General features: G+C 35.9%; 2 protein-coding genes and 1 pseudogene across 12 annotated transcripts; all 3 read right to left on the reverse strand.

The window, feature by feature from the left end:
• Window positions 1-26,762: 26,762 nt before the first annotated feature.
• ZNHIT6 (zinc finger HIT-type containing 6) lies at window positions 26,763-86,862 on the reverse strand. Its single transcript, XM_074335080.2, has 10 exons — window positions 85,919-86,862; window positions 84,719-84,784; window positions 84,526-84,632; window positions 84,355-84,440; window positions 76,258-76,361; window positions 56,316-56,384; window positions 54,822-54,902; window positions 53,096-53,173; window positions 31,631-31,755; window positions 26,763-27,731 (listed from the first exon to the last, which is right to left on the reverse strand). The coding sequence occupies exons 1-10, from the start codon at window positions 86,767-86,769 to the stop codon at window positions 27,691-27,693; spliced, it is 1,608 nt and encodes a 535-aa protein (XP_074191181.2). The 5' UTR covers window positions 86,770-86,862; the 3' UTR covers window positions 26,763-27,690.
• A 4,588-nt stretch (window positions 86,863-91,450) lies between these two features.
• Window positions 91,451-401,826, reverse strand: COL24A1 (collagen type XXIV alpha 1 chain). Of its 11 annotated transcripts, XM_088791262.1 has the most exons (62): window positions 401,676-401,826; window positions 401,111-401,241; window positions 391,398-391,462; window positions 374,462-374,581; window positions 373,239-374,017; window positions 366,038-366,091; window positions 363,417-363,470; window positions 354,127-354,180; window positions 350,900-350,953; window positions 340,209-340,253; window positions 335,652-335,705; window positions 334,433-334,477; window positions 328,433-328,486; window positions 326,232-326,276; window positions 310,427-310,480; window positions 308,822-308,866; window positions 303,045-303,098; window positions 302,922-302,966; window positions 302,626-302,679; window positions 301,472-301,525; window positions 297,096-297,149; window positions 273,234-273,287; window positions 261,006-261,059; window positions 259,728-259,772; window positions 255,552-255,605; window positions 254,165-254,209; window positions 224,391-224,444; window positions 222,117-222,170; window positions 221,098-221,151; window positions 219,691-219,744; window positions 211,768-211,821; window positions 211,429-211,473; window positions 211,258-211,302; window positions 206,158-206,211; window positions 201,583-201,636; window positions 189,662-189,715; window positions 189,227-189,280; window positions 187,865-187,918; window positions 187,597-187,704; window positions 172,847-172,900; window positions 171,104-171,211; window positions 168,254-168,307; window positions 167,944-167,997; window positions 167,229-167,285; window positions 165,326-165,379; window positions 158,440-158,493; window positions 158,275-158,328; window positions 152,663-152,716; window positions 151,404-151,511; window positions 134,696-134,803; window positions 132,945-133,052; window positions 132,799-132,852; window positions 132,129-132,191; window positions 128,319-128,372; window positions 123,903-123,938; window positions 114,903-114,938; window positions 114,776-114,802; window positions 105,639-105,704; window positions 104,821-104,989; window positions 98,469-98,578; window positions 95,916-96,131; window positions 91,451-92,931 (listed from the first exon to the last, which is right to left on the reverse strand). In XM_088791262.1, the coding sequence occupies exons 2-62, from the start codon at window positions 401,164-401,166 to the stop codon at window positions 92,785-92,787; spliced, it is 4,674 nt and encodes a 1,557-aa protein (XP_088647388.1). In that variant the 5' UTR covers window positions 401,167-401,241; window positions 401,676-401,826; the 3' UTR covers window positions 91,451-92,784. The 11 variants fall into 11 exon arrangements, with proteins under 11 accessions (XP_088647388.1, XP_088647389.1, XP_019607338.3 ...); XM_088791263.1 differs by lacking the exon at window positions 374,462-374,581; XM_019751779.3 differs by having other exon boundaries at window positions 373,239-374,581.
• LOC141572485 (large ribosomal subunit protein eL29 pseudogene) lies at window positions 130,826-131,933 on the reverse strand (annotated as a pseudogene).
• Window positions 401,827-545,804: the final 143,978 nt, after the last annotated feature.

The raw sequence follows: 545,804 nt of genomic DNA on the forward strand, positions 1-545,804 counted from the left end.
TGGAGGCCCAGAAAGATCCAATAACTCGATTAAAGTTAGCACAAGCTCTCTGGGTGATTTGCCAACCTCTACTGTGTGTACCATGGAGGGGGGCTGAGAAGAGGGTGGGGCAGACGGCATTCCAACAGGTCTGTGACTCTTTCAAAGTGCAAGCCAGACAAAAAGTGTATGCAGAGTACTTCCCTGGCAAATTTCCGTCTATAGGAATTTACTTGAAGATTTAAAAAATGTTACCATTATAATAATTATCCAGCTCTCCAAAAGTGTTCATTCAGAGTGGGTAGCAGGTGTGAAGACGTTGAAGATGGGTCTTCTGTCCTCTCAGAGGTGCTAGAATCTGTGCACGGCTCGACCACTGCTGGCAACATGGGGTGGGGGGACCAGAGCCAGAGGCGGAGAGGCCACACTGCTCCACTTGGCAAGTGTCACCAACTTGTTGCAACTTGGCACATTCACTGTTTGCAGCGAATGGCCTTTCAATTCCCTTGACAGCTAAAGTCTGTGCTTTCCAGTGATCATCCGGTCTGATGACAGCCATCCACAAAACCAATCCTTGGCTTCCCCGAAGTGCTCAGGCATCAACGCCCAAAAGACAGTTTGATGAATGAGCCACACCTTTGGAGCGTAAGTGGGACTGCTGTCACCACTCCAAAATAATGGCTGCCATTTACTGAGCACTTTACTACAGGTGCTCAAGACCTGTTATCGTTTCCTCTCAACAACAGCCAGGCACGGTGGAGGTGATTGTGCCCTCTTTCAGAGGTAGGAAAGTGAAGGTCAGCCATGGCCCAGTAACTCACAAAGGTCACCTGGCTAGTAAGTGGCAGACTGCTTATACCCTTGATTCTTCGACTCCACTCTCCTGCCTCCTGGGGTAGGGCCCAGGCAGGTGGAGTAGTCACCCATGCACTCGTGTTCCTTTTTTTAAGTTACCGTTAAGAGCCTTCTTAATTCCAATATTTGTTTGAAGACCTGTTTTCTAAAACTTCATGTTTATTTGTCATGCGTACATATGACTTCCTTTGATTTCTCTGCAAATTTCCACCAAATAAAACCATATGCACTTCCATAGCAACATTGCAACACAAACATGGTGTAATCTTTGTCTATTGCAGTACACAGCTTGAAAGGTTTCTTTTTTTTTTTTTCAATTAAAACAACAACAACAAAACAAAACCCACTACATCTGTATACAGTTGAACCGAATCCCATGGCAACAAATACAAACATAAACTTGGGTTATTTTTTAAAATCTTTTCTTCTCTTTTCTTTGTAGGGTAATAATTTTAGAACAGAAACTGGGTTGCAACACTTGTGACCCTAATTCGGTGACCGATGAGCCGCCAGCCTGGCGCATGCCTTCTGCGGGACAATAGCCACTGCTGGACACACGCTGCCAGTCCCAACCCAGAAGCTCTTGCCCCTGGTGCTTGACGCACGCGGAGACCCCGGGGCCGTGGCCCCGGCCTGTGGCACCAAAGAGTCTCTAAGGCAAGGAAGTCGGTCAGGTCCCCGCGGGAGGCCAGGCGCGACCCAACCCACAGGCGGCGTGCGGCTGTGGGGGGAGGGTGGCGGCCGGCTCCTTCACAGGGAGGCTGCAGTGTTCCGTCCTGGCCATCACCGCTACGGCGTGCGTGCGGGGTGTGCTGCGTCTCATATTACCCTCCCCACGACCCTCCCAGGCTGTGTCGCTAACAGCCACATTTTACAAATTAAAACCTCCAGCCTCATGGAGGATAGCAACTTGCTCGAGTTGACAGGGCTGGGAAGGAAGAGAGAAGGGATTTGAATCCAGGACTTTTTTCTTTTGCTTTATCTCGCGGGGCTCCAGGCTCTTAGCGTGCTGGGAACCTATCTGTGCCCCTATGTTGTGACTCCCTCCCAGAGCAGCCCGGTAGGTGCCTCCAGGGTACCAGCTGTGCAGAGTGACACAGGTAAAAGGGGCTTTGTCTGCAGTTCCTGCTCCTCCCCTTCTTCTCCCCCCCCCCCCCACCGCGCAGTCCAGCTTTTTTAATGCTTTGTACATTCCACAAATGGAGACGCCTCCAAAATTAAGATGTCCTCAAGCAACTAGGCGATTTGGATTGTGCGGTGATTTGCTTCCACTCCGCTAGATGCAGGTCCAGCACTCACTAGCTGAAAGGGGGAGGTAAATGTTATTCTCCGTGTCTCATATTCATGACCCAGAGAAACTTGTTAGAACCAGGTGCTAGAACCGGCTGCTTGCTTCCTCACTGGATTTGTGCTGAAGTGGGGGGCAGGAGGTTGAGGGACAGCCAACTGGTGATAAGAAAACCTACCATTTCTGGAATACTAACTAGGTGCCAGGTGCTCTGAGGAGCTCTTTATAAGTCTATCCTCACAAACCCAAGAGGGAGACAATATATCTCGTTTAACGCCTGAGAGATCCAGCGCTTTAAGAGGTAGTTTGTCCTGTCCAAGATCCTGCAGTGGCAGAGCTGGGTTCCGCCCAGGGCTCCAGACTCTAGAGCCTGTCCAGGAGTGATTTCCCCGTAGAAGCAGGTGAGAGCTCCTCAAGGGAGGCACACAAATAAGATTGTGCCAGGAGGAAACACATTATTCGACAGACTTCCAGGCAAACTTGAACCAACTATAGGATGTGAAGGGGGAGGAGGGGAACACCCCACACTTCTTGTTCAAATTCAAAGAGGGGATCCAAGGTTCAGTCAGGAAGGCTCTTTTTTTAACCAATTGTTTTTTTTTATTTTCAGAACTAAAGTGGAAGCGACCCAGTGAGGAAGGAAAATGAGCAAGGCTTGTCCTGATCACACAATTAAAATACATACGGCGGCCAAAGGTACATCACTCCTCCCCACTCTCCCTTCAGAGAGAAGGGCCGTTTTCTGACCTGGAAGCCTATTAAAGCATTTCACTGGGGAATTCTCTGACCCTTTTGAAGGGACACTGTGAGAAACCTTAGAATGCAGCCACACAAAGGGTTTTGTGCAAATACTGAGCCATTATTCTATAAATGCAAAAAAGCGTTAGGGATGGTATGTGAACAAAAGCTGGACAGAGGATGCACGCCCAGATGCTGACTTGGCCAGGTTGCAATTTGAATGATCTAATGTTTTCTGGCTCCTTCTTGGTTTGCTTCTCCAATTTGGTTTGAATATTTGCATTGCTGTATTATTTTCCCTGTACAATTGCTGTTGTCTGTACACAATTAGATCATTTTCATAGTTGGGTGAGGAGATGCTTCAGACATGAGATGAGCTACAGGTGGTAGCCGGCTCCCCACTATGATGTGCACTTAGATCCCATCCTGTTGGTTCTAAAGACCCTACATACACCCAGGATCTGAAAGTTTCAATATAGGTCGTCCAACCAAGTGGAAAGAACCAGGACATCCCTTTGTAATGGTGGGTAAGCACATCTTGTTTTCATAAGTTTAAGGTTGATTTGCTGATCTAATCATACTGTTCCTTGGGCCAAATCTAACCCGGTATTGTTATGCTCCAGACAAAAGAACTATTTCCTGGCAGCCTGTGGCTTCTTGGTCTGTGGAAGTTCTGCTGGAATAGACCGTAGGCAAGGGAAAAGGAAAGGGAAGTAACAGGGTGAGAGGAAGGGCAAACTGCCTCCAGGGGTGAGTCCCAAAATGCATGTAGATGTTCAAGCCATTACCAAAGCTGGACGTTGACCTAGGACTTTGAAGAAAGAAAGGGGATCCCAAAGGAATGGAGGCTTATTTTGCATATGAAAGCTGATTAGGGCCATGTTCACAAAATGCTCTGCAATCCCTCACCTGTGTAAAAATCTCACTGATACACACCCTACTAATCCAGCTTTCTCAGCTATCTGGAATTCGTGGCCCCTTGGGCATCACCAGGGCTGAAGTTCATGTTTGTGATAAGGTTGGGTTAAACAAATGGAAAGGACAGGCTGTGATTAAAGTTCTTGGTGGAAGCCCTCTGACTCCAAAGGGTTTCCTAATCAGACGTGCCCATCCCCAGCTAATTGAACGCCCCATGATGGCATGCCCATCTCTGGCTCAACTTTCTCATGGTTTCCTGCATGCTTCCTCTCTCGGTCCCTTAGATCTGTATCTATGACATTGGCTTTGTTTTTTCTTTCTCCTTTCCTTTTTTTATCCAAATCATTAGATATTTGATCACTAGATATTTGATTATCTTCTATGTGTCAGACATGCACTCAATGGGGGAGTTACAGGTGAATAAGGAGTCTCTGCTCGCAGGGAGCTCAGAGTCTAACAAGGAGCACAGATGGGATTTCACTGAAGTGTGATAGATGTCATGGAAAAGGAAACCCATGTCCAAGCATTGAGCAATGGCTAGATGATGAGGCAGCTAAGATTCAGAGATGGAATACCTTATCCAAACTCTCACAGATGGCTGATGACAGAGTTGGAACTAAAGAGATCATTGAGGAATAAAAGCCTGGCTTCCTGCCACCACCTCCTTTCTGGGGTTGCCCAGAGCCCAATAGTCAGATGGAATATTCTCTGGTTCTTTCTCATCCAGTTGCACATAGTTCATACTCATCCTTCTTCCAAGAAAGAACTATTCCCACCTCAGTAACATTTATATTTATCACTAAAGCCAGATGTCTACTTTATCTCTAAGAATTGATGTGCTGATAAATTGAGCTGATAGAGGTAAGGTACTTTGAGAGATAAACTGCAATACCAACCTAAGTACTAAAGCTACTATGTAAGTGATATTCATTCAATCAATTAGTCAGTCAACTAATCAGTACTAGGTTCTGTAGGGGTGAGGCTGTCTTCATGTATAGTATGATCCCATCCCTAGAGGAATTGATGGACAAGTTGGTGGCACAAAATGAAAGAAGGAAGAAAGTAGGCATTTATGGAGTGCTTAGCACATGGTATGTGCTGTGGTATCTGCTGTTCCTGACATAGTAATCCTCACAATAGTCTAGGAGGTAGGCATTATTTTATTCAATGTTTGGATGAAATGTCCTCTCCCAATCCCTGTTTGGTCAAGCACAATATAGTATAATAGCTAACAGCTTCAGATCAGGACTCGAACTGCTTGAATTGAGAAAACCAAATACTAGTCTGTAAATTATATATAATATAACATATAACATATATTACATATAATTTCCAGAGTAGTATTTGGAATATACTACTACTAGTTATATATATGCAGTAATATTACTATAGTAATATAGTAATATAGTAATATATATATATATATATATATATATATATATATATATATATATACACACACACACATATATACATATATATATATAATTATTAAAATTAGAAACACAGTGAATGAGTAAAAGTAGAGTAGATACAGAAAGAGAGAGAATTTGGAAACTGGAAGGTGAATCTGAAGAAATTACTCAGGATACAGAAAAAAAGAGACAAAGAAATGGGGAACATGAGATGTTAAAGGGGTCAGGAAGAAACAGAATTGTAAAAAAGGCAATATTTAGAAAAAATGGTTAAAATGTTTTGAGAATTAAGGGCAAGAAGTAGGACTTGTTTAATCTTTGAATCTAAAGCACCTGGCAAGTGTCTTGTACATAATAAATGTACAATAAATATTTGTTGAGTTGAATTGACATATTTGCTTGTCCATTACTTCATACACCTATTTATTTAAAAAAAACATTCACCAGAGATACAGCTGCGAACAAAACAGACAAAATCCTTGTCTTCACTGAGCTGATGTTCTGGATGAAGAAGGCAAATAATAAACAAGAGAACAAATTAATGCTCAAGATACTTTTACAGTATAAGAAGTGTTATGTTACAGTATAAAAGGGTTATTTAATAGATGTATTGGAAATGGGATTTCACTGAAGAAGTGAGATTTCAGTGATAAGAAAAACTGTTGCATGAACACATTCCAAGCAAGTGTAAAGGCCACAAGTGAGAAATAACCTGGAATTTTTGAGGACGAGAAAGAGCCAGTGTGTCTGGAGCTCCGTGAGTGACATGAGAGTGGTATGAGATGTGATCTGAGAGGTAGGCAGGAGTAATGGGATTTTACTTTTTTTCTGAGAGCAGCAGGAAGTCATTGGAGGGTTTTAAGCATTGGAATAATGGAATAACGTGCTCTATCACCCTGGCTACTGTGTGGTAATGGATTGTAGTGGAGGCAAGACAGAAGCAGGGAACCCAGTCAGTGATATCAGTCATTCAGGCAAAAGATGGCAAGAACTTGGATTAGTATGATGGTCATGAGTATGGAAAAATGTGGATGGATTTAGGTATATTTTGGAAGAAGACACAGGGTATTTGAAATAGATGTGAAAGGTGAAGGAAAGGGAAGGAGGGATCGAACATGATTCCCAACATGATTCCTAGTTCCTAAATTTTTGGACAGAACAACTGGATGAATAGTGGTACCATTTTCCAAGGTGAGAAAGAGTAGAAGAGTAACACTTGGTTGGGGCTGGGTGGGAACATGAAGCAGGAGTTCTGTTTTGGGCATGTTAAGCTTGGAATGCCTATCAGACATCCAAGTAGACAGTTGTGTATAAGAATATGGAAGAGCTCAGGGAAATGTGCCCCAAGCCAAGGAACAGTCATATTCTGAGAGTTGTGTTGCCTTCAAGATCTTCCCATAATGTAGGCTTGGACAGGAATACACATAGGGGACTGACCACTTCCAGCTCCAGACTCTGTGGGAATAAAGTCACTGTTAATTTATTAAGTACATGAAAGTTACGGTGGCATGTACCTTGTGTTCTGCAGGTTTCAGAGCTACATTGCTCAATCCAGAAGTAGAGCCTGCAGTCTTCCAGGCCCATCTAAATCGGATGCTTTTTGTAACTGCTGTAGTTTTAAGCCAGTGTGCTTTCTGAGGGATGCCAAAAGACTGAATACAGAAATGATTCAGTGACAAACTCAGGAGGCCCTTGTGTAGGGAAGGGTGGAGAAGTCGTCATGTAATCTGGCTCCCACCCACTCCTGCCCACCAGTTCAGAGCATTGTATCCAAGCGATCCAAGGGAGTAGAGAGTCAAGAATATGACGCATCAGGACTTACAAAGAAAAAGGAGATCCCAGTGTGAGGTAATGACTGAAAAAATGCCAAAGCCCATTACATAAGCGAAAGTGAAACCTCTGAGGAACAAATAAACAAAGGGTATCATATTGATATAAAAATACAAGAAGCTCACTCTGTGGTTGCTGACATACATCATTGTGGAAACAAAATAATGTCCAAAGTGACTATGGTTAAACTTGGAACCACATGGCAAGAGCTTTAGGAAGTTTCAAAGTAAGAATAATTTGAACAAAGTAGCATTCTTCCCCAGGCTTATGGCTACGAGAGAAAGGGCAAACATCCCTCTGGAGAGGAGGGACAACAATTCAAGGGACCAAGTGACTAAAGGCAGTTCACATGAAAGAAGGAAGCTACTGCTGTCTTGGAAAAGGACCAGAAATTCACTGACATTAGTTAAGATTCAGCTCTCAAGTCCATGAGACATACCATGCTTCCCTGAAAATAAGACCTAACTGGAAAATAAGCCCTAGCATGATTTTTCAGGAGGACATCCCCTGAACATAAGCCCTGATGCATCTTTTGGAGCAAACCTTAATGTAAGACCCGGTCTTATTTTTGGGGAAACATGGTCATAGGATATTTTTCTTCTCAGATCTACACGCAAACATACACACACACACACACACACACACACACACACACGTTTGTATATGTATAAAATCATACTCACTGAGAAATTCTTTCGTTGCTCAGGAAAACCAGGTCTGTCACTTTGATCCTGTACCCGATCATGTCCACTTTGCATTGGCCACTAGGAAACTCAGAACCAAGTTTGCAGTCCACCCTTAACTTATTAAGTACATAAAACTTTAGTAGGATATAGCTTGTGTGACAACCTCATTGAGGCTTAATCTTTTTATACCTCTATTTTCCTTTTATCCGCTATTTTCTGATTTTTCTAAAATAGTGTATTTGATATACAATGTGTTTTGGAATGAAGTAGAATATAAATAACTAACTAAACTTTCTGCCCAAGCAAGGCAGCATGCAAAGCAGGTACCTGGGGGTGCTATGACATCTCAATGAACCTAAGAGGTTCTAATTACTGCCAGTTAGATACTCTTGTCAGAATCATTAAGTCCATTAGAAAGACAGGAATTTTGCTTTAGCCGTAACAGGATGGCAAATTCAAGGTTCGTGACAAACGGAGGAGGTATTCAAGGTAAGACGGGCAGAGCCAATCAAAACAATCACATGCAGAATTGCAAGTCCTGGAGGGGTTGATTTTTACCTGGCTAGGAGGAACTCTTCTGTCCTGCTTAGGTGGATCTCTTACAGCAACTTGGCTAAGTCCTGGGAAGGGCTGGTCCCTCAGCTGCCACCTACTGGGATTGACCAGACTCTTTTCCTGACAGATGGGACAAAACCTACCTGTGACCTCAGGAAAGGTTATTCTGCCCGCTTTCTGATTATTTATTTATATTGTAATAGTTTTTATTCCTTTTTTCTATTTTAATTACAAAATTCATTTTTTAATTACAAAAGTACAAAGACAATTAAAATTCAAATGATACCAAAGTATGTAAACTATAAAATCAAATTTTCATTTCTTTTCCACTCTTCTGCCATTCCCTTGTTCCTCTCCATTCATCAAGAGTAACTGCCAATAACTGCTCAGTATGAATACTTCTGGATTTTTTCTATGCACATTCAGACATTATTTACATATGTATGTATACGTGTGTGTATGTATACACACACACACATATCTATCTACACTTATAAAGTATGTCATTAGCTTTATTTTTTTAAAAGAGGAATTTTCTATTCAGTGTTCTGTAACTTGATTTTTTACACTCACTAAAATATTGTGGATTCTACATCTAGTATATACATATCAATTATATTTTTAATAATGGTTCCTGAGTGAATCATGAGCTCATATTTTGATATTATGGTAAAAATATACCATCATGTATTCAGCCTATTAAGGACGATTTAGGTTGTTTCTAATATTTTGATAGTGCAGATGAATGCTGCAATGAACATTCTTATACCTGTATCCTTTTTCTTTTATTTCTGAGAGTTGAACTGCTGGGTCAAATGGTATGCATGTGTTGAATTTGGGTAGGCACTGCCAAACGGCCTTCCAGAAAGAGTGACCAATTTAAGCTTCTATCAACAATGAAAGAGTGCTCTTTATTCACATGCTCATCAATGGATATGGCTAGTTTTTTAAATTTTGGCAGAACTGATCGGTAAGAGCATGATCCTTATTTTAATTTGTCTTTACCTGATCGGTGGTAAGACTGATCACCATTTTCAGTCTTGCCTTTTACTATGGCTACAAAGCTGAAGGTGCGGTTTTGGTTTATTACTTTTAGATACAGTTGATAAATCAAAACAGGGATATTTTGAGCTACTGATCCCTAAGAAGATCCACATTTGAATGTTACACACTTCCATGTGAGGAAAGTCAGTCGTTATTGAATTCCCAAGGTCAAATTGCACTTGATGTTTACTCTGGGAGTCATTTAATGTCTTTGGCTCAAAACATCAAGAGATATCAGCACTATACGTATTCTGATCATGTTCTCTTGTGCCAACATTCTCACGCTAACAGTAATGACTAACAGAAACAACTCTGACCAACTTACGGAAAAATAAATTTATTAAACAACTATTGGGAGCCCCCCATTGGGCTAATTAATGGATGACTGGGCCCCAGGAACCACCCTGGAGGTCTCATAGCAGGCATGGTATGGTGTTGAGGTGACCTCAACACAGAAAATGTTTTAAGTTTATCTCTGTGCTCAAGAGCCTAATTCTGGGAAGAAAGCATCTTCTTGGCTTAACTTGGGCCTTATGGGAAAGCAGGCTTTTAATTATAGTCCCAACAGGCTGCATCCAAGAGGAAAGAGATCCTTCTTCAAAAGGAATTTGGAGTATTGTTAGGAAGTGAAATGGATGTTAGTCAACCCAAAACAAAATAAAACAAATAAAAAAAAACTATCCCCTCCACTAAACTTTCCAATTACTATGTCTTCTCTTTACCTTGTAAACCTGTCCAGTTCCCATAGACACTAGACAACCTGACAGACAGCATGCTGCTCACATCCAGAATGGGAGCCCACGGAGCAGAAAAATGGAAACCATTCCATTCCTTGCATTTTGTGCAGTGCTTGTTCAAGTACTTTTCACTGTTCCAGCCCTGTGATCAAAATATCTAAGTCTTAGAAAAAGAACAGTTACCCTGAGGGCCGGCCCAGTGGCTCAGGTGGTTGGAGCTCTGGGCTCCTAACGCCGAAGGCTGCTGGTTCGATTCCCACATGGGCCAGTGGGCTCTCAACCACAAAGTTGCTGGTTCGACTCCTCGACTCCCACCACCTGCAACTAAGATTGAACACGGCACCTTGAGCTGAGCTGCCTCTGAGCTCCTGGATGACTCAGTTGGATGGAGCACGTCCTCTCAACTACAAGGTTGCCGGTTCAACTCCTACAAGGGATGTTGGGCTGCACCCCCTGCAACTAACAACAGCAACTGGACCTGGAGCTGAGCTGCGCCCTCCACAACTAAGACTGAAAGGACAACTTGACTTGGAAAAAGTCCTGGAAGTACACACTGTTCCCCAATAAAGTCCTGTTCCCCTTCCCCAATAAAATCTTAAAAAAAAAAAAGAAAAAAGAACAGTTACCCTGAGAGGCTTTAATATTGGCCTCCACTTAATTCTCCTTGACTATTCTCAAATGCATAGAAATTCTGTGTATTCATTTATTCATTCATTCAGTCAGTCATGCTACCACCGTTTATAGAGAGTGACCTTGTGGTAGACATTGTTCTAGGTGCTGAGGGAACAGCAGTGAAATGGAAACACAAGGTCTGTGTCCTAGTGACAGATGGGGCTAGAAGGAGTAGGCAAGGTTGAAATTGGGACTTTAGACTTTATCTAAAAAACAGTAGAAAGCTACTCAAAGGTTTTGGGCAGGCTAGAAACATGATCAGATTATATTTCGGACATATTATTCTAATTGGTAGGTAGACAATGGACTGCAAGGGGATAAGAATAGAAGCTAAGAGACCAGTCAGAGGACCAATGAAATAGCTAGATGAGAAAAGATGGTAACCTGGACAAGTTTGGCAGCTAAAGAAATAAAGAGATAAAGAGAGAAGAGCTATTTAGAAGCTATAATATACAGGATCCGGCGGTGGGAGTGTTACAGGAAAAGAAAAAAGCAGAGATAACTCTGATATATCTGGCACGAGCAACTGGGGGAATGGTTATGACAATGGGTAACTCAGGGGCAGGTGGAGAAAAGGAAGAATTAGCTGAGATCACACTGAGTAGATGTGTGATTCTCATGTCAAGTAAGCAGTTAGCTGTTGGGTCTGAGTTCAGGAGAGAGATTCAAAATATGGAGTCATCAGTGGTCACTACACCAAGGAGTTAGAAGACATTCCCCAAGGAGAGGGTATAGCTTGACCAGAGAGTCACCAACATTGAATTAACATTTTAAATGAAGAAACCCTGAAATGTTTTGCCTCAAGAACTGTAACTTCTGTATTCTGTGGCGCCCCACATGAATTCTCTGCTGTAGTTCCCTATAGCTTTCAACACTAGCTATCCCCTTTGCTTAAGGTTAATAACTTAGCCAACATTCCTGGTGGAGTTGCCATTTGGCCCAACTCAGAAAGATCCACAACTAATTTTGCTCAGGTCCATCTAGTTTGGAGGGAGAGGGGTTTCTCAGCACGCCCACATCCTCACTCAAATTATCCAGGTGCGTCCCCTACCTTTGGTTCAAGAGCATATAGGTTTCCAGGGCTATTGGACCCAGGGCTACACAGGCTATGGTTGTTGGACAGACTGTGTGTCTATCCTTGAGGATAGCCTGCCCCTGACTGAATCCCTTCTACTTTGTTCCTTGGTCCTCATGGAAAATTTGAGGATCCCATTCCCTCCACACTGTCTTCTCTGGTACCACTTGCCTGTCTCCTGTCTCCTTTCCTCACTTAAATGCTAGGCTATCCAGTCATTGGATATGGACAGATTGTACACTTAGTGGATCCTTTGGGTCTTTGTACCTGTTTCCATCTAAAGTACCAGGAAGAGAGAACAGAAAGGAAATACACAGGAAGCACATTAGTAGGCTGAGCCAGAACTCTGCCACACTTTCAGATGACAGGTCACCTATAGACAAATGATTTGGGGATCAACCAAGCCAGCTGGGAATATGAGCAGAGAGTTCAAACACCCAAGCTGTAGCAAACCACAGAGTTTTTTGGTAAATATATGCACAATTTAAAAAATGTATTTGCAAAAATCTAGGTGTCTGTCCTCCAGCCCTCCCTGTGAATCAAAGGAATTGCTTGAGTTTCGTGGCCCAGTCTGTGATCCTAACTTTGACCGCTGCTGCCCATGAAGGCCTCAGTGAATTCCTCGCGAAGCTTCCAGACTTCCTTGGCTGGAGACTTGTTCCTCTTGGGACAGCTTTCGCCTGAGCTGAGCAGCCTGGCCCCCAGCTGTGCCGGGCCCTCTCTCTGGTAAGAGGAACTGCTTTCAGCTTAGTCTATTAACACAAACATTCAAAAGCAAACATTCAAAAGCCACAGATCATGTTCGCATAAATAAAATAGGATTGAGAAAAGCTTCACCCCATGAAACCAAAGGGGTGTTTAAAAACTGCCCTTGCCTTCCAAGTCGGCAGGCAGCAAAGCCACAGCCATTCCAAAGGCTTGTGTGCTCCGTAGAGCTGGGTGGTTGTGGCCACAGGCCTTTGAAGAGGAAATGCCATCCCTGGGACAGGCAGGCAGCCAGCTCCTGAGTCCTGAAAGTACCGGAGAGAAGCAGAAAGCAGTGAAGGGGAAGAGGGAGCACAGTTTGGATGTGAAAAAGGGGTGGAAGGTGCAGGGCAAGTAGGTGGAGAGATTCGTCCTTCCCAAACAGGGTCGCCGCACCCAAACCAAAGAACCACTAGACAGAGCAATTCACTGTGCCCATGAGACGGAGCTGGGCATGGAGAGTCCTGGGCGGCGGGCACAGCCCAGAGTGACTAAGGCTTTGAGGAGGGGTGTGAGTCGTCGCTGAGGGGTGGAGAGGGGTGGTGGTGTCTGGGCTGACAGATGCCTTTGCTTTGAAAGCTTCGGAGGAAATTAACTTTACAAGGTGCCTCCCTGTCTCCCAGAGTTATTAAAAGAAAGGAGGGAGCGGAGAAGAAATGGAAAAATGGTAATACCTCAGGAAGGGCTGTGTGATCCCAACTGAAGGAAATGGGAGGCAGATTAAGTGACGAATGTGCAACCTCCCCTCAGGGAGGAAGAGCTCTGAATGTGACCTTGTCCGAATGGAAAGAAAAAAAATACAACATCCAATGTGGCTAACACACACACACACACACACCCTTTGAATATCTAGAGATGAACGACTAATTAAACACCCTGAAAACCTCCAAGTAATAAAAGTCTGTTAGCACCCGTCTTAATAAGGCAGCCTTAAATGCTAAAGGAATGGCCATGAGAGGGCGAGTTGATGTAAACCATGGAGTCACCAGAAAGTAAAAATCTAGCAGCCTTTGTGAGTCTTAACAGTAGGGCCCATACATGGATATCTAGGCATTGATTACTCTTTTGTTGATGAAAAAGAAAAAGCACTAGATCTAAAAATTCTTCAAAATAAGGGGAAGGCAAGTGCAGCCATCTATTTCACAGGGTGGGAAGCCAGGTGTTTTCCTGCATGTTAAAAAACTGGGATTTACCATTTTAAAACCTCCTGCCTGATAATAATCCTCAGATCAGATGGGGCCACCCTCGCCCAATTCTGGCAAGCCCAGTCAGTGTGTGAAAGCACAATCCTCAGAAGCTTGTGCCTGCCCAAACACATGCCTCCAGCCTCTTCTTTCCATTCAAAACTGTTCGGGTGGGATGGCAAATCGCAGGTTCAAAAAAAATACATTGGGAAAGAAATAACCCACCTATTGCTCCTTTTCTGTCTCTTCACTCCTAAGCCCTGGGGTCTCCTAAAACCCCTCCGGATGGAAGGACGTTGATGCTTCTGGAGGTGACACTCCGAGTGAGTGGCCTCCTGAGGGGCAGGACACCTCTGTGCCTGGCAGACCTTGCTGTTTAGCCCGCTGGTGAAGAAAACATCTGCAGCTGGTTTCTGCTAGCTCCTTCATCAAAGCTGCTCTCTGAAGCTCTCCTAGCTCTGTTCCTCCCAATATTCCTAGGAAGGTTAGGAATTTTCTTCACCAAATTAACGGAGTATCTGGATTGAAGTACTTCAGGACAGAAACTGACCAAAGTATCCAAGGTTACAGCTCCAGTCTTCATGGGCTGATTTTTATTTTCAACCTAGTTATTTTTTGTTTATCAATAGATTTAGGGACAATCATGGCCACGGTATATGGAGTGTTTCCCATGTCCCAGATGCTTTATATAGAAAGTCCTCACTGAATGTTGTTGACAGGCTCTACACCTTTAAGCAAAAAAACGTACAACAGAAGCAATTTTCCCACAGGCTAATTGATATGAACAAGAATGAAGTTCCTATCTCATCACATCAACATAATGAAGGGACATGGAGTGAAACAATGTTATTCATGTACCTGCTGTATGTAATTCTTATAAGCCTGAGACAGGGGCCATGTTGCTTCGTTGGTCGAGGCTCAGAGAGGTTGCAGAGCTTGTGAGAGGATATACAGCTAGTAAGTCAGAGTCAGGGTTTGAACTCAGTTCTATTTAACTCCCAAGCCAGTTCCTGCAATCAGTATACTGGAGGAGCTCCAGGGGCAGCAGGGGAATTGGTAAGGAATTTCATGCTGTTAGACCTGTGAGTCGTGTCTCTGATACTGACCAGCAGGGACACTAGACGGGCAAGGTTAGGACATTGTATGAAGACAGTTGAATGATCTCCTAAAATATCTCTCAATCTCTTATTGATCTATGTCAAGCCCAATTAATATTTTTAGTCTACATCAGTCTCTAGGCTACTTGGTTCCATAAGTTTATTTCCCTCATTTGCTACATTTTGATGTATCCTAAAATTACTTTTATTAAGTTTTGAGGGTAGCCCTCATGCTCTATTACTCCTGGATTTAATAAATTGGCTGATAGAATCAAGATCCAAAAAAAATCTCAACAGACTGAAATGATGGAATGAAAAGGAGTAAGAATAAGGTACAAGTTGTCTATTGAATGACAGTAAAATAAAAAAAAAGATGGATGCTGTCACTCAATGGTCAACCATGGGATGTGATCTCAGCCTTAATAGGAACATAAGGTCTAGGACAAAGGGTAGGATAGTTCTAGTATAGCCTACACTGTATCTCTCTCTGTATCTCTCTCTCTCTCTCTCTCCATATATATATATATAGATAGATAGATAGATAGATAGATAGATAGATAGATAGTGTTCTAGACCACAGCTTTACTAGCAACCAAGACATTTGAGCGTTAAATTTAGAAAAGCCAAAATGACGAGAAAATGCTGGAGTGACCCCGAATCACATTCCATGAAGAGACTTGATGTTTGTGTGTGTATGTTGAAGGAGAAGTGGAGGGGGGCAGAGTAATTGTCTTGAAACATGTGAAGGTGGGGAGTAGCTTCAGAAGGAAGAACTGGAACCAAATGTAAAGACATTTCAAGGGGCTGATTTTGGCTCAGTATAAGGGAGGATTTTCTAACTATCAGAACGCTAAAATGGAATGTGCTGCCTCAAATGGTGATAAGCTTCCCATCCTTGGAGGTATTCAAACAGGCTGGATGACCTTTTGTGAGAGATGCTTTGGAGGGAATTATGACATTGGAGGTGAGTGAGGGTGGGGAAGTGACTTCATAATCTCTAGGCTCCCTTCCAGTTATAAGATTCCACATTTAATATCTCTCAACCTTCATTCACCAACTGGGCAATCCCTTCAAAAGCCGTTAATCTCTCAAAGCTTCAATTTCCCCTTCAGTAAAAGCATTACATAAAACCTGTGAAATCACAAGTTGGATGTGAAAATGCTAGTTGTATTTTACTAGGATTCATTATAATAATAATATTTATCAGAATAAAAAATATTCATGAATCACCCAAAAATCATCTTGCTTACTCCGAGGCACCTTGGGAGGCCCCGGCCTAGTTGATCTCTACGATCCTTTGATTCAAAGATCCTAAGATTCTGTGGTTCTGCAGATTTTAATCATACAACTGGAGGTGATCACAGGGAAGAGCAGTTTGGAAAAGATGACACTGAAAGGAGGTGCCAATAAATTTCCTCCCATTCTCGCTATCACTTGGGCAACTTTGTTCTTGTTGTTGTTGCAAACGAGGGGGAAGCACTCCAGAATGACTGGAAAATGAAAAGCAAAATGTTGTTACTGGGATCCATGTCTCAGCTCTGCTTCTAGGGTGATTCTCAGGCTGGCTCCTCTTATGGCACCAAAAATGGTTACAGCACATGCCCACATGTTAGACCAATGAGGAAGAGAGACTGACTTTCAGCATTCCTAGTAAAAATCTGGAGGCTCACTCTGGTACGGATTCACATGCCCATTCCTGACCCAATTACTGAGTCTGGGAAGGTAGAGTGGGCAGGAGGGTATCCATCCCAACCACACACTTGCGAATGAGGGCGGGTGGCTCTCAAAGGAAATGTGGAGTCCAGAGAGAGGGACGAAGCAATGCCGGACAGTCCAGATTTTGGCTGCCTAACAGCAACCCACAGCTTCCACACACACAGGTTACATTCCCTCCCAAAGGGAGATAGTATGAAATCTCATCCAGTTACTAAAGCTAGATCCAAATCCAATATTTCATATCAATGTGCAAATCATGTCAAGTGACTCTTCATGGTTCAGTGATCTGTGGGTAAATAATACGTTTAACCACACCTTGTTATCTAATAGGAGAGAGAAAACAGAACAACAATAAAAATTCCAAACTGTGAGGGACAAAACATCCAGTGGCCAGCAGTCCTCTCACGTTACAATGTGTGGGAACAGAAACGGCAGACTCCCTATCTGGCAGCGGAGGTCTAGGGCTGCCTCAGCATCACTCTCCAAGAGGATCTCCCTCGCGCAGTATCTGGGAAAGCGCCTCTTCAGAGGATGAAGCAGCTTGAGCAGCCTCCGCTTGTTGGTGTACGTGGGAGTGCGTGTGGTGGTGGAAAGGACTCTGAGGTCTGACTTAGGGGCTGTGCACTCATTTTGTCAGAGTTGGAGGTTTCTCTGTGATATAAATCTCTCATGACTTTAGTTGGCTCCCATCTATACGTTTCTGGTTGTGATAGTTAATTTTATGTATCAACTTGACAAGGCAGGGGGAGCCCAGATATTTGGTCAAACATTAGTCTAGATGTTTTTGAAAGGGCGTTGTTTGGATGAGATTAACATTTAAATCAGAAGACTGAGTAAAGCAGATTGCCCTCCCTAACGTGGGAGGGAGGGTCTCAGATGAAGGCCCTGAATGGAACAAAAAGGCTGAGCTTCCCCCAAGTAAGAGAATTCCTCTTGCCTTTAACTGGGACAGTTCTTCAGACCTGAAAGGAAACATCAGCTCTCCTGCGTCTCTAGCCTGCCATCTCACCCCGCAGAGCTTGGAATTTGCCAGCCTCCATAATCACGTGAGCCAATTCCTATAATAAATCTGTCTCTCCACACACACACACACACACACACACACACACACGGCCAAAAAAATGTATGCACATTTTAAGAAAGGAAAAAACTGTATTAAAATTGTAATATATATTGACAATAAAAAGTGACACGTCATGTGTATACATTTTTTGGCACCCCCTACCCCCCAGTATATATGTATACACACACATCCTATTGGTTCTATTTCTTTGGAGAACCCTGATTAATACAATGGTCAATTCCATGGGTTAGTAAAAAGTACAGATCTAGGTGACTGATAGTTTTCATTTAGAATCCAGGTTTGGGATGGCTGTAAATTGATGGCTTCTGCTTCCATATTGGCCTCCGTGTGGGGCAATGCAAAACAATGATCTGGAGAGGGAGGAACAATTACTGTCCCTTTTGGAAGGCTGCACAGCAGCTGCATCTTTTCCAGGGACATGGATGTCCCTTTGGGCAGGTTGGAAGAGGATTTTGACAGGTTCACAAGAAGATTCTAGAATTGAGGCCCTGAAGATCACACTTATTCCAGGTCCTAATCTTTCTATACTGCATTTTTCCCTTCTTCCTTCTGTTGCTCACACTAACTTAACTTTAGGAAGGAATCTGCCTTTTCCATTCAGTTAAGGGCCGAGACTACTGTACTCAGTTAACTTAGATTGCAGGTCACACGCAGAAAGTGTCTCTTGTATTTCATTTCTTCTTGGTTTTTAGAAGCATTAGCTTCAAAGCAAATCTTTTTTCTAAGATTTACAAAGGCTCCAACCTATAACCAATACATTCTACAGCCTGAACTTTCTGTCCAAGTCCCTTAATGCTGCAGCCCAGGGAGACATATGGTCTGAAGGTGCCAATATACATTAGACAATGGAATAACCAGCTATTACAGCATCATAAAGCAAGAACGGCCAACGGCCAACTGTGGTAAAGACTGTTACTCGTCCCCCAATACCCATTTAATTCCCTTTCTTGGTAAAATCTACAACTTTTAGTTAGGGACACTGCCACCCAGCATAAAGAGTTTCTTCCATTTCGTTTCAAGTAGCTGTGGCCACGTTCCGCAAACAGCAGGTCAACAGAAGTGCTGTGTGCAACTTTCACAGAATGTCCTTAAGGGGACAGTTAAGATTGTTTTGACTTTTACAGATCAATGTAATCCTTACTAACTAACATTCTGGCCTAGGAGACAGATGTTCTCCTCACCATCTTGATTCAGCCAAATCCATAAATCAGGGCCTATAACTTGCTACACTTCATTTCCTGGTATCAAATTTTGACACAGTTGACAGAAAATTCAACTTACAGAAACTCGAATAAGGAAAAAAAAAAAAATAAAGAATGTCTTGGCTAATGCAAGTGAACATTCCACAGGGATAGATGGCTTGGCTTAATCTAGACCTAATCAGCTTCCTCTGAGTTGTCACCAGTCTCGGGCTGGCTCTCCTTATAGTAGCAAAACAGGCTGACCCGCTTTTAGGCTTGCCTCTTTATAGCAGGGGACACTCTGTGCCCTGTCTGTTCTTCGTTCCCTCAGAGTGCACCAGCTTAGGTCACTCGCACAGCTTGGACCAAGTGTGTGATTAGGAGTGGGTACTGATCTGTTTAAGTTGATGAAAACTCACTCCGGAGCTAGGGTTGGGCTTAATCTCATTCAAACCAGATGGCTAAGAACAGGGAGGAGCTGGTAGTTTCCCAAAGGGACGCAAGGTATGGTTACCAGAAACGAGGGTGCATGTTGGGTAGCAAACAACAGATTTTTACCATACCCTTTAATATAATTTATACTGGTACCATCACTTGGCCTAAGTTTTACAGATTCATTACTGCTCTTTAGAGAAATACTAAATAGGACTACAGGAGAATACAGAATATTATAAAGTACTTTTGGATGGATTAAGTTACAGAATTTCAAATAAAGTACTTTTGATGCGCTAAAGATGTAGAGAAATAACTTGCTTTGCCTCTCACGCCTAAGGGACACACAAGTCTGGTAGGGGGAAAAGAGAATGTGATTGTTCAGAAAGAAAATAAAACCAAACCTTAAAACTGCTCTCCTTGCCACTCAGGAAAGCGAGAAAAGAACGTCTGGATCATGCTCTCCCTTCGACTGTCCACATGTAGGTCAGCCACAAACAGTAGCTTCCTTCTTGCAAAATCCCATTAATTCTTTACCTGGAATTAGCTGCCCGCTCTCGCTTGGCTTTCCTCGCCACCTCCATTGCTAATGCTTAGAAGTTTTGTTTGTGAGGGTCCAAAGTGGCAGAAACCATTTACAGGCTTCTAAGATACTCGAGCTGGGGGATGTTGGCTGGACAACTGACCAACCCTTCCAGGGAGAGATCTGAAGCAGAGCATTTGAAAAAACACCTTCCAGTCTGTCAGGAACATGGAAAAAGTTGCTGTCTCTTCTGTGTTGGCAGGAGTCCCAAAGCACAGCGTCACTGCATCTGCTTAACCAACCACCGAAACTTCAAAACACACAGATCGGACTCTACTGTTTTTCTTTAGGAACACAGAGCATCAGTCAAGGGTAGGACCACAGGGCTCTAGGAAAAACAAGAAGTTATTGGGCTTCCGGGACTGTCTTTGTACCACAGATTCATACCATATGGACTTATACTAGAATCAACTGTTCCAGGAGCCAAAAGAAATTATGATACGAAGAGGTGGCGTGTGAGAATCTCTTCTCACAGTGAAAATAACTTTGAGTGCTTTGCAGGGAGAAGGGAAGTTTTCTGACATACAGAAATGAAACCACTCTTTGATAGTCCCTGCATTGCGTACCTGAGGGAGACAGGAAGTTTCCCTTTTCAAAAACGACGTGGTTTAGTTGACTTGTCCTTGGTTACATGGTTCAGAGCATGGACACTTGCTTTAGTTCCATGAAATTAAGAATGAAGACTCACATTCCACTGTTTACAAGGCCCTTCATTTGTCTGCTCTGGCTTTTTCATGGCTTTTCTCCAACCATCCCATTTCCACTTCTGAAACCACTCCCAAGATGTCCAATGGGTCCTGAAATTATGCTTCCTCTCGTTTGGTTGTCCTAACTCCCCCAGCCTGACCCCACGCCCCTGCTGACCAGAGGTACCGCCCGACGGCTCTCAGATGGAGTCACAAGCACCCCAAGCTCATGTTCCTCCTGCAGCTCAACAGCAAGTCAATGTGACAACCATTAACAACTGCCTTGGCGTCCTTATGTCCTTCCCACGTGGGCCCCTTCACCAGGTAGTCCTGGACAGCCACATCCCTGGGGGTCTGCTGCAATGCGCTCAGTTCAGTGGGGCATAATTTCATAACGGACACGGAAATAGGCTTGATACTAATATCCTGGAACGCACTGAAAGAAACTGTCATGGGCATTAAAAGCTGGTTTCAAACTAACTGAAGTTTTTATGCCCAAACCAGCAAAATATGTAACATGAATAAAAGATTCAAGACAGAAACTAAACATGCTAGGAGAAACACAGCCTGCTGTCCATCTTTGAAGAGAAAAGCATCCAAGAAAAGCAGTTTCACAAACTACAAAGAAACTGTCGTACTTTTACAAAAACATAGGTTGATAAAGTAGCCTATTCAAATAATTTCCATGTTTAAGTAGCAGTAAACGATAACATTCACTCCAGATCATCATGAAACAGTGATTTCAGGATGGCCCAGTGACTGCAGGAGGCCACGTGGCCTCATGGCTAAAAACGTTGACGGCTGAAGCACTTGCCTTGGTTTTGAATGCTGGCTCACCTGTTTACTTTCCAAGTGACCGATCTGTTTGGACCTCAGTTTCCTTGCCCGTATAAAATGGGGATGATGCTACTCTGCCTGATTGACTCTAGAGCCCTCATTTTAACATCTCTGAAGTCTTTAGTCTTAAAATAACTTTTGGCCCGGACACAGCCACGATGTAGTTGTCATTGCTTGTGCATGTGTGGCCTTGGGGGTTCTTTTTGAAGGCATGAATGGACAACAGAGACCCTTCAATATTTCGGTACACAAATTATTGTCCTGAGTGTCCTGACCCTTTTGTTAACACCTGATCAAGAAAACAGCAGCACCGGAACTCGCAGCACTTTGAGGAAAATTGCAGAAGTAGTGGAGAACTTCATTAAGAACCGCTGCTGCCCGAGGTCTGAGTCACGAGTGTTAGACTGAATATGAAGTTTGAGGAATGCCTTACTCAGTTAACTTCACGTATGTTTTTCTTTTTTATATAAGCACAGAACGATATAAAAATTTGTCTCATTATATTACATCAATTCTACACTTTTTTTTTCCACATTTTAATGTCTCAAGTCAGGGTGTGCCACACAATTAAGCCATGTTTTTTTAGTGGATTATAAAATGGTGTGTCTTACAACTGATGGAATCTTAGATTTGTGAAATAAAATGCCAGAAGAGCTCTTTACATACATGTAAACATTCTAAATTAAATTTTTAAAAAGCATTTTGTCATAATTTAATTGGTAGCATTTTTTTCTTAATGTTACATAAAATGGCACATTTTATAATTAATGCCATTTTAAAGTCAAGGAAATACAGCAGTGCCTACCTCACAGGATTGTGAGGATTCAATGACTGAAAGTTGTAATGTGCCTAGAATGGTTCCTAGCTTATGTTAAGCTTTTAGCTATTAATATTATCCTATCAGTCAGGGGCTTTGCTATAGATTGAGAGACAACAATCTAGAACAAAGCCTTATTTTTTTTTTGTTCCCAACTTAGAGAGCTTCCCTACTCCTCCCACCTTATCTCAATACCCAAACTTTATTGAGGGCTTACTTTATGCCAGAAACTGCTGGGTGCTGTGATGATACAGGTATCAACCAAAGATTTGGCTTTCAAGACCTGTTAAATACAGAGCAATTTTATCAATAATTATATTGACAGGAAGAAAGATACTGCCAGGTACAGAGAGGAGTTATAAGAAGGAAAATATCCAAGCTCCATTATTTATCATTTGTTTGACCTAAGAATAAGCTTTAACCACCTTTATATGCCTTGGTTTTCTCATCTGTAAAATGGATTCAGAGTAAGCACCATCAATAACGCTGCCGAGTTACACAAATCAGGTCCATTCTCCACTTAGCCCTCTCTGTTCACAAATGCATGTGCGCTCAGATTCTTAACTCTTGGTGAAGGAGAAGTATATGAAAGGGAAAGAGAAGCCAGGCGAGGAAATGGCAGGCTGTCTCAGGAAGTGGGGAGGCAGAGGGTGAATTACTCTTAGATAAGGTTGATGAAATGCGCATCAATTACCTGGGAGATTCCTGGACTCATTGTACAAGTCAGACAGAGGACTAACTTAGAATTGCCCCCTTTGACATTTTCACCTGAGTGGACATCAGCCACCATGTGGTGCCAAACTACAGGATAGATGTGGGACCTACAGTTAGACTAGGACCTCCCGGATAACTGGTTGTACAGGCTCACCCTGGCAACCCATCTCATGTTACTGAAGTGTTTGTACTTATTGCAGGACTTTTCTGTTGCATCTATTTCACTGGATTGTGGTGAGAAATCTGAAATGAGCTAATGTACTTAAAGTGCTCGGAAGAAATAGCGCTTGGTATTTAGAAAGCTATTAATACATGTTAGTTATTACTCTTATTATCACTGTGATATTAAACACACTTAACAACCAGAGTGGCATTAGCATCACCCAATCAGGGGACACATAAGACAGTATGACTTCTACATGGGAGGATCCCAGCAATTACTGCTCAAGCTGTCTCTCAAAGGATATGCTGGTGTGGAGATAATGAAAGAGGAGAAAGGCACCTCAGGGGGAAAAAGACTAATGCATATATGTTAACCTTTATGTTGTTTTGTGTCTGAAGCAGAGTGAAAATAAAAGAAAAAGAAATGGCTGTAAAATTAGGTTAGGGCCAAGTCATGGAGGGAAAGGGTTTTGTTACTATATTCAGCAAGAAAATAAAACTGGTAACAGCTGAGTTGTGTAGGAGCTCATCAAAGGCTAAAAGGATGCATCTGGCTGTGAAGTCCAACCTGAGTGCAGTCCACTAGACTCCAACAGAGCAACTTTACATGATAGTTCATTTTAAAGAACATAGGCATACATACAGAGGGTGCCAAAAAAATGTACATACATTTTAAGAAAGGAAAGAACTGTGTTAAAATTGTAATACTGTCGTGCGGGGAGGCCTGCAGGGTCTCTGGTCCCGCTCCCCACATAACGCAGGATATGGTGAGGCCAAAAAGGAACACCCACGGAGCCATAGGTAGGGGAGTCATACCACTACGGTCTCACTGGAGGCTGGGATCACTGGACGTGCGACCTGCTGTCCGTTTTGTCTGCAACCCACCGACGACTCTCTTTCACTCTCCTCCGTAGCCGCAGCAGTTATATTGGCGGCTAATTGGCTAACTGGCTACAGCTGACGGCCCATCAGCCACAGCTGACGGCCATCTACTACCCGAGCCAGCACCCCTCCACGTGAGGCCGAGAGCCTGTAAACTACTTTCTGGGGCTCTGTCCCCACAAATACTCAATATATACCGATTACAAAAGATGAATACAAGTCATGTGTATACATTTTTTTGGCACCCCCACTATTCTAGTTAGCTTCCATTGACCTAAATTGAAAGAAAATACTTTGTAATGACGTACAGATTCCCAAAGGTTTATTTAAGGGCCTATTTTTTACTTAGGCTGTCTTTATGTTTTGAAGCATTTTCCCCCACTATGATTTTAAATCACAAAATCAATATTTCTCTCATGTTGATGAAACTAGAAGTTTCCAAATCTGTGATGGAAATAGACTGGTGCCATGTGCCTCTGATCAAACCAGTAGCATCACAATTCAAACACAAATGGAAAGCAGTTTTTAAAAGCCTATAACGGCATCTCAAAGCAATAATAGCATCAAGAAGAAATTAGCCAATGAGGGTTTGCAGATTAATTTTAAATTTTACCCTTTATTTCAAATCAGAAAACTCCTGCTACTCAAAATTCGAATAGGGTGCAGTGGACATTTGTTTCTTTTGTGTTCTCAGTAACTACCTTTCCTCTTCTGCTTCCTACACCATTCCTTTTTCTGGTAATTTCCCTTTCCTTTGGAAGAATTCCTCTCCTGACCAGCTAGCTCAGGGATGGAATGTGATCAATTCTGGGCAAAATCAAAGTTCTTCCCCCAGATTTTACATAACTTGCTACCATGCTTTGGCTATGACGATATAAGCTGAAACTTACAGCGGTCATCTACCATCTTCATCTCACTGTCTCCCACCCCAAAGAGATCCCCCAAGAAAGAGTCTGCCTGGATGAGAAAATCAATCCAGGACAAAAAAAAATCGGATGCAAGTATGGGAGATGGAAAGATGGCTTCTTTGGGTGTTTGGACTCAGTCATGTGTGGATGTCCCTGTATACCAGCCAATAAATTGCCATTTGGGCCGAAACTAATTTGAATTGAGTTTTTGTCACTTGGAACTGAAGAACAATTGGTTAATAATCAAAAGTGCACAATACCTACCTGAAAATAAATTTAACACATTTTAATGAAGTATTGTATGAGTAAATAAAAGCAGACTAGGTATTTTTGCTTAAAATGTAACGAGTAATATGAAATCAGGTAGAACACACTGTATATGTTAACCAAATTAAACAAAATGTATAAAGGAAATTGTTGACATTATAGTTACGTGGTGAACTCAAGTTTTACTCTACATTGCGAACCTGAACCCCACCACTTGCTACAGAAAAACAAATTGGCTCAACTATACTTTGCAATCTTAAATATCTTTATATTTAAATTATATAGTTAAATTTAAATTATATTTAAGCTGTTTTGAAATTATAGTTAACTCTCTTTAATTTATATTTATAATATGAACAGGTGCAAGCTTTGTTTACTGTAATTTATACCTATTAATCCCATATGTAATAATTAGCAATTATGAAAGGCTTACCTTCTCTTTGAAATCATTGTTTAAAAAATAAAGAAGGCCAGGTGGAGCTTTTCTCCTTTTAAAATGTGAGTCATGAACAAAATGCAGGATGTTACACTTAACATGGGTCAAAGAATTTGCTTATTCATCAGAATTTGTCAAGAATCCAAAATGGAGAGGTTCTCTAAAAAAAGAAACTGGGTCTTAATACTACAAATGTCTAGGGCTCTCAGTGAATTATTCCAATTTCACCCCCCTCCAAACAATTGACATGGTTATTCACTAAAACACATGTTTATTGTAAATCTTGTGGGAATAAATGTGCATATTAATCAAATGAGCTGACAGTTACATGTAAGGGAACTTTGCTAGTGAAATTCTTTCCTAAGGAATAATCTACAATTGAAAAGTCTAACAGAATTCCAGACAACAGAGAGGGCAAAGATGCATTAGTTCATATGGATTTTTTTTTTTCCTTTCTTTCTTTTTCCTTTTGGGCAGATGACAAAACACAGGATAAATCCTTTGGTTTGTGTCCAGTTTTCTTTTTCTCTCCAAAGAGAGACGAACGAGACTATTGGTTTGTGTCCAGTTTTCAATTTAAGTTCTACAAGGGATGGAACTCAGCGCTTTTCTTGGAAATGAGACTACCTCATAACAGATTTCACTGTCAGGAAATTGCTCTCCACCCTGATATTCAGATCACATGTCTTTCTGTGTACTTTATCCCACTTTCCCACTAACAATTCTATTCAACTATTCACACTTTGATTCAATGCATCCTATTTCTTGTCTGTTTCAAGAAGACAGATTTCCCTTTCAGATTAAATATGAATTCCTTGAAATCCCATTTAGTTGTCTCCCCAGTAATATCGTGAAAAACATAATTCTACACATTTTACTGTACGAAGGAGATTCCTGAAGTTGCTTTAGGACATATTTGTATTTCTCACACCACAAGGCCTTACTTCCTGTAAATTCCATTCCCACTATTACTTTTATACCAAGGGTCTTTGTGGCATTTTTGTCTTTGGATTCTCTTCTCCAATTTCTACCCCAAGTTATACATACTTGTATTCTACAAGCTTCTCCTAGGCTCATCTTCTCATTATCTTTTCGTATTTCTAATCTTTCCAAGTCCCTTTAATTAATGCCTCTGGTTTCCTTTTGGTCTAAAATTTATTCCAGTTGTAAACTAAAAATGAATTTCACTAATATCCAAGTTTATCTTTGTTTTCTTAACCATTAAGTACACAGATGCAACCCAGATGTAATAATCTTTTACTCTTATAGTCATGCTGCAATTTCATAACTATAAATTCCAATAAAACTAGGAAAATTTAATTTTAATATGTGAGATCACCAAGTATCGAACTGCCATAAGGTATAAATTAGGCCAGGTATATACAGAAATACACATATACATTCCAATAACACTGAAGAGTTCCAAGTGTTTTTTCTTTAGTTATTGCTAGATGTTTCAAAACACAGCATAAAACTGGTCAACACAAGAGCCCTGTATGGCAGTGACAAGATGGAATGGAAGTGGGATGAAAGGCACAGAGCTCATAGTAAGACACAGCTCACCGTGGGAACAAGTACAGCCAAATTTAGGAGCACTGAGGGTTCAAACAACAATGTGGAGCCGCTGGTTTTCTGCACTGAATATAGAAATAGTAGTTAATAGCATATATTCAGCCTTTCCACAGGACATCGTACTGGTCCTACCCAAGTACAAAAGACCCATTCAGTCATCTCAAGAGAGTAAGTTATCCCAAGGCAAGAATGGGCAACTGATGGCTAGACGTGTCCATAGCCTTTCTGTTTAGTGAGGTTCCACTGAAGAGAATGACAACTTTGTGGCCGACACAGGACACAGGTGATGCTTAGGTTTGTCTTTCATCAAACTAAACAACAGAAAAATTTTCAGCCTACAGAACTCAGCAGGGCTGAATTAAATAACCACTATGTCAATTAGGTGCAAAAAAGGGGTTGCGAGTAGGATTAAGGGTCTTGTAACTCAATTCGAGAGGCTAGAAAACACATGTTTTTGGAAAAAAAATTAGATTGTTTAATTCCTTTTCAGAGAAACAAAAATTCCAACCACCCATTGACAATACCCCAATCATCCAACAGCTAGTCAATGCATAGTCCTCTGCAACTGGCTGGGAATTTTCTTCCTCCAGAAGTGCTCAATTTTCATTGCCAATGTTCTTGGTAGATTCACTTTTTACTGAAAAAATAAAAAAAAATAAGTAAACATACAGTCAAGTGTTTATACTGTTTCTGTTTAGCCTGCTCTGTTTTCCCCTCTTCTCTCCTCCCTTCTGATGCATACCAACAGCACTGCTCACAGGGACAGGCCAACCATGTCATGTCTCAGGCAGCCGGGATATACAATTCTGGCCACAATAAATAGAGAAATGATGTCTGAAAGTGGCAATTATATTTTGTGAGGTAACATCCTTCCTGATTGTGTGGAAGACTTGGGAATGGTCACTTCACAGTGTGGTTATGAGCCCATCCTTGCACCACTGAATAGATCACTATTATCAGATTGGCTAGCCAAGTGTGGTTGCAATACATTTTTCCATGATTTTTTTTAAACTTAAAATTGAGGGTCAGTATATGTTGAGTGAATGTGGGCTGACAGAAGACTAGCTAATCGCCATCTCCTTCCTCTCACCCGAAAGAAGACTCAGAGCAGAAATGGTGTTCCTGTAAAAGAACTGTCTTGACTAGAGCAAGCAAGTCTATGATTACTCACTAAACTGACAGTTCCTGAGGAAAGAGACTGGAACCTTTCCTCCCTGTATCTATCCCACCAGTACACCACGCTTGCTGAATCAATGTAAATGCAAGTCACTCCATCTTTTAAAAAGTTATCTTTTTAAATCTGCAAGATGAGAACCAGAGCGATTGCTGTTTATTTCATTGTACAGTGAAGCTAAAGGAAATAATATACAAAAACACTAAGAAAATTAAGGTTTAAATACAGATGATTTTGCTTGAGGCTTATAGCAATCTATCTCCATTGTGCAGACAAGAAAAATAAAGCTCAGAGAGGCACAGTAAATGCCAGAGAGCTGGTGCTAGAACCATAAACCTGGATCTTGCCTCATATTCCAATCGCCAAGTTCTTTAGGGTTTGCCGATGGCACCTAAATTTAAGATTGTACCAGCAATCAAACTGGTGTTTACTGAGTAAGGCCTTGAAATAGCTTCCATCCAAGATATGTCCCAATCCTCGTGGAATTTTATAAACCCTAGTAGAGTCCCGCAAGCGTCTCCATGATATTACAAGTTAGTTGTTTTCTCTTCTGGCTTTTTCTGCACTTTATGCAAACCCTACTATATAGTACCCTCTGCACCGTAACGTCTACATCTGTGTTCCTGTGCCTGAGATCCATCCCCATACCCCACCCCACTACCACACACACACACACACACACACACCCTGAAAGAGAAAGGAAGAAAAAGAGGGGTAAGGAGGAACGAGGGGAGGGGAGAGGGAGGGAGAATGGATGAAAAGATTCACTGGCCTAACAATAGACTGATGTATGCGTAGCTGCTATGCCAAGTGTTTTTACTAATTCAAGTAATCAATTTTGGGTTGGATTGCTTCTCAAAGGCAGAGACATTTTCTAATTTTGAGTTATCTTAGATTGACAGAGAAATATATTTTGCTGGTATTTTTAAATTAATGGGGCTTTGTACTATTTGGCATTGCAGTTTGGGGAAGACTTTCCTTTTCTTTGCTTACTGAAGTTGCCCCGTTTTCTTCTTTTAGTAGGGCTCCATTCTTTTTTTCCTTAGACTGAAAAGCAGCATGCTTTTATTGAGTCATTTAACTGACTAGTTAATTTTGGCAAATGAGCACCTGTGAAGCAAATAAGACCATTTTGAACGCTTCACACTGGATTGATACATGCAAAGACGGGGATCAACACTCTTCATCTCCAATCTAATGGGCCCCCTTAATTGTTCAACCTATTACAGTCAACCTTTGGCATTCCTCAAAAAGCAAACAAACAAACAAAACTTGCCTACTGCCCATCAATATAGGCAGACTTTTGAAAAAATAAATTATGGCAATCTACAATCACAGCAAACATTATAACAACCATCAACTGTGAAAACTATTGAATGCCAGCCCAGAAACACATTTCCCAAAACTAGAAGAGAGACACCTTGTGCTATGAACTCAAGATTAAAATCCAACTTTTTGGCTCCACAGAGAGAAAGAATTTCAAGGCTTTCCAAAGAAAATGCCCTGTTCTTATATAAGCCTCCTCCTGCATTAAGAGACCACCCTGCAGAATAGCCAATGCTGTGAGAAGGTACAAAAAAACAAACAAAACAAAACAACAACAACAACAAAAACCAGATACCTTGACGCGCTCACACAAAGAAATGCATGTATAGGAAGAACTGCCATTATTTTTAAGGTACGTGTATTTATGGTGTGACAACACTGGTATGGGCCTTAAAATCCTGCCAGATCCTCTTTGGTTCTTTGCTACAGCAGCTCTAAATGATCCTCCATGCTGAAAGCACAAGTCACTCGTGCTTCCTGTAAATACGCCCAACATCATATACCCAACTGAAAAATAGAAATTTTACTTAAGAAGTTTCCAAGTGCACTATAAAAGTAGCCCTTTCTTTTCGCTTCGTTACAGGAAGCCTTACTCCAATGTGCATTCCTAAACAAGGTGAAAGAGGAGCTGTGTGTGCCGTGTTTATTTACACAGACAATGTTTGCCCTGGCTAGTAATCCACATTACTAAACAACTTTCCCTGAAACCAACCTTTAGAGAGAGAGCTATGTGAATTATATTAAGGAAAAAGTCAGGTTTTACACAGCTTTAAAAAAAGTGGAACTGGTCGTTTAAAACTGAAATTTCTAATCTAATTTGAGAAAATAAAGTTGGATATTTTCTCAAATTGAGAAGACTATAAAGTCAAGAATTAACCTCAAGATTTAGAAACCTATAATTGATTATTAGAAACTTCATGTTTGTTAATTAACTATCTAGTTTCAAATTGTGGCGCTGATAAAATTTTGGCCACTTGGAAAAAAAACTTTTTATTATTGACTTTTGCCAAGAAAAAAAGATATTACATGTACATATAGAGAATATCTTACAACAAAGGTTACTGCCTGCTATAGTCTATAATGCTGGCATAACAATAAAACCTGAACCACATATTTCAAATATTTTCTTAAAAAACAGAGTTAAATCCAATCCAAAGATTTTTATGGTCCTCTGGAGTTTGTTACAATGAAACTTGGCCTGCACCTATAATTCTTAGCTGAAAGTGGTATCTAATGGTTTTGACTTAAGGTAAGTAACCTCTCTCCCTTTTTAAAAGTAATTTCTGGATTTCATTCAGCCTCTAGACTCTGCATTCAGAAACACAATTAGCTTACTTCAATCAGTAGTTGTAAATATGGATAAGTCATTTTATATACTAAACTTTCAGACACACCATTTCTGGTTTTAATACTTCTTCCCAACTCCACTACTCAACAAAGAGGGAAAACTATATATTTTTAAAGAATCACTAAAATGCGAAGGAAACAAAATCAAAGAAAATAAAAACAGTGGGTTTAAAAATAAAGGAGATAAAGGGTCAAGGCAATTATGCTTGAGCCTTATGGCACATTATTCTAAATGCAGTCCAAATTTTAAACATAATATCCGTTGCAGCATTTCCCTTTCTATAAGATACTAAAAACGTTTGCAATCCCTCAATTTAGGAATCTCTAAAGAAAGTTCTAACTAGGAAGTAAATTTATCTGATCAGGACAGACTGTTACTTAAAGACTATTGGCCTAAAAGAAGACAAAAACACACAGAACTCCAATAAGGCAGAGAATGTCCTTTCATAGCCAGACATTCAAACTGGTTCATTCATTTTAAATTGATAGTATAAGCTTACATGCTCTCAAACAGGACAGAGGTAGCAGCTCATTCATTTGGTTGTTTACAGTACTAACTATAGCTATACAGTAAATTCAGTTAAGAGTGTAAGTACAGTGGGAAAACACATACAGAAATCAAGACAGTCCTAATTGCTTCAGTTTCACTAGAGTAACTCTGAGCATTACAGGAACAAATTCACACTTACCTTGGTGAAGAACTTTTATGTCATTACTGGATTCTTTCAAAACCACATGTAACGTTGGGTACTCAATGATTACTTTGTTCCTCAAATTGTCAAGGAGGCTTTTGTGAGGATCCAGTTCATAATATCTTATAATAATAAAAAAACAAGCAAAAATCATTTATTAAAAATTACAAATATAACAAAGAGTCCCATACATTAACTTTTTTATAATTGTGATGCATTAATTCAGTAGTTATATCCTTATAATGTAGTAAGTTTAACACCTCTAAGAAAAAAACACAGGTTAAGAGCTATTATTATAGAGGCTCTAAGCTAAATCAAAAGTATGTAAAATAATTTGACATTAGGAAAGCTCTAGAATAAGTCATTCGTTTTCACATCAAGTAAGGAATAAAGGCTAACTTTTACATAATATCTATGTTTAATGTATCATAAAATTTTCTTGGATAAAACAATGACTACCTAAATTCAAATTCCTCAAATACACTTAGTTTGAGCCTTAAAAGAAAAACAAACACTATTTCATGATAAACAACTTCTAGTAAAGTATGGCAGTAAAATAACTGGCTACAAAATACTTCTATAAAAAGTTCATTCTAACCATAGTTTCCAGAAATTTACATTGACATCCAATTATGTTTGCTTTCCTCTATTTTGAAATTTAAAACAAAAACAGGTTTGGGTTTCTGAATGAGGCAAAAGCACAAATTTTAAGAAACACGGAGTTTACCGATAGCATGACATAGTTGTCACCACCAAGTAATTAGATGCTTATATTCTTTAAGGTATGAAATGCTCAAGTCATCACTTAAAAAAAAAAAAGAGTCGATTAAAGATGCATTCCCCTAACATTCTCCTTTGCCTGTTTTCTGAACTAGGAGAGAAAGGGGTGGAATTTCAGTTAGCTCACAAGGAGGTTATGGGACTGTGTTGGCAGGTGACTGTCACGTCATTTCAAAGAGGAAAAAGTAGAGGATGTGCCCACCGGTGCAGCACAACTTTTCTTCTCCATGTCCACCCGTGACAGATGACCGTCACAGGCACAACACGTGTCCCCAGGGGTACCCAGCCTGACAGCTGCAACTCCATCCTTCTCACTCCCGCTCAGAAAAGCACACTGGAATAAACGTGACCAAGAGCGAGGTGTTTGCTGGGGTAACGTCTGAATCTGCTGTAATTGTTTTAAGACCAAATCATTCACAAACTTTGGTGTCTCTTAATTAGTAACAAATTATTTGCTCCATAACTTGGAGCTGATGGAGACATGCCGCACACTTCCTAAGAACTCCTGACGCAGGGATTTGTGTCCTAAGTATTTCCCATGTGACAGTTGTAAAATAAGGGAAAACAGAAGTGCTTAACAAAACGCAAAGTCAAGCAAAATGCAAAGCCCACTGTAAGAACTGATGTCTTTTTAAGAAGTAGGTGACAAGTGAGAGAACAACTGTAAAACCAAGACTTTACTGATGATTGCCTGACCACAAACACCACCCCTGGAATTAAATTCTTCATTTTAGAATCACAGAATATTTTTTGTTGAAAAGAAGCTTGAAATGCCACATACTCAGTTTTCCTAAACCAGGAACCCAAGCGCGGATAGGCCACAGACGTATACATTCTTTCCCCCATGTAGTGTGTAACACAGATGTGCTTACAATCCTTTAAAAGTGGTTCCAGCATTCAAAGACTAAATGCTTCACATCTTTTAAACATCATTTCCCTTTGAAATAAGCAGTATTGTTTTTAAAGTTAGCAGTAATTACACAAAAGAGAAAAATGAGATTGAATTAGATATCAAAGTATAAGATTAACTTACCAAGTAAAATATAAAGGGGTATAACTAAGTTTTTCTTAGGAGAAAACAAGACTTGAATTCTCATACAGGAACTTTTCAAATGGTATACTACAAACACTTGCAGTAACTTAGCTTCTGTGCATTTAAACTGAATTATAAGGCTTCTAAGAGAAATTTGCCAAATAAGGGAATGTTTTCTACTTATTTCAGTTTTTGATAGTTTTCAGTGTATACTTAATGTTTTAGGTATTTTATTTCCTTTTATAATATTAAAATCTTCATTAGGTTTCTCTAGGTTTCCAAAGTAGGAGCAATTAAAAAAAAATTCTTCAAAAGCCACACAGTTACCAGTGCCTAATATTATTGCTGATACAGTATAAAATATGTTCTCAGCAGAGGAACATTTAGAGATACTTAAAAATAACTATGTAATAAGTTATATATTATTTCAATCTTAAGACTATAATGATTACACTCCCTAAATTAAAAAAAACCACATTTGGTCCCTATGTCATATGCCAAGCAGGCACTGTATAAAGCACTGAGGATGCAAATATTTATAAGAATTTATAATGAATTATTTTAAAAACATTTTGTCCAAATGCAATGAAAATCTGGTATGTTTTGTGGTTTGGTTAGAAGCAGTGAATTTTATTTAGTGTTTACCCTAAAATGTTGCAAACTTCTAATCAAGGCAATATTGCTTTATTGTCAGTAAGCTTCTAGGCCTCAGCTTTCTGTTAATTAAAGAAGCCAGACTTCACTTGGTAATCTTTTAGTTGAAATTCTGAGTTTCTTTGATTTTTCTACTACTAGTGGTTACTCTTTTTTTTTTTTCATTTATTTGTTTATTTATTTTTTTTAAGTCAAGTTGTTGTCCTTTCAATCTTAGTTGTGGAGGGTGCTGTTCAGCTTCAAGTTGTTGTCCTTTCAGTCTTAGTTGTGGAGGGTGCAGCTCAGCTCCAGGTCCAGTTGCCGTTGCTAGTTGCAGGGGCACAGCCCACCATCCCTTGCGGGAGTCGAACCGGCAACCTTGTGGTTCAGAGGACATGCTCCAACCAACTGAGCCATCCGGGAGCTCCGCGGTAGCTCAGTTCAAGGTGCCGTGTTCAATTTTAGTTGCAGGGGGCGCTGCCCACCATCCCTTGCGGGAGTCGAGGAATTGAACTGGCAACCTTGTGGTTGAGAGCCCACTGGCCCATGTGGGAATCGAACCGGCAGCCTTCGGAGTTAGGAGCATGGAGCTCTAACAGCCTGAGCCACCAGGCCGGCCCCACTAGTGGTTACTCTTAGTCGACTATTAAAATTGGCCAATGATTGAAAAGTAAACTATGTAAACTGTTTATAAAGGAAGGCTATCGAACACATATGGGAGTAACATTTTGTGGACTTGGAATTTAATTAAATGGAACAGTAACTTTTAGTGATTGCTTGGGTTTGGAGTCCAGCTCTTTGAGTTAAAGTCCTGGCTCCATCACTTACGGGTCTAGGATTCTGGACAAGCTACTTAACTTCTCTAACCCCTAGTTTCCATGCTTGAAAATGGAGATAATGACAGTTATCACTTTAAAGTTATTGTGAGGGCTAAATTATAAAACACAGAAACTATTCGCTCATTTACTTAAGCCATGAACACTGTTTTACATTTGTATTTACCTAAAGTAACAACACGTTCTTATAGAAACTTGAGCTCAGGACAAAGTCATTGAACTTCTAACAAAGAATGCCACTTATTGTGTGAGTACTGAAACACATATTTGCCTTTTTATGCATTTTGCATTTTAAATGTAGCCTTGCAACTTTCAGCACAAACTTTAAACCATTATTTGATATCACATTTACTTCCAAGAGGATAATAGTACTTCGAATGTTTCTGTTTCCATTATTTTGAGGCAAGTTGTACAGTCCAGCTTGGCACCGCCTAAAACATTTAGGCTTTAGCTCCTTTGCAAGCCATTAAGTCACTGAATCCTAAGAGACTGCTGTATCTTTTTGAAATTTTCACACACTCTGGTGTTTCCATTAGTAGAATGGCTCTGCTACCATAAGACAAACTACTTAGGTTGGGAAGAATTAAGACACCAACATTTGTCTCTCTCTTAGCCTTCGGGACCCTCTCAGACATTTCCTCTTGTTATTTCACTTGCTTACCCTCACAAGCTTGCTCGCTGACCCTGCTCCAGGCCGCTCACAGGGGCATGACAAGCGCAGCAAGGCTCAGCAGGCTAAACAGGTGTTACAGTGACTGACATATAAATAAAAGCTGTCTCCAACTCAAGGGTATGCTTTTAATCTTGGCTCTGTTACTAACTTTCAAAGAAACTGGCCACGTTCTTGAACTTCTTTCTCTGCACTTTATTAGCAATTTAGGATTTTTAAAAAAAATTTCTCATAACTCAAAAGAAGACAGAATTTTTTTAAAGTCACAAGCTACTTTATTTTCCATCTGATCACTGACACCTCTTAAAGATAATCTCCCCTTTCCATCCCCTAAAAAATATTGAAACCAAATTTGAATATTCTCCAAATTTAACAATACAAGTCCCTACGTTACAGAACTTTTCTACCATAAAATAAGGTCACTGGATGGGGTGACCACTAAGATCTCCCCAGCTCTAAAAGTCGCTAAGTTTTGATATTTATCTGCCAAAGGTAACACTTAACTACATTCTTAATAGTCATATTTATTTCTTAATCTAGGTTTCTGGGTTAAAAGTACAATTAACTGATTCCAAATGTACAAAGTTAAATCTATGGCTCTTTAAAAAAAAAAAAAATCAGTTTAATGTTATCTGATAGCTAAAGGTTTTTAAAGTATGGCTCATCGTGGCATAACTGAATTCAGTAAGGTTCCCAAATCAACTGTAAACTAAATGTTTTAGATTCACACATATAAAATTCCTTTAAAATTACACAATCTTAAAAGTACTAAACTCACTTTAAGAGTAGGAAGAGAATGGATTAAGTGACCAAATTAGCTTTCAAAATACAAATGAAATGGGAGAAAACAGATTGTTAATGAAGACCCAGAATAGGGAAAAAAAAGATACATAACTCAAACTAAAATATATAAAAACAAACTAAGCACAGGGGTCAGTTTTAAGTCTTCTGTTTAGAAGAAAGAGGTATTATTTAAAATTTCTTCAAATAACACTTGTGTTGACAATTTTTGCAACTCACACTGCCTGTCACATGAGAAACAGATCTTGTCCAAGTTAAATTTTTTCTTATCTAATCTTTTAGATTTCATATTTAAAAAATTACAGTAATTAAATTAGTGGTTTGCTGCACTTTGTTTTGGGGCTTTAATGCATCCACGTAGACAAGGAACACATGGGGCACCAGTCATGAGTTGGTGAGTGCAGACATACGCCTCCATTCAGAAAGCTCAGCAGTTCCGAACTGTACTGGTGAATGACCCTAGTCTATCCATGATATGAAAGCTTTGTGATGTGGTAAAATAAAGTGACCAATTATACATTTTAAAACATGCCTTAAAGAGGACCTTAGAAGGCTCTTATTTGTTCTAGATACCACTTGTTCTTTTCTTATCCTCACTGGTAAGCTACTTTTAAATCCAGAAGGCTTGGGTTCCAATCTCATCACTGGTCCTTACGAGCTGTGACTCCTCAACAGTACTCAGTTTTCCTCATAAGTACAACAATGGAGGAAAACTGGTGAAGATTAAATGTAATAGGTGAAAATGTTTCTAAAGTGTAACTTGCCAAACTAATATCAGGTAAGATTTTTACACTCCAAAGGTAATTTAGCACCTCTAGCAGGGAAACGACACATTTATCAGGAATTATGTTCATGATCTGTGACAAGACTAGTTAGCAGAAAAAGCATAAACTTTGTCGACAAACAGCACTGAGTACAAATCCTGGCTTGGTAGCTGTAACTTGGTTTCTTCGAGTAAGTCAATTTCTCAGCGCTAAAGATTCCTATCTTGTAATACATATATATATTATGCACTTCATTAGAACTAATGCATGTGAACATGTTATAAACCCAGTGCCTGGCATTCATTCATCAATTAATTCCTCAAATATTTATTTAGGGTCCACCACGTACAGGTAGTCTGCTAGGTAACGGAAGTTCATAGAAATAAATCTCACAGTTTAATGGGGGTGCCAGTCAAATAAACACGTACCACATTTTATTAGGATGAGTGTCACAATAGAAATCTAAAGTAGATACCCAGTAAACATTCTCTCTTGTGCCTTATCTACCTCCAATTGTTCTCTGAGGCTGCACAGTGCCTTCAATATACAGGCACTTTATTTGCTAAGCCTCGTTACCCCCTCAATTGGTTTTCTCCATGGATTTTCCCTTTTCCTCCATGGATTTTCTCCTAATTAACATAGGGAATTTTAATTAGCCTTACTCTTGTTAACAAATATATGTCTCCTCTGGTGCTAAACTGAATGCAAGAGTCTGATCAGTACAGATTTACACCTCAATCTTTATTGGGAAGTATTGCTTTGTAAAATATTAGGTTCATCAGAGAAACTTTTGCTTAAAGGTTAAATGAGTTAACTATATCACAGACTTATATTATTTTAGACCTAGCAAGAACTACTCTAGCCTTTTTTTTGTCTTTCAGGTGAGGGCACTGAAGCTCTGAGATGTATTTTACTCAGAGTCACTCGAGGAGATGAAGAGTTGGGACTATAAAGCAGATTTATTGAATTCCCTTACTCACCTGTGTGCTTGCTCACTTAGTCCTCACTGAACACATACTTACTGAGGCCTACCATGTACCAGACACCTGCTAAGCAGTGGGACTACAATGGTGGACTATTAGGTATTCACTAGAGGTGAAAAGACGAAGACTGTCTAGTTAGAAAGTATCCGTACAAGGTAGATAGTCAGAAATAAGCTAGGGGTCTACAGGACTGAGCAGAGAGTGGATATGGGAATACACATAGCATTCACAGTTTTGATACTTATGATAAATTATAGTGACAGGTCTGGTTGGAGAGGTTGAAGCTCTTTGGCTAAAATGAAATACCTGAATTCACCTAGAAATTTCAAGTAATCATATCATTATTCCATCTGAAGAGTATATATAGTTGGCTACAAACTGTTATGCAACATAACCAGAGTGGGAAATTTAGTAGATTAACTAAAGAATAGATCCAAAATGATGTGATGGTCAAATTCTTAGCAGATTATAAGCCTACAATTTCCACAGTGATGCTATCATTTCAAATAAATACTATTTTGGTTAAGGGAATTATGTGAAATATAAAATGACAGTTTTCTCTAAAAACTTGGGAAATATATTTGAACTCTCAACTTGATGTTACATTCAATTGCTTCAAGCAGAATGCCATACATGAAACCCATTCCATCACTGATGTGTCATCTTTGAGCTGATAAAAACATTTAACACCCCTCGCTACAGATATCCTTTGTATGTGAGGACACTCTGCAAGTTGATTCTAACATTTTCTAATCATCAAATGATCCCTTGCTTCCTTCATTCTAGAGTCTAGATCTAAAATGTGGACAAAGGTTAATACCATTTTGAGATGTACTCATCCTGATCATGACTCTAATATTGAAAAACAATCAACAATCCCAAAAATGCAAAACAAAGAACATGCATTATGGGCATTTACAGCCCTGAGGGGCAGGTTTTGTATTGCAAGGAACATACCAAGGGTCTGGAGGCAGGCAGGCCTAGCTTTGGATCTAGTTTCCACCAGTTAGCGGTTACAAAGATACAGGCAGGGCTCTCTATGCAATCATAACACACTTATAATGTATAATGTAACAACCATAATGTACATAAAATGCTTAACATGGTACCTAAAAAAACAGTAGAAGGCACTCAATAAGAGCTTGTCATTACTACCTATTATGCTTCATAAAGTCATCTATTAGTCGCTAGATTTAACCTTGATTTTAACTCAACCTTGCAACAAACATGTTTTGTGTGTGTTTGAGAAAACTTATTCAGGTCTTCATATTTTTTTGCATATATATAACCTGAAATAATTTTGAAAAACAATGATATTTTTGTACATTTTAAAATAGACATATATAATTTAACTTACAATCTTTACTCACAAGTTTAAACAGATGCAAAGAATATAATTTATGGTATAATGTAAATACTGATTATTTAAAATGAAACAGTTACAAGCTATATATGTGTATGTATATATAAGCTCTTCCTTAACATTTAGAGATCTAATAAGGTTTCCTTTTCTCCTTGAACTTGTATTTCTATTCCAATTCTCCACAGAATTTTATTCTAAATAATACATTTATGCTTGAAAATCTTTTACTGATTACCCAATCATATTTATCTGTAACAAATATGTATGTCAGCTAAAAACTTAATTTTTAACCTATGACTTTAAAGCTTTAAATGTTAAAATTTCTTCTGAATTGAATAATTTTAACTATTAGTATAAAATTGATCAAAACACACACATTACATTTAAAGTAAATTTTTAAATTAATTCTAAATTGTAGTTTACATAGAATATTAGTTTCAGAGGTACAACCTAGTGATTTGACATTTATATAACTTATGAAGTGATTACAACGATCAGTCTAATAACCGTATGTCACTGTACAGAGGTAGGATATTATTGACTACATTCCCCTATGCTGTATATCATATTCCTGTCACTTATTTTTTAACTGGAAGTTTGTGGGTCTTAATCCCCTTCACCGTTTTTGCCCATCCCCTCATCCCCCTCCCCTCTGGCAACCATCAGTTTGTTCTCTGTATCTATCAGTCTATTTCTGTTTTGTTTGATCATTTGTTTTGTTTTTCAGGTTCCACATATAAGTAAAATCATACAGCATTTATCTTTCTCTGTTCACTTTATTTCACTAACACCCTCTAGGTCCATCCATGTTGTCACAAATGGCAAAATTTCATTCTTTTTTATGGCTGAGTAATACTCCATTATACAGATACATATACACACATGTATCACCTCTTCTTTATCCACTCATCATCTATCGGTGGACACTTATGTTGCTTGCATATCTTGGCTATTGTAAATAATGCTGCAATGAACACAGGGGTGCTTATGTCTTTTTAAATTATTGTTTTTATTTTCTTCAGATAAATACCCAGAAATAGAATTGCTGGGTTTATAGTTTAATTTTTTGAGGAATCTCCATACTGTTTTCCTAAAATAAAATTTTATTGGAAATGCATCTCTTAATGTGATAGGTGAGCACTGATGATGGTATCTTTTACTACACGCAAGACTGTTTACTACTGATTCTTAGATTAAGTAATTTCTCCCCCTTTTTTTTCTGTAGTATTTATTAACAGAACCAAATTCCAAAAGGAAAACAAGAGGAAGCTTAAGTAATCCCATCTAGACAGCACAGTGTTTTTATTAACTAATCCTTCATTCTTCAGTTATTTTCAAGGGATCTAACTAAAAGGCAACAGTGATCTTTGGCTACTCACGTAAGACAAGGCATCTGAAAGTAGTTACTATCATTCTTAGGAATTCTGGAATTCCTTTAATGTTCTCTGATATATATTTAATTCTGTATCATTATTATAAAAATAATCTTAACTTCCAAGATATTGTTTTCTAATGGCAGGACATTTTTAAATAATCTTTTAAATATTTATTACATATACATTTCCTATTTAGAATAACCTCAAAGCATATTTTTCAATTATTCTCTATAAGTCTGAAACTATATCATTTAATGTTCCATTTCTAGTTCAATTAGGCCAAGGGTGCAGACTAATATCTTTCAGGATGTAAAAATCTGATTTAAAAAAAAATCTATCCTAATATCAAATGACATATTTCTTTATAAAACTTCAACAACTCAGCTGAATAAACATCCACCAAACACTTATTACATAGAACACATGTTAGAGACACTGTATGCAATCAATCCAAAAATGTCCTCAAGGTGTTTACCATCCTGGCCAGTGTTTCCCAAAGTGTGGTCCCAGGGATGCTTTTATCAGGGTCCCCTAGGAGGCAGAGAATGTGAAAAATGTAGTTTTCTAGGTCTTATGTAACAAATGACTAAACCAGAATCTCTGAGGGTGAGCTGGAAATCTACTAGGGGTATGGGCTAGGGGAAAAGCAAGGAGGGATTTGGCAGGACTATGAGGTACGGCCGGCAAGAGACCAGGCTCTTAGAATCGACTAGGGCTGAGAGGTGGCGTCTTGCAGGCAGTTGAGTCTAGAAGGTCAGAATCTGAGCGAGTAGCAGGAACTGGGAGGTCAGCTCTGCCTTAAGGTAGCAGAGGGTCTTAGCTTGCTGGTGGATCGGTTTAGTAAGAGCCAAAGAGAGGTCAGGTGGGTGTCACCTGAAGTCTTTACATCAGCAAAATTAATTTCTCTAAAAAGGCATGAGAGAAAGTATCTTAGCTCTTAACTTCACCGTAAATTATTTTTAAATACTTCATGTTACAGATCCAAAGAAAGTAAAGCAATCTTCGTGTAAAAAATAAAATCCTCTCAGCATGGAAATAAAATCATCCAAGAGAAATAGCTCATACTTTTGCTGATTGCTTTTCAAAAAAAAAGTGTTCCAAAATTATTAACTACATCTAGCACAGTAGTAAACAACTAACAGAATCTGTGCGCGTATAATAGGGTAGTACCCTCAGGAAGAGTTATAATCTTCTGTGATGTTTATGAAATCAAAGCCTAGGCAATACTTTAATTTGGCTTGGATTTAAAGTTTAAACTCTTGCCAATTTTTGGAAGTAAAGGCAATTGGTGTATGCTTCCGTCAAGAAATGACAAGTGGGAGGCTGGTTTGCTCAGTGGTTAGAGCGCAATGCTCTTAACACCAAGATTGCTGGTTCGATTCCCACATGGGCCAGTGAGAAACAACGACTTAGCCTGGAGCTGAGCTGTGCCCTCCACAACTAGACTGAAAACAAAAACAAAAACAACAAGTCTGGAGTGTCCATGCAAAGATGCTCATGCCTTCCGTTGGGTAACTATTATGCCTTATATATTAAATATATATCTATTGTAGCATGTATCACCTATCTCCCCTTCTAGACTCTCAGCTCATTAAGGGCTAGCCTTTTAGATGCTTATGTATCCCTAGGGCTTAGCACTGTAAAAATACAGACTTGATCAATTTTAACCCACTGACACTTTAGGCCAAATTCACATATCAAATAGCCTGTCCTCTGAGTACCTGCTACTTTTTCTGAAAGAAATTTAAAGTATCCTGCCCAGTAGTTATAATTTCAATTTCAATTGCTTTCTCTCCCCCCCTTCCTCCCTCCCTCTCTCTTTTACATATTGAGAATTGAAGCTCCCAACTAGTTAAATGATATAAAGTGACAAGTGATGAATAAAAAAAAATCCTTTAGAGCAGGGACTGGCAAACGATGGTCAGCAGGCCAAATCCAGCCTACTGACTGTTTTTGTAAATAAAGTCTTACTGGAACACAGTCATACCCTTTCATTTATGTATTGTCTATAGCTGCTTATGTGCTATAATGGCAGAGTTGACAACTGTGACCGCATGACCCACAAAGCCAAATATATTTACTTTGGCCATTTACAGAAAAAGTTGTCTAAGCCATGGTATCAACACCTAGCACACAGCAGGCACACAATATTTAAGCAAATCAGTACATTACTTACTAAAAAATTAAGACTGAATTCCTACTGTGGGAAAGTCGCTAATCAGCACTGCAGGAAATACAAAGATGAAGATGCCTAAGGCAGTCTTTATCATCATATGAGATACATTTTACTGGGAAAAATATAAGAGAGGATTGCAGTACGAAACATTTTTTGAGGCTCAAAGGATAAAAACTTTACATCCAGTTGCAGGGAAGAGGTAGGCTCCACTGTATACACTGATAAACAACAGTGTACTCAGGAGAATGGAGAGGAGAGAACATACAGAAAACTCATCATGGAGGCCAACCACATAAGACAAGGTGAAAAGTACAAAGTGCAAAATGGCTGCTCGAAGGTCTTACGCCTCTTTCTAGAAGAATGACAGCACCATAACAAGGAATGAGTATCAACATTTGTTGACAGGTTACTAGATGCTGGGGACACTGATCAGAGCTCATTTAATCCTCACTTGAAACAACACACACACACACACACACACACACACACACACACACACACACACACACAGTCAGGAAGAAATGGATGTGGGGTGATGAGACCTAGACATGATGAGCTTAAGATTTAATGAGATGTGTAAGTGAAGACAGCCTACAAACCAGGATCTGGAGGTAGGAAGAAAGGTTGAAAATATGTCTTGATTTAGGAGTCATTTGTACAGAAATAACAGTTGACAACATCGTAAATTAACAAGCTCCTGAAACTTCATTCTTCCAATATCCCCTTTATGTCAAGAAATGTAAACTAACATGACTGGGTATCTGCCTCCTTGTGGTGAGTGGTGAGTCAGTCACCTGATGGAAGGATAGCTAAAATTGAACTCAGAGTACTTCCCAGAAGTATAAGACATTTTTTGGCTGAAAGAAGCTGTCAGTTTTTAAAAAGTTAATGCATAATATAATCAACTATCAGTCATATAGGGAGCTTTTGTTTTAAACATATTTCCTCCTTTTGCTGGAGAAGTAATTTCTAAGATTAAAACAGTAACTCATATTCATTGAGGCAGTTCAGCAAGATGTTGACCAGAATGTTGCATGTCATAATACATGAATAATACATATTTACTGAGAATGATTTGCTATGTGCCAGGCACTGTGCTAAGTAGCTAATAGGCATTATCTCAAAGTAATCTTCATAACAATGCAATGTCCTTTCTGTCTTGATCCCCACTTTCAGATGGGAAAACAGAAACAGTAAGTTTTCAAGGTCTGTATCAAATTTATAACATTATTTTGATTTTATAGAAAATCTACTTTGACGTAGGTCTTTGAATAAAAGCAAAAGGTTATTTCGAATATCTCAATTTGGGTTAGATTTGAGAAGCAGTGATTTAATAAATTTAGTATTTGTAATGGTGAGACTTTTGGTCTACAAAGTCAGTCTGGAAACTTTTAAAATAAGGTATACTTCTCTACAGATTATGTATTCTGGAAAAACAATGCAACTATTTCTTACTGGAATATGATATAATTTCACTCTGAAGAGATCCGAATAATAAAGAATTAGTATGGAAAGGCCATTCTTTCTGAAAATAATGTTTCTGAAAATGATGCCACTTCTACATGAAACTCAACATGCCCTAAGCCTCTCTAGGACTTAGCTCAGTGTATCAGAAAAAAAGGTCCATGTCAGGAACCTCAGTCACCTTTGGTTCATGTCTCTTTTCCCCAATATAATAGAACTGTACCCTATTAATTCTTGTATAAACTCCAATTTTTATTTATATGTGGATTAAATGTGCTTAATTACTTCTGGGCTCTCTATTCTTTTCCATTGAGCTATGTGTCTGTTTTTATGCCCGTAACATACTGTTTTGATTACTGTAGACTTGTAGTATAGTTTGGTATCAGGTACCATACCTCGAATTTTGTTCTTTTTACTCAAGATTGCTGTGACTATTGGGGGTCTTTTATGGTTCCATATACATTTTAAGATTATTTGTTCTAGTTCTGTGAAAAATGCCACTGGTATTTTGATAGGGATTGCAGTGTATCTACGAATTGCTTTGGGTAGTGTGGACATTTCAATGATGTTAATTCTTCCTATCCATGACCACGGTACATGCTTCCATTTATTTGTATCTTCTTCAATTTCTTTCTTCAGTGTCTTATATGTTTCTGAGTACAGGTCTTTCACCTACTTGGTTATATTTATTTCCCAGGGTTTTTTTTTTTTTTTTGATGAAATTGTAAATGGGATTGTTTTCTTAATTTCTCTTTCTGATAGTTCATTATTGGTGTATAAAAATGCAACCAATTTCTGAATATTAATTTTGTATTGTGCCACTTTACTAAATTCATTTACCAATTCTAATAGATTTTTTTAGTGGAATCTTTGGGGTTTTATAGTGATATATGCTACCAGTCATCTGCAAACAATGACAGTTTTACTTCTTTCTTTCCAATTTGGATGACTTATATTTATTTTTCTTGTCTGACTGCTGTGGCTAGGACTTCCAATACTATGTTGAATAAAAATGGTGCAAGCGGGCATCCTTGTTTTATTCCTGATCTTAATGAGAATGCTTTTCCAATTGAGTATGTTAGCTGTAGGTTTGTCGTATATGGCCTTCATTATATTGAGGTATGTTCCCTCTATTCCCACCTTGCTGAGCATTTTTATCATCAATGCATACTGGGTTCTGTCAAATGCTTTTTCTTCCTCTATTGATATGATCACAGGATTTTTATCTTTCATTTTGTTTATGTGGTGTATCATGTTAATTGATTTGTGGACATTGAACCAAACTTCCATCCCAGGAATAAATCCCACTTGATCATGGAATATGATCTCTTTAATATATTGCTGACTTCGGTTTGCTAATGTTTTGTTGAGGATTTTTGCATCTATGGTCGTCATCTTTTTTTGGTAATGTCTTTGTTTGGTTTTGGAATCAGGGTACTGGTGGCCTTGTAGAATGAGCTTGAGAGCTTTCCTTCCTCTTGAATTTTCTAGAATAGTTTGAGAAGAATCAGTGTTGATTCTTTCAATGTTTGGTAAAATTCATCTGCAAAGCCATTGGATCCAGGACTTGTTTGTTGGAAACTTTTTGATTACTGATTCAATTTTGTTAGTGGCAATTGGTCAGTTCAAATTTTCTATTTCTTCTTGATTCAGTCTTTGAAGGTTGTATGTTTCTAGGACTTATCCATTTATTCCAGATTGTCCAATTTGTTGGCATATAACTGTTCATAATATTTTACATTTCTAGGGTGTCAATCGCCACTTCTCTTTCATTTCTGATTTTACTTATTTGGGTCCTCTCTCTTTTTTTCTTGATGAATCTGATAATAGGTTTACCATTTTGTTTATCTTTTCAAAGAGCCAGCTCTTGGTTTCATTGACCGTTTGTATTGTTTTTAAAGACTCTTTCATTTATTTCCTCTTTGATCTTTATTATTTCCTTCTTTCTACTCACTTTGGGCTTTGCTATTCTTTTTCTAGTTCCTTTAAGCATAACGTTAGATTATTTTATTTCATTTTTCTTGTTTCTTGAGGTAGGCCTGTATTGCTATGAATTGCCCTCTTAGGACTGTTTTCTCTGTCCCATAATTTTGGGTTGTTGTGTCTTCATTTTAATTTGTCTCAATATATCTTTTGATTTCTTCTTTGATCTTGTTGTTGACCCATTCATTATTTAGTAGCATATTTAGTCTCCATGTGTTTGTGTGTTTTTCAGTTTTCTTGTAATTGATTTCTAGTTTCATACGATTGTGGTCAGAGAAATTGCTTGATATTTCAATCTTCTCAAATTTATTGAGACTTGTTTTTTGGCCTCACATGTGGTCTATCTTGGAAAATGTTCCATATTCACTTGAAAAGAATGTACATTCTGCTTTGGGGTGAAATGTTTTGAAAATATCAACTAAATCCATCTGGTGTAGCGTGTTATTTAAAGTTGCTATTTTCTTGCTGGTTTTATATCTGGCAGATCTGTCCATTGGTCAATGGGGTGTTAAAGTCCCCTTTTGTATTACAGTTGATTTCTCCCTTTATGTTGGCCATGTTTGTTTTATATATTTAGGTGCTCCTATGCTGGGTGTATAAATATTTATAGGGGTTATATCCTCTTATTGGATTGATCCCTTTATCATTATGTAATGCCTCTCTTTGTCTCTTAATATAACCTTTGTTTTAAAGTCTATTTTGTCTGATATTAAGTATTGCTCCTCCAGGTTTTTTCTGTTTCCATTCACATGAAATATCTTTTTCAATCGCTTTACTTTCAGTCTCTGTGTGCATCTTTCCTACATCGTCATTTAATCTATGACAAAGAAGGCAAGAACATACAGTGGGGTAAAGACAGTTTAGTCAATAAATGGTGCTGGGAAAACTGGACAGATACATGCAAAAAACAGAAACTGGACCACCTTCTTATACTATATACAAGAATAAACTCAAATATATATTAAAGACTTACATATAAGACCCAAGCTATAAAACTCTTAGAAGAAAACATAAACAGTAAACTCTGACATTGCTCTTAGTGATATTTTTTCCTAATGTATCTCCATGGGCAAGGGAAACAAAAGAAAAAATAAACAAATGGTACTACATCTAGCTAACTTTTTTTTGTATAGCAAAGGAAATCATCAACAGAATGAAAAGCCAGCCTACTGAATGGGAGAAGATATTTGCCAATGATACATTTGATAAGGGGTTAATATCCAAAATTCATAAAGAACTCATACAACTCAACATCAAAAAACTCCCTAAACAATCCAATTAAAAAATTGGCAGACGACCTGAACAGATAATTCTCCAAAGAGGCATACAGATATGGAAAGATGTTCAACATCACTAATCATCAGAGAAATGCAAATTAAACCCATGAGATATCACCTCACACCTGTCAGGATGGCTATCACCAATAACTCAAAAAAACAAGTGTTGGAAAGAATGTGGAGAAAAGAGAACCCTCATACACTGTTGAGGATTGCAAATTGGTACAGTTACAATGGAAAATGGTTTGGAGGCTCCTCAAAAAAATTAAAATAGAACTACCTTATCACCTGGCAATTCCACTTCTGAGTATTTACTCAAAGAAATCCAAAACACTAATTCAAAAACATATATGCACCCCTATGTTCTTTGCAGCACTATTTACAATAGCCAAGATATGAAAGCAACCCAAGTGCCCATCAATAGATGATTAGATAAAGAACATGTGGTACATATATGCAGTGGACTAGGCCATAAAAAAGAATGAAATGTTACCATCTGCGACAACATGGCTGGGCCTACAGGGTATTATGCTAAGTGACATAAGTCAGACTGAGAAAGACAAATACCATATAATCTCACTTATATGTGGAATCTAAAGAATAAAGTAAACAAACAAACAAAACAAACAGACTTATAAATACAGAGAACAAATTGGTGGTTCCCAGAAGGGAGGGAGATGGGAGCTGGGTGGAAAAGGTGAAGGGATTAAGAAGTACAAATTAGTAGTTACAAAAGTCACGGGGATGTAAAGTACAGCATAGAGAATATAGTCAGTAATGTTGCAACAACTATGTATAATGCCAGGTGGGTACTGGACTAATTGAGGGAATCACTGCATAAATTATATAAATGTCTAACCACTATGCTGTACACCTGAAACTAATATTAAATAATATTGAATGCCAACTGTAATTGAGAAAAATAATTTTAAAAATAGATAAATGTGTTTAATTAATGGTTTCTGAGTGATTTTGGAAAGAATCAGCCCATAAAAGCTTAAACCACATCCTATCAAAACCAAGATCTTCTATAAAATCAAAGCAGCAAAGTAAACATGAAGAATAGAAAATGTATCTGTATTTCTTTATGAAAATAAATGATTCCATTAATAAATAAAAGTATAATAGAGACCTCAAATTTAATAGACTTGGGAATTACAATTGCGTGGACAGTATCAAAGCTGAGAGCATTTCAAATGCATCAGTCAATAATAACTTAAGTGAGCAGCAACACGATGGCTGCCTCCAATAGTGCTTGCGTCACCAATGTAGGCTTTTCTGCTTCAAAACCATTCATTTACTTTCTGAGAATAGAAAGCTGGTAAGAAATGATGTGGCAAGAGGGCAAGTGCGGCCTTGCGAACACAAGCACCTTATAAGACTTCTCCTCCACCCGGAATGTAAGCTCCACAGAGGCAGGAACGGTTTTCCTTCCTGATATCACCCCAATGTTTAGAACAGTACCTGGGCCATAGTGGGTACTCACCTAGGGTTTGGTGAATGACTACACAATTTCCCTTAAGAAGCCATATATTACCTTGTATAAGAAGACACAATTTCAAACCCTGTGTATTCTGGAAAGGAAACTCCCCAATTTTTTAAGGTTAGACATGTATTCATGACCACCTAAATCTAAAAATAAAAGTTGTATATGGCAAAGCTAAATCCTGGGAAACATTTAAGATTGCTCTAGCTGATTAAGTATATCATGAGATAGTTGTAAATAAACCCTCAAAGAATGGAAAACACAACCAGTGGAAATTGGCAACATCAAGTATTTGGTAAAGAAGAGACTTTACTCTGAAGTTACTGGAAAACTGTAAATCGTAGGATACATTTAAAATCAAATGTATCCTATAAGGAAACTACACGTTTCTGCCTTCAAAGCACTTTTCAGGAAATAATAAAACCCTCCTATTTAGCATGCTTATCTTAAATTAGAAACTTAACATTTTATAACCTATAATAATCTTACTTAGATGTTCTCTCAATGTACTTTCCTTTAACAGTACAACTGTAATTAAGTATACAATCAAATGTAAATGCTCATCCAAGCCTATCTATGAATGTGATATCTGGAGAACAGTGTGGTTTAAAAATATTTAATTAAAAAAAATCTATTTCTAAATGTACTCCCACAATATCTAATTTCATTATTAATGATAAGAAAATACTTGCATCACTGGCAAGTTTTGTAGAAATCAGGATAACTATATCTTGAGGGTAATTTAATCAGAAATGTAAGGGTGTACCTTACCCCAAGTTAGGTCCATCTTCAGGACCAAAAGGTACCTCAATTGGGGTTTCTGACATTATTGTCTTAAAGTGATGGCCATTGCTACTCAAAGTTAAATAGGGTGGCAATTTTTAAATCCCAAATTCCTGGACCTTCCGCTTCCTCTTTGGTGGTATTTTCATGTTACATTGAGTTCACGTAAACAACTCAAATGGGGAAATCTGAAGGCCAAGTTTTCTACATAGATAAGGTAAAGTCAAAGAACTTTTCACGTTACTTACTCTAGCTCAGGTTTAGTGTCACAACAACCAATTCTAGGTAGTCCTTAAAATTACCACCATTAATCTAGTATTCCCTCCCCTTTGGGGATAAAGAAGAGGCCCAACTTTGGTCCTCTTTGGTCCAAATTTGGGTTCCTCAAGAAGGAAGCTTATAAAATAAGAGAAAGTAAAGAACCTAAGGAAAATGAAGCACAGAGACGTGCCTAGAACTAGATCATCTGACCTTAATTTCAGAGCATTTCTCTGACCTTTTTTTGGTTCAGGTTTACCCTCTTTGGCTCTTTGTTAAAATAAAATATACCAATCTGATGGCTATCCTCCTGTGTTCTGGTCTTTATGGATCCTGACTTCTTACCATGCTACTGCATGCAATGGTATTCCCAACCACTCCCTCTGGGTCATGTCATGCGTTTCTGCCACACTCCTAAGAAAATCCTGGTCTGCTAGGACAAGTTGAGATCTCCATCCCCTTTGCCTCTTCATAAATTTATAGCACACATTTCCAAGTTACAATGAATGCTATCTGGGCCCAAGCAGTCTGTCCTATATTATAAACTTTAAAATACCCAGTATCTTGCATTTACCTTTTATCACATACAATTTTGGTTTCCTTGAATTTGGAAGACGAGGATATTTTGCCAAAGAGTCACATTTCTTCATTGGCCACAACCCAATTTGCCTTGACTTAAAATGGAAATGTAAAAAAATCTTCCCTTTCAGATAATGGGGGAAATAAAAATAGAAACAAAAAAGAAACAAAACAAACAAGAAAACTAACAAACCAAAAGCAAAACTTTTGCTTTTAGCAATTGTACCAAAATGATACAGGATGCTTTCCTTCACTTTTGTAAAGAAGTTTAATGATCTGGTTAGCAGATTAGGTAAATAAGGTGACCATAGTCAAGTCGATGCCCAACTCATCCAAATAAATATTTTTATTTAATCCTAGAAGAGCAATCTGGTATTTCAAATACATACTTATTAATTTAAAAAATAAAATAAATAATCCCATGCATGCAGCCATTAAAACAGTAGCCAGTGGCTACTATTTGTAATTATCCAAGGTCAGTTAAGCACATACAAAGGAAATGATGAGGCTATTAATTTTATTCTCCTACTGCATTTAAGAATAATAATTTCCTGAACCGAGATGTATCGTAGTTTTACTGTCTCCCTTCCAGTCCTTCCAGATCCATTTACATATTATCCCCACATCAGCAGCCTATGACAAGGAGTGGGCAAGTGCTCAGAATGGGGCTGAAGTGTTAGAATGGTTGGACATGTCAGAAGCCTGGGAGAGCACACGTTAGTTCCATGGCCTAGAGAAGTTGAAATGAGACAACTATCCAAAAAGCAATTTCACTTTTCATAAAAACCCAAATGACGTGTTCCCATAGCAGGCTTATGAGACTGAAGCCATAGTATACGCATCAAGTATGTACCACGGATATGACACATGAATAACATTTACAAAAACTAGACAAAATATGGTGCATGTTAAGAAAGGAACTAAATTTAGAAGAGGAAACAAAGAAAAAGAAGGAAGAATGAATTAATGATTGACCAGATATAAATTCCAAGGGAGCAATGTAAATTGTTTTGTTTGAACATCAATTATACAGAATTCACTTTAGGATGATTTTTGTTAAACAGAAAAAATACACTTTTTACATGAGTATTTCTCATTAGTTACATAAGTGATTACCAGTTTCAAAAATAACTGAATTTGGTTAATATACATGTTATAACTCTGGATAACTATCTTTGCAGAAACCACAGAATTTTCTATCCTTCTCTTATTTGGACCCCAAATCTTTTGGGGGAAGGAAGGGAGTTAAAGCATTAACTGTAAGTAAATATATTGAATTAATAGGTCTAGGGAAAGGACCATGTGATAGAAAATGTCAATTTTTCATCACTGAACCATGATCAATGACATAAAGCTGGGAATATCTGAGATATGTTGGTAAGAAAAGTGGTCAAGATTTGGTATTTAGATCCATTCTTAGCGATGAGACTTATGATCTTATGTATAGACCTTTTGTAAGAATCCATTTATCTGTAGTAGTAGCAGTAGTAACAATAATAGTAATAGTAGTAACAAAAGCATGCACTTACCATACACTAAATGAATCACTTTAATCTCTCATGATAATCTTATAACAAACTGGAACTGCCATACTAGGAAATTAAATTGCAGACAAGATCAACCAGATCTCGTCTAAATTGGGTCTAGTAGTTAAGTTAATTAAACAGTAGAAATGGGAAAAGCATTATAGGTCTTAAAAGATCAGTGTTTTGTAATTCTGAGTATGCTGCACATAACTGGCCCTTGAGCAGACTCCGCAGGGACTCTCAGAGATCATGTAGTGTAGAGTACTTCATCATTCCATTAATGAAGGAACAGAGCCCAGTGATGTTAAGAACTTTCTCAAATCACAGAGTTTGTTAGAACCTGCCTCCTTTTACATTTCTATGCAGTGTTTTTTCCACTGCAATATACGCAATGATCAGTTGGCCACATGAATTTCAGTTGTAGAGAGTATTTCTTGAAGTAAATTAAAATTCAACTTAGAAATCTTTTTAGTTGCACATGATGTTATTTAAAAATACTCTAACCAGGGCGGTTTTTCAACTGAATTTATCCTATAAGCATGATTATTTTAAAATTTTAATGTGAAAGTCATTTTTAAAAGCCTAGGCTTTGTTAATAGCCAGATAATTAGTATAATAACTAGTTACTTAAATTAATCAAGCTACTTAATTATATTGCAGAATTAAGAAATGGGAGGGAAGCAATTTTTACCTTACTAAATTTTGCTGCATGTGTTCAACCTTCATTAAAATTTGGACCCCGGTCTGAGAGCGAATGTAGGCTTTTAACCTGAAATAAAAATGTCACATTGAAGGAAGCAAAACTGATTTTTAATGTATGTCAAAATAGTTTCTATGGAAGACGAAGCATTTATGAGTAGCTAACAATACTTAAAATTCATCTACACAAGAATAGAAAAAGGGTTAAAGACATTTTCTCACCAACGATCTGAATTTTTAAAAATTACGTTTCTTATCTCTGTACAGCTAAATAAATGAAAAAAACACACACACTTATTTCAGTAAATTAGTCTTGTTATTTAATTTTATAATAAAATAAGACCAGGCCTTATGTTAATTTTTGTACCAAAAGACGCATTAGAGCTGATGGTCTTATTGTCGGGAAAACAGTAAACTGGATTATCAGTAATTAGAAAGAAACTCAGCTATTCCACCTGTTTGTGTGTGACATAGATATGATTCAGTCTGGGCACTACCTTTTATCAAAAGTAGATGATGATATTTACTAATAACTAGAATTGGATCAGACATTCTAGAATCCATTCAGTATAAATTTTAAACACCAGGTTATTCTGGAACCAAACCAAGCATTCATATCCCAAGCAGGTACCATCTGGTGAAAGAAAGTCAACTGGGTTCCCGCCCAGAAACACTAATAAATCATACTCTAATAAGTTTCCCTTTTTAAGCACTGCCTACTACATGGCTAGGCCCTGTACTAGGAACTTTATATGTGCTATTTTTTAAAGCTTCATAACAACCCTATCTAGTAGATATTATCAATCTCATTTTAATAATGGAAAAAAATTAAGGCCCAGAACTTAAGTAACTTGCTGTTGATCATATAGCTAATAAGGGACAGAGGTAGCCATTCTAACCTAGACATTCATTACTGACTCTTTCCACTATGCTATGTTAATCATTTTTGTCCATGCTGTATTTCTGGACAGGAGACAGAGTATATCTTACCCAGTTTTATGAACACTTGGCTGAAACAGGATTTCCTGTCATTCACAGTTATTTGGAAACTCCTAAGTTCCAGTTTTTCATTCAACTTAAAAGGCCTTTTTAGTTTAAGGGTTAAGAGTGCAGATTCTATTAAAAAAAATATATATGTAGTTACGAGATGTAAAGTATAGCATAGGAAATATAGTCAGTGATACTGTAATGGCCATGTACAGTGTCAGATGTACAGACTTGTTGGGTGTGTAATGTTGTAATGTCTAATCATTATGTTGTTTTGTACACCTGAAACTAAAAAAAAAAAAAAAAGAGTGCAGACTCTGACTCCAGACTGCCTGGGTTTGAATATCAGCTTCCCTGTTTATTAGCCATATGAAGTCACCTAACCACTTTAAGGCTCAGTTTTCCCTCCTGCAAAATGGATATAACAGCAGTAATCTACCTTAATGGGTTACTGTGAGGATTCAATGAATGAATACATTTATTATTATCTGCTTCAAAGAGTGTCTGGGACACAGTAAAGAGTAAGTATTAACTACTGTTATTACTATCCAAAAGCATAATCTCTCACTGACAAAGCCTTGAGTAAAAGCTAAGGAAACGGGACAGAAAGTAAATGGCACTGACACATCACATTCTAATAAAGTCATGACTTTACATAACAATTATGCACATAACAAATACCTCAAACTTTTTAAAAAATTTTAGAAAGTTACAAGATTTTAAGAACATACCTTTGACGAATTACAGGATCAGACTTTTCAGGATCAATGTAAGGTCTTAGGATTTCATTAATAGTTTTATCATCTGGTACTCTTCCCAACAAAAACAAAAACAAAACATATTATTATTATTTTCTACTAGAGGTGTTAATTTAGAATTCCTAAATCTTGTGGCTTGTTTAAATAACTGAACACAGACTGTCTTTTTATTTTATTTTTGGCAATATATACTGTCCTGTTAAGCAAAACTTATGCAGGAAAATAGCTAAAAAAGACTTCCTGGACACACTCAGCAAAGTCTTAAAAATCAATATTTTGAGAAGCTCCCTATAAATCAATTACAAAAACATGAAGCCTCTTTTAACACATACCTGTGCTCAAAGATGAAAAGAAAGAAGTCAGGAAGAAATATATTTGAAAGTTGCTGAAATAAAAAAATCTGAAAAAAGGTTTCAGATTATGCTAATTTCAGTGCATGTTCAAGTTTATTCATTCTAAATCATAAGACCAGGTTAAAAACTTGATACTACTTTCCCTGGAAACAATTTTATGTTTTTCCAACTTGCCTATATGTATGCACATAGTTTTAAACTATAAAGTTGTAAAAACAAAATTAAGACACTGCTTTGAACTAGTAACTTTCCTTAGTCATTTATTCATATTCATATATTGTGCTATATAGCCCTATCTGTAAAATGGAAGTCCTTTCGCTGTGTTTAGACTGGTTTGCACCTTCAAATAAAGTTTTTCATTAAAATCCATGTGACCATTTCAAAGAGAAGACATGTATACATAATGTAGATATGTGTTAAATATATTACTTAAAAAGCAACTTTAAAATTTTCCTAACTCAAGGAAGCAAATAGTACACAACTATCAAAAATTTTAAATGACACTTGAAAATGTTCATAATATGAAAACAGTAGGATAAAAGCTGTTTATGCAAATTAATTTCAACTATGAGTATACAATGTACATATCTGAAATAATATATTTTCTGAGGGACATGCTATGATGTTAATAGTAGTATACTCTGCAGCGTAGAATTTTGGGTGATTTTTCACTTCATATATAACCACCCTGCTTAAGAAATCAACAGTTTTCAGCCATTTTAATTCTCCTTGCATCTCTCCTTAATGGCTGCTCCCCCTGCTAAAGTAAACACCATCATGATTTCCCTTAGAGTTCTACCACCTCTGTAGGTATTCCTAAAAAGTATACTTTTTTTTCATATTTTCAAACAGAATCATACTCTATGTATTCTTCCTTAAGTTGCTTTTCTCACTCAACCTTGTTTCTAAGATTCACCCCTGTTGATGTGTGCAGCTGTATGTCATTCATTTTCAGTGGTGTTTAGTATTTCATTATAGCGACATAGCACAACTTAGTTATCCATGCTATTATTGACATACATTTACTGATATCACATTTAAGTTAACAATTTATTTTAAATACAGAGACATAATAAAAAAAAGTAAGTTCATAATAGACAGTGGTGATATGTACCTTTTTTCTATGTATACAGCTTGACTCTGAGGAAACTGGAGCTTTACATGCCAACAAAACTGTTGTTTTCTAAGAGAGAAAATAATCACATGAGGATCAAGGTAGAAATAAAGTTTGAACACAAATCAAACTTCCTAAATTTTGTTTTCAGATAATAATTCTAAAAGTACTCATAGATTTTAACGTACTTTTTCTACTAGGAGCTATTGCCTTTTCTAGGATTTTAGAGGGCATGTTTTTCAAACAACATACTTGCAAGAGATTTTAAAAACAAAAACAAATGTAAATGAAGCAGTTCTGAATTCCAAGGACTTGACATTCCGGTATTAGAAGGCAATTTCTTGTAGTTCAGGGGCTTTTGACATCAGTGTGCTGCTACTTGAAGTTTACAAATAAATTTCCTCATGACTAAAAACAATGAGCTGATGTCTATGCCTGACTAGTCTGGAAATGAGGTGAATGAAGTATTGTCCGGTCAAGACCAGCTGGCTGCAGATACACTTTTGAGCCATGAGTACGTGCATTCAGCAGCAAAACAGCAGACAACAAATTGGTTGCTAAGCAGAATGCATTCTAAGCTACAGTCCCTCTGCTTTCTGGTCTGAATTTTGGTTTGATACAGGATGGACAGTAGCAATTCACTAAAAGTCTGATTTTAGAAAAATGAGCATATGTTCTGTTTTATATATCTAAATTTGGTGACACTAGTTACCATTACTTTTTAAAAATGTTTAATGCTCAAATATTGAATACATTACAGAAATTTTATTGTCTTCACTAAATGATGGTTATTACGTATTTTTTCTTTACTTAGAAGAAATTTCTAACAACCCACTGGCAAGTTAATGGCCGGTAGCATGCCCATGCAATGGTCAGCATCTCCTACAAATCTATGCCTTAGCAACATATCTAAAATAATTTTCTTTTAATATAACCTAGCAGAGCATGTCCCCCAAACATTTATATGATTTAGTCAAATTTTTATCAGATGACAATGACCATGAAATCAACTAAAAGTTCTTTTATTAGGGTAAGTTACCACAGATCCGCTTATGGAAGTTTTCTTTAATAACAAGACAGTTTTTGGCCTTAGCTAGAGAAAAACATGCTTGATTATGTTTATGTTGATAGTGCTACTTATCGTACAAGAAACAATCATGCTAAGTGTAATATTTTTTTGATAGAACAAAGTTGTATAGCACCCTTTACTAATTTAAAGACCAGATGTCTAAAATCTCAGAGGAAAAACTTAAAAACATTTGAATGCAAATATAAGTTATTGGTTTTAAATAAATAATTCTTCTAAAAGAAATACCTTGCAGTATATTTGTTATCTGTGAAAGTCACAGAGAGCATAATATCACTATCAAGAAGCAGAGAGATACAGCATTTCTCTTAGTAAGAAATAAACTGATTTTTTTTACTCTTAATGAATAACACGGTTCCTTTCTAAATATATTTGTTTTTCCATGTTAAGTTACCTGGGGGAAAAAAAGATTGTGAACTTGTGATCTTATAGAATTGTAAATCATCCTCAATCACTCCAATCATTGCTTGAGTAATTTCAAGAACCACTCACCTTTCTTAACATTCAGTAGACCCTAAAGACCTTCAGAAAGTACTTAACATTCCAAAAACAAGAGAGAAAAGCCCTTGGAAATCATTTTATTTGCAGTAGTTAACTACCTGTAGTTATAAGGAAGTCATTCATTACTGTTTTATTATATACACATTGCTAAATTATGACTATTATAAAAATCTTTCTATATTTGGCCTCAGTTCATACATGAACAAATTTGAAAAATACATTTACTTTTAAAAAATGTGATCTTGCAATATTGCAAAAACAGAGAAAAAATAGAATATAAAGGCTACTAAATATACTCATACTCAGATTTAATCAACTTGTATACTACCATATTTGTTTGAGTTTTTTTTTTCCTTTTAAGAAATAAAAGGTTATTGATACGGGTGATCCTTTGTACTGTTTTTTGATCCAATTCCCTACCTGTCATCAGTGATAACTACTGTCTTGAGGTTGGGTGTGAATTCTTGCCATTCATGGTTTGATCTTTTACATTTTATACACATATCTATAAACAGTATAGTATTTGTGTGATATTAACATTTATTTCAGTGTTACCATACTCTAAATATCCTATGCCTTGTCTCTTTTCATTTAAGTTATGCTGTAGAGATTTATGATACATATAGATTAAGTGAATCGTTGCACGCTATTTCATTGGGTAAAGAATGCCAAATCTATTTACATATTCCCTACTGATAGACATTATGACTGCTTCCATCTTTTTACCATTTGTTCTTCCATATTAAATCACAGTAAAGAAAAAATAAAAGAATATCCCCAGGGATGAGACTATCATTTACCTCTACTTGTACACAGAACTAAAAGTTAACTTTATTGAGAAACTGTCTGTACTTTTTTAGTCTATGGTAGTATAAGAGGCATTTGAGAACAGTTACTCAGAGTAAAAGATTTAAATGAATGAGTGGACAAAAAGAAGTTGAAGGGTGTTGTATAAAGAATTCCTAAAATGGGCACATTAACAATCTCTAAAGTAGTTTCCAATTCTTTGGTGTTCCTGAAATTAAATGTAGCCCTGACATGGCCAATCAAATCTCTTCCTAAGTCCCAAAGAATTAAGTTTGTTTCCCATTTTTCATAATTATATACTATAGTGATACATGTCCCACTTAAAAAAATATGCATAACCCAAATCCCCGAAACATTACTTGTGAGAGGAACTGTAATTATATATGTATATATACATATATGTACATACATATGTATATATACACATACATATTTCACTTATATTTATGTTTTCTAAAAGAACATACTTTTGCAAAGGAAAAAATTAAGTTAATGGTTTTGTAAGTATTTTTATGTGTATCTATAATTGTTTCTGTATTTTTGATTACTTTCTAAAGATAGATTCCAAGGAGTAGAATCGTTAGGATAGAGCAGTGCTGCCATTTTGGACCAGATAATTCTTTACTATGGAGGTGTGCAGGGAGACACTACCCTGTGCATCGCAGGACGTTTAGCAGCATCCCAGGTTTCTACCCATGAGATGCCACTAGCAATACCCATTCTCCCGGTTGTGACAACTAAAGATGCTCCCAGATATTGCAAATGTCCTCTGGAAGGCAAAAGCACCACTTTTTGAGATCCACTATGACAGCAGTTTAAACATTTACTATTACTCCTAATGCATTAGGACTACTCTTGCTTAAATTCAGTAAAATGCCAGCTACTATAAGGTCATTGTGTCCTTGCTTCATTTATCAACATTTTCAAGAATGGAAATACTGTACCCAGAATATTCTAGGTAAATTAGACACCCCAAGGCACTATGTTTAGAGTTTGATAATAGACGGGTGAAGTAATGGTGGCAATTATGAAACTTAATGTTCCCTTCTGGACAACCTGACAAAAGTAACAGAAACACTGACCTCCTTCTCTGAGTCTTAGGAAACAGAAGTAACTATTCATGCATAGCAATACTTTTGTTCCTCCTCCCCAAATATCAACACACACACACACACACACACACACACACACACGCATTCTCAATGGGGCACCATCCCTCACTGGGGGTGAAAACCTGAAAACTGGATCTTGGGAGGGTAAAAATGATCTTAGCTCTTATAATGGTTAGGGTCACTGTACATAAACAGACATACAGTACATCTGTGGTTTCAAAATATCATGGGAGGGCAATCAGAAGGAAAATATCTTAAAAGCCCGCTTGGGAGGAGATAATGAGAAACACTTAGATGGTACATGTATTGAATGAGGAAAATAAGTATTATTTTATATAAACTTGGTTTTAGTCATTTAATATAGGGAACTTATTTAACAACTTTTCCTTACTGGAAACTGTTAAGGATCATTCACCAGTTTCAAGGAAGTGATATGTGAATGAAGACAAAATCTGGGGGGAGTTCTATACCCATATACTCAATTATTTTTCTGACATCATTACTTAAAATTGCAAATTTTCATCTTTGGAGAGCTACTATAATTCCAAGGAAGAAGATGCAAATCAAAAGTCATCAGATCCTTCAAAATGGCACTGTTCCCTTAATATGATCAGATGTTCCGGCTCATTTATAACCAAAGTAATGTAAATAGAAATGAAATATTTTCACCTACCAGACTTACAAAGATGTTGTTAAAATTAGAAATGCTAGGGAAACGTGATGAAATGAATATTCATCACTACTGGCAGGAGTATAAACTGGTGTGAATTTCTGGCAGTTCAATTTCATAAAAGTTACAAATAAAAATTCAGAATGCAAAAAGTGTATTTTTGCCTCAACAGTTTTATTCCCAGGAATGTATCCCAAGGAAACAAACGACATGTAATGACATACATACAAAATTTCCACTGTACCATTTCTTATAACAGAAAAACAATAGAAATAATCTACATGTGTATCATCAGAAAACTGATTAAATAAATCATCGTAGATCTACATAATGAATGAGAATATGAAACAGAACTATATGCACTAAGGTAGAATGATGTGTGTTAAAGGATGGCATTTCTATTTAAAAATACAGAGGGTGCCAAAAAAATGTATGCACATTTTAAGAAAGGAAACTGTATTAAAATTGTAATACTCAATATTAACCGATAACAAAAGATGAATGAGTACAAGTCACATTTGACTTCTGCAATTACAAGAGGTGCTCAAAGTGGTTACCGTCAGCGTCCAGACACTTCTGATTACGGCGAACTACTGCTTGAGCCACGTTGACCAAAGTGTCCACTTATATACATCTTTTTTGACATCCCTGGTGTATAATCATACATGTATCTACAAATATAAAGATATGTCCCAAACTTTTAGCTACGGTTATTTCTTGACATAATAAAAGGACTTAATTCTTACTTCATAAGTCTGTATTAAATAAGTCTTTGACATAACGATTTGCTATTTTTTACAGTCAGCTAAGTCAAAGATGTTTTCATGGGAAAGTGCTGAATAGTAGTCACAGAAAGGACAGGAATAATTTTAATATTCGTTTTAAACTTAAAAATATCTCATTATTCAAAGTTTTAAGATGTTTCCTTTTTATCTCAGAGATTATTACCCAACCAGAGCTGGGGTTACTTTTATCTAATTTAATTTTGACAGCTTCAAAGCCACCTTCCTTAAAAAAAAAAAAATGCTGCAACTAAGAGTTACATATGGAGGTTGAATTCTAAGTAGTAAGATTTCTAATACAAAGTTTAAATGAGTTTAAATACTTTCATTCTTAAAAAAAAAAAAAAAAGAAAACGAAAATTCCAAATTCTCATTCTGTTCCCTCACTGATTAACTAACATTTACCCAAAGAACACTTCTGAGGGCTCACGAGGCATTAGGGATGCAGAGAGACAGAGGGGTTTAGGCCAAGGCACCAACCGGGGCACTGCCTTTTTCCTTCCATGTCACTGTAGGAGGAGCACAGAGTTTTCACATGAAAGCTCACTGTTCTTTGTTGACACTGCCCACAGGAAGAAGACTCAAAATACTGTAATACTCAGAGGTAGGGCAGGGCAGAGGCTAAGTGGACTCTGTTTGGATTCTAATTTTCTTAACAATATATTATTTGATGTGATCTTGAGCGAGAGACACATCTCCTCTGCGCCTCAGGTTTCTCAGAGTAAAACAGGAAATGACGACAGTATTTATTATATCATAGGATTAAATGAGCAAATATATGTCAAGAGCTCGGAACACAGTAATCAAAAATGTTAGTTGCTGCTATTGTTTCCCTTGTTACTATTCAACATTCAATTCAATGTCCTGAGTTAATGCAGCTTAGAACAGGATACTGACAGGGCCTGTAACTGAGAATATTTCACCATGAGTTCATAACCAAACTCTTAAACTGAATTTAGTGTTAAGTGGCTAAAGATGACACTGGATACGTTGATTCATATCAGAATGTAAAGGGTCCTGAATATCTGCTCAACAGTACGGATTTTATTCTGTGGTTAATGCACCAACAACAAAGGTTTTGAAAGAAGAGTAAAATGAGGGCTTCGAGGGAGTTTCATCATCCTACTACTTAACTCTCCTAACAGGTGTTAACATATTCAGGACATTAACTTTTCAGCCCTTGTTTATAGTTATTAAGGGAAGTATTTCCCACTACTTTAGAGAAAGCACATTGACATATTATGTCAGTTCAAATATGCCTGAAGTTTTTACTCCTGATTTTTAAATACCGGTGACTCCATGAGGTAAATAAGCGAAAGCTATTAATTTCTTCTACATGTCTGATTTCCAGAATACTATACCACTAATTAAATTACAGGCTAGTTATACCACTTATACCACTAGTTAAATGTTTCTGTGTTGTTAAAAACTACCAGGAGATCCTTTCACAGTAGAGCACTAGTGAGCAGCAATTGTAGTAACAATAGTTTATTACGTGCTTTTATATGTCAGACATTGTTCTAAATACATATATTAATTCATTTAATTCTTGTAACTCAGTGAGACAAAATGCCATTATTTCATTTTACAGGTGAGAACACTAAGGTAGAGAAGAAAGTCACTTCTCCAAAGTCATTATTCAGCTGGAAAGTGGCAGAGCTGGGGTATGAACCCAGGTAGTACAGTAACTCCAGAGTCTGTGTTCTTATCTATACTACTATGAACTTTCCGGAATTGAAAATTCAATAACAAATCATGTATTTTTCTGTGTTGTTAATTCAAAAGTATCTCAATTATATTTTATTTCAAATATTTGCCTCCATATTTTCAAATTATTTTTAAAAGTTATCGTGGATATTTTGATGGTCTACTTGGCAATCCTGTACCACCATCCTCCTTCCTAATCTATCACCATACTTTGATAAATGGACCCCATCCCTATCTCCAGGCGTATGTATTTACTGGTTGGCTTAAGAAAATCATTATCTTATATTCTCCTGGCTCAGGATTGGGCAGATGGCCTGGGTGGTCCAATTACGGTGAATTTCAGGTTTCCTGTTCAGTAATGCTGGGAGAGAAGCGCTCCTGGATATTTACTATAACCCAAACTTTTACCACGAGCATTCTGTGACCATGAGGATCGAGCTGACACCATAGAGAATACAATGGAGAATGAATAATAAACTGGGTCCTTGATGATATAATTGCGTCACTGCATCTATTAAACCTAAAGTCCATCTTACTCTGGACAATCAATTATGACAGCCAATAATACACCCTTTTTATAGATCAAATCAGTTTGAATTACCCATTTTTTAAGTTTCATGCAACATTTAAAGCATCCTAACTAGTACAAGGGATTCAAGTTTTCTTCGTTCTAGGTTTCACCTTTCATTTCTAAACAATAGAAAAGGAAGATAGACTAATCTGTAAATTATTAACTGTTACGAAATTTAGAAGCAGCCAATATATCTGAAGGAATTTCAGGAAAAAAAGCTTTTTGTTCTATTGTCGGTTGTAAAATCTTATTTTAACTTAAAGCAGAAAGAAATATACCAAATTTTGAAACCCTTCAAGGGAAAAACAAATGTGCGAAATAATCTATATACTCCTTCACTCACAGGCATTTAATCTTTTAAAATATATTTCAAGGTCAAACTTGAAAGTCTCAAAAAGAAAAGAAACTATTCACAAAAATAATCCATCTATTTTATTAGGATTGGTACCCTAACAGTGTTTTTGAAGGAGTGAATACAAAGGATCTGTGCTGTTACTCAGCATGGATCAAAATTACTGGAATTGGGGAGAATGAAAACCAAAATTTTATGTCTCACACCATTATGAAAATACTCTGAAAAGTTCCAGTTAAATACTGTGTTCTACTCTTTTAAAAATCAGTTTCACCACAACATGATAATAATAGGAAATAGGTTAAGTATGTGGTATTGGCTGCAGTAGACAGCACATTAAGAAAATGGATGTAGTAGGGGAAGATCGAAATGAAAAAGTATATTTGCTTCAAATAATTTAGTAATACTTGAGGTTAATAAAGCAGTTCTCAACTGGGAATGGTACTAACCTGGGGGTAAGGAAGGGCATTTGGAAGTGGCTGGGCAGTTCTGATTGTTTCAAAACTGGGGAGCACTTTAGGTATTTGGTGGACAGGGGCCAGAAGTGCTAACCTTCCTCAACGTCTGGGAAAGTCCCACACAACAAAAAACTGTCCTGTTTAAAATGCCAGTAGAGCCCCTACTAAGAAACATTAGAGTGCAGAAAGGAGAGCAGATATGTGCATACCTAAAGCTGAATACCCGCGCTAAATACCGGCATCTGTTTCATATTAACTGTGGAGAAAATACGTACTGTAGGAACTCTGACAAAGAAGAAATAATGGGGAAGATGAGCTACCCTGTGCACTGTCACAGATGACGAGGAAACAGGGCAGGGAAGACCTCCTAGGATTAAGACTGGTGACCAGCTTGGGTACATTTAGTTGAGGACATGAGGAAATCAGGTGGGGACAAATTATGAAGATCCATCCATATTTAGTATGGATCCCTCATAGAAACAGGAAACTTTTCTGCTCAGAAGTGCCTCTACCTAAACTCCCTGGCATGGCATATGTGAGTAAGGTCCTGCAAGGCCCAGCCCCAGTGGGCTGTCTCCAGCCTCATCCCCTACCACTTAGCAACTCCCACCCTAGTTTCTAGACACATCAAACCAGTTATATTGTTGTAAATTTGCTCCTCTATCCTTTTGCATCTGGTATTCTCACCACAAACCATCCCTCCTTTCTGTCTGGATTAAAACCCAGACTTAAAAACTCCTTCTTGTCCTTCAAAAATCTGCTTGAATTCTGCCTTCTCTGGGAGGTCTCTCCAGTCCCCAGCTCTCAGTAGTAACACCCCAAGGCTGGGGCAGTGAGCCCTCCACTGTGCTCCCTCAGCGCTCCACCAACACACCACAAAGCACTGACTACACAGGTGTAAGATTACTGATTTGTCTTCAGTGGGAAGTGGCTGAACTACTTAAGAAAAGGGACAGTGACTTTCTGGCATATAGGTCAGTGGTTTCAAAGGTAGAAGTAAACAGAATCATCTCGTGCTGTTTTTTCTTTTTAATTAAAGACATTTTTGTTTTTGTTTTAGAGCACCGTTAGGTTCACAGCAAAATCAACAGGAAGGTACAGAGATTTCCCGTATACCTTTTTCTCCCACACATGCATAGCCTCGTCTAGTGCATTTTAAAAAGAAAGATGCCTAAACTCTCTCCACTCTAGGCTCAATGAACTAGCAATTCTGTTGGTGAGCCCAGGCCCCTGCGTTTTGAAATTGCTCCGGGTCGTTCTGCTGTGCACTCTAGACTGGAGTGAAAACCGCTTACTACACAGAACAGGCACTGTTACTGTCGTCACCCTACAAATAAGACAACGGGTACAGAGGGTTAAGTAACTGGCCAAGAAAACGCCCTTACACCTGAACGTTAAATTAAATTTTGTCATGTTTAACACAAAATAAACACTCAAGAATTATTAACTATATTATTATTCCTCTGTTAAAAAGCAAATGCACTAAGGAAGACTTATGTTATTTTGCTTAACGAGAAGTAGTAATTCCAAAAGGGGAAGAGGGATAAGAAAAGGGAATTAATTTCAGGTCATGGAATGGGACTCAACACTGGAGAGCTTCAGACAGTCCAAGGCCAGGAGATGAGGTGACACATTTCACCTACTGGCAATTCTGCCTATGGCCTGTGAAGGCACTTGTGCTAACAAGTCCAGAGGGCACAGAAGCATTAACAGAATACGAGCAGGTGACCATTGCCGTAATGACAGCTTTTAGAAGGCTGTGTCTGGCAGCAGTGTCTAAGAGGGACTGAGGTGAGGAGACACAGAAGTAGGAAGAGCATTCAGAAGGTCCCCAAGTGTCCAGGGTGAGACAAGATGGGCCTGCATGGGAGAACACAGCTGACAAATGCTGTCGTGAAGGAAATGGAAAGAGACACATTCCAGAGGAATATCATGAAGGAGCAGACGTGGAGGACTAGGGAAGGACTTCCCTAAGTGAACCAGTCTGAGAGTCTGGTTTTCCATTTTCATGGATGCTGGCGAACTGCTGCTGTGGAAAGGCACATGCTGTGGGAGCTGCAGCATGGGAACTGCCCTTCCTTACCACTGTACTTTGTCCCAGCAAGGAAAAGCCTGATTGGGGAACCATGAGGTTTCTATTCTTTCATACTGTTTTGCTAAGTCCCTGCTGTTGTTCTGAAATTATTCCGTCAAACTATATCAAAGCTGTTATGGCACAGAAACTGGAGAGCTAAACGTTTTTAATTAGTTAACAACTTTATACTGAGCTCCTATTATGTAATCCCTCAAAGATCACAGCAAAATCCACTTGTCCGCCCATGACCACAACCTCTAAACCCATCATTTCACTTTCTTTTGCTCTCTCTTCTAAAGTCAGTTTGCAGCAAAGCACAAACCTATATAACTTACCATGAAAAGAACAAAAACAAAACAAAAACAAAAACAGAAACCTGTGCTTTAAGAAGTGTATCACCACATAATTGTTTCAGGAAAAAAGTGCTACTGACATTAATGCAGAGGTGGATGAGGATATCACTGCAATATAATTAGAATGCTGTAATTTCATCCAAAGAACAAAATGTAATTTTTTGAATCTGGGTTATTTCTTTACAAGAGAGACATCTAGTGGCTAGCTTCTAAAACAGGACTGGAGCCCAACTATTAATTTACACTTTTGTTTAATAATGAGCACACTTCTACTACCTTAATATTGAAGTCCAACAGAGACCCATAGACAGAGAGCTAAAAACTCTGGGTCAAAAGGAAGTTTAAAACTTAGTTCTAAGCTGATAGCGGTAAAGGAATGGTAAGAAGGACTGAGTTGCTTAGAACTGAGGGTTGAGGGCAGGTGGAAAACAAAGTGGGGGGAGAATGTCAAAAGTTGGGTCCATTTCTGGGGAATGGGTGGTTAGCCCACACAGAAGAGTCCAGCCTGGAGTTAAGCTAAAGATCTTGTTGGGGAGGGATCTCAGTCCAAATCTTTTTTCCAATTGACAAGTCAAAGTGCATTCCCCACTTCACCGCTGAATCCTCAGACTCAAATAGGAAAATAAAATGAGACACTTAGGCATCCAAATGAGACATATTATCTAAGCATGACAATATAGTCTCCAGGTTTGATATCCATGGATTCCTATAGCAAAACACTAAAAGACAACTGAAAAAGCATGGCAGCCATGGACAAAAACATGGAATTTCATATGATAGCATCAGAATACTTGACAAAGATTATATTTACAACTCAAAATGTACAATGGTCTGCCCACATCTATCAATGTCTTTTTAAATCATTATTAAAAAGTTAATTTATTTATTCTTAAAATAAGCATTATATGAACCTGGTCTAAAATTCAGAAAGATACAAAAGGGTATATAATTCTCATCTCTGTCCCTCTCTAGCCAATTTCCCTCCCTTAAGATAACCACCGATACCAGTTTATAATAGAAGCATATATGTATAAAAACTTTACTTTTAGTACATTCAGAGCTATTTCATTTTTTCCATTGTAAAAGTATACCGTAATTTATTTAGGCAGGCCACTATCGATGAATATTTAGATTCATACTACTCTTACTGTTATAAACAATGTTGTACTGAATATCTCTGCACATCTTTCATTTTCCATATATATGGTTATATCTATCAAACACATTCCAGGGAGAATTGCAGGCTGAATAGTAATTATCACCCCTTCCTGATCCACTTCTTTCCTACTCATGACTGTACCTTTGTACTGGAGCCAGTGCTTATTTTAAACAATAAGGCAATATGGTAGAGAAGATAATCTGCAAAGCCTCCCAATGGCATGCAGCAGGAAATCCTGGAGAAATAGACAAACATACTGAAAACCACAGTGGAATGCTGAAGATACGCATGCTCTGGAGGCCTCTGCCAAACTTGATAACCAAGAGCTTTGTGTTTCAGCAGCTACTGGGTGACATGAGACAAGATCTTGGGCCCACATAAAGTAGGGACCTCAAACTGAGATCACTGCATAAAATCAGTGAAAGGGTGAACCAGAAAAATCCTGTCCACTAGCAAAGGGAGACAGTAAGGAAAGTTGTCAACCTCAGCAGGGGCTCTTGGGAGAGAAAGAGGCGGAGGGGTTAGGGGGAAAGGTTTCAACTGAGAATGCATAACTGCAGCTCCCTCAAATGGCTTTGGGGTTCAGATTATTACTACTAGTATAGTCTTCAGACTAAGAAATTTATAAAGAGTTCTGGATTGGTGCCACAGAGTATTTGGCATAAGCAAATGCGTACCACCTTCTACAGGAACTTGAGTTCACAATTACATTTTAGGAAAAAAACAAGGAAACAAGCTACCATAGTCAAGAGTCAACAGAAACAGCAGGCAGCAGTGAACAGACTTCCAAAAACCTCACATACTGTAATTACTTACACAGATAATATCCTACATTAGTTAACAAAAGGGAACTTAAAACATGAGAAAGGAATACAATTCTGTCTAAAAGACTACATAGATTTGGAAAAGAAACAGAACTTCTGGAAATAATAAACATAACTGAAACAAACAACAGAAAACACTCAGTGAATGGGCTAAAAATCGGAATAAGTAGACACAGCTGAGGAGAGAAAATAACTTGGGTGATATAACTGAGTAAATTACCTAGAAAGTAGCAAAGACAAGGAAATAAGAGATTAAGATAATGCATCAGAATTTTCCAGATCTGTCATATTCAGAAAGCACAATAAATCCCAAGGACAATAAATAAACAGAAATCACTTGAAGACACACATCACAGTGAAAATGCAGAACTCCAAAGACAAAATAAAGATCTTAAAAGCAATTTAAAGAGAGAGGGAAAAAGACTATATAAAACAGTGAGAAGACAGTGGAATAAACAAATGAAGGACTAAAATAAATGTCAACTTAAGATAGTTCATATTCGTCTCAACTATCATTCAAAAGTAAAGATAAGTTATATGATTCCACATATATGAATATTAAAACAGGCCACATCTTCAGGGGAACAAAATTAGAACTGTTGTCTTTGGGGAGGAGATGAGCTGATTAGGAAAAAGTTTTCTGGGGTGATGGTAATGTTGTATATACGGGGGTGCCAAAATATACACGCACGAGGACACTTTGGTCAACGTTGCTCAAGCAGTAGTTCGCCATAATCAGAAGTGTCTGGACGCTAAAAAATGGTAACCACTTTGAGTACCTCTTGTAATTGCAGAAGTCAAATGTGACTTGTATTCATCTTTTGTTATTAGTATATATTGAGTATTACAATTTTAATAGTTTTTTCCTTTCTTAAAATATGTATACATTTTATTTGGCACTCTCTGTATTAATAGGGACTGCGTTCTACAGGTATACACATTTGTCAAGACTCAACTAATGTACACTTACGATTTGTGCATTTCATTGCATGTAAATTTTATGTCAATAGAAAAAGTGAGCTTCATTTTAGACAACTGTTCAAACAACAGCATTTTTTTTTCCACTGAACATTATCATGATGTCATTCCATGACAGTACTTCTACATCTGATTCTGTTTTTATTTAATGGCTGCATAAAATTCTACTGCATGAAAGTACTATCATTAATTTAACTCAGACCCATACTGATGGATATTTGAGGTTTTTGACAGTTTCTACACTATTAAAAACAATGCTGTACCAGATATATGTGTATATCTGTGAAATGTCCTGATACACTTGTGGGCTAAATTCCTTGAGTAGGCATATATAAGATTTTGAGAAATACTACCAAGCCTCCTAAACATGACTACTAATTGATATTCTCAAGAACAGCAGAAGAGGAAAATGGCCTGGCTAACCGATACCTTCATTATATATTATTAATATATGCTTAACAGCCATATATTGAGTATGTATATATCTTTCCATGATACATTTACATATATATCTTTCTATTACCATCTAGTATTATCGTATTATCCTTTGCCTGTTTTTCTTATTAAGTTGCTAGTCTCTTTTCTTACTAATGCATAAGCATTCTTTGCCATATATGTTAAATATGTTTTTGTCCAATCTTTTGACGTCATTATCGTTTTTTATTGCCATAAAATATTTAAAATATGTAAATTATTTTTGTTTGTTTTACTTTATGGCTTTGGATGGGATGTTTCCTCCCTTCAAGGCTATAAAACCACTCCAGTATTTTTTTATTTCATTTTAAGTTTAAGATTGCGATATACCTGGAAATTCCAGTAAAAGATACAGCTTTTTCCCACCAAATGGCAAGCTGTCATAGCGCCACTTACAGAATAAGTAATTATTTTTATTAACTGGAAATGCTATCTTGATCATATAATAGAGGACCAAATATCCTTGTGTCTATTGTCTACAGTCTAAGGTAACCATATATTTCTATGTCAACACCATAAAATTTTATTAGAATTTCATAAATTCTAATGAGTTCAGCCTCATTACCAGTTTTCAGATTTTCCCCATATTTATGGTGCTTCTCCCATATTTATTCTTCAAAATGAACTTCAATCATTGTATCATAAAACCTTTCCTTCTCCTCAAAAACAAACATTACCAAATCAAAACAAACAACATCCCATTAGTATTTTGATTAGGATCACATCAGATTTAAAGATCATTCATTTAAGAAATAAATGTTATTTCCATTATACTGACTCTCCAAAAATAAGGTACTTTTTTTCCATTTGTTCCAATCTTTTAAGTCATTCAGTAGACTAAGTTTTCTTTATACAGGTCTTTCATATTTTTTTCAACAGGTTTTGATTAGCATTGGGTAAAAGTGAACATAGTTACATGCCCTACAAAGAGTTGAGGTAAAGCAGTTACCTCTGAAAGAGTCACTATTTTAACGTAGTTTGAGATCTGCTCCAAAATAAGTAGGGGAACCTCCTATAGGACACATTTCCTTGTCAAGCTCCTCTTAACAGAGAATGTCAGTCTTGCTTTGGCTCAACTTAGTCTTAATAAAAGCATCACTTAACTTTTCTTCGTTCATTAAAGCTATCCATTGTGATTTTCCTGCAAATTGACCTAAAATTCAATCGCTATTAAATACTACATTTTTGACCTCACAAACTGGTTAGTGTTACATCCCACTTTGACTATAAAATGAAAATTACAGTTCCTATTCTTAGAAAAATTCACACATCACATAATTTGTATACAATTTTAAGAGATTCAGAGCCATACTGGTCAACAATTCCTGCCATAAAGAATGCTAGAGTTAGAATAAACCTCTGCTTCTAAGGCACCTATTGTGTCTGCTTCTACTTTACCTGCTGAGTTCTACAGACGTAATTCAGGCACAATGACGCATTAGTCACATTTCATATGGGGGTATTTAAGTTTTTTAAAACCCTTTTTATTTTGAAATCATTTCAAACTTTATAGAAGTTACAAAACACCACAAAGAATAATTCACTCAGATTGTTCAAAACTTACCATTTGAACATTTAATTTTAAACGAGTTCATTAATTTTAGTACAGAACCAAAATCTCATATCAACAATCCCCAAATCCCAAAACCTCTGAAATTAAAAACTTTTAAATAATTATTTCTGCAGCAAAACCTTATTGAGCCAGTCATTCTTTACCCATTATAATGTGAACAATTGAAGGTTTCACTGTAGAAATAGTATTCTCTGACTATGCAATGCTGCTGCAGACCTACTAGGGGTGAATATAATATATAGTAAATGTACTATATCCCCAAGGATTTCAGATAAGAAAATGGAGACCTTTAATTGTCATGGTATATTATTTACTTTAGGTATTATTTCATTTAATCCTCTCAATATCCCAGTATGCTCGATCTTGCCCAAGTTTACCTAATGTGTACCAAGTGGCAGAGACAATATGCAAATTCAGGTTTATCTAGGTCAAAGCCTTAACCACTTCTTAAAGTTGAAAAAAGCATTGAAAACAAGTCTCTCAAAAACAGAAAAGAGAACAGTGGTGAAAATAATTCTTTGAAAAGATTTAGTCTTGACTTTTCCCCTCCTCCCAATAAATAACATCATCTAAAACCTTGATTATTTTCATATGAATATCTGAGAAAACACAGGTATCCCAACAAAGGTACTTCTGTGGGTCTTTTTTCATGTTCTTCCCCTAAAGACAGGACCTTATTTATTTATGTTGCTACTTATATACCACCATTTAGCAATGAAAATTTTCTGTAATCCTGATTCTGCCATGCATTAAGTTCAGTAAGTATGTCTTCGGTATATAATCTACATCAGTGGTTCTAAAATAAGGGTGATTTTGCCTCTCCCCACCTGCCTCCATGCCATGGACCATCTGGCAACAACTAGAGACATTTTTGTTTTGTCACAACAGAAGGTGTATGTGTGTGTGTGTGTTACTAACATCTAGTGGGTAGAGGCCAAGGACGCTGCTAAATACCCTAAAATGCACAAGACCACCTTCCACAACAAAGAATTTTCTGGTGCAAAATGTCAACAGTGCCAAGATAAAAAATCAAGACCTAAATCACTGATGAAAATGCTGAACAAGAATGAACAAAATACTGTCATTAACAAGATTTATTTCCAAGCTGACTAACCAGCAATATTCTTTAAGAATAGCTTTCAACTATCTGGGAACTCATGTTAATCCTTTATTATTCATCCAACATCTGAATACAGACATTAAATTCAGTTAGTAGCAAAATCATTTTTTATTTAAAAATATAATGGACCATGTAACAAGGAACAAATGGAAAAATTCAGTTACGTAGATTTATTTTATTCACTGCACTGACTCCCAGAATGGTTCTATGAATAACAGATCACCTTAACTTAGCAGATTGGATTAAAGTCAAAAGTTATACTTAAATTTTAAGTCATCACTCTGAAACATGTGGGCAAGTATTCCATATCTCAGTAGCAATTAAATAAAAGCAAATTAAAACAAAATATTATTTCAACATTTAAAATTACCATTTTTATTTTTAAAAAGAGACAACTCAGTGCTAGTGAGATGTTGAAAAAGGCATTCTCATATAGTACTACAAATGGAAATGAACATTGGTTTAACACTAACTTACTACTAGCCCTACTATACAGATGAGGAAACTGAGGCACAAAGTAGTCAGGTGGCTTAGCTTAAGATCACACACCTAGAAGAGGCTAATCAGAAATATTTGAAGCCAGGCAGCCCGGCTCCAGTTTGTGCTCTTAACCACTCCCTTTTTACTATCTCTATGTTATAGAGGTTGTTTTTACAACGATGTGAAATATATCACAAATGATTGGAAGACAAAATTAAAGGCTAGAGTTATGAAAATATTCAAATGTATATAACAGACCAAGATGAGATATAAACAGACACATTTAAAAGAAATAAAATTTAAGAGCTCAGCCTCTCTAATGATCAAATATCCAAAAAAGTTTAATAATATTCAATTAAAGTGCATGTACAACTAAAATACTCATACTTATTTTACTTTTTTTTTTTTTTTTTTAATTGGGGAAGGGGAAAAGGACTTTATTGGGGAGCAGTGTGCACTTCCAGGCCTCTTTTTTTTCAAGTCAAGTTGTTGTCCTCTCAGTCTTAGTTGTGGAGGGCACAGCTCAGCTCCAGGTCCAGTTGCTGTTGCTAGTTGCAGGGGGCACAGCCCACCATCCCTTGTGGGAGTGGAACCGGCAACCTTGTGGTTGAGAGGATGCGCTCCAACCAACTGAGCCATTCGGGAGCTCAGCGGCAGCTCAGCTCAAGGTGCCGTGTTCAATCTTAGTTGCAGGGGGCAGAGCCCACCATCCCTTGCGGGACTCGAGGAATTGAACCGTCAACCTTGTGGTTGAGAGCCCACTGGCCCATGTGGGAATCGAACTGGCAGCCTTCGGAGTTAGGAGCATGGAGCTCTAACCGCCTGAGCCACCCGGCCAGCCCCAATACTCATTTTGATGAAGGTATAAAGTGGTACTTTTTGGGGGAGGACAATTTGGATATTCTCTCAAAAGTTTAAATGCATGTAGTAGTCTCTGACCCAGTAATTCTGCTTTCTAGGAACTAATCCTACAGAAAAGGTCATAGAAGCACACAGAATAATTTGTTCAAGGATGCCTATTACAGCATTACATGTTAAGTCACAGTTGGAGTATACTACTTAAAAATAATGAGGCAGATTTGCATTAACAAGGAAAAAGGTCCATAATATATTGTTAAAGGGGAAAAAGTTAATAATGGCTAACTTGAGGAAAGTCAAGTAGCTTCTTATACTTCTAAATAAGTATTTACTATTATGTTTTACTTTATTAAGTGAATAAAGAAGAAACCATGACCAGAAGGAAACATGAAATGTTATCAGTGGTCATCTCTACATAGTGAAATTACAGGTGCTATTTTTCCTTTAAACTTTTTTTTTTATGATGAGGTGTATTATTTTTATAATTGCTACTATATACTGATTTCTTCCTACACTCCAGTTAGTGTGTAGGTGAATTAATACGCTAATAGTCACAACCATACATGGTAGCTGTCTTTATCAGCTCCAGTTTACAGATGTGAAAGAAGCTAAGAAAGTGACTCTAAAGCCTATTGTTTTATGTTGCTAATCTCTGCATGGCAAAATAGTAAAGATGTAAGAAAACCAACCCCAAATCATTGTAAGTTCATGAGCAAAAGGCATAACACAAGAAGACTATGATTTGCCCTTTCGGAGGTCTGAGATTTTTCCAAAATAACAGAGTATAAACTGGGTTGTATACCTACAAAATACACTAAATGTAATATTCCTGAAAAAAGAAAAAAAAAACTTCCTACATATATTCATGGATCTAGGAACTTAAATTTTTACATTTGAAGTTATATACCTTTTAGTACTAAGATCTGATGACAATCATTCTAAATGGTTTCCTTCATAAAACAGGAATACATTTTATATTTGAGAAGGCACAAACCAGTTACCTTAAATGTCAACAAATTATGTCAATTTCCAAATGTCAGTTTCAAAACGCACAAAGGAATCATGTGATATTTGATAAATGGAAGGCATTAGCTTACTTTTGGAAGCCAACCAGGAAAAAGGAAAAGCACCTTTACAAATATTTATATTCTTGAAACGTAAAAAAATGGATCATATCATCTAATAATATCACATCTTTTGAAAAGGTGCAAGGTTTATTAGAATAATGGTAATTCTGATGGTTCTGTCTTTTTAATTTACGGAGCAGTAAAATTGGAAGGGAACCTTAGAATCACCTAGTACAATCCCACGTCATACAGACGAGGCTCAGAGAAAGGAAGTGATTTTCATAAGGTCTCACACATACTAAGAGACTGCAGAGGAAGGGACTCATTTAGTTTACTTTGATCTAAATCCAGAATTTTGACTTTCGAAAGGTATGATCCAATAATTTAATGCGCTGCTTACAGTACTTTGGAATCCTGTTCCCCTCTACACTAATGGGGAATTTTTGACTCAACACTTTCAGAAAGCAGCAAACTAATCTCTATTATAGTATCACAGGTTCACTACAGAGTAAAAGTTTCCTAAGTCTCGTTATTCCTCATCACTGGCTTTCACATGTAATCTTATTTGGAACCCCAAATTAGAAAGGATTATAAAGAGCCAAGCCACTCCAGTGAAAACTGTGCAGGGGTCTGGCTTGGAATCATCACTTTGTCCCTGAAGCCTCTGAAATACTCCCATGGTATCTTACGTCTCAGAGACAGACACTTACACACATTGCAAGCCCAAATTTTTATTAGAATCACGTGACATAAACTTGGCTTAAGTTTCCAAATGCTTCTTTTCAATTTGTGTAGTTACTTGTCATAGACCAATAACAAACAGCTCACAGACCACACTTTGGGAAGCAATGCTCTATAGCAAACCAAACCTTAAAAAATGTTGCTGATCAAATCAGAACACCTGATATACTAAGGAAGAAGTTAGAAAAACTTACTTCTTATCGAAAAATGTTGAATTTTCTTTCCTCTTGGTGAATCCATTGGGTAGAAGTTTTAAGTTAATTCCTTGCTTTCGGGCACGATTTTTCATAAAGTACATCTAACGACCAAAAACAAATAGACAAATTAATTTTAAAATGCCTCAAATTTCTAAAGTGAATAAAATAAGGCTCAAAATATAATAAAGATTTATCTAGTACTTACTCGTATGTTTTAAAAACTGCTAAGCAGCAATGTCATTTACTCCTCACAACAGTATGTAACAGGTACTATTATTACTCTACTTTAGCAATGAGAATTAGTGAGATGCCAACATTATACAACTATTTCTGAGAGGCACAGCCTGGATTCAAACCCAGATCTGTGTAATTCCAGAGTCTATGCTTTTAACCATACATTCTATAAGCCAAAAGAAGGATTTCATGGGGATTTAAAAAAAATGCAGGTCATTTGGCAATCAAAAGGATTACCTATTCAGTTCCTTCTCTTTTACTGATGGTTTTATACCATAGCTACACACACATACACATACACACACACACACACACACACACACACACACACACACACTTTTATTACTAGACAGGTAGCTCACTTGGGAGGAATCATGGCACTGTCTAAGCACAAGGCCTAATTTAAAGTAGCTACTATTGCAGGCTGTACAAAATGGGATATGAGAACGTCTGGCTCTGAGCCCCTGGGTTACTCCACTGTCCACCTGGGTTAGTTGAGCTGAACTAGTCAACTCCAGGGAGTAGTCAATGAAGTAGTATCATCAAAGAAGAAGAAAGATGACTCAATTTTTGGTTAAGTGAATGGGGATCTAGAATTTGCAATGCAAAGAGTTGAGACAATCAAGTCATACGCCAAGAGAAAGAAAGGGCCAACTATCGCTGGCTAAGTGTAAAAATGATTTAAGAAATTACATGTAATTTTAAAACTTAAGGGACTTTAGTTTCAGTAATGGCAGTGATTGTAAGGACGAACCTTCCCAATGAAAACATCTAAGGATGCCAGATGATGGGGGAAATGCATATATGTAATAAAATATATTTTAAAATCACCATAAAAGCATTGAAGAACTGACAGAAACAGGAAAATACAGGTCAATATTTAATGAAAAGTGAAAAACTCAGAGGAAGGTAAGCAAAATAATGAAGCCACTTTTGCTCTTTCCGGCAAATACAGGCTTCCCCTTTCAATAGCCTCCACAGCAAGAGGGTCAGAGTCAAGATCCAGTAATCTTCTAGGAACCCCTCCTCAAATGATGCTGAGTCACAGAATAATACACCCTCAGCATAAAGGTAAACCAGAAATAAACTCTACCCCAAAGCATGCTAGGACATTTGTACTGGTCTAATGGGAACAGGAGGCAAAAAAAGAAGAAAAATCCATTAGAAGTTGTGGTCATGGGCCAGCCCTTGCTCAGACTTGAAATGATTTGCCTTGCTTGTGTAATCGAAGGAATCTTAAAACTTTCAAATTGGTTTCAGATAAGTCCAGATTTGTAATGTACCCAGGTACCTGGTAGAATAAAAGGACTGTTTGTCCTGTCTTCAAAAAATTGTCACAAATACATAATATTTTAAGAAGGAAAAAAAAAAAGCAGTACTCAATAAAAATAAACAAGGCTCAGTGAGCAGGAACCCAAAGAGACACACAGCAGTAGCTGAGAGTTCCCCATTATTCAAAAACTTAAAAGAATCATACACAGATTATAGAACAGCTCTGCAAAATTCAAATGAATAAAAAAAAGCTTGAAAATATCTGCAGTGAAAGAAACTATAAAAAGTAACTGCATATTTTTAAAAGAACTAAAAAAACAAAACTAGAAAATTTCTAGAATGCAATACAGAAATAAGAAAGATGAAAAAAAAAAATCAGAAGACATGTTAAAGGACAAGTAAGATGCAGGGAGAAGACCTAAGCTACATTTAATGGTAGTTTCTGAAGAGAGAAAGAATAAGGCAGAGGTAACATTTTAATAGAAAAGGGCCGATAATTTCCCAGAACTGATGAAAAATACTCCACAGTTTCAAGAAACCTAACAATTCTCAAGTAAAATAAATTTGCATTTTTACATTACAGTAAAAATGTAGCCTACCAAAGATAAAAGAATGTAGCCAGAGAAAACAGATTTTAAAAGAATTAAAAATGACAGATGACTTTACAGCAATAACAATGGAAGCCATAGACAATGGAAAAATAATTTTGAACTCAGAATTCTACAAAAAAAAAATCATTTAAGAGGGAAGATGAAATAAACACAAATTCAAACAAAAACCAATACAGTAATCTAAGAGTTGGCAACCAGCAAACCCTCTCTAACAGATATTCTAATGGATGTACTTGAGGCAGAAACTGATCTCTCAGATGGAAAGTCTAAGACAATGACTGAAGGAATAAAGGGCAACAAAAATGGGAAATGCGAAGATAAACCAAAATAAAGACTGATTGAATAAGACAGTAATTATTGTATGAAAATTTAAAAAAAAGACAATTTAAACACCTGAAAACAAAAGAAAAGTTAATAGAGGGTTAAATGGAATTTAAGTTCTAAAGTAACTGCTAGCAAATTAGGGCCAAACCCTACTTGTTGCTTATTTTTATAAAGTTTTTTCTTTTAAATACAGCCCCATCCGTTTGTTTATGAATTGTTTATAGCTGCTTTCCTGCTACAATGGCAGAGTTGAGTAGCTGTGACCGAGACCATACGGTTTGGAAAAAATATTTACTATCTGATCCTTTACAGAAAATGTTTGCCAACTCCTGTTCTAAGGTCCTGGCATTGTCTAGATACAGGGTTAAGTTACTGATTAACTTTAGGTACTGGTAAATTAAGTATGCATGCTGCAATGTCTTAACCAAGGAAAGGATAGAAAAAGGGTGTACACCTTCAAAACCAATAAAGAGTAAAATTCAAATAATTAAAAAAAAACCAAAAAACGTCCAAAGGAGAAGGAAAAAAAGAAAAAAAATAACAACCAAAACAAAGGGGAAAACTAGCACAAATAAAATGACACAATTAAAATCAAATATACAGGTAATTTTATCAAAATATAAATGTACTTATTGATTCAGTTAAATGTTATAGTTGGCAGACTTGAGACAAACTGGAACCCAATTACATTGTACTTAGAAAAGACATAACCAGAACATAAGGATACAGAAAGTCCTACAGTAAAAGTAAGGAAAAAAAAAATACAATATACAATACTAAGCAAAGGACTGATATAGTTTTATTAATATTAGACAAAGTACACAAAAAGGGTCAAAAAGGGTCACTTCATAAGGCCCCAAAGTTAAATACATCAGGAAGACATATTTCCTCATGTATGTATCTAATAATTTAGCCTTAGAATTACATAAAACAAAACTAACTGAACCCTAAGGGGAAACATACAAATCCTTTTGATTGTTATCTATTGGGAAATGTTAACCTGCTTTTCTCTGTAACTGCTTAAAATAAAATCAGTATCATTAAATAATTTGAACATAATTAATAAACCTGATCTAAAAGGAATACATAGACTACTATATTCAGCAACTGCAGAATGCTTTTTATTTTCCAGCAAACAGAACATTCAAAACATGACTATATGCTGAGCCATAAACACCAGTCTTAATGGATTTTAAAGGAATGAACTCAGAAAGAATATGTTCTCTGACTACAATGCAATTAGGCTAAAAATAAAAAAGGATGTAACAAAAGTCTAGAGGACATATTAACAAAATAGAAAAGAAATACATAATTAGCAACTGATCATGGGAAAAAGACAGAAATAACCAGTATCACAAATGAAATGACTACAACTCCTACAGACATGTAAAGGAAAATGTTTTGAAAAACTTTATGCCAATAAATTTGAAAGTTTAGATCAAATGGACAAATTCTTAGAAAATGTAATCTACTAACAATGACTCAAGACACAGAAAACCTGACCAGTCCCATAATGATAAAGAACATACCTCATTGGCTCAAACTATTAAGCCCATATTGGTTCATTAATACATTTTACTAAACTTTAAAGGAAGCAAGATCCCAATAATACATTTCAATAATTCAATGAACCCAAGAACAAAATGGAAACATTCCCAAATAATTTTGTGAAACTATAATTATATTGATACGGAAACCTCAGATACCAAAAAAAGGAAAATTAGAGGTCAATCTCACTCATGAACAAAAATACAAAATGATTGAATGGGTAATGAGTACACACACATATAAGACAACTGAATTCTTCAAAGTATAAAAAGCACACTTTGTTATGATAATACTACACCATGTAAGTTTAGTTTAAAATAGAAAATCAATTAAGATTATTCACATTATTATATTATAGATTGAAAAATGAAATAAATCAAATACAAAAAAAGCATTTTGATAAAATACAACCATTCATGATAAAAATCTGTTAGTAAAGTAGCAGAGAACTTTAATCTAGATAACAAATTATAGCCACAAAAAATTTAAGAGCAAACATCATGGTGAAATCTTTTCCCTCTATGATCAGGATTTACATAATAAAGATGTACAGAAGAGTTAACACAGCAGGCTAGAGGCTGTTATCCTTAGAAAATTCTGCTTACAGGGATGGCCCTTAACTGGTGTCTGGGAATTTGAATGACTGGTAAATGGTTCTCTACACTGACATAAAACTTTTCCTAAAATGATAAGAGTGGTTCACTGTGCCTAAATTGTTTGTATAAATAATGTGGTTTTACCTCATGTCCTTCTGGGAGTCTGGGATTTGGCACATGCTAGGCAGAGGGTGCTTCTGTGACCTTTCCCAGTAAAAACCTTGGGCAGCGCTGCTAATGGCCTTCCCTGGTAGACAGTACTTCACACGTGTTATCACAACTCATTGCCAGAGGAATTAACTGTGTACTGTGTGACTCCGACGGGAGAGGACTCTTGGAAGCCTTCAGCTGAATTCCTCCAGACTTTAACCTGTATGCTTTTTCCTTTTGCTAATTTTGCTCTGTACCCTTTCAAATAAATTATAGCCATGAGTAAAACTGTACGTTGAGTTCTGTGAATCCTTCTAGCAAAATCATCAAACCTAGGGGTGGACCTGGGACTTACAACTTAAATATCTACTATCATCACTAGTATTTGACATTGAATTGGAAGACCTAGCTATTCCAATAAGGCAGAGAGAGAGAGAGAGAGAGAGAGAAAGAACAAGGATAGAAACAAATTGTGAATAACCGCTTATAGAGAAAATCTAAAGAGTCTATGTAGATAAGGTACTGGGATAAATTTGAATATGGTTGCTCACTGTAAAATAAACAACAACAAAAATCTCATTCCTAAATACCAGCAAAGAGATAACAAAAAATCAAAAGAAACTGCTTTTAAAAATAGCATGAAAAAATAAAGTACCTAGGAATAAATCTAACAAAAAATGTGCAAGGCCTCACTGAGAAAATTATAGAGAGAGATTAAAGAAGACCCAAATAAATGCAGAGATACAACACAGCCAAGGGTTTAAAGATTCAATGCTATAAAGAAGTCCAATTACCCAAATTATTCTAAAAAACAATAAATGTAACCCCAATCAAAACTCCCAAGTGAGAAGAGGGGGACTGTAGAATCAACAGGCTGATTCTTCCTATTTGTATAGAATTACAAAGAGACGTACCCATACTCTTATCTAGGAAATAGAATATGACATACTCTAGAAAAGGAACAAAGTGGGAGGATTTACTCTATGATAGCAAGTTTTAGTTAAAAAAAAAAACAATAATTGAGAGTGCAGTATTGGTGTGGATACACAAGTAGGCCATCAGAATGAACACAGTCCAGAAACTGACCCAAGCACATATGGATGCTTCATATGTGACAAAGATCGCCCTGCAGAGCAATAGTGAAAGGATGAACTTTTCAGTAAATGGTGCCAGGAAAAGTGGATTATCCATATGGAAGATTGAATGGGCCCTCCACTTCACATGCTACACAAAAATCAATTCCAGGTAGTTTACAGACATAAATGTGAAGATGCAACACTAAAAACCTTTTAGAAAATAAGTATGGGAGAACAGCTTTATAATGTCAAGGTAGGGAAAATTTTCTTTATAAATACATAAAACTACTAACTATGTACAGGAAACAAATGATAAATTTGCCAACATTAAAATCAAGACCATCTGTTCACCAAAAGACACTACATAGAGTGAAAAAACAAGCCATGGAATGGGAGAAGGTATTTACAACACAAAGAAACTATTATTACAACTGGCATCCAAGAAACACAAAGAATTCCTACAAATCAGTAAGAAAAAAAAGTTGACCAATGAAAAGATGAGCAAAAGACGAACAGGCAATCCACAAAACTGAAAACTCAAATGGCCAGTAAAATATGTGAAAGGTGCTCAATCTCATTAGGAATCGGAGAACTACAAATTAAAAACCACAATAAAAATAGAGAGTCATCAAATTGACAAAAATTTTAAAACTCCGACCAAAAAAAATGTTGGACAGGATGTGACAATAGGTTCATTTATACACTAATGGGAGCTGGTATAACCACTTTGGAAAATATTTTGGTAATCTAGTTAAACTGAAGATACACACCCCCCACAATAAAGCAATTCCACCCCCAGGTATAAACCTTAGAAAAACGTGTGCACATGCAAACCACAATCCATAAAAAAATTGTTCATAGTAGAATTGTTTCTAAAGATTTTTGTTATTACAGAAAACCCAAAGTCCATGAAGGATAGAATGGATAAATTGTGGTATGGTCCTAAACTAGAAAGCTATTCAGAAATAAGAATGGATTAGGGAAGGGCCCAAAAGGGTTGTAGGCAACCTCTGACAAACTGGTAGATGATCTAATTTTTAGACTTGGGAGGCAGTTACATGGATGTTCACTTTATAAGTATTCATTAAACGGTGTATTTCTTTCATACTTTTTTAATGTGTATGCTATGCTTCACAAAAAGAACAAAATTAAAAAGTAACTTCTTTTAAGTAGAATTTTAATATGTCTAATTAAGCTTGAAGAAAAAAAGAGTTGATGCATGATAATCTTTCAAATATATGTAATGTCATGTCTGTCCCAGTAACTCCAAGAAAATGAGGTATTTAAAAGGTATTAAAATTCTGCAACTTCAATACTAAAATTGTATCTGAAAAATGAACATAACTCATGACATGATTTAATTACAATATTAAAGAATTTCTGGAACAATAGCAGTTGCAAAATATTTCAAATATATAAGCTTTAATGCTGAACTGCGCTCAATGAAAAAGGAATGAAAGAGTATGAAAATTAAATGTAGTGAAACACCAAGTCCTGTTGGCTCTTCCTTCAAAACCAGAATTGAATTTCTTTCCAATAATTCTAACAGCATCATCAAAGTGACCATCATCTCTCACCTAAACCACAGCAATAATGTTGTAACTGGTTTCCTCACGTTTCATCTTCCACTCTTGCCAGCTAAAGTCCATTTTCTACACAGCAGCAAGAGTGATCTTTCAAAAAGAAAACACTCTCAAAACCCTCCCATGGTTTCCATTTTCACTTAGATTAGAACCCTCACCAGTTTCTCTGAACTCATGTTCAACATTCTCCTCATTCAGCTATGCTTCAGTCACCTCACTCCTTCTTTAATTCCTTAAACACACCAACCTCATTCCTGACTCAGTCTTTATTTTTGCTTTTGTCTTTACCTGGTAAGTCTTCCACCAAAATGTTCACATGACTGCTTCTTTCTCATCATTCAGATAGCTGCTTAAATGTCATCTCTCAGAGGAACTTCTCCTGACCACTGCATCAACAATGGTACCCTCACAACTTCCACCCAACAAACACCATTCTCATTTTCTTTACCCTCCTGCGCTTTCTTTATTTTCCACATGCATTTAACTATATCTGAAATTATATTTGTTCTTCTACTTATCTCCTGTCTCTGCCCCTACAAGCTCCATGAGGGGAAGGACTTCGTTTTGGTCACTGCTGTATCCCTAGTAACTGGAATAGTCTGAGACCATGGTAGCCGCTCAATACATTTATTTGTTGAGTGAAAAAAATGAATCTAATCAGAAGGAATTCTAACAGGAAGGGATTAGAAGAAATACTTACATGTTTATTGCTTAATGGTCTTTTCAGTAAAGCATCTCTGGAAATATGGTCTGCTGTTCTTGCCACATCTTCCAGAAATCGATAATCTGAAAATTTCAAAATAGAAAAATAAACAAACGATATGTGTCAATTTCTAGAAAACATCAATCTGCTATGCATGCGATGGCTTACCACTTAAGAGATTCATTTCAGTAAACTGTTGTACTGATACATATGCAGTTTTATCTCGAACTCCATTACATGTCAGTTCTGCTTTGTGTTTCTTTACACAGGGCAAACTAAAGAGACAAAGAGGAAGTACTTTTACACTTTGAGGTAACAAAAGTACAACTAGAGGTAATAAGGTAGGAAATTACATATATACCTGCAAGAATATCGCATACAACGTGGACATCTGTATTTTGCTTCTTCTGTACCACAAGTTTCACACCTATAAAAGCCCACATGAAATTTAATTATCAAATATTAATTCTCGTTATTTGTTTATAAACTTAATCTGACTTAATTACTTATCACAATCAATTTACAGAGGTAGTCATAGTGAGTAAAGTATATGCATATAACTGATAAAATACTTAATAGCTGGAAACTGTCTCCAAATGACAATTACATTTATAATATTGTTAATGATACGTAATTTTAAAAAAATGTATTAAATTTTTAAAAAATCATCTCACCTTTGACTTCTTTTTCTACTATAATCAGAGAATGAGATTTTCAATGACATTTTAGTTTGTAATTCCCGGCAATCTGTTAAAGATTGTGTGAGTGTGTGCATATACCCAGAAGTCCAATCCATGAGCTAGCTGTCTTAAGCTATCTTAAAGGCACACACACCCGTAGAAGAATGTAAGACCCAATCAAATTTAGACAGTAGAAGTTGCATCTTTTTTCCTCAACCCCACCCCCAACCTAGAATGGGCATCAAAATAATCTTGAAATGCTATTACGCATCATCTGTCTTCAACTGCTCTTCTAGGATCTTGGGATACTGACAACAAAACTACAGCTACTTCTATTTCGCCTATTGTGTGCTAGATAGTAATAGTCCCAAGAATTTGACCACACTTTTATTTCCTATGCAGCCACATGATTACACACTATTTGGAAATTAAATCAAAAGTAGTAAATATTCCTAGTACCCATACAGAAACTAGACAATTGGGTGAGTTCAAGTGCATTTTGTCTAATTTTAACTCAATCCACTCTATCATTGTTGGTTTTATTAGATTTTTTTCTCATGTTTATCCTCTCTCAGATACTGAATCAAGAGCATAGTAGTTAGTCAAGCCAGAATCTGGTCCACACGTTTTCTGGTTCCCACAATTTTCACCTCCTAATTTGCTCACCGGACACTAGCAACCTTGTATTTTTACTGAATTTGTTGCCACCTGACAAAACCCTCCCTTCCCAATTCCCCACTTTCACCACTCAGGCTCTAGGAGCCCCAAATTTGTGCTTATTTTCCATTATTCCACACAGTGCTGGGAGTGTAGTTTCCTCCAATCTGGACATGAGGAAACTCCACAGCTTTATGCCTCCACTGGGTATCTCCCTGCCTTACCTTGACATGGCCAGTTTCCGCTTGGAGCCCACTGGGGAACTTATCTGAGGCTCTTCTTTCACCTTTGTATCATCCATCATTTCTTGCTTCGGGAAATACTTTTCTTCTTTTACACACACCTCATCCATCATTACCTCCTCTTTTATGTTCTGACCAACAAACGCCTCCTCCTGTTTTATCTCCAAGTTTTCTTTCTTCTCTTCCTTCACCTCTAGCCAGTCCAGCACCTCTTCCTTTACTTTCACTTTCTCTTCCTTCACCTCTGGCTCATTCATTTTCTCTTCTTTTACCACCAAACTACTACCCATCTCCTGCTTCACCTCCAATGTGTCCGGTTTCTCCTCCTTCACCTCCAATGTGTCCGGTTTCTCCTGCTTCACCTCCAATGTGTCCGGTTTCTCCTCCTTCACCTCTGGCCCATCCTCCACCTCCTGCTTTACCCACTGGCCGTCCAGCATACCTTCTTTCATTTCCGACCAGTCCATAACTTCTTGCTTCACAACCGTTAGATCCATTCGCATTTCCTCTGCCTTTTGTCCACTTCCTTCTTCTCTACTCCCTATCTTTCCCATTGCTGTCAGTCCATAACCCGCCTCTCCACCGCAGGCCTCCTCCGTTCCTGCTACGGACCTGACTCCCTCCCTACCGGACTGGAGACAGAGCCGCGCCCCTTCGGCTCCAATCTGCAGACCGCCTCCCGGCGTTTCTTCATTCTCGGCAGCAAAATCCATCAGCTCCCGACCCCTGGCATCCGCTGCCACTCGGTCCTCCAGTATGGCTGGTCCACGCCAACAGTATGAGCTACCGGCGGGATCACCGCCAGCGGCCCACGTGTGGGGCAGAGAAGTCATAAGCAGTGAGCGCCGGCCTGGCGTGTTCCTCCAAATCGTCGTAAAGCAACACTTCCGCGCTTCGCCACTTCACGACTCGTAGAGTTGTTTACGGCTCTGCAGCGGTCCGGCCCCGATACTCCAAATTGTCATGAGGCCACGCCCACCACGGTCCCGCCTTCGGGGCGGGGCTTCGCCAAATCCTTCCCCTGGGGAGGCCGCTTCCCGCCACACCTTCTGCGCGTGACTGCATTCCTCTCTGTGAAAACTGGAGGATCCGGGCGGAGAGAAGCTAAACCCATTATCTTGGAATGGAAAGATCCACCCTGATTTGTATTAAAGATTAGTCTTGTATGAAAATGGAAGAAATACCTTATGTTACACCTCTCCAATCTTCAGTTTCTTCACCTAGAAGCTAGAAACGACGGTATTGCAAATCTCTTAGTGTTATTGTAAAGATCAAATGGAATCCTGCGTGGAAATAAGCTAGCAGTGACTGAAACAAACTCAATATATGTGGCTATTATTACTGGGAATCCCTATAGGTTTCAGACAGGAAAGAAAGCATTAACTTTTGTTCTTTCAATTATTTGTCAGTAATAGCCCACGTCGACCCATGCCCCAGTCCCAGCATCCTACAGGACTCTATATATACTACTAACAAACATATACACATATATGTATATATGTAATCATAGAGGTATATATATATATATTTGGGCCCAGTTTTTAAATAGGGAGTGTATATATGTATATATATATATATATATATATACACTCCCTATTTAAAAACTGGGCCCAAAGTTCAATCCCCAGGACTAGAAGATCTAAAAAATACAAAAATACAAAGAATGTTTCAATTACTTTTTAAAATTATTATTACATTATAATAATAATGTAGGCAATTTCACTTGATCTTCACATCATGTCTGTGATATATTTTTCTCAAGGAGACGCCAAAGAAATGGCTTGTTTGCTGTGGGCTGCTTTGCACTCCCCCCTCAAATCCTGTTACAGTTTGGAGGGCATTTAGCTGTTATCATTCATTCACACATTGCTCAGGGAATGGGAATTTTGAATGGATGAGCAGAATGAAGGAGTCATTATAAAACCTTAGTTGGGACACGACCGATTAAACAGTGCTGGAAGGATGACTGAAGTAATTTGGGAGAGTTTAGTAACATCTTTGTATGGGTTGTGAGGAAGAAGCTTCTCGAGGAATCCTACAGTCTCTTTTGGAGATACTTAGAGGTGTCAGCTGTCTATGGAGTCAAACGGAGCCTGACTGGATTTTCAGGCTAGATGACATGTTTACACGTAGGAAAAGGGGCTAAGTGACAGAAAGAATCCTGGTGGCCTTGATAAAGACAAGGTTTGGGAGATGGGAGCAATGGGAGGGAGTGTTGATCCAGAATAAAACCATCTGGATTTCCAGAGAAACTTCTGGACCTACAGATCAGAAACATAAAGACTTTGTAAGATTTGGAACTTGTGTCATTTCCTTCATTTGTTCTTATAATCTCTATATATTTTTCACAGTCACTGGAAGGGAAATCGTTAAACCAGTGAGGATCCTTGGTATCCTCACAGCTAATCACCTAAGTTAAACGATCAACACTGTGGGACTATAGTTTTAATGGAGATAATGGAGGTTGTGGTGGTATCATTGCATGGCAGTTTTGAAGGAACAGTGAGGCTTGAGTAGCTCTGGAGGAGGGAATTTAGGGTTGTGGGAATATTGAGTATTGAGCCAGGGTATTGCCTGCAAGAACAGAGACAGGGCAGGGACAGAGAAAGGGTGGCAGAAGGTACGTGGGGCTGTCACTGAATTCCTATCCAATTCCTGAAATCCTTTTCCCTCCCTTTTCCACCTCAGTGGAGTAAAGCTCTGTATAAGCCTGGCTCCTTCAGTATAGGATTGAACCTTCTTGCTATAATACCCTAACATTAGTCTCAGGTCTCTGTACTGGGCATTCCAGATTAAAAATTATTTCTCGTTGTGTCTGTGAGGGTGTTTGTGGATGAGATTAGCATTTGAATCAGTGGACTCAGTAAATTGCCCTCCCCCTTGTGGGTGGGCACCATCCAATCCATTGAGAGCCTGAGTAGAACAAAAGGCAGAAAAAGGAGGAATGTGCTCCCTTTTGCTTTCTGTTTGCCTGCTTGAGTTGGGACATCTCATTTTCTCCAGCCTCTGGAATGGGTTTTAAACCACTGACTCTCCTGGTTCTCAGGCCTTTAGACCTAACTGAATTACACCATAGCTTTCCTGGGTCTCCGGCTTTCAGACAACAGATTGTGGGACTTCTCAGCTTCCATAATCATGTGAGTCAATTCGTCACAATAAATCTCCATATTATGTATATATATGTGTATATATATTATTATTATAATACATATACATTTAATATATAATGTATTATAACATAGTAATATACATATATATACATATATATATATAATTTATATCTCTATTTATATCTCTTTCCTACCAGTTCTGTTTCTCTGGAGAATCCTAACTAATACAGACTTTTACTTTTATTATCCCCATTTTACAGTGAAGAAACTGAGGCAATGATGAATACACTATATAATACACTCAATGATGTATATATGTCACACAGCTACTCCTCAGAGCACTCAGCTACTACCGTGTTTCCCTGAAAATAAGACCCAGCCAGGCAATCAGCTCTAATGTGTCTTTTGGAGCAAAAATTAATATAAGACCCGGTCTTATTTTACTATATTACTTACTTTACAATATAATACAATACCCGGTCTTATATTAATTTTTGCTCCAAAAGACGCATTAGAGCTGATTGTCTGGCTAGATCTTATATTCAGGGAAACGGGGTACTATACTGCCTATGATTAAGTTGATTAAAATTTGCTTTAAAATTAATATTTTAGAAACAAAGTATTTCTATTTTATATATATTTCTTAAATTACATCTAGGAAATCATTTAGGGCTCTAAAATAGGTCTCTTTTTTTTTGGAGGTAACAGAAGGTAATAGCACGTAGACTGAAACCAGAATTTAAAACTGTGGTTTCCTTCCTTTAAAATCAACCTTCGCTGTTTTAAAAACATTTCTATGGTCCTTAAGCAGGAAATCACATATCTTTGCCATAAATCCATTAGAAAAAACTACGGCAAAATATACTATATAAAATTGGTCATTTTAATCAATAAAGTCCACCATTCAGTTGCATTAAGTACATTCATATTGTTGTGCAAGCTTCATTACCATCTATCTCCAGAAATTTGTCATCATCCTAAACAGAAACTCTGTACTCATTTTAAAATAATTCCCCATTCCCACCTCACCCAGCATCTCTGGTAACCTCTATTGTATTTTCTGTCTATGAATTTGTTCTATTCATGTATTTTATATAGGTGGAATCATACAATATTTGTCCTTTTTTCCTTGTCTAGCTTATTTAACTTAGCATAATGTTTCTAAGGTACGTCAATGTTGTCTCATGTATTAGAATTTCATTTCTTTTTAAGGCTGAATAATATTCCATTGCATGTACAAACCACATTTTGTTTATGCACACTTGGGTTGTTTCCATCTTTTGGATATTCTGAATAATACCTCTATGAACACTGGTGACCAAATATCTGTTTGAGTCCCTTCTTTCAATTCTTTTGAGTATAATACATGAAGTAGAATTTTTGGATCATATGGTAATTCCATGTTTAACTTTTGAGGAACTGCCAAACTTTTTGCACAGTGGCTGCACCATTTTACAATCCCATCAGCAATGTACAGGTTACCAGTACATCCACAATCTCACCAACACTTGTTATTTTCTTTCTCTCTCTCTCTCTGGCTAATAGCCATCCTAATGAGTGTGAAGTGGTATCTAACTATGGTTTTGATTTGCATTTTCTTAATGATTAGTGAAGTTGAGTATCTTTTCATTTGTTGGCCATTTGTATACTATCTTCTTTGGAGAAGTTTCTATTAAGTCCTTTGCCCATTTTTCAATTGGGTTGCTTGGTTTTTCTTTTTGTTTGTTTGAGTTGTAGGAGTTCTTTATACATTATGGATAATAATCCCTTATCAGATACATGATTTGCAAATATTTTCTCCCATTCTGTGGGATAGCTTTCACTTTCTTGACAATGTCTTTTGATGCACAGTTTTAAATTTTGATGTAGTTCAATTTACTGTTTTCTTTTTTTGATTGTGCTTTCAGTGTCATCTCTAAGAAGTCCATGCCAAGTCCAATGTCATGAAACATTTCCCCCTATGTTTTCTCCTAAGTTTTATAGTTTTAGCTCTTACATTTAGGATTTTGATTCATTTTGAGTTAATTTTTGTATATGATGTAAGGTAAAGGTCCAACTTCATTCTTTTGCATGTGGATATACAGTTTTCCCAGCAGCATTTGTTGAAAAAATCTTTCCTTTTCCCATTGAATGGTCTTCCCACCCTTATTGAAAATCAACTGACCACATATGGAAGAGTTTATTTCTGTGTCATGACCTCATTTTGTGCAAATGGGAAATAGGCCATATAATCCTTTTACAGGTATGTAACAGATGCTTTGTAATAATGTATATATATATATATATACACACACACACACACATATATATATATAGATTTTTTAGAGAACGGCTGTACCAGAGGGGCTATCATACATAATAAAAGTATATGGCAACAAAAGAAGAAAAACAAATACCACCAAAACAAATTTAAAGCAAATTTTTATTATAGATAGGTAAGTGTGGTTTGCTGCAGCTAAAGGTATGTTTATAATGGATGTACAAGCTTTTCTAAATACCAAAGGTATAATATTTTTCTTTTACTAGTGAACTAATATTTCTCTGACAACAAGAAAAGTCTGAATTTGATGAGCCTATTTTAAATGGCAAAAGACTGTTTGTTTTTTTTCCTGGATGTTGCTTAAAAGATTGATAAATTGAACTCATTTAGGTCCCAACACATTAAATTTAAGAACAGTGAAAGAAAATCAATGAATACTATAAAAACATGTAATTTCTAAGAAGCACAAATATAAAGTTTTTATAATTTAAAACAGCAGCAATTTCAAAAGATTTGCTGAATCAAAACTTTACAAAATATATATACACAAAGTATCATTCCAGATGATCATGGATTTTAAAAAATAGTATATCACAATTCCCCAACTCTAACCCAAACCTACTACTGGATGTAGCTGGCCTATAACAATTTTTACAACAATTTAAAAAATAAAACAAAAACAAAAGAAACCTCCCAATTCTCCTGTGCATAAGCACAGGTCACAATGTACTGGCTTTGACTCCATATCCACGAAGAGAATTTTAAAATAGAACAAGGACTTCACATAAATAATGTTTTACTTGTTATTAAGTATGTGACCAAACAAATTAAAATAAGTACTAACAACCAAAACATATCTTGATGCAACCAGTACATACACTCTTAAAGAATGACAAAGACAAAAAAAGAAAATTGTCTACAAAAGCCACAAGCACCTTGTTTTAGAAAGAGCACCAAGCAACACAAAAGGCAACACGTAAGAGGTAGTGTACCACCAGCTAAGATGTACATGTCCATTGGGGACCTGAATACAGCTTAGTATTTGGAAAAATAAGACATATTAGACTGTGGCTTATAAGTTTTAGACAGAAGCATTGCACATTTGGGAGCATTAGCCAGTATTGCTCCGCAGTGCTCTGCGTCTCCAGCTGTCTAATGGGTACTTTGCTCTCAGACAGTCAAAAAATATAGCATACCCTGAAGAATTCCATGTTTATAAATTTTCAGTTCTAGGGAGTTCTCTAAGAAAACTCAGATCAATATAATTTTTAAAAGAATTAAATACTTTATCAATTATAGTCCTTTAAAGAATGCCTTTTCTCCTTCCTAGGAGGAAGTCTTTTCTTCCTGAGATTCTTTAAGATTTAGCCAATGCTTTATTCCATGCATTTCATAATAATAGTATCTTTCTGTCTATATTTTTCCCTCTGCAGCAATTACCTGACTAACAGCATGTATTTGGAACTAATTCAGAGACTTTAGAGAAAGCACACAGAACTGCTTTCAATGTAGTATTTTCGTTCAGTTTTGAGATGAGGAAGTTTTTGTACTTCAATTACTGGAAGGTGATTAGGGTCCTGGGTGTGAAAAAGGAATTTTGCCTTATGCCAGCTGCCATCTTGAATCTGTAAAATAAGAACAAAAGACTTTAATATGTAATTGTTTCATTAGCAGTCATTGTCAGCAGACAATGTTTTTCAGAGACAATGTAAACTTATTTTAAGGATTAGAGATAATGAGTAGAAAGTATGTGGGACAATGCCTGGCACAGAGTAAGTGCCCAATAACTGGTAATAATTACTAAGAATAATTGAAAACATAGGCTTATTCCTTTCTCTAAATGACACTGTGTGTTCTGATTTTTCAATTTCAGAGGCTAAGTCTAGCCTTTTGCTGCTGTTGTCTGGGAATCACTGGACCAGATATGAAATAAAAGGCTGCACTAGTCCAAATATGATTAATGCCCATCTGTTCTGTGTTCTTTTACTGGGGACTGATTCTTCAGGATGGGCATTTTTTTGGATGCAAGGGAATAAATTACTCAACCTCTCTGTACTTTAGGTAGAAAATAACCAGAATAATCTCTTTAGTCAGGAGTAAATTATAATTCTGTTAAATCATTGTTTAGGTTTCTTTCTTTTTTTTCCATTTTGTGGTTACCATTTATATAATTTCTTTCTTCCCTATCTTCCTTCTAAGGCTTTCTGTTTCTCTTATTACTGTATGCTCTTTTGTTTCTGATAAATTCTATTATGAAACAAAAACTATCATAAAATTTCATATGATTAAGATTCTATAAGACAAAATAGAGAAATACAAGTGACTAGTTTTGTGAAGCTTTTTATTCAGGAGTGTATTCACTTACTGATTCACAGGATTATCATGGCATAAATTTTAAAATTTGAAGGAACTTTAGATACTATTTAAGTTATAAATTCCATTTTAAGTTAAGGCAATAGAAGCTCACTGAAGATAAATTCCTGAAGTCATAAGCTTGGTGTGACAACTAGAATTAGAGTTCTCTGTGTAAGACCCTGTTAGATTTAACTCATTGAATCTTTCAAGAAATATTTATTGAACACTAAGTACATTTCGCACAGTTGAATACGATGTAATTCTCTATTTTCTTACAGTACTTGGGAAATATAAAGATAAACAAATTAGTTCTGGCTTCCGAATTCTATCTAGCAGTTTATAAATCTAGTTGGTGAAAGAATAAAACATAAACAAATAGCCATAATACGAGACCATATGTGGTAAGTACAGTAAAAATGATGTAGACAATGAGTGCTAAATTCCTCTTTTCCTACTGGAGTATTAGGGAAAGCTTTATGAATTCAGAATTCAGAATTTAAGATGGACCTTAAAGTATGCCTAAAATTTCCACTTGGTTAGAGAGGCAGAGAGGGCATTTTAGAGAAAGGGAATGACATGAGTAAAACAAAACAACAAATAGTTGAAAAAGTAGAAAGTGGTTGTGAAAATAAGCCTAACATGGGGTTTAAGCACACATATTTTGTCATGGAAGAGATCTTGATAGAGAATAAAGTACCGCCAGCCTTCTCACATATAAAATGGGAATAAAAACCTACCTCACAGTGCTGTGAGGATTAAATGAGATTTCAACTAAAAGTCCCTGGCAGTAGAGTGTGGCATAAGCTTTGAAGTTGTACATTATTAGCTGCATGACCTTGAGCAAGTTACTTAACATTTCTGTTCCTTCACTTTCTTACCTATAAAATGAGACTAATGATTTCTTCACACAGCTGTTACAACTAAATAAAATAATGTATGTAATACATGGTACCTGCCATATAACAAGCCCCCAATAACTACTAGTAGAAATTGTTGATATGGCGATGATGATGATGATGATGATGAAGTAGAAGAAGAAGAATAGATTAGGTTTTGCCACAGTTTAGGGCAGACAGCCAGTGAAAGCCCAAGCTAGAAGGGAAGGTTGGGGCTTGACTGTTGTAAGTGCTGAATAAAGAGCTAATAAGTATGGATTGTGTCTTAGAGATACTAGTAGTGAGTCAATGAGTTTCTGGATAAAGTTGTGAGAGTTGAATGGATTTGTTGGTTATATTGATCTCTTCACTTGTAAAGAAGGAGCCAGTACTTTTCTGACTGTTGCCTATGATTTTTTCAATATAAAGCACTATTTGTCTAGAAATGAAATGTTATGATAAAGTAGAGCTCCCTGAAAATGGTAACAGACATTAAATCATGGGCTTCATAGTACACAAGAATAGGAAACCAAGCCACGTAACGTTCTTAATAATATGTATGTAGGTGGACAACTCTATTCTCTATAATGGGTTGGAAAATGCTTCTATAAAGAGCTAGATAGGAAATGTAGGTTTTGTGGGGCATACAGTCTATTGCATTTATTCAACTCGGCCATTGTAGTGTGATAACAGCCATACACAGTAAATAAACAAATGAGTGTGGCTGTGTTCCAATAACATTTATTTACAAAAACGAGTGGTGGGCTGGATTCGGTCTGTGGACAGCAGTTTGTCAATAACACAACGTTTTAAAATTATAAAATTTTCCTAACATTTATAATTTATTTTAATAGAGAAGATGGGCTATGATTAAAATATTGATTGGTAGACCAGTTAATCTGCAATTATACCTATACTTGATATCAAGTATAGGGGCTAACAAAATGAAATAGAACTGACTTGCCTCTATAATCTGTCTTCCATTGAGGAATGAGATGTAGAATCACAGTGGTAAAAAATATATAAAAGAAATCTATTTATCTATGTGCCTTATCTATCTATTATTTATTTATCTATCTATCCAGATGTGATATAATTATTTCATACGGGGAACAAAAATTAAATTTATCTATTAACCCGTTTTGCATATAAAAACCCATGGATGACCAATGAGTGTGACAAATGTTGACAAGATATGATAAAAACAAATGATTGATTCTGAAAAATGTATGGTTATTACGAATCAGGCACATTAAAACTTACTGTCCTTCTGTATCTGCAGTTTCCAATTAAAGTCTTAGTCTTGTTATTTTAATTTTATAGTTTTATAAATATTAAGTAAGTTAAATTGAACAATTCTAAAACTGCCATTCCCTTACCTTGCAGTCATCTGAAAGCACTTTAGGTTCAAACGGAGTGTTTTCTTCAAAAATCTGGCCGGTCCATCCCTTGAAACCAATAGGCAATCCCGAGCCACTTGTCTGAGCACTTGTCCACACTGGAGTGTTCAGACAGTGAATGGTGATGATTTGGGTGGCTTCTGAGCTCAGTAAATGAAGGAAATTCATCTGGACTTTTCCAACTCCAAACTCCAACTAATGTCATGGAAACAATATGCAGGTTATAAGATGTGGCAATTATGAAATTTATAGTTTGGGGAAACCTGAGGAAAGTCCTTGAAAGGCAGCCTTGAGAAAGCTGCTTTTCTTGGCATTTAAGTGCCAGTCAGTGGTGTGCTGGTAAATGCTTTCACCACTGGCACTTGCAGAGGTGGCGGTGGGGGGAATCCCTGATTTACAGCGTTTTCAGATTTCCATGGTATTTTATACTCCCACCATGACTGATTTCAGGCTATCAAGGTGGTGTCATTGAACATGCAGTGGGGCCAGTCTGAGCTGGCTTCAGCATACCAGTAGGATACCAGATGAGACAAAAAAAAAAAAGAAGATAATTTTCATAATGTTATCTAAAATGCATTAGTAGTCTGTTGTCGATCAATGCTTTAATTTTTTTCATAAAAATCCGAAACTGTCTCTGTACTTCAATTTGAAATATTTTTGTTTGTTTGTTTCCAAAGATAAGTTATAAGTTGTAATAATAACTTCACTGAGTAACTTTAACTGTGAGAACCTTTAAAGACAAGGACAGATTCTTACTCTTGGTGTTGCCAGCTCTAATGCAATTCCAGTTATATAGTGAGTCATCAATAAATGTTTATTGAAGGAATGAATGCATGAACAATCATTAGCTAATACAATGAAAACTAAAAGGTAAAATTGGACCAAGAGGGTCTGATTATACATTTTATAGGCTTAGGCAAAGAAGTAGATTTTTCTATAGCTTTCAACATATTATTATTATTTTAGCAGTATTCACGCAGGGATAGGAACATAAGTGAATATAAATGGGTCCTCCTAAGGAATTTATATTAATTTCCCAACATAAACTTAGAAAAAATATCTGTTATGAGACAACAGAGAAGAAAATAAAATGACAACAACGTAAGTAAAACCCCAGGAAAAGAGAAGAAAGACAAAGGAAGGGCATACGGATGAAAACATGGAAGGGTCACCATAAGGAACATAAGAGTTTAGTAGTTTAACTGCCTTCGTTTAACAGACGAGGATCACAAACTTGAAAAATGTAACCTTTCTGAGCCTTGGTCTCTGTGTTGGTCAAGTTGGGTATAACACTGCCATGACAGGGTTGTTGTAAGGATCTGAGATGCCAAGTGTCATTTAACTTGCACAGTACCTGGTAGAGACCAGGCTCTCTGGTGGCTCACAGTATCATTTCCCAAGTTATGAGAGGAATAGGAATTAGAACCCAGGTCCCGATTCCACGTCTACTCTTCTTTCCACTATCTGCTCTGTCTTTCTCAGGTTGCGTTGATTGATAGGAGACAACTAATTCAGTCAAGGAAAGCATTAGAGTGCAGTTGCTTTCCTGATCCAGTCTCCTTTGCACAACGCCGCCCACCCCTTTCTTCTATGATAATCCAAGTAAAAATCCTGGGCCAAATCCAGGGGAGTGAGGATGAGCATGTGGATATTTGGGAAGCAGGACTATCACGCTGCTCTTCATTAGAGGTACACAGATTCCCTAAAAATGGAAGAATCCTTCCTTCCTCTGCTTTGGCGGCAGTAATGGTGAACGCCTATTGAGATGAACTGGGGAAGCACCCTGGTTCGTGAAGGGGGACATTTTAGGAGGAGAAAGCAGTCTAAGGACAAGCAGTTAGAGAGATTACACATTTTAGCTGCCTTTTATGATGGACAAAATACACAATAGGCATGTCTGTCAGTTCTTTGTCAATGAGAAGTAAATTCTTGGTAATACCAAGCTGGTTTAACCAGAAAAATGAAGAAATGCAGTTTTTATTTCTTCAACATATGTTATAGGTAGAACTAAGCTCTAGGTTTTATAAATGCTTGTTCTACTACCCAATGTTATACTTTCATTCATCTTAAACATTTGGTCTATAGAATTATACTTGAACGAAGTTTTAAATAATAGTCAGTGGATGTTTAAGGGAGGTGCTTTTTGATCAATCACCAAAAATGGCATGTTTTGTGGCAAAATTTCTCTTTTAAAGATGATACAATTTTCAGTAAAACTTTAGGTAACTGATTACTGATTACAAATCCTGCAGCTGTTTGGGATTTTCTAATGTATGTGCATGCATAAAAATATATGTTCCACATTTTAAAAAGACATTTAAAAAGCATAATCAGTACAGTAGGCTTAGATAAGCCAATCATAAAAATACACAATTAAAATGTGAAGATTTACTTGGATTATTTTTTAAAAACAAAAAATTTCTTTGTTACATAGGGTAGAGAATGATACCTTGCATAGGGTAGAGAATTTTAAAATCATTGTTCACGGATATTGGGCAAGTACTAACATACATTCTATAATTGAATACATACCTTTGTCACAGAAACAGGAGATAAGCATGTCTGACCACCAGCACTGAAATTGCAGAAAACCTCAATGGCATCTGAAGGACATCCGAGATTTGGATCAATCCAGTATTTTCCTATTAATTTATTGAAAACATTAAGATATTTAAATGCTATACTAAAATATATTTGAACAATTCTTACAAATTATCATATTTTAAAGAGACATTTTGTCTTACTTGTAGAAAAACTTAGAAGATTATAAAGATATTAAGATTTTGTGAATAAATGGAAGCTGCAAGGATTATATAAAATTAATATTGAAAATATTGCATTGTTCACATACCTATCAATTTAAGGGCATTTCATAATTTTAATAAAAAATAATGAAATGGCTGAATTTATTGCGTCATTCTATAGATAAGATGAGCTCAACAGCTGAAAGTAAATTGTCTAATCTTATACAGTTAATAGAAAAGTTGCACTTAATGTAGTATATGTGTATATTTCTGTTCTACATTTCTTAAAAAGTATATTTAAAAAAAAATAGAAACAATTTCTTCAATCTCCCTGAGTTAATATGTATCTTTATGATAATTAAAATAAAAATAATGCATTTTTTTTGTTTTCAGAAAGAAAAATATACAGTTAAATGGTTATCATTTTGGTGCTTTCTTCATCAGATTTCTAAGTGGGAAAAACTGAAGTCCCTACTGCCAGTGTAAGACTGCCAACCTTTGCCTCTACAGAGGGCCCAGAAGAATCAAATGGGGCCTAAAGTTAACCTACAGGAAATACTAAGGCTGAAAAAGTATTGAGCTAGCATCATAATTCTAGAATAACATGCTCAGAGTATTGAAATTGGACTTATTCCAAATGCAAGACAATCAAACCATATTGGTCAAAGATCATTTTCTACAATAGGTAGACATCCTTGTCTGTTCCACCCTTACCCGGTAGCAAAGATTCCTCTAGTTTATCCTGGGCTTCCTTTGGTCCATCATTTTAGACTTCAAAATTCTTCCCTCTACTATTCTGATAATCCTTCAAAATGAACACGTGCTGAATTCGTAGCGCCAAGAGTAGAGGTCTGTTCTCTATTGCAGTGGTTTTCAAACTTTAGTGGCATTAGAACCATCTGATAAAACACAGGTAGCTGGACCCCACCCCCAGAGTTGCTGATTCATTAAACCTGGGGTGGGGCTTGAGAATCTGCATTTCAACAAAATCTAATTCTGGTTGAGGGACCACATTTGGAGAACCACTGATTTATCGAAATATGAAAGAAAGGGATGAAAGCCACCCTACCTCCCAGTCCCTTTTTTATCCCATTTACTCAGAATTTTGAACACTTTATAAAGTGCAGAAATTAGACCTGGATTTTTCTTGAGGATTGATGTAGGCTTCTAGTTGTATCTGAGGGAGTAAACATATCTTTGTTCACAATCTTTTCTCTTCTAAGAAATAGTTTCATACTACTATGTGAGCCAGTAAATTCTTTATAAAAAGTTGTCCATCAAGCAAATTTTTGTTGTTATATGGGGTAGAATGCTTTGAATTCAGGCATTATGTTGTACAATGGTGAATGGGTAGGGCCCTTATAATTTTTTCAAGATATGCTGAGCTATAAGTAAAGCATGGTGGTTAATATTGTAATGTACCTTTTGTAGACTTAAATGTCCTAACTCAAAACTGGCTGTCACCTGAGGACATTGCTTCCCTTGCAGCCCTTTCAAGTTCTGCCACAGCCTGTATAGCATTGCGTCTGGAGCCAGGAAGGTGTCTTTCTTGCTCCTCTTTGCCACCTCCAGACCATTCTCCTGGCTTTTTCCCTAAAAATGCTCCATGGTAAAATTACTGTCATCACATTATATCATCTATTATGTTGCAATAGTTGACTTTCCTGTTGCAATAGTTGACTTTCTTTCTTTGGAAATTTTAGCTTTGGCTGTCTATCACTTTTAGGAAATCTATTTATGACCTAATTCTTGATTTTAAATCCACATGGATGATACTTCCAATACCCTGGCCTCCTAGTTACTTGAGCTTTTTTCTACCAATGTTCTTGAACCCTTCCCCTGATCCTCCCCTGTCCAATTTACTTTAATCATTAACTTCTAAGGCCACACCCTAACCTATGTTATTACCTAAAACTAGAATTTCTCTATAATTTCACCTCTCTTCTCTTTCTAGCTCATTCCCTTCCAATAACTCTTTGATTCCATCAGGACCTACTATTCATTGATACTACCACTTCTTGGGTAGTGTCTCATTGTCTCTCATAGTCATGTGTTCACTTCCCTTCTTACCCAGCTTAAAACCCACAGTCTTTTACTATAATAACTTCCTTAGAGACGTCCTTAACCTCCCTGCCCTGCCTCACTTCATTGTATTTGACTTATAAAACTCCAGCCTTACCTAAGTCCAGTTTTGTGCCTGTAAACGTGGGTAAATGTGGCTGTAGAGAAATACCTCTATAATGGCTGGTCTCACTTTAAATTCAAATGTTTGTAAGGCTGCGAGACAATAATACTGTGTTTTCCTAGTTCATCCCCTCAATCACTGTTCTAGTTAACAGTTTGAAACCTTTTTCTCTCCCCTTAAATTTATTATACCTATTCCTTTATTTTTAACTGGTAACCTTCAATTTCACTGAGACAATTGAAGCAATCTGAAGAAAACTTACATAGGCTCCTATGATTACAGCTACTTACTAATCTGTACTTGCACACGTATGTTCTGCTTTCCCTCTTATGAGTACGCTGTGTTATAGAAGGCTTTTCTTGTCTATTATACTTTCAGTTTCAAATTCTTCCTCTCATTTTTTTCTTTTGAGTCTGCTTCTGTTGTCTGCTGTTTCTGCCAGTCCTCATTCATGGTGATTTGTCCACTTGCATGACAGGTTATCATTGATTGTGGGCTAGGCCCTATATTTGAGAAATTATTTGAGTTCTAGGGTGATGTTATCTTTTACAGACGATAGTATGTAGGGGGTATGAACAGTCTGGAACCATCTTAGTACAAGTTCAAATTTTGAAATTTTCTGAGCTATCTCAATGATGCAAAGCTGGGCTATAATTTGTATGAATGTCTCTTTTCTTCCTAGAGAGGAGCCCTTTGAAAACTTAAGTTCTTTGGTGGGTCACAGATTCCCACTTTTGACCCCTAGCCTTTTGAAGTCCCCAAAGCACTACTCAGTTTCTGAACACACCCAGTGAAAGTGTTGTGCTCACCTCTCTGCCGTCTTCAAAATCTTGGCTTAAAAGCTCCTCACTACTTTGTTAGCTATTATATATAATGTTTTTGATTCAATTTTTTAAATTTAGCCAGGCAATTTGAATTTCCCGCTTTATTACTGTGAGTAGAATCTCTCTGGCTTCACCATTTTATCTTAAAATCTAAAAAGGTTTTAACCACTATCATTCCTCTAAACTGCTCTTGTGAAGGTCATCAAAGATCTTCACATTGTTAAATCCAGTGGCCTTTCTCAGTTTGCACCTTACTTGGCACTGACCCAATCCATCCCTTCCTGCTCAGGCAAACATTTTTGTCACTCCACATTCATCTAGTTTTCCTCCTATCTCAGGGATAGCTCCTTCTTAGTTTTATTTCTGTTCCCCATCATGTCCCCAATCTCTACACATTAGTGAGCCCTATGGCACAGTATTTAGATCTCTTCTCTTTCTTTACCTTCTTTTAAGGTAGTCTTAAGCAGTCTCAGGGTATTAGATACTATTTACATGCAAATTCATGACTTTTCACCTCTACCCTGGTAAAAGATTTTACCTCTAGCCATCTATCTTTCGACTTCTCTCCTTAATAGCCAACTCCCTACTGGACATTCTTACTCGAATGCCTAACAGACATCTCAAACGAAATCTGTCCAAAACTGAACTACTGATCTTTCTGCAAACTTGCTTCTCCATCTCTATTAACAGGAACCTACCCTTCTCGTCTCTTAGTCAAAAACCTCAGAGTCATCCTTTATCATTCTATTTCTCTCACAACCCTTTGAAAAATACTATAAATGGAGCCACTTCAAAATGGAGTTGGAGCTGCCATCCCAGAGGAATTAATTGCCTTGCATGTCTTACTCCTGAAACTTTTGGAATGTTTAAAATGGGCAAAATACCCTTTGGACTGGGCCAAACCAACATTATATTCCAAACAACTCTTTAAGAAGCTAACGGGAAAACAGACATTCCGACTACTGAACTGAAAATTAAAGACATTCATTAGAATCAGTACCACCATGTATACCTAAGAACAACATAGCTTATTTAAACCTCTAGAAACTACTTCCTTGACTTATTAACACAAATAGAAATTATTTCCTTCTATTCATGTAATCATTTCCCTTCCTTTTCTTAAAAAAAACAAACAACTCCTTGTCTTCTCCCCTTAATTGAAACACTATTTGGGTTTCAGCCTGAATCAGTGCTTTCTGAATAGCTGTTCTTTTGGATATCAAATAAATGCAAACTTTCTTTCATTTTGGCCTTTTATTATTAGGTTAACAATCCACATCCAAATTATCGACAATAACTGCTCGCTGTACCTTAAAGCACATCCAAAGACATGACTATATCTTATCACTTCCCCTACTAACAATTCTAGGCCAACCCATCATCATCTTTTACTTGGATTATTTCAACAGTGGCTTCTTCTGCCCTTGTCTTCCTTATATTTGCAACACATCAGCCAGAGTAATATTTTAAAAATCTAAGTCAAATCATGTCATTTCTTTGCTCAAAAACTTCCCATGGCATCTCATCTTATTCAGAGTAAAAGCTGAAGTCTTTTGAGTAGTCTGCAAAATCCTCTATAGTCAGGTTTCTTGTTATCTTTCTGACTTTATTTCCTGCCAGTATTCCCATTATGCACTCTCTTCCAGTCACACTGGCCTTTTTGCTAATCACAGTAACATGCTAAGTACATTTTCAGGCCCATGGGTTTTCTATTTGTTCTTTCTGCACAGAAAGCTCTCCCTAGATTTCTTGTAGCTTTTTCCCATAACGCCTCCTGATATCGCTCAAATGTCACTTTCTCAAAGATGCCTTATCTAACTCTATTTAAAATATCATCCCCACTCCACTTTCTATCACATTCCCCTTTTCCCTGCTCTTTTGTGTTTCTCTACAGCACTTAACCACCTCCTAGTGATTAAAGTATTTTTGGACATAAGACCTTTCTGATACCTTGCAATCCATACCACTTAGCTACTTCTCCTCCAACGAAGGCAGACCTTGAATCAGATTTCAATGAACCTGTATATCTTATAATGTGTTTGTTCCTTTCAATTTCATAGAATTGCATTTTTATGCCCTCAAATATAGAAAAGAATCAAGCTTAGAATTACTACAGGCAGCTATAACTGTAAATATTATTTTAGTTTTTATGTAATCTTGGCAAGATATATAGGTATATAAAAGTTAAGCATTTTATTAATATAAATAAAATCAATATTTCCATTGCACTTTTAGAATGGAAGCAGATGATTTTGGACAAGTGTGTGTGTGTGTGTGTGTGCATGTGTGTGTGTGGCATGTATGTATGTATAAATTAAAATAACATGTGGACTACTATTCACCCTGCAGAATGACATAACATAGTTGTTTTTTTCCCCCCAAAATTAGCTTATGTGTCATTGTGTTGGGACAAGAGTTTTTAGCTAAAAATGATAACTACTAATGTTGATTGTACAGCTGACCATAGACCCAATAGAAATTAAAATTAAATGACATATGGTAGCAGACAGGATTTCCCCTACTTATAATTAGATAATGATGACTATTCCACTCTCTTTATCTTTTCCTTGATGGTTCTACTCTAAATTCACATTTGCACCTCTGGTTAATGGATGTTGGGTACCAGTGTAGGCATGAGAAAATTCCAAGAATAACAAACCACTCCTTTCATTTGATTATGAGGCATTTAAATTCCATTTTAGGAGGTGTGATGGAGAGGGTTCTATGATCTCTTTCTTTATGTTGCCAACTTTGGTGGTCCTGACAAGTGCTCCAGTCTGTCAACACAAAGTTCCTCTCTTCTTATTTGAATTTTTGACATGAATGTGATACATTCCAACAACAAAGTGTATGCAAGTAATATAGCAATGGGTGGGGTGGGTAAAGTTAGGGAGCAATCAGGCTGGGTAGTAGAAGACCTTAGAAAGTAATGTAAGCCCTTAGAAAGGATACTCTGACATCAGAAACGTGTCTCCCTCTAAGAATATTTGGTTCGTGGTGACATTAAAATGCCTTCTACCAGGGTTTTACCAAAATAAATAATATTTGGAATGAATACACGGCAAATCTCAAACATACTGAAATGATGAAATGAAAACAGACATCAGAGTTTGAGGAAACCAAGAACTTACCATCTAATACTTTGTGTTCACAGTTAAGCAAATCTTTGCAGATTCGTGCTGGGTTATCTCTTGTACCAAGAGGATTCTTGATGCTGCGCAGTAGATTGCTAAGGTAGTTCAGGGTTTTGAATATCTCTGCACTGTAGTCAATTAAAGTTACTTCGGTATTCTGGTAGCTCTGCCAAGTCATCGTAGGAATCATATTAGTAAAAAAGCATAAAGTAGCTGTCACCAGTAGGTAACTTTAATGATCAACAGAGATCAAGGCAGAAGAAAAATGTATTCCTATGGTGTACAACGAATTGAGAGTAGGGTGTAAAAAACAGCGTATATTTAAATATAGGCATACGTGTATGTTTTATTGTTCTTGATCCTATAAGAGATTAAGTTCACACTCAAATGTCTAGTTTTCAAGCTGACATAAAACTTAATATAAAAAAACTTAACACTATGCCTACTGCATAATGTTTTTAAAAATTATACATTGCATAACTAGAGTTTAAATAAGAAAAATGAGTAGTGATGGAAGGTCCCATTTTAAGAAATGGCCAACTTCATTTAACTATTTTCTTCTAGAGTACTAAATTCCTTACTAAAAAAATACTTTAACAATATTACCTTATTGTTTTAAAATTTTCCTTAAAAAATTCTACATATATATTCCTGCTTATTAAAATGACTTACCTTGTCCTTAAAAAATGGTTTAATTATTTTCAATCTGTTTTAAATGTAATATTTGTGATAAAGCCACATTTTGGCACCTGAAAAAAATTTCTGTTTAATTTGTATATTGAGATTGCCAATGTAAATAAAGCCAGATATATTACCTCCATCTGTAGAGCAGTATGTGATTCAATCAACGCTTGAATAGCAGCATTGATATCCATTTGTTTCTGTGTAAAACAAAACCATTTGAGATCAGCAATAAGATCAACACTGAGTGCTCTAAAGTAAAGGCTATAAATTCTGAAAGCACTGCTGTTAAAGTATACTAGACTTATCTGAAAGGGATTTGCATCTCTTATGGTCAGACAGATCTTGCAAATATTGCCTGGCTATCTGAAAGGACAATATGCTGCCTTCATCCAAATCTCAAAAGTCTCCTAGTTAAAACAGGGCCAAAGTCTGGAGCCTCAAATGAAAAACTATTTGTCTCTACAGCATGAAAACACACACAGAAGTTACTCAAGTGGAAGAAGAAGGAAATATGACCTCCCAGTTAATAAATTGTAAAGTGAAAAATAAATAACTGTAGTAATTTTTAACAGTTACATTCTTGTGAGGAAAACAGAATAAAATACTACTGTCTTGAGGTAGTCACATTAGTTTAATCTGATACTTCTGTGGTCTTAAAAACAATTTCCGAAGTTGGAAAATGTACCATTAGTCCTAAAAGAAATAATATGGTATAAATCCAATCTCCTCCTGCATTTAATAAGAGGTATTTTCAGAGAAAGACTCAGCATAACCATTAGTAAGTCTTTTTGTATTTTAGTTTTTAAAAAGCTTGGAAACTAAGAAGCATGATTTGCAAGACAGTTCTGTGAAATGACATCTGTGTAAGCAAATCAAGCAATCTAATTTTTTTCAGAATGATTGTACTGCTAAGATATCTTTTTAGTTGGAGGTAGATACAATAAAAAATGTTTCCAACAGATCTCTCATAACTCATGGTAACTCATGGTTGGTAATGTGAAAAACATTTAAAAATGATGAGACAATCAATAAATGTAATCTTTCTTGCCTCAACACGTGGTTTTCATGTTGGAAAATAATTCACTCATTCTGCATATATGTATATATACACAATACACAATGTGTGTGTGTGTGTGTGTGTGTGTGTGTGTGTGTGTGTGTGTATTGCCAAACACTATGATACAAATTGAGGATAAAATGGTAAGCAAAAAAGAAACTTGCCCTTGTGGAGTTGAAGTTTAGAGGGGAAGAAAGGCATTAATCAAATCACCTCAAAAATACATAATTATAAATTGTGATATGTGCTCTGAAACAAAATGAAAAAAAAAAAAAAAGGCCTATGAGAGAAATTAGGGAATCTGAATCAATTCTGAAGGATGTAAGAGGTCTGGACGGGATAGATCAGGGAAGGCTTCCTGAGGTAGTAACGTCTGAGCTGAGATATAAAGAATAAATAAGAATTTTGAGTAGAAGGGGTAGGAGGGCTTTTCAGGCAGAGGTAACAACCTTGCACAAAGGCCATGAGATAGAGAAGCAGGGCCTGTTAAGGAAACAGAAAGGGGTAGCCTAAAAAGTTCTGTACAGATGAAATAATTCTGACCACCATGCCTATGTAAATGGATAGATTTTGGACGTGAGTCACCTAAAAATAATGGTACTAAACATGGGCAACTGAATTAAGTACTAAACAATAGCCACCTTCATATTTTCTAATTGGTTTGTGATTAGGGCTTTAATCTTATAAAACTTAGAATAGCAGTTCTCAGACTCTTCAGACTCAGGATCCTTTTACACGTATAAATATTATTAAGGGCTGTAAAGAACTTTTATTCATCTTAGTTATAACTTTTCATATTTATTACAGTAGAAATTAAAACATAAATCTTAAACAATTTTATTAGTTGCTTTAAAACAATTAGCTCATTATCTGTTAATATAAACTATTTTTTAATAAAAATAATTGTATTTTCCAAACAATCAGTGAGAAGGATGGCACTGTGTTATACTTTGTATATCTCTTTAATGTCTGGATTAGTAGAAGATAGCTAGATTTTTACATATGCTTCTGTATTCAATCTGGTACCTGTTGTTTTAGTCAAAATATATGAAGAAAATCTGGCCTTTTAGAGATATGCAGTTGAAAAAAATAGCCTTTTCAGATAATTATGGATATGCTTAGGTAGTAGTATACCAAAACTTGACAAATGGTGGTTACTTAAGGGTTAGTTGAAATGTGACATCAGAAACCATATCTGCAAACTTTTTTGTACTCATTTATATTAAAATCTATAGGTTTATCTTAAGCTTTGAAAGAATCTTTACCTATCACTTGGAAAATATTGGTTCTTACAATAATATAGATCTTCCAAATATTGACACATTTTATTATATAATATTAAAAAATTACATTTATTAACATCATCACAAATCTTAGAAAAACATAATACTGGGAAGCTGTCAAACTTATGGTAGTAGATACAAGTTTTTCCCAATTCTTAATTTTGCTTGAGAGTTTGAAATTTATTATTGGCATCAAATTCTGTCAGTTGTTTTTTTTGAAATGACAGGCTCACTTCATTCATTTTCAAAAAAAACATCTGCTGAATACTCATGTTTGAATATCATTGTTCGTCTGTCAAGTAAAAAATGGTATTCCATGTTCCAGGTAGTTCAATTTGCAACTCGAACAATTCCACAAGGGCTTTTATTTGAGGCAACCACTTTACTTCAGTATGCAGCAGAAATACTTTATTATGTTCTTTCATTTCATCACACAGAATATTAAAATGATGTGTGTTCAAGATTAGAAATTTAAAAAACAGCAAAAATGGTGAAGTAATGACCCTGATAATTCTCTCATCTATAAAAGCAATGAGAAAACTGGGGGGGGAAAAAGTCAGAACGACATTTTGTAGAATTACAGAAATTATCAAAATGTACCAACGTGGGAGCATTTATTTAAGAAAAATAGCTTGATTTCAGTAAGGATAGTGAACTTTTTGGAGCTTTAATTTGTCACCTGTCTAGTGGTTCCCTGGAAGACACCACTTGCAAAGCTGTTTTAGTTTTATCTGACTCAGAGCAAAAAGCCTTTTCCCCAGGAGAGCTTTTCAAAAACATTTAGAGAGAATTATTTAAGTTTGTGGCTGACTGGAGCAGTGGAAAACAGTTGGGCGAACAATAGGCTAACAAAATACAAGGAAAAGCTAGGGACTGAGATGTCCATAGAAACTCTGAAAAGTTCTGACATATTCCTGGGAATCTAGAAGTTCAAGTGCATGCAACAGGGCTATGCACATGCTCAGGAGAAACCTGGGATGGCCCTAAACTCCTTCCTCTGATTGATCTTCAGATTCTGTGAAAGAAGGAAGTTCGGGCTAAAATATAGTTGTCAATTGCCTAGCTGAGCATTGAAGGAGTGCTGTAACATGCAGACAGACATCCTTGGAAAAAATTGAGAGACTCACTGGTTCCGGCATTTAAGGAAACCTCTCTCTAATCATTAGCTGACCACTAAGCCAACTGAGTGGAGACTTTAGTGGTCACATATGTCAAAAAATAACAAACTTTATTAAATTCAGTAAAGTCACTAAATAAACAAAGAAACAGCAACAATAATGACAATAAACACTGGGGTGGGGGGAAGAATTTGATTTCCAGATGTGCCACATTATGTTACTTAAAATGTCCAGTATTTGACAAGAAAAATACAAGACATGCAAAGAAACAAAGTATGACCCATATACATGGGAAAAAAAGCAATCAATCAATAGAAACTGTCCCTGAGGAAGTCCAGATATTGGACTCAGTAGGAAAGACTTTAATTAGCTATTTTAGGTATGTTCGAAGACCTAAAGGAAGCCATGTCATTAGAACTAAAGGAAAGTATGAAAAATATGTCTTATCAATAAAGAGATAATGTATTGATAAAAAATATAGCCAAAACAATCTTGAAAAGAAGAACAAAGCTGTAGGTCTCATAGTTCAATTTCAAAATTTATTACAAAGCTACAGCAATCGAAGCAGCGGGATACGGGCATACAGACACATAGACCAATGGGATAGAGTCCAGAAATAAATCCTCACATATATGGTCAAATGATTTTTGACAAGGATGCTAAAACCATTAAATAGGGAGAGAATAGGCTTTTTAACAAATAGTGCTGAGAAAATTTGATATCCATATGCAAAAGAATGAAGTCAGATCCTTATCTTGTATCACATGCAAAAATTAACTTAAAATGGATCAAAAACTTAAATGTAATTGCTAAAACTATAAAACTCTTGGAATTAAACATAGGGGAAAAGCTTCATGACATTGGATTTGGCAGTGTTGTCCTGGATGAAAGGTAACAAACGAAAAGTAAGGCAACAAATGGAAAAACAGATAAATTGGACTACAAATTTAGACTTCTGTGCAAAGGACACTGTCAACAGAGTGAAATGTAGCCCAGGGAATGGGAGAAAAAATTGCAAATCATGTACCTGATAAGGGCTTAATATTCAGAATACATAAAAAACTCTTACAATTCAACAATAAAACAAAAGCACACCAGTTCAAAAATGGGCAAAGATATTTTTCTGCAGAAGATATTTCAATTGACATTTTCTCAAAGGAGATATATGTCAATAAGCACGTAAAAATATGATCAACACCACTAGTCATTAGAGAAACACAAATCAAAACGACTTAGTGGTATCTAAACGAAGTTAGATATCACTTCAAACCCATTAGGATAGATGTTATAAAAACCAAAAAACAATATAACAGGTGTTGGAGAGGATGTGGAGAAATTGGAACACTGTGCTCTGCTGGTGGGAAGGTGAAATGGTGCAGCTGCTATGGAAAACAGTATAGCAGTTTATCAAAAAGTTAAACATAGAATTACCATATGATCCAGCAATTCCAGCAATATTGAAATGAATTGAAAGCAGGAATTTAAATAGGTATTTGCACACCCATATTCGTAGCACATTATTCACAATAGCCAAAAGGTGAAAGCAACCCAAGTACCCATCTGGATAAACAAAATGTTGTATATACACAAAATGACATTATTCAGCCTTAGAAAGGAAAGTAATCCTGACCATGCTACAATGAGGATGAACTCTGAAGACATTATGCTAAGTGAAATAAGCTAGTCAGAAAAGGACAAATACTGTATGACTCTACTTATATGAGGTACCTACGGTACACAAGTTAATAAAGACAGAAAGTACAATGGTGGTTGCCACGGGCTGAGGAAAGGGAGGATTGGGAATTACTGTTTACCAGATACAGAGCTTCAGTTTTGGAAGATGAAAAAAGTTCTGGGAATGGGTGGTGGTGAAGATTGCACAACAGTGTGAATGTTCTTAATGCCACTGAACTGTACACTTAAAAATAATTAAAATGACAAATTTATGTTATGTTATTTTACCACAAGTAAAATAAGTAAATAAATATGTTCATATCCCTTAAACCTAACCATCCAACTTGTGGGAATTGGTCCTATAGATATTCTAGAAAATGATATTTATATGGACAGGGGCATTTGTACTATTTGTATCAGGAAAAGATTGGAAATGAACATCCATTAACAGAAGCCTGGGTGGATGAATACATTGCAGAATATTTTTAAGTGAAATCACCATGTTTTATTTTCTGAGCGTGTGTGGCAGTGAAAAATACAATGAGTTTTTGGCAGCTTACTAGTGTAGAGTTCAGTATTTGATTCATACTAAGGTATCTGAATTTTAACCACCATCAATACAAATGTCAACTAAATGAAAAAGGCAATTTTTTTCAACAGGCATTAGAAAGAAAAGAATGTCATAACACTTGGCCCTTCATGAATTTTCTTGGCAATAGCCATACTCCTATAATTTCCAATGTGTTCCTAAAGCCTAGCTCATGCCTGGCACATAGCAGGCATGCAACTTGTTGCATACATTAATTTTTCTCAAGGTTAGCCTTTAGGGAGGACAGGCCCAGAGAGACTGTACCGATGATTTGCCTTGGAAGTCATTCAACAACACTCAGTGCCCACATCTGAATGTAAACTCTCATGAGGCGCATTGAAGGAATCCAAAAGAAATAACTTTCTCTAGGTAATCTAGTTAGCGAGAATATATTCTTCCATGAAAATCACTTAAGGTTTATGAAAATATGACAGAATACAGAGAACAAGGAATTATCAGATTGGTGGGACTAATGAGGGAAATTATAATAGGAGGCTTCATTATACCTTGGGGGAATGTAATTGTCACAATTTTCTCCCATCTCATTTGAGTGAAATGTACATCTAGTCTGGGAACCCCAGTGTTTGGAGAAGTATTAATATTTTCCAGGCATCTCAAATCTTAAGATCACTGGATGGTGAAAACATTGACGGAATAGGAAATTAATTTCAGGTCCTGCCCTTCTCCATGGTGGAAGTAATTGCTTGTTCCAGGGAACCAGGACGATGCCTGGTTACAATTTTTCAATTCACCAATCAAGGACTCACAGTTGGCCCATTAATTGGAATAATTAAGTTGAAAATTCCTTATCCCATTTAATGATTTAAAATGATTATTGCTTCTACACCCCACACCACACATAGACACACATACCCATCCTGTTCTTCCCTTTAACTGATCAATCATTTTTGGTTAACTCTGACATCCTGTGGTAGATTTCTTTGTTAGTTTCTAAGTATCTTACCATATGCACTGAAGTCTGGTCATCACCCTGATAATATCCTTACATTCAAAAGCACATCCATACATATTTCTTTTCCTGAAACATTTCCACTTAGCTATTCTACTTTAGGAACTTGAGCAAGTTACTTTACTTTCATAGGTCTTAAAAAGAGCGGGATGGATTGGATTAGAGATTTAAAAACTTTTCTTGTCTTGATCCATGGTAAGAAATGCATTTTTAAACAATGACAAGATTCACACAAACAAACATATATTTAACTGAAAAGTTTTACAAAGCCATATTTGTCACCATTACTTATACTAACTTGTTTTTTTATTGAGGAAAAATCTACATACCATAAAATTCACCATTTTAGCCACTTTAAAGTATCCAATTCAGTTGCTTTTGGTAGATTCACTATGTTGTGCAAATATTTCCAATATTTAATTTTTTATCACCTCTAAAGGAAACTTTGTATCCATTTAAAACAGTAATTCCTCATATTTTTTTTCTATTTTATTTCATTTAATTTCATTTCAAAAGAATGCTGAATGAGACTCATTAAATTGGACTCATGATCCACTGACTAATGAGTCACACCTCACAGTTTGAAATAATTATTAAATACTTACTAAAAGTATGTCTATCTCTAATTCTATGATCCTATCCCATTTAGATATTGTTTCCCTCCAAGTGAAGTCTTCTAGTTTGGAGGATTCACACTGAAATTTCTTAAGAGATGCAACTTGCTTTTTTTTGCATTAATTAATTAATTAATTAATTAATTAATTCAATAGACAGTAAAGGCTTCAATGGAAAAGAAATGAAAAAAAATAGAATTCACAATCTAGTAGAGAGAGACTGGCATGAAACTAAATGAGTATGAATGAAGAAGTGGAAACGATCAGTTCTATCTTGCAGTGTGATAAGGGTCAAAATTATGAACAGTTGCACAGATGATCATACATTGAGTTTAGAAATATCATATAGGTATTTTCTCATTGTCATTAAACTTCTATCTAGAAGTCTTATTCTCAGGGCTACCCTGCCACTCTCCTGCAATGGACTCTGCAAGTCTCAAAAAGACAGTATAAGAAAACTGGGTTTCATATTGGCCAAGAAGAAAGAAGACAGAAAGGAGAGAAAGAGAAGAGGGAAACAAGGAAACTGTTAAATGAGCATCTATAATGTATCGAGCACATATATTTTCTCATTTAATCCTCTTAATAATTCTTCAAAGGTTATATTGTTATCCACATCGTGTTCACAGCAAAAACCTCTCATGTTCTTACTTCATTTGGGCTGTATATGAGCACATACAAACTTTTTCCAAGTGAGACAGGGATAGGTTTCCCGAAAGTTTGGCACTTCTACGTGAAAAAATTTCACTAAACACCTCTAATTTGCTAATGATGTATAATCTTTTAGAACTTGTTCTTTCTTAGAAAGGTAGCTATGGTATATCAAAGTAATTGCAAGGCGGAAAGGCAATGGATGAGGGTGTTTGTAACCCATGTTTTGTGGGGATCCATGGGGAAAGGAAAAATAGACAAGTCAAGAGTAATTTGAAAATTTAAATTAAGAAATTCCCATTGATGTTCATGTCAGGGAAGGTTTCAGTCCCTATCAGTCAGTCAGATGGCTAGAAAGGGGGCAATTTCTAAAAATTATAGAGAAATGGATCCCATATCCAAGGAAACAATCTTTCTTGTGGCACTTTTCTTGCCTTGATGAAAAGCTGAGAGGAATGAAGAGTTCCCAACCTGCTTAGAGTAGACCACTGTGATTCACCAACTAGAAATGTCAGATATCCAAATGATACCAGAGCAGCATTTGGAAATAAGCAAGGTTTGGGAGGCATATGACTGGCCATTATTTGGGACAGTGGAGCCAATAGTCAATCTCCTTTATGCAGGAAACCTAACGAAGGACCGTTGTATCTGACCAGGATGCTATAAGAATGGGGGGCATGGGTGAGGTTGGGAATGGCAGGACATCACTTGTAGAAAGCCGGAAGACTTTGAGTATGAGAGTGGATACAAAGTATAAGGGGAACCAAGCTTGGAACATCAGAGGCCAGGAGAAAATAGCTGATAAGGAGATAATAGCTGATAAGCACTGCATCAAAGATAAAGGCAGCAAGTTTTGGGTTGTAATAGATAACAAGCAGACACATAAGCAGTCTGAGAGCTTCTACAGCCATCAGCCACTGAGAAGGACTCATGTAAAGCCTGAGAAGTGGATAACTCTCATTGGCAAAAAAGAACATTTAAAAAAGGAGAGCGAGGGACCCAGAAGTAGGAAGAAATGGAGGGAGTTAGTATTTTTTTTTTTAACCATTTATTATGCCAGGCACTGTGCTAAATGCTTTACTTCTTATTTAAAACTCAAATCCACCCAAGAAAGTAAAAGATATGATCCCCATTTTATAGACAAGAAGTCTGGGGCTTTGACTTCAAGTTATTACAGTTGGGAATGTTCTATATTAGATTAGCAAAAAGAACAGCAGTAGGCAAGAGAGGCACCTTTTAACAGGGAGTTAATGGAAATTTTAAAAAAGGTTAATATGATACACTAAGATGAAATAAAACCAAGGAAACTTACTCTTGGGCCTGGTGCTCCAGGTGGACCCTATAACATAAATTTTAAAAAGTATTTATTTAGCAGGTATCTCACACCAGGCAAGCATATAGCATCAATGATAAATGGATATAAATATAAATAAACTCACTGGAGGCCCCGGTTGACCTCTTGGTCCTTGGGGACCCTAAAAGAAATGGAGACAAAGCACAATATGTATATATTATGCTTTTGGTTTGGTATAAACAAGACAAATAAGATTCAACCTCTATCATTGCCTTTTTGCGTGAGGCAAGTCTTAAGATACAAAGCTGTTTCAATACTTTGAAGTTACAAGCTCTTGCACTGAACTATAACTCACATTTATGAACAAGCTGGATATTTACCTTCATGTGTTACTAACATTATTATAAACTAAATTTCCTCACTTTAATAAACTATTACAAATGTAACATTCAAAAATGTTAACACTGTCTAGGTATGTTTTACCTGTTATTTCTACCTACCATCCCCTTAGTTGTCACAGATGGGAATTTCAGCGTTTTTAGATACCTGCTTTCCTTCCACATCCACCTATAATTCGGTTATCAACTACTGCTGATTTCCTCCAAATCTCTCCAAAATACGTACTACTTCCCTATCCTCACAACAGTCTTGGTTTAGTGCCAATCACATACTATGGACTGAATGTTTGTTTCCCCCCCAATTCATATATTGAGCCCTAATTTCCAATATGATGGTATTTGGAGGTGGGGCCTTTGCAAAGTAATTAGGTGACGTGGAGCCCTGCTGAATGGCAGTGGCCTTACAAGAAGAAACACGAGAGAGATGACCTCCTTCTCCACCATGTAAGGATATAGCAAAAAGGTGACTTTCTGCAAACCAGGAAAAGGACCCTCACCAGACCTTGAATCTGCTAGCACCTTGACTTTGGACTTCCCAGTCTCCAAAACTGTGAGGAATACATGTTTGTTGTCTAAGCCATATAGTTGATAGTGATTTGTTATAGCAGCCCTAGCTGACTAAGATGTCATGTTTTTCCTGCACTTGCAATCTAACGTCCTCATTTTATTCTCTTTACTATGTTAACTACCTCCTACTTACGAAATGGAAATCTAATCATGTCATTGTTTAGTTAAAATCATACAATAGCTCTTTATTGCTTAGAGGATAAAGTATGAACTTCTAACAACGATAGGTACCATTTATTGAGAACTCACTATATGTCACATTGTGTGTTCACTTATTGATAACTCACTGTATGCCAAGTTGTGTGTTATATTTCCAGTTTACAGTTATTCTTAACTGTAGACTAGAATGGTTAAGTAACCAGCAAATAAGGGCAACCAGGATTAAACTCCAACTCAGTTGGATACAAAAGTATCTTAGTCAAAGTACACCCCTGTGTCTCTTCAAGGTTTGGGTCTCACTTCCACTTACTCTCCTCAACACATCCCACATTCCATCTATAACAACTTCTTGTAGACCTCTGAATTTTCCAAGTTCTTTTACACATGGATTCTCTTGCATATGCTATTTCTTTCATCAGGAATGTGTCTCCTTGACTTTTCTGTTTGACTCCCACTCCTCTTCCAATACTTCTTTAAAACTCTATGCCCACCTTGCCTATCCCCCTTGCCACCTTCCTCCTGCTCAACTACTTTTTCTTTTGCATGCCATAGTACATAACACATTGGAAAGTTCATAGGGACCCTTAAAAGTTCCTTAGTCAGTTTTTCATTTTCTGGAACAAGAATAGTACCTAATACACAATAAGTGTTCAACAATTGTTACTGAATGAATATTAAAATTTGCTAGTATTAATTTGGAAATTAGAATAGTTAAAATATGTATTGTAAAACAAAAAACATTGCGCTGACATTTTCCAAAATAAAACCAGCAATCATTGTTAACGATGTCTGCTCACAACAGAAAGGTGGTTATCAGAGAGGAATGGGGGTGGGGGAGAGCGAAATGGGTAAAGGGGGTCAAATATATGGTAACGGATGGAAACTAGACTTCTGGTGGTAAGCACGCAATAGAGTATACAGATACTGAATGATAATGTTGTACATCTGAAATTTATATGATGTCATTAGCCAATGCTACTTCAATAAAATAAAAAAAGAATGTCCACTAAAAATTTGGTTTACTTCATGGTCAACTGAATGTTAAGACTACATTGGGTCAAATTCAGATTATGGTTAAAGATGGCAAAACAAAATTTATCTTCAGCTGTGTTTTGAATAATGTTGATGCTATGCTTGACTTGCATTAAGTATACTTTATTGCTAAAGCTGTTGATTCTAAATGTACTATGACAACTAGGACAAACAACACATAGTAACTTAAAAAGGGTACAGTATTCCAATACCATGCCTCCTGGACATTTCTTAGTTTGCATGATTTATGATTACAATTTAAAGCAGAGAGTGTATAAAACATGTACCTCAGAAGCTGCATGAAAATTACAGACATGTCATGTTGGAGATAGCCTTTTAAACAGATGGAGGCTCATAATGAATTTGGCTGTGTTTCTCCATTCTGGATCAACATGGTAAAAATTAACAGTTGATATTTCAATCCACTTAGCATAGTTTTGACATTTGCAAAATCTCACTGATAGTTCAATACAAAATATATATCTTCTCTTTGACTTTGAAAGAGATATTTATCAAAGAAAAATAAAACTATTTCTACTGCTGATTTTGAGTTTGTTTCAGCTTGTTTCCCAGAACAAGTCAGATCACCACAAATATGCTCAAACAAAATACTTCAAACCAAACAAGATAGGGCAGGACAACCCCAGTGAAACACTGCATAGAACAGGGCAATTAGTCAAGCAAAAAAAAAATATTATTCCAACAATATAACATTTATTAGCTCTTCTTTATTCCTCTAGCTAACACACCATTAAGAAAAAATCATTCACCCTCTCTAGATACTATATAGCAGTTTATAATAAAACTATGATCGTCTATGTTCATTTCCTAAATGGAACCAAATTAATGTGAATGGTTATGGTAGTTATTTGGCTGTAGTGGAAATGCTACCTTTGAAAACAGACTCTTCCAATTTAATTCTAGAATTTACATATGATCCTCCAAAAATAACGTATTTTATCATCAGACTTTGAAAATATTGATAAGTGCATGTATTTAGATTTTGGTCTTATGTAAATGCAACCCTGATTTAGTTTCATGGTCTTTTCTTAAAGCTGGCATAACTACAGAGAGCTTCCCTTCTCTCATTTATAAATCGTGAAGCTTGCATTATAGTATGTTTAGCAGCATCTCTGGTCTCTACCCACTAGATGCCACTAGAAACTCTCTCTTTTCCTCGGTTGTGACAACCGAATGTGTCTCCACACATTGCCAGTGTCTCCTGGGGGTTTGGAGGATTGGGCAAAAATGGCTTTTGGTTGAGAACCACCAGTTTAGAAGGTTCAACTGGGAGTTCAGTAATATTAAATAAGATTTATTAGATAATACTATAATTAGGACAGAATCAGTGAATTATAAGGAATAGGGGATAACTAGGAATCAGGAATTTACTTACGTGGAATCTGTCGTGTGCGTGGCTGGGCTAATCTTAATGTAGGTGAGGGGTATGTATACAGCATCTTCCTCACCCAAGTTGTGCCTAACTCTTATTTTCTGAGAGGTACTATGATTACTAGAAAAGCACAATGGCGTGGGAATTGGGAGACCTGGGCTCTGCTCTTGTCTCTGTACCTAATCGGCTGTGATGTCCTTGAGTGAGTTGCTGCACATTTGGGTCTCAGATATCTTGACTGTAACATAACAGGTTCAATGAAGATAATCTCCAAGGTTCACTTAAGAATTGTGATTTTTCAAGCCTTTTATCAATTTTCTTCCTCATGTTTTGATCTGGAGAAAGGAGGAATACAAGTTGGGAATTTCAAATTTGAAGTCTGTGTGAATGTAAGGGGAATGTGTAATTGAATGAAAAGAGTTTGCTAATTTTCATTTGAAAGAAATACACTAAGATTTTTAAAAAATTATAAACATAAACTTTAAATTCTTAATTTGTTAATATTTAGGATGTAATTTCTCATAACTTAGTTTTTCCTTATAATGTTTAAACCACCCTCTTCACTTTCAAACCAGAGGGAAATAAAATAATTCTGCTAATCAAGAATTGTGAAGACACATTAACTTAGAGATAATATTTGAGAAAATGTCAATGGGATTCTTCAATATTTTATTGGTTTTCATTAAATAATACGAGAATCTCAAAGTGCATGCTGGGATTATGTTCTGCATATTTTTTCCTACTTCTATGGCTTTAAGTTATAAGCCAAAAAACAAATGAAGCAGCTAATATAAAAATTCATACTGGAAGTTTTGCTCTGTTTCCCTACTTCTATGGCTTTAAATTATATATTCCAAGTTGTAATATTTTGTCAAAATCCTTTTCAGATGATTGACATTAGGATATTAGTCTTCTATGAGCTAAAAATTTTAATTTTTTATTAATTGTATCCCATTATTTCTGGCAATCTTCTTTGTATTATTTACTTCAAAAATTATGTTCTAAAAGCCTGAGGCCTTGGAAACCAGGAGATTTTTGTAACCTTTCATTAATGTGACAATTTTGGAGTTGGGGGAGGGTGGGGAATTCTACATGCTATATACTAGGAAGTTTTCTCAAAAGCTACAAAACTCTGGCTCAATTTATACATATACATATATGTATGTATATATGTAATTAGACAATTATATATATATATATACATACACACACACACATATATATTCAAGGACTTATTTTTAAAATAGCACATAGGCAGGCAGACACGAAACAGGTATGGAATAGAAAGGAAAGAAACTCTTCATATATGGCAATACAGAAACTGCTCTCTCTGTGGTGAAGATCTATTTGGGATCAATACTAGAGTTTATAATGTGAAATTATAGAAGATATGTACCTTCCTAACCAAGTAATCCAAACTTAGGCTAAAAGAGAGACTTTTCATATGTTGTATAATGAGCCGTAACCTTTTTCTTTCTTTTTTGAATCATGACTTTGGTATTGGTGTACAATTTGGTAAGAACAGCATAGCTTCAAAAATTCTTACACCAGTTTCATGGAAAATTTAAAAATAAGATTTATAAAGCCAGTGATTCTGATCTTTGTACAAAGAGTAAACTGTCTTATTTGTCTCAATACAATAAATCTTGGCTAATAAAATTCACTCCAAAAATGCCCCATGCACTGATATTATTTAAGACGAACCCCCTTGAAGATACTATATTCTGAAACATACAGTAATAGCTAATTAGGAGTCTTTAGATAGTTAATTATTTAAACCAGTCCCTTAAAGAAAACAAACTTGTAGAACATACTGAAAAAGTCCTAATGGGAATATAATAAATGTTAATATCCTTTTCCAGAGAATGAATGCAGAAAGGTTTAACTACACATTTTATGGATTAAGTTAATTGCAGACGATCTCTAGGAATTAAAAGATTACTTTTATAAAGTTCCTTATACTATAATGGAATCAAAGGAAAAGAGGGGATAGAAAGAGATTTAATACCAGTTATTCAACAGTAAAAACAGAATAAACTCATAATACTAATGTGCTAATTGATCCTTTTTTCAGCAGCTAATTTTATTGTCTACACTAATTGCCACTGCGGCCCTCCTCCTCGGGTACTGGAAGTTTGTACCTTAATTATGAAGAGAACTATGGAAACCCACAGAGCAAAAGACTAATAAGTATGTTAATTCAGAATATGCTACTTTGCCAGCTAGAATTAGAAACAGATGTTAACTTTTTAACTTTAGGGTATAGTATGCATTTAATTTTTGGGAATAGTAGGCAGTATTCTCAAATATTGCCTCCTACGAGGTAAGTTCTGTTCTGGACACTGATAACCACTATTTCAGACAAAGTTCCCTGCGCTCATTAAGTTTACTTTCTAGCAGAGAAGACAGAAAACAAACAATTTCAAGTAGTGCTAACCACTATAAAGAAAACAAAACAAGATTTTGTGAAAGAGAATGACCAGGAATAATAATACAGGGCGGTCATGGAAGGCTTCTCTAAGATGATATCTGAGCAGAAACCTGAATAATGAGATAAAAACCAGTCATTTGAAGAGCAGGTGGAAGAATTTTCTAGGTAAAAAGGAGGCATCTTCCAAAGAAGAGAGAATTTCATCATAGTTGGAAAGGGGAAAGTGGTACATCATGACACTGGAGAAGTAAACCACAGCTAGAGCATTGTAGACCAAAGCAAGGAATTTAGATTTTATTCTAAGTGCAGGAATGAGTCATAGGAGGTTTTAAAGAGGGGAGTAATGTAATCTGACTTATGTTTTAATAATATCGCCCTAGTGGCTACGGGAATGGACTACAGTGGGAAAAAGGGGAAGAAATGGAAAGAAGATGAGTCCAGGGGAGACGTCACTGCGAGCTGGACAAGGGCGTCAGTGACGAAGGATGAGGGAAGTGGACGGATTCTAGCAGTTATTGGAGCTGACGGCAATTAACCTCTATTTTAAAGAAGTCTTCTTTCTGTTCTATGACTTTGTTCATTCTTTTATAGGGGTCAATTTATTTTTCTTTTATGTAGAATCACACACTCTTAGAGCTGGAAGGGACTTTAAAGGTATATTCTAATTCCCTACTCAGTGCAGGAATACCGGACTAGTGGCTCAGAGAAATTGTCAGGAGGCTTTTAGTGACAGACATTCACTCTCTCACAAAACGATCTTGTTTTAAAGCGTTTCATTATTATATTAGATAGCTCATTATAATGTTGAAATCAGCCTCAGCATTTCATACATTTTGTCAATAAGTATCTATTTTGTGATAATTATGTGTCAGGTACTGTGATAGACTAGAATTAGGTGGTATCGAGAAGCTCACCATCTCTAAGTACAGAAACTGAAAATTCAATGCAATAAATAAATCATTTAAATTTTATTTTCTAGAGTTACATATATTCTCTCTTCCTAAGGCAACCTTTCAAATATTTGAAGTGAACTATCATGTCCTAACACCCCAAGCCTTCTCTAATTCATTTACTAATAATTTATGAAATATTTATTGAACACCCACGATAAGACAGGCACTTTCTTGGGTGTTGGGGGCACAGCATTAAAACAAATGACAGTGTCATGGAGCCTACATTCTAGTGAGGGGAGACATAATAAGCAGAAAACCAGATAAATATGTAACATGTCAGGTGATAAACAGGTGGGGGAAAAATAGGGACTCAGGCAGGACGGGGCATTGCTATTTGACATAGAGGAGTTGGGAAAAGTCTGATAAGATGACATTTAAGTGAAGAATGGAAGAATAGTTGCCAGGCATTGCTCTTGGTCCTGGGTACTAGGTATTATGCAGCAGCATGAGACTAAAACATCAGCAAGTCCACCGTGAGCAAATTGTCTTTAAATTGAAACCTCAAGATAAGTAGAAACTATAGGGATACATAGCACTGGTGAGAAAACATCAAGGGCTAAAGCCAGGAAGCGAAGAAAAAGCAGAGAGAACAAGGGGAGGGATGAAGTCTGGCAAAGGCTAAATATATCCCAGATATTTCCACTGGTTTTTCCAGGACATCACCAGTCTGAGAGGCTTCCTCTGAAGGTGCTTTAATTGTTCCCTTTTGGGGATGGCCTATCTGGTGCCAGGACCTGCTCTTTTCTGGATGTCATATTTCTATCAGTGCAACCTAAGATTGCAGGCATAATCCACTGAATTTGTAATCCATCAGAGTCCCTGAATTGCTTTTTTTTCTCCCACATGACATGCTTGTGACATTGTCATAGGTACTCAAGGTTTCCTAGTCCTGTTGGAAGCTTATGTTCCAGTCACAGTACTTGGAGAGGGTAAGTTAGGGAAGCAGCTGGAGACAGGTCTAGAAAATGGGCTAATTCCAAGCTTCCCTACTTTTCCTTCCCCTTTCCACTCGTGCTGGGGGATATGGTTGCATTGTGTGCATACATCCTTGCCTCCTGCTACAGTAAGTCTGATGAGAAAATGTGACGGTCACATTTCTGCAAAATAAATGCATCTTTTTTAATGCCTTTTGGGGATTCTTAGGCTATCTGAAATCACATAATTTCCATTCTTCCACTAATTAATATAACTGCCACTTACTTATTCTGAGCCCCAAGCATACCCATGGTGAATAGCAAAAATCTCAGTTGTCACTATGTAGTCTCATTACCTTTTAACCAAAACTTTATTGTTATCTTTAAGTTTATTCTCATGTGCCTTGTGTTCTTGATTTCTATCCCCGTCATTTCACTCTATGCCTGCCCTCTGTATATGGCTGCTGCTTTAGTAAGTTCAGCATGATCTCTGCTGGGAAAGTTGCCTCTTTATAAAAATATCCTCTTTAGGGGCGGACGGATGGCTCAGTTGGCTAGAGTGCGAGCTCTCAACAACAAGTCTGCTAGTTCAATTCCCACATGGGATAGTGGGCTGCGCCCCCTCCAACTAAGATTGAAAATGACTGGACTTGGAGCTGAGCTGCGCCCTCCACAACTAGATTGAAGGACAACGACTGGAGCTGATGGGCCCTGGAGAAACACACTGTTCCCCGATATTCCCCAATAAAATTTATAAAAATATAAAAATAAAATAAAATCCCCTTTAACTTGGAATAATTGACATCCTAGAGGAGTAGGAAATAGTGCCAGTATAAGTGCCAGTATAAGCCATTTAGGTCCCCAAAGTGCTATGTCCCCTTTGCCCATCCTTTCACCACTGTTTTCTATTGGCTGAAATATACAACTAATGATTTACTTCTGCTTTGCAGCCCTTTTAAGTGCTGACTGGATATAGTGAGTATCAACCTAAAGCGTCCTGGCAGTGCTCCTGTTCTGGTCCTGGTGAAGAACGCTCATACTTTCTCTGCTGCAAATATTCCATTTCACACAGGGATCTGGGAAATGTGTGACTGGCAGGCTCTCAAACCTGTTTAGGGTTTATCAGGTTTTTCTGCTTTATACCATGTGTTGGTTCCACTCCCTGAAAATTAAACTTTTATTTTTATTCCACAAGAATCAGAGACATAATAATGAACAAATCAAACAAGGTCCTTGCTTTCATGGAGCTTTGGCCTAGTGACAAGTGACACTATAACCACAATTTTAGGTAAACTTACAGTTTCACCTCTAAAGCCTTTTTCACCTCTGGGTCCCTAAAAAAACAAAAAAAGATGTTTAGTGTTATTGATATTTATCAAATGTAGTGGAGGTTGTATACAGAAACGTAATTGTTTTTCGTTTTTTCTATCTAGCAAGACTTGTTTAATAAACTTACATAAATTCTATTTTTCTTTTCCTAGGTAAGGCAAAGCAAAACAAATGAAAAACAACAACAACAATTTATTGATTCATCATGTTGCCTGTTTTGCTATCCTTAGCTCCACCTGAGAGTGAGGCAGGGCTAACAAGCTACTTATCATTCAATTAAGTCAAACACTGATTGACAATCCAACACAAAACAATTTAGAAAGGAAATTAACAGGTTAAATTCTTCTAATATTTGTTTCCCTCAGCCTTTGAAAACCTTGTTTCCAGGGTGCTTTTCTCTTTCTCCTTTATTGTCTCTTCCTATTCCCCCCTCTGAGGTATATCCCACAAATTTTGATACACTGGATACATTTCATTCAGTTCCAAATAGTTGATAAATTTTGAAACTTCCTCTTTTATCCATGGATTATTTAGAAGTGTGTAGTTTAATATTCAAGTGTTTGAAGATTTTACTGTTGTCTTTCTAGTTTATTGATTTTTTAGTTTAATTCCATTATGGCCAGAGGACACACCTTATAGAACTTTAGTTCCTTTAAGTTTAGTAAAATTAGTTTTATGACCCAAAATACTGTCTATTTTGATGACTATTCCATGTGTACTTGAAGAGAATGTGTAGCCTGCTGTTCTTGGGTGGACCTAATGCTTTTTAAACTCATGTTAATATTTTTGTGTTCATCTTTGTGGAAATTATATATGTATTGTTTGTCAGTGAAAAAATGAGATAATACGTTCATCTTTTCTGTAACCTGAATTTATACCTTCACAATATAATATGAATGTTTTTCCATATCAATCCACATTCTTCTAGATAATTATAATGCTTACCTAGTATTCAATAAACTATAATACTCTATTGAATATCCTATTAGATATTTTCTAATTTTTGTCCTGATAAAAAACCACTGTGATAGATGTCCTCGTGCTCTGTAGAATTGCTCTGAATGTTTGAAATTGTATGCACACTTGCAATATATGGGAGTGTATACTTCTTCTGATATGTGCCATATGCTATCATTCTTTTTTTACCTTGCAAGGTAAAAATACTAACTTATTTATTCACCATTTATATTACTTCTTTTGTTTCCTATCTTGTCCTTAATCCATTTTAAACTAGGATGTTAACTTTTGAAAACTGATTTTTAAGATATCTTTACAGAACTTTTTTTTATACCCTCCACCACCTCCAACCCAGTATTAACAACTTGGTGCATATCTTTTCCTACTTTTTTCTAATCAAATATTGACAGATATATTTACTTATATATGGGTGGTTGGTCATGTTTTTAATACTGATATCATATTATATTCTCTTTTATATATCAGACTTCTTATACTTAGCAATATACCATAAAACAATTGCAAGTCAGACAAACTAGATATAACTCATGCTTTTTAATAGTTGCACTATATTCCATGAAATAGACCACAAGTTACTCAACCATTCCTCTACATTTATGTGATACCAAGCTTTTTTGCCAATACAAGCAGTGTTGTGAAGAAATCTTTGTAAAATTTCCTCAGTGTTTTTAGTGCTTTTATGTCTATGGGACAAATTCCTCTAAGTGGAAGTGCTTGGTCAAAGGATATATGTAGGTATGTATGTTTTAACAGATGTCTTTCCATAAAGACTATAATTCACATTTCTACCAGTGATGAACAAGAGTACCATTCTCCCTATATCCCCTTCTGAGAGGTTAGATGTAATACCTCATTATTACTTTAGTTTGCATTTCTCTAAGTTAAGAGAGTGTCTTTTCAAATAAATATTGACGTTTTGAATTTGTTCTTCATTTTTCTATTGAGTTTTCATATTAATTTGTAAGCGCTCTCTATACATTAGCCCATTATGGTATATACCTTGCAATTACTTTTCCCCAACTTATATTAATTTTTGACTGTAATTATGGAATCTCTTTCATATGAAATTTAAAATTTTTCTAATATTCAAATGTATTTTCTGTTCTTTTATAGTTCAGAATTACTATCTTATATAAAAGGTCTCTCCAACCTGTAAGCTACACTTTAGTTTTCTAGTTAGTTTTCCTAAGACTTTAATTGTTTCACTTTTTTTTTCACATTAAAATCTTTAAAAGTTTATCTGGGAATTAAAAAAAAAAATTGGGTGAAATAGAGTTCTAGTTTCTTACACCAGTGGTGGGAATAAAAGTAAATCTATCTCCCTTCCCTGTCACTGGTGTAGGAGTGGGTATGTGGCTGAATCCCGGTCATTAGACACAAGAAAACTGCAATGGATGACTTCTGGAAAAAGTTTTATTTTTCCTAAAGTAGGGCTATAGATCATTGTTTACTTGGGATAATTATATTTAGATGTGACTTCTGAGAAATTGTAGCCATCTTGCTACAAACCTAATTATGAAGCCAATATTCAGGATGGCAGAGTAGAGATATGGAAAGAATCTGGTCTTGGATAACATGATTGAGTCACTAAATTAACAAAATCTTTAGTCCTTCCTCCTTCTGGGCTTCCCATAATGTGACATAATTTTTTTTTTACTGATAAAGCAGTTTGATTCAAGTTTCCTATTACTTGCAGACCAAATCATCCTAACTGATATACAAGTTTTGTTATAATTAAATTCCTGTATATTCTGAGATCTAATTCTGGGCCCTAGCCTATTGCATTGATCTAGTTATTTATTTCTTTGTGCTACCAAATAGTTTCACTTATAGTTACTTTGAAGTATTGTTTTCTTATTCAGAAAAGCAAGTCCCTCACCTCACCACCACTATTTTTTTTCCACAATATTTTCTCATTCTCAAATGCTTATTCTTTCATAATAAACTTTTCTTAGAAGTTTCTTCTTAGAACAGAAAAAATAGAATATGAAAAAAAAAATTTGATGTGTATGCTGATTAGTATAAGGCCCCTAAAGAACTATTTATAAACAAAACACAATAAGCTATTTTGAGCCATTTCTTTATCATATTTTCCTTGACCAATTAATATTTCACATTTTTGACAGAGGAGTACAATCATTCCGTAATCAGAATAGTATGTGTTCCTTAGTTTGCTGAAGAACCACCCACGGAAGTATGAGAATTCTCCCACTTACAATCTCCCACTTAGACTATATAGCTCTGAGTGGTAAATGCTGAAAGTCTAGAGAAATGTCGAGTCATACATTTGATTTTTTTAAAATTAAAAATCCAGTAACTTTGTTGGTGAATTCTTCTCTAAATTTACTGAAGAGAATAGTTATACTTAATACTATAAGTATAAAATGGAAGCATTCAATTTTGTGTTTTAAAACCTTGTGTCTCTCTATATAACACTTCCAAATGATTGAAAATATCAGTTCCCTGCAGGGAATGAATCTTTTCTCTCCAAGTCTCAATTTGCCTCTTTCTATTGTGCTCCTGTTCTTGTATGTTTACATTATTAGTAGTATTGTAAAACTCTCCATGACCACCTCCTTAACTATTGTCTCATTTCTGTCTTATTTCATAGCCAAATTTATTAAGGCACTGGCATATACTGTCACAGTTTCCTTTCCAGACATATCTTGAATGGGTGGAAAGAGCACTGGTCCTGAAATAAGAAACATCAGCTATGTAATGCATTTGCTGTTTCACCTTGAATAACTAGGTAACCTCTATCAACTTCAGCTGTTTCCTTACATCTTAAATGGACAAAATAACATCTACTCCAAAAGTTTGCTGTAAGAATTTGAGAGAAACTATTATGAAATATTTTCATCTACTTCCTTCCTCACTGTAATCTGTACTCTTTCTACTGCAACTTATTAAGGTCACTGTTAACTACTCCTTCCTTGAACTTCATCTATCTTAACCTTGTGCTTTTCTGGTTTTCCTATTCCCACCATCTATTTCTTTCCTTTATTGTGGGCACTTCCAAGAACTCAAATCTTAGCTGTCTGCACTTCTTTTGCTATGCTCTTCACTTCAGAAAACTGATTCTCTTTATTGCCTTTTTTTTTTTTTTTTTTTTATAGAAGTGATCACTTCTATGCTTATGATACTCAACCCTTTCTCCCCAACCCCAGTTCTATTTTCCTTTCTCCACTCCAGTTTTAATGTCTACCTCACTATATACACTTTCTTCACTACACACATGATTTCTAAGTTCTAAGGAATCACCTTCCAGATGAAGATGTACCTCTATTTTTGTCCTTTGCTTCTCAGATACCCAGGGTGATACTTTGTATATTACTCTAGAAATAAGATTAAAGAAAAAAAAAAGAATATAGGAAAAAAAAAAAAGACCTGTGTTGTGACAAACTTACAGTTCTACCTGTTGGGCCTGTTATACCTTCTCTGCCAAGAGGGCCAGTGTTTCCCTGTTGGAGTAAAAGGAAAGCAGTCAGTCTTACTGCCAGTATAATTCAGACAAAAATCTAGAAAATTTCTGTGCAATGGTAAAATAGTCCATGTCTGCATAATTTCAGTTTTTATTATACAATTTTATAGTATTAGCAGAAATCATAGTAATTTTGATTTATAGTGTGTGACACAATTCTGTATATTATTATATTTTCCTATCAGGAGAGTTACATCAATATAATTTCTAATAAACTGATAAATCAGCATTATAATTTTTATGTGTTGGTAACTTCAATGATACCATTTTATATGTGTGTCATTACATAAAAATGCAATTACTTTATATAAAAAGACTACATACAATGATAAACAAAATTTTGAATAAATATCTTTACAGATGTTGAAGGAACAGACGTTTGAGTGGCATGCAGTATGCAATTGAAAGAACGTATGAAAAAGAACCAGAGAGCATCATATATGACCAAATAAATTTCAGTTTCTTCATCTGTAAAATAAGAATGCCTACTTCATAGGGCTAGTGTGAGAATTAAATGTGACAAATGATTTGGAAACTGTAAGCTGTTAATTGATTATTAATATAACCTTGTATAAGCTAGATCTCTGGTCAACTCCTCCCAAACCAGGTATGGAACCTATCATTTCTTAATGAATACAAACTACTTGCTTTAGTTATTTCCATCAACCTCCACTCCCACTTCAATTGGCTATAAATTTCAGACTTCCTGGCTCACACCTAACCTGGAATATATAAATGTAGACACCTAACAGTCTATCTCTTTTTCTAATTTCTGCCAAGGTACAGAAAATACTATCAATTGAGGTAATTATAATGCCATGCAGTCCATCAATAGATAGCTTTAATATTAAGTTGGGTTGGAAGGAAAGAAATTACCTGTTACTTCAAAAGTAATTTAGTGGAATAATGTTTAAACACAAAGATTAACTTTTAAGTGAAAATTTGTAAATGTGGTACCCAAATCTCAAAGATCACAATAAAATGAAGAGACTTGATCTCTTAACCTAATCAAATGTATCCTCCAGACTGGCTTATCACTGAAAAAAAAGTCAAGAAAGCTTCAATCTAATAAATTTGACTGTGACCTGACTCTCTGAAATAATGGTTTGTTAAAAGAATGGAGAGGTATACATGGACTCCAGAAAAAATAGACCAAATAGCCAAAAATTGTTTATCTATATATGTCCAAAAGATGAGGCGCTATTGTTGGTACCAGTTAACTACATACATACATCTTTGAAATGGAGGACAGTTAATCCAGATTTCCTACGTCAACTAATTTAATTCAATCAATCATCAAATATTTATTAATTATTGAGCAAGAACTAGGCACTAAGTCACTTAATATCCATTCTATATCTTACTTATGCAATTAGCAAGCAACTTTCTAACATATTATTTGGTCAATCTGATGTGGATTCAAAGTCTGGCTCCTCTACATACTAGCCATATGTGGCCTTGAGCAAATTACCTTTCAGAGACTTAGTTTCCCCACCTGCAAAATGGGGATAATAGCATATCTCACAGGATTTTAATGAGGATTAAATGATATAAGAGACACAAACTGTATACCAGTACCTGGCACATAGTCTTCTGCTAAATATTAACCTATCAAGACTTTCACTTGTCTCTGTAATGACTTAACAAAGAAATATCTGTCCTTATAAATTAGTACTTGTGGTCTTATTACTAGAACGTCACTATGGTGAGCTGATAAAATTTCTGGAGCTGCAAAGCAATATAGGTTCAGACCCTATCCTACAGAGACTCAGCACTTGGTAAAGCTCTGCTGAGGACAGTTGCGAGGCAGGCAGCCAACTTCTCTTTGATAATACCAACAAAGGATTTAATTAATTGAGAACTTAATAAAATTAGAATGAGTGGACTTAATTAGTGGAGAACTTAATATATGTAAGAACTTAAAGCAATATTTACCATAGAGACGCCTATCCATATATAATCCACTTGTGGATAATCAAGAATTGGACTTCACATAAAAGCACGAACTTTCCATGGTTCTTCAGAAATTATAAAAATAACTAATAAATATGCATGCTGAAGAAATGTTGAGAAGGGTCTTTAAAATAAACACTTCCCATGACAACACTGTTCTTTGTGTTATTGGAAAGAATTTTGTAAGAGTTAGGGAAGGGGTACAGAATTGCAAAACTTTGAGTTTTCATTTAATGTCCTGCACAAGATAGTGGTTTTCAGTTGTAAAGTTCTTTTTTTAAATTTTTATTTATTTATTTATTTATTTATTTATTTATTTATTTATTTATTTTTACTTTTTCAACAGATCCACCTCAAGTTTATTTGTACAAATAGCACAGGAGGACACCAGCCCCATGCAGACAGCAGCCCAGGGGTCACACCAGTCCTTTGGTCCCCACATTGGCAGACAAGCCTCTACTCTGGAGCTTTTTTGGGGGCCTAGGCACCTTTGGGAGCCAGAGGCTGAGCAGGAGACAGAGCTGCAGCTGGAGACTCAGCTGTGCTGGGGCCTTGGTTTGAGCCTTGGCCTTGGACTTTGGCTGGCAGAGCCTGAGACCCATGGCGATGAGGGCTTGAGCACATTTCCCAAGCTTGGGGTGGGCAATGCAGGCAAGTGGACTGAGCTTGCGGCTGCTGCCCTTTGGGATCTTGGGCTTGACCTCCTTAGGCTTTCCAAGGGCCTTGATGGCCTCAACCCGTGTCCTCCCGGCCTTAGCATTGTTGGCTTGCATCTTCTTCAGGCCCTTCTTGTTTGCTTCTTGGCAAAGCGCACGTTTCCTCAGGCACTTGGGGTCTACCCTCTTAAGAGACTCCTATCTTTGTGATCAGGGTCTCTTGATGCCGTTTCTGTGTGATTTTCCAGACTGGTGGTGTGCGCTGTGGTTCTTAGACTTGGTCAGGTCTCCACTGAAGCCTGCAGCTCCCAAACTTAAAGTTCTTCAGGATTCCTTTCTCCTGCATCTGAACCACTTTCCTTCTTCCTCTGTCTGCTGACTGTCTCCTCCCCTGCCCTAGCAGCTGCTGTTGGTCAAAGAGGTGCTACTACCACAGTCTAACTATTGTTTGGCATTTTTCCCCCCAGTTTTATAGATTATCTTATTAATTAGGACACTGTGGTTAATAAAAACAAAAAAGCAAAAAAATAAAAACAATAACCAGTAGCTGCTGGTGGCTTATCTATCCTAATTACATTCACTATAGTTTGCAATTCCAGGCACTAAATAGCTAGTATCCAGGAGTTCTTCAGACCGGATCTTTGCAAGTCTTTAAGCAGTTCCTCATCATTCTCTGGGGACACCCACCCCTTAGCGGGGGAAACACAGCTATGGGGAAATATTTTTCAAAGTATGGTTTGAAGAGCTCTGCTCACAGGCAAGCCTCCTCCAGGTGGTGCGTGGGGGTGGTCTCTGGTTGTATAAATGCTTATAACCTGAAACTGCATTATGTTTTTGTTCCTAGTGTGAGTTAATAAATACATTATCCAGTATTCACATTCATTCTGATGACTGTTTTTTAAAGTAAGAATCGGGAAGTATGGGTGGTCCATGGGGTCTTTTGCTCAAATTAATACATGAGGTAAAAAGGCTAAGAACCTCTGCATGTGCTCTAGTGAGCCTCTTTCTTACAAGTCATTTTATTAAGTCATTAATTGGAGTATATTAATTTTAGAGTTCTTAACCTTAATTCATACAATGAAGAAAGAATCAGAGTTTCTGGGCAGGTAGAATGACTTGACACTTACTCTCTGTCCTATAGGACCTTTAGGACCTGTTATGCCAACAATGCCAGCATCGCCTTCGGGACCCTAGAAATACAATAAAAAATAACAAGTCAAAATCATTAGCTCTGTAGGAACACTTCACAAATGAAATAATCTTGTAGCAAAATACTAAGAATTGCCCTTTAAAAAATGGAATGTGATAGTTTATGATGTACACACTGGAGTATTTTGGAGGAATTATACTGAGGTCTTCAGCTTACTTTGAAATACACCAAAGATGGATTGAGAGAGGGAGAGAGGGATGGATAGATGGACAGGTACATGAGAAAGTAAGTCAAGTAAAATGTTTATGGCAGAATCTAGGTAATAGGTATATGGGTGTTCATTCACACTCTCAACTTTGTTGTATGTTTGAAAATGTTCATAATGAAATGTTTGGGAAGAGGAATGAGGGGACCAAAGCAAGTTATTCAAGAAAATTGCTAGGAAACTATACAGTTACATAAGTGTTATAATTAACATATTCAAAACTCAAATATATAACTGTATGAACTGAAAATTTGCAGATTAAAAAAAAGTGAAAACTCAAGTCAGAGACTTGAGTTAAATATTGTTAAATATTGAGTTAAATATTTCAACATCTTTTTTTTCTAGTTAACTTGAAGACTAGCAGAAAATTATGCAAACATACTTTGGGGCCTGGGAATCCTTGGAAACCTGTCAAGCCTTGAATACCATGTTCGCCCTGCAATGTGAAAAGGTACAATAATCATTATTGTGCAATGGTGGCCCAGTCTGTAGAATAAGTGCTTAGTGAACTGCTGAATTGGCACATACAGGCTGCCCTTTCAGACCAGGCTCTCCACACGGTCCTTGATCACCTTGTGCTCCTCGGTGACCTCTTTTACCTTGAATTCCAGGTTGACCAGGTAATCCCTGTTCACCCTACGGACAGAAAAAGAAAGGTAATCTTGACTTTAGAATCTATAAAAATATTGGCTTTTAAGTAAAGCCCAAATGCTGGCCCGTCCTTAGGCATAGTACAGGGCACTGGGGAAATCAAGTTCTGCATGATCATTCTCCCCACCAACATTTTCCACATAAATAATAGTTGATTGTAATAAACAAGAAGTGTAGCAGTGAGGAAAAATAATTCCAGAGACTGTGGTCATAAGTGTGGAAAGAAGAGGGAAGAGGGTACCTGTAACTCTAGAAGGAGGACAGAGGGGCTTCAGAGAGAATGGTGTGAGGGTGTGGTGTGTATGTGAGGAAACTTGCATTTTATTTGAATTGATATTCTTTTGCTGTGTTTTCTTTCACATACATAGATATCAGCTATCTGATACCAGAAACAGAGTGGAACCTCCTTACGTGTGAACCCTGGTTTCTGCCACAATTATCTTTTCAATTTTATCATTAAGAAATGTCCATTATCTGTTTCCCAAGGTTTCTCTGATATAAGCCCTCTTTACCACCTAAAAGTTCACTTTAAACATATATTTCATCACCATTATTTTATTTTTAAAAACCAATTCTTTTTACAATTTACTTTTATTTTGTTTTTAAAATGAGAGTTGCAGTATCTTTCACACCATTTCTAAAAATAAACTTAGGAATCAGGTGGAGTTTAGAGATAGGTTAATGAAGACACAATGCTTGGTAGACTTGGATTAAAGAGTCTTTAAGATTATCATCCACTGTCTTGAGACAAAGACACAGCTTTGGGACTTGACAAATATGAGTTCTTTTTATTGCAGATGCACACGTAAGAGGTAGGGATCTTTCTTATCCCCGCCCCACCCCTAGTTTTAGCATTTGCCCAGCTACCTTGAGTTTTAGTGGAAAGGGCTATTCATGGTGTGGACATTAACAGAGGCTCAAGTTGTAAACAGTAGGCAACTGGGTCATCATTTTCAGTTTACCTACATGGGTCAGAATATCTGAAAATTCTTTAGAAGTGGAACTGTGAAAATGAAGTTAAGAGGGAGTCAATGTCTTAATCTTAGGCATTTATGAAATAGGTTTAGACATTGGACTAATGTCTTAGTTGTCTGGATCAACCCCGTGTTGAAATATTTCTAAGAGAGGTTTGTTTGGAAAACCTACTGACATGTGACAGTACTCTACGCAATGAATGTTAAAGCACGACTTAGTGACTATGATTCTGACTCAAAGAAATAATCTATACTCATCAGATTTATTAATTGGTTGGTTACGTTCAGACTTAGAGGAACAGAAAGTATATCTGGGGAAAGTATGTCTCTGGAAATAAACAAGACTTCTCTGTTTTAGAGGAGAAGGTGGATGACAGAGAGGGAATCAAAAACAAAATGAGTCAAAGAGCATTTTTTAAAGCATCGCCAGTCCTGGGTGAATGAGTTGTTTTGGCAAATTACACGCACTGTAGCTATCATGGGACATGGATATGTCAAGCCCCACCCCCTTCACTTTCTTTCTAATGTGTTCTTATTATTAGCCAAATCCCATTAAAAACTATTAATCTTACCATCCTGTCATCTAGCCTATGAACTCAGCACCAGTAAGGATGGTCAATACCGCTCATGCATCAGAACAAAACATTCATGTACCTTTGGGCCTAGAACTCCTGGATTTCCTGGCAGGCCTGATGAACCCTTTGCTCCTCGAGGACCTGGAGACCCAGCCAGTCCTGTTCTTCCTGGGCTGCCTCTGATGCCCTAAATAAAATAGATAAAAGATGAAAACTGGGGCAGTGCCTAAAAGACCCATTCTGGGGGCTCAATAAATGTAGGAGGGGAAGGAGTTCAGAAAGGTTGCTGGTGACACACTGCCCATGTTTGGCAGTTATCCTGGGTTTCTTTCTCAAATTAAGTGAAATGTTTAAATAATGTTTTGGCTTACCTAATAATGCAATGGTCTTGGGTTTTTAAAACAAAAATACTGAGGCAGTACCAAGTGCACCAGTACTTTCTGACTTTGTGTGAAGTATGTTTGCTGTATTCTAACTTTTTGTATTTTGCTCTGGTGTACATGACAACTCTAATAACTGAGTAATGTCTCCTTAAGAAGAATATTCTGATGGATGTTAACTAGACTTATTGTAGTGACCATTTCTCAAAACATGCATATATTGAATCATTATATTGTACACCTGAAACTAATATAATGTTATATGTCAATTATGTCTCAATAAAAAAGGAGGAATATTCTATTTCTCAATCACACGATTCCAGAAAATTTACTACAAATAGTTTCATTGGGAATAAAGTTAAGTGAGCAAGCAATATTTCCTGAAAATCAAATCCTAAAATAAGGTTGGCAAACAGTGGTTTGCAAGGCAAAATCCAACCCATCACCTATTTTTTTGTAGAACCCATGAGTTAGAAATAGTTTTTACATTTTGAAAAAAAAAATAAAAAAAATAATATTTCAAGATGTGAAAATTACATGAAATTAGAATTTCAATTTTACTGCAACACAGCCATACTCATTCCTTTATATACTGGGTAATGGCCATTTTGTGCCATAAGGCACAGTTGAGCAGTTGTGGCCGACACTGTAGATGGCACGTACTGCTTCAAAGTGCTGCTTGTTGCACTGTAAACTGCAGTGATAAAGTTACAACTTGACAGTGTTTCATAGGTTGGAACATATGCTGAGTCACTGTGACCTTTTATTTGTTTTAGTACTAGTGCATATTGGTCATATCACAACAACAAAAGGGAAAAAAGTGAACTTTGAATGCTGTGCTTTTAAAGCACAGTGAAATGCAGATTATTTATCTGTTGTCAAATTAGATGTCAAAGCTTTGTGTTTATGACATAATGACATAACTGTGCTAAAAAATAAAATACAATATACATCTACATGATCCGACCAAGCATTTGATACAATAGCCCCACGCCATAGGAATGTGATAGAAAAATTAGGACATTTACAATGGAGTATTTTATCACAACAGAATTTCTCCATAAAAAAAATGAATATGAAGTAGCAACTAAAGTAAATTTCTTAGTGGTTCATTAGCCCTGCAAGGAAAGTCACTTATTGATTGTGACTTAAATTGTGTAGCAAAAATAAACTTGTTTAAGATTGTTAGCTTTTGGCAAGAACAGTTGCCTAAACTGTTGAGGACATTGGAGCTGCATTAATAGTCAATTAAAAATCACAGAAAATGCTTTTGAGTGGTTTTCCTTGTCTCTTGAAGAACTGATAGGTTTTAGTACAGAAGTCCCCTTTTATCCAAGGGGGATTTGTTCCAAAACACTGAGTGGATGCCTGAAACTGGGGATACTATTGGACCTATATATACTATGTCTTTTCCTATACTTACATATATACATACATATATATGAATGTACATACCTATGATAAAGTTTAATTTATAAAGTAGGTACAAAAAGAAATTTACAACAATAACTAAAAACAGAACAATTATACCAATATACTGTAATAAACGTTATGTGAATGTTGTCTCTGTCGCTCTCAAAATGTCTTAGTGTACTGTTCTCACCTTTTCACTTAACGGAAGCACTTTATGGCTTCTCTTTGTCATACCTGAATTGCTAGCACCACTATTCTTGTGCTCTGGAGCCATGGTTAAGTAAAACAAGGGTACCCTGAACACAAGCACTGCCTAAACAACAGTAGAGCTGATCCTTGAGATGGCGACTGGGTGACTGACGGGCAGGAGTTATACAATGCGGATGCAATAGACAAAGGGATGACTCATGTTTTGGGTGGGATGGAGGAGACAGTGTGAGATTTCACGACGATACTCAGACTGGCGTGCAATTTAATGCTTAAAATTGTTTATTTCTCAAATTTTCCATTGAATATTTTTGGACTCCAGTTGACTATATAACTGAAACCATAGAAAGTGAAACCATGGATAACGGGGGACGACTGTAATACTACTCAGTTGTTAATCTGAAGAGTCAGGGCTGAGTTTGAAGTGCCTAAAGAATTAACCTGTATGAATATTTTGTGGAGAATATAGGTTAGAATATTTTCAAAGAAGTTAAAAATACTAAATAGTACAACCTGAAGTGGAGTCTGCTAAGCTTTGATAAAATAGATAGCAATGAATCAGAAAAAGACTTATTGGATACATTTATAAAACTTGTGAAAATGTAAGGTGTTTAAAGATTGTGGATATTCAATGTATTATTCACCATCAGGTACTCTGAGGAAAATACTCGAATCTAGCATGTGTTATTGAACTTGTAGTGTCAACAGTAAACTCCATTGACTCCTGTATTTTTAATGTTCATTAGTTCTATGAAATTTTTTTTGTCAAAACAGAAGCTAAATATCCTGAGTTTTTCTAGCACACAGTAGTTTGATGGCTTAGCAGCGATAAAGTTTTACTGAGATTTTTTGAAGTGGAGATTGAAAGCTTTTTGAATGAGAAAAACTACCCCCGGCCTCTATTATTGAGTGATAAGTGGCTTTAGAAATTAGGTTTGGCTGCAGACTTTCTAATGTTTAGCAATAAATTCAATCTAAAATTACAAGGCAAAAAATGCTTACATGTGAAACATATATTGTAGTAGTTGTTTTGTGACAGCAAACATTTGAATCACAAGTAAGTTCAACCAACTTTATATATTTCCTGTCAAAAATTAAAACAATAAGTGAGATCTCCATGTCCACATAAATTTGCAGTGGGTAGATTTTCGGAGCTCAAGCAGTTTTAGCAGCACTTTTTAGACCTAGATGTAAGAAATTTCTATATTTCAAAATCCATTTAACTTTGCAATTGAGGAGTTTCCACCTAATCTTCAATTGGAAATAAATAATCTACAATGTAATGGTGTGCTAGAAGGCAAATATCAAGAGAAGAATCTAACAGAATTTTAGAAATTCCTTTCAAGAAAAAAATATTTTCAATTAAAATCATATGTTTATGAATTGCAATATTTGGAAGTATCTATCTGTGTAAAAAAATTTTTCCAAAGTAAATATGTAAAATATAAAAAAATCTCATTATATGTCAGCTTTAACACATGAAAAGAACATTTTGATGATAGGAAACTGTAATAAGCTAAATCTCATCCCTCTCCAAAAGAATTACACTTTTTTCTCATTAGTAGACTTGTATTACAAAATATTGTACTAAATTATTATATTTTGAATTTCAAAAAGAAAAATTCAGTGAGAATCTATTTTCTCTTTTGCTACATGAATTCTTAAGTAATATACCATTGATTTTGCCTTTTGCCCTGGAAAGACAAAAACAGTTACTAATATTTACTGAAAAATTTTGCTGACCCTTGTTCTAAGAGATGACTGCTTGTTTCTGACTTGATTCCTGGGATACTAACTTGGGTTGTGCAATAGCTCTTCTATACATTCAACAAACATTTGTTGAATATCATGTATGTGTACAGAAGATTCCATGGGAAGCCCTGTGAGTAATACACATAGAGTTTTTGTTTTCAAGAAGTTTAAAATTAAGTGAAAAAGATAAAATGTAATATATAAATAGTGATAATTAAGGCAGAAATGTTAGAAAAAAGTCATATGAGAAGAGAGCTATACTGTATACTAGAGAGATTCTGAATAGGGCAAGTTACCTTTGATGCTAATCAGAAATGGAAAATACTGAGAAGGTAGGATGGAACTGGATCACAAGATAAAGATATTGCCCTTAAAGTTATAAATGTGGTACGAGAAATGATGTGCTCAAGATAAGCTAGAATCACTTCTGTGAAAGGTCTGGTTGGAAAAATGGGATTTAAAAGGTAAAGCCAACTTTGAACTTAATACTAAAGTACTTTTCCCTCCCATCCCCCAAATGCTATTTCCTCTAGATGATATCATCACATATCTTTTTATTCTCTTATCATGGTAAAAAAAAATAATTCAATGTATTTTTAAAATTACCCTTTCTAAGTAGACTTTCTTTATAACCACAAAACTCACTAAAATAATGAATAAAAACATATTTTACATCACTAGGTGCCATGACTATACTGGGTACTTACAGGGAGACATCTATCACCTATAGGAGATAGGTTCACATTCCTTAGCTTGACTTTTAAATCTTTTTTTTTGTTGCAATATACATTGACTATTTTATCTCTTACCATTTCTCTGTATTAGTAGCTCTCAGTATTTGTAAGGAACCATTTTGAGGGCAAAATTCTTATAGAGGGAGAGAGGAAAGGAAGGGGAAAAAAACAGAGTAGGAGGGAGAGAGGAAAGGGGAGAGGGACAAGGAAGGGGGGTGAGGGGAGAGATAGGGGGAGGGAGGGAGGGAGGGAGGGAGGGAGGGAGAGAGAGAGAGAGAGACAGAGAGAGAGAGAGAATCTCCATATTGTGGACTTTGGATTCATTAGGGTGGTGTGGGTCTTCTATGTTGCTTGCACCTTATCCTAAGCGCATTAACCTACTCTATTTCTTTGCCTTGCTTCTTTGTATGTGTTTTACATTGATGTGATTTAATTTGGTCTGTGAGCTTTTTTGTTCATGTCTCAGGGATAGATTATCTGGTACTGTGCTTTCCACATGAATGATGAGAACCCTGGATTTCAAGAGATGAACTTTTGAGCCTATCAGTGCAAATAAATGCAAATCCAGTTACAGTCATCTGAGACTTTGGGATATCACATTTCAAAATGTTCAGAGGAGACATAGGAGTTATATTAATGGTCCAGTCTCTAAAAGGAATATGACTTTACAAGAAAAGCAAGTTTAAAAATCAAAATTGTGATAAATAGCACCCTCGACAATAAAACAAAAATAGGTGAAAGAATGAAAGAAACCAGTAGTCTGCAGAGAAAGCAAATTCTAAAAGATCATAAATAAGGAAGGGCGTGTAAGCAAGGAAAAAATCAGACTTAGACTATCAAAGCAGCTCCAGAATTAAACTAGGTGAAAAGTTACAGAATGTAGATCAGTGTAAGAATCTATATGTTATATAATACACACTATATACTATATACTGTATAAATATTGGGTTGTCTCTCAAGGGCATAAGTATCTTATCCCCAGATGTATTATGGACATAATCGATGCCATAGGGAGAGAACATACGTCACATGACAGATTATGCTAGATGATTTTAGGATACCTCAACATTCCAGAATTCTAAAACAGTACCACTTCACCTCATTTTATTTGTAATTTTAGGCAATTTTTGAGACCTTTATTCTCCAACAGAAAAAAAAAAATGTATCTTTTGGGTGATACATGGACAATAGACATTCAGATACTGTTGAAGTCCATAGGTGTTTTTAGCTGAGAATAGCAAGAAGCATAAGACTAGTCCCTAGGATCAACAGTGTACTAGAAACTTTATTTTACTTACAGTGCCATCAGACACTTAATACAGCACAATGACTATGCTCCAAGTCATTTATTGTTCATGTTGGTTTCTTAGAGAGAAATATGAGGACAGTAGCAGAGTGTTCTGTACAAAGTTCCAAACAATGTTTCATACAAGTAGAGAACAAACATTTTTTTATTATGAATACACAGATGGATGAGTAATTGCTTTCAAGAGAAACAGATGTTAATCCCTAGGCCTTTTTTTTTCACTATTTTAAAAATGATTTGACTAAAACCCATCAGCAAAGGGTAAGTCATTCTGAGCAAATTTTTAAAAATATAATAGCAATTATTATTAATTTTTTCAGAGATGCTGAAACCAATCAACAGTTTACCCAAGTCTTGAAAAAGTTAATAGAATGATAAGAGTATATGATGTCTCATGGCTAGAGATTTCCATTATCCCCAAATGGGAGCCAGACTGCCTGCTTACTTTTTTTTATTGAGATATAATTGACTTGTAATATTGTATAAGTTTATGTGTACAATGTTTTGGTTCGATACATTTATATATTGCTCTATGATTACTACAGTAATGCTAGCTAATAACTTTATCATGTTACATATTTATTATTTCTTTTTTGTGTTGAGAACAGTTCAGATTTAGTCTCTGAGCTTCTCTGAAGTTTATAATAGAGTACTGTTGACTATAATTACTATGTTGTGCATTAGAGCTCCAGAACTTCTTTACCTACTAGATGTAAATTGGTTTTGAACTCTGCAGGAAAGTGTCAGTGTTGACAAGATTGAAGCTGATGGCTGCTTAAGGCTGGATCAGTAATGAAAACAACAGCATCAACCACAACAAGAGTTACTTTTATTGAGTGTCTTCTGTGTATCAGAAACGGTAAAGGCAATGTGGTTGAACTGTTTTATTTAATCTGATGTCAGTTAAGGAAAGGGGATGGAGTTGCCTTTTACTTTGATTTCCCTGTGGGGAAAGAAAGGAATTCTTGAAGTATAAATCTGCCTTTATTTTGGAACTGAATGGAAAGAGCTGGGAAGGAAAATGGGGCTACGGGCACACATTTAGAGGACTGACACAGAGAAAGGTTTTGAAACAATGATGACTGATTTGTATGTAATAGTGAAACTTAGCAAAGAGAATGTCACTATGTTTGTTAGTCCCCAGGTCCCCTGGTTTAGCTTCCTTATTCTCATTAGGATTGAAACAAATATATTAAGAAATGAGTAAGAAAAAAATTGTTAAATTCACATTTTAAAGCGGATTAGCAAAGAAAAATTTATGTTGAGTGAAATGATAAATTTTTTTGAAACGATATTTTTGATGTTAATTTGCTTAATTTTTTTCAACAGTAGAATGATACATTTAAAATTACTTTGAACTTCAAATTAGCTGATGTTTTTTTTTAAAATACTACCCTTGAAAATTACTAGGAAAACAGTGTTTTCCTTTCCCTACTGCCAAGCACCCTCTGTGCTCATAGCCTCATGTTGGTATAGCTATTTACTGTGTGAAAATCTAGTATTTAAAATTAATTTACTTTCTATAGTACAAAAAAATAACTATGATGCCCTGAAGTTTTTTTTTTTTTTTTTTACATTACAACATGTATACTGTATTTTTAGTTAAGCCAGCAAACCAATGAGGTATAAAAGTAATACTTTGCTTCCTTTATTCCAAGCTACTAAAAACACTTCTGTTTAAGTAGGAATTTCTCATTTTATTTGGTTTACTAAATATATCCCTCCTAGGAAAGAACTGGCTATTTAAAAATATGTGGGATAGTAATTACTAGGTGATTATATGCAAGGCTACGTTATACATAAATAATGTAGCATTCATAAATTTTCCTACAGTGCCAATCATAAGTAGTATAGCCAAATGCTAGAAATATGATTTATGAATGACTTGTATACTAAAGTTAGGAGATAACTTCAGTTTTGAGTCTCTAAACATATTAAAGCTTATGGAACTCAGAGCAGGGTTGAGGCAAGTCTTAAGGTAGTGAAGACAGGTCTGCTTGACTGAGGTCTGTTCCTAAGAGTATACAGAATGAACTCTTGTTCACCCTTAACGAATACAAGCGTTTCAACATTGTATTACCTCACAGAAGTTATTTACACACTTCCATTAGAACGACTGGTAGTTTCTCAATCTTGCACTATGGACAGTGCAAATGCCACTCTAATATTGGACAACATTAGTGTATCATATGAAATGTCCTTTACCCAGGTCTCAACCCATAATCATAGGACTAACAGGGACTGAAGGAGGATATTTGATCTATACTTTGGCTCTTCGACATGTCTAAGCTCACACCACTATGAAAAACTAAATGTGCATTATTTTTTTCAGAAATAACACATCTATATCACACTATCTTATTTGATCCTCTGATAATCCTGTGACTATGCCAAACTTGTGCTGTTTTTTTCATTTTAGTTCCTTACAATGGCATGTTCTTCCCTCAATTCTCTACAGTCCTGGCCCAGTCTTACCTTTAGTCCTCAGCTGAAGCAGAACCTTCTCAGTGAGGCCTCCAAGGTCTACATCACCTATAATGTTTCCCATTATGCTCTATCTCAAAACTCGGTTGATTTCGTCCACAGAATTTACCGCAATTTGGAATTAACTGATTTGTTTATTTATAGACTACTACCCAATTATTTGGTTGATCCCTATTAAATTGTGATTTTTGGAGGGGGGGGTCAAGAATAGTCAAATGTCAGCAATTTCTTGCTGTTCCATATATGTTCCCTGAGGGCAGGTCTTTGCCTATCTTGTTCACTGTTATATTCCCTACATTCTGGCTCATATTTAGCACTAGGCAAATATCTGTTGAATGAATGAATGCTAACTTAACCATCAATATTTAATATTATTAAAAGATGATAACTCAGTGAGTTCATGTAGCGTACTTCACAATCAATAGCTCATTTGATTCTCACAAAAACCACATGAATTAGGTATTACTGTACTCATTTTATAGATGATGTTTGAGATGTTAAATAGCTAACATAGCGTAATTTTTCAGGTCCCCCAAAATCATAGTTATTAGGTAAAGAACATTCATTCCTTAAATATTTTTTAAGCTTGTTCTATGGGCCTGACATTGTGCCAGATGCTAGGGATACAAAGATGAATAAAACACAATCCCAATCCTATAGGAGTTTACAGTCTCTTGGGGGAGAAAGACATGAAGATAAATAATTAGCCACCAGGAGACCCATGCTCTGACGGAAGCAGTAGACATTAGTTCAGAGCTGGAGTGCTTAACTCTGACTGCAGAGTCCAAGGAAGAGCGCCTGAAAGGCTGGAACAGTCCAGTTTAGTCCTGAGAGATCAAAAAGTTGTTCATCCTAAAGGTAAAGATTGAAGAGTTTTCCAAGCAGAGGGAATAAATTGTATAAATAAAGACATGAAAGTGAAGGAAATACACAGAATTTGTGGGATGTCTAAGTAATTATGCTTACATACTGGAAGGAGTACAGTATAGTGGTTAAGAATACAGACTGAATCTAGATAGCTTGATTTTGAATTCTGGCTCTATTTATTTGTTGTCTGTATGACCTTGGGCACGTGACTCATCTCTCTGAGTCCCAGCTTTCCTTTCTGCAAACTGGAGATAATAGGTATACCTAATTCAGGGGTTTTTTTTTTTGTTTGTTTTGTTTTTGTGAGGATTAAATAACCTAGTACATATTGAGTATCTTGAATACTGCCTGACCCATAGTAAATGTTTACTAATTGTTACGTGTTATTATGACTGACATGCAGAGTGTGCGTGCGTGAGGAGAAGGGTATAAGACTGGATATGTAAACAGTGGCCAGATCATGAAGGAACAAACATTCCACAAAGAGTATGAACTTGATTGGATTGGGAATCATTGAAGATTCAATTAGGAAAGTTAATCCTGTTGCAAATCTTTCATTTTGTTGCTAATAAGCAGCCAAATAGACTGAATTTCATCTGAACTCTGGAAGAGTTCCTAATGAGCAGAAAATGGGCCAAACTAACCGCAGGAAGGGGAAGAGGGAGACAGTGGTGATCAGGATAAGCCATAACTGGATAATCAACCTCTTATTAATCAAGAGTTGACAGGATTTGCTGAATGTAGATCTGGCCAATGTAGACATGTTTCTTTCTTCCAAATATTGTGAAACAGAAGTTTCTGTAGTGTGACTAACTTGTAGACTAGAGAACCCACAGCCCAGACAGGTGGCAGGGCTGCTGGCATTTCTAATAGAAGCTTCCATGGTGGTCCTGCTACTCTATGCTTGGATTACGAGTGGGCTGATGAAGTGTATTTTTCCTTCTTATACTGGACACAATCCACAAGTGGAAAACTCAAAACTTTCAATGTTCTTTTATGACAAGCACCTCATTTTTGACAACATTTAAGCCTGTGTTCACCTGACAAACAGCAAAGCCAAAATAGAAAGGCCTTGATTTGTCCTAAATCAAGTTGTTAGTTTTGTTTCCGTTCTGCCTTCCCAATAACCAATTTTATTAGTTGCAGGAATTAACAAAAAAAAAAAAAAAAAAAAAAAAAAAGCTGGTAAGTCTTCATTCTGATGACAAATGGATTTATGATCTTTGCAGGGAAAAGTTGTTTTCCTTTTTCATAAATGATTGAGGCACTATGCTTGTACAGAAGTCCAACTCAGTGAAAACAGCATGTAGCTCACAACAGATGTACTAAGTTGACTAGTCTCAAAACACTCATTTGTGCAGAAGGAAATTCACACAGGCAATGGTGAGCTTCTCCAATAGTGTCCTTCAGTTATCGTCACCTTGGAGAAACATTGAAACTGCAGAATGAATATGCCAGGAATTCTTTAACTCCTTGGCCACATAAAAAATAAATAGATAAATAAATAAATAAATAACAAGTAAAAAATAAAACAAAGAACATTGTTTAGGAAAATCAGGCAGGCAATTGCATAATGCTAGAAATCCCAGAATAAATATTTTTCTCAGTGGAAAAATCCAGCAATCTTTAAACGTAAGCCAAAAACACCATGGTACCGTGATTTAAAAAAAAAAAGAAAAAAAAAAAAAAAAAAAGAAAAAGACCAAGGGAAAGATGTCCTTATCCTTTGCTGAAAATATTCCAGGGAATTTGCTAGTATGTAGAGACTGTATTACTTTCTCTTAAGTAGTTTTTCTAATTACATAGTAGGTTTTAGAAGCAAATAGCTTAGAATTCACTTTCCAATATAACCAGTTTAGCCATTGCTACGCAATTTCATTGAGTAGACTAGTTCCTTATAAAGCATTATCATTTTACGTTCACAGCAAGTATTGTCCAGGGAGCAGCAACATTTGTAGAGAATATTTCCATATTAATAAATGCCAATAATAGCATGTGTAAACCTTGAGGTTACAAAGGGAATTCCTCCAGTAAAAGTTATTTTGCTTTTATTTTGATAAATACAAAACACTTCAATACTTATGACATTCTGTTATTCTAAGTATGCATGTAAAATTTTTCTAAGTCATTTGTTCAAAAAGCTAAAAAGTGGGAGATGATGATTTATGATTTAATACCCAATTCTTACTAATGGCATTACCAGATACCATGCAACTTCATGGCCCTGAGAGATATTAGACATTATTCTAATTCATTTCAATTTCTTTCATCACAAAATTCAATGAGCTTTTTATATTAGCCATATGTAAAGGGACACATGACTCAGAATCTGTTTTTTTTTTCTTTTTTTTTTTTTTTTTTCAGTGATCCCAATTAGAACTAGAATAACTTAGGAAATGAAGCTAGAATCTCCAACGTCCCTGCTTCACCCCATTTGAAGGCCCAGGCGAATAAAACTGATGATTACGCTTAGGTCATGGGCCTACATCCTTGTTTTGAGGACGCTGTGGGAGATTAGAGTCTGGAATTTTTACTTCTGTAATAGAAGCTGGTTGTCCACCAAATTTCAAAAAAAGAGTTAAACAAAAATTTCTCAACATAAAAATTGGGTTAAGATGCTGAGTAGCCAAAATAGCAAAAGCAAAATTAATAAAACAAATGTCCAACACAATCTCTCAGAATTATTAGGTACAGTTGATGACTTTCTCCTCCATGAAATATTCTTTCTTATATATCTGTGACATTACTTTCTTTTTCTCCTATCATGATTACTCCATCTCAGTCTCCTTCACAGTCTCCTTTTCCCCCTTGACCTGATTTTTAAATGACAGAATTCCTCACAGCTTGATTATGGACCTTCTTTCTATTGTTTACCTGGTATTTGTGTTTTTTCTTCATTTGCTCCCCAAATCCGTTCACTGCCCCATTCTCTATCATGGTATTTGTTCTGGGAATCTGACCTTCATGGGCTGCTCACCCTGTTTCTCTTGTCTTCTGATCACTAGTTGGGGTTGGCCAATGGAATGTACCACTAGGATCCCAAAAGTTGGGAGGAGAGGGAGGTAATATATTTATTTCTCCCGGCTTTGGAATTCTGCCTGTGGCTGGGTTACTTTCATACTTTCAATTATAGTTCCTGTGAGGTGCCCCTTTTCCAACAAGTCCACCTCTCAACTTAACATTATTTCTTTCCTTTAACCTTTCAGGTCTAAGAGTGGTAACCATTTCCTACTGTTAATAGTCTCTAAGTTCCCCAACATCCTTTATTGGCTGCCTTTACCTTGTCTACATTTCTTTAAATAGTCTCTTCAAAATTCCAGTTGAGTATTCCATCTACTTCCTAAGAGGACTCTGATTAGTGCATTTTTATATGTTGATGATGCTCACATTTGTATTTGACTTCCTCTCTGAGCTCTAGTCTAGAATATCTAATTGTTCATTTAACATCTCCACTTGACTGTCATAATCTCGCCCATAAAATTTGGGTGTCTGCTTTTTTAATGAAGGGTACCACAGTGCACTGAGTTAGAAACTTGGATTAGTTATAAATTTGGAAGTTATCCTTGATCTTTCTTCTTCCCTTACCTCCCATAATCAAATACCAAGGCCTGTTAAAGCTACCTCTTAAATACCACCTAAATCCATCCACTTCTTTCCATTTCCAGTTCACTAGTCTAGTCTGAACCACGAACATATGTAGCCTGGAACACTGCAATATTAGTCTCCTGCATCCAAACTTTCCACCTTCCAATCTATTTTTCATATCGGAGCCAGAGGGAATCCTTTAAAAATGTGACATTGGATACTGTCCCTCCTAAGCTTAAACTTCAGTGGGTTCTTACTGTTTTTAGATAATGTGCAATATCCTTACTATGTCCTTCAGTATCCGTCATGATGTGGCCCATGTATGCCTCAAAAGCATCAAACTCCATCACTTCACACCTTGCTCACTGAACTTTAGCCCCAACTAGTCTCGTTCAGGTTCTTCAAATACACGATGCTCTTCCTAGCTTTGTCTATGCTGTGCCTCTGTCCACCACCATTATCATTCTTAATTTACTAACTTTTACTTATCACTCAGTATCATCTCTCTCCCTCCTTCCTCATATGAAACCACTTTACATAATTGTAAATTACGTAAAGTATAATTGACATAAAGTAAATTAGCATAAATAATGCACCTGTGAAATCATTATCACAATCACGATAACATATTCACCACCCCCAAAAGTGTTCCCCTGTCCCTTTGTAAGCCATCCTACCACACCTCCCCACTTCAACTCCCATCTCTAGGCAACCACTAATTTGCTTTCTGTCACTACAGATTAGTTTACAATTTCTAGAATTTTATATAAGTACAATCATACAGTATATGCCCATTTTTGTCTTTTTTTTTTAAACTCAGCATATCTATGTTGAGATTGATTCATGTGGTAGCATGTATCAGTAGCTCATTGTTTTTATTGCAAACTAGTATTTCATTGTATTCTCTTGTTTAGTCATTTATCTTTTGGTGGATTTGGGTTGCTTCCATTTTGAGGCTATTACAAAGAAAGCTGTTATGAATATTCATGTGCAAGTTTTTGTGTGGACATACGTTTTCATTTCTTTTGACTAGGAGTGGATTGGTTGAGTCATACGATAGTTATATATTTAATGTTTTAAGATAGTGTCAATGTATAGGACAATTGACATCTTCATAGTACTGAGTTTTCTGATCCATTAACATAGTATATACACCACTTATTTCGGTCTTCTTTAATTTCTGTCAGCAATGTTTTATAGTTTTCAGCATACAGGTTTGCACATTTTGGGGGTGGAAGGGAAGTCAGATTATCCCAATTTGACACTATCGTAAGTACTGCTTTTTAAATGAGAATTTCTGATTGTTCAATTGTTCATTGTTAGTATTTAGAAACACAATTTATTTTTTTATATTAGTCTTGCATACTGTAATGTTGCTAAATTTAATTAGGTTTTTTTTTTTTGTAGATTCTGAAGAATTTTCTACATAGATAATCATATTGTCTGTGAATAAAGACAGTTTTATTTCTTCCATGCCAATCTGGGTGGCTCTTATTTCTTTTTATTACACGAACTAGAACCTTACTACATTGACTAGAACTTCAAGTACAGTGCTGAATGTGTCTTGTAAATATGAGAGGGTAACAAATATATCTGTAGGCATATGAGTCCTCAGAAGGTTTGCCTCACAATACCTACACTGAAAATACTTTTTGGAGAGAGAACTCAAATAATAATAGAAACATAGGAGATCCTACAAGAGATACTGAAAGTAATAGTGAACAAATAGCTTAATTAAGTTTACTACTCTCTTAAAAATAAAAAGAGAAAGTGAATGCATAAAAACTAAGTCAAATCAAAACCACAATGAAATACCATCTCACACCTGTTAGAATGACTACTATTGAGACAGGTAATAGTAAGTGTTGGAGAGGTTGTGGAGACAAAGGAACCCTATATACTGCTGGTGGGAATGTACATTGGGACAGCCACTATGGAAAATCGTATGGAGGTTCCTCAAAATAATTGAGAATAGAATTACCATATGACCCAGCAATTCTTCTTCTGGGTGTCTACCTAAAAAATCGGAAAACATTTATCTGTAAAGATACATGTACCCCTATGTTCACTGCAGCATTATACACGGTGACCAAGACATGGAAACAACAAGTGTCCTTTGATAGATATTAGATAAAGAAGATGTGGCACATATATACAATGGAATTTTACTCAGCCATAAGAAAAGATGAAATACTGCCATTTGTGACAACGTGGATGGATCTTAAGATTATCATGCTAAGCGAAATGTCAGACAGAAAAAGTTGAGAACCATATGATTTCACTCATATGTGGGATATAAAACTGAAAGCAACAAATGAGCAAGACAAACAAACAAGCAAAAACTCATAGACGCAGACAAGTTTAGTGGTTACCAGAGGGTAAGCGGGGAGGGAGGGAGGGTAAAGAGAGTCAAATATATGTGATGGAAGGAAATTTGACTTTGGGTGGTGAAGACACTGTGCAATTCATAGAAGACGTATTATAGAATTATACGCTTGAAACCTATATAATTTTATTAACCAATTTCACCTCAGTAAATCTAATAATAAGAAAAGACTATAAAGGATTTCTGTACTTTTGCAAAAAAAGGGAAAAAAAATCAAGGCAATATCAAAAAATGATGAAGGTGAAGAGTAGTTTATAGAATCAAAAGGACATGAGATGGTATCTCACTGTGGTTTTTATTTTAATTTCTCTAATGATTAGTGAGGTTGAGCATTTTTTCATATGTCTGTTGGCCATCTGTATGTCCTCTTTAGAAAAATATCTCTTCATGTCCTCTGCCCATGGAGAGGGAGGTTATACCCCTCACTTTGTGAGGGGTATAAATGTCTAACTATTACACTGCTTTGTACACCTGAAACTGAAAAAAAAAAGACATGAGAGCACACATAAGTACTTGTTTCATTAGAGGAAAGATACTGATAGTGATATATTAAATAAATCAATAGAGTTACATACAGATAGCTTGCTGACACCTGGCATAGACCACTGTTCCAGACCATGTACATATGAGAACTTAAATGCAACTGGCTGGATGTCTTCTCTTTGCCTTTCTAGGTCTAATCTCTGCCCTCTTGATCCTGACCCAGCAGGTTCCTTTACCCTCTAGCTACTGGTCACTGACATACCAAGAGGAAGTGGATGGGAAGGAACCCAGTCTTGGTACAGGCTTTAAAGGAGTGCATTGGCAGGTAATATAATTTTAAAATAATAATACAATTTTTTTCCCATCATTATACACTGGTAATTCTCAACAATGTCAATGATAAAATAGTCCTCCCCATCAGGGCAGACTGGTCCTGTTATCACCCTTATTTGGTTGAGTTTGGCTAATGAGACATACTGGCAGGGGACTGGAAAACAGGAGAAAGACATTGGAATTTTTATTCTGCTGGCTCTCTATTTGCTGGGTTGCAGTGGATTGGCTGAATCCTTTTAATGAAAGTCTCAACTCCTACTAAATAACTCCCTCATATAGCAATAAGTACTTTCTCTGTAATTTGATAATTGTCCCTTTCCCTTTGCGTCTCAGGCCCAGGGCTTGTAATGTTTCCCCATTGTTGCAAGTCTTTGCATCTTTCAGCATCTCTTCTTGGTTTCTCTTAGCCTCGCACACATCTTTGTAAGGTTACTGAACCCTCCTCAATTGCCCCATTTGAGTGTGTCATTTATTTTTAGTTAGACTCTGATACAGTAACTAAATTACTGCCAAGACTTAAATGTTCCAAAGGTGGCTTAAGACATTTGATAAGCTCAAAACATAGCCAAGATGTGTAGCACCTAATATTTTGCTTCTTTATGATTCTTATTTATAAGCTCTTATATGTGTAAAAATTATTAAAAATATGGGTTATTAGATATAAAATAGCCAAGATAATATACTCATTGACACTTCCTAGAAATCATAAACACAATTCCAAAATAGCTATTAAAGGAATGATTGGCTTCATTTGAGCCAATGTAAAAGTTAAGAAAGATAGCCAAAATATCTATAGTCTAGCAAGGAGACACTTATGCATAAAGAATAAAAAGCAAGGAGATATTCAGTCTACTTACAGGAAGTCCCTGTTTTCCTGGTAGGCCACCTTTTCCAGGGTTTCCTGAAATGCCATCTGCTCCATTGTATCCTTGCATGCCTTTTGGCCCGGGTGGGCCTGGAGGTCCCTTGGTAATTAAAAATTACTTGGATTATAGAGAGCTGCTGTACCAGTTGATTAAATGACAAATACCTGTATATTTATGGGGAGGAATGTTTACATTTTTAATACTCGTCTGAGGATAAATTTTCCTGTTTCCTGGGTTCTTTAATGGTTTACTATTTGGATTCAACAGATCAGACAGGTGACTGTCTTAAAAGTTCCCTAAACAAAAATGTCAAGCTAATCAGCAATTTACTGTATGACCGTTTCAGCTTCAGTGTAATTCTCTGGTATTTCTCATTGTGCCCATTCTTTATCCAGCTGTAGAGAAAAGATCAGCTATGTGCACCTGCCAGCTTAGGATACAGGCTGTCATTCACCATTTACAAAACCTCATATCACATTATTTTTCCAAAGAAACAAAATCATGGCTCTTTTTGTTGCCACTTTGAATTAGATAATTACATGACTGAGTAAAGGTCTAAACATTTTGTTTCTATCTTGGGCAACTAGATTTTATCTGTAGGAATTTCATATGAATGTATTATAATTTATGTTCCTTTCCTGTACTTTCTGTGAACCAACACAGGCCTCCCAAAGCAGGCATCAGCCCTTGGCTAGTGGAGAGGAGCAGGAAGGTTTTGCTAATAAGCCAGTCGATACCTATTTGCCTGGCCAGAGGAGGAAACTGATGGCTAAGGTAAAATTATTTTTGTTCTATGATGAACAGGTTACAAAATTTTTTTGGTAAGACTTTCCATTCTATTTACCAGGAACATGAAACATTGAATCTTTCAATTAAAATCCAGCTCATGTTTTTTTATTCATGCCTGGAGATCTCTGACCTTTGTCACCAATCATTTAGTCATGATTCCAAGGTCCCTGTTTTTCAGTGGTTCACCCTCAGAGAGAGTAGCATGAGTCCTCAAACAGGGCTCCATGACACTGGAAAATATCATCCTTCAATTGCAGAGACTTACATTTAAATACTAAGCTTGGTTTTGAGCTAATGGTCATATTTTGTTCCCTCTGTGTTCCAGCATGGGCTTAAATTTTTTTTGAGGACAATCTGATTTATCCAACACTTGTCATAACTGGCCCCAATCTTTTCTGCTTGCTAAAAGTTGCCAATTGGATTAAGAAAAGCAAGAAAGATGAAAAGGACTTTTTACTTACAGGAATCCCAGGTTTCCCAGAAGGACCAGCAGCTCCGTTTTTCCCGTTAGGACCCTAAAAAGGTAAAGCAGAGTTGTCAATTGATTGTAATAAACTTAATTAAATTGAAGGCATAGAAAAGAACCCTGAGACCTGGATGCTACAGCAAGTACTCCTATTATGTGTAGCTCATTGAGATCGACATTTAACTTTCCTGAGAGTCATTTTCTTCAAATGAAACAGAGAGAATTTGATCAGATAATCTATGAATTTCCAGTGAGCTCCAAATTCTATTATTTAAGAATTTAAATCAGAGTTCTAAGAGGAAGCTGAATAGATTATTTATAATGTCCCCTCTTTCAGGCAGGACTGAAAATGGCTAAGTGCTTACTTAATTAATTCAGCACACATTTATTGAGTAGTATGTAGCAGGGAGTTTGTTATGTGCTGGGAATGCAAAGTCAAAGTTCTTGATCACGAGGCACTTACAGTGTAGTGACAGACATGACCCAACAAACTTAAAATGTGCTATCTGGATGCATAGAGAAGAACAGTTCCCAGGGAACTGTTTGTTTTTCCATGTGTGAGATGTTTTAAATCATAATTGATTCAGCAGTCACTGCTCTGCCAGGATAGTTAGGAACTTTACCCTTGCATATCATGCCATTATTCTGATGATATCCTAAAATTATTTTAAAAAGGAAAATGTGGAAAAAGGTAACCTAGTTAGGAAAAAAAAAAAAAAGAAGAAGAAGAAGAAGCATATTGTCATTACCAGACACATTTCTCAGAAGTCATCAAAAGTTCTCACAAACAGGATAAATTCCACCAAAATGGGATGCTAAGCTATTCAAATCTGAAGATAAATTCTGCCAAAGATTCAATTTGACAACAACAAAATAATTTCATAGGATATCACATCTTCTGAAAATAAGCTTAAACATTTTAAGAGGAAATAGTACATCTACTATAGTCACAGAGAAAAAGGGCTTTTTATATAAGAGGTAAAAATCCAACTTTGTTAGAATTTGATAATGGGGAGATATATGGGTCAAGGGTTCTATTTCCAACTTTGAAAACTATTTTACTTGTCTTAAAAAGTCGCTAATGTAGTCTTTCTAAAGGTAAAGAAACCAGATAATGGGATAGTGTAGTTACAATTAGTTTAATTGACGTATATAAAATTTCTGGAACATATGATCCCTATAATATTATATACCTTTCAAAAGAAGTAAAATAAGTAAAGACTTTTAAATATTGAAAAAAATTCTGATTTCAGGTATCTTAAATAGTACTAATTAAATTGTATATGAGTCATGATAATATTCAACTGTGCTAACAGTGTGGTCTTTTCTTCATAGTATTTTTTTAATGCAAAGTAGTAATATCTGTTCTAGATTCCTGATTTTCAAAATAGACTTTTCCTTAGCTTATGAATTTCAAAACAGTCCTCTGAAAATCATAGTGAGTAATAGTTTAAGAATATAATACTTTGAGAAGATTATATTTTTTAAATATAAAAGCTTTTAAATATTAAAAGTCTATCTTTGATTATCAAAATCCAAACTTATAAAGGATTCAATTCATTGAATCTATGCCATAAAGAACAGATTTAGAAGAATTATATTAATGTAAGAGAAAAATTGTCCTACCTAAGAGGCTATAAAGATCTTCAACTTGGAGAAAGGTAAGAAGAAAAGCAGTAGAGAAGCATGACTGTTTAATATTGCCAGGTTATCTTTGACAAGAACCCTTTACTCTACCCTGCCATCAAGACTTGGGGTGGGTAGAAACAATAATACTCTCAGACGAGCTTGGGGATTTGGGCACAGAGGTGACGGCTAGAGAGACTAATGTCCCTATTGAGAAGTACACATAAGCTGCACTGAATGTCAGCAACAGAGTAGAAATTTCTGTGTGAGAGGTCTAGGTCAATGAGCTTCAGAAAGTCTGAGTCCTGCAAGCACTCGGCGTGGTGTGGGGAGCAGCAGAATTATTTCCATGTGGCCAAGAACAGAAGCATATAGCCCTAAGAAGCCTAAGGAGACTTTATACCTGAGATGAGAAGGTAGCTGTACATGCCAATGTGGATCAAAGAACTTCTGTCAGGAGGGTCAAAGTAGATGCCAAGGTAAATGGGGGGGGGGGGGATGATGGCAACTGGGGGCCAAAAAGATGCTGTGAATTTCAGTGGATGCTAGTATGAATACATGATGACTGAAGACCAATCTCACTTCCCAATCCCCTTCCCTACCATTGCCACCCAGAATGTAACTGCAAACTTGACAAGAGAGGGAATGGGGAAAACTCTAAATCAAACACAAGATATTCGAGTGGATGGAGTCAAAGGCTCTTAACTGACAATTTCCACCAATTAGGTTTCTACCACCAGGGAGGATGGGCATTCAGGACAGATGTAGTGTTCCATTATAAAGAACATAAGCAAAGTTATACTTTGAGTATACCTAAATTTATGGTTTAAGGTTCAGATATGCTACATATGTATGTGAATGTTTTAATCCAAACATTCAAATAACAAAATAAAAATAGATTCATAAATCATCACAGTTAATTACATTTGTTGGGGATTATTTCAGAAAAGTTAAATATTGTGCACTAAAATCTACATTTATGGGTCTATCATCATGACAAGTGGAATGTTATTCAGACTTGAGTGGAAAACAGGAAGTGGCTCCCAATAGAATAAGACTAAAGGAAAAGTGTGACTATGACAATTATTTTTAAAGTGTATTTTGCTAGTTGTAGGAGAACAATTGTGACAAAAACTATCCGTTGAACACGCAAAGTGTTTAACAAATAACAAAACTATAGTCTCTGCTGTTTTTTATGTTCAATTCAGGAACAATTTTCTTATAATTATTGCCACCTTAACTAAAAGGAAGTAAGCCATCTAGAAAAAAACAGTCTTAAAATGGAGGATTTAAATACATAAAGATCAACAAAGTGTAGAACATTGGTACTTTTTTGAATTTGTGCATTTCAAAAAAGTTTCAATGTTATAACTAAATTAATAGCCAAACATTGCTAAACATTAATCCTACATAGAGGTGGTCTATTTAGTTAGAAATTACAGACTGGGCCAAAGACAAAGAAAATATGTTGTCATATAAGGTGTTAGCAGATGATTGAGTTGGTATCATAAAAAGGAAAAAAAAAGTCACTGCAACCAATCCCCAGAATTCAAATATAATAAAACTACAAGTATTCTACTTTCAAACTTAACTTACTCATATTATTTTATTTAAATATAAGTACCTCATAAATCAACAGACTTTTCTGTTCTTGTAATAGGAAAGGCAAATGAATTTTATATATAGTCTTCAGAGTGTATGAAAAATGGTGCTTTCTCTTTTTTTCTGGCTAGCTTTGGAAAAAAGAATGGTCCATTTGAAATCAGATCCATTTAAAACAGCTTTCTGTTCATTGGGATTGTACCAGCTCATAGACTACTGGAGAAGGTAGTCTGATTCTTTGGTTAATGAACATTTTTAAATTTGCCACTACAGTCCAAACCCTTGTTTTTTTTTATTTAAATGAAGCTGAAGGATGGTTATTTCAATATTTTACTAGTTCTAACTTCGTTAGAGAGGATAGCGTTAAAATGCAAACATAGATTTAGAGAGTTAGGCAGAATTATACCCGCTCTCTCTCTCTCTTTTTAAACCAAGAAATGTCAATTTCCTAAAATCTGGAATTTTGTTTTAGGAAGAAAATAAAATTTTGGCTTGAGTCTAAGTCTTTGAAAGCCATTATAAGACAGTTCACTACATCTATGTTACATAAGTTTAAAAAAATGTAGTGGTTCTGCATTTGGTTTTGACTTGCTCTAACTTTTTCTTTATAGTTGCCCACATTCTCACGTCTGAGGGCCCAATGGATGAATTAGTTGGTTAAGTAAAATTAATCAGGTTTCAAAGTAATAAGGCTTTTATATAATAATGAGAGTCAGGAAATTAAGTTTCTAGTGTTGGTTCTATTGCTAACTAGTTCTGTGATCTTAGGAAACTCATAATCTCTCTGGGCCTTAAATTTCTTCATCTGAAAAATGATCAGCTGTCCACATGATTTTAAAGGGCCATTTCCAAATCTAAAAAACATTTAAAGCTTTGCAAAAACAAGATGACAGCAATTGGACAGGATCCACCTGGCCAATGAAGGTGTCCCTAAGTGAGTCAATGATTATCCTTGTAGCAATTATTACTATTTTAAATTCTAAGAGGCTTTTTAACATAACCTTGGACAGTATACAAGCATTGCCTAAAGTAGGAAAAGAACTAGTCCCCCTGGATTAGACAGAGTTTAAACCATGGCTCCTCAGCACCTTTCACTTCTGAAAACCAGGAAAAACTGACAATGTAGGCTGGAGATTCAGTTGTCTAGTAAGAATATTTGATTTTCATTGACATAATTTTAACTAATAAACATCAAAACATTTCTTCTTCCTGAGGTATGTCAAAAAGGAAAGAGAAAACATTGAGAATATGAAAGTACTAATTGTAAAAGATTAGAAATTTTAGAGTCAAATGTTGGGAAAACATTTGCATCTTTGGGCACAAACTGCAAATATAAGTAACATACATGAAAGCAGTAGCAGTGTTGTAGGTTCATAGCTTTTTCCTCTACTTTTCTTAACATGGATATTTAAAATTCTAAAGTGAATGAGACAACTGCCTTTTTTCTCTGTATTTTTTTCTTATTAAGACTTGCATTCAATGGGATACTTTTATTTATTATTTTTAAGTTCTTATTTATTAAAGAACCTGACAGGGAGTTACTAGATAGATGCCAAGACTACTCATAATGGCTTCCAGGTGAGTTAACATCTACGTAATATCAGATTCAGCCCAATTTATTACCTATTCCCACAAATGGAAAACACAATTATGGGTGAAGAATGCTTAACAAATTAGGAGAAACATGGTCTCAAACTCATCACTTTTTATCTATTCTCACCTAATTTATTATTAAAATACAGTATATTTTCTTACAAATTTAAAATCAGGATGCCATGAAAAGCAGGGAAACAAGGAACTGATGGTACAAATTACAAAGCCAGTTGTTACATAAAGTTGAGACAACATCTATCAATATACAGGGAAAGAGATGATTAAATTCAATCAGCCAACAGATTTTTAGTTTGTTTCATAACAAATAATTGATTTCTTACGGAAAAAAAATATTTTAAACCAATCATGAGATTGTGTCACACAAGCTATTTCTGCCCATACCTTATTACAGCAACTAAATAAGTGTGATTGATGTGTTTTCACTCTTCAATGCTGATTCTAAGGCTTATTGGTATTTCTACTTGAAACCCCAAGGAGACAATTAGTTTGGGACTAGTCCCAATTAGTTTGGGACTAGTTAGGCAGTTTTCACAAAGTCAGAGTAGGCTGCGGGTAAAGGGGAATTTGGGTGGCAGTCAAATCACATAAAATAATCAATAATCATGTTTCAACACAATCACTGACAGATACCGTGTTTAGAAGCCTATGGTGATCCTTGCTCTGAAAGGATGAATGATCATTTAAATTGCAACGAAGAGCAACTCCTCGTGCCACTGCTTTCTCAAGACAATACATTTCAGATTGCCTTAAACTATTTCAACTTACTTCAGATCCTCTCTCTCCTTTTAGTCCTTGTTCGCCCTGGTCACCTGGCTCGCCCTATAGTGGGAACAAAAACAGAAATCACATATGAAGCAGAGACCAAATACAATATATTAATATTATTTTTTGAAAAATGCTAGAATTACAAAGAATGCTTTTAAAACATACTGGGGGCCCTTGTTGTCCACTGGCGCCTCTTGGCCCTGGTGTACCCACATGACCCTAGGAATAGAACAGATTATATTGTTAAAGTAATTAGAGACATCTGACTTAGAAAAGAGGGTAGTATCATTTAAAATGGTAGAAAAGTTGTTTTAAAATTCAATTTAAAAATGATAGAGATTATGACAATAATATAGAACATAATAGCCACTGGATATTATGGTGATTAAGAAAGAGTGCAGAGTTTTGTTTTGTTTTGTTTTTCCATGTAGATTTATGGAATGAATTGAACGGTGGCCTGCCAGAAGATATCTACTATTTTTCCCTGAAAATAAGACCTTGCCGGACAATCATCTCTAATGTGTCTTTTGGAGCAAGAACCCAGTCTTATATTAATTTTTGCTCCAAAGGATGCATTAGAGCTGATTGTCTGGCTAGGTCTTATTTTTGGGGAAACACGGTATGGCCTAATCCCCAGAATTTGTTAATGTGATCTTATTTCATAAAAGGGTCTTTGCAGATATCATTAAGGATCTTAAAAGGAGATTAACCTGGATTATCCATGTGGGCCTAAATCCACTGACAAGTCTTTATAAGAGACACAGAGACAGATAGGCACAAACAATGAAAGATAGGACCATGTGAAAACAGACAAAGAGACTGGAGTGATACAGCCACAGAAAACATTGTCAGCTACCAGAAACTGGGAAAAGTAAGGAAGGATTCTATTCTAGAGCCTAGGGAGGGAGCAGGGCCCTGCTGACATCTTGATTTCCGATTACTGGTCCCTAGAACTGTGAGAAAACAAATTTATGTTGTTTTAAGCCACTCAGTTTGTGGTAAGTTGTTATGGCAGGCTCAGGAAACCAATATAGTAAGTAACCAAAGTGTGGACAGAAAAGGGGCCACATGTTAAACCTGACAAGCTCAGGAGACTGAAAATAACCACATAGGATGACGTGAACATAAAAATTCCTAACTAAGGTGGGCCATGGCAGGAAGTCACATCTTTAGTCTGTAGCTTCCTGGACAAAAGTCAATCTTTACCCTAAGTGAGCCTGTCTACTTTCTTTTTGCACCTAGGTTAACATGGAATGTCAGTAATCCCCCCCATCCCCCACCAGAGCAGGAAACTACAGAATCCCTCATTATTATTCTTGTCCCGATTACCATCTCTATGTGCTATAAAAAGTGAACTGTTAACTATCCTGTACTCACCTATGTAAAAGGAGTATCTGTCTCTCCAATTTACTTTTATCCAATCCCAGAGATTTCCCCACTTTGATTTCTACCACCCCCTTAATCTTCCACCAATGAATTTCATGTAACCCTCCACCTTTGATTCTATGTATGAAATAAACTGCAAACCACCATTTTGTGGAGCATTTTCTCAATCCGTTGAGATTTTGCTTCCTGGCATTTGTTGTCAGTTTGGCTCAAATAAGCTCTTATAAGCTTTCTCCTAGGTTGGATGTTTTTTTGTCTACAAAAGGAATAAAGAGTTTGAGAACAAATTTCTTTTTTCAACCTATGGTCTCCATTTTTACAAACTAAGTTCATAGATGTTTGGATAGATTTACTGGGTGGAAGACTTGGAGTTGTTACTGTATATAATGCCAAGACATATCAAGTGACTCTAACATTCAGCAATCTGTCATCATCCTAGCTCTCCTAAGAAGGAATGCTGACCTACCACATTTCCCTTTTCAAGTGTGTAAACAGAAACTAACAACAACCCAGGGCCGTCTCAGGTGAGAGTTACGCATGAAGAATTCTGCATGTAACCTCTTTTATCCCCTTCCCTATTGTTCTCTTCACTTCAGATTCCTTTATTCATACTCTCTGTTTATTAGAGAAAGAATGTCATAGGGAAGACAGTTATCAGGACCATCTATGTTTCTGGGCTAGGGAAAAAGGGATTGCATACATAGACTAACAATATTTATTCTTACAGAAAGATCAAGTGAAGCCTTCTTGTTTGCATTCTGTGAGGCAAATGTTTATGGTTTTAAGACTCAACTTCCTGATAAAGGAAATGAATGCTGTTTAAGGGAGTAAACAGTGGCAAGAGAGAAAGTCTAGTTTGGAAAGCTTTCTATAGCACATGGCCATAATTAAAGAGAAAACCATAACCACACATGACCCTTACCAGCAAAACATGAGCAGAGTCAGCAAATAACAGAATCAAGTCAATCAAGAGGGAGCTTGGTATAAATAAATATGACTATTATAGGTCACTTATTAAACAGGACTCAGGACAGAAGTGATTGGTAAAAGCTGGAGTTACAAAGTGAAGTGAGAGTGAGCATATGAGCAAAGTACAAAACTCAAAACTAAGATGGCCAATTTATGGCTTTGCCACCACGCTTGTCTCTAGTTTTACAGAGACCTTTTTAGAATGATCATAGAATAGCCAACTGTGCTTTTGGATTTGTAAAATCTAGATACAAATCTCACTAAAAACAAACTTGCTTTCTAGGAGTTTCACTATAATTCTTCTGATCCTTTCGATTCCAATAAATACTGATAAAGACCATTTTTTTTTTCATCTGTAGTGCTAAAAATTAAATATGTTGTAGCAAATATTATAAAGTTATGCAGGCAAGGTTATGGAAAGTGATTCATTTTGCCTGATGATATCAGTGGTGGGATCAGTTGGACGGCTGAGGAGAGCTTGCACAGGACTTCATAAGGAAAGAGATAATAAGCTGAATCTTGAAGGATGAGTGTTCCAGGCAGTAAAGTGAAAGGCAGACATTCTGTCAGAGGGAATAGCATGGGGGAATAAATGGAAATTCATTTGACAGAACATGTTAAGTGGAGAATGGATTTAAGAGGGCTATGACTGTGGATAGGGAGTCTAGTTAGAAAACTATTAAAACAATTCACACAAAAATGATCAAAGCCTAACCTAAAGTATAGCTAAGTGGCTAGATTCCAGAGATATTTAAAAGATCAAAAGAAGTGGCCGATCGAATTTAAAAGATGATAAGATAGAGGAGAGAAAGAGAAAAGGGAGAGGAGAGAGAAGAGAAAGGAGAGAGGGAGAATTCGTTTACTTGTTTGGCTATTTTTTTTTTAGATTTTTATTGGGGGAGGGGAACAGGACTTTATTGGTGAACAGTGTGTACTTCCAGGACTTTTTTTCCAAGTCAAGTTGTTGTCCTTTCAATCTTAGTTGTGGAGGGTGCCATTCAGCTTCAAGTTGTTGTCCTTTCAGTCTTAGTTGTGGAGGGCGCAGCTCAGCTCCAGGTCCAGTTGCCATTGCTAGTTGCAGGGGGCACAGCCCACCATCCCTGGCAGGAGTTGAACCGGCAACCTTGTGGTTGAGAGGATGCGCTCCAACCAACTGAGCCATTCGGGAGCTCAGCGGCAGCTCAGCTCAAGGTGCCGTGTTCAATCTTAGTTGCAGGGGGCAGAGCCCACAATCCCTTGCAGGACTCGAGGAATCAATCTGGCAACCTTGTAGTCGAGAGCCCACTGGCCCATGGGGGAATCGAACCGGCAGCCTTCGGAGTTAGGAGCACAGAGCTCTAACCTCCTGAGCCACCAGGCCGGCCCCACGTTTGGCTATCTTGATGCCTGGTGGTATTCACTGTCTTGAGGACATTAAAAGAAGAGAATCAGATTTGGCGAGGATGATGATACTATGGTTTGGGGCATACCTGTGATGATGTCCAATAGCTATTTGGATGTATGTGTCTAATGCGAAGGAGTGAAGGCCAAGTGAAGATTTAGTTATAGTTATTTTATTGTCTGCAAAAAAATTCTATGGCCTTGCCCAAACCAAAGTGAAAAGGAGTTTGAGGGAGAATATAATTTATTCAACGTATTTCTAGGGCTTTGTCTCACACATGTTTAGCCTGACTTAATCTTGGGTGTCTGCGTGTTTCTGCTCATTCCTTTAAAAAGTAAATGTTGGCAGTATAATATGCTTATTCCCGCCATGTCCTCTGACTCTCTCAAGCCTCAAATGAATTTATCTTGACCTACATGATGCATAGTTTCCTGGATGACAGCTTTAATTTACTGTATTTGTTTATCTACTGATGAAATGTTCTTATTCTGTATGTCTTCAATATGTGACGTGTATGGAGGCACGGACTGTGTCTGGGGTATCCAGTGGCACCCAGCTTTATTCCTGGCCTGTGGCAGACACTCTTATATATGCTGAATGGCCAGAGATTTTATTATATGTAACACATAAAATGTACCACGTATAATGATGCTTAGTAAGTAATTATTGGAGATAATGAGTAAGACACTTGACTATGATAATTTTCAGTTTCTTCAAGAGGGAAAAAGAACAAGGAATGGTGAGAAGGATTAAAAAAAAAATTTCCAATTGTTCACAGACAAGTGGAAGCAAAATTTACAGTATCCACTCCATTTCTCCCCCCCAGCACGGTAATTATGAGTTCACCAGAATTTTAAGAATATATGTGAATGGAAAATTGCTTTTAAAAAGGTTGGCAATTACTCAGCTATAAAAAGGAATGAAGTACTGATACTTTCTACAACATGGATAAAATTTCAAAACGTTATGTTAAGTGAAAGAAGCCAGACACAAAATGTCTATATTATATAATTCCATTTACATGAAATATCCGGAATAGATAAATCAGTAGAGACAGAAAGCAGAGTAGTGGTTGTCAGAGGCTGGGAGAAATAGAGAGTGACTGCTTAATGAATATGGGGCTCCCTTTTTGGGGTGATGAAAATGTTCTGGAACTAGGTAGTGTGTGATGGCTGTACAATATTGTAAATGTACTACATATCTTGGAATTGTACACTTTAAAATGATTAAAGTGGTAAATTTGTATTATGTGTATTTTAGCACAATAAAGAGAAGCTTGGTGACAATGCTAACCAAGAGTTTACTAGAATGAAATGATAGTATATACAGCATCCATAGAGAAAAGCAAGCATTTAAAAATATAACCTGAGGTTACAACAGAGTAATCCAACTCTAAATAAAGCATAATTTCCCTATGTGAATTAAATTTGTGCTTGGGAAAGCCTGGCAGGAAACAAGTGAGGATATTCTTGACTTTGATATTTCTAAGCAGTAACATTAGTGTGATTATCTGGCACATGATGGGTGTTTGGAATAGAACCATCGACAAATGGTAAAATGACCCCTAAAGCCTAAGGACACAGGATAGAGTAAGACAGAAAGATGTATGACTATCCAGAATAATGGGGAAGGGTCTTTCTTCTGCTAGCCAGGTGAAGAGACTTTTCTTCTTTCAATAGAATAGTTAACCTTTTGCAGTAAATATGCTGATTTAGGTACCTAATGTTTTATAGTTGTTAGAAACCACAAGAAGATATGTATTGTAAGAATCTGATTTTCCTGAGAATGTGTAGAAAAGTCATGCACAGAAAAAGCAAAGGAAGTTTAAGAAGCTTTTTCAAATTATGCTGGAAGCAGTGGGTTCACTTCTCAACCCAAAGAAAAGCTAATTTCAAGTAAATCCACTGGATTCCTTGGATTAGGAAACACTTGTAGATACAAATGTTATGTAAATTGGAAACAGAAGATGGTCATCAATTTCACAAACATATAGAACTACCTTGAACATTTGCTTCAAAGAGAGTTTTAAAAAGTAAAAGTTAAAAAAAAAAGTGAAAGTTGATCTTTCAGATTTCAGGCTTGACATAATCAGTTTATTAATGATAGTTATCTACCTACTAGCTATCCATTGAATCTGGCCATGTAAGTTTTCATTTTAGACATGATCACAGAAATTTTACATGAAAGAGGGGGTATGTTGGATGAAATAGCCCATCAATTCATCATTAACAATGAAATTATGTTTATGCACATATCATATACTATTATTTATAGGGCTTAGAAGAAGACATTGTACAAGAAAGAAAGAAGTCGTATTCAAAATTGGGGAGCTAAAATATTTGCACGTAAAAAATAATTAGCAAAATAATTAGCAACAGAAGATGATAAAATATTTGTGTTGAATAACTTCTGTAAACAATAAATATAGATTTACAGAAGAGGGAAATATCGATGTTAGAGTAGTCCAGGAGAAAGGGAGTTTGAACTAGATTATAAAAGATAGATAGAATTTATGTAACTAAAGATTATATAATATTGTGAGCAGGCAGAGAATGCTGGGAGCAAAGAAATCAGACAAGAAATATAAGGAGAGAGTTAGCAGATGTTTTTTAGCAATTGACATTATAAACAGAAAGGGCAAAGATATAAGGCAGGAATACAGAACACCTTCAACACAACTGTGCTAATAAAAAATGGCACTGAATAAATTCTACACAGTCTAATTTTGGCTGATGAAGTTGTTCTCATAAAATCCTTCTAAGAATGGAAGAGGGTAAGAATTGGCATAAAGCTTGAGAACATAATGACATTCATCCATCCATCTGACAATTCTTTACTGAATTCCTGCTATATACCAGGAACTTTGTGTTCTAAAAATTGGGGATACATTGATGAAACAGACAGGCAAAGTCTTTTTATCATTTTGGTGGGGGAAGATAGACAATAAACAACAACCAAACACAAATGTGTAAAAAAAAAAAGTGGTAAGACTATAGATAGCATTAAATGTCATGAAGGAAATCGAGGAATATGATATAAAGTGATGGATAAAAAGGGTAGTTAGAGAAAACCTGTTAGGAAGGTAACATTTCAGCTAAGATTTGAGGATGAGAAAAAAGCAGCAATAAGAGGAGACAAAGATGATTCTAGAAAGAAGGAACAGAAAGTACAAAGAGCTAGACTTCTTCCAGGATCAAAAACATAAGACACTACTAGTAATTATCTCACTGATGCTTATTTTCATTTGAAACTGAGCAGAACCACAAAGAACCCTATTTGAACTTAGAAGCAAGGTGTGAAATTTGTAGTGATTACCTTATATCCCTCTGCTCCGGGCTCTCCTCTCTCGCCTTGTTCCCCCCTTGGGCCCTACAGAGACCACATGTAAAAACAATCAATTTCACAGCTGGATCGAACTGTTTGTAAGTGCAGATGATACAGTTAGCGTGGAATTTTTTTCCCTAAAAATATAAAACCTACTATATAATCATTTATTTAGTTCCATTAAATAATTTCAAAGGATTGAATCCCAATGACACCAAGAACAATATAAGCACTGAATTATTTAAGGAGAATCTCATGATTTTGCTAGGAATAATATTGAAGAAATGAAGTCCAGTTAAATAATATGAATTTTCAGATGAGTAAAGTATGTTAGACATGATGTCAATATAACTTGTATTTTTACTTAATGTTAAGATGATTGAAAAAGATTGAAGCAGGACCACTCAGACACCTAATTAATTAGAAAAATTAAATTTAATGATCTTTTAAAAGTATCTAAGAGCCAATTCTACTTTACTGTTCTTAATCAGGAATTCTATTGTTTACTCTTTATTCTATAAGATTTTAAATTCTTAAGACATATATTAACCTAGTAAAAGCTACACTTACCAATTTTAATCCTTAAGGTAGAAACTAATAAACTCTCACTTTTAACTTTTCTAATCATTCCTAATATACATTTTTTGATATGAAAAGCTATTTAAGTTATCTAGTCTAAAATGCACTTGAAACACTCAATTATCACAATACCAGGACCTACTATTTGAAAGAAACTCAAATTGAAATTAATTAGTAAAACCATAAAATTTACTATGAACCATTAACTGATAAATTTTAACTACTTCCTATGTGGTAAAGATAACAGACATAATGTAAAGAAAATGATCTCTGACTGTGCTTTAATTATTTAGAATAGTATTGGTTTAAGTTTCACACCTGTCACATGTCTAACAGATAAAAATCACCACTGTTATGTTAGACTTTTAACATAGTTATTAAATTTCAGTGACATTCTTTGATCCAGGCGTACCTGAATCTGAGGAAAACAAACATTGTTATACTCCATTTGCCCATATTTTTCCATTTGCTTTTATATTTTTGCATTATTTCCATGTTTTCCCCCCTCAGAGGTTAAGAGAACCTAGAACATATTTGATAAAGAATCTTAGACATTCTTAATGATAAGGTTGCTTCTCGTTATATGAAATGGCTTGATTGAATCAGAAAAATTGTAGAATCTTTCCTGTCTGTTTCTAAAACAATGTATAATTTTCAACCATCTCCAAAGAGCCAGATCAAAATACCTGGAGTGACTACATATACTGATTCTTCTTCTTTAAGATTCTTTTATCTTATATGATCATATGAAAAATGGAAAATTTAACCAATTCTATTCATTTCTGTGATGTAAAAATTTTTATTTTACCCATTTAACTTACTACAATAGCTACTATTCAAAAACCATGGTTACAGTTACCTAGAAGAGTATATAGATCTTTAAAAAGTATTAGCTATAATAACTGATTTAGATGAGTCTTGAAATCATTTAGTAACAGTGTATAAAGTATTACAAAAAGGATACAGATCAGATTTAAAAAAATACTTTAGAAATAAATCTGAATTTGATGATTAAAGAAATATCTGCCCTAAAATGTCTACAAGTATGTAATTTTTTTATAATCTCTGTGAAAAATTTAATTCTGAGTGTTAGATTTGGAAAGTCACTGTACTCGCATTAAACGTATATATTATGCTAAGGATCTTGACCTGAATATAAACAGTTTTCATATTTAGAGTACGTGACTCCAAATACTGCTCTCCTGCAAGATAACTGTTATAAAACTCTTTGAAAAGATGTGACTGATGTTGTGAATCTATTATAGTAATTGCATTTTATCTTAAAACTTCAAAATAATTGTAGAAAAAGACCTACTGGTTCACCTCGAGGCCCAGGTAGTCCCAGAACTGTGCTATCTTCTCCTGGATAACCCTATAATGAAGATAATGATTTATAAAAACTAAATTCATAAAACAACCTGTAAAATAGGCAGCCTATTCTTTTCTAATATGTTATGAAATATACAATCGGGTTTTATCTTTTTTAAATAGAAAACTTTTACCTACAAAACTTAGCATATGATACTTTATAAACAGTTGCAATTTGTGTATGGTTCTCTTTGGAAGTGTCAATCTGCTCTAATTACATAAAAAGCAACTCACTAATGTTCTCAGAGTCAGGTTTCCAATGATATTACAAATTGAGAGGCGTACTGTTGCAGTTATTCTTAACTAATAAAATATTTTACTATATATAAATGGACCATCGTTAGTTATTTAATCTAGAGTCTCACAATTGCTTTCAATAAGTAATTAATTTTACTTTTACAAAGATTTATAGATTGGAAAACACTTTAACATATATTATTTCACCTCAATCTTGAAACAACCTATGGAAGACATTTTAATGATTTATTGAAATTTTTACCCCTTGTTATTTCTGTTTTTTTTCACATAGCATTTGCAATGTTTCCAAAGTTGAAAAAAAGTGCTTCTTTTATTCTTTAAAAGTGTTTCCATGAACACTTTCAGAAAGAACACATGAATTCAACGTTTAACTCTAGGATTAAAAAGTCAATATACACACATACCTTTTCTCCTTTAGGTCCTGGCAACCCAGACAGTCCTGGTTGACCTTGGTGGCCCTAACAAAGGACAAGTAAGTAGCCATTCTCCATATCATTTGTACATGCTCTACCTAATACCATCAGGGCCATGCCATTGGATATTGCATTGTTTTGAAAGAAACCTAGGATTCACTCTATAGAGGAGTAAGGCATAAATATGTTAAAAAAGTTTATCAGGGAGATTTCATCTTAATTCGCATATTTGGGAAAACATCTTTATATAAATATTTTCATGCACATATACACTTTCTTATTTCCAATTAGAGTTGCTTACTCTGTATCCAGGAATTCCTGGTTCTCCATCAGGTCCCATCAATCCTAAATGCCCCTAGAAAACAAAGTAAATATTAGAGAGAAAACAGACAACTGTTTAAATCATTAAAGTTGTATTCCTATTATTTAAAATTTAGCTTGTTTAAAAAGTATGAAATTCTACCTAGTCTGAAATGGGAAACAAAAAATAACACCTTAACTTTGGTTTTATTTTTCTCCTGAACTACAAAAATACCCCCGCCACCCCCCTTCCACGCCCAATCCCCACACACAAACGTCTCTTTGGTTTACTTCTGGTGTAAACCTCTTTAAACATATTAAGAGAAATACTTTCAGTTGTCAGAATCCTACAGGCTTCTAACAAATTCTTGGAAATGTAGTTTGTGTTTGTTAAAGTTTGTATACACTGAACATTAGAGGGTGAAGCCTCATAATTTTTTATACTGTCACGATGGGGTTAGGAGAAGTTTGTACTCATTGATAGTTTTGGATGCTTTGAGGAAGATTGTTTTAGATCTGGTCCAAGTTGTTAAAATGGAAATGGTTGAAAACTTGTGTGCAATAATCACTTTATGATTCCTCTTATCATCAATATCTTACAGATGAGGAAACTACGTAAATTAAAGACTAGCTAGTAAATGTCTAAACTACTGAAAAGATGGCTCCAACAATTAAAAAGCAAAAATAATGTCCTATCTTTCATAACACGAAGTAGTTTCAACATCAAATCTCCTGTTTGAGTAAATTAAGGCACAGAATAGGTATGTTATATTACACTAACCAGAAATTCTAATCAATGTAATAAGTCAGGATAATAAATAAGAAGTGATATGATTATTTACTTAAAGAACCCATGAGAATCACCTAAATTAATTCAACTGGGTATAAAGTCAAAATATAAAAATAAATAGATTTCTTACACAGCACCAAAAAGATGTAATGGAAGAAACGATTACATTAAAAATAATAATATCCTTAAGTAATAAACAGTAAACCTAATAAGAAAGGTGCAAAAACAGAAATAAAGGCAATAACAAAACTTTATTGAAGGACATATGAGAAGATATGAGTAAATGGAAAGATACGGTGTTTCTCTATTGAAAGAGTCAATATTAAAGGAACTTGAGCTGATTCTAAAGTTTCCATGAAAGAGGAAATCACTGTAAGAGCTGAGCTTTTCAGAAAAATGAATTATGGAGTATTTGCCCTAACAGATCTCAAAAGATAATGTAATAGCATAATAATCTAAATAATGTGGTACTAACTCAGAAACAGACTAACAGATTGCAAGAAGAAAATAGAGAAAATGGAAACAGACCAATGAATATTTGAGAGTTTAGTATGGTAAGGGTAGCATATCAGAAAAGTGGGAAATTGACTGTTTATTAAATGGCACTGAGACAACTGGCTATCAATTTGAAAAAAAAATTAGTCCTTTACAATTAATATCATAGCAAAAAATTAACTCCATATGCTTTAAGGAGTTAAGGGTAAAAATAAAGGTATAAAAGTATTAGAAGGATATAGAAGAATATTTTTATATACTTTAGATAGTGAAGGCATTTCTAACAAATAAAATAAAATCTAGAACTGTGTAAGACTGAAAAATTTGACTATGTAATAATTAAAAGCTGTATAGCAAAAGATATCATAAACAATATTAAAAAATAAATGACGGAAAGGGAAATATACTTGTAATATATTTTGCAACATAGTTAATAAAATATATTATTTAAAAATATAAGGAGTTATTGCAAATCAGTAAGAAAAAGACAACAACCTAATAGAAAGCATGTAAAGTGCATATGAACAGACAACTTCCAGAGGAAAAAAATACATATGACTTAGCTGCAATCAGGAAACTGTATGTGGAAAGAAAATGAGATACACTTTTTCATTTACCGGATTGGAAAACATCAAAAGGATTAATATGAAATGAAGTATTGGTAATGGAAGTGGACATTTGAGAAGGTAGTTTGGGAAGATGTATTGAAATTTAAAAGATGAATATTCTTTTTAGAGAACATCAGAAGTAGGAGCCTACTCTGAAGGGAAGAAATACTTAAAACGAGCCTGAGGCAAACTTTCCTCAGACAACAGATGGGTTATGCAATGTTCTCCAGAAGGTCTTGATGAAAAGTGTAACATTTGTGAAATTTAAATGGGGACTAGGAAATACACAGGCACTTTGTAAATAAGTTTATGAAACAGTGAAAAGACTAAATTGGATAATCTCTTAAACATTTTGCATCTCTCATGTTGTGACTTTCTAAGCAGGTCCAAATATATTAGCAATATAATTTTTGCTATTATACGTTCAGAAATATCATGTTATCCTTGTTTCCAACATTATGTAATGTTCATGCAAAAGATTAAATATTATTAGATGCTATGGAGATTTATCACAGCTGGTTAGAAAAATAACCTCTAGATAAGCACGTGGGGTCCAAGCATATAAACAAAAGCCATTTTCAAGTAAACTTTATTTTCAAAGCAATTTGTCAGCCATGAAAGCTTCATTTTATACCGATATTAAATCGTGATTTTAAGTGCAAGGCATTTAAACTTTCCTAGTTAGGTTAAGAGTTATAATCTGACATTTTTAAACTTCATTTCATATTTTATTTCCATTTTGAGTTTTTTCCCTTTCCTTTTTCATGTCCAGAAACCACTAAACCATTTAAGTACTGTGGAATGCTTACAATTCTCCACATCCCATGGAGGTAGATTATTTTCAATGGAACTATTGCTTTCTCTGTAAAATTAATCAAGGGACGAAGCTTTAAGGACATGGATACATTTCTTTTCCATCCACAGTGAACTCAGTTCTGGAGACAAATCAAATACTAACCACAGCACCTCTAGTTCCTCTGGCACCCTTAGGACCACGTTCCCCGATTTGTCCAGGAGCACCTCTGCTTCCAATTTCTCCTGTGGGTCCTATTTGTCCTTTATCGCCCTGTCGATGTCATTAATGAGAGAAAAAAGTAAGATAAAAATTATACTTAGATTAACTAACTATATCATAGACCTGAATGACTCCAGTCGATATTCTGTAAGCAAAATTCTATAAATACTAACTTGCTTTAATTTAATAGTACTACAGACTACCACTGACAATAATATATAATATATCATCACCAGATAGGTTATCTTAAAAATAGAATTAAAGGTAATTTTGGAAAAAGACTTAACAAATATTTTGGCCAAACAAGCAGAGATCTTGTGCTCACGTTGCAATACCAATCACCAAGCTTTTTATTTTGAAATTTATGTACATATATATGTAAGCATGCATATATGTATTTATTGTAATCATGAGACAACACAGACTCTATCAAGCTTTTTTCTACAGAGAACTTCAATGCCACAAATATCTGCTTAATGCAAAAAGGCTCTGGTGTGCAGTTCTGTATATTGAGGATCACCACTCCCTGGTTTGGAGGTTGCCTTTAAATATCTGTGACATTTATATATCATTTCACATCCTCCTGAAAACTAGTTGCCTTCTGTTTACCATTAGGCTGACTGGTCATTCTCTAGCACCAAATTATAGCAGCTCTTAAACATTAAGTGATATAATTCATTTTCAACACACGGGAACAAAACTGTGCTGTTATTCATATTCAAGTATACACAGAGAAAAACTAAACTGTGGTCATTGTCAACCAGAAATTTTTTAGTATTCATAAGAATTTACCGGCTTTTCCAAGGGAGCATGCCGCTGTAAGGACTTGCAGTGCCCCACTTCTAATGTTGATTTTTGGCATGAAATTATTTATGATGAAAAGAGACTTCAATATTCATGAGCAAGAATGGCAACTAAAATTTACCTCATTCATATTCTTTGTCTTTTATTATCCCTTATACTGTCCCCAAATTATGTGAAAGATGGAGTAGGTATGTATTAGCAAACATGATGAAATCACTAGAATATGGTGTGATTTGAAGCTTTGTAAATATGTTCAGAACTGTTATAGTACAATGGGAAAATCATTTCCATATCTCACCAATACTTGAACAAATTCCTGACCCCAGATAAAGATGAATTTTAATGATGGTGTGCTAAAATTTTTACAAATACATCACTTTTTAAGTAAAATACAAAAGAATCAAATAAAACATATTCTTGGTTTGTGGTTCTTAGACAATATATGGAAAAAATAAAATCAATCATTAACCTTTGTATTGAAAACAAACACATTAATAACAAACTCAGAAATAATTCTAATCTTACTCCTTTCTCCTGAACATTTTACTAAAGTTGTTACTAAATAGCACAAATAGTATAGCATTTTCCTTTTCTTTCTTTTCTCATCTATGGTCTACTAAAATTTTTTTGGCAAACAGGAGAAGGAAAGGCAAAGATCTTTTTAGAAAATACAAAATGGGAAATTTGCCTTCAAATAATTAAGGTGATAAGTACACCTAACAGGAATTAAGTATTCAATTATACAAATGTTCTCTTTTAAGGAAAATCTATATTTCTTTATTAGTTTATATCTAGTGCAAATGAAAACATCACAGCGTTATGAAGCTCTGGGCACATCAGAAGAAAGAAAACCAGCATAAGAAGATGAAAAAAAAAAATTACCTTTTTTCCTGGACGACCTCTTTGTCCTGGAATTCCCACAGTTCCTTCAGGTCCCTGAATATCCAATATAAAAAAAAAAAAAAAAAAAAAAGAAAATTAAAGAAAGTATTAGATGGAATGATGGAATGTTTAAATACTTATATCACATAATCACTGAACACTAAGTGAAAACGAAAGTTACTTTTCTATAATACTATGTTTGTTTAATTATTTCAAAAGATGTCATGATGATTTAATCACAGCTGTTACTAGTGAGTAAAATTCTCATATATAGAGTGGCCAAGATAGACAAAATTAAACAATTCTTTATTATATGAAGAAAATTACTTTTCTGTATACACATTTTAATTAGCGAGAACATAATTAAAGTAAACCCGGATGCATCCATTTCAGCATTTCTATGAGCTACTGTGTGTTCAACATCTTGTTGAATGTATAGGATTACAAAATATATCTAATCATAGTCATGGAGAATCTGAACATCTCATTGGAGTAGAGGATTAAAGAGATATTCTTTGTTCTGTAGGGGAAAAAAGAAAAGGAAATACATGGAGAAAAAGGAGGTAGTCATATTAGACTGTTTAAAACAATATTTTCATTTCAATCTAGTTTGTTGAGACACAAGCAGATTGTAAGTTCAATATATACGTTTTTTTGTTTGTTTGTTTTTTTAGTAAAAAGTGAACAAAATATTTTAGATGTGTGAATTTGCAGGCCAGCAATGGTTAGGCTTAAATGAGGTCCACAGTAAGCCAGGTTGCAAGTTCTAAAATGGCTAATAATTAATCACAGCATTCCTTGCATCAGTTGGAAATGAAAATGGAAATCTCAAACTTGTGTCCCAAATTTTGGCAAACTGGAAAGATGATGTAGACAAGAAATAAATTGTGGTTTACCACTGTGCTACGTAGACTCTTGATAAATATTTGTTGAACGAATACACAGATACCTACGGAAATGACTCATGCCCCATGCTCCTGAGCAAATGCTCTTCTAACCTCAGAAAGTTGCTAAATTTAGAGGCCAGTGTGGTTCAGCTCTATTGCTGTAGTTCTAGCTGCATCCAGAGGTTGAAATGATAGTTACACTAACCTGAGACTTCTTTGTGGCTAATATGAATGTTTTAAAAGAGTCTGATTAACTGTCATAGAGGTCAATGGGGTGAGCTTTTAAAAGTCAGGCTGCTCCAGTTTCATATTCTGGCTGTGTCACCTAACAGCGATATGACCATAGGTACATTATTTAACTTCTAAACGCCTCAATTTTCTGTTACATAAAAGGGGTATAACTTCTTCAATGGGTTACTAAGATTAAATGAGATAATGCATGCAAAGTTTGGAAAGGACTAGACTTATATTCAAGAGTTTAATAGTGGATCTACTTGGAAACTTGCACAGCAAACGTTTGCACATGTTCGAAGAACTCATTATGTGTGAGAAAAGAGGTTGCCTGTATTCTGTGCTGAATTCTTTTTGGGTCATCATTATTAGAGAAGTTCGCAGGGCAGACTGGAAAAGTAGCAATAGTTTTCTACAATGCATATTTTAATAGGTTTCTTCAGTAATTACAGAAGTAAGAATGCTTTTATATAAATGTCACATTGACAGATAATGATTGGCTTGATGTTCAGCCTACTCATAAAATAGAAGAAAGAATTGGGATTTCCCACCGATTTTTTAAAACTTTGTGAGAGTAGCTGTATTGTCTCAGAAGTAACACATCACATCTATTTTTTTTAACAACTTTATTGAGATAAAATTCACGTACCATATTACATACAAATCCATTTAAAGTATACAATTCAAGGGATTTTAGTATATTCACAGTTTTGCAACCACAACCACAATCAATTTTAGAACATTTTGATCATCTCCAAAAGAAACCTTTTACCCATAAGAAATCACTTCCCATTTTATCTCACATCAACTCCCCTAGCTCTAGGCAACCACTAATTTACTTTCTGTCTCTACAGATGTGCCAGTTTGGGACATTTCATATAATATGTGGGCTGCTATCACTGGCTTTTCACTATTGTTTTCAAAGTTCATCAATGTAGCATGCATGTATCAGTATATCATTCCTTTTTATTGTCAAATAATAGTCCATTGTATGGATATACTACATTTATTAATAAACATTCATTAATTCATCAGTTGATGATCATTTGAGTGGCTTCCACTTTTGGGCTGTCATAAATAACGCTGCTATGAACATCCATGTACATGTTTTTGTTTGAACGCTGATTTCCGTTCTCTTGGGTATATACCTAGGAGTAGAATTGCTGGGTCATACTGTCACTCCATGTTGAACATTCTGAGAAACTGGCAAACTGATTTGCAAAGTGGATACACCATTTTATATCCCACCAGTGATGTATAAGTGTCCCAATGTCTTTACATTCTCATCAGCACTTGTTATTTTCTGGTGTGTGTGTGTGTGTTTGTGTGTGTGTATTTTATAACCATCCTAGTGGATGTGCGGTGGCATTTCATTGTGTTTTTATTTGCAATTTTCTTACAGTGAATGATGTTGAGCATTTTTTCATGTGTTTATTGGCTAACTGTACATCTCCTCTGGAGAAATATCTGTTTAAATACTTTGCTCCTTTTTCAGTTGGGTTATTTGTCTTTCCATTATTGAGTTGTAAGAGTTCTTTATATATTCTGGATAGAAATCCTTTCCTATATAAGATCTGCAAATACTTCCCCCCATTCCATGGGTGTCTTTTCACTGTCTTGATGGTGTTCTTTGAAGCATAAGACTATTGAATTTAATGAAGTACAATTTATCGCATTTTTTCTTTTGTCACTTGTACTTCTAGTGTTATCTAAGAAAATTTTGCATAAACCAAGGTCATGAAGATTTATTGCTATGTCTTCTTCCAAGAGTTTAATAGTGTTAGCTCTTACATTTAGGTCTATGACCCATTTTGAGTTAATTTTTATGTGTAGTGTAAGGAAGGGTCCAACTTACTCTTGTACACGTGGGAATCCAGTTGCTATAGCACTATTCATTGAAAAGACTGTTCTTTCCCTCATTGAATTGTCTGGGTAATAATATGCTTTTGTAATTCAAATTTATTTAGTTCTGTTTATTTCCTGGAATTTATTTTATCCCTTGAGATAGTCAACAACACCAGATATTATTAAACAAAGCTTAATACCTTGAAAAGTTATAGAGTGATTCCCATCAAAGACTGTGTCCTCTCCTGCTTGAAACCTTTCAATGGGTTCTCACTACACTTTGACTAAAACTCATACTTCTTACTATGGTTTAAAAGGTCCTCCATAATCTGTTTCTTATCAATTTTTTCAAGCTCATCTCAAACAATTTTTCACTATTTATTATGATACAGCTGTAATAACTTCCTTTTAGTTTTACAAAAATACCTAGATCTTTCTCACGTCCTTGCTATTCCATCTACCTTGAAGGATCTCCCAAAGTTCTCTGCATAACTGGTACCTTTTCATTCTTCAGGTCTCAACTTAATCCTCCCTTACCCATGGAAGCCTTCCTTCACTGCTGCCCTAGTGGAAATAGGCTTCTCTACCTTTAACTAGTTGGCTTCCCTTCCCTTGACCAGTTATTCTTTTTCATCACCCTGTTTATTTCCGTCATTGCATTTATCACAACCTGCACTGATCTGGTCTATTGTCAATTTTCTTCACAATATTATAAAATCCGAGATCAGGATCTTGCTAATCTCATTCCCCTTGGTATTCCCCATGCTTAACGAGTTCTTGTTTTGTATAAGATACTCATAAATTTTGTTGAATGAATAAACAAATGCATTTAATGGACTCACAGTCTACCGTGTTTCCCTGAAAATAAGACCTAGCTGGACAATCAGCTCTAATGTGTCTTTTGGAGCAAAAATTAATATAAGACCCGGTATAATATAATATAATATAATATAATATAATATAATATAATATAATATAATATTATTGTAATATAATATAATATTGTAATATAATATAATATTATTGTAATATAATATAATATAATATAATATAATATAATATAATATAATATAATATAATACCGGGTCTTATATTAACTTTTGCTCCAAAAGACGCATTAGAGCTGATTGTCTGGCTAGGTCTTATTTTTGGGGAAACACGGTATAAGGCTATAAAAATTAGAAACATCTAAGCTAATGTTTTTTTAAAGCTATAGAATCTTTTCTTCCAAAGAAAGCCTATATAGAAGCGACTATATTAAGCATATATTCAAGGATCTTTTAGGACTCAAGTAGGAACAGAAGGAACAGGAGCCCACTCAGCATCCCCCCGACACAATTATCTTGGGAGGTTCTGCATAGCTCCAACCCCTGTATTATATGTAAAGTGTAAACTGTAAACTGAGAAACCAAAGAATGACTCAGCTAACAATGTACAGCTCTTTGGTGGTAAAGCAGGGGTATGAACAATTCTTGCAAAATAGTCATTGCAGGATTCTTTCTATTTCTGAGTTACTTTATGGCACAACTGTTCAGAACAAACAAGCCTAAGACCAAAGTCATAAGAATCTTTCATAATATAAATATTTAGGTTACCTTTAATTCCTTAATGCCATTGACCCCATATTTCCAAACTGATTATTTTTCAGGGGTTCCAAGGAAATAGCCTCAGAAAGAAGAGTCAAGAGTCACGTATACCTTATTATTCTTTTCTAAGTGTTGACATTCCTTTCATCTTTCTGAATTCACTTTTAAGATACTATTTAAAAAGCTTCTTTAAAAAGGGTGCTCTATTTTGTTTCATCTGCCCTTAAAATAGTCACCTCTACCTAAAATCATGCCAACATAAACAGATAGGGAAAAATCACATTTCGGTAAACATAATCAAGTTTTGTCCTAAAGGAATAAAACAAGACAATTTCATTTTTATACATTCAATTTTGGAGTCTATGGCTTCACATATATTTAGATCTTCAAAACCACAGTGATGGATTTTTTTTTTTTTAAGAAATGGATGACAGACCATAAGTCAGGCAGATGTGTTTTCTCAGATGCTTCCAAACTCTTTTCTCTTATAGAGTTCTGCATTAGGCAACTGAACATTTTAGCACAGAATACAAGCATAAAATACACTTTTTTTTCCTTCTGTTCAAAGACGTCTGCATTTTGTTTTTGAGAATTTGTTGCTGATGCTTCCTTTACTTTATTTTTCAACCCAGGTCTCATTTCCCAATCTTCTAGAAAGTAAGAAGAGTATCTCTTTAAAAAATTTCAATTTCTTTTTCTCACTTTCTTGTTTAATTTTTAAGCATTTAAAGTAGTATGTTTGCGACACTGCCTAAGGAAGAATATTTAAAAGTGCAAAAATAAATCCAACATCAGGCTGTCTGATTAAGCAATAGTTCCTTGGATCATAAAATTCTTTTGGAAAAAACATGCTATGGTATTTTTACTGAGTTTATGAGCTGAAAGGCATTTAAAATTCCAAGGAGAACAACAAAAAGAATAAAAAAGAAACACACATGTGTTGTTACTAAAAAAAGACACCAAAGATGTGTACAAGGCTGAATCGTTCCTGGGAAAAATTATAAAGCAGATGAAATCTGTGTTTATCATTTTTCCATGCCTTATTTTCAGCCCCTTTTTCATCTCTGCTCTGCATATCACCAGCTGTCACGCTGCATCATCCCTACCTGGGACTTCTGGCTCTGTTATCCTACGGCATGATTAGGCCTTTCTTTTCCTTAGTTGTGTTCCACTCCCCACCAATTTTAGATTTCTGCTAGGAAACTAGGCTAGTTGACTGAAAAAAAAAAAAAAATCCATGAGAAAGTGCTAATAATTGTTAATGAATTTCTTGTATAAAAACAAATTTGATAAAAATTCTCAGGAAGATAATCATACTTTCTTGGCACTTGTTACTTGGCTTCTCTGTGAGTTTTCTAAAAACCCTGATGAATTTTCTAAAAAAGATAAAAACAATCAAGAGCCCTGGAAAGGCAAAATAGAAGCCCAACGCTGGTTACCTCATGGAAAAGTGTGACTTAAAAACACAAAACTCAGGAGTAAAGGAACTACAGCCAGCTCTGCCATCTGCTATGTTATTATGTATAAGCCTGTTAGTCTTCTCAGAGTCTCTGTTTTGTCAGTTGTAAAATGGGGAATAATAAAGCATCTATAGAATATTGGAAGGATTCTGTGACAGAATATAAGTGAAATTATATTGCTCAGTGTCTGGATCAATGGTGTTTAAGGTGATTTTGGTGGGGGAGACTCCCTCGTGCTTGGGTTTGTTGTAGTGGAACACCCATCACAAGACTGGGAGGGCAGGACAGAGGAGAAATGGACACTTTATCACTTCTGTAAAACTGAGGGGAAAATACTCAATTTACCATGGCTCAAAATCAAGTGACCCTTCTGGTTCATCCTCAACTTTCAAATACCACTTTGAAATATGCTGGTACAATGATCTAGTGTTTTGAGGAAGGGGCCACAGAGCATCCTTTTAATTGTTGCAGAAGGAATTATAATCACTGGTAAATGATATGAATGGTGAGCTGGCCAATCTTTCTTTGTGGTGTTTGCTGTATTCCTCCAGATAGAGCTTCCTCTTAGTTCTCAGAACCTAATTGAGATAATTAGGGCAGGGAGCATCACTGATAGACATTCAACGATCTGATGTTAGAAGCCAGAGGAAGAGAAATACACAAAAAAGTGTAAAGACTACAAATTTGGTAAATGACTACTTTGTCTCCCAGTCGGCTTGCATGATTGGTTTACTAATGATCACTTCCTCAGCCTTTACTAAGCCACATGTAGAAATCTGAAGCACGAAAGTACTGGACACTGGTTTATAGGAGGCGTAAAGTCAGAGCCTCTACTTTTGAAGACCTGTGATCTCTCTGGGGGAAAGAGACCTACAGGTTTTAACGTTAACTTACAATCTTTAAAAGGCTGAATAACACTGACAGGGTCAAAAGAAAAGAAAGATCATTTTCTGGTAGGGTCATAAGTGATGACTCCTAAGGTATGAGAATATCTTTAAAGTCAAGAAGTCTTAGAGAAATAGATAGAGAATAATCTTGAGGAGAACTCATGTTTAAAGATATGAGATAAGGAAGAGGAAAGAGTAAAGAAAAACAGGAAAACGACCAGTGAGGCCGTATCTGGAAGAATGCAATGAATATCATAAACGAAGCATTTAAGCAAGATAGAAGCTATTCTTATTATTTGTTTACATCTTCCATTTGCCCCGAGAATTTGTTCACTATAACACTTACAATTTCATCTGAAGTAATATTACAATCGAAGATCAGATATTGATAAATTAAATTATGCTTGCAAGATTTCTTATTTCATCCTGGAGCTAGGATGTTACTCTAGAGGAATAATGTCAGTTCTATGAATACAAATCAGAAATATTCAATAAAACTGAGTTTAAAATAACACAAAATATTCCCCTTCAAATGCTTTATGACAGAATTTCCGTCACTGAGATGATATCACCAGAATAGTGACATAAGTCATTCCTGACTTCAACCTCTCTCTCACCCCTGCTGGAAAAAGGCCAAGTAGCAACTATCCATAAACAAGACACCACTGTGAAAATTCCAGAACTTAAGGTAAGTCTGAAGCACCTCAATGAAGCACAGAGACCGAGAAGGACCACATCAAAAGGGCAAAAGGAGAGGTTTTACTGACTGCATTGTCCTTCCCCCAGGCTAGCACAGCACCACGCTGAGTGGGCATCCTGGGCCTATCATTTCTCCCGTGGAAAACAGAGAACCCAAAGTAGATAATCAGCTCCTCCAGCAATGTAGGATGCTTCCAGTGTGGCCCATTCAGATCTCAGTTCATGAGGATCACTGGGGGAAATCTGGGAACACTACCACAGGGGATCAGATAGAGACAGAGAAGGGAGGTGGGGATCACAGTAACTAGCGCTGGATCTTGGTAGATAGCATTTCCGTTTGTTGCGGCACCTGAGCAGAGATTATAGCCAGTGAGTCTGCCCATCTGTAGAGCTGAGCCGGTGGCCCTGTCTGGTCAGGGAGCATGGTAGGCAGTTCTGTATGATTTAGAACCCCAGCCAAAGAGTCAGAATTGCTGTGGAGTCCGTTCTATGGCCCTGCTGGGCAGGGAAGCAGATTTGCAACCCTGTTCAACTGTCAGGCATAGAAGCCTGTCCTGCTTGATCAGGATATCAGTCCAGAGAAATTGGGCAGCTGTGGAACCAATACTACAGCCCTATGCAGGCAGAGAGCCAAGCTATCAGCCTTTATTAACTGTTGAGCATAACCTCTGGCCCCTTTTAACCAGGGAACCTGAATAGTTATCCTGGGTAGCTTGGAGTCCAGCCTACGGTACTACCCAGTCATGTTGCCCAGCCACCAGCCCTACCCAGCAGCAGAGTTTAGCCTACAACTCTGTCCAATTGCTAAACATAGGGAGCCCAACCAGTAACCCTGTCCAATTGTAGAGCATAGCCTGTGGCCCTGACCAACAAAGGAGCCTAGAAAATGACCCCACCTAACCACTGAACATAGTCTCTAGCCCCACTCAACTGCGATATATAGCTGGAGGCCCCACTTGACTCCTGAGCCTGGCAAATGACCTCACCCAACATAGGAGTATAGCTAGTGACTTGACTGATCATGAACTACAGCCTGTAACTCTGCTCCAATTTGGGGCACAGTTTGAACTTCTGTCCAACTGTGAAGCCATGCTTGTGGCTCCACCTGAAACTGGAGTCCAGCCAGTGGCACCGTTCAGTTAGGGAGCACAAAAGGAGGACCTGCCCAATCACAGAGTCCAACTAGTGACACTGCTTTGCCAGGCAACACCCCCTGAGAACTCACTCTACCAGAAGTAACAGCAGAGCCCAGCTAGGGCCTCCACCTGGCCACAGAGTGCAGCCAGCACCCCAACCCAGTTAGGGTGCATATTCAGTGGCCCCTCTAGAATATGGAGCTCAGCCAGCAGGCCAACTCAACTGCAGAGACCAGCTAGTGGCAACCCTATCCATGCCTCAGAACTTGGGCAGGACCTTGCCCAACTGGAGACCCCAATAGCAAGCTCTACCTGCCTGAAAATGCTACCAGCTGACCCATCCACTATTCAAAGCTAAGCAGACTGGTGAAGATCTTTCCTTGCCAAAACAAACCTGCAATGTCTGGATGAAGAGTCTGCTTATCCAAATGTGCAAATACCAAAGTAAGGATACAAGGATTATAAAGAATCAGGTAAACAAGACAATACCAAAGGAAAGTAATAAAGCTTCCTTTATTACTCCTATACTAATAACTGACACTAAAGAAATGGAACTCTATGATCTGTCTGACAATTCAGAATAATCCTCTTAAAGAAGTTCAGCGAACTTCAAGAGCACACAGACAACTAAATAAAACTAGGAGAGTAATGCATGAACAAAGTGAGAAATTCAACAAAGAAATAGAAACCATAAGAAAATAAAACAAAAATCCTAAAGATGAACAATAAAATGACTGAACTGAAGAATACAATAGAGAGCTTCAACAATGGATTTGAATAAGCAGAAGAAAACAATCAGTGAACTAGAAAGATAACCCATTTGAAGTTATCCAAAGGAGCAAAAAGCAAAACGCAAAAAAAAAAAAAAAAAAAGAAAGAAAAAAGGAAAAAGAGTGAAGAAAACCTATTGTACGTATGGGATAGCACCAAATGAAACAATATATGATATATGCATTGTGGGACTACCAGAAGGTGAAGAGAAAGAGAAAGGGGCAGAAAGTCTACTTAAAGATGTAACTGCTGGGGTGGCTGGTTACCACTGAGCAGTGGTTGGAGTGCAGTGCTCATAACACGGTTTGATTCCCACATGGGCCAGTGAGCTGTGACCTCCATTGAAAACAATGACTTGACATGGAGCTGATGGGTCCTAGAAAAACATATTGTTTTCCAATATCCTTCACCCCCCCCCCAAAAAAAAAAAAGATATAATGGCTGAAAATGTCCCAAACTTGGGGGTTGAAATAGACGTCAAGATTCTTGAGGCCCAAAGGACCCCGAATAAGTTGAACTTGAGATGGGTTACTTTGAGACACACTATAAAAATTGTCAAAAGTCAAAGACAATTTTGAAAGCAGCAAGAGAAAAGTTACTCGTCACATACAAGAGAGCCCCCCTCATAAAATTATAAGTAGATTTCTCAGCAGAAACTTTGCAGCCCCAGAGACAGTGGAATATCTTCAAAATATTGGAAAAAGAACAAAAACAAAAACACCCCAAACCAAAAACTGTTAATCAAGACTACTATACCTAGCAAAGCTGTCCTTCAGAAATGGAATGATAGACTTTCTCAAGTGAACAAAAACTGAAGAGTTTATCACCACCACACCTGCCTTACAAGAAATGCTAAAGGACATTTTTCAAGCTGAAATAAAAGGAAGTAACGAAAGTCATGAAAACGTATGAATGTGTAAAATTCACCAGTAAAGATAAATACATATTCAAAGCCATATTCTCTAATATTCAATGGTGGTATGTAAATCACAACTCTAGTTCAAAAGTTAAGAAACAAAGGTATTAAAAATAACTATAACTACAATAATTAGTTACTGGATACATAACATAAAAAGAAGTAAACTGTAACATCGATAACCTAAAATGTGAATGGGGGAGAGGAAGAAGTAAAGACATAAAGTTTCATGCTATCAAAGTTGTTACCAACTTAAACTAGGATGTTTTAAGATATTTTATGGGAGTCACCAAGGAAAATACATGTAGTAGATACACAAAACTATAATAAAGGATTCAAAACATACTGTTACAAAAATTTATAAAGTAGAAAAAAAGAAGGCAGCAAGTGAGGAAGCAAGGAAGAAACAATCTACAAAACAGTCAGTAAATAATTAAAATGACAATAGGAAGCCCTAACTCATCAATAATTATTTTAATTGCAAATGAATTAAATTCTCCAATCAAAAGTCATAGAATGGATGAATGGACAAAATAACAAGACCCAACTACATGCTGCCTACAAAAGGCTCACTTAAGTTTTAAGGATATACAAAGACTGAGAGTGAAGGTATGGAAAGAAATATTTCAAGCAAAATAAAGCAGGGGTAGATATACATATCAGACAAAATATACTTTAAGCTAAAAATAGTCACAAGAGACAAAGAAGGTCATTATATAATGACAAAGGGTCAATTAATGAATAATGTATACTAATTGTAAATATTTATACACCAAACATTGGCATACCTAACTATATAAAGCAAATATTAACAGAAATAAAAGGAGAAATGAACACCAATGCAATAATACTTGGAAACTTTAATACCCCTCTCTAGGATGGCCGTATTGTCCACTAAGACAGAGAATCAACAAGGAAACAGTGAATTGGAACAACACAATAGACCAAACTAACCTAACAGACATATTCCATCAAACAGCAGTAGAATGCATATTCTTATCAAGTCCACACAGAACATTTTTGAGGATAGATCATATATAGGGCCACAACACAAGCTTCAACAAATTCAAGAATATACAAATTATATCAAGTATCTTTTCTGAGCACAGTGGTTTGAAACCAAAAATCAATAACAGGATGAAACCTGGGAAAACTCACAAATATATGAAAATTTAAAAAAATATATATGCCTAAACAACCAATGGATCAAAGAAGAAATCAAAAGGGAAATAAAAAAATATCTTGCGACAAAAATGAAACACAACATACGAAACCTTTGAGATGCACCAAAGCAGTTCTAAGGACGAAGTTCATAGTTATAAATGCCTATATTAAAAAGGGGAAAAAAATCTCAAATAAACAACCTTACTTTACACCTCAGGAAGTAGGAAAAGAAGAACAAACTAAGGCCAAAGTTAGCAGAAGTAAGAAAATGATAAAGATTAGAAAAGAAATAGAGAATAAGAAAACAACAGAAAAGATGAACAAAACTAAGAACTGGATTTTTGAAATGATAAACACAATTGACAAACCTTTAGCTAGACTCACCAAGAAAAGAGAGGGCTCAAATAAAGTCAGAAATGAAAGAAGAAGCCATTATAAATGATACCACAGAAAGACAAAGAATCATAAGAGTCTACTATATACAATTATCTGCCAATAAATTGAACAACCTAGAAGAAATGGATAAATTTCTGGAATCCTACTAACTACAAAGACTGAATCATAAAGAAATAGAAAATCTAAATAGACCAAAAATGAGTAAGGAGATTGAATCAGTAATGAGGAAATTCTGAAAAAGACAAATCCAGTTTCACTGATCAATTCTACCAAACATTTAAAGAAGAATTAATGCTAATCTTTCAAAATTTTGAATACACCCAAGGTTATGTTATGAGCTCAGCACTACCTTGATACCAACACCAGCCAAGGATGCCACAGGGGGAAAAATAATGCAGGCCAATAACACTGATAATAGACGCAAAAATCTTCAACAAAATATGAGCAGACCAAATTCAACAATAGAGTTAACCCCTGAAAAATATAGGTTTGAACTGCACAGGTTCACTTATACATGGATTTTTCCCCCCAATAATTTCAGCCTTCTGTATCCCTGAGCTTTGCATCTGTGGATTCAACCAATGGTGGACCCACGGTTGGAAATCCACAGATGCAAAGGGCCAACTCTGCATTGTTCTATGCCATTTTATATAAGGGACTAGAGTATCCACATGTTTTGGTATCTGCGTGGGGAAGGGCGGGGGCTGGAACCAATACCCTGTAGATACTGAGCGACTGTAGTTAAGTTTTGGGGGAGTCAAAAGTTATACATGGATTTTCAACTGTGCAAGGGGTTGGCACCCATAACCTCCACATCGTTCAAGTGTCAATTGTACATTAAAAGGATCAGACACCATGAACTAGTGGGATTTATTTCAGGGATGCAAGGATAATTCAACATCTGCAAATTAATCATTGTGATAAACCACTGTCATAAAATTAAAGCTAAAAACCATATAATCATCTCAAATAGATGCATAAAAAGCATTTAACGAAATTCAGTGAACTTTCATGACAAAAATTCTCAACACTTGGGTAGGAATAAACATATTGTAACATGGTAAAACCATAGATGACAAATCCACAGCTAACATCATACTCAAAAGTGAAAGGTTGAAAGCTTTTCTTCTAAGATCAGGAGGAACAAGACAAGGGTGCCCACTCTCACCACTCCTATTCAAAATAGTACTAGAAGTCCTAGACAGAGCAATTAGGCATGAAAAAGATATAAAAGGCATCCGAATCAGTAAGAGAGAAGTAACTGTCTGTGTCTGCAGATCACATGATCTTAATATATAGAAAACCTTAATGACTCCACCAAAAAAACTATTAGAATTAATAAATTATTTCAATAAAGCTGCAGGACAAAAACAATCAACCTACAGAACCCTGTCACATTTCCACACACTGAGAATGAATTATCTAAAAAAGAAACAAAACAACCCCACTTAGAATAGCATCAAAAACAATACTTAGGGATAAATAGAACCAAGAAGGGGAAATATCTGTACACTGAAAACTATAAGATATTGATGAAAGAAATGGAATATGACACAAATAAATGGAAAAAAATATGTTCATAGATAAAAATTAATAGTGCTAAAATGTCCATACTACCCAAAGTTATCTGTAGAGTCAGTATAATCCCGATCAAGACTCTAATAGCAGTTTTTATAGAAATAGAAAAAAAAAACCTAAAATTTGCATGGAACCACAAAAGACCCAAAAAAGCCAAAATAATCTTGAGAAAGAAAAACAAAGCTGGAAGCATCACATTTCCTAATTTCAAACTATATTAATACCAAACAGTATTAATCAAAACAGTTTGATACTGCATTAAAACAGACATATAGACCAATGGAAAAGAATCAAGAACCCAGAAATAAACTCATGCATATATGGTTAACTAATATTTGAAAAAAAAATATGGCATATGTATATATCTGTATGTGTGTGTGTGTGTATATATATATATATATATATATATATACACACGCACATATAAACACACACATATATGTATATGTATATATGTGTATATATGTATATGGTTTATATATACAATGGAATATTGTTCAGCCATACAAAGAAGGAAATTCAGCCATTTGCAACAATATAGATGGACCTTGAAGATATTATGCTTTGTGAAATAAGTCAGACAGAGAAAGACAAATAATGTATGATCTCATGTATATATGTCATCTAAAAACTCTGAACTCATAGAAACAGAGTGTACAAACTTCAGTTATAAGATGAATAAGTTATGGGGATCTAATGTAAAGCATTGTGACTATACTTAAAATACTGTATTGAATACTTGAAAGTAGCTAAGAGAGAAAAATCTTAAAAATTCCCACCACACACACAAAAAAGGTAACTATGTTAGGCGGTGGATGTGTTAACTAACCTTATTATGGTAATCATTTAGCAATATATACATATATCAAATCAACACCTTATACACCTTACACTTATATGTTATATGTCAATTATAGCTCAATAAAGGATTTAAAAAAAGAAGTAAATGGCTTGTGTGATACATGGAAAAAGTGTCTATCCTCCTTGGATATTAGGCAGGCTGGTAATCACTCCCTGGTTTGTCTCTCTCTCAAGCCACGGTTCCACACCTCCAATTACCAAGAGGACATACAAGGGGGTCAGAATGTGTGTGTGTGTGTGTGTGTGTGTGTGTGTGTGTGTGTGTGTGTGTGTGTGGACACACATGGGGTCTGAGTTCACTGAGTATTTGAAAATGAACCCAGTGGTACTCACCAGAGTGCCCCTTAGACCTGGTCTTCCCAAGGGCCCTGAAGTCCCTGGTAAGCCCATCTCTCCTTTTTCTCCGTCCTCTCCAGGAAGTCCCCTTCCTCCTGGGTTCCCCTGTAACCCAGTAAAAATGTTTAAGAAAGGAAAAGCAGTGAAACAATTATACCACACAATAAGCAGATTTTTGTTTAGAACATAAACATAGTTATATATAACATTTTAAAGACTTCACAAAAACATTTACTTTATACATAATATTAAAAGCATAATTTACCTTTAATCCATCTTTTCCTTGGAGACCTTCTTCTCCAGGAGCTCCTGGTTCACCCTATTTTGTAGCAGAAACAATAAGTCTTATTATTTTGCAAAATAATTTTCTTTTTTGTTTTGCCCCTGGTATTTATAGAAAGTAGCAGGTTCATGTGTATTTCTTCCTACTTTATTTATAAGGAATATTTGACAGTATAATAAGCATGATTTAATTTTTCTGGCATAGCTCTGAAGATGATTTTTAAAGAGTCATACTGTTATAAATTCAAATACATGATGGTCCCCTAATAGCCATAACTTTTAGATAATAAAAGATAACATATATTCATTTGGTAGCTCTGGAAATTTATATAGTTAGACCTGTGTTTTTGAGTTGGAGGACTGTTAAACAGTGCATCTTACAAAATTATAGTAGCTTGCTGTACTAAATTGACAAGGATTAATAAAAATTAATTCAGTTAAATTTGGTGTACATGATTTTTAGAGTATTTTCTCCCTTACTGAGGAGAGGCAATGAAGAAGTCCCTGGTATATAAAGATGCTGTCTTGTAGACACAGAACTTACAGAAATGAAGAGATATCCTTTATGAAGCTAATAAAGTATTTGCTCTCTTGCTACCTGAACTATTTAAAAGTACATTAATCAGTGCATCTTCACAGTTGTCCCACTGTTTCCGCCACTGATACTTCCATTACCCTGATCTCACACTGTCCACCCGGACCCTGCCAAAAAGGGGGGAAATGAAAAAGAACCTGGGTGCAAACAATATCTCCCTACTTTGGATTTTAGTAAACAAACATCTCAATATTATCTAGGGCACTACTATCTTGGGATCAAATTAAAGGCTGTCTACGTTAGAATAACTTCTGTACACTAATTACAACTACTTACAATTATTTCCTTGAATCTTGGTAAGCCTGCATAACTTTGTTGTTGTTTTTTTAAAACACAAATTAAATATCAGTATTTTGACTGTCTTGTTAGGTCAGGAAATATCCTGAATGTTCATCACTAGTATTTGTGAATTTCGTCTTTATGCTGACATTAAAGACAATCATAGTGATTCCTCATATTTGGAAAGGGTTCTGCAAAGTACAACCAATTCGGAGAAAAAGATGTATGAGATTAGGACTCTAAATGCTACTAAATTACAATGTGAACAGAGTTTGGCACATGGCTTTGAAATTACGGGATAAAGACAAACATTTTCTATAATGCACCAAAAAGGTTTATTATGCAATTTTTGAAGTCTTCAGGCTAAGTTTCGAGTGTCTGAAATATGTGGACAGTGCATTAAAATGATTTCTAGTAGGTATTTACTCATAAGTCTAGCTCCACAGCAACGACAGCCAATTAAGCACTTACCCGTAACCCTGGTTCCCCAGCGACTCCAACACTGCCTGCAGGTCCAACATCTCCCTGAAGAAAAAAAAAGGAAAAGAGTAAACTCTTTCCTACTAAAACTGCATATCTAATTATTATGGAGGTCATATCATGAGGACAGGGGGTTCCAAAACACTTCCCACGTTTTCCTTTTCTCTAGATTAATTTATTGTATTTTGCGTCATTAGCTTTATCTTTTGTATCCCCTCCCTTGTATAAATATATATACAAATCTGTATACATATATACAGATATTTTTCTGACAAACACTTTTTTCTGACTCATTTGAAAACACTTGCCATTTTTATATGCTGTACTTCACCTGCTTTCAAGATGGTTTTGCCAAAATGTGGCAAACATACGGGATTCGATGGTGAAAGTTTGGAGACCCTTCCCTTTACTGTGTAGGAAGGTTACCTTTGCACCTGGCTCGCCTTGCAGACCAGATTCTCCCTCAATACCTGAAGGGCCCTAGAAGAGATGATTTAACACATGGTTTGTACACACTCCTTCATCAATTACAAAGGCAATAACAACCTCATAAGATGGTAGTAATTTTTAGCACAAGGGTGAGATATCTATGTCCAGGAAAGGGTCTTTGATGCCTGCCCCATTATAAATTTTATGGCACAAGACCAGATAATTTCTGGGAACTTTAAACAGTTTAAATGCCAAACAATATAACCTGAAATCAAGACTTTTAAGACCAGTTTCTTCTAATTCTTCCTCTCATTCTTTAATCCTTGGTCAAAGACAAGCTATCACCCATTTGCTTTTCTAATTTTCTATTCTCCTACCGTGTGTGTGTGTGTGTGTGTGTGTGTGTGTGTGTGTGTGTGTGTGTTCATTTTTTTATCTCTCCTATCCATTTCTGTTCAGCCCTCTAGAACATACTTCCTTAAAAAATTCAATTTTCTTTATTGGTTTTGTAAAATATATCACACAAAGAAGACAAATTTATTCACATTATAAAAGATTCTATCTATCTATCTATCTATCTATCTATCTATCTATCTATCTATCTATCTATCATCTATCTATCATCTATCTATGGCATTTTTTCCATTCTCCTTTCACAAGTGAGTCAGTTGGGAAGCTTTCAGTTTTTTTGCCTTGAAAACACAACTTCTTGCAATCAGTGGCTGTTTCTAGGCCTGGATCTCCTACAATTGCTGTTGTACTTATTATTTATTTACTTATTTATTTGTCTCTTGGAGATATTTATCTGATTTTTGAACATGTTTGACTCCCTGCTGTCTTTTCTCTTCTCCCTCTTCCTCTTTTCTACCCCCACTCTCTGTGTAATGTGTGTGTCCACACACACACATATGTGTACTCATAATTATAAAACACATACATATGTAATCTATAATTCCCATGTTTTTGGAGTAGAGAGGTAGTTTAAAGCATTATTTCATAATACTGCCTTGACCAAAAGTTTTCTGTTTGCTTTCTATCCTTCAGGGATTCCTCAATAGTTCTGATCCATGGCTGATAATCTTCCTTAAAATTGTTATAGATTAAAATATCACTTACATCATTATAGTATGTTAGATAAAAGTACGGTTTTCCATTTTAACTTAGCCTCTCAAATCCATTTTCACATTGATTTCTTTTCAAAATAACAACTATACATGCACAACAGTACTGATGGACTTATCATGAAAAGCGCCAGAGGCAACTATTTTATACATCAATTTTTGTTTTAGTTCACTTAGTGATTACATCTATAATTCAAAAAGTGTATCTTTACTTCTTGATGTATTACCTTGCTAAAGTTTAATTCCATTATACTCCCTCTGTCTTACCATCATTTCACCAATTTTTCCACAATTATTTAAATTTCCCTGTTGGTTACCTTTGTGACTTCTTTATTACGCGAGGCAGTATAGAATGGTACTCGAGAGGAAGGAATATGAAGTGAGACTGCCTGGGTTTCTTATTTGCCTAAGAAACGATAGAATTTATATCCTACTCTAAGATTAAAATTCTCTCCTGAGAGAGAATTCCAACTCTTTCAGGACTTCTTCCATATGAAAATTGCTTTTAATCTCACAGGGCTTCTCCAGTCCTCAAATTTCTCCCAATCTGTCAGCTCCTCTTGGCTTCCTTCCTTAGGCTAAATCCAGTAGCTGATATTCTGATCTCTGTTGTACCTATTTTCTTATACCAATCTTGAATTAGCACTTTAAATTGCCTTTTCCATTTATATTCCCAGTTGAATACTGCTGGGAAAATTTACACACTTGTGCAAAGAGGCATCATTACTGTTCTGTGTCATGGTGGCTAAGAGAATGGGCTGTGGAAAGAGATGCCTAAATTTAAATGGAGGCTCCACAACTACCACTAGCTATTGCTCTTGAGCAAGTTACTTAACCATTTCATGTCCTGGTTTCCTCATCTGTAGAATGAGGATAACAACTGCATCTATCTCATAGTGTGTCGTGACAGTTCATTAATATGGCAAAGCACATAAGTATGCTAGTCACTTAGAAAGAGCTCCAAAATAATTTGCTATTGTTATCATTATTCATTCATATAACGTAAACTCACAGCGTCCTACTTCAGCTTGACTTTTAGTAAGGTATGCTCCTTTACTTGTCTTTTATTATTTCCTTCTTCCATTATCCCCAACCACTATTCTAAATCAGTATATTTTTCTCAACTAACTTAACCCTTACTCCTTATCACAACAGAATTCTTGTCTCCTATACTGATTAAAAAAAAAAAAAAGCTTTCTTTTGGCTTAGAGGATGTGTAACAGATGTTATTAGCCTTTCCACCTCCCACCCCCCATAACCTTTCTTTCCTTAATTACATTTATTGGGCTGAAATTGATTACTAAAATTATATAGGTTTCAAGTATACAATTGTATAGGTATGTTCACCATCCAGAGTCAGTTCTCCTTCCATCACCACATATATGATGCAATTTACCCTCTTTTACCACCCTCCCTTCCCCCTTAACTTCTGGTAACTGTTTATGAATTTTTGTTTGTTTGTCTTGTTCATTTGTTGCTTTCAGTTTTGTATCCCATATATGACTGAAATCATATGGTTCTCAACCTTTTCTCTTTGGCTTATTTTGCTTAATAATGATCATCTCAAGATCTAGCCATGGTGTCACAAATGGCAGTATTTCATCTTTTCTTATGGCCAAGTAATATTCCATCGTACATATGAACCACATCTTCTTTATCTAATTATCTATTGAAGGACACTTCAGTTGTTTCCATGACTTGGCCACCATAAATAATGCTGCAATGAACATAGGGGTACATACATCTTTATGGATAAATTTTTTCAGTTTTTTGGATAGATACCCAAAAGAGGGATTGCTGGGTCATAGGTAATTCTATTCTTAATTTTTAGAGGAACCTTCATATTGTTTCCTATAGTGGCTATACCAATACCAATATATATTTCCGCCAGCAATGTATGAGGGTTCCTTTTCCTCCACAACCTCTCCAACACTTGTTATTACTTGTTGCTAATAGCCATTCAAACAGGTGTGAGGTTGTATCTCGTTGTGGTTTTGATTTGTACTTCCCTAATAGCAAGTGAAGTTGAGCATTTTTTCATATATCTATTGGCCCTTTGTATGTCTTCTTGGGAAGAGTGTCTGTTCAGGTCCTCAGCCCATTTTTTTTTTTTTTTTTTTAATTTTTATTGGGAATATTGGCGAACAGTGTGTTTTTTCCAGGACCCATCAGCTCTGTATCAAGCCATTGTTTTCAATCTAGTTGTGGAGGGCGCAGCTCACTGGCCCATGTGGGAATTGAACCGGTGACCTTAGTGTTATGAGCACTGCACTCCAACCACTAAGCCAACTGGCCGCCGAGCCCATTTTTCAATTGGACTGATTCTTTTTTTGTTATTGAGTTGTATGACTTCTTTATATATTTTGGATATTAGACCCTTATTGGAGGTGTTTGCAAATATCTTCTCCCATTCGGTTGGTTGCCTCTTTGTTTTGTTGGCAGTTTCTTTTGCTGTGTGGAAGCTTTTTAGTTTGATACAGTCCCATTCACTTATTTTTGTTTTTACTTCCCTTGCCTTTGAGGTCAAATTCATAAAATCCTCTCTAAACCTGAGATCCATAAGTTTAGTACCTATGTTTTCTTCTATGCAATTTATTGTTTCAGGTCTTATGTTTAGGTCTTTGATCTATTTTGAATTAATTTTGGTACATGGTGACAGACAGCAGTCTAGTTCTATTCTTTTGCATGTGGCTTTCCAATTCTGCCAGCACCATTCATTGAAGAGGCTTTCTTTTCTCCATTGTATGTTTTTAGCTCCTTTGTCGAAAATTATCTGCCCTATATATGTGGGCTTATTTCTGGGTTCTCAATTCTATTCCTTTGGTCTGTGTTTCTGATTTTCTGTCAATAGCATACTGTTTAATTATTGTTGTTTGTAGTATAAATTTAAATCAGCGAGTATGATACCTCCAGCCTTGGTGTTTTTTCTCAGGATTGCTTTGGCTATTTGGGGGTCTTTTATGATTCCATAGAAATGTGATGATTTTTTTTGTTCTATTTCTTGAAAAAATGTCATTGGGAATTGGATGGAGATTGTATTTAATCTGCATATTGCTTTAAGTCATATGGCCATTTTAACTACGTTGATTCTTCCAATCCATGAACACGGAATAGCTTTCCCTTTCTTTGTGTCTTCAATTTCTATTAAAATGTCACACAGTTTTCAGTATATAGATCGTTCACATCCTCTGTTAAGTTTATTCCTAGATATTTTATTCTCTTTGTTGCGATTGTCAAAGGAATTATTTTGTTCATCTCTTTTACTGAAATTTCATTATTATCGAGAAATGCAATGATTTGTGTACACTGATTTTGTATTCTGCAACTTTACTGTATATATTTATTGTTTCTAATAGTTTTTGATGGACTCTTCAGGGTTTTCTATATAAAGAATCATGTGATCTGCAAAAAGTGACAATTTAACTTCTTCATTCCCAATTTGAATGCATTTATTTCTCTTTCCTGGTTGCTCTGGGTAGGACTTCTAATACTCTGTTGAATAACAGTGGTGAGACATGGCATTCCTCTCTTGTTTCTGATATAGAGGAAAAGCTTTCAGTTTTTCACCATTAAGTATGATATTAGCTGAGGGTTTGTCATATACGGCCTTTATTATGTTGAGGTACTTTTCTTCTATACCCATTTTATTGTTTTAACCATAAGTGGATATTGCATCTTATCAAATGTTTCTTCTACATCTATTGATATGAGATTTTTATCCTTTATTTTGTTTATGTAGTAGATCACATTGATCAATTTGCATGCGTTGAACCAACTTTGCACCCTTGAAATGAACCTCACTTAATTATGATGCATAATCTTTTGAATGTATTGTTGTATTCAATTTGCTGGTATTTTATTTAAAATGTTTACATTTGTAGTCATCAGAGATATTGGACTATAGTTTTCTTTTTTGTGTTCTCCTTACCAGGTTTTGGTATCAGGGTAATGTTGGCCTCATAAAATGAGTTAGAAGTATTAATGCTTCTTCTTCAATTTTTTGGAAAAGTTTGAGGAGGACAGGTATTGAGTCATCTTTGAATGTTTGGTAGAGTTCACCAGTGAAGGCATCTGATGCTGGAATTTTGCTTTTGCAGAGGTTTAGGATGATGTTTCAATTTCCTTACTGTTGATCAGTCTATTTCGATTTTCTAGTTCTTTGTGATTCAGTCTAGGAAGGTCATATATTTCTAAGCACTTGTCCATTTCTTCTAGGTAATTGAATTTTGTGGCATATAGTCCGTCATAATATTCTTGTATGACTCTGTATTTCTGTGTTATCCATTGTAATTTCTCTTTCACATCTATTTGTTTTTTCCTCTTTTTTCCTAGTGAGCCTAGCAGGGGTTTGTCTATTTTATTAATATTCTCAAAGAGCCAGATCTTTGTTGCATTAATTTCATTCTCTGTTTAATTGTGCTCTGATTTTCATTATTTCCTTCCTTCTGCTGACTGCGGGTTTCATTTGCTTTTTTTCTAGTTCTTTAAGATGTAATTTTAGGTTGTTTATTTGGGATTTTTTTGTTTGTTTCTTGAGCTAGGCCTGTAATGACATAAATTTCCCTTTCATTACTACTTTAACAGTATCTCAATAATTTTGATATGTTGTATTTTCATCCTCATTTGTTTCTATGTATCTTTTGATCTCTCTTTTTATTCTTTCTTTGAGCCAATAGTTCTTTGGCAGCATGTTGTTTAATCTCCACATATTTGTGGTTTTTCCTGCTTTCTTTTTACAGTTGATCTCTAATTTCAAAGCACTGTGGTTGGGGAATATGCTTGGTATGATTTTAATCTTCTTAAATTCATTGAGGCTAGTTTTGTGTACCAACATATGTTCTATGTCCACTAAAAAAGAATGTGTAGTCTGGTGTTCTGGGATGAAAGGCTCTGTAAATTTCAATTATACCTATTTGGCCCAATGTGTCATTTAAGGCTGATATTTCCTTATTGATTTTCTGTTTGGATGAGCTATCCATAGCTGTCAATGGGGTATTTAGGTTCACTATTTTAACGGTGTTTTTGTTAGTTTCACCCTTCAGTTTTGTCTGTAGTTGCTTTATATATTTATATATTTTGGTGTTCCCTGATTGGGAATATATATATATATATATATATATATATATATATATATATATATATATATACACATACATGATAAAGGGGACACTACAACAAGAAGACATATATATATATATATATATATATATATATATATATATATATATATATGTCTTCTTGTTGTAGTGTCCCCTTTATCATTATGAAATGCCCTTCTTTGTCTCTTGTTACCTTTTTTATCCTGAAGTCTGTTTCATCAGATATAAGTATGACTACACCTACTTTTCTCTGGATGCCATTTGCTTGGCGTAGTAGTTTTCACCCTTTCACTTTGAGTCTATATTTGTCCTTGCAGCTGAGATGTGTCCCTTGATGGTAGCATATAGTTGGGTTTTGTTTTTTGATTCAACTTGCTCCTCTGTGTCTTTTTCTTAGTGAGTTCAGTTAATTTTCATTTAGGTGATTATTGATATATGAGGATTTCTTATCATTCTTTTGTTTTCTGGTAGCTTGGTGTCTCCATTGTTTCTTTGCCTTTATGTTTCTGTCTGTTACTTTAGTTTGTGATACTCTATGATTTATGATTTTTTTCTTTGTTTCCTCTGTTTCGTGTTTCAGTTTTGGATATTTTTTACTTCCTTTTTTTTTTTTTTTTGAGTGGTTACCATTACGTTTATGTAAAAGAAAGTTTCATATGTACAGTAGTCCTTTTTCTTTAGCATGCATCTTATCTCCATTCCCCCTTGCTGATTCAGTCCTTTACAACCACCCTCCTTTTATGCTTTTGTTGTCACAAATTATCCCTGTTTATGCTATGAGTTCATTTTCAATTTGCAGTAGCAAATTGTCTTCTTATCTTTTCATTTTTTATGTTTTAGCCTCCTTTACCTTTTATGTTATGTTTAAGTCTATAGTGCCCTATTCTGAGTAGGGGTTGCCATTCCCTGCTTCTGTGTGTCTGTTACCCATCTTACTTGTAGTTTTGTATCCTTTTGTCTTTTTGTTTTAACTAGAATAACCTCCTTCAGTAGTTCCTGTAATGAAGGCCTTGTGGTGGAAAATTCCCTCAGCTTCTGTATATCTGTAAAGGTCTTTATTACTGCTTCATATCTAAAGTATAATTTTGCTGGATATATTATTCTTGGCTGGTAATTTCTCTCTTTCAATAGTTTGAATATTTGATTCCACTCCCTCCTAGCTTGTAGAGTTCCTGCTAAAAATCTCATGATAATCTAATGGGTTTTCCTTTGTTATTGGCTTCCTTCCCCTGGCTTCCGTGAAAATTCTTTCTTTGTCATTAATTTTTGACACTTTCAATATAATGTGCCTTGGAGAAGGCCTTTAGGATTGAGATAATTAGGTGTTTTGCTTGCTTCTTGGATTTGAGGATCCAGTTCGTTCCATAGGTTTGGGAAGTTCTCATCAACTATTTTTTTGAATAGGCTCTCTGTTCTCTTCGCCCTCTCTTCTCCTTATTCCCATTATTCTTATATTCCTTTTTCTGATGGCGTCAGATAGTTCTTGTATAATTCTTTCATTTCTGTTAACTCTCCAGTCTCTCTTTTCTTCCATCTGTGTCATTTCCAGATTTCTATCTTTGATAACACTAATTCTTTCCTCCATCTGGTCAGCTTTATTTCCTAAGCTCACTTTCATTCTTCTTCTCTTTTATTGAGTTCTTCAGCTCCAGAATTTCTATTTGATTCTTTTTAAAAATTTCAATCTCTTTGGTAAAGTATTCCTTTCATTCATTGATTTCATTTCTGAGTTCAATAAACTGCCCATCTGAGTTTTCTTTCATTTTGTTGAGTTTTTTTCAGAAATGCAATCTTGAATTCTCTATCACTTAAGTCACACATTTCCATGTCTTTAAGTTTGTTTTCTCGAGATTTTTCATTTTGTTTCTGAGCTGCATTGCTACTTTGGTTGTTCATGATCATTGATGGATTATTTCTCTTCCTAGGCATTTACAGGAATGAATTCAGCAGGTTGATATGAAGAGGTTTTTCATTCGTTTTCTAGCAGATAGTGCTGGAGCATTTCATTTTCTCTTGCTCTGTTCCAACTTCTCAGGGTGGAAGATGTCCTGGAGAGGTGGTCGTCTCCTATGTAATCAGGTTGCCTTGGTCTCAGGGCACCATTCCCATGGGAAAATGTGGTGGGTGAGGGGGTTCTGAGCCCCTGCAATCTCAGTGCTGCCCCTGCAGCCAGATGCAGAGTTGTGTAGCCCTGGATGCTCCTGCTGTGATCAGCTGTAAAATATGGGGGTGCGAGTGGGCTGGGAGAGGTGGCTGGTGTGTTTTTGGCTTTGTTCTCCTTTGAGTAATGACAACTGCCAGGCCACAGGTGCCTCACCCGTATATCTCCACTCTGTCACTAGGATTAGCTGCAGTGTACGTCTGCCACTCAGAAACTATCTCTTCAGTTCTCAGGACTGTAGGTATTCTGCTCTTTAACCTGACACTGCTACAGTTTTTTTCTGAGGCCCACTGCTAGCTCTGGAAGGGTGTGGGGAGGCAAGGTCTGGGAGGGTACAAGGAGGCAGCCAGGCTCTGTGGCTTTGTTTTCTGCCTGGCACTGAGGGCTGCTAGACCACAGCTGTTGCACTTTGTATTCAGTCTCTGCCCCAAGGTCTCTGCCCCAATTGCTGGGTTTAGCTGTATTATATACTGATCATTCAGGCAGGAATGCTTGGAGCCACAGCCTAAATCCTCCCCTCTCCTGGGACTGTAGAGAGCTCTGTGATGCTCCACACACCCGTCTCTGTTCTTTTCCCTTTCTTCCTTCCCTGTTCACCCCATTCGCCCACCTTCATATGTTTTGATGAGCAGTTCACTCAGACGTGTTTGTGTGTTATGCAAGGAATCCTTTGTTGAATTATAGCTGTTCAACTTGTAACTTCAAAGGGAGAGATCGGGGGGACCCCTCAAGCAGCTATGTTTCTGATGACACCTCAACAGTATCTTTTGAGTCAGAAGAGGATTTAAAACCAGGCACTGATACTTGTGAACCATTTATTTGGGGAAGATTAGCAGATTATGACCTTAATCTTCCTAACATTCTTCATTGGCCTCAGGAAAGGGTATTATCATCCATTCTGTTGCACAACTTAGAAATTGGGGAATAATATATTCTCTTTATTACTTCTGTTTTCCCTTTACTTTCCATATCCCACAAATAGGCATGTTCTACAGAATTTATATAACAAACATTTTTCAAATCCATCCCCTCTTCCTTTTCTAGGCCTACTACATGAGGTCAGATTGCATGGTTGAATGCAACAGACTTTCAGTAGGTCTGCATGTCTTCACTTTTGTCTAAAATCCATCCTCCATGTGACTACTGGAATTATCTTCCAAATATACAAACTTTATCACTGCTTGTTGATACCGTACAGTTACTTATGATAGCCCAGAACATACAAAGTTCATGCTTCTTAATAATGTACACAAGTCTTTTCAAGATCTAACCATTTCTCTATATCTTCACTTATTGTCACTCCTTGCTTTGACTTTGCTTATCAAAGAACCCATACTGCTGCATGTTTGCACGTTCCTGCTCATACTATACCTTTTCCTGGAATTCCATTATCTTTATTTCTTTTTTTCATATGGCTAACTTGACTCATTCCTTAAAACTCATCTCATTCCCTACCCAGCCTCCCAAATCTTCTTTTTTCCCTTACCCAAAGGAAGTGCTCCTAAATTGCCCTGTGAATATACCCGTCATCGGGTCTAACATATTGCAGTGTAATGATCTTTTAAATGATTATATTCTGGAATAGATTATAAATTACTAAAGGATAATAATTAAAGGAGTCAGGGACCATATCTCAGCCATCCTTTTATCTCCAGTGGATACATAGTGCAGAGCAAAAAAGCATGGTGTAATCATGGAATTAAAAATAAGTCAACAAAGCTGGAATACATAGGGGAGGAGAAAAGTTTTATTGGAATGTGGTTGAATAGTCCTACAGAGGTTAGATGGAGAACATTATTTATCATGTTAAGAAACTGACATTTTATTAACACTATAAGAGCCATTGAAAATTTTCAAGAAGAGGAATGATATGACAAAGATAAACTGGCAACAAGTAGCTAAGGAATGATGGGAAGAGGAGGAAACATGGCATAAAAGTGGGGGACTGGAGCTCTGGCAACAGTGAGGAAAGGAAAGGTTAGAGTTGAGACATTGGGGGTGCTTATTCAAAGGGAAATGATGGCTAATTGGAGAGGATAAAGAAGGGAAGGGGGGCCGGCCCAGTGGCTCAGGTGGTTAGAGCTCCGTGCTCCTAACTCCGAAGGCTGTCGGTTCGATTCCCACATGGGCCAGTGGGCTCTCAACCACAAGGTTGCCAGTTCAATTCCTCCAGTCCCGCAAGGGATGGTGGGCTCCGCCCCCTGCAACTAAGATTGAACACGGCACCTTGAGCTGAGCTGCCTCCAGAATGGCTCAGTTGGTTGGAGCGCTGGCTCTCAACCACAAGGTTGCCAGTTCGATTCCTTGACTCTCGCAAGGGATGGTGGGCAGCACCCCCTGCAACTAAAATTGAACATGGCACCTTGAGCTGAGCTGCCGCTGAGCTCCCGGATGGCTCAGTTGGTTGGAGTGTGTCCTCTCAACCACAAGGTTGCCGGTTCAACTCCCGCAAGGGATGGTGGGCTGTGCCCCCTGCAACTAGAAAACGGCAACTGGACCTGGAGCTGAGCTGCGCCCTCCACAACTAAGACTGAACGGAACAACTTGAAGCTGAATGGCACCCTCCACAACTAAGATTGAAAGGACAGCAACTTGACTTGGAAAAAAAGTCTTGGAAGTACACACTGTTCCCCAATAAAGTCCTGTTCCCCTTCCCCAATAAAATCTTAAAAAAAAAAAAAAAAAAAAAAAAAAAGAAGGAAAGGAAGTCTAGGATGACTCAGTTTTGGATTATTGGGTAAAAGGGTTATCTTTCAGTGAGATGGGGGAAGAAAAGGAGCAAAAACAATGGGGAAGTGATGGGTTTGGTTTAGATAGTTTGAATTTGAGATGTTTTAGGATATCTATGTAAAAGACAACAGGAAATCAATATTGTAGCTGAAGAGAGAGGCATGAGTTAGACCATCCATCTGAGAGCTATCAGAATAATACTGGTAATTAATTAGAGTCATTGTAATAATATGATTGGTAAACTGAAGAAGAGGAAGGACAACTTCACATAAAGACCGAGAAAGGATAATCAGAAGGTAAAGAGCAGAACCAGGAGACCGAAGTTTCATAGAAGCCAAGGAAGGAGAGATTTTACATCTAATTTGTTTAGTGCTTAAGTTAACAAACAACAGAATTATACAACCATTGTTTACCATTCTAAAGTATATCCTGAAATGGGTTCAATTCTCAATATCCTTCTATGAAGGAGATATAACATCTTAGCATGGAGGGCCATTAAGTTACCTCTCCGTAACTGAAATAAAAATTGTTCTATCATTTAAATATTATTCTATCACTTTTTGTTTTATCACTTAAGTGAACTCTTAAGAGGAAAACTTTCCATGTGTAAAATTTGGTCCATACATCAGTCATCCTGCTTTTAATTGAATTTTAGGCTTTATTTTCTGAATATGAAAAAGAAAAGAACTATGGAATTATTCTTCACAATATATGTGTATATCTAATATATCAACTAGACCTCAGAGGAGTCTTATGAAAGGTAGTGAGCATTGATGAACTCAAAAGAAAGAGCCATAAAACAATTACCTCAGCACCTATTTCTCCAGGAGGTCCAGCATCACCTTGCACTCCTCGTGGTCCCTGTATTAAAACAAATTTAAAATCTGAGAATCAAAGATTACTTCATTAAAATATGCACCTAAATATGGAATTTGCAAGATACCATATGTAATATAACACAATACATTTACTAGTATAGTACCTTATTAAAAATTTTTATCTTTAGTTTATACATCTGTGTTTCTTCTGTGAATAATACTAAGGTATACTTGGACTCAAAAGAAAAGGAAAGAAAAGGCAGCACCATTCATTCTTTCATTCCCTAACTTATTTACTCAGTCAATGGAGATTTGTCAAATGCCTAATAAATCAGAAATATTGTGCTAAGGACTTTCAAAAGCTATCTTATTTAATGGGTATGATAATTACAGATTTACTTTGTATTCCTGGCAAATACATGACAAACTTAACAGTTTTAAAGAAGCAAATATTTGCTCTAATGAAATAAAAACATGTTGGAGTTTGCTTGATGTCATACTTTATCATGGTACTGAGTCAACTTGAATGATTCCTGTTTCATATGAATTGATGTAACAGTGTGTACACGAGATAATCACCGAGGTGTAATAAAGTGCATGTTAGGACTTTTATGGCAATCTTGGTCACCGTAATAGTGAACAGCTTAATTTTAAGTAAATGGACATTGAGTAATTAGCTTATTGCCTAAGCATTTAATTGCTGAATCTAAAGGATCTTTTTAGTGTGTGGAAGCCATTTAACTGGCTAGAATTATTTTAGATAAATTAATACTTATTTAGCAACTACAATATAATGGTATTTATCTAGCCATCCAAAAGAGCTACTTGCACTTTTTGATCTTTCTGGAAATACAGTATTTCGATCTTTCTGGAGAGATATAATGTATTTTTTAGATTCAGAAAATAACAACATCATTTGAATTTTCAGAAAATAGCAAGATAGTGAAAATTTTTTATAAGATTATATATACTCCATCACAATTTTGTGAACACCTCACTGTTTAAAAATGTAGTAATGGGGAGCAACACTGGTATGCTTGGTTATGTTAAATTGTTTTTCTAAATTGTTACAGTAATGTTCATTAAAAAATATTGGAAAACTGTGGAAAGTACAAAAAAACAGATTAGGTCAAATGCTGTAAATATTCTTTCATATTTCCTTCTAGTTCTATTAAGGGAGCTTATAATACCTCTCTATCCTTCTGTAGTATGCTTAAGATTCTACTCTAATCATAAATATTTCACTATGTTATTTAAAATATTTCTTAACAAAATTGTTCAATGATTACATAATATTCCATTTACTATTCCACGGTACCACAAATTAATCATTTTCTTAATACTAGACATTTATGTTGTTTTTAGCTGTTCTTTGCGGTAAAATTTTGCTTTAGTGAATATTATTTGCATGTTACACTATAAATGAAAGTGAAGGTCTGTAACACAATGTGATACTGGGAACAGCTGAGATAAACATTTGAATGATAGGATTATAAGGTTGGTACATAGGTGTCACTTAAGTTGTCCTCAATTCAACAATATAACCATTAAGGGTATTAAGAGGTTACTGATATTTTTCAACTATGGCTTATTAAATATTATGGATAACATTTTAAAATTTATTCTCCTCAGAATGTATTCCTATTATAAACACGCTGAGAGAAACATCTTTGTGTATAAGTCTTGTGTATTCTGCATTTTCCCTCTTAGAATAGAGTCTGAAATGTAGTGTTATTTGGTCAAAAGTCAAGTCAATTTCCTAAGAGGTTGCAATAATTAAATGGCATTTATAATCTTCCATTCTTAAACTTAGCTTTCTCTTGGTATTCCAAGTTTTATTAAATGATATAATTATCCAATTAATTCTTTTTTTAAAAATTAAAGTTTATTGGGGTGACAATTGTTAGTAAAGTTACATAGAATTCAGGTGTACAATTCTGTAATACATCATCTATATCTCACATTATGTGTTTACCACCCAGAGTCAGTTCTCCTTCCATCACCGTATATTTGACCCCATTTACCCTCATCTAGAACCTTGTGCCCACTTACATTCTGGTAAACACTAAGTGAAATAAGTCAGACAGAAAAAATAGAGAACTGTACGATTTCATTGATATGTGGTGTATAATTATCTAATTAATTCTTCAAGCCAGAAACTTAGGAATCATACTTCACATATAGGATATCTAATTCCTGTTGATTTTTATCTCCTTTCGAATCATATATCTATCCACTCTACTCTGAAAATCAAAAGGGTTCTACCATCTCCCATCTGGATTACTGCAACAGAAAGCCATTCTTGTCCATTCTTGGTCCCTTACAGTTTGATTTCTACCTTGTGGCTTGAGTAATTTTAACAAAGCGACAATTGGATCATAAAATTAGTTCCATCCTTTCAATGACATCCCTTTGTTCTTAGGACAAAAATACAAATCCTTGGGAACAGGGCTTATAAAGCTGCATGTGTTTTGTCACTTGCTTCCCTTTCTCTCTTCATCTTGCACTTACTTTTCACTTGACTCTGCGACAGTCATGTTGGCCATCTTTTAGATCGTTACATAAATATACAGTGTTTCCTCCTAGCTCATCACTTCACTCTGGAATGACCTTTCCCCATCTTTCCCTAAGTAGCTACCATTCATCCTACCATTTAAGATTACAGCTCAAATGTTCCTCCTTATGGAAGCTTTTCCTAACCCCAGAGTAGGATAGATTCTCTGTTACATATTCTCTTAGAACTGAATTCCTATACTTTACAATACTTATGTCAATTTTAAATTATCCATTTATCTGTTATTAATTAATGTATACTTCTATCATTAGACTGAAAACTCCATGCTGACCACTATACTCCAAGTGTAGGTTCTTAATACGTATTTGTTGATTGAATGAATGAATGGTCAACTATCCAAATCACAAAACTTGCATTGCAATGAATAAACCAGTTTTGAATCTCATCTGAGAAAAAGAGACCACTCTAATGGGTGTTGGCTATAGAACAGTTGTAATCCTCTCTGCTTTGTTATTCTCAAAATATAAATGTGTTTCAACATGTCTTTTGTGTCCTTCATTTACCAGTTTACTTCTGTTTTTTTTCTTATGGCCAGGCAGCTCAAATATATGAAACAAAGCCTATTCTATCCATTATAAATTGACTTATGTTTTATTTACCAGCCCCACTAACCCTGTGACCTGAATATCAATCTTTGGTTGCTATTAAGCCATTTAGTCCTTCATGGCTACAATAACAAATCTTTTCTTGTATAAAGCCCAAGATATTGTCTTTGCTGTTGCCATAGCTCTATTGACACATTTATCTTTACTTAAATGTGTTTTCTTTAAGACTAAATTAGTTTTCATTCCATTTCACTTCATCTAACAATAGTGGCTGAATGATTATACCTTTGGGTGTATCACTTTCTGTGAAGTCAGTTTAACGAACATGCATTAAGTAGATATAATATGCCAGGCATTAGACCAGGAAAGAAGATTGCAAAGGTAAAAGAAATGGTCTCTGACTTCAAGGACCTACAGATTTTTTAGAAGAAACAGATATTTAAGTAAATAATGCTAAGGAGAGTTGCATTGTTTTTGATGAAATAAATATTAGAATTGGGATGGCAAATCAAGAGATACAAAATATAAAGAAAACTGAGAGGGATTTATTTGATAAAATCAATCCCATATCTAAGATTCTTTCAATGGAAATAATTATATATAGGATCAAATCTTTATTTATTGTTTAGAGAGCTTACATTATAGGTTAACTGTGTAAAGAAGGAAATGAACATAGCTTTGTAGCAACAACAATTTGACTCTCAGAACTTTCCACTTGCTTCTAGCTAAATGAGTTATGCAAAGGCCACTTGTAAATCTTTGTGTCAGCTGATGGATAAGCCCAGTAATTTGAAAGATTATATTGTATTATAAATCTTAAAAAACATATTACAGTATATTACAGCTGATACCATCCAAGAAGAATGACTTCATAGGCAATAAAGAATAAATTTTGAGAAAGTAGATGTGACAAGATCTTTTCACAATTCATTTTCCATGGAAGCTATATAATTGAATCACATTTATGAAATTGTGATATGTTTTTGCATTATTGATGTAACAGCAGTTCTGTCATGTTTGTACATTTTGGCCAATCAGATGTAGAGTTTGGATTCTCTATGTGGTCTTTTATATAGTGTCGACCTCATAAATGTGACTGTGTGTGTGTGTGTGTGTGTGTGTGTGTGTGTGTGTGTGTTGTTATTATACTAACAACAAGCCATTCAGAACGAAAATTCTGAGATTAAATAAAACAGAGTTATCTTTGTGAAACATAAATATGTGAAGTTTAACAGTTTTAGACAAAAAGGAGCACATTTGACTTTATGAAACCAGGAAGGCACTAAAGACTGTATTCACAGTAAAATATTTCTTCTATATAATTAGGTGCCCATAATAAATGCTGCTTTCAGAAAACCAGCCACAGCATAAGAAGGCAATAGTAACAGAAAGATAAGTATATTATGAGAAAAACACAATTAGAAAAGTATAAAGATAAACTTACTGGTTCTCCTGCAAGTCCTCTGTCGCCTGTACTCCCAGGGGGTCCTTGTAAACCCTGAACAAACAAAGGTAAAACGTGAAGAAAAAGTGATGCTTGAAAATGTTTTAGTCAGTTCTATTACTTCAACTTTTCTTCGCAATCCTCCCACCTAACTTTTCTCTCTGCCTCTATTCTTTTTTCCCTATTTTGTGGTAAAATGCATATCATATAAAATTTTACCATTTTAACAATTTTTAAGTGTATAGTTGTGGCATTAAGTACATTAACCTTGCTGTGCTACCATCACTACCATCTATCTATCTTTAGAACTTTTTGTCTTTCCAAATTCAAACCCTGTACCCATTAAATTACTTCCTATCTCCCTCCTCCATGCCCTTGGCAACCATCACTCTACTTTCTTTCTCTGAATGTGACTAGTCTAGGTATCTTATATAAGTGGAATCACGCAATATTTGTTCTTTTGTGTCTGGCTTATTTCATGTAGCATAATGTCTTTAAGGTTCATCCATGTTGTAAAATATGTTAAGACTTCCTTCTTTTGCAATATTGCATAACATTCCACAGTATATATATATAACACATTTTGTTTATCCATTCATCTGTCAATGGACACTTAGGATTTCTACCTTTTTACCATTGTGAATAATACACCTATAAACGTTGACGTACAAGTATCTGTTCGATGCTCTACTTTCAATATTTTTGGGTACATACCTAGATGTGAAATTGATGGTTTATATGGTAATTCTATATTATTTCCATGGCTACGCTTTCATTGTAGGATCATGAAAACTGCATTCTGCTTCATTATTTAAAGAATGGGAAAGAATAGATTTAATACTATATAATTTTTGTATTATAAGAATTATGAAATAAATGTTTCTCAAGTTTTCTGCATTATTCCAGAGAAAATTATATTTAAAAAAGAACTGTTAAGAGGTCGCACTTCCATAATGGCCAAGTTGCTCCTATCAAACCAACCTATATACAGATAAATATAAACCCAAGGTAAAAGTTTTTTTAAAAAGCTGAAGACATTGGAAAATGATCAAAAGTAGGCAAAACCTAGAGTAGAAGGATCTACACATAGAAGAAAGGGAACATCACTAGGTGAGTTTCTAATTTTGTTAATGTCTTTTAGCCAGAGGGTAAGTCATATAGGATGGTTAAAAATAAATAGGCTAGAAACCTGTACTCTTACTCACATAGAGAAGCAGAGGGCAAAATTTGGAGTGACCAGAGCTGTTGGAAAGTGATGGAAGAAAGAGCCAGAGAGGGGAAGCATTAAATTCTGGGTATAAATTTTGCTTAAATCTCTTGTTGACATTTGAAATATATATGGTGTGGCAGACTGCAAGCAGCCCAGCCAACACTGAAAAAACCAAACAGAGATTTCAGCAGACATTTCCTACCACAGAGACTACAGAACTTGGATTTTGAACCCAGCTAAATTAACTGAGTGCCAAATTTAAAAATAAAATAAAAATAGAAAAGGAATACTGTTCTAAGAAATATAACAGAATTTGGAGTCTCCACAATGCATCATTCAAAATGTCCAAGATAGAATTCAAAATTACTGGACAGAAAATTTTCCCATATTCATAAGAAATGGCAATTAATGGAAACCAAACTCAAGATTACTCAGATGTTGGATTTATCACACAAGGATTTTAAAGTAGCTGTTATAAATATGCTCAATAATGTCAATTTAAATATGCTTATGATGAATAAATAAATAGGGAATCTCAGAAGAGAAATTTCATCTGCAAAAATAATGGAAATTAGAGACCTGAAAACTAAATATCTGAAATAAAACTTACAAATGCAATATCATAAATAAAATTTCACTGAATGGGCTTAACAAGTGAGTAAATATAGAGTGGAGTTATCCAACTAAAAAAAGAAAGCGAAAGGTTGAAATATGAATGTATAGAGCCTTGGGGACCTAGGGATGATATCAAATGTTTAACTTATATGTAATTGGAATCTCAGAAGGAAAGGAGAGAGAGGTGGGGGTAGAAAAAATATTTGAAAAGACAAAGTTGAAAAATTACCAAATTTACCGAAAACACAAATTTACACACACAAGAAACTCAGCAAACCTCAAGCTGGATAAATGTGAAGAAAATCCATCTAGACACATCATAGTCAAACTACCGAAAACCAAAAATAAAGAGAGGCTCTTGAAAGAACCCAGACAAAAATGATACATTATATGCAGGGGAATAATGATGAAAAGTGTGGACTTCTCATCAGAAATAATAGAGGCCAAAAGAAAATGACATATCAATATTGCAGTGGTGAATAAAAACTAATAAAACTCTACCAACCCAGAATTCTATATCCAATGAAAATATCCTTCAAGAATAAAGGTGAATTAAAGACATTCTCATCAACAAAAAACTAAGAGAATTAATCAATCACTAGAACTTGACTATAAGAAATCTAAAGGAAGTTCTACAGACTCTAGGGAAATGACACCATTTGGAAATGCAGATCCACAGAAAGGAATGAAGAGCACCAGAAAGTAAATGCATGGATAAATTAGAAAAAACAACAACACTACTTTCTCCTGACTATCTCTAAAATGTATATTTCACTTGAAGTAAAGCATAAATATTTTATTTATATTAAAGCAAAATTTTAACTTTGCAGTGTGAGGTTGATAACATATATAGATATAATACATAAAATAATTATAGCACAAAATACAGGATGTTGGTAAATGGTCTATATGGTTGCAAGTTTCTCACAATTATGTTAAGTATTGCACATGGTCCCTGACTTACGATGGTTCAACTTACGATTTTCAATTTTATGATGGTGTGAAAGCAATATGAATTCAGTAGAAATGGTACCTAAAATTTTGAATTTTGATTTTTTTCCCTGGTTAGTGATATGTGATATGATACTCTTTCACGATGCTGGGCAGCAGAAGTGAGCCACGGCTCCAAGTCAGCCATGCGATCATGACAGTAAAAAACCAATACTCTACAGTATATTCACTGTGTTGGATGATACTCCCTAACTGTAGGCTAATGTAAGGTAAGCTAGGATAAGCTATCACATTAGGTAAGTTTGGTGTATTTTCAACTTATGATATTTTCAACTTAAAATGGGTTTGTTAATCAGGCCATAGCCCCATTGTAAGTTGATCATCTGTACACATATATTAGCTCTAAGAAGACTATTGAAAGTTAGAATGTATACTGTGATCTTTAAGCCAGGAAATGGCAAACTACAGATAAATCTGGACCATCATCTGTTTTTGTAAATAAAATTTAATTGGAATAAAGCCATGCTCATTGCTTTACATACTGTCTAAGGCTCCTTTTACACTACGATGACAGAGCTGAGTAGTTGTGACTGCGAACATAAAACCAACAATGCTTATATTTATTTGGTGGCATTTATCAGAAAAAGTTTGCTGACTCTTGACTTAGAATAACTACTTAAAAACAATAATGAGAAATATAGCTAAAAATCCAATAGTTAAATAAAAATGGAGTTCTCAAAATTGTTCAATGCCAAAAGAAGGCACTGAAAAAACCCCCCACCACAACCACAAAAGAAAAACAATCATAAAATGGTAGACCTAAAAGCAACCACACCAATAATTACATTAAATGGAAATGTGACAAACACTAATTAAAAGGCAGAGATTATCAGAATAAATAAAAAAGCAAGACCCAGATATAAGACACTCAGTTTAAATCTGAAAGCTCAGATGGGTTGAAAGTAACTAAATGGAAAAGATATGCTATGCAAACAGCAGGCATCAGAAGACGGGAGAGACATATCAAATAAAGAGGATTCCAAAACAAACAGTATTACCAGGAATAAAAATGTATTACCAGAGATATACAGGAACATTTTGTTATGATAAAAAGATCAGTTTATCAGGAAGACATAATAATCATAAATGTGAATACTTTAAAAACAGAATTTCAAAATACATAAAGCAAAATTTGACAATAAAAGAGAGAAATAGAGAAATACAAAATCATAGTTGGAGATTTAACCCTCCATCTCACCAACTGAAAGAATGTCTAGATAAAAATAATGTATGAACTGTTATAGTTTTTACAAGACTTAGAAAACTAAAAATATTATGCAGGCTTTATCACCTTCATAACACAATGGATCATGGCCTTTCCTGTTGATTCTCCCTTTGAGTCAGAGATATGTGTGGAAAGAATGCTGGCCCATAGGCAAATATCCTTTTCCTGGTGTTCTGGAAAAGTACTATACATGTTACCAATTTTCTTTTTTTCCAATTTTCATTTAATATCTAGCTTTAGAATTGTGACAATTTAAAGATGTCTCTTTATTTTATAGATGAGGAAAACATGACCCACAAAGCTAACCAATTAAACCAAGACTATACAGCTAATACGAGCATGCACTGGAACAAAAGTCGATCTGACCTCAAATTTATCTTCCTATTAGATGGCACTGCCTGCTTGTTGACAGTGCATAAATGACTAGAGACACGGAGATTACTGTGCAGGATCAAATGAATCCTTGGGAAGACTGGACTTCTTAGATCGATTGATACTAGCTTCCTTAAGATCTCAAAAATCAATTTCAGTTCAATCAAGAATAATGAGACAATGTAGGTATAGAGCTAAGTAAACCTCAACAACTATTATAAACTAATGATATAATGTCTAAAGTAATTAATAATACTCATACATTTAAGCTTATGTGCTCAAAATTATAATATATATACATATATATATTTAATATCATATGTGTGTGTCTGTGTACATTTGTGTACTGAGTATGTGTAGTTTTTCTTTGTTTTAATATTTTTCTTTTGTTTTGACATTGTATGATGATAAATGCACAACTTATTGCCTATCAGTATTCTTCTGAAAAGACTTTTGATAGTAGAAAAATACCTAGTATTATATAATATTAAAAACTCTAGAGCAGCGCCATGGGAAAGCATAGCTCCACACTCCAAGGGTCTAAAAACACTCAAGTTGCGATAAAACAAAACTGGACAAGAAGCTGGAAAAGGTGAAGACTAAACAATAGTTGTGTCAGAGAATAAAGTGGATAAAATTTGTTTGTAGCTTATTTTTAATTACTTACTGGTTTCCCTTGAACTCCTCTGTCTCCAGGGTTTCCAGTTTTACCCTACATAGGAAAGAAAACGCTTGGGTCAAGTAGCTTCCTCCCCAAATATTAATCATATACCAAAATAAATAAATAAATAAAAGATTTAAAATTTTTATCTTTTATATGAAATGTTTTACTACTCACAGTAAGACCATAAGGCCCTCTTTTTCCTTGATCTCCTTTTTCACCCTAACAAAATATCAATGCCAGGTGAATTAATAAGAATGTGAATTATAGTCTTATGCATGAGTATGTATATACACTCACATACAAAAAATTAGACATCAAGTATATAGTTCAATATTAAAAAGAAAAGATTTCTGTATGTGTAGTAAAAACTTTATGTATGTTTTATATTTAGACTAAGAGACAATTTAGAACCATACTTTTGTAAGGAAATGTATTATATTAGTTTTTAGACAGGCAGGATATACAGGCTCAAAAAAACGTAACTGTATATGAAATGAGAAAATCAGTGATTACCTTGGCACCGTGTATACCTTGTTCTCCTGAGAGGCCATCTGTCCCTCTTGGTCCCTACAGATGGAAAAAAATATCTTGTTAATTTGAAAGCTTCCTGTTTTCCTGTTGTGCATCTTTACAAATGAAGACACTCTTCTTTATCTGACAAACTTCCTGCTTGTTTCTGTGCCATGACCACAGAAAAGAATACAGCTGGGTGTGTGGATGAGCCAATCTGCATGAGAGAATCAAGTCAGTGTTTTCAAGATTGAATGCCAAATGATAGTAAACCAGTTCAGCACAAAAACGGCTGATTCAGTTGTCGAGGTGGCTAAAAGCTAGGTATGGCAGTTGAGTATTTTGTTCACCTTTTCATTTACTCAGCATCCATCCAGCATTTATTCTAAAAACAACTCTAAATTAACTTAAAAGCGGCTGGTTTGTTTGTCCAAACACTCTTAGGTGTAATATTTTTTGGAATAGCACGCTTTCCACTTTATTAGAAAGTGAGTGCTGATTGCATTGTACCTGCTGTGCATCTGCCTGAGAATACTGACCAGAAGATGGCTGGCAGGGACACAGAAAAGGGGTAGAAAATGCTGCTGGGAATACTCATGTAAGTTTAAAACTTCTGGGCTAAGTTGCTCTCAAAATTCATTTAGTAATTAGTTGTGAGGAAGCATCAGTTGCAAAAGTCATTCTCTAATTAAATGACAGCATGTCTCCCTGCCTAAATTATAACTGTCCTTGCAAGATCCTAAAGGCATGTTCAAAGCAATGTATTCAATTCTACAACTATAACTGAACATCTGTGGAAAAGGCTTTGCATTACGTGTTATGGGGATACACAATTGTGAGAAAGTTTCCCCATTATGAAGCATAGAGAATGAGAAGGTAAATTATTCAAGTGACTATAATATAGGAAGAGATAAGGCATGTTAAGGGCTAAAAACATTCAAAGCAGGAGGAGTGCTTTCACATGTGCATAAGGGGAATGAAAATACCATTTTGGCAGTTGGAGATCATGCACAGATCTCTAGATAGAAGGCTATGTGAGATAAGCGCAGAGAGGTAGGAAAGAAAATACCCAAGAATGAAAAATATAATTTGAAAGCAGTATTTCTGTACCAAGAAATAATTGTGGAAAGATTGGGTCTTGAAAGGTGAAGGCCTGGAGTTTATATTTAAATCAATAATCTAATAAAAAATTAAAAATAATAATCCCCCCAAAACAGCAAAATAATCAATGAGGGGGCACTGACGATTTCTACACAAAACAATGATGCAAATCTCCCAACGCAACATGCTGCTTTGAAGGAGCCCCCTAGGCTTTAGCACCTTCTCTTGTACCCCATCAGCTTAGTTGAGCTTTATATAATTAAAAACTGCTTCCTATAATGGAACTCTACTCTCTTACAGTAGCTATATTCCCTGATCCTCTTGGGTGCATTCATGGGAGTGGAGAGAAGACTCACATTCCATGAGGATCTATAGCTCCACTGTACTCCATGATCTGTCCCCAATTTTTTTTTCTGTCCTATTTTCCCATTAATGACTGCAAAACTAAGTTACAGTTTTATTGGGCAGGACCTCGAATGTCGAGTTAAAGAGGATGGACTATGTTTAATAGATCAGTGATTTTTCAAAGAATATTATTCATTCAACAAACATTTACTGAGTGCCTATTACAAGCCAGGTACCATTTTAGGCCCAGAGAATATGGTAGGGAGAAGAGACAAATCCCTGATTCAAAGACAAGTAAATAAATATATGAAATTAAAGTATAAAATGACAGTAGGTACTTAAATGCAATGGAGGAGGTTAAGGGACTAGAGAGAATCCACATGGGGAGCCCTATTTTATAGACTGGTTTGAGAAGTCTCTGAAGTGACTAGTGGGTAGACACCTAAAAGAGGTGAGACAGCAGGCTGTGCAAATAACTTGGGGAAGATTAATTCTGGCAGAAGAAATAGCAGCTGCAAAGCTCCAGAGGTGTAACACGCTTGGAATGTTGGACAATTAAGTAACCGATGATGAAAGAAAGAACAATGAGATGGAAGGTGACCAGACTGGGGTGTGGAGCACACAATATGTCGTATTATAACGTTGTGCACTTGAAATTTATATAATGTTATTAACCAATGTTACCCGAGTAAATTCAGTTCAACAAACAAAGAAACAAACAACGATTAGAGGATGACTCTGAAGTTTTAAGTGCAAAGATCTCTCAGGACCTTTATCTAGTAATCACCTTCATGTTAAAAATTCAGCAGCATGCATTCTTTTGTCTGGCAGTTCTATGTCTATTTTCCTTTTTCTGCCTTGTAAGAAAACACTTTGCAAAATTTCCTGGAGTAATAACACAATGTGGCTGAGAAAGTATGGAAAGGAATAAGTGGTTAATATTCTAAAATACCACAGAAAATATGTAAAATCTAGACTGAAAATGTGTCCATGATTAGGCACTTGGCTCCTTTGTAATCTGAAATTCCTGTCTTTCTTGGATATTTTGTTAGTAAGTAACTGGTAGAATGATGACAGTGCTAATATAAAACCAAATTGGAAATGTAAGTTTGTTTGGCATGGAAAACGGGGGATGGGGAGAAGATAATGAACTTGATAGTAGGCATACAACCACAATGAGCCTCGCAGATCTCTATGAGGCTAGTGCTAGAGAGTTAGAAGTCATTCTGCCTAGGTTTAAATGGTAGCAGCCATAAGAATAAAGTTTCACAAGCCTTCTCCCCATATCCCACCAGATACAGAGCTATAAATTTAGAATTTTTTTTTAAAAGATTGGTCCAAAGATGGTAAATAAGTCTCATTTCTTGGATAAAGTCCGATTAAGTGGCTGAATAGATATATATGTGGGAAAGGCTGCATCCAGCTCAGGAGGAAAGTCTCATAATTAACTGCCAGTTTCTGCCTCAGCATACCTATTGTCAAGGATGAATTAGTCCAAACCCACTTAAAATGAAGACACTGAAGTCTACAGATTTAAGTGAGTGGCCTGATTCACATGATGCTTAAATATCTTTGAATAATTGTGTTTTATTGCGTTTATAATTTCTTTTTCAAATGTTAAAAAAAAATAAAGGTTAATGCTGTTAGCAAGTAAACTCAGGCTGAAATAGAGGACCTGAAGTTTAGAAGCGGTTTACAAAATGAATGTTAAACATTTACAAGTAGAGTGCTGATTGGTATTATAATTGAAAGGAACTCCCTCCAAAATTAAGTGGCACATATAGTAATGATAATCATTTGTTTTACAATGTTGTTTCATTAAAAATACTTTAAAAAATACTTGCACATTTATTATTTCATTTACTAAGCCACGACTACACAGGGAAGGTCTAAGTATAGCAATTAGTAGTTACATTAATTAAAGGCAATAAAGCTTACGGTTCCTAGTTAAAAGTCTAGGAAAGTTTAGTACTCTTTAGCTTCTGTTAAGGGTGAGTTAATTAACTAAAAGCTTAGCTTTATCAACATGTGTAAGTTTCACTTCGACACTGGTTGTAGAAGTTATCCATGGGTTAGGTAATTGTCTTCTTTGATTCCTGAGACAAAATAAGCTTTAGGACAAGCTCTAAGAGAGTGAGACAAATAGTATTGTAATAGGCACCTAATTGGGTATAAAGCTATTTTTCTAATGTCTGCTTTAAAATATCTGATTATCTATACAGCTCTTGGAGAATATATCCTGGCTAAATAACAAATCTAATCTCTTCTCTATCCTCTAGAAAAGTTAAAGTTGGCTACAATGAGTGTCTATTAGCAGCTTTTAAAAGTTGGAATAAAGTTTGATAGCTCAGCTACATAAATTAAGCATGTTTTGTAAAGTAACAAGTACTTGAATTGTAGACAATGATCGTAAAGAGTTAACCAAATTCCTGAATAATCAATATATCCTAAATGCATTAGATGATAGAAGACAGAGCCACTACTTCATATAAAGGTTACAATTAAAAGAAAAAGAACTATGATTAACTAAAACATTAACATCAACTGCATACTAGTTTATTTAGGAATACTTTTATGAAAATTCCAAAGCCATTTTATAAATGTTGTAGTCAATTTTAATAAGCTAAAGTATCTATGAACAAAAGAACTAGCCCTTATTCACATGTGTCTAATTTAGATTCAGTATATTTATATTTCCTTTTAAACATATCTGTTTTTGCTTAACCCCTCATGAATATTAAATCACTCAGATGCCTAACTAATTATGCCTAGCTGTCTTTTCTGGCTCTTGATTGATACTGCTGGAACAAAATGTTCCCTTAAACAAAAACTAATATTTTCATTGATTTTGTAGAAAAAATCTTTTTATTCTATTCTTTTTACAAATTGTTTTTCAAGAGAAGAAATCACAGAAGCAGGTCTAAAACGTCGAGCGCTCCAGGTATCACTGACATTGAATCTAAATACAAACATGATGGTTGCTTTCCCAATATGATATGCATTTCCTTGAAATGAACAAAAGTTTCGAATTATTATAGTCCTATCCGTTCTATATCTTGCATAGAAAATCTTAAAATATTATGTATTTCTAATATAGTTATTTCAATCTTTTCTCCCCACTTAATTCTTAAGTAGCATAGTCGGAATAAAAAAAATTACTCATTTACATGCCTCTATAAAACGCATCTAGAGAAAGGGCACGAAATCTAAAGTTGTCTCGTGATCAAAGGTCTGATCCATGGGCAAGAAAGGAGATGAGGTTAACTTTGCTCTGTGTGTTCTCTCTCCTGCCAGGGCAGCTGGACAAGAAGTGTGTATGGGAGAGACACCAAGGGATCAGTTACACAGCCCCAAGGAGTTACATGTGCACATGAGGGATGACAGCTAAAGTGGTACTTATTTCTGGAGACTTAAAAGACGAAGCCACTATCTTTCTGGTACTGCAGTAGAGAATCTGCTAGCCTATATTTTCCATATGAGGGATATGAATGTACACATTATGATAATTGACTTCGGTATATTCAATTATTTTACTTCACTTAAAGAACTATTCCTCAGCTAAACTTCATAGGTGGAAACAAAGCTTAGAGAATGAATAATAATACTTAAATTTTGGCCAAGTTTCCCACCTAAGAATCTCAAATCGTAAGAAAAATGTTTTCAGCCAATCCTGTTATCTTTTTCAGCCAAAATGAGACAGGATTACACAATCTTCACAAAGTGGGTTAGAAAAGTTTTCATAACACTAAGTTGTTCTGGTTGTTTCCAGAGAGGACAGGCAGGATTGCTTGCCTAAGTTTTCCCTATTCTCTGGAAAAGTGTCAATATTGCAGGACATTTCAAAAGCCACTAGATGGTAAGTCATTATGTGATCTAGTTCTGAGGGATCATTAACCTTGAATCTTCCATGGTACTAGAAGACTGTGTGACAAAGTAGGAAATCAATAAACGTTAGATAGAATCAGATGGATGGGCAGGGAAGAAGCAGATGGGCAGGCAGACTCCTTGGGGAGTAAGCAGTCCTACCATTCATGATGAGACATGGCCATTCGCTAACAGTATAAATCACAGGCAGGACAGTGAGGATGGATAAGCATGAGTCCATAATGATAGTTGTGTGGTCTCAGTGTAAATGCCTAGGGTAAGCTTTGTCTCCAGGATCACCAAGGGGTTATAGGTATATTAGAAATATGGACCTCCTCACCTTTTTGGGTGGCAGGGAAGGGATGGGGCGCAGGAACTCCCAGCCAGATACTGTTTTCATTTATCTCAGTGGGCTGGATGTATATCCTCATTTTTTTGCAAGTGAAACACATAAGAAAGGATTGATCTAGGATATTGAGGTCATATACGTGGTGTAAAACGATTGATGAGAGAGTAGAAATGGGAAGATACTAGATTACAACTAAAATGGAAGTTCCTAATACTATATTCTTTCTCAAATATTCTGGTCTTTGGTTCTTTTTTTCATTCCCAATGGTTTTGTTCTAAACCAAGCCCTTATTTCTAAACAAAGCTTCCTTGTTTACAAAGTACTGGCTGAACTTGAAACAACCATGACAAGTCATTTTGAGAGAGAATCAGGAAAATACATTTGGAGGATGAGAGGAAGATAGATCCTTGAAGAGGTGAGAATTGAGGACAAAGTGGCAAATCAGGAAAGAGTAATCATTTACCCAGAGATCCCATGGAGGTTAGAAAATCACAGCCCTTATGAATATCCTATTTGACTTGGGAGAAAGCACAAGTTATTCAGGAGCGGACCTTGCTTGGGTGCATGGCTTCTGCCCGGATAATCAATAAGATCTCAATTACTTAAAAAGCATGAGTATTTCTTTTTTCACGTGTCACAAAACTGGTTGAACTTTCCCACTATGACTAATACAAGGGTGAATAAACACATTTGACCTGACCAAGTACTGAACACTGGCAGAACACAGACTACTAATGACAGTTTGAGTATAGCTCATCTACCGTTATTTTTAATTTTTATTATTTTAAATCTCATTTGGGCTAAAACAGATGTGGCCATCAGGATTATTTACAGACTTTAAATCTATCACCCAGTAAGGAACACAATTTTTCAGAAAAGAAAAAATAATAAAGACGAATTTTCTCTTTCTTCAATCTTCACCTAAAACACAGGACATGAAATTAGAGCCGTTATTTCAAAATGAATATTTGTAACACTTTTCTCCGATTTGCCAACAGGAAGACGGCAGTTTTTGTTTTGCTTTTAACCTTTGTCAGTTGGAGGCCACAGTCTTAGAATTTTTAAGTATTTTATTTACTACCTGTAAAAGTCAAGATAAAGCCAAGGGGAAAAGAGAATTCATAAAACCCACATATTCAAATTAATCAAGGAAAAGATATGCTTTACTATTCCATGTTGTATCGAATAAGCATAGGCTTTGGAGCTAGACACACTAAGGTCCGAATCCTGGTTGTGCCTTTGCTCTGTGTGTCTATAGGCCATATACTAGAACACTCTGAGCCCCGTTTTCTTCATCTATAATATCTGAGATACTGCCTCTCCTTCTAAGGGTGGTTTTAAGTATTAAGATAATATATGTAAAAGTGCCAAGCATGTGACAGGCATGCAATAAATTGTGGTTCTTATTTCTTTAAAGAAAAAAAAAAGATCTAACATTTAAAAGACAGAGAGGGAGATTTTTCATTTAATTCTGTATGACTCATTCTTATATAATGATGATTATATCACCTCTGATCTACGATTAATAAACTCTTATCCATCCTGTGTATCTTCATTCCATTTCCCATTGCTCTTATTTTGTCATGTTACTATTCTTTGCTATGAGTTTCTTGTGAGTAGAAAAATAATTTATTTAAACATCTTCACATTTATAGTTTTTCCCCCAAAGAATGAAACTGGAAATTGGGAATAAGAAAGAAGAATTCTGTATGAATTAGTGAAATTTGTAAAAAATAAAACACAAGTGTATGATTTTTTAAAAAACAAATGATCACTTCATACACTGTGTAGATGCCTGACCACTGCACTGTACACCTGAAGCTGAAGTAGAATCATATTGAATGTCAACTATAATTAAATATATACATATATGTATATATTATATACATATAATATAGATATAGTCACGAGATATGGAATACAGCATAGGGAATATAGTCAATGGTATTGTAACAGCTATTATATACGATGTCAGAGGGGTAGTAGACTTGGTGGGGTTCTCACTTTGTGAGGGGTGTAAATGTCTAACCATTATGTTGTTTTGTATAACTGAAACTAACATAAAAGATAAAATAAAATAAATTATATAAATGATTATGTCATATTTTAGATATTCTAGGTAGTTTATCTAATATAAAGAAAACAAGGACAAAATCCAACAATATCTAAGCACAATACAGAAGATACGAAGTTATTTTTGCTGACCACTTATCATTATATGATGTCAATTTTTGAGGTTAAGGTACTTCCTTCATTAGATAACTTACTCTTTGTCCTTTGGGACCTTGACTCCCAGGTGGTCCTCTGGCCCCCACGTGACCCTACATGTTGAAAATTTAAAAATAGAATTTATAGGAATGTTATCAGAATATTAGTTATAACCTTTCTTATGACATGTAATTGGGAAGGAAGTCAGTATAAAATTGATTAGTTTCCTTAAAAATATGCTTTAATATTAAACATATACTATATTGCCCTCTCCCAATATTCTGCTTTTGATGTATCATACTATTGGACAAGTTTCATTTCTGGGTGTTTACACAGTGAACAAAGAATGGGAAGCTTTGAATATTTGCCAGCCAGGCAGTTTTCTAGAGAAACATACACGGACGGATGGTGGAGGGAGATACCTGCTCACCAGTCTGACCAGTCCAATCGTCCTGACTCATCAAAGAAGCAATGGCTATCACTCCAAGATTTCCTTCCCATTATTCTAGACATTTATGATAACCACATCACATAAAAATCGATTTCTTTCTGTTACCATGAAAAAAGTTACAAAATGTTCCAAATTAATATGCCACCAAAAATAGCCTGTAATGAAGATTAAGATGCTATTTATTAAGTCAATTATAATGAATTATTTTTATGCCTATAGTCTTCACTAAAGACTTAATTAAAAAACAGAATTCATTTACCTATATAACATTAAGTAGATTAAAAACTGTGAACCTTTACAGGACCTTGATTTATTATCTTATGTGAGTAAAAAGACTGGTAACTGTGGCCTAGATCAGTCTTCCTAATTTTAGAAGTCAACAATATACTGAAAATCAAGCTTATATTCAAAACAGAAACTTCACGAAACAGCATAAACCATTTCTGATAAGAATAGTTCTGCTTAGGGGATTATAAAGGCTAATCTTTTTCATATTTAAGTTCACAGTAACTGTCAAATTTTGATAAGCAAACTTTATTCCTTAAGAGATAAGATTTCATTTTTTTTTCTCTAAACAAAGGTATATTTTCTATGAATTGTATCTGGTTGAAAATATTTTCAAACTCCTAAGAAAACTATGTTGGAACATATGCTGGTGATTTGTTTATCCAATTGATCTAACTTCTAATATTGATTACTGATCCTGTGAACGTTCTTATATGTGGTCACTCAAAATAAATTTTAAATGTTTTTTTGTTTGCTTGTTTTAGGCTGCAGAATTGAAGCTGGTTGTACTATTTGAAGTGAGCCATAAATAATATAACAAGCAGAGGTGAGGAAGTTCAAGATACCATGACTTATTCTGGAGTGTTTTACGTTGATGGGGGAGAGAAGCAGCCTCTATCAGTTCACACATTACTTACATTGCATTAAAAAAAAATAGCATAACCAAAGTGACGGATTTAAATTTAAATAGACATTCTAGAAGAGGATTTAAAGTCTTTTCTATACTTACAGGTAATCCCAGTGGACCCACGGGGCCTGGAGTCCCAGGAGGACCTGGATATCCCTATAATTTGAATAAAAATATGAAAGACATACAAACTGTCCATCAGACCTCATTATTTTTATTGAAGAAAAACCGGTAAATTATAAATAATAAAAAGTGATGATTTGATAAGATCTCTCCCTCCTATCCAAGAGGCCACAAGAACTGTTCCACAGATAGACAATAGAAATAAAAAAAAATGATTATATAGAAGCTACATATCCTTTTATTAGAAAGTCTTTGCCTAGAAAAGAAACTTACTAACCAGAATCACATATTATAACCTATTAAGAAGTGAATATTCACATATCTTCTGTAGTTTGTGTTATATAGTTTATGAAACCCTATCATTTTCAGAGGTCATGGAATTTTGTAAGGAAGGAATGTGAATGTGTACAAATAAACTAGCCTGTGAAAATTAGAAAGACATCGCCCTTTATGGTATCAACACTGATTCTGGGAATGTTTTAGAAGGTAATAATCCCTGAAATTGATTAGCCTGTGGGTATATTAAATTTCCTGGCTGACAACTGGGCATAGCTAAAAACAAACAAACAAAAGACATGCCCCTCCAAAAAGCGGCCATGCCCACTTCCCCAAAAAGCCAAAAACCCTTATACTGCTTTTCTGGAAGTCAAAACTAAAGATTAACTTAGGTAAAATGAATTTATAGACAGTGTTATGTGCCACCAGATTCATCACAATATATTTTCTGAAAACAAAACCTTCTAATGATAACAATCATTCATTCTAGTTCCTATCACATGTAGAAACATCTCACTAAGGCATCTGATTCGAAAACTTTTTATGACATACAGCATTCTAAAAGGTAAATTGTTTAAAGGGGAAGAACATTCTAAAGGAAATTTACTATAAAAATAGTATTTTCACTTACTTAAATTTGATTCAAGGCAATTCCACCTCTGGAATGCCTTAAATTTGTTATGTTCTTTGGAAACTTATCTTTCAAATCGCTGAGCTCTTACCATAGCACCTTTTTCCCCCTGGGGACCAACTGGACCTGGACTTCCACGCTCTCCCTTTTAAAGCAAAGAAAGAAGAGAAACTGATGCATGTTAATTAGTCATGATTGAGCTAAGCCTAGACAGAAAAATTGTGTCAGAATCATACATGAAGACTTTATTCTAATTACCAATAATTTCAAAATTTACAAATTTCGCATTCTTACCCTAAAGTTGCTAGACTATTAATACAATAAAAATCTTCTTATGACATTTTTCAAGGGATAAAATATTAAAATTCTTACTAAAATAAAGAAAATAGAAATTATGACTAAACAGGATTTAAAGTTAAGCATGCACTGTACATTGAAGTTTTGTAAGTGGAAATGCTTACAATTTTGTGACATAAAATATGAAACCGTTAAAAGTATCAAAGCATATTGTAAAAATTAACTAATCTTTATAACCATTGAACAAAATTTTATTCACAGAAATAATTTTGGAGGATCAAGATAATCAAATTCCAAATCCCTAGTAGATTAAAAGGACTGAAATGATTCACATTGAAATTCACAGGATTGTCAAAATCTTAGTGTAGAAGATTTGACCTAGCATAGAAGTAACTAAGTCAGAATGAAAAATTATAAAACTATTTAAATTGTTTAAACTGAGCTCAGATTGTGTTTGTTATACTGTTAATAACAAAATCAACAATGTACTGAGAGTTAGGTGAGCTGTAACAGAAATTTGACTCAGAGTCTACCCTTAATTGGAGACATGATGTTAACAAAGATAAATGAATTACAGGACAATAAAATTTTAAGTTGTGTGGTACTTATTTTAAGTTCAGGAAGGGAAGAAACTAGGGAAGTCCTGAGAAATGTGGGAAAACTTTGGGGGACATGGGAATTTAGTTGAGTCCTACAGTTTGGCTTAAAATTCATAGAGGGAAGGGGAGAGGATTCTCTAAACTGAGAAAACAGTAACAGGATAGAAACAAGTATATATGACACAGAGGAGTGAGAAAGGTTTATATTGGAGAATATTAGAGAATTTGTTGGATAAACTTGTTAAGCCAAAATTATGTAGTTCCTTGACAGCAAAGTAGAGGAGTTCACAGGGTCAACAACAGGGAGTCAATGGAGGTTTTTCAAAATGTTTCATCATGAACCATCAACATTAGTCTTTTGCTTACAGTACGTAGGATGGATTAGAGGATAGAATGGGGAAGGGTAGGGTAAATATGATAGAGGATAAATTTAAGATAAATTCCTAAGAGTATGTCTGACGAGGTGGCGTTAGATTTACTATTAGAAAAGATGAATTGTGAAGAAACAACTCTAAGACTTGCTAAAAGATTAGACATAGAGGATGCAGGAAAAGGAAAACTCTAAGATGGGTTCACTCTATTCTGGAAGATTGGAAAAATATTGGTAGGTGCAAGGCACTCTAATAGAAATGAAACAATTGGGAAGAGATCAGTTTGAGTGTGGGAAAATGCTAAACTTAATTTCAGATATGTTGAGTTTGATTTAAATTAAAAATTTCAAATAATAACTAGAATATTATTTAATTTACTTCTAGTCCTGGTTCTACTTAATTATTCCCAAAAGTAGCCTTGTGTAGTAATTGTACTAGACTATCAGGCTTATAATTTATGTTCACCAAGTCATGTTTCAGTCAAAAATCCAGTAGTTTATTACCTACTAGTTGATTATAAGATTCCATTCAAAAATTAAAATTAAAAAATGCCCTTGTTGGTTTCAAGTAAATAGTTACTTTTATTTTTAAAAATTATCCTAAATTTGAAACTCAATTATGTAGAAGCCACTCCCGAGGTAATGACTTCTAAGATCTCTTTAAGCAAATTGCAATTGCCATCACAATAGCCAAAATATCCATGAATAACTACATACTACATTCCATACTAGAAAAAAAAGACTGTGACTGAGACTTGGATTTAGTAAAATGATACCTTATTCTCCTCTTTCAAAGCTGCTTCTTTTAGGAGGTTTGCTCTCATAAAATAGATTTAAATATTTTCTCGTCATAAACCTAGACCACCAGTTTCGTTTCTTCTCTTTAACCATATCATTACAACCAAAAAGTACTCTGCCCTTTAAAAATTAGAAATACATATGCCATTAGCTATATTTCAATATATTTAAGAGACTTAGTATAGGTAATGTGCTTGAAATTATGAGTGATTTCTAATTAATACAAAATATAATATAAATACTTATCCTTTGAGTATAGTTTAGAAGTTTCACAACTGAATAAAATCATGAAACAAATTACCTTTTCACCAATGCTTCCAATCATCCCAACTTCTCCAGGTAAACCAACAGGTCCCTTTTAGGAAAAAATAACAGAAAACACACATATATTGCATTTGGCATCATGGTTTGAAATCATCTATAATCATTATGTATCATTCTAACTAACCTAAATTTTACCTTAGAGAAAAATTCCTCCTAGGATATGTGTCCAGCCTACTACTTACATCAGAATTAATCTATTCAGTCAATAAACACATATGTGTGAATGTCTAACATGTTACAGCCCCATGTTGGGAGGCACTGAGTTCCAAATCCAAACACAGTCACTGTCTTTGTGGAATTTACAATCCAGTAGATCTTATAAAGACTGCAGTATTCATAACTTCTTTTTTTTAATTGAAGCATAATTGACATACAACATTATGTTAGTTTCAGGTGTACAACATAATGGCTCAATATTTGTATACACTGTAAAATGATCACCAGAATAAGTCTAGCTACCATCCCTCACCATACAGTTACAAAATTATTTTTTGTGATGAGAACTAAGATTTACTCTCTTAGCTACTTTCAAATATGCAATACAATATTATAGACTACAATCCCATGTTGTACAAAACATCCTCATGACCTTTAGTTTATAATGGGAAGTTTGTACTTCTTGACCCTCTTCACCCAATCTGCCCTCCCCGAAACCCCCTCCCTGAAACCCCCTCCCCTCTAGCAACCACCAATCTGTTCTCTGTATCTATGATTATGATTTTGGTTTTTTTTTTTTAGATTCTACACATAAGTGAAATTATACAATATTTGTCTTTCTCTGTCTGACATATTTTACTTACCCTAATATCCTCAAGGTCCATCCAAGTTGTTGCAAATGGCAAGATGTCATTCTTTTTATGGCTGAATAATATTCCTGTGTGTGTGTGTGTGTGTGTGTGTGTGTGTGTATGTGTGTGTATCTCACATCTTTCTTTATCAATTCATCCACCAGTGGATGCTTGCTTCAATCTTGGCTATTATAAATAATGTTGCAGTGAACTTAGGGGTGCATACAACTTATTGAATTAGTGTTTGTTTATTTGTTTTTTTCAATAAATACCCAGAAGCGGAATTGCCGAATCATATGGTAGTTCTATTTTTAAGTTTTTGAGGACTCTCCATACTGTTTTCCATAATGGCTGTACCAATTTACATTCCTACCAACAGTGCATGAGGGTTCCCTTTTTTCCACATTCTTGCCAACATTTTTTATTTCTTCTATTTTGGATAATAGCCATGCCAATTTGTATGAGGTGATGTTTCATTGTGGTTTTAATTTGAATTTCCCTGATGATTAGTGATGTTGACCATCTTTTTATGTGCCTGTTAGCCATCTGTATGTCTTCTTTGGAAAAATGTCTATTCAGATCATCTGCCCATTTTTTTTTTATTGGATTGTTTTTTTTTGCTATTAAGCTATATGAGTTCTTTATATATTTTGTATATTACTCCCTTATCAGATATATGATTTGTAAATATTTTTCCCCACCCAGTAGGCTGCTTTTTCATTTTGTTGATGGCTTCCTTTGCAGTGCAGAAACTTTTTAGTTTGATGTAGTCCAACTTGTGTATTTTTGTTTTTGTTGCCTTTGCTTTTGGAGTCAGATCCAAGAAATCATTTCCAAGGCACATGTTAAGGTGGGTAACACCTATGTGTTCTTCTAGGATTTTATGGTTTCATGTCATACATTCAAGTCTTTAATCCATTTTGAATTGCTCTTCGTATATAAGATAATTGTCTAATTTCATTGTTTTGCATGTGACTGTTTAGTTTTCCCACTATCATTTTTTGATGGTGTTCTCTCCTCATTGTATAGTCTTGCCTCCTTTATCATATATTAATTATGTGGGTTTATTTCTGAGCTCTCTATTCTGTTCCATTGGTTTATGTTCTGTTTTTATGCCAACACCATACTGTTTTGATTACTATAGCTTTGTAGTGAAGTTTGAAATCAGGGAATGTAGTACCTCTACCGCTGTTCTTGTTTTCTAGATTGCTTTGACTATTCAGACTCATTTGTGGTTCCAAATTTTAGAATTCTTTATTCTTTTTCTGTGAAACATGCCATTAGAATTTTGACAGGGATTGCACTGAATTTGTAGATTGCTTCGGGGACATTTTAACAATAATTCTTCCAATCCATGAGCATTGAAGATCTCTCCATTTATTGTGTCTTCAATTTTTTTCATCAATGTTTTATAGTTTTCAGTGTATGGACCTTTCACCTTCTTGGTTAAATTTATTCTTAGTTTTTTAAAATTATTTTTGATATAATTATAAATGGGATTATTTTTTAAATTTCTCTTTATGATAGTTCATTGTTAGTGTATACAAATGCAACCAATTTTTGTATATTGATTTTATACCCTACAGCTTTACTGAATTTATTAGTTCCAACAGGTTCTTTGTTTTTTAGGATTTTTTATCTATAAAACCATGTCACTTACAAATAGAGACAGTTCTACTTCTTCTTTCTTTCTAATATGGATGGCTTTTATTTCTTTTTCTTGCCTGACTGCTCTGACTAGGATGTCCATTCCCTCTATACCCATTTTTCTGAGAGTTTTTATCACAAATGAATGTTGTTTTGTCAAATGCTTTTTCTGCATCTCTTAGGAAGATCATATGATTTTTATTCTTCATTTTGTTAATGTGGTGTATAACGATTGATTTACAAATGTTAAATCATCCTTGCATCCCTGGAATAAATCCCACTTGATTATGGTGTATGATCCTTTTAACGTTATGTTGAATTTGGTTTGCTAATACCTTGTTGAGAATTTTTGCTTCTTTGTTCATCAGGAATATTGGTCTGTAATTTTCTTTTTTTGTGGTGTCCTTATCTGTTTTTAGTATCAGGATAATGATAGCTTTGTAAAATAAGTTTGGAAGTTTTCTCTCTGCTTCAGTTTTCTGGAAGAGTTTGAGAAGAATAGGTATCTAATCTTTGAATGGTATGAGTCACCAGTGAAGCCGTCTGGCCCTGGACTTTTTGATTTTTGATTACTGATTCAATCACCTTACTAATAATTAATCTATTCATATTTTCTATTTCTTCATGACTTGATCTTGGAAGATGGTATGTTTCTAGGAATTTAACCATTTTCTTCTAGGTTTCACAATTTATTGACCCATAATTGTTCAATGGTCTCTTACGATCCTTTGTATTTCTGTGGTATCAGTATCAGTTGTAACATCTCCTCTTTAATTTCTGATGTTAGGTAGTTGAGCCCTGTTTTTTTTTTCTTTCTTAGTGAGTCTAGATAAAGGTTTATCAATTATATTTATCTTTCCTTAGAACTACTTCTTAGTTTCATTGATATTTTCTATTGTCTTTTTAGTCTCTATTTCTTCTCTGTCCTTTATTATTTCATTCTGTCTACTAACTTTTGGCTTTGTTTGTTCTTCCTTTTCTAGATTCTCTATGTGTAAAGTTAGATTGTTTGAGATAGTTCTTGTTTCTTGAGGTAGGCCTGTATTACTATGAACTTCCCTTAGAACTGCTTTTGCTGTATCACATAGGTTTTGTTATGTTGTATTTCCATTTTCATGTGTCTCAATGCAGCTTTTGATTTTTCCTTTCATTTCTTCATTGGCCCATTGGTTGTTCAGAAGGATGTTATTGCAGCGAGAGTGCAGAGGCCTGGCCACTTTTGCCTAATATGGGACTACTCTGATGGGCCATATAAGCTCCAGAACTCCCTATGGGTAGTTTAGGCTCATCTTCTCCAGTGCAAGGGCAGAGAAAACTGAGCAAAAGGCCAGAATTTAATAGAGTGACCACATAAGGTTAAAGTCTTAACCAAGTAAGTCTGTTATGTCAAGGTCAGGACTTTGGTTGAGGAAAAAAATGCAGAGCCCTGACACTTGTGATGGAGGCATCTGGATAGAGGTCCCTAAAGATTTTGAACCATCAAAGTCTTTGAACTCTAGGTGCTTAAAGAAATGAACTATCCCTCCTTATTATATGTTATTGCTCTCCCTTTGTTTGACCTCTCCCCTCTAAGAAAACATGTTTCCCAATGGGTTTGTCCATACGTCCTCTTCTGGCCATTATGCCAAGAGCCAGGAGTAAGTTACAGCATATCCCACTGGGGAACCTGCTGAGCCTAATATAAGAGAAAGGGACTATTCCCTAAAGGAGTGAAACATCTAGCTAATATGTATTGGTAAGAGCTGGAAGAGTAGGCGTTTGACCTGATTCTACAGGTACTTCCAAGGAAGCCATGACATTATATAAAAATATAAACATAACAACAATTAGGTAAGAGTTTATATATTTGGGAGCACTTTTCCAAGATACAGGATTTAACACCCTGACAAGGACCTCAAGGGATTTTTACAAACTCCTGCAGTAGGTCCAAGCTGTGAGGTAAACAGTTCTGGCCTTGGGTCATATGAACCAGCAGACCCTATGGTATTAGAATCACCAATGGTGAGAAAGGAAGCCACATAGGTCTTACGGCAAGTCTCAATAGGAAGAACACAACATAGGCTCCTAGGATTCTGGTACAAGGCCATGCCATCTGTGGCAGAGAATTATATGTGTTTTGAAAAACAAATTACAGTGTGCTACCAGTCTCTACTAGAGACGGAACACCTAACGATGGGACACCAAATAAAGTCATATGAATCTATCTGTCACAAGCTGAGTTGTATCAGACATAAGGTCAAACAGTTCCAGTGCCATCTGGGATGGAACATAAGTAGCACAGAGGCATAGACAAACTGAATGAACAGCAGTTTCCCAAGCAATATATCTTTTTCAGCTGACAGCTTTGGCTTCCAGGGGGGTCCCCATGATCAGCTGATGGAGAAACAGAAAAGCCCAAACTTGGATGGGTAGGCTTAGTACTAGGTGTGTTGAATATGTGTGTCCCCTCAAAATTCATATGTAGAAGCCCTAATGTGATGATATTTGGACATGGGGCGTCTGAGAAGTAATTAGGTGATGAGGGTGGAGCACCCATCATGGGGTTAGTGTCCTTATCAGAAGAGAAAGAGAGCTAGCCTTTTTTTCCCCTCCACTATGTTAGTGAGAAAGCAGCCATGTGCAAACCAGGAAGAGAGCCCTTCCCAGACACTGCATTTATTGGGGCCTTGGTCTTGGACTTCCTGCCTCCAAAAGTATGAGAAATGTTTGTTGTGTAAACCACCCAATCTATGGTAGTTCATTATAGCAGGCTGAACTAAGTCACTTAGTATGTAGGTGCAAACTGAAGCTGACTATAGCCTCACTCAGGAGTGCCTTAGAAGGCATGGCAAGGGAACGTCTATATAATGGTCGGAGTTCTTGGTACTGCTCTAGATTATCCATTTTGTGGGAAGGAAAAGTGACTCAGGGTTAGAATATATACAGATTTACGGGCATTTGTGAGTGACCCAACTGGTTGGTTAGGTACCTGAAAGGGAGAAGATTATCAGACTGGGAACAGGGTTTGAGAAAGAGGCATATGGATGGGTATATTAGACCCAAAATTCAAAGATCTTTGTTTCAAATGTTAACATCTACCAGAAATGGTAAATAATGAGAGTACTTGGAAGGATACAGAATGACTCAGAAAGTTGTCATCAACAAGTACTGCTCATCAGTCACCTCAGTGCTGGATGATGGGCATAGGGATGGAAGGGACATGGTGGGAGAGATGGAAGGTATGAATGGGTCTGACATCATGGGTTCCCATTCAACAAGGCCAAATTAACTATGTTGTCACTGAATATTTAAACTGCAAACAACAGAAAATAACATTAAGCCTGTGATATGATGCCATTCTTCCAGAAGACCAACTAGCCACTTGTGGGCAAGTTCACTCTGGAAGGGCTATTTTATTCTATTTTATTCTGGAAGGATTTATTCTAACAGATACAGCATATACTCTGGGAATGGGTTGTTTTACTACACTCAGGCCTCAATTAGCAGCAATATCTGAGGGCTTACAAAGTGTTTAATCTACCATATAGGATCCCACAATCATTGTGTCAGACCAAGGAACCCATTTTGCAGCAAATAGGATGTGAAAGAGGGCCTATGTCTGTGCAATCTAATAGTTAGACCACATGACAACAAGAAGCTTCCAACCTGACAGAGCACTGGGATGGTGTCATTAAAGTGCCAGCTAGAAGGTGATACTTAATGATAGGGCACCATTCTATAGGATGAAAAAAGTGTATACACTGAATCAAAGACATTTACATGGTACTGTGTTTCGAACAGAAAGTATTCATTGGTTTTAGAACTAAGGGGTAGATGCAGAATTAATCCTATTTAATGTCTGTGTGGAGGTCACATTCCCACAAAATATGACCTCTGCAGAATGTAGGCCCTGGTCCCTAAAGAGGACACATTTTTACCAGGTGACACAGTCAGAGTCCTAAGGCTGCCCCAAGCACTTCCAGTTCCCTGTGTCCAGGCACCAGCAGGCAGGAAAAAGGGAGTCACAGTTAATTCACCGTGATCGCCAGGAAGAGGGGGAAGACTGATGCCATTTATGGGCCTAAAACTAACTGCACAGTTGGGGGCTATAATTTGTACCACTAACCCCTGAGTTTTCCCTCAGGAAGAAAATCCACCAGAATCTTAGAGGAGCATCTCCGTAAAAGGTTATGAAGAAGTGAGTCCAAGTGACACAAAGAGCAAATTGGTGAACACCAAGGTGGTCACCCAGATCCTCCTTCAAGGAAGAAGTTGTCATAGCTTCAACTTCCAAGTTTCAGAGGGCCTTCTTGATCAAAGGCACTCTTCTCAGGGTGGCCCATATGCCATGACTACTTGAGTTAAAGTACAAAAGCCCCGGGCACTCAGTTCATCCTGATGGGATATAAAGGATTCAGAGCTCCCTATAGGGATGGTTGAGAATTAGTGGGGCCTGTGTCAGTTTGACTTCTCCCTCTACCCAATCCTGCTTCCTCTTCCTCTTTCCACGAATGCTGCTTCCTAATAAATACCCTGTTGCAAAATGCCACTGCAGCTGTCTTCTTCTGGAAAATCCAGATTGTGCTTTGTAGTTTTTCCCTAACTCTGGGACTCAGACCACTGAGGGCTGTGGAATTACATATATAGGTGCTGAGAGTATTCTAAATACTCGTAAAAGCACAACTACCACTTGCTGGTATGTAAAAACGATCTTCATTCTTGAAAAGATTGGAAATCACTAAGATAGAGTATGTCTGAATTAAAAAACAAAGGAAGATTCCCTTTTTAACTGAAGCCTGAAGTTCTGGAAAAACATAGGGAATTTTTACCGTTATTCAATGTTCTTTTATGTTTGATGAACGCAAGATATAACTGCCATACTTAGTGTGGCTACTAAATTATATGCCCTAAACCTACTTTTAATACCAGGGTAATGACTGTTATCATCCTTAGAATAAATAGAATGTTTTATCCTGTTTTCTAAAAGGGAAGAAATTGTTCCTTGCATATATATGTGGTTTCTGGAGATTGGTTCCTAAGTCCAAAGTACAAGAGAATAGCATTTGGGATGTATCCAAAATCCAATGTCAGGGAGACACTCTGAGATGGCATCTGGAGTGAGATATTCATCCTTTTCCCTTTGTACTGAGTGATAAATCTTTTCTTGATAGGCTGGGAATGAAAGTTACTGGAGCTTACCAAAGACTGAAGACATTTTGGCAGGAAAAATTATAGCTTATTATAATTGGTTTTCTGGAATATATGACTTATTTTACAAAAAAGCTCTTTAATTCTGTTTCTCTTTCATTAAGCGAGGTAAACTAATATTGTATGTAGACAAATTTACTATAGCAGTATCAAATTTACTAGAGCAGAGTCTTTGAAACTAAGACTGTGCCTAATTAGCTTTATTAATTTAAAGTTTCTGAAAATTGAAGATAAACTATCTATAAATACTGGTGACTAAAGTAAATTATGTATAAAGCTTGCATTCATTAACACTTTAAAAAGTATAGAAATGTCATAAGATAAATTTATTCATTCAGTCTACAAACATTATTTGGGACTATAATACATGCCAGGCATTAAAAAATAACATGGCATATTTTATACAGGCAGTTAAATTTAGAATATAGACAAACACTTCATTATTTTAGAGGTTCCAGATTGGACAATAGTATATTTTGGCACCACAGGTCCTCCATTTCACAGTCTTGACATTTGAATATATAGGTTTCCTGAAAGATATAACTGAATGGTCTGCTCAGTATCTAAATAGGGATGTCTGCCTCTGACATTTCCCTAACAACTACATGACTCTCATTTCCTTGGATCATACAGGTAGTCATAAAACAAAAGTTCAGAATAAAGTTTTGCCTCAGGAAGACCTGGCAGTGATTAAAAGAATATGCTTGGAATGTCTACTCAACAGATGCTTTTACTCACACTTATGTTATGGGAAGCTTGAGAATAGAAAGGCAACTGGTCTGTTCTCCCCACAGTAAATTGCCTGGCAACGTTGTTCACATATTCTGTTCTTTTGAATGAGTCTCTTGGCAATAAATCAAAGATGGTAAAATGAATATCAGTACAGGGCTATCACCTATCTTGGTTGAACTTCTAAGTTATTCGTTTTTTAAAAAAAGTAAGTTGGATGAGAAATAAGAGGAATTCTCCTGCTATGACACTTGTGTTGCAAAACATTTGACTTGCAAGCTCTTCTTAAAAGTCTAATAACTAGCAGGGCCCCTCATAGAGAAGAGTATGTGCTTATAATCTCAGCACATTTTTTCTACATAAAAAGCATTATATTAGCTCTGTATTTCTTTCATGCAGCCCTCACAGGTATTGAGTTTTTTGTGGACTCTAACGACAAAATTAGAATCAGAAAATGTATTGTCTGATGCCTACTAACAACCCCTTCTTCCATCAAAATTTGTGTACCTAAGAATGAAGAAAGTAACAGTATGGTGTTGGTGGATGACTAGTCTACAGACTTAAGTTCCAGTTTAGATCTTCAATTCCGAAGGAAGTCATGAAACCAGTTTGGGTCTCATTTTCCCAGTTCTAAAAAGCAAGAAGGATGAACCAGATGATCCCTCTCATAATTTCCAATTCTAAAATTCTATAATATAATCATAAGGAAGATGTAAAGCACTCAAGTATTTAAGGGTATTTAAAATCTTTTCAATAGGTGAGAAAGAGATGTAAATTTTCTAAAAAACTGGAATACTTTTATTTCACAATGAGGAGGGTTACCTAGGTTCTGGATATTCATATAATTAAAGAAACTAGTCACTGACAATGTCTACAAAAGCCTGAAGTTGTGACCTCTTAGATTTTCCTTTATTGTTTTCTTTAATCCCATTTTTACATCTCATTGTCTAGCACGTTGCTTGGCACATAGCAGGAGCCCAGTAACTATCTGTAGAATGACTGCATAGTACAAATTGGTTGCTGGATCCTTAAACTATTGAAATCATGGAAGTTCACATAGAAATGTGAATATTTTTACATGTCTGGTTTAAGTTATGAAAAATTAAGGAAGAAAAAGATCAGAGAGGAAGAAGGGTGTCCTCAAAAGGTTGTCTTTCCTCATTCTTTAGGCAATGACAAATGCTTCTGAACTTCTCTGCCAACTGTTTGAACTATGGTTCTTTGCAGGAGCACTTGATTGACACATAAGACATTTTTAGGGCTCAAGTATAGGAGAGCATCTTTAAGATATGCTCTCCCGAAAGGTGAAGATATTATTGCCAGAATGAAATCATACTGGGTCACATTTCTTATTTCTTTTTTGCATTGCAATCTTCTCTTGTATTATTTATTTTTGCTAGTTCTGAGTATCTATCCTATATCATTTTGGCCTCACTAAGTGATTGGCCTATTCTTGGTTTCTTCCTGTGCCTTCCGGACTGTGTATGATGTTGCTCACTAATTCTCTAGTATTGACTCTTAGAAACCTTTGGTTTAGGTTTTGCTACAGTGTAGAATATACTGGATAAGTTAGTAGTCTCACTAGTACCTTACAAATAGAAAACTCCCTGTGGGTAGAGAACCCATGCTTGAACATACACTGTGCTGTGGATGTTACGATTAACATTGCGCTGAAATTGTAACAACATTGTGCTGAAAACACTGAAGCTTAACGAGGCCCTCACTGAGAAAGAGGAACAATTTCACACAAAGTCCATGTGAGTTCTCAGGTTCCTTAAAATGCTGACTTTCTCGAAGGAAGTTAGCGAAGTACTCTGCATACCATCCTGCTGGTCACATTACCTTCCCATTACTTAACTCAGGGTATGCGGAAATGTGGCAGGCCTGTACAAATATATCAAGATTCTCTTTATACAGCAGCAAGACGCTTCCATGCCAGGGCCAGCAGACAGACCTCTGGAGTCCTTAACAATGTGACAATGCCAATCAACTATATGTCAACATTGCCAAGAACAATTTATAAATGATCAATTTATAAGGATACAAATATTCTCACTCCTTACTTAGGAAGTGAATAATAATGGAAGAGCTCTACCAACGTACGCTGAATTCTAGAAGGCATTTACTTATCCAATGTGAAGTCAAAAAAGACTGTAACTCAACTATTTCTCAGCTACCTGGGGTACCAAGTCCAGCCACATAGGCTTACGCCTTGTTATTATTCAAGATACAAGCCCACTGGGAATTTCTAAGCAAAAACTTTGAGTGTGGTATTATATGACCCTTCTCTTCTACTGGAATCCTGCAATACATATAGAAAAAAGAAATGTTCTCATCCTTTAATAATTGGGACATCAGGACCATCACCAACTGATGTGCTAACCACTGCCATAGATGTCACATCAGTTGGCATCATTTTGGGGCAACCAGATATATACTAAGCTAGATTTTGGAGAGAGGGAGGGCAGAGAGCAGTTCTAATTTTGGGTGGTTCTGAATATAAAGACTAAGATGAATGGACCCACTCTCAGATTTCCTATAGGCAGCTTGAGTGACTATTTATATTTTTAAGTCTCTGAAATGCTCCTTAGATGGATATTAACAAAATTTTTCATGATTTATTTATTTGCTAAACCATTGTATAGTTGAGAGATATTATATGTTCCCCAAATACTGCCTCTTGTGAACATTGCATCTGCACATCTGTGCAGAAAAGAGTTAACACAGAGGGCCTGAGATTGCTGTCCTTACAATGGCCTGCTTACAAGGATTACTATCCTTACAATGACTCTTTGCTGGCATCTGGGAATTTGGATTTTAGGAGGCTCCCCACCATATCTGGGACTGATAAGAGTGCTTCGTAGCAGAGCACCTAAACTGTACAAACAATATGGTTTATGTTCAACACCTGCTTTCCTTTTGGGAGACGGGAATTTTGGTATGCGCTAGGCAGATGCTATCTATGTTACTAGCTCCCAGTGAAAACCATGGCACTGAGTCTCTAATGAGCTTTCTGGGTAGACAATATTTCACACACCATGTCACAATTCATTGCTGAGAGTATTAAGCGAGTCCTGTGTGACTCCTCTGGGAGAAGACTTTGGGAAGCTGTGCTGGTTTCTTCTCGACTTCATCCCATGTGTTTTCCCTTTGCTAACTTTCTTTTGAGTTGTTTCACTACCATATATCTTAGTCATGAGGATGACTACATGCTGAGCCCTGTGAGTCCTCGAATGAATCACTGAAGCTGGGAGTGGACTTGGGGAACTTCCAACACAATATCCTAGAGTACCTGAGTTAATGCTATATCCATGAGAAACTTGAACAAAAAATAAAAATAAAACTGCCTTTTTATCCTTCTTTTTATGCAGTAGTAGCAAAAACAACAAATAAAAGCATCACCATTTATTAAGCACCTCCTGTGTGCAGGCTTTATCTTAGGCAATTTTTATTTTTTAATCTTGACGGTAAACATTCAAAAAGATGTTTTCACCCTAAGTTTTACAAATGAGGAAGAAGAAACCCAGGATTAGAATTCAAATCTATATTACCTCAAAAATATATACTCTTCTCTTATTAATGAATCCCAAAGTAACAAGAGTTGGCAAGGATGTGGAGAAAAGAGAACCGTTGTGCACTGTTGGGGGAATCGCAAGTTGTTGCAGCCACTATGGAAAACAGTTTAGAGGTTCCTCAAAAAATTAAAAATAGAACTAACTACCTTAATGACCCAGCAAATCCACTTATAGGTATTTATCCTAAGACATTTAAAACAATAATTTGAAATCATATATGTACCCCTATGTTCACTACAGATGTAGTTACAATAGCCAAGATATGAAAACAACCTAAGTGCCCATCAAAAGATGATTGGATAAAGAAGATGTGAGATACACACACACACACACACACACACACACACACACACACACATCTCAAATGGAACATTACTCAGACATAAAAAAAAAGAAATCTTACCATTTGTGACAATGTGGATAGACCTAGAGGGTATTATGCTAAGTGAAGTAAGTCAGACAGACACAATCACCATATAATCCCATATGTGGAATCTAAAGAACAAAATAAACAAAAAAACAAACAAAACAGAAACAGACTCATAGATACAGAGAACAAATTGATGGTTACCAGATCAGAGGGGGTTGGGAGGCAGGATGAAAAAGGTGAAGGGATTAAAAAAATACAAATTGGCAATTACAAAATAGTCACAGGACTATAAAGTAAAGCTGAGGGAAAATAGTCAATAATATAGTAATAACTATGTATAGTGCCAGGTGGGTACTAGTCAGGGGGATCACTTTGCAAATGATGTTCATATAAATGTCCAACCACGATGCTGTATACCTGAAACTAATATAAAATAATATTCAATGTCAATTACAATCGAAAAATAAAATTAAAAAAGATATAAGAGACAGGTGAGGGGGTGAGGGGTGGGTGAAATGGGTGAAGGGGGTGATAAGTTACAAATATCCAGTTATAAAATAAACAAGTCATGGGAATGTAATGTACAATATGGCAACTGTAGCTGATAACATTGTGCTTCATGTTTGAAATACGCTAAGAGAGTAGATGTTAAAGTTGTCACCACACAAAAACAATCTGTGATTACGTATGGTAACGATGTTAAGTAGACTTACTGCAGTGATTTGTTGGCAGTATATGCAAATACTAAACCATTATGTTACTGACCTGAAACTAATATAATGCCGTGTGTCAGTCATACCTTGATAGAAAAGATATGAAACTGAGATAAAAAAAGAGACCAAGAATATCATACAAAATGTATGTTCTTCTCAAATATCACATCCATTCCTTCTCCTTCATATGCAACAATTATTTAAAAGAACCACATTTTTATATGGTCGTTCCTATTTACTGTTCAATATTAAAGGTGAAACAGAACTACTATTCAATAGAAATTCCTATTTTTCTCTGTATTGTATGTGTACTGACCAGCTAATATGGTGAAATTTCTTTCTGACTACAGAAAGAGAAATACAGGTAGTGTGTACTTCATGCTTTTTCTGCAGGACAAAAGGGATAATCCTGGGTTCCAAAACCTTAGGATTAAATTAGATATTAAATGTAAAAGTCAGCATATAACATCAAAAGATGTTTCAATAATTATTAGTCCCTATTCCCTGGGTGGGAGGGGGGGTAAGGAAACACCTTGATGATTGGCTCAGTTCCTTAACATCCTCGTGCTTACTACTACGTGGCCCTGAAGTGTTTTAGATTTGCCTACTCCAATTAGATGAATACACAGCAGTCTCAGCAAATAAATGTGGAGCTGAACTGATTTCAGTTGCCACCAGGTTGTCAAGTAATTGAGTCTAAAACTTATCATATGCCAGCACGTGCTAGAAAATTACAAATCCAAAACAACAACCCCCCTCCCCCCCACACACACCCAATTTACCACACAGTGGAAGAAATTCAGGTTAGTATACATGACATGGAGAAGGGAAATCTAAATCAGCAAAATTTCCATATTCAGAACATATATAGTCTCTCAGTATTATCTAAGTTGTATTAGCTAGAAATAAAAATAAATGACTAGGTTTTCATGCTGGACAAGTCATTTCAGTATGTTTACTGACACACACACACAAAACAAAACAACAACAAAAAACAACTGACACTTTAACAATAAAAACAATAAAGAACCTCTAGTAAGTCTGCTATGGGGAACAAGATCATTATCTTAGAGAGCCTACTTTTTTTTCTTTTTAATCAATGTAACCGATTGAACCTCAACGGCATGCCAGATTGTCATCTATCAAAAAAGCATTAAAGGACACTGATTCCTGAAACATAAAGGATATAATCCAGGCTAATGACCATTTATAAATTTTTTCTCCTATTTTTTAAAAAGAGAATTACGTAAGAATATTTCATTTTTATCAGGGGTACGTAAAAACTCCCCTCCTGACACTTTTCTCCATCATAGAAGTTTCATGGAATCTGGCAGGCAGGCATGCCATATCTGTCTGAGATATTTCTGGTATAATGAAATTCATAAGCATGTAATTTAAAAGTATGCTGTAAAAATTTATTCTGTTATGGCCATTGCATTTCTTCATAGATGGATGTTTGTGAAATAGTTTATTCCCTTTATCCTCCTCCATCACTTTTTGTATTGTTAAGATACTCAATATTGATCTTGGTGATTAATTTTTGAATCTGACTCTAAAAGCAAAGGCCACAAAAGCAAAAATAAACAAGTGGGACTATATCAAACTGAAAAGCTAGTGCAGAGCAAAGGGAATCATCAACAAACTGGAAAGATGGATGGGAGAAAAATATTTGCAAATCATAAATCTGATAAGGGTTAATATCCAAAATATATAAAGAACTTATACAACTGGAGCATAAAACAAAGAAACAAGAAAACCAAAGAACCTGATTAAAAAATGGGCAGAGGATATAAATAGACATATTTCCAAAGAAGACATACAGATGGACAACAGGCACATTAAAAGATGGTCAACATCTTTAATCACTAGGGAAATGCAAATCAAAACCACAATGAGATACCACTTCACACCTTTTAGAATGGCTATTACCAAAAAGAGAAATAATAAAAAGTGCTGAGGAGGATGTAGAGAAAAAGAAAACTTTGTGCACTGTTGGTAGGAATGTAACTGGTGCAGGCGCTATAGAAAACAGTGTAGAGGTTCCTCAAAAAATTAAAAATAGAACTACCATATGATCCAACAATTCCCTTCTGAGTACTTATTAAAAAAAATAAAAATACTAATTCAAAAAGATACACGTACCCCTTTGTTCATTGTAGAATTATTTACAATAGCTAAGGTATGAAAGCTATGCAAACGTCCATTGGTGGATGAATAAATAAAGAAAATGTGGTACATACATATATACAATGGAATATTACTCAGCCATAAAAAATAAAATCTTGCCATTTGTGACAACATGGACGGACCTTGAGGACATTATGCTAAGTGCAATAAGTCAGATAGAGAAAGACAAATACTATGTGATCTCACTTATATGTATAATTTAAAAACAAACAACAACAAAAGCCAAGCTCACCGATACAGAGAAAAGATTGGTGGTTACCAGAGGTGGGGTTCGGGGATGGGAAAAATGGGTGAAGGGAGTCAAAAGGTACAAACTTCCAGTTATAAAATAAATCTTTCATGGGGATAAGATATCAATTACTCCATAAAGTATGATGCATACGCTGATGAGAATAGTCAATCTGTTCTTGATTTTAAAGAGGTAAATCAAGCCATAACTTTTTCCTTGACTATTTTAAACTACTCTAAGTTCTCACTACTCTGATTCTCTTTAGTAAATAATTTACCACACAATTTTTTTTTGGTTGCTAATAAACTATTCACTATTATCCTGTTTGTTCTATTATAAATTTACTTTTTGAGACTCTATGATACTTAATGTGAGGGATGTGTTCATGTCTTTCTGAATTCGCACTCTATGCAGCAACACTGACGAGTCAAAACTATGCTGTTTAATGAGAGATACAACATTAAAATACAAAGAAATGCCAATGATTTAATTTTTATGGAGTTTTTTGAAACTTTTGCTTACCATTTTTCTTTTTTTTTAACATGCTTCTGACAATTTTTTTTTTTAAATCTTTTCAATACCTTCATTACTCTTTGGGTTATTTAATATCAGTATCTTCCACTAGACTCAGAAATAAGTCTGGTTCCAGAGTTCTTACTCTTACCACTTTATCATATTGATCTAGGGTATTTTATTTCCACAGTCATAGTTAGATACAATCTTCACTATTTCATTCAACAAGTACTTACAGAAAACCCAGCAAGTGAAAGATTCTGTTCTAGGTAGTTTAAGGATATAAATAGACATACCCTGTAAACATGGATTCTTCCTCCAAGACACTTATAATAAAAAAGAAAGACATGGGATATATATTGAAATCTAAAACACAAAGACTGAAGTATTAAATATGGCAAAAGACTAGATTTTATGAAATTTAACAAGCTAGAAAGTTTATTTTCACCTGAAAGATCTGTGGAAAATTCCCTACAGGTAGTGTTTAAGATGGGCCTTTAAAGGATGCACAGAGATGGCAGGCCAAAGCATTTAGAAAGGGAACTTAGACTCTATTGTAATCATTAATCTTTGAACAAATATTTATTTACTACATATTATGTAGAAGGCATTGTATATAAGAAATAATCTCTGAGTTTAGGGAGATTTTACTGTGCTCCTAAATACCTTTCATAACTTTCTCCTTTGCCACAGCCCTAGATAAAGTACTTGGCTAGCATCTCTCCCTAATACTACTCTTTATTGGTTCCTTTATCTGCAATTTATCCTGCACCTTGCATCAAGCATGACATTTTTAACTGGCTAATATGTCTATTTTACAATATTAGTATGAATTCAGGATGTTCTTACTGCCTATAAAATGTGAATCTCTGTGGACTCTTCATTATTTGCTCATTGTCTACCTGTTCAGACGTTTTCTTCCCTCTTTCCCTTTTCACTGTATGATACTAATACTAAACTAACAATAATTCAGCATATGCTGGGTTCCCTGATGATTCTCAGTCTTTGTACAAGTTCAGACACCTATCTGGAGAGCCACCGAAGGCCCTACTCTATTTCTAAGAAAATTCCTTGATATTATTCAAAGTCCCACTCAAGCACTGACTCCCCTTCAAGGCCTTTTCCTGGTTCGTCCACTCAGAATACAGTGCTCTTTTCTTACTGCTACACAATTACTGTACTGGAATTGTTTTTTACATGTTTCCCCACTAATACATCAAATGAACCATTTTTTTTTATCCATAGCATCTAGCAGAGTATTTGATAAATAATTGTTATACAATTAATAATTGTGGAATAGTGAGAACCACAGAAAGCCAGTGGATCAAGGCTATGGAGTAAAGAATACAAGACATATTGCAAATGTAGAGTTTGTTAGAGGTAGTTATTTATTAAGAGTAAATGTAAAAGAAGATTGGAAATACAAACAAAATGCTGAGCTTTCAACACTGGGTAATTGATGGGTGGTAGTGCTGATTACAGAAAATGCTGCCAGGAATAGGGAGTCAACCAAGATGGTGACATAGGAAGATCCTGAACAAACCTCCTTCCACAGACTCACCAAATGTTCGGATATACATGGAACAATTCCTTCTGGAAAAGATCCAGAAACTAGTTGGGTGACTCCTACACATTTGGCAAATGAAAAAATACCCACACAAAAACAGGTAGAAAAGGCTGACATAACTCCACCCCAGAATAGCACTATGCAATTGGGAAAGAATCGCCAACTCCCAGTTTCTCCCTGGGCAGTGAAGGGTTTAAACCCCATATCTAGTGCCCTAACTTTTAAGACTCCTGCCAAAAGGATGGGCTTCCAAAACACCGAGCTCTGAGAGCCAACAAGACTTTTGTCTACAGGACCCATAAGACCATAGCAAACAAAAGAAGTAACTCCTAATGGGTGCATGAGCTCTCACAATAGCATTCCCTAGCGCTCAGTGTAGAGACAGCAGGCAAGAATGCCCATCTCACAATCTCTTCCTGAAAGTTTACCTGCATACTTTAAAAGCTGCTGCCTAGAGCCAGGCTTCTAATCCAGAAGGTATCTAGGGGCTGGATTTGATCTTCCCTAAAGACTGGGGAAGCCAGAGAACACCTTTTCCACCTTCTTCCTCCAGCCTTCTCCAAATCTCCAGTATCTCCCTGGAAGCAGTATGTATACATGACTGCACTCCAGCTTTTTTTATTTTATTATTATTTTTTAAAAATTTATTGGGGTGACAATTGTTAGTAAAATTACATAGATTTCAGGTGTACAATTCTGTATTACATCATCTATAAATCCTACTGTGTGTTCACCACCCAGAGTCAGTTCTCCTTCCATCACCATATATTTGATCCCCCTTACCTTCATCTCCCAACCCCCACCCCCCTTACCCTCTGGTAACCAGTAAACTGTTGTCTGTGTATATGAGTTTTTGTTTCTCATTTGTTTGTCTTGTTCTTTTGTTGTTTTTGGTTTATATACCACATATCAATATGCACTCCAGCTTTTATAGCTGCTGCTCCAGGAATGGGTCTACTGATTTCCTGGGTGTGACAGCCAACTGGGATCACATTAATGAGTCCTTCAAGACTGTAGCAAACCAAGAGGAAGTTCTTACCCAGTTATCCACCCAGGGCTCAGTGCAGAGGCAGTGGGTAAAATATACTCATCGCCCAGTCCTAAAAGGGGTTTAACTGCATACTTTAAAAGCTGCCACCTGAGTGCCAGGCTTTTAATTTAGCAAGCATCTAGGAGCTGGCTGTGATTCTCCCTAGAGATCAGGGAAGCCAAAACATGCCGCCCCCTCCCCCCCGCCCCCGCCCTTCTCTCTCCAGCCTGCTCCAATATAAAACCAAGGCCAGTATGTCCCTGGGAAGAACTTGTACATACTTCTAGCACCACAGCTTTTGCGGCTGCCACTTGAGGGATGGCTTTCCAGATATCCTGGCTTTAATGGCCAGTTAGAGTTTGCATTCACGAGTTCCACAGGACTATAGCAAACAAAGAAATGGTTCTTAATGGGTACCAGGGCATTGCCCTGTAGATATACACCCAAGTCAGCACAAAGGAAGCAGCAAAAAACTCACATCTGCCAGTTTCTCACTGGAGGTGGCTTAACTATATACTTTTTCAGCTTCTGCCTGAAGGCTCAGTTTCTAACAGCCTGTATATATATAGGTGCTGACTGTGATCCTCCCCTTTGGGACACTGATAAGTCTTGGAATACAGTCAACTACTAAGAGCCACTAAGAACAAAGAGGCATGGATACTCACAAATTTGATAGTCATCTGGGTGCTCAGGCCAGGCAAGGCTTACCTCCTACAGGAGATCACACTGTCAAGTCTGAGAGAGGTGGCTGTTTTATCTAATGTGCAGAAACTAACACAGAGTGTCAAGAAAAATGAAGAAATAGAGGAATATATCCAAATAAAAGGAAAAGATAAATCTTCAAAACAGATTTTAATGAAACAAATGATTTACCTGATGGAGAGTTGAAAATAACCGTCATAAACTTGCTCAATGAGGTCAGGACAGAAATACATGAAAAAAGTGAGCATTTCAACACAGATGTAGAAAATATTAAAAGAGATTACCAACAGAAGTCACAGAATTGAAGAATACAATAATTGAGTTAAAAAACTCATTAGAGGGGTTCAACAACAGACTAGATCAAGTGGAATAAAATATCAGCAACTCAAGACAGGGCAGTGGAATTCATCGAATCAGAGAAGCAAAAAGAAAGAAGAATAAAAAATTATGACAGATTAAGGGACTTATGGGACACCATCAAAAGAACCAATATACATACTGTAAGGGTCCCAGAAGGAGGAGAGAGAGAGAAAGACATAGCCTATTTAAAGAAATAATATCTGAAAACTTCTAATCTGGAAAAAGAAACATACATCCAGATACAGGAATCCCAAAATGTTCCAAAAAACAAAAACAGAAACAACAACAACAACAGAAAAACAGATTAGTCCAAAAATACACCAAAAGACATAATAATTAAATTGTCAAATGTTAAGGACAAGGAAAGATTCTTGAAAGTAACAAGAGAAAATCCATTTGTTATATACAAGGGAACCCACATAAGACAACAAACAGATTTTTCAGTAGAAACTGGGTAGGTCAAAAGGGAATGGGATAATATATTTAAAGAGCTGAAAGAGAAAACAGTCAATTGAGAATACGCCACCTGGCAAACTAGTCCTTTAAAACTAAAGGGGAGATAGAGTTTTCCAAAGTTGAAGAAGTCCTTCACCACTAGACTAGATTTACAAGAAATATTAAAGGAAGTTCTCCAAGCTGAAATGAACGGTGCTAAACATGAAACTATAATTCTCACTGGTAAAAATAAATATATAGTTAAATTCAGACTATGTTAATGGTGATGAGTATCACTTATAATTCCAGTATGAAGGTTATAAAAGTATTAAAAATAACTATGACTACAAAACTTTGTTAATGGATACACAATTAAAAAGATGCAAATTGTGACAGCAAAATCAAACATTTGCTGGAGGGAGGTTTAGTATATTTTCAAAGTTAAGCTATTATCAGATTAAAATAGATTGTTACGTTTTATGTACCCCTCATGATAAAAACAAAGCAAAAGCCAATAGTGGATACACAAAAGATAATGAAAAAGGAATCAAAGCCTACCACTATAGCAAAACCATCAAATCACAAAGGAAGAGAGTAAGAGACAAAGAAAGGAACAAAGGAATTACAAAACAATCAGAAAACAATCAATAAAATGGCAATAATAAGTCCATACTATCAATAATTATTTTAAATGTAAGCAGACTAAATTCTCCAATCAGAAGACATAGCATATCTAAATGGATTTAAAAAACAACCAACCAACCAGAAACCCTCCCCCCGCTAAAAAACAAACAAACAAACAAAAAAACCAACCAACCAGCAACAACAACAAAACAGGACCAAAGTATATGCTGTTGGTAGGAGAGTAAACTTATCTTTAAGGACACACATAGACTAAGAATAAAGGGATAGAAAAATATATTCTATGAAAATGGAAAATAAAAGAAATGAGGGGTAGCTATACTTCTAACAGACACAATAGACTTTAAACCAAAGACTACAATATAGTTTTAGGGGAAGTCCCTCAGCACACCCTTCCAACCAAAGTGTCACCCCAAGACTCCTTCTACATAGAAATTTAGAATTGGCATTTTCTCAAAAGTTGTGATCACCACTGTTTATTACCCCAACCTAAGAGAACAGTAACGTGCTTTTATCCAAACAGAGCCAGAGTTTCTCTATCAACGCACATATCTTTATGGCAGGTGTCAAAACAATTTTTACCTATTTTTCATAGAGTACCTTGTATAACAGGACTAATGTTTTGGTAAAATTATGTGTATAATTTTACCAAATTAAATGTGTTTTACCAAATAAATTATGTGTATAAACGTGTATAAATAAATTATGTATATAAATTTTACCAAATAAATTATGTGTATAAATGAGTAATGTGTATAATTACTCATTTTGTAGATATCACTTGAGGATCAAACCTTATTTAGTTTTATATATAGCACACAATGTTGATAAGTATCCTTTAAATCATAGAATAAATAAATGTCTTTCTTTTTTTTTTGGCTATAAAAAAATCACAATATCTTTCCAAAACACAGAACTGTAAGTACATGATGAAGAAAAACATGTGAGATGCACATACTTGTAGATGATTAATTTACTTCAAATCGAAGGGTAATATGTAAACCTATTTGAATTCTGAATCTTAATGTCCCAGGCTTAAATACAGAATTATATTAAATGTGACTTTGAAAAGTAATCCTTATGAGTAAATCCTTAAAAAACAAAGGGAACTGAAAAATAATTATTTCTATCAATTCTAAAATAGGTAAGCAGTATGTGTCGTCAGTCAGAAGCCTAACCAGTTTAGTCCCCCAGGCAGTAAGCACATCAAATGTTTACATCTGAAAAAAGTTAATGTCATTATTTGTATTGGGAAGCACAAAGTTCCATTTTAATTTTTCTTTTGATTCCTTTGAAACAGTTTATTGCTATTCTAATTTGTGCAATCTGAGAAACTTTATTATATTAAGAAGCGTTCCCTATATTAGTCTATAAATGTTGGCTCTTATTCCTTTTTCTAGAATATTTTACTTTTTCAAAATAACTGAATGCATATTTAGTAAGGATACAAGAAAAATATATGTAATATAAAACAAAAGACACAAGGCTTCATATGTCCAAGATGTACTTCATGTTCAATACTTTCTGCGATTTTAAGCTTGTAGCACAGCAACTTTTAATATAATTCATTTTTGCCATTGATAGAAATTTTGACTTTAAGCTTTTATTTTATGAACATGTCAATTTTTTTCCCATTTTTCTTGGTTTCCCTTTAATAACCACTTACACGTGATTTAATCTTGGTCTACCTCTTACCACATCTGGTTTTGTTATATGAACAATTTTCTGTAGTCTTCATTTTCCAATACCCTTTTTAACTTTCGTATCGGTAGAAAAAATTTCTGTAGGACCCCATCTAATACAGTACTTGTCATTTTCCTAGTAATTTACTTTGCTTTTTACAAAGAGATATAATAAATGTCAGGACATAATGTATCTTATAGCCCAAAGGACTGAGAAACCCTTCCACCTTTTAAGCACCTCAACTGTTCCTAGAAATTCGCTGACTCCATTTTCCTAAGTAAATCTCTTGTGTTTGAGATTTAAAAACTGCTGGAAATGCACCTGGTTTTCAGAAAATGGTAGGTTTTAGTAGAATTGTCTTTTTAAATTCACTTCCCCTCTATTTACCTGGAATTATAATGTTATATATCTGTTCTGTTCATATCCACTGATATGTACACATACTTGTAGTGTCTCTTTTGATTTCACTGATTTATACTTCTTTCTAATTTTCTACAGTTGCATAGACTTAATACTATAGTGAAATTAATTCACTATGGCTTCTTAGTCAAATAAGTGCTGCTATTTATACATTTCAAAAATGATAGATGTCAAATACATAATCCTAAAGCATAATAATTTTAACACATTCATGTTGTTGAGATACTTCGCAAACTACAATGTGATACTTGTGGCCCCATAATCTCTAACTTCAAACAGTAATAACAGGACAATATATCCCCGTTAGAAAGACAACTGGACATCTTCATATCATTGTTAAGAGGAAACAAGTTGATATGACGAAGTTAGTGACAACTCCTTTTCAATCCCAGCTCTGCTACTTTACTATCTGACCTGGACAAGTTTTTTAACTTCTCTGAAACATAAGTTTCCTTTTGGATAACAGAAATAATTTTTATTTCCAAGGGTCTTTGCGAGGATGAAATGATATAACATATGTAAAGTCTCTGGCATATCACATATTTTCAATGAATGGTAGTTATTTTTATCATATTCAGGTAAACATCCTTCACATGATGGAATGCATGAGTGGATACATATTTCATATACCATTCCATTCTCTGAGAAAAATTACTGTTCCCTGCCATGTAGGAGATAAACAACAGCTTTGCAGCTGTGCTACTGGTGTGTGCAGCTAAAAGACAGGAGGGGGTAGGTGACATTTGTAAAGGTAAAGGCACTGAGACTACTGAGGCCCTACATAGGGGCAGTTGTTAGTAGTTTACTTTGTTTTTCATGTTTAGCTAAATGGAGCTCTCAGCTTCTGAGACTTTTCCTCAAAAAAATATGTTACTTTTTATTACGTAGGTAGGTCCACCTAAAGGTAGCATTCTCCTCATAATGAAAGTAAAATGGAGCTCATTAAATAAGATCAACTTTTATCAACTTGTATCTGATCATAATTTCATGGTAATACCAGAGAGCAGCAAAACTAACTACTGTATCAAATGAGGTTTTGTGTTGAGCATTTTTAAAATATTTTCTTCTATATCCTTCAAAATCTTTCTTGATTCCAGTATAAATACATTAAATTATGTTTCAATACTTCTCAGAAACCAATAAGATTCAACAATATTTTAAAATTTAATTGCCAGCTTGGTCTAAGAGATTTTAGAGTAAAATTTTATTTTGTTTGCCCTTTTCCAAATCTTCCTGATTTCCAGGGATTCACTTCAAGGTTCTACTTATATACAGGAAAAACTGATGATTGCTTGCCACAGAGAAAATAACCTTGGAACTGGAAGTAGGAAATTCAGATTTGCAACCCAAATCAACTGTTTACCATCTGTATGAATTTGAACACATCACACAACTTCAATACATTTCAGTTTTCTCACAGAATGCAGTAAGACTTATTTTACAAGGGTTGATTCAAGATTAAATGAGATAATAGGCCATTAATAAATAATATATATTTTTTAATTTCCTCTTTGGACTCCACCTCTATCTGGTCTTGAATGAATTGGTTATAATCCAGCTCAGAATCAGCCATCAGAAGCTCTGTCATTCTAAAGGTTTTGTCATGAGAAGTGAAGTACCTGATTTTGAGGATTATCCATGGCCTTTCCTCTTCCTCTTTTCTGCTCATCAGTCAATTACTAAACACTAGCACACCAGAGGCCAGGCAGAGAAAGAGGACACAGTAGATTGCTTATGAAATCTTCTTAAATCGATACATTAAGGAATACATGAGATGAAATCAGATAGTTGGGTTATATTTAAGAGATAAATCAATGTGGCCAGACCATAAGATAATCAAAAGAAACTTTTTTCAAACGGGCAGAAAAATGGCAACTGAAACTTAATGTAAGCCAGGTCATGTTGTGAATAAAAATTCCAAATTTTGTATTTAAAATAACAGACCAGAAGAGGATCCTGAGAGCGACTGCTGATCATTTCCCAAAGATATCCAGTCGGCTGCTACAGGACAAAACCCGCATGGTTTGAGTACCACAGTAAAGAAAACACAGAAGTTATAATCCCACTCATGGAGAAAGCTGTGGAGCCGTTGCCTCTAAAATATTTAGTCTAGTTTTGTTTGCTCCAACTCCAGAAAGACATAATGAAACTGGAGGACAGCCAGAGAACAGTAGCCAAATCATCAGGTGAAAAGAAGACAAGAAACATTAAAATTCTTAGAAAAGAGTCATAGATTCTTAGAATTAGAATTAACCTTAGACATCATAGATAGCAATTTCTTACGCTTTCATAGTATTTATGAGAAAACATAAATTGCTTAGTTATCAAAGGCCAGTTAAATGCTGGGAACTAACTAGAATCCTTCCCTCTGCAGACTATGTACAAATTATCGCCTCACATATATCTTACATATATCCACTTATCTTATGTCCGCTGCCATCACCCTGGCCCAAATCATTTTTCTCTCTCATTTAAACTACTGTAGTAGCATCCTAACTGGTTACCCTCTTCTACTTCTGCTCCTCACAACCAGTTCCAACTTCTCAATCCATTGCAACACGAGTAATCTTAAAACACAAATTAAATCATATCACTGGTTTACTTAGAATACTGCTGTGATTTTCCATTTACTTTAGGATCGAGTCCAAAGTAATAAAAGGCCCTCAATGATTTGGCTTCTGCCTCCTTCACTAATATCACCTCAGGTTGCTTTTCCCTTGGCTCACCAAAATCTATCCACACTCGCTTTCCTTAAGTTCCTCAAAACAGCTAAAATCTTTCTCAATTAGGACCATCACATACTCACGTAACAATAACCACCACCACCATTACAGTTAACATTTATGAAGTTTTTACTACGTGACTTATTCTGTGCTAGGTGCTTTAAGTGCATTATCATGTTTAATCCTCATAAGAAACTCTATATAAAGTAGTAATTTTTTTCATCCTTTTACTGTTGTGAAAACAAATATGTAGAGAAATTAAGTACTTTCTCTAAAGCAAGGTAAGTGGCAAAAGTGGGAAGTATGTTACATTGCACATTTCAAGAATGTTCTTTCTCCCCACTCTTCCCTAGCTAACTTATACCATTCTTTATGGTCACAATCATATGTCATTTCCTCAAAACAGTCTTTTCTCATCTCCTGATCCACATTTGGCACCCTTGTCAAAGTTCCTTAAATTTTCCTCCTACAGAATGTATCACAGTTTATAATTACATATTTCCTCATGTGTTTTTTTAATTTAATGTTGTCTAAACTCCAATAGATTATAAGTTTCATGAAGGCAGAGATCATAAGTTCAGTAAATGTACCAGAATATAAATATAAATATCTGCTGAATAAATAACTGAAGAAAGTCATCCATACCTTCTAATAATGAGGGGATGAACCACTCTATGGAAGTGTCGGCTTGAGTGTTAGAAATTCTCTTAAAATATTCTTACCTACAAATTAAGCTGTTCCCTGATAATGTCTATTTACTAATCCTACTGATCCAATCTGTTGACCAATACTGAAAAACTACATTCTTTTCTCTTTTACAGCTCTTCAAGTACTTTCAGCCGAGAAAATTAAAGACAGAGACGATTGGCAATTAAGGTGGGGTAATTCCAGTTTATTTGTAAAAAACAGAATACTAGAATGAAGAGGATGAAGGGGCATCTTTTGAAATTAGAGACTTATTTAGGACGCATGTATAGAAATTAATTACTTGCCTACAGTAAATGAATGTAAGAGGTATACAGACACGAAGTGTAGATGGAGCTGTTGTTCTTGGCAGGCTCTATCACAAATTGGATTCTAATTTGTATAAATCTAGAAGGAAACAAATGCAACTGGAGGAAGTCCAGTTAAAGGCAATTAAATGCCTATATAAAAAGATGGGGAAAAGTAAAAACTAGCTATGCAATTATAATTAACCTTAGATACCCTAAAATTATAAGATTGATGTTAAGAAATGCAATATCTTCCAATGTCTCGAGAGTTTTGTTTTAACAGAACTCTGGATTAGATGAATCATATTTCTAAGATTTTGAAATTAGTAAAATGAAATAAAAGCTGGGAACTACCAAGAGCCAACAACACTCTTTCGATATTGTATATATTTTAATTAACTCAATATAGCCACCAAAGTTTTTTAAAAGCCTTCTCTCCCATCCTTAATGAAAAAGACAGAATCTCAAAGTTGGAAAGGTCCTTTTGTTTGACAACTTATCTGATGCTTAAAACCTCTCTACAACATCTAGGCCAAGTGTCTGTTCAAATAACATTAAAACATCCTCACCTGTGTTAACTGACTTGTTGGGGGGGGTTGTTCTTCCACAACGTGCGAATGTATCAAATCATTATGTACACTTTAAATATCTTGCAATTTTATTTTTGTAAGATATTTAAATATCTTACCATTATACCTCAGTAAAGCTGAGAAACAATCCCCAGCATAGTATAATGCTTTAGATTTTGAGATTTGGATTTTGAGTTTGGAGCTTTGGGTTTATATCTCAGTTCAGTAATTTATTAGCTATGTAACTTTGAACAGGTTACTTATTATGTTTCGGTTTCCTCATTTCAAAAACTGGAATAGTAAAGTGTATCTTTTAAAACTGAGAATTATGTGAAATGTCACAATACAAAACATCACTTAGCATTATGCCTGGTACACAGCAAATGATCAACAAATGTTAATTTCCCTCCAATGACAGAAATTCACTATCTGCCTAGATAGTCTAGTTCCTCTTTGGATAGCACTGGTGATGGGTTCTTACACAGTGTGAAACTAGACCAGTACTATTAAGTAAATAACACTTGGAAGTTTGATATATGTTATTTTATGAAAAGGTGCTATTCATTGGTATTTTAACTTTGGCTACATATTCTAGCTCATATATATTTCTGAAGTAATTTGTCACTCAGAAACGGTAGAATTTAATTTCTTTGAGTGATCTTAGAGAAATATAAGTTACGATCATACTTGATGAGAAGCCTTGAATAATGTAATTGATATTAATACTCCACTGAAAGTTTCCTTCTCAGTAAGAACAAAAATTTCACCTTGTAGTGAGTGAGAATTAATTGGTATAGCAATGATCTTTTAAGACTAAATGGATCTTCTCCCTAGTTTTATTAATAATTAATGGAAAAATATCAGAAATGTATTGCTGTTTTACTACAAGATCAGAAAATATAATCATTTAATTACTTAAACTTGTAACACAATTTTTTGAAATTTTTATTTGTCATAAGATAGGTTATAGGGAATTGAATTTGCTAATTTAACCTATTAGATGGTATTAAATGGTATCACTTATTTTGTGACAACCCAGCACACTTTGTAAATAAATTCACTTGCCTTGTGTTAATTTAATCTACCATTAACACATTGCGTACGGCGGGGTTTAAATCCCTCGTGAAGATTCTCGTGATCCATACGCAACGTGTTAATATATGTTACGTAGGTTCATTTGTTAGAGATATTTTAGCTGGCTTTTCCCTTTATAGAAAATAAAATTACTTATAACATGTCTGATTCAAATACAACTTGAAGACTCCTGCTCCTGCTTCTACAGTAATATAAATTTAAACAAGTCTAATGTTTTTGTTTTTTTTAATTAAAGTTTATTAGGGTGACAATTGTTAGTAAAGTTACATAGATTTCAGGTGTAAAATTCTGTAATACATCATCTATATATCACATTGTGTATGTACCACCCAGAGACAGTTTTCTTTCCATCACCATATATTGGATCCTCTTTACCCTCATCTACCATCCCCCTCCCCACTTACCTTCTGGTAACCACTGAACTATTGTCTGTGTCTTTGAGTTTTTGTTTCTTCATTTGTTTGTCTTGTTTTCTATACCATGTATCAGTGAAATCATATGGTTCTCGACTTTTTCTGTCTGACTTATTTCACTTAGCATTATAATCTCAAGATCCATCTATGTTGTCGCTAATGGTACTATTCCATCTTTTCTTATGGCAGAATAGTATTCCATTGTGTATATATACCACAACTTCTTTACCCATTCATCTATCGAAGGACACTTTTGTTGTTTCCATGTCTTGTCCACTGTAAATAAAGCTGCAATGAACATTGGAGCACATATGTCTTTATGGATAAATGTTTTCAGATTTTTGGGCTAGATACCCAAAAAGGGATTGCTGGGTCATATGGTAATTCTGATGGTAATTCTATTCTTAATTTTTTGAGGAACATCCACACTGCTTTCCATAGCGGCTGCACCAATCTGCATTCCCACCAACAGTGTATGAGGGTTCCGTTTTCCTACACAGCCTCTCCAATACTTGTTACTATTTGTCGTGTTGATGATAGCCATTCTGACTGGGGTGAGGTGATATCTCATTGTGGTTTTGATGTGCACTAACATTTTTGAGGAAAGAAAATTATCAGATGCTTTTCAATTCATTGCCTCTTGGTTTATTCTAACCTTTCAAATCTAAAGATAAATATCTTCAAACTATCATGGTTTGATAACTTGTTTTTTAGAAATTTCATTAAATTTATTGGGGTGACATTAGTTAGTAAAATTACATAGGTTTCAAGTGTACAATTCTATAATACATCATCTACATATTACATTGTGTAATCACCACCCAAAGTCAGTTCTCCTTCCTCCACCACATATTTGACCCCCTTTAACCTCATAAAAAATGTTAAAGTCAAATTTAGATTGAAATGATCAGAACTAAAATTAAAGACAAAATATTAGAAACAGGAATTCTCCTGAGATCATAAATGTAACTTATATTTCGATGAAAATATCAGTAACTGTGTTTTCTCTCATTTCTTGTTTGCAAGGTAGGCTTTATTTGTCACATCACAAGTGAATCTAAATGTGTTGTGGATAAGAATTTTGTAACCTGTATTTGATAAGCACAGGTCATGGCTACCATGATTCCTAAAAATGTTTACAGATGATTAAAAAATGAAAGTAAGAATAGAAAATAAGCTTACTGTTTCACCGATCTTTCCAATGTTTCCTTGATCTCCTACTTCTCCCTGTTAATAAAGAATATAATGTTGCAAAAATGATTATTTTTCAAACAAGATTACTCATGAGATTGTTACTGTTTTCGTTTTTAACGTAATTATCTAGTCATAAGCTAGACAGAGGCAAAAGAAATCTCAGTTATCAAAATTCTGCTATAGTATTTCTAAGGAATGTAGTCTTTCCTCTATTTTCAATCAAAATAATGACCTATTTTCTTAGATTATATTCTTCTATTTACGACTTTTAATCACTTTTAAAATACTTTCACAAATACAATTTTAGAAATAAAATATTTATTGAAGTGTAATCTGCAGAAGGCACTGTGGATGATATTAAGAAGAATAAGAATAAATCTCTTGCCTAAAGGATGCCCTATTTGCTTCAGGATATACGGGATCACTCAGTGCTCAGCAGAACAGAATACTTGCCACAGATAAGTAGTAAAGGAGGTCACAGGAGCAGGCGCCCTGAGGCCTAGTGCAGCTAGAGCTGGATTCACTGGAGAAGTGGTGCATGTTCATAGCCACAGTTAGTTCACAGTCCCTAAAGCTCTGAAAACCTAAAGTTTTTCACAACTCATTTGGTGGTGAACCTGACCTAACCTGAATTGTTTGGCAGCAATGCTTTCCCTGATCTGAGTGAGGTTATTTATAGTATTATTTTGATTTATCTGAACATCCTTACATTTGACCACAGAAACAGTAACGCATCTAATTATGGTATGCTGCCGCATAGCCTGCTGGTATGTTAAGTAAAATACTGTCTAAAGACCATATTACCTTTTGAAAATCCAAACATTCATGAGTTCAAATAATGGATTATAAAACTATATTTGAGTTTGGCCCTGGAGAATAGGTGATAGTTAACACTGGAGGTAAGAAAGGACCATTTTTGGTGGTGAGGAATGGCATGAGCTATGGCTGAACAAAGGCATAGGTTAATGAAAGGTAGCAGATCAAGTCCAGGGTACCACACACTTAATCTGATAGGAATGTACATTATATTTAAAGAAATAGGACAATAAACCTTCAATTGCTGTCTAAAAATTAATAATTAAATTGCAGTGTGGAGTAGTAAAATATTCAACTGCATTGAACAATATTGTAGCCCCTAATGATATGTAGCTACAAGCATTTGTAACTGGCTTGTCTGAACTGAAATGTGATGTAGTAACTATAATATATAGCTTCTCAAGTGCTATTTGAACCAGTTTTAACATATTACTGGCTCTCTCATTAATTAATGAGTTGAACAAAATCTTTGACATGTCTCCATTTTAGTTTATGAAAGTCATAATTTTGTCTTTTGAAATCTATACTTTATAACTGGTAATAAAGTCAGTGACTTTACCTTTAAGCCTTCTGGTCCTGGTTCACCCACGTACCCCTTTTGACCTGGCTTTCCCTATAAGACAACAGAAGAAAAGAGACATTTAATCATTCTCATTTTTTAAAGCCCCCTAAGATTTATAAAATTCAGACTTTTCTATGAGATTATATTTGATAATTGTATTTTATTATGCTTATCAGCCATTCATTCTTCAATGTTTGACTGTCTGCTATGTGCCATGCACCATTCTGGGGACTGAGGGTTGAGGAGTGCACTTAGCATACCTGCCTTCATAGAGCTTACATTTTAGTGAGGATGCCATAATTTTAAAAAAATAAGCAAAATATGTAATATGTTAGGCAGTGGTAAATGTGAAGAATGCAAAATTAAATAAGGAAGGAAGATATAAACTACTGTGGGAGTTTTGTTGACCTTTTTGATAAAATTACCACAGAAGACCTCACTGAGAAGGTGGCAGTTACGACTTGAAGACAGGGACACGTTATGTGGGTATCTGAAGGGAGAGCATTCCAAGACAGGAAAAGAGCATGTGCAAAGGCCCTGAGGCAAGAATGTGCCTGGTGCATTGGAGAAATCATGGAGTCAATGCAGCTGGAGAAGAGTAAGAGAGGAGATCAGTAAGGAGATGAGGACAAAGAAGGGAGTGGGGTAGGGGAAGCCAGGTTATGTAGGGCCTGGTAGATTACAGTAAGGGCTTTTGCTCTTACTCTGAGTCAGACAGGAAGCCTTAGACAAGTTTTGAAAGGAGAAGTGGCATGAGTTAAGTTTTAACAGGATCGCTTTGATGTAAGAGCAGAAACGCGGAGTCCAGAGAAGAATTCTCTGCAATACACCAGTGAGAGATGACAGTGGCATATATCAGGGGGTTAACAGAGCAGGTTGTGAGAAGTGGTAAGATTCTGTATACAGTTTGAAGGTAGATCCTTTAGGAATTGATGACAGGCCATGTGTGGAATGTGAGAACAAGAAAAATGTCAACAATGAATTCAAGCTTTATAATCTGAATAAGAGACCAAATGAATTGGGGAAGACTATGGGAAGAACAGGTTTGGAGGGTAAATTGGCAGCTCAGTTTTGGACATTTCAGTTTGATAGTCTTGTCAGACATCTAAGTGGAGAGATCTTGTGGTAGTTATACAAGTCCAGAGTTCAGGGGACAGAAGGTTCTGATCTGAACATAAATCACTAGCATTTTGATGGTATATAATGACTGGACCAGCTCATCTGAGTATAGCTAGAAAAGAAAAATCCACAAACCAAGCCCTGGGGTACTCCAAAAATTTATCATTTTAAGAAATGAGGAAAATATGCAAATGTGGTGCCAGAGAGTTAGGAGGAAGACCATGTCGGTGAAGAAAGTGTTTCCAGGAGGAGAGAGTAATCTTATCGAATTCTGAAGGATATATGTATAGAGTATAATGAAGATTGAGAAATAATCATTGAATTCAGCAACATGGAGATCATTTACGACCGTCATAAGATTGTTTTAGAGTGGTGGGAGCAAGAATAGTTGTGGCAGACAGGGTGAGGAGAAAATTTAGAAAGAGCATGTATGGACAACACTTTTGAGACATTTTACTGAAAAGGGAAGGGAGGAAAGGTAATACCTGGAAGGAAACTGGGTCAATACAAGTTTTGTTTTTGTTTCTAAGCTGGAAGAAATAATGGCATGTTTATGTGCTCATAGGATTGATTCATTAGAGAGAGCAAATTTAAGATGCAGGAGAGAGTGGGGAGAATTGCTGGATCAGTGTTCTTCAGTAGGCGAAAGGGTAAGGTATGTAACGTAGTAAACAAGTGGAAGTCTTGACCTTAGCTAGAAAAATGGCTTTTTAGTCCATATTAACAGGAGAGAAGGCAGAGTTAATGGCACATACACAGTAAAATGGGTAGAAGTGACGGTACAGACTTGTGGAAGTTCTCTTTCCATTACTTCAATCTTCTTAGAGAACCAGGATGCAAGGTAAAGGGCTAAGAATGAGGATACGAGAGAAATGAATGGAGGTGAGGAGAGAGAAAGCATAAAATAATAATTTAAACAAGTAAAAGTAAATAGGTATGGAAACAGAATTGACAATGTAAATCAAAGGAATAATTATAATGTTTTTAGCATGATGAGGAGAAATGTGCGGCCATAGAGAAGATAAGGAATACTGGAATGGTGATAAGACCAATGGTTTAAAATTCCTATTGGGACTGTTGGAGTGGTTTACAAAAAAGACTGTACTAGCAAGAAAGGGGAGGATGGTTGGGGAGTGAGAAGTTTGAAATTGAAAATAAACAGAGGTTGCTGTTACCGGTAGTGACAAAGTGAAAGGTGTGACCACAGCAGTTAGTAGCTGAAGAGAGTAGAGGATAAGATTACTGGAGAAGAGGAAGTCAGTATCCCAAATATTGGGTGGGTTAATCTACAGTATGTGGTTTCTAATATCAAACAAGTTATATCTGATTATACAAGATTTTATTAAGGAGATCACTATGTCTCAACTAATGTGTGTGACAAATTGAATCTAGGAGTAGAAAAAGTGTGTGTATGTGTGTGTGTGCGTGTGCGTGTGCATGTGTGTGTGTGAGACTGCTAAATAGAATACTAATTTATAATATTTACTAGGCATTATAGATTTGGATTTTATTATTCCTATCCATTAACAAATATGCTCATATTTTTCTTTCTTAAAATAAGCAAAACAACCTTTTGACAACATATAAAAAACATCAGGGAATTAAAATAATATTTAGGACTTCTACCCAAAAAGTTGTTCTAATTTTTGCCTCTGCCTTGCTTGAAATTGTTTGGTGGTTTCGCACCAAGCACAAAATAGAACAAATAATCATCCTCTTATTGTTAAATTTAAATTGTTTTCTGGTGAACTTGCAGATATAGAAGAAATGTTAAGAGTTTAAATTATTAGATTTGCTTATAATATTTACAAAAAATGTATAATGCAATTTATTCACACTGTTTGGAAATAAAAGCCTTAGTGAGAATATTTCTTTCACTTTTAATAATGTGGTACTCACTCAGGCACGGCAGTATACTAATACTTATACATCATTACTACATTATGGAATGAATCTCACTTGAATCTGACATGAGCACATTTATAATCTTTGAAATCAAGCAATTCAGAGCAACAGTCTTGGAGTCATTACTTCTGGTCCTGTTTAAGTTCCATCATATTGGGTTTATCTTAAGCATGTTATGCTTGCGAATATACTATTAAAGTCTTATTTTCATATTGAAAAATGTAGACAATATCTTGCAGGGTGGTTTTCAGGACTAGAGATGATTTGTGTGACATAGTTAGAGCAACACCAGTGCTAAATTGATCTTCAATCAATAGTAGCAACAATAATAGATATTAGGATTGAGTAGGAAAGAGGTGAATATGATTCTCCTATTTTCTAGGGCAATCAATTTTAAATAAGATGAATTATATTGGGCTCAAATAACAACAGTTTTTCTGTTATATAACTCACCTCACAAAAAATGAAATAAAAAATCTTCTTTTTCTTTCAATGGGATAGTGGCAGTGTGTGTGCTAGTGAGGTAAAGGTGCAAAACAAAGAATTACTGTCTCCTTAAATGTTTTAAGAACCTGTATGTTATGATGTTCTCAAGAAAAAAGAATGAGATGTCTTTTATATGAGTCTAATAATGCCTCTTAAAATAAATGTGATGTACACATCTTAATTACTTCATGATAATGTAAACTTTGGCCATGCATACCCCAATTCTTAAAGAATTCATTTTCAGAACTTGAAAATGAGTAATTCATCTATTACAACACTATATTATCTGGGAAAAAGTTGGCAGAAAATATATCTTATTAACTTTTCATAATTTTACTGACACATTTATAAAAAAGAAACTCCCAAAACATTACTAAAATGTCTAAGGTATTTGGCCTCCTATCACATTTTGAGAAACTTTATAAACAATTTTACAAATTACTAACACCATAAGACCACTGTAGCAACAAATAAATATGCAGAGGAATAATATCACTTAAAATATCCTTAGAAAACCCCCATTATAGGCCGATTTTATTTGGGGGTATTGTATGGCTATAGTTTCCATTTTTTTATTCTTGGCTGTAACTTAAAAATTGGTGCTATTAAAAAACATTTACAGCATACTTATTTTAAGAGAAGCACATTTTATATGATACATACTCTTGGCCCCAGTTCTCCAAAGGGTCCAATTGGTCCTTCTTCTCCCTTAAAAAAAATCAGAACATATCATGGCCTGAAATAAGTATTTAAAAATGTAAACCCCATTCTCTCTATTCTTAAATCTGAAGTTTATTCTGAGATGTGATAAGAATGCTGTGATTTTCTTGTATTTTAGAAATGTATCACTCATAACATTTTTATTTTTTCTGTGACAACTCCACATCTACTCTAAGGGATGCAGGTACTACTGGATTATTTTTAAATTGGTAGAGATGTAAGTTATATATAGAAAACAGAGTGATTAACAGTAAAAATGGTTAGGGTATTGCAGAATCAGGACTGGGAATCTCTAAGACCATTATTTTCTTTGGCTCAGTATCTTTCTGACACAGAGAGGAATTCATATAAGTTCTTAACAGATGGAAATCAATACACATTGGTATAGTAAAAGATTATTGGTATAGAATATGTTCACACTTGACACATTTTGATATTTCATTCATTCAACAAATATGTTTTTGAGTCTTAGCTCTGTTTTAAGCCTTAAAGATACAAAGCTGTATCAGATCATACTGAAATAGGGTTAATGTCTAAAGTTTCTTCTTGACTAATTTACAGATCCAGTATTATTGGGGTCAAATCAGTTATATTGTCATAAAATATAAAATCTTGTGTATTCCTCTAAGGATCAAAAAATGTGTGGGTGGATAAAGATAGAGGAACACAAAAAATAAAGAATTTTCATACATTATTATCTAAGAAAATAAAAAAAGGTAATAGATGTTTTTCCTCCATTTATTGGCATAGTTCCTAAATATAATGATTTTTCACTTTTAAATAAAAGTTAATTTACCACATTTCAACAACATATACAGATCTTTCTAGAAACATATATTCCATTTTACTTGTCTGATTAACAAACATTTTGCTCAATTCACAATTCAATTAAATATAATTTATTGGCTCACAAATATAAAATATACACAAATAGTAAATATAAATTCCACTACATATGAGTGAAATTCTATGCTCAGATTTTTCAGATGTTCAATGGAGACCACTGACATAAATCACTTAATGAATTCAAAACACTGTAAAATAATTCCAAATCCAATTCCATAACTGCCAATGTATAATGGCTACTTGACATCCTGTATGGCAAAAATTGTCTACACTAAAGTAATGTTTTCTTTAAGCAAAAACTAATGTCACACAAAAAAGAAAAAGAAAATATTTGAACTATAGAAATTCCTGACTGGATATTTATTTCCTCCATACCTGAGTTCCTTTGAGACCAGGAGGTCCAGGAGGCCCTCTATTTCCAAGAAGTCCCTATAAAAACAATACAAGCACATACAATGAAAACATCAGGTCTATTAAATTGGTAAGTTTTTTTTTTTTCAATCAGCATTCATCTGAAGATAGACAATATTATTTGGTACTATTTGTTTTTCATTAGGAATTTATCAAAATGGGGTGGGAGGGTAGATGATCAGAAAAATACAGGGAAACAAAAAGTTGGGAAACATAGGATAAATTTATTTTTAAACAGTATGTTAATATTCAGATAATCTACTCAATATGTCACTCTTTAATGAGACAACTTTTCAGAAAAAGTATTTCTAAATTTTAAGCATTGTTAATCTGATAATGGTATAATAAATACATAATATTCACACAATCTGAACAGATGCAGGGGATATATGGTGCTTTAATTTGTTAAGAGAGTCTGGAATACATCATGCGCACTCATCAATTAATTTCCCTCTTGATACAAGCTGGTAAAATAGAGGGCAATTTGCAAAAGAAAATAACAATCTGAAGGAGATTAGGAATTTCAAAATTAAAAGAATTCTTTCATTAATTAAAATGCATGTTATTAAAGACCAAATGTTATCTGAGTAAAAACTGATCAAAGTAACTAAAAAACAAAATCTTTTTATTTCAAAAAGCGCCCTACAACATCTATTCAACATGGCAACATCTTTCTTATTCAGTTCTGTCCCCCAAACTATGCAAGGTGTTAGCAAAGTTTTAAGTAAATCTCTTAGGAATTACCTTTTGAATTATTGCTTTTAGTAATTCTATAACCACTAAAAGCTTTCACTCTTTTTTAGTGTATATATTTGCAGTCTCTTTACTATGAACAGATAAATAAAAAATAAATAGATCATGCCCCTTCTCAACCTTTCACACATACAAACACACAGATCTGATATACATATATACACATACATATATATGTGTGTATATATATATATATATATATATATATATATATATATACACACACACACACACTTATATATACACTCTTTATAAAGTTTTATATATCTTTTTTTTTTTTCAATTGGGGAAGGGGAACAGGACTTTATTGGGGAACAGTGTGTACTTCCAGGACTTTTTTCCAAGTCAAGTTGTTGTCCTTTCAGTCTTAGTTGTGGAGGGCGCAGCTCAGCTCCAGGTCCAGTTGCCGTTTTCTAGTTGCAGGGGGCTCAGCCCACCATCCCTAGCGGGAGTTGAACCGGCAACCTTGTGGTTGAGAGGATGCACTCCAACCAACTGAGCCATCCAGGAGCTCAGCGGCAGCTCAGCTCAAGGTGCCATGTTCAATCTTAGTTGCAGCTGTCCACCATCCTTTGTGGGACTCGAGGAATCGAACTGGCAACTTTGTGGTTGAGAGCCCACTGGCCCATGTAGGAATCGAACCGGCAGCCTTCGGAGTTAGGAACATGGAGCTCTAAGCGCCTGAGCCACTGGGCTGGCCCTATATATCTTTTTTTAAACAAAAGTATTTTAAAATTTCTTTTTATTTTGAAATACAGATAAAATCTTGTTTGTATATATTAAGGAGAACAGCCATGTATCTTCCACACATTTTAGGAAGTATAACATTATTAATACATTTGAAGAAACCTATATACCTCTAGGATTGCATCGTTCCCCTAACCAGTGGAGAATTGAATGACAAACAATCACTTGCATCTCTTCACAGTTTAAAAAATCATATATGTATCAGTTTTATTGAAATATGGCACACCTACAGAAAAATGAATTAAACTGCAAGTATGTTCAAGAAATTATTACCAAGTCAACCCAGCAGGGTAACCACCACCCAAATAAAAGAATTAAAACATTCCTAACATCCCAGAAGCCCCTCCTAATCACTACCCCTTTTCTAGTCCCCAGAGGTAATGACTATCCTGGCTTTTAACATGATAGCTTAGTTTTACCTAGTTTTGAACTTCATGAAAATAGTACAGTCATGGTTTTACTACTCTATTCTGCTATCAACTGTTAGACTACAAAACAATGCAATAAAAGCAGACACACAGACCAATGGAATAGAATTGAGAACCCAGAATTAAACCCACATATATATTGGCTGATAATTCTCAGCATAGGAGCCAAAAACATACAATGGAGAAAAGAAAGCCTCTTCAATAAATGGCGCTGGGAAAACTGGAAAGCCATATGCAAATGAATGAAACTAGATTGCTACCTGTCACCATATACCAAAATTAACTCAAAATCGATCAAAGACTGAAACAAGACTTGAAACAATAAACTGCACAGAAGAAAGCATAGGTACTAAACTTATGGACCTTGGGTTCTGAGATAATATTATGAATTTGACCTCAAAGGCAAGGAAAATAAAAGCAAAACTAATTGAATGATACTATATCAAACTAAAACGCTTCTGCACAGCAAAAGAAACTGTCAACAAAACAAAGAAGCAACCAACCAAACGGGAGAAGATATTTACAAACAACATCTCTGATACAGGGCTGATATCCAAAATATATAAAGAACTCATACAATTTAACAAAACCAAAAATAAACAATCCAACTAAAAAATGGGCAGAGGATCTGAATAGACCCTTTTCCCAAGAAGACATACAAACAGCCAACAGATACATGAAAAGATGCTCAACTTCACCAGCAAATCACAACCACAATGAGATACCACCTCAGACCTTTTAGAATGGCTATTATCAACAAGACAAGTACTAACAAGTGTTGGAGAGGTTGTGGAGAAAAAGGAACCCTCATACTCTGCTGGTGGGGATGTAAACTGGTAGAGCCCCTATGGAAAAAACAGTATGAAGGTTACTCAAAAAATTAAGAATAGAATTACCATACAATCCAGCAAGCCCTCTCCTGGGTATCTACACCAAAATTTTGAAAACATTTATCTAAAGATAATGTTTAGATAAATGGGGGGTAAAGATATATGTACCCCCATGTTCATTGCAGCATTATTCATGGTGGCCAAGGCATGGAAACAACCAAAGTGTCCTTTGATAGATGACTGGATAAAGAAGACGTGATACATATGTACAATGGACTATTACTTGGCCATAAGAAAAGATGAAATATCGCCATTTGCTACAACATGGATGGATCATCTTGAGATTATCATGCTAAGTGAAATAAGTCAGACAGAAAAAGTCAAGAGCCATATGACTTCACTTATATGTGGGCTATGAGACTGAAAGCAACAAACAAATAAGACAAATAAAATCTCACAGACACAGACAACAGTTTAGTGGTTACCAGAGGGTAAGGGTAGTGGAGTTGTAGTAGAGGGTAAAGGGGGTCAAATATATGATGATGGAAGGAGAAGTGACTTAGGGTGGTGAATACACAATGCAACATATAGATGATATATTATAGAATTGTATACTTGAAACCTTTATAATTTTACTCACCAATGTCACACCAATAAATTTAATAAAAATTAAAAATAAAAGAAATACAAAATCCAGCTGGCCTGGTGGCTCAGGCGGTTAGAGCTCCATGCTTCTAGCGCCGAAGGCTGCCAGTTTGATTCCCACATGGGCCAGTGGGCTCTCAACCACAAGGCTGCCAGTTCAATTTCTCTACTCCTGCAAGGGATGGTGGGCTCCGCCCCCTGCAACTAAAATTGAACACGGCATCTTGAGCTGAGCTGCCACTGAGCTCCTGGATGGCTCAGTTGGTCAGAGTGCATCCTCTCAACCACAAGGTTGCCAGTTCGACTCCCGCAAGGGATGGTGGGCTGCGCCCCTTGCAACTATCAAAGGCAACTGGACCTGGAGCTGAGCTGCACTCTCCACAAGTAAGACTGAAAAGGACAACAACTTGAAGCTGAACGGCACCCTCCACAACTAAGATTGAAAGGACGACAACTTGACTTGGAAAAAAGTCCTGGAAGTACACACTGTTCCCCAATAAAGTCCTGTATCCCTTCCCCAATAATAATAATAATAAAAGAATAAGCTCTTAGTTTCATTGGTCTTAAAAACAACAACAACAACAAAAAAACCTGTATGAGTCATTCTGTTTAAAAAAAAAAAAAAAATACAAAATTTGAACAGATCTATAACAGTAATCAAAAATCTCCCAACCAAAAGGAAAAATAAAGAAAGAAAGCCTGGGACCAGATAACTGCAGTGGAGAATTCTACAAATATTTAAAGAAGAATTAATGTAGATCCTTTTTAAACTCTTCCAAAAAATTGAAGAGGTGGGAACACTTCCAAACTCATTTTATTAGGCCAGCATTACCCTGATACCAAAGCCAGACAAAGACACTATAAAGAAAGAAAATTACAGGCCAACAGTCCTGCTAAATATAAAAGCAATAATAAAAAAAAAAATTATTAGCAAAACTCATTCAACAGCACATTAAAAAATCATATGGTTATAAAACTGAAAGCAACAAAGGAACAAGACAAACAAACGAAAAAATAAAACTGATAGACCTACACAATAGTTTAGTGGTTACAAGAGGGTAAGTGGGGAGAGGAGGTGGTAGATGAGGGTAAACGGGTTCAAATATATGGTGATGGAAGGAGAACTGACTGGGTGGTGAAAACACAATGCAACATAAAGATGATGTATTACAGAATTGTACAATTGAAACCTATGTAACTTTACTAACCATTGTTACCCCAATAAACTTTAATCTAAAAAAATCATACATCATAACCAAATGGGATTTTTTACCTGGGATGCAAGTATTTTTTATGTATTAAAATTAATCAGTGTGATACACCACATTGACAGATGAAGAATAAAAAGAATATGGTCATCTAAATAGATGCAGAAAGGCATGTAACAAAATTTAACACCCTTTCATGATAAAAAGCTCAACAAGCTATAAATAGAAGGAAATTACTTCAAGATATTAAAGGCCGTATATGAAAAGTCTCCAATTCATATCATACTCAGCAATGAAAAAACTGAAAGCTTTCCTCAAAGATTAGGGACAAAGTAAGGATTCTCACTCACACCATTTTTATTCAACATAGTACTATCAGTCCTAGCTAGAGAAATTCGGCAAGGAAATGTAAAAAGGCCAGAAAAGTAGCAACAGAAAAGTAAAATCTCTACTCTCAGATGGCATAATCTTGTATACAGAAAATCCTAAAGATTCTACAAAAAAATTGTTAGCATTAGTAATCAAATACAGCAAACTTGGAGGACACATAATTAACATACAAAAATCAGTTGTGTTTCTATACACTAACAATAAACAATTCAAAATGGAAATTAAGAAGACAATCTCATTTATCATAGTATCAAAAAGAATAAAATATTTCAGAATGAACTTAACCAATGGATGAAAGACTTGTACACTGAAAACTACAAAACATCGCTGACAAAAAGTAAAGAAGACAGAAACAATGGAAAGACATCTCATATCCATGAACTGGAAGACCTAAAATTGTTAAAATGTCCATACTACTCAAAGTTATCTATAGATTTAATGCAATCCCTTTCAAGATCTCAATGACATTTCTTGCAGATACAGAAAAAAACAATCCTAAAATTCATATGGAACCACAAAGGACCTGAATAGCCAAAACAATCTTGAGAAAGATGAACAAAGCTGAAGGTCTCACATTTCCTGACTTCAAAATATACTACATGCTACAATAATCAAAATAGTTTGGTTCTGGCATAAAGGCAGACATATATACCAAGTTAGTTCACCTCTTTCCAGATAAACACATGACATATTTTAATAATTCAGTACAAAAGTTATTTCCATATATTCTATAACCTCACTAATAGTAGGTTATCCCGGATAATTTATAAGGGATGTTATACAATAGACAATAAATAGCCTGTTTTACCATCCTTATTTCCATGGCCAAAGTACCAACACAAACTATTGTAGCAACAAATAAATTATTTCTCTGTTTACTGAAGAGAAAATATTTATTGGGTACTCACTTTTTGCAGTAAAAGGGAAAGGATGTGGTTTTGCTAATGTTATGGGATGCTTGAAAGCAGATTACAAATTGGGTAGCTATCAAGAAGGCTTGCTGAAGTATGTTTTGTAAATATATATATATATATGCGTGTGTGTGTGTGTGTGTATGCAAACACACACACACACACACACACACACACACACACACACACAATCCCATAATCAATAGAACCATAATTAACACAAGCTTCCAATCTTAATTTGAGATTTTTAGTCAATTGGTAGAAAATGAAGACAAATAAATGGGTTTTTTAGAGCTGTGCCAAATTGCTCTGGACATAACCCAATTTGTTTGCAAATAAGGTAACCACATATTTCAAATACAGTGCACATGATTTTCTTGATGACCACCTTCCATAGCATCAACATAGCTTTAGTAATTTACATTGTCCCCACTTTCCAAACAAGACATGTATATCAAAATAAAGTTAGTTTTAAGATGCCTCTATGATACAGTGTACACAACTAAAGAAACATATCACGCTAATAGAGTCAGTATGCTTGGCTCTGCTTTCCTTTTCTGTTTCTAGAAAAACTTTCAAGGCAAATAGTAAGGACCAAGAAGAGAAACAAAAACAGAGCCTTCTAAACCCACAAAACATAAAATTATATTCCTCTTCCTTACAATTTTCTGGTTCTTTTGATAGAATCATCAAAGATATTATTTTAAAATTCAATCATGTGTACAAAATCAATTAGTTTCATGATGTTGGTGTTGATGAGGCTACAAGCTCAAAATAATCCACAAAGTAACTATTACCCATTGGAATTTTAACCGTTGGTATTGGTATTCATTAAAATATCTAGCTTTCAGTTCTTTTGTCCCACTTTTAAACACTATAATTTTAAGACTAAAGAAAGTAATGAGAAGGAAGTTTTAAAGATCACTACTGTAACAATAATCAAGAGGTCAGTTGGTTTTCAGTTCTCTGACATTTTTCCTCACAAAAAGTAAAACAAATCTTCCAAACTGGGAAGAATTTAGAAAGATATCTGGTTCTTCACCTAGTATTTCATGCATACTTAAAAAAACATTAAGTTCAATTATTACATTAAGTTCAATTATTAAATTTAAAAATTTAAGTTCAATTATTCATTTTAGGGTTTTTGTTTTTTTATTGCTCACTAAACTATAACTTCATGCAGGGGAGGGACCATAGTTTAAAAATCTTTACAATCCCACATTTAGTACTCGGCCTAACACATAAAAATAAACTCAGTAAATGTTAGATGAATGAATTATTGAATAAATGAATATGGTTATATATGTATCAAGTTCAACTTCCTAAGTATACAGCAGGTGAAAGGTTAAACTAGACTTGAGAAATGCATAGCTCCATTCTCTACACTACCCCAGTCTCTCAAAGGAGATGCTACTATTTCTACTTTTTGTCTTGCTTTACTACTAGATACTTATTTACTACTAGATACTTCCTTGATATCAAACAGATACCTCAAACTAAATGTACCTAGAATCAAACTTATTGTCTTCCCTGTCTCCAAACCTGTCCCTCCCCCTGAGTTCCCTATTTAAGACATCAGCAACCTAAGTCATAGTCTCAGTTTTATGTTTGACATCTCATTCTCCCATTACTTCGTTTAATTAGTTACCGAGTCATATTGTTTCTATTTCCAAAACAGCTTTTAAGTACATTCAATCATCCATTCAGCCAATATCTATTGTGTTCGTATTATGTGCTACGGATGTTATTATGGTTATTGGGACGTACATAAAATCAATTAGCCTCTTCTCTCAAAAAGTTTATAGGCTAATAATTAAGCCAATCAGCAGTTATAATATATGAAGGTAAGTGCTTGACAGATTTTTTTCCAGGAATACACAGGAGGGACATCTCAATTAGATTTGGAAAGAACAGGGAAGGCTTCCTGGACAACGTGGTATGTGATGTGTAAGTGTTAGCTAGGTGAAGTAGGCCACAGGAAGGTAGAGAGATATCCGGACAAAAAGAACAGCATGCAGAAAGGTGTGATATTTGAACAAACATGGCATGGTTTGGTACCCTAAACAATTTAGCTTTTGGAAGAGTGATGGTAGATGGAAGTACAGTCACACAGCACATAACGTACTGGTCAATGATATATATCGGTCAATTATATATGACGGTGGTCGCATAAGTTTCAATGGAGCTGAAAAATTCTTATTTCCAAGTGACATCACAGCCTTGTACAGTGATAGCACAACACATTACTTACGTGTTTGTGGTGATGCTGGTGTAAACAAAACTACTGCAATGCCAGTCACACAGAAGTATTTCACATACAATTATGTACAGTACATAATACTTAATAATGATAATAAACAACTATGTGACTGGTTCATGTATTTATTATACTACACTTTTGATCATTAGTTTAGAGTGTACTCTTTCTGCTCTACCAGGTAAAACATAAAGAACCTTATGTGAAAAGTAAAGAAATACAAGCCTTAAACTGGAAGTTGGGGAGATCACTGAAGAATTTAGGCACAAGAGTCACATGATGAGATCTATACTTTACAAACTTTATTCCATCAGCAGCTTGAAAGTATATTTGAAGAAATGGCAGACTGGAGGCAGGAAGAACTGGGAGGCTATTAACACTAATCCTGGGGAAAAATAAAGAGGTCATAAACTACAGCATTGGCACTGAAAATGGTTTTAAGGACAAAGGAAATTTTGTGTCAGAGAACAGGAGAAAGGTGATAATTGATGGCATGAGGTCATTCAGGAGTTAGAAGAGGATTTGATGCAAAACGTATGTGGAACTTGAATATCGGGAGGAGGAGAAGGAATACTTCTATGGAAACAGTAGGGAGGAAAGTCACCATGTATAGGGAAAGTTTGTAGATGGCCAGCAGGGTTGCCAGATAAAATACATGATGCCCAGTTAAATTTGAATTTCACATAAACAATGAATAACTTTTAGTGTAAATATGCTCCAAATGTTGCACCTGCATCCTCTCACAAGTTTCCTTTTCCTGAATGCCATACATCGCACTTGTCTGTTTGCAAATTCCGACTCATGGCTATGTCAACTCAAGTGCTACCTTATCTACAAATTGTAATCTGAATCCCCTAAGCCTATATTCGTACAGTATTACATATTATATGTTATTCATATGTTTAATATAAAGATTTTTCCTACATATCTTTCTCTAGATTGTAAGTTTCTTCAAAGTAGGGATCAGAACTTTTCATCTTCATTGCCGTAGCATCTAGCACAATGGCTGTCACATAAGAGGCAGCCAATAAAAATTAACTGATTCAATAAATGTCCTATTTCATATCTTTATAATAATTTATTTTCCAGTGTTTTCTAGCTCATCTCCTTGTCTTCAATTTCTCTCCTATTTAAATTATCCTACATTCTGACACAAGAGGTATCTTTTTAAAGCATAAATCACCTAGGACACTTTGCTATTTAAATATCTTTGGTTACTTCCTGATGCCCATGGATAAAGTAGAAACTCTTCAGCATGGTACTGAATGTTCTTCACAATTTAATCCCAAAGCTAAGTGGTTAAGAACTCAGACTTTGAAACCATATCTGGGTTAGAATCCTGGCTATGACATTTGATAGTTTTGTGACTGTGAGGGCATAACTTAACCAACTGTAAAACAGGAATAACATCTACCTTATAATGCTATTGTGAAGATCAAATGAGATGTCTGTAAAACATTTAGTGTAGGACTACTGTATTTTGCTGTATGTAATGTGCATCCACGTTCTTAGCCCAAACTTTCAGGGAAAAAAATCTTTTGTTTTAATTTTTTAATTCAAATTTTTATTTGTTTACATTTAAGTACTTGTTTTTTGTATTATAAAGGAATTTTAGCATTTATTTTATAACGTATTATGGTACAAGAGATTTTATGTAACAAATAATTACGAAACACAAGAACAGATACAAGGCACAAGAAATTCTATGTACTGGTAACAAATTTACGATATTTACTGACTCACAGAAGGCCAAGAACTCTTCGCTGTTGCAAGTTTGTTGTAAGTTCAACAAAACCGATTATTGTATTCCAGGGTATTATTTTGCATACGAATATTGTTATTGATTTCTAGAGTTACACTTTGAACACATAAGCATAAATATAATAATTGAAAACATTTATATAGATATGGAAGTTGTACTGCCCATGTATAATGTGCATCCTTATTTTTTTCCTCACAAATTTGGGCAAAAAAGTATGCATTGCACATGTCAAAATACGGTATAGAGTAGTGCCCCCATGATTTATAGGGGATACATTCCAAAACCACCAATAGATGCGTGAAATTGTGGATAGTACTGAACCCTAAATATACTATCTTTTTTCCTACACACACATACCTATGATAAAGATTAATTTATAAGTGAGGCCCAGTGAGAGATTAACAATAACTACTAACAAAATAGAACAATGATAACAATATGCTGTAATAAAAGTTATGTTAATGTGTTGTCTGTCTCCCTCAACATATCTAATTGTAGTGTACTCACCTTCTCACTTCCAGCTTCTCTTTGGCATATCCAAATTGCCAACATCACTACTCTTGCACTTTGGGGCCATTATTAAATAAAATAAGGGTTACTTGAACATAAGTACTGTGACATTGCAACAGTCAATCTGATAACCACGACAGTCACTACATAAGTAACAGGTGAGCAGCATACGAGGTCTGACAATTAAGTTCGTGAACTCATCCTAGAAAAACTGCTACATACCTCATTGCTGGATATCACTACAGTCACCTTCCAAGTACTCCCCCTGGGAAAGCTATGCACTGATGCCAGCACCTAGCCCACCTTTCAAAGCAATTTTGGAACTCTTTCTGGAATGGCCATCAGAACTGTTGTCGTATTACCCTTGATGTCCTGAATGCCATCAAAACGTCTTCCTTTCAATATGTCCTTTATCTTCAGGTAAAGAAAGAAGTCATTGGGGGCCCGATCAGGTGAGTAGGGAGGGTGTTCCAATACAGTTATTTGTTTACTGGTTAAAAACTCCCTCGCAGACAGTGCCGTGTGAGCTGGTGCATTGTCGTGATGCAAGAGCCATGAATTGTTGGCGAAAAGTTCAGGTCGTTTTCATCTAACTTTTTTATGCAGCCTTTTCAGCACTTTCAAATAGAAACTTGATTAACTGTTTGTCCAGTTGGTACAAATTCATCATGAATAATCTCTCTGATATCAAAAAAAGGTTAGCAACATCGTTGCAACAAATTTAATTGACAACTAAATTGGCAAATTTAATTGTCAGACTTTGTGTACAGCGTGGATACACTGGACAAAGGGATGATTCAAGTCCTACGTGGGACAGAGGGGGACCACATGAGAGTTCATCAATCTATTCAGAATGTCGTGCAATTAAAAAAACGTATTGTTTATTTCTGGAATTTTCCAATATTTTTAGACCACGGTTTACCACAGATAACAAACTGTGGAAAGCAAGACCATAGATAATAGGGGACTTCTATAGTACTTGACACTATAGTACACTAACAAATATAGCTGTATTAATATCCTTTGCAGCTTCATCGCCCATCAATCCTCACTACTCATACTGACAACTTTCCGCAGCAGCTATACTTCATACCCTGTTAATTCTCCAATTTTCATGCTATTTCATCCTTCTATTCTTTATTTTCACAATACTTTATTTGCTTACAATGCTCATTTTATGTCAGTCTGCCTGGCAAAGCTTGGTATTTAAAATGTTGCTATGGGTAATTTCTAGTGTATATATACAACAGTTAAAGGAAGCTTAAAATGCTTAAATTTCTTCAGGTATTTTGTATTATGTGTAAGTTCTGGACACCATAGGCTTTCTTTTATTTTATTCATTTAATGAAATTTTATTTTATTTTACTTTATAGGTCTTAAAGGGTTTTAGTATGCTATGACTTTTTAGGTATTTTTTGTTTTTAAATCTCTTCCAAAAAATCCTTTTTCAGTCATTTACATGTTTTGCAAATCTTGTCACCCTAAGCTAAGTCTAGACCAAACTAGAAAAATAATTTTCAATGACCTGAACCAAAAAGATTGGATAATATACTCAAACTCAACAAAAGGCACCAAAAGAACACCAGACATGCAAACTACTTCCTGATTACCTTGAAATAAGATATATAAAGTTTATTAAATGCATCTGAGACAGTTGAAAAATATACAGAAATGTTCTGATTTCCTGAAATCTGTTTTTACCCATTCATCGAGATGTGAGATTTTTATTTACTTATTATTATTTATTTTACCTTTGATCCTTCAGGGCCATTTGGTCCAGGAATCCCAATATCTCCTGGAAAACCCTAGGAGACATAAAAATGTTGTGTTTATTCCACAGCAAATTACTTTAAATCTATTAATTATATAAAAATTCCCTTTGTCTTCCTTTCATGCCTGGTTAGAGCAATTAATACTCCTCAAAATTTCAATATTAAAGACTAATTTTTAGGTAGCTGTTTAACATTGGGATACAAAAGTTACAAAGTGTCCTAAAACATAGCTTGCTTCATCAGGTATTAACAAACAATCCTCCGACCCAGGAAAAGTCTCTAATCCTGTCTAAAAGATGGAAGTCTTACTCAAAAATCATCTACAACTTGGAAAAACGGCATAAGGTCTGGAACAGGTCCTTTCACTGCCATGTGGGACTGAGAGCCCCTCAACACTAGGGGAAGTACTTTGTTAGGCTCACTATTTACTAACTATGTGGTAACCTGTAGCTTTTTGTTAGGTAGAGATTCAAATAAGTTCTGACTCGTAAAAATAACATCTCCAAAAGTTATAGCTTAACACGTTGCGTATGGCGGGGTTTAAATCCCTCGTGGATTCTCGTGATCCGTATGCAACGTGTTAATATACAGGATAGTATTCAGTTTTGTATCTAACTCAATTATCTTATTCTAAAATTCCCATATTTAATTGTCTATAAACACTTATCTCCTCAAATACTCTTTGAATTCTTACTTAACATCTTACTGGTTCCATCATTAATTAATAAGTTGAACAAAATCTTTGATCCATGTTTACATTTGTCTGAGAATCATAATTTTATCTTTTTTTTGGAAATTAAACCTTACCATCTAAAAGAATTGGCTCAAGAAATAGAAATGTACTGTAGTGTTAATTAAAATCTATGCTGGGTAGAGGCCTAGAATATTACTCTAAAATGGTTAGAGCAATATTCTTGCTTAAATAATGAATGAGAATGGGATTCATCACGATCAGTATCAATAATGATAATAAGCTAATGATTGCAGTTTTACTTATATTAATTTTGTTACAGATAAGGTGTTTCAGTGTTTCCTGCTGAAATGGACAAAGGAATATAAAGTAAGACAAGCACAAGAATTAGCATCTTTAAAAGTAAAGAAGGCTCCAATTAAATATGAATGTCAGCTAATAAAGGTAGTTCAGTGGACAGAGAGGGTAAATACAACGGTAATAAAAATGTCCACAAGTAAAATGGAACAGCAAGGTTGATTCTGAAATACTCATTTTGGAAAGAAAAACAAATTAAAAAGAAGTGATACTGACTCATCTAGACTGGATTAGAATAGAAATGCCTTAACTCTAATTTAAAACCTAAATTCTGTGTTGAAGAATGTTACTTGGGGACATTTCTGGAAGAGAAGAGGCAGTGGTAACAGAAAAAACTGGTCACAGAATCTGATTTCTGGAAGTTTTTGAATAGGATATGTTTAATACAGACTTGCTGATTGCTTTTCTAATTAAAGGAAATCAGATTCATTTATGCCTTCTCTGCCTTGAATAATTTTCTCTTATCTTCCTTTATCTGGAAGGTATGTTTTAAATAAAAGATTGAATAACATTTTAGTGAAAATCTTTCTTTGACCTCCATACCTTGAGTTAGATTCCTTGTAATAAATCTCTCACCATTCTAGGTCCTCCAAGGTCAAGGTCACTTGCAGTGTTTTTGGCTTGTTTTGTTTTCCTCATCAGATTGTAAATTACTTGAGGGCAGTTTTAAGTCTTATTAACAATCATATCCCGAGCAACTACTACAACACTTGGCATACAGTAATAAGAGCTAAAAAAATTTGCTGTTGAATGCCTGACTTCTTTTGGAAAAAATAAAAAGGACAACATGTCTGATGGCTACTTTTAACCCTTGGATACTGGTTTACAACCACTGGATCAGAGCATCCCCATGGATAAACTCACAATTCCTGTCCATCCTTCAGATGAGCCTGGAACACCTTGTCATACCAGAAAGCAAGAAAGTTATCGAAGGCATCAAATCAAGAGTCATGTTAAAAGAACTCTGGGAACTTGAAGAGGATCCCACTAGCTAGGTATGGCACAATATAATTTTCAGTAAGGATAAGAATTGCAATGGATTGAAACATGTCAAACATGTTTAAATTCTTAAGTTCATAATGATGATACAACAACAACAACAACAACAACAAAACTCTCCATGTTTGGAGGATGAAAGAGAATCAACCAATTATTCTGAAAACTGGCAAAACAAAAGTGAAGAATCAAGCATTTATTCTACCTTTCCAAATACACTGTACCACTACTAACCAAACAGTAGACGAGGAAATGCATTCCAGCCAGTAAATGAAAAAGAAATTATAAAGCAAGACTATCTCCATTTTGCAACCACCTAAATGATCTAATGGATCTAGGCAGTTGATTCATCAACTGTTACCATCACACACAAAAAATGAGATAACTAGACATTAACGTGCTTCCTGATGAAAGAATACAATACCACCTATAGTCTTGCCACAAACATACTAACAAAGAAAAAAGCAAAACTGAATATGGTCAGGCCTGTGTATGTGACTATCAATTTTCAGGAACTAGAGAGGACTGAGAAAGATGTGAAATTATGCCATGACACTATAATCAGCAAAATCCACGCTGTGGGAAACTCTATAAGTCAAATGACGAGGGATCTTTAACAACTAAATTATGAGGTGGAAAAAAGGGAATGGAAAGAGAACGTGTAGATTGAAAGACATAGCAATAAAATGAATAAGCCTAAGCTATAGTTTTAAAAGATGCACACTTGAGTGATAAATCATAAAAGAAAAAAGAAGAACCGCTTACTTTTGGGAGGAGAAATAGGCTTGCGGTTGTGTTGGGGTCCATAAAAGCTTCTGGGAGTAACTGGCAGTTCTATTCCTGACCTGCGTGGTAGTTACAACATTGTTTGTCTTATAATTGTTTGTGATATACATTTATATAGTTTTCTGTCTATGTTTTATTTTTCAATAAAACAGTAAGAAAAAAGTTATTGAAGTGACTTCTATATGAACATGGGATATTGTGTATATGCATGAATATTTGCTCCTTCTTTAACATTAAAATTATAGTAAAGGAATATTAAAAAGACAAAGTTCCAAAGACTAGAGGAGTAGGAGACAAAAGGTGTCAACAAATCTGATCTTATAGTCATATAAGTTGAATATTTTTAAATTAAAACATTATTTAAAAGTTCAGTAATACATCAGCATAGGTATTAAAAGGAAAAAAAAAACACAACCTCTATTTCCGTCTCAAATAGGATACTTTAGAAACTTGGCCAGAGAACATTTTTATTATTTAAAAAATTCAGACCTGGGTTACTGTCAAGTAGAGATGTTGCCTTTTAAATAATAAGTTTTAAATATAAAAACCAGAGTTAACTGGGTCAACTGAACTTTAATGGTAACATTGTCTATCAAACATTTTCTATCTAAAATTTACTGTTCAAAATGTAAATCAAATGACAGGACATGGATGTCCTTACAAATAGCAAAATTTCAGAGACCTTACAGATTGAAAGATAAAAAAATATATCATTCAGAGTCTACAATTTTGATTTAAAAATTATGTTGGCATGAAACTATACAAGAAGAATATTAAAAACAAAAACATGATAAAGATGCTCTAATTCATTTTATTTTAAAATAATTTGGAAAACACTGAAAAGTTAAAATGGTTTCTCCTTCAATGTGCTTCACTATCTCAGTTAAGTCATCACATCACAATTGAAAATAAGACCTAAATGAGGAAAAGAAAAAGCAGCCTGATTTCTGGTGCCTTTTTAAAAATTGAGATATAATCAACATATAGCATTATATTAGTTTCAGGTGTAAAACATATTGATTCAATATATATAGCTATTGTGAAGTGATTACCTCAGTAAGCCTAGTTACCATCTATCACCACAAGTGTTACAATATTTATTGTAATGAGAACTTTTAAGATCTACGCTCTTATTAGGCTGATGCAAAAGTAATTGCGTTTCAGAAGGTTAAAAATAATTGCAAAAACCCCAATTATTTTTGCACCAACCTAACAGTAACTTTCAAATATACAATACACTATTATTTACTATGTCATTAGGCCATACATTACATCCCCATGACTTATTTATGTTATAACTGGAAGATTATACTTTTTGACCACCTTCACCCATATCACCATTTCACTCACCTCATCCGCTGAATCTGGCAACCACCAATCTGCTCTCTGTATCTGTAAGTTTTGTTGTTTTGTTTTTAGATTCCACATATAAGTGAGATCATATGGTATTTGTCTTTCTCTAATTTATTTCACTTAGCAGAATGACCTCCCTCAAGGTATATCCATGTTGTCACAAATGGTAGGACTTCCTTATTTTAAAATACCGAATAATACTTTAAAGATTGAATAATATTTAATTATTTTTTTCTATTGAGTTGTATGCTGCTGCTTTATCAACTTAAGTTTACATAACATTCTAAACCCTTTGTGGTAATTTCAATGCTTCACACCATCTTTTCCAGGAGATTTCATCTTAAGAAACCACGTTCTTTATTCATTCATAAGAAGCAACTCCTCGTCTGTTAAAGCTTACTCATAAAATTTATAGCGATGATTTTTTTTTTTATCATAGCATTTCAGTCACCTCTTCAGGCTCCACTTCTAATTCTAGTTCTCTTGCTATTTCCACTATGTCTGCAGTTACTTTCTCAACTGAAGTCTTGTCTCCCTCAAAGTCATACATAAGGGCTGGAATCAACTTCTTCCAAATTCTTGCTAATGTTGATATTTTACCTTTTCCAGTGAATTGTGATTTTCTTAATGGCATCTAGAATGGTGAATCCTTTCCAGAAGATTTTTAATTTACTTTGCCCAGATCTTCAGCGAGATCACTATCAATAGCAGCTACAGCCTTACAAAATGTGTTTCTTATATAACAAGACTTGAAAGACAAAATTACTCCTTGATCCATGAATTTCAGAATGGATGTTGTGTAGCAGGCACAAAAACAACATTAATCTCATTGGACATCTCCATCAGAGCTCTTCGGTGAGCAGGTGCATTTCAAAGAGCAATAATATTTTGAAAGAAATCTTTCATTCTGAGTACGAGGTCTCCACTAGTACTCAGAGAATATTTTAAGGAGGATTAAAATATTCAGTAAGCCATGTTGTAAACAGATGTGTTGTCACCCAGGCTTTGTTGTTCTATTTATAGAGTACAAGCAGAGTAGATTTAGCATAACTCTGAAGGGCTCTAGGATTTTTGGAGTGGTAAATGAGCTTTGGCTTTAATTTAAAGTCACCAGCTGCATTAGCTCCTACCAAGAGAGTCAGCCTGTCCTTTGAAGTTTTGAAGCCAGACTGCTCCTCTCCAGCTGGCAGCTAGATGGCATCTTCTGCCAATATAAGGCCATTTCATCTACATTGAAAATCTGATGTTTAATGTAGCCACCTTCATTAACTATCTTAGCTAGATCTTCTGGATAACTTGCAGCAGCTTCTACATCGGCACTTGCAGCTTCACACTGCACTTTTACATTATGGAGATGGCTTCTTTCTTAAATCTCACGAACAACCATCTGATAGCTTCAAACTTTTCTTCTGCAGTTTTCTCATCTCTCTCAGCCTTCACAGAATTAAAGAGTTAGGGTCTTGCTCTGGATTAGGATTTGGTTTAAGGGAATACTGTGGCCGGTTTGATCTTCTATCCAGACTACTAAAACTTTCTCCACATTAGCAATAGACTTTCACTTTCTTATCAGTGTGTTCACTGGAGCAGCACTTTTAATTTCCTTCAAGAAGTTTTCCTTTGCACTCACAATTTGGCTAACTGTATGGTGCAAGAGACCTAACTTTTGGCCTATCTCATCTTTTGACATGCCCTCCTCACTAAGTTTATCATTCCTAACTTTTGATTTAAAGTGAGAGAAGTGCCACGGGGATACGAAATACAGTTTGGGGAATATAATCAACAATGTTGTAAAGATTTTGCAGGGTATCCGATGGACACTTGTCTTATTAGGGAGACCAGTTCATGGATGTTGTAGGTGCCTGACCACTGCAGTGTACACCTGAAGCTGAAGCTGAATGATAATGAATGTCAACTATAATTTAATATATATAGTCACAGGATATGGAGTACAGCATAAGGAATAGAGAGAGTGGAAATGTAATGGCTGTGTGTGATGTCAAAGGGGTAGTAGATTGGGGGAGGGGGTTATCACTTTGTGAGGGGTGTAAATGTCTAACTATTACATTGTTTTGTACACCTGAAACTAGTAATAGTAATTTAAAAAAAAACATGGGAGTAAATCAAACGCTCAAAAAAAAAAAGTGAGAGAAGTGCAAGTCTTCCTTTCATTCGAACACTTCAAGGCCATTGCAGTTATTAATTGGCCTAATTTCAATATTGTTGTATCTCAGGGAATAGAGAGGCCTAAGGAGAAGGAAAGAGACTGGGGAATGGCAAGTGAGTGGAACAGTCAGAACACGTACAATATTTATCGATTAAGTTTGCGTCTTATATGGGTGCAGTTTGTAGTGTGCCAAAACAATTATAGTAGTAATATCAAAGATCACTGCTCACAGATCACAGTAACAAATAATGAAAAAGCTTGAAATATTGTGAGAATTGCCAAACTGTGACACAGAGACATGCAGTGAGCAAATGCTGTTGGAGAAATGGTGCCCATAGATTTGCTTGATGCAGGGTTGCCACAAAACTCCAATTTGTAAAAACCACAGTGCCTGTGAAGCACAATAAGACAAAGCACATAAAATGAGGTATGCCTATCAGGGGTGTCCAAACCTTTTTCAACGGTTTTTACCAAGGGCCATATGCGGTAAAATACACAAACAGCCGGGCCACTCACTCGAGGTGAAGTACGTATTGCCTCACCTGGTTTATTTAAGTAAACTAAATATATTTTTGGAATTTGCTGCGGGCCAATTAACAATGGATTGCAGACGCAGTTGGCCCGCGGGCCGCAGTTTTGACACCCCTGGGCTATATGGTATAAACTAGAGGGTCCAGTTTTGCCGATACCATTTATTGAAGAGACTGTCTGTTTCCTCATTGTTTATAGTCTTGGCTCCTTCGTCATAGATTAATTGACCACATATGGCTGGGCTTATTTCTGGGCTTCAGTTCTGTTAAATTGATCTATGTCTGTTTTTATGCTGGTATCTTGCTGCTTGATTATTATAGCTTCTAATATAGTCTGAAATGAGGAAGCATGATGCCTCTAGTTTTGCTCTTCTTTCTCAAGATTGCGTTGGATATTTGTGGTCATTTGTGGTTCCATCCAAATTTAGGATTGTTTGTTCTATTTCTGTGAAAAATGCCATGGGAATTTTGATGGGGATTACCTTAAATCTGTAGATAGCTCTGGGTAGAATGGACATTTTAACAATATTAATTCTTCCAATCCATGAGCATAAAACATATTTCCATTTATATGTGTCTTCTTAATGTCTTCTGTCAATGTCATAGATTTCAGTGTACAGGTCTTTCACTTCCTTGGTTAAATTTATTCTTAGGTATTATATTCTTTATGATGCAATTGTAAATGAGACTGTTTTCTTAATTTCTCATTCTGAGAGTTCGTTAATGGTACATAGAGACAACTGAGTTTTGTATATTGAATTTTGTATCCTGCATCTGGTGCCTTCTTAATAGAAATAGTCTAATCTTCAATTTTTATCAAGAAGCAGAAAACTGAAGAAGCTTTAAAAATAATAAGTCAAAATGTGTCTTCTGTTTTTGGGCTCCTCACATCTGTTTACTGCACAGAAAAGAGTGACTCAGCATTCTTTCCAGTAAAACAATGTTTTATTATTCTCTAATTGTTAAAGGCTGAAGACTAACTCACACACATTTTTAAAACAAAACCTGGGAACTAAAACACTATCAGATTCCATTAGTTTTTTGGGAAATTATAAAAGTAAAGTATTGCCATTCTTATTCTGGCAGTAGTCAGAAGCTTAGAAGCTAGACTGTCCTAATGGAGTAAGTATATGATGCTCCACTGCATATGTTAAACACTTTAGTAGTTCTCCAAGGAGAGAGAGAAAGTCTCTGATTTCTATTGAAATTATAGTCCTTCTGGTTAAAAATGAACAAACAATCCACAAAATAAATAAATCCAATGGGTAAAGTAATTATGGTGTATCAGTAAATTGAAACAACCTGAATGTGGCAAACTGGAAGAATCTCAGATACATTATGCTAAGTAAAATGTGTGAGAACAAAAAGGAGTACATACTATATAGTTTCATTTATATAAAACTTTAGAAAAATGCAAATTAATCTATAGTGACAAAAAGCAGATCAGTGGTAGCCTGGGGAAGGATGGAGGCAGAAAGAACAGAAGGGAGAAATTACAAGTTAGTTGTTGAGTTTGACAGATATGTTCACTATCTTGATCTCGGTGGTTGTTTCTCAAGTTATCCATACATGATAAATTATAAAATTATATAATTTAATATTCATATATATCCTATTATATATATGTATTATATATATCCTAATATATTCATATATATCCTATTATAACTATCTCAATACCTCAATTATACCTCAATCAAGCTGTAAAAAAAAGTAATTGGTATTGGGAGTTTTAGATAATCATTTGTTTTTTGATAGGCAACAGTTTGTAATGATTTAAAAACCTTTATAGAGAAAATAAAATTTATTCATTGAACTTTTCTCCAGATAAAATCAGTCAAGTTCAGACTTTGGGTTGTTTTGGATGTAATAGTATGTTTAATTATAATAACAGGTTGAAAATAAAATACATACTTTGGAAAATCTAAACTGTTCTGATATTTTATAAGATAGCTTTAAAATACTCTGTTGGTATAGATAAGAGTAGCATTTAGGCCATTTAAGTCTCACAAACATTTTCAAATTTTCATTGATTTTTATATCCATTGTTCTTTAAATACGTAAGAACTCAATATGGTTTGGCTTAAATTTATCTTCTGAGTAGTTTATAAGTCTGAAAAAAAGATGAATATATCCCTTAGAAAAATAGTCATTTTAAGAAAAGATAAAATTAATAAATCATTTAATAAAGGGCAACCTATAAATTATGAATTGCTAAAGGACAAAGTTATGCAAAGTCTAGTCTGGTGCTGGCATACAGCACATTCAATAAATATTTGATAGACTGAATTGGTGACAGAATTAAAAATAAATTGTTTGAACAATTATATTTTCAATTATGTAGTTTCAAAAATTACCCTTTTTCTGAAAACACAAACCAAAAAATGAAGAAAGAAACCCAGATTAACTGCCATAGTTTCTATATATACCTGTAGGATTATAATTTCACATATGCAAAAAAGAAAGTATACATCAAGGGGAACAGAGGACCTATAGGGGGAGAATTTTGTATGAGACGTGGATCCAAAAAAACAATCATAAGAGTCTGTTCTTTAGCATTTGTGGGAGTACATACCATGTCCGTAACATGGTAAGTTCAAGTAGGAAATTTTTTAAAAAGACTAAAATTACCTTTTCTAAGTGAGAATAATCTATCCCAAAATTAACGCAAAAAAAAAAAAAAAAAAGGGCAAAAGTAATAAATTCACTATCCCGGTAAACTACAGAAACTAAACTTTAGCACAAGGCAACGTGCAACCACAAATTAAGGAATTGTTCTATCTTCTGAGAAAAACACAAACAGAAAATGTGAGCTTCTGGAAAAATAAATACAAAATAAAGAATTTATCTAGGTATCTGGCTCTCTTTCTCTTTTGCTGTGTTAGATCAAAAAGCCCTCAAAACCAGGTTTTTTTCATTATGATGTTGCTGAAAATCTTTGCAAATGCTTATTGCTGCTCATATATTTTCCCTTTTGTAATTCTATATTTCTGAGTAGTAAGTATAGCACAGCTGAATTTCATTTATGTGTAGCATCCTAAAAACTAAGCAGAGAAAGTCCACAAACAGCAAAGACAATAACATTCCTTATGATATAGCATACACTCTTTGTACTAAATAAGATTTTGTTTAAATAGTATTCATAGTATGTTTTAAGTCACTCTTATAGAATCTACACAGTCAACGGCAAAGTCCACTTTTATTCTATTGAAATACACACAAAACTATATTAAACTTATAATGTTAAAATAAACTATTTTAACCATTAGTTGATACTGTGTTTCCTTGAAAATAAGACCTAGCCAGACAATCAGCTCTAATGCATCTTTTGGAGCAAAAATTAATATAAGACCCAGTCTTATAATATAATTTAATATTACACAAGACCGGGTCTTATAAAATAATATAATGTGATGTGATGTGATATGATATGATATAAGACTGGGTTTTATATTAATTTTTGCTCTACGAGACGCATTAGAGCTGATTGTCCAGCTAGGTCTTATTTTCGGGGAAACACGGTACCTAGGTTTGTGTAACCTGTAGTGACAAAAAATAGATCGGTATGAGACTGGGGAAGGTAGGAATATTACGGACAGAAAGGAAGGATTACAAAGGTGAACAAAGAAATTGTGTGGTTTGATGGATGTGTTCACTATTTTAATTTTCATGATGGTTTCCAGTGCTACACATATGTCAACAATTATCAAATTGTATAATTTAAATATGCATAGTTTGTTGTATATAAATTATACCTCAATAAAACTGTAATACAAAAAGATAATTGGTATTGGGAGGTTTTGATAACTATTTGCTTTTGGCAGACAACAGTTTGCAATCATTTGAAGATCCTTAGAGAACTTATCCTCAGATAAAAATTAGTGAAGCTCAGAGTCCAAATTGTTTTGGAGGGAATAACATGACTATGATTTAACACTTACCTTTAGATAAGTATCATTTTAGGCACGCAACGTCTATATAGTTGACACATTTAGAATTTTTATGAGTGTCTTGCCTAAAGAATATCAATTCACTCAACGCATAATTACTATGTGTCAGGCAGGCATAGTTCTTGGCACTGAACATGTACACTAAAGAATGAAAATATTCCCTGGGTTCGTAAAATATATATTGTTGAAACTCTTTATTTCAGATTCTCCCCCCTTCAGTGTGTGTGTGTATGCGTGTGCACCAGGAAGTGGGAAGTTAGGTGATTAAAAAGGCTGATTTATATTGTTATGAGGAACTGGCATATATCAATTGCCTACTTTTGTTCTAAATGCATAGCTACGGGCCTGAACCACTCTATGTTGTTTCCCATTCTCTTTTTTCCAAATGGAATACATATTGTGCCTATCTTTTCTATCTAAAATCATATACTAGTTAGTTGAGATGTAGACCTATATCTAGGCCTCATTGAAAACAATATACCTTACTCCAAGAGCCTGGACTTGGAGCTGTACGGTATACTGGGTTATCAACTGTGTTGGGTGGCTGTACTATGTTACCAGAGGCACTTTAAAAACTATGTAAGTGGGAAGAAAGGTATATGTAGATATGGGTGCCAAAAATTTGACTTGTAAGGGGCATTTTTCTTTTTTTAATCTGTTCACCATCTGTTTGGGAAAGTACTCTTCAATTTGCAGTCCATGTGTTTCTGGTTCCCATTCCAGTTTCCAGGGTTGGGTAAATGAACCAAATCTTGCCAATTACAGTATTCCAGTCCCATGGACATTGTGATTAATTTAAAGACGATCATGTAATCCAAACCAGATTGGCTGGAGTACAACTTAGAATTTTTCCGAGAGCTATGAGAAAAGAAGAGTGCTTTCTTTTTGCTAAGATCACTGACTCTGAGGGCAATACAAGCCTAGCGTTGCCAAGGACCACCTTTTCCACAATGTGTTCCTGTGAATGAAACCAACAGAGATAAGTAAGACTAAGAGATGGAGAGTGTCTTGATTTATTCATTGAGCTGTATCCAGCCAACCTCTAGGCACATGCACTACTGGGCTTCCTGATTTTATCAGCCAATCCTGATTGTTTTGCTTTAAACTCTTTGAGTTAGATTTCTGTCACTTTTAATGGAAACAGACTTGATGGAAACACTGAACTATCATATTTGCCGTTATTTAAGTATACATAGCTTCCTCATATTAACTGTGCTAGAATGTCCTTGACCTCTGTTTCTATTTGGAAAGTTCCTAGTATTTCCTCAAATCTTTGCCAAAGCAACCATGCTTCTTAGAAATCTTGCTTAACTCCCTGTCCCAGGTTCCTTCATCATACAATTTGTTAGCAACTCATGTGTAACATGATTGTAAGGGCTTTCCGGTTCCCCTTAGAATCAGTAGCTTGTTCCTTCATATTTCCATATAACTCTGCAAATGTGAGTATTTAGCACTTATCACATTATACAATAACTAAGAATTTGTTTCTTTATTCCCAAAAAAAGTGAGCACACATGGAGGAAAATGTACCTTGCCCATCTTTATACCTCCAACATTTAACTTAACATGTTGCTGTCCACAGTCCCTCACATTCCTGCTCATTATGCAAATGAATGGCTATCCACTGTTCCAATCTATCTTTTCAGAGATTTTGTACAGCAAAATTAGCAAAGCCATTTATTCATCAACAGTCTAATTCAAGATCCTTCTTTTCCATAAACTCTTCTCTTATTCTTCCACCTCATGTTACTCTCTACTAACACCAAACTATAACAACTACTCATTTAATTTTCACATGATGCCTTTATCCATTATCTAACAGTATATATGTATGTATTTTGTTTTTCCCAACTAGACTGTAAATTTCTCCAAATTATGGATGTTCTTTTTGTATATAGTCTACAGTGTTTACTAGGCACAGCTTTGCACACAACAGGAACTCAAGAAACAATTTTTTTGACTGATTCAATCAGATTTTTTCTTTTAGCACCACTTTTTTTCTTTTATTAGTTTCAGGTGTACAAAACAATGTAATAGTTGGACAGTTATACCCCTCACAAAGTTATATACTTCCCCCAGTCTACTACCCCTCTGACATCATATTCAGCACCACTTTTTGAGTAACAAATGATAACACCAACTTACGCAACCAACCCCAAGTGATAAAAGATAATAAAGAAGTAATTGCTTTAATTGGAAGGACTCCATCAGCACTAAAATCTCAACTAATGCAGCTGGCCACAGGCTAGCTTATTCCAGTTACGTTAACTGAGGTGCTAAAATGGACATTTAGAAGCATGCCTTTGCTTGATGTGAGCAAACTCTCCAAATGAACTTTGGTCTTTGTCTCTAATGGAGACCACCCTGATAGAAAAAGAGGACCCACTGCTTGGCTACTTCTGGTATCTCCGTGATTAGTGGTCTCAGCTCACTTTGTAGTAAACAATGGGCCCCATTTACCAAGAGCATCATCCAAAATTCAACTATTTGGCAATATCTGTAGCAAAGGGAGGTGAGCAGCTGAATCAACAAACATTCTAACTATTCTACAACCACATTTGAAAGTGGTTTGCTGCCAGAATTAAAAGAAAGCATGGGGTTAGTGCTCAAAACTGGTATTACTATGCTTAAAGAAATATAAAAGATTCCTATATGGCATTTTCTGTATGTTCTTAAGGAAGAACCAGTATGGAAAAAATTTTACTCTTCTGTTTTAAAGCATGGGATGTTTTATCTTAGGACACAGCTGCTATTTACAACTCTGTGAATAGCTGAATGCATAGTATATTACTTCTTTGTTATAGTAATTTCATAATTTGCCTAGAATAAGTCAATATTAAGAAACAAGAAAAAAACCTTTCAATTGGTTTGAAGAAATATCTGTTCAGATGATCTTTAATGATAAACAGTTCTCTTCAATGCCAATGACAAATAACATAGCGTTTATAACACTTGAGTACTTTGCTTTCACCAACTCTCATGAAGATCTGAGCTTCCAAATTAAAAGGCACTAGCAAGAAATATTGGCCAGTCTTGTTTTGTCTTGGTAGTGTAGATGACCATTGCATGGTATGCTTAATTTGAGGAGTATCAAGTTTCTAATCAACCACAAATTTTTCCATGCTCAATAAATGACACCCTAATTTCTACAAATTCAATACTCATTGCATTAGCTCCAGGTTTATGTTTAGTGTTGAAATGTAAATATCCTTGGAAGGGGATTATATTGCAGTTAGCTGTTATATTTACTACTTCAAGTGAAATGTATTTATCAGGTCTTTCTCTAAAAGCAGGCTTTGATAGCAAGGGTAAATTATGGAAAGAAAAACAGTCAAAAGTTAGTTGAAAGGCCCCAGAGGGAAAGAATACAGAAAGGAGAGTCTTTGGCTATTTCACAATTTTCTCTGAGGGCTACACTGATTCTAGACTTTTAAAGAACAATCTGATGTTTAACATTTTATTTATCAAATCTAGTAAATCTTGATATCTGGAAAAAAGACGGACAGTAGAGGCTTTGACATCATCTGAACTGAATATTGATCTCTTGAGCAGAAGCTCCTTAAGGTCAAGACCTAATCTAATTCACCTCAGCATTTTTTTTTTAGCGATTAACATAAAATAGGTATCTCAAAAAACCTGTTAAAGATTAATAATCAGAATTGGATTGTCTGAAAGGTAGGGATGCTCCTATAGTTAGGTGGAGCTTTGGGTTCTGAGGATCAGGCAATCACTCATGCCTATATGACTGCCAATCATATTGTGTGTGGACAGAATGTTAGAGATTAATGCCACCATTAAAGATCTGAAATAAGTCCAGGTGGTGGTCTCTGTAAGAGCACTGTTTTATGTGCCAGACTGGCCCCTGCAGATATCAGCTGGATTCTGGAGAATGACTGCAGACTATACAGCCCCAATTGCAGCGGATGTGTCAGATGGAGTATTATTAGTAAAGCAGATTACTAAGGCCTCCCATACATGGCATGTACTCGCTGATTTGGCAAATGCACTTTCCCTTTACAATCAAAACCAAGAATCAAAAACAGGTTGCATTCATGTGGGCTCCTTTCAATCTGGAAGTATCAGCAGTTCATCTTCATGAACATTGATATATATTTTAGTTAAGAGTTTGTTTTTCCTTTCTTTAGAGTTTCAACTAGCACCACTATCTAGACCAGGGGTGTCCAAACTTTTTTCAACATTTTTCACCAAGGGCCATATGCAATAAAATACACAAACAGCCGGGCCACTCACTCGAGGTGAAGTACGTATTGCCTCACCTGGTTTATTTAAGTAAATTAAACATATTTTTGGAATTTGCTGTGGGCCAATTAAAAATGGATTGTGGGCCGCAGTTGGCCCGCGGGCCGCAGGTTGGACACCCCTGATCTAGGCGAATAACAGAATGCCTGATCCTCAGGTATGGAACCCCATAGAGCATAGCATCTGAAGAGAAGACCCTGCGTACATGGAAGAAAGTGCAAGACTGGACCCATGCTACAATCCATTGGTCTTAACCCATCCTGCACTATCTAAAGGTAGCCACCTTCAAAGAACATTGGCACTGCCTTCTAAAGTTATGTATATATAACTGAAGCACCAGCTAAGAGAAAATTATATGAAACAACACTACCACCCTTTAGGATACAGTATATTGATTATATCAGAGATCACTACATGCTGCTTTGTCCCAAATGGGAAGGATATATAAGTCTGGGGACCAAGGGGGTAGGAGCCAGTGTGGTCCTCTTTACCATCACTCCCATTGACACACTATATGTTGTGCTTTCTGTCCCCACAGCCTAGGACTCTTCAGGGTTGGAGATCCTGTTACCCAGAAGGGATGTTTCTTGACAGGAGACACAGCAAAGTTCCCACTGAACTAAAGGTTATGGCTACCACCGAGCAGTTTAAACTTTTTATGACAAGGTATGAGCACACAAAAAGAGGAGTCACCATACTGGCATGGTTCATTGATACTGAAAAGCAAAAGGAGGGCAAGACTGCTTTACACAAAAAAGGGAGGAAGGAAGACATGTGGAACTCAGGTAATACACTGGGCACCTCATGAAATTTCTATCAAAAGCTCATGCTCTTCAGTAAAGAAGGTTTAGATTAAACCACCAGAGAAGCCACCAAGACCAACTGAGGTGATAGTTGAGGATGAGGAGAATTTAAAATAGATAGAAAAGGAGGGAGAAATGAGTATCAGTTGTGGACCCCCAAAAACGGGATCAACAGCAGTCATAGTCCATCCCATTAATACAGACAAGTCAATTGGACCAAAAATAAGTGAATATATAGCAAAACCTAAAGAACACATTCAATAATGAAGAGGAAGCCATTATATACTAAACTTCACATTTAATACCTTTTTGTCAAGTGCATATTGAATGTTCAAAAAAAGTGATCATATATTAGTCACAAATAAAATACTAAGTTCTAAAAATAGAGTAAAAGTTTTGGATAACAATGCAGTAAAATCAGGAATTATTGACAAAATCAAAACCAATAGGTTCTCCCACAAAGAAATTTAAAAACTGCTTTTTAAACTCTTAGGTATAACAGGAAATACAAAGTGAAATTGCAAAATATTGAAAAAATATGGCAATAAAATAGTCTATACAAGAATATATGGGGTATATTTAAAGCTGTGATCAGAGGGAAAATCATAAAACTTGTTTCAGGAATAAAAATAAAACAATGAAAATAAAATTAAATTTCCAACTCAAAAAGAAAAACAACATAAACCAAAAGAATCTCAAAGAAATAATAAAGATAAAAGAAGACACTGATAATTATATAAAGAAAAACATAAGACAAAAAAATAAACATTTCAGAATTTTTTGAAGAAAAAAAATATCAAATTAGACAAACTGAACCCAGCCTAATGAAGAAAACAAGGTAAGCATTAATATAAAAAGTTTTAAAAAATTAAATGACATATTGGAAATAACCATTAAGAAAAAAATTTTAAAATCATGAGACTATTGTGCAGATTTACATGGAAGTAAATTTGAAAACCTAGGTGAAACGGATCATTTCACAAGGAAATAACAATTCAACAAAGTAACCCTGTTAGAGATAAAAAGCTTAAATAGGCTATTTTTCACAGAAGCAATAGATACCGTTACCAAGGAACTACCTCATGAAAAAAACATGAATTCCAGATGGTTAAATAGGGGAATTCCACCAAAGCCTCACAGATAAGATAGTCCCAATGTTTCATAAATTATTTCAGAGCACTAAAAATAAAGACTTCCTAATGATGTTGGTGAAATACATAAGACACTGATATGTAAAACCGATAAAATACAAAAAAGAAAATTGTAGACCAATATCTCTTATAAATATGGATGAAGTAATAATAAATATTAGTACAATTGGCATTATATTAGGAAAGTAATACAAGTAAATGTTTTTCAAGTAAATGTTTTTCAATAATGCAGTAGAAAATAGTCATTATATAAAGATAGTCCATATATAGAAATTATATGGAAGTAGTCATTATACAGAAAATAGTTAATAGAAAATCCTTTACTATAATATACTATATAAAATATATAAAAGAAAAATAATATAATTAACTCCATAAATGTTGAAAATATAACAAATACTTGACTATATTTTCAAATATATATAATATATATAATCTCAAATATATATAATATACATATTATATATATTTGACAAACCATAACAACCAGTCCTGATTAAAAACACACTCAAGAAATAGGAATTGATTAATACTTCTAAAGATGATAAAATATATGCATATTTTAGTTTTAATTTACTTCATGATGAATCACTACAGTATTTACATTAAGATCAGTAACAAAGCAAGGTGCACACTACTTCCAACCCTTCCACACTGTACTAGAGGTATTACAATGACATTAGACATGACAATTCAATTAGAGGTATGAGAACTGAGAAAAAGGACTAAAATGATCTCTATTTGAAAATTACATGAGAGCATGTCTACAAAACTTTAGAAAATCAGTGGTAAAACTATCTCAAAGATAAGAAACCATTAAGGTAGCAAGATGTAAAATGAACATTCAGAAATCAGTAATCTTCATATATACAGAGGGTGCCAAAAATGTATACACATTTTAAGAAAGGAAAAATCTGTATTAAAATTACACTGATGGTAACCACTTTGAGCACCTCTTGTAATTGCAGAAGTCAAACGTGACTTGTATTCATCTTTTGCTATCAGTATATATTGAGTATTACAATTTTAATAGTTTTGCTTTCTTAAAAATGTATATACATTTTTTTGGCACTCTGTGTGTGTGTGTGTGTGTGTGTGTGTGTGTGTGTGTGTGTGTGTATACTTGTTAGTAAATATAATAATAGAGAAAACTCCATTTACAATAGCAACAAATAAGATAAAATAGGAACAAATTTAAGAAATGTACAAAAGCTATATGAGGAACACTTTAAAACATTTCGGAAAAACACAAAAGCAGACTTGAAAGACATCCATTGTTCTTGGGGAGGATGACTCAATATCATCAATATGTCACTGCTCCCTAAATTACTGTAAGTCAAACCCAATAAAAACAGTAACAATATTTTTTAATGAAGCTAGATAGATTGATGCTAAAGTTTATATGGAAAAACAAGTATGCAAATATATCAAGGAAAACACTGAAAAAGAAAAGCTAAGAGGACTTATAGCCTTTCCAGACACTAAAACATACCACAAAGTACTATTACTTTATGGTACCAAAGTACCATCACAAATGAAGTTTTAAGGTACCAAAACTTCATTGTTTTGATTACTATAGCTTTGTAATATAGCTTGTAATCAATAAGTGTGACACCTTCAACTTTGTTCTTCTTTCTCAGGATTGTTTTGGCTATAGATCAGTGGAACAGAATAGAGAGCCTAGACATAAACCCACAGATATAGAATCAATTAAGTTTAGACAAGGGTGCCAAGAACGCACAGTGGGGAAAGGATAGTCTCTTCAATAAATGGTGTTGGGAAAACTAAATGTCCACAAGTGAAAGAATGAAACTAGACCACTATCTTACACTGCTTACAAACATTAACTCAAAATGGATCAAAGACTTAAAAATAAGACCTGAAACTGGAAAACTCCTAGAAGAAATAGGCAGAAAGCTCCTTGACAATGGTCTTGGCAATGATTTTCTGGAGAATACACAGGCAACAAAAGCTAAAAAAAAAAAACAGGTGTGACTACATCAAACTAAAGAGCTTCTGCACAGCAAAGGAAACAATCAATAAATCAAAACGGCTATCTGTAGAATGGAAGAAAATATTCACAAACCATATATCTCATAAGGGGTTAATATCCACAATATATAGAGAACTGATAAAACTCAATAGCAAAAAAATACCTGATTAAAATGGGCAGAGAACGGGAATAGACATTTTTTTCCCCCAAAGAACATATACAGATGGCCAACAGGTATGTTAAAAGGTGCTGAACATCATTAATCATCAGGGAAATGCAAATCAAAACCACAATGAGATATCAACTCAAACATATTATAACGGTTATTATAAAAAATATAAGAAATAATAAGTTTTGGTGAGGAAGTGGAAGAAAGGCAGCCCTTGTACACTGTGGGAGGTTCCTCAAAAAATTAAAACTAAAGCTATCATATGATCCACAAATTCCACTTCTGGGTATTTATCCAAAGAAAACAAAAACATTAACTTGGAAAGATATATGCGCCCCCATGTTCACTGCAGCGTTATTCACAATAGCCAAGATGTGGAAACAACCTAAACGGCTTTCAACAAGTGAATGTATAAAAAAATATATATATATGAATATTATTCAGCCATAAAAGAGAATTAAATCTTGTCATTTGTAACAACATGGATGGATTTGAGGACATTATGGTAAGTGAAATAAGCCAGACAGAGAAAGACAAATACTGTATGTTATCACTTATATGTGAAACCTGAAAAAACAACAAAAAAGCCAATTTCATAAAAACAGAGAATAGAACAGTAGTTGACAGGGGCTGGAATGGAGGGGGAAATAGGATGATTACATCAAGGGTAGAAATGTTCAGTTATAAGAAGAAGAACTTCTGAAGATATAATGGTAACTACAGTCGAAATATGGTATTTACTTAAAAGTTGCTGAAAATAGAGCTTAAGCATTCTCACAACAAAAAAATAAATTTAAAGAGCTAACTATGTGAGGTGATGGATGTATTATCTATCTTGATATTGGCAACTATTCCACAGTGTGTGTGTGTGTGTGTGTGTGTGTGTGTGTGTGTAATGATTATATATGCATACATATATATATATATATATAATCATTACATTTTGCAATTTAAATATATACAATTATATTTGTCAATATTCCCAGTTATTCCTGAATAAAGTTTAAAAAATACCATAAAGCTTCTATCACTAAAACAATGTGACGCTTATACAGCAACAGACAACCATTCAAGTGAAACAGAAAACAAAGCCCAGACATAGACCCAAGAACCATGGAAATTTAGAATATGATAGAGGTGGCATTTAAACTCATGGAAGCAAAAACAAATTGCTTACCGAATGTTTCTGGGACAACTGATAAGCCATTTAGACAAAGGTAAAATTAACTCGATACATCACAACATTCATATTAAAAACAAAAAACAAAAAAACTCCAAGTACTCTGCTCAAGGTACTCAGGCTAACCCCCCACCCCCAGTTCTATTTAGAAGATATTAATCCCAAAGTTTCAGATATTAACTGAAACCTTTTATTGCCCAATAATTAACAAAAGCGATCACAGAAGTATATACCTAGGTGTCATCATTTTGGTCGCTAACACAATGACTTTTACTGAATAGTACTTTAGCATTATGATATCAACGTACACTGACAGGAAGAAATCACACAATACCATGAATCGCTGCCCTTGTTTTTGAACAATTAATATGTTTTCACCGAGGGAGAAGAGAATCATGTTTGATTTGGCCAGTAGGAAATTCAGACTCAATTTTGCAATCCAGTTCCAACATAATATACAGGACTTTATAGCTATATTTTGGGGAAAGAGATTTTCAGTCTCAGCTGGGTTCTTAACACAACGTGGAAATGAGGTCGAGTCCCCAGTCACCCTCCTGCTCACTCTCCACAGAACTCCTGGAGTCCCCTCCTTCGGCATGCACCCATGCTGCTTACTCTTGGGATTTAGTCTCCTACTTAGAGAAAACAATCCATCTTATTTGACTTCTTTCAAATTCTTTGTCCTTTTGAAACAAATCCCTACACTTGTGCTATGTGTAACTCATTTATTCTCAATCCCCCTTTGTTTTATAGAGAAATGCACTTAAGTCTGAATTTCCCTCTGTGTGTTGCTTTAAGGTGCAACACTCAAGTTTTTATAGTGGCTTGTTCTCAATCAGTTCCCAAATATTTTCTCATTTCCATTGTGCTTTTTTTCTTCTCTGTATGTTTTTAAGCTACCAAAGTTTATTTTACTGCCCTTATAGTCTCAATTTAAAACTTAACTTGCACTGTAGACAGAGACTGCAGGCTGGGGGTGAGTATCCAGGTCGGGTATTTTCAAACCTTGTTTCATCTTGTTTCACCAACCCTCCCTAAATGATTTCATCTCTTCCAATTGCTTCATCGGATAGCTCTATGTGGATGACTATACAAATATGTATCTCTAGTCTGCTCTTCTTTTCTGAGTTTCAGGCCTATAGTTTTCTGTACACTTAGGAGACTAATTTCCTGTATGTCCCACAGACACTTCAGCTTTAATAAATTCAAAAACAAAGCATTATCTCTACCCACCTGAGTATCATCCTCCTCCTTTTTTATTCTCTATTTTTAGTATGGTGATAGACATTCTACCCAACTGTTCAAGCAAAACATACTAAAATTCTCATTTATTTCTCTCTTACACAAACTGAATAAACTGAACTGAGTGGTTCAAGTGCTGTGAATTATATTTCTTAATTATTTCTTGAAGCCAATCTTTCTCTTTATTGCCAAACGTCCACATCATTAATGTGCTGGTCTTGTATTATTCTCTTAAACAGCCTTTAATTAGTCTCGTGACCTCTCCCTCCCTTCTTGCCACTTCTCTTTCCTCTTTTGCCTGTGTTACTGTTACATATTTGTTGAAAACCCAAGTCTAACAATTTCATACCCTTGCTGAAAAATCTTTGATCATCGCCTACAGGATAAGGTCTAAATTTAGCACAAGATATAATACTCTTTTTCTGAGAAAATTCATCTACTGTACAAGAAAAAACTTTCTGGGCTTGCTATAGTATTAAACATACTATTTTAAATTCTTGGACCTGCAATTCTCTTAAAACCTCATTTTGAAAACGATTTGGATAAAAGTGTTGCCGAATATATGATGGCCTACATATTATATTGTTATGATCAAGAAGAAGTTATGATCTTTGGACTAGGCCCTATTTCCTAACACAACCTTGCACCAATTCTTGAGAGAGTACAGGTTATGTCTTTAGCCCTATACAAAAATGTCATACAGGTGAGGAGGAAGAATGGGCATAGATTGACCAGGGCTCAGGACCTTATATTAGAAGTACAGAAAGCAAATATAGTGAGACAATAGCTGAATGGTGATTGAAAATCATAAATCTCAAAGGCAACAGAGAAAAAGAAACATCTTTGGAAGACCGACTAATAAGTAAAAACATGGCCCTTGCATTCTTGAACCTGGCTTTATAAAAATGAATCAGACGATGCCAAGCTATACTGATAGCATGGAAGTGACACAGTCCTTCCTATCACACCTAATGAAGCTGTAACAGAACAATCCATGTTCATAACAATAACCTTATAAGACAATAAAAGATAAATTAGGTTCTGTATCCTCAGTATGAAAAGACAGGTAAACACAATTCTTTCCAGGAAGGTTTTCATGAAAAATTATTAAAAGAATGTAGGCTCATAAAAGAGATAAACATTTTAATCTGTTAATTATTGTTTTAATTACCTGTTAATAATTGTTTTAATTACCCAAAACATTTTCCTTCTTCCCAGAATGATGACATTAATATATAGCTATATTTTACCTCCTATTGTTTCCCTATTAATAAAACTAGGTACACGATGTGGCTTTTTAGATTTTTGAACTATAAGTACCCATTGTGTTTTTAAATTTGACAATAAGTAAAATTCGGCATTTGTCAAAGAAATCAGTCAACCCTGGAAAACAGCTGCAGGGTAAGAAGTAACTCTTACAGTTTACAAAGAGAGAGAGAGAAAGCATCAGTACAGAACTATTCCTAAAAACTCGCCTACTGCTCTGACACTGGGGGACTTTATTACTCTGATTTAGTCTGAATCCAAATTCATTTCCTCAGCTTTACTGCTGCATCTGTGACTGAATTGGATGTGTGTGTGTATTTATATATGTATACATGTATATATTTTGGCTTACATTTCTGTACTAGAGTGACCTTCAGGAGCTTTACCTCTATGTGGTATATTTTTGACTTATTAAGTGATTTTTAAAAAACTCAAATGTTTCATCTCAGAAACTTATGTTCTATGTAGTCTTGAAGGAAAAAATAAGCTGCTCTACATCAAGCGTTAAGCCAAAGTCAAAATGTCAAAGAATATACAAGCAAATTTGATATACGTATAAAGACTAAATTTTCTTTATTGTAGAATATGAGACCCAAATGATATATGCATATAGTAAAAATTGGAAACATTCTGCATTACAAATTCAGTGGAGTTTATGTCCTGAAATTTTATTTCGAACCCCAAGTACATGTTATTAATAGTTGTGCAGAACAAATAAATCAGCTGTGATATAATCAAGACTATAATGTGGCTAATACCTTTCCTATTTCCTTGAGATCACTGTTGCATACCTCCCGACATAACAGAAAAAATGTAATCCAAATTTTTTACCAAGATATAAACTTTAAAGAGTCTTTCTTAAGCCTATTATGTAAAAACATGTTTCACCAACGGAGTTTAATTTCTACGATTTTTGTTTCAAATTTATCACCTTCCCACCAACATTTTACCTCTGGTCCTGGAAGGCCAGATGGCCCTTGGGGTCCTGGGTCACCTATTTGGCCCTAAAATGTGGGAGGCGGGGAGGAAGAAGAAAAGTATAAACATTAATTTAATGAATACAGTTTAAAAGAGAAGCAGATATATGGTAAGAAAACAGTACTCAATATATTATGTCACACAAAATTATACTGAAATTTCAGCAAACAACACTCAATATATTAAGTTGTAACAATTATTCAGAAAGACTTAATTTGTAACCATCTCTGTGGAAAACTTATTTAAATAAAACGTCGATCTAATATGTATTTACTCTTAAGTGTTAGAGATACAAACGATTTAATGCATTAAGGGCTCAAATCAAGAAAGAAAATTGTGTGTGTGTTACCCAGAGATAAGACAATCAAATTTGGCTCAACAATGAAGGGAACTTTAGATGAAGAACTGCTTTCATAAATAACCAGAGTCCTAAGATTGTCTCTGAAAATTCCTCTCTCCTTTGATACTACAGGGGATTGAATTAGTGATTAAAAATCACCTGGATTTTAAATCCCGGTTGTGGCTTAATCTCTCCAAGACTCAGTTTTCTCATTAATAAAATAGGAATAATAATAATAATAACAATACTAATATTTGTATAGAGTCACTGTGAGGATTAAATGAGATAATATAGGTAAAGTGCTAAGTGCAGTGCCTGGCACGTAGAAAGTACCACTTTTATAACCATTAATCGTTCCTTCACATCCTCTCTCATATCCTGGTGGATACACAGAATTCCTAGATTATTTTGATTCTTTAATTAAAATTTTAAGGATTTGGTTTCATTATCCCTGAAGCCATTTTCTGACATTCAGATTGACAGTGTGAAATCAGGGCTGGAGAGCAGGGTTGGAGAAGAGAGAAGTGGGGAGAAAGCCTGGAACTAGAGAGTTCTCAAGAGATGCAAGTACAGAATAGGGAAGGCCAGTAGTCTGATACCTTTGTTTTCATGAGAAAAACTATTGGATTAATTATTTCTATCACATTAGATTTCTATGAAAGTTTCAAATTTGACTTAAATAGGCCTCAGATTATATAAAATTGCAACATACAATATGGGTTTATCCATTTTTCAAGAAGTAAAGCACAGTTCTCCTTATGTACTAAATCCATTCTCATATAGTGCTAGAATATCTGAACATAAAACAGTACACAATACAATTACTTCAATCAAATCTGGAGAAACATAATCAAATAGTCTGCAAAAGTTCATTTAAGTTTTCCTAAATAAACAAAATCATAATCCATCCTTATCAGCATTAGAGCTTAAATTCTTAAAATGACAAGCACCTTAGATAGAGATGGGGTTCTCACTGGGGCCCTCTAGTGGCGAAATCCAAACAAGAAGCTAAATTTATAAGTTGTGAGGAAAAAATAGCATGACCTAGAGCTTTGTTTTCAGAAAAGTGTATCAATAACCAGATATTTAAAAACATAAATAGAATAATTTTGTTTGCTCTGCAGAATAATTCTTCATTTTGAAAAACTTCAACTCCAAGTTTCCTTGAAGGTCAATTCTCCTTTATAAAAACTGAGTTTTCAAGTAAGTTTTAGAGAATTGAGTAATGATTAAACCTCTATAAATGAAAATTTCTAGTAATAAAAAAGGAAAGAATGAAGTAATTGTCTTTGTTTTTCTGTTTTAAGGAAATAATATTTCTTAACAACTTCACATTGGTAGTTTTCTCTAATTTTTAAATACTTGCAGAGCAAAAGCTTCCCTATCTCAGAATGTATAAACAAAAGCCTTCCATAACAGGACATTCTTTTCTTTTTTTATCTTGAAAATATTCTTTCTTGTTACAACTTAGATCCATTTGGAAACAATATTAGTAATAACATCTTAGATAAGAGGAAACCAAAAGTAAAACATGATTTAGGCATGCATTAAATTATATAATTTGTTTTTAATATGATATTTGATTCTGCATAAGCAATTTTTTTGTTAAACAGGTGTCTCTCGTTCCATAACTAGGAAAGGTTTCCAGGTCAAATCTCTACATTTTTTTCTATTAATAAGATACAAACAAGTGATAAATAAAATGAGAGACTAACGACAAGGCCATTTCACAAATATTAATTCTTAAGTCTCTATCCTGTCTTCAGTCCCAAGTGTATATTTTTCAAAGATTTCATAAAACAAAAAAATGGTCTCTATCTCCTACCAGAGTTATCCCTGCTAACATTAAATTTTTTATTAGAATATTACGGAGAGGCATAAAATGAGCAAGTAAAAGCCTCAGTCTCACCATCTCATGTATCTCATACTGCATCACTGCCCTAAAAGAACCACATGAGAGTTTCTAGTGAATTATTCCAGTAAAAGGAAAATATTAAGTGTTTAAGGATAATGTGTAAAAGGTGAAATAGACTCTGTGCCTTTTTTGTAGTTTACACTAGAAAAATATTGGTAAGCAGTATAGGTAAGAGGGAAAAATATCAAAAAGTCACAGAGCTACAAGGAGCCTTAACTATGATATAGTCTGACTCTCATTTTAAACATGAGAACCTGGGTACCACAGTGATCAAATGCCCAAGGGCATACAAGGTCAGTATCGGGGCTGGGACTAAAATCCAAATTTCTATTTCTCAGACCAGTGATTCCCCTCAACTCCCAAAACACGTTATCAATATAAATTGAATCAAAGAGCAAGGGAGACATTAAAAAGGTTTGTCTTTTATAAGCATGCTATTTGACTCTAGTTTTCTCAAGTACTTAATTGTAAAGCATAAGAGAACAATATTAGTAGCACTTATATTACTTAGTATTGGACTTCAAAAATGCTGTACCATTTCCTTTTATTATTATCAAAAGTTAGAAAACGCTCACATTATACAAAATGAAGATATAAAAAGTTAGGATCTTATTTTGGCAACCACTGCAGGTATGAGAAGTCCCTGGTATGTGGTTTAGAAGCATTCTTGAAAAATGAAGATTTTTGGTAGCTTCACGACCTATACCCTGTATTTATGTACTTTGGAGTTTCTAAGATTTGATTCCAGGGTATAAGTCTGGGTACATGGCTGACTGGGATTAATCTGAGTTCAGGGTGATAAGCTAATAGAAGCAAAGCTCACCACCAACATTTCATTTGAGAAACAGATGCCAAATATTGTCCTTTGGTTAAATAATTGCTGAGAGATGTATATGAAATACTGCTACTCTTAGAAGTCATAAAGAATGAGTTATATAAAAAGCTCTGTAACTTAATGCTGCTTCCTTTGATGTAAAAATAATCCTGTGATGGGAGGGAGGAGTTAGAGGGAACATGATGAATAACTCAGGGAAACAACACTCTTTTTTAATGTACATTTTAATGTTACATTAACAAATTGTAATTTTATATGTAAAATTATATATCTATGTCTATGTATATATGTATATTTCTGTTTGCAGTCACCTTCGCCTTCATAGAGTTGTAATAAATGTTAAAATTCTAAAACAATCTTAAAATGTTAAATCCTGAAAGAGTATGGCACAACAGCTATGAGCATGGGCTGACATAAATGATTACCTAGGTTTTCCCAGGTGATCACCAACTAACTATGGGACCTTGGGCAAGTGATCTAATTCTCTGCATCTCATTTTCCCTAATCTGTAAAAGAGAAATAATAATAGTACCAACTTCATATGATTGCTGTAAGGAGTAAATTAGAGCTACGGACCTTATAATAGTACCTGGTACTTTGTAAACACTCAGTAAATGGTAGCTAATTATTATTAAGTATTATAATTAACTAATTAATAAATAATTACTATTTTAATATGCAGAGATACACTTTCAGCTCTTGTTTTAATCATTTTATTTAAATGACTTTAATTATTCAGTAATTTTAGTTTTATAATTTGTTGGGCGTCATGTTAACTATAATATAAGGTATTCTTTTTTCTTACCTAATTGATGACAAAGAGCTAAAAGAAGATGAGGAATTAGAACACTTGGGCCGACGAGAGAGTGCAAGCTATTTTTGTCTTCAGAATGTTTCTTAATGAAACAGTCATTTGGAAAAATTAAAATGTTATTTAAGGTACTTTATATTTTCTGGCTTCAAAGTCCATTGTTTAGTTTAAACACTGTCTATAATATTATAGATCAACCAAGGTCTTTAGGGCTCACAGAAATTTGGCTTTGGTCTGGGATGAAGGGACTGGGGAAAATGAGGTCCAACAGTCTACAGAATGTGAGCTGAAAACTTGAGGAATTAGCAATATTCTAAAACTTAAGAGAGGAAATTCCAGACTGGTAGGCTATATGTCACTTTTTAAACTATACTAAGAAGTTTCAAGAGTCATGCCATGGTGTGCATTCCACTAATTAGAAAGAGTAAAGCAAAAGTTCAAACCTACTGAAGGGCCTGGCTTTCCTCTCATTCCTGGTGGTCCTGGCAAACCAGTCATTCCCTGAAAGAAGAGAGCAGTAGAGGGAAGAGAAGTTATACCACAAAAGGCCTCTACTGTCAAGTGCTGCAAATGATGTTTCTGTCAACGGCAGACGGTATATATCCCAGTGGTCCCATACGAATGCAATGAAGTTGAAGAATTCTTACCCCCTGGTGACATCCTAGACGTCCTAACGTCCTAGCACAATACATTACTCATACGTTTGTGGTGATGCTAGTGAAACAAAGCACTTCACTGCCAGTCATGTAAAAGTATAGCACATACAGTATTGCACAGTACACTACGCTTGCTGATGGTAAAAAAAATGATGACATTACTGGTTTATGTATTTACTATACTATACTTTTAATCATCATTTTAGAGTGTACTCTTTCCACTTACAAACAATAGGTTTGCATGTTACACCAGCAGCCTCATACATCTCGTGTTTACCACATCTTTTGATTGCATTATTTTCTCTTGTGCTTGATTTAACCTTGAGTTGTTTTATGGATTTACTGAATGCAAGTGGGCAGTATTTTTACAGTGTACAATAGTACAGTCATGTCCTCCGCCTTCATATTCACTCACCACTCACTGACTCATCAGACCAACTTCCAGTCCTGCAAGCTCCATTCATGGTTTAAGTGCACCTACAGCTGTACCGTTTGCATCTTTTATGTCATATGTTTACTGTGCCTTTTTTATGTTTAGATACACAAATATTGATCATTGTGTTACAACTGCCTACAGTATTTAGTACAGTAACATACTGTACAAGTTTGTAGACTAGGAGCAATAGGTTATACCACTATCTTGGTTTGTATACATTCACCCTATGATGTTTGCACAATAGCAAAATCACCTCACATGCATTACTCAGCACGTATCCCCGTCATTAAGCAGCACACGACTGTATTCACAAACTACTAAAAAGAATTCATGGACATATTCTAAAAAAATTGAAGAAACTGTTTCAAACAAGACGTAAAATCATATTGATACCATATCCTAAAAAAAATACAATGTTAACTTAATGAGCATTCCTTTGTTTTTAAGGCATGTGCACTTTTTCACTGGATTTTTTGTACTTTATATAAAATTTATGGTAAAAAAGTTACCTTGTCTCCAGGATACCCTGGTTCTCCTGGCTCTCCTGCGATGCCTTGTCCACCCTAGAGAGCACAATGTCATACAAAGACGCTTAAGCTTGGCAAACATGGAAAAATTAGGAGAAAGCAAATATAGTCATAGAAAAATAATTTCTGTATTTTTCCTACTTCTGAGGAAAATTATATAATTGATAGTACATATTAGATCCTGTATATAAGAACGAAATATTTTACAAGTTGTATTGGCTCAAAAGAAAAAATGTGATAAGAAATTATCTCTATGATAATGTAAATATTTAAATCACCTTATCACCTTTGATTCCAGGTAGGCCCTTATTCCCTGAAAGACCCTAAAAAATAAAAGTGATTATTTTGTGACATCATAGAGAAATTAAAGGCAAATATCCATTATGCAAATAGAACCATACCATTGGGCCAGGAATTCCAGAAGGTCCAATTGGTCCCACTGGGCCAACACTGCCCTGAAAAGCAACGAGAAAGAAAGGCATCATTAAATATCCACTAGAATTTGAAAAAGAATATGGTACAAATTAATTAATTCATTTACCCAGAACAGTTCATCTCACTAAGCTTCTACATGTGTCTTGTGCTGCAACCACCTCTTTTCCTCTCCACATTTAGAAATCATTCCTATCTTTCAAACTTTCATGAAGTCCATTCTATTTCCCGAAGCCTTCTCATACTGGTCTAATTCACAAGGATCCTTCCCTTCCTTGAGCTCCTATAAAACTTACAATTCATGACATTCATCTTGAAATATTTTTCCACCTAGATAGTATCTTGAAGACAGGAAAAATATTTTCATGTCACGTCCACAGGAAGTAGTCAATATACTTAATTAGACTGCCTTAGATTTTTATTTCACCCATGTATTCAGCAAATATTTATTGGGCCATTATTATGGACCAGGTATTTCAAGGATTTTCTTTCATGATTTGATATTTGCAGAATGAGTAAATTTACCATAATTCCAGGGATAAAGTGAATAGTGAACAAAAAGCTCTACTCTTCTGGGCTTCCTTCATTCATTCATCATTTAATATTTGTTGAACGTAATATAAAAAAGACATAGTCATCAATGTCAAGGTCTTAGTTTAATGCTCCAATGTGATTCTTCAAAAATATAACTACCACTATCATCTCCTGTAAGCTAGAGACTTAAAAAAACTCCTTCAACATGACATCTTAGAAGACAAAGGACAATAGCAAGAATAATGGATTTTAAAGTAAAATTTGAAAAAAATGGTGAGCATCACTTGATGGTTTGGGGATTAGATATAATTTTTGTGTCACTGATGTCTTCTTTATTCTTTTTTCTCTTGCTATCTCTCTGTACCTGGCTACTATACCATCCTCCACCCTCAAAGACCAAGTTGGTTTAAACCTCTGTTTCATGGCTTCCAAATGTTAAGGAACCTGTCACAATATTTGTGACAATGCTGAAAATGTTGCCCCTTTTTGTTGTAATACAAATATCTTAGTAAATACAGGTCCTTACTACCAGGCTTCTACAAACCCTTCCAGTCTCATCTCCTTCCATTTGTCCCTACTTATCCTTCACTTCTCCCTCCTTCAAATCCAACATTCTAGCCACAATGGACTGTTTTCCATTTTCTGAACATGCTCTCCCTTATCACCTGCTCCAAGCCTTATTGGAGTGCCCTCCTACTACACTTCTGAGTATACTACACTGTACTTTTATTTTCCTGTCTTACTAGTCTGAGAATTCTGTGAGAGAAGAAGCATGTTTACTCATTTTGTTTTGTTTTTAATCACTAGACCCAATATAATAACTGGCACATAATACTTTTGAAATAAAATATGGAATGAATACTGGAGGAAGTAATCAACTTAAAAAATAAATTTTAAATTTTAAAACACTAAAAGCGATTTCTAGAACTGTATCTCCCAACATAATGAAGCATTGATAATAGTCTACATTTATATAATACAAATTTCAAAATGGAAAATATGACATCTTTACTTTTGGGTGAGTTTTCAAGTCTGTGAAATATAACTAAGACAAATTATTTCCAACATGCTTAATCCTAAAGTATATGAGAGGCAAAGAGAAATACTTTCCAGTTTAAACAGATATGCAATATTAATGTATCATTGACAATTTCTGTCAATAGGGAAAATTACTCTTATAACTACAGAGGCTAGTTTATTCAAAGTTCATAGATTTAAACCTTATATACTAGTATCAAAAAAATCAATAAACACGTCTGTTTAGAAATTATGCAGCAAAAACATGTAAGTATGAAAAGAAATATCTTGTAAACAAAAATTTCTTTGTTGTTCTGTTGTTTTTTTCTGTACATAATATAATATGCTTAACTTTTATTTCAGTAACCATATTAGTGTGCATATTCTGGCATTTTCAGATAAATGTATTTTGTATGCATAATATCCTATTTAAATTTTTAGCGACTTTAAAATATCACAGAATAGTAAGTCGTGGAAGATATCAAAAAACATATACGTTATAAAGGACTTAACAAAATAATAAAAAAGTAGAATGGTATGAGTATAGAAATTTCCAAGTAACATCAAACATTTTGTGCATGTCACAAGTTATGTGAAAAATTCTACTCCTGGAAAACACCTGAAAGTGATATATGATAGGTTAAGAACAGGTTTCAGCTCCACACAGATAACTTGAAGGTCCTTCAGCACTTGCTTCCTATCACACCTCTCTCCCATGACAAGATGGAGTAGACAGAAGAAATAATTTCAGGCATGGGAACTTAGCTGAGAGCGTCTGGGATATAGCAACAGAGGCAGAGGAGCCTCCCACACACTGATAAATAGTAGAGAACTTTTGAGTCAAAGTAAGCAAAAAAATTAAAAAATAAATAAAAAAAATAGAGAGACTCAAGGATAGGTTCTTTGTATAAAAAACAGCAGCCACTGGCCCATTAGAGTTCATATGAGTGAGCATTTTGTGGGAAAGGCTATAGTTCCACATTGGGCTTTTCACCATATCCACCCACATTCACAGGCAATAATCAATGTCATTAATTAAGAAAACAAATGACAATAACAACTGCATGGAAAAAATAATTTAACAAAATGAATATCATCTCTTTTCAGAAATAATGTTTGCTGGAAGGGAACACCAGAGAAATAAAGCAGAGGCTGTAGTTCTGGACAAGCAGATCAACCGTCTACTATGAAATACAAGTAGACATCTTTCTCAATTACCTTCAAAACCTTCAAAACCATTCTGCTCCCATCCCCACACACTTCGTAGGCTACCATCCTGCTACTCCTCTTTTCACTTTCCAAACATTCCATTTCTCCCCTCTTCTGTGCATTTGAAAACAGCATTTTCTGCCTGAGAGCCCTTTGCCTCTTTCCACTCCACTCATAGACAATCTTCAAGACACAGCTTAACAGACATCTCCTTTGTGAATCTTACTCTGAATCTCTGAGATGGTACAAATTACTCCTTCCTCAGTGGATTTATTTTACTTCATAATAGCAATAATCACATTGTATGTTTTTGCTTATTTTTTTTTGTTCTATGCCATTAGATTATAATGTTGCCAAAAATAGGAATCTTAATTTGTTCATATTTTTAGGCCTAACATCTAGTTCAGCATTTGATACAGAGTAGGTGCTCACACTGTTTTGATTTAAAAATTTAATAAACATAAAATGGAGGGAGTAATACCTGCTCAGTCTACTTTACAAATAAGTTACATATGTGAAAGTACTTCGCAAAGTGTAAACTACCACTTATATCAATGTAGACGAGATGAGGATTACAATGATGATTGTTCGTGTCATTAGCCATTTTCATTTCTGAAGAATCTCTCCCATTTACAAAGACAGGAGAAACAGAATGGACAGAAAACCCAGTTACTTTTACTGAACACTATCATGTGTCAAGCACTGTGTTCAGTTTTGGAATTGAAAAATAAATGAGTTCACTATTAGGCAGAAACATAAAGGTAGAGTGTTTCAGGTAGACAAACAAGTACAAAGGCCATCTCATGGGGAAGCTGCATGGACAGCATCTGAGCATGAAGAGCTCTGCTAGTGCACAGACTATGTTTTCAAGATGCAGATAAGAACCAAAACTATCTAAGACATCTTAGACCATGCTAAGAATTTTGCCCTTAATCTTAAGGGTAATAACAGAAGCTTTTGAGCTAATCAACTTAATGCTAATAGGTTAAATGAAGAAGGCACAAACAGTATCTTTCGAGTCCAATTCCTTTCCCCTGCTTCCTTTCTCTCCCCTTTGATAAGACCACTGACTACCACCTACGGATTTAACCTTATTCTAAGTTCTGAGAAAGTAAAAAATGGTCCACCAGGTTCCACTTTCACATAGAGCTTCTCATGAAGCCTAATAAAATCTCATATGGCAGATAGTATACAGATGTGTTTTAAGGTAATACAAGTTTTAAGAATGTGATATAATACAATGGGTAGAATTTTGGACTCTGTATGTATATCACATGGCTTCAAATCCAGGCTCAACACTTATAAGGTAAGTGGTCTTGGGTTGTTATGAGAATTAAATGACATAACACTTGTGACTAGCACATAGAAAATACTAAATAAAATGCACTGTTATTGATAATTTTATTATTACTATATTAGTATTATCATATAAAAATTTAAATGTCTTAGACTCTCTCAGGTTCTTTGACTCCCAATTCTACACTCTTGCCTTCCTCAAATACCAAGTTAAAACTCATGCTAATCTTTACTATAGTTCCATAACTGAACACCTGACTTATTCATTTGGCCAAGTTGTCACCTTCTGCTTTGGACTAGGTAAGGTGGGGAAAGAACTTTAAATTTAGAGTCAGAAGAACTGTGTTCATGTTTGAGCTAAAAATACTGTAGCTATAATTTATGGCATAAAACTCTGGAGTGTTAATTACCTATTTTACCTGTAAGAGCAAGCTCCAAATTGATTTTTAAGGAACATATTATCTCTGTGCATGGTCATGTACTACTTTTTAAAATTAAATTTATTGGGGTGACACTGGCTAAAATATATAGATTTCAAGTGCACAATTATATAGTACATTATCTATCTATATATTGCATTGTGTGTTCACCACCCAAAGTAAAACCTGACTTATTTCGCTTAGCATGATAATCTCAAGATCCATCCATGTTGTTGTAAATGGCAATACTGCATCTTTTCTTATGGCTGAGGAATGTTCCATTGCATACATGTACCACATCTTTATTCGATCATCTATTGAAACACACTTTGGTTGTTTCCATGTATCCTTCTATTATATATAAAGAGTTTACTTTTAAAATTCCATTTTCATTAGGTTCCTTACATTTCATAAAGTGTGTCAATTTTGCCTTTAGTTCAGCTAAATGTTAAAGCATATAGCTCTAAATATATATAAAATATATGCAATTCATATCACTGTCATGAACCATTAACTTGGCTGGAAGAAATATATGTATGAAGACATTATAAATATCAGAAGTAGCAGTCTTTTCACACCAATGAATAATACAAAATTTATCAGAACACTACATAGCTGGACTACACTGTTTTGACCTCCACAGAATAGCTTTGACTAAACTATGCTTTGCCTATATCAGGAATTCCAGTGAAACTCAGGATTGAAGTCACTGTATAGAAACGGATTAAGTGGACAAACAATATAATCACTTATATTTTTAATATAATAAATAAATTAGGTATTAAAATATTCAATTGCATTGGTGAAGTCCAGCTCCTATCTTTTGTTCCGAATGGTTTTCCTAACCATTTATTCAACTTTATTCCATAAATAAAGTCTGCAGTTACCATGTACTTTATTTTTGGCCTATCTGTGTCTCTTCAGACTAGACAGTTAGAAAGACTATCTTAAAGGAAAGAAGTGGCTGTTTTATGTCTTCTACTTTTGAAGAAATTGGTTTTTGATTAAGTAATCTTTAATGAGATAGACATGTATTTACAGGGGTATTCATAAATCCGTAGAAATCTATTTTAGCTTATCATGAAGTATAATTATTTTTTTGAATCATACTATTGGTTTAATTTGCATATCTGGTAGGAAAATACACACGAGCAAGGTTCATGTCCAACAATGACACTAAAACTTCTCATTTTTCTAAAGTTTTTGAAACATATCCAACAAATATAAATACACAAGAATATTTTATAAGCGTGATGATATTTGATACTCACTCTAAGACCAGGAAATCCAGGAGGACCAATGCTACCTATAAGTCCCTAAGTAAAAGAAATGTGCAAAACTGGTTAAATAGGATTCCAAACTACTTAAGTGTATTTTCTAAAGATGAAGACAAACATTTCTTGGGGAAAAAAATTGGTGAAATTTGAACTTCTTCTACAGCTAACTTCTAAGACTTCCCTACTCGTATGCGTCCTTCTAAGAAGTACAAATCTCTAGTGGCAATTTTATAATCTTCAAAAGTGCCCTGGCTCCATGCTTTTGGATGCTAGGACTACACTTAGCCTAGGATATAGATTTCTCTATGTCTTACATTTTAAAGATTTTAAAGACTTAAAACGCTCTTCAAGAAGCATTATATTTTAAATAAGTAGATTTCAAAAGGAAAAGTTTTAAATATTATAGGACTTCCAGCCTAACAAACTTTATGTAATTTACCTGACAAAATATTAAATAACATGGCTTCACACTACGTATGTAAGTGAAGTCACACGCTGCATAACGATGTTTCAGTCAACAATGGACCACACATACAAAAGTGGCATGCCATACGTGTGTGGTGGGCTGTACCACCTAAGTTTGAGTAAGTATACTCTGTGATGTTCTCACAACGAAATTGCCTAATGATGTGTATCTCAGAACATATCATTGTCTTTAAGTGGCGCATGACTGTACATAAATGGTATTAAAGAAAAAAGTAAATAATGCTTACTTTATTATGCTTGAAATGGGAAGCTCCCCAGAATCATGGGCAAGAAAAAGATGGTAAAGATTCTACGTATGACATCATTATAACAAATAAAACTTTGGCTAAATTTTCTAAATAAGCTAATATATTTTTAATTTGTAAAAAGAAATAAAAAAGAAACTAGTTTCAAACACTTCGTTTAATTATAAATGCTAATAATTGACATAAGTCTAAATATAGGAACTATTCCTAATTTAGGCTACAAAGATTTTGTGGTTGATTCTAATTCACCTTAAAATGTTATGGGAAAAAAAGTGTGCATGGCATAAATTGGGGGATAGCTATTAGATGCTTTTTTGAGGGCAAAAAGTGAAGGTATTACTACCTCATGTCAAAACACAAGAATCCATCATCATTCTTTGCTAATATAATTAAACTAATTTTAGAGTGCTGACTCCCTAATCTGAACAATTTCAAAGGAAAAGACTTCTCTACAAAATACTCAAAAGATTAATCAATGACACATTGAAGTCCCAGAAAGCAATCACAAATGCACAATGTTTACATGAGGCTTGTTAGTACCTTTATGTACACGAAAGGCTTGTACATTCAAGACTGACCTAAAATGTACAAGTCAGTCTTGTGATCATGTATTTCTAATATTTTTACTTAAGTAGTTGCATTTAACATGGTCAACATAATTAATTTTAAAGATTGTCTCTCAAGATGGAGATTATTCGTTAAACATTTTTGGCTTATTTCCAGTGTTGCAAAATTACAAATTGGAACGTGCACAGTGGTATCGAAGCTGTCTGGTGCTTATTCAAGTGGTAATGAGGATGGCAAGTACAGTTGCAATGGAGTTTGAGTGATGTTAGATTGCAAGACTGGACCATCACAATTTACTCACAGGACTTCCATCAGGACCGGCGGGCCCTCTCTCTCCAAAGTCACCTGGAAACCCCTGGCCCAGGGAAAGAGAAAGAAATGCTATTAAAGCCAAAATAGATAAAGAATTCATTTTTGCTTTGATTTCTGATAAGAAATTTAGTAATAAGATATATTTATTGTCTAATCCCTAAATGGTAGTGCAACAAAAACAAACATGTATTTGTTTTGCATAACACTTCACTGATTTTGTTAAGTATAATATTTCTATATTTTATAAAAATTATTTTACATGCCACATAATGTATACAGAAAGCAAAGTTGGAGAATGTAGAAAATTGTTCATCATTATATAAGGAATCACTGAATGAAAAGAAACAAAACCAAGATTTCTGGCTGACCAATCCATTAGTTATGTCTGCTCTTTCATGCTGTTCCTATACCCACACCACAGAGAATGAAATGGCTTATATTACTCAGCATGTGTTTAGCACACTTACCATATGCTATGGGTTTTTATACATATTATTAGCTATACACTATGTCATTTCACATTCACAAAGGTTAAATCAATGAGAACCAATATTTTCACTTTGCAGTTGAGGAAATTAAAGCACAAATAGGTTAAGTCACTTGTACCCACTAGTGACGGGTGGGACTGAGATTTCAGTGGAGGCGGTCTGATTGCAGTCAATGCTCTTTCTACCATGCTATAGTGAATATTTTAACTCGTCATTACAAGAGATGAGACAATGTAAAAAAATCACTTAGATGCAATTTTTTTTGGAAAAGCATAATGCACATACATACTATAAACATAAAATGGGGTGCCACTGAAGATTAAGCTTCCCAAATGTCCATTGAGAATTCTACATTGTACAACTATGAAGAATAGTAAAGCGATACTTTCTCATTATAAATTCTACTGTAAAATAATGCAGTTACTCAGTTACTCTTATTTCATATACTAAAGTTTTTTTTCTCTAAAAATTTACCACTGGATTTAGAAGGCTACTTTACAAAATGATTTATAAGACTTAGTATTGTCAACAGTTCAATAATTTTCATTTTTAGAAATTTATAAGATTAACAAAAATAAAACTACATTATTAGATTCTTATAGTCTATTTAGACAAGCCAGTATTAAATATTATATGTTTAACAGATTGACAAAAATCAGTGGCTCACTAGCACAAACATGAATGGGCTAAGTTTAAGAGATGGTTTAACAATGGAAAGTGTATAATGTTTCTGAGACATAGTTAACTCAAAGCAGTTTCTCTTACTCTACAATCAGAGAATACGAAAAACATCTGTGTAGTCAAACATATTGCAGCCATACTCCCTTTAAAGTCAGCTGAAGTTCAAGCAGGCATTTTGCTTTCATTGTCCTTGGAAGTCAAATTTTGTTGTCAACAAGCTCACAAATCTGCAATACATCAGCCTATTCAGTATGAGCTAATACGGATATTTGAAAGTATTTCTGATGCACAGGTAATGGAAAAAGTAGAGGAAAAATACTGTCATAAATCTGAAACATAAGACATGATTGAGTTTTAGATAGATCAGAGTAGGTTTTCCAGAAACTTCAGTGAATAGAATAAAGAATGGAGGATATACCACATAATTCCATTTATGTGAAATGTCCAGGACAGGCAAAGCCAGAGAGACAGAAAGCAGATTACTAGTGGTCTGAGGCTGATGCACAGAATGGGGGAGAATTGAAGGCTGACTGCTAATGGATGGGCACAGGGTTTCTTTCTGAGGGGATGAAAATGTTCAAAAATTAGATAGTGCGATAGCTGCACAACTTTGAACATACTAATAGCGAATGAATTGTACACATTAAAGGGGTGAATTTTATGATATGTGAATTATATCTCAGTGAAGTTCTTCTTAAAAAATTAAGAAACAATCAGCCTGAACAAGGAGCCTGACTGCTAAAAACAACCTTGGGGAATCATTCAGGATTGCTTATCCTCATCCAGTTGGAGGAGCTGCCCCCCAGTTCAGCTTCCCCAAAACGCAAGGTTTCTCCCAGCTAGGAGCAGGAGGAGGGAAAGGAGAGAGAACTGTGATTAGATCTCTGCTCATCAGGAAATCTGTGCTTTCTATAACCAGCATAAAAACAATGAAATATTTACTAATTTCAACTTCTTGTTCTTCTGTTAGTTCAACAATATGTCTAATACCTATTAGTTGTTCAACTCTACTTTGTCCTGAAACAATCTGGTTAAACTGAGTAATAATATTTTTAAAAGTTTACTATTTCTCTTCTCACTTTACTACCCATTGAACATTTCATTTCATTTTTAATTCTTTATTCTAGATAGAGATCATTTGTTTTATTATTTTTAATCTTTCTTACATGTTGACCATTGTCATCAATTTTTGAAATAATTTCTGCTAAATTTAGACATATTTTCTTGTTTTATGAAACATAGTATAGTCAACGCCACAAAAAGCATCATTATATTTGGCTATGTTTTGGACATATATTTTCTTTTAAAGAACATCAAGCCAATGTTTTATATTGTTGAATTTGTCATTGCTTGTTCACTGTTTATTCAGTTGTTATTGCAATTCTGGTAACTGCATGATGGTTTTGTGTTTTACTGTAAGGGAGGTTCTGTATTCCTTTAATAATGGACCTTAATGTTTGCAGCCATACATCTTCATTATAAAAAAATTATCTTAAAGATTGGTTGTGAAATATGTAACAATGGTGACAAAACACTTTGCCTTTTAAGTTAGAATACAAAAGTTAAGTTAGAATTTCTACAATTTCTTTCTCCATTTGAAATAATTTGTTACAAAATACAATACTAAATTTTCTCTCATATTTACCTGCTGGAAAATTATAACCATTAATTGAAATAAAAATGTGCTCTCCTAGAAATATCCTCAACATTGCCAAAGGATGAAATGGCCATTTCCCAGGATTACCATCCAATGGATAGCTTGAATTTCTGCCTTTCTTGCCTGATTTGCCAATTTGATGAATATAATAATCATCTTTTAATGGGCATGCCAGAGCCGTACTGTTGCTTCTGTATTGTGCATAATCCTCTTTACACGTTTTCATTGTTTTGACCAGTTACTAAATTTTATTTTATAAAGAATGTGACACATCAGGGGTTTCATTAGATCACTTGAAGGTGTGAATAATTTTCTTGCTCATTTCCACTGTTTGATCAGCATAGTGGACAGACTCTGAGGTGACCCCTAATGATTCCCTCCTTCTGGTGTTCATGAATTTGTAAGACACCCTTCCTTTGAGTGTGGGTGAGACTATGATTTGCTTCTCCTAACAAACAGGATATAGCAAAGGTGATGGGGTGGTACAGACGTGATTATGTTACACTAAATAAGGCTTCATCTTAGCAGCCTGGAGCTAGTGACTTCCCTTGTGAGCTTGATGAAATAAGCACCCACATGGCAGGGTGACCTCTAGGAATTGTGGACAGTCCATGGGAACTGAAGGGGGACTATAGCCAAGAGCCAGCAAAAAGGCAGAGTCCTCAGTTCTATGACCTTCCTACAAACTCAAGGAAATGAATTATTCTCACAACCTGAATGGGCTTGCAAGTGAACTCCTCCTCAGTCAAGCCTCCAGATGATAATACAGCCAGCTGACACTCTGATTGCAGCCTTATGACCCTTAGCAGAAGTGTCAGATAAGTAGTACCTGAACTGACCCATGGAAACTGTGAGATAATACATGGGTGTTGTTTTAAGTCACTAAGTTTGTGGTACTTGTTATGCAGCAATAAATAAAAAACTAATAAAATCAGTAATTAAATCGTCATTAAATAGAGAAAGTATGAAGTCCTACTTGCAAATTTTAATATGTGGTAATGCTCAATATAAGATTACTCACAGTGTCTCTAGATTTTTTAAATCTAAGTAAATCATTTCTTGAATATTTTTACTACTTATTTTTATTGCAAATTATAATTAATGAAAATCAATATTGTTTAAACTAAAATGTTTATATTCATTTGACATTTGTTTTAAATTTAATCTAAATATCAATATTTAGAAACCATCATTCTAGCATTTTATATCCATGTAGTTTCCAATGTAAAAAACTTTTGTCATGCTTCATGAATTTTATGTCTATAGCTATGAAACGCAATTTTAAGTGTTATATGAATTGGAAAAAGTGTACTATGAATATGCCTGGATGCAACTGCTCCAAATATCGCACTAGTTCTACTACCTCTGAAACCATCACAAATAAATCAAAACACAAAGAGAAGCAAGAAAATAAAAGCTTTGCATTACCAAGAAATAATACTTCTTTATATCAGAGGCTATTGCATTATGCTGAAAGGAGAATTACATGGGTTAATTAAGTCATCTTTCCCCTTACCTAAGTGCTTCTACTGCTTGCTCAAATCCTCACCACAATCTTGAGCAGATTTTATCTCTCATGATGGCAGTGGTAAAATCTATAAAACTTCATGGCATTCAGACATGAGGTTATAGGCAAGAGATGTGGAAATGAATTTCTCTGAGGCTTGAACATTATTAAACTATAGTAGCCAACCTCAAAGATGGACCCCCATGATTCTCACTCCCTGGTATTAATGCCCTTGTGCAGTCCCCTCCCATTTTGAATCATGACTGGCCTATGTGACCAACAGAATCAGTATGTGACTTCTAAGCCTAGGTCATAAAAGGCACTACACCTTCCACCTTGCTTTCATGGACCACTTACTCTGGTGAAAGCCACTAGCCATGCTGTGAAGACACTCTAGTTGTTGTGTGGAGAGTTCCCCATGGGGAGGAATTGAGGCCTCTCATCAACTAGCACCAAGGTGGCCAAACAGTAAGTGAGCTGTCTTAAAAGCAGAGCCTCCGGCCCCAGTCAAGCCTTCAGATGACTTTAGTCCTGCCCCAAATCTCAACTGCAACCTATGGGAAACCCTAAGGTAGACCCACCCAAGTAAGCCACTCTCATCTTCCCAACTCATAGAAACTATGAAAAGTTTATATATATATATATATATATATATATATATATATATACACACACACACACACACACACATTTATATATAAACTTATATAAAACATATATAAACTTATATAAAACATATCTATATATGTAGGTATATATAGATATATGTTTTAAACCACTAACTTATTTTCTTACACAGCAGTAGATAACTAATACATAGTAACAAGAGTGGACGTCTAGGATTACAGTCTAACGCTAAGTGCTGTACACTGAGTGGCAGGGGCACTTGTGATTTTTAAAATATATTAATTTTATTTGTTTGTGATGTCCAGTGCCCTCAAAAGTGCAGAGTCCAGATCAAGAGTCTCTCTTGCCTGGGTCTAATGATGGTACTATTATCAAACATGATAGTTATCGAACACTAACAACAAAAGACGTATTCTAGACTTGGTATGCCTGAATATACGCACATATGTGGTGTTAATATTTTAGACCATACATAGATAACATACTTGGCAGTATAGCTAAATATTTTGAAACAGTGAGGAAGTCATTGCTTAGGGAGTCTAGTAAGAGGATTTTTTCCTAGTTCTGCATAGAAATTTGAAAAAATAATGCATGTAAAATAATTACAGAAATATGAGGGCCATAATAACCATAAAATACTAATGACTACATTTCTACAATTTTAAAAAATCAAAGCAATGCAAATATTTTCTGTTAAAGACTACAGTTAACTATGAACATATTCGGGTCTTTGTAAAGAACAAAGACTAAGAAACAACACGTTCATTCTAAAGTAGGGATAAATAAATTTTATAAAAAACATATACACTAAATAAGCATCACCAATACAAACAGAAATTCAACTTTTTCCAAGACTAAGCAATGAAAAGACAATCACACTAACTTGTCTAGAATTCAAAACACTAAAATAAAACCTAGAAGTTAATTCTACACCTTCTAAACAAGAATACACATTACCAAGAAATCCTGATATTTAAAAATCTTTCAAAAGTGAAGCACAATTACTGTAGGAAAAGTCTAGAATGTGAAGTACTCTGTGATGATCCAGTCTCTGTCTTCTTTTCTCACAGGACAATTTGACCCGCACTTCAAGGGCCAACCAGGTCTTGATAGTTGGGCCTAATTTTAAACTTAGGTAGGAATTTAAGGAGTTTTAGCTCAAGTCTTAGAGACTAAGTATCCAGTCAGCCTATCTATGATTTCAGCCTCAGGTGTCAGATCCAAATCCCTGCCTTGTTCTTAAAGACTGGTTACAACTTTGTACTCCACTTCTGGGAATTGGAATCCCCCTTATTCTTTTGTCCAAGAATCAGCTTTGGTACACAACATCATGTTCAATACCTCAAATATAAGGGCCCCACCTTATTCTTGCCGTTTTCCACACAAAGTGTACAGTCCTTGAACCCAAGCCAAACCTCACTGCCATATTTGCACTCACATTCCTGATTTTGATAACCTATAAGACTGAGTTTTCCCTTATGTTATTTGCCTGAAAATAACTGCCTGGCTGAATTTCCACCTGTTGCTGTCATGTCTCTATGAAAACTAGCTCTGCCTAGACTTCCTCCAAATTATCAACTGTAATTCATTGATATCCCTCTTCTCTGTACCTATCCCGACCCTGAAAGCACATTTAATTCAAAGTCCTGCACCCTTCCATACACCTTGTCCAGATATAGTTAACCAAATATAGTTACTACAGACTATACCCAGTAAAATAGGATCCAGAAAATACATTTTTCCTGAAAAAGGCAGAATAATTTAAAAATTAATGACAATTTTTCATAATGCTCTATTAACAGCAGTAGTTTCTTTATGAACGGATAAACTGCAAACTTTTCCTAGGACACAGAAAACATTGTCTCCAAATTTTCCACAAAAATGTGTATATATATATATATATATATATATATATATATATATATATATGAAATACTACTGTGCAATATGTATTTTAAATAGTCTTGAGCTTAGGATAGAAACTAATAACAGTTGTCCAACAAAAGGATTTTATATTCTGAAATTTTAACCCTGGAGTTAGAAGCCAAAATACAGTTTACTTTAAATAGACTCTTGTAACAGAAAGATGTACAAGAAAAGAAGAGGCCTCCTTTTTATATTCAGAAAAGAAAACATCTCTGAAGTCCGGTTGTTACAACGCCCTGAGGGTATTATTTTGTCATCATTCTAAGACTGATATTTTGATTATCATAGGAAGAAAATTTAGTACATGTTTTCTCTTTGTCAAACTTTAAATGTAACATGATTTTTAACTAATGTAGTCCTATCAAGTCTGAAAACCTTAGAAAACCTCTGTATTTTGACAACAGTTTCTACATGTTGAGAGTAAATCCCAATATCCAACTTCATGTTTATCTTCAATCCCAGCAAGTCAGTTATGACATAAGTAATTTAGGTCTGTGGAGCCATATAAATATGCACAGCCAACTTAGTACAAGAGACTATTGATTAGATCAATCTGGGCGCTCTCTAAAACGCTTATTTTTTAAAACCAGTATAGAATTTTCTGACTGTGGCACTACAGAATGAGGTTTGGAAACTTTGCATTAAAAAGGAAGCTACTTGGAATTATGTAATACATGTAAAATCTGAAGTTAACAATACATACAAATCTCCTCTCTCTGCTTTCCGCATTTTTTATAAACAGTACTCTTCTTTTCTCATATAAATCAGTGGATGTTTTCATGATTTTAAAGATTCTGACGCACATCAGATATGTTCCAAGAAGCTTCTCAAATAAAGACACTAAAACATGTAAAATAGAACATGCTGTTTACAAGAGTTCTGACCGATAAAGATTGTCAACTACTGTTTTTTGTTTTTTTTTTAAATCTGATATCATTAGAGAAAGAACTTGAGATAAACTCTAATAACCAAAGGTAGCAAAAATAATGAATTAATAGCCTCTGGGGCTTCCCATTTTCAAAGGCTGGTTTTATTGACGGCACCCAGAGCCCCCATGGCTGTCCTCTAATAGTAACTGACAATAAGGACTTTGATCCATTTATGACTTGTAGGGAGTGAAGGAGAGAAAGAAAGAGGTAAGAACTATATCTTAATTCCCAAAAGCATAACTACACAAATAATAACTAATATATAACTGATTACATGAGGTCTTTAAAAATGATTGCTGTGATTAGTAAGTACCTGATACTAAGATTTTGAAATAAAAAATAGCTTATAATACAAAGAAAAAAGAACTCTTCAATGCCATCAATTCAATCTCTACATACTGAATAAGCAAGCACAATGTTTTATTTTGGGGAAAAAAAGAGTTTTTGGGGAAGTAAAATTTAAAGTGAAATAACTTTTAACACAAATATTAAATTTAAAAATGAGGCTAAATAATAAATATCTCTTGAATAACCAAAATAGTATGTTATTTTTAAATGTGTCCATTTTCAATAGCATTCATGTAATATTTATACTCTCTAGGGGAAGATAGCTCTTACTGCTAAACATATAATTTTATTTAAAAAAATACAGACATCACTAAGGAAGTTGGCTCACAACAACTTAATTCCATGCTTAGTGTTTACTCAGAAAAATAAGTGATCATTTGGCCATCTATGAGCATACGATTTACAGCAACATCTTTCAAAACCTAAGCTTAGCAATGTTACTAACTCGTTGAACAGTTATGGACAGAAATTTTACCAGTCCTCTATGTTCCTGTGCTATATGTATAAACGATACAATCTCTCTCTATAGATAGATAGACAGACAGATAGATATTTTAATATTTTTGAAAATGATTCATATCAAATACAGAGCTTCAGTACACAGAATAGAAACCAACTAAGTAGTCCAAAGAAGCTCATCTTGATTAATATTTAGAAAGACCTGAACATGGATTTTGAAGTTTTCTATGATTCTTATTTTCACTGTCAGAGTGTTTCAGACCACATAATTCAGAAAATGAAATTATTTTTGTTTGTTTTTTTTTGGTTTGTTTGTTTGTTTTTTACCAGTTTCTGGCCTTAATTTCAGAGAATTTAAAAATCTAAGTGTAAAATCTAAGTGTAAAAATCTAAGTTTATTTACAAAGTTAATAAAAAGAGTTATTGTTGTTCTACAAATTACATGTTACAATAATTATTTATAACTGAATCATACTATTCTATGTTCATAAGGCTGAGTACTTCTATCTACCTAAAATTTGAGGAAACAAGCTCATTTAAAACACAGGAAGACTAAGTTAATTAAAGGGGAGTGATAATAGTAATAACATACATCTTCTAATAATATAATATAAATGAAATAACATAGGATCCATATAGCAGTACTCTAATGAAGCATCAACCCACACTTCTAAATAGCTTTGAAAATGGCAGAAAATTGGAAGTAACAGTCTTTGACATATGCACAGCCAAAAGTTTCTTAGACATAGGTACTTTCAGATTTCAGCATTTCTAGGATTCTGTCACATTCTTTCAGATGTTCAGGTTTCTGTCATCTTCTTTATGGTGGCCTGAAATCCTTTAGCTCTGCCTCTATATTTAAATATCTATTTCACATATAACAATAAACAGTATACATAATTTAATAAATTACCAAGATAAAATGGTCATACTTGTATTCCATACACCTAATATTTTCCACATGAAACAGACTGGAAATATCACCAGATGTTTTCCTTTTACTGTTATTTAAACATTAATAAGTGACCATTCTTCTCAAGGAATTTTAATCGCCTAAATTGAAATACAAGTATCCCATGTTACATAACATCCCATGCATTATGTTTGCCCTTACTTATGTCAAAGTTATCGGAAGATGATTTTACTTAAACAGAGCATAGGGGAGCATTTACACATAAGATAATATTCTGGAAGAATCTGTCAGGTCAGCTTTGGCATAATTTGCCTTGTGGTTGTAACTGGATCTTACTCAAAGTACCGCAATTTCCTCATAAACATGGCCAGGTCATTGTGTGGTAAAAACAAGAAAAAGTTTTTTCATATGTACATATGTACATATAGTACATAAGACATATTACAGCAGCACACAAATTCAGATCTATAACTGAAGACATACAGAAGAAGCCCCAACGAGATGGGTAGGAGGCACGGAGATGCAGAACAGGCTGGTCCCACACCAGCGTGTGGCAATTAAAACTCGGGAGGGATATCTAAATTGTAGAGGTACCCCCTGAGGAGTGAGAGGTCCCAGCCCCACAACTAGTGTCCCAGCCAAAGGTTCCAGTACATGGAAGAGAAGTTCCCAGAACTTCTTGCTGTGTAAACCAATGGAGATCGTGGCTGAGTGACACGGAGAGCAGCTGGGGTCTGAGGTGTTCCTTTTAAAGAGCACACACACAGACTTGCTCACTGGCAAACGTGCTCGCTCTGGGCTCCAGAGCAGAGGCAGCAGCATGAAAGGCACCAGGTACATACAGGGTGGAACTAAATTATCTGCCTTCAAACTGAGGGCTTAAGGAGCAGCTTTCTCCCCAACAGAAGTGCTGGCAGAAGCCATTGTTTCTTTGTTGAGCCCCCCATCCCCCATGTGCAGACACAGGCAGCCGCCATATCTGAGACTCCATCAACCTGGCTAATACAATTCCTTCCCCACCCCCAACTCGGCTGATTCCCTGAGATCCTGCCCAACCAAACTTGTGGGTCCACCCAAGCTGCTTCCAGTGGCTTTGCTGTACAGCGGGCCTGTCTTGGCTCATGTTTCAGACTTCCTCAAATTCTCTCAAAGGTTCACAAACCCTAAATAAACAGCATCTTCCCTCGATGTGCCCTTTACCACTTGCTAGGCAGCCCCCAGCCAGCCACTAGTGGCAGCCGGTCTCGGTTTGCAGCTTGACCTTTCCCAGGTACCTCCAAGCCCAGTGCAGAAGGAAGACATTTGTGGATCATTTCGTGGTTCAGGCCAGGTGGCCCCCGGCAGGGCACAGGTGGAAGCTAAACTTGGCCTTCAGCAAGGCCACCCCCTGGAGTTCCCAGGGCTGGCATGCCCAGTGGCCAGCTTTGGACTGTGCTTGAGCACACCAGGCCACCTCCACAGACAACACACCCAAAGGGCAGAATGAGCAGGTACCAGAGCCCCTCTAAAGCAAATCCTGCTCCATAGGGTCAGTCCCTGCATAGCAGCTCCTCCACTGTAGTCACGGCCAATCCTCACAACCAATTAGCCTGAAGTTCAACCCCTTCCACTGATGTACAAACAACAAACAAGGCTCAACTACAAAAGGAGGGCAAACACAACCCACAAAAAGAACACTCTTGCAGCACCTGGCTTAGGTGACAGGGAGACTGCACCACTGGGCCTCATAGGACACCTGCTATATAAGACCACTCTAAGACTGGGAGACAGAGTGGCTCTACCTAATACATAGAAACAAACACAGGAAGACGGCCAAAATGGGGAGACAAAAAAAATTTAAAATGAAATGAAAGAACATAACAAACCTCCAGAAGAAGAACTAAACAAAATAGAGACAAGCAATTTACTAGATGCAGAATTCAAAACTGGTGATAATATCTCAATATCTCAGTGAGAACTTCAACAAAGAGATGAGAAACATAAAAACCGAGATAGAAAACACAAAAAAGAACCAGTCAGAAATAAAAAACACAATAACTAATATAAAGAATACATTATAAGGAACCAACAGTATTTTAGATGAAGCAGAGATTTGAATCAGCAGTTTGGAAGAGAAGGTAGCAGAAAACACCCAATCCAAACAGCAAAAATAAAAAACAATCCAAAAAAATGAGGATAGTTTAAGGGGCCTCTGGAACAACATCAAGCGCACCAACATTCACAACGTAGGGGTACCAGGAGAAGAGAGAGAGCAAGGAATTGAAAAACTAGTTGAAGAAACAGTGACAAAAAACTTCCCTAACCTGGCAAAGGAAATACACAAGCCCAGGAAATGCAGAGAGTCCCAAACAAGATGATCCCAAAGAGGCCACACCAGGACATCATAATTAACATGCCAGAGGTTAAAGACAGAGAGAGAATCCTGAAAGTAACAAGAGAAAGGCAAGGGATTGGCATGAAATATTCAAAGTGATGAAAAGCAGGGACCTACAACCAGAGTATTCTACCCGGCAAGGCTACCATTTAAAATCAGAAGACAGATAAAGAGATTCCCAGACAAGAAAAAGCTAAAGGAGTTCATCACCACCAAACCAGGAATGATGAATCTAAGAGGGACTTCAAGATGAAAATAAAAAGGGGGGGGGGGATAAAAATATGAATAATAAAATGGCAGTAACTATGTATTTATCAATAATTATTCTCAATGTAAACAGATAAAATGCTCCAATCAAAAGACACAGGGTGGCTGAATGAATAAGAGAACAGGACCTTTACATATTCTGCCTACAAGAGACTCACTTCAGATCAAAAGATACACACAGACTGAAAGTGAAGAGATGAAAAAAGATATTTTGTAAAAAACAAAAAACGCTGGGGTAGCAATGCTTATACCAGACAAAACAGACATTAAAACAAAGGCCATAACAAGAGACAAGGAAGGGCCCAGTCATCTCCTTTCTGGGTATTTGTCCAAACACTACTTCGAAGGGACATGTGCATCCATATGTTCAATGCAGCATTATTTATAATATCCAAGATATGGAGGCAACCTGGGTGTCCACAAATGGATGAATGGATAAAGAAGAGGTGGTATATATATACAATAGAATATTACTCAACCATAAAAGAGAATGAAATCTTGCCATCTGCAACAACATGGATAGACTTAGAAGGTACTGTGCTGAGTGGAGTAACTCAGACAGAGAAAGACAAATGCCATATGATTTCACTTAAGTGGGGAATCTAAAGAACAATATAAATGAATAAACAACACAGAAACAGACTCAGTTACAGAGAACATTTTGATCGTTGCCAGATGAAGGGGAGTTGGGGAAATGAATGAAAAAGGGGAAGGGATTAAGAAGTAAAAATTGGTAGTTACAAAATAGTCATAGGGATGTAGGGTATAGCATAAGGAATATAGTCAATAATATTGTATTAGTTTGGTACAAAAGTAATTGTGGTTTTTGCAATCATTAACCTTTTAAACTGCAACTACGTTTGCAACAACCTAATAATAACTATGTATGGTGTCAGATGCGTCTGAGATTTATCAGGGTGATCACTTCATAAGCTATATAAATGTCTAATCATGATGTTGTACAGATGAAACTAATATAATATTGTTATGTCAACTGTAATTGAAAAATAAAAATATTAAGAAGAGTACAGTCAAACAAAGAACCAAGTAATCATTTCATTCACTACTTTTCCACACTTTTCTTGAACTCTCCTTTTGAATCCAGTATCTGTTGAATAATTTTATAATTCCCAAGAGTAAGAAACCAGAAATTAACTATAAATTTCCATGGACAACTTTATAGTTCATTATGGAGTAGGAAACTAGATATACCTATACGTTGCCAAGATAAAGTTAATATTTGTATAAGACAAACCATATTAATAAATAAAGTTGGTAGCTACTTAAATGATATATCACAGGGGCTTTGAAAAAATAATGCCTAAAATTCCAGCATTGCAGATTACTTATTTTGTCTTAAACTATGCTTAAAATATAATCACTACTGGATAAGGTAACACTTTAAGCATTGGAAGTAATTTATATAGTGGCATGTAAACTTACCGCATTTTGCCATGTATAATGCGCACTTTTTTCCCCAAATTCGTGGGAAAAATAAGGATGTGCATTATACATGGCTAGTACTAATTCCATATCTATATAAATGTTTTTAATTCTTTTATTTATGCTTATGAGTTAAAAGTGTACTCTAGTAATCAATAATGATATCCATATGCAAAATAATACACCAGAATAGAGATAATTGGTTTTGTTGAACTTACGAGGCACTTGCAACAATGAACAACGAAGAGTTCTTGGCCTTCTATGATGTGTAAATATCGTAAGTTTGTTATCGGTACATAAAATTTCTTGTACCTTGTATCTGTTTTTGTGTTTTGCAATTATTTGTTACATAAAATTTGTTGTACCATAATATGTTAAAAAATAAATGCTAAAATTCCTTTATAATACAAAAAACAAGTACCTAAATGTAAACATATAAACATTTGAATTAAAAAATTGAAATGAAAGATTTTTTTTCCCTGAAGGATTGGGCCAAAAACTGGGTGCACTTTATACACGAGAGCGCATTATACCTGGCAAAATACAATAATTCAGTCTTTTACTGATAGCGTACTTTGAAAAGCGGAGGATGGAATAAAAAATAACACAGAATGGAGAAGACAGGAATAAAGAAGATAAACCACACACTATCAATTTTGAGATAGCCTATATCTGCATATTTACATTAGATATTTGACATATAATAGAGAGGTTATTGCTGTTGGGGTATGTGTATGAGGGCTAAAATGCAAATACATAACATACTAACATTTTGAAGTGTAACAGACTGTAATTAAATGAGATGGCATACAAAATATTTAGCAGAGTGCTTGAGAATAAAAAGTGGTGATGATGGTAATGGTGATGGTAAGTTCCTGTTGTAATTGCTGTAAGATTAGCTTTAAAGCTGAATGTCAATGTAAGAAAACATTGTTTGGCTTTTTTGTATTTCTTGACAGTTTGGTCAGTTTAATCTGAAAACATTAAAATCTTTAAAGTAAAAGTTTAAAATAAATTTATCACATATTTTCCAAATGTCATGAAAAAATAAATCATGTTCTTCTAAGCAGTGAGAGTAGAAGACAGATAACAGAAATATCTAAAAAGTAAGGAAAAGGATGCTGGATTTACGAGTATATTCAGAGGAGCTGGGCACAATTCTTGATTTTACCACTTTTAACTATGTGATTCTGAGAAAGTCTTTTAACACGTTGCGTACGGCGGGGTTTAAATCCCTCGTGAAGATTCTCATGATCCGTACGCAACGTGTTAACATTGCTGGACCTTATTCTCCTCACCCATATAATGGTGATATCAATTCCTATTCTAATCTACCTTCAAGAAATACCGTTAAGCTCGAAGTATAAAATGCTTTAAGAGGATATGAATATTCTAGTGAGATTTGTAATCCTTTAGCATTATCATGAAGATTCTATTTATATACACCAAAATTTTAGAAGAGCTGTTACGAAAAGCAATTTTCTTCCTTGTAGACTAGAGAACACAGTGTAGCACAGAATGTCTTATCCTAATAAATATCTTTGAATAACAGCACAAGCTATTAAAATAGCACAAGTAGTAAAAATAGCACAAGCAAAAAGCAGGTGGCTAATTAGCTGTCCCAAGTCAGCCAGGATAACCTGTGGATGCTTCCCTGGACCACAGTTTTCTCATTTGTTAAATAATGGGGTATTGGATGATGTCAAAAGTTCCGCCCATCTCTGAAATTATTATATTAACTGGCAAAATTCACTGTCATTGATTATTTTTTAAATTTGAAAATACAAGAAGTTATAGCATCTAACATCCGAAGCAGGCATTTAAAAAACCTCTGAAATATGAGGGTGAATACTGCTGTCCATGTTGTTTTAAATTGTTTGTGTATTTTCTGAACATGTTAGCCCCTTGTCATGGGGATAAAGTTCTCTTTCACTGGTTCATTAAATGGGTTGGAAGTGTTACATTTTTAGTTTTTGTTTTTAAATCTAAATTTTCCTTTACATTCTCAGGTATTATTTGATAGACTGTTCAAGTGGCAAAAAGTAAACTCTGTTGAATCAGATGGACAGTGGACAACAACAGCAACTACATTCATATTTTAACAGGTGAGAAATAATGCACATAATTAGATTATATTGTTCTAAACTGAGCCTCAGGAAACAAGAATAGAATTACCTGTCTTCCCTTAATACCCTTCTTTCCACGAATCCCAGGAACACCCTAGAATATAGAAAAGTCAAAAGTAAGTATTTGTTGAACAAGTGAATGAGATCTTTTCCCTCAAATATCACTTAATAAAGTACACTAAAGAGAGAAAAAAAAATGTTCTTTAAATTGGTGTGATATTCCAAAAAGTTTCAATATGTTAATTTAACTGAAGTGGACACTTTTCTTCGTAACAGAATCCTGATTTTACTCAGGAATCTATCCCATCTGGATTCCAAATGGGATCTTGACATACCTCTGGTGATAGTTATTCGTCCAGAGGTAAGCACACAACCAAAGTTGGCACAACCAGACAAACAGGAAGGTCTTTTTTTCCATACCCACTTACCTTCCTTCTGTCTCTGTCTCCCTGACTCACCATAGACAAAGGCACATTGAGCCCTTGCACTGGCAATCTTACAATCATATGGGAAACCAGCATTGGGATAAAGCCAACATTAGGCAAAGCCAAGCAGAGAGAAGGATGGTGATATCACTGGGTTCAAGATCATACTGTCCCTGGATCCCACCGAAGCTATGATTTTCGGGTCATGTAAGAAGCAATAAGGCATAGTACTTAGGCACTCAGACTTTGGAGCCAGACTCTATGTTGAAATCCTGGCTCTGCTCCTATTACTTGTATATAGTCTTAAACAAGTGTTCCTCTCTGTGTGCCTCATTTTCTTCATCTATAGTGAGAATCATAATAGTACCTTTCTCACTGGGTGAATATTAAAGGAGTTAATTAATATAAAGTATTTCTATAATGCCTTGCATATAGGATACAACCATTCAGTAAATAATTTGCTGTTATTATTTTCACCATTATTAAAACTTCCTCATTTTTAAGCCACTTTGAGTTGGGATTTTCTGTTAGTTGCAGTCCAAAGAATCATCCAAACTGATATAATCACTTTGAGACTTATAATCACTTCAAAGACTTAGAAAGTAGGAAATCTATCAGAACCATGTAGCTTGGGATTTATAGTACATATAGATAAGTTAGAAGATATCATTGGGTAAAGTAATCCATCCACTTTCAACTCAACAGTGTTTGACAAATACTCATCTAATGTCTCTATCATAAAAGAGTTTCTGGGACTCTCCAATTGCTCACCATTGGACTCATTTCATTAGGATTTTATGCATCTTTACAGAATACAGCTAATCTATTTGTTTGTTATTTAATGGGATCATGCTGAAGATATTTTTTGCAAGTGAAACAAATGTTCACCAAGAGAAAATTTTCACCTTATCTCACCAAAGAAGATTGGTCATTTTAACTGTCATTACAGCATATTTAAACTCTGAATATTTCTCCTCTAGAAGGGCATTCACAAGTAATTACAGAAAATGTGATTTAATTCACTTATTTGAAAAACCATATATTTGAAAAATTCATCTAACAAAGAATAATCTGGTTTACTTTCACTTGCAAAAATCAGTGTTCAGAAATGAAAACTTCCACTTGGACAGCATTCCTATAATAGAATTAAATGCTAAATTCTGAATATGATTCTCTGTTTTCAAGCCTTATGATAATATATTATTAATCACATTGTTTAATTCTACTGTTTTCAATTAATATTTACAATGTAAATGAAGGTATGCAAAAAATAAAAATAAAATCACTGAACTGCAATGGCACCTAAAACTAGGTATGATGAAGTTAAAATGCTAGACTTCTGTACATATCTTAATTTTTTTAACTATAACAAACCATTTTACAAAGATTCTATCTTTATACACAAGTACATACATTTATGAACATCCATCTTCCATTACTAAACAAAAAATATATCTTCTGAGGCTGAATTATTTAGTGTACATTACATTTTACAATACAAGCCCTGTCAAGAGTTTATATTCAAATTAAAGATCGACGAATTACAAAATAAAATTTTCATAATTGGATATTTTAATATTGCATTTTGTTTTTCAAATTGAATTTAAAATAGCTATATATATATTTGTATTACCTTACTTTCTCAAAACAAAATTTGGCAAAAACATGAGATAATCTAATTATGTATTTCTGATAGGTGATTTTCTTAAAGCTGGTTTGCTTCACTCGGTAAGATTACCCACCTGATATCTGAGTTTATGACCCCCGTTGTACATTATCATAAGTATGTAACTTTAGAAATGACATTTAAAGAAAATGGACTTACTCTTTCTCCTTCAGGTCCTAGTTGTCCTGCTTCGCCAGGAGAACCAATGAAACCCTTAAAGTAAACAAATCATTCTATATTATTTCATTTGAATAGTCACCCTGTAAGTAATTCCAAATACAGATACTTTTTTTCATAGTAATATAAAATTATACAATTTACCAGTATGGCTAACTTCCCCTCACCTTATGGCTTTTCTTCCAGAAGTTACAGATTAATCTTTTTGTTAAAGAAAACTAGTAGAGAAGCTCACTTAAGACATGGTGGCTAATAAACATCAACAAGACCAAATCTTTTTCTTCATTGAATTTTATAGTGGGAAGAAAATATACATATGTATTTAACTAAATTGTAAGGTGGAATGGAGGTATCAAAAGATTACAAGAAGTATGGAAGCCTCAAAAGACTGTAAGAAGTACGGAGGAGGAAGAGATTCATTCTAATGTGGCAGGAGATAAAGGCAATCAAAGAAGGTTTCAAAAGAGATTGGCTTTTTTTGTTTTGTTTTGTTTTGTTTCAGGTGTACAAAAAAGAGAGAGAGAGAGACTGGCATTTGAGATAGGCTTACTAAGTAGGTAAAAATCTTGATAAGCAAAGGACGGAGAAAGAACACTCCAAGCTGAACAATTACAGTAAGCAGAGATATATTAGAGAGAATTCAGGGAGTGTTTGTAAATGGTAACTGATAGCATTTTATGTGTAAGATGCTTTGGATAAGAGCAAAGACCGATTGTGCCATCATGAAGATTCCAATTGGCCTGAGAAACAAGAGTACATATAAATAACAATGCAAGGTATTTTATCCTAACATATTTTAGTTATATCTCACCTGTGGCAAATAATAATCTGTTTCATCAATTTAAAAGATAAAATGTACAGTAGTTTGGAGATCAGATTAAGGATAGCCTTAAATTTCAGGTGAAGATTTTCAGACTTTATATTTTAGACAACTGGAAGCTATTGACGCTGTGGAAGTGTGGTTGTGCCCTGATGTCGTTGTTTTTCTAAAATATTAATTTGTTGACAGGATACAGAATACATCTGAGGCAAGAAACACTGAATGTAGGAAAACCTATTACAAAGGCTCTTTCAATGGTCCAAATTTGAAGTAATATGAGTCTGGATCATAGATTCAGAAAATGTTACTTTAGTGCCTGTTGTGTTCCAGGAATAGGGATTATAAAGATGAATACAAAAATCTGTTCTCTCAAGAAATTCATAGTTTATTAAGAAATAGGATCATACAACAAGTAATTATATCACATGAAAATTGTGACATGATTATGTGACACGCAATGTGATAAATACTATATGCAATGGGAACTTTGGAGGCAGAATGACCAATTTTAACTTGAGGGAAAATTTAGGAAAGCTTTACAAAGGAAGCGACATTTAAGCTGAGTCTTGAAGGCATTCCAGGCGGGTCTAGTAATGTGCCCTCAATAAATCATTCAACCAATCAAACAGCAATGAAATGACATTGAATTTTCATAGAACTGTAGCTAGTTCTATGTGATTTGTAGGCAAGGGTGGGGGGAGTGTTGGAAAGGGTAGCAGTGGCCACATCATAAACTCTTATATATAATGATGTAAGTTTGGAATTTGTACTGTGAGCCATTAAAAATTTAGGCATAGTGTTGATATAACCAAATTTGCAGTTTATAAAATCCACTAGGATTACAGTAGGTCAACAGGTCTTTTTATATGTCTCTAAGTATTAAGGTAAAAATGATACTAAGGTTTATAGCTGGACTGACATAAATATAGAAAACAAATAGGAAAGCTGAGTGTGGTAGAAAGAGGATGAGGTTTTATAGTCATTTTGAGTTTGTGGTGATGATGAGACATTCAAATGTAATTATCTTGGCAGGGAACTGGAAATGTGAGACTCATAGAAAGCTCATAGAGAGACACGAGATTGGAAGGTGAATCAGATTGAAGGGTAGACTAGAGCTCTGAGAAGAAAACAAAAAATATCACTGAACCAGATAAAGAGGTTAAAATGGAGATGGGAGAAAAAGAATGACTTTTATGGATACAAAGAAAAGCCGAAATACAAAAATATTTGGAAGAGAGATGCAGGAGGCCATTTTGACTAAATTCCAAAGAAAAGGCTACTTATTTGAATCAGAGAATGGGTGATCTTTCAGAGGAAATTCTTCCATAATAATATACATTAAGAGAGAATTCAGGTTTTAAAAAAGTAAATGTCATTTGTACAGTATAGCAGCATTATTCGCAATAGCCAAAAGGTGGAAGCAATGCTCAACAGATGAATAGGCAAACAAAACGGCGTATACTCATACCATGAAATATTATTCAGCCTTAAAAAGGACGGAAATTCTGGCACACGCTACAATATGGATTAACCTTGAAGACAATCATGCTACGTGAAGTAAGCTAGCCACAAAAGGATAGGTAATGTATGATTCCACATAAATGAAGTACATAGAGTAGTCAAATTCATAGAGACACAAAGTAGAATGGTTGCTAGGGGCTAGGGGGTGGAGGGAGAACGGGAATTATTGTTTAATGGGTTTGGAGTTTCAGTTTGGGAAGATAAACAAGGTGCTAGAGATGGATGATGGTGATGGCTGCAAACAATGTGAATGTACTTAATGCTGCCTGCTATGAACTGAACATTTGTGTCCCCTCAAAATTCATATGTTGAAGCCAAATCCCCAATATGATGGTATTTGGAGGTAGGGCCTTTGGAAGGTGATTAGGTCATGAGGGTAGAGCCCTCACGAATGGGATTAATGCGCTTATAAGAAGTAATTGAGAGAGATGATGCTTATTTGAGAGAGATGATTACTTTCTTGGCCATATGAGGATACAGTGAGAAGATGGCTGTCTACAAGCCATGAAGTGGGCCTTCACCAGACACCGGATCTCCCAGGACCTTGATCTTGGACTTCCCAGACTCCAGAATTGTGAGATATAAATATTTATTGTTCAAGCCATCCGGTCTATGGTATTTTTGTTATAGTAGCCTGAACTACCACTAAACTGTACACTTTATATGGCAGATTTTATGTTATTCATATTGTACCACAATTTTCTTTTTAAGTAAATGTCTCAGGAATCATTTCTAAGTTGCCTTAAATAAGAACCTTGTGAGGGATTTAGTTCCTGAGGGTGAAAGCTACTTTGGTGTTGCCATTGAAGGAACGGTAGTTTTGTCTGACAAGGAAAAACACCTTTAAAATTCCCTATGTTCTACAGATTGTATGAACGTGCAAAAAACAAAGGGAATAATGAGAAAGAACTAGTTTCCGTCTACTTAACTTTAATAAGTGAAACACCTATAATTTATTTGCTTGAAAGCCAAGCATCTAGAGGATAAGGAAGGTTTATTTTAAAATAAGGCATCAAAATATTTCTAATACCAAACATTTAAGGTTATGATGACAAGCTGTTGCATGTATGTTCAAAATCGTCAGCTACAGATGGCTTCAAGTTTAAAAACAGTTAACTTGTTTTAATAGATACAACTGAACTGGAGTTTTGCTTATAAATAAAGACACAGATGCCCTAACTGGTATACATTTATCAGTGAACTAAATAATCAATTGAGTACCAAGAAGATGAAAAGTCAGACCTCTATTCAACAAATTCTATACAGGGTGCAAAGCATAACATTTTACAAGAAAATATTTTAAAGGGAACAATACTGTGAATAATTACATAGGTGTTTCATAAAGGTTTCTTGATCATTATTATGCTAAAATAAAATGTCAGGAGCACCCACCAAAGACAGGACACAGGGCTGTTATGGTCATTCTCAAAACACCACCACTAAACTAGAGGTTAGTGTGTAATGAAACAAAGAACATAAAAAATACAAATAATGCATATGGACTGCAAATAATGTATTTTGCTTTTTGGACTGAAGGCTGTATGTTGAGTTAGAAGTAATTCTGTCACCAGCAGAACCACGAAAATGTTAGGAGAAGCCCTCCACACATCTTTTTTGAGGCACCTAGCATATTATTTATTACACAAAGAAATGCCAAAAGAGGGTCTGTTACAAATTGATGGCCTGTTTTAAAGACTTACAATTTAAAAAGTAATTATCTTAACACCAAAAAATGCAGTCAAATAACAATACAAGTAAAAAGATAATTTATCACATGATTTATAAAAATATTAACTTATAATACATAGCATGTGGCATGTAGTCCAATAACAGAACACAAATTAAATGAAAAACATGTTATAATCTTGTCAGTATGTTTTTGTGGTTTTTGTCTTTTTAACCACATTTGGAGTTAATGTCAAAAGTCTACATTTGAAAACCTTTGTGAATGTGAAACCTAGATAAGTTTCCTCCTGCTCTCCCAAAAGAAATTAAAGAATTAAATCAATCATAAAAAAGATTACATAATTTAAAAAAAATAGGTTTTATGAAGATGGTCATCAAAACTAAAAATACAACTTAAAAAGGGTTACAACCTAGACACTAAATTTCAATACAAATGAGGTAAAAAGCAACAAAAAAAGGATGTATAATATAGTACAAAAATTATAGAAGAACACATAGAAAAGTTATAGGACTCACTGAAGCAAGATGAAAAATTACAGTAATAAAAAACTGCACAGTACAGTTTGGAGTTATTAGCTGATGCACAAAAGAAACTCCCAAGTTCAATAATAATGAGCTGCCTAACAAGAGCATGCTATGTGCTAGGCACTGTGTGTTAAGAATATTAAAATTAAGCTCAGGTAGTTCTCATAACTACCTGAAAGGTAAGTTTCATTACTACTATTTAATAAGATAAAAAAATGAAGCACAGAAGAGATGAATGATATCTAAAGTCACAAAGCTAGTAAATGAGGGGTTAAGAAAAAAATAAAAATAAAAAAGCCGGCCTAACTCCAAAGCCCATGTTCTTGACCTCTAATCTCTTCTTGCTTCTAAATCCAAGTCAACATATGCTTTTGGTGCAGCTCCTTGTAATAAGAAAACACATTACTTTTCCCCATAATATAGTCACTCAATGCAAGGGTAGAGATAGCGTGGGGTAGTGGAAAGAGTACAGAGCTAAAGCTGAGAAGACCGTGGTTCTAGTTTTAGCCAGCTATGACTTTGCCAAATCGCATAAATTCCTTAGCTTACTATTTTCTAATCTATAAACTGGAGACAATATACCTGTTCTCCCAGTTTACGGGAGTAATGGCAAAGTAAAAGAAGAAAATGTATATGCAAGTATTTGAAAACGTTTAAGAATTTAAAAAATTTAAAGCATCATTGTAGTACATACTGTTTAAATACTTTATGCTTTGCTTATTTTAAGAAGGTATTTTAGATAATATAAGGCACAGATGTAGATTCTGGAAAATAACTGACCATTATAAATAGAGATTTTTTAAAAACAAAAATTTTGGTATACTTTTACTAATTTTTCTAGAACTAGTAACTAGTTTTGATTTTAATTTGTGGCACACTATATAACATATCACAGTATTTTTTTTTTCTTTTTACCCCCAATGATTAAAAGTAGCTAAAACTCTTTCAATGGTTTGGAAGTACAAAGGTATGTTCTTGATATGATAAACTTATTTCCTTCTTTACATATATTTCTCCTCTCCAGATAGTTTTTGTATCATAATATTAACTCAACCTTAATCTAATATGAATGTTTATTGCCTCTTCATTTTTTCATCATGATTTCTTAGGTCTATATCTATATACATTTACATATGAATAATACTAATGTTTATAGAGCATATTCTAACACAGTAGACATTTTTCCAGGAGCTAGCAAAGTGATGTAAATGAGGAAGCTCTCAAAGGATGATGTAAAATCTACTCCTATAAGACTACTTTCTGTGGCCTTAACAGTGAAAATATCTATTAAACACGTGTAATTCTTTTCAGGCTAAACTTTCATTACATTTAAAGTTCCTACAAAAGTATAAAAATGATAAGTATTTTGTATATTTTGTTCTACTTTTATGCAAGCATACTCAACAAAATGAGGAAAAATGCTTACTTACTCGTACACCTTTAGGACCTGGATTACCTTCTGGTCCAGCTGAACCCTAGTGTGAACAAAAGACAACATCATCGTACTGCAGCACGTTTTAAAGAATTGTTGATAAATAGATTAATATAAAGGGAATATAAAGAGGTATCACTTTCACAAGTACAAAATTCAAAACTCTGTATACTAAATGAAGACTCATACATTCAAGGAATTTTAGAATTTCAGAACCAAAAAAGGCACTGTATATAGTCTATACACAAATATATTTTAGATATCAAAATAAAGTAGATTAGCACACATTGTCAGGTACAACAATAATTTTTCGTTATTTCTCATTGGAAAATTGTTCTTTTAAAACATGTCTGATTAACATCTAAAACATATTCCAATAATTTTTATAATAAGCACATTTTTTTACATCAGGTCATTGAGTATTTACAGTATATTTTATATTTTTCAGGTAACACAATCATTACTTGGCAGTAAGACTCTAATACGCAATACCCTCCACTGTATTTTTAAAGGCCTAAAAATGAAATTTTGTTAGCAATATATTTTTTGGGGGATTTTCATTTCCCTGATTCTTGAAAAAAAAAAGTATATTATAAATGAAGTTTTCTAGTATGCTAAATGAATAATTTCAAGAGTAAGTAATCAATTAATGAAAGCCTAGGAAAGGAAATTTATTATTAGTCTACATAAAGTAGTTAGAGAAAATTAGAAATTAGAGGGAAATAAATATGAAATGATTACAATGAATTTTCAAAACAGATTACATAGACTTAAATTCGGTTTAGATAAAACTATTCAGTAGTGGTATATGTAGCACTGCCAACTGTGTCCCAAGGTTTTGTAACTGTGTTGTTTTAAAATGATGTTTATTATGCAGAGTCTTAACTCTTACCATTACTCTATTTTAGTCACTGGCAGTATTGTAAAATCATCAGGAGGGCTGTTTTAAGATTTTATTAGACCCTTAGGCATTTTAATTTTGAAGGTATGTCACATCAAAGAGGTTTGAAAGCCCCACTCCCATTTTAAGCAAATCCTTCGGCAGTAAAATTTTTAACGGACGTTTACAATTTTGATTTTGAAATTATTTTGCTATGAGTAATTCATTATTTAATACAAATAAATTATCATTTGAGTAAATTATCATTTACTCTCAAAATCAGTACAACATATTAATGAAGACGAACAAAAAAGGAGTTTAAATATAGTTACCTCACCTGCCTGCCAGGATAACCACGTGAACCAATATTACCAGTGAATCCTGGAATTCCCTGAAATTGAAAAGTAAAATAAATAAAACAATACAACAAAGTCAAAAGAAGCCCAAGGAAACAAATCTGCTGCATTCGTAATACCCAAATTTGGAAAGAGTTTTTTCCCCCATAAAAATGCAGAGGGTCCTGCACATTGCTTATCTGATTGAAATCACCTATTTGAAATGAAAATGAGCCAAAATTACTAGATAAAATTAAATAAAACTGTTAGATTCGGGCCATAAATGACACACCAATTATTAATGATGGTAAATCTACCACGGAAAAATTCCAGTGCTACATAAAGACATTAATTCTAGAGAAAGAGTTCGTACATTTCTTAATGACCACTATCTTTTTGGACTGAATTCCTTCTTGTGTCTGTCATCCTGTAACTCTTCTTAATTGTCTGAGCACAAACCCTATACGACTAAAAGGGACAGTGAACTTCAATACTGACCTCTTGAACCTTCCTAAGGCAAACTTTTTCTTACAGCAAGTCTGATTAAGTAAATGAATATTAAGTGGTGAATGAATACCTGTATCATGACATAGGTCTATCTAAAAATTCACATAGTAACATTGAATGGTCAACTCATTTTGAAATTACAACTTTTATATTCTTGATTTAAAACAAGGTTCGCTCAAAGAAGGCTGATGTATGGAGACTCAGAGGCATAAGAAAGGAAACGTGCTGCAGAATTGGACGGAGAAATACCTCCATTTGTTTTCACTTTCTTTCACTGATACATTATTCATTCATTCGCTCATTCATTCATCAGTTTATTCAGATTTTAGGTCAATTAATTCTTGAAGTAAGGAAGTGGCAGATGAATGTGTGCTCAGCTGCCTTAACTTTACCTCAAATGATGACTGCCCTGGTAAATTTCACAGATTCCTCATTTATTATGTAAAATTCATTTCCTCCTTATTTGTAAAAGAGATAATACAAGATACTAGCCCTTTCCCATCTGCTCTGAAGTAGACTGACGGGTGTTACCTCCCTTTTAAGTATAGAAACACTACAAAACTGCTAAAATTTGAAAAATCTAGGCAAAGAAAAGACCCAAAAAAGGGCAAATAGAGGATCATAGTTGAAAGTTTTTGCCCTCCCATTCTATTACATATGCAGACCCCTAATATTTCTCTCCATTTTTCTCAGAATCCATCTCTCAATTTTATTCTGTCTCATTTCTCCCCTTCCTCTCTCCCTTCCTTCCCCTGGTACAACAATTACCATTTACCAAGCACTTCTTTATTTTCCAATCACTATGCCAAGTACTTTACATCTATGTTACATCTACGGATAGATATTATTTTCTCCATTCTACATTTGAACAGACTAACTTACAGAGAAGTTATGAAATGTGCCCAAGATGTCATAGTAAGTAGTGAACCCAAACTGACAAAAGTTGTCGTGTGTGTATATGCACACACATATACACATACATACACATATATATACATATACATACAGGCATGTATACATACATATGACAATGGACAATTTAACAGAATGTGAATAAACAGTGGCCTTCTGACAATCACAGAATAAAATTCTTGTCTACAAGTGAAGACATTATATCGTATGAATTTCAGAAACCATATTTGTGTACTAAATATCATATTATTATATATAATATATGATATGTTATTTCTATAGTAACATTTATTGAGCAACTATCATGTGGCAGGGAGTATTTCAAGTATTTTATATATATTATCTTATTTAATCTGCTCAAACCCTATAAGGTAGGTAACATTATCCCTAGTTTACGGATGAGAAAGATGAAACATAAAGTGTTTGTCACCAGTGTAAAGTCACTCAATTAGTAAGTGGGAAGCCAGAACTTAAATGAGCAAATCTAACTCTTCAAAGCTGCCTCCTTATTGTAGGTTTGAAGTACAAATAACTTCCAATAGTATTCTAGGGAAAACACTCTAATTTATGATATTTGGTCTAATCTATTTACAACTGTTTCTGTTATGTCCCATCCAGTTCTAAAATGCACAGGCCTCTATCCAGACGTTCATAAAACCTTATATTTAAATATGCCAATAGAAAGGAATGAAACAAATTAAAGAGGCTGTTTTTATTCTGTAGGTTATTATCTGGCTAATGCCAACCACCATCTCTTTCATTCCTTTCCTAGCCAAATTAGGTTAACTGACCCCAATTAAAAAGCAATCTGTTACATAAATGAAATCTGATTTTGAATGGACTTTCACAGAGGGTGTGAAGGCAATATGTAGAGATCTAACACATTCCAGCTGCACAGAGAAATACACAAAGAACTCCATTTGATGGCTAAGTTCTGCTGTACGTGGAAGATCAGTAAACAACTAAGCCTTCAGCATAATCTTATATGGCATAAACATATTCTAAGGAAACCACACCCTAAAATCACTGAGACAACCACAGAAGCACAAAAGAAGCTCAAAACGAACACTGTGACTCAATTCAAGCTGCACTTAAAAATGGTTAAAAAAAAAAAAAAGTTGGCTCACTTAAACCTGTATATTGGATGGAGGAATTTAGATACAGAGTTATATTTGATAGCCCCTGGAGGAATTAAAATAGGAAGCCTGCCCCAATACCACTTCCCACTCTAAGCATCAAAGCACATACTCTGAGTCAGTCAGACTTCATGAGGGTCCCAGCAGTGCTACCTGGAATCCTCCCTATATCTCAGTTTTCTCATTAGGAAAATAGAATAACAACACACAGGTCATAGGATTATAGCATGGAGTAAACAGAATAATGTGTAGAAATATATTTAAAGTGGAGGTAACTGCAATAATTCTTAGTGTTGCTAAGCATTAAATTATGGAAACATGGAAATAGTCAATAAATGGAAATAGTCAATAAATGTAAACATATTTAAATAGTCAATAAATGGTTATACCACTAGAAATTGTATTATCATTAACAGTAGAAATACAGTGTGGCAACTAATAGCTCAGTAAATGATAGCTCTTATAACTAGAGCTTGCATAGATGATATAAATACTTTTCCAAATGTTTGCTGACCAATTTACAGATGTTTAAAAATTATCCAGAAGTGAATGTCTCTTAGCAAATTCGTTATGTTCTTCTTAATATCCACAATGTATTCACAGTTAAAATACAAAATGATTTTTAGTTGTTCCTCAGTTATCACCAATTTTGCCTTTTTTCCCCTGGAAATAAATAGAATAGAAAGTAAGAACTGACTTCAAAATACATTTTCCAACCTTTAACATTGATTTGAGACTCCTTTACAAAAAATACCTCTTTCAGAACCGTGACATGTACATTAACAGAACTAGGTTCTAGAGCCATTGTGAGAGAATTGGTCAGTACTGACACAAGATCGATTTTTTTATTTACTTGTAAAAATACCACTTTTTTTTTCCCATTGGAATTCACACTTTTCAGCCAAAGCAGTATTCTAGGAATTTTTTTTTCTACCCAAGGACTAATCCCTCCCACCCTTCTGATTTTTACCCATAAATGTTCAAATGCTTTTCAACACTTCTTTAATCTTCAGGAAACTGAGATTGCACCTGTTACAGAAACATACATCAGTTTGGCTGCCAAGTCTAGTAACTAGACTTCTTGAAAAATTGTGTCTCAGGGACTGAAAAGAGTGTGCTGTCCCATTTAACATGAATGAAATGCAAAATTGGCTGTATTTCTCAATTTATCTTTCCCTCAAGGCCAATCCCCATCACATTTCTTTCTAGAGTTCCCTTCAGGGTTTTCTGAGGTTCTCTGCTGAGTCTCCAATAAGGTATCTGTCACCTAGTTAATTTCTAATCTCCTACCCTTTCTACTGCTTTGTTCATACTAGCCTAGTACACACTGCATTGGAAACAAGATATATGACTTTATTTTTTCCTATGACATAATGATATAATATTTTCTTGTGGGAGAGAGGACTAACATGATTAAAAACTAAATACTGCAGTTCCAAAATTATTTTGAGTTTTAAATACATGCATATGTATATAATGAACAATAGCATATGTACCATTCCAATTTGGATTTTTGTTAAAATTTATTTGCACTCCCTCATGCAAGGGTCAGGGCACTAATTGCTATGGATAGGATTTAGTGAACTGGCAAGCCCTTGAAATTGTACAAAAAAATCAGGTGTGTGTGTCTGTGTGTGTGTGTGTGTGTGTGTGTGTGTGTGTGTGCATGGTGCGCGCATGTGCATGGTAAGTATATTTTCTAAGGAAAGTAGTCATAGCATTTATGAGATTCACAAAGGGGCTTATGAACCACAAAGTTTAAGAACTGCTGCTCTGGAGCATACTAGGCAAATAGTGACAGTCAGTTTGAAACATGAAAAAGAAAAAGAAAAAACATCAAAACTATAACAGATAATCAATTAAAAGTTCATCCTGTAGTAAACAATGAAAACCATTGAGAAGAAAAATTGAAATAGTAAGTGGGAAAAAATAATCTCAATGAAGTTCCCTAAGGGGTATCTTTTTCACTAGAAAAGATACAAGTTTTATAAAGGAAGTACTTACTTGTTCACCTCGGAGTCCTGGAGGCCCTGGATGTCCTTTGAGGCCCTGGAAGATAAAGTGAAGAAATGCTATGAAAAGTAAACCCATATAAGCCAAATAACTAAACACAAGTTCTAAGTTGTATTTTATCCCAACTTTTGGTTCCCTCATCAATACAAATGTAATTCTTACTAATTTATTTAATAAATTTAATAAGAATTTAATTTTTACTAAGCAATAAATTGTTATTAATATTCTTAATTATTTTTCAGTATTATTTGAATGAATTACTATTACCAACTATAACGGTAGCATAGTATAAACTAGAGAAAAACAGCATCTTTTATAAAAGGCTAGTATCTAGCAATGGATCTGCTTAATTTTGCTAAAGCTTTGTAAAAATTGGTTTTAGTTCATTAATGCTGAAACAAAATGCCCTCAGACAAAATCTGCCTGTAATTATTGAAAAACTAGACCACATTCACACAGTTTCTCTAATTCAAATCACTGTCATAATACTCCATGAATAAGTTAAGATGAATGTAAAGAGCCTGCTTATAGGTCTAGCAAAAGTGGTTTTACAAACCTGCATAAGAAATTAGTAACAAATGCTATATGTCAATTATAGTATCTCAATTTAAACAAAATAGTAAAAAAAAATCCAAATAATGGAATCCAAATGAAATCTTAATTTCTATCATTAGCATCCTATAAAATAGATAATATCCTTTTGCCTCTAGAAAAGGCTGCTTCTATGAGCAAAATGAAGGAAGCTAAAGGAAAGGACAAGAAGAAAGAAACAAAGGAACACCTTGGAGCTTACTTGTACAGCTCTAATCAACAATCAGTAAATCAACCTACACTTAGTATATTTTGGCATATGTAAAAACAGAAGAAAAAATCCCTTTTTTTTTTTTTAAGAAACTCAGAAGATTTTAGGCAAATTATAATTCAAAAACCTGAAATAAATGATAGCGTACACATATCAAAAACTTCCAATTAATATATTGGAAGTTATAACAGAAGAAAAGTTTTTGAGGTTTCAGAATATAGAGTAACGCAGTGAAAAGAGTTATTCAGGATTAATCGCTCAGGGTATATCAACTTGGATTAATGAATTAGAGAAGAAATGATGCTTTGGTTAGATGATGGGGAAATTAGAAGAGGTGCCTATTCGAAAAATAAGGAAATGCTTTAAGCAGCTTTTGAGATGTTATACTAAACAGTAAAATGTTCAAGTAGAGAGGTCTTTTGGGAACCAGGGAGAAGACTGGAAAAAGTAAGAAAGCAAGTTTAGAGGCAAAGATTTTTGTGTTCTCTATATGTTATATGTGGGCATATTAGTAACAAAGAAGTAACAGAAGGAAAAAAGAAGAGGGCAGAGGTAAAGGCCTATCCTCTCGGAGTTTGCTTCTTTTGTGATTAGGTGATTTATTAGCAAGAGATCAGAAAAGTGACAATGAGAAAGAATGGAAAAAGGGAGGTGGGGAAAGGAAGGAAGAACAAAGAAACTTCATTTGGCCACACATTGTGCCAACCCCTTCCAAATACCTCAGTTAATTAATTTTATGGCAATCTTATGAAGTAGGCATTTTTCCCATTTTACAGATAAGAAAACTGAGCTCTGAGAAGTGAAATAATTTGACCAAAGCCATGTGAGTAATAAGGTGGAATCATGTTGGTTTGATAGATGTCTCAAGAATTGAGTAACCTGCTCTTCTAATTACTTTATATGCTATAGTTGTTCAGACTCAAATACTGGCTGTCCTCATTCTCATCAATATGCTCAAACATTAATTACAGACCACCGAGACAAATCAACAAAAGGAGTTATATTTCATAAAATCACAGTATTACTAAAGCTACACATTTACCAATAGCATCTAATATACCCAGTGTCTTAACTCAATTTTGCTAAGTATATATATATATATATGAAAGATCAGCCTAGTTACAAAACATGAGATATATTGTTTTCAGTTGTCCAGTTATTATACAGGATTCTACAAACAAAAATATTCATAAAGCTAAGTTTTTTTCACTTTTTAATAATAGGAAATAAGAAATGTCCTCAGCATTAAGACAGTGGCGGTGGCTCCCTGGGGTGAAAAAGCAGCTCTAAGATGGTGGGAGCTCAAAATTTCTAGGAGAGTGTCAGGAAGATGAAGAATGAGGAGCCAGGGTGAGAGGCACATAGGTAGGAAAACTCTCTGCAATAAGCCTATTTCTTTTTCTTTTTTAAGTATGTGTTTATTTATTTACTTATGTATTCTTATTTCTGTGAACCCTTGAGTCCAGCTACATACTTCCCTTTCTTTGGCCAACACCCGATTTTCTTCCCTCCCTAGTCCATGGTTCAACAGAATGCAGTGGTGGTACAACTTCTTCGTTAGCTTACTTTCCCTGAAGCACTTTATAATAGTGAATTAGACATTTTAATCATGGTATCTTCTGTATGTACAATTCCCTCTGAAGGGATTCTCTATCATCCAGAGACTCTGATAAGGGGGCAGCACCAAATAGTCATGACCTTTTTTTCATGAGCTCACTTCTACACCACTTCAGCCACAAGAGATGGCACCTGATCAAAGGGAGGCCAATACAAAGTCTGGCCAGAGACCTGTAAGGTCATTTGAAACAAAGAAGTTCGTTTAAATAGGAACAAGCTGGGCCAGTCAAATTCTCTTTTATTAAGTTTAATTAAAAAACAAAAGAGCGAGAGAGCGAGAGAGCGAGAGAGCGAGAGCGAGAGCGAGAGCGAGAGCGAGAGCGAGAGAGAGAGAGAGAGAGAGAGAGAGAGAGAGAGAGAAAAGAAGAGTGGGAGGGAGGGAGGAAGGTTGATTCAGGTACTTACCAATAGGGTGCTGAAGATGGAAAGTCATGAAGAAAGGTTAAGAGAAAGAGTAGGGGCAATGAGATACTGCAAGAATGTCAAAGTATAAGTACAAAATTTAGAGTAAGCAGAAACTATACTGAGAAAGAAAGTTGTCAGAGAAAAAGCAACACAAAAAGATTCAGAGACGAGATGAGTAGCAGTCCTAGTAAAGTACAGTAAACAGTCTATAAACTAATGCTGCTAAGCTACTCAGAGCTACTTTGAATCAGTGCCTGTCTCCATGAGACAAAGTTATATTACAGCACCTATTTTTAGATTCCATGGGTCTCTGCTTCCCTTAACGCTGCAGAGAGGATTGAAATAATTCTCTCTTCCTTGAGATAGCCTGTCTCCATTCTTTCAATCAAAGGAGCCTAAGTAAAACAAAATGTTTTTGTTTTTGTTTTAAGGCTAATAATACAACAATGAAAAGTAGACTAAGTACACTGAGTTCTAGATCCAGTTTTATCAATAGCTAGCTATCATGAGCTTTAAAGTCTACATTTGTAAAATGACGGCATTGAGTTAAATTATTCATAAATTTCCTTTTATTGCTTGCATTCTGTGATTACTTAAATCTGTAAGAAAGTCATCACTTTCTATTTTTTTTAACTTAGCTTTCATTAAATGAAAAACAAAGGCATATGTAAGAGTCAATTCAGGCTTGGAGGTGTAGGAGGAATCTAAGATTGATGTATTAGAGAAAAACTAGATTCAGGCTTCCAAGGTCATATGATCTGAAACCAAGATGGGGACTCTGGGGTGTAGTAAGATGGAAGAGAGTGTGTCAGGTAGGGCTATTATGATAGTGTAGGTGAAAGAGGATTATAAATTAGATTTGAGTGGTAGAGTTAGAGATGATATATAAGGCCTTTAAGATGTTTAAACTTAAATTAAGCTTCTTGTCAATTTCATTCAAAATGGTATCCCCAGTGCCCAGAGCAGTGCCTGGTGCATAAGTGCTCAGTAATTAACTCCGGAGAGACTTAAGTGAATGAATTAATGAAAAGACATGGGTGAAAAATAGATTCTAAGTGTTCACTATAATATCTCAATTATCTTAATGTTGAAATGAAAGGTTATAAGTAGGATAAAGAATATCTTTTTTATTTTTAATGTAATATTATATCTGTAGTATACTAGGGTTAGTACCATTATTGTATAAAGGCCTTCATTTATTCCCTAAATTTGTGATTATACAACTCATTTATTTTCTACTTAAACACTAGTCTACAAAGTTTTAAAAAGCAAAGGGAAAAAGTTCTTGGGAAAACTGCCTACATTCAAGCTTCAGCATAGCTCCAATTTAGGGATCTGGCATTTCATTTTAAAAAATTAGTTTATATTGCAGTCTTTTGAAAATATTATTTGATTTACTGTTTTCTATACTCACATAAGAATAACAAAAAAAGTTCCAGTGACTAACAACACATGATTTTTTTATCTGATGAATGTATTGAAAAAACTGATGTGAACACATTCCTTAAGAAATGCCAATTGGAAAATTTACAAATTCTGTTTTTAGAACAGATCAAAAACCCGTTACAATGAATTATGGAATTATCTCAATTTTTGTTGTGATGGAAAGTTGCCTTACCAAGAACTCCAACAGTAAATGGGGCTTAGAATCTAATTTTAATATAGAGACTTTAATTTTAATATTTATCTTAACAAGAATTTGGACCTCGCAAACATTTTATCAATAGGTGACTACCCAGGACAAAAACGAAAAAAAGATACAATAGATTCCAAATCAGAAATATTGAAAGACACAAATTTCAAGTATATGCTTGAACTTCCTGAAGTAGTTCAAATTTCGACACGTGAAATGTTTATCCATACAGAAAACAGTGCTACCATTTATATATAGGCCATCCTCACTTTGCACGGTAGTATACGATCATAAAACTGACCATACAAGCTGAAACCATGCCAAAACTTAAAAAGGGAAAAATTACAGTCGTTCTGTGACATTAAAAAAATTTTGCCAACACTTAAAAAATTCTGCCAGTTATATGTATATAGGGAAAGAAGAAAAGCTGACCACTCTGACCAGGTGAAAGGGCACAGTCAAACTTAAGAGCAGCAATGTTCATTCATTCACTAATACGTGCTTGTTATGAACCTGACACTGGGCTGAGATACCACAGTGAATAAGAGAGTTCTTGCACTTCAGGACTGATAAATCACTCACGTACTTCCCTTTAGCTGCTGCTACTGCACTGTTAAATGAAAGTCAATACTAAATTTTCTTTTTCTATAATGTAATAACATTAGTTGACTGATTAGGCAATTCCAAGTTTGTAATAAAATTTGTCAAACACTGCAGGACTTATGTTAGCTATGCCTTGAGGATTATAGACGAAGGCCTACAAGCCATGTTTTTGCCAAAATAACTACAGAAAGCTATGGCAAAATTGAGAAATTAGTCAGCCACAGTTGATAGAAAAGAAACCCTAAGCAAGAATTCAGAATGAGATGAAAATCAACAAACATGAGAATGTAAACACTTCTTGGGGTAACACAATACATTTCCTAAAGTCCTAAGAATAAGGAGTTTAATTACTATTATTTTTTTAATTTAACAGAAGAATGATCTCAGATAACTAGAGAGCTTGAAGAGACTTAATTTATAGGATGAAAATCATACAAACCTCTTCATTCTACCTACCTCTCCTCTTGGAACATAACCTCCCTCATGCACCAGACTGGTGCCAACCTTTGTCCCAAATACCTCCCAGTACCTACCCACTAACCTCCTCTAATTGGTACTCAATTTTTACTTGGGTCCCATCAATTCTAGTTGTAGTCTTTTTCAACTAGTTCTCATGGAAAAAACAATATGATAAACTAATTCTCGAAATGGTGCTACATGACAGAGAACAGCATTTTCTGAGGACACGGAAACTTTTTTAAAGAACTTCTGGAAACTAAAATACTTTTAGCCAAATGCATTTATCGCTAATATTAGAATGTCAATCATAAGAGCCAGACTGAGGGAAATATCTTTGGACAAAGGGACGTTTTCAAAGTCCCACAAATTACACCACTTTGGCAACCACTGGCTTGTCTGTGGGGGTGTTCATACTGTGTTGCCTTGTTCTCAGCTTCCCCTACCATTAGTGGGAATAACAGATGGCAGAGCGGATAATAACAGTGGTTAACAGCACAGCTCCTAAGCAACATTTGTATTGACTTTCAGTACTACACTTGGACTGGGAACCAGCCTAAAGTAAAATGTAGCGCTGCAGATTTTTACAGATAATGTACAGGTTAGATGATCTATAGAATTAACTACAGAAGAGTGGAATTCTCCTTATTTCTCTCTCTAGGCACTGCTTTTATGCCAATCCTGATTTGTCTTATGGTTATTGTCATCAAGATTCAGTCTTATTGTAGCTCCTTCTTACTGTTCTTGCTTTAAATAAGTGAAAAACTGTATAGTTTTTGAGTAACTGATAAATCACAATGTACTTCACTTGATGCTTTCAGTTCTTTTTTTCCTTTCCAACTTTATGAAGATATTAACTGTGCACCTCCTATGTAAGGGAAATATTTTCTAAAAACTGAAATAATTCCACCAAAATAGAATAAGAATTCACATTGATTTATAATTATTACTAAAACCATGGTAGTTAGTATTTTCTGATATGCAGAAGACTACTGTTATACATTATTCATAAAAACCTGATTTAAAATGTGTGCATCACATTTCACAATTGCTCTGAGTTATACCCATCTGGCAAATCCACCAAATCCTAGAAAAATTGCTTCAACTGAAATCACCGTTAATGTTCTTACAATTTTAAACAGTGGACGTCCAATACTAATATAGCAACTGATTGGCTATATTAAAAACCAATTTAAAAATCCATCTGGAGTCCAAGCTCAGAATTATGACTCTTGTCTTCCATCCAACTCAGCATGTACTCTGGATCCAACTTATCTGCTTTTTGGCACAAATTTAGACACTTAGTGGGAAGTGAAAACATACTTCAGTTCCTAGGAAAATAAGAGTTATATGAAGGTGACTAAGTTGAGGCAATGTAACCAGTTAATACTGGGAAACACATTGCTTGTTAAAGATGTTAATACTGGTAAAAAAAAAAAAAAGAAAAAAAAAAGTCAAGGGGAGAGAGAGAAAAGGGGAAAAAGGAAGAAGCAAACCAAAAAATCTACTTAAGAGTGAAAAAAGTTATTGCTGATTTACTTGCTTTATTATTTCTCTCAATATTACTTCTAGGTTTCAGAACATTTTTTACATTAATCTTCTGTTTATTTATCTCAACAGTTTTCATGAGTTGTCAGTGTTCTCTACATAACTTTGTTGCAGCCATTTTAAAGATGACTTGAGTATGGCTTATATTAGAAGAATTTTAATATGTCCACATGCTTCCAGAAGAAAGGAATAATGAAGTCATTATCTGTTATCCAAAACTATATCTGTTCCCTTTACTTTCTTGAAAAACAAAGTTTTACTTCCTTTTGCAAATATGCTTGAGATAGAATACTGAAATACACATCTAACAAATATTGCCTTAATAAACTAATTAATTAATGGGGAAGCAGTATTCAAAATTATCAACAACATTGTCATGCGTCAAACAGGCTTGGATTTCAGTCACTCTGCTAATTAATAGTTGTATGGCCTTGGGTAAGTGATTTAACCCTTTTGCACCTCAATTAACTTATTTACGACATACTGAACATAGTATGAGTCTCAATGGGTTGTTTTAAGATGAAAGAAATAGGGCTCAGCAGAGACACTGGAACACTGCACATAATAAAGTAGCTACTATTAATATTTGTAGTTATAATAATCCATAAAATTTAATAGATAAAAAATGATGTGATAAACTTTATATTAATCAAAACCCAAGCACCTTATTCACCTCTCATAATATGCACAGAATAGTTAAAAACACAGTGGATTCAGTATCAGTAAGTTTTATCTCTTGAGACCTGCCATCACTCTGAGTGACCCTGAGCAATTCTCCCAAACCCTCTGGGCTTATCTGAGATTTCTCACTGATAGAATGAATAAATTAAATTCTTGTCTTGACTATAGAATTTATCTAGCACTTTACGGGTAGAACTACAAGGATAAAGGAATAGGAGTCGCTAGGTTGCAGCTAATAGATCCATTATTCTAGGTTCTCTGAGCATGGATCCTGGTTGCAGGAAGTAACCCTTAGAGCAGGGGTGTCAAAACTTTTTTCAATGTTTTTTACCAAGGGCCATATGTGGTAAAATACACAAACAGCCGGGCCACTCACTCGAGGTGAAGTATGTATTGCCTCTCCTGGTTTATTTAAGTAAACTAAATATATTTTTGGAATTTGCTGCAGGCCAATTAACAATGGATTGCGGACTGCAGTTGGCCCACGGGCTGCAGTTTTGACATCCCTGCCTTAGAGAGACCTAGGCTGTCCAAAAAATGAACCAAAATTAGTAAATTCCATAAAAACACCTCATAATTTACCTGAAAATTCTGCCCAATAATCAGTCTTGTCCTTCCCCTTTCATAGAAACCATACTAACAGTCTCTCAAGCTCATTTTGAATGTATTTCTACTGTATATTCATATTGAGGTAAGACATGCACATAGTGTGATGAAAATTGGTTTCAATCCTGTTATATGGAAAATTAGTTTAGGTTTAGATTAAGTCCTTATATTTTTTTCCTAGCAATACTTGCTTTTTAAAAATCTGTATATAGTTTGCATTACTAGACACTGAAAAAGGAGAAAACATTCTCAGAAAAATTATAAAATCATCTCAAATATTTCAACACTACTGTCTACTGTCAAATCATTGTAAACCATGGATCCTTCATTTACCAGAAAGTAATTTAGTTTCTAAACACTTTCAACTAGGGATTCTCTACAGAAAATTCTGCTACTTCTATTAGTTAACAATAAATGCTGGATTTTTAAAAGTTTAAAAAATCATATAAGAGAAAAAGAGGTCTGTGAAAGATACGCAATCCATGTCCCAGTTTGTTTATATTAATGCTGTTATTTCACTTCACTAGATTTACACAGACCAAAAAGAATATACTCTTCTTAATATTTTAAAATACTGATGGGCCAAGACCCATATACATTCACAGGATTTTGGAAGCTAATATCCTCTGCTTTAGATGAGTACAATTTCAAAGTTTAAATGATAATCTGGTCTAATGGTTAAAATCAGTCTTTTTACTATATATATCTCTATATATATATATTTATATTCCCCCCCACATATTCTTCTACACAATAACCACTCAACTTTTACTTAGTGTTTCTCTTTCTGGATTGCTAATTTCATGAACCACAGGCATCATCTAACCTCGGAAAGTAATGATTAGTTTGTTTTTCTCTCATATGCACTGTTATTGTTTAGGATGAAATAACTGTATATTTAATATCAAATAAAACAAGGTTTCGATACTATGAGATTTTCTTTATTTGATGGTATTTGTCAGTAGTTTCTTCAGAGGTATACTTAGCAGGCAGAGGTATGCTAAGTAGCATTAATTAAACAAATTCATGACTGTATATTAAGACCAATTCTGTTACAAATGATCACTCTGCAGTTTCATGTCTCCATAGGAGCAACCAACAACCTCAAAGGAATTATCAGGTTCCACGTACTGTCTAGGATGAAGACTAGTCTGAAAACCATAGGAATAATGGTGTGGTGTGGTCATGGGAGGAAAAATATTCCATGAGATCACAACTTTTTTCATCATTTCACAACTCAGCCCTTTAGCAGGGGTTATGAAGGAAAACAAACAAGGTCAGGATCCTTTCCAAACCAAATGAATAACTAATGGTTAACATTTATTAAGGGCTTGCTATTTGTCTGACACTGTAGTGCCATGGATTATCTTATTCCATGTTCCCAGAACTCCCTATGAAATGGATAGTATCATCTTCACATTTTAAAGATGAGGCAACTAAAGCTTAAAGAATTTTAAACAACCTAGCCAAGGTCTATGGGACCGAGAAAATGGCAGGTGGGATTTGACAGAGCCTGACTACCACCTCCAGCCTAAATCTACCAAGAGGGAAGAAATATGACACAGTAAGACATCAACACAGCTAATTCTCATGTGCATTTAGACATCCATATCACATCAAATACTGCCCTACAATATTTTGGAGCCCTTAATACCTTAGAAAGAAATTTTGTGTCTTCTGTATCTCCTGCAGAAAATCAACAACTCAGTGTTTGGGGAAAAAACAAGCTGAATATATAGAGGAGGATTTCCACTCGTGTTAATCCAGGAAACTACACAACATGTTGTATGAAATAATTATAGCAGTTGTGTTAGTATTCCTTTTTACCTCAGAAAAAGCCTAGCCATAGGCATGTGACAATTGTTTTTTTACTTACTGTCCCCAATCCTCACTTCTACCCTACCCTTATATATTCATATGTAAATCATGGCAGAGATTATTATTTCCTAATAAAATGAGAACCCCTTAAAAAAGCCAAGTGTATTAACATTAACCAAGTATACCTCACTTTGGACATATAAAACTTAAAAAGTGACTTCAAAGTTTCAAAAGTAGGCTGTTTCCGTAATATAATAAAAGAAGAAAAAAAGTTTCAATATTCTATCAGTGACTTAACTCATCATTAACTGAAGGATTTCCTTTTCCTTTCGTAAAACCTTGCCTTTTGTGGGTACCGCTTTCCTGGATTAGGAGAGCATCCTAATTCCTATTGCTGAGATAAGACATTTAAAGTGTTGGCTTTGGGCTCAACTTCAAAATGAGATCTTAGTAATTGAAGGGCTCCCAGATCCATATGACACCCAATTATGTCCAAGTAAAACTTTATCTCACCTTATCACCTTGCATACCAGGGGGCCCCATTAATCCAGAAAGGCCTTGATCACCCTATGAACAAAACACAGAGGTTTCATGTTATAAAAGAGGACTGAAAATTAGAATTCCATTGCTGCAGTATATCCCTTGGATGTCAAGATCTTACAACATTTGTTTCTGATCCTCACAGTCTGGCTCAAGTTCCACCTCCTTTCTGAGACCTTGTGAGACTTTGCTGAGGCTCCCAGACCTTCTCTCTTCCGCTGCTGACTACCTGAACCGTGCTTCCTCACCTGCAGGGCCCTGGTTCCTTTTTCTCTGACGTTCTTTTCTCTAGAAATGCCCTTCCTTCCCAAATTCCCACCATTCCAAGGTTTACCCTTTCTTAAAAAACGAATGGAGTTTATTTTAAAATTCTACAAGCGCTTTGCGTGATAGCAGTGGAGGGCTCAGGCCTGCTCTTTTTTGTAAGGACCTACAGCCGGAAGGGCCTCCCACTCCGCAGGGCAGGGCCGTAGGGCAGGGCAGCGGGGCAGGGCTGGGTTCACATAGGGCACCACGGAAAGGGGTACTTCCCATCCCGGGGCTGCCCAGGAACCTCCTGCTGGGCAAATGAACCACCGGGTTCATTTGTTAACTGCACTGAAAAATTATCAGGAGGACAGTGTGTTTGGCTCAATAGACCCAACTTCACCTATTAGGCCCATCTATTCTTCTTTCCCCCAATTTTGATGAGGGCTGTGAACACATCTTGGGGTAGGAAGGAGAAAGTATACCGGGGAGGTGGAAGGAATGTCTGTGGCGGGTAGAAGTGACAAGGAAAGACATGGAGGAAGCTGTGTGAATTGACAGGGAAAAAATATGTCAAAAAAAAAAAGGTATAATAATCTTAAACCTGTTTAATCTAGGTGCACTTTTTCTTTAGCTCCATTCTTTCCCTTTTCCACTGCAACACATTTATTGTGCGTGGAAAAAAAGGTGATGTTTGAAAGAAAAAAAAGAATACTTACTTAGATAATAATCCTAAATAAATTCCTTAGCGACTGTTTATTTTCTGTTTAATTTTTAGTACATTATCTAGTTTAATATGTCATCAAATTAAACAATCAGAAGAGAAAAGGATGTTTCTGTTTATTAAGAATGGAGTGCTTTGCATTTGTTGTAATAGTCTTAATGTGTCTTCTCAATGATTTATTAAGATGGCTTCCATTTGTGATGGGATGACTGGTTTTTACAGATTTTTTTTTTCTTTTCACATGTACTCCTCTGATAGAGGAAAAAGAAAACTACACTAGGAAATAGGAGATCATCTCCTTTCACTAGCTCTAATCATAAGTGGATTACTTGATTTCCCATCAGAGTTCCTCCATCTAAAAAATGAGAATGATATCTCATTTGTCTTGTGGGAAAAGAAAAACTCTATTTAAATGTTATCTTTGCTTGCCAATGAGGCCTGCAAAGGCCTTAAACACTTATGTATGTTCTATGAGAGATGGTACTTTGTTGACACTACATGCTGAAGGACCAGCCCTTGCATTTCTTTTATTCTTTCATCATTGAACATATATTTATTGTAAAAATGGCTAAATGATTAAAAGTAGAATTCAATTGTTTCCTAATCCCCCTATACTTACACCAAGTTAATGTATGTATTTTATTTGGATTCATATTGTGTGAGTATAACTAATATCCTGCCTTAGTATATTCGAACCCAATTTAATATAAATATGATTTTTAAGAAATTGTTTTTAATTTTACCATTTAGAAATATATATTTGAAAATTTAGAAATATATCTCTCAATTTTAACTTGGATTTCACTTAAAGTTCAATGGCAATATGCTATTAAATCCTATATCTTACTACACTTCTCCTGTGTAGTATTAACCACGATTAGTATCTAAGTAACTCAAAAAGTAAAAAAAGACTGACATGCTTCCAAACCTCAACTCCCAGGCTGAATCACCCTATATTTTATAAAGATATTGTACACATTTTGAACCACCCTAAATTTTGTAGAGAAGCCTAAAGGAAAGATAAAACTAAGCATCTGATATAAATCTGAATATTTAATTTGGGGAGTTTATTTAAAGCAGTCACCAAAACAGAGTGGGCCTCTAATTTCTAAATTTTAAATACGAAATTAAATATTCTATATTTAGATATTTTAAAAGATGGCATTTGTGTTTCTCAGATTGTAGGATATTTTTTCTTGTGATAATTAAGGGACCAATGAAAATACTATGTTTCTAATAATAAACTTCCATTCCTTTTCTAAATTATTTAGACTCAGTGAGCTCAGTTTTATCACAGCAATAAAATTCTTAAGATTTTACATTAATATATATTTTTAACTTGTTAGTATAATATATTAGGTCCATTAATATTGTGCGATTTATAAAAAACAGATTAGAAGAGTTTCTGGAAGCCAGTTGAACGATCAGCTTTCAACCCAGGAATCACCAATATTATTCAGAAATTTAAAAAAATTTGTGAATGTACACCACATAAACAAAAACATTCTATAATTGTATCACATTCATCAAATGCTGTGCAAATAAAGCTTCCCAGATATATTCCTAAAGACTCCACTAGTATTTATCCTCACTGGAACACAATATACTCTTCCTAATAAAGATTTTGTTGCTATCTTTACTTTAAACCATTAGTTTATTTTTACCTAAGTGTGTGTGTGTGTGTGTGTGTGTGTGTGTGTATTTGTGTATGTGTGTGTGCGCGTGCGCATTATGATAAAATGTAAAGCATACTGGACTAAAAGTTAGAAAACTTATTTAATTCTGCCACTTAATATCCATGTGATGAGGCACTTAACTTTCATGACTTTTGTTTTCTCAACTGCAGTCACTGTGAAACTTAAAGATAAAATATGTAGAAGTATCCTTTAAAAAAAGGTGTAAAATGGCATTGGAACCTATGTACTACTGTGTGCATGCATATTAACAGCAAAAATTTGAGATTAGGATACCTTGCTCTAATTTCTTGCCCCATCTTCCCTAACTGGAAAGTCACAACAGACACTAAATAAAATGGTGAAATTTAAATTGATAAGTTAAGCTGATGATATCATTATTTAATTTTCCAAATATTTCTGCCTTCATTAAAATTCAATAGTTCTCTCTCTTCTCTGTCTGGTATCATATAAAATCTACATTTAAAAGAGATAAAAATGGTTTTAAAATGCTTGAAATATATCACCATGATTTTATTTCATGGACAAATAATTACCTTTTTTCCAGAAACAGCTTGACCTGGGGATAATCCTGGATCTCCTTTAGGGCCCTAGATAAAACAGTTATGAAACACTTCGTCAAGCACAAATTACATATTGTATATCATATTTCTTCAGTTGTATGCGTCATCAGATTGCATACACATTACATGGTATTAAATAAAATTATTTCAAGTTGAGATGGACATGGACTATTTACTTTTTTTTTTTTAAAGATTTTATTGGGGAAGGGGAACAGGACTTTATTGGGGAACAGTGTGTACGTCCAGGACTTTTTTCTAAGTCAAGTTGTCCTTTCAATCTTAGTTGTGGAGGGTGTCGTTCAGCTTCAAGTTGTTGTCCTTTCAGTCTTAGTTGTGGAGGGTGCAGCTCAGCTCCAGGTCCAGTTGCCGTTTTCTAGTTGCAGGGGGCACAGCCCACCATCCCTGTAGGAGTCAAACCGGCAGCCTTCGGAGTAACGAGCATGGAGCTATAACCGCCTGAGCCACCCAGCCGGCCCGACTATTTACTTTTTATGTATACTTTTTACCCTTATTTTTAAATGTTGAAAATATTCTTGCAAATTGCCCAGACATAGCTGGTTTTTTAATCTAATAAATTTATACTGCTATTGAAACACCTGTCTTTAAGGGACCTACATAAAGGTTCTATTAACTTTACGGTTTTTGTAACATATTGAATTATAATTCCTATTTTAGCATAGGAAAACTAGTTACTTTTAGTAAAAGAAATATGCTTATAATAATTCTCAAAATTTTAAGATATTCCAAGTTTAAATATTTTCCAGTATCTTGCAATGTACCTGCATTACTTTTATAATAAAAATAACCCCCAAAAACCCCTAATTACCAAAATTATTTTAATTCTGCTATAAAAGTAATTTTCATACTTTGGGAATCTTTATCTTTTGCATGTCAAGAGAAATATGACATTAGGTTTCAACCAAAGTTTTCTGGTACAGTATCAAAGCCATCTTTTTCATTATGCATACCAGCAAAGTATCTTCTTGTCTAACTATTTCATACCTCATAAAATAAAAAGGCCACAACTGAGATTTTTTATAATTTAAATTTTGATTTCATTACCGTTCTCAACTAATAATAAATAATCTGCCATTGCTAGAGAGTTCTAAATGCTATTTTCACTCTATGGGAAATGGGGAAATTGTCATATCTTCTTTCACATATTCAGGGACAGTTTTAAACAGCAATGACTGATGAAAAAAGGAAGAACGAAAGAGAAGTCCGTCATGCTCTCCCGTTAAGTTTTATCATTTTACAAATTAGACACGAATCTTCATTGGCAAAGAGTCCTATATTCTAGGTAAAAGAAAAGTTTTAAGAAAAAATTGTTTTTCAGGATGAACTTTTCCCTTCCATAGCCATCACCACATCTACCATTAAGGCTATAATTTAAATCATTGGTTACAAGGTTATGGGACCTGAGAAATGACTAGTGATATCTCAAAATTTAAAAACTCTACTCTTCATCTAAGAAAAAAACATAACATACTTAGAATTTATAAGGGATATTACAGCTTATCTAGTAAATAACATTTAATAGATAAAGAAGCAATGAGGCCCGGAAAGGTTAATTGAATTGATTAAGATTGTTTAGAAAACTATTGGCAAACTAGGTCAATATTCTTTCTCATATCACAATGTCTATTAAATAAAATATTTATTGGTTTGAACATATTTTAAGTTTTTATTATAATGCCTAAACAATTGATTTGAGGTAATATTTACAAAGAACTTAAAAAGAACTTAAGAAATGATAGCCCTTGAGAAATTTGAATATAATAAAATCTTTTGTGGCCAATGTTTTTACGTATAAATCTCATGTTAAAAATTCTTATTTTTAGGTCCTATGTGAATATTTCTATTATTTATCAACTTTCTTATCACAATCTTTTAGCTTTGTTAATATATTCCACTAATTTGACATTTCATTTTCCATGAAAAAAATTAAAAAAATTAAGCAACACAAAATTAGATTTAAAGACAGAGCTTTTTCTTATTTGTAAATTTTATACATCTGGGCAGCATATTCATAGAGTTATATGTCAAATCTCTTTTATTTCTACACAAATATACTTGAGATAATTGATTAACTCATGTTCTAGAACCAGAATTGCAAATCAACATGAAGAAAATGCTTTTAACCTGGTCAGTTGTTGATTGATCATAGTATCAAATGCATGAAGCAGAGATTATTGAGCATGTCAACTTTACCTGAAATGTCAAAGAGTAGGGTACACTTCTCTGCATTGAAGGAGAATACCCCAAAATATCTCACTTACTTTCTCCCTCATTTTATATTAATTCTGATTCCTGAGACACTTGAAGTCATACTTGGTTGGCTTTTCAAATCATCCTTCGAATTAAATGTAATGTTTATAAATTAATTAATTAATCATAACTGACTTGACCTTCAATACTGCCTTCTACTTACTCGTATATGACTTCTGTTAAAGGGGCTATGTATCCTTTGCAGTATGAGTAAGAGGAAAAGGGTTACCTACACTTTATTACTCAAAGAATTCAAAACATCCCTCCTATCACACTGATCAGCCATAGATTCTAAAATCCTCATGATAAGGGTGGCTCTTTTAGACTGTTATTGGATCTCAAGAGGGCTCTCTGTCTAGGGAGGGAAACTCACTAAGGTACTAGACAGATTAACATAGTAGAACAGATTTATCAGATTGGAGTCCACCCAATATAATGGAAAGAACACTGGGATTTGTAGTGAAAAGACTGAACATGTCACTTAGTCTCCCTGAACTTGAGATTCCTTCTCTGCAAACTGGAAAAGATAACTATCTAGATTAGCTTGCAAGATTTAGAATCAAATTCTCTATAGATTATAAAGATGCTAGTAGTCAATATTAAAAATAAGACTAAAGATAATCATTAGTAAAATCAATTTTACAATTATTGCCATCTTGAAAAGCAGAGAATGCAACTCAAATGAATTATTGAGGTGCAGCAAAATTTTAATGAAAAGAATTTGTAATGAAAAATTCAGACTATAGATGAGATGAACTGGAAATCCATAAATCCATAAAGGAAACATGAAATGGCATGATCTTGAGGTAGCATCACTTGAATATTCTTAATATTACTAATAACTACATAAACTCCATAATCTCAATTTTAAGCATTACACTTTCTAATCAACACTTCCTATCTTTTTAGGTCACTGTAAACCCCCACAACTTTAACAATTATTTGACCCACTGGAACTGCTAACATATTATCCCGCCACATTTTCACTGTCTCATCCCCGACATGGTCTGACTTCTGGTCCTTAGCCAGCCTAAATTTCAGGGTCTGACATTATAATCACTCCCTTGTATATATAAATGACACCATTGCTTCTTTCCCCCTCTGTCTTATATAAGCTTACCTGGCAATTCTTAAATCGAAACTCTCCAACTATTCTGCCCTTGCCCCTTAGCAGCTGAATGTGACTAAGAGAAACCATGCTAACAAATGTCACTTTAAATTCAAAACTTCTTACATTGATTGGTTTTATTTTGTTTTGTTTCTTGGTTTGTCCAATAATTGCCTTAGTCAATTTGCTTTCCCATTTTCATAGATGATTATTTCATAAATTCTTTCTTCATTCTGAACTGGTGCTCTTGCTTTCAAGTTTCACAAACTCTTACATCCAAATCCACTACCTCACTTAAATCTGTCCCTAAATACTCTGCCTTCATAAGCAAACCCACAATTCTCTCTCACAAGGACATCACTCTTGCACTGTCTTCCCTGCAATTCTTTTAACTCTTACTTCTCTCCAGGATAATTGTCATCACCAAGAAATAGACTGTCATTGCTTCCATCTTAAAATACAACTTCCCTTGAGCCCACATCTCACTTTACTGCTCATTTCAGAGCAAAACTCCTAGAAAGTTGTCTGTGTTAACTAGGAGACTGCCTCTCCCTCCATCCTCTCTTGGACCCACTGTACTCAGAATCTTGTTCTACCTTATTGGTTACTCTTTCTCAGTCCCCTTTGCTAGTTCCTCTTCTTCTTCTTAATATACTAAATTCTGAAGTACCCCAAGACTCAGTCCTTGGATACTTCTCTGTCTACATTCATCTGTAGGCGTTCTCGTCAGTTCTGTAGCTTCAAATTCCATATATACACGGATGACTCTGAAATGCATATTGTTAGCTATGATATCCCCCCTGAATTCCAGATCCATATATCCTTTTCATAGTTCCCCTTGGATATCAAATAGTCATCTCAAATTGAGTAAGTCCAGAAGGAATTCTTAGGAGTTCTTGTTCAGATAGTGGCAATGTAGCATGTATACAACTAATCCTGTAAATAACAATTATAAAGTCAGAAAAAGATACATAAAATAACTATTTGAATACACAGAAGAACAGCCCAAAATGGAACACACTGGAGAGGATTCAACTCTTGAAAGAATGGAACCAAACTTGGTGTAGAACACATTTATACAGCTTTTCTCCTAAGGACTCTCATCAGACTTCATAGAGTGGCTAGGATTTAAGCAGAAAACCAAAGACTTTTGACTAATGGGGCCAGAGGACAGCATGTGGGGCTACCAGAATCACTGTAAATTGAGGGAGAAAATCCTAGAAAGAAAGAAAAAAGACAGTTTCCCCCAAAAACTGGATACAGACTTCAATTCTTGGCTGATCCTGACATGTGATAGTTCCCAAAGAGCTCAGCAGAAAGCGACACCTAGAATGCTGAGAGAATTTAACATAAATTTCAGCTGCTGGCTACCACAGGGGAAACAGTTTGGGGTTTGAGCCACATCATTTTAGAGGGACATGGTAAATGCCTTATAAACTTTAAAATAGCCTTATAAATAAACCATACTATCTTAAGGTATTTTCATTTGTAAGAGCCAAAAGACTTTTTTTATTTCATTTCACAAATATCAAATGTGGTGTGGGGGCAGAGCCCCAGAAAGTAGTTTCCAGGCTCTCGGCCTCACATAGACAGGTGCTGGCTCAGGTAGTAAATGGCCATCAACTGTGATTGGATGGCCATCAGCTGTGGCTAGTTGGCCGTCAGCTGTAACCAGTGAGCCATTGGCCACTAATATAACTGCTGTGGCTACGCTAGCAGAGGGAAAAAGAGAGAAGGATGGGGGCTAGCAAGGAGATGGCGGCTGGGCTGGCAAGCGTGGATGGCGGTTTGCGGACAGTGTGGATCCAGCCTCCAGTGAGAGTATAGTGCCGCCAGAGAGAATATAGTGGTATGACTCCCCTACCTATGGCTCCGTGGGTGTTCCTTTTTGGCCTCACCATATCCTGCGTTCTTGTATGGGGAGCGGGAGCAGAGACCCCGCAGGCCTCCCTGCACGACAAATGGCGCAGCGAGCAGGGTATGGTGCCGGCCAAAGCTCTCCAAAGGACGGTGGAGCAGTTTGTGCATGTGAACACCCAGTCTGAGGAAGACCAGGAGGAGCAGCTGCCAGAGAGCTGGACCCCCGTGGAGGGGTGGGAGGATGTGGACGTTTCTCCCACCAGCCCAGGAAAAGCCATGCAGATGATGGAGAGATGGAGCCCCGTGGAGAGGTGGAAAGATGTGGACGGTTCCCCAACCAGCACAGGCCGGAGACAGCGAAGGTCGTTGCAGCCCTGTGGGCCGGGGAAGTTCCTGCTCAGGCAGCCAGGATGCAGGACTTATAGTCCCAGGAGGTAACGCTTGCTGAGTCCTCCGTGGGAGATAAGGGTGAGGTACTGTTTGTTTGGGAACTGTTGTTAGTGGAACTGGGGGATATTTGCGTTTGTCTCTTGACTGGCCGCCATTGAGAATATGTAAGCACCTTGATTGTGAGTTGCTGTTGTTCCAGCAGGGTACCCTGAGAGGCACAGAGAGAGTGGCAGTGCCCTGAGAGCCCTGGCTGAGTCCAGGAAGTCTGGCTGAGCCCTGAAGATACCCTGGCTGTATCCCAGGAAGTCGGGCTGTTCCCAGAGAGAGTGGCAGTGCCCTGAGAGCCCTGGCTGTGTCCAGGAAGTGTGGCTGTGGCAGTGCCCTGAAAGCCCTGGCTGAGTCCAGGAAGTGTGGCTGTGCCCACAGAGAGTGGCAGTGCCATGAGTGCCCTGGCTGTGTCCAGGAAGTGTGGCTGTGCCCACAGAGAGTGGCAGTGCCCTGAGGAACCCTGGCTGTGTCCGGGAAGACAGGTGGTACCCTAAGAAGTCCAGGAAGTCTGGCCGTGCCCAGAAGTACTGGTGGTGCCCTGAGAAACCCTGGCTGTGCCCAGAGAGCCTGGCTGTGTCCAGGATATTGCATTCACCTTCAGGCTCCTCGCACAGGGCCCCTCGCGGAAGACGCTTGTCGCGTAGATTGTGAGGCGAGAGCCTGTAGGGGTGGAGTGTGGGGGCAGAGCCCCAGAAAGAAGTTTCCAGGCTCTCGGCCTCACATAGACAGGTGCTGGCTCAGGTAGTAAATGGCCATCAACTGTGATTGGATGGCCATCAGCTGTGGCTAGTTGGCCATCAGCTGTAACCAGTGAGCCATTGGCCACTAATATAACTGCCGCGGCTACGGAGGAGAGGGAGGAGGGAGAGAGAGAAAGAATGGGGGCTAGCAAGGAGATGGCGGCTGGGCTGGCAAGCGTGGATGGCGGTTTGCGGACAGTGTGGATCCAGCCTCCAGTGAGAGTATAGTGCCGCCAGAGAGAATATAGTGGTATGACTCCCCTACCTATGGCTCCGTGGGTGTTCCTTTTTGGCCTCACCATATCCTGCGTTCTTGTATGGGGAGCGGGAGCAGAGACCCCGCAGGCCTCCCTGCACGACAGTGGTATTCTCAGTAAAAGTTGCATTTTTAATTGGCCCAGTCACCTCAATAAATAGCTCCTCTAAGAAAAGGGAAATATTTTCTTTACTGTCACCTATGTACAAACATTCTATCAGGTACTTCATGTTCCATTATGTGTTGCATTTCCCATTTTCCAGATTTAAACTTGCAATTGCCTTAATTTAAACTTTCCATAGATTCAGGTAACCCACTTTGGAAATGGACAGATGATTTCTTGCGCAAGGGGTAAGATGACATTTTATACAATTTTCTTAGAGGCCAATAATTCTACCTATGTTATTCTTGGTAAATAATTACTGAGAAAAGAAAAATAACTGTAATTGTCTTTATACTCTAAATTCTCTTAATTTAAAAGGAATCGTTTTTCCCTTAAGGAAAACAAATCCTGTAATTACTTATATAAATTTATTGTCAAAACTTGCAATTTACTTTTTTTGCATTGTCTTAAATAAATATTATAAGAGGATTATAAAGTATAAAGCTTAAATATTCTGTTAATCCCAATTACTTTAAAGCACATGCTAAATATCTAGGAAAACTGATTTCAGCAAACTACACACCACAAGATTTATTTGATGCATTTAAGATACAAAGGTAATTTTTATCACCTGTCAATAAATCTAATGGTCTCCAGAACTATGTAGTTAAAACAAATGGTCAGTTTTATTAGCCAAATTATTAAATTAAATATGCATTAAAGATTAATATTCAGGTTTATAAGATTATGTCCCTAAGAGGTCTAATTAGTTGCTTGAAAATTAAAAGTAGGGCTTTTTTAAATCCCTCATGTATGGGTTCATAAAAATATTTTATTCATGAATGATTATAAATATCAAAATTAAGTCCACACTACTACTAAATAGAATATTAAAGAGAAATCTTGAGATTCAAAAATTCACCTCGCCTAGATCATTTTACCCAAGATACATATTCATACTAGTCAATACTGAAAAATACACTGTTTTTAATCTTAGGACAATGATCCTTAGGACATTTTTGTTTGATAACAAACTTCTTCACTTTCTCGAATATTTAATCTGAATCCATATACACCTTGTAAGAAGTCAATTAAATGACTATTTTCCATATTTATTTGTTTGTTTCTTGTGCATGTTTGTATACTACTTGCTGAGTTAGGGGGAGAGGGAGGAGACTGCAAGCCATGGGGAAGTCCCCCGCCTGCTCTGCCTTCCTTCCTGTTATGGAGATGAGGCTGCTCCAGGAATGGAAGGCCTCTGTCACCTCAGCCCAGTGGAGAAACATGAGGTAGCTTTTACAGATACTTTAACCTTTTAAGTATTCCCAAAATCCCCAAATAAAGCTTGAAGGGCTAAGGAATCACAAATTGAAGAGCAAACTTTTAGTTTCTGTAGTAGTCACCTGCCTTTTCTACCACTGCTACACATCCAGTTAAAAGTCTTCTTTTCTCTCTTAGACATTTTTATTGAACTTAAGAAATTGTCGGCAGAGATGGGAAACTTTAGGGAATTTAGGTTTAAATTATCCTAGCTATATGCTTTTCTTATTTCTTAATAATGATGCTGCTACTTATGATATGTTAGCCCCATGTTAAGGATTTAACTCACATTAATTTGCCTTCACTCCAGTCCTATGAGGATGCACTATGATTCTGCCCATTTTATAGAAACCGAAAATGAAGCTTAAAGAGGCTAAGCAAGTAATTTGTTTCTAGTCATACAAATCAGGAGAGCTAAGACTTGAACCCAAATCTCTGACTCCAAAATCTGTGTCCTTAACCCCCACCCTGTATGGTTATGTGCTTACTTCTGAGTGTGATCATTAATAAGCAGAGGAATTATTAATGACCCTAAAAGATTCATGAAGTTATTGGCAACCAAGAATCTATGCTTACCTAATCCCATGTATTAAATCCCATATATATGTAAATATTTTACATATATATAAAATTTATTTATCTCTCCATTCCCACATCTCCTCTCAACCTGGTATATAGCCTTTTTTTTATGCTCATACTACTATCACACTATTATCTATATATGCTTATATATATAGGCTTTCAGGTTAGTTTTTTTCATAAAATATTGATTATCCTATAAAAAGTATCCTCACAGATCTTTTATCAAGTGAAAATAGAGAAATGTGGAGTATTTACACATGAAATGGCCTTCATTAAGGTAATTATTCAAGTCATACTGTGGATATTTCAGAGTTTTCCATATATTGCCATCATATTTTAACAATAAAGACTTTGTAATACCAAAGCAGGCTGTACCTGACTTTCCCACTAACTAGGTAAATCCAAGTGTGGTGAGCTTTCAGAGGAACCTAGGTCTCTGCCAAGCTAAGACAATCCTGTGTGAGGAATCAAAAAGCATGCTCTGGAAATGACAAGAGATCCTCAATTTCCCAAGGTGGGCTTTAAAAGTTAAGGACTTTCTTTAATAATTTCAGGCAAATCATGTGATACTCACTAGAAATCACTCACCTTTGGACCTGGTAATCCAGGTAACCCAGGATTTCCATGTGGCCCTGGTATGCCCTGCAAATGGAAAAAAAAGTCAGATCGTTCTTAGATTAGATCTAGATACAAATAACACATACTGTTTATTACAGCATTCAAATAAATATTACATATTATAATCTCATTAAAATGAATATTACCTTTTTTTTTTTACCAAGTTCTTTATCTTTTCTGAGATCTTGAATATTTTAGTCTTAGAAAAGAGAACTATGTATACTAATTACAAAGCAGAATTGTGGTTTCGATCTTTTGCTTCAAAACATTGCCTCGAAGAGGCATTTACCTCCCTTATTTACCACCCCTATTTCCAGCCGTATTGCTTAGGTAGTGCTACTTCTAAAAGCTATACAGAGTAAGAAGCCTAAAAATAACAGTGTCATTGCTTAGTTACTCTCCTCTCAACACACGCTAACCCTTTCTGCACCTGGGTTTTTGTTTATGGTAGCCTTAAAGACTTACTTCATTTAACCTTGCCCCCTACACCTACCCAAATCATTCTTCAGGTGTCAGCTGAATTCTCAGCTCATTTTTAAATCCTGGATACACCAGCAGAAAGTGATTTATCTTTCCTACTCAGTGCCATAGAAATTGCTGCGTGTAAAATTCATTTGCAATAATTGTATGTTCCCTTGGGACACTTCTTACACTGTTTCTAATCTGTTATTTAAATATTTTATTGCTATTTTAACTACCTTATGACATGTGTTATTTAGTTCCAGGATTATAAATTCATTGAAAGAGATTGTTTTTAATGTTACTAGTGTAGTACTTAGCACATATTAGCTACTCAATGAATTGCTTATCAATTTGAAATCAGCAATTTCTTCTACTTACTGAATAGCTACTATGTGCAAGTCACGGTGTTAAAGCTCTATACTTCTTATTACTAATCCTTATAACACTCCTGCAAAGTAGTTATTTTGTACTCCTTACAAATAAGGAAACCTGTGCTCACACATCACCAAGTAGGGGAGGAAGATCCACCTCCAGAAAGCCTTCTAGTTCTCCAGGTCCCCTATACTCATTTCGGTTTGGTACCCACCTCAGTGCTCTTCAGCCATACCTCTATAGCAACAAATAGCATATAGTTAGTATTTATTTACCTATCTTTTCAATTCTGAATTAATAGAGCCTTGTGTTTTAGAAAGGAATGTCAGCAATGCAAATATTGAAGGTATATCTAGCAAGATTAACACTAAAGAAAAAAGATTAGATTTCATTACATATGTCATTTGTAACTTGCAAAAAACAAATTTGATAAAGTAGATGGAAAAATTTGTGGCAATTAACAAATGAGTTGCTGCTGTAGATATAAAAGCAATGGACATAAACTATTATTTCACAAAGCTCAGTAGCACAAGAGTAAGCCAGGATAATAACTTCAGGAAAAATTAATATCAACAAAACTTTGGGATTTTTAAAAACAGAGATAATTTGTTGGCCATTGCCAAATGTGATAAAATCTAGGGAGAAAAGAAATGTACAACTGCAAGTTTTAAGTTACATAAAATTGAATGAAGATAAAATTAGGAATACAAATGTAATCATTACCCTTGAGGAGAGAAATATTGTTCCTTCCTTAAAGGAAGGAGGATTGGACAAATAAATGAAGAAAAATATGGAAATTAGGGAAAGGGACTGCTGTCCCATGAGGATGCAGGAGATTCAGAAACTGAAGGTCATGCTGTGGGACAACAGCCTTGGTAGTGGAGAGGGAATGCAAGTAGAGCAAAGATGGACTCAGTCCCTGAGAAAAGTAGGACCCAGGGTCTCCTGACAGGGAGGGAAGAGGATGGAACGGTTTTCAGGCTAGAGCTGGAGCCCAGTCAGCATTCATCTTTTGTCTCTTGGGGACATAAGTTTGATGTGAATATGATGTGAACTTCAAGTAATATTTTAGGATGATTTTTTTTATATTGTATATAGGATAAATAAAAACCAGGATAGAAAGTAAGTGGATTACATATGGTATTTGCATTTGTCTTTTTAACGCACAATCTCAATTCTTTTTCTAACTCTTTGAAGAATTTCTGTTAGTAAGTCTACGTTTATTTTTTGGTTTGAAAGAAATTAAACCTAACACAGCAATAAATCGTTTGCTGGGCCTGTGTAATGTGAGAAACTACTGCTGATCTTTAAGGCAGCTTTTTCCCTCAGGACACTTATTATTCTAGTCAATAGCTCCAGTATTTTCCATTATGTAACCCAGGAATGCACTATTTTATGGCAGCCTGCTCCTCTTCATTTCCCAAAGCAAATGAACCCCACTTTGGACTATCAACTACAGATGATATCACTTTATATAACTAAGAATAATATTACAAGTAGCACCGGGACAGCCACTAATCTACAAATTTGATAATCGTTCTTGGGCATGTTCACAGAGAATGCTTTGGCTGGGTGTTTATACTCAAATAAACAGTCTGCACGTGTTCCTAAGTTTCTCTTGAATTGGCAAAGGTACGGCTAAGTTTGACGATCCAGGCAGGTTTCCAAAGGAAGTACATACTGTACAATACTAGGAAAAATGTACTGGAAAGTTACCAATTCTAACAGCAAGTGGGAAACGGAGCCCATTTACTCACCCGTGGACCTCTCTTTCCTGACGGACCTGGTATACCTGCTGGACCAGGTGGGCCCTTGGAAAACAAATGCCAAGATATTAGGCATGATAACAGACACATCTTTTCTCACAAGCATTATTAAGATTCTCACCGCAAAGATCTTTTTCAGTACCCAGTTACCAGCTTTTAAAGTAACATGAATCCCCTCATCCTAATCAGCAGGGGTGAGAGTTGAAACTCAAGTGTCCTCTTTTATCTGGCCAGAAAATGGCAGCAGAAGTCTATGACTTATGGTTACAGGCACTGTATCTGGTTTTTACAGGGACTGTAACTAGTAGTTTTGTGGGTGATTTTTACTTAAATTTACTTTTACTGCTAAAGGAGGAATTCAATTTAGGCTTTGGAGACCAACAATGAGAGGGTTTTTTTTTGTTTGTTTTTTTTCAAACACATTTCAGAAGAAGACCTGCCTTAAAAAATTAAAGCACTGATCATTTTATATTCCTTTAAAAAAATGTATACGAAGAATCTGCGTAATGTGTTAAACTGTTATAATGAGATCCTTCTAGTACATTCAGTAATAAAATCTGCCTTATACAAAATGCAGCATACCGGGAGGTCACGAGTAGAGTTAAATGGTTTGAAAGCAAAAACTGATCAATTTTTAAAATGTTCTGAGTTCTTTAAATGTTACTTATAAAATATATCAAGTAAGAAATAGGAAACAACTTCTTTGCTTCCTCATATAATGTCTTAGGTCATCTTTTTTACTTTAACAATCAATTGTGAAAGAATAAATGCTCATTTGGGATACGGTCAGTACATATTCATTCATTCATCTATCTGTTCATTCACTTCATTGTTAGTGAGCACTCTGCTGATATGGCATTTTCTTCATGTCTGCAGAGCATACACATATTTCATTTTATAAATATTTATTCATTATCGCAGTAAAAATAGTATGAAGTTTGAAATTAGATATATCGAGGTTAAAATACTAGCTCTACCATTAGCAAGTAGAAAGACCTAATGAGCCTCACTTTTCTGTAGCGTTTTTTTTTTTTTTTTTAATTTTCTCCTTTATTGCTATTACATTCATTTTGCAGTTTTCTAGTGCTCTTTATATATTTCAAAGTGTCCATTTCCTTTTAATTTTATTTTTCCCTTCTCTTGCCCACTAACTTGATAAAAACCTTTAATGCATCAGTATTTCATACTATTGAGAGAGAAATACTATTTCTACTCAACCCCAAACTCAGGGAATTCTCCTTCCTGAGCCATTCAAATGTTTTAGCTGCTATTATTATATCACTAGCTTCCATCAAAAATTGATTATCACTTATTTAAAAAAATTGAAATTAGTTCCAGTTCTGCTGGTATAATCAGAAGTTAACAGCTGTTGATTTAAATTGATGTCCCAAAAAATAAAAAATAAAAGTGAAAAACTAAATGGAAAATTAAGACAAACGTGTACTTTGGTTTATTGCCCTATCACACTACTTTGTGACAAAAGAAAACACTATTCCATTCACATTGAAGAGGCATTTAACATCACAGTTCAGACCACAGCTACTGGGGAAGATAAAGTATATTTCTGCTGTGATTAAAATACTTGGGTTGTTTAATAAGAACTAAATAAAAATCAATTTTAATTTGTCTTCACAATTTTGCCTTTCCAAATCTTCGATAACAGGTTATTAATAAGCATTTTCTAGAAACTACAGTGGGAAACTAAGTTTATATGGCATGACTTTTATAAGGAGAATAAATTATTTTCTATAAATAAATAATTTTTCTATAAATTATTTTCTATAAAAAATTAAGAACTAGCAAAAGCACTTTAACTTTCAGATTATTGACTATTAAGAGAAAGTACAATTCAATTAAAATAGCAATGGTTTTGTAATCATTCAATCTAGATTCAAATCATGCCTCAGCTATTTACTAGCTAAATGATCTTGGACAAGTTACTCTTTCTTAGCTTTAGTTTCCTCACCTTTAAAATACTGATGGCAAAAATCTACATTTCAGGGTTACTGTGAGCATTAAAGATATTGTATACAAAATACCTGTGACTCTTTCTGATATATAGTAGTTAACTAGTAAACTATAGAGTATTTAATTTTTAAAGATATGCATGGGCACAGCAAGTACTCAATATTAGTTATAACATTATTACTAGGTAATAGATAGACTAAGGCAAATGTATTCAGTAGATCAATACATCTAAGAGATAGTAATGCCTGGTCAATTAATCTTAGAAGTCCTGCATCTAAACTACCCTTTTTTAATCATTCACTCATTCATCACTCACTCATTCAATAAACATTAGTAAGCCTCAAGTGCTCCTGGAGTTTACAGTCTAGAAAAAAAGACACACATTAACAAACAAACACATAATTATACATTTTACTTAGTGATATGAAGAAGAAACAAGCAATCAAGAGAGAGATTAACATAGTACACCTAATTTATATTGTATCAGACAAGGCTTCTCTGAGGAAGTGTTAAAGTTAGACCTAAAAAATGGATAGGAGTTAGAAAAGAGAAAATAAAATTCCATAAAATAGGAATAAAATGAATGAGGGCATGAGTAAAGCAAAATAAAACAAACGAAAAAAACATAGTCTTACTGAAGAACTAAAAGAAAGCTAAGAGTGGAACGAGATGAGGTAAGCAGGGGTCAGCTCATGTGATCACAGAGGTCCTGATAAAGAGTTTTCAGTTTATTCTTTATTCTTTACAGTGCTTTATTTTTCAGCCACTGAAGAGTTTAAGCAGACAAATGACATGATCTGCTTTATGTTTTAAAAAAGATAACTAGAGGATTTACATAAAAGATGGCAGAAAGAACATTTTTTAAACTACCCTTCCTCCCTCAAAACCAACATAAAACACCAAAAGAAGAAAACATCATCTCCAATGAAACAAGGAAAGAACCACAACCACAAACCACAAAATATGAAGATTATCTTCCAAATGCTGAGAAACTTTGGAGTAAGAAAAGATGTTGAGAGATGACAAAACACAAACAAAAAACCTCTTCAGACCTCAAACCTTGGACAGGCTACAGATATCTAAAAGTATTATTAGTCCTGAAATTTCATTGCAACGATCCTTTGACTACAACAACACAGTTTAAGGGAATGGGAAAGCCACAGGAGATGTTATTCATGACTCAGTAAAGACCCAGTTCCAAACAGCCAAGAGTAAGGAAGGTAGAGCTGACCAGGACGAACCCATCCTTTTTATGATCTACAATCAAATTTCCTAACCTCAGGCAATTTCTAGTGGTGAGAGGGGGTAAAAGACAAGAGCAGAAGTCATCATACCATTTCTCAGAGAGCCTGTGACATATAGCCCTTCACAACAAACTGTACATAAAAATGAAAGGAGAACTGTCTCTGGGTAGAGGACAAAATAAATATGGTAAGATGGTGTTTAAGGCAGCAATCTGAATTGGAATCTGTGTATCATTCCATCTTACTTCCCTTTGCCTCTACCTATATGACTCTAAAACAAATAGCGGCCCAGAGAGAGTTGTCTTTATTTACAAAATGAGTAATAATGAGAAAGAAACCAGCAAGGGACCTATACGTAGATACTGAGGAGAGGGAGAAGTGTGAGGACAAAGACATAAATTAAAAGTAGATGAAAATCATTTATAAAAGGAATGACTCTATGCAAAAGAGAAAAACAGTTGTCATAGAGTCCACTGTAGATTCAAAGGATTTCAAAATGCCAATTTTCTATAAAAAGAGAACTCAAAGAAGAGTTACAAGATATAAAAATAACAATCAAGGCAATGAAATGTGAACCAGAAGAGCTTAAGATATGAAACTGCCCAAAAGAAACCATTATAGATGAAAGTCATGTCAGAAGCAATGAATACTGAGTAAATACAACTGAAAAATCAATAAAGGGAAAAGGGTGTAGAATAACTGAATTCACACAAAATGAAATGGGAAAAAGAGAAATCAGATAGACATGATTGTAGATAAGACAATGAATACTACCATCACAAAGGACATTCAACATATGCGTACTGGTGTGCCTGAAGAAGACTATTAAAATATGGAAAAGCAAAACACTTGAGAATAAAAAGGGAGACTTTTCTATAATAAAATAAAAATAATCTTTAGATCAAAAGAGTACCAGAAAACGCTGATACAGAACATAATAGGTTTAATGAACTTCAAAGATAACAAAAGAATTGCATGAGGATACAGAGGGAAAAACAATCACCAACAAGTAGGAAAAAATCAGGGTGCCCTTAGCCTTTCCACAGTAACATCCACTTTGAGAAGCAGTGGAGCAATCCCTACAAAGTTCATTTCACCAGCATTCACCCTCCTGCCTAGCTTTCTAAATCTACTTTTAGTCTCCTTCACTACGCTGAAGTAGGATTCTCAAAGTTGAACAATGACTTTCCCATCAGAAGATCCAATGGATTCCTCCACTCTTCCGCAGTTCTTATCCGCTTTGACCTCTCTGTAGCTCTTGGTACTGCTGATCAATTTCTTCTCAAAACTCTCTTCTTTCGCTTTTGTGATAGTACATTATATTCTTCTCGCCCATCTCTCTGACTATCCCATCACATTTCTGCTTTTTTTCTTCTATAACCCCAAGGCAAACATTCCCCATGATTTGACTCTTGACCCAGTGCCAAACTCCTTCCCTTGAAAATTATCCAACACTATAGTTCAACTATAATGATAGGAAGACTGCTAAAATCTATTTCCCCTACCATGACCCTCTTTTCACTTCAGCTTCTCCAATTTTTCCAACAACTAGCTTACTGAATTGCCAACAGTACCTTAAATGTTTTAACTTAGTTTCCTCTCCTAAAATCAACTTTTTTCCTTAATTATTGTTTTTAGTTACGGTATCAGAATTCTCTCAATCCACAGGCTTAAAATTTGAGTTGACTGATTCTCTCTTTTTTCTTTTTCTTTTTGGTTGTTGTTGTTCGGTCTCTAGGTCCAATCACTTTTTTAGTTCTACAAAAGCTTTCTTGAAAATATCTCTTGCACCCTACTTTTCCTTTGCATTTTCACTGCTGGCATCCTATATAATGTTCTAGTCTGGTAACATCAAGATAACAGGAATTACCTATCTGGGCACTGCTAGCAGACTGAATTCCCTATTAATATGTCTGCTTACAAAATTCCCCATTGAAAACAATATAAAGTTAGAACTATCAATTTGACAATTACACATAAGACTCTCTACAACCCAACATCTAGCTTGGGTCTTAAATTTGTCTAACATTATTCAGCCTAACATCGTGGAAGAGTTTGAGATTTAGAGGCAGAAAACCTGGCTCAAAGTCCTGGCTCTATCTTTTATTAGTGATGTGGTTATGGGCAAGTATATTAACTTCTCTGGAGTTCAATTTCTTCACCTGAAAAAACGAGGATAATAATGCCTACCTTACAAAGTTCTTTTAAGATAAGGTAAAGAATGTAAAAGGCATGGTAGAGTGTCTGGCACAAGGTAGAAATTCAGTAAATGATAGCTATTGTACTGTTTTTCCTGTATAAAAAATATACCACTTCTTTTCACCTACCAAAATCATATCCATTCTTTGAGGCCTAAGTTATAACTAACTTTGGCTACAAGACCCTATCCCAAACAGCTCAGCCTTAGTGATTTTTCATAGAGGTCTCAAAAAACATTTTTCTTACCTTTGAACATTTGTAACTCATACACTTAGTCTGTATCTCTCAGTGGCATGTATCTTACTTTACAATGAGATATAGTTATAAATGTACTTCATGTATCCTCACTATTAAAATGTAAGCTCCTTCTGAGCAATGACTATGTTACACAGACTCTGTGTTCTTGCCTTTCCCATAACAGAGACTGAGTTAAGTATCTGTTGAACATTACTGTTTCACCTACCAATGTTGAAATGACTATTTTTGGTTTTATAGAAGAGACTAATGTCATCTCATCTTACTGACTTTTTCTGAAGAAAGTCAATAGTTTCCATAACTATTTGTTAATATGACCTAGCAGTTGCTCAGCTTTATTACTACTATGTTGATAATTAATTGTCATAGCTGAAAAGAGTTTATTTCACTATAATATATTCTTCAGATTTTATTTTAAAATCTTTAAACATTCACTCTAATAAAAGTCGCTCAATACCTAACAAATCCCTTAGAGTAATAACCACAAAAGAAACATAAACTAAGCAAGTCGCATCATCTTCTCTCATTTTACATTCTATGGTTTCTGGAACTAAACCAATGACATAAATTTTATTTTCATCAAATACTTTAAGCTATATTTGAGCTTTGTTGCAATTTAAAAAATTAATTTCTAAAGACATATAGGTTAATTATTTAAGTTACACAAATATGAAAAGCAATATTGTTTCATGTCATTTTAAATAGCTTTGAATGTTTTTTTTTTCAAATGTTCATCTGTAATTGCACCTACACAACAAAAGAATTTAACAGCTCAAAAAATTAGTCTATTGTCTCACAGTTTTGCTTATACATTATTAAATAAGTGACTTGGCTGCATTTTCCATTGAATGGACTGATGGGTAATTTTTGTATTAGGTAGATGGAGCTTTTATTAATCCATAAATGTAAACTGGCTGTATCATTAAAGATTAAATGAAATATGTTACTCTTCATGGATATTAAAATATTTCATTTAGGATGATAATGTAAGGGTTTGCTTTTTCCCAATGATTCCCTACAAAATAATCTTCATCTAAAATAAATTTTGTACTCTACCTTAATTCATTTCATACTATTATGCTGAAAGGCTATTTAACTGATGTATGTAATGTATTTTTATTTAGTCTACCATAACTTTTATATCCTCTTAACATGACTATGCATTAGCTTATGTTTGTTTGTTTGTTTTAATGAAGAATGCTGATCTATATTTAGCAGTTGAATTCCTGGTTGAATTTCAACTGAACAAGAAAATCTTATAGCTTACTCACCACTTTACCAGAATTAAGTAACCTTTTCAGCCTGCCAATAAAAACAAACTAAGGGGGAAAAAAATGAAGTACAACATTTGAGCCAGGATTGCATTTTGGTTGGATGTGTTATAGCAACCATAAATTCAATCACTGTTGCCAGGATACATTTCTGAGATAGATCTAATCTGTTCTGTGTTGTTCAACCCAGAGACGTCTTTTTGAAATGTATGGTAAGTTAATGCATTAAGACATATTTAAAAAACAACAACTTACGGGAGGTCCAGTGTCCCCTTTTGGCCCTCTCAGATTCTCCATATCGAGCACTGTATTAAGATCCTCATAATAATAATAATAATCATAAAGTTCAGTTTCATAGCTATTTTCGATGGGATAAGTAGCATCAGGGTCAAATTCACCCTCCTTCCTTAGACCAAGGTGATTATCCACAGACGGCTCATCTGTCACTCTGTATAAGGTGGTATTTAAAATCTGTTGCAGTTCCATGAGTTCGTTAGTGTGTAGATTTGCTCTGATAGCCTTCTTGAGATTAGTAACTGTATCCTGTTTTATATGTGGAAGAATAGATGACACCTTCTTAAACAGTGACAGACCAGTTACTCTATCATTACATTGCGTTATATTGCTGGACACATTTAAGAGAGAACTAAATTTCTCCTTTCTGTCTGTTCTTGCATCACCAAGGAGATGATGGCTCATTGACAGGCTTAAATTTGTCTGAGTAGGTTCCTCAGTGCTTATTTCTTTGTCCTGAATCCCATGGCTCACAAGATCCACAGCAGAGCCATTCCCTGAAGGAAGAGAAGTTAACAGAGGTCTTGATAGCTGGTGTTCTTCTTTAGGCATTATGGAAGATGCATTATTTGGCACGTTTTTGCCTTCAGTAAGAGTGTCCTCTGACAGTACTTGTTCACCAAATCGTTTGGGTAATGCAAAGTCTGTCGATATCTTAGCGGGTCTGATAGTTGTATGAAGAAGGCTTGTCCCAGGGTGACATTCCTGTTTCACGTATCTGCAATAGTCTGCAGATGCTTCTGCAGAAGGAATAATATCCAACTGACATACTATTCCTTCAAAATGGACAGAATTATTATTCATACTTCCTACCGTAAACACACTGTTAGAATCAAAGGTCTGAACTTCCGAAAGAGTCTCTCTGCTAAAATATTTCTTTCCACACTCAACAAACATTGAGACAACTTGGTTCCTAATAGTAATGGCAAGGGAATGCCATTGCTCATCATGAACACTGTAGTTGAAAAATACAGACTGCTTTCCTCCAAGGTATACCACTACCTTTTTAGGTAATAATTGTACTCCTAATTGCAGTCTATTTTTATTTCTAATGCTGAAGAGAAACGCATTGTTTACTTTATGTGACTGTAACCCAATTAATATTGTAAATGGCTGTTCTAAGTTGACGGGTAAAATTTTCATGAGAGGTGACTCAATATAAGCATCATTTGTTAAAATGACACCTGATTCTGTTACATGGACCCCCTGAGGTAATGGTGTAGATGATGATGGTACAGCAGTCACTGATGATGAGTGTCTTACATCTTTGCCTCCAAGGCCTAGTTGATGAAGAATATCTATGCCTGGAAATTAAAAGAGAGAGAAAGAGAAAGAGAGAAAGAATCTTACTCTTATGCATTCATGTGTTCATATAAATGTTTGAGTATGAGAAAATTTTCCTTGCTGGTATCAATAGTAATCCCTAAAATAAGCAACCTCTATCAATAACTAATTTCTAGGTAATGAGAGATACAGAGAGGGAGAATAAAATGCCATACTCAATAATTTGAAAAGACACAGGCAAACATGTACACACACACACACACACACACACACACACACACACACACACACCGCTATCCCTAAACCCAAATTTAATAAATGTTCTCTCATTTTCCCCCATCAATAGGAATCTTATTTATTACACCAATGAATATATGTATATATATATTTTTTTTTCAAAGATTCCCAGATGTTATTTACTTCTTTAATTTAGAACTTAAAATTTTATCATTTCTATGTTAAATAGAAACAAGGGACATACTTACAAAAAGACATTTGTAATTTGGAAACTATTTTAAAAATTAAATTCACACAATCCTTTAAACTATAATTTTTCAGGCTGTTTCCCTTCTAGTCTTCTGGAAATCTACAAGCCATGTAACAGCTCTCCCTATGGCTAATATCATAAGTGTATTCTACACATAAAGCACTCAGTCACCTTGATATAATATCCTCTGGTCAAAAGAACTTAAATTCTTGTTGCTTGTGATCACCATTCTTTTTCTCTCCCATCCAAGTTTCACTCTCTTCCATTTTTCTCAGTCCTCCACAGCAATTTTTATACAAATAATATGTAGACTCTTTTATCAATATTTATTATATAATATAGATTTTTACATAATACAGATTTTATATAATTATGGATTTTTCTGGTTTATTTTTATTGTAATGTTACTGATAGTGTATTGCTCATCTCCCTTACCCAATTATAAACTCTTGTAACATGGAGTCTATGTCTGATTCATTACTGGACATCTACTATACCTGCCTTGCCAATAGTTCTATAATTTCTGAATAAATGAATTTGCCCCACCAGAATCTAAACAGATATCACATTTATCTCTAGAGTCCTATAAAATTAAATGCCATTTATAAAGAATGATAAATCCTTTCTTAAAGATATATAACAGTTTACCCATATAATCTTTATGATTCTTTGAGTTATAAATCTCCCACCTGTATCTTTGTACATACATAATCATTTCCAACAAGAAATGTCAAAGAATTGCTAATTCATAACTAAGATAAGAAAAATAAGTTTTTAAAGATTAACCAGGAACATGAGCCAGGAACATCGCCTTTGTTTTCCTTTTAGAGGAAATTAGTAGACATTTAATAATTCGTGTTTATTAAAAACAGCAAACATAATGGCAAATATCACAGCCAAGTCTGACAACTACCAGGGGTGCCAAACAAATGTATGCACAGTTTAAGGGATGTTATCTATGCATTACTTTTCGAAGTAGAATTGAATTATGGTAGCAATGTGTAGTATGACGTTCACTCAAAAGATGGCATTAATCAAATGAATGCTATCATCACCATGCAACAGGCAACATAAAGAAAATGGTGGAAGCATGGTTGTGTTTCAAGGAGTGCAAGACCATTTTGAAGTGGTATTTGAAATTTGAGAACGTTGTGGAAGTACAACAACAATGGAGGCATGAGAATGCAACAGAACCTCCAACACGCCTAACAATTGCACACATTCATGGTAAGTTTGAGACACATGGCACTTTGTGTGATGTGCACAAGGGAAGATCCGGGAGGCCTCGCACAGCAATGAGTCCTGCTTCTTCTGCTGTGGTGCTGGAACAGTTTACACGCTCGCCACGGAAGTCTACCAAACAATGTTCGCTGCAATCAGAAGTGCCTGGACGCTGATGGTAACCACTTTGAGCACCTCTTGTAACTGCAGAAATCAAATGTGACTTGTATTCATCTTTTGTGATCGGTATATATTGAGTGTTACAATTTTAACACATTTTCTTCTGTTCTTAAAATGTGTATACATATTTTTGGCACGCTCTGTATATACAATAGTGAAATAATTACTGAATATCGTTCTTGCATAATCTAGCAATCAAAATGTTTTCACATTAGAGAGCTTTACAAAACATACACATTTTATTTTAAGGTTAGAACAACCATCAAATGACGGTTGTTTATAAAGTAGTTGTAATTTAATAATACTTTTAAATGTTATAATTGTACTTAAGACACCATGATCAATGTTTAAGATATTGTGTGACAGTGTCTCTCAAATTTTTCCACCAAAATATTCCTTACAGCAGTTTAGAATTATATGCTTCTCCAGGGATTTGGGGGAATATTTAAAAGAGGCCCCATTAAAAACACACAAAAAATCTCTGACCTCATGTTTCATAATTATAATTTATGAAAAATTTTCATTTTACTCCATAATATGGCTATGTTTATTTTAACATAATACATGAATTACCAGTTAAAACAGTTATCTATTCCCATCCCCAATCTTCAATGTAAATTTACACTCCTGAAATACATACCATGCTTACTCTGTGTACTCTTGCCCAATGCTACCTGCCTCTAAGAATATGCATATCTCAATCTGAGAAGTAAACTGTGGAAGAAACACTGCTGCTGGGAAAATCATAATGCTTAATGTGTATATAATCATAAAGCATGTAAAAGTTATTCTATGATGTCAGACAGGTAAATCTTACACAAAGGAAGAGTCACACGTATGTAGTATGATACCAAGGGCTGCTCTTTGCCCAAAGAAAGGCTTTCCTTGCATTTAATAACCTCTGCTACATACTTCCCAAATTTCTGATTCTATTAAAAGGGAATATTATTGGAAAATGCATTATTTTAAAACCTTATAATATATATATGTGTTTTCAATATTTATATGTGTGTACATATATACAAATATATACACATATTTACTATTCAATTTATTAGTCAATAAATTTCCTGTTATTGGACCACCTTTGCATTCCTAAAATAAAATTTACTTGATGGCTGTATGTTATTCATTTGACATCTTACTGGATTCTTGAAGAATAACTCGTGAAGAATCACTGCATCAAGATTTATGAGCTAACACTGGTCTGTGGTTTTTCTCTTATTGCACTATCTTTATCAGATTATAATATTGAAGTTTGTTTTCTATGGTATAGAATAGTCGAAATACCTTTAGAATTGGCTTTTTCCTCAAAAGTTAGGTAAACCTCAACTGTAAATCAAAGTTACCATGTTGGTTTTTCATTGATAGGTCTTCCTTCACTTTCTTAATCTCTTTTACGTTCATTGATTTATTCTAATTTTCAACTACATCTTGAATAAATTTTCAAAATTTACATTTTTCTATGAAATAATAACTTTCTTCTAGGCTTTCAAATATATTATCCAGAGATCTTCATGTAACATCCCCTTAAAATTCTTTTGGTTTTCCTGTTTCTGGGGTTCTGTATGTAATTTTCCAATTTTTAATATTTTGCTATATTTGTTCTTAAGTCAGTCAGTCTCATTGTTAGTCATTTCAAAAGGATAGCCTTTGGATATTTTTATCCTATTTTTGTCAGTTTTATATATCATGAGTTAATTTATACATTTATATTCATTAATTATCTTATCCTATTTTCTTTTGTTTTATTTTATTCTTTTTCTAATTTCTGAAGATGAGCACTTTAGTTCTTTATTTATAGCATTGAGCTATAAATTTTCTGAGTATGGCTTTAGCTGTAGCCCATAGATTTTGACATGTGGTATGGTCATTTTTGTTTTTTATCTAAAAACTACAAAAATTTTACTTGTATTTTCCCATACACCCAAATGATTTAATAAAACAATTAAAAATTACCAGTTAGAAAGTTGTTTTGTTTGTTTGTTTTCTGGTTTTGTTATTAAAATCTAACTTAATGGCATTGTGATAAGAGAATCATGTCTAATCTGCACTTATTTTTGAAACTTAGCTTAATAAATGGTCAGTTTTCAACAGTGTTTGATAAGCATTTGCAAAGGTGTTTCAAGGTACATAATTTACAGTCAGCTGAACCTCACTGTTTGCTATTTATATCCTGTATACCCTTGTTTATTTTATACAATTAATCTGTCATGAACTAAGAGGTAAAGAAAGTTGCTTACCACTAGTATGTTTGTTTGGCCTTTTGTCTCATGTGGTCTTAGCTTTATGAATATTGATGTTATAGTTATTATGCATCTATAGTCATAATATTCATATAGTCATTGGATATTGCTCTTCTTCAAATTATAAAAGAACTTCTATATGTGGTTTATAATTTTTGGGGGTATAATTTCTATCTTATCTGGTATTAAGACTTAAGCCCCCTTTCCCCAACTTTCTTTGTTTGCATTTGTCAGATATACCTATGCCCAGAATATACCTTTTATTTTCATCTACTTTGAAACACTGTGTTTTAGGTAAAGAGGAAAGAGTTTGATTTCTTTCGTGATCAAATCTAAAAATATTTTTATTCAAATATCAAAATTAATTCTATGTACATTTATTGATGTGATGTTTTTCTTAATCTGTCATTTTACTTTATGCTTCCCATTTTAATTTTTATAAGTCTTACATGGTGTGCTTTTTTCTTCTTGCTTTGTTTTTGTATGTAGTTCTTTTAAGATTTAGAGAGGTCTGTATTTTTATTATAAGGGTTACCATTAAAATTATAAATGTATACAATATCCCTAAACATCTTTACTTGGATATATCTCTTACTTCTTTCCTATAGATATTTCCTTTTCCTATTCTCCCTTTTCGCCCTTTCCCTCACCATTTAATTTTATTAGTCAGCAGGATTAACTTTCATAGCATTTACCTTTTTATTATTAAATGTCTTTAAAGTATTTTTTATTGAACTTATCAGCTTTAAATAATATTAATTCCCAGCTTCTATGTATGAGCTAATCAGCAAATTAAATCGACTTCTTTTTTTCCCTCTTCTGCCATTTTTTGGGGTTGTACCATTCCTACATTGTGAGTTCCTATGGCATTTATATTCTGTTCTGTTCCCACATTGTCTTCTGATAAACAGAGCCAGTCTTTTGTAGTCGTTTTCTCAGCTATTTCCTCTTTGCTGATGTTTATCCTCTATTAGTTTCCTCAAGAACGGTTTATGGGAACATTTCCTGAGTGTTTGACTTTTTAGAATGGTTTGTTAGTAGGATCTTGCCTTAAGTTTCATTGGATATAAATTCGTTGCTGATATTTTCTTTCCTTGAATATCTTGTGGATATGGTTCCACCATCCTTAGGTGTTCGATATTAGGATAGAAAAATCTGAAATCAGGTAATTTTTCTGGGGTCATTGTATGTGACTTGATTTTATTTACCACTATGCCCAAAAGAATTGTTCTTTACCTTTGAAGTGCAGTGAAATATTAGGATATGCCTTCATTTTGACCATTCTGGATAAATGTTTCCAGGTACATAGTATGCCTATTTGTTGTACAGATTCAAGTTTATTTATTTTTTCACTTCCGCAAAGTTTTGATGAATTATAACCGTTGAATATTTGTTCTATTTTATAGTTTTGTTTTTTTCTTCAAAAATTCTTTTTATGAGTATGTTGAATCTCCACTGCTGTCTTCTATAATTTCTCAGTAATCTTTTGAAGTATGCTCTTTATCTTCAGTCTGTTTGTTTGATTTCTTTCATTTCTATCTTTCTTGTGTTTCCTACAGTGTCTAATTTCTCTTTGTGCTTCTTCTAATTTCATTTTGCTTTATAAAAAGGTATTTTTCCTGTGACTTATTTTTTGAGTTCTATAAGGTCACAATTCATATCCTCTTAATGTCTTGCCATCTCTTCCTTTTTCTGTGTTCTTGTGTTTGTGTGTATGATCTCCCTTCATAGAGGTGATGTTTTTATGTGTGCATTCTTATTTTTGCTGCTTTTGTCTACATTTGACCTTATTGTCACTTTCTATTTATTCTGTGCCAACTGCTTGTAGTTACTTATTATTTCGTACTGCAGCAATTTATAGAAGGATGCTGGGGTAGAAGACAGAGGGCCATGTCTTACAAATCTCAAAACCCATAGGCTGTGTTTCAGCGTTAACCAGTTTCCTTCTCCAATGGCTCCTTGATATATCCTCACCTTCTTCTCTGAACCAAACTGAGTCCAGAAAGACTTGTATGCCAGCCCAGCTCACAACTCCTCACTCTCCTTCTGGTAAATCTATTCCTGTTGCTTAAGAATAAATCCTTCACCTCAGGAAATAGAGTTGTCCATGTTCCAAAATCTGTCCCCACCGAGCCACTTAGCCATTACCTGTGCTTTTTTCTTGTCCTTCCTTCTGGGCAGCTTCTATCCTCCCCAGATCCTGTAGCACTTGTTTTGTACAAAGGCTAAAGATTAAGTACTTCAGGGTGTACTGTCACCTTTAGGAAGCTTGGTTTTGTTGGTGCTTTCTGAAATCTTACTATTGACTTTACTCCATATGGCATCTGTTTTTCTCAGCATATTTTGGGAGTTTGCAGGTTATATTAGTCCCCTCGTTTTTCTGAAAATGGAGTTTCCAGGTTTATTATTTCATTCCCCTTGTTTCTTTGGTATGATATCCATAAACAGTAATGGGAAGATAATATTTCATGGTTTCAAGTTTATTCTTAAAGTCTATACCCGTTTTACAGATGAAGAATCTAAGGCCCAGAGATTAAATAACTTGGTCAACGTCACACAGCTAATAAATGGTAGAAATGGATATGAGCCCAATCAGCCTGACTTCAAAGTCTACAATCTTTGTCCTGCCATACTGCCTCACAGCCACTGTTTTCCCCACACCACCGCACATCTCCCTTGGGAAGCTTCCCTAATTAACCATGGCAGGCCTATTTTCCTCCCACAGAAACTTCACAGTGGGGAATACTCTCTAGTTAGCCACAAGAGTTGGTACTGGAGGTGAAATCTAATTGTGATTCTAATTTTAAGCTTTTTATATGTGAATATGCTTAGTGAATGCTTTGAGCAGATGTTGACAGAAGAGAGAATAAAGAACTATTAAGGCTAGAAGGCACAGATGAGAGGGGTGGGGAGAAAAGGAGAAAATAGAAAAAGACTTCTATCAGAGGACAGATTCTTTAACATGTATTTAAGCCTGACCCTGTATATCACCAAATTGGAATTTGGGGTTAAATTCTGATATTTGATACCAGCAAATACAGCAAGAAAAAACTTAGCTGTCTACAGTAAGTTACTTGTTTCATGAATGTCCCTAACCACAAATTCTATCTAGTATGTGTCACTAAGGAAATCAGTTACTATTTAAATAATATTGATTACCAACCAGGCCCTTAATTCAGGGCATGCATTTTTTAAAGAATAAGAATAATAGTAGCATTTATTAAATTCTTTCTATGTGCCATGTATTGGTCTAAAAACTTTACTGTATTAAGCCACATAATTCTCACAACAACCCTGCAAGGCACTATTGTTAACCCGATCTGACAGTTATGAAAAGTAAGTCACAGAGAATTTATACAATTTCCCCAAGGTCACCAAACTAGGATGTGCAGAGGCAGAATTTGAATGCAGGCAGTCCTCTAGAGCCAGTCTCTTAGCATGACAACTTTTAGGAATGCATATGGTACCTAACAGCAGAACTGATTGTATCTCCTTCACCTATTTGCTTCTTAAATGGAGAATAAATAGTGTTGTTACCAAGACAACGCCTTGCTCTTTTTTACTATAAACACCAGGTCTAATGACTTCATCCAAACCATGGTTTTGATAACCACACATGCTGACTCACAAAAGCTCTCTTCTGGGCTTGCATATCCAATTGCCTATTGAATTTATTCAGTAGAGATTAGATGTTCCATATGCACTTCTAACTCAACACATTTTCCCCAAAATTTGTCCCTTTTACTTTAGTGTCTCTCTCAGTGAAGAGCTCCACTACCACACCAGCTGCCAGAGTAATTTTTTACAGTGTAAATTGTATCATGTTACTCTCCTGAACAAACTCCTCCAATGATGTCCCATTACACTAAAAATACATTCGAACTCTTCACATGGTGTATTAAACATATGCCATCAGCTCCCTTGCTTACCTCTTGGATCTCATCTCCTTTCATTTCATCCTACCTTACTTTGCTCCACCTAAATTAGTCTTTCCTTTCTCCTTGAAACCATTAAACTCACTTTTAACTCATGGTATTTGCATTTATTGTTCTCTCTGCTTAGCATGCTCTACACCCTTAGTTCATTCAGACCTAGGCTCAAATGTGACCTTCTGAGAGAGGCCTTCCCTAAATACATCATCTAAAATATAAAAATAGTCATCCTCCTTGCCCCAATATCTAATGTTTACTGTGCTTCATCTTTTCTTCATAACACTGAAAATTTAGGGAAAAAAATTATACATACACACTCATACACACACACATACACGTATATATACAGCTGTACCTCACTGTTTGTTATACAGATACATACCATGTTTCCCTGAAAATAAGACCTAACCGGAAAATAAGCCCTAGCATGATTTTTCAGGATGACATCCCCTGAACATAAGCCCTAATGTGTCTTTTGGAGAAAAAATTAATATAAGACCTGGTCTTATTTTCAGGGAAACATGGTATATGTGTGTGTGTACATATGTGTGTATATACATATGTACACACACATACACACGTAAGACTTCATCGTGTTTTACTGTTATAGTCTAACACGTAGAATGGCTAAAACAAAGTAGGCCTCCAATAAATATTGCTTGAATAAATGAATTAATATCATCTAATCCAGAAACCTAGGAATCATCTTTGGTACTTCCTTCCCACCCATTCTCCATGTCTTTTCAGTCACCAAGTCTAACAGAAGCCTGGGCTCTCTTTACTGTTAGATACTGATAGATTTCTCTCCCTCTTGTAAGACACTCTTGTCCAATCCATCACCCATACTGCTGCTTGAGAAACCTTTCTAAATACAGAACAGAATGAATGTTTAATTCATGACACTCCTTCCTATAACACATCAGTAGTTCTCATAGCTTTTAATATAAAACTCAAATTTCTTATTTTTGTCCTCAGGCCCTTAATGATATAATCCCTGCCTACATGTCTAGTCTCACATCCTCATAAACTTTTTTTCTTTTAAATTTATGCTAATGTCAAAGGTGATAAAAACTTAAAGATCAGAACAGGAGGATTTAGAATGTGGGAATAAAAAGACTCCTTTCAGCAAGAGAGTTCATACTAGAAATAAGAAGGAATCATTAAACAAGGAGTGAAGTAGCCATGCTCTCTCAGCCTGTGGATGTCCCGTTTTAAAAAATATTTTTACCACTCCTCATGAAGAGACTATGACTTCATACTAAAATAATTTTTGCATTGATTTTTGACTAGAACTGTGTGTGCCTATGATATAGTTTATAAGGCTGAGCAGATTAGCACCATTAAGAAGATCCTTACAATTGTGAGTGGTATGGTGGTCTTATTGCAAAACTGTCAAGTAATGCAAGTGAATCATTGAAGCCCTATCTTGATTCCACTTTTTCAAACCTTTTTTTCCCCACCCTTTCCACTATGTTACCCAATCCCACACGCTACTTGTGTAGTAAAGAATTTAAACTTGCCCAAAGAACAGTCTTGTCTTTGTCCCCAGCTCCTCGGAAGTAATCTATAAGACCTTGAATGTCTTGCCTGGTAAAAATATATTTGTTTATCTGGGGGCCCTAGGCCAGACCAGATAGTTTAACAATGTGATTTATGGTGAGGACTTTGGATCATGTGGTATCAGCCTAACCTGCAGAGGGGCTGGAGACGGAGGTTAGTTACGTGAGCAGTTAACCAAGTCTACTTGAAGGAGCCTCAACAAAGACTCTGGACTTGAGAGCTCAGGCAAGCTTTAAGGGCTGGCAATACTCCATGCATATCATTGCTGGGAAAGTTGACACTGACCATGACTCCACTGGAAGCTCCATATGGGACTTTCCTAGACCCTGCCCAATGTGTTTCTCCCTTGGACTGATTTCAATCTGTATCCTTTTCTATAAAAACCATAACTGTGAGTATAACAGATTTCACTGAGTTCCATGAGTCCTTCTAGGGCATTACTGAGTCTGAAGGTAGTCTTGGGAACTTCAAACTTGCAGTTAGTATCAGACATAAGCATGGTCTTAGGGAGTGCTCCCTAATTTACATGAGCCCTTACACATTTTTTTTTTCTTTGATGATACATCTGCTCACTCCGGGGCATTCACCACTCTTGATATTTTTTTTAGTTTTCCTTGAATTTCTTACCATATCAAAGCTTATTTGTGTGTTATTTTTAAATCCCATTCTTTCAGAGTCCTGTTAAGTATATCCCTTCATGCCAAGTTTATTCATCTTGTAAGACAGTTCAAGTTACCTCCTCTTTAAGCTTTCAGTGCAACTTTTGTTTGTTGTTGTTTTGTTACACACTAATGACAAATAGTTCCTCTCTTGGTATGCTAATAAAATCACCTCTCTAAGCCTGCAGAGTTGATGCTGAGATACAGGCACAGACACTCCAACCTTGCTTGCCTTTCATTTAAAACTTGCAGCATTGGTAATATTATCACTAGTCAGATGAAAAGAAGGGAAGAGGGAAGAAGGGAGGAAGGTAGAAGGACAGACAAAAAATGGGGAGAGGAAGGAAATGGGGGAGGAGGGAAGAAGAAAGAGGAAGGAAAAAAGGAGAAACAGAGTCTCAGTGGATAAAAGAAACTAAGACTCATACCCAACTATTTGACTCTAAATCCAGTGGGTATATGGTTGGCTCTGGTGGAGTATGGTACATGTCTAAAGAAACAGACATCGGAGAGCTGATGGTTACACTTGTTTTACAAGTACAGAGAACCAAAGAATCATTTTGCCTGTCAATACCAATAATATTCTACCACAAACTGGAGGCACAAGGGTAGTACTCTTTTCAGCCCTCAAAATGCAAGGTTTCTCACATTTCTTCGTAATTGGTAGCTTAAAAGACTTTTTAAAAAGTTCTCAAATTTTATATTAAAAGTACAGAGCAATATCACTTCACAGAGTATAATAAATCACAGTGCTAATTCATTATTAAAGAACTAATATAATATAGCGCTTAATTTTAATGATTTCTCACTGTTTAAAATTTTCATATACCTGGATCAGTTAAGTCCCCAAAGCTATATTCTTTCTAGTTTGCAAGGATAACAAAATAAAATGATAGTTTAAAATAAAGTTACCAAAGTTGTCAACAAGAAAGATTATACAGGTTTCAATATCCTTTTCTTTTCCTTACATATTTACCCATTGACTAAATTATCTAGATAATTGCCCAATATCCACTTTCTATTGTTCTATGTAGTTTCAGCCAAACAGTCAGTACCAGAATAAAGACTCAAACGGAGGCTTCCTGGCTGTCAACTCACTGAGTTAAGGAACAAAAGGAAATTGTTTAAGACCAACTTTTTTTCTTTTTTAACTTTATGAGCACATGAGAAAAAAAAAGATTTGAAGTAGTCTTTCTCTAAATTTATTGTATGTTCACCATATAACAGACATGCACTAAGCACTTTACATGTATTATTTCATTTGATCCACACAACAACCCTACTAGTAAGAATTATTATTATCTGCACTTTAGAATTGCTGAAAATGAGGCACAGAGTATTTAAGGAACTTGCTCAAGGTCACACAGCTAGTAAGCATTGGAACCTGGACATGAACCCAAGCTTCTGGCTTTTAGCACCACTGTCACACTGGGTATGTGAGAAGTGGCAATTGAGACTTTAAAGTATTCTTAATGTAAATAATACATCTATTCTGGATAAAGAGATAAATGCAAACTTATTTATGAAATGAGAAATGAAGCCTTAACTCACTATGTGTAAAATTTTTGCTTAATGTCCATAAGGGGTTTTGGCAGAACATACATGGAGTTACTATAACTAGAATGAGCTGCTTCTCTGTTAACAATAAACACATTTTTGGATTAATTTCCAGAGGAAATACTCTTCTTGGAGATGAATATTCTACACATAAGGATTTCTATACATGTGGTTTTCACGCCTATGGATCATGAACCCTAGAGTGCTGTATATGTTCAAAACTAGGCACACATCTCTCATGATACAGTTATCATGCAGAGGTGTTAAAGCTATGCCAATCTCACTGGCACCCAGCCCACCAACAGAGTAAGAAGGAAAGTAGACTGTGTCAGATAAGAATAGGGACAAATATCTGTCAAATATTCAGGAAACTCAGCCTTAAACTATTCATTTTTTCTTGAAGTAAAATCATTTATTATTTAGGTTATACCTAAAACTTCACTATAAAATAAATACAAAATTAATATTTATTAGTAGGATAATTTAAATGTTTTTTTTAGTAGTGCTAAAACTTAAAGGAATAACTTAAAACATGGCAAATAATAAATATTTATGTCTGTTCAATCTCAAAATCTCACTAAAATAATAAGGATATGTTGTTTAAAACTACATGGGTAAAGCAAATGGGTAGAAGAGACAACAGCAGATAAGAGACATCAAAAAATTTTTTAAAGATGGAAAAACACATGAAGGAGTTAGCATAGCTGAAAAAACTGTACACTAAGGGCAGTTGCACAGGCAGGTGCTAGTAACAGGCGAGCCAATTCATATCACAAAATCCTGCAAAGGCTCAAGAATTGAAGGCACCAAATCACTGTATACAGGAGAGAGGCAAAGGGCTTCAAATGGGGTGGAGAGGGAGGGTTTGAATGTCTGTGTAAGAAGCTTTGAGAACCTAACAGAAGATTCAAGCTTACTTAAGTAGAAACATTGAATCAATCATAGCAGAAGATGGAAGAGAAAGACTATAATGAGAACAAGGGGATTCAGTTAAAATCTACACATTAATGGTGAGACAAACCCCTCTTGGCCCCCTGCAAGAACCTCTTTATATCATGTAACTTCAGTAACAGCAACAAACAGGATTATATTCTACAAATAAGATACTGGAGGATTCTTCTCTAAAGAAACTGGATAACCTTTGACATTTGCAGTCCAACAACATGATGGTCAGCTAAGACCTACCTCATGTACTCTAGACCATCTATGTAAAGTATACCAGTTAACAAGTTTACCCATGCAAAGTTCCCAAGCACATTTCTAGCACCTTCCTTTTAAATAATAACACAGGTACTACAGACTTATGAAGAACTTTCCTAACTTAAAAGACCAAAACAAACAAAAATTTGTAAGAAACAAAGACAATGTAGGGAGCAGAAAAGAAGTTCAAAAAAACTATTTTCATCTTTAGAAAGATAACAGTATATATTGCATCAAAGAATAAAAGAACAAGATGCTATTTTTTTTTAAAGGGACTATCTGAGAAAGCACTTAAAAATTTAAATACAGCAGAAATAATTTAAATGTTTGAAATAGTGACTCATGAAAACCTAATCTAAAATAGAATAAAAAACTAAGATTAGAAAACAGGATCCAATATCAGACCAATAGGATTTGTACAAAGAGGGAAAAAAATGTATCATAGAGAAAGAACACAGGAAAAATTGCAGAAAATGAAAGATGTTTCCACATTGAAAGGACCTAATGAGTGCCCAGCACAACAAATTGAAAAAAAAAAGACCAGTACCAAGGCACATTATTGTAAAATTTCAAAATAGCCAGGATAAACAGAGATCTTAAGGGTTTAAAGAGTAAAATAAGAAAGTCACATATAAAGCAATAAGAATAAATATCAGATTTTTTAACTAAAAGCCAGAAAACAATAGATGAAAACTTTTAAAATTCTGAGAGAAAGCTATTTACAGCCTACAATTCTATACCCAACCAAACTACTCTCAAGCATATGCGTGAAGTAAACACATTCTCAGAAATGTAATGTTGCAAAGAGTGTACCACCTAAGTTCAAGTTGTCAGGATGCTACTGGGTATAATGCTTCACTCAAATAAAAAAAATAGATGATGGAAAAGAAAAATAAGAGTTCCAAGTCACTGGATCTAACTAACACAGATGAGAGACAACAACTCTATGAGAAGCTTAGAGAACTTCCAATTCACAGTAAACAGACATTCTAGAAGGGACAGCTCCAAGAGAACAATAAAATGGTTAGAGTATTTGGTGTATTTTTCAGAAAATATTTTTCAAAGAAATTTTAGAATTCTTTTGGAGTATCTGAGAATTAGTGATAGTGACACGGAAAAGAAAGCAAGCCCAAAAATGAGACAACCTTATATTGTAAAGAAAATATAAATGTGCATGGCTCAGTGGTTTAAAAAAAGTACATACATGGGCATAAGGTAAATCATAAATATTAATATAACCAAAATTTTTTATAAAGCTATATTGATTGAAAGGATAGAAGAACGGGAAGAGAGAGCATATGATAGTATAAAAATGTTAAAACCTCAGCATCAAAAATTAGAAGTCAATATAATATATAATTATATTATTAAGAAATATGGAGGTTAAAACCAAAAGATGGGGTTAAAAGAGAATTTGAGCAGATGGTTGCAGGTGTGGGTAAGGTCAAGGGATACTGTTTTGTTTTCTGTTTTGTAGTACAATTTGACTTTTAAATTACATACTTGTCTTACTTTTATACCTTTTTTAGTTTTGAAAACTCATAAGCATAAATAAACATTTATTTTTGAGAAGTCTAGTTTGGGGGTAATCTCTAGCTCAAATAGACATATTTAGCAGCATTAAATTAAGATTGCAAATGATATTTGTGATAATTATAAAATCACAATTTCTTTGCAAATTATTTTCTAATCTCCTGATTAAATGTTACATTATTATATCATGACAATTTAACAAAAAAAATTATTTTAGGAAAAAAGTACTTCTAAGTTTTTGATAACATACTTGTACTACTATTTTCATTTCTTTTTGTGCTCAGAGTATCCAAATTTCTAAACTCAAAGAAGTTTTTAAAATATTTTTCTTTTTGTTAAGAATTCATAATACAAGTTTATGGTTATAGGAAAACTAAAAATTATGAGATTCACCCTGAAATAAAAGAACACATTTGGTATTCTATTAATATAAATGAAATCTTAAGGTTGAAAGATACTATTTCTTTCATTTACTCCTTTCATGGGTTCTGAATTAAAAAAAATAATCTATTCATCAATATTCAGTTTTCTTATATCTTTCTTTGCCTGGGTTTTTAATATTTTGATACTGACACATTTTGTAAATTATTAAACTCACAACACCAGCTCATACAAATTGTGAAGCAAGGGCATACGTAGATTCAAGTCTTAGCTGTATGAGTCTGGGCAAGCCCCTTCTTTGAGTCTCAGTTTCTTCATCTATAATACCTATCCATAAGGTTCATGTCGAAGATTAGAATAATATGTAAAGTACCAGCAAAGGACTAGACACAAAATTGATACTGAATTAATAATGGCAATTCTTCTCTTTCTTATCTTCTCCATGGTCCAAATGTTTCATTTGTAAAGAATTTATAGACTTTGTAGTCAAAATACCTGATTTCAAATCTTGGTTCTTCCCTTTATGAGCCTGTAACCCTTGGGGAAGTTATTCTTAATCTTCGTTTCAGCAATCCTATCGTGGGCTTAATTATAAAAACCCTGTAATGATGCCATGGTGGAGAAAATATGTATTCTACCACCACAGTGACTGGTACATAATAAGTTTTCAGAAACTGTAATAGTAATAATAAGAAGAAATTAAGAGATACAGTTTCTCTTTTTTATGATTGCTTAAAGCAAAATAAAGAACAGAAATGACTTGGTCAAGAAAAGCATTGCATGAAGTTACATGTAATGTGTGAGCTAATTTAATCATTTCCCCATAAAAAAGAATTAGAAACTGCCTTCCAAGATATATATTTAATTAACCTACGTGCTATTTGACAGAATATTTATGTATGTCCACTTGTCAGTTTGGTCAATCAGAGTACCACTCTTTCCTTTCTGTCTTCTCTCTACCTACATATATTTCATTTATTTCTCTTTGGTTACTTGTCTTTTTCTTACTGTTATTTTTGTCGATTGATCAAATTAACATGTGGCTCAGTGAAGTGAAAAGTTGGTCTGTCAGAATGAATAACTTGGCAGACCTGCTGATAAAAGGCAGAAGAGAGAAAATGGAAGCCATGGTGATATTGTCTGCAGATCCAGTAGTTTCAGGGTTTTTCTCTTTGACTTAAGCTTTTTTTTTTTTAACCTTTGACAAAGGCACTTGTTTCTACTTTGAGACCAGAGACATTATCTTATTTGTATTTCAATTACTGGCAATTAGAATTTCATGTGGCAAATAGAAGCTACTTTAGAAACATTGTTCAATAAATTAATAAATTAGGGTATACATAGATTCCTTAAACTCTATCACCACACTACCAGAGCAACTAGCTAGCAAGCAAAAAACAAAACAAAACATTGAACTATTTTCCAAACCTCTCCATTTGAGTTAAATAAAATCCCAAGCCTACTGCTATGCAAATTTTATTTTGTTTCTTAATGATGTAAATCTAGAAGGAACATTTAGTATATGCTTGTGTTGTTTCAAGAAGTGCAAAGGTAATTCAGTCACAGTTTGCCACCCTCAAGAACTCCCACTTCAAGGGAAGTCACAAGCGAAGACTTTTTACTGCACAAAACTTCCCTTTTATAGAGAGATTGCTTAAAAATGTAATCAATTTCACAGATGGAAGATCTGAGTAACTTCTTAAAGGTCATATTTCCCCCCAAAATTGGTTCCTTCACCCTTACACTCTCATTGCACTGGGTAGAAATTTTTATTATTTAATGTTGAACTTAAGGTTATGATGACTTTCAAGTCATATACTTTTACTGTCTGAAAGCAGAGTTTGTATATAAGCAAATAAGTATCAAAGTAACATTCTTACCTTGTTCTTGTGCGTGAACAGCACCCCCTGCCACACATAGCACAATAAAATGAAGAAGCAGTTTCCTAAAAAAAAGAAAAGTTATTGGGAGAAACTTAGTTGAACACTTACAACCTATAAATCATATAAAATCCAAAATGAACTCTAGAGCAAGATGAATAATTAAGCTATTGTTTTAATTAACACAGTATTGTAATATTCATATTAGTTAAGAACAAGGGCTCTGGATTTAAGGTCCAGCTTTGCCACTTACTATGTGACTTTGGCACACATTTGATCACTCCTTGCCTTTGTATCTTCATCTGTTAAATCTATTTCATAAGGTTTTTTTGAATATTAACTGAAAAAAACTTCATGTAAAACACACAAAACAGTATCTGGCACATAAGAAATACTCAATAAACGTGAACTAGTATAGATGACATTATTATTATTTCAAATTACCATGCATGCAATTTTATATGAATAGAAATTTGTACAAAATAATACAACTTATAGTCACTAACCATAGTGATTATAAAATGGTAAAACCAGTTATTTGTTTAAATGAATGTTTATATATAAAATCCACTTAAACACCATATTTAAATCACTTGAACTAGATTCATGATTCTTTGCTTATGAAAACAGCAATGGCCTGTAGATGTTAACATGACCATTAGTCGTAATTGTGAGCACAATACTCAATCACCACAAATCAAAATGTTTGATTAATTCATATTAATAAGTGAAAACATTTTGTGATTTTTTTTAGTATAACCAAACATGATAGATTTTGTTGAACAGTCTTCAAAATTGGCTATATCTACCTCTCAAGTGAAAATCATAAAGAAAATTTTAAAAAGTAATGATGTGAGCATGCTGAAAACAGTATTTTATTATCTTATTCTTGCATATATATATATATATATATATATATATATATATATATATATATATATATATCATTCTGTTTTTCATTCTAACCCAAGGACTCCCCAAATGCTATTCTTGTAAAATACAGTTCTGCAAAAGAAGTGATTACAGAGCCCTCTGAAAATCATTTTTTCCTTTCATTAAGTTCCTGTTATATTAGTAGTAATTGGTACATTGTCTATTACCAGTAAGTTCTTACTTTTATCAATTAGTATAAAGAGCATCTTAACATAAGAAACAAAATGAGTCGACAATATACAATTTTACTATTCTCCTTGGTATAATGGAAATATTTGTATTACAATGGTGTTAACCATTTTTTACTAAGTGAAAAATGCACATTTTTTGGTCACACTCAGTAAAGAGAACAACTTTTATAAGGTAAGGTTTTGATGGAATACTTGACTATAATTAATTCTACAAACTAATCAACTGAATCATTACAGAAATTTCAGCTAGTCTGGGCAAAGACCTGAACCATATATTTTAATGAAGCTTATAAAAGATTCCCAAATAGGTGTCATCCACTTAGAACTGGTTCTCAAATGCTAGTTTGCCAAAAAATCACCTAAAGGGCTTATGAAAAAGGCAGATTCTAGGCCTTGCCACAGCCATGATTCATAAATTTTAAGTGGATCCTTAGGATATATGCATTTTTAACTAGGTGATTCTAATATAGATTGTATGGGTACCAAACTCAGAAAATCAACTTAGAACATTTGTTATTGTGACAATAACACAACTAAGATTATTTGAACCCTCCCCCCTCCCCTTTTTTAATCTTTTTCTACTGCTCTAGATTGGTTTTCTAACTTTGGTATGCATCAGAATTACCTGAAGGGCTAAAGATTGCTGGGTCCCACCATGAGAGCTTCTGACTCACTAGGTCTGGGGTAGGGCTTGAGGGTTTGCATTTATAGTGAGTTCCCAGGCAATGCTGATGGTGCTAATCTGGGGATCACACTCTAAAAACTAGTCTTCTGGAATAGAAGTGATGTAAGGTCTACCTGTTTACCTGTTTTGGATCTGTTTGTTTCACTTTAGCTGCACAGAAGAATCAGCTGGGGAATTTTAAAAACGACTAATACTTAGGTCCTGCCCTAAGAGATTCTGATTTGAATTTGTCTGTGGTACAAGGATTTTTAAATACTTCCCAGGTGATTCTAATGTGCAAGCAAAGTTGAGGACCATTGTGCGTGATTAAACTGATTTCTCTGGGTTCTCCAGAATGGGTCCCAATATGATCTAGAGTTTGAGTAGAAGGAGGCTCCTTTCCTTTCCAATTTATATTTTCAACAAATAACTGGCAGGATATATATATATATAAATATATAGGTATATATCAGTGAGACCAGAAAATAGGTCAGGATTATAGTCACTGAAGATGAGTGCATCAAAATTATGCTGTTTCAGTAGACAATGGAATGTGAAGGAAGCAGTCTTACCTGCCCGAGGTAATCTGACTCACTTAGAATTTAAAAACAACTCAACAGGGTTTCTCCATTCAGAGTAAAGCTAACTAACAACAATTAGCACTATTCACTTTGCAATTCAGCCAACCCATAGACTTCCCCAATGACCTCAGGGGAGATAAATGGAAAACACAGTTCTTTCTAGACACGTTAACAAGTCCATTCCTGGAGTGAGGCAGGAAAACCTGAATACATCAAACATCATCCCTTAGCCATGCGATTTTAGGGGATTATGACAAATCAGTTAAGCCACACCTTATGTAAGTGGACCTATGTACTAAAGCTGATGACTAATGGAGAGGTGGAGATCGATGACTGAAATAGAGATTCAATTTTCTAATTATGCCGAAAACTAAGAGCCAAGTAAGGAAGAACGGGACAAAGCAAGTTCCTCACCAGGTGTTCAAGTCCCGTATCAATCAGCTCCAGCCATCTTGTTTTATCAATATGGATCCCACTACACCTGATACCCCCAAAGCTCCAGCCATTCCCTGTTGTTCTCTATTCCCTGGACAGACCTTGTAAGTGCTTGAAATGCCCTCTCCATCTCCACCTATCAGAATCTTAAATAGCAAAGCCTAATTTGAACACTACCTGCTCTACGACATTTCCCATAATCCCTAAAGAGGTCTCTATACTCTTAATGCTTTAATTTTAATTTTATCATAGCCTATATGTGTGTACCTTTTATGATTAATTAAGTCAGTATCTGAGCAAGCAACAGGTCTCACCTTTTATCCATTTTTTTAACGTGGTGCTAACACAGCAAATATTTTTAAACAGGAAAGAATAATAACATCTCCCAATGACTGATGAACTCAATTCTTCCCTATGGACCTAATTTTTAACACTTGGGAAAAGTAATATCTGAATACTTTTAGTTGTATGTCTAAAGAGAGGAAGAAGAAAAAAGATAATTTTTTAAAAATCTGCTATGGCAGGGTAAGTGTAAGGCTTCTTTTTGTTGTTTTAACTGTTATTCTCATCTCTGAAGTGGAACACAGAAAAGATGTCAAGTTTAATTGACATAATCAGTTTGATAAAGAGGTAAACTTCATCACTATAAATTGGAGGTCTTAATGAACCCAAGTTTTTTGAGAAATATCTAGCTGGGCTGGTCTTGTTTATTACTTTGGTTTGGTGCACCCCATCCCCCCATAATATTACATTTATTTAATATAGAAAAAAATATCACATTTCCACAGCAGCAATAGATGATGTACTTGTCAAGGGCAGTGTCATGCGGGGACTCAGCTCCTGCTCCCCACATAAAAACGCAGGATATGGTGAGGCCAAAAAGGAACACCCATGGAGCCATAGAGAAGTCAGACTACTATATTCTAGATGGTGGCTGGTTGAGACAAAAGCAAACATCCACCAGTACCCCAACAAGGGGTTTTCCTGCAGCCTAGTCTCACTGGCGGCCGACTGAGACACAGGAAGAAGGATCAACACCATCCACAATCCACCCTCGGCTTCTCTGCCAAACAACCAACCCCCTACCTCCACGGCAGTTATATCAGTGGCTAATGGCTAACTGGTAACAGCTGATGGCCACCCAGCCACAGCAGATGGCCATCTGATTACAGCTGATGGCCATCTAATAACCAAGCCAGCACCTTTCCACATGAGGCCGAGAGCCTGGAAACTGATCTTTGCGACTCTGTCCCCACAGGCAGCCACTGTGCTTTGTGCTTCTCTCCTGTTGTGCTGTGCATATAGTGATAAGCCATGCTGGCATCCTTGAATAAATTAAAATTAAAACCGTGTTAAGTTGCTGGAGAGAAAACATGGTTGTCATGCGGGGCGGTCTGTGGGGTCTCAGATCCCACTCCCCACATAAGAATGCAGGATGTGGCTAGGCCAAAAAGGAACACCCACAGAGCCATAGATAAGGGAGTCATACCATTATAGTCTCGCTGGCGGCTGGGTTGGAGACATAGGAGAAGGGGGCCACACGATCCGCAATCCACACTCCGCCGCCTACTGGCTAAGCCACCATCTTCTTGCTAGCCCCCATTTTTTGCTAGTGTAGCCATAAGTTATATTAGTGGTCAACAGCTCACTGGTTACAGCTGACAGCCAACTAGCCACAGCTGATGACCATCCAATCACAGCTGATGGCCATTTACTACCTGAGCCAGCACCTTTCCACGTGAGGCGAGAGCCTGGAAACCGCACTCCTGGCTCTGTCCCCACAATGGTTAATAATAACACTGCACTGGGAGTCAAAAGACTAATTCTGGTCCTATTTCTAACTTACTGTGTGACCCTGGGCCGGTCATTTCAATTTTCAGAGTCTTATCTGACTCATCTATTATGTGATGACATAATATAAATTTTACATTTTCCAAATGTAAAATCCTAAAATTTGTATGTGTGGTGGTATCCTATTAGTATACTGGCATTAGAGGATCAAGATCAAATTACTTAGCAAGACGTTCTATAAATTACTATACATAAAGGTCATGTTATTTAATCACAAATCTAGAAAGGTTTTCCTATGGTTCTGGCCAATATTATTTTAGTTAAGTAACCTAAAATAGTCTACTAAGCTTGCTAATTTGCTTCTATATTTAGATCACTCTAACAAAAAGTCTAGTTAGTATGTTAAATATCATTTTTTTCAAATATTCAAGGCATGTCTGTTTTTGTTCACTTTTTTGTGTCTCGATCATGTGTCACTAATATAAAGTAACAGAGTACATATACTCAGACACTTATTAAAATCAGACCAGGTCTAAAAGAAGTCAATAATAATGTAACAAACATTCAATAAAGAGTTTGGAAAATATAACCCGTGATATTAATATCTAAGGGTATCTAACAAAATATGAAATACTCTGTGTGTCTGGTCTGCTAGCCACATTTTCAGTTTGAGATAAGCCATAGTCAAAACATAACCAGACATGTGAGGGGTGAGGCCTAAAAGGGGATCAAGCAGGAAATAGATATCCAAAGACATACTCAGAATATTTAAGGAACTAATATCTATCCCAGGCATCTTCCCTAAATAATTCTTAGAGCTCTTCAATTTTCTCTTTATCTGAAGCGTCTAATTTACTTTAGGGAATCCCAGGTGTCTTTTTGTTCAGGGCACCCATGAGGCCCTCAGGTATTATGATATATGTCTACGGGCTACTGATGCTCATTCCTACATAGATTCAATTTATAATAGTAAGAAGGACTTGTTTCTCTTGTGAATAGGAAACTTTTTTTATGCGTTGTGTTTTATTTAAGCCAATCGGAAAGGGTGAACTAATCTGAAAAGCACACACATGTGATATACATCAATAATTTCAACAATTTCCATCACACTATGTTTACAAGCCAAAAACGTCTTTAAGTTATGACAGCTTCGCAGATTTTGTTATTTACTAGCTGCTAAGATCCAGAAATAGTAAAATTTCTGTCCTTTGTTCCCAAAATAACTGAAAAACAGTTCCTATCCCAGCAGTGGAGATAAAGTTGGATGATTTCAAGGAATAAAATGTCACTAAATTATACACAATAAATTTCTTAGAGTATCAGTTCAACTCAATAGGTACCTACTTGTATAACTAATCCAGTGTGAAGCATACTAGAACTTTTGGTTAAATTCCAAGTATGCACGCAATTCATGAAGTGCTTGGGAGGTAAATGCTTAAGGACTTCCAGTGATCAAAATGCCTCGAGTCCAGTCAGTAGCAAGGAAGAAAACCTACATCTAAACTATCCTATCCTCATAAAACCACAGAGATTATTAAACTGATTGCTGCCTAGCACTGCAAACTTCCTGGTACATACTACTGTTAAATAAAAATGTTTAAATGAATGAATGAATCAGTCAATAAAAATATCAGGTGGTCTGAGTTTCAACAAATACGTATCTTCTCTAGCATCTTCTACTTTCACACTGACCCCAAGATCAAGAAGTCAGGTCATCATAACCTCCATTTATTTAGCTGAGAAACTAACCTGGTTTAAAGGCCTTTTAGATCTGGTCTCTGTTTCTCTCTTCAGATCCACAGCTCCCTAGAATGTGTGCTGCAATCAACTTCATTTCTTTTAGGCCCTCAAATGCACTGTGCTGTCTTACCTATGAACAATTTACTGTTCTCTCTGTCTGGAAAGGTCCATGCCTTTCCCACTTAGGTTTCAGTCTAGATTTCATTTCCTTTGGTCTAATGCTTTTCCTTACAGTTTTACCCCTCTCTCTCATTCCCACCTACCCAAGGCTGGTAGGTGTTGTCCTGTACACACCCTTATCTCGTTTTGTTATAGTTGGTTGTTTTATTTTTTGTTTCCTACAGTAAATTGGATACATTAGGAGGGCATCAATTGTGTTTGTTTTGCTAAACTATTGTATCCCTTCTGCCTAGAGCCATGCTAGGCACATAGTTGGAGCTCAGTAAACATTTTTTGAATAAATGAATGAATGATGAGTGAATAAATGACAGAATGTTAGCCTTTTATGAGAATGAAAATGAAATGGTCTTTACTTCTCAGAATTACAAATTCTAAAATAATTCATAGTTGCAAAGCATGACAAGGAAACTAGCAGTTATTCTAATTCCCATAATATAATTTATTTTTTTCCGGCAACTTCACAGATTACCAAGCAGAATGTCTAAACATTCAAAATCACTTTCCATAAATTACAATTCCTCTCCCTGAGACATCAGTTTATTTTAAACATTTCCTTGAACACAAAGATAACTAAGCAACTTAAAAAAAAAAAAAAAGAGAGAGAATTTCATGCCAACTAGGAAACAGGTCTTTATACCCCAAAATTTCCCCCTTCTTTGGTTATAGAAACCCTTTATGTACCATGATAGCCTGCCTGGGAGACTTTCCAATAATATGTTAAAGCAATGTATCTAACACTGACTTTTGGTTCTAATTTCCTCTTATTAATTCCACAGATTCACATTAGGTAACATATCTGAAAGTAATTCCATGAAATAAAATGTCTTTAAGGATACAATTTTAAACTGTAAATGTTTGGGATGACTAATCAGAATTGTGATTTAAAAAAACAACAACAAAAAAACAAAAACTGCCCCTCTCACAAAAGGTCAACTCAAAAGGGTGGTGAAAATGAAAACCTCAGGGATTTCATTAGGGGATCCAAAGGTTTAACTCAGTAGCATGACATTACCATCAGCTAATCAGCTGCTTCTCCCAAGTCCCCTCCCTATAGGGTGGGTATCTTTTTTTTTTTTTCAAAACCAAAGAACTCTTGGTTGCTGTTTTTTTAGGGAAATTGGATATTTTTGCGAAACAATTTTCACAGCTCAATAAGCAACTATTTTTTCTCCAGTTTGCATATGTGTGGTTGGAGCTGTGAGGGGCTGCAATCTGATGTAACCTTGAATTACCCTTAATTCTGTACAACCTACCCCCACTGGCAACTGTAATGGAACAAACTGGATATGGAAGAGGCTGCAAGGTCCCTGGCAGAGAGGCCCTCCAGGAGGGCAGGGGAGACCAATGCCTTCACCCCGATCTGCTACCCACCCCGAAGTCTCTCCACAAGGGTTCTTTTCCCATTCCAAGTAGTCTAATTTTTCCTCAGAAGTTCCTCGGTGTAATCCACTCTGTTTGGTTTCTCTGCCTCCCTCCCCCCAATCATCTGGACCCAATTTACAAACCCCAAACTGCCCAAGAATTTATGCAGGGCCTTTTCTGGGAGCGTCTGGAAGGGAAGTGTAAACCAGACAAGACAGAGGCCAGGAGCAGAAGATCTGCTTTAATCCAGAGGTTGGTCACAACTCCCAAGGCAGGGGCAAGGCCTTAGCGGCAAAGAGAAAGCCCTAGGGGCGGGAGCTGGCAGAGCGAGAAAGAAGGGCGCAGGGACGGGCAGGGAAGCTGCGAGGCGGAGGGCCTCACCCAGCCTCTCCTGGTGGCTCTGCATCCCGGGGGCCCCAGCTCATTCCACCATTCAGCGGGAAGATGCTCCCGGTCCCGGTCCCGCAGGACCTGCTGCGCCCCGGGTCTCACTTTCTCGTCGATTCCATTCAGATGGGGCTTTTATCGAGAAATGCGACGGGAAACCTGCCTGGGAAGCCAGTGCGACCCGCAGAGCCTGACCTCTTCTTGGACCTGGGTCTCCCTGCCCCCCCCGCCCCCCCGCACCTCGCCGCACGCACAGGGTTGCGGAGGTGCCTCCTCACTGATTCGTCTGGGTGCCGGCAACTGGGGAGGAGCGTCCTCCGTCAGTCGGGAAGCCCAGCGTCGGGGGCTTCCAGGGGTGGAAGGAGAGAGCACGCGAGCCCTAGACAGGCTCGGCTGCACGCGGCTGGGAAGCACATGTTCATACAAACACTGCCACAAGGCGGTCTTTCTCCGCACCCCGCCTCCGCCTGCCCTCAGCAGCCACCGTCAGTTCCGCCCCCTGCCTTCCTCCCACCTACTCTTCGGAGGGGCAGCCTCTAGGCAGAGAACCACCACAGCCGCTTTGGTCCCTTTCGCCCCCGGGGCCAGAAGCAAACTTGCATAACCCACTGACCTCTTCCCGAAGGACCAGGGCAGCCAGCCAAAGACATGCACCCTCACGCCCCCATCCACGCTCTTTTCCCAGTGAGGGGGTGGGAGCAGGTAAAGCGCCCCAAAAGAAGGTGGGGTGCCAGAGCCCCAGCGAACACGCCCCGGAAAAAGCATCCCGACCCCCGCGTCCAGCCCCTTCCCCAGTGACAAGCCAGTGATCAGGTTGCAGCCCCGGGCCCAGAGGGGCAGCACGTTTGTTGGCCTCCAAAGGGCATGAGGCAATTGCCTCTGAGTTCTGTGGGTCTAGCAGCGCCCTGATGCCTGAGGTTCCGCGGGTACCCTCTTTCCCTATTCGCCAACCCCTCTCCACGCCTCTGCCTGGCAGTCCCGGCTGCGCGCACAGAGCCCAGGCACCTCCAGCGCCCCAGCAATCCCCAGGCAGGACGCCCAGAGGAGCATCGCAGAGAAGCGGGACCTTAGCCAGGGCCCCAAGGGAGGAGAAGGGAAGGAGGGCGCGAGGGCTGTGGGAGCTGGAGCCCAGGAGGGCGTAGGAGCCCAGCTCCGGAGCCGCGGGAGCCGCTGCCGCCGGCGTCGGGACTCGAGTCAGCCAGCTTTCGCTCGGGAGCTGCAGGATCTCTTTAGCATAAACTGTCTGAGAGAGCCGCTGGCAGAAGGCTTCCTTTCAAACACGTTAATTTACAAATTGAGGAGACAAGAGGAGGATGCCACGGCTGCACGCGGCTCCCAACTTCAAAAAGTGCCAAGGAGCGGGAGCACAGATCTCCAACCCACTCAGCGGACTCAGGGGGTGGGGAGAAGGGTTGGTCTAACCCCTGCCCCGGCGGGTGGGCTACTTACGTTTCTGCCGTGTGGGAGACCTTTCCACGCCTTGTCCTGTGGGCTCCTAAATGCATTTGTATGCATTTGTCCGTGCAGCGAAGCGCTAACGGAAAACAGAAGCCAACTCCGAGCTGCTAGGGGTGCAGGTACTGTCCATGAAAAAGGAAAACAAAATCACATGAAAATGATGCTCCAAAACCACCACCACAACAACAAAAGGGAGGAGGAGATGGGGAGTGAGGGAAATAGCACCCGAAGGGTAGACAGCTAGGTTTCTTAGCTCCCTAGCTAGGAAACGGGTGAGCCCGGGGGGAGCGCTGCCCTGGGAGGGCGGGCGAGGAGGGAGACCTCACTGGCCGGCGGCGGGGCGCTGGCAGCAGTGGGAGCTTCGCTGCGAGTGCAGCCCTCGAGTTCACTTGCGGTTCAAAGGCGACTCTGTGACTCCAGTGGAGTCCTCTGCTTTGGGCCTGGGAGGAGAAAGGGGTGAGGGGGAGGGAAGGAGATGAAGGGGGGTGGGGGAAGGTTGGGAGGAAGTCCTTGGAAATAACCCGCGCCGGAACATTTGTCAGACAAGCACACACACCCACTTCGAAAAATCTAGTCGGTGTGAGGGGGCCGGTGGCAATTGAAGGCGCTCAGCGTTGACTGCCGCCGGCTGCTTCCCCTGGAAGAAGAGGAGCCAAGCAAATCCGGCCGGTGTTAAATTTCACCGCTCACTGACTTGCAATGACATCACCAAACATAGCGCACACCCGCCCCCGTCCGCCCCGCAACCTTCCCACAACGCGCACCCAGACGGGATGCCCCGGGTCCGCGAGCCCCGGCGCTGGCCGCACCCCGGTCACGCACGCAGCCACCCTGGCACCACCTGGACTCTCTTGTTTCCCACGCGTTCCTTCCTCCACGTTTCCAAAACTTGTAGGTGACTAGTTTCCTTCTTTGGTCGAAGTGTCCATGTACCTACCATTCCCTGTTTCAGCAGTCCTCAATTTGATGTTTTCTTCTTGCGTGTCTCCCATCCTCGATCCTTTCCCCTAGCCTCTTTGCACACACACCTGTAATTAATCTCAGCTCAGCGGAGTTTTTACGAATCTCCAACTTTCCAGCTTTTCTTGCAGTGATTGTGGCCTAAGTCATGTTATAAACTGACTGCAACGGTTCTCATTTCTACCTTTCCTCCCTTCACTCTTTCCTTTCAGTCTGTCCCCCTTATTACTTTCTAGTGATTCTTCTATCCCGTAATCCACTTTTCTGACTTCTGCTCTTCTCCCCTCTTACAAGCATGGATTAATAGTCTGCATTTACGCATCAAGAGCATGCTAACAGACGATAGATAGCCTTACCTTCTTCAATTTTTCTAACAAATTTCTTTTTCTGACTTAAGCCCCCATCTCCCCACAGCATTTTCATACTGAGAAGTCCACCTTCCAATTTTTGCCAAAAAAAAAAAAAAAATTACCAGAGGGTAAGAGGGGAAGGGAGTGGTAGATGAGGATAAAGGGGATCAAATATATGGTGATGGAAGGAGAACTAACTCTGGGTGGTGAACACACAATGGGATTTATAGATGATGTAATACAGAATTGTACACCTGAAATCTATGTAACTTTACTAACAATTGTCACCCCAATAAACATTAATTTAAAAAATTGTTTTCAAATTCTGATTTTACTTCCTTATTAATAAGACTAGACATTCTAGGAGGCCAGGGATCTATTGCGTTGCTCATCATTTTATTTTCAGCATCTAAAATACAACTTGGCATGTCTGTTTAATGAATGACTGCTGTATACTCTGAAAATCATTTCTCCAAGTTTTCCTTGTGTATTAGGTGCACCATCCACAGCAAATGACCCTTCTACATGCTGAAAGGCATCCCACATTACACACATATTATAAAGGTTAAAGTGACCATATTGATGAATGGAAATGATTGATGTGATCCTTGGAATTTGGGGAATTTTTCCTCCAGGAAAAATATTGGGAATTTTCTTCTGAAATATATAGAATTTAATTCATCTTCCTTTCCCTCAATTTTTCAATTGTTTTGTTTTGAAATAATTTTAGATTTACATAAAAGTTACAAAAATAGTACAGAGCACTCCTATATACCCTTCCCCTGACTTTCTCTATTGTTAATACATTACATAACCACTGTACAATTATCAAAAGCAGGAAATTAACACTGCTACAATACTATTGGCTAATCCACAGATATTATAGAAATTTTGTCAGATTTCCCAAATGTCCTTTGTCTGGCCCAGGATCTAATCCAGGATTCTACACTATGTTAATTAACAAATTAACAAAGAGATTAAAAAATTGTCATGTCTCTTTAGTCTCTTCCCATCTGGAAATTCCTGTCTTCTTTTGTCTTTCATGACTTGACATTTTTAGCAGCACTGGTCAGTCATTTTGTAGGTCTCTCAATTTGGATTTGTGTGATGTATTCTCATGATTAGATTCAGGTTATGTATTTTCAGCATAAATACCACTGTAGTGATGTTGGGTCTTTCTCAGAGCATCATATTGGATATACGTATGTTGATATATCTGATTACTAGTCATGTTCACTTCGACCACTTAGTGACAGGTCTAGCCACTGTAAAATCCTCATGACAGGTCTAAGCCACATGGCAGGGCTAGCCACTATAAAATCCTCACCCCTCCAATTTTTGTAACAAATAGCCACAGTTTTCTCGAATCCTAGAAATCCAGGACTGAGGGAAGACAGTCATTCTTAAATAGCCTTAAACTATAGTTTTTTCTAGTTTTGACTACTGGTCAATTAAAGGACAGGTAGTTTTTGGTTTAGTGGAAAAAACAAATGAGAATTAAACAGATCTTAAGTTACTCACCTAATCTCTGACTCCATTTCTCCATTAATTACTTAAGGATTAAAAATATTTGTTTTTCTATTCACAATGTTGAATCTGAATATTTGAATTCTGTATGAAATTGAGTTATTATTAAAATGTATCTCAGGTTCTTTGAATATAAGAAGAGGATAGATGTTAGCGTTAATAGAGTTCTTATCACGCAGAAGATGCCAAGGGGTATACATACCCTCAAATGGAGTATATTTGTTTGGGGGAGAGGAGGACTTTGCTCAGTAAAAAATAAAAAAATGGAAGGTTTAAATGTATGGAGTTTTTTAAAGATATGTGGAGATTAGCACAGATCATATTGATCAAGACAGATTGATCTGAGACCTCGAGATTTAGCTGAGCTTAAGGAAAACTGGGATAGTTGGTTACTTCATGACCTTGATATTTTCAGAATGCAGGTCATTTTTTTTTTTTTTTTTTTGGCAGACTGTCAAGATCTATAACACATGAAGATTTCTTGTAAGTCAATAAGAAATGAGATAAATATAGAAAGGTAGAAAAATGGGCAAAGGGAAGATGCAATTTACATAGGGAAAAATAAAATGGGCTCAAACAAATTAAATTAACTAACTCAATTCAAGAAATGCAAGTTAAAATAATAAGCTCCCATTTTTTTTTAAAGCAAATGACAAAGATTTTTAAAGAAAGTATAATATCCAATGTTAATGATGGTAGAGTGAAGCAGGTACTCTTACACCAGCAGGAGGAGAGCAAATTAGGTACAACTAGAGAAAATTTGCCCTTATGGGTTAAGAGCCTTAAAAATGCTATATTTTTTGATCAGTGATTTTGATTCTAGAACTATATTCTAGGGAAATAGTAATCAGGTCTGCCCATGAAAACATATGCATAAGAGTGATCACCACAGGATTATTCTATTTCTAAATAAACAAATTATGGCACATTCATATAGTGTAATATTATCCAACAATGAAAAAAATGACATTTTGAAGGATATTTCCTAATGCAGAAAATTCTTCAAATATTTTAAATGGAAAAAACAGGATGAGAAACTATATACAATACAATGCAATATAATACAATACAATACAATACAATACATACATGTGTATAGTGTATATTATATATTCTAGAATAAAAACTGAAGGGAAATATACCAAAATAGTAATAGAATAGTAGCATAAAAATAATTTCTGGGTGGTGAAATTAGTAATGATAAATTAAATTTTATCCTTTAAAAAAATTGTTTCCATTTTTATTTTTTTACAATGAGCATGTATTATTTACATAAGTCAGAAAAAGAACAAATAAAAGTTTCAAGATTGAGGGAAATATCTGGATTGGGCTCCTGAGGAGTATGTGGATAGTTTGAAATAACTAACATGGAGAATATGCTAGTGAAGAATCAAAAAGATACAATAAATGGATTAAAATGAGTTTGCGTAACCAGAGAAAGGCAGATCCATAAATTGAGCAGGGACAACGAAATAGATAGATACATACACACTTGCATAGTTGTGCTAGGGGGGAAACTCTGCATTTCAAATGTTATGTTGCAAGTTTTTCTTTAAAAGCCTCCATATGACTTCTCCTCTGTAACATGTTAAAGCAAGCTAGAGCCCTCTACTGGAATGGTATTCTAGGAAAGCTAGAGTTTATATTTGAAATTATAAACTGTCAGGTTTACATGCCTCTATCCAGAAATGAACTTAGTGGGTTTTTAAAAATCTATATATTCAGTTTTTCTAAGACAAATTTTCAACTAACTGTATATTAATTTTCTCAATGTTATATAGTATAAGGGCAAAGGTTATTGTTTTACTATTGAAAAAGATAGTCCAGATGGAGGTGGACTACAGAAAACTCGCAATTAGGTGAAATAGTTGCCTAGCAACTGGCAAACATTTGCTTGAATTTGCAATCTTATTTAGAAGGTAACTTAGGAGTGAGAAAGCTGAGGTAAGAATATAGCAAGGAAAAAAAAAAATCAAGATTTAAAATTTCAAATGTAAGGCAAGTTATGGTATACACTTTTCCTTTAGAACGCATTTGAATAATACTTGCCATTTGGAAGTATTAATGAGGCCAAATAAAATATCTTGCTTCTCTCATGTTTCATTACATCTTTGGTTCTTTTATAAGGTTTATCTCCCCCATGTTACATCAGCACTACAATTTCCCAACAATTTATATCAGATACTTAGTGTATTTACATGGATACTCATACAACATTCTACAAATTTTAACAGAGAACCTAATTTATAGAAAGCAATGATGCAATAATATCAAAAGTCAGATGCAAACTGCTTGTAGATATTAATCTGCCTGTGGTAGCACATCCGACTCATACTCATGATTCTCTAGCAGCACCTTTAGTTAAAATGCCTCTCTCATTATGAAAAACATTAGGAAATTAAACATGGAACATTTCTATTTTATCTTTTCCTACAATTTCCGAGTGTATGCAGCTCCCACACTTTTTCAAAAAAAAGAAAACCAAACTAATGATAAGAGTATTTTTTGAGGTGTAGAAATGGAAGGAAGCTTTTCATAATTTGGGATAAGATTCTTGCAACAATAGTGGTAATATTATGAAAGATCATAAAAAATATCTGTTTTTCCATGAAAGAGAAGAAAAAGTTAATTTGCACAGGCCAGTCCCTGAAATAAGTAGGGAGGCAACGAATGCCTACATATCTTGTCACATTATTGCAAGCCTTGGCATATATTCGAAAGGGAATAGCCACTTCTGTCAAAGTCAAGATTAACGCATATCAAAGTCTGATTAGTTCCCTAAGGAGAGAAAGAAGCAATATGAATATTATAGCACATGTATTATTGTATGAATATTTTAGCACATTTCAAGCAATCATATTCAAAATTATCATGATGTCAGGATTGCTTGGATTCTGCACGGAGGATAACTAAGGAACAGGTGTGGTATTTACTTTCACATGTTCTGATTGATGAAGAGACCTTGAGGAGCAAGGTAAAGCTACAGTAGGAGGACTAGAAAGGAATTGATATTACCAAGCACTTTTAGGTAATGGGGTACAGTTCTAGGTGCTTTCACGTATCTCATGTAACAATCCTCTCAACCACCCAGTGAGGAGATATTATTACACTGATTTTACGAGTAAGAAAGCTGAGGCTCTGAGAGGTTAATTTATTTTTCAAAGGTCATACAGCTAATAAATGGCAGAGCTGGAACCCTGACCCAAATCCATCGAATTCTAAAGTCTATACTCTTTGGAACCCAATGATTCCCAAATTTTAGTGTGCATATAACTCACATGAGTTGCTTTTTACAATTACAGATACCTGAGTCTCAATGCCTGATAGTCTTTTTTTTTAAAATTAGTTTCAGGTGTACAAAGCAACATAATAGTTAGACACTTACACCCCTCACAAATTAATAACCCCCTCCCCCGAGCTGCTATCCCTGACATATAACTGTTACAATACCATTGACTATCGTCTATATGCTATACTCCACTTCCCGTGACTTTATATGTGTGTGTGTGTGTGTGTGTGTGCGTGTGCGTGTATATATATATATATATATATATATATATATATATATGTGTGTGTGTGTGTGTATGTATATATATATATATATATATATATATATATTTACTTATAGTTGACATACATTATTATTCTACTTCAGCTTCAGGTGTATAGAACATTGGTCATGGATCTACACAGTCTGTGAAGTGATCTCTTGATAAGTCTAGTGCCCATCTGGCACCTTACATAATCTTTACAACATTTTTTATTGTATTCCCCATACTGTATTTCATATCCCCGTGACTATATTGTGTCTACTAATTTGCTCTTTCTAATCCCTTCCCCATCTAGTAACCAACAGTTTTTTTTTTCTATATCTCCGAGTCTATTTCTGTTTTGTTTGCTCATTTCTTCTGTTCTTTAGATTCTACATATAAGTGAGATCATATAGTATTTGTCTTTCTCAGTCTGACTTATTTCTCAACAAGTGTTGGCGAGGATGTGGAGAAAAGGGAACGCTTGTGCACTGGTGGTGAGACTGCAGATTGGTGCAGCCGCTATGGAAAACAGTATGGAAGTACCTCAAAAAATTTAAAATGGAACTACCTTATGACCCAGCAATTCCACTCCTGGGTATATATCCAAAGAAATCCAAAACACTAATTCGAAAAAATACAAATATATGTACCCCTATGTTTATTGCAGCGCTATTCACAATAGCCAAGATATGGAAACAACTGAAATGCCCATCATTAGGTGATTGTATAAAGAAACTGTGGTACATTTATACAATGGAGTATTATTTAGCTATAAAAAAGAATGAAATATTACCATTTGCAACAACATGGATGGACCTTGAGAATATTTATACTAAATGCCTAGATATTCTGATTGAATATGTTTGAGGTGGGGCTCAGGAATCTGCATTGTTAACAAGTACTACAAGTAATTGTGAGGCAGCCAGACTAGTGATCATATATTAACGTGTCAACCCATTCTTGACTTAGTTACCAAACATCATACTGATTGACTGGCTGTGAAGTATCTTAATGAGTATGTACTCATGTTCACACGTGCCTGTGCAGAACAATAGTGGCTTAATTAAAATGCCATGCTTAAACATTTATTGAAGGAAGGAATGAAGGAAGAAATGAATGAATGCATAACTAAATAATAAGTTGAATGCCTACTATGTATCAGACAATGTTCTAAAACCTGGGGTATGAAGATATATGGCATAATTACTACTCTTAAGGAGCTTATAATCTGCTACGGAAAAACCTAATAAGAAAAACCAACTGGTATAGGTGATAGAAAAAGAAGGAATAACCAACTGGTGATACAGGGCAGTTGGGGCACAAAGGAGATAGTATGCAATTCTATTGAGAGTGAGTGGGAACATGTAAATGCCAGATCTTTAAGAATGAGTAGGTATTTGCCAAGTAGATGAGAAAGTTCAAACCAATCCAGGGTAACAAAAGCATTAGGGATATGAAAAGCTCTGGCACTGCTATCAGGGGCCTGCAGCTGGGATGGCTACAACATAGAGATGAGGCTGGAAAGATCACAGAGCGTCTTTCAGGAATTTGGATTTAGCCTAAATTTCTTCTCTATCCATTAGACTAGAGCAACCTGAAGGATTCTTTGATATTGGTGCAAATGGCCATGATTCCTTGGAAACTGATGAACCATTTCAGAGACACATGCTTAAACTTTACTCATTTTAAAATATAGGTCCTGGAAGTTAAGATTAATTTTGGGGTTTAGAAGATAATGCACTTTAGTTAGAGGCACAAAATTTGTTAAAGTAGTAGGGATGCTTACTCTGGCTGCAATAACCAGGTAGAGGTCCCAGGCCAATCATTTACTAGGGACTTTGAGAAGTTGACAAAAATATTCATAACAATGACCCAATATTCACTTTGGGAAGAGAACTATATACACTTGTCACCTAGCTAACTAAGTCGTGTTTATATACAACAGAATACAAATGATAAAATCTTTCAACCTCTCCTCAATAGGGAAACTAATAAAAACCCTTACCTTAGATATTGAAGAAAATTTTCAGTTCTGATCCAGTATGTATTTCCTCTCTTTTATTACCCAAACTTTGTTGATCTTTGCTGCCGCTGTTTCCTTCCCAAGTCTGTGTATGCCAGGATGTTTGCTTTGTTCTGGTCCTTTATTCTCAGTCTCATGAATTTACTCAAATGTGCATCAGTTGGCAGAATGATCTTCCTTTCTTAGTTTGCTGGTCCAGGAGCTAGTGAAATCTACATAGTGTGTTCTCTTTCATGTGGATGCTCAGGTTATTTGAGGTGCTTTGGGCCACATGGTGCTGGAAGGGGTGTTTTGTTCTGACTTTTAGTGGGAAGAGTAACATCTCTTCCCTGCAAACCAGACAGAAACACAGACACTCTCGTGACACATTTTGCATAACACTAAGAGTGCACCATTTGAATCCCACCCAACCATATTCCCTTTGAGCAGAATCTTAGAGTTTTACAGGGTGATCATTTCGTACCTACTGTAGCCTAGCTTACCTGTTCAAATAAAACATGGAAGTTCCAAGAACTCAGAGGAGCCCACTGTCTATTAATTATTCACCTCTGCCACCCCAGTTACCTGTTTTTCATTCCTTTTGTGTAATGGCTCACTGTTCTAGCTATTTAGCACAGATTCTATATTGTTCATTTGTGAAGTGAACTAAAGGGAGGCTACCAACTGATTTGAAAGCAACTGACTTTTCTCTGGCAAGGAACTTTAATCAATTTTAACATCATAGCCAAAGGACTAGGATAACCTGAGTCCAAATGCCAGACAAGATAAAATAAAAGGGACTCATATGTACAGTAGATTGCCCCACTAAGTACTATGATATTTTATTTTGGTCTGCCATTCAAACGTGTGTGTGTGTGTGTGTGTGTGTGTGTGTTTGTGTGAAGTTTTTAAAAATCAGTAAAATATGGCCAGGGCATGTTTGTTATAATGGGCATCATGCCTCTATAGTAAAGTGTTATAGTGGCACTGGTCATACCACTCAAGTTCACAATCTGACAGCATTCCCATTTTAAACCCCCTCTGAATGAATTCCAAAAGCTACAGCATCACCAGAGAGCCCATTAATTTCAAACATATATATAAAGTTCAATAAAGGTATGTTGGAGTTTGCCTTTGAAACTTAGAGATTTATTCCCTGACTCTTCCCTCTTCTCACTAAAAAACAATCACTATAAGCAATGTATTCCTGACACTAGATGTGGCTGCATGTGGGAGACTCGAGAGAGTCTGACTGGGGGAGAATTCTCTCCAGAGATATATTTTTCCTAAACCTTTTAGTGTATCTCCACCCAAATTCCTTTACAGAACTTAGTATTATATTAATTATTAATATGTTAATACATTAATATGTTAATGTATTAATATTAATTAAATAATTAACATATTATTATAGAGCCATTTTTATGGGAATAACAGGTATTTCAGGAGTGAAAGCAAAGTTTCTACTCTGATTCACTCTTCCTGAACTTCCTCTGGCAACTTCCCTCATTTTTCATTGGACAAAATTCTAGTCTAAAACTGTTAGAAAATCATAGTAGCACACTAAATGGCATTTTCTAATGTTAAAAAAAAAACGTTATCAAGAAATATATCATTGAAAGAGAGTACATCATGTGTGTAAGTAAAACCTAAAAGAAGATAAAACAACAGCACCATATAAGCAATGACATTATTAATTCCTTTAAGTCTCCGTGTGCCCCATTGACTCCAACTCCTGCTCCAGTCACATTGAAAAAATATATTAAAACAAGGTTTAGGCTGAAACAATTTTCAACTGTATGAAGAATTACTATTCACTCAATGACTTTTGTGAAAGATCATGGTGAGGGTTATACTTATTTCCCCACTGACAATAAACCCTTTGGTTTTTAGCTTCCAACACCTCTAATTTATCCAGTCTGTCCATGACTCCTTCTCTGAGGCTTATCTAGGTCTTTGCCTGGCAAGGGTGCTCCCATTTCTGATTTCTCTGTGCCAGCCTGGTCGGTCTGCCACAGCTGTTTCCTGGCAGACCTGAAAATAATAAGAGTGTGTGATTAATAGCAGGACTCAATATAACTACACTTGATTCCATTGGCTCTCATACAATAGGGAAATGGATCCAAACAATTATATTTGACCCTCTTGCTCTAAAATAAGATTTCCAACATAGTCACACTTTTATTTATTCAAAGATCTCAAATGTTTCATATTGGCAAGGATTTCAAAATGAAATTTTCTAAATTTACCCTTTGTATTGCATCTTCTAAAATTATATTTCCTGACATACAATTCTTAGGCTTTAACATTTATTATGATATAGTACATGTCTCTCATTTTGTTCAAGAAAACGCTAAAACTTTGTTAACCATATGAACTAGTCAGTAATTTTCCTTCTATTTTATTTTGTGTAGTGTGTGCGCACAGATTATTACATAAATATTCCTGTGTATCTGTATCTGTTGAGTGTGTGTGTGTGTGTGTGTGTGTGTGTAGGGGGCGATTCAAGAACCAATTTCTTTCTCTTTCATTGCTACTTTTTATTTTGAGTCTATCTGTCCAGCTCTTACTTCCAGATTTTAACTTAGGAAGCAAATTGACTAGAAGGCTTTAGTTGGATGACATACAAATTATTTCTTTCCTCAGAGGAAGCTATAGTCATGTTTAAAGATTCCACAGGAATCCTAACAGTTCTTTAAATTAATGGAATAGTTTGTGTTAACATTGAATAAAACTGAAAAAAAAAAGCAAAAACACTTTGATGTCTAAACGGCCTCAAAGTTAGGGATTTAGGGTAGTATCTGCTCATTATAATTACCGATCATTTTCTTCTCAGAGAATTTCTTTTTTATTTTCTCCACATTTATAACCACTATATACAATGTGTAGAACAAAGTATCTGTAGCCTAGGACCAGATTACATATTTTGGAATATATATTGAAGGGGAAAATATTTTGAAAATCATTAGTGCCAACCCAAAAGTATGGGGCATTACTTTGGGTAAAGAAATATTAAATGTGGATGTAAAATATTTAAGAAATACAAGAAATGGAAAGAATTAGAGTGTGTCTTCAAGTATAACCAGACTAATTCTTAGGAGAGATGGATGTTCTTCCTAAAAGTCTTTGGTTTGAATAAAATACAAGAGAAGCAATGTTGGATGAGAGGGGCTAAGATTTTTTTCCCCTCCCAGATCAGCGTTTTATAAAAGAAGGAATATGAAAGCAAGAACTTTTAAGTCCATGGTCCAGAATGCATAAAGGATTGTTTCCATTATGGGAAAGTGAAGTAGCACTTGAATATCATAAATGAAAATCTGCTTTGTGTGGAATGCTTTTTTAAAATGCATTGTGATATTATGCATATTTATATAAACAATGGGTGATGGTTTTAATATTATATCACCTTTGTCATGTGACACTTCTGAAAGAGTCTGCTAACCCTGTTACTTATGAAATCAGTGAGATTATGTAGGTTTTCAAGGAAATCCACGGGAATGTGAAATGCCCCTCCCGCTCTGGATGAGAGAACCAATGCTCTTTTCATACACTGACATTTCTATAGGTCGGTTGATAACTTATAGCTGAAAAAACTCATGTACATTTATATGCAGTATGGTAGAGTGGACTTAGCCCAGTATAGGATCAAATCCTAGTTTTGCCACATAGAAACCATGGGATCTCAGGTACATTATTCAATCTCTCTCAGCTTCAGTTTCCCACTTTGCAAAATATGGGTAATACTACTGTTCATGTTCATAAGGTTGCTGTGAAGAGTAAATGAAATAGTCCATGTAAGGTGCCAAACAGTCTGTGGCACGTAGCACATGCTCAATAAATGTTACGGCCTCCCAACCACGCTCGGTCTGCAGTCCAGGTATTGAAGCTATAGTCACAGAGTTAATTAGTAGCAGTCACATTAGGAATACAGGTCTTTCTGATGATAATGATAACAGTAGTAACATTACTATTTTTACAATTACAAGTAATCATGATCGTGTTGGTTGGTTAATTGACATTTTACTCTAAGACTTAACATACTTCAGGGATGGTGTCATGATTAGGACACTGAATCCATTCACTGTGCCACAAGAAAGAAATAGGGTAGAAGTTTCTGGAATTGAATATATTAAGCAGCTAAAGATTTCGATTCCAGGAATTTATCTTAAACATTAAATAAAACCCCTTTTTCTTCCTAGTGTTTCAAACATTATTTGCAATTCTTACAAAGTTTACATTGCAGGCAGAAAACAAACTATTCTCTTACAAAGAGGAAAAAGGCTCTTTTCCCTAGCTAGTTGCATGGTGCAAACACAGGACAACCAGAAACAGCCCTGTTTTCACTTGGAAACAAAACAAAACAAATGCTGCAATTACTTAAGCTATCAGTTTAAACTGAGATACATCTGTCTCCAAACCTCTCCAAATGGTAGCAATTACTAGTTTTAATGATGATGCTTACCACTAATCAAGACCTGTATTTATATCCCTACCAACGAATGTGTATTCACATAGCTAGTTTACATGTGAAACAAACATTCCTATGAATCCTAGAGTTTGTTTGCTTCCAACTCAGCCAGTTCACCAAGTATCAGCACACAGAGCCCATATCTGTGCTACGAGAGACATATTTCAGTAATAAAGACATTGCTTAATACTGTCTTCTGAATCTAATATGGTGTCATGCAGGGACTCAGCTCTCACTCCCCACACAACAATGCAGGATATGGTGAGGCCAAAAAGGAACACCAATGGAGCCATGGATAGGGGGTTCATACCACTATATTCTCGCTGGTGGCTGGGTTGGAGATACAGGAAGCAGGCTCCACACGATGCGCAATCCGCTGTCCGCCTCTCTGCCAACCAACCAACTCCTTGCAAACTGCAATCCACCCTTCCTAGCATAGCCACGACAGTTATGAGTGGCCAACAGCCAACTGGTCACAGCTGATGGCCGACCAGTCACAGCTGATGGCCATCCACCATTCGAGCCAGCACCCCTCCACGTGAAGTCCTGAGCCTGGAAACTGCTCTCTGGGATTCTGTCCCCACATATGGTCAGGAGAAGAAAATCTGTTATTCTTTACATTGGTTTCAATATATTTTAAAACCTAGGAAATTTGTGGCAATGTGGGTAAGGGTAGAGTACGATATTCTTTATAAGAGTCAATGTTGATCCAAGGTAAGGTTCTAGAGGGGTTAACTGAAAGGATTGTTAACGTGCGCGCGCACACACACACACACACACACACTTACACACTCTCTCTCTCCCTCACACACACACACACAAGCTGTGACCATGTGAAGCCAGTAAGAGTTCATATAGACCAAGATCTGACAGACTTATCTAATTTCCTTTTTGGACAGGTCAGCAAAACTGGTGGATCAAAGGAATGCATTTCAATATAGTGTATCTGGATCTCAGCAAGACATTTGACTAGATTTTAATGATATTCTAATACAGAAGAGAGAGAAATATGTTTAAGATGATAACACAAGCCAAGAACATATAATCACTCAAGGGATGTTAATCAATAAATAGATATGATTCTGAAAAAATATCTTCCAGCATATCATAGAGATCTGGTGTTCAGGACATGAAAATGATATAATGTTGTGATTTCAGTAGGGTGACCAACTTGTTCCCAATTTGCCTGAGACTTTCCTAGTTTGAACATTAAAAGTCCTGAATTCTGGGAAACCCCTCAGTACTAGGCAAACAAGGGTGATGGTTAGTCACCCTAGATTTGAACGGTGCCTATAAGGAGTAAGAAATTACCAGGCAGCAGGTGACAAGGTACTGATTCATAAGAGAGCCTAGTACATTGGAGGAGCTATAAGTGGTTCAGGGTTGCTGGAGCAAGTGTTTGTAGACCCAAACACATAGCTAAGGAGTGGGTCCTATAGGACCTGCATTTTTTTTCATTGTAGTGACATATGCATAATATAAAATGGACCATTATAACCATTTTTAAGTGTACAGTGGCTTTAAGTACATTTACATTGTTGTACAACCATCACCACCATCCAATCCAGAACTGATTTCATCTTCCCAACCTGAAATTCTGTAGTCATTAAACATTAACTTCCCCTCCAACCAACCATTGTCTGCATCTTTGAATTTACCTACTCTAAGTAACTCATTTAAGTCAAGTCATAATATATTTGTCCTTTTGTGACTGGCTTATTTCTCTTTGCATAATGCTTTCAAGGTTCATCAATGTTGTAGCATAGGTCAGAATTTCCTTCTTTTTTAAGGCTAACAAATTGTATGTATATACCGCACTTTGTTTATCCATTCAGCCCATTCATCCACTGATGGACACTTGGGTAGCTTGCACCTTTTTTCTATTGTGAATAATGCCACTATAAGCATGGTGTACACATACCACTTGAGTTTTTGCTTTCAATTCTTTTGAGTATATACTCAGAAGTAGGACTGCTAGATCATACGGTAATTCCATTTTTTATTTTTTGAGGAACCACCATACTGTTTTCCATAGTGGCTGTATCTTTACATTTCCATCAGCAGTGTACAATAGTTCCAATTTCTCCATATTATTACCAATCCTTATTATTTTCATTCACCAAATTCAGCAGTCTAAGGAAAGGTAAAACTAGTTTTGGATAAATTGAATATGAGGAAACCAGGTGAATATGCCTAGTTGGTAGTTAGATATATTGACCTGGAGCTCAGCATAAAAGTCTGGCCTTGAGATAAACTTATCACTGCATAGGTGAACCCTGAAACCATAGATTGTACAGGGACAGTGTGTGAAATAAGAAAATTGTACTGATTTCTGAGAAATACCAAAATTTATGCGCCTGGCAGAGGAAGAGGAGCCCACAAGAGCAAGAAAGAATATCCATGAAGGTGAAATCTACGGGGATACAATTTCAAGTCAAAATAAGAAGAGTGTTTTAAAAATTAGAGTTGTCCAAAAAAGTGGGGGGGAAATCCTTTTGTTAAAAGTGAGTTCCCAGGCCCTGGGACTGTTATCAGAAGCAGGACAACCGCTTGTCTGGATATTACCAGAGGGATTCACTCCCCAGTGAGGATTTGGTTTCCATGCTAAGAGTATTCTTTCTAATAACTAGAAAAACCTACTGTTTCATCAGAAAACAACGTGAATTAACAAAACCCAGCGATAGCTGTACTTGTTTAATACTTGAGGTTTCCAGGACTGACTGAATTCATTAACGAGAAATATTTAAGGCTCCTTTAGTCTTCTAAGTCAACAGCCAGCACATCCCACTCAAAAATTGCTGCAAATATTTTGGGAATATAAGCCAAAATAATAACTGTGATTCTCTTATAAATAATTCTTGCTGAAAGAGTCAGATATACTGGCCAAAACACTTTGGTTCCAATAAGATGAGTAAGAGAACTTGCCAGCATTTCAGAAGATAACTCCCCCTGTTGTTTTTGCCTATGTGTGTTACAGTTTTATTTACAATTATTAAATATGATATGGGAACATAATGAATAAAGAAAATATGAGTAAGAACATAAGCCAGAATTACTCATCTTCTGTCCCAAATCACAAGGTTTATAGATGCCCGGGGAAAATGAAAAGCAACAGAGTGAAAACGCTCCAAAGAACCACTTGATAATATTCCATCTTCTGGCTGGAGGAAAAGAGCAACCCATGCCTTTGGGTCCTTTATTTGGCTCTGTAACTCATAACGAGGCCCACCTGCTTCACCACGCTGACTGACAGCGCAGCTGCCTTGTCTCAGACAAGGTCTGCTCTGGGGATCCACCAGACCGGGATGAGATTCAGATTGCCAGTTAATGTAAATCCTGTTGCTGGTCTCTGAGGGAAGGTAACTGGCATTCCAAACAAATGTGAACAGTCTGGGAAGCATCTCTGTATTCTATACATAGGCAAAGCTGTTTGGGGATGAAGGCAATACATCCTTGTTATCTTAAAGCTTAAATTATTCATTATTTGTCACCCCACCCCCATCTCCACCTCTGAGAAAGCGAAGTTTCCACAAAAACTGCACCATTCTTATATTCTTTCAGGGTCAGACAGTGAGGATTTGTACCCTGCTTCTATCATTTATTAGCTGTATAGCCTTAGCTATCTTGGCCTCAGTTTCTCCATCAAATGGGCTTTTTATGAGAATTAAATGAGTTATAATACATAAAGAGCTTATCAAAGTGTGGGTACATAGCACTCCACAAATGTATGCAGCATGTGCAGGGTTTCTGTTCCTATCTAATTAGAGAACTCCTCAAACGAACTGATGTTCTTCCTGAGTGGCAATGGAAGAGGATCAAAGATGCTTAGTAGTCAATTAACTTTTGGTTCAAAATAGGTTGCCTCACTTGTTGAACTATTGGTGTAAATCACTTTTTTCATACCTGTTCTCTAGGGCCTGGGGTCTCCAGGCTTTTCCCAATGAGGAGCTATTTATGATATAAACATCCCCCAAATCTTTGGCAGGCTGATCTGTGTGGGGTCCCTAGAGTTCCAGGCGATGAGAGGTTTAGAAGCTGGGGAAAGCCAATAGCTAAGAGTTGATATCGTCTAGCTCATTGACTCGATTTTTGAGCTACATAAATCATCTTTCTATTTTAAGCGACCACTGTTATCAAAAAAGTCATAGAATGTTAGAGCTGGGAAGGGCCTTTGATTATTATCAAATCCTACTCCTTCATTTTATATATATATGAAGAAACTGAGATACAGAGATGCTAAGTCATTTGCTCAATATTTCTGAACAAATTAGTGATAGAGCACTAAAATCCACCCCTCCTAGTTCAGTTCTCTCTGAACTATGAATCCCTCTGATTCATAGCTTCATCCAACAAAAAATTCTGAAATTCTTACAATGTGCAAGATATTGTGAGTAAGGAGGTAAATAAAACATCCTCTGAGCCCTCAAGAACCTGAGATTCTACAGAATTCCACCAAGTAAATGGACCCTTATCACATAGTGTATTAAATATGAAGTGTTGTCATGTTGGGTGGGAAGATGTCAGATGTCCACCAATAATAGCTCATCACCACTGAGGACCTAGTCCATGTCAACATTGTCCTAGGTTCTAGGGATACAAATGTGAAAAGGTACAATTGCTGTGCTCCAAAGGTTGTAAAGCTTATCACAAATACAGTGCAAAGTAGCACATTCCATGTTATACGAATGTTGAAGACAGTCTAGTGCTAAGGGAGTTTAGCAGAGAGAGAGCTCACCAAGGGATGGGACCACTGAAGATGAAAATGGCATTGGACTTTGAAGTAAATGACAGTCAGAATGGTACATGCTGTGCTCAGAATGCATCCCAAGACGGCAAAAATGTGATACTTCCTATGTCAAATCTGATTCCACCCTCAAATAGGATAGCTGTTATCATGAGAGTCTTTCTCAGAACTTACAAGAAAGAATTTAAATGTGATGGACTTAGAGGCTGTCTCACTCCGCCACATGTCTTGTTTTCTCTATGCTTCTTAGCTTATCGTGTCTCAAGGATTCCTTTTATATTCAAATGCATTTTAACGATTACTCACCTATTTCCTTCTCAGTATCCCACTCTAACTGGCCCTCAACAAGTTCTCTTCCTAATCCAGCTTCTTAAGAAATATTCCAAAATAGGTTTTGTTTTTCATATTAAACTTTGACATTATCCAAACATAACTCAATATGTGACTTTCAGGTAAAAACAGTATCCCAACCGTGTGTATTTGAATTTTACAATTAGTATTAAAGTCTAATAAATGAAGAATAAAAAATTGTTAATATCAAATGCTTAGACATTATTATCTAAATTTGGACAAACCAGGATTTTTTCCAAATCAAATATGAAATTAACCCAAGATAATTAGGCGAAAAATTATGTGATAACATATTTTTACAGTTTTGTTTTGTTTTTAAATGTTTTGTCAAGATATAATTCGCATACCATATAATTCAACATTTTGAAGTATACAAGTCAGTATCTTTTATAATATTTACAGGGTTGTAAGACCATCACCACACTCAATTTTAGAACATTTTTGTCCCCCCACAAAAGAAACCCTGCTGCAGTCATTCTCTATTCTCCCCCTCCACACACATACCCCCGACCCCAAGCAGCCTTTGATCTACTTTCTTCTGTCTCTGTGGATTTGCCTATGTTGGACATTTTATGCAAGTGAAACCATATAATATATGGGCTATTGTGACTGACTTCTTTCAATCAGTGTAGTGATTTCAAAGTTCATCCATGTTGTAGGATGTATCAGTACTTCATTCCTTTTTTATTTCTGAATAACATTCCATTGCATGTATATGCCACTATTATTCATTTATCAGTTGGTGGACTTTTGGGTTGTTTTCACTTTTTGGCCATTATGAATAATGCTTTTAAATAGCTATGACATTATATATTTCTAGGAATCCTCAAATGTTTGCTCTAGAATGGCCAAAGCAATTGAAATAAAAGATAAAGTAACAAATAACGCTTTGAAATCATATTTCTAAAGATTTATAGATTTTCCCAATTCTCTACATTATTTAGGGGAAGAGTTATTTTTCCAGGAAGGAAATTTTACTTTAAGAAACTACTCCATTATTTCCCTTGCGAAGAAATAAGCCAGATGGTTCCAACACATGGAATTTTACTTGGGAAAAATACAGAAATACAGAGAAACTTTAATAATTCTTTGGAAGTAGCTCTCATTGTATGATTCCTAGAAGTTTTCTTCTTGATAAAAGATGATACGATAATAATCAGTGTCTACTGAAAAACAAAATAAACAAAAAACCTGGAAACCAACAGCAAGTGGTTACATGGGATCAGTATGACATTCTAGAGAGAACCTGGACTGGGATCAAGTTGCCTGGATTTGCTACTTACCAAACAGAAGAAAATAGATTCCACAGTTAAGTTTTTAAAATGCTTCATTTTAAGTGTGCCATTTGATGTTTTTGACAAATGTCAAATATGTGAATCCATCACCTGGGAATCCATCACTCCAAACAAAATTCGGAATATTTCCATCACCCTAGAAAGTTCTCTCGTGCCCCATTACAATCCCTTCCCACACCCCTGCCCCCGGCAGCGTCTGATTTTATTTCTAGCACTATAAATTACTTTTACGTTTTCTAGAACTTCATATAAAAGGAACCATATAATCAATCATCACTCTCCTGTCTGGCTTCTGCTCAGTTGTTTTTGAGACTCATCCATCGTTGCGTGCTTTAGTTTTTCTTTTTGATGCAGAGTATATTCTAGTGTATAAATATACAATTTATTGTTCCCTTGGCTAATTGATGGACGTTTGGGTTATTTCCAATAAAACTGCTATGGATAACCTATTATCTTCCTATTAGTTTTCCATTTGTCCCTTCAAGTTTTTTGTTTCTCTGTTTCTCCTTTCCTGCCTTTATTTGGGTTAATTAAATATTTTTAAATATTATTTTTATTTCTTCTATCGGCTTCTCAAGTATAACTTTATGTTTTTAATTTTTAAATGATTTCTCTAGCACAAACAATATGCACATTTATCAAAAACTATTTATAGTCTAATATTTTAACACTTCACCCATTATACCTCACTCTTCATACTTCCCATGTCACAAAAGTAATAATCTTAAAGTGTAACTCCATTTACCTATCCTCCTTTTGTATTCTTGTCATATTTTTCACTCCTACATAGCTGTCAACCTCACTTTAAAAAGTTATTTTTCTTTTAAATGGTAAGTGACTTTTATATTAGCCCATTTATTTAGTATTTCCAGTGTTCTCCATTTCTTACTATAGATTGGAGTTCCATATTACATTATTTCTCTTTAGCTTAAAGAAAATCCTTTATCATTTCTCATAATACAGGTCTTCATTATAAGAGGTTTTGAAGACTAGTTATAAAATTCTTCAAAATCTGGATTGGCAGGTTTTTTTCATTCAGCAGTTTAAATATATTATTCCATTGTCTTCTGACCCTCTTTGAATCTCATAAATTACCCATTATTTGTATCGTTATTCTCCTGTATTTAACGTTTTTTTCACTCTACAGATTTTCTCTATCTTTACTTTTCAACAATTTTATGTTTTTTTTCTTTATTTAATACTGTTTATTTCTTGGGCATAAATCAATGTTTTTAATCAAATTTAGGAAAATTTCAGCTATCATGTCTTTAAATATATTTTCTTCCCTACCTTCACTCACTTACTTTTGCAGATTCTATTACATGTATGATAAACCACTTGATATTGTTCCATAGGCCCTGCAGCACTGTTCATTTTTCTTACTTTTTTCTCTCTGTTCTTCAGGTTAGAAAATACCTGGATTTTTTTTTCAAGGCCATTGACTCTTTTGTATGCTATCTACAATTTGCCATGAAGCCTAGCTGGTAAATTTTTAATTATAGTTTTAATTCTCCATTCTAGAATTTCTATATTGTTTTATTTATTTGTTTACAATTTTTACTTCTCTGCTGAGATACTTTATCTGTTACCTCATGGAGACCATGTATTTCTTTACTTATTTGAATGCATTTTCCTTTGATTCTTTCAACATATCCATAGTAGCTACATTAAAGTCTTTATCTGCTAAAACTAACATGTGAGCAGTCTTGGGGTTAGTTGATATTAACTGTTCTTTTCTTGACTATGCAAGTTTTTGTATGCATAATAATTTTTGCCTGTATACAAAACTCTGCAGATGATTCATTGAGGAGACACTGGATTTTATTACCTTCTTTTGAAGAGTGATTTTTGTTCTAGAAGTAGTTCAGTTGCTGGCTCATCAACTTGAACTTGGGTAGCCTTAGTCTGATACTTTGTTAGCATGGTTCTATAGAAAGTACAAGGTGTTTTCCAAGTTCCTGTTACTTGGCCATATTTATCTCTACAGGGGAGAGGCAGAGTTTGGAGGTTGAGTCTTTGTTAAAATGATCTCATGTAGGTCTTATTCTAGAGTGCGGTTCTTACTCATAAGATATGGCCATTTCAGCTGAATGACTAATTAACTCAGCCTTTCTGTTTTGATTGGGCTGCAATTCCAATTTATTCCATCACTGCTTTGACTCCAGCCCACTGTGCCACGATAAAGAAATTGCCCCCAGACAGAGAGCAAGAGTGAGGCACACCTTGTGAGCTTTCCTTGTCTTAGAAACTAGTTTTGTGCTGTCTGTGGTCCAATGTCTGAAAACAGTTGCTTCATATATTCTATTTAATTTTATAGTTGTTTATGGCAGGTTAGTCCTGTGCCAGTTATTTAGTCTTATCCAAACCAGAAGTCCTCCACAGACGTCAAATGACTTTGATTTTTGGCTCAGATGTCTACATGATAATGGCTCCATTGACTTCCACAGGAAATCTAGGATCAGGAGCAAGTTTGGGAAGAATGAGGACTCGGGTTTTGTTCATGTTGCATACAAGATGTGAGAGAGGCTGGTAGAGATAGTGATCGTTTTATTCATTCATTAATACTTACATTTAAAATTGATCACCATTTATGCATGCACAAACTATTCCTTCCTATTATATTACCTTTAAATATACTCTTTAAAATTTAAAAGGTAAATATAAATAGCATTAATTTTGACTCTTCCTTGAGTTGTTTTAGACTTAGAATCAAAGTTATAGTAAAAAAATAAATAAGTTTTTTTGACAGTGACATGTCAAAAACCTGAAGGTTTGTTTACTTATTTATTTAATTTGAGTGGGAAATGAGCATTTGTTTAACCTTGTGATGAAACAAATTTTCTCTTTTTATTCCACCCTTCATGAATATTACCTCTCAGCTATCGTAGGCTAGATATAATTCTGTTCCCCTCATGTGTTCTCATTGAAGTAAAACTCCTCTCCAGTGCACCAACCACAAATATAAAACTAAGGTGCTGACACAACTGGAAGAACATGAGCAATAATAATGAATATATTTTGGTCTTTCAGTGGGCTGTCAGGAACTAAAGTAAAAACATTATCATTGTACAGCTCTGAGCCATCACTATTCCACTAGAGAAGTTTCAGTTTTCCCAGTTGTAGAATGAAAGGCAATTGGTGATTAGAATGTAAACTTCTTCTGGCAGTCATTCAGGTATAGTCACTGTCGAATAGAAATTACACCATGTCATTTCTGCATAGGGCTGTAGGACAGCTTCCCACTTGCGTCCAGTCCATGGCAGTGCTCATATATGGTTGGCAGCTAATGGGGCTGCAACCTTGAACCAAAGGTCCACAGTGATTTGATTCCTCAAGTTTCCCTTCTAAATGTGCTAAATACTGGTCCTCATCAGAAGGAACATTTTGGTGCTGCAAGTTTATCAATTTCACTCTCCTTCTACCTCCTCCTCTCCACTCTCCTTCCCTACTTCTCCTGTCCTTTCTCCCCTCTCCTCCTACTCCCCACTATAACCGGTTTCTGACTATCTCAGGTTTGCTCTTTGTGCTATATGAATGCATATTAATTTGAACTAGTTTTGATTACATGGAGACAAACAGAAAGTGCTATGGTTTGTTTTGAGTTATAGCAGAAGGTGAAATAATTCATAATGATTTAACATACTTTAGCTTGGTGACCATTAGAGGGTAGGCTGCTTTAAAGTCTGTATTGTATTTACTTATTTATCTATCTATCTATCATCTATCTATCTATCTATCTATCTATCTATCTATCTATCTATCTATCTATCTATCAACTATCTATCTACATTCCTGGTATATAAGTTAGTGCTTAACCCATGGAAAGTGTGCTTGACAAATCTTTGTTATTGAATGAACACCAGGAAAAAATACCTGTTCCACTTACTTTGGCAGTGGGGTCGCTAATGAAAGGTAACATGTTGGTATCCCACCATCTTCAGCCCAAACTGTCCTTCTGTACTTTCTTGACTTAGTGGAACGAAATAGGAATTCTTTACCAAAAAAATAGATATTGGCCAACTTTGAAAACTGAACCCCGGCCTCATCACTTACTACTTAGCTGTGTGACAATGGGCAAGGTACTTAATGTCTCTGGGTCTCAGTTGTCTCATTTGTAAAATGTGGGTAATAATTGTATTGATTTCATAGGATCACTGTGAAGATTAAAAGATTACACATGTGCTGGGCATAGTGAGATCTTAAATATAGTTATTACTACAATTATTGTTATTACATAATTTTAAGGAGATAAATTAATAAGAATGACAAAGTTTGTAAATGCAACCTGTAACATCATAAATGTCAACCAGAAGCAACAAATATACATACTTTGGTTATTCAACAAATTTCTGAATACACACCAAGTTTTTCTTCTAGAAAATAAGAAATTAGTTCTTGTATAAGCAAAGATTTTTAAACACTTGTAGTCTATTCTCATACCTGAAGTAATGTATGGGTATATTTATTTACTTAGTAACTATAGTTATCTGAATTGTGTCCCCCAAAATTTTATGTTAAAATTCTAATTCCCAATACCTAAGAATGTGACTTTATTTGAAAATAGGGTCTTTTCAAATAGAATCAAGTTGCGATAAGCATATTGGATTAGGGTGGGCCCTACCTCCAATGACTGGTGTCTGTATATGAGAAAGGAGAGTGATATTCAGATACAGAGACACAAACACAAAGGGAAGAAGGCTGTATGAAGATGGAGGTAGAAACTGGAATAGTGCAGCTGTAAGCCAAGGAACCCCAGAAACTACACATACTAGGAACAGGCAAATCAGGATTCTTCCCTAGCCCTTCACAACGAGCATGGTCCTGCCCATAGCTGGATTGTGGATTTTAAGGCTCCAGAGCAAATTAGAGGATAAATTTCTGTCATTTTAAGCCGCAAAGTTTTTGGTACAGTGTTATGACGGCCCTCAAAAATGAGTACAATAACTTATAGAAAGTGGAGGGGGACACTTTTTCTCCATTTTTTAAGTTCATTGTAAAACAAAGCTTCAAAAACATCTTTAGCTGGGTTTTGTTTAAAAAATACGGTTTGTAGGCAGGAACTTCACACCTCATTTTCCTTTTTAAATATTTTGGAGGGGAATGATATTTATAAACTAAGGAAATACAACTACAGGAAGAGGTGTTTTAAACATGGGGATATGTTTAAGTAATGTTACTGATCTTTAAGGAGTGTGAGTTACATTCTAATACTGTGGAGATTCTTTATAATGTTTTCCAGGAGACGAGGTTTTTGAACTCTATGTGCAGGAAACCATTACATGGGGGAAAATATTGCTTTATGGGTCTCTGGCTGGGGCTTTTAAGTGTTATGTATGAGAAAACATTGAAACTGGGGGAAGGGAAAGATGTTATAACAAAGTGATCTTTTATTATGTTCCAAAACGCCAAATTCTGATGAGTGTTAATAAGTACCTTTCAAATTCATTTTTATCAGTTGTTTTTGTTCACATTGATTTTACTTGCATTAAAAACATTTTTCCTTTTGAGGTAAAATCAAAATTTGAACACAAAGGTTTTCTATTGAAAACCTCTGGTGTTATTTGAGATATCACACGTCTATTATCATAGAGGACACATGATCAACTCCCTAAATTATGAACACACAACTGAAGTCATGAAGCAGTAGCAGGCATCCAGGATTGGGGCAGCAGGCAGCATGGAGGGAAGAAAGAGCTTTGATGTTACAGAGACCAGATAGTTGTAGGACATTGGCTAATTCAGTTACATTTATTTTACCTTTTAGTTAGTTTGTTTGTTTTTGCCTATACAATGGTATAAATCTTACCTCATTGGTTTTTGAAAGGATTATTTGTGTTAATATATACAAAGTAGCCAGAATAATTTCTAGCATTTACAGAAGGTACATAAGTATTTTTCCTCTTTCTTCTCCATTAAATCTTTAACACATGCTTGAGATGACCTCTGTGCCTTTACATCCGGGAACTGGGGAGAGGCTAGATGACTCCAGCACTATGTTCATAGACCCAAGTTATGGTACAATGACTAGGAAATTCCAGCATCTGCCTTTGCAGCATGGAAACTGTTTGATTTTCCTTGGAAGGAGTAGAAGCTTCCCATCATTCCAGGCAGTACCTGAAATTCCATGCTCAGGTGTGATCACAGTGCTTGAAGGGGATTTCTGTTCACTTTGCAATTCCCAGATGGTGCAAAGGAAAGAATACTGAATTGGCAGCAATGAGAAACAAGCCGGGATAAAGCTCTCTAATGTATCTGGTCCCTAATTCCTTGAACTGTAAATTCAGCATGTGGGAACAGAATGATTTCCAAGATCATTTTGGAGATATGTTAGCTCAGGTATATTTTGGAGTCAGGCAGCCATTGGTTTGAATCTCAACTCCACTATTTAATATTCAAAAAAATTAGCTCTCTTTCACCAGATCAGTGGTTCTCAAACTATTGCAAGAAACATAAACACCTGGAAGGCTTGTCACAACACAAATATGGGGCCCACAATGTTTCTGATTCTGTAAATCTGGGGTGGGAAGAATTTATATTTCTAACAAGTGCTGAGGTGATGCTCCTGACCATACATTGAAAAGCAATGCTCTGGATCAGGAGTCAGCAAAGTACAGCGTTTGGGTGCAATGTGCCCACTGTTGGTCTCTGTAAATAAAGTGGGTTTTTTTTGGAACACATACATGCCCATTTACTTTACATATCGTCTGTCCATAGCTGCTTTTGTTCTGTAAGGGCAAAGTTGAGTGGTTACAACAGAGACTATGTAGCCCACAAAGCCTAAGACATTTACCATCTGGCCTGTTACAAAAATCTAGACTATCATGTGGTATTCTTCCCAAGGAGTTTGGGGGCTCTGACAATTTATTTAAAATTTATTTTCTGTTGGGAGGCCTAGGTACCTTCCCAAATATTGGAAAACGTGACCTCTGTAAGCCTGAAGACTTAATTAACTGAAACCAAAGAAACAGAATGGTGCTCTTACATAGCATAGTTGTTAAGAGGCCTCTACGGGTTTGAACCCCAGCTCTACCACTTACTGCTGTGTGGCTTTGGATAAGTTGTTTCACCTTATATGTTAAATGAGGATAATAATAGCACTTATCACACACAGTTATTATGAGAAAGTAAGGGAGTTATATATTTAAAACACTTAGAAAAGTCCTGGCATACGGAAAGCCCTCAGTAAGTGTTAGATACCACTATTGCTATTATTACAGAAAGAAGAACTTTCAGAGTACTCTGTTCTCAGCACCATACTTTCCCTTCCCAGGGTTTTCAAGCTTTTTAATTAGTACATGAGATTAATAAGCATGTTGTGTGTTTACGATAGTAATGCAGCCACTTTACTCTAGGTTAAAATATTTAATTACAAATCTTGCTATCTCTAATAATTATCAAAAGCAGAGAGAAAGAGTTGCACTTTTATGGGGGTGATTCGTTAGAATTAATGACAAAATTAATAGGCTGGACCTTATCCAAATCCTTGCTTTTCCAGAAGTTCTTTGTGGAGACTTAAAGGCTTTTCTGAAATGGGAAGGAGATCAAAGATCCTTTAAATTAAAAAAAATTGAAAAAATCCAGCATATCATACTAAGGAATCTCTGTGGTCAATCTTACATTTTTATCCTGAGTTGTTTGTTCTGAGACTTAGGCTCTCCAGAAAAATCTTAGGAAGTAAGTTCTCTTTGTGTTTTGTCACAGGACTGTTTTGCTTGTAGAACTCTATCTTCTAATAATATTTGAACTTGAAGTACTTAGCATACAAATGATGAAATACAGAGGCTTACTCCATGACATGAACACAGTGTCAGTCCACTCTTACCTATTTTGTCCGGACTGTAATCTTGTTGTCACTCAACATTCTATCACCACTCGTTTCTTTTACCTCCTAACACTGCAGCATCTGATTTGGGCAGATCTAGATTCAAATTCTAGTTTTCCCTTTTAGAAGTTGTGAGCCTGGGTCTCTATTTCCTCTTTTCTAAAATGCGATAATTGACTGACAGGTTTTGTGAATATTAAATATGAGGGCAAATGACAAGTGCTTTTTAGAATTCCTGATGTGTGTTAAGGGCTTCGCAAATGTCACATCTTTGTCTTCCACCCCACCACACTTACCACTTTTTTAACTATGTACTGGGACCTTGTAAAGGAATCTGTCTTTACTTAGTCCTTTAAATACGGTTTCCTAAATAATAAGAATCTGAGTCCTTTATGAATTGTAGCACTCACTTAGGGAGAAGAGCCATCAACGAAAGAATGAAAAGCAGCTGGGACTAGGCACAGACATTTCTCTGAAAAAGTAGTTCAAGAAAAGCTGGAGAGTGTCAGAATGTACAGAAGTATTTACACTTAGACTAGCATCAACTAATTGCTGCTTGCGGGCATTGAATTGCTGTTGGAGAAGTGTTGTGTGGGGTGGCCTGCGGGGTCTCTGCTCCTACTCCCCACATAAGAACACAGGATGGGGCTAGGCCAAAAAGGAACACCCACGGAGCCATAGGTAGGGGAGTCATACCACTATAGTCTCACTGGAGGCTGGATTCACATGACGTGAGACCTGCTGTCCACTTTTCTGCCAACCTACCGACTCCCTTTGCTAACTGCAATCCGCGCTTGCTAGTTCAGCCACCATCTTCTTGCTAGCCCCCATTTGCTGCTAGCATAGCCACAGCTGTTACACTAGTGGCCAATGGCTCACTGGTTACAGCTGATGGCCAACTAGCTGATGGCCATCCAATCACAGTTGATGGCCATTTACTACCCGAGTGAGCACCTTTCCATGTGAGGCCAAGAGTCTGGAAACTGCACTCCTGGCTCTGTCCCCACATTCCCCAATTCCATATTTCCTGGTGCAACCTTGGAATTGCTGGTGAAACTTCCGTAGGCCTGTCCATCATTGCAATAGATCCAAAATTGCAGAAGTAAATCTTGATCTGTACTTATCTCTTGAGTCAAAACCAAACTCTAAATCTTTAACTTTATAGTTCAACTTTCATTTCCTTCTACTTCTCTCAATCTGATAAAACTTTCTCCCATTCCCCAGGCAGTGACTTTCTATTTCTTGATACCTGGTTACAGAAATTAGTTTCATCTGTCCATCTCAAAGGCTGCAACCCTCTCCCCCAGCACATCCAGTGAGCAGGAATTACTTTGAGTTCAGTATTCCCGTTTATCAAGGCAGATGACTGAGAGGTGATCTGCATAAATCTTAAACTAGTAAAAAAACTTGTTTTATCCATGGCAACCTGGTTTCAGTAACACTTCACTAGCATCTACTGGAAACTTCACAAACACTTGTTGATTAAACAAAATAAGTTAAAATGATGATTGAAAAAGAAAGGGTTCATTTTTCCCCTAAAAAGTTTCAAAATATGAGGGTAGAAATACTTTGAATTGAATATTAACTTTATAGTGGATTTTTCATGTGGTTTTATCGATAACATCTTTGCAATTTTCCTGTAACCTTTGAATAAACAACGAGAACCTCTTAAAGGTGCTGGAGAGCTAAATGAAGGATAAAGGTTCAAATATGCTTTGCCTGCTAGAGAATGCGGTACTCACACAAATCCATCTGGTTTGGAGTTTACATTCCTACATTAACTCTAATTAATGAAGAATTCAAACTCCAGAAAGCAAGGAAAGTCTGACTAGGTTTGTTTGAGCAAGGTTGCTCTGACCGAGATTGTTTCAAACCCAATTATCCTTAATTTATTCCAGAATGTATCTTCCCGAGAAGGGCTTATGTTCAACTGGCTGTGAAAAATAATCGATGAGGCTGACTATAAGTAAGTGAACTTGCTTACTGTTTAGATGTAGAAACATTTGTAAAATATGAACAATGACAACAACAAACAGTTCAGAATTGTCTAACAGCCTCAGGAAATGAACGAGGGTGGCAAAGGACAGCGGCTGTAGATTTTGTGACACCACCGGATGAAGGAAGAAGGCACCAGAAAGCTACCAGACAGGACTGATGGAAAGGTACCCCTTCTTCCACCACTGGTGCCTGCCTCGCATGACTACTGCTTGGTAAAAGTCATTCAGTTTTTCAAGATTAAAACATGGCTGTTTAATTTCTCAAAAGAACTGGCTCAGTGGTAGAGAAGAATTTATCGAGAGGGTCAGACAATTACACAATGATCTTTAGGACAATGTGCAAAAAGCATCCTAATGATTACAATGATGTCTTTGTTTTAGGCCAGAGCATCTTAATTTTATTTGGCCTCCTTGATGCTGGCATTGGAATACACAAGCAGCTGTTTTACATCAGTTTGGAATATTCCACATAGTCCATCAGTTGTGAAGTGCAATCAATTTCCCAATATTTTAACAACCACAGGACCAGATAAAATATGCTTTCTTAAGACAAAATGGTTTCAATTCTGTAGGCAGCAGTGTTTTACACTAGCCATGTACCTTCCTCTTTCCCACTAATACATACATTTTTCCCCATTGCCTTTATCACCCATGACTAATAATACCCTATGCCTAGTTTCGGGCTGTGCACGATCCTCATCTCAACTTTATTAGTTTACCCTAATCTTGTTTCTTTGAGTGAACATCACAGATGGCATCTTTCATAATTAGCATGTTGGTCAGACAGATTTAGTCTGACCAACTAGGTAGGATGTAGGATCGACTTTGTGTCCAGTGGCCCAAGTCCATTCCCTTTTCTCCCATCAACTCGGGGACCTTTACTAATCAAAATTTTGTTTCTAGTATTGAACAAGCTGAAAGGTATTTTCCATAATGCATATAATTGAGTAGATATCCTGAGGGGAAACCTTGAGTATATAAATATCCATATCAATGTTTTCATAATGCATTTTGTATCTCATCAATATGCAAAAGCAGCATATACAAAATGCATCTCATAATGCAGAAAAGTAAAACATTGTGAGAAACTGTTATTAGTTTTCTTAGAAAAAAACTATTGCAGTTGATGTATGGTTTAGGTAGTAAAATACTTAATAAATATTCATCAAATACCATTTAAATTATAGTGAGTCAAATTCTCCTAATACAAACTGAACTCAAGAAAAAAATCATAAACTATTTTAGGTATTAATTTTTCCAAATACTGGTTAATCAGGCATGTGGATAACTTAACCATGTACCAAAAATTAATGGGATTCCAAATAAATATGATCTATGAACTTGGCAATAAGGAGGGAATAAAGATGACACTGACAAATATTAGCATAAATTAAGGCACAGGAGAAAACCTTCCAACACTGAAGAAATCATATACAAGCTATATGTAAAATAAACTTTAAAATAAAAGAGTGTCTTCTTGTGTCAGACTTATAAGATGGAGAAATCTGACATCGCTATTAGAGAATGTAGAATGACTAAACTATGACTAATGGACCCTGTTTTCTGGGAAAACAATATTAATTAGCTATTACTAGTGATGTGTGTGGACATAACATCTTTCTTCCATTACTTATTTACTAGAAAAATGAGACTACTCTCAACCAATTCCTCTGTAATAATGCAGTGCATGTTTTCCCAAATCCACACCACCTGAAGATTCACTTTCATTGTGTGTTCTTGGGGTAGTGCTGCCTCTTATCGAGGGGATCTCAGAATCTCCCTCTGAATTAAAAATTCCAATTCCCCCTAATTGGGCTTTGATTTTGGCCTCCTCCATCAGTCCCTGTTCCCCAGAGACCTCTTGTCTTATGCCAGTCCTCTTCTGATAATGGTACCTAAAAGAGTTCTGGTCCCTCAGCTGCATCCTTGTACTTAAATGAAAAGGGATTTACTGTGTATAATTTCTCAATCCAAACATGATTTAATTCTCCCTCTAATTACTAGTATGTAAAGAAAGGCTAGTGAACACAGTTAGAGTCAACTTTAGGCAGCAAGCCAATTCTGAGATAGATTTCTACAATCAAAATCAACATTGACTGGAACGAAGAAAAAGCACAGTAGGGGTGAACATATTCTAAAAAGAATAGAAGAAACCCGGGGAAAAAGAACATTTCCCCACTTTTTTTCCTAAGCTTTCTTTCAAGGGTCTTTCTGGACTAGGAATTAAACCATTTCCCTGGTTACAGAGGCAGTATATCATGAAGGCAAAGCACAGAGTGGACTCTCCATTCTAGAAGGTTATACTGGCACAGGCCAGCTTTGATATTGTATATGTAGTGTATGTGCCAGGCAATTTTAAACGGACCCTGAAGTGTCCAGTGCTATCAATGATTAGACTTATTTTCCCTGAACTTATGCATCAACTTATGAAAACTAATTTTTTTTCCTGATATGTACTATCCTCCTGCCTGGATTTGCCAAATGATTGTCCCACTTATTTGAACGAAAACCCTGATTTTGGCCTGGTTTGGAACTTATCTTTTCCTACTTCAACCTACCAGCTACTATACTACCCATCAAACCACAGGAATCCACCTGCTTCTTCCTGGAATGCATGACTGAGCCTCCTCTGATCCCGTTGGCCGACGTGGGTTCCCAGTCCAGGCCTTCACTCCGAGACTTAGATTTCCTGTTTCTACCTGGCCCATCATCATGAGTTGTGAAAACATGACAAGTTCTGCAACACCTCAGGATTCAAGTGCCAAGAATCCTGCTTCAGACTGAGTGGGCCATTCTGATTATCCTCTCAAGTGATAGATTCCCCCGTGGCTTCTGTATCTGAGAAAAAAACATATCACCTTCTTGTCAGAGCTAATAGCATCCATGAAATAAAAAAGTTGAGCTAGATAATTTCTAAAATCTCTTTCAGATCTAAATTCTGGGTTTCACGTTTTATAGATGAGAAAACTGAGGCTCAGAGAGGTTGACTCCAACAAAAAGAGAAAATGTGAAGTTGCCTATTGATAAAGGCGGAGGTGCCAGCAGAGATGTGCTGGTAAATATTTAACAGCCAGCTCTTCTGGCGGTGGCGGGGAGTCCTTATTTGTAGCATTTCTCTGATATAATTCTATGGCGCTGACTTATGTCCCATGATAACTGTAAGTACTCCCACGATAACTGATTCCAAACTACCAGTATGAGTCCACCAGCTGTAAAAGTCCTTAAAATTTAACAATTGGCTCTTGGGATCTCGCATAAGTCAGCTCCAGCGCATCCCCAACAAAGCTCTAGACTTAGAGTGATAATGGAAGGACCAACCATTTACTTGGTTCTATTAACATGCATTTCTGTAACCTTACAGGTAAGATCACTTAACTGCCACAAGTGGGCATGGTGGCATTCCAGGTTCTGAGACCAATCCTGTCCCTAGACCCAGAGAGCATAAGGACCCTCAGCCCTTATAAAGTCACTGATTGAGCACTGATTTCTTCAGACTTCCTCACACCCGTCCCCGGACTTGTTCTTCAGTTCTCCTGTGAGAATATCCAGTCTCCTCAGGAACTGGCTTCCTGCCAAAAAACCTATTTACCTTAAAACTTGGGTTTCTAGAGATGCTATCTAAAATCCATCCCAAACCACACTTATAAGTTTATTTTACTCCACTTTAATAATTTATCCAATTGTGCAGGTGAGAACTGAAACACTGAGAGAAGCAGCTATAGAGGAATTGTAGAAAGTAGGCGTGGGGGTGTTGTGAGAAATGCTCAGAATGAATAAGCTTCCAGATCTACAACCACTATAGAAATGTGTTATTTCTAAGGACATTGAGCTCCTTTCACTTCTTTCATTTTTTACTTATAAAAGACCAAAATGCATAAATGCCTTTGATGCTGAGTCAAAGAAACATCAGACAGAGTTGTGTGCCTGTCTCTTGAACAAAAGACATTGCACTATGATGTCATCAAAGGTACATTGAATTCAAAATGTAACCTAGGAAACCTTTCATGAATAGCTATGATTTTAAAACTAAAACTAGAATTAAAAAAACAAAAAGCAAAACACTGGCACAAAAATGAATAGTCGTACATGGTCATGATCTCAAATCATAGTTCCTTGAGCAATTTGTTAACAATTCTGAGAAAATCCATCCAACAATGGAGAAACAAATAAATGATAATGCACCCAACAAATGAACTATTATACAAACCTTTCAAATTACAGTTATGAAGACCACGTAGCTACATGAAGAATATTTATGATGTTAGATTAAAAGATATAAAATTGGTATCACTAAGAATATAGCAACATTTTTAAATGTGCACAGAAAAACAAAAAAAAACAAAAAACAAACCCTAAAAGGAAAAACTCCTGAATTGTTATATTAAGGTAAGAATTATTATTTTTTCCTTTTTTCTCCCATTCCAAAGTTTCTTCAATGTAGTTACATTTTCTTATACTGAAAGAATGTCTAAGTTAAACAAAGAACTCGATTTTTAAAATTTCCCAAGTATCCTGGATTCCCAACCAAGACCCTGACCACTTTGAACACTGAGAAAGCCCTTCTCTGAATGGGACCCTCGCTGCACTCTTGCAAGCGTTGTGGCCGCCCTCTTCATATCTCTGAGACCAGAAATACACTTCAAATACCAAAAAGACTCGTGGCAAAGTGAGGGAATTTGAGGTGAGTTGCTGTCATCCACGCTTTCCTCAGCTCTCTAATGAAAGGCCAGGCATCCTTCCCTGTTAGGCTCTTGCTACTATGGGACACCTCACCTCAGGTAAAATCTGCTGCTGACCAACCCTTCCCTTTTACTGTGGTCTCTGGATCCTTTATTCCTATGCTAACTAAGTTCCTTATATTTTGGCCTCCTCCTGACTGCCCTCAGTTGCTTCCAAACCATTGATCCTCCCCACTCTAGTAAAAGCTCACCCTTCTCGAGGCTCATTATTCCACTGTCGCACTTCTTTCCCTCCTTGTTAATGTCATTTAGGTTGTCCTGGCAACTTCCTCTCTTTCACTGAAGACCTTTGTACAGGGCTTAGATCTCCCTCTTAACTCCTATCAACTAAACCCAAATCCAGGTATATTTGCATTCTTTATCGGGATAGCAGAGTGACTAAACTGCTTAGAAAGCAAACAACTCTGCAAATCAGAACAGCTATAAATTCGTGGTCTCCCAATTTAGTGCTTCTTCAATCTTATCTCATTCATGTTTACCAGAGATGGAAAGCAAGGTCCTCGGTAAACAAAGGAGCATGTTGCATGGCCTCTGGGCCAATATCAGTTGATTGTCTCTAGGCTCCAAATTCACCATTCAAATATATCCTCTGTGATAATGGACAGAACTGCTTTAAGCACTTCTTTGCTAAAGAGAGCAGGATGTTAAGCTTTCTCAGCAGAGAGCCCTGGAGGTGCATTGCAGGAGGAAGGGGCTCTCCTGAGGTTTCTGGCTGTAGCACGGTGATCTGATCGGCAGTGTGGGTGCGAGGACATCTGGGGGTACTTGGCCCCAGCCACTCCCCCCGAAGGCACTGTCACTCAGGAACACTGCAGCTCCAGCTTGGGCTGGTAACCATCTCCCAGCTGCCCTCTCCATACAGATAGCCTATGTTCCAGGCTTCCTGTTGGCCCTGGCTCCCTGATGGTTTGTACTCACCCCCCTTCCCAGGGTGTCTCCCAGAGTTCTCTCCATGCTGTGCTTCTCCCAGCCTCACATTTCTCCCCACAGACACCAGTCTTCTTTGGGCTTCAGGAGGCCAAGTGTCCCACTCCGACTGCATGCCCATGCACTGGCCACCAGATGTGGCTTGACAGCCCTGCCTGCACTCCAGGGGGTTCATTCCTGTTTGTCTTATGACTGCAGAACAGCACTGACAAGCAGGCCAGCAACTTCTTTGCCATCCAGTGGGTTCAATTACACATTCTTCAATGAGACGTGAACCGCAGACTTAGAGAGAGGGCCCCCTTCTAAGCTTGTCCATCTCCTTCTGCCCTGAGATATCATAAAAAGTATTCTCATATCTTAAAGTTACTCTACTATCATATTTAATATTAATCCTTTATATTAATTTTCCCATTTAAATCACTGTGTGGCTTTACTGTCCTGATTGGATCCAGACTGCTAGAACCCCAAAACTAATCTATTTACACAAAGAGGGTGTTTGTCAATGGAAGACCTGCCTACATTTGCTGCTTCCACTTCTTGACATCTTATCTCGTCTTCATCCTGCTGCACTCTAGCTTCCACCCCTACCACTTCACTAAACACATTTTCTCCCAGATCACCAATGACCTTATTGCTAGTTATAATGAAAAGCATTTTAGACCTCACCTTATTTCACTTATCTGTTCTATCTGACACTGACTGGTTGCCTTTATTTTGTGACACAACATTTTCCTGATTTTCCTTCTACTTCTTTCACAGTTCTTTCTCAGTCTCCTCCAAAGGCACTTTTCTCTGCCTGTTTCTTCTTCACTGCTGGTATTTTTCCAGAATTCTGAATTTGGTCTTCTTCTCACTCCATGGGATTCCCTGTGTGAGTCCTTCCATTCCCATGGTTTCAGCTCTCATTTACATAAGATACATTCCAGATCTGTACATTTAATTCAGATCTCTGCCCTGAGAACTATCTTTCCTCTACACATTTCACCATGACTCACAGGCAACTCAGACTCAGTATACGAACTTAAATGGTCATCTTTTCTGCCAAGTCTATTTTTCTTCCCCATTTTCTGCACCAACAAATAACACCATCAGTCATCTTGCCCAAGGCAGGCACCTGGGAGTTATCCTACATTTCCTTTCCCTCTCACTTTTAAAATCCCTCAGTCACAGAGTCCTATTGATTCTCCCTCCCGAATAGCTCTTGAATCTTTCAACTTTTTTCAACCCCATGGCCCAAACTTTAGTAAGGGGGAGAAATATGACTAAGGAGAAAACTTATTTAAGGAATAAATGGACATGAGGGAGTATATTCCAGATGTTGGTTACAGATTGTACAAGGTCACAGAGGCATGAAGCAGTATGATCTGAGTCCATACTTGCTCTTTACCATACTTGCCATATAGTTAGTTTTATACATCAACCTGGGTAGGCTATAGTACCCAGTTATTTAATCAAACACTAATCTAGGTGTTGCTGTGAAGGCATCTTGTTGTTGTGGGTATATCTATAACTAGTTGACTTTAAGTAAAGGTGATTACCTTTGATAATATGGCAGGCCTCACCCAATCAGTTGAGGGTCTTAAGAACAAAAACTGAGGTTTCTTGGAAAAAAAGAAATTCTGCCTCAAGGGTACAAGATCAACTCCTGCCTGAGTTTCCAGCCTGTTGGCCTGCCCTACAAATTTCAGGCTTTCCAGCCCCAATAATTGTGTGTGTGTGTGTGTGTGTGTGTGTGTGTGTGTGTGTACACCTCCTATTGGTTTTATTTCTCTGGAGAACCCTGATGGATACATCTGGAAAATTCCCTCATTTGGCTTACCTGAAAACCATGGATGAGTTTATCTCAGAGTTTTGGACTCTGCCATTTAAATCCCCCTACATTTAGTTAAATTACAAGATATGAAAACCAAAGATCATGTTTTTCATATTCTGTATATGAAGTCATATGGTATTTGTGATAAGAACTGTACTTTTTACCAGTTGGAAATGTATTCTGTTGAAAGGTTTGGTTATGAGAGAGAAGAAAACAAAATATGTCAGGAGAAAACCAGTTTGGTTATCAGTCAACTCATTGGCTTGACAGCTTCAGCAAAGATTAGTAATAAATTTTTCATTTGGGTAGAAAAAGAAAAAAATTAACTAGTTCAACACAATAGATGGGAAAAAGTCAAGAACTAAATTCCGTTTCTGGCTACTGTCTTAATAATCTCCTCCTCTCCCCCTTTTCAATAAACAAAGAAAAAGCTGTGGGAACAAGGAGGTGGTGAGAAGTATCTCCTGGCTAGCATATTTCATTTAATTTCTGGTGTTGAGAAATAGTAGAAAGCAAAGGTCTTGTCAAGTTAGCATCCATCGCAGGCAGGACAACCCATTCATACTGTCCAAGTTTCTAGTGATTTGAAGGGGACATTCTTGAATCAAATTCCCCTCTAGCGATGATCTGGATTAGGAGTAGTTCAGTGATCATCAGCATTCGCGCAAATGCAAAGAACCCTCCTTGAAACAATTCCCAGTCCTGAGATGTTACATCATGTCTGTGCTGAGGGAGCAGCCCCAAGCATGTGCTCTTCACTCGAGAAAAACTCAGCAGAACCAATGACCTCCAGAAATGGCACCGTGACTCATGTTAACACCACAATTCCTGCGTAGAACTCAGAGAATTCATTCTTCTGTTCATTAGTCAAATGATTATTTTAGAGACTTGTTTTTTTTATTTTTTTTATTTTTTGCTACATTTTCAGGGTAAGGGTGACGAAGAAAAGCACAGGAATTATTTTAAAAGATTTATAATTTTGAGTAGAGACATGTCAGTTTGAATTTAAAAAGTGGACTAAAAAACTTCAAGAGTCTAACATTGTATGACTTAGCTATTTCAGCTTCCTCACATTTCCTTGTACTCAGATATACACTGAAATAATTAGGAAATGCATTACCTAACATGTAATCCAATTACCAACTGAATTGCACCAGGAAATAACAAAGTAAGCTCAAGAAAGCATAATAATAGTATAACAATAGAGAATACAAATTTGTGGTGGAATTTAAACACATTAATAACTCTGTTTCAAAAAGGACTTTCCCAATTCAGTTTTCTTGCGTGAAGTTTTCAAGTAAAATTTGATTTGACCTTTCTCTTAAAGACCAAAATTTGCCAACCAACCACATTTGTAGGTCCCTTGCTAGTCATTGTGACAAATTTTAGTGGTATATAAGAGTCAGAATCTACACAAAAGCCAGGAATATTTTTGGTTTCTACTGTGGAAAATTCCCATCCCTGAATCTCATCTTAACGTTACTACCACTCCACCACCATACCAATGTTACAAACATTCTGGAAAGCACAAGGAGTTAGTGAAAAGAGGTGTTAAGTACATTCTTAGCACTCAAACATTTTGTTAAGTCGAAGGAATAAGTATTACCGAAATTTGAGTACTAATTGGAATTCTAAACTGTTTAGATAGAGTCACTAAATCATTACCCTAACTTGAAATTCAGTTACCATGAAGGCTATGATGCTACATGTAAATAATAGGCTGATCTCAGACTCCATTTATGGGATCTGATTCTACTCCAGTGAAAGGCATGAATGATGGTGCCTCGGTTTTGATGTTTGTGGAAAGTCAATAATATTGTGAGAGATTAAAAGATAACAATGGTACCAACTTAGTTACATTGTACATATGACAAATATTCTTACTTAATGAGATAACACACATTAAATCCCTAAGAATAGCATCTTGATATATTGCATACTGACACAAAAGGCACTTGAATGTTTGTTAAATATAATAATTACACAGGCAAGTGATTGTTTTTATGCAATGGAGCAAACTTTCTCAGAGTTTTTCATTATTCAGCAGTTGTTGGTCACACACATTTAGCACAAAAATCATATTTCGCTTTGGTTCCAGTTGGAGTTACTGTCCAGTATTGGAAGTCCAGTCATGCATTGGTTTTGCATTAGTTCTGCATTGGGTGGGGAGTGGAGTGTTTGGCAGTGGTATCAATGTTGGACCCTCAAAGAATTCAACAGAGTCATTCTATCCATTATTGAAATTAAAATGCTACAAATGGATTTGAAACAGAAAGCCCCTCCCTCTCTTTGTATAACTGCCTCATCCCCAGAAATGGGGAAACTGCAGGCACAGGATTTACATCTTGGTAGCAGCTGAAGCCTTGCCAAGATCCTGTCTCAGGAGTGGCTGCTGTGAGGACTAGTCATCACCCCAACTTGGGAAGGGGTGGGGGTGGTGGCCAAGAGTTCCTCAGCTTGGCCTAGGTCCCAGGAGGAGGGAGGATACTGGAAGTGGAAAGGGTGTGATGGGTGAGAATGAGACAAATGGGCATGTGTCTGTGGCTGTCAGCTCTTTAAAGGTTGGGCTCTTCTCTAGTGTCGCCAAAAAACCAAAGGCGAGGTCTGCAAACAGCCACAGACATAATAAGAGGCTGGGAAATAAGACTTAGTTTATGGAGTTGGGATGATTTATTCTAAAGAAAGGAAGCTGAGTGAGATGTATTGGGGGCTAGTTATGACTCAGTAGGAAGAAATAATTCTACAACTGGCTGAGCACTTACGCAATGAGCCAGGCATTTTCACATACTTGATCATCATTTTATCTTAATAGTAACCCTATAAAGGAATATCTTAAGGATGAGGCAACCGAGGCTCTCAAAAGCTAAGCAACTCACTCAAATCAAACAGCTAATATGGATGGAGTTGGGATTCTCTTTCAGGTCAGCCCATTTGCCACAGTCTTTCCCTACATGGCAGTGACTGCTCTATAAAGTACGCTCCTCACAGATGGATTTGGTTACAACCCTAGGATGGTCTGTATAAACATCTAACGCCTTTAGTTGTCTTGTGTCTGCTAAGACAACACCAGTTGCACCTCTCTTCATCCTTCCTTACCCAAAACAGATGACACAAATATTGCCAAGCAATAGAAGGACTTTCAATTCAAAACTCTGAGTAACTCCAAGACATAGAGGGGGTTTACACACTTACACACACACACACACACACACACACACACACACACACACACCTTCCTCAAAGCTTTTGGACTGAGGTCATGTACTTCAATAAAAAGCCAACACTTTCTAATAAAGAAGCATAAGACTCTGACGTGGCCAATGTTTCCTGGAGAGCTACAGAAGGAAATAAAATAAAATAGTCACTGCTATAAAGGTACTCAGGCAAATGCCAATAATGGTAACTCAGTAACAGTTCCCCTCACCACTTCCTGGGTGCAGGGGTGGCACCATTACAGAATTATGTGAGCTTCTGTCTGATATTCCTAACACTAGAGAAAGGCAGAGAGGTACTTAGGGTCACCTGGTCCAGTTACTACATCATTCATGGGGAATAGTCTTGGTTTAGACAAAACCAGGATTAGAGTCTATATTTCCTGACTATTGTAAAATTCACTCATCAGGTTTCCATACAGTATTAGTGCTTCCTAGATCCCAGAAAATGTCCAGACTCACTCCCATCTACTCTCATTTATTCAATTTATTCAGGCCAAGTACACAAGCTCTGTTATTAGTCATCCTATCTTTCCACTTCACCTCCCAGCTCTAGACCCATGTATCCTATGCTCCAGCCCCACCCCACTCCATGCTGTTTCCTGAATGCTCCACGCATGCACTTTCTGGGCCTGGAATTCCCCTACTACTTCAACTGGCAAACTCTTGTTCATCCTTCAAAGCCCAGTTCAAAATAGTCATCTCGGTGAAAACTTTTAAACCTTGTTCTCAGTGGCAATTAATGTGTAAATGCAGTGTGGCATTTATCATGATGTTACAATTCCCTACTTTCAAAGAAATGTGTATCTTTATTATACACACTGATATAAGCAACTATGCCACTTCATCTCTGTGCTCTCTTCCTTTCTCTGTCCTTTGGTATCAGGGGCACTTTCCCCTAGGAAGTGCTTGTGATTCTGGAGCTCTAAGACAGCTCATGTTAAGTCTGTAAAATGGGAAACAGGAGGCTGATCTCTTGTGAATTACTTCAGATTTAAGACAGAGAGGAGCAAAGGGGATCTTGGTTTTCTTTCTAGATTATACTCCCCAGGTTACCAGACTTGGAAAAGAAGCATCAATTGAGTGCAGAAGCCCTTTTTAGAAATGAATCCTACATTTGTTGGAACTGTTCTGAGAGTTGAACTAGAACTGAGAGTGAAAAAATGTTCAACCCCAGCCACACGGTCACATTTAATTAATATTTGCTACATTGGCTTGAATTGAAGAAAACTCTCTGATAGTAAGTAGATGTAAGTTCTTCATTCATATCTGGTCTTAAATATAACTTGCTTATGCAAACCCCCAAAGCTCCTCTATACCTGCCCCATTAGATTCTTGGGGCAAAGTCCCTGAATGGTCCCTGTTATGCGAGAAGGGATTAGACTATTATCAACCAGTATCCCCATGCCAAACTCAAAACAAAAGTGGATACTGGAGGTCAACTTTTGGTACCTGCTGCAAACAGAGAGGTGGCTCTCCTGTAAAGGAAACTAGCCAACATATAGGACCCTGATTAGTTTCTTCAAACAACTAGTTACTTAGCCAGCGGCTGGGGAATGCTGAAAGTGGAATTCAGATGCTTGGGGAATAGATTTGAAAATGCGTGAAAGCTTGGGCGTCATCTGAGGGAGAAGGACACCATGGAAAAGAGTTCTAAGAAACTCCATGAGAAAACTCTGCAGTGTAAACAAGTGGGAGAAAGGTATTAGGAGTCTGGAGGTGACTAGGAAGGAGGTGAGACAAGAAAAGATGGAAAACTGGAAACTGAGGAAGCATCTAGATCAATTTTGCTGGACTTCTCACATTTTCTCTAGGTGCTGCCTTGGCTCACCACAAGTTTATGCCTCTGAACTGCTGGTCACCAGTCAAAGAAGTAGGCATATGACTTGTAAAAGCCTCAAAGAACCCACTCTCAGCTAATGTCCTTCCCAAAGCCAATCAGGGGTCACAGCAAAACGATGACTTAGAATCGCCTGTGACCTGAGCTGCCAGCTGGTCTAGTCCTTTTGGAGAAACACAAGAAAGCCTCAAGGAATTCAAAGAGTTTACTTATGGTCACGCAGAAGCCCTATTCTCATTCTGGCTTTCTATACACCGAGTTGCTTCAGTATTTTTACCAAAAACCCTAAGAGGTTTGTATAAAAAGTATTTTTTAAAAATCACCATATTTTCAAGGGTAACTTTCTTTCTCTCAATCTTAAACATCTCTTTATAGGTCATAATCACCCTTTTGCCACAAACAAGCCACCTCATCCTTAAATGCCCTAAGGAAGGTGTTTGCTGGTTTCATCTACTGGTTTTCCAATGGGCTTGGGAATGCGTTTGAGTGCATTCACATGCAGCATAATTTGATGGCCTGAGTTAAAATCCTGACAAAGCTCTGAAATAGCCACAACCTCCCCAAGACTCAATTTCCTCTTCTATATGATGAGGGTAATAATATTTACTTCAAGGAATTTTTCTGAAGATTAAATGTGAAAAGAAAATTTGTAGTACAGTGCCAGGCATTAACTCATTAAAGCTAATATTATCTACATGCCCCGTTTTTGTTTACATTGCTTAACGTTCCCATGTTTTATTTCTTTTACATTCGGTACTTCGTTTCCCCCCTTTCTTGGCATGTCTTGTCTGGCTTGGTTCGAATCCATCATTCATTTAGTCAAAAAAAATCTGCAAGCATTTATTATGTGCCTGGTACTGCTCCAGATAATGGGGATGCAGTAAGAAGGCAGACAGAGCTCTGTTCTAGAATCTTCTTTCAGGTGACTGTGCTCACTGATAGGAGCTCTCTGATCACTCTGCTCCAACATTCTGCTTTCAACACGAGAAGTGTGATGTCTGCTTCACGTCTACATCTCACTACAAAACAAGGTAGTTTGGACTCTATTATTTGGGGTAGAGTAGGGCTGCTTTAACAAAATCAAAATATGACAATAGCTTGAGCAAAGCAGAAGTTTATTTCTCTCTCATGTGGAAGTCTAAGCTGTTGGATGATTTGGGGGTGGGGATGGGGATGGGGTAATGACTCTGCTACTTGATTTATCTAGGAAGCAAGGTTCCTTCTATTTTATTGTTTCCATGTCCCCTGGGGTGAAGCCTTCATTTACTGGTCAAAGCTGGCTCTTATAACCACATCCACTCCCAGAGGAAGTAGAGGACAAGCAGTGTTTTTTTAAAGTCATGACTTGAAAATTGCACACATGCCTTCCACTCCCTTCTCATGGGGCAGAACTCAGTTACATGGCCACACTTAAGCAAAAGGAAGGTGGGGAAATATAGTCTCTAACATGCCAAACTCAAAGGGAAAGTGGAAGAGTTGGAGGTCAAATCTTGGTACCTGCTGCAAATAGGTGGCTCTCCTGCGGAGGAAACTAGTCAACATAGAAGAGCCTCTCAAAACCATGGATGAGAATTGACTCCACTGCTACATGTGAACATGCTCCTGTATCACTCATACATATTCTCTTTGCATAAACAGGTTATTTTCAACTTTTATTAAAAGCACAGTTACTTATGTTTAATCAGCAAAATACATTGAACAGACCATTTCCATATGTTTATTTGGAATGAAAAAAAAACTATTAAAGCCACATACAATCTAAAATGCATAACATTACTTCATTGCAAAGAGAATTACTGCAGCTTGTATTCTTGTCAAGGAGCATGACTGATTAACTCCTAGGCCCACTGGACCACAAGTAATTGCAGCCAACCAGACCCAGTCACAAACAAAGTTGTTAGTTTACTTAATCTCTCAGAACAAAACCGTAGTAATAGATGATGTAGTATTTTTTTTATGAGCAACATATATATTCACTGATACAATGAATTAGACCATTGCCAGTTAATGACATAAGGTATGATTTTTATAAAAGTATCTCCCTCTGGAGAGACAAGACCAGAACATTTGACTCTATAAAAACACAAATTCAGGTGACTGTGGACAAACACAATGTGGCTGCAGGTATAACCTTCTCTTGGGGCTTTGCTAGCCCCAGAGTTGCTTCTGTTTGGACAGTACTATCTAGCTATCGACTTGACTTTGAAACAACATAGAGGCCACAGGGATACTGTTTCCTATCATGGCGTACTAAGGCCCCATGATACAGTCAGTAGTTAACATTTACCAAATGCACTATTCTCAGCTTACAAAGACCATTTCATTGAATCTTTACAATAGCCCTGAGAGTTATGTACCATTATCTGGTTTTACAGGTGAGAAAACTAACCCACAGAGCAGTGAGGTACCTTTTCCTGAGTCATGCAGCTCACGAGTGGCAGGCTAGCTTCATAGGCCACACCCTTCACTCCTACACAACATTGCCTTTTAAACAGAAAATGGCTTCTGTTTACAACTTTTATCTCATTTCTTCCCACTTCTAGCTCTGCAAACTCAGCTCCAGCTCCCTGAGCTACGTCAACCACAGTAACCGGACAATACTGACAAAGAAATGGGAGTCAGGAACTCTAGCTGGGCCTCCAGAGGGATGGATCAGGAAGCCCAGCTCCGGGACTCCAGTGGAGCCTTGATTGCTTCTTTATGTGCCCTGCTTTATTTTGGCCTCTCACTGCAGATCAGTTTTCTCTGCTCTGTGGACAAGCAGAGCTATGGCAGAATTGGACTCTTGGCTCACATATTTTTCAAGCAATGAACAGAGGACAGCTAGCATCTCAGTCCCATCTCCACCTTCACAGGGGAGAGAATCTGGGTCAGGGGTCAACACTGCATTCAGTCTGCTCTTAGCAGGGAGACAGAACAGGTAGTATGGCCAGCCTGCCAGCGGGAAGGGAATGTCAGAGAAGGAGGATCATGAACCAGCTGTGTTGGTTAATCACTATAACTAACCCCAGGTGTATGTCGTGTATGTCTTGGAGAGCAGTGGAAATGAATAGAAGACTAGATGCTACTAGAATTGAGGCACACAACAATTTTCCACAAGTATTTCCAGCAATAACTTATCTGATGGCTCTGCGTCTCCAAGAGCCCACCCACTGCAGAACTGTGAAATAGGTCAGGTTTGTCATCTGTCTGTGCCAGCTTCAATTTCAGAGTCTTTCTCTCTCGCTCAGTGAGCTCCCCTTCTCCCTGCTGAGCAGAAACCCAAACTGTTGCTTCCCTTCCCTGGAAGCTGCCCTCAACTCTTAGGAAATAATGTTCTGTTCCCTCAGAACTCTGTTCTCTTTCTGCAAATACAAATGAACAAGGTCTTTCTAAGTTAGATACTGTGGTAACTTTATTTATATATAACTCTTCTCATTCCAGAAAGGATTATGAGGCAGCTTACGAGGATCACTAAAATAAAGCAAGATAGCTTAAGTCAAAGTAGGAAAGAAAAACAATGGTAGGAACAGAAAATTAAGCCAGGAAGAAAGTTACTTTTTTTTTTTTTTGAATAAAGTTACTTTTAAAAAGGTTTCTTTTTACCCATAAAGGCCTGTAAGTTTTCGATGAATAGATTATTAATTTGGCTCAATGTTTTAGTTAACAAGCACTAAAAGAGAAATCTAATCAGTTGCCCAATTCGTAGTGTTTGAAAGGTAAAAACAGACAAATTGCTCAGAAGTAATTCTTAGAATTAAGACTAAAATGGAATTACTCCCATGTCCCTATAATGATGACACAGATTAATACCATTCAAAAAGTTCTCATAAAAACAAGTTTATGAGACCTCACTAGACCTCACTAGAGCTGATAATATCACACCCCTAGCTGAAGTCAGCCTGCTAGGCATTTTCCTTGGTCAGCTTGCTAGGCATTTTCCAGGGTTGCTAGCTTACAAGGGTCATCAAAACATTGTCTTCAATAATTTGGAAACCCAGTGCCAGTTAACTGAGATTTTTATATATAACTTCGTATGTATCTGGTAAAACAGAAATTGAACTTACCAAATGGGAATCTGCTGAAGAAAACTCTGCCCTTGGGTCAAAATGGAGGAAAACTACACCTTATCTCTGACTCAACTTCATTTTTTGTGGTATATATAAGTTTTTTAGTACAATTATAGCTAAGACCAGTCATCTCTCAGGCACTTGAAGCTGAAATTCTGATTCTGAACAATTCATGGGTTTGATGCATTTACTGGGAAGGAATGATTTATTTTATTTACATTTTAAATAATTTAAAATGCCTCTCAAAAAGTTGTTTAATTCCAATACTTGCATATAATAAGTGCATATTACAAATTCCTTATTTTAAGCATAAAGTCATTTGTATTCTATTTCCACTGCTAGAAACCATTTTTTCACCATGTCCACTAAGTATTGAAAAATATTTTTAAAATATTGCTTTGATGGGTTGTCCCATTACTGCCTTACCCAGCACTTCCACCTGATTATACCAATGCTCGAGTCAATAAAAACAGCTCTACTAAAGTACTGATGACTGCTTCTCCCAGAAGAATCTAGACCAGCAGAAATAAAAAGATTTCTATTGTGTGGTTAACTGTTTCTATACCCATTTATTTACTAGTGCTGAAGCCTAGATAGACTATAACTTGACCATGATCAAATATTACTAACCAAGTGGGAATCTACTTTGGAAAATCATTAACCTCCAGTGGTAGCCAAATAAGACAGAGACCAAACAGATAAACGAGCGATGCAAAGAGAGACTGCACTACCAAGAGACAGTTTCTATCTCTCCACATTTGGCTGTGTAATGGGGGGTCAACATTTAATGCCTCAGTCTAAGAGGAAGAATCAATTAACATTCATCATCCCTTTATCCTTTACAAACTTCACAAACACCTTGGAAGGAAGGATGGTTATTTTCTTAGAAATAGTTCTGACTTCTTTGAAGAAAGATTAGACATTGTATTAAAAATGCAAGGTGGTACAATAAAAGTAATGGTCCACAGAGAAACTCAGAGTCCACAGGACTATTTCCATGGCCTCACTAATAAAATTCTGCTGATAGGAAAAAACGAACTATTTCTGGAAGAGGAATAACTTTCCAAAAATTTTAAGAAAATTTAGCTAACTTATTCTAGCTTGTACATAAAAAGTGCAAATAAGTATATTTTAGAAAATGATGGAAGATTAAAATATCTGAATCATTTGTGAAAGAATTTTAGGGCACTTCCAATCTTTTTAAACATGCTACCACTCTCCTGAGAAGTGCTACCTGCAGTAACATGCCCTGTGTTTTGATAGACCAAATGTTGAAAAGAAAAATAAAAACATATGTGGCTGGGATTTCTTTTTTTAAGAAAAGAAAACCATATTTAAGGTTTCCTGTCCAGATGCATCAGTGGGACACATTTTGTTTGTCTCTCTCTATAACATCCGGTCATTGTGCACAATTTTATGTGAACTGACAGATTCTGACCACAGGGGGAGGGAACTCAAACTCCTGAATTGCCAGTTAATTTATGCCACAAAGTATATAAAAGTAGTGTAGGATGGCATTTTTTTCTCCCTATGTAAGTCTTTTAATATAACTTTATATCCATCAGAGTTCTTGTTTGGATAACGGGAAGAGATAAATGTGGTAATTTGAGCCCAACCTTAAGTGCTATTTTTGGCCCTGTCTTAGACTGCTTTAAGCAAATAAAGAAAATGTTTCTGTTCTTCCTTCCTTTTCAAAATTGTCCTAACAGACTAATGACTAAGACTCCCTACAGGGTGCTTTGTTTCTAGGCTATGAAGATTAATGGTGGGAAACAGCATAGTTCAGTGTTTTAAATCCTCAGCTTTGGTGTCAGACAGACCTGAATTAACCTCTGCTTACTGCTGTGTGAACTTGGGCAAGCTACTGAATCTCACTAAATTTAGATCCTCAACTGTAAAATGGCATAATAATAGTGCCTATCTCATAAAGTGGTTGTAAAATGAAATGAGATAAAGCAGATGAAGTGTTTAAGTGGTGCTCAGAACACAGTAAGTATTTGACTATATGTTAGTTTAAAAATAAGATGTTACCAATAAGGGACTTTTCTCCCATTAATGACAGACTAGATAACTTGGACTGAACTCCTCTCCACCCCTCAGTGATAGTAACTAGGAGACTGGACAAAATATACTTTAAAATATTACTTGAATACATCAGAAAGCTAATAAGGTAGTGAAGAATTATGGGGGTAATATCTAGAAGAAGCAAATTCAGAGAGCATGGCTTTTGGGGCCCTTTTTCCCCTAGGGATTTCTTTCAATTCTGAAAGAGGTAGCTGAGAGTCTGAGAAACCAAGCAGAGCTATTGTCAGCCTCATGGGGTTAGGGGGACAAAAAGTGGAGTCAAGGACTTCCAACGGCAGAGGTTTTGGATTTGAAACTAGAAGTAAGGGTCAACTTGAAGCAGACCCTGGCAGTGATAGACACCTAGTTTCAAATCAACTACAAGTTTTTATTAAGGTAAATTGGCATTAATATCATTCTTTTCTGCCTGCAACTATGTAAATATTCTCTGGGGTATTAGAAAATCATTCCTGGCTTCACATTATTTCTATAATTTTGCATATACAATGTCTGATGATCAATCAAAAATAACTAGACAACCCTTCCTTCTTGGATAATTCAGTTCATAATTCAATTAGGTAGGGTCTAATAAAATAGGTGTTTTTGAGGGTGATGGGACATTGGCTCAGCCAATTGGGTGAAGGAGACCAAGCAGGGTGAGAAGGGTATCTAGTGGAGGAGGATGATAAAAATGATGGGAGATTGGTGACACACAGAAGGAATTTATTCAATAAGTAAACATATTAAAGATGATAGTAACCAGGTTTCTCCTGTCAGAGAAGGGAATTACAATTATGGATAGAAAGAAAACTAGAATAAATTATCTGGTGCTGGATTAGAAGTGGGGTTTCAGTGTGAACTCATATTTTTTAATATGTATAGATTGACATAGAAATAGATATAGATATAAATGTGAATGTACACACACACATGCAGATACACACATTCCTTAGTTCTGCCCAATGAGAAGACCTAGGAACAAGATACCCTAATAGTATTGAGTACATCTAACACCCAGGTCTTGTTTTCTAAATTCCAATCTCCGTTAAAAGGAACAAGAGTTCCTTGGAAAATGACTTATTCCAAGTTTACTCAGAGAATGTACAAGCTGAACCTGGGGAATAAAATAAATAAGTGCTCAAATAATGAAAGTACATGTCAAAAGATACCATGAGTATATTAGTTTTCTATTGCTACATATGAAATCACTTAGAAGTTTAAAACAATATAAATTTATTATCTCATATGTTCTGTGGGGTAGGTGTCAAAGAGCCATTGATCTGAGTCCTCTGCTAAGGGTCTAATAAGACTGCAATTGCAATCAAAGTGTCTTATGGCCTATGTTCTTATCTGGAAGTTTGAATGGGGAAAGATCCACTCCCAAGCTCCCTCAGTTTCTTCCTTGTGACCAACATTAGTTCTTAGAGGTGTCCTGTCATTCCTTGATATATGGATCATTTACTTTATGGTAGCTCACTTCTTCAAGCCAGAACTAACATGAGAACTGTTTGCTAGGAAGCCAACATAAACTTTCCACCAAAACATGACAGTGATATTAACAAACACAAGCAAACAAACAAAAAAACATATAGGGCAACCTCACTCATGACTTAGATGTAAAAAACCTACACAAAATATTAGTAAGCAGAATCCAACAGTCTACACAAGGATTATATACATCATAACCAAATTAGATTTATAGAATTGCAGGATTGATTTAACATTCAAAAATTTATCAACATAATTTACTACATTAATAGCTAAAAGGCAAAAAACAAAACAAAACAAAAAAAAACCCAAACCCATATGATTATAATGTGTAGAAAATCTTTTGATAATATTTAGCATCTAGTCACGATAAATACTCTTAGCAAGCTAGAAATAGAAAGAAACTGTCTTAATTAGATAAAAAGCTATTTACAAAAATACCTTTGCAAACATTATACTTAACGGTGGAATATTAGAAAATTATGTTTGAAACATAATGTCTAAAATTATTTTTTCTGAGATTGAGGAGACAAGCATACCTCCACCACTGTTAAACATTATATGTCATTCCAAATCTGTTCAATAAAGAATTTCAACAAATAAAAAGTATACCATTGAAAAAAAGAAACAAAACTCATTTTTCATAGATTGTATGACTGTTTTAAAGAAAAATATTTAAATGTATACAAATTATTAGAAATAATAAGTGAACTTAGCAAAGTCATTGGATACAAGTAAAAGTTTAAAAATTAATTGATTTTTATATTCCAGCAACAAATGGAAAATGGGAATTTTTAAATTTCTACACACAACAGCAAATAAAAAAAAAATTAAATACCTAGGAATAAATCTAACAAAAGTTATGCATGACCTCTACCCCCACCCCCCCCACACACACGCACACGTTACTGGAAAAAATTAAAGAAGATCTAAATAAGTGGAGGAATTTATCATGTTCATCAATTTGAAGACTATTTTAAAGATATTACTTTTTCCTTAATGAAACTAAAGAATCAATGCAATCACTTATAAAATCTCAGAGCTTGTGTGTGTGTGTGTGTGTGTGTGTGTGTGTGTGTGTGTAATAAAAAAGCTACTTATAAAATGTATACAAATATACAAATGACTAAGAATGGTAAAAACACTCTGGGAACATGACAAAGTATGAAGAAGATTTACTCTTCCAGTTATCAAGAGTTATTATAAAACTACAGCAATTGAGATAATGTATTAATACCAATAGCTCAAGGATAGACAAATTGGTTCATGCAACAAGATAGAGAATGGAGAAACACACCCACGCTTATATAGACACTTGGTTACAATGAAGCAGAACTATGGAGCAGTGGTTGAATGATGATATTTTCAATGAAGAATGGTAGGTTCATTGATAATAATATGGAAAAATAATGAAACCTAAGGACTCTTGCCATACACACAAAATAAATTCCTAGTGGATTACCAATCTAGTACAAAAAGCAAAGAAATAAAACTTCTAGAAGATAATATAGGACAATATTTTCATAACCTTGGGGTAGGGTAAGATTTTTTTTTTTTTAAAGCAGAATCCAAAACTACTAACTATGAAGGAAATGATTAATATTTTGAGAACCTTGAAAATAAGAACTTTTTTCATCAAAAGTCACTTTTAAGAAAATGAAAGGCAAGTCATTTAGTGGAAGAAGATATGTATATCAGATATAACTAACAGAGAGTTCATATTCAGAATATACAAAGAATTTCTGTAAATAAATAAGAAAAAGTAAGAATATCCAATAGAAAAATGGGGAAGAGACTTAAACAGGTACTTCAGGAAAGAGGACATCCACATGACCAATAAACAAATGAAAAAGTATTCAATGTGATTATTCATTTAAAAAAAATGTAATTTAAACCAAAATGAAATACCTCTAAATACCCAGAAGAATAAGTAAAATGTAAAAGATTGATAACACAAAGTATTGGCAAGGATGTGGAGCAATGGGAAAGCTCACCACTATCAGTGGAAGTATAAATTGGTACAATCACTTTAGAAAGCTTTTTAACATTATCTACTAAATTTGAATGTAGGCATAACCTATCACCTTGCAATTCCACTCTTAAGTATATGTCCAACAGAAATGCACACACATGTGTACCATGAAACACGTTCATTAGCAGGACTGCTCATAATAGCCAAAAATTAAAAACAATGATAGTCCAAATGTCCATCATTAGCACAAAGAATAAATTTGTTATATTCACACAGTGGAGTATGACATAGCAATGAAAATTAACAAAATGCTGCTACATAAAACAGGATGGATGAATCTTATATCCATAACATTGAGGGAAAATCACTTTCACAAAATAGTATAGACTCTGTTTTTCTACTTACAAAGTTTAAAACCAGGAAAAACTAAGCTATAATGCTATTATTTGCGATAGTAGTTACCTTCGAAGAAGAAAGAGGGGGTAGTGATAGGGAGAGAGTGAAAGATGAATTTCTGGGAAGCTGGAGCTATTCAGTTTCTTAAACAAAATGTTAATTACATGGTTGTTTTCTGATCATTCTTTGAGTTTTACATTTATATTTTTCTCACTTTACTATATGTAAATTATACTTCAGTTACAGACAAAAACACTAGCAACAGAGGTATATTCTCCCAAAGTCTAATTCTCAGTAACCTGTAAAATTATGCCACAAGGACCTAGAACATACTGTACAAGCTTCTAGATGTTTTCTTCATTCATGTAAAGGGAGGGACTTACTGAGACTCAGGGAGAATCTGGTTAATTAATATTGCCTTCTTCCTAATTAGCACTGCCTAATTCTTCAAAAGCAAAGCATAGTAGATAGACCAAGAGAGATTAGAAAATCAAACCATCCAAATACAAATTTACTGAAGGAGGGCAAGAAAAATATAGCAGTAAAACTTGCGTTTTTATTATATTGACCATTCCTGTTCAACTTTGGTGAATAGCACATCTTGTTGAAGTTGAGAATAATATTTCTCTTCTTCAGAGTGGTATTGTAAGTGCCAATTCCTGAAACAATGTAATATTTTAAAGGAAAGATGATAAAGATACTACAACCCAAATCTCTGTATATGTTTTATCCACATTAACTATCAAATGCAAAACTTTTTTAAATTCTCTCTTTTCCAATTATCTTCTTTTTCCTTTCTTCAGCGTGAACCCATAGAATGATGCCAACATCCCCATGCTGTGATCCACATTTGTTTTAGGCATTTCATTTTCCCCAAACCTGCTTTCTCTGTGGTAACCAGTCAGATCCCTCAAGTGACACGAGTGGCTCAGTTCAACAAAAGTTTCAGTTATATAAGATGAGTAAGTTCTAGAGATTTGCCACAACAGGCACCTAAGGTTAACAATACTGTATTATGCACTTTAAAATTTGCTAAGAAGGTAGACCTCATGTTAAATGTTATTGCCACAAAATATTTTTAAAATATAAAATACCATATACTGGGGTGCCAAAAAATGTATACACATGACTTGCATTTATCTTTTGTTATCGGTATATATATTTAGTATTACAATTTTAGTAGTTTTTTTTCCATTCTTAAAATGTGTATACATATTTTTGGCACCCTCTGTATTGACCACTTACTGTATTCCAGGAATCCTGCTTCAACCTCTCTAAAAAGGCCTGTGTCCCATTCATAGGCACAGATATTGCTCTTTCTTCCATAGGAATTTCCTGCTGACTACATTGCCAAAGCTTAGTGGGGGATTTTGCTTCACTTTATGGTGAACTCCGAAGTGAATGTTTTCACTTAAGAATTCAAACAAATTGGAACAGTGTTGTATTTTACATGCATGTATTTTGACTTTCATGTCTCACAAAGGAGGTTAGAGGAGCAGGGTCAATAGGCAACATGAGAAACAAAAGTGGAAAATGCATGAATTTTGAACAGTTTAGCTAAGAAAATGTAATCGAAATCAAAATTATGAATAAATCAAATTATACAACTGAGGCATCTATCATTACACTAGACCATATGTACAATAAGGCACAAAAGAAATGGCTGCATAATTTAATGGGATTAGAGCTAATTAGACTGGATGTCTCTTCACATAAATAATTTCCTTGTATGGCATGAAAATACTTCTGGAAGTACCTACATATTGTAAGTAATGGATGTGAAAAGGAAACAGGAAAACAGATACGTCTGAGTCTTTTGGAAAGTATTTTAGGATAATTGAAAATGTATAGCTTTGCAAGCTCTGAATAATGTATGTCAGTGATTAGACCATTTTTTAAATAATTTGATAAAGGCTATGGATTTCTACAAATGATTATGAAATAACCTTGCAAGTGTCCCAATATGACATAAGCAAGTACAGGTGGTCAGATGAAAGGTTTTGCATATAACGCCACAGGAGGCTAAAGAGCCCCAACAGTACAGAGCAAAGAGTAAAACCCCACCACAGACTGCTACAAGCCTGATGGCAGAAATGGCTTTTCCATTTCATTTCCTGATCTCACAATCCTGAGTTATATAACATTTAAAATGAATGAATTTGTCTCCTTGATGAGTTTCCCAGTCTTCAGTTTTAAAAAGGAAATGGAAAAGACTGTGGTTCCCGCATTGAAAAAAAAGGTTGTATGTGTAAGCTTCTCACATGCCTCATTGTTATTCAATCCAAAATAAACCTTGACCTTCTGATACTGTAGGTGGCTCCTTGGGGAAGGACTTCTGGACCAAACAAGAACATAATTGTGGCATGTAAATGCTCTTGGCATGAGAATGCTCTTGGTCAGGTCCTTTCAAAAACTGCAGTATCCTTACCTCTTCTGCACAGTGCAGGTTAAAAATACTTATCAGGAGAACCGAAATCCGCCCGCTTTGTTTGGATCTCTTAATTAGGAAAAGCTATGCAAAATAACTTATCCAGACTCTATTCATAAACAATTAGTAACTGCTTTTTGAAAAGTCCACAGCGTTTCTGACATCTCAGTTATCCAAACCAAAATAATTTCGGAGGACAATTAATTTGGACCCATTTCCATTCAGCTTTGTCTTACTTTATACTTTAGGGTGTATGCGTGCGGCTTAGGAAACTATAGATTCCATGGAAGTCTAAGTTGTGTGCACTGTCAGTCGCTGGTACTATGCTTGTGTGTTTCTGTATTTAAGGCACGTGTCCTGCGGCATCTTGAACCAGACTGAGGTTGAACCCCTGACTCAGACCCTGATACTCTCATCAGGTCACCGTTCCCAGCTCAGCCGGTTCACAGCCTCTGTCTCCGCATCTGCATCTGTAGAAAGGGATCCATGTCTTTTGCAAAGAAAACATCCAAACATGCCATTGTGCTGACCCATCATTAGACAAGACGGTGTCTTTAAAAGGAAATCAGCCTGATGGAGCAAAGATGTTGCTCATATTCTTTTTCTTTCATCTCCTAAACCCTCCTCTTCTTTCCTAAATTCCTCAAAAGCAATACTTTCCTGGGCAAACACCTTTCCAAAGGAAAAAGGAGCAAGGACAGGCCCTGGTTGAGAATGGCCAGACTTGACTTTTAGTGTTCTACAGAGGCTCAGGATGCCTACCTAAGTAGCCAGAGTTGCTTAAGATTTGATTTTGTTTAGTATAATTGCAATTATAATGTATGTAATAATTATAGCCATTATTTGTTGAGCATGTATTACATGTGAAATAAGTACTAGTATTCCTATTTGACAGGTGAAGAAATGGAAATTGAGAAAATTCATCAACTTGCCCAAAGTAGACTCTTAACCACCAAGTTACATCATTTCACTTTTCCCTTTTTCCTCTTCCTTTTTCATATTATTTCTTGCATTGTTCTAAAAAGAGGGCTGGAGGTAGAAATGTTATTTTCAGTGTACCAGTTGTATGTTATTGACTAGAGTAGTATTTTCCCACCTATCCATCATAAACACATATGAGAATATTATTAATAGTTTTAGGCGACCATTATCATATAGGGTTTGAATAAATTGTATCAAGAAAAACAGGGGAGAAATTGTCAGAACCTTAGCTCTCATCCTAGCTCAGTCACTTCTTTCCTCGTTCCTTGACCTTGCTCCCAAGAGGCATGTCACCTACCTGAGCTTCCATGTTGTTATCAGTAAAATGGGTAGCAGCATCTGTCCTGACCACTTTAGAGGCATAATTAGAAAGCTTTACAAACTCTAAAGTGCCACACAGGTGTCAGGGGGAATTATCACACATTTATGATCCTAGACGCTGGGAAATCCCAGGAGGTCTTGCTTTCCACCTTGGAAGGACTAGCAGTTCACTGTGGAGGACTGACATAGGGCACATTCTAAGTTACTCATGCTCAGGATTCAGTCTATCAAACTGTGAACACAGCCTGGGGGCTGTGATTTCCCATGGTTGAACTGGCATGCTCACAACTCAGTGTCTGAAGGGTAATGAGCCCTGGGGACAGGGACGATGCCTGCTTCAACCTATATCCTCAGCACCTGGTACAGTGCTTGGCACACAGTAAGTGCTCAGTAGCCATTAGTCAAACACATTACACAAATGAAATCTGATCGTAGATCCAGGTGGAAATTAACTTTCTTTCTAAACTCACCAGTGGCGAGCCTGCTCGTTTACTCCCATAGAAATGTTAAATTTGGCAGATTAGCAGAGGTTTGAAGATGTGGGATTGTATTCCTGGCCACTCTGTTGCTTTTCTCTCTAATTTGGGCCAGCTCCATGCCAGAACAAGTCTGATATTTTAGCCTAAGCAAATATCAAAAATAGAGAAAGCAACTGTGACAACACAGTTCCTGATGAATGTAACAGTGAAGTAGAAAAGAGAGCAGAGTAGCATTAAGCTGTGGAAGAAAAAGTGATTGTGAGAAATCCTGGGAAACTGTCAAACCCACAGCTTCTTTGAGAGCCAGAATTCTCCTTGCGAAAATAATGACAAGTGACACCCGAGCTGCCTTTTTACAGCTTTCTATACAAAAGGCATTTGTGCCTCTGAGCACAAGGGCTGAAAACAGGCCAGGCATACAGGAGGAGGCAGGTGAGGAAGTTGTGCAAGGCCGACATGGAGGCAGAGTCCAGAGGTAAGAGGGCAACATAGTATAGTCTACAGAATGTTTCAGCGTGTGACTGTCTCAATCCACATTTTCATGAAGGGGTCCATCTACCCCACAAAGGCACTCTGGGGTTTGAAAACCTCATCGGACTCCCTAAGTACTCTCTGAATGGACCAGGAAGTGTTTCAGATAAGGTGGTTCTGGAACAATCCTCTGGAGCCCCCAAGAACAGATCGGCCTTTATCTAGCTCATTTCCCCTTTCAAACTGAGCTTGGGTTAGTGATGGGTTAGGGTAAGGTGGGGGGACAGGCATGGGGGAGGGAGGAGAGGTACAAGGACTGCTCATGTCTTATAAAGCATTCATCGCCTATTTGACATTTGGTTAGACTGCAGAAATCCTACCCACGATAGAGTTTAACAGACTCCACATGTTGTTAGGTTCTCTCCGCTAAGGGCATGCCCCATATTCAACATCTCTGAGACACAGGACAATTGAAATAAAAAGCAGAGAAGCAGAGAGAAAACAAACACCTATTCTCTGCCTGGAATGCAATGATTCTATAGCATTTTCAGCCTAGGGATAGCTCTCTATGTAGTACAGCATACATGCATGCCACATATATGAATGCAATCTATATTCATATTTAGAGCCAGAGCTATCACTCAGCTTCAAATCATTTCAACAAAGTTATTTAGTCAATGCACAAAAATCAACAAGAGGATGGTTTATACTTTTGTACTTGTAGAGGGCCAAAACGTCTTCTCTACCGATCTCTTTCACCCTATGAGATAGGTCCTGTTATCCCCCTCATTTTAAAGATGAAGGAATTTAGGCTTGGTGGGCTGAAGGAACATGACTAGGGGATTTGAATTAGGAACGGCTACCTTCAACACACTCACCTGACCACTCTACAGCACAGCTGTTGAAGCCTGAGAACCTTGACTTACACGTTTTACAAATATGGAAGCTGAGACTCAGGAGTTGCCAAAGTTGACAGCAAGAATTGGAGGTAACTGATGTCAAATGTATGTCCTTCTGACTCCTGAACCTGTGCTCTTCCCACTGCAGCATATGGAGGTACCAAGCTTCAGGGTAGAAATAGGGTTCGTTTTAACTTCTAAAGCTGTCTAAGAACAGCCAATATCATTTGAGTAGACACAGGCAAGTCAAGTCCGACTGTTATGTAAATATCTCTGCTGTTCCTAACAATATCATACACAGCTGGCTGTTGCCCCTGAGGAAATCATGGTTAAGAGCAGTGCTGTAAACTGGAGGTTTGTTTTTCATTTCTTCAAACTTCAAATATTCACCCATGATGAGGGTATGTGAGGGAGTTCTGGAGACAAACCTTCTGTCCTAAGAAAGACCTTAGTGGTCTTTTTTCCAGACAGTCAGGAAAAAAAAAAAATCTGGCAGTTGTGCTCCCATCTCTCTTTCTAATAACCTCAGCGCCATAGTCAACGGGCTGCTGTGTGAAGTGTGAATGGCTTCTATCACAGGGAGACATGACCTTGGCAGACAAATTGGAATGGCAGATTAAAAGAAAAAAAGACAGATACTTTCTTATTTCCACTGTTGGGCTCACTCAGAATAGATTTCCATCCTGAAGCCTGAGTCCTTGGAAGTGATAACAAACATTAAGTCTGGGTCAATCACTCCCTATAAATATCAACAGAAGCTTTCTTTCAGTCAAGAAAAGATTTGCACTACACCGTTGGGTAATATGTCTCTTTTGTACATCATTAAATGGAGATGGGTAAATTGCGGGAAAAAGGGGAGTGGGGAGCCCTGCAGAGAAAATGAGGTATGTTTCATGTAGGGACGTGTCTCCATCCCAGTAGAAAACTATTAACATAGAACAAGGTTCCATCACTGAGAAGATAGTTTTTTTCTTCTTACCTCTGAGGTGATTAATGTGGTTGCCCATATGAGGGTGGTTATGGGTTGAATTGTGTCCCTCCAAAACAGATATACCCTGTTTCCCTGAAAATAAGACCTAGCCGGACAATCAGCTCTAATGTGTCTTTTGGAGCACAAATTAATATAAGAACCGGTATTATATTATATTATATTATATTATATTATATTATATTATATTATATTATATTATATTATATTATATTATATTATAGACCTGGTCTTACATTATAGTGAAATAAGACCAGGTATTATATTAATTTTTGCTCCAAAAGACACTTTAGAGCTGATTGTCCGGCTAGATCTTATTTTCGGGGAAACACAGTATTGAAGTCCTAAACCCTAGTACCTCATACTGTGCCCCTGTTTGGAAACAGGATCACTGAAGATGTAATTAGATAAGATGAGTTCATACTTGAGTAAGGCGAGCCCCTAATCCAATAGGACTGGTGTTCTTATAAGAAGATGGTAAAGACAGAGACACACGAGAATGCCATGTGACAATAAAGGCAGATATTAGAATTATGCAGCTGCAAGCCAAGGGATACAAAAGGTGCCAGCAAACTACCAGAAGCTAGGAAGAGACAAGGAAGGATTCCCCTACAGTTTCAGAGGGAACATGGACTTACCCACAACTTGATTTCAGAATCCTAGCCTATAAATTTATGAGACCATAAATTTCTGTTATTTGAAGCCAGTCAGTTATGGTTCTTCGTTACAGTAGCCCTAATAGAAGGGGCTTTAGGTTCAGACAGAACAATGTATTCAGCCCATTGTGGGCTGAGCTGTGGTTTCTCAAGGCAATAGCTCTCATTTTAATGACATACACTCAATATAGATTACAGCCATGACAGAAGCCCTGAAGTGTCGGCATCCTAAAAAGAGGAGGGTTATAAAGAGCTGGATCATCTATGGGCTTCAACCAGAAATCCCCCTCCTTTCCTCAGGCGTCCCTCCCTCCAAGGATCCCAGGAAAACACATGAGTTCCACATGAGTTAATCTCACTATTCATTTCATTAAATACCTATCTACCACCATTGAAATTCTAATAGTATCAATTCCACGCTACCTACCAGATGTCTTCACTCTTATTCCTAATGTTTAACCTTTGAGTTGTCAGTAACAAGTTCTACAAAGGACTAGGCAGCCCCACGCTGGCTTTTAAGATTATTTTGCATGTGTATGTGAGTAATCATACAAAACTTTACTAAACATTTCAAGGAGGAAGAAGGAGGAGGGATTTATACTGTAGAAATGTGAACAACCTTAACTGAAATAGTAGGTACCACTAAGACATTTCACTGGCCTCACATGTTACTACTCACTCAGGTTCTTGAGCAACCTGAAAAGCCCCCCAGTTGACAAGAAGCAAGAATCCAAGAAGGGATGTAAAAATGTACGGGGCTAACTCAGGCCTCAGATATCTGGAGACCAATATGTGGTCTCTCTTTTTCTTAGGTCATTGTCAATTTAAGTTGCAGAACCTACCATAAGAGAGCAAATGCTTCCCTGATCTTCCTTGAATCTCTTTAAACTCTGAGATCCTCACAGGAGGTTTCATTTTGTTTTGTTTTGTTTTTTGTTTTGTTTTGTTTTGACCATTTCAGCTGGCTTTGATTTGAGTTCACACTTTAGCAAATTCAAATGCTAGGCCAGCTGGTTCCTCTAATCTGCAATTTTTCTAACTCAAACTGCCAACCATGTTCTTTAGAGTTTCTGATTCTTCTAAGCTATAAGGGAAAAACCTCAGTCCAATCTACTTCCTACCGTGTTTCTCTGAAAATAAGACCTAACTGGAAAATAAGCCCTAGCATGATTTTTCAGGATGACATGCCCTGAACATAAGCCCTAATGCGTTTTTTGGAGCAAAACTTAATATAAGACCTGGTCTTATTTTGGGGGAAACACGGTATGTTTTTTCCTTTTACTTTCACGCAGAATACTTCACCTCTGACACTTTGAGTCACCAAATATGTGGAGGTTGTCCCCCACACCAAGCAATTTTCCATGACACCAGCTGGGTGTCCTACAATTTAACTAAATTCTAACACTCTCTACCTGGAGTTAGTGTCAGATCCCACAGGTTAAAGGTTCAGTCCCACCCCTCTTCAGATGCCAATTACAAGTAGCAAGTCCCCAGGTGACCCACAATTTCTGTGTAATGTGGCTACAAATCGGAGGTTTCCATGACCCCCTCCTCAGGTTCGATTAATTTACTAGAGCAGTTCACGGAACTCAGGGAAACACTTAACTGATGTTTACCAGTTTATTAAAGGATATGATAAAGGATACAGATGAACAACCAGATGAAAAGATACACAGGGCGAGGTCTGGGAGGGTCCCAAGCACAGGAGCATCTGCCCCTGTGGAGTAGGGGTGTGTGTCACCCCTCATGGTGAGAACAGGTTTGCCAACCAAGAAGCCCTGCAAACCCCATATTTTGGGGATTTTTGTGGAGGCTCCATCACATAGGCATGATCAATCATTAACTCCATATTCAGCCCTTCTCAAGGGAATAGGAGTCGGGGCTGGAAATGCCAAGTTTCTCATCAGGGCTTGTTCTTTCTGATGACCAGCCCTCATCCATGAGCCATTTAGGAGCCCACCCAGGGTCACCTTATTAGAATAAGAGACACTCCTATCACCCAGGAAATTACAAGGGTTTCAGGAACCCAGTGTCAGAAACCAGGGTCAAAGACCAAGTATTAGAACAAAATATGCTCCTGGTGCTCTTATCACGTGGAAAGTTACAAGGGTTTTAGAGCTCTGTACCGGGAACCGGGAACAGAGACCAATATATATTTTCTATTATTTCACACTAGCTGAAACCATTTTTTTGGGGGGAGGGGGGTGTTTGCAAGGTCTCTTTGACCTTTTTTGCAAGTGAATTATTTAACACTGACCCACACATTTTATGGCATCATCACATCTATCCATCATAATCCATTGACTTCATTTTCCATTTAAAGCTAATTCAGTCAAATAAATAAGCTTAAGCATAGACTCATATAGAGAGATGATTCATTAAGTTATTTCTTATTTCAGGAGCTTTTTATTAGTAGGCTACCGTCCTCTTTTCATTTCCCCAAACTGTTACTGTTTACATTTTTAGGCCTCCCATTTGTCCTTAAAATGGGATATTTCTTTGTGATATTTTTTATTTATATTTATAGTGTTGATTAACCAATTCAACTGATTATGTGCCAGATAGTGTTCTAGATGATTTGCATATAGGAGTGAATAAGGCAGAGAAGTCCATGAGGTTTGTAGGACTTACAGGCCAAGTTTCAAACTGTTTTATCTAAATCCAATAGTAAACCACCAGCAGTGGTTCTCAATCTTGGCTGTACTTCAGAATCCCCTGCAAAGCTTTGAAAAATCTCAATGTCAGGATGTCTGGTATCAGACATGATAGGGTATCTTGAATTGGAGTAATCCTTCCATTGAAAATAATGTTTCACACAATGGGATTTATAGATGATGTAATACAGAATTGTACACCTGAAATCTATGTAATTTTACTAACAATTGTCACCCCAATAAATTAAAAAAAAAAAAAAGAAAAGAAAATAATGTTAAAAGTGAAACCACGTACACAAAACAACCGTGTGAAGTCATCACAGAGCCCCTCCAGTAGGACTTGAAGGACTCTGGTTCCTGAAAGAAGGGACGCACAGCTTCACATTCACACTGGGTTTTTTCTTGAAAGGCAAAAATCCCAGAGAGGTGAGAACTACAGGAAAGTGACCCTAAATGTCTTGTGCAGTTCTCCCTGAAAGTACTGGAAAATTGCTAACCTGTGCATGAAGAGGATACGGCTCTAAGAAACATAGCAAAAAGCATCAGTTAAGGCCACATTGCTGAGCACAGCCCTCAGCAGCCACATGGTGCTGGGGAGATGGAGCGTGGAGTTCCCCAGCAAGGTGCTGGGTCCTAGGTAAATACCTTGGAGTTATATAAACCACAGAGTGGCTACCCTCTAGGAATAAGGGATATACCCAGGAGTGAGGGTAAATCTGAAATAGGTGAACCCCAACAAGCCTAAAATCAGCCTTGCTGGGATCACTGTGATCTTCTGCCTATGTATGTTGGCCAGATGATATGCTAACCCTCTTTGGAGGAAAATAACACCATCAGAGATTATAATTTTTAATACAGAATGTCTTTCACTTAGTTAAAAAAAGCAACCAAATTATTAAAAATCAAAAGAAGATAAAAACAGATGACCTACTACTGTTTCAGTACCTACTGATTATCTGCAATATCTATGATTAATACATTCAAGAAATGAAAGATAAAGAAGAATCAAATGGAAATTCTAGAACTGAGATGATATAACGGAAATTGAGAATTCAATACATGGATTTAATAGCCTATTAGATAAAGGTGAACAGAGAATCAATGAACTAAAAGATAGGTCAGTGTAAACTACCAAGATTAAAACTCAGAAAACCTTCCTGATGCCCAATTACATCAGAAGTTTTGGGAATGGATCACAGGCATCAGAATTTGTTTTTAGGCCTCCATTAGGAATCCAACATGCAGCCTAAGTCAAGAATCTATACACAAAGGAATTTTAAACAGGAGGATAATATTCTTTGGATTTATGTTTTTAAATGACCACTGGATCCTATTAGGAGAATGGATTAAAGGAGACAGTGTACAAGCAGAAAAATTAGGTAGGATGACTTAGCCTTTGGTTGCTGCAGTTTAGACAAGAGATGATGGTGGCTTTGTAGTGCTAGAGGGTGTATCTCACAGTACATCTCACGGTAGAAACTAAAATCCAAGGTAAGCAAGGGGGAGATCATATAGGACTTGCTGATGGGTCAATAGGAGGAGGGGATGAAAGAAGAGAATTTCTTATATAACTAAATAATGATCATCCAGGAACTATTTTGCCTCCCAGGAGACACGTGGAAAAATCTGGACACATGTTGTAAACCTTTTACAATGCATTGGACAGCCCTGGCAACAAAGAATTATCTGATCCAAAATGTTAACCATACTGCTGCTGAGAAACAGCTGGCTGAAACTCTTTAAAAGGTATGCCTTGCACCTACAAACTGGCTTTTCCCTTTTGTGTATCTGTGATTTCAACTAAACTGTAAAATTCTAGAAAGCAGAGACCATATCTTTCACTTCTTTATTTTCACCTACACTGACTCATATTTTTTAAAAAATTAATAAGCTTTATTTTCTACAGCAGTTTTAAGTTTATAGAAAAATGAGTGGAAAGTATAGAGTTCCCATATACTTGCTCTTCCCCTTATCATACAATTTCTCCTATTATTAACATCTGGCACTAGTGGTACATTTGTTACAATTAATGCACTACTAGTAATATATTATTGTTAATTGAAGCATAGTTTATATTACATTTTTATACAAATGATACCTCTCAATAAACAATCAGTTACTGGCTAATCAGTTCATTTGTCAAGGAAAATGACAGAAGAAGAGAGGAACTATCATTTTTGAGCATCTACTATATGCCAAGCCCTATGCAAGCCAATTCATATATATACTTCATATATATTTATACGTAATATTATAAGTAACCATGTAAATAACTATGAATTGGGTACTATAATCTCAGTTCTAAAGATGAGGAAATTTAGGCTCAGAAATTTTACATTTGCACAAATTCACACAACTAGTAAGTGGAGAAGTTGGGATACAATGCCCATATTCATAAAATTACACCAAATACCCATTTTTTCCTGTTTTCAAATGTCTTCACCTGCTTCTGGTGCACAGTCACGAGAACTCTTCCAGCCTTGTCTCTCAACTCCACCCCTGGAGGTCCATGTGGTTCTAGTGTGTGCCAAGTGGCTGCCCCACCCCTGATACTTTTAAGCCAGGCTAACACACCCACACAAAACCATAAAATCAAGCTGCAAATGCTAACAGATGTTCAACAGCCTCTCAGCTCCCACTCTCACCTCCCTTATGATCCTGGTCTAATTGTGCTCACTCTCATCAATCCAGTTCTGAACTCTTGGCTCTCTCTGTACTCACCCCACATCCCAGATTAGGACTCTTACTGATGTTTCCTCGGAGGCTTTCTTCTCTGGGTTCTCAAGTGTATTTTCTGGCTAAATTTGAATGTTCTACCCTAGTATCACTCCTTGTCTCAGATGTGTTAGGGAAAAACATCTTTATTTACCCTCAGACCTAGGTTTGGCCTGGAATCTCAGCCCAGGGTGAACTTTGACATTCAGAATGCAAGAGTGGATGAGGTTGATTTATGAGATGGAATGTGGGAGGGGCCTGGAAGGCCTGCTCTAGACCAGATACTTCCTAAACATTCTCTCTGCCCTCAGCCTCAGGAGCCTCTGGAGGTACTGGAATTTAGAAACAGCCCACACAAGAACACCAAAGCACCAATGTGAATGAACGGCCCGGGTAATTCTATGATTCCCTCCCACAACCTTCATTTCTTCGCTTCTGCATTGGTCTTCTCCTTCTAAATTAATGATAAATTCCTATAAGAGACAGAATCATTTTCATTCCTAACCATGGTTTCCTTTCTTTAAAATTCCAAGATCTGTACAAATCTTTTGAACTTCTATAGCACACATTGTTCTCATCTGTCTCCTTTGAATGATACTGAAAACCCCAATTCTCTGACTCTCTCTCTGACATCATTTCACTGTAAATGGATTCACCACCACTGTCAAAAGCACTATTGAATATACTACAGGAACATCAGCATAAGGTCCCAGTAATGGATCTTGTTTTTCTTCCCTTTCCTAAGCTTCTCTCTTGTCCTTTTAATAACATTGGAAGAAATGAAATTAATATAACAGAAAATTTCTTCTCATCAATTATAGACATTGCTTTGGTGTCCTCTCAACAGAGTCAGCAGTCTTGTGGGTTTTCCTTCTTTCCTCCGTTCCTTCCCCTTCTCTCACTATGGCTACAACCCCTTCAACTTTCCTTCCCTTCCCTCTTTTCCTGTAGTGCTAACTGATGTCCTTTTAAGGAGCAGAGAACTAGTTTCAGGAGAACGGTGGGTGAAAAAACTGCACTGCTCATGAGAGACATCTCTTCTTGAACCTTAAGTTTTATTTATTATAGACATTTTGGTTCTTCCTGTCCAAGTCAGTCTGGTTATTTCTTCTATTTCTGGCAGCGCATATGCTTGGGGAAAACATGAAATTGAGGGAGAGGGAACAGAATTTTCAGTTTAGTGAAATAGGATAAAAAGGTAAAATATGGTTAATCAAGCGACTGAATAAAGCACTACATTTGGATGCAACATATTCGCTTAAAATTTGTTAAATATACCAGATATAAAAATATATATAACATGATATGTAAGTTTTAAAATAATGTATAATCACAAAAGACATTCCTACCTGAAATGATGCTCAGGCTATAAACTTTACAGCCATCCTTGATTCTTTTTCTCACACCCACATCTAATCGGCATATCAGGAAATCCAGTAACCTCTACTTTCAAAAACAGAGAAATGAACCCCTTCTCTCTACCTCAATTGTGCCATCAAGATTCAAGCCACTATCATCTCTTGCCCAGTTATTGCAAGAGAATTATTGCTACACTATTGGCACTCCCTACAATCTATTCTCAACACAACTGCCATAATGATCCTTTATAATAATCAAGTCAGAACCAGAACCTCCTGCTCTTCTGTTCAAAAACCCGCAATGGCTCCCCATGTCACCTAGCACAGGGGCTGGCAAACCACAGCCTACAGGTTAAATCCGTTTGCCATCTATTTCTTTTTTTTAAGTTTTATTGGACTACAACCAGGTCTACTCGTTACATATGGTTTATGGCTGCTTTCAAATTACAGCAACAAAGTTGAGTATTTGCAACAGAGAACCTTTGGCTCATAAAGCCTAAAATATTTACTATCTGGCCTTTTATAGAAAGTTTGCCAATCCTTGACCTAGCATGTAATGCCCTTTAAAGCCCTACTAACACCTCAGCCTCTTTGACCGTATTGTTTATTTTTTCAGCTGCAATGTCTTCCCCATTTCTCCACAGACACCATGCATATTGCCAAATAAAGACCATTGCACTGGCTATACCCTTTGCCGAAAAAGTTACTCTCCAGATATCCATGTGGCTTACTCTTTTATTACCTTCAAATTTTGGCTCAAATGTCACCTTCTCAAGGAAGCCTACCGTTACCATCTCATTTAATCCTGCTACCTATACACCCAGTCTGATCTGTCTAACCCCCCCACCACCTTCTTATTTTTTTCACAGAATTTATCACCTTCTAATACAATAGTAATTTAATAATTTGTTAAATTCATTGTTTACATTTTTCTTTCCTTGTAGAATATATGAAGTCAGAAAATTAAGTTCACAAACTCATCCTAGAAAAAGTGCTACATACCTCATTGCTGAATATCACTATGGTCACTTTTGAAGTACTCCCCTGGGGAAGCTATGCACCCATGCCAGTGCCTAGTCCACCCTTCAAAGCAATTTTGGAACTCTTTCTGTAATGGCTATCAGAGCTGTCGTATTAACACTTGATGTCTTCCTTTCAATATTTCCTTTATATTTGGGTAAAGAAAGAAGTCATTGGGGGCCAGATCAGGTGAGTAGGGAGGGTGTTCCAACACAGTTATTTGTTTACTGGCTAAAAACTCCCTCACAGACAGTGCCGTGTGACCTGGTGCATTGTCTTGATGCAAGAGCCATGAATTGTTAGGGAAAAGATCAGGCCATCTAACTTTTTCACACAGCCTTTTCAGAAATTCCAAACAGTAAACTTGGTTAACTGTTTGTCCAGTTGGTGCAGATTCATAATGAATAATCCCTCTGATATCAAAAAAGTTAGCAACATCGTTTCAACAAGTTCTGGAACTTAGTTGTCACACCTCATATTCTCCATGAAGGGTTCTCATATCCCATGTCCTGTAGCAGTGTGGCATGTAATAGGCATTTAGTAAACATTGGTTGAATGAAATGATACTGAGGAAGCTGATTACCATTCCTTTGAATCCGTCTATGTGTCCTTTAGTAACCACACTCCCTACCTCTCTCCCTCCCTCCTATGTAAGTACTCTTTGGATAATAAATAATAATTTCTTTGCATTTCTTCATAGTTAGACCAACTTTTATATATCCTTACAAAATATATGTTTAGTCTAGCCAACTTTTAAACTTTATATAAATCAAATAATACTTGTATGTATTCTTCTGAGACTTCCTTTTTTCTCAACATTGTTTATAACATTCATCCCTATTGAGGCACACTAATTTTCCCTGCTGGATGGTATTTCAGTGTATAGTACACCACAATTCATCTATCTCTTCCACAGCACAAGCATATTTAGTTTTATTTCAGTTCTTCATTATAAACTATACTGCCAGACACATTCTTATATACATCTTATACATGTGTATAAGATTTTTCTCTAAGGTTCACACCTAGGCATGGAATTCCTGGATTGTGCGGATTTACATAGTCAACGTTATTGGGTAATGCCAAATTGTTTTCTAGAGGGTTACATAAATTTATACCTCTGCTAGCAGCGTAAAAGAGTTCTCTATCTCCCTATCCTCACTAACACTTGGTTTGTCACATTTCTTATAGTGGTGGTGTATAGTGGTAACTCATTGTGGTTTTCATTTGCATTTTTCTGATCACCAAAACACAGAGAATCCTTTCATATGTTTATGAGCCATCTGTTATTCTTTTTCTGTGAAATGCCTGTTTCATGTTTTTCCCCCTATTGAGTTATTTTACTATTCCTTTCTGAGTCACAGGAGATTTTTCAAAAAAAAAAAAAAAAAGAATCATAATATTCTCAAAGTATTGAATTTAGGGCCAATTGCACTACACAGCTTCATGACGCTACGCCTGAGGGCAAAACTGTCTTAAGTGGAATGATCATCCTGACTCACCAAGAAAAATTTATATAATACTTGTTGACTAAGTAAATGAAGGAATAAATAAATATTGAGCAGAATCTGTTAAAAGTATGGTCTTGGGTTAAGTTAGTCAAATAAATAATATTTTTGAGGAAGATTTTCATTAAAAAGTAGGTAAAATGAACATAAGGGTGTGTACAAATTTCTCTATGGAATTGATAATTTCATAAAGATGTCCAATAAATGAGGTTGAGTTTCCATATAACAGCTGACTTCATAACATAATTAGTAAGAGCATATGCTAGCTGTATTAATCTTTAATTCATCTTTTTCCTTATATTAGACTTTTTTCTTTTATAGTTCCAGACAGAATGATGAAAACTGGCATTAATAAATGATTTATAAAGTAAATACCAACATTTTTCCAAGGGTTATATTAATGCAACTCCTGGACAAATTACATTTACCACTGTTCCAAATGCAAATTTAATCATTCCTTTAAGAGTGATTGATGCCCATTCTTTGCTAAAATGGAATATTGTATCAAGGAACTGAGAAATAAATCCCATGACACTTTGTTACTGGACATTCTGTTCTCACTTGGGAGACATTTAAGCTATTCATGCATGTCCTCCATTTTGTTTAGTTGAAAAGAGATTTCCTGTTTACATATCTATGTTAGAAAACAGGATAGACCTTATTCGTTACACATCCTAAACCAGGGAGTTTTAGTTTATTTAACAAAGACCTTGTTTTATAACACGTTAAAGAAACTTGTCGCAGAAAATTTAATATCTCAAAATTTATTGAGAATTGACTCTCCTAACTTCAGCCTTTTCATCCACTTAGAATGGTGTGAAGCAGTATTGTAATAAGTAGTAAGACAAACTGAATGTGAAAATGTTATTTAAATAAAATTATTTTAACTATTTAAGAATAGAAAGATGAGCTTCCAGTTTGAAAGCGGCCACTGACAATGCCAAACAATAAATGAAAATAGATCTACATCAAAACATATAACTGTGAAATTTCAAGACACTAGAGTTAAAGAGCACATGTTGAAAGTTTACAGTGATAAAAAAATAATAATAATACAAAAAACAGTTCCCTTAAGCATGATTAAAAATCAGAGTAATATCTGACTGTAAGAGCAAAACTGGAAGCTGAAAGATATGGAGCAATGCTTTACAATCTGGGGGAAAGTATTTCTGACCTGTAATTCTATACCAAGTCAAACTATCAAACAAATGTAAGAGTAGAATAAAGATATTTTCAGATATGCAATGTCTTGAAAACAAAAGCTATCCTTCCCTTTTTATAAAACACTACTGGAGAATCTGCTTCTCTAAAATCAAGGAATAAAACAAGAAGAAAGAAGGAATCCAAAAAATACAGAATCCCTTACCAGAGTGAAGGGAAGACTATCCCAAGCTGATGGTGAAAGGAGACAACATCCCAGGAATCTGGCTGCATAGTGGGTCTAGAGGGCACTAACTAACCCAGTTTGGAATAAGAGCACAGAGCACTCCAACTCCAGGGGAAATGTCTTCCAGGAAATGAGAGGTTAACAGATGTGTTCAAATGTAGTTAAGTGATATTTATACTTTTTTTTTGGTAAAAATTTGGGTATGAATTTGTTAGTGACGCTAGGAAGAAAATTAACCAAATGAAAGGAAATTAATAAAAGCAATGAAATTATTACCTTCATGGAAACAAACAAAAAATGCATAAGGAAAGAAATGCAATTGTTTGTAATCATATTCATTATCTGACTTAACTGTGAATAACAACGCAAAATTTGAATATCTAACCAAAATTTATGATCTACTATATAGGAAGAGTGGAAAAGGAGGTGTGTGTGTGTGCGTGTGTGTGCGTGTGTGTGTGTGTGTGTGTCTACAACAGAAGTGTTAAATCCTTCTTTCCTACAGTGAGAAGTCAATAAATAATAACTAAAACTTTAAAAGTAATCAAGAATTTTACTGTAAGGATGTGATTTAGGTATGTGGAGGTACATTCCCAAAGAAACAGACAAGTGCTGAAAGCAGTTCACTAAAATTGAAGGTGAGGGTGGAGAGGGGACTCATTTTTCCCTTATAAGACTAATAGAATTATTAGTCTTTTCAACTTACATGTTCAACTTAGATAAAACTAAAAATTAAATTATTAAATAATATAATCAAGTAAAATAAAAGAAATATTATATTATGACAAGCATGAGGTATCTCCTTTTAACGGGAGAGTTTCTGGGGCCTGGAAAAATTAATGTCTAGGCTTGGAGTTAAATAATGGATCAGTAGACAGTGTAAGAGGTTTTGCCCAAGGTTAAACTATTCACTGGAGACAGATACGCTGCTAGGACCCAATGTTCTGGATTTAGCTCACTTTAGCTTATCCTACATTAAGGAGTTTTTAGGGTATTATGAAATATCCATCCATAGACTCTCATTCCTTCTGGATGGTACTACCTAAACATTAATGAGAACACAGTCTCAAAGTTAACAGTTCTTGAATGCCTACTATATGACATCCACTTAACATATCTTAATCAGTTTTATTTTCACAACAACCTGATGACGTAGCAGTCATCCCCATTTACAAATGTGGAAACTGAAGTTTCTAAGGCTAGATTACCTTGCTCAGGTTACACAGGTAATTAATGTGGATCTGGGTTTGAAACACGGATTTGTCTCACTGCAAAACTTAATTCTTCTCAGCTTCTCTCTTACATGACTATAATGGGGCATGGTGGTGGCAATGATCAAGGATCAGACCTTTCATACTATGAATAGGTCCATTGGTGGGTGTGGCACCACCTGGCCTGGATAGAAGGGTACCTTGCCCCTATCTAATATATATCTCTATCGTAGGATTTATCACATTTTATCATTTGTACATCTGTCTCTCCAGACTGAGGAGTTTCACCAGGACAAGCAGTGAGTCCCATTCATCTGCGCAGGCTTAGCACCTAGAATAGGGCTTGCCGTAGAGAAAGTGCTCAAAAAATACGTAGTGAAAAAAACCTGTTAGCTCCAGGCTAAAGCATTAAGGGTATTTTATGTTTTTTCTGGACAAACTTGGCTATATCTAATTCTCCATCCTTAGTCAATCCAGGTAATTGATGGTTTAATTAAAAGGCATTGAAGGGGCATTATTCATCAAACATCAATGGTTTGTAAATCCTTTTTCTGAAGTATTCATTTTTATCATTTTGGTGAAAAATAATCAGCTTATTTTATTTTTATCTGAAGTCAATAGTTTCATGATACCCCCGGCCCCCAACCTGCTCTATCCTCTCAATTTTGAGTCACCCAAGCTGAAAGCTGGAGTTCATTCCTGATTCCACCCTTCCCTTTTCTTCCACATCTACCCAAACCTGAAGCTTCACTAATTCCAAATCTTTCATCTGTCCGTCTTCTCCATTCCCCTGGCCTTAGGTCAGACACTCATATTTCACCTGGATTGAAGCAGTGTCTTTTCTCGATCTCCCGTTCCCCAGGTTATTCACACTCCAAACAATGAGGGGGGGAAATGTAATGGGAGAATAGGGAGCAATTAGTTTTGACTGTAGGTGATTTATGTAAGAGAACCCAACATGATATCTGGCACATAATAGACTTCCAAAACATGTTTGAGGATTTTTGTTTGTTTGTTTTGGTGGGAGACAGGGGTCTGGAGGACGTGAAATTTAAGCAGGCTTTGAAAGAGAAAATCCCTTTACTTAAGAGATTTACTTTATATTCTTTGATAAAACAGGTGCCATTTGCCAAAGGTTGAAATTTACTTCTTTGTAAAATGAAATATGTAATCCTTCACAAAAGTGAACTGCCATGACCAATGTATTGTATCACTCATAACAAATATGCTGTACTTTTCTGTGGAACAAACCTTTTCTTGTGCATAATAATCATAGATCACGAAGCAAGGATGTATTTCAAAAGAAAAGTGACAGCCTACAATTTAAAGGAAGTGGCTTTCAGTTTAAGGGAGTAAACGGGAAATGCTTCCATGTGGGAGGCGGCCATTTGTCCACACTTCTTGTCTACTAAACATCAATTCTTCACTTAGTTAAGCTCTTCCTGAGTACAAACGTTCTTTCTGTCCTTTAAATAGTCCTCATGGTGTCCTGAATAACCCTGGGAACCACAGATGGACATTGAAGCCAAGGCTTCTTTCTGATTATAACAAAGAAATTGAAATTTAGTTCTTTCTCCTTCATTCTCATTCACCTTCACACACACACACACACACACACACACACACACACACACACACACACGAAGGCTTCTGTACTGGGAAGTCTAAAAGAAGCATGTCAGATTCTATTTTGTTTCAATTCTTAAAAGGGGAGTGAGGAAGTTAAGAAAGGAAAGTTGACGTTATGAGCCAGTATTAGATAAAAGACAAAAATATATGATGCTGTGCTGTGGAGAGTATGGGTATTTCCAGGGCTGGAGGTGTCCCTGAGTTGATGAGCTATTAGCCAGCCTTGAACCCTGTAGTAACAGTTGTAGTAATAATTAATATTTATTGAATGCCCACTCTGTGCCAGGTACTGTGGCTATGTCTTTATATGCCTATTTTAATTCTTACAACAATCCTATGAAGTACAATATTTATTTGAATTTCTTCATGAGGAAACTGAAGCTCTGAAAGGATAAGTTGTTTGCCTGGGGTCATTGAACAATCAACAGCAGAGCCAGAAGTTGAATCCTCAGGAAATTCACTCCCTGATCCACATGCTACTTGAGTGAAGCGAATGGAGTTGCTGAATGTTAAACTTGGAAGGAGATTGCTGCCACTATTCCTGAGGACTTGACTTTGACTCTGGAAATTTTTTCAATGTGGATTTCAAAACAACATGGCTGCTGCCATTCTATTTTCTTACACAAAAGCAAGTACGGTTGAGTGGAATAACATTCATGCTGGTGGGGTGGGACTGAGTAGAAGTAGGCCCCAGGTATAAAGTTAAGTAGAAATCCGTAAGTACAGTCTACCCCCCTTATCCACAGTTTTGCTTTGCATGGTTTTAGTTACCCATGGTCAACCACAATCTGAAAATATTAAATGAAAAATTCCAGAAATAAGCAATTCATAAGTTTTACATTTCATGCTGTTCTGAGTAGCATGATGAAATCTCACACCATCCTGATCCTTCCTGCCCAGGACACGGATCACCAGCGTTTCCATGCTGTATATATACTGTCCCCTCCCATTAGACACTAATTAGCTATTTCAGTTATCAGATCAACTATTGTGGTATTACAATGCTTGTGTTCAAGTAACCCTTATTTGACTTAATAATGGCCCCAAAGCACAAGAGTAGTGATGCTAGCAATTTAGATATGCCAAAGAGAAGCTATAAAGTAAAAAGGTGAGTATGGTACAATAAGATATTTTGAGAGAGAGACCACATTCCCATAACATTTATTACATTATATTGTTATGGTTCTTCTATTTTATTATTGGTTATTGTTGTTAATCTTTTACTGTGCCTAATTTATAAATTTAACTTTATCATAGGTATGTATGTATAGGAAAAAAACTTAGTATAAATAGAGTTCAGTTCCATTGCAGTTTCAGGCATCTACTGGGGGTCTTGGAATGTATCCCCTGTGGATAAGGGGGACTACTGCCCTTAACAAAATATTGTGCTAGAAATAGTGGGACATTGGGGCAGGTTCTAAGATGGTTTCAAGAATGAAAGTCTGCTGATGAGGTAGGAGAGTAGAAGGCAGATACAAAACTCCAAGGCACCAAGGCTGAGTGAAGAATCAGAAACATTTGTATCTATAAATAATAGAAATGGTTTAACTTTAAAACAGCAGTTCCCCATTTTGGCCTCACATTGGAATCACATTTATAGCTCACCCACTTGGGGATCTATAAAAATGTAGATCCTGGGTCCAGTGGTGTACTGAGGCCCACTTGTACTGGCTTGCAGGCTGAATATTAGCAAATCTTGCCAATTCCATCTTCAGTGGCATCATGTTGGTTACCCAAAATGATGGGAGTATTTACACCATGGCAATTGCCTACAGATCAGGTGTTTTTTTCCTGAAAGAGCTAATTGCTAAACATGTAACAGCATGCATTGCTTGGATTTACCTTCAATGATTCTGATTTAATTGGTCTTGGGTACAGGCTATGCATCAGGATTTTTAAAACTCCTCCAGGTGACTCAAACATTCAACAAGTACAGTTGCTCTAGCCTAAAGCCCAGGACTCAAAAGTGCAGACCTCAGCACTGGCATCATCTGGGAGCTTGTCAGAAATGTGGAATTCCACCCCATCCCACTACTCCTGGGCTATTAAATCAGAATCTGCACTTTAGCGAAGTACACACATTAAAGTTTGAGAAGTACTGGTCTAAAACATTCGTAACAGGCCGGTACTTACAGTCCACAGACCTAATCATATAAAAATGGGGCGGGGGGAGTAAAGAATAGCAAGAAAGAGAGAAGAAAACATTGGTGAGCATGAAGAGGCATGGTCAGCCCACAGAACAGATGTATTTGGGAACTATCTGCCAGGCTATGAGATCCCATGTTTTATTTCTCTGTTCTTTCTACAACTACCCCACTCATGACTTTTTACAATATTCTGTGTCAATCATCATTTTTGATGGTTTCTTTAAAGAACTGTGAAAGATGCAAAAGAAAAATATGTAGCTTAATTAATCAGTGCTATATTTCACAGCACTGCCTTTTTGAAGTATTCCTACTAAGTTCATAAAATCTGACAAGACTGAAACCCTAACAGACAAACCCTCAAAGATAAGTCTAGGCTTGCGAGTGATGAATAATGACTTCACATCGTCTTTACTAAGGTTCTAGAATTCAGATGTTTTCAGGAGTTATCACTTCACACTCAAGCAATACATCTTATTTGGCTTCAGACAGTTAGACTCAGATAATGTTGAGCTGACTGAAAACGTAATATGAGAGAAGACCTCTCTATAATTTTCTGGGTCTTGCTCATAGATGTTTAGCATCAAGGTCAAGAATGCATTTTCAATGAAAAGGCTTAGAAATGTTCCAACCTACTTCTAATGAAATGTTGAAAAGAATTGTAGAATCATAAGACTGGGAGAGACCTTAGAAATCCAACCTGAATCATCATTGAAGACCAAAAAGGCCCATTTCCCTTAAGGAACATGTAAATAACTTCCTGATTCTTTTATCACCTTCTGTTGGAAGCCAGACAGGAAAGTTTTCATCATTTATTCACACAACAGACCTTTATTGAGTACTTGCTCTATGCAGGGCACTGAACTGGATACCTGAGATACAAAGATAAATGAGATATGTCTCGCTTTTATTGATTCACGGATGGGCCAAAGGACACCTTGCTGCAACCATCTACTTCCTGAACTGCCTGAGTATGCCCACCAAAACTTTCAAAACAAAAATCTGAAATCTGAAACTATTTCTCACCGGGAAAAGACTGTGTTATTGGACCAGAATTTCTAGTGGCTGTTTAGGTAAAAAGCTGTATCATTTTAGTAGAAAAAAAAATTTTTTTTTTCAAAATAGTGGAATGAATGAATGAAGATTTAATGACTGGGCTATTTCAACAGAAACATTTTTAGTTGGTTGGCCACATGTGGTAGTATTGACCTTTTTATCTGCACGCTAGCATTTTCTGGTTGAAAAATGTAATTCAGCTTGCCTGGCTTTTTTGTCCTGAGAAAATTCTACTTAGCATGAGACAGTTTGTAGGACCAGAGGTAAGTGAAGGACAGGAATCCATTCTATGTACAGGCTGTTCTGCCCAATGGGACTAGAAGCTAAAGGGAAAACCGACCAGCAAACAAGCAAGTTTTCATTTACAAAGTGGAAAAATAAATAACATTCTAGTTTGTCACTACAGTCCTTTCAGAAGAGTGGGATTCAGCAGCTTTCTACATGAGCATATGAAAAACCCTGCATTGATTTGTGCCATCAGCTTGAAAACACTCCCTTAAAACTTAAAAAGCAGTCAGTCCTATAAGAATTTTCTGTTTGCTTATAAAGCCCATAATTGTTTTATCCTTCTAGTGACCCCAACCTTGTGTCTTGGGCCACTTACAAAGGAAAAGTCTGAAATCCCTTTATTCGAAATGAGAAAGTCAGTATTCTTGCATAGACAGAAAACGATGAGCCAAATGACTCCCTCCCTTATTTGCACAGTTCATTCAACAACAACAAAACACACACACATACAAACACACACACACACATACACACACACACACACACACACACACACACACAGATTTTTTTTACCATGTGTAATCTCAGATGAGACTCTAGGTTCCTAAACTGTTTACAACAAAATGGGAAATGGTCTGCAAGCCAGTCCAAATGTACACCACCTGGATCATGTCAAATCATATTCTTTCCCCCTATGGAGCAGAGGCCCTAATTTGACCTGAAATTTGGTTTGGCAGGAAGAGTGGACTTGTTGCACCAGCTGTGTCTGATAAGCAGATGACAAGATAAAGCATGCTCTTCATTTGTGTCCTTCACTAACCAGAGCAACGTAGAAAATCAAAGGCCTCGTCCAACTGGGCCCTGTATCTACACAATCTTGATTTAAAACAATAAGGAGAAATACTCTTCACTTTCAGCAAATCTGTGAAATAAACTTCTAATTCTTCTTGCTTATAACCTATGATGAGTTATAAACATAGTGAATAATAATGTATCTCAAAGGCCTTGAAGATTTGGTCTTGAAATTGTGAATAGTGACTTAATTAATTAATTAATTTGTTTGTTTATTTATTTATTTATTTATATTATGTATATACAGAAATAGTCAGAAATGAGATCAATTCACTGATAGTGAATTATCATTACCAAATAGTTACTGTTTTTCACTAAGCTTTATATTCTATAAGGCATGTTTGCACCCATTACTTCTCTTAGATGTCATAAACCTGCCAAGTGTGTGGTGGTATGATATAAGTAATGGATTTGTTTGAAACCTGCTATGGAACTTACCAGATGAGTGAACTGTGGCAAGATACTTAACTTGGCAAAAGGCTCAGCTTCCTTTTCATGATATGTGGGTTAATAAAATTTATCTCCTGGGAGTGCTGCGAGTATTAAATGAGATAATCTTTGCTAAACTGTCTTGTGACTATTGAATGAGACAATTACATAAAGCTCTTAGCACAGACAGTGCCTGTCATATGGCACATGCTCATTAAATGGTAATTCTTACTAGTATTGGACTGAGCAGGGTAAAAGACTACATTCAGAGATTAAATGATTGCTCAAGGGCACATAATCAGTTATTCCAAGCACAGGGGAATAGAACCAAGGCCTTTTGCTTCCTACCCCTCATCTGTCCACATAGAGTTTTTCTCCATACAAATGGTACTATATTAGATAACAGCAAAGGATGAAGAAAAATGTTTTAAAAACACAGTCCAAACTTCTACTTTAAGGCAAGATGAAGTTTCAGGAAGTAGGTTTACTCTCTTGCCTGAAACAACAGAATGTATAAAATTGTTTTCAAGACACTAGGCATCAAGCAATGAAGGGTAGTGGCATCTCAAAGATGGGAAGAAAACAAGGTGAACCCTTTAATTACCCCAGATCTACACTTTGAGAGAGTTTCCGCAGTGTAAGACAGCAAGGGAAAACCCAGGAGACACCTGAAGGAAATCCTGAGTTAAGGAGATATAGCTAAGAGTCTAGGGACAGCAAGGGAATAAGAATTCATAGGATAGAACATTAGGGAGGAGACAGCTGCACAGAGAAAAAGCTCTGGAAATCTGCAGAGGGTTACCCTTGAGTATTCAGCTGAACACTAATCAGTGTATGTGCATAAAGAAATCAATAACAGAAAAATATCTGGAAAATCCCCAAATATTTGAAAATGAAATAACACACTTCAAAATAACCTAGAGGTCAAAAAAGACCAATGACCTCAGTTCCTACCTAAGTGAACTAGGAAAAAAACGGGGGGAGGGGAGGCAAATTAAACCCAAGGTAATTGTAAAAGAGAGAGAATAATAAAGATCACTGCAGAAATCCATAAAATAAAAACCAGCAAACAATAGATAAAAATCAATTAAACCAAGCACTGGCTCTTTGAGAAGATCAATAGTGTATAAACCTCTAACCAGACTGAGTAGAAATAAAAGAGAGGAGACATAATTACCAGCCTCAAGGAGTAGAGAAGTGACATTATTACAGACTCCACAGATGTTAAAAGGATAATAATGGAATGTGACGACTAGTTTAAGCCAATAAATCTGCCAGTTTAGATGAAGTAGATAAATTCCTTCAAAGACACAAACTACCAAAGCGTACTCAAAAAGAAACAGATAACTTGATTAGCCCTACACTTACAAAATTAGTTGATTTTGTAGTTAAAAGTCTTCACATGAAATAAGCTCCAAGCCCAGATAGCCTCACTGGTAAATTCTACCAAATATTTAAAGAAAAAACAAGGCCAATTCTGCCCAAACTCTTCCAGGAAATTAAAAAGAAGGGAATACACAGCAACACATTCTATGAAGTCAGCATTACCCTGATACAAAAAGGAGACAAAAGACATTATAAAAAAAGAAAACTGCATGAACAACAAAAAAAATTTAGCAAATTGAATTCAATAATATCTAAAAGGGATAACATATATGTCCCAGGAATACAAGGTTGGTTTAGCATTAAAAAAATTAATGTAAATCACCATATTGACCAACTAAAAAGGAAAAGCTATATGATGATCTCAATAGTTGCAGAAAAAGCATTTTACAAAATCCAATATCATTTAGTGGCCAAAAATCCCAGAAATCTGGAAATAGAGAAAACTATTTGACTGGATAAAGGGTATCAAAAAGCTTTAAGTAAAAATCTACTACATAAACAGACAAAAGCAAAACTGTTTTAACTAGAGAAAGTTCAACCTCCCAGCCCCAGCCCTCCCTTCATGTGGAGCCTAAGGCACTGCCACCAAACTCTGAGAGTCCACGAGCTATGATTTGAAAATCACCACTGTAGGTCATGGAGAACCATGGCACCGAGTGAGTGATAAATAGTTATTGAGACCCTACTCTGTGTGGTAGTTGTGTCATGAACATGACCAACAATCAGCCTTAGGGTGGTGGTAGTGTAAAATGCCTTAGTCCAAGACTAGACTTTGGCCATATGCCTTGCATATAGTAGGAATTCTACCAATGTTGGCTGTATTATAATGAATGGCTGTATAAAGGATAAAAACATAGACTGATGACTCATGCATCTTAAACTGAAGAACATTTCTCAGCAACAAGAATGCATAAAGCCATGAGATAAACATTGTGCAGCTTTCTTGAGGTTTAAATTTGACTTGAAGATTGGTGCAAAAGTTATTTTGCTGTACAAGTAGATATATTGCAGAATACAATGCAAATTTACCTGTATCTTTAAGGGAGGGGAAGTGATATTTAAAAGAAAATTCAGGCTTGCAGCAGGCAGCCTCAGACTCAGGGAGTTGGTAACTATTTTCCTCTGTTGTCAGGGGTTCCAAAGTAAAGAGGTTTGAGAAGCACTAAATGAATCGAAATGCACCTTCACAATGAAGGTAGAGCAACGCAGACCCACATCATTTATAAGGTTTATTTGAGATGAGAGTTAGATAATGGATAATTCTTCATGAGGTATCCTAATGCCTACTCCTTCAAAGTATCTGGAAAAGTTATGATCTGTTTAAGGAGTAAAAAATTAGATTTAAGAACTTTCCATAGAACAGCTGAGCAAATGAAGGAGGGAGGCACCAATGCAGCCAGAGTTAATGTACTTATGTTTTCATATTAATTAGGAGTATACATGCACATGTAAAATCCTATAATCAAGACCATATAAAGGTATTAAATATACTGAGTACAGAAGGTACACGGTGGAGAGAGAAAAAGAGAGAGACAATTCTTCCAGCTGGGATGGAAACTTGCAGTTTGGTTGCTTCCCAATGAAAATAAGGGGAGAAACTTAACATTTTCTTTCCTTAAAAAACATGCATAGCTGATTCGAACACCCCAAGTCCTGCAAAGCACATTTTCCCTATGTACTTAAGCTGGAGGTATTCTGCCCAGGTCAAATGGGGTTGCCATGGCAAGAGCTGAATTATATGACCTACCAGGTCCCTTTCAATTCCTAAAGGCATATTGTTCTACAATGACTCAAAATTTTCCATCTCTGTCTGCTATCTGACAGAAATGTATAACGTGTATTTGCCCAACACTTGCCTTGTGAAATGTGTAGAATCTGGTATACACTTGTTTTATTTCAAATGAGACTTCCATTAAGTAGTTTAAAAAGATGAACCCTGAGAAGCAATATACCATGTTTCCCTGAAAATAAGACCTCGCCAGACCATCAGCTCTAATGAGTCTTTTGGAGAAAAAATTAATATAAGATCCAGTATTATATTTTATATTATATTATATTATATTATATTATATTATATTATATTATATTATATTATATTATATTTACAGTATATTAAAATAAGACCAGGTCTTATATTAATTTTTGCTCCAAAAGACTCATTAGAGCTGATTGTCCGGCGAAGTCTTATTTTTGGGGAAACACGGTACCTGTCTCACACACCTGCATGTGAATGTAAACGATGATAAAATGCACAATAGCTCATGGAGGAATAACAAGAGGGACAGCCTTTGTGGCAGGCAGGACATGGCATCACTTGCCATACTGAAACAGGAACCAGGTAGAAATGGCTTTTGGAATCTCACACCAAGATCTCAGAGTATCTTTAATGGAAAAGAGCCATTGGCCATATAGCTGAGACTATTATTACCACCAAAAGGAACCCTTTGTTAACCCAGACTTATGTTTTAAAGGCTAAAACACTTTCAATTAACAGCATTCCATTGTGGGCTTCCATGAAGCATCTTGTTCAGTCTTCTGTCATGCAGATGTTCACTTGGTTAGCACTCAAGAAAGAAGCAGACAGATTCATTAAGAGACACACAAATCCCTCTTCGGAAAATTCACCACAAATTTTTCTTAAGTGCATGCCTTTTATGATTGCTGTCATGGACATTTCAGTTCAGATTGCGGCCATGCCTCTTTCATTCCGCAAGCTACTGAAGGACACCATCACATGCCAAGCTTCCACAAGTAAACACTGGACAAGGCAGGATGAAGAGCAGCAGGGAGGGTAGGCATTCTGGCGCCTGATGCCCTGTTCCTGCACTATATTCCAGTCTTCCTGGCATTAACCCCTTTACCATGAGTTGTCATTAATTCCTTCCAGCCTCTACTCCAAGCAAATCCCGCCTCCCTGATTATATTCTGGGATTCATTTGCTGGGCCAGTGCCTAGCTTGGTTACACATGTGTAGCTACTATTGAAACCTAATATTGCACAGCATAACACTGGATGCTGAATTGGCTTTCTATCCTGTGGGCTGATTAGGCAAAGAAGACGACAACCTCTCAACTAAAATCTTGCATTTTCTATTGCAGCTTGAAGAGCTTCTCTTATTTGCTCCTGAAGGAAAAATAAAACAAAACAAGGATTGCTTCCCCCCAAACTAGCACATTCTCCCCCTCATATTCTGTGTGTCCTCAACAAGGAGTTCCACACTAAATTGTGGGCTGCTAGGGAGAAGGGAGTAACTATTGATAGGGAAAAAAGTTGGGACACTTGCAATCCAGATCACAAGGAGGTTCACTAGTCTGATTCAGGCTGGTGGTGATACTCCACAACTCTCTGGACAGAGGTGGGGCTCATCTTCACGTGGGTCTCAGTGCAAATAAGTATGTCCAAGTTGAAGCAGGAAGCTTGAGCCATCCCTATGAGAGGGAGGCTAGAAGAAGTGAAGTAGGTAAGACATGGAATACAAAGCAGGAAACTGAGTAGGGAACACATGGACTATGGAGAACAACTCAGCAGGCTCCCAGACACCGATGGACTCATACAACACTAACTCTATAACCCTTGTTCAGGTCCAGAAGTTGCTCTTTGTAACCTTCCAGACTTTATTCACAGCATTCAGATCTTTTATCACCATCATGGGATAGAACTGGGGTAGGCAGAGTCTGACAGCTATTTTGGTATCATTGATCAAATTGTAAAATATATCATGATCATTAAGAAATTCTTCTTGAAGATAAAGAAGGGAGGAAAAATAGCCAAAGTGGTTATCAAGCCTTTAACTGGCTTGACTAAAGTTTCTTAGTTTACAAGGAGCCATTTTCCCAGAGGGCACTGTAAGTCTATGATTTTGAAACTTTCCTAAGTAGTCTTGGTTTCCTTCTTTTCTTTGGTGTTTTCCTGAGAAAAACTGGACCATTTGGAGGGCATTCTGAAAAAACTATAATCAAAACCTGCAGACAGTAATCTTTCTATTTATCTTGCCACATTTCTGGTACCAGTTGTCAAATTATTATTCTTTAAAAAGTACCAGTCTCTTTCTACCTCTTTAACCTTAAGCAGAAGCCCTTGATAAAAACCGACTTCATTAGTATCTCTCAACACTTCCTCAGAATGGCAGAAAAAGATAAAACAAAATAGAGTTCCCTCACAAGTTTGCATATTGATGGATAAGATGACTTTCATTTATTCTTTTCCTATTTTGAGTTGATTTATGGGGTAGTAGAAAAAGGAGCTGAAGACAAAAATTTTTTGTCTATGGATTATATATCATGTTTACCTTTAACAGATTTTTTTCCCTACACACTCTCTTGCTAAAGAAAAGACTTCCCCAAAACAGAATTGTAAGAGGAGACATGTATGGGCTATTTATAGAAAACAGGTTTTGGGAGATTGTCTGAGCAATTGGATTGAGTACAGAGGTTAAAAGACTTGAAAGCTTTGCACAATGCAGGAGAGTAATCTGGAGGTTCAGGAATTTAAAAAGTCCCTTGAAAAAGGCCTAAAGACACCTTTATATCCTCAAAAACCAAACCATATTCCAGGATTCTCTTTAGTTCAATTTAAGTAATTATTCCTAGTTTAAAATCTTCTGAATGGATCATAATTGCTACTTATAAGAGTAAAGGTGAAACTTTGGAACATTGTGTTGGTTTCTGAGGGATTTGAGCATAAATAAATGAAACAGAAAAACGAGAAAGACAATGAAACCAGCAGTTGGTTCTTTAAAAAAAATCAACTAAATTTATAAACCTTTAGCTAGATTGACCAAGGAAAAGAAAGACAGAAATTAACAAAATCAAGGATGAAAGAAGAGACATCACTACTGACCATACAGAAATGAAAACAAGAATGACTTTATGCCAACAAATTAGACATTTTAGATGAAGTAGACAAATTCCTAGAAAGACACAATTTACCAACTGACTCAAGAAAAATAGAAAATATGAATAGATCCTTAACAAATAAACAAATTGAATTAGCTACTAATAATCTTCCTACAAAGAGAAATCTGAGTCCCTGTGAATTAACTGGTGAATTCTATCAAATATTTAAAGATATAACACCAATCATTTATAAACTCTCAGAAAATAGAGGAGAAGAGACTACTTCCCAATTACTTCTATGAGTCTATTATTACTTTGATACCTAAGCCATAAAAAGATATCTGAAGAAAAGAAAACTATAGATAAATGTCCCACATGAACATGGATACAAAATTTATCAACCTGAATCCAACAACATATAAAAAGAATTATATACCATGACCAAATTGGATTCATGCCAGAAATATAAGGTTGGTTTAACATCAATGTAATACATCATTATGGATAACATAAAGGACAAAAACCACATGATAATCTCAATAGATGCAGAAAAAGCATTTGAAAAAATCCAATACCTTTTCATGATAAAAACTTTCAACAAACTAAGACTATAAGAACATATCCTCAACCTGATAAAAGGCATCTGCAAAACATACACAGCTAACATCATAATTAATGTTGAAAGACAGAATACTTTCTCCCTAAGACCAAAAACAGGACAAGGATGTCTGCTTTCACCACTTATACTCAACATTGTACTGGAGGTTCTAGTGAGTAAAATAAGGGTGTGGGGGTGGGGGGAGTGGATTAAGCATCTATATTGGATAGGAAGATATATAACTGTCATTATTCATAGAAAACATGATCCTGTATGTAGAAAATACCAAGTAATCCATTTAAAAACCTATTATAATTAATAAATAAATTACCAAGTTCACATTGCATTATATCAATACACAAAAATCAACTGAGTATTTATACCACAAATAAACAATCTAAAAATAAAATTAAGAGGACAGTTCTACTAAAAAATATAGTATCATCAAAAAACAGTAGCATCAAAAAAATAAATAAAGTATTTAGAACTAAATTTAACAAAATAAATGAAGGACTTGTACACTGAAAACTACACAACACTGCTAAGAGAATTTTTAAAAATATATAAATTAATGGAGAGACATCCCATGTTCATAAATTTTTGAGACTCTGTATTGTCAGGATTACAATTCTGTCCAACTAACCTACAGATTCAAAATAACCCCTATCAAAATCCCATCTAACATTTTAGTAGAATTTGACTAGTTGATCTTAAAATTTACGTGAAAATGCACAGGATCTAGATTAATCAAAATAAGAAAAAAAAGTTGAAATACTTATACTGCCTTACTACATAATCTCAAAACTTAAATCCACAGCAATCAATACACTGTGTTATAAGAGGAGACTCTCTGCAAAGTAATCAAGACACTTGCAAGGATAGGTATGTAGATCAATGGAACAGAATTGAAAATCTAGAAATATGCCCTTACATATAGGGTCACATGGTTTCTGACAAAGGTTCTATGATAATTAAATTTGGGAAAAGATAGTCTTCTCAACAAATAGTGTAGGGACAATTGGATAGCTACATACAAAAATAAGATCTTAGATCTTTACTTCATACCTTGTATAAAAATTAACTCAAAATTGATCATAGAACTAAATTTAAGAGCTAGAACTAAAGAACTTCTGGGAAAAATAATAGGAGAAAATCTTTGTGGCCTTGGATTAGACAAAGAGTTCTTAGATATGACACCCAAAAGTAAAATCCATTAAATCCATTAAAAATAAAATCAGACAAATTTTGAATTTTCATTTCAAAATTTAAAACTTTTCATTTTCTTAATGGTGTCTTTTTAAGTGCAAAAGATAAGCCACAGACTGGGAGAAAATATTGGTAAATCACACATTTTATTTAAAAAAAATGTGTATTTAGCATGTGTAAAGAACTCTCACAACTCAATAATATAAAGGCAATTAACAAATGGGCAGGCGGCCCGCATCTGGGGTGGTGGCGGTGGAAACACCGCTGACATCCGCAGCTGCAAAGACGCATGGGATCCCAGGACGGAACAGAGAACACAAAACCCAGGAGGTGGGCTCTTTTCCTGCGTCCCACAGCTGATCTCTCCCGCCAAGGGGGCAGCATATATAGCATTTGAGGCAATAACCTCAGCTGAGACCTCCTCAGACAAAGGACACAAACTCCATACCTGGGCCCCTCCCCCCACTCTTCCGATCCTACCCTCCTGCCCTTCAGGAGATTTAAACTGGCCCCTGAACTGAGGAGTAGTGTCAGATTACAGAGGAGCCTGACAACAGGGAAGAGGCTGGGAAGAGTGTGATTTTTTTGCTGGGCTGGAAGATAGAAGACCCCTCCATCCCCAGGCCCCACCCTTTCTGCCCTGCCTAGGGCAGGGCAATTACAACTGCGGAGGCATTCCCAGGGATCAGCAGTAGGTGGCAGAGGCAGCAACGGGCTTTCAGCAGCTCAGAAATCTTCGGACCACCACACACCCACACACACCCACACACACCCACACACACCCACACACACACACACACACACACACACGGAAGAAGTGCCCTAAGACTCAGGAGAACTGGACACAGGGATGGTGGTGCTACTCTCAGTGTGCATATCTGTAGGCAAGGGCAGAAACTGCACTGACTCTGTAGAAACTACCATCCAGACCCCTCAGCCCCAAGCATCTGAATCTGCAGTCCCTACGTCACTCTGGGCACCAGGTGACCAGCTCTGCCTGCACAATACACAGAGGACTCTTTGGTACAGCAGGGGGCAACCTGGAGATTACTTGGAGGGCTTAAGCCAATACTGGCGCTGCTTTTTTGTTGTTGTTTTGTCTTTATATCTTTGATATCTTTGCCTGTGTTGAGTGTGGGTTGTTGGTTGTTTTTTACATGTGAATGTATTTGATTTTTTCTCTGTTATTGTTGTTGTTGTTGTGCTTGGTGATTTGCTTTGTTCTGAAATTACCCTGCCAGGGCCCAGTTTAAGAGGCACAAGATTCAACACACCCAGAGGCCAACTCCAGACCAAACCAGAGTACTACTGGGTTTGACCTAAAAGTGACACACCCAGAGGGAATTCTCTACAGGCACAAGAGCCCATAGAGGCCAAACCACATTTAAGTGGTCAACCCTCACGCAGCAGAACACCCTGTGGTGGGCAGAGACAAGTCTTACAACTAGTCAGCCTAGGAGTTAACCCCACCTACTCACAAGCGAAAAGCAATTAAAGATCTCCTTTAACAGGACAATATACACAACACAAGAGTCACCTTTGGAGCACATGTAGAGGAGAAGAACGAAGTAGTGCAAGTCAAATATAAAGGACACATACTACATAAGATAACCCAGCAAGAACTAAGAACTCTAGGGGATCTACCTAATACATTGAAGCAAACACAGAGAGTCAGCCAGAATGGGGAAACAAAGAAACATGTCCCAAATAAAAGAACAGAAGAAACCTCCAGAAATGGAACCAAGTGAAACAGAGGTAACCCACCTATCAGAGACAGAGTTCAGAACACTGATGATAAGAATGTTTAAGGAGTTTGGAGACGACATAAAGAAGGATAGAGAAATCATAATGAACAACGAGTTAGAAACAAAGAACACAATAACTGAAATAAAGAACACACTTGAAGGAATTAACAGCAGGTTAGATGAAGCAGAGGATCGAATCAGTGACTTAGAAGACAAGTTAGCAGAGATCACCCAAACAGAACAACAGAAAGAAAAAAGAATAAAAAACAATGAAGATGGTTTAAGAGACCTATGGGATAACATCAAGTGCAACAACATGTGCATCATAGGAATACCAGAAGGTGAAGAGAGGAAGCAAGGGATTGAGAACATATTTGAAGTAATAATGTCTGAAAACTTCCCTAACCTGATGAAGGAAACCAACATACAAGCCCAGGAAGTGCAGAGGGTTCCAACTAGGATAAACCCAAACAGGTCCACACAAAGACACATTATAGTTAAAATGGCAAAGGTTAAAGACAAAGAGAGAATCCTAAAAGCAGCAAGAGAAAGACAGAGGGTTACATACAAGGGAACTCCCATAAGACTATCAAATGACTTTTCTACAGAAACATTGAAGGCCAGGAGGGAGTGGCAGGAGATACTCAAAGTGATGGAAAACAAAGGTCTACAACCTAGCTTGCTTTATCCAGCAAGGCTATCATTTAAAGTTGATGGAGAGATAAAGAGCCTCCCAGAAAAGAATAAGCTAAAGGAATTTATTGCTACCAAGCCAACATTGCAAGAAATACTAAAAGGACTTTTGTAAATAGAAGAAAGATGAAAACAATCTAACTACAAATTTAAAAATGGCAATAACTATGTACTTATCAATAATCATTTTAAATGTAAACGGATTAAATGCTCCAATCAAGAGACATAGGGTGGCTGAGTGGATAAGAAAGCAAGACCCTTGTATATGCTGTATGCAAGAGACTCACCTCAGATCAAAGACACACACAGGCTGAAAGTGAAGGGTTGGAGTAAGATATTTCATGCAAATGGAAATGAGAAAAAGCTGGAGTTGCAATACTTATATTATTATAAGTATTATATCTGACAAAATAGACTTTAAAATGAAGAACATATTAAAAGACAAAGATGGGCACTATATAATAATAAAGGGATCAATCCAACAAGAGGACATAACTCTAGTAAACATCTATGCACCCAACATAGGAGCACCTAAATATATAAAACAGATATTGACTGACATAAAGACAGATCAACAGTAACACTATCATAGTAGGGGACTTCAATAAACCTCTGACAGCAAGGGACAGGTCTTCCAGACAGAAAAATCAATATGGAAACAACAGCCTTAAATGACACACTGGACCACTTGGATTTAATTGATATTGTCAGAGCTTTTCACCCCAAAGCTGCAGAATACATGTTCTTCTCAAGCACACATGGAACATTTTACAAGATAGACCATATATTAGGCCACAAAACAAGTCTTGATAAATTTAAGAAAATTGAGATCATACCAATTGTCTTCTTTGACCACAGTGCTATGAAATTAGAAATGAACTACAGGAAAAAAACTGGAAGACACACCAATTCATGGAGGCTGAATAGCATGTTACTAATTAATGAATGGGTCAAGCAGGAGACCAAGGAAGAAATCAAAAGATATCTTGAGACACATGAAAATGAAAACACGATGACCCAAAATCTATGGGATGCCACGAAAGCAGTCCTAAGAGGGAAATTCATAGCATTGCAGGCCAACCTAAAGAAACAAGAAAAATCACTAATCAACAGCTTATCTTCACACTTAAGGGATCGGGAAAAAGAACAGCAAAATAAGCCCAAAGGGAGTACAAGGAAGGAGATAATAAAGATCAGAGCGGAAATAAATGAAATAGAAACCAGAAAAACAATACAAAAGATCAGTGAATCCAAGAGTTGGTTCTTAGAGAAGATAAACAAAATCGACAAACCTTTAGCCAGCCTCATTTAAAAAAAGAGAGAGATGACCCAAATTAATAAAATCAGAAATGAAAGAGGAGAAGTGACAACAGACACTGCAGAAATACAAAAAATGTTAAGAAATTACTATGAGTAACTACATGCCAACAAATTTGACAATCTGGAAGAAATGGACAATTTTCTAGAGGCGTAAAACCTTCCAAGGCTAACTCAAGAAGAAACAAAAAACCTGAATAGACTGATTACCACCAGGGAAATTGAATCAGTAATCATCAATCTCCCAACAAACAAAAGCTCTGGACTAGATGGCTTTACAGGTGAATTTTACAAAACGTTCAAAAAAGAATTATCACCTATTCTCCTCAAGCTCCTCTAAAAAATCCAGAAGGAGGGAAGCCTCCCAAACACTTTTTATGAAGCCACTATCACCCTCATTCCCAAATCAGACAAAGACACCACAAAAAAAGAAAACTACAGGCCGATATCTCTAATGAACATAGACGTAAAAAATCCTCAACAAAATATTAGTGAACAGAATTCAGCAATACATTAAAAAGATCATACACCATGATCAAGAGGGATTCATCCCTGGTATGCAAGGGTGGTTCAACATCTGCAAATCAATTAATGTGATCCACCACATTAACAAAATGAAAAATAAAAATCACATGATCATATCGATAGATGCAGAAAAAGCATTTGATAAAATCCAGTGGCCATTTATGATAAAAACCCTTAAGAAAGTGGGAATAGAGGGATCATATTTCAACATAATAAAGGCCATATATGATAAACCCACAGCCAGCATCATACTCAATGGGGAAAAGCTAAAACCATTCCCCTTAAGATCAGGAACGAGGCAAGGTTGCCCACTTTCTCCACTTCTATTCAACATAGTGCTGGAAGTTCTAGCCACAGCAATCAGACAAGAAAAAGAAACAAAAGGCATCCAAATCGGTAAGGAGGAAGTCAAATTGTCATTATATGCAGATGACATGATACTATATAGAGAGAACCCTAAAGACTCCACCAAGAAACTATTAGAGCTGATAGATGAATTTAGTAAAGTAGCAGGATACAAAATTAATATTCAGAAATCAGTTGCATTTGTATATACTAATAATAATAAAACATCAGAAAAAAAAAAAAAACAATCACATTTACAATTGCTTCAAAGACTATAAAATACCTGGGAATAAATTTAACCAAAGAAGTAAAAGATCTGTACTCAGAAAATTATAAGACACTGAAGAAAGAAATGAAAGAAGATACAAATCGATGGAAACACATACCATGTTCATGGATAGGAAGAATTAATATAGTTAAAATGGCCATACTGCCTAAGGCAATATACATATTCAATGCAATTCTTATCAAACTACCAATGACATTTTTCACAGAAATAGAACATATAATCCTAAAATTTATATGGGACCATGAAAGACCCCAGATAGCCTCAGCAATCTTGAGAAATAAGAACAAAGTGGGAGGTATAACAATACCTGACATCAAATTATACTACCAGGCTACAGTAATCAAAACAGCATAGTACTGGCATAAAAATAGACACATAGATCAATGGAACAGAATAGAGTCCAGAAATAAATCCATGCCTATATGGCCATTTAATCTATGACAATGGAAGCAAGAATGTATGGTGGGGTAAAGACAGTCTATTCAATAAATGGTGCTGGGAAACCTGGTCAGACACATGCAAAAAAATGAAGCTGGACCACCTCCTTACACCATATACAAAAATAGATTCAAAATGGCTTAAAGACTTAAATGTAAGATCCAAAACCATAAAATTCCTAGAAGAAAATATAGGAAGAAACTTCACAGACATTACCCGGAGTAAGATTTTTACTGATATATCCCCTCGCGCAAGGGAAGTAAGAGAAAAAATAAACATGTGGGATTACATCAAACTAAAAAGTTTTGTCACAGCAAAGGAAACCATGAATAAAACAAAAAGGGACGCTACTGAATGGGAAAAGATATTTGCCAATGATATATCTGATAAGGGGTTAATATCACAAATTTATAAAAAACTCACTCAACTCAACTCCAAAAAAACAAACAACCCAATTAATAAATGGGCAGAGGACATGAAGAGACATTTTTCTAAAAAGGACATACAGATGGCAAACAGACATATGAAAAAATGCTCAAACTCACTAATCATTAGAGATATGCAAATAAAAACCACAATGAGATACCACCTCACCCCAGTCAAAATGGCTATCATCAATAAATGAACAAACAACAAGTGCTGGCGCGGATGTGGAGAAAAGGGAACCCTTGTGCACTGTTGGTGGCATTGCAGATTGGTTCAGCCACTATGGAAAACAGTATGGAGGTATCTCAAAAATCTGAAAATGGAACTACCTTATGATCCAGCAATTCCACTCCTAGGTATCTATCCGGAGAAATCCAAAACTCTAATTAAAAAAACTTCATGCACTCCTATGTTTATTGAAGCACTATACGCAATAGCCAAGACATGGAAACAACTGAAATGCCCATCGGTAGATGACTGGATTAAGAAACTGTGGTACATTTATACAATGGAGTATTACGCATCCATAAAGAAGAAAGAAATCTTACCATTTTCAACAACATGGACGAACCTAGAGAACATTACGTTAAGTGAAATAAGTCAGACAGAGAAAGACAAATACCATATGATCTCACTTATATGTGGAATCTAAAGAAAAGAATAAGTGAATGAACTAATCAGAAACAGTTTTGGAGACACAGAGGAAAAACTGAGGGTTGCTAGATGAAAGGGGGGCTGGGGATAAGGGGGAAGGTGAGGGGATTAGAAAACAGTCAGTAACCACAAGATGGCCACGGGGTTTTGAAAATTAATTTGGGGAAATTTGGGGAATGTAATCAATAATGTTGTAAAGATTTTGTAGGGTATCCGATGGACACTTGTCTCATTAGGGAGACCACCTCAGGGATGATGTAGATGCCTGATCACTGCACTGTACACCTGAAGCTGAAGCTGAACAATAATGAATGTCAATTACAAGTTTGTATATATATATTTACAAGAAGCGGAGTACAGCATTAGGAATAGAGACAGTGGAAATGTAATGGCTCTGTGCGATTTCAGAGGGATAATGGATAAGGGGAAGGGGGTTCACACAGTGTGAGGGAGAGGAAAGATAAACATCTAAGTATTACTTTGTCTTGTGCACCTGAAACTAATAAAAATAAAATAATTAATTAATTAATTAATTAAAAACAAAACAAAAAACGTGCCCACATCTTTCTACACTGTCCTTTTATTTAACGTTCCTCAAAATGCCCAGGCTAAATATGCCACCTGTTTCCTGTCAGGATTCTAAGTAAAAAAAATAAAAATAGATAAAAAACAAAAAACAAACAAACAAAAAAAACAAAAAACAAAAGAAATGGGCAAAAGATTTAAAAAGATATTTTACCTAGAAAGATATATAGACTGCTAATAAGTATATGAAAACATGCTCTGTATCATTACTCATTAGGGAAATGCAAATTAAAACCACAGTGAGATAATATAATACTACATACTTACTAAAATTACTATAATAAAAAAGACAGACAATTCCAGGCATTGGTAAGGATGTAGAGAAACTAGAACATGGCAAGTGAGAAAGTAAAATGGTGCAGAAACTTGAAAAACACTTTGACAGTTTATAAAAATGTTAAATATATATTTACAGAACCCAGACATTCCACTCCTAAGTTTCTACCCAAGAGAAATGAAAATATATGTACACACAAAGACATGTATGTGAATGTACGTAGAAGCATTATTCTTAATAGCCAAACAGTGGAAACAATCCAAATTGAAAACAATCCAACAACTGGTGAATAACGCATAAAATGTGATATATCCATATAGTGGAATTCTATTCAGCAATAAAAAGGAATAAGAAACTGATACATGCTACAACATGAGTGAATCTCAAAAACATGTTAAGTTAAAGAACCCAGATGCAAATGATGACATGCTGTATGACTGCATTTACATACAATGTTCAGCAAAGACAAATATATAGGAATAGGAAGCAGATCAGTGGTTGCCTAGGCACAGATCAACTTCAAACAGAAATGAGGGAATTTTTTTGTGGTGATATAAATGTTCTAACACTGGATCTGGCTGCAGTGATGTTTGTACAACTCTACAACTGTACCCAAAAGTCACTGAATTATATACTTAAACATGAGTGAATTTAATGGTTATGTAAATAATGTCTCAATAACACTGTTTAAAAAAAAAAAAAAGTAAAGGGCAAATTGTTCTATAGTTCCTAGCTATAATAAAGCTGAACATTTCTGGACCTCTTCCTGTTTAAGCACTAAGTGTCAGGCGCTGTGTTAAAAGCTTTATAAAGATTGTTTTCACTTAATTATCACAATAACGCTCTAAGGTCAGAATTATGTCTCCATTTTACATATGAGGAAACAGCCACAGAGAAAATAAGCAAAAATCCAGAATCACTCAGCTAGTAACGTGAAGAGCAGGGGTTTGAACTCATATTTGTCTGGTAGCAAGGCCCAGACTGTTAATCACTGCACCTTAGTGCCTGTCTGTGGACTTCTAAGCAAATTAATTCTGGTTTTGTCTACTATGTGAAACACACTACCTACCTTCCCACAATACCTTGCTTTAATATCTTAATAGATATGAATTTATTTTAGTTCTTCCTGCCTGGTTCATTCACTTTTGTGTCCATTACTATGCTTCAGTGGTTTTTAATCTTCAGCTGTGTTTTAGCTATTTTAATCTTCACTTGCATCAGGTAACTGCAGCAGCGCTTGACAACTTGGATCAACAAAGCAGAGGACTCCAGGCTATGAGGGGAAATTCTTTCTTTGTGTTTGGAAAAGCAAGTTTTCCATAGCTTAAAATTTACATTAACCATAGGCCTTTTAAGTCCACTGAGTGTGGCAACTCTGGGGAAATATAAATTAACTGCATAGTACACATGATAAAAACCCATTTGTCTCTAAATCAGTTCACATGAGATACAGTTTTTTTCCCCACAGGTTAACTCTCTAAATTAAATCCTTCTCTAAAGTCAAAACACTAAGAAGACACAGGCTAAAAACACACAGGCTTCATAAATGAATAATGAATTTTTTCATTAGTAACAAAAACAGCATTAAGTTGAAAGGTCCACTAGGCAGATCTAAAATGTGGGAACAATTCATAATTGAGGGCCTAATGTTCCATTTTAAAAAATCTCTTTGAGGTATCATCAGACAAACAAAAATTCACCACTGGCCATTTCCAAGTACAGATGCCAGTTTGACCACACATTTTAAACATGTGTCTGGAGAATTTTATGTAGCTCCTTTTACAAACTTAAAGAGAAATATATTCTCTGTTACCAAAGAAAATTGGTCTATTGGGAGGATTTAGAAATGGAAAAAATGTAGAAAATCATCCACAAGTAAATACTACAGCAGTTTCTACTTGTACCTATGCCTGCACTAGTTATGTTAGGCTCTTTTAAAGACTACACACACATGTTATGCATAAAGCATTTTGGAAGAAAGGTTAAGAAGAAAGAAGCCATGACCATAGGATGGTGTAATAAGAAATCTAAGCCATTTCACTGAGCAGTTGCTGTCAAAGCATATCTTTAGCTAAGACCACCATGTGGTGAACCATGCCCCGGCTCAAAAAAAGAGCATATCGATGGCCACTGTCTGGGACAATAAACCAGAATGATGATGATGACATAGCACAATTACAACCAAAAGCTTACATCTTCCATAGTCAGATAGAAGAGGTACTTGTTAATCTTTGCTTTAATTATTCTTCAAATTCATTTTTTTTTTAAATTTTGCTTTATTTATTACACAATTGTTTAAATATCAGATTTTCCATTTGTCTCTGTTTTCCCATTTATCACTCTGTTTTTACTTAAAGCATTCTGTTTTTTACTTAAAGCTCATTATAATCAACCTTTGAACCCACATATTTGTCCAAGTGTTTAAACCAATTTCCCTGTTTGGGAGAATGGGAAGTTCAAAATGAACAAGCTCGACTGTTGCTGGAAAATAAAAATACCCACTGAGATTGCGGACCAGAGTTATCGGAGTTGGTCCCTGACCAAGACTACAGGTTGGCTGTGGCAAAGGGCCACGCCCATGTCCCCAGCGCCACAGCACCTGGAGTAGGATAGGCAGGACTGAGGCAGTGACAGGGTTGTCGTTCTGGCATTATCTGGTCCATCTGAAGGCAGGGGTGGTGGCCACAGACCACAGAAAAATTATTTTAGTGCCCACATTACAAGATAATTTTCGCATACTCTAGACATGGCCCAGGGAAGGAGGAAAAGAGGATGGGTTACCATGTGGGTGCTAGGACAGTTGTGGTCCCTTTACCAGCATCCTGGAGCCTGAGTATCTAGAGGGCCTAGGCCTGGGTCTATCCTTCTAGAGCAGAGGGCCTGAACTGGTACTGTGTACATTTCAGTGTTTTTTCCTCACTAAGACCTCTGAACTGGGTATAACTGTGAAAACCCACCTTATAGGTGACACCTCTTAGCCTCAGAGAGGGCAAGGGGCCTGCTGCAAAGTGTTCTGTGCATTAATGACAGAGCCAGACTAGAACCCTGTCTCCTGACCTCCATTCTGATGTTCCCTCCACTGAACCATACTCACTCTCTGAACTCACTATAGTAAGAGGGGTTTACTCCTTCTTCTATTCAACGTAGCGATGGGAGGGCGACTGGACTCCAGTGAAGATAACAAGAAGGACAGTGTTGTGCCAGCAGCAGAGAAAACCCAACTCTGGACAGATGGTTTTAGCATTTCCCCTCATGATCCTTCCCTGTTCTTTTTCTTGGTTGCTATCCCACTGTGTGTGTCCTAGGAGACCAAGGTAGAACTGCCAATTGCCACTCTGGCTAAGGGGCTCCACGGTTTCCATTCAGAGGTAGGGGTTATAATTCCACATTTGAAATTTGGTTTGGATTGAATTTTGGGCTACAATTCTCATATTCAAAAGAAAAAAAAATTCTTCTACACAAAATCTTTTTTAAGTTTTCAAGTTTTAAGTAGAAAGAGGGGAAAAGTCACCAGTCCAAATTATTATAAATGATTGTGGTGGTGATCACAAGCATCTTTTTTTTCAAAGAGCACTGTTCTAAACAGCACAGATCGACTACTGGAATGTCATCAAGAACTGCTATTCTGGAAACTGCTGAAAATGTGATAGCGACAGCTGAGGAGCTCACATTTCAGAGTATCAGCCTTCTAAGTGCTTTTCCAAATCATCTTCTAAAGACCAACCTGCCCTCCATCCGTCTCCTTAGTGGGATTTGGTGTACAAAAGGCTCTTGGGAACATAAATAGTGCTAACTAGTTAAAGGGATTTTAAATATTAATTATTGTTTGTATAACATTTTAAAGTTTGAAATGCTTTTCCTATCTATGCAACATTTAAACCTCTTAGGTGGCTTTCATTTTCCCTATTACATATGGGGGACTGGGGCTCAGAAAAGCAAAGCACTTAGCTCAGTTTCTCACACAGCTATTAAGGGATGGGATTGACTCGGAGCGCGAGCTTTATTCATTACACATCAATGCTTCTCACAAATCATTCTTTAGAAAACAAACAGCTTCTCATTCATTATGTGAGTATGCAGTGCCATGTGGAACTAAAGCTTTTAAATTTGCTTGTGCTGGATTTGGTACCATCTGTAAGGTGGAGTGTAGATCATTTCCCTTCATGTATAACACCCGGGGTAGGTTCTATGAATGCCAATGTAGTATTCACTAAAACTCAAAGAGCTGAAAATATTGGATTTGACTTAAATGCTTATTTCTCTAGCCTTTCAACAAACCCCAGCCTGCTGCTGAGAATGAGAATTGAATCAGAGATCAGGAACCACAATTGTCTGCCTGCCTCCTGTTTCTGAGGTCTGCTGGAGGAATACGGAGGAACTACCCTGACTCTACCCTATTTTCCCTGAATTAGAGGCACTTGCAGTTTCCCTTTCCTGCATCACCTTAGCACTTTATTCACAATGTTCTCATAACATATTACATGGTCTATGATGATTTTTTTGTTTATACTAGAATTCGCCACTATATTGGGTCCCCTTCTGAGGCCAGGACTGTTTATCATCTAAACAGCACAGCACCTGGCACAGAGCACAGGCTTAATGAACGTTCACTGAATGAGTGAGTATGACATAGGGAGATTTGCCATGTGAATGAACTCAGATACTCATGGAACATTTGCATTAAAGCATCCCCATGTGGTAGGGTCTGCCAGACTGGAGAGAGGAGCTGGCTAGATCAATTGCCTACTCAATTTCTGGCCTGAATAAAATGTCCTGGAGTTAGAAAAATAATATTCCTGTTCATTATAATTTTCTTTTTTATGTCACCAAGAGTCTTTGTTTATAGATATAGTGCTACCTTTTCATAAACTAGAGGGCAGAAACACATCCCTGTTCCAGCAGTGGGGATGCGATAGATCAAACCATTTATCCTCTCTCACCTTTCCCTTGCTAACCAATTGTGCATTTTCATGTTGACGAGTTTGGAATAAAAGTATAATCTGGGGTCAGCAGGCAAGAAAAGATTAGGATAAAGGGGACTAGCTAAATCAGGCTCAAGAAAAGTAGACACTTACTTGTTACCAAACAGCATTGAAAGAAAAGGCTCTCACACCATGATGACCAAATAGGAGTTGGTCTTTGGTCTCCAACTCAGCTCTCTGGTGTTCTAGGCAAGACTAGGATATAAGTATCCTTTCGACAAAACTTACACTCAGAGCTATTAAGAAGTAAGATGGGTCTGCTCTTCTGACTCCAAAGCCTTTCATTTCACTAGCACTTCTATAGCATTTGCTGGTTCCAAAACACTTTTACACACATTTTCTTAATTACCCATATGGAAGCAATATAACATAGTTTTTAATAGTTTATTGTATAGGTTTTGAGTCAGACTGACCTGGACTAGAATCCTGGCTTCCATGTACTTGCTATATAACCTTGGGCAAAGGCTAACCTCTCTGAGCCCCAGTTACCATCTGTGATGAAGAGATAATACTAGTACCTATCTAAAGGGTTATTAAGATTAAAAGAGATAATGTTCATAAAGTACTTGGCCAATTGCCTGGCCTATAATAAAAGACAGTTGTAAACGATGTCAGTGTTAATCTTATTTTTTTAGAAAACACCTCTCTGCTTTCCTAACCCTAGGGAGCCGTTTTGGTAAGCAAACGAAGGAAGACCTTCTGAATTAAATGCTTACTCTGCACCAGGTCTCGAGGACGTGGGCTCAGAGCCCGGACTGTCTCTATTTGGTCACAGTTCCCGCCGACTTGAGTCAGCCTCCTGTCTATGTCAGGACCAAGCCTGCAGTTTCTCCTCCTCACATGACTCTTTCTTTTCTCTAACCTCCTCCTCTATCTCATACTTCCTGGCCCTGGCCCCAGGCAAGACATGACACAGGCCATTGGAGCAAGATGTTTCATAAAGTCGGCCAGGAAGACAGCTTTTCTTAGAGAGACTTTTTTTGGAAAAGAAATTCCTCCTTTCAAGTAAAATCACACCGACTGGAATCACTGGGCTATGCCAGAGACATCAGGGCATCGTTAAAAGAAAAGTCTTGACTAAGCAAAGTTTATAATTTCAGAGTTGTTTGGAGTTTACAGTATAATTTATGCCATGTGTTCTATCATTAACAGTTTTTAAGACCAACCTTTTTTTTTTTTTTTTTAATTCAACGGAGCATAAAACACCCACTTATGACACGGCATCTCCCATAATAAGGAAGACACACTCTTTCATTGAACTGGGAGGTTTCCTTTGAAAACCATTATTTGTTGGTTAGCATTTCCCTTCAACCATCTAACTGGCTGGAGACAATAAAAACAACCTAAAGAGCTAAGGGTTCAATTTCAGGGTCTACTTGCTCAGAATTTGTACTGCGAGTGGTCTGTCGTAGGGTAGGTTGGTTTGCTGGTAGAAGCCTGCCTTGATTCATGTTTAAGAACTAGGAACATCTCGGGGGCTAAGCAGAGCCTCAGAAGTATCTTTTAAGAAATGCTTCCGGGGAAACAAGGCAGTATTGCTTTATGCGGAGTGTAAGGGAGGGCATAGCTGTAAGGAGGTGAGTTCTGACTCCTATTACAGAGCTGCCTTTAATACATTGTTGAGCACACCACAAACATGGCCCCTTGAAAGGGCTCAGTTCCATCTCAGAGGTCTGACTGTGTAATATGCACTATGTAGAACGAGTAAGTTACTAAAGAACAATAAAATGGTTGAACATCTAATGCAGCTTTAAAAAAACAACAACAATCTACCAACAAAACTCTTTGAAAATGAAACACACACACACACACACAGACCCTAACCACTGCCTTGGTTTCATGGGAGAGAAATAAGACTTGAAATGCTACTTCTGCAACATCAGTGAAAACATGATTAAATCTACAAGGTGGAACTATGATGGAAGGAGGCTATTTGTCCCTGATTTATTTCCATGTTAAAGCATCATATCCATGATGTAGCACGGTCTTGGTGTCTACCAATAGCTCAACACTTCATGTGCTGACTCTCAGGCCTTTACAGCTCACAGAGGATCTGCAGGCATCAGTACTATGTTTCCCCCAAAATAAGACCTAGCCGGACCATCAGCTCTAACACGTCTTTTGGAGCAAAAATTAATATAAGACCTGGTCTTATTTTACTATAAGACTGGGTATAAATAATATAATATAATAAATATAATAAATATAATAAATATAATATAATTAATATAATATAATATAATATAATATAATATAATATAATATAATATAATATAATACCGGGTCTTATATTAATTTTTGCTCCAAAAGACGAGTTAGAGCTGATGGTCCAGCTAGGTCTTATTTTCGGGGAACACAGTAATGTGGCTTTGGGAATCCTATGACAAATACTGGGGATTGGGAGTACAAGAAGGACGTAAGATAGCAGACATCTAAACCACACATCCATGCCCTGAGTCATGCTCAGCACCTCCTTCCTTTACACCCACAACCAGTTGGTTGCTAAATTCTATCTGCCTCCTAGGAAGTCCTTTAAATCTGACCCTTCTTGCCTTTCTTGGAGTCATTGCCATGGTGTCTTCCTAGGAGTGTTTTAACTGCCTCTTTACTGAGCTCCCTGATTTCCCTTCTGTCTTCTAGTCTCTATACGGGCCCATAACAATCCTAACACACAAATCAACTCCTGTCTAACACTCTCCAATGTTTTGTAATTGACCACAGGATAGAGTTCAAACTCCTTCCAAGAGCGTTTGATGGTGTGGAAATCTATCTGGGTTCTGTTATTGACGGGAGGTTGCCCTTAATCTCTCGGAGCCTCAGCCTCCTCACGCATAAACAAGGATAATAATAGTACTGACCTCACAAGGTTGTCCTAGGGGTTCAATGAGATAAGGTACGTAAAAAGTCTTAGTGCCAGACATAAGACGTGCTACATGAATGCTGTTATCACTGCACACAGCCCTCCCCACACAGCCCTTACATGAAATAGCTTGCAGTTCCTGGAATAGGCTGCGATGTTTAGTATCTCAGGACTTAGTGCCTGTTGCTTTTGTTAACTGATTTATTATTCTCTCATCACAAATTTATTTAATACCTACACATGCCTGTGGCCTCAGTACCAAAAATGTATTGAGTGCCAAAGATACAGCAATGAATGGTAAGTACTGTGTTTCCGCTGAAAAGAAGACCTAACCGGAAATGATTTTTCAGGATGATATCCCCTGAACATATGCCCTAATGCGTCATTTGGAGCAAACCTTAATATAAGACCTGGTCTTATTTTGGGGGAAACGCGATAGCTCTCCTGAAGTTTGCATCCCAGGAGTGAAGATCCAGACAACATATTTTTATAAATAATTCAACATTTTAATGCATTTAATATTCAATACTAAATAAGTGAATATGAAATATCAAATATAGTTTTGTGCTTGAAGACCATAGGCTACTGGGATTGGGTTGCAGGCTGAATACCCTTTTTTGGAGGTCAGAGCCGGGCTTTCTGAGACAATGACAAAAAAGGGCCTGGAGACACTGAAGTCACTATTGTCCAAGAAAGACATTTTATCAAAGTGAATGACAAGTACACATATAAATTCTGGGTGGTGTTTTTCACAAATACAGTTTGTTAATTCATTTGAGATTCTTCATGGTCTTTAATAAAAATTCTCAAAATATTATCATTAGATGACTTATGAAAATCTAGTAATATACCAGTAGAAATCAACTATATTTAGTGTTTTCATTTTCATTAGCATAAATTCTTCACTCAGATGTTACAGTCTGTCAGATTGTGTATATTTAAAAAATTCACCTCTTTTAATTATAGGTATGAGTAGAGGTGAAATAATTATATTTATATCACTATTTAATTGTTAATTATTTAATGCTATTCTTATTGAACTCTTACTATTAGGTACTGTGTAGAGGTTTCATGATTATTATTTAAAATCATAAAACAATCCTAGATGCTAGGTATTATCGGCCCCAGCTAGAAGCTGTAGAAGGTACACAGAACAATAATTCGAGAGGACCATGGGTGGAGAGTTTTAATAAATACCGGAGAGACAGAAGCCCAGAGAGGTAAGTGGTTGATATTTCTAATAGATTTGACTGTGGAATCCAGTCAAGTGTGCAGATTTCACCTCTATCCACGAAAATTGAGTTAGTAAAACTAATTCTAGTATAAAATGGAAAATCTTAGCTTGGCACCAAGTCTACAGACTGCTTCTTCAGCTGCCCATAATATAATAGTTACTACTACCGAATGCCTCCATGCAGATTCGGTCTTTGTGGCTTGTGTGCCTGTGAGCACTACAGTAAATACAAACTCCAGACACATTGTTTTAAAATTCTTTGAAATGAATGAAAGAATTCATTTGCAGTCAGAAGCAAAACACTCAATAGAATAATGCTGTTCTTAGAAGGCCCTCTGCTATAAATTATTTTCATGCAGAAACTCAGTTCCTTTTTGGTGCTGTCCAAGCATGTGAGCTAGCACACCAGGCCTGTACTTCCCAGGGCCAAGCCGGCCCTGAACTGCCCTTGCCAACATGAAACTGCTCCATTGCATTGCTTTCCTCCTGAAGGGGGTCCCTAGGCTGCTGCTATTTCGTCTTTGGTGCCACAATAGGCAACAGCAGAGACAGTGAGCATCAAACTGGAGAATGAAATGTGGCTCAGTCTGACCGCATTTCAGATCCTAAACAGAAGATTAAATGTCCCATGTGCTCTGCTATCAAGACTCTCATTCCAATATTCATCACCCTTGCCAGGTCTCAATTTCCAACTGCTAAATGAAAGGGCACTGAGTGCCACCCTACATGTGTATACAGGTTATTTGTGCATGCCACCAGACATGCCATCACAATTCTATTTATACTTTATAATCACATGCATTGCTCAGTTTAATTTATATGTAGAGATTGTTAACTTTGAAAAAAGAGCTAATGATTTTGTTTGACTAAATCATGCAGATTAGATAATTTTCCAAGAGAGTCCGTAATCCAGTGTACTTTTAATTTAGTCTAATGCTACCTACTTTGATTCACATTTGTTCTCTCAATGTGGTTTAGTTAAAAATAAAACAGAACTTTTATCTGAAATGATACCTTTCATAAAGGTCTTAATGATTCCATGAAAGAAAAAAACACAAACAAAAAAACCTCAACGACAGCCCATCAAACGTTTAAATCAAAAGATTACAAGCCAAAAGAAAAACAAAAAATAGAAGTCATATTTTATTTAATGGATTAGGCCAGGTTAGAGGAGAGTCCTAGTTTACTAATGTATATAAATGCAGAGTCATACCAGAGAAAAGTGTCTGTCATTTTAAGATTAGCTCCCTATCATTAAATAATGCCACTTAATAAAATAATTCTTAGAGAATGATTTTTATGAACTGAAGTTCTGAGAGAACAAAGGAATTTTATTTTATAATACAATATTTCAAAAATGCCAATTTTAACAAAATAGCTACAGATGTGCCTTTTCTTTTTTAAAAACTTTTATTAAATTTCTTGGGGTGACAATGGTTAGTAAAATGATATAGGTTTCAAGTGTACCATTCTATAATACATTATCTATATATTGCATCGTGTATTCACCACCCAGAGTAAGTTCTCCCTCCATCATCATATATTTGATCCCCTTTTCCCTCTTCTTCTATGCCCCTCCCTGCTTACCCTCAAGTAACTATTAAGCAGTATCTGGGTTTTTGTTTCTTTCTTTGTCTTGTTCCTTTGTTGCTTTCAGTTTTATATCCCTCATGAGTGAAGTCATATGGCTCTCAACTTTTCCTGATTTATTTTGCTTAGCATGATAATCTCATGATCCACCCATGTTGTTGCAAATGGTAGTATTTCATCTTTTCTTATGGCAGAGTAATATTCTATTGTGTATATATACCTCATCTTCTTTACCCATTCATCTATTGAAGGACACTTTGGTTGTTTCCATATCTTGGTCACCATGAATAATGCTGCAGTGAACATGGGCTACATAAATCTTTACAGATAAACGTTTACAGATTTTTTGGATAGGTACCCAGAAGAGGAATTGCTGAGTAGTATGGTAATTCTAATCTTAATTTTTTGAGGAACCGCCATACTGTTTTCCATAATGGCTATACCAATTTACATTCCCACCAGCAGAGTATGAGGGTTCCTTTATCTCCATACTTCCTCTCCAACACTTCTTATTGTCTTGTTGATAATAGCCATTCTAAAAGGCGTGAGGTGGTATCTCATTGTGGTTTTGATTTGCACTTCCCTAATGGCTAGTGAAGAGGAACACGTTTTTTCATATATCTGTTGGCCATTTGTATGTCCTCTTGGGAGAAGTGTCTGTTCAGGTTCTCTGCCCATTTTTTAATTGGATTGTTTGTTTTTTTGTTGTTGAGTTGTATAAGTTCTTCATATATTTTGGATATTAGCCCCTTATTGAAGGTGTTGTTTGCAAATATCTTCTCCCATTTGGTGGGTTGCCTCTTTGTTTAGTTGATGGTTTCATTTGCTGTGCAGAAGCTTTTTAGTTTGATATAGTCTCATTCATTTATTTTAGCTTTTACTTCCCTTGCCTTTGAGGTCAAATTCATAAAATCTTCTCCGAACCCAAGGTCCATAAGTTTAGTATCTATGCTTTCTTCTATGCAATTTATCATTTTAGGTCTTGTACTTAGTCTTTGATCCATTTTGAGTTCATTTTAGTACATGGTGACAGACAGCAGTCTAGTTCCACTCTTTCGCACGTGGCTTTCCTTTTATCCCAGCACTATTTATTAAAGAGGCTTTCTTTTTTCTGTTGTATGTTTTTGGCTCCTTTGTCAAAAATTATATATGTGGGTTTATTTCTGGGTTTTCAATTCCATTCCAGTGGTCTATGTGTCCAGCTTTCTGCCAATACCATGCTGTTTTGATTATTGTCACTTTGTAGTATAAATTGAATTCAGGGAGTGTGATATCTACAGCATTGTTTTTTTCTTAGGATTGCTTTGGCTATTTGGGATCTTCTGTGATGCCACACAAATCTAACGATTTTTTGGTTCTATTTCTTGAAAATATGACATTGAGATTTTGATGGGAATTGCATTAAATCTGTATATTGTTTTGGGTAGTATGGCCTTTTTAACTATGTTGATTCTTCCAATCCAGGAACACAGAATATCTTTCCATCTCTGTGTCTTCTTCAATTTCTTTTAATAATGTCTTGTAGTTTTTGGCGTATAAGTCCTTCACTTCCTTTAAGTTTATTCCTGGGTATAATATTCTTTTTGTTGCAATTTCAAAACAAATTGTTTTTTTCATTTATTTTTCTGAAATTATATATTGTTAGTATATAGGAACAGAATTGATTTTTGTACATTGACTTTATTTCTTGCCACTTTACTATACCTGTTTACTGTTTCTAATAGTTTTTGGTGACATCTTTAGGGTTTTCTATATAAAGATTTATGTCATGTGCAAAATATGACAATTTAACTTCTTCATTCCCAATTTGGATGCCTTTTCTTTTTCTTGCCTGATTGCTCTGGCTAGGACATCCAACACTATGTTGAATAACGATGGTGAGAGGGGGCATCCCTGTTTTTTTCCTGATCTTAGAGGAAAAGCTTTCAGTTTTTCACCATTAAGTATATTAGCTGAGGATTTGTCATACATGTATATGGTCTTGATTATATAGGTACTTTACTTCTATACCCATTTCATTGTTTTAATCATAAATGGATGTTATATCTTGTCAGATGCTTTTTCTGCATCTATTGATATGATCATATGATTTTTATCCTTTATGTTGTTTATATGGTGTATCACATTGATCAATTTGCATATGTTGAACCATTCTTGTGCCCCCAGAATGAACCCCACTTGATCATGATGTATAATCTTCTTATGTATTGTTGTATTTGACTTGCTAGTATTTTGTTTAGGATTTTTGTGTCCATATTCAGCATAGATACTGGTCTGTAATTTTCTTTTCTTGTGTTATCCTTACCAGGTTTTGGTATGTTGGGTAATGTTGGCCTCATAAAATGAGTTAAGAAGCACTGCCTCTTCTTCAATTTTCTGGAAGAGTTTGAGGAGGACAGGTATTAAATCATCTTTGAATGTGTGGTAGAATTCATTAGTGAAGCCATCTGACCCTGGACTGTTGCTTTTGGGGAGGTTTTGGATGATTGTTTCAATTTTCTTACTGTTCATTGGTCTACTTAGATTTTCCAGTTCTTCATAATATTTCTAAGAACTTGACCATTTCTTCTAGGTTATTGGATTTGCTAGCATATAGTCCTTCACAGTGTTCTTGTAAGATCCTTTGTATTTCTGTGGAATCTGTCATAACTTCTCTTCATTTCTGATTTTGTTTCCTCTTCACTTCCTCTTAGTGAGCCTAGCCAGGGGTTTGTCAATTTTATTAATCTTTTCAGAGAACTAGATCTTTGTTGCATTAATTTATTCTATTGTCTTTTTGTCCTCTATTTAATTTAATTCTGCTCTAATTTTTATTATTTCCTTCATTCTGCTGACTTGGGGTTTCATTTGTTCTTCTTTTTTCCACTTCTTTAAAATGTAATGTTAGGTTGTTTATTTGGGATTTTTCTTGTTTCGTGAGATAGGGCTGTAATGATATAAATTTCTCTCTTAATACTGCTTTTGCAGTATCCTAACAATTTTGAGACAATGTGTTTTCATTCTCATTTGTTTCTATGTATATTTTGATGTCTCCTTTTATTTCTTCTCTAACCCAGTCATTCTTTACCAGCATGCTGTTTAACCTCCACATATTTGTGGTTTTTCACACTTTCTTTTTGCAGTTGATCTCCAATTTTCAAGCACTGGTGGTTGGAGAATATGCTTGGCATGGTTTCCTTCTTCTTAAATCCATTGAGGCTAGGTTTGGGTCCCAACATATGTTCTATCCTTGAGAATGTTCCATGTGCACTAGAAAAGAATGTGTAGCCTGGCGTTCTGGAATGAAAGACTCTGTAAATGTCAATTATGTCCATTTGGTCTACTGTTTCATTTAAAGCTGATATTTCCTTATTGATTTTCTGTTTGGATGATCTATCCATAGCTGTCAGTGGCATATTTAGGTCCCCTACTATAATTGGCATCAACTGAATAGAAGAAAGGTAACTGCTAAATTAGAAATGTATTTACAAGGAACCAAAGCAAGAACAGATCCTGTTTCTTTAAGTGATTTGCATAACATAATTGAGGTTGCTAGCATATCTTATGTCTGAAGTAGTTGTCAACGTGTAGGACTCAAGATCCAGTGAAAGTGAAACCAGCTCAAAGGAAAGAGAGAGACACTGGAGCCCACTTATGGACTTGATAAAACTTAAGGAAATAAGAAACTTCGTAAGTCAGATAGTCTGACCACCAATAGCGATATCCCTTGTCTGGATGGCCATAGGCTTCTGAAAGAGATAGTCTTTGTCATATTCACTTCCTTTTCAAGCAATTAGGTACTCTGTATAAACATTAGGGTGACAGCATTGTAATGAAGCTATAGTATAGTTCTGTGATATGCTCTCTGGTCTAGAAAACTTCTGAAGATACTCTGTCCCTAGAAACACATTTCCTACCATTGTTCAATCACATTTTCCTGAGGAGTGAAAAGGAAACAATGAATGCCTATTACACTCTGGGCACTGTTAGGTGTATCATCTCATTTAATCCCCACAGCAACTTCATGAGGTCTAGTTATCTCCATTTTATAGGTGAAGAACCTCAGTCTCTGGGACATTAATTAACCTGACCAAGGTTACACAGCTAGTTACATTAGTGACAGAGTCTCTATTTAAACAAAGTCTGGCTCCTTACAAAATGTCATGTGACCTCCCAAGATGAAAGCTTCTTTTTTGATTTGGTAGATATTTTCTATTATATACTTAAGCTACTTTTCAAAAGAAGATAATCTGAAATGTGAATATTTCTTAAACATATAAGAAGATGTTGACCTTGGCACGTAGCTCACGACCCTATTTTGCTCCTTGTAGCAATTCATCGGACAGAACTTCCAGAACATGCTGGCAATTCCTAGAGAGTGGGTCTGAGACTTTGTATTTCCCATACGTCTCCAGGCACTGGTCAGGTTCAGTTCATTCTCTATGGATTCAGGCGAGACCAAAAGAACTAGCCATAGGGAAGACTTGCCCTAGCTTGTAGCCCAAGGCAGAGATTATGGCTGCTATGTCTCAGTGAAAATACTAGGCTAATGGTCACTAGCAGGTCCCCCAGGAGAGGCATGTATGGCTCTAACCACTCAGCGTTATTAACAAGAAACGTACCTAAAAGAAAAGGACAAAGAAAAGGCAAACGTAGGTGATTATTTAAAATGTACCAGGAATATACACACAAAGAGAAAACAGCCACAATGTTAACATTAGATTAAACAAGAATTCAAGGAGTAAGGGGATATTATGAAATGACAAAAGGTATCATTCACAAAGATACAACATATTTCTGATCCAAGCAACATTAGCACAAAAAGAAACTGTTTCTTTAGTGCTAATGAACCCAATTAAAATACTGAACATAATGACAACTTTAGAAACATAATAATATGTGTATATATCTGACATATGCATATAGAAATATGTATATTACGAAGAATACATTTTCTTCCATATGTAATATTTGATTGTATATTTGGCTACAAATAACCTGAATACATTATACAAAACAGAAATTTTTCCAGGCCTTGTTTTCTGATTATAATCCAATAAAACTAGAAATTAACACTAAAAAGGAGTAAAAACTTAACTACTGAGAACTAAAAACACTCTAAATAATACTAAACCAAAGTAAAAGCAAACTATTTAGAAAGTAATAGACACAGACAATAGTTTAGTGGTTACCAGAGGGTAAGGGGGGTGGGGGGTGGGAGATGAGGGTAAGGGGGATCAAATATATGGTGATGGAAGGAGAACTGACTTTGGGTGGTGAACACACAATGGGATTTATAGATGATGTAATACAGAATTGTACACCTGAAATCTCTGTAATTTTACTAACAATTGTCACCCCAATAAATTTAAAAAATAAATTAAACAAAAAAAAAAAAGAAAGCACCATGTCAACTCTCAAGCACTACATAAATTAAGTTTATATCATTAATAAAATTCTAATTAGCCTAAAAAAAAGAATATTATTTGAAAATCTAGAAGAATTATATGATTTTCTATAAAAAATATAAAGTATCAAAATCGATTCAAGATAAGGTGAACAAAACCCATCTGAGATTAGATAATTAAAGATGTCCCATAAGTAAAAAAAAAAAAAAAAAAAAAAAGATATGCCATAGAAGCAAGTACCAAAGTTTTGTAATTAGTTTCTATTTAATCCTTAAAAACTGGTAATACCTATATTATTTGTGTATTCCAAGCCATAGAAAAGTTTGTAAACTGCCTGATTCATTTTAAGGAGATAGCATAACTGTATCTTAAAGCTTCCTAAGGACAGCACATAACATAGGTAGTGTAATTGAAAAATGAACTTAAACCTATAAAAATGATCGATGGGAATTACATTCGCAACAAATATATCCGAATAATACCACTAAACTATTGTCTGGGTCTGTGAGTTTTTGTTTCTTCATTTGTTTGTCTTGTTCCTTTGTTCTTTTCTGTTTTATATCCCACATATCAGTAAAATCATATCATCCTCGTCTGTTTCTGTCTGACTTATTTCACTTAGCATAATAATCTCAAGATCCATGCATGTTGTCACAAATGGCACTATTTCATCTTTTCTTATAGCAGAATAGTATTCCACTATGTATATACACCACATCTTCTTTATCCAATCATCTATCGAAGGACACTTTGGTTGTTTCCATATCTTGGAGGGTAAGAGGGGAGAGGGGTGGTAGATGAGAGTAAAAGGGATCAAATATATGGTGATGGAAAAAGAATTGTCTCTGGGTAATGAACACACAATGTGATATATAGATGATGTATTACAGAATTGTACACCTGAAACCTACATAAGTTTACTAACAATTGTCACCCCAATATACTTTAATTAAAAATAAATAAGTAAGTAAATAAATAAATAATAAAATTAAGCACTAACAAATGAATGATGAAGAAAAAAAAAAGAATAATACCAAGATTTCCACTATCTAACTGCTCCCGTGGTGTCGAGACGAGTTCGGTGGAAGTACTCTAGTATCTGGGTAGGAAATCCTTGGGTCATCCAGGAGATGTTACCTCAGTGCACACTGGAGTGTGTTGCTAAGATGAAATGGAGAAGCCAATCTTTGTCAGAAAGATGGCAGTTATCAGTAGGAAAGTTCAACTCATGTAAAGGCTTCCTGACCTATTGTTTTTATCTTAGTTAAAACTTAATGAAAACTGAATAGGTGTCAGGCATTGGGCTGAGTATTTTTGCATTATTTTCTAATTTAATCCCCACAATATCACCATGGGGTAGGTACGATTATTATCCTCATTTTGAAAACGAGGAAACAGACTTTCCAGTGTCATAAGCAAGGAAGTGTCAGAGCCAGGATTTGAGTTCTGATATGAATCCAGTCACTCTCTGTATGTGCTCCCAAAACCCGCCCTGTTGGCTTTCTCACCCCACCATCTCAGTATATGCTATTCCTTTTGCCTGAAACACTTAACCAAAATGATAATAGTAGTGGTAACAATAATAAAGGTTATTATTAAAATAATAGCTGCCATCTATTGAGGGATCCGTATGTTCCAGGCACGGTGTCAAGCATGCTATATGCATTATCTCATTAAATCCTCCTAACAATCCTATGAGGTAGTTACTATAAATGCATCATTCAACAAACATGATGGACTATGTGTTCCTCAGGCACAGTGGCAGGATTGGGAGAGCAGTGGCTGGTGACAGATTGGTTCAAATCATTGTTCTGAAAGAAAATGTCTTGGTAGGCAGCAACATATTTTATCAGCCTAAAATACGTATTTCCTAATGAGAGGAAAACAAAGAAAAACCTCAATTTCTAAGATTACATTTTTACATATAGCTTTACTACCATTGAAAGGTCATTAATCAAGCTAAAAGAAGCTGTTGAAAAGGCTTGGCAGAGTAGAATTTAAAATATTTCACATGTAGCCAGGAGGATATATGAATCAATTAATCATAAAAGAAAACTCTACTTAGAAAATGAGAGACATTCATCTCATCTGACCTCATCAGTTATTTCCTCACATCATTTCAGTATCTTCAGGTAAAGTTAGAGGCTACTAATACAAGAAGAGACAATACTATGTATTAACTACTTGACACTCCAAATTGACCCAAGATAAGAAACTACTAAATAAATACTTCTTCTAAGACAATGTTACTGTATGTTAACTGTAGTATTATTTTTGGTAAATCTGGGGGAAAAGCACAAACATTTTAATTCCACACAGCAAAGGGAAGAAATACAATCCCATAAGAATTGTCAAATTACATGGCTTATTGACACTTAATTAGTTTAAATGAAGAAACCTATCCTTACAACTAAATAGAAGTCTCTCTTAAAATCTTTATAAAGATAGAAAAGAGAGCTATAAAATACATTTTGATTTCAATAGAGAAATTTTGACTATGGCTTGTATATTAAATTTCTTAATCACAATGATGCTATTATAGTTATTTAGAAGAACGTCTTTGCTCTTAAGTGACACATACTGACATATTTTGTTTGGGGTACAGTGCCATAATGACTACTTCTTTTAAGTGGTTCAGCAACAAAAAAAGGGGAGGATACAGCAAAATATGTATAAGTGGTGACTTTATGTGAAGGATAAATGGGTTCTATTGTACTAATTTTTCAACTTTTCTGAAGAATTCTAGTATTCTAAATAAATACTTAAGAGAAGAAATGTGATTACAGAAAATTATCTGCCTTTGTATCTGGTATCTCAGTAGCTGATACACAAGTCATTGAAATACTTTCATTTTCTTATGTTCCCATCTAATATTTATCCTTGGGTGAATGTAATCCCTAACATTAAGACCCATCAGTGTATCAAAAACAGATTGTTATAAATAGATATGATGGCCCAATGTGAAAAACTCAGACAAATGCAATTTTTTTAAAGCTGTAGTTCAAAAATATTTAAGAAAAAATGCAGAACCTTGGTTTATTAAAATGTGACTTGGCGAAAGAACTGGATAATTTCTGGAGAGGCTGAACAATTCTGATGACACATGACTTCTTGCCTTTCATCTCCTTTCCTTTCCATCAACTTTCCAAACAACAGATGACATCCCCAAGTCTGGAGAGGAATGGTATTACTCTAAGCTGGTGGGGCTCACCCTTCACCCCTATTGATCGAGGCCAGGAAGCCCAATGAGAGGTAAAAGCTCCACATTCTTGTGTGGGTGGGCAGCGGGGGGAATTTCCCACCCAGAGAGAGGGTTGGAGGCATCAAGATTTGTAAAGCTCTCTGGGTGATTTTTATATGGAGCCAATGTGTTTCTGGGTGGTCTGAGGTCCCGTAGCATCGGCATCACCTCAAACCTTGATACAAATCAAGAATCTTAGTTCCCACCCTAGACCCACTGAATCAGAAACTGCTGGTTAACAAGATCCATGAATGACTCAAATGCACGTTAAAATACGAGTACAACAATGAGTGCAATGATCCAATAGGTAGGGGCTGATCCAATACTTTAAACTTTTACATCCTTACCTACAGGTAGGCTGTGATAAAATAGTTTTGTCCTCACAGAACTGTCTCTTCCAACTATTAATAGATAATGAGACTTTATAGGACAAGGGTCCTTTCTAGTTTCTCGCAGCCATTTCAGAGCCTAGTATGTGCTTCATAGATAATGAGAATACCATAAGTGCCTTCGATCATGCCGCTAGAAATAAGAGTGCTTTGAATTTAAGAACCATAATTTATCAAAGGACTATAGCTCTCGTGGTGTAAATATAATACACCAGGCCTTCCTTCAAAGTTCAGGGAATTTCAAAAGAGAGAATAATGCTATTGGCTTCTTGATAAGCTCTTGGAAATGTGTGGACTTTTAGCAAACACACTTCATGTTCCCCCATTACCACCACAGCTACCAAGTGCCCAATCATTCTTAGATCCAAATACATTGAGAAGGTCGGTGGATTTTTACAGTTTCAGTCTTCTCTCTGTTTATAGTTTTAGACTATAAATTGAACTTCAAAGAAAAAACAATTTTCTGAAGGTATTCGCTAAAGACAGTGAAAGGTAAGACAAATTATGGAATGCATTTACTGATAGCAAACAAGTGATTCTTTTTCCCGCATGGATGACTCATTAATTCATTAATTAATAATTATGAAGATATACCACATAGGTAAAAGCTTTCCAAGGGTGGTAAGGGATGTGATAATGAAAATTTTGAGCATTTTGCTTTGAGTCTGTTGGTGTTGTCATTGCACTGTACAGTGTTCTGAAACTTGTTCCCTACAGCAAATTTGAGACATACTCAACCAAAAACATATTATTCCCAGCTTGACTGCTTCTGACAAGAACAAGAATTTCACATGCCAACCCCTTGCTGAGCCATAATATGTCGTTATTAAAAATAAAGAATAGTTGTCATTTAATGAAAGCTTAATATATGCTAGGTACTATGTTAAGTATTTTCATGCTTTGTTTTACTGAACTTTCAAACACCCCTAGGATACATCTTTATCATCAACTCCATTTTTCAGAAGAGTAAACTGAGGCTTAGAAAGCTTAATTTAGTTGCTCTAAATCAGCTAACAGGGACCAGGCTCTTCTCCTCTAATACTTCTCACAGTAACTGAGGGTCAGAAAGTTCTTACCCAGTAACATCTCTTCACCTGAGCTAGAATTCTGTGAAACATGCAAAGTGGCAGAAGCCTATGGGACGTTTGCACTTTTAGCTCATCCTCATCTTGAGCAGTAGGAACACCATGTTGGCAGGATTTCAATAGAAGGCAGCAGTTCTTGGCACCAAGACTGGTTACAATGCCAAAGATTTCCAGGAAGGAGCCAGCTTCCTACTTATGGGCTCTTACTCTTAACTCTGCTTACCTGTTGGTCCTCTGAAAAGGGAAAAGAGTACAGGAAACATTGCAGAAATTAATAATTTATTAGGATAAGTCTCTTAACCCACACTCTTAACAACAAAAGTCCTGATTTCATGTATTACTTTTGGTATATATAATCGTTGCCTATTGCCATAAATAGTATATGATTTGCCGATGGCTTAAAAAAACTGTAACTTTTTTTAATGTGTAAGAGTTCAGATCTTCCTTCCTATTTTTTTTAATGGCAGAGTCCCTTACATTTCCAAAGTCAGTTATGAGGGCAAGATGACCTGCCTATCAAATAGATAACCAGAAGTATTATTTACCACAAACAGAATAGAAAACACTCATTGAAATGCAATCATATTTTAATCATTAGAGAAACCTTGTGATCTCTATGTCTGTATATCGGTCATATGAGCCTTACATTGAACATGAATATGATAATGGAACACAGAAATGCCCTCTAATATCCCTTTCAAGAAATAAATCATCTGGCAGCCTGCCCCATAGTTTATTAAGCAACTGTTTGACTTTCATATATGCTCAGCTTTAGTCAACAATATGTCTGTGTAGATTCACGTGACTAGTGAACTTCAACAGATGTCTATAATGAACTGAAAATACATAGTAAATCAAATCAAATTAAATACCTCTGGAAAATTTTATTTCAAGCCAACCAGATTGCATGCAGGAATTGACAAACTCTGTATGATTGAAAAATTAATAAAACATTTTACTAACTCATGTCCCTTTCAAATGTAAAATTAGTAAAACTGACATTAGTTTTTATTTTATTTGATTTTTTATTAAAATTTATTGGAATGACAATGGGTTTCAAGTATACAATTCTGTAATAAATCATCTATATATTGCATTGTGTGTTCACCACCCAGAGTCAGTTCTCCTTCCATCACCATATATTTGACCTCCTCTACCTTCTTCTACCATCTTCCCTCCCCCTTTACCTTCTGGTAACCACTAAACTGTTGTTTGTATCTATGAGTTTTTGTTTCTTTATTTGTTTGTCTTGTTCCTTTGTTGCCTTCAGTTTTATATCCTACATATGAGTGAAATCATATGGTTCTCAATTTTTTCTCTCTGACTTATTTCACATACAAAGAGCCAACAGATATATGAAAAAACGTTCAACTTCACAGCTACTAGGGAAATGCAAATCAAAACCACAATGAGATACCACCTCACACCTGTTAGAATGGCTATCAACAAGACAAATAATAACAAGTGTTGGAGAGGCTGTGGAGAAAAAGGAACCCTCATACACTGTCAGTGGAAATGTAAATTGGTACAACTGCTACGGAAAACAGTATGGAGATGTCCCAAAAAATTACGAATAGAATTATCATATGATCCAGCAATCTCTCTCCTGGGTATCTACCCCCAAAAATCTGAAAACATTTATCCATAAAGATATATGTACTCCAATGTTCATTGCAGCATTATTTATAGTGGCCAACACATGGAAACAACCAAAGTGTCCTTCAATAGATGATTGGATAAAGAAGATGTGGTATATATACACAATGGAATACTACTCTGTCATAAGAAAAGATGAAATACTGCCATTTGCTACAATATGGATGGACCTTGAGAGTATTATGCTAAGTAACATTGATTTTTAAACTTAAATTACCCTAAGTATACCAAGATCGAAAGTGGTAAGCTCATTCAAAGACTGAAATGACGACCACTGTGTGAGTTGTGAGCAAATTAACGTTTCTATCCTCTGAGAGGTTACTGGTATGCAAATACAGGATTTTGGAAGTCTTTTCACCTAAAGAATTAATTGTATTTCCAGGAGGGATGTGTTTGGTTGAACAAGATGACAATAAACAACTGCCTTCAGTTGGCACAAACTTCGGTGGTTCTTTCCCCACATTTTGCATCTTAGACATTATGCTGAGCTCAGCATGCTTGTGTGTCAAATGGATGTTTATGAAATGTTGTCATCCACCAGGAGTTATGCTATATGTATCAGAAGAATTTTTCAAGTGAAATACCAATATGAAGTCTGAAAGTTAGCATTTGTTTTCCAAATGTCTACATTGTCCATATGCCTTTACTCAAATCTGTATCTTTCTTAAATTTTTGAAAGGGAAGTAATGAAGTCTGCCGTGCCACAATATTCCAAAGCCTAAATTAATAAAACAGCATGCTTAGATGAAACGATTGGGGGACATGATGACTAACAACACAAGCTCTGTGGATAGACCTTAACACTTGCTTAAGCTTTCTGCATCTCTGGTTACCTGTTTCGTGTAGTGGGGTGATTATATTTACCTCGTAAGATTGTTATGAGATTAAGTAAAATAACCTGTGCCAAGTACTTAGTATACTGCCAGACTCATAGTAAATGCAGTGTTATCAAATATTCTTATCAATAATTTTAATTATAGAAAATGGATGAACACTCAGTCTGAGATGTTGCTGTCCTTTTCATGTATAGTTCTAGGAGATTTCTGGGGTCTAGCAGTCCAAACACCTTGAAAGTCTTAGAAACTAGTAGACTTCTTGCCCCACTCTCTCCTCACCCCATGAATTATCTAAAGAGAAATTTAAAAGGCTGGGATTCTACAAGACTCCCAATTTCAATCTACGATTGCAATCTAATACTTGTGACTTAGTTTGTGAAGTTTAACGCTGCTTCTAAAACATGGATGCAGAGTACGTTTGACAAGGAACAGAGGGTTGTCTATTAGAGGGCATTTTCTCAGAAACTTAGGGGATGTTCAATGCCAAATCAGTGCAGCCCAAGTCTGGTACAACAGAAAATTTCACCCACCTGTTAGGCCTATTTGAAGTATAACTTAGTTGGTTTTGAAAATCAGAATCAAGATTTCAAAGACACACTGATTAGAGTCAAACTATCAAAACTCACAAGATAAAAAACTCTACTTATAATTTTTTACACACCATTGTGTTTAAAAATTTGTCCAAATGTTTGCCTTACTATCATATGTCCCATTTGGCAATAGTTTTGTTAGGTCCAATAAAAACCCTATTCATTAGATTCTAAAGCATTTAACTGTGGCTGCTTTGAATGTTTTTGCAGCCACAGCTGGTGCCAATGTGTTAATAAAAAGTCATTCAGGAAAGCATGTCCAAGAATATGGTTGGCATTGATATTTTCTCTAGACCAGGTGTGTGGATCAAATGTCGTGCTACAGTGCCAGTTGCGATGCATAACATTTAACACTTGGCAGCATGGAACTGAATAAAGAAAATTAAACATAATTTTAGAAGCTTGCCATGTGCTCTCTTCCACTGGTTTCTATCACTGAGACTACAGGATAAGTGGTTTTTTGCTGTCTCCTCCTCTCTACCTACCACCAAACAAAGTCAAATAATGCTATTTTCCTATTTGTTTACTATTGTACAGATTACAAAGTACTTCAACATACCCTGCTCATTTAACTCTCATGTCCACATGAAGTGGAGTGTGTAAAACTAGCAAAGAAAGCATTAATATTCATAGTTTAAGAGCTAAGAAAAGTGAAATGACATATGCAAAAATTCAGAGATAAACAGTAAACCTACAACTTTTTCTTGAAGTATCCCAATTGCCAGAGTACGAACAAAAATTAAGAACACATCATCAAACATCAACTCATCAAACATCTGAAGACCTTTGCCTCATCCCCCTGGTAGTCAGACCAGCTCCATAGGTACCAAGGAGCAAGATTTGTGTTGGAATGGGCTCCACAAATCCAGTCCTCTTGTTAAAACCAGTGCACTGTGGACTGGTTTTAGGATCTGAAAAGAATATACATTCTGGGAGTATAGTGTTAAATTACAATGCTATATTCTAGTAGGTGGAACTGAGAATACTTATCATCCAACAGAGTTAATAATGCTAGTACTGTCAACTAATAAAAATGTTCAGCATCTGCCTTTGCTTATATGTGGCTAGATACCAAATACTCCCAAACCATATGTGGATTCAACATGGATTTGATAATACCATATAGCTGCTTTTAGATTTCTTGCTTAATTTTATTTTTTGCATGTTGGAAAGAGAACACGCAAGACCAAATGAAAAGAATTATTGCCAGAAAAATGTTTTCGTCCATCTTTCTTTTCAAAACATTGGATTTATGAGCTCAATCTTATTTTATTGCATTTATAATTTCCTGATGTTTTTACTTAACTTTGCTTAAAATACATATATATGTATTTTAATACATACATATATATACACACATATCTGGATGCTACAAATTATTCTCATAACCTCATCCATAAATGACTTAATACATGATAGGAATGTAAGTTTGTTTATAAAATGTCTGATCAATGTCAAAATTATTAGATTCCTGAACAATAGAAAAAAGAAATCCTGAGATCCAGTAGGAAAAGGGTTGCATATATTCAGTAGTCCCTCTTTATTCCTGTAATATATCCAAAGGCAGCAGGGAGCCTAGGAAACAAAAATTATATTTGGTGGAACCAGGAGCTCAGACTCCAAAATATTTGTAAACGCTGCCAAAAGCAACTGAGTTTGCACAGGAGTCCCATGGGAGAAAATAGAGGAAAACCCAGGAAAAAGACAGTACAGAAGTTGCAATTATCAGAAATTAAAAACAAACAAACAAACAAACAAACAAACAAAACACTTCCTGTAATTCAGAGACACATTCTGAAAGGCAGAAGCTATCATTCTTGTCTGAACCAGAGGGTGCAAGAACGGAGATGAGTTGAATATAAGAAGCAACCCCCTGAACCTGGTTCATTCAGAGAAAAAGAAATCAAGGATAGCTTAAAACTATACAGATAAGCCATATTTGCAGGCAGTTTCCTGTCTACTAAGGAAAGGATAGGCATTGTTTTGTGAAAACCATCTAGTGTAGAAGATTGAACAATAGAGGTGGCCAAAAGGTGGCCTCTTCCCACCTTAGGAAACATTTGCAAAGAGCTGATACAGGAAAATGCAATACATTCAATTAAAAATGTATCTTTGCATGATATAAAACTTTGAATGTATCTTTGTATAAATCAAAATTCAATACATTCAATGCGGAAAATTCAATAAAGTCAGTAAGTAGCACAGCATCAATATAAAAATGCCGTAAAAATGAGGAATAAAACAGCAAACTTTATCAACAGATGAAAAACACTCACCAGAGCAACATGGCTACAGAGCATATAAAATTGTGAATAAAAGAGTTTGCCATAACATAATAAAACAACCTCCTCTATAAGAAAAACTCACAAAGCAAAAATGCCAGATCTTAAGAAGAAAATGTTCAAACAGAGGAGATGAAGCATGAGCTATAAAAATTGAGGAAAGAAATAGAGGAAAAAACACAAAATGATCACAGAGATTAAAATAAAATGGAAAAACAACAACATCAACAACAACAAAACTCCAATAGTATGGAAAACATAAAAAAGATATAGACGATAAAATGAGAACAGTAAATACAATAAAACAAAAATGAACTAAAAAAGACTGCAGAGAAAATGAGAGCTACCAACGATAGATATGGGAGATCCAACTGGAATCCTTAAGAAGAAAATCTAAACAATGGGAAAGAACAAATATTTAAAGACATATTTCATGTAAACTCTGTATAGTGAAAGGTCACAGAGTGTGCCAGACTGAATATACCCAAAAGAGTCAACATGGAGGCAAAACCTAATGTATTTACTGGTCTTCAAAGATACAGAAAGAACCCTTTGAGCAATCAGGCAAAAAGATTAAGTATGTTATAAAGAAGAAAATAATCAGGGTGATCTTGGATTTCTCTAGAGCAACATTTGTCACAAGAAAATGTAACAAAATCGAGAAAATACTCAAGGAAGAAAAGCAAGAGTTGAGGATTTAACATCTAACCAAAGAAGCTTTACATTTATAGGCTACAGACAACATGCAAAGATTTAGAGACTATTGTTCCCATCCCTTCTTGAATAAACTTTTATAGACAAGGGACTGGCAGTGAACTTTAATACTTAACAGTAGAACTAAAACTAAAACAAATGTAGAGATCAGAGCGACGTAAGAGAATATAAATATTGTATATCTTAACAAGGCAGAAATTTTAACAGTAATAAAAACTGGAAAAAAATGGGAAAGAAAGTGGGTGGAAGTGTACACAGATTCCCTCATGTGTAGTATCTGGAGTACAAGGATAGCATTTAAAGATGACATGTTAAGTAACATCTGTATAAATATTTAACAGTGCAAAGTTAATTCTAAAGTTAGGTGATGGAGACAAGTTAGGGAAAGGAGGAAAAATAGGAAAGATTTTAATCTTATGATTGTTTACATAAAGAAATTTATAGTGTCTAAAGATATGAAGAACTAAGAATATTAAGAAGCTACAATTGCAAAAGTAATGGCAAACATTTCTTAGTATCAGTTGATCTAAGAAGCTATAATTGCAAAAGTATTGGCAAACCTTTCTTAGTATCAGTTGATCGCATACAGAAAGCAAAATGAAGAGAACAGAAAAACAGGCCTTATACTACACTGCCTCCTCCCTCCAGGCCTGCACCTATGGTTCCCTATAATTAGTTGACAGAGGAAGGGAAGACTCGGGCCTGGTTTACAGGTGTTTCTGTACAATATGCAGGCACCACTCAAAAGTGGACAACCGCAACACTACAGCCCTTTTCTGGGTCATCCCTGAAGGACAGTGGTGAAGGATAATCTTCCCCGTGGGCACTACTTTGGGCAGTGGACCTGGCTGCTCACTTTGCTTGGAAGGAGAAATGGCCAGACATGGGATTATATACCAGTTCATGGACTCTGGCCAGTGGTTTGGCTGGATGGTCAGGAACTTAGAAAATGTTTGGAAAATTGTTCACAAGGAAATTTGGGCAAGAGGTATGTGGAGAGACCTCTCCAAATGGGCAAAACAAAAAAACATGAAGATCGTCATGTCTTATGCTCAGCAGAGTAGGATTTTAATAATGAAGTTGATAGGATGACTTGCTCTGTGGATACCAATCAGCCTCTTTCCCCAGCCATGCCGTCATTGCCCAATGGGCTAATGAACAAAGAGGCCATGATGGCAGGCATGGAGATTATGCATAGGCTCGGCATCATAGACTTCCACTTACCAAGGCTGACCTGTTATAGCCACTGTTGAGTGTCCAATCTGCCTGCAGCAGAGAATAACACTGATTACCCAAAAGAGCACCATTCCCTGGGGTTATCAGCCAGCTACCTGGTGGCAGGTTAATTACATTGTACGGCTTCCATTATGGAAGGGACATTGTTTTGTTCCTAATGGCATAGACATTTACTCTAGATGTGGATTTGCCTTCCCTGCATGCAATACTTCTGATAAAACTATGATCCATGGGTTTACTGAATGCCTTATCCACCAGCATGGTATTACATATAGCATTGCTTGTGATCAAGGAACTCACTTCACAGCAAAAGAAGTATGGCAAGAGTCCCATGCTCGTGGGATTCATGGGTCTTACCATGTTCCCCACCGTCCTACGGCAGCTGTGACTTGATAGAATGGTGTGATGGCCTTTTGACGACAGAGCACCAACTACCATGTTTCCCCAAAAATAAGACCTAGTCAGACAATCAGCTCTAATGCATTTTTTGGAGCAAAAATTAATATAAGACCCGGTCTTATTTTACTATAATATAAACCCGGGTCTTTAATAAATATAAAATATAATATAATATACCAGGTCTTACATTAATTTTTGCTCCAAAAGATACATTAGAGCAGATTGTCCATCTAGGTCTTATTTTCAAGGGAAACACGGTAGGTGGCAATACACTGCAGGGCTGAGGAATGTTCTCCAGAAGATTGTATATGCTCTGAATCAGCATCCAATATATGGAGCTGTTTCTCCCATATTTAGGATTCAAAGGTCCAGGATTCAAGGGGTGGACATGGAAGTGGCACCACTCACTATTAACCCTAGTGACCCACAAGCAAAATTTTCCTATTTTCCAATCTTATGCCCTACTGGCCAAGAGGTCATAGTTCCAGAAAGAGAAATGCTTTCACCAGGGGGCACAACAATGATTTCACTGAAGTTAAGACTGCCATCCAGCCACTGTGGACTTGTCATGCTTTTGAAATAACAGGCAAAGGATGGAGTTACGGTGCTGGATGAGGTGATTGAGTCTGGCTGCTGAGGAGAAACTGGACTGCTACTCCACAATGGAGGTGAGGAAGAGCATGTCTGAAATACAAGGGATCCCTTAGCATGTCTCTTAGTACTAAGTACTACCATGCCCTATGATTAAGATCAATGGAAAACTATAAGAACTCAGTCCAGGAAGGACTGCTAATAGCCTAGACCCTTCAGGAATGAAGATTTGGGTAACTTCACCAGGTAAAGAACCATAAGCAGCTGAGGTGCTTGCTGAAGGCTAAGGGGATACAGAATGGGGAGTGAAAGAAGTTGGGTATAAATAGCAGCTGTGACCATGTGACCAGCTACAGAAATAAGGACTGTAGTTATCATGAGTATTTCCTCCTTATTTTGTTATGTTTGTGTGTGTATAGCCAATATCTATCTTTGTTTTCGTCCCTCTCTCATTCCCTTTATCGTGTAACATAAAATGTACTGACTTTGTATTCCCATATTTAAGTACTGTTAATTTAGTATTTAAGTAATGTTAATATAGTATTTAAGTTATAGGGTTATCAATGAAAAGAGTAACGATCACTAGAGGACTTTACTCCTCCTCTGGGGAAGGGGTTAGTGTAATTTGGGTTGTCCTCAGGATAGTAGTATCATGTTAGGCAGAGTTATGACTGTTTTTGTCCTTATTTGGAGATGACATATGGTTTAAGGAGATTCATATGGGTGCCAAATTGACAAGGAGTGGACTTGTCATGGTTAGTTTTATGTGTGAATCTGTCTGGGCCATGAGGTATCCAGATATTTGGTTAAACAGTCTGTTAGGATGTTTCCAGATGAGATTAACATTTGAATTGGTTGACTAAGTAACAAAGAAGACTGCCCTCCTCCGTGTGAGTGGGCTTCATCTAATCTGTTGAAGGCCTGACTAGAGCAAAGCGAATGAATAAGGGATAATTTGCTCTCTGCCTGACAGTCTTTGAGCTTGGACATTGGTCCTCTTAGGCCATTGGACTCAGCCTCAGACTGGAATTTACACTGTTAGCTCTCTCAGGCCTTCGGACTTGGACTGGAACTAAACTATCACTCTCCTGGGTCTCCAGTTTGGTGACTATAGTTCATGGCACTTCTCAGCCTCCATAATCATGTGAGCCAATTCCCCATTTCATATATGTATACATATATTCCTATTGGTTCTATTTCTCTAGTGAACCCTAACTAATTCAGATTTATGGAGAACTAAGAATATTCAATAAAGCCATACTTACCAAAGGAACAGTGAGACTAAAATTGAAAACCTTTCTTAGTATCAGTAAAATCACATGCAGAAATCAAAACAAAGTAAACGGAAAACAGGCCTTACAGTCAAAAACCTAAAAGAAATCTATAAATTCAGGAAATAAATAATAAAACTGAGTTCAAATATATCTGTCATATTGACAAATATAAATGGGCTTCAGATTAGATTGTTAAATCCACTATATATTGTCTTCAAGAGAAATACCTAAAATAATTCATAATGGCTAACAGTAGAAGAATGGTATACCATACATACACACACACACACACACAAAAGAAAGGTCATAATCTGCTATCAGAGAAGGTAGAACTCAGGTTTAAAAGCATTAAACGAGGCAAAAGAAGGAGAGGGGATCTTTACAATTCCAAGAGTAATTCACCATAAAGATATAACATTTACAACTGCTTCTGTACCAAGTAGCTGGAGGAATACAAGGAGAAATAAAAACCTACTAATAACGGGAAACTTTAATTTACCTCTCTAGCCATAACAGATCAAAAGGGAAAAGAATAAGTAAGGATATGATATAAATGATCTAGATAACACTATTAATTAGACCTGTCTGATTATAAACATTACATTTTGTATCCTGAAAAATAAGAGATTATATCTTCTGTATAAGTGCCTATAAATCATTCATAGAAATTGAAGATCCAAAAAAATCCAAAAGAAGATCCAAAAATGAAGATCCAAAAATGAAAAAAAGATCCAAAGAAAATTGCAATACATTACAAAAAGTAGAAATGGTATGGACAACATTCTCTGATCACTATGTAATACTACAAATTACTACAAATTAACAATAAAATCAGAGAACAGAGAGCCAATCTCTTGGAATTAAATCGAACTTAAACAACTCTTGAATCAAAGAGGAATTTCAAAACTAAACTTGCAGAAAATCTAAAAAACAATACGAAAACTATACATTGCTAGAGCAATGCTGAGAGGAAAATTCATAGCCTTAAATACTTCTATTATAAAAATGAAAGACTGAAAATAAGTGAATTCGGCGTTCAACTTCAGAAGTTAGAAAAGAAAAAAGAGACAAATCAAGGAAAACTAAAGGAAGGAATCAATAAAGATAAAACAGAACTTAAGAAATTGTAAAAACTAGAAGCCGGTGCTTTGAAAAGTCAATTAAGTAGATAAACTGTTAGCTGACTTAATCAAGAAAAAGAAAGAAAGAAGGAAGGAAGGACAGAGGGAGGGAGGGAGGGAGGGAGGGAGGGAGGGAGGGAGGGAGGGAAGGAAGGAAAGAAGGGGAGAGAGAGAGAGAGAGAGAGAGAGAGAGAGAGAGAGAGAGAGAGAGAGAGAGAGAGAGAGAGAGACTAATAAAGTAAATGATAAGGGAGAAATAACCATAAAAAGTTTTAAAAAGTGAAAATCTTAATAAATCAGACTATTTTCTCAAGAACAAAAATAGCAAAACTGACCCTAGAAAAGACAAAATCTGAACAGCACTCATTGAGTAAGCAAGGAAATTCATCAGAGCTACTGCTACCTCTTCCCCATTTTCCCCACAAAATATCAAATAAAAATGATTTCTCAGGGGAATTCTGTAAGACCTTCATGAACAGATATATCCAATGCTGTTTAAACCATCTTAGAGTATAGAAAAAGAATTTCAGATACTTTTTTGAAGCAAGCAGGACACTGATGGTAAAACCTGACAAAGCACATAAAAGAGAAAACTATCTCCGATTTTATATATGAATATAGACTCGAATTCCCAATTAAGGCCAGCAACACGTTAAAAAAGAATGCATCATTTCCAAGGATTTATTAGAAGGCTGCAAAGGAGGTTCAATATTAGAAAATCTATTAATTTGTTGATGTAATCTGTCAATTAGTAGGCATAAGAAAGACAATCATATAATCATCCTCATATATGCTAAAGGGGCATTTGACCAAATTCAAGATCCATTCTTGATGAAATTCTTAAGAAGAACGTTTTGTTAATGGATCCTTCTTTTAAATATTAAAATATTTTTACTTCAGCCCTAAATCAATACTATGCTTAAGGGGAAACACAAAAGTATCTATCTCCACTTAGGAAAAAGACAAGAATATCCTATCGGCACTATTATTTAACATAGTACCAAAAGTACTAGCAATGCAATTACACAAGAGAAAGAAATTAGAGATGTGAAAATTAAAAAGGAGATAAAACTATCATTCTATGTAGATATGATAACATACCTATAAACCCCAAGGAAGTCAACTGAAACACTATTACAAAAAAAAATTCAGTAAATTAGAAGGTGCAAAATTAATATGCAAAAATTTTCACATACACAACCAATATTAATTGAAAGTATAAATGAAGAAAAGACCCTATTCCTAGGTAAAAGGTCTAAAAGAAATCTTCAATGCCTAATAGCCGAAAGGAAAAAATATTAAAACATTCATTGAAAGGCAAGAAAAATTATTAAAACATTTGTTGAAAGACAAAGGGAAGTCTTAATCAAATGGAAAGGCATTTTGGGTAGAAAGACTCAACATGATAACGATGTCAATATTCCTTAAGTTAATTTATAAATTTAATGCAATTTCATGAAAATAAAACCTAGCGTATGTTTTTTTTTCAGGTCTAGACCAAATGATTTTAAAATTTATATGACTATATAAACAAAAGTCAGAAAATTTCTGTGAAAAGAGAGCATTAAAGGAGGATTTTCCTCGTCAGATAAAGTATCAATAATTAATAAAGCACGTTACTGATACATGAATAGGCACACTGACCAATGCAATAGACTATGTAGTCAGAAAAGACCTACATATATATGGAGCTTTGGTATATAATAAATGTGGTATCTCAAATCAGTAAGAAAAAGAAGTACCATCAATGAATCATCTGGGAACAACCAGAAGCCATGTGGAGAAAAAATACGGCTTGATCTATACCTTATATCATAACCCCTCCCAAAATCCTAAATGGGCTAGGAATTTGTCCTGTAGATACAAACACATAAGAATAAAGTGACATTTTAAAATTATTCATCGAAATACTGAACCAACATATTAGCAATAACCGAAATACTCACTAACAAGTGACTAATTAAATACATTAATAATATCTATGAAATGGAACACTATAATTTTGTTTATTTAAAAGATTTTTATATAAATATATTATATCAAAAGACCTCTAAGCTATATTAAGTAAAAAAGCAAGGAGCAATAAAATGTGCATAGTATGCTATTATCTGTATTTAAAAGGGGAAGAAAATTATATATATATGGTATATGGTATATATGATACATATATACTTATTTATATACAAGTCAATACATATATATGATCATATATATGATATATATATATATATTTGGCTTGTATATAAATAAAAATTATTTTCAAAGATAAATACAATAAAAGTGGCCACCCACTGGGGACTATGGGAACCCATTGGCTGAGGTCAAGGATGTAAGGGAGATTTGGGCTATGTACATTTTTATACTTTTTGATGATTAAACTATATAAAATGAATACTTATTCAAAAAATTAATACATATTTTTAAATGGCAAAAGTCCTCTTCTAATTATAACCAAAAAATTAAATAGGAAGGTCTACAAACAATTTTCCAATGAGCAGAGATAAATTTATTTTCCTAGTAAACGTGTCCATAATTTTTTGTAGATAAATATCACTTTAAAAATAAAATGCATTCCTGATCTCTGCAGCGGAGGCCAAATTTCTGTGTTATATACATACTTACATACCCCCTGAATTTCTTGGAGCATTTACTATAATTAAATAATCAACTCATAATAAATTGTTCAGTGTATGTCTTCCACCCTAGAATGAAAGTATCACAAGGGCAGCTGCCAGGACTGTCTTGTTTACTTCTGTATCTTATACTGTTGACACATGGAAGGTGCTCACTATATTAAGTGAAGGCATTGATATGTTTTAAAATCTAGATGTTTTATTTCTATTTTATTCAGAGAATCAGAATAACTATGGCTATTTCACTGTTTCATTGCTACTTAGATAGAGGGGCTGAGAAAGCTGCTTTCTGATGTTCCTGCTGCTGTATTGCTTCTTGCAGGTATCTTTGCTTTGGGAGAAAGGGTGAGAGTAAAAGTCTATTTTCAAGGGACCGCTGAGGTTTCAAAAGCTGGATGATGTGCTCTTGAAAAAAGTTTTGGCATTTTCCCCATATCCATTCTCCCCTTCTTCTTTTATATACCCATCAAGTTTGGGCTAGGCTCATGGCCACTCCATTTATAGATTACATTTTCCATCTTTCCTTGAATCTTGGAGAAGTTTTGAGTCTTGGTTTTAGCTCATAGATTTTAACAACAACCTCAGCTTCATGTCCTTCAAAATTCAATTGTTTCCCCTCCATGTTTTCTGTTTTCCCTTCCCTGGAATGTGGACACAGTGCAAGACAGTTGAAGGCATGTGGAGCAAACATCTTAGAGCCAGAGAGGAAAGCCAACTGGAGCAGATGGCAGAGTCACCCCACTGGCCTGGGTCCCTAGACGACTGGGGAGTATAGCCAACTACTCAACTTGAGCTATAGTATAAGAGAGAATGACATTTCTGAAATGTTTAAGCCACTGTCCTCAGAGTCACTCTTTTACAGTGGCTTATTGCCTAATAATGGCAGCAGTTACTGGTGGGGTTCTTAGTTGCGGAGTCTTTTTTGCAGAGAACAAAAACCCATGCTAGCTAATTTAAGAAGAAAGGGATTTATTGTAGCCCATTAGGTAGTTTATGGAACTTTTAGGAAGGCCAAGGAAACAATCTTGGAGTATACATTGTCAAGACTAGCCTAGCCAGAAAAAACATCCAACTCACAATAGACTTATTTCAGAGGAAATCCCACAGTTGCCAGCACCCTACACAGAGCACCCAGAGGTATCATCCATTTCCTCGGGTTCTATGCTGACTTGCTGGACTGCGAGTGATGAGCATGGGAGCTGCCCATAGAGCTAGACTGAGTCCTGTCTCTCCGGGCCCTGCTGGGGTGGGTTCTGACTGTGATGTGTTGATCTTAGCTCTCTTTACTTTCTGGCATTAATGTCTCCTGTAGAGAAGCTTTTATTTCAGTCTGTTGGAGTATTCCATGCTTTCATTTGCCCTTAGTGATATCACTGGATAGCCCACTTCTTAAAAGGTTCCTAGAAATGTGATCTTTCAAAATTTTTCATTATAGGCTTAGCATAATAAAATGCTTTAAACAGTGGATGTAATTTTCAGTAACAGAAGAGTCATGCTGTCACATTTCTGAGTCTAATTCCAGAACTGTCCCTGAAAGGACAAGATTTATGGTCAAAGAAGAAGTTTAAATCATAAAGTTGGCAAGTAGTCAAAATAGATCAACCTTCAATTATTAACATTCTGAGCCATATGTGAATTGACTAGAAACCAGATCTGGGAGCCATAAATATTTTAAGACTTGTTCCTTCCTTTGCGTCAATTTAAACACCAAAAGCACTTGAGGAAACCAAAGAAACATGAATATTCATTAAGGAAAGAGACTGGCATGAACCTATTTTATTTTTAATGCTAGGATATCCTTTCACATTCTTTCTAATGTTTCACTTAGTTTGAATCCAATGTTTTCTGTAATTTTTACGACTTTCTTCAAAGGCTCTTTACTGTGACTCAGCAAGGTAGACCACCTTCATAGATTTTCCCATAACTGAAAATCACCTCTTCGGTATTTAAAACATTTTCCATCTTATTTTTGTCAGAAATCTTTCTATAGTCTATTATATTTTTACCTGCCTTATTATACCAAAGATGCTGTCTGCAGTTATCTCCATGAATACTCAATGCTAGACAGTTTCACAGAGCAAACGTCTAACAACTTTCCAAAGTTCTTTTCTCCTTTTAACATATTGGCAATCACGTTTCACTGGGACTTCATTAAACATGTTGATGTCACCTCTTTTCAAATGTATCCTTTATAACTTATCAAGCTTAACTGAAGTTGTATGTTAAGTAAAATCAAGTAGGCTTTGAATGAGGATTTATAAGTTCACATAGGAAACAGGAAATTTAGCTGGAGTGCTGTGGCTTTGTCAAAGCTATTTCAGCATGCTTTTAAAAAAATGTCCTTAGCTGTCACAACTTATATCCAATATCTAAAACGTTTCTCTCTGGAGTGTGTGTGTGTGTGTGTGTGTGTGTGTGTGTGTGTGTTAAAACCAAATAATTTGGCAGACATTTATACAAAAGAAACAACATAAGCTTCATGAAGGTAGGACTGTTCACTTCACAAGGGCAGGTTTTGTGCTCTAAAACATTTGGTGAATGAATAAATGTACCTGTCTCTGCCAAAGTTATTTCTCCTACTCTTGTCTCTGTACCTGGAATGCCCTTTCCCATTTTTGCTGAATGTGTGAATGTGTGTTAATTCTTCAAGACTGGTTCTGGGTCAATTTGCCAAAAGTCAATTGCAGAAAGCCAATTTTCCACTAGGCCAATTGGCCAAATTTTTTTTGTTCCTTTGAACTATTTATAAAGTTTACAATAATTCACATTGGATGGGATAGTTTTAAAATTTTTATGTAAACTTTTAGTTGTCCAGTTTCCATTTTGTTTTCATAACAGCATTTTAAGGAATGTTTAATTTGTCTCTACCCAGATTCCTGCTGCTGCAGCTGGAAAGAACTGGGACAAAGAGGGCTTCCACTAGGGGCAAAATAAAGAGGAGGGTCAGCACACATTGCTAACCAGAGAAAGGCAAGATGTGGTCATAAGAAAAAGGATAAATTCATTGAACATATATTCATAAAGAATGTATTCTCAAATACAACAACTTTTTATAAACACATTCTTATAAATAAGAAGCTGCCTTGTTTCCTCCCTTGTTCCCCATCCGTTCTGCCCCATTCATTTCTCCTCATCTCTTAGCCTCCTTCCTCCCTGGGAGGGCTGTGCTGCGTGCTGAGTCTGCTCCCTATCTCTTCCCAAGTAGCCATTTCACCCCTGCACTTTTTAATGCCAACAGCAAGGAGCTAAGGCAGAGACAAACCAAGACTTCTCGGGATGCTATCATGGAGACAAAACGAAAAGTAGCCCATCAAAACTAAGTAGTGAAAAGAAACAAGTAAATTCATAGAAGTGGTTCTTCGGTGAATTGGACTCATTTCCTCTAGGAAATTGCTCACATGACTACATTTCCACAAATCCTTCTCTGACTTTCCTTGGCCAAATTGGTGGGTCCCATTACACCCTGTTCACACCTCCATTACCTCACTTAGAAATGATGTGAAGATAGAAGCATTCTATCTTAGTTATTTGAATTCATAAGTAGTTCAATTTCTAGACTGTTTCTTTAATTCAACAACTGTTTAATCAATAAAAATTTCTTCATTAAACAGACATTTACTGAGGGGGTAGGGTGGGGGACAAAACGGGTGAAGGGCGTCAAAAGCTACAAACTTCCAGCTATAAAATAAAAAGTCATGGAGATATAATGTACAATATGGTGACTATAGTTAATAATACTGTACTGCATATTTGAAAGTTGCTATAAGAATGTATCTTAAAAGTTCTCATTACAAGAAAAAAAAATTTGTTAACTATGTATCGTGACAGATGTTAACTACATTTACTGTGGTGGTCATTTCACAATATATACAAATATCAAATCGTTATGTTGTATACCTGAAACTTTAAAGCAAAACACAGACATTGACTGTGAGCTATGTGCTGGAGAGCAGCATAGGTGCTGGAGATTAATATGAAATAAGTCCAGATCCCAGTCCAGAGATCTGGAGGAGACTGCCCAAGTCTTAGACATGTTCATATTCAGCCGGCCCCTTTGCTTTGTGGTTGGCATAGAACCTGTGCTACAGCGTGCTAAGCATATTAGAGACATGTTGCCACTAAAAGAACTAGAACTACAAGTCCCAAGTACAGTTACAGGTATTATAACTAACATTTAACACAACAGCAGAAATATAGTTCAAGTCCAAGAGGATTTACGAGGTGGCTCTGAAGGTTACGTTTTCTAATTCACCAAAATATTTAACAAAAAAAAGGACAAACAAAATTGTTCAGTGAGATAACGGTATTCAGAATGTCAGGACAAGGAAAAAAAGATGGGATAGGCCTTCTATTTAAAGTCTGGATCCTGAAACAAGTTACCCACAGTTTCATTGAACCTTCAGCAATAATAATTCAATAACTATGCTCAAAGTCAGTTAGAACATGTTAAATGATACGTTATATGTAAATTCATCGCAAAAAATGTATTAGATAGCGATAATCTAGTTCTAAGGGTAACCTATTAGTTCCTGAGTGATAAAAATTAAACAGCATGGAATCATTCCAGATTCAAGGTCTTATAGCTTCCACATAGCTGACCAACAACAACAAAAATGCAGAAACGTATGACAATTTAAAAAGTTCAATAACTTATACAAAAATAACCACAATAAAATTTAATTCAAATCCTCAAGATTTTTAAAGACTGAATCTAAATTAGTCTGGAAAATTAAAAACAGAAATTGTACTGTCAGATGTTCCCCAAAACAACTCTCTTTTAAAGTAAACTTCTTTAGAAACCTAGACTTATGATTGCTAGTCACAAAGAAAGTAGGTCCTTGGGATCTCCATCTTTCAACGTGGTGCTCTGGGTAGTAGGCAGTGAAAAGGTCTGAGTTTTAGCGCATTTTCAGACAGCATGTAAGTTAGGCTGAATGTCTCCCTCCCCAAAATAATGTCCATGTTCTAACCCCTGGAACCTATGAATGTTACTTTATATGGCCAAAAAGGACTTTGCAGATATAATTAAGAATTTTGAGATGGAAAGATTACCCTGGATCATCTGGGTGAATAACCTCTCCTGTACCTATAATTTATAATTGTATCACAGTTACACTTTGTCAGCGTAACTATTTAATGTAGAAGCACAATGGATTACGTTAAATCCTGCAGTAAAATTGATACGAATGACAAGACTACCTGGATAATAAAAGTCAACGTTTTCTGCTCCACCTTTCCTGAATGAACCAGAATTCCTTTGTTCCCTACTTTGGCTCAAAGACCAAACTGTGCCTCTTAGGTTATCACAACCAGTTACTCACACAGTTGCCTCATGGGTTTCCATTAAGTAAGTAACTCTGAGTTATAACTAGATCTAATTCAGGACCTGTCAAACAATCAAGCCCCTTGCAGGATATATGGTCCTGTCCAAAATATCCACAGAGACATCTGGTCCATGCCAAAAAGGTCCTTAATATTTAAATCCTGCTCTTCCACAAAATTCAAATCCTGACCCATCTACCTAATCCTGTGTGCCATTTACCAGCTAGGAAACCTACATAAGAAAGGATATTATTGGCAATACAGCCACAACACAATCATTGGAGCAATAAATCATGATAGAACTTTTTTATGTATTAATCCTATAAACCAAAAGCATAAATACATATTATGGGCTATTTGAACTCAGGGACATTTTCTAAGCATGGACATTTTTGAAAGGAAAAAATACCAAGGGCCTTTTGGCATGGACTAAATGTCTCCGTGGACATTTTGGACAGGACCAAATCTCCATTAATCATCAGGCCAGATTTCCATGATGCAGCCCCTGAACAGAACATGCTAAGAATGGAGATTCCAAAAACCTCTTTCTTTATCCTAATAAATTTAAAGAATTTTTGGAGACAGCCCTCTACCCCCCACTACTTCTTGGATAACCTGACAAGTTCTGAGGAGTACAATGTTGCTTTCTGAATTCCTCTGGCCGGTTGGGTCATCCAACAAACTCTCAGCTGTCCTGACCATCATCTAATCCACAGCTAGACAATTTAAACTCGTAATTAAATCTCAGGTAACAGCTTTAACTTTATATCTTTGTAATAGAGTAATTAAGAGATATTTTTATACACACATACACATACAAGCCAAAGCCTTTTTAATGAAAATCTTTTGGCAGAAATACTCTTATTTTCCAATTGGAGATGGTGAGAAGTATATGAAAATTTGATTCTGCTCAGGGCATTCCTGTTTTAAATCAAACTAATTTTTCCATAGAATAGTCTGTGATTTGCCCATTCTTAGTACACTTAATACACTTCAGCCAGATTTGTTCCCTTTGAAATTAATTCCAGTTTGTGAAATTCAAAAGGTGAAGACTAGAAGGAATGTAATTTCATATTGGTGGTTTCTGTCGGCTGGATAAACATTATTAATGTTTCCATAATGGCCCACTAAGTGATTTAATTCCCTAAGCACAGTGGACATATGTTTGTATTAGCTATGCCCAGTACAGAAATCAGTAAGTATAATCCACATACCTTCTTTTTATTTTCACTAACCCACTGCGTTTTAATATGAATTTGTCACTAGTAATGAAGATCTCTCATTAATATGAACTATGACAAGAGAGAATATACCATTAGATGTATAGGTTAATAACTACAGCATATAAAAACGGGTGAGGAGCAATTCAATTCTACAAATGCTGTGGTCTTATTATGTGACAGGCCCTGTATCCTGAACTGGGGACAGAGGAGCGAATGAGCCAGATGCAGACTCTGCCCACAGAGCCCAGTGTACAGAGAGACGTGCCACTCTTGCCAGACTCACAAGGTGATTGTGGCAGATAAAATGGGCTGTCTTACTCAACACCCATTCCGACCTCTTTCCTGTACTGCAGGGCCCTCCTGCACTGCTTAGGCTGGAAAGCTAAAAACTACAATTCCTAGACTCCCTTATAAGCAGAGTTTAGGATGTGATTTGGATTCCACCAATTGGGTGCACTTATCAAAGCCTTGGGTTCAAACTAAATCAAGTAGAGACGGAGCTAGCTACAACAGTTGTGGGGCCCAGTTTGAAAATGCGACGCTCCGGTATAAAAAGTAGGAAAAAAACGTTTTCCTTCCTTCTGCTGTCTTTCCCACAACTTGTCAAGGTGTTCGTGGTTTGTTTGTTTGCTGCTATTTAATGTTGCACTCCCAGGACATGGAAACACTCAGATATGAGTGCACTCACTCACCGGCAGCCACGAGTCAGCACACGTGCGGCCCACTGGCAGCTGAGGTTTCTCTAGCACCTGCGGCAGGACGGAAACCTCCCCAAGTTGAGTCAGGCATCTCTCCCAAGGCTGCCACCCAAGCGCACGGAGGATGGCCGACCCCTGAGAGTACTGCAACCTTCATGTGCAGAATCTCCAGGCACCTGGATAGAGGAAGGTGGGAGGCTCACCACTTCCAGGTAGCCAGCTATATGCTTTGTGGCTACCAGCCAAGTGTGAGAACTCGGTCTCCTTGCCCTGCCTGTGGATGCCCCAGGGCGCATGCGCCTGACTCGACCAATCACTCCTCCTGGCTCCCACTCCCAGACCTCCACCATCACCAAGAAGGTCTGGTCGCTGGGCAGTGGCAGGGAAAGGGGAGGACTGGGGCCCCAAAGGACTTGACTTACAAAACACAAATTTAAAGATAAATGATCATGAATTTCAAGATAGCAACCGCAGAGCATTAAACTCTTGAGTAGCACTCTTCCAAGTGTGGGACCTTGAATGACTGCAGATTCCATGCTCATGAAGCTGGTCCTGAGTGGAAAGAAGGGGTGGGAGGCTTTCATTTTTATGCCTACAGATTATAGCAATGTCATCAAGGTTTTCATGTCAGCAGTTTCCTGCAAAAATCTCAGAAAGAGATTGTGAGGTTCTTAGCCATGCAACAGCTGTGTAATTTTTGAAATTGAGAGTTGTTCCTAGAAGCTCAGTCTAGAGACTGCTCTTATAGCCCTTCCGATAGTTTTGTAAACAATCTAATAACTCGTAATAGTTCCCTTAGCCCACCCAGAAGGGTACAGTTGCAAATAACAGAAACCACAATGGATACAGTAGTATAATTCTCTCTGGAGAGGCATGAAATACGAAGATTCCGGGAGTAAATTGACTGTAGTGGTGGCCACCGTTGAGACACAAAAGAAAGCATTTCATGTTGCAAGAAGTCATTCAATGCTAGAAGAAAAACCAATTATACTAAATGAGAGGCATCATAAAAATGAATAAATATGTCATTCTTCACTGCCCTTTATATTACAAGAGCTGGAGAGGATTGTCAAAGCAAAGCAGTGATATGGTTTGAAAGTGGGGAATAGAAGTAAATTGTGTCCTTTCTCAGAAAGTTGGAACTGTGTCCATGATATGGTAGGAAAAACATGAGCTTCAGATTTGAGTAGATCTACTTGCTGTTTTCCTTAGATAAGTAAACTAACTTCTCCAAGTCTCAGATTCCTTTTCCTATCCTGCCAGGGTAGTTAGAGATAATATATAAAAAGAACTTAGACTAATATCTGATATACAGTAAATACTCAGTAACTACTGTTATTATGATAGTAAAATCAAAATTTGTGTATAGGAGCATGTGGATGGCTTTCCCAGGTCACACCTGTATTGGGGTACATCACCCAAACAGAACTCTAAAAAAGAAAAACCACCCCAATCTCTATTGGATTCTTTGGCATCCATCTCCTGTCCTCCCACGTGTCCATCTAACAGTCCAGTCAACTCATCCACCCACCCTCCCATGCACCAATCTATCATCTCACCCTCGGAAACTGGAGCTGTCATAAGAGTTGGAATTCGGTATTTAGAACCCTCCAGATTGTCTATTAGCCATCTATCACAGCCAGCCATGAATTAGAGAAGGGGTTTACTCCAAAATAAAATTAGTTTGAAATTTGTATAAACCTTTCTCCTCAAAAAGTCAAATCAACTTTACATCACAGAGATGCTAAAGATTTCTGTGTATTTGGTGGGGGAAGGGGACAGTAGAAGGTAGGTCTTCATATCTGCTCCATCCGTTATATTGAATATTAATGAGACACCTTTCTATACCTTTGCATGTGCTATTTCCTCAGCTTGGAATTTCTTTCCCTGGTGGATTTGATAAATTCAAGGCCCGTTTCATGTTTCCACTCTTCTTTGAATCTCCCATACTCCCAGACAGCTGATCACCCCCTCCTCATTGTCAACATTGTACCTCGTGCACACCGCTGCTTTGCACTCCCTATGGTACAAGTATTTGTTTATACATCCATATGTTTGAGTTCCTTGTTTGTATATTTTTTATTCTAACACGAAGCTCAGTCAGACACATAGAGGTGCTTGATACATGTTGAAATAATCTGTAGACTTAAGAGCAAGTCCAAGCCTTTCACTCCTGACTCAGCTCATTCTGACCTTTCCGTCCTCAGTTATGATCAGCAGCTCCACCTACTTTTCCCTCCAGTCACAGAGCTCCTGTGAAGCCAGCTCACTTGTGGGGCAGCAGCACTTCCCCAAATCCCATCCACCATTCCCTTACCCCTGTTCTGTCCTGTACCCGCTCAGACATGTCCTGGCATTTAAAAGTATGAGCAGAGGAAGACAAGGAAGCAAAAGAAAAAAAGAGGAGGGGTGGCTTTCAAGAAGAACAACACAGTCAGTAATGACCAATGTAGCACGAGGTAGTAAGAGAGTGGTTGAAGTGTGTAATGTATTGAGCCCTACCATGCTCCAGGTTCAAGTGAGATGTGAAGGGTAGAGAAACCAACAAGGCAAATGAGTCATTTGTTCACTGGACCATGCATCCCACCATGCTATACACAATAAGTGAATAAATAATGTAATCACTTCTCATAAGTGTGACAAAGGAAGAAAACAGGGAAACAAGATAATGAAGATGTTGCCTAGAATAGTAAACACTTATCCATAATTAATCCAATATTACTGCTAGATGTCATCTTGTTGTAAATACTACGTGTATAATCTCATTTAAGCCTTACAACAATCCTCGGCAATAGGTACAATTATTTCCTCAGTTATAGATGAGAAACTTAACCACAGAGAGGTTAAGTGATGTTCCCAGGGCCATACACCATGAAAGGTTCAGGAAAGGTTCCTCTGAGAATGTATATCTGAGCCAAGACCTGAGGTATGAAAATGGACCAGCTGTGTGAGAGCTGGGGGATAGAATCCCGGACTATGGGAAGAACGAGTACAAAGGCCTGGAAATGGGCAAGTGTTTGGGGATTTGAAGACTAGAAAGGAGGCAGAGTGCAGGAGATGAGGCTGGGGTGGGGGCAGGCACTAGATTACATGGGCTGGCAGGTCACATGATGAGATTGCTTGTGAAGCACCAGTGGCTTGAGCAGTTGACACTTGAGTGGGGCCATGGCGGCAGAGGGCACGCTTGGTGGGTTGAGGCAATAATAGGAGGTGCAGAAGTGAAAAGAAATATTCAGAACTGCTTACAGAAGCATAACTTTAGAAAGAAGGGAGAGAATGAGAAATTTAAGACATAAGAAAGGAGAGATGAATTCCTGAGAAAGGTCTGAACATGCACAGAAGGGTGGGGATTGAAGCACGATGGAGGGATTAGGTTCAGACAGAGGACGGGCCAGTGACGCCAGTGTGACAGGGCTGATGGAAGGAAGGATGAGCTGGACACACATAATCTCATAGGTGGAATGGAAGAAAACTGGAGTTCTCATCTCACTGTTCTGTTTGTAAAGTATGTTCTCCAAACACTGTGTCCCACTCACCTAGTTGAATACTCATATCCAAACTTTACAGGAATTAAAGTTGCAACTCTTGTTCCTCTTGGGCCTTGCCCTCATCCTGTCTGCCCACTCTTAAGTCGGGCCCTTTATGTAGATCACTGCTCCTGTCTCCTTCCCTACTGACCAAAAGGTATTCAGTACGACATAATGCTTTGTGCCTGTGTTTTCCTGAGCCCTGAGAATTCCTAGACTCTTTAAATGGTTGTAATATATGCTCAAAAATATAAAATAATATGTGAGAGTTTATCTATTTATCAAGGAACTGTGTGGCAAATGACTCACTATATATGCAAAACTCACAACACGAGATGACCCAAAAGGAATTCCATAGTGCCATGAGCAAGAAAAACATTTCTAGAGGGTGGCGTGAACTCCTATGAACTAAGTAGTCTCTGGGAGCACTGATATTGTCAACCTATATTTCACATAGACTGAATGGGATCATGGATTCTGACAGATATAAAATTCCACTGATGCAAGATATTAGTGAATGTGTTTAATAAAGTTCTTATGATGAAATGATATGTTCATTTCAAAACATCTGCCCAGTTTATTTACCTTCTTTGAGAAAATTGGTAATGGTTGTTTTTCTCTCCATTAGTAATAAACATAATAAGGACAATCCATATAGAAAAACGACGCGTTACTTGCATCACTCAAAATTAGTTTTATGTAACAATTTACTCAGTTTTGAGAAGTAAATTCTCTCTTCTTATGAAAAGCCTGGAATCGATTAATTAAAACAATTATAAAAGAAAACTTTCTCAAACTTTCAGCTATAAGATGAATAAGGTCAGAGGATCTAATGTATAACATGGTAACTATAGAAGATAATACTGTATTGTGCAATTGAAAGTTGCTAAGAGAGTAGAACTTGAATGTGCTCACCAAAAGAAAAAAGAAAGAAAGAAAGAAAGAGAGAAAGAAATAGATAAATATATGAGGTGATGGGTGTGTTAATTAACTAGATGGGAGGAATTCATTCACAATGTGTACATATATCAAATCATCATGATATACATTTTAAATATTTTGCAGTTTTGTCAACAATTCCTCAATAAAACTAAAGAAAAAAATAAAGTCAAATGATTTGTATGAGGTCTGACAATTAAGTTCATGAACTTGTTGCAATGATGCTGCTAACTTTTTGATATCAGAGGGATTATCCATTATGAATTTGTACCAACTGGACACACAGTTAACCAAATTCACTATTTGGAAGTGCTGAAAAGGCTGCTTGAAAAAGTTAGACGACCTGAACTTTTTGCCAATAATTCATGGCTCTTGCATTACGACAATGCACCAGCTCACATGGCACTGTCTGTGAGGGAGTTTTTAGCTAGTAAACAAATAACTGTATTGGAACACCCTTCCTACTCACCTAATCTCGCCCCCAGTGACAGCTCTGATGGCCATTCCAGAAAAAGAGTTCCAAAATTGCTTTTGAGGATGGACTAGTTGCTGACATTGGTGCATAGCTTCCCAGGAGGAGTACTTCAAAGGTGACCACAGTGATATTCAGCAAAGAGATATGCAGGCAGCACTTTTTCTAGGACGAGCTCGCGAACTTAATTGTCCAACCTTTGTACGCATCCCCACTACCACCACTAACATAGGGAAGTGCATGAGGACTATTTTCACAGAAGTAACTAGGAGGTTAGATTCCAAGCCCACTACCTACATGGAACCAGACACAGAACTCGGGCAGACATGAATCGATCACACAGAACAGACCATCCGTAGCCTATTGACCAAAGAGATTCCATTGCAATGGCCATTCCCGTAATTAAATCTATTACAAACTAATCACAGGCTGTACCTTACATAAGTTAAAGGTAAACCTACCTCTGTTCTTGTACCTGGCAGAAATTCCCCATACCAAAACTTTTCCATGACAACATGAAACACATAAATCCTACCCCTTACAGGTAGAACAGGGGGTTTTCTCTTCCATTAGTGATAGAGACTACCACTTCATCTGTTGGGTGGCCTGTTCTTACTTACTCTGTGCTTAATAAACTTACTTTCACTTTAAACTGTATATCGGCTCAAGTTTGAATTCTTTCCTACGTGAAGTCAAGAACCTTCTTGGCCCACGGCTTACCTGTAAGTTTCCACTCAGGGGGATTCACCTCACAGGCCTCACCCATCACCATTTTTTTTTTTCTCAGAAGCAAAGCTCTATTGACAGGAAAGACTATACACCCTGAATACCAAAAAAGATTATGTTATATTCAGAAAAATTTTAGAATTAAGTATATTATGCTATGTTATCTAAAAATCATATAGTAATTTTCCGATTAACTGAAAACTTGCTATTTTAATCTAGATAGTCTAGATTTAACCTAGAAATTCTATTGATCAGATTATTCTTCCACAACAAATAACAGAGACTTTATCAGGTTACTATATTACAAACAGTTTGAGAATTGGGTGGAACAATCATGGTGGATATTGTTGAAAAAAACAAACTAGGGTATATTAAAATTTAAAAAGTTTATTTGAACAAAAAATGATTCTAATTGGGCAGCACCAGATGGGAAGTGGTTAGGAATGCTCCACTGACAGGAACTAGGGGAAAGACTTTTATTATAAAGATGCAGAAGCAAAGCAAGGAAATGATTTGATTTGCTACAGCTAAGCATTTGCTTCATTTGGAAAAGCCTAGTTAGCTGTTTGTAATTGTCTTTAGGTTTTGATTTCTTAACTTTGAGGCATTTACAGGCTTGGTTTGCTCACATAGGCTGCTAAGGTATTAGAACCACCTCAGTCTAATTGCCTCCTTGTTTAATTAATTTAACAATACATATTTTTAGTTAAAACTTATCAGTTAATTTAAGATAAGAATGGTAACTAGTTAGGGTATGGAGACAACACCACAGATGGCTAACTTGAAAAAAAAAGATAGAATCATCTGAATTAGAAGATCCTGTGGATTCCCTATTGGATTTAATTAAATTGACTGACCCTTACTTTGCTTTCAGAAACATTTAATTTGTTTACCTATGGTTTTTCAGATAACAAAAATGTATTATTATTTCCATGTTTTGGCAAATGTATCAATTAAGGTCTTCCTCAGCTGCAAGCAACAACACCACGACCAACAACAACAACAAAAAACTAAAAGTGGGTTGAATAATTAAGGGACTAACTTTCTTTTATGTAATAAAATGTCTTATGTAAAGCTGTCATGAGCTCCACAGCATTGTAAAAATCCCAGCGTCAGTCCTCCTGTCTTTCTGCTCCGCCATCTTGGCATGAGCTTTCCTCCACATGGTCATGTCATGGCTACTGTACCACCTCGTGACTCAGCTCAACTCAGAGACATAGAAGCTTAGTTTATCCCTTTTAAAAAGCTATTGCAAACTTTCCAAAGACTTATGTTTTACTGGCTAGAATTGGGTCAAATGGTCATCTCTAGTGGAAAGATAGCTGGAAAGGTGAATATTTAAGCTTTCAAGCCATCCTGTCTACCTCTGTGGGAAAGGGGATGAGTAAGTTTATAAAAAATATTGATAGGCCATTCAAATCATTTTTTTAAAATCACAGAAAGAACATTTCCTTAGCAAATAGTGATTCTGTGTTATTGTTTGGCACTATAAGGCTTACTAAGTCGATGGGAAAGTCATTTACTTACCACTGAGATGATTTCTCAATGTGCTATGCTCCTCCTATGATTTGACTTTCAGCTGAGCTTGCTTTTTTCAAATGCTTTTATTTTAAGCTCTGGACACTTCTAGACAAACTTCAGAACAGCACAGATCCCAGGCCCATTATTCCCTTTCCAAGCTATATCAGGGAAAACAAAACAGGCATTGCAGGTTTGTCTAATTCTCTTAAGCATCAGCTAGAGAAGCAAGTGGTTAAATGGCTTCACTTGGACAGTGATTCTACATATTAGAATCAACTAGAAAGCTTTTAAAAAATTATGATAAACTTATTATTTTTAAGCACACTCTAGATAATTCTCATGTATAGAAAGGACATTTTTAATAGGAGAAAGAAGGGGAAAAGTGAAAAATAGTATGGAAAAACCTTGGCACAAGCTATTGACTTCTTTAAGTTTTCTCATCTGTTAACTGAATGAGTTAATTCATATAAACATTTAGTTTGGTGCTTGGCATATAGTAAACACTTAATAAATATTAGTTATTGTTTTGCTGATCTTAATATTAATATATTTTTTTGGGGAAAAGAGCATTTTATTTGTGAGCAAATGGAGTTTCTCCAAAGCAGATAATAATATATAAGAGCATAGATATGGAAGACAGCAAAGTTTGGCATTTAAATCCCAGCTTGCCCACTTACACTAGTTAATTTGATATTGAGCAGATAAGCCATTTGAACTGAGTCTCAACTTTCTCATCTGTGAAATACGAACAATACCTATTTTTCACATTGTAAAGATTATAAGATACTATGTATGCTAACGTATAATTTTCAAAAAAATAAAATCATGACTTATAGAAATATAAGATGGACATGCATCAAAGATTTTATTCAACTCTTTAATTATTGAAGGACCCAATAAGATGGTAGGATCTGGCCAAAGGAGAATTTGTCTTCCAAAGCTTTATAATCTACCAGTCAAAATTCATGTGCTTGGCATGAACAGGAACTATTTGCATCGTTGTTAGTTTTTCACAATTTAACAGCTACTATCCCTAAGGGTTGTAAAATAATGTCATCAATAAAAAGTCAATTAAAGGTGTACTTTCTGGAATCAGATAATCATCTGAGGGTCTGCTGGACCATGACCAGGACTGCACAGAAAGACACCAGCAATCTTTGCCCATTTCAAGCCCTGACATGTAGATAAAACACGTGGCAGAGTATACCTGCCGTGTAGTAAATACCAATGAAATGGTGGCTCCAGTTCTTGTTAGTCTTGGGTAATATGATTATTTATCTAGACAATGCAAGCAGATCAACTAACTGTATTAAGATAGATTCATTATTCCTATGAGACTAGGTGTTCATGCTTTACATTTCTCCCTCTGCTGTAAACGTAGCAATGATAGATTTTAAATGTAAAGGAAAGCCATAATCATATTCAAAAGCAAGATAATAGATAACGTGCAGCACTATGCAGGAGCTGAAGGCTCAGGCAGCCCCGAGTTGGACGTGTGTGGCATGACAGAGCAAGGCATCCTTCCTAACTGGTAGCAAGGACAGTGCTACCCTTTGCCAGCTCAATGACTGGATATCCTGTCTCTAGGAATCCTAAGCCACCAACTAAAACCTGCCCAGAGCTCCAGAGGGATAGTGGCAGCAACCAAAACACTGACAGACAGCGAGGCTTGGAGGGGGGATGGAAACTCCCACATAAGATTAAAACTTCAAAGAAAATGAGGAAAATTAACATGAAGGAAGAAAACAAACTTAACAACCAGAGAGATAATATCTAACTGAGAATGTGATGTAGTCATTAATTGTGGCAGAATAATGACATGGAAAACAATGGAAGAAAATCATTTCAAGGGAAGGGAAATGTTTTGAAGACTGGTCTGCTCCTTGGCCATTTGTTCTCAGCTCCATTTCCACCTTTCTATGCTATCCTCTGTGAGGTAAACACATTGACCCTTTTTTGCTCCTTCAATCCTTCCAACATGTTTGTAATCACTTTTCTGTACTACATTCCCTCTCTTGGTTCTGACCGCCTGAGTGGACACTGCCTGATAGAGTTGCCTATCCCAGCAGGACATGAATGACATTCAGCATTCTCCTATACGCTGTAAAATCAGAGGAGCAATTAAGGAACTGTGAATGCCAGCGGGAACTGACTTGTTATGCTAAAAAAAATAAACCACTGACACATTATACACATGTAACTATAAAAAGGAGGCCACTTTTCTCTGGTTAGTAGGATTACAGGTGATTTTCATGGGGTGAGAGGATCACAAATTCTGAAATCAGCCTAATGAGATGCAAATCCCAGCTCTGCCTCCTCCGACATAGGATGTAGCCTTGGCGGGCAGAATTTTTAACTTCTTTGCCTCAGTTTCTCCAAACAGTTTCTCAGTTGCAATAATATCTTAAAAAGTTATCTAAAGAAAAAAATGAGTGAATAGAGTTAAGGAACCTGGATGAGAACCTGGTATATAGTACAATATAAGCAGTTTCTAGAAATTTTTTTTTTAATTTTTTCTTTAGTTTTCCAGTTTTAATAAAGGACATATACTATAATTGACCAGAAAACATGTCATAAATAAAAAAGAAAAATGTGACGTTCTATAAAAAGGAAGTGTAAATTATCTTAAAGTTATTACTGAATGTGTAATTTTCAGTGTCACAGGGCTTTTGAAACCACATCCTACAGGTCACACAACCAACAAGCTTGTGAAAGAGGTGGGATCACTGTGGGCCATCTTGGAGACTGGCTAACACAATTCAGAATATGAAGACCACTGTCATACTTATTGCCAAATTATTTTTTTCCCTTGCATCAGTAATACATGCAGAAAGAATAACAGGAACCACAGCAGACGGTGATTTAAACAAGGAAGAGTTTTCTTTACTTCATACCACACGAAGGCCCAAGAGTAGGGAGTCCACCACTAGTATGGTGGTCAAGGATACTTGCAAGGACCCCAGGTCCTTCTGGCTTTCGGCTGTACCCCCCACAATGATGACAGTAGCAAAAAGAGACCATGTGGCACCAGTAACCTTCCCTTTACACTTCATTGGCCAGAATCCCCACATGTAACTTTTAGCTGAAAGGCTAGTTGGGGAATTGAGCTTTTAGACATTGCAGCCTCTATAGTAGATGGAGGAAAACCATGTTGATTGAGCACAGTTTCTGTTTCCTAAGTGCAGATTTTGAAATCTGCATTTTCATAAGGTGGGTCAGGATGCAATATATTATTGGAGATACATTATAACATAAAAGAAGTATAGAGCCTTCCACGTAACAGATTCTCATTAACTATTTTTTCAGTAAAGAGATTATAGATTAGTTTCTCTCCTAAGCATTAACCTACGTAAGCATTTCCTAAAATGACTTTGTATTGCATTTGGAAAAAATAGATTGCCCACTAATAGGAAGTAAAAAGAGGAAAACAATACAATAATTCTATGTAGTTCACTTTTCTCTTAATTTCAGAATTTGTATTTCAGGTTTTGATCTATACATGAAACGCTAAGAACAGCTACACTTCAACTCTGTGCTTCCTCTGCCACCTCCTATACCCCCAAACATTTTCCTGCTACCTGTCCTCACATGTAAGTTCTTTTCTATCACTGTTCTTGGTTCAGAATTAAAAACAAACAAACAAACAAAAAAAAAACCTTAAAAATGAAAAGTCATAGAGCAAGCTGAATAAATATATTACTTTTAGAAAAAAAATGATGTTATAAGAAACTAACTTTGTGAAAGAGACAACCAAAAAAAAAAAAACAAACTGCATTCTGAAAATACCATGAAATGCCAACATAGCATTTTTGTACTTCAAAAAATGTCTTCAACGTTTATGCCAAAATTGACTTGAAAATTGAAGCTGTTAAAAA

The sequence above is a fragment of the Rhinolophus sinicus genome, chromosome 14 (genome assembly GCF_057876585.1).
Source record: "Rhinolophus sinicus isolate RSI-liver-muscle chromosome 14, RSI-T2T, whole genome shotgun sequence".
Taxonomy (NCBI): domain Eukaryota; kingdom Metazoa; phylum Chordata; class Mammalia; order Chiroptera; family Rhinolophidae; genus Rhinolophus; species Rhinolophus sinicus.

Coding starts and splice junctions, on each gene's coding strand:
- ZNHIT6 (XM_074335080.2), bottom strand. CDS start 86,769: ATGACTTCTCTGCCCCACACGTGGGCCGCTGGCGGTGATCCCGCCGGT. Junction 76,362..84,354: donor GACCATTAAGCAATAAACAT/GTAAGTATTTCT, acceptor TTTGGTCGTTAG/ATGTACTTTATGAAAAATCG. Junction 27,732..31,630: donor CATAAAAGTTCTTCACCAAG/GTAAGTGTGAAT, acceptor TTATTTTTTCAG/TAAAAAGTGAATCTACCAAG.
- COL24A1 (XM_019751779.3), bottom strand. CDS start 401,166: ATGCATTTAGGAGCCCACAGGACAAGGCGTGGAAAGGTCTCCCACACG. Junction 374,582..391,397: donor TGTTCACGCACAAGAACAAG/GTAAGAATGTTA, acceptor TTTAATTTCCAG/GCATAGATATTCTTCATCAA. Junction 302,680..302,921: donor CTGGAATCAAAGGTGATAAG/GTGATTTAAATA, acceptor TGTGCTCTCTAG/GGTGGACAAGGCATCGCAGG.